Source organism: Medicago truncatula, chromosome 2 (genome assembly GCF_003473485.1).
Source record: "Medicago truncatula cultivar Jemalong A17 chromosome 2, MtrunA17r5.0-ANR, whole genome shotgun sequence".
NCBI classification, from domain to species: domain Eukaryota; kingdom Viridiplantae; phylum Streptophyta; class Magnoliopsida; order Fabales; family Fabaceae; genus Medicago; species Medicago truncatula.
The window spans coordinates 30,531,263-31,007,825 of record NC_053043.1 but is presented as its reverse complement, the minus strand read 5'-3'; the positions used below and the strand labels follow the sequence as shown (position 1 = coordinate 31,007,825).

Genomic DNA, 476,563 nt, shown 5'->3' with positions numbered 1-476,563 from the left:
GATGATAACAAACTCACATCACAAAAGAAGAAAAACCATGGAGGCTCAAGTTGAAGAATGAAGAAATGGGACTTAGGCTTCATAGTTGTATTTTTCCAAGTATGGTCCTTATCTTTTGATTTATCATTCTTAACTTATGGAACAACTTAGAATGCTCAGAAAATAATTACAAACCTTTTTCTAAGTCCCCATATGAAGCAATGCCTAAAGCTCTCATGAAAATAAATCATGCACTCATTGATTTTCATTTAAATGTGATTTTGCATTAAAATGTTTTTGTATGAAAAGCCATAATTATTTTTGGAAAATTGCATAAATAGTTTTTAATTAAAAATATATTTGGCATGATTCTTTGTTCTTAGACTTGATTATATATTGAAAAATCAGTTTTGCATCAATTAAACTTTTCTATCTGTTGTCAATTAATTTGTACCTTTGGAATCAAATCAAATTTTTATATCATTGCAATTGAATGACTTTTTTTTTTTTTTATAAATCGGGTATCCTCCACGCGCAACTGCTGAGACTAATCCCTCGAGCATTGTGGGACCCAAATGGGCGGCAGGTTCTCCCTAAAGATTTTAATCTATACCTATTAATAAAGGCAATACTTTTCTTTTGGTGTAGTCTATTTTTTTACCCATTATACCCTTCACTAATTGCAAAAATTGCAAAACAATTAACTGTTTGAAATGGAAGTCGGTTACCATATTTCAAACTCAAAACTTAACTTCTTTTTCCTCTTAAAAATCAGCAAAATCAGAACATAACTGTCTTTTCAATTTAAAACATCAGCACGAGAGATTCAAGAAGAAGAAATAAGGAAAGAGCGAACATCGCACCACTGAAAAACGGAGTTGTTGCGGCAGCGATGCATAAGCAAAATGGTTAGTTTCTATCTTCTCCCTTTATGTTTTTTTCTATAATCCTTTGCCATCGATTGATTTTCCATGTTTAGGTTGCAGTCTTTAAATTTGATTTTGAAGAATCGCATGGTTATTACAGTGGGAAAAATATGGGAGAAGAGAACTAACAAGGCTTAGAGCATTCACACACATAATACAACAATCAACACATTTACTTTAACAGACTATGTCTTCTTCTAAGTTATGTAGATAATCATTCGAACTTCATATGCCTTTAAAACAATATATATATATATATATATATATATATATATATATATGGCATGCTTTTGGATCGTCAATAATTTGTAGCACTGATACTTCTCATGGAAGGAGTGTGTGTTTTTTTGTTACAATGGAAGGAGTGTGTGATTACATTTATTTCATTCATTTTATAAAGTCATTTTTTGATGTCGATGTGTCATTATCATGTTCAATCTCAATATCTTGAATATACTATTGTTATCTTATATGTGGATGATTTGTAGGTTGGATGTCTCTCATATCATTCTGATCCATTATTTTTATCTCTCTAATAATAGCTTTTTCTTTTTCTTTTTCTTCCTTATGTATCATACCACAAGATAATGGAAGGGGATGGGAAGAGTTTATGCCATCTGCCAATATAAATAGAGATATCCTCTTTGTTTTGAATTCACGCTACAAGAATTGAATTGTACCACGGATTTTTTCTTTATTTTCTTAATGTTTTTTTTATTTAATCTTCTTATTTTGTTCTAAATAAATTTCTTCTTCCCTTTTCTTTTGGGTGGACTGTGACAAGTTTGGTGTCAATTGAAATTATGAAATCTATTACAATATATAATGTAAAAGGAGATACACCAAAATGCTAACTTTTTTCTATCCTACTCTAGAGGAAGTAGCCAGTAGGGTTTCTTTAAGGAATGACCACATACAGAAAGTTAACAAAAATACGAAGAAATATGGAATATCAACAGAGCATCACAATGCAACATTTTTGTAACGGAAAAACGGAGATTGGGTTATGTGGTAAGTGCGGCAACACTGTGAAATCCATGGAGTCAATATTAATGTAACGCTCCTATTTCTATTAAAGCAATTAAACATGCGAATAATACATTTATTCAAGAAATAGAGATTACGTCTTATTCAAAATTCAAAAACCGATAGACATGTATATAAACCTCAACAGTTACAGCGGAATACAAATCAGAGTGATCAAATATATACATGCCATGAGCAAATAAATCATGTCTCAAAGATAAATCTCAAAACCCAAACATACGGGTAGTCATCAACAAAATCATAATCCAAAAGAAAATATAAACGACCTAATCTAGACCGACACGACAAGCCTAGATCAGAGCCAACACGACACCGATATCGGAGGAAGCTCCCGATATCCCAAGCAAAGACTCACCGAGACTACTCCTGCACAACGTCTACTCACCCATACAGGCAAGTAGGCGGTTAAAACCACTGGGGGTGAGCATTACATTATCATAATCCAGATAATAATCAAATCAAATAATATCATGTACTTGAATAATATTAGTCATGCATAAATACTTATACCACAACTTGATAGTTCGTATCCACATATATCAATCACATGAATAATTATCCAATCATAAATATTCATTCACAACATCAATCATAGACAATCATTATCAACATTCATTCATCTCAATTCATCACCAGTCACATAATTCACATAGGACTCATGCTATGATATGCACTTATGGACACATAAATGCATCCGGTACCAAATCTCAACAAGGTCGTCACCTTTCGATGCCACTTGCACAGCGAATGTAAGGGCTCACACCTGCCTTACAATAATCTCGAAGTAAAAGAGTCATCCCTTTTACAGCAACCACGACTATGATGCATGGACATGTATAAGGACTCGATAATGCGACAACAATTCACAATCTCAACTCAATATATAGGACAACACCCAATTATATTGATTATCTCCACAACATTGCATTATCAAGAAAACATGCCCACACAAATAAATCATAGTATTCATCATCACACATCAACATATTTATCAATAATCATCAATGTCATTCAACATCAATCACATGATTTTCATTAGTCAACAAACATCACGTGTATCACGTATGATTTTACCAATTCAAGAATTCTCACATTGCGAGCAATTAGCATACGGTTCTCACGATAGTCATCATACTTCAAACATATACATGCATATTCAATTGTTCACCCTAAGTACCTCATTGACCCATTACTAAGTTTGGAAAAGTTTCACGGTTTATAAAGAAAATGTTTATGATAAGTTTTCGCAAGGATCCACATGACTCATGTATATTAATTTGATCATAACCCAAGTTCTAAAAATCATTTGAATATCAAACCAAGGCCATTAGAACAATAACATATTTATCTAAAACTTTCATGTTTACACTAGAGTTCAATTCAAAACAGAAATATGCAAGAAGGGAGCAAGAGTGCGAAACAGGGGAAGCTGACACTGGGCTACTCGCCTTGCGAGTAAGGGTTACTCGCCATGGCGAGCAATTCCAGTAGCTACTCGCCACCGGCTCGCCTCCCACTCGCCTCGCGAGTCATGACAGGTTTCAGAAAATTCTGTTTTCGTGAAAAATCCATTTTCACTCTAAAATCCCAATTTTTGACTTCCCAATACCCAAATTGATCCCAAGGGTTTACCCAAATGTTTTTAGACATGAAAAGATACTCAAATCCATATACAAACTTGAATCAAACATTATTTTAAACAAAATCACCATTTGACCCATTTTCTCAAAACAACAACAACATTTCATTTTTTCACCATCAATCCACAATTAAGTATACCCAAGTTATAATTCACTCACAACAACATGTTTTGTCAACAATAACATCCATTGAAACTTGTTTCTCACCTCAATCCAACACAACTTATCACAAATCATTAATTAAGCAAAATTTCACAACTTGACATTTATACATACATTGAACCATGTAATTTCATCCACAAACATACCATAATCATCAATTCAAGTATAAGAAACAACAACATAACAAGAGCACGAATTTGACATGAATTGTTCATCAACCTATTTTCATACAACATGAAAAGATGTAAAATTTGAAATTGATTATGATAATAACTAACCCTCTTACCTTAGAAGAAGATTAACCCAAACTCTTGCTTCAATTTAGCTCCTAAGCTTACCCAATTGGATTCTTCAAGTTCTTCTCTCCAAAACCCTTTTGCTTTTCTCTCCACCTCCTTCTCTCTCTACCTCTCTCTAGAAATGTTTGTGAAATGAATGAATTGGTTCTTCTAACACAACCCTAGTGTTATCTCCACTAATGGGCTTAACTTAGTTTCTAGTGGGCTTAACCCATTTCTATTCAAACCAAAAATATTACTACACTCCAAACGATATTTTAATTAATAACAGTAAAATGTCGTTAACGGTAAAATCTAATCACTACCCTAGTAACTTAGTAAAATAAGGGTTCTCACTAATTATTAAAATAATTCTCACCAAAATTACCATTTTACCCTTACCCGTCAAATGACTAAAATATCCTTTTAATACGGTAATCCCCGTAAATGCACCCGACGACAATTAAATACACACAAGCACAATTAATCACACACAAACACATAATAAAAGTAATTAAAATAAATCTAGCTAAAAAATTGGGCTGTTACAATTAGCACATTGGTTCTCACATGTGAAATCCATAGAGAGTCCATGGAGGAGTCACAAGTGAGTTTTATATTCTTCAAGTATATTGTTAGGGCTTTCTATTTTATCAACCTATTATATTCTTTATTCTTCCATTGTTTGTTTCTATTTTATGCATATATTTTCTTATATGTTCCTAAAAAAATCAAATTTTATGAGTTACACACTTTACCACAGTAGAAAAAGCAGACAAAGTGCCTGTCTAGACGACCATTGTGTGCATTTTGGTTTTGGTGTTTGAATATGGGAGAATTGTGTGCATTTTGTTGTTTCTTACAGTGCTGTGACTCCATGCCCACTAACTACTACGCATGGCTATTCAAAAATAAATACAATATTTTCTTGACAGCAAAAACAAATGAAACTTATACATTGTTTAATTAATTTAATTTATTTTGAAGTAGTTTTGCTCACCTTTTTTTTTTCATTTCAAGGTGGATTATGTTTTTCATGCGTCATTGCTGAAAGATAAAGGAAATGGAAGAATTGAAAGAGGAATTAAAAAAAAAATAGCAAATGGGCTGCAATGCGATAACATCAAGGCTTTAAGACGTATCCGCGGAGGAAGAGAGTAGACAATGCGACCATACTAATGACGTTGATGTAGAGAAAGAGAGACAACCCATAAGTAAAGGAGAAGGGGGTAGAGATGGTTATTGAAATTCACTTTTATCCATGAGAAAAAGGAAGAAAGGAGGTCTCAACAAATTCAAATTCACATCTCCCGTCTATAAAAAAACTCTTATTCCCAATAAAAAAGACAGGCGCAAAAAGTGCAGTTAGATATGCACCATGTGAAAGATAGAAATAAAGAGAATGATTGACGTGAATAGAGTTTAAGGGTTTCATTTTTTTAAGGAAGAGTTTAAGGGTTGTTGATAACTCCCTAAAAATTTTTGAGAAAATTCCTTGATTTTTTAGAATTCAAAGAGGTTTGCTATATTTTCCATTAGTTTTGCCTTTGCTGATAATTATAAACCTATTTAAATTAAAAAAGTTGTTATCGTTTTGACCAGCTAGAAAAGACATCATTACTTGAGTTTGTTATTGTTTCTTTAATCAATTGCACTCATTTTTTGCATCGACTGCAGCAAACAAAAAATATTAATGAAGTTGCTAATGAACCAAATTAATTCTTTGTTGACAACAATACTGTGATGTCAATTTAAATCCTGAACAAGTCTCATAATATTGATGCATTGAAATGATGTACTCGAGTTTGTAAAGTGAATTGATTATAGTAGAAATGGGCAGCCAATAATTGATTATCTTTGATGTGTTAAGTTAATTTTTGACGAATGGAGTGCTTTAATTATTTGCTTCAAGATATTCTTCAATAGAAATAGAGAAGTATTATATAGATTCTTAAATCTATTTAGGAAGCAGAACGTTGCGTGTATATGTATGTATATGCTTCAAGTAGCTTTAATTATTTGCTTCAAGATATTCTTCAATAGAAATAGAGAAGTATTATACAGATTCTTAAATCTATTTAGGAAGCAGAACGTTGTGTGTATGCTTCAAGTTGCCTATATTCCCTTTTATCTAAAGTTTTATCAAAATACTTGAGATGTTTTGTTGAGCGGATCAAATCTGTAAATCTAACCATACAATTTGATAAAACTCAAAGATAAAAGGAAATATAGGCAACTCAAACCATTTCACTCATGGGAGCCTTCCAAGCTTTGTATTCAATCCCAGACTCACTCAATTCGTTCCTAAACATCACCTTAAGGTTACCCTAACATTCAAACACTAATTTTCGCATAATCCACCTAATTAAACAATATAATAAAAAAAATCCAAACTGAACATAGAATCAAATGTTTTTATATGAAAAAAATGTCTCAAAAAACTTCACTGAATAATTGATGAATCAAGAAATTGCTTGGTTGTATGTAGCTAAGCAGCCGAACAACGATCTGAGAGATAGGTCAATAGGACAGTTGTATGGCCGTGTCATGTGTGGCCATGAGAGAGAGAGAGAGAGAGAGAGAGAGAGAGAGAGAGAGAGAGAGAGAGAGAGAGAGAGAGAGAGAGAGAGAGAGAGAGAGAGAGAGAGAGAGAGAGGTTGTTGTATGCATGGGCTCTTGCCTTTTATTCTCCAAAATTTCTCAAACAATAACATCACTTATATGCCCCAGATTGGTTAACATTCCACTTGCTATGTTACATCAACTTTTTTCAATCAAAAATATCTCAAAGTATGAATAAGTGATATGACTAATGTGTAAATATTCTTTCACTCTTTTTGAAATGTCTTCGTCCTTTGCAAGACTTGGATGTGTTATCAAAGTTTTGTTCTTATTTCTTCTATCGGGCCTTAGATTTTCCTAATTTTATATTTTGTGACAGACTCAAATGGCTTGAGAAATAATATAGAGCATATCTGTACTGGTTTCTGTAAATCATGTTAGCGCTGGGAAAAATTTAATGTCTTCATCAAACCCACCCCCATAACTGTCTCTCATGTTTCATGCATATTCATCCTCCATAGATAGATGAGTATGCATCACAAACCTAAGTATGTATTAAATAACTCCATGTTAAAGAAGTGCATGAGTTACGTATCTTACATTTTTTTATCAAGTTTGATCTTTCTCCTTTTGATCAAGCTTGATCATTCTTTTAATTCTAATAATTTTCTCCAAGATATATCAAGAAAGACTAAACAAACATTGATGTTGAAAAACATAATGTTTATGAATTACATGCGTTAGCGCAGTAGAAAGAGCGGACAGACGGGCACAGGAGTGTCCATCTGGACGCTAGTGATTCATAAAAGGATTACATTTTTCCTAATTGGTCTATATGTATTCAATTGCTAAATGTCCAACGGCTACTTGATTTTATATTGCTACGGCTAGTTATTTTCTTAAATATTTTTCAAACTCATTTTTATGAATAGGTGTCTTTTCAAATATGTTTCTCTTCATTGATAATTCTTTTTTGAAAAGTAACGTTGCTTCATAAACATCTTTTTGTTCTCTATAAATTCAATTGAGAATCAAAGTAATTTATACACAACAACTTTCATTATCTAAATTGACATTTTCAATATCACTTGCTTTCAAACTTTCATTCAAATTGTTTGGAAAACTTTGCTACACTTTAACATTTTTTAAAAAGTTTTCGGAGCACTAAGTCCATTTGTTAGAGTGATATTGATAAAGATATACATTCATACATTTGTTATTCTTCAACTACTTTGTTGTAAAGTTTCTTACCATTGTTGGTGAGAATTATTGTTTAAGATAGTGGGGTGCTATCTTATTATTGTTGTAAAAGGTTATTTGATTCGGGAAGATTCAAAGTCCATCAAAAGTGTTTGGTGTTTGTGCTGTAATGAAGAGAGAGAGTTTATTTCTTGTGTTTATGTTAGAAAGATTGTTAGGGGGTCTTGGGGTGAGATTGCTTGTAACAAAGATTCCAACATAGTGAATTTCTTCGCGGGATGTGAAGGAAGTGTACTGACCCTGAGGTTTAGAGGGGAACCATTATAATTATCTTGTGTCTTTTCTTCTTCCCTTACTCTTTTATTTTTCCACATTCATATACCTTCATCATTATTTACCGGAAAAATTATCAACTACGCTAAACTAAGTAAAATTAACCAATTATCTTATAAACCTAATTCACCCCCTCTTAGGTTACAATCTGAACTTACAATTGATGATATTTTTTTTGGACCCTTTGTTCCTAATAATGTGTCTCACTAATATTAAAAATATTGGTGATAATTTTGATAACAAAGCAAATTATATTTTAGTTGAAAATGGACCTATTAGAGAAATTAATCTTAATCTCATGTTTCAAAAGTTAAAAAAAAAAAAAATTAAATTAATATAATATTGTCATACGATGTTTTGGAGTGCTAGCATATCTAAGATATCAACCATTAAAATTAATGCGTGTCTCATCAATCTCAATGAGATAATTTCTTATCATAAGTGTGATAAAGTTATTGATATAAATTTTTAAGTGTACTAAAATTCATCTTTGAAGGTACACTTTTAACAACAATCTAACATTGATTTTGTATCATCATAATGAACTTGTTAGAGATACTTTTCTTTTTTGAAGAATTGTTAGAGATACTTATCGCATATAAAAAGATGAATGATATGTACTTCTCTCATACAAAGGAGTTTTTGTATTTATAATTCCTCTATAGAAGAATGCTAGCAACACTCTATTTTTAACACTCTCTCTTAACACTCAGAGAGGGTGTTAAAAAGAGAGTGTTGCTAGCACTCATCTTCCTCTAAAATGTCTAATATTAATTTTGTATCATGTATTATTGTTGTTATGAGCTTAACATTAGAGAATTTTCCATCAAAAACTTTAAAATTTACTCAATTACGCGTTGAAGTACTTTTACTTTTCTGGTGTTATTATTTTAGTTGATAAAATTTCAACCTCTATTTTTTCGGGTGCTAAAATTCCAGTTACTTCGTAGATGCTATTGTTCTATACTTTTACGGTATTTTATTTTGTTGTGTCTATGAAGCATTTGATTTATTTAGATGCTGTCTAAAAAAACAGTTACATGGTAGTGAAAACTGAGGAAAAAAACCCGAAATAAAGAGCTAAAAAAAGCACAACAATGAGCTACAAAAATTTATGATGTATTAGGTAAGGGGCCATTTTCTCATATTATGCCTAGGACCCATAAAACTTAGTAACGGGAGAATTAAGAAGTAACTTAACTCAAAGTCCATGTCTATTAATAAAAAAAGGAAAATGCTATATCTCTAGAAAAATAGTATAAAGAATTTTTCAAGACACAGCTGATAAGTTTTAATTGCATGATTTATTTGTTCACTTTCTTTTTTTCAGCCATACCTCCTTGAATTGTGGCAAATAGTGCATTGTGATTGACTGTTCTTTATTCTTGAAGAATTCTTGATGTTATTTTCTAGATATATAGGTTGCTCATAAAAAAAAGTTATCAATCAACTCAGTTTACTTGGTTAGATATATATAACGACAAATGGTGAATGGCGTTTTCTAATGAACACCTACTCTGCACAGAAGATTTCATTCATGTAAAGTTGAAAATATAAAAACTAAAAGGCATGAAATTAAATCATCAAAATCTAAAACACTGAAATCCCACACATCGAATCTTCTGCTTCTTTATATGAGGATCCTCTGATTTTGGCATTTTGACAGGACTTCCCTTCATTTCCCAAGCTAACCTGTGTCATTCACACAAAATAGCAACAATAGGTTAGGTCGTTAGAACCCAAATAAATTTCATTAACACATTCTCCTTTTGATTTAAATTATAGTGTAGCATATTATTTTTGGAATGTATCCTACTTGAATAGGTTAGGACCCAAATAAATTTTATGTGATGGGTGAATTGTTTGTTAGAAGAGATAAAATCTGAATGTGTTTGTAACTTGTGGATAGTTGTCACCTTACAAATCGGTTTTATAAGGGTTTAGTTAGGTTAAACTCAAAATCTTAGATGGTATCGTGCCTACCCAAATGTCATGTCTTACGCGTGAGGGAGATGTTTTAAAAGTTTTGTAGCGGAGACAGTCTAACCTTACAACCCAGTTTCCAAAAATATTATTCAATCACAGATTTGTCGGATTTCAACCATTGAATGAAATTCTGGCTGCTACATAATCTATTATGTTATAGGGTTTAGGGTTTAGGGTATTGTTAACTAAGTTGCTATTATTATTATAGATGCATTTTTGCCATAAGAAAATTATTACAACACTGATAATATTAACTTACTCAGGGAATGCAAAAGAACCTCTACTGCCTTCAGATTGATTAGAGTTCCTTGAATTATTAGACACCAACCGACCATCTTCAATCTCCTCTTTCTGGCATGATCTTCCTATGTTGTCTCTGTGTTGAGTTGAACTCAAACTTATGGTCTCTTTTGCTTCATCCTATAGGCCAAAAGAAAGTTCAAAATAAAAAAAAAAATAGTTTGATTGATGACACTAATGCATAAAACATAGAAAAAAAAAATATTTACGGTGGCGACGAACCTCTTTGATAGGGGTCAAGTAAACTATGTCATGTTGATCAGTATCATGCTGGTTTGCATTTGATATATGCTTCTCTATGTGTTGGTTCCTAACTTCTGCACTCTCATTATAATCAAGCTGCATAAAATTTATATTTAGATTATTATTATTATTAAAGTTTGAAAGACATTTCTCAACTACAAATCTGCAATGGTTGCGACATCAATGTTTTTTATGTCTCTACAGATTGCAAGGCAACCACAATTTAGGTCTCATCGGTGGCGTTTAACTGTAATTGCAAACGATGTCGCTAAACTATATTCGTAGTTTCAAATTGCAAACGACAACCACAAGTTATGGCATCAACATAAATTTTTTTAATGTATCTACAACGACATAACAACCGCAATTTTGACCGCATTGACCATGCTTTCTCCGCATTTGGCAGCAATATAAATACTCGCAATCGATTAAAAACCTATGACATAATATGATTACATCTATAGTATGTATGATATCTAGCCAAGTCATAGGGGTATAATTTATATGAAAAATTGAGAATTTTGTTAATGGCAATGAGTGTGTAATATGTACCTTTCGACTCACCGCCTTTGAGTTTTCACGCTTTCCATCAACACTTGAAGACTCAGATTTGGCAGCAATACTGTCCGTGTCTACATCAAATGATCCATCCTCTCTAAAGCTAAACACAATATATTCTTGATCGGAAAGTACTGTCCTAATTGAATCACCATTGTTATCAACCCCTTCTTTTCCCATGTTTATTAGATCTACCTTTTTGTTGCATTTTTCGCTTGAAGGTGACAAATTCTTGATGACCTTGTTGTCTTTTTTCTTGTCAAATACCATTTCTTTTCTCACTTCAATTTGTGCGAATGAATTAGATACATGATCACCTGCATATATAGTTGTAAGGAAAAAAAAATGATATAAATTGACAAAATAAATCCTTTAAAAAAATTGACAAATAAAAAACATAATATGTGTGTTTCTTAAACGTAAAACAAAAAATAAAAAACAAAAATGTTGTTCAATAACAAAAATATGAAATCAGTTTATACCTAAAGGCAACTTGAATGGCGAAAAACATGAAGCTCTCCATTTCATTATTGTCGATGGTGTGATCATGATGGTTTTATATTTTGTTTATTTTTTGGGAAAATAATTTTTTAGTAGTTGAGAAATATTGTGTTAGAGACAAGATCATGTACTAGAGGGAATTTAGGATTTGAATTTGAAAGTGCATTTAAGGTAAATGAATTTACGGTGTCAAACTTTAATGAGTACCTTGTCAATTGTGATTCTATTAAGAGAATGTAGAAATTAGTGGGGATTTTTTTGTGACTAATTAGTGGAGATTTAATTTGACAGCAGTCCATAATTGTATTCTAGAATTTTGATTAAACATTCATTTTATTTTCAATGTGAATGAAGGAAGATGGAGGGATTACAATGAATCGAGTCACACTCGGGAGGATACTCTTTTTATTTAACTTCATTTTATTATCATAAAACAAAATCTTTTATTCATCTTGATAAATTATATTTTTTATATAAATTAATTTTATAAACTAATTCAACTGATTCCTATTCATATATAAATATATACTATATATGCTATGTATAAAAGGAATAGAAGATTTTGAGCTGACTTTTTCATTATTATAATATTGTTGGTGTTATTAAAAAATATATAAGATTTGATATTATATTTACTATAAGTTGGTGTCATTGAAAACGAAAACCATCGTTTGTTAGGTTTGTTATAATTTAAAATTCATAAACATCTAATCTCTATACTTTTAATAAAAAAATTCATAAAAAATATCATTTATAATTTACAAGGGTCAGCGCGGTAAAAAGAACAGGAAAATATAAAATAAAAAAAAATGCAACTTTAATAAAAAAAATAATCATTTGGATATTTTTTTTAACCCATACAGCTAGACACATAAGAGTCTTTTCCTTTACATTGTGAAAAAATTATCATTTGGATATTTTCAAAATTTGTGTTAATTTTATTTCATTACAAAGAGATAAAACACTTTTGAAGTGAACAATTTGTTTGCGTTTTCATTATTTTTATGGCTTAATAGCAGTCAATTTTTGTTAAAAAAAATTACACCTGGCACATCACTTATGGTGCCACGTCAGCATAGACCGAGTCAAAATTGGTATTGGGGGTGAAAACTGCCACAGATGCAAAACTTAGGGGGCGGTTTTGTACTTTTTTTCTTAGGGGGCTAAAACTGCTATTAAGCCTATTTTTATAAATACATTGTCTATGATTAGCATTTTATAGACTAACCTTTCTCTCTCGCCCCCTCCCCCCCATCGTTTCTTCGAACACCACCGCCACCCAATTCAAAACAACACAACCGCTTCATTCAACCTACCACCGTCACCCACTCTCCACCACGAGCACCTCCAATTTAAAAATGTAAACCTTGCAGTCGGTGGTGCGAAGAGGCTCCTCCTCCGCCTCACTTTTCTCAGATCCTTCTAGAGGCCTCAGCCATCCGGTGGATTTGGGTGTTTTGTGAAATTCCATATCTTTTCAGTTGCTCTGTCGTGCCGGTTGTTTTGGGATTTCAGTTAGTTTTAAAAACACGTAAGAGTCTGATTGGGTGTTTGTAGGTCCAGATTCGGTGGCCTTGCTGTGACGGTGGCTTATGGGCCATGGCGGTTCGTCGCCGTCGCCAATTCGGTTAAACTACGTTCTGATCTGTTGAAGGTGTGTCATCGATTCGGGTGGACGTTCCGATGTTTTGACTCTCTGATCATTGCCCAGATCTGTTGAGATCTACAGATGTCAAGGTTATGGTTTGCCTTCTCCGAACTGTTGTCGCCTTAATATCCGTATCAATTTTCGTGATTGATTTTGGACTGATTTGAAATCCTCGTCATTTTATATGTCTAATGTTGGATTCCAGGGCTCGAAAGAGTCATGTAGAGCTTGTTGCTGTTTTTGCAGGGAGTTGATGGATTTTGAATTGTTTCTGTGTTGGCAGACAATTCATACGCCAGCCTAAAATTCACCATTCACTTTTGATTTGAAATTTGAGACTCGAAATGGTCGTTTAGCTTGCTGCTATTGTTGCGGCGAGTCGATGGTGCATGAACCGCCTCCGTGTTGATCGAGAGTTCAATCATCGCATCAAAGACCTTTAATTGGTTTTAGGATTAATTAGAGGTTAATACATTCGTGTGTTGTTTTAATTTTTGTATCACCCGTTTGAGGTCGACTTACACTCTTGTGTGATTTTACTAGGTTAGGTTTGTGCCCCCCAATTTTTATGTAATTTTTTCCCTTTTTTCAATAATGTTCTTGAGCATTTGACACAAGATTAGAGAAGAGTAGCAACTTAGTTGGGAGCCTCTCTATTTGATGTCATTTTGCTCTTACCTTATAAAAAAAAATTAGCATTTTATCTTCTCTCTACATGATGGTTGACTTTAATGGTCCCTCATCAATTGTTTAAACATGACCAGAAGAGATAATCATCTATTTATCCAGTTTTATTCCTCTTTGCAAATCAATCCATGCCATATGCATGTAATTGAAATTTGTTGAGTTTTGGCTTCAAATTTGTGGTCTGGAAGAACAGAGAAATCGTGACACGAATTTGGCATCGTGACACGATTTTGTGATGCCGTGAGTTGGTTTGCAGGGTGCCAAATCGTGACACGATCTTGGGAAATCGTGACACGATTTTCAAACTTGCTCGTTAAGTATCCTTGATAAGGATTGGTCGTACCTTGTGACGTACGTACCAATCGTGACACGACTTGGAAATCGTGACACAATTTTATCAGAGGAAGGTTGGTATTTAAGTGTTCTTGTGCAGATTTTGAAGTAGAGCTTGGAAGAGCTTAGAGAGAGAAACTTGGATTACAGAGGAGGGAACACTAGGGTTGAGTGTCTTTGTAGAGAGGATCTCTTGGGTTGGGAAAAACATTGTAAACACCTTGGGTAGTGAGATTTCACCATTGCACTACACCATTTATTGTCTCTGGCAACACTTTTTTAGAAGACATGTAAAAATTGTCCCCTAAAAGTGGTTAAGGAGACGCTTTTTGGTTGCTGCCAAAAATATTTTCGCAACCCCTGAAAAACGTCCTCTAAAATACCTTTGGGGACGTTTTTGGAGCGTTACTCTATTATTTCGTTGGTAACAATCGCGAATTGTCCCCTTAAATACTTCTGGGGACGTTTCTAAAGTGTTACAATATTATTTTTCTGGCAATATTTGATAATTGTCCCCTTAAATACTTTTGGGGACAATTTTAAATTATTACTGTAGTTTTAATAAAAGACTACATTCCTTCAATGTTATTCACAACATCAATATTTTGGTGGCAATTTTCCGTCTAAATTTGTTTATCAAAAACCAAATCTTCCCTCCAAACATTATTAAAAAAAAATCAACTAACATATAATATATGGATAATTAATAATAGGAATTATAAAAAAAACTCAGCCAAAAATCTCTATCGCCTTCTTTGAACATCTATATTCCGCTAAAGATGCTAGTCATTAACTTTCATAAATAAATCTTTGTCAAACAAAAAAAACCTTCATAAATAGATACAATATTGATTGCTCCCGTGAACATAGCTCAGTCTGCAAGAACATGCATTATTATATATATGGGTCGGGGTTCGAACTCCGGACACCCCACTTATTCACCTTGGAAAAGGTCAATTCTAATTCTAGCCAGTAAACTATTTATCAAAAATATAAAATAAATAGGTAGACTATTGATTAATATCATTAATGATTAGAAAATTTTAAAATATAAGGAGTAGTTTGTTGAGATATTTATGCTACATAAATATTAAAAATAAATTAAAAACTTAGTTGATAAGATCAAAATAATATATGAAGTTCGTCGAGATATTTATGCCAAATAAAATATTATATTAAAAAATAAAAAATATTTAGAATAAATGTGGAAGCGACATGTGGCATACAAAACATTACTTTATATATATATATATATATATATATATATATATATATATATATATTTGTAATTTACACGCAAATTTCTCTAAAATATTTTTGATAATCTACACGCGTTAGAGCAAAAAAAAAAAAAAAAAGAGGAAAAGACGGGCAAGTGAGTGTCCGTCTTTTCGCTAATATATAATGTTGATAATATTATTCCTATTTATGTGAGATATTTCCTATTTTAATGAGATTTAATTTTTAAATAATATTATAAAATAATAAAATAGTAAATAAAATAGCTTATTATATTATGTAGAGAAAAAGGAAAAAAAAGTCAGCACTATCAATCATGCCTAATTTCACTATATATAGTAAATTAGGTAATAATATATTATTATTATTATTATTATTATTATTATTATTATTATTATTATTATTATTATTGTTTAAAAGAATTATTATTTTTAATTTTATTAGTATGTAGTTAAAATAGATTGGAAAATCGTTGTTACTATTTTTCCCTTCTCTCTCTTCTTCTGTACGCACCAACGCGTTTCTTTCTTCCATCTTCCTTCAACAAACCACCACCATCCCCCATCTTTCCGGCGTCGATCCGGCCGCCATGTCTACGGATCGGATGAAATAACATGGTTTTCCTTATCCATTCAACGAGATCTTTTCATTCATCCAATTAGTTTTTGGAAAGGAGCATCTTTTCCGCTGACCCTTTTCTTCCTCTTCCACGGTAATGGTTTTTCCGGTCACCATACTTTTATCTTCTTCTTTTTCTTTTATGTTTCATTCATGTTTTTATCTATCTCTTTCGTTTTTATGGCAACAGAATGTACAGAACCACAGTGTTAAGGTTCTCTAAGCAGCCATTAACTTCTCCAAGGTGAGTGTTGAATTTAAACATCAATTTTTTAAAACCCTAATATTCTTTTTCCCCAAATCCGAATTTGGCACATGTTTGGGAAAAAAATTTGGTCAATAGGATTTTGAATTGATTTTTGTTCTTACTTTCTTAACCTCTAATTTTTCTCCTTTATCTTAATTTTGAAATAGGATTTTTCCAAAGTAATTTTTAGACTAAATGATTTCTATTTTGTGTTTAAGTTCCTTAACTTGGGTACTTTGGAGTTGTTGATCATTGAGAAAAAAGTTTTAGAGTATTGACAAAGTTATTAGAGCTTTTTGTTGATATTGAGTTATTTGACAACTTGTAAATTTTCTTGTAATAAATATTGGTGGATACTCTATGGTTTGACGTTGTAAAAGATACTATTGTTGATGAATTTGACATAAGTATTAATAAGATTTGAATCTCAAACTAGTGTTAGAGATTTTATTATGTGAGGATAAGAATAATTTGAGTATTTGATGGATTAGTTGTTGAGTAATGTTGTTGCTATCCTCTTTTGAGTTTAATTTGTAAGTTATTGTGGATGAAGGTTACTAGGTGAGGATAAGAATGATTTGAATATTTGATTGATTAGTTGTTGAGTAATGTTGTTGCTACCTTCTGTTGAGTTTAATTTGCAATTGATTGTGGATAAAAGTTGATGATGCTATACTTGACATCAATTAAGTTCAATAAGAATTGGGATAAACTGTTAAGTTGCGTGTGTAGGGTCTGAATTAGAGCTGTGCGAATTTATGATTATGTTATTTTGCTTAATTGTTTAAGATGTGTGTGCAGGGTCAGATTCTCTTTATGTTGTTGAATTTTATGCATATATTTTGTTTTGCTTGTTATTATTATATATGCAAAAAGTTGTTAGTGATGACATCACTTGGAATGTAGGCAAGTGTCTGAAATTGTTAACTTGCGTATGCTGGGTTTAATTTAGAGCTGTGCGAACTTATGATTATGTTGTTTGGCTTAATTGTTTAAAATGCGTGTCCAAAGTCGGATTTTGATTGTGTTGCAGAATTTTATGCATAAATTTTGTTTATGCAATTTGTGGTGTTTGTGCAAACTTGTGATTTATTTTTCTGCATTTTGTGTTTGTTTCTTTGTTGCATAACAAGGCATAAGTTGCAGAAACTGAAAAATGAGCTTGTAATGATAGAATAAGGAAGGGAAATGTGTAAAACAAGTTTCCTATTTGCGGCTATGTTGACTGTGTTTTAGTTGTTGTTTTGGTTTTTATTTGTGCGAGGTACAACACTTGTTGATGTCTTTGATTGACCTTTGAACCAACAATATCTATAGTTGATGTATTTTGTTCTTATGCAGCAAGTTATCAATGAAGATGTTGTACATGATGACATAGATGAGGAATTTCAAGAGGAAGACGTAGATGATGAATTTCTTGAGGACGAATTTCTTGAGGACAACTTAAGTGATGAATTTCAGGAGGATGATATAGATGATGAATTTCAAGAGGATGACCTAGATGATGAAATTCAAGAGGATGAAATCGATGATGAATTTGAAGTGGACGATTTGGCTGATGAATTACAAGATAAACTTGAATGATCGAGTTGGATGGTGTTTTATTTTGGATTGTAGTTAATTCCACTAAACTTGTCTGAAATATAGTTTTGTTATATTACTAGGCTTATACTTCGAAGCATTAAACTTATCAAGTAATGTTTCACATTTTGATTACTATTATGTCTTGAATTAATATTTGAACTATTTTATTATATTACATCTTTTGTGGTTGTATTGCTAAATTCGATCTTGTTTTAGTTATAATTGATAATTTTAATATTGCCATTAAGCTATAGTTACATTTCTAAAATAATTGGAAAATTCTAAAATTTTACAAGGACACTCTAAAAATGTTGCCTGTAAGCTATGGGGACGTTTTTATGTTTTCTTAAAGATTCAAATTTAAGGCAACGATTATTAATTGTAGCAACCTATGGGAACATTTAAAAACGTCCCCTCAGAATCCCCAAAAAATCGTCTCCTATTCCTAAGGCTTAGGCGACGTTTTCAAAAACTGTGCCCAAAGAACATGAAAAAATGTCCCCATAGACTATAGGCGACGCTCGTATAGGAGACGCCCAGAAAACGTCCCCTATACCTTTAGGGGACGTTTTTCATAGTTCTGGCAACATTTTTCGATTGTTGTTAAAAAGGATAAATGATGTAGTGTTGGAAGGATCTAAAGCTTCCTCTTGTGTCTTCTCTTTTAGGGTTCATATTGTGAGAGTGGAGAAACACAAATGGGTAGAAACTAGGACTTGTTCTTGTGTAAGCTTGCAAGCTATTTTTCTTGTAACCCTTTGTAACACTTTCATCATAGTGGATTGGAGAGCTGCTCTCTCCCCCAGATTAGGTCATATTGGCTGAACTGAGTCAACAATCTTTTTGGTGTGTTTGTTCTTCCTTTCTTGCTTATCTTGTTTGCTTTGTATTCTCTTGTGTGGTGTTGCTCTACACTAGTCTAGGGCTGTTTTTGTTGTTGTTGCTTGGAGACACTTTACACATAGATTACCACTTCCTTTTGCTCCACACATCTTTGTTTACATTGGTGTGAGTTTCAACCGGATTCACAACAATTGGCGCCCACCGTGGGGCATAGGCGTTATTGGTAGTTGGTATCATGGGTTCAAAGTGGGACATCGAGAAGTTCACCGGAAGTAATGATTTCGGGTTGTGGAAGGTTAAGATGCAAGCGGTTTTGACACAACAAAAGTGTGTAGAAGCATTGAAGGGTGAAGCGGCTATGCCGGCAACTTTGACACAAGAAAAGAAGCGTGAGATGATAGACAAGGCAAAGAATGCTATTGTTTTATGTCTCGGAGATAAGGTCTTAAGGGATGTCGCGAGAGAAGCTACCGCGGCATCGATGTGGGCTAAGTTGGAGTCATTGTACATGACGAAATCTTTGGCTCATAGGCAACTCTTGAAACAACAACTCTATTCATTCAAGATGGTGGAGTCTAAATCAATCTCGGAGCAATTGACGGAATTTAACAAGATTCTTGATGATTTGGCCAACATTGAAGTTAACATGGAAGATGGGGATAAGGCTTTGTTATTACTTTGTTCATTACCAAAGTCTTTTGAGCATTTTAAGGATACCATCCTTTATGGTAAGGAGGGCACTACTACTTTGGAAGAGGTCCAAGCGGCTTTAAGAACCAAGGAATTGACCAAGTTCAAGGACTTGAAGGTTGATGAAGGTAGTGAAGGCTTGAATGTTGTAAGAGGGAGGAATGAGCATAGAGGAAAAGGCAAGGGGAAGTCGAGGTCCAAGTCTAGGTCCAAGGGCTTTGACAAATCAAAGTATAAATGCTTTCTTTGTCACAAGCAAGGTCATTTCAAGAAGGATTGTCCGGATAAGGGGGGCGATGGTAGTCCTTCGGTCCAAGTTGCGGAGGCATCAAATGAAGAAGGTTATGAGAGTGCGGGTGCACTAGTGGTTACAAGTTGGGAACCAGAGAAGAGTTGGGTTTTGGACTCGGGATGCTCTTATCACATGTGTCCTAGAAAGGAATATTTTGAGACTTTGACTCTTAAAGAAGGAGGAGTTGTTCGACTCGGAAATAACAAAGCTTGCAAAGTCCAAGGCATGGGCAACGTTCGTCTAAAGATGTTTGATGGCCGTGAATTCCTTTTAAGGGATGTGAGGTTTGTTCCCAAACTTAAGCGTAATTTAATTTCCCTAAGCATGTTTGATAGTCTAGGTTATTGCACTAGAATTGAGCACGGGGTTTGTAAAATTTTGCATGGTGCATTGATTACGGTTAAGGGGTCTTAAATGAATGGTTTATACATTTTAGATGGTTCCATAGTAATTGGTAATGCATCGGTATCTAGTGTTGTACCTCATAATAATTCTGAATTGTGGCATTTGAGATTGGGGCATGTTAGTGAAAGAGGTTTAGTTGAACTAGCTAAACAAGGTTTGCTAGGAAAAGATAAATTGGACAAGCTAGAATTTTGCGAGCATTGCATGCTAGGCAAGCAACATAGAGTAAAGTTTGGTAGTGGCATGTATCATTCTAGTAGGCCTTTTGAGTATGTGCATTCGGATCTTTGGGGTCCTTCCAAGACTCCTACTTATGAGGGAGGTTCCTATTTTCTTTCCATCATTGATGATTATTCTAGGAGAGTGTGGGTCTTTGTTTTGAAAAACAAAAGTGACACATTTGAAAAGTTTAAGGAATGGCACACTCTCATAGAAAATCAAATGGGAACTAAACTAAAAGGTTTGAGAACTGACAATGGCCTAGAGTTTGTTTCAGAGCAATTTAATGAGTTTTGCAGGTTGAAAGGAATCAAGAGGCATAGGACCGTACCGAGAACACCGCAACAAAATGGTCTTGCTGAACGCATGAATAAGACTCTTTTGGAGCGTGTGAGGTGTATGATTCTAGGAGTTGGGTTACCTAAGAGTTCCTGGGGTGAAGCAGTGACAACAACTACTTATTTGATCAATAGATGTCCATCAACGGGGATAGACTTCAAGACACCTATGGAGGTATGGAGTGGGAAACCGGCAGATTACTCTTCTTTGAAGGTTTTCGGAGCTTTGGCATATGCGCATATCAAGCAAGACAAGCTTGAGCCTAGAGCTTTGAAATGTGTCTTCATTGGTTATCCGGAAGGTGTGAAGGGGTACAAGTTGTGGAAATTGGAATCTAGTGGAGGATCAAAAGTCTTGATTAGTAGGGATGTTACCTTTGATGAGACCCGTATGGGGATGAAGTGTAAAGACCTAGAGACTTTAGTACCGGAAACAATGGTGGAGAAAACTCAGTTTGAGGTGGAGCTTCCAAATGAAGAAGAAGAAGATGTAGAAGATGAAGCTTCGACATCGGATACAAGTGGAACTCAACCGGTAGTGGATCCGGATTATCTCTTGGCTAGAGATAGAGAAAGAAGGACCATTACGGCTCCTAGTAGATATGGTTATGCGGACTTGGTGTGTTTTGCTCTAAATGCAGCTGAAGATGTGCAAGACTCGGAGCCTAGAAACTTCAAGGAGGCATTTGAGAGCAAAGAGAGCAAGTTTTGGTTGAAGGCGGTGAATGAAGAGATGGATTCATTGGAAAGGAACCAAACTTGGAAACTTGTGAAGCTACCTAAACCCCAAAGGGTAGTTGGATGCAAGTGGATCTTCAAGAAAAAGGAAGGTATTCCGGGTGTTGAAGGTCCAAGGTACAAAGCAAGACTTGTGGCCAAGGTTTTCACTCAAGTGGAGGGGATCGACTACAATGAGATCTTTTCACCGGTGGTGAAACATTGTTCCATAAGGATACTTATGGCTATCGTGAATCAATTCAATCTTGAGTTGGAACAAATGGATGTGAAGACCGCTTTCTTACATGGTGACCTTGAAGAGACAATCTACATGGAGCAACCAGAAGGTTTTGTGGAGGACAAGTCTAAGGTATGTCTTTTGAAGAAATCTTTGTATGGGTTGAAGCAAAGCCCTAGGCAATGGTATCGTCGGTTTGATGAATTTCTTTTGAAGACCGGTTTTGTGAGAAGCGGATATGATTCTTGTGTGTACATGTTGAAGAAGAGTGAGAAAGTCATTCTCTACCTTCTTTTATATGTTGATGATATCTTGATGGCGAGCTCTAGCAAGGATGAGATTATGAAGCTCAAAGAAAAGTTAAATGGTGAATTTGAGATGAAAGATCTTGGTCCGGCAAAGAGAGTTCTTGGAATTGATATCTTGAGGAATCGTGACAAAGGCGAACTTTTCTTATCTCAACTTAGTTATTTGAAGAAGGTGGTGGAACGTTTTAGAATGTCAAACTCTAAAACCGTGAGCACTCCCTTGGGGCACCACACAAAGTCGTCCATACAACAATGTCCTCAATCCGAGGATGAGAAGCAATTGATGGAAGGTACTCCCTATGCAAGTGGGGTTGGAAGCATCATGTATGGAATGGTTTGTAGTAGACCGGACTTAGCTTATGTGGTTAGCATTGTGAGTCGGTTTATGGCAAATCCGGGTATTATGCATTGGCAAGCTTTGAAGTGGGTATTGAGGTATTTGAATGGGTCTTTGAAGGGCGGTTTGAAGTACACAAGAGCAGCTCAAGATGAAGACGCTTTGGAGGGGTATGTTGATGCGGACTATGCGGGCAATGTGGACACTAGAAAATCCTTATCGGGTTTTGTGTTTACCCTTTATGGCACGACTATTAGTTGGAAGGCAAATCAACAATCCATGGTGGCATTATCTACCACTCAAGCGGAGTACATCGCACTTGTTGAAGGTGTGAAAGAGGCCATATGGTTGAAAGGGATGATTGGTGAGTTAGGAATTACTCAAGAATGTGTGAAGATACATTGTGATAGTCAAAGTGCCATTCACTTGGCAAATCATCAAGTGTATCATGAGAGGACAAAGCACATTGACATTCGCTTGCACTTTGTTATAGACATGATTGAATCAAAAGAGATTGTGGTTGAAAAAGTGGCATCGGAAGAGAATCCGGCAGATGTGTTCACCAAGTCATTGCCTAGATCAAGGTTCAAGCATTGCTTGGACTTGATCAAATTTGTCGAAGAGTAATTCCCTTTTGGAGAGAGCAGCATGGTGGTTGATGGTTAAACTGACATCACCACCAAATTAGAAGTCAAGGTGGAGAAATTTTGAGTTTTGGCTTCAAATTTGTGGTTTGGAAGAACAGAGAAATCGTGACACGAATTTGGCATCGTGACACGATTTTGTGATGCCGTGAGCTGGTTTGCAGGGTGCCAAATCGTGACACGATCTTGGGAAATCGTGACACGATTTTCAAACTTGCTCGTTAAGTATCCTTGATAAGGACTGGTCGTACCTTGTGACGTACGTACCAATCGTGACACGACTTGGAAATCGTGACACAATTTTATCAGAGGAAGGCTGATATTTAAGTGTTCTTGTGCAGATTTTGAAGTAGAGCTTGGAAGAGCTTAGAGAGAGAAACTTGGATTACAAAGGAGGGAATTCTAGGGTTGAGTGTCTTTGTAGAGAGGATCTCTTGGGTTGGGAAAAACATTGTAAACACCTTGGGTAGTGAGATTTCACCATTGGAAGGATCTAAAGCTTCCTCTTGTGTCTTCTCTTTTAGGGTTCATATTGTGAGAGTGGGGAAACACAAATGGGTAGAAACTAGGACTTGTTCTTGTGTAAGCTTGCAAGCTATTTTTCTTGTAACCCTTTGTAACACTTTCATCATAGTGGATTGGAGAGCTGCTCTCTCCCCCAGATTAGGTCATATTGGCTGAACTGGGTCAACAATCTTTTTGGTGTGTTTGTTCTTCCTTTCTTGCTTATCTTGTTTGCTTTGTATTCTCTTGTGTGGTGTTGCTCTACACTAGTCTAGGGCTGTTTTTGTTGTTGTTGCTTGGAGACACTTTACACATAGATTACCACTTCCTTTTGCTCCACACATCTTTGTTTACATTGGTGTGAGTTTCAACCAGATTCACAACAAAATTGTTGGGCCAAAATTTCACAATCTCTGCGGATACTCACTTTGTAAATAATATTACTTGATGGCAATTTAGTACATTTGCTAAATTATCCATCAACGGAATTAGAACCGAAGGATTGGCTAGTGCTTAATTAGTTTGATCAAATGCATTTTGTTTCTCATCTCCCCACACGATTCCATCTGAATCTTTCAACCACATCAATGGAGAAAATGCTTTCATTTTTCAACTCGATTTAGATATGAATCTTCTCAAGAAATTGATATTCCATCTGAATCTTTGTATATGGAAGCCTTGCTTCCATGATAGATTGGGCCTTCCTCAATCCCTTTCTTGTGTACTAAGAAACCCAAGAAGGTCCCTGTTGAGATTCCAAATGCACATTTAAGGGCATGTTTTAGTTCCAGCTACTAGTTTTGAAAGTTCTTTAACTTAACTACCACATCATTAATATAGACCTCCATGATTTTACCAATTCGGTCGTGGAAAAGGATATTCAAGGACCTTTGATAAGTGAGATCAACATTATTTAATTTGAATGGCATAACAATCTATTCATAATCCCCAATGCGACTGGACTATCAGATGGATGTCCATACATGAATCTGAGAATTCCGTTGCTAGCCGCTGCATCGACTGACATATACACATCATATTCATCCTTGGTAGTTGCCAGATTTAAATTTCTATAGTATATGCAAACTTCAACATGTCCATTCTTCTTGATCATATGTACGAAATTTGAAAGTCTTTACACATATCTCGTCATTCTAATAAATCTTGCCAACCAGCGGAATTTATTAGAACTAAATAGAATACAAAAAATGAAAGTGATTGTAGGATTTTAATTGTCCACCTTTTTGTTGGAATTAACATGGTTAATCATTAGTATTAGTTTATGACATGTCTTTTAAATTAAAAAAGTAGAGTTATGACCTCGTTATATAGCGGTGAAAGTTTTATTTTTATATCACCGCAATTCAACCAGTTATAATTGGGGTGTTCCCTTAAGATGACTTAAAACTCTAAATTCATACCTAGATTCGATTAAAAGAATTTAATTAAGAAACTAATAAATTCACCGTTGTCTTGGTTGATATGGAGTAGGGTTTTCAGTCCTATAATCCCCCTAGAGATCAGGTTTCTCAGTGGTCTGAAAAAGCATTAGAAACAGACATTTGAATCATAAACTGATCAAACAACTTTATTAATTGAATACAACAAATAAGAAGAGGTTCATTATAAAACTTTAAAATAGTGTAATCATGTGTCTATTCGTGAACATTATATATATAATATGGGTAGTGTTAACCTATGCCTTTAAGACACATGTTAAAAAATCCAAAAAAAGAAAGATTTTCTTAAACTTTGTACATTCAATTCATTAAAACATTAAAGATTAAATTTAATGTACGCATTCCAATACACCATTTCTACATTTTGTTTCTAAACTTATGCCCTTAAGACACAAGTTAACATTTCTCATATAATATATAATTGTTCATGATAAGTAATGTAGAAACTGTTCGAAGATTTGTATCTCTACACCAAAAGTCTTTTGCTTAGGAAGACTAAATACACAATGATGGGTTTACTTAGTTCCGAATTTAGCTTTAGATTATTGGAAATAACAAGGAGGCTTTTAAACTTATTGATTTCTTGCATTTAGTTGGAACTCTTCTGGCTCATATTTGGAACTTATTAATGCAACATAGGAACCATTATTTCTGAAAATTTAGGTTACTATCATTGGAATATGCAGTATAGTTTAAGGTGACTGAGTTCAAAATTTTGATTTTGGTTCGGTTCAGTTTGGTTAATAAGCAAGTAAACGGTTAACCGAATCATAACTTTAATTCAGTTCGGTTCGATTATTCTTAACCATTTCAACATTCCGGTTCAGTTTGATTCGGTTAATATGCTTAACCGAACCATGCCCACCCCTACCAAAAGACATATGTTTCTCTATAAATATACACACTTTGGAGGTAGAAAAATTGAAATAAAATTACACTCTTTTGAGTTAAAACTCTACTGAAAATAATACTAAATTTTATTTATTCTTTTCTCTTGTACAGGAAAGTAAACGAACATATAAATTGGTTGGGGCGAATCGAACATATATAATACTTGGTGTTTCGCACAAGCTTTGAAATTATGTGCAACATGATGGGTGGAATCTATGGTTATATTATTATAAATAGAGACGTTAGGTCTCCTTTGTCGTCACTCTATGAACAATGCTCGTTTGCAGTTTGCCCCATTTAGAACCACAAATCTGGGAGCACTTGATAAGGCAAAGGAAGACTCTTGTCTTAAATCTCGGTGAATTCGGGTAATCGTGATTATGACTTCAAGTAAGTTTGTCCTAATTTCATATAATATATTGATCATTTAACCTTGCATGTGGTATCAGAACATCATCAAATCGATCACAACATTAACTTGTTTTAATAAAACCAAATCTCACAATTGATTGTAGCCACAAAATATTAGAAGAAATTCTAACTCAACATTCATCATATTCCTATTCATCTTCTTGTTCAAATTATTTATAGCAGACCAACAACACAAGATCTAACATTTTTCTAGTATGTAACATTCCAAAATATTTATTAGTCTATCACACTAGCAACGACATGAGTGGTAAATGTCAGGTTTCTTAATCTATAGAATTTAACATTTCAAAGAGACAATCTTTAAATGTGTTTCAAATTGTTGAACAAAATAGTCAGGCTAACCATCAATATTTTTATTTTATTTTTTTAATCCGGCCAATTACGAGTTGTAGAAGCTCAGTCCCTTAGCTTAACTCAGTTGGTAGGAACAATGCATAATATATGCAAGGTTCAAGGTTCAAATCCCGACCACCACCAAAAAATATTCGGAATGTATTCTCTCAACTAGAATTCTCTCGATTTTTTTCAATCGTTACTTCTCAACTACATACACAATATCCTCTTTTCTATATGATATTGAATATTTCTTTTTTTTTACAAGATATTTTATTTCTTTTTATCTCTCTCGTGTTTAATAATGTAGATATAACAATAAAACAAACAACGGAGAAAATTTCACTTGAGAGAATCCATTTCCTATTACATCCAACTATTGTTGTTCTAACCTCAAACTTCTAATACCTACTCTTAAGCTTAACTCGGGTATTGAATCAATATATATTCTTTTTTTTAAGGAAGGTATTGAATCAAATATTTGTTTGTAAGGTTTATGGTCAGGATCATTTTTTTTTTCTTTCAACAATATGGTAAAGTTTTTAAGCACACAATTTACCTACCAGTGCATGCGGAATAAAGTTGCTAACTTGGTATCATTATCATAAAAATCACAGGTGGGACACATACGTTCAATAATACGTATATATTAAAAGAACAGCTAATTTTGAAAGAGAAAAGAAAACAATTTATTTTTTATTTTTTCCTTTATCTTTTAAAAAATAAATGTAAACATTTATTATTTATATGCATAAATGGAGGATGTGATATAGAAATACATGCACAAAAAAAAAAAAAATTATGGGTCCCATCATCATTAATTTTTTTTTTTAAAATTATGTGTTATCTCTTAAATTGAAGAAATTGAGTGATCTTAACTCAGGCAGTTGATTATTTTTTTTTTTTTTTTTTTTTTTGAGGTAAAGCTTGCTTATAGCATTTCATTATTAATAATAATCGTTTCAATACAATTTGGGATTACATAAAAAGTGGTGGGACTAGCTAAGGAAACAGCTTCTCTTGCGAGAGCATGAGCAGCCGAATTCGCTTGTCGTCTAACAAACTCTACCCGAGAGTTTAGAAAAGAAAGAGAGAACAACTCTCTACAAGCTGCAATGATGCTTCCAAATTCTGTAACATCGCTATGGTGTGAATGGAATGCATCCCGTGTAACCTTGGAGTCAAGCTCAAAATCAATAGAGTCAAACCGCATGTCTTGCAGCCAATGTAGAGTGTGAAACAGCCCCAAAGCTTCACCAACTGCTACGGGATAAAGATAATTGAAGTGTAACGTCTTAGCCAACACAAAGGTTCCGGACTCATCTCGAAGGCAGACACCAATGCCTGTCCATTGAAATTGATCCGAGAAGGCCGCGTCAATATTGCATTTATATCTCCCAGCACTCGGTGGCAGCCATTGAAGCATGACAGCACCTGTTTGAGGATGGTGCTGATGCGTGGGAAAACATGTCGTTAGTTTCTATCCTTTTTTAATTTTGATTTTGATTTTGATTTAATAACGGTAAAACATGTCATTCATTCAATGTTCAAACTAGAAATTCATTTACAAAAAGAAAAACTAGATATCGATTTTTGTTTGAATAAATTAATTTGTGATATATAAATCAATCAAGAAGTGCTTCATATTTAAATAGAGAGAATAGATGGTCTTTGTTATGTACTCCTTCTATTTTAAATTATAAACCACTTTATCAAATTTCAGACAAATAAAGAAATGTAGCTCCGTTAAATAAAGTATAATGGCTATGATACAAAAATAAACATGATTATTTTTAAATATCATATAACGATATATAATTTATGACAAATTTTGTTTGCAAAGTAATTTATAATATGGTATGGATGTAGTGTTTAATTTAAAGATTTTTGGGTTAACTATTTAAATTGACCTTGTAATATATATGATGTTTGAAAAATAACCCTGTAAAAATAAAACACATATTTTAACTCTGTAAAAAGCCAAACATCCGGAGCACCACGTCGAGCAGCCCCCTGCCTGGGAATAGCCTCCTCACGGCACAATCAAGTGCAATGTTGACGCAACCCTTCTAATGGTAATTCGGTAATGTGTTATGGTTTATGCTTTTGTGACTCTTCTGAAAACCTTCTCTTTGGTAAGTCGGGTTTCAAACTTTTGTCGGTCACTGTTTTTGAAGTTGAAGTTTAGGTCTCTTGGAATCTCTCAAAATGGCCATCTCCAAAGACCTCCGCCATTTTGCATTCGAAACAGATAGTAAACTCTTGGTTGATCTACTAGGAAACACCAATCTTCCACTTAATGAAATTGGTGATTTAGTTTCGGAATGTAAGACTCTCTTGTTAAGTAATCCCGACTATGTAGTGTCGTTTATTAGAAGCCAGACAAATAGTGTGGCTGATTGCTAGAGCTGATCTATCCAATCCTAGCCCCCCATATCTTTTATGATGTTCCTACTACCTTGTATTCTCTATTTATGAATGAAATGCAGTAATTTTGCCTTTGCTAATTTTTTTTGAGATTCTTCCTATTTTATACCATGTAATATACGCGAAGTCCAAAAAAGTGACTTAGAGGATGAATATTTTCATGATTTTTTTATAGACTTTAAAATATGACTTTCAACTAAAAAATTAATTTTTTTTGACAAAGGACATATTAATTATGAATTTTTAAAGCGCAAAAAATAAAATAAAGGAAATCTCGACCTAGAAATTGAGTTTTAAGATGATTGTTTGCAGAGAAAACTATAAAAATGCATAGAAAGGATCTATGAACTTTCATAGCATTTCAGAGAAACCTCGATTTATTTTGATTTTTCAACGAAAACATACAAAATTTTAATTTTTTGTCCAATTAAGCATATACTCATGGTCAAATTTCATTCACTAATTTTGTAGGCATGGTTAGAACATCATAAGTACTTTCACCATAAAATTTTGGAGTTTTTAAAGGAGAAATAAGTTAATTATGAATTGTTTAAAAAATTTATAATTATGGAGAATAAAAATTCATAATTAATCACCCCCTTATCAAAAAATTCTTATTTTTTAGGAAAAACCGTATTTTTTTTTAAGCAAGAAAAACAAATAAATAAAAAGATAATACAAAAAGCCGGATGAACCTAAACCTGACCCACCAACCACAAATCAACCCTTCAAAAGGGTAATACAACAAAGATTAACAAAAACGAGTATAAAATAAGCAACTGGAAGAAAATCTAATGATAAACCCAAATGTGCAAAGTTATAAACACAAGAAAGTACAAACCAGCAAGCCCAACGCATAGCCCAAAACTAGTTTGCAAAACAATTTGAGTAAAATGCCACAACCATTGGACGAACCGGAACGAACCAGAGAAAAGCCTGAGTAAAATCAAACTCATCTTTTCATGTATGGTCTATGAACCTACCGCCAACACTAATAGATTCACGAAACCAACAGCCCCTACAATCAATCACGGTGAGCATTAACATCTATTTCGAGCCCAACGAATCCCACATGAAGCAAACCAGATCTAAAAAACTGAACCAGGAGGAAGGCGACAAGGTTTTGAATCAGAACCTAAAACAACAAGAACCAACAATGACCCTCACAGGTTTTAGAGACCACAAAACCATACTCTTTCGGATTTTCAGACAAACCAACAACCACAACCCCGATTGGGGTTTCAATTGTACCAAATAGGACCCAATCCATATGACTTGGGTAAGCGACAATGGATTTCAACCAAAAACAAGCAACCGAGATCTGACTTTTGCATCAGATTTACCCAGATCTAGAACCAGCTTCAGAAGAAAACTTTTTCGACGACGGTGTCAGTGAAGAGCTACATGGAGCGCGCAACAACTCCTAGGGGTTAAAATATGTGCTTTTATTTTTACATGTCATTTTTCAGACTTCACGTGTACTACATGGTCATTTTGAACAATTAACTTAAAACTTTTATATTTCTTTCGCTATCATAATTAGAGTTTTTAACAATCGGTTGTGTTGTCCAATAAATGTGAGTTAGAAGTCTCAAGATGTTCAGAAAAGTAGAGGTTGGGCCCTTTATAACTAAGAAGACCCATAAACCTATTGTCTTAAGGTTTTGGGTAGAAGTGTGGTGTCCAACTCACATGTGTGATTGCATTGAGCCAATTTGGATGACCCCTCATGACTTAATAGTGACATTAGAGTCGTGGTTCAGCGAAGAGTTTGATTGGCTCCTTGTATCGAAAGTCTTCCTACCAAGGTGTTCAGGCGGCGTGTCTTATTGAGAAAAGTGACAACGGCGGTCCAAGCAAGTTTGTGCGGATGGAAAAGCCTCTACATGAAGGGGTGAGCATGATGAATTGATGAGCTCACACTTCAGGGGAGATTGTTGTGTAGCAAGTTTGAGTTAGAAATCTCACATTGCTTAGAAAAATGGAGGTTTAACACTTAATAAGTGAGAAGACCGCCATGAACTCATTCACTTAAGGTTTTAGGTAAAAGTGTGTTGTCCAACTTACTGAATTCTGCTCTTTACTCAAATGGATTTGCTCATTCTCAAAGTAAATGACCAAAATGCCCTTGCGTGAGTTAAGTCATAGAAATCATAAAATTTTAAATTATCTTATCTTTTTTAGAGGAAATTATCTTATAATATTTATCATTAATTTTCATGCATGCATTATTCTAAAAAATAAAAATCATGCATTAATTTTAATACTAATTTTAATTTATCATTGTTTTTCCACTCACATAATTCAAATATCTCATTTAAAAAAATGAGCATTTTAGTTTATTTTTCTTGTCATATCTAATGAAAGAGGTTTAACTCCTCCAATTAAATTAGAAATTTGTAGTTGAATTTTTTTTGTTTGTTTTGGGTCCCAATTTAAAAGGAAAGCCTTTTTATTTGTCTTCATAAATAAGAAACAATGATAACAAACAACGCTACGGTTGATGATGGTATAGACAGAGTGATGCACCCATTGAACGTAACCTTTCATCTTGTACCCCAATCTTCTTACAGAAAGTCAACTTTTTTTTTTTTTATCAAATTAGAATGTTAATAAACACTTCCATATTTTTCTTTTTGAAATTTGAATGCTTTAAATTAAATTCCAAATTACATTATATATTTTTGAATTTTTTTTATCGAGGAAAAAAAAAAAACTAAGCAAAACGCTGTCTAAATATCCGAGAGGCATCCACAATATTTAACTGAGGTGGAGGAGACATCCATATCTTCAAGGAATCAACATTTTTAGATAAAGAGAAATTCACACCTAGTATATGTATATATATACACATAAAAAACTAAGTCTGGTGTTTGTTATGGTCATGCGAATTTCTTGGTAACCAAACGAAAATAGTGTGTTATAGAGGAATACATACAAAACAATACAGAAAAAGTGTATGCAACATTTGAGTTTTTTTTTTTTTTTTTTTTACTGAAGCAACATTTGTGTTGCATGTGTTGTACAATGTTGTTTGGTATTATGTTTTAAGGGTATTAATTGGATTGAACTGTCCATTTAATGTTGTACAATGTTTTTCTTTTTCTTTTTGAAACCGTTCCTGTATTGTACTCAATGAAACTAGATTGGTCTCAAATTTGCGTTTCTTTTTTGCAGGTATTATTAACTAGAGCTAGAGTTACAAGTGATTCATAAATTTTACAGGTGATACTTTAGAGCTACTACTTTTTTTTCTTTTGAATTGTGCTTTGGAATTATCAATCATAAGGTAAATTGAAGCTGGATATTTTCTTTGGAAAATCTTGTGCTTTTGAAAACCTTGTACTTTTGAAAATCTATGTGCAGTTGTTGTTTTTTTTTTGGGATGTGTTTTTTTTTACCATCTTTTGATCCTTCTATTAATGTGTTTAAACCATCTAAATATTCATACATTGTCGTTATTTTATTTAATTTTTCGTATTTAATGAGAGATAGTATTCTTCTTCATATGCTTGAGTTGTGAAACTGCTTAATCTCATATACAGAGTCATGTAAGCCAGGTTTATTCATTTTGCAATTCATTTTTTTCTTTGCTTAAATCTTTCATGTGATTACAAAAATTATAGATATAAGATTTTAGAATCCAATTTTCTAAACATTTTTCATTTAAATGTATACCTTAATTCAACCTGGATTTTCTAAGGATGATGAAACTAGCCAAATATCATGTGTTCACCTAGAATGAAGTAATTTTGTTCTTTCATCTTCTTTGTAAATGTCTAGATAAATTATTCATATGTGATTGACATGAACAACGAGATACGGTTACACAATGTCTTAGAAAGTGAACCTAATCGGACGGTTCAACTGGTTGAACTGTGAACTGCCACTATCTACGGATTGGTTATCTGAGCAGTTCAATTGCACTGTTGTCCCGATTTCAGCTTTTAAAACATTGCAGAATATCATAGGCTCAGATCTCATACTATTGTATACCAGAAAAAGAGGGATTTGTTTCTAAAATGAATACTTATTTTGAGGTGTGTTGTCGATTTTGTATGTTCTTGGTGTATAATAGTCTCTTGAACAATAAATAGCCAAGATTTTTTTCCCTAAACGGCTAAACCGTTCAATTTGGATTTCGTGCAGTAACCACGTCACACACTTTTATCCGATCTCAAATTAATGGTCGGGATTGTTTAATAGTAGTTTTTTATTGTGTAATCTAAACCGTTTGATCTCAGAGTAACGGCTGAGATCATTTACTGCGTTAAAACATGTAGGCACTGCAGAGAATCGGATCCTATTCTAGCCCACAAACCTGACACCACTCTTTTTCGATGCAGTGTTGCAAGTGATAATTCTGTCAAAGATGTGGAGTTCAAAAGTATACAGCAAGAGACAACCACATTTATTTGGTTGTGAAGATCAAAGTAGTCAAGACCATACGAAAAAATTTCATGATAGAGTGAAGAGTAATAATTTTGTGATAAGGGAGGTTCCGATACAGAAATTATTCAACGTAGACAATTGTACAGATAATTCTTCCAGCGACTTGTCGGATTTCATCAAAAGCAATAATTTTTCTTCTACAAGCATGAATGTCCTAGACTACAATATGCCTGAGCTGGTTGTTTTTATTCAAGAGGATCAACAACAATATGTAAAGGACATTTGCATCGATAGGGAAGTTTTACCAGAAAGAAAGTGTGACGTGAATAGCGAAAGTGATTTAAATCATGAAGTAATGGAAACAATATCAAGTAATTCATTTGGATCAGATTCAGAATGTTCCTCTCAACATATTTCCTTTAAGGAAGCTATGAAAGTGCATGGTTTCAGAAACTTGATGAAAAGTGAAATGGAGCTTGATTTAGGAAACAGGATTTCCATTGATCAACACTTCCCAAGCAGGACAGCATCAGAGACACTTAGAGAGGTTAGACATTTTAACTCTTAGTTTGTACATTTTATCTCTTTGAACACAGATTTGAATCATTAATTTTTAGAATATTGCCACCAGACCAATAAGACATATGCATCTTGAAACTTAATATGGTATCATAGTCTATCTATCGGGTCATACACCATTTATAATCACGCACCAAGCACAATAGTGTTTATAATCACGCACCAAGCCCAATAGTGAGGGGGTGTGAAAAATAAAAGTATCACATTGAATAGAGATAAAGGGGGTTGCTAATGGAGGTTGGTCCAACTGGTAAAGGGTTGGCTCATATCTCGCAGGGGTGGGTTAAAAAAGAGCCTTGTTGGTGAGCACTCGGGACCAACTCACCTATATTTTTATTTGGCCAAAAGAGTCTTGATATTTCAGGAGTTGAGTTAGTTCCGACCCAAATTCTGTTAACTTCTGTCATATGCTTGCGTATATGATTCATTGAAGATATAAATAAATAAACATTTTCAACAAGATAGTTAGTTCACTGCCATCTACACTATCACAAAAGGTGAAGTACATAAAAATTTAGTAGCACAACTTGCACTTAGAATTTAAGGCTCCCACGTCAAGTGTTAGAAGCTCATTCAAAAATATCAAAATAGATATAATATTGTTACCTCAGTGGAACACATTGAAATTAAATCCAAAGTATGCTACCTCTAAATTTGTTGACCCATTTTATCTTTTACAATTTTCAGGCTTTCCAAAGGGAAAGAAACTTTTCTAGGTCCTTTGAGAATTGGCAGAGAACAAGTGGAAGCAGAGTGGAGTTTCCACATAGCAGAGAGTGTTTACAAGTAACTGACTCAAACATGTATAGACCTGATATAAGTTACTTACAAAGTATAACAAGTTCAGACAACAAACAAGTTGATGATCATCAAGAGACTTCAAATAGTGCCTCGGACTCTCAATCTGATCAAACATCATGTACTTGTCATGCAAACACCTCTAGCATTGCCTCTCATCAATCTAATGATAGCATAAGCAGTTCACACTCATTTTCTTTTCCCGTGTAAGTTACTTTGTTCTTGTTTAATTATACACTAGTAAATATCTTGCGCGCAATCTTTGAACTGCAGTGGTTAATGAGTTTCACTGAAAGTCGAACTGATAAGAAGTACCCGAGTTTAAACCCTAACAAGTTATAAGTTAGTTACAATTCTGTCATTTATGTTTCAATATTCGAAATAAATTGTTATAAGTAGTTAAGCTTGTGAATGAATAACAGATTACCTGTGGAATGGAGTGGAAGCCCGGTGAGAATGATGGAAGCTGATAAAAGTCAATCAAGAAAGCACCGATGGAGGAAGATGTTGTTTCCATGTTGCGACTGTGATGACTAATATTTTGCAGTTTATCCAAATCTTTTGGTCTGGAATTTTTTGTGTGATTAGAATGATATGCACAAAATTTACAATATAAGGGAAAGAAAAACACTCCAATGACTTGAAATTTTCAATAGATAGATAGAGAGAGAATGAATAAAATGTAACATTTTATAAATCTTATCGCTATATTTCTTCTCTCTTATCTCTTTTGCTAAACATACTCAGAGTGTAAAAACATAAAATAGAGAAAATTGATCTAGTTATTACATTAATGAATGTATAAGGTTGACACTGCACTTACTTTTACTTCACCAGAAGGAGTTCTAATGACATCTCAGGACACCTATGTTTGTACTTGTACTAATCCTATTAAGTCTATGAAGTGAATAAAACATCCTATCTATTTCAGGATAAAGAGTGTTAGAATCCAAGAATTCATCTAATCAAGCATCATAAGACATAGGAATGCAGCAGCATACATATATCAAGAAATACCGACGATGTCCTAATGCTAAAACAAAATATAAAAATGCCACAATAAATCTCTAAAAAACAAATAACTCTAACACAATTTTTTTTGGATTTTTTAAGGATATGAAATATTCAAAAAAATTAAAAAGCGGTCTAAACGAAGGAATTTTGGATTTTGAGACCGGAGTCCCGTAAGCAGTCCCTGCTAGGGGACTACAGTTCCATGATTTTTTTTGGATAAGCTGGACAAATTTCGGAGCAATCCAAGAAAGTTGACCAAAAACCAATTTTTTAACTAGCTAGAGGTGCTTAACTCCTAATTACATTGTTGTGCCTAATTTGAAATATCAAATGTCAAACATTGCAGTAAACAATTGTAAGAGGTAAACCAAATACTAGTCCTTAGGAAACAAAAATTGACACACATATAAGCTATGAAGCACCAACAGAGACAACAGACAGGACACTGACACAAGTACAACAACAACAACCACCAAGCCTTATCCCACTAAGTGAGGTTGGCTACATGGATCAAATTACGCCATAGTGTTCTATAATGCACTGGCACAAGTAATTATTATTATTTTTTTACCAAACTAACCCACCAAAATTGGCACCGAGCATAATCGAACCCGAGACCCTGAGAGGAGCACACTCCAAGGTCCCAAGCCAACACCACAGATGGTAATAATTTAAAAAAATGAATTATGGGAACGGAATCACATGTGTCAGTGTCGTGCCAGTGTCAGACACCGGAAACACCTTTGATTAGAGCTGTTGGTGCTACATAACATTTCCACCTCACTCAATCATAAGGTATGCATCAAATTAACAACATTGAAATTCAATTTACTAGAAAGCCATAGCACAAACCCTAAACTCCTGATCAGAAGATGCAATTGAATCAATGACACGCAATTCAGCAAAAAGATACACAAAGAAGCATAACAAAATCCAGAAGTTCAATTACAATGTAATTTAAAACACAAACATAACATTTAAATCAAATTAATCAATAGATACATTAAAAAATAGAAGTTAAAAGATACGTTACATCAAGTAATTCAAGAAGCATATCAGCTGAAGAAGCTAGGTTTTTGGATAGTTTTCTGCCCAAATGTCTAAGTCTCTTCACTACTGTATCTCTGTCATCAGAGGAAGCCATTTTTTTTTTTTCTCAGAAAGTTACCACACTAAAATTATGCACTTTATAGCCCCAAATGTACCAATTTACAACTCAGCAAAACTCAATTTATGGGTTTATTGGCTAAGTGTTTGACATGCAAGCAGAAAATCACAAAAAGAAAAAAAATTATTTTATTATTTTCCCTTTGTAGGAAATATATTTCACACTTTTTAATTCGGTTTCCTCATAAGAAATTCTCTCTAAAAAGAGTTTTTTCTCTAAGAATGTTTGGTAACATGCGTGGGTATTTAGGATGACAGTGATCCACCTAAGGTATAAAGTTTAACTTTTGAAAAATTAAGGTGGATTGGTTGTGATACTTATATACCATCGTAATATTAAATATAGACTCTTTTTCGTAAATAATATTCCATCCGTTTTAAAATAGTGTCATTTTAGCTAAAAAAAATTGTTTTAAAATGAATGTTATTTTCAGTTTCCAATGCAATAATAACTTTTTCTTTTCAATTGTACCTTCAATTAATATTATGTTACACTACTTTCAAAGTATTACTATTTCTTTAATGAAAAACAAATCAATAGTTGATTAAGATAATTTGGTAAAATTGCTATGATATTTGACTACTTTATTCCATTCCTTAATTTGCGTGCAATTGGCTAAAGCGACACTCATTTTAAAACGGATGGAGTATTTTCAGCATCACTAAAATTGTGAATTTTAATCCAATCATAATAGCATGCATCTGTATTAATTTTCGAAAAAATAACGGAGATCACAAGATAATTTCAGTTGTATATTGTTTGATTTATAAAACTGCTTTAGGGACAGGACAAGTCGAAGACAATTGACATGACAAAAACAGAATTTTTGTCCCTCACTAAATCACTGCACAACTTTTTGTCTATTTGTCTACGTACAAGATGTCTAAAATACAAATATAAGCTTTTGTCCACAAAAAATCGTATAAGACAACAAATTATTCAATACCGTAAAAACTTGTGATCGTTCCGTCCTATGCTGTGATGTTCTGTCCTATGTTGTTCTTTCCCGTACTTAATATTTTGCGTATCAAATCAACCCTAAAGTTTTATAACTTATTATGGTTCTATCAAATTCAGTATAAAAGATTAATCTATACGCTCAACGGTTATGTATAAAGATATTTGATGGGAAAAAAATCTATTTGAGCATGCCAAACATTAAATGTGTCCATCTTTAAATTGAGATGTGTCATGTGTGTGTCTTTTATTCCTTTTTCACGGGTGCTTTAATGCTTGTTTTTAAGCATTGAGTGCAGTATTGGTTATCACTAGTTGTGATGAATTTACCATTATACCCCTGGTCATTTCATTTTTATGAGAACTTTAAGTTGTCTCCAGTAGTTAGTCCAAAAAAGGTTTGTTTGGTCATTGGTGCATGTCTGTCAGTTTATTTAACTGACAACATGAGATTGAGATGTGAGTTTCTATCATATCCTCACCGTGGTAACTCAATGAAATGTGTTAGAGTCTTGATGATATGATAAATTGTTTATAAATAGGACAATTTTATATTATAAATTGATTTCGTTTAAGTTGAGTTTGACTCAAATCAAATTTTAAGATAATGTTTTTTTTAACAAAAATGAATTTATTAATTCAAAAGATCATGGAAGTATACATCAGTAATAGGAGGGGGTACCTCCTCTAACCAGACCTTATTTGGGTCGATCAAGGCTAATTGGACCAGAATGTGAGCCACAATATTACTATCTCTATGGATAAAGTTAAAACTACACATGTCAAAGCCAGATTGTACCTTCCGGATTCCCTTTATGGTCTCTCCAAGATAAGATCTATCTACTAACTTGTCATTTTGAATCCTGCGTATAATCGTTTCATTTTCTCCTTCAAAGACTAATCTAGGAAAACCACACTCGAAAGCAAAAAATCATAGTTGCAAGAATGCCAAAAGCTTTCGCCATGGCTGCGTTTTCCGAACCAGTGACTTTCCAAGTCGCTGCTGCCATAATCAATCCTTGAGAATCTCGAATCACTGTACCTAAACTCCACCATCCTTGCTCTTGGAGATTAGCATCACTATTCACCTTCAACAAGCCTTCTACTGGACGAGTCTGGTGCTGCAAGGGAGCTTCTGGAGACGATGAGCGAAAGAAGGTTGAAGATCCAGATTGCTAATATGTTGATTGGTCGCTTGATAATCGGAGATGCTGGTGAGGGCTCGCTTGATGATTTCCATCTCAAGTAAAATTCTAGACTAAAAAAAGCCGAGGTTACGTGTAAACCAAATATAATAGGTTATATCTGCAACTTGTATAGCAATACCCTCGTTTTCGTTCTGGATAATATTACTTAGCCAATCAGAGAAGTCAGATAGAGTTGGTTCAGAATCTCTAGTTCGAGGTTTTAACCAAATCATGTTCTGGTAATCATAGGGTAGGACATGAAGGTGTGCATTGATGTCTCTAGCTTTGCATTGCATCTTGGACAGAGAGGGGAACAATGGATTCCCCTTTTTTCTAGCTCACTTCTAAGAGGAAGGGCTCTATTCAGAATTCTCCAAATTAACATTTTGTGTCTGGGAATTGTGTTTAAAGCCCAAATTTTTTCCAAGTAGATAAATTAGGGTCACTAGTAGAGGGGTTGTCAGCATCTTCCTTTTTCCAATTTTGTAAGGCTAAATACCCACTTTTAACAGTGTAATACCCTTGTTGATCCCCCATCCACATAAGCTCATCCTGATTTTAAGTATTAATGAGAGGAATTTGCATTACACTATTATAGTCTATGGGTAGAAAATGCTCATTAAGGATAGTAAAGTTCCAGCCTGGAGTTTTAGTAAGAATAAGGTCTTTAACATATCTGATGTTAATGTTTTCCATAATTGGGGAGAAAACAAATGAGCCACCGTGATGGATTTGTTTTCAAATAACTCAAACACCATGCGGAAACGCACACACAAAGGAACTGACCCCAACCATTTATCAAACCAAAACAATGTGTCAGTTCCATCCCCCACCTTTTTCGACACATACTCCTGAAACCAACCACCCACATCACCGCCCCCATCCATAATCCTCCCCACCTCCCTCCACCACGAAGAACAACTCTGGCCCCCAACCTCCCACCTACCTCGCCATAACGGGCGACTAAAATTCTATACCAAAAACCACCCCTATCCACTAATATCCTCTAGCACCATTTCCACAATAAGGCAACATTAAATTCCTTCAACTGTCTAACCCTCAACCCTCCATACTCCTTTTGAAGGCAAACACTAGTCCATCCAATCCAATATATTTTCCTATGATCATCACCCCCACCCTAAAAAAATTTATTCAATAAAGATTCAATAGAAGAGATTATACCTGATGGAGCTTTGAAGAAAGAAAGTGCATAGAGAGGCAGATAAGTCAAGACAGATTTGAGAAGAACCAAGCGGCCGCCAAAAAGAGAGAAAACGACTAATCCAACTTGACAGTCTAGATTTAATACGATTCACAATAGGTTCCCAAAAACACAATCTCCGAATATTACCTCCAATAGGTAGACCCATATACAAGAAAGGCACTTTTCCCACTTTACAACTCAACACGAACACAATCTCGTTTAACCAAGAGGTGGCAATGTTAACACCAACAAGCATACTCTTATGAAAATTTACCTTCAATCTCGACATTTCCTCAAAAATCACCATAACCACCCTTAGGGTGCAGACATTCGCTAGTTCCCAATAACAAAGTGTCGTCAGCAAACTGAAGGTGAGACACAACAATCGGATTGACCTCCCCAATGCTATAACCAGTAAATAATTGAGTGTCAAACAATGATTTCATCAAAATATTAAGGCCCTCCGCCGCCAACAAGAACAAAAAACGAGACAAAGGATCACCTTGCCTTAATCCCCTCAATAACGGGAACTCATCTGTAGGACTTCCATTCACTAAGACTGACGTTGTGGCTGTACTGACACAACATAGTCATTCTTAACAAAAACCTGAGTAGCTTCATTATGATTGCGGGCCTCAAAATCAAGAATAGACATCTCCGGACCATGATCAAAAACCGTGTTGCAGTTGTTAGAGTCTGTATGTTTTTATGGAACACATGTAATAGTGCGCGCCACAATTGGTGCGGCTACATCAACAGTGACACTAATTGGCTGCACAACATTCTCATCTATATCTTCACTAGTTACCTTACCCACAATCACGGGCTCCTGAGACACTTCCTTACTAGCATCAACCAGCTCATTCACAATTTTGTCAACCAAAAAATCAGTATCAACACCATTATGCTCTGCTTCCCCACCAATGTCATCATGATTAGAATGCGAAGAATGCGTTCCATCGTCAGGTTCAAACAGACATGCATCTTCACCAATGTTGAAGCCCCACTCCTCAACAATTTTTATATCAACAATATCTCCATCAACAACAAGCTTTTTCGCACAATTGACGACCTTCAGAGAGGACGTCGGAATCAACACACGGGCATAATCAAACTTGACTTTATCCACCGAACAACTATCAGTCCTTAAAAATCTGCCACAATCAAGAACACATAGTTTGAAAAAGGATTCATTTCATGCATGTAACGGGATACCATACAATCTCAGCCAAGCACCTCTCTGAAACGTAGTCACTTCCTTATCCCATCTCCAAATATTAGTAAAGAAATGAGCAAAAAAATCACGGGCACCTTCAATAATTAATGAGAAATCGACACCTGAAGAGTTATGTAGAAATAATCTATCTGCACCCAAAGGTATCACTTCTAAATCTTCAAAACTTGTGTCTTCAATTCAATTTTGAACCACGGGAATAACCTCACCATTTGTCACGGTTTCCGTGCAGCCATTGCGAGCCCATAACAAGTCATCCCCTTGGGACCTATACATCCTTAATAGTTTTTGGATTGAACGTTGTCGCCCTACCTGACTACATGGTACCTGCTGCTTCTTCAGAACATCCCCTACGTCACCTCCCTTCCTAACCAATACGGCTCCCTCATCCACCATATCAATCCCCTTCCCCTTCACCCTCTCCAAAGGCACCCGCACCTCCCCTACCCTTACCACGGAAGTCCCTTCCACACCCTCACCCTCCACCGTCACCATATCCAACACCTTCCCCCCTCCAACGCCCGTAACTATGCCACCCTCACCTGAGCTTTTTTTCTCCCTCAACTACTCCTTTCTTCCCCTTTCCTTCAACTGTCACTCCCTCACCCTCACCCTCCCTCACCAACAACTTATTAGCAGACCTATCAAATCTCGCAACCTTCGCATTCACACGAAAATTACCAATAACAAACTGCATTCACCGCTTTCAATAACTTACATCTTTAACATATCGAACAAAACCATTAAGTTCCCCATAAACGTTACGTTTACTAGGAACCACCACATCCTCTAACATACCACACACTTCAAAACCCTTCCGTAAATAGAAATTCGATAATTGAGCTGGAAAGTTTGTAAAGTAAAAAGTTACGAACCGTTTGAAATTTGAACCAATTGCAGTCTCATTACTTGATGGTATTGTCGCAAGTTGTTGAGATGTGCGATCAGCTGCTAAGTTCGCGTTCTGTCCCTACCTGCTTTCAATCGTAAGAACACAGATAGCAGCGTTGCGGAGCACCTTCTGTTGTCCCCCTGAACCGCGCCGCTCCACTACTTCTTCCCTTGTGTTAACATCGCGCTGTTCCCCAGGAGCAATCCCTTTTCGATCTTGATACCTATCCGAGTAGTAAAACCGGTCGTCGTAATCACCGAGTTCCTCCCGCGAATCCCTAAACCTAGACTGTCCATTGTCAAAATCATCCCAATCCCTGCGCCAGTTGTTCTCCTGCTGCCTGTCCTGACTTCGATCAACCTGTCGCAATGCTTTCCTACGTCGCGGACTCACATCAAACCAATCATCCCTATCCCCCCCCCCAAATTGACCTCACCTCCAGCGTGACTATTCGTGGTAAGACCGCGACCAATCATCTCTCTCTCACTAAGTCGCTCGCTCTCATGTTTCTTTTAGACCATGTCCATATAATTTATGGTTAGATATCAGACATAAAAAATAGTTTACGGTTAGCTTAGAGAAAATTTAGCAATCTAGGGAGTTATAAATTGTATTAAATCGCTGAAGAATATCTATCAAATAAACACTGTACTGTACAATATTTATTGAATAACACTTGTTAATTGTGATGGCTAGGCTCATTCTGAGATGCAATAACAAAATGAAGTGTGGAGATGGCATTGTAAAATATTATAGATAATAGATGATAAAAAATCAATCATAAATACACTACATAATTTCCAAATGTAAGAATTGAACAATTTTGCATTATTTTAATACTCCAATGTAACTAACACAGCAAGTGACAACACAAGAATTGTTCTTCTTCAATTACATGTTTTTAGCAAATTCAAAAGAAACCATTAACTAAGACTTAAATGATCTTAACGAAGAAAATATCACATTCTAGTCAATACCATCTTCAATTGTAGCAGCCACCTTCTATACCTGTCTTTCCATATTGTCCACAAGTCCATACAAGAAGTAATATCTGCAAAAGTTCATGTGATACGTAAGTGTAAAGTGACAAAACACAAGCACAACCAATCCAATTAATCAAGTATCAATATTAGGCAAATACATTATATATTTGATTGACTTTCAATTTCATAACATCATGTCCATTTGCAGTTATAGATAAACATTAATTCAATCAAGTAATATGTGGAAGAGAAACTCACTTTTAATGAGTCAAAACCATACTTTCCACTATATTGTTTCTGCAGTTATAGATAAATGCCTTTAGGTCTTCCACTTTTGCCAATATCAGGATGTTACCATTCTTAGAAAGACCCAATGGGATCAAATTCAACCATGGAAAGATAGAACTCATTCCACGAAATTTGTAGCATGAAGAGAAACTCCGATAACTAATTTTAAATAATTGAATCCAAGACTCTTGAACTCCAAAATCCTTCATCATCCATATAACAAAATGGTTTTCCTCCAAATCATGACAAAAACAAAGACAGTCCGTCAAAACCACAAGTTTTGGTAGTGAACAGGGCACCTTCTTAAATCCTCGAGGTAGAATCAGTCGAGTGTATGTCTCAGTCGAGAGATCGAGCGAAACAATCACATATTTCTCAATGTTTACATTATAGTAATTGCGAAGGGCCAACCAGGTAATAGTACCACTCAAATACACACCATTGTTGTCTCTACTAGCAAACTTACGATAGAAGCATTGAATATTTCTCCAAGAATTATCCCTTATGCTGTGAACTTTAACCATGCTTTGAAAACCAGGTTGCATATCATTAGAGAATGCTACCACCTTATAAGTTCCAGTGGAATTATCATGGCCAAAAGAGTACGAAAAATAATCAACCAAATAAGGTGTAAAAAATTCAGATGATTTTGTCATATTGGCTGTGCTCCAGAGGACCCAGCGCCGATGATCATAAGTCAAACATAGCAATCCATTGCATGAACCAATGACCCGCCATCTAGAGTAATCCTTGTTCAGATCATAGTAAGGATAATAATGAAAGGTGGCCGATGAAATATCGAGTAATCGAGAAATTGGCAAGTCTACAACACACCAATTAATAGCCTTTGGGTTTCGTTTTGATTTATTGCGATGCATTTGAACGAAGTGAGGATCGGAGATGAGAGTTTTGAAAAACTTGTTAACGCATCTGAATCGCATAAGAGGTTTCACCGGGAGCAAGGATAAGATTTCCATTATAAGTTCCTTGGAGAGGATTACCATCGATGCTGAACTGGGCTGATAGAGCAACTGTCGCGGCAGCATAGTTTCGATTGAGCAGTGCTGCGGTAGAACCGTAGCGATTCCAAAGAGAAGCAAACAATTTGAATGTTTGTGTTTCTTTTAGTTCTAGTATTATATATATATATATATAGTACAAACGAAACAAGGAGATGCGCAATCTTCGGAAAATCTGAGAAATATTACGTGGAAAAATCCTAATTACTTTTGTTTAGAGGAAAGAAAATATCCTATTACTTTTTTTGTTCAAAAACTATCCTATTATTACTTAATAAATGAGGATGTAAAATTTTTGACCAAAGGTTATATATAGTGGGGGTGTAACTTTAATTAATGGAGTACATAATTGTGTGAATGAAGTAAGCACTAAAAAAATATTATTTGAAAATGATAAATTAAATATTTAATTTGATCATTATTAAAAAGTGTTTTCTTTCTCCCCAAGTTTTACTAAAATATTTTAGAATGCAATCTATAATATTTTGGAACACAATCTGAAATATTTTGGTAGGCAATTTAATATATTTTAGTGTTTTATCTGAAATATATTGATACTCAATAATATATTAATGTATTGAATATCAAATTTATGTACTGAATAATGTATTTTGGTACTCAATATAATAGATTTTGGTACTCAACTGAGATATATTTGTACTAGATCTAATATGTGAATTACTTGTTCCCAAAGTTTCTCACTTATTAGTTGTGAATTTTCTCTATAAATAGAGAGCTTACACAGTGCATTCTACACACTGAAATTCACAGTTGATGATTCCGGTACTTTTCCTCTCTTCTCCCTCCTTCGACTTGTGTTGACGAGTTTTTCTTCTTTTTCTACTCCTTTATGTCCCTTTTGGTTTCAAGGTATTTCAAAATACCACATTTTGTTTCTTTTCTCGGTCCTTTTATTTATTTATTTATTTTCGTAATTTATTTTAATTCTATTATTTATTAATTTGCTTTTAGATGGTATTTTAAGAAGTGGCAACATAAAAAATCACAAAAATATGCATGTCTTTACTTTATTATTTATTTAGTTTTTATATATCAAAAAATGCAAAAAAAGTATTATGTTTAGTTTTTATTAGGCTTAATAGCAGTTTTAGCCCCCTAATTTTTTCAATGTTGCGATTTTGGCCCCCTAAGAAAAAACTACAAAACTGCCCTCTATTCGCCGTTATGGGTAACAACTTTGAGATTAAGTTTGCACTACTCAATTTGGTGCAGCAAAATCAGTTTTCTGGATCACCCACTGAGGATCCAAATCTCCATATCTCTTCTTTCTTAAGACTCAGTGGCACCATAGAAGAGAACCAAGAAGCCGTAAGACTTCATCTTTTTCCCTTTTCCTTAAGGGATAGAGCTAGCGCTTGGTTCCATTCTCTAGAAGTTGGTTCCATCCCCCCTCTAAGAATACCAAGGGAGAAAGTGTTAAGCATCTAGGTGAGAATGATGTGATAGAAAGTGAGAAACCGCTTGATAAGAACAAAACTCCTTCCCCATTAAGAAGAGCTTAACTTGGAGGCTCAATTCAATGTGAACATACTTAAGAAGATTTGCATTAAAATTCCCTTTGTAGAAGCTTTGTCTCGAATGCCTCTATATGCCAAGTTTTTAAAAGAAATTTTTTCAAAGAAAAGGCTAAAGATCACAAAGAGACAATAGATTTGACAAGGGACAGTAGTGCAATCATCAAGGAGCCACCTCCAAAGCTTAGAGACCCAGGTAGTTTTGCCATCTCTTGTGTGATAGGGAGTGAGACCATAAGCAAAGCCTTGTGTGACTTAGGAGTTAGTGTTAGTTTGTTGCCTCTATCCCTCTTTAAGAAGATGGGAATAGGAGGGTTGAAACCTACCAAGATGACATTGAAGTTAGCTGGTCGTTCTACTATCCAACCTGTTGGATATGTAGAGGACATCCCCGTTAAGATAGAAGGGATGTACATCCCGACTGATTTTATGGTAGTTGACATAGAAGAGGACCATGATTGCCCTATGATTTTAGGAAGACTTTTTCTCGCTACTGCGGTTGCTATTGTTGATGTTAAGAATGGTAGGATTGTTTTTCAAGTGAGTGATGAGATGGTAGGATTCGAGTTGGAGAATGTTATGAAAGGTCCCGCTCTTTATTCTTATTGCATGATTAAAGATCATGATGTGAAAGAACGCTTCTTAGCGTCATCTATACAATATGATCTCTTTGATCCTTTCTAAGGACACTTTATAACCGTCAAGCTAATGACTCTAAAGGAGCGCTTCGTGGGAGGCAACCCACGCATTTAACTGCTTTTATTTTGTTTGTTTTTTTGTTGTTTTAAGTTATTTTGTAGGTAATAGTCCAAGCATGATTCAAGAAAATGAAAAATTTTGAAGCCCCAAACTCCAAAAGCTTGGCACGGCCCGTGCTCTCACTGGCACGGGCGTGCCATCCCTTGCCATGTCCAAACATACAAAACACTAGAAGCTTGGCACGGCCGTGCCCGACCCCAGGTAAGCATATACACATTTTTTTTGACTTCTTCTTCCCTCATTCTCCAACACAAACATCTCTCCTCCTTCAAACTTCTCTCTAAAATTTCCATATCCAACAACCTTCAAACCTTCATATCTCCATCAAAACTTCACCAATTCACAATTTCTTCACCCAATCAATCCCAAACATCATTACAACCATAACCCTCCAATCAAAGACAACTTTCATCCACCCAAACATAAAATCAACCAAATTCGTAGCCTTCATTAACCTAACCCAAAACCCACAAATTCATCATCAATTTCCACAACCTAACTCTTAAAATTTACTTAAACCTTAATTCCATAACTAATCCAACCTTTTCCACCCAAAACCCAACCTTCACCAAAACCACACAAAGTCAACCATGGTCAAGGAAAATGGCTTCAAGGAGAGGTGGAAAGGAAGGAGCAAGCTATTCAGGGGGACTCCTTCAAAGAAGAAAGCACCAACAAAGAATCATGGCATAATTTTCAAGGATAACAAGCAAAAGGATAGGTATAAAATTATTATCTCTAAACCTTTACACCCTTGTAGATACCCTGATTCTTATAGTTTGGATGTGCTAGGAATTAGAGAGAACGTGTTTAACTTGCTAGGAAACCTAGGATGGGTTGAAATACTTAGACCTATGAAGGAGTTTGAAAATTTCACTTATGAGTTCTTGAGTTCTATTGAATTCAAGAAAGATAGGATGAATTTTGATAACGCCGATCATAGAGTCTCCTTCCGGCTTTTGAATGTTGATTACAAGATGACTCTTGAAAATTTTTGCTTAGAGACGGGCTTCGCCAATGTGGGGTTCATCCATGACTCTTTGAATCAAGATCTCAAGCCGGAAGACTATGACCCCGCTAGCTTTTGGAAACGCATTACCGGTTTACGACAATACAATCCTCGTTCCAATAAGGCTAGTAACATTCACAACCCCGTGCTTAGGTACCTTCAAAGAGTCATGGCTTGTACCATTTAGGGTAGGAAAGAGGTAGGAACAACTAGGACGGATAAACTCTTTATGCTTTGGGCAATTCTCAGTAACAACCTTATGAATACTTGTTTCTACTTACTTGATTACCTTGCCTCTCTAGGTGCTAGACCTAACAATAGAGCTGAGATAGTGATAGGTGGTATCATTACCTTCATAGCTGGGCAATTGAGAGTGGGTGAGGACCAAGGGATAAACAAGATTGAGGGAAACAATAGGTTTAACATATAGACCCTTATCTCTATGAACTTCATTAAGCATCGTCCACCCATGACCTATACACTCAAACTCAATGTGCCTATTTTAATTATACTTCCTAACCCATCTCGGACTAACACCGAGGTGGAAGAAAATTTGATATATGTTGGTGAAGGTTCACAGGTACATGAAGAGCACAATGTTGGAGAAGAGGAAGGTGCACACTTGCACCATGATGAGGAGCAACATGACCATGATGCCGGAGGAAACAATGAAAATGAAAGATGGGCATGGATACACACCGAGCAACAAAGGCAAGGTATTGAATTATCCGGGCTACGAAATGATGTCCTTAGGGGAAACCGCATCTCCGAAGAGAATAATCAAATGCTTCGGAGCATGATGCAACACTTCCACCTCCAAGGTCATCCTTATGGACCTCAATGATAATATGAGCTTTCATCTTCCTCTCTTCCCTTATCTCTTTCTCCTCATACTCATTCTTCTTCTTCTCTTCCCTCTTATTTTTCTTGTTTTGAATCATTGAGGACAATGCTTCTCCCAAGTGTGTGTGTGTGTGTGTGTGTGTGTGTGTGTGGGGGGGGGGGGGGGGGGCTAATAAAGTGTCTTGAGTCGTAGTGTTCCAAACTCCCTTGAACTTTATTCTTTTGTTTTGTTTAATTGTGAAAGGCATGATTAAGTAGCCTATTTTTATTGAAAATTATGACATAAATTTTTGTTGTCTCCTCTAAGCTGGTTGTTTCTTCTACATGAAAGTGAACACTTGTGTTTTAAGTTTTCTTGATAAACCCACATCTTGTTTTATTGTGGATAATTCTCCAATGAGAAAAGCACAAGTTGCATCCCTTGAGCAAGTGTATGAATAGGTACTTTAAGGAAGCACGTTCTAATTTTAGTGGTACGTTAACCTTTAAAAGTCTTTAGAGTAAAAGTAGTATAAGTTTGTGTGGGGAATAAATAGATAAATCAAAATGGGGCGGAAGCTAATTTAATTGTAAAAGAGGCATCACTGGATCATGGAGGAAAGGATACCCCCTCGCTAACTTCCTACGAGAAGGTGATGTTTCTCTAATAACTCAAAGTAGCCATAAATCCTTCTAAAAGAAGGAAAGAATTAATTGCACAATTATAAGGCATCATTGGCACATGGAGGAAAGGATACCCCCTCACTGACTTTCTACGTAAAGATGATGTCTTTTAACTTATAAATTTGCAGCACTACTTAGGGTGATCATGGAATCTAGGAGGAAAGGATACCCCCTCGCGGACTTCCTATGAGAAAATGGTATCCCCTAAGCAATCTGCAGTCCCCAAGGCACCTAAAGTTGTCAAATAAATCTAGATAATTCTCATCTCTCTTATACGAAATGAAGAAAGGACTTTTCTCGGTTGGTTTAATGCTAGGATTAGAACTTGTTTCCTCATAATATCTATCTTATACAGGAGCAAGAAAAGGGTTGGACTACACGCACACACACTCACTTAGAACTTGATTGTTGGGTTGAATAAAGATTATAAGAAATGCTTGAGTTTGTAATTAGTGTACGCTTGAAATTAAAGCCTTTGAGGAGACATGAGTTTTGATTGAATTGTCATATATAATCCTGTTTATTGTTACTATGTTTATGTCTTTTGCTTGAGGACAAGCAAAGATTCAAGTGTGGGGGAGTTGAATGAGTCATTAATTATCTATTTTAGTATAATATTTAGTTTCATTTTAATTAGATTTAAGTTTATTTTATTTTAATATTATTTCCTTTTAGAGCTATTTTACTTCAATTGCATATTATTATATTTCAGGAATGAATATTTGATGGATTGAGTCTTGGAGCAAAAGAAAGGGGTTTTGGAGCTGATTCGGAGCAAAAATACGAAGATTCAGAGACAAAAATATGTCTCCCCCAAGTCAGAAGCTTGGCATGGCCCGTGCTAACATTGGCACGGCCGTGCCACCTCCCAGGACAGCCTTTTGCTGCTTTTACTTAGATTTTAAGCTACTCTATTTTAATTTTACCAAAAATCCCGTAGTTGCTTGTGAAACATTCTAGTGATGTAATTGCTTAGACTCTAAGTCGAATGTAAACTATAAATAGAGTAGCTAGCCATCACAAATATTCATCTTTTATTCTTGAAATTCAATAAGTGACAATTGTCTTTCTTAATAAAAGTTCTTTTCTTAATAAAAGTTCTTTTCTTTTCCTGTACTTTCTTATTATTTACTTTTATGTTTTTCCTCTTCTTCTCCATGTCTACGATGAACATGAGTGAATATACTTCTCTTGTCTTGGGATTGTTGGATAAGTCTAATGACATAATCCTAATCAAACCAAGCTTTAACCCTAATCTTATGTAACCCTAATCTCTAATCTAAATTCACCGTTTTAACATGAATTAATTAACCATTATCAGACTCTGGAAACGAAAGTGGAGGGTTTGATAATTGTTAATCCATCATCTCAAATATCAATTCATAAAACGAAAGTGGAGCTTTGATATTCGAACAAGTGAATTTAGACAAAGATTGTAAAGGCAGCGAAATAGTCTTTACAATCTTTAAGACATATAAGTTTCGAACTTCAAGGATTCTAGTAGTGATCAAGTCAGCGAAATAGGCTTGGTTGCTAAAGGGACCAAAATCTAATAGTGACCAAGTCAGAGAAATAGGCTTGATTGCTAGAGGAACAAAAGAGAAACTGTTTTTAGAGGTTAGGTCTAACATAAGGTTCTTGGTTTAATAGTTTGGCTTGTGAAGGATTTGTCACCATGACGGACCAATGATCCCAAGGCTCTTTTTATTATATTATCTTTCAACCGATTGAAAACCCCAACTTTGCAACTTGATTCTCTTCTTATCATCAACAAAAGTTAATTGAATTTAACAATTCCATGCCGGAACGACACTCTTTTATTACTACTTCGATAGAACTGTGCACTTGCGGTTTTATCCAATCAGGCTTTTGAATATTGATTACAAGATGACTCTTGAAAATTTTTGCTTAGAGATGGGCTTCGCAAATGTGGGGTTCATCCATGACTGTTGGAATCATGATCTAAAGCCGGAAGACTATGACCCTGCTAGCTTTTGGAAACGCATTACCAGTTAAAGACAATTCAATCCTCGTTCCAATAAGGCTAGTAACATTCACAACCCCGTGCTTAGGTACCTTCAAAGGGTTATGGCTTGTACCATTTGAGATAGGAAAGAGGTAGGAACAACTAGGATGGATGAGCTCTTTATGCTTTGGGCAATGCTTAGTAACAACCCCGTGAATACTTGTTTTTACTTGCTTGATTACCTTACCTCTGTAGGTGCTAAGTCTGATACCTTCATTGCTAGGAAGTTTGAAGTGGGTGAGGACGAAGGGATAAATTCAATTGAGGGCAACAATAGGCTTAACATAGGGACCCTCATTTCCATGAACTTCATTAAGCGTCATCCGCCCATGGCTTATGCACTCAAGCTCAATGTGATTCTATTATTTATGCTTCCTAACCCATCTCGGACTAACACCGAGGTGGAAGACAATTTGTTGTATGTTGGTGATATTCCACAGGTACATGAGGAGCACCATGACCATGACACCGGAGCAAACTTTGAAAATGAAAGATGGGCATGGATGCAAACTGAGGTTCAGAGGATAAGCACCGAGCAACAAAGGCAAGATGTTGAAATATTCGGGCAAAGAAATGATGTCCTAAGGGCCAACCGCATATCCGAAGAGAATAATCAAATGCTTCAGAACATGATGCAACATCTCAACCTCCAAGGTCCTCCTTATGGACCTCAATGAATAATGTGAGCTTTCCTCTTCCTCTATTCCCTTATCTCTTCTCTCTTTCTCCTCAAGTGTGTGTGTGTGTGTGTGTGTGTGTGTGGGGGGGGGGGGGGGGGTAATAAAGTGTTTTGAGTCGTAATGTTTTGAAACTCTTTTGAACTTGAATTCTTTTGTTATGTTTTGTTGCGAAAGGAATGATTAAGTAGCTTGTTTTTATTGAAAATTATGACATAAATTGGTTGTTTCTTGTACATGAAAGTGAATTCTTGTGTTTAACTATTCTTGATATACCCACATCTTGTTTTATTGTGAATAAATTCTTCAATGAGAAAAACACAAGTTGCATCCCTTGAATAGGTATTTTAAGGAGCACGTTCTAATTTTAGTGGTACAACCCTTAAAAGTCTTTAGAGTAAAAGTAGTATAAGTTTGTGTGGGGAATAAATAGATAAATCAAAGTGGGGCGGAAGCAAATATATTTATAAAGGAGACATCACTGGATCATGGAGGAAAGGATACCCCCCCGCTGACTTCCTACGTGATGGTGATGTTTCTCTAATAACTAAAAGTAGCTTCCATGAATCTTTCTAAAAGGAGGAAAGAATTAATTGCATAATTAGGAGGCATCATTAACACATGGAGGAAAGGATACCCCCTCGCTAACTTCCTACGTGAAGATGATGTCTTTTAACTTATAAATTTTGCAGCACTATTTAGGGTAATCATGGAATCTAGGAGGAAATGATACCCCCTCGAGGACTTCCTATGAGAAAATGGTATCCCTTTAGCAATTTGCGGCCCCCAAGGCATTTAAATTGTCAAAATTAAATCTAACTAATTCTCATCTCTCTTATATGAAATGAAGAAAAGACTTTTCTCGGTTGGTTTAGTGTTAAGATTAGAACCTGTTTTCCTCATAATATTTATCTTATACAGGAGCAAGTATTTATCTTATACAGGAGCAAGAAAAGGGTTGGACCACACACACACTTAGGGCTGGACAACGGTCGGTTTTCAGTTGAAAAATCGAAATCCGTTCATAACCACGGTTGATATATGCACATCCATTCCCGTCCGTTTGATATTTCGGTTTGGTCGGATGTCGGGTGTTTCGCATAACAGTTGGTTTCAGACGGTTGTTTCGGTTTGCATATCCATCAAACAAAAACAGAAAGAAGCAAAGGTAAAAAATAAATAAATAACGAAGATCTAAGCCAAAGAAGATGCAGGACAGATAACTTCTACTTTCTTGAAACATTTGGGTTCTCATTCATCAACAGATCGGTGTAGTAGCAACAGAGTTTCAGTATGTAAGAGTATATGAAGATTGACACACTTTGTTTGAGAGGTTACCAAATAAAGATGGCTTATTGTGAAGTTGGGGTTTTACTGGAAGAAAAAAAAATGAAGGAGGAACGTGTGTTTCTGTGGGGGAGAAATGAAAGAGGGAGAGTGGTTAAGGGTGGAGACATGGAGTGTCTATCCTAAGAAGATATATGTGAAATTTTTTTTTTCCTGCCCTTGTTTTTGTCGAAAAATCCAAAAATGCCCCCTTTTGAAAAAAATTGCACAAATGCCCTACTTTTTCAGTTTTTCTGGTACCTTGCTACCCCCACTTGCGGGGTACCTTTAAATTTTTTTTTAAAAATATTAAGTACCCCGCAAGTCAAACTTGCGTGCTATTTTTTGAAATTTTTTTTTTTAAATTTTTATTACCTCGCAACCCCCACTTGCGGGGTATTTTTTGATTTTTTTTTTAATTTTTTTTAATTCCCCCAAGTCAAAATGACTTGTTTTTTTTTTTTGGTTTTTTTTTTTTTAAATTTTTAAAATACCACTCTAAACAAAAAAATTAATAAGGACAAAAAAAAAATAATAAACAAAAAAAATACCACAATATTTACATGTATTATTTCATCTACTATAAATACTTCGTTTAATTTTTCAATTTATCATACCATTTGAACTTATATTAATAATGTAAATCTAGGCGTTGACAAAAAAGTAATTATAATAATAATGATAATATTTACAAAATTAAAAACATACGAAATACAATAAATATGAAATAAAGACTAGAGTTCTACTGATGTCTAATATTAATGCAATCTTTGCGGGAATGACCAGGCATCCTACAAACGCCGCATCTTCTCTCAGTTTCCACATCGTCCATTTCGGTCCTAATGCGAGTAATTGGTGGACGACCTTTCTTTGCCCTACGCATAGACTTGTCGGGAACCACCTTCAGTCCTTCATGATTAGGCCAATATGACTGGTGGTGAACCACGTCGAAGTGGATGTTGTATACGGCGTATACACACTCATTCGTGAATTTGTTATCGACAAAAGTCTTGTAGTCATGACAAAAGCTAGAACATGCGGCAATGACATGTGAGCATGGTAGGTGTAACGCTCTGAATCGTCCACAATCACACCATTTATTTTGTAGGTCTACCTTGTATTCTCCCTTTGGTAATCCTTCTCTATGGTCGATGGTTTCACGGACGGAAAAGGTATACCGATCCCGATCAAACTGAGTGACATGATGACTGTTGGATTTAATCACCTCATTCCTCAGATATTTCATGTTGTTTTCTGAGAATGGCTCACCAGAATTTACCCTTGCCGCTGCCTCATGTCCTCTTTTAGCAAACAAGGCCGCCAACCTGTAATATGATGCTTTCACAATAGCTGTGATCGGGAGTCCTCGAATACCCTTATACACGTTGTTTTGTGACTCTACCAAGTTACTTGTCATATGGCCCCATCGTCGACCATCGTCATGTGATTGAGTCCACTTTTGTTTGGGAATATTGTCGACCCATGCTAAAGCCTTTCGGTCTGCAACAGCAATTTCAGAACGGTAATATTCGAATGTAGGGATGTTCATGGCGTAACCTGCATTGTTTGGGAAAAAGTTAGATGTGTCTTTTTAAACAAATAATATGTCGAATTTACGTGGAAAGAGATATGTTTTTTACCCATGCCTTCAACTTTCTTCTTAAGTTCCCCATCCTTGAATGATCTCATAAAGTTTTGTGCAATGTGTCGGACACAATACACATGGCTTGTCGGAGCACCGTGCCATCCATTATGTGGATCATCATACGCGCTCTTTATCGACACATGTCTATCAGAAATGAGGCATATGTTCTCCTGTGGGGTGACATGCTGCCTTAGATTCTTCAAAAAGAAACTCCAAGCCTCCTTGGTCTCGCCTTCCACGATTGCAAAAGCAATGGGAAATATCTTGTTGTTCCCATCTTGCGCAACAGCTAACAACAATGTTCCTTTGTATTTGCCATACAACCAAGTTGCGTCAATTTGGACAATGGGTTTGCAGAATTCGAAACCTAAGATGCACGGACGAAAGGCCCAAAAGAGACGCTTGAAGACGATCTCATTTACCACTTCTGTTGATGAGACTGTTTGAAAATCAATTATTGTTCCTGGCAAATCTTTTTCCATGACCATCAACCATTGTGGTAGTTCTTGATAAGACTCCTCCCAATTACCATAAATTGATTCAATCGCCTTATTCCTTGCTCTCCATGCCTTTTTGTATGAAACTGTGTAATTAAACTTCTCTCGGATGTGTGCAATTATAACCTTCACTGTAATTGAAGTATCCATATGTAGAAGTGACTTAACACTTTCACATATCACATTGTAACTAAGTTTGTGATGATCTTGCGTCATTTCTGTTGAGACACATGTATGATCATTCATATTGCCGATCTCCCATTTATCAGTTTTTTTCCTCCACGAGGCCCGCAATTTGAAACCACATTTTGTATCTTTACATTTGATGACATACCTTTCAGAATCTGATTTTTTCACAATATAATCCGTTGATTTCTTCATGTGATAAAATTTAATTGCAAGAATGCAATCATTTTTGTTATGGAATTGCATCCCCGACGCAATACCTTGATCGACCGGAAGAGTCATTGAATGATAAAGTTCAGTTGAGTGGTCATCATTGACGTTGCGCATGGACCTTGGTGGATTGTAAGAAGCTCGGATTGGTAAAATTGGTAGTTGTGGCAGATCGTCGTCTTCATCTTCGTCCTCGTCTTCTTCGTTCTCATCACCGTTTTGTGCAGCAAGGAGCTCTTCATCATCATCATCTTCATCATCTTGAACTTCATCATTTTCTTGGTCTTGGAATTGGGAGGTGAATATATCGATTTCAGCGTTTAAAGTTTCGGGTTGTGTTGAACGGGATGGTGTTTGAGAGGGATGAGGTTGAGTTATTCTTTGTGATGGTTCATACACATTTTGTGACCACTGTGACTGAAAAGGTTGCGATGAGGATGCACCATAAATGGATGACGTGTTGTAGTGTGGTTCGGACGATGAAGGGTTGTTGTGTTGTGTACTATATTGTTGTTGTGGTAGACTTTGGTGTTGACTAGAACTTGATGGGTAATTTAACTCAACATTAGATGTTGGATTCTTCATCTCAAACATAACATAAAGCTCTATATAGGACAAAGAACTGTGACTTTTATGTACGTTAAACATAAACTCGACATCGTCGTTATCAGTTATTCTTAACGCCTGGTAGTGAATTGTGGTAGTTCCAACAAACATGGGATTCCGACATATAATTTCAGACACAACCATGTTATCTCCGAGACATAACTTTTCCACTATTCTTTTTTTGAGATGCAAGTAAGTACTAGCCATGCTCACTTTAAAACCTTTGGTATACTGACTTTGGAAAAAAATGCCGGATTCATTTTGTTTAACTTCTCCATTGTAGTACACAAAAATGTTTATATTTGGTGCCATTGAATGGTTTGATGTTAAGAAATGAGGAAGAGTATGAAGTAGAGTGGTGTGATACAATTATAATAGGTTCACCACTTTTATAATAATGAAATGGTGTCAAAAATAAAACGGAATGCTTCCTCACGTGCCAGCTTAGATTGGAGTACCACGCAGCTCCCACTTGCGGGGTAGCTGGCTCACGTGCCAGTTGTAGGGCACCTTGCAACTCCCACTTGCGGGGTAGCTGGCTCACGCGCCAGCTGAGAGGGCACCTCGCAACTCCCACTTGCGGGGTAGGGTGTGCACGCGCCAGTTTATGCGCCCTTCAGAGATAGCTGGTCGGTCATTTCAGTTTTTGGCCCTCTGATGAGATAAAACCGCAAGTGTACGGTCTTACCGAAGTAGTATAAAAGAGTATCGTTCTGACAGGGAGTAGTTCAATTTAATTAACCTTTAGAGATGATTAGAAGAGAGAAGAGAATTGTAAGTTGGGGGATTTTAAACGGTTAAAAAGCAAATTAATAAAAGAGCCTTGGGATCGTTGGTTTCATCTAAATAACAAGTCCTTCTCAAACCAAAACCATAAGCTTATAATGTTATGTTAGACCTATTTTCTCAAGACAGTTTCTCTTAAGTTCCTCTAGCAACCAAGCCTATTTCGTTGACTTGATTACTATTGGATTTTGGTTCCTCTAACAACCAAGCCTATTTCGCTGACTTGATTGTTATTAGTTCCCTTGAAGATCGAAACTATATGTCTCAAAGATTGCAAAGCCTATTTCCCTGACTTTGCAATCCTTGTCTGAATTCACTTGTTCGAATATCAAAGCTCCACTTTCGTTTTATGAATTGATATTTGGAATAATGGACGAACAATTATCAAACCCTCCACTTTCGTTTCCACAGTTTGATAATGGTTAATCCATGTTAAGACGGTGAATTCAGATAAGAAATTAGGGTTACATAAGATTAAGGCTTAGGGCTTGGTTTGATTAGGATTATGTCATTTAGACTTATCCAACAATCCCAAGACAAGAAGAAGTCTACTCACTCATGTTCATCGTAGACATGGGGGAGAAGAGAGAAAGCATGAAAGTAAAAGACAGGAAAATAAAGGAAAGGAAAAGAACTTTATTTAGAAAAGCAATTGTCACTTATTGTATTCCAAGTAAAGATGAATATTTGTGATGGCTAGCTACTCTATTTATAGTACACAATTGACTTAAAATCTAAGCAAGTATATTCCAAGAATATTCCTCAGTAGATTGTGCGCCAAAATAGAATAGCTTGAAGTCCAAGCAAAAGCAGCAAAAGGTCTTCTAGAGGGTGGCACGGCCGTGCCAGGCTTCTGACTTGTGGGAGATATATTTTGTTTCCCAATCTTCGTATTTTCGTGTCCAATTTGCTCCAAATCCCTTTCTTTTGCTCCAAGACTCAATCCATCCAATATTCTTCCCTGAAATATAATAAATTGCAATTTAAAGTAAACTATCCTAAAAAGGAAATAATACTAATATAAAATTATATAAATCTAAATAAAACTAAATTAAAAAGCATATTAAAATAGCATATAAATGACTCATCACCCTCACACGTGATTTAGCATGGTTTGGTCATTTCAGTCAAAAATTTTATGCAGAAAATAATGCATTTTTTGCATGCATTGGTCATTTCATGAGGCAATAGATGCAATACTGTTGAACAGCATGCTTCTGCTTTTACATGCAATTGTCATTTCTACATTTATTTGAACACTATTGGCATGCATGCATTGCAGTAGTAACACATGATTTCTTCACTTCAATTAAAATACCACACTACTATTTCAATTTCTTTACACATAGTTTAACATTATAAATACCACAACCTTATTCTTACTCTCCTCCCATATTCTTTTTATATCAATCCTTTTCTTCCTTACTCACTCACTCACTCACTCACTATCCTAAAAAGGAAATAATACTAATATAAAATTATATAAAATCTAAATAAAACTAAATTAAAAAGCATATTAAAATAGCATATAAATGACTCATCAAACTCCCCCATACTTGAATCTTTGCTTGTCCTCAAGCAAAAGGCATAAACATAGTAGCATCAACAGTTAAATCAAATGACAATTAAATTAAAGTACATGTCTCCTCAAGGGCTTAAATCCAAAATGTACACTAATTACAAACTCAAGTATTTCTTGAAATCTTTATTCTACCCAACGATCAAGTTTCAAGTGAGTGTGTGTGTGAAGTCCAACCCTTTTCTTGCTCCTGTATAAGATAGGTATTATGAGGAAACATGGTCTAATCCTAGCACTAAACTAACCAAGAAAGATTCCTTCTACAATTCACATAAGAGAGATGGGAGTTTTTGAGAATCTTTGTTCTTTGCCATATGCATATTTTAAGTTCTTTATTTAAGGAACAACATTTTCACGTAGGAGGTCGGAGGGCCTACCCCCTTCCCCAATCTAGATTCAATGGTATCCCTTAAAACATCGTCTTCACGTAGGAAGTCGGAGGGCCTACCTCCTTCGCCAATCTAGTTTCAACGATGCTTTTTTAAAGTTTTTTCTCAAGATAACAATCACCTTCACGTAGGAAGTCGGAGGGCCTACCTCCTTCCCCAATCTAGATTCAGCGATGAGATCTTGGAATTTATTTGGCTTTTTGGCTTTTTACGATCTCCCTTATACTCACTTATACTACTGGCGCTTTGAGATTCTTTAAAGGTTAATGCACCACTAAGATTAGAACGCGTTTCCTTAAAATACCTATTCATACATTTACTCAAGGGAAGCAACTTTGTGTTTTTCTCATTGGAGAATTTTATTCACTTTAAAACAAGATGTGGTTATATCAAGAAGACTTAAAACACAAGAGTTTGCTTTTTATGTACAAGAATCAACAAAATAAGAGGAGACAATGAAAATTTTTGTGTCATGATGTTTTCAATAAAAATTAGCTACTTAACCATGCCTTTTACAACAAAACAAAACAAAAGAATAAAGTTCAAGGGAGTTTGGAAGCACTACGACTAAAGACACTTTATTAGGCTCCCCCCACACTTAGGAGAAGCATTGTCCTCAATGATTCAAGGTAAAAGAAAAATAAAAGAGGAAGAGAGGTAGAAGAGTGAGATAGAGATGGAAGAGATAAGGTGAAAAAGAGGAAGAGGAAAGCTCACATTTTTATTGAGGTCCATAGGGAGGGCCCTGAAGGTGTAAGTGTTGCATCATGTTCCGAAGCATTTGGTTATTTTCTTCGGATATGCGGTTGCCCCGTAGGACATCATTTCGTAGCCCAGATAATTCAACACCTTGCCTTTGTTGCTCGGTGCTTATCCTTTGTACCTCGGTTTGCATCCATGCCCATCTTTCATTGTTGTCGTTATGGTCATGGGGCTCTTCTTCATGGTGCATGTGGGCACCTTCTTCGTCACCTTGATTATGCTCTTCATGTACCTGTAATCCATCACCAACATACAACAAATTTTCCTCCACCTCGGGGTTAGTCCGAGATGGGTTAGGAAGTAGAAATAAAAGTGGTATGCGAAGTTGAAGTGCATAAGTCATGGGTGGGTGAATCTTAATGAAGTTCATAGCAACAGGGGTTTCAATATTAAGTCTATTGTTGCCCTCAATTGGATTTATCCCATCTTCCTCACCTACTCCAAACTTTCTAGCGATGAAGGTAATGATACCACCGACTACTATCTCAGCTCTATTGTCAGGTCTAGCTCATATGGAGGAAAGGTAGTCAAGTAGGTAGAAACAAGTATTAACGGGATTGTTATTAAGCATTGCCCAAAGCATAAAAAGTTCATCCGTCCTAGTTTTTCCTACTTCTTTTCTACCCCAAATGGTACAAGCCATGACTCTCTGGAGGTATCTAAGCACGGGGTTGTGAATGTTACTAGCCTTGTTGGTGCGGGGGTTATATTGTCTTAGCCCGGTAATGCGTTTCCAAAAGAGAGCGGGGTTATAGTGTTCCGCATTTGCAAAGTCCATCTCTAAGCAGAAATTTTCCAGAGACATCTCATAATCCATATTCAAAAGTCGGAAGGAGACTCTATGATCGGGGTTGTCAAAATTCACCTTATCCTTCGTAAATTCAATAGAACTTAAGAATTCATAAGTGAAATTTTCGAAGCCCTTCATAGGTCTAAGCATATCAACCCATCCTAAATTTCCTAGTAAGCTGAACACATTATCCCTTAGTCCTAGCACACTCAAAGTATAAGGATCTGGATATCGACAAGGATGCAAAGGTTTAGAGATAAGAATTTTATACCTGTCCCTTTGCTTGGTGTCCTTGAAGATTATGCCATGATTCTTGGCTTGAGTCTTCTTCTTTTGTTGTGGTCCTCCGGAAGAGCTTGCTCCACCTTTCCTAGATGCCATTTATCCGGAACCTTGGTTGACCGTTTGTGTTTTGGGTGAGGGTTGGGTTTTGGGAAATGTTTTGAGTAGAAAAGGTTGGTTGGGTGATGGGGTTGGGGTTTGAGTAAGTGTTAGGAGTTGGATTGGGTGAATTGATGAAGAATTTGTGGGTTTTTAGGTAGGTGGATGGGGGCTACGAATTTGATGATATTTGGGAGGGATGGAGGAAAGTTGTTTTTGATTGATGGGTTATGATTGAAATGGGTTTGTGATTGATTGGGTGAAGAAATTATGTGAAATGGTGAGGTTTTGGGGGAGATATGGAAGCTTTGAAATTCTATGGTTATGGAGGTTTTTGAGAGAAGTGTAAATGGAGAGAGAGTTTGTGGTGGAGAATGAGGGAAGAAGAAGATGATAAGGTGGGTTTATCCTTACCTGTGGTCGGGCACGGCCGTGCCAACCTTAGCACGGGCCGTGCCAACTTTTTGGATCTTAGCTGGTATTTGGATGGTTATGGTCTGGCACGGCCTTGCCAGTGTGAGCACGGGCCGTGCCAAGGTTCTGGACAGTGGCCTCAAAATTTTTCTCGTTTTGCTTGAATCACCTTCGGACAATTACCTACAGAATAACTTAAAAACAAAAACGAAAGCAGTTAAATACGTGGATTGCCTCCCACGAAGCGCTTCTTTATAGTCATTAGCTTGACGTTATAAGAAAGTGTCCTTAGAATGGATCAAAGAGGTCATGTTGTGTAGATGGCGCTAATAAGCGTTCTTTCACTTTATGACCTTTAATCATATTACAAGAGTAGAGGGCGGGACCTTTCATATAATTCTCCAACTCAAATCCTATCAACTCATCACTCACTTGAAAAACAATCCTACCGTTTTGAACATCTACTATAGCACCCGCAGTGGCGAGAAAGGGTCGTCCTAAGATTATAGGGCACGCATTGTCCTCATCTATGTCAAGCACCATGAAATCAGTTGGGATTTCCATCCCTTATATTTTAACGGGGATGTCCTCGACATATCCGACAGGTTGTATATCAGAACGATCGGCTAACTTCAATGTTGTGTCGGTAGGCTTTAGCTTGCCCAACCCCAGCCTTGTAAAGAAGGGTAGGGGCAACAGACTAACACTAGCTCCTAAGTCACACAAGGCATGGTTTAAGGTTTCATTCCCTATCATACAAGGGATGGCAAAACTTCCGGGATCTCTAAGCTTAGTAGGTGGCTTCTTGATGATTGTACTAGTGTCCCTTGTCAAAGCTATTGTTTCATTATGATCTATAGCCTTTTTCTTTGAAAAAATTTCTTTTAAAAGCTTGGCGTATAGAGGCATACGAGACAAGGCTTCAGCATAGGGGATTTTAACGCAAATCTTTCGAATTATGTTAAAGAGTTTAGTGAATTGAGCCTCCGAGTTGAGCTTAGTAGGCCTTAAAGGTGTTGGGGCTTTGTTCTTATCAAGCGGTTTCTCACTTTTTATCACACCATTCTTACCTAGACACCTGACACTCTCCTTCTTGACATTTTTAGCCTTAGTAACAGTCTCTTCTATCTTACTACCCCCCAGAAAAATAGCGTTGACATGGGCTTTGGGGTTTGTTTCAGGTTGACCGGGAAAGACTCCCGGTGTTTGAGAAGAGGTGGCCACTTGCTGGGCCACTTGGGAGATTTGGGTCTCAAGCATTTTGGTGTGTGTGGCGATGGAATCAACCTTGGTATTGAGCTTGGAGAGAGAGTCGTTCAGAGATCCTGTTTGGTTTTTTAACTCTTGAAGTTGTTTATTTTGATTCATCATGCAATTTTCCAACATTATTTCCAAACTAGATTTCTGAGCTACTCTCTGGTTGTTTGTATAGCCAGGTGGTGCTGTTTGCCCATAGGAACCTTGAGGATTTTTGTAAAAATTTTGATTTGGCCTCATTCCTTGGTTGTATTGAGCGTAATTTAGTTGCTCAATATTGGCAGCACTACCTAACTGACAATCAACACCTGTATGACCAGTTATACCACAGACTTCACATGTAGGGGATGCAGGAGAAGGTGGGGCAGCATTAACATTAAGTTTTTCAAATTTTTGTGTTAATGCCTCAACCTTAGCAGCAAGGTGGTTATATTTAGAGACTTCGTATATACCTGCCTCTTTCTTAGAGGGAGTAGGAGTGGTGACGGCTCTTTCGTTGGTCCATTGATAGTGATTTTGAGCCATGTCCTCAATCAAAGCATAAGCCTCCGTGTAGTTTTTGTTCATTAGAGCTCCACCTGCAGCTGCATCAACAGACATTTTAGTGGTATATGACAAGCCATTATAAAACGTGTGGACTATAAGCCACTTCTCTAGGCCATGGTGGGGACAAAGTCTAAGCATTTCCTTGAAACACTCCCACGCCTCATAGAGAGACTCCCTATCTTTTTGATTGAAACGCGTAATTTGGTCTCTAAGTTTAGCTGTTTTAGATGGGGGGAAAAATCGGGCGAGGAATGCTCGCCTCATATCGTCCCATGAAGTAATGGAACCGACTTCTAGGGAATGGAACCAAGCGCTAGCTCTATCCCTTAAGGAAAAGGGAAAGAGATGAAGTCTTACGGCTTCTTGGTTCTCTTTTATGGTGCCACTGAGTCTAAGGAAGGAAGAAATATGGAGATTTGGATCCTCAGTGGGTGATCCAGAAAACTGGTTTTGCTGCACTAAATTGAGTAGTGCAGGCTTGATTTCGAAGTTATTACCCGCAACCGTTGGGTACACGATAATAGCTTGTGGCTCTTCCGTTGAAGGAGTAGCATACTCTTTGAGAGTACGTTCAGCCATAGCGGTATTATTTTGTGCCTCTCTCTTTTTCTTATGCAAAAATCTTTCGATCTCAGGAATAAATTCTCCGAGACTTTTACTTCTTCGCATAAGAAACCGAGAACCCAAGAAGTTAGTGGTAAAAACAAAAGAAAGAAAAGTAGAAGAGAAAAGGAAGAGAAGAGAGTTCTAATCACAAAGAAAGAGTTAATCAAATTAGTTTACTCCCCGGCAGCGGCGCCAAAAACTTGATGAGATAAAACCGCAAGTGTACGGTCTTACAGAAGTAGTATAAAAGAGTATCGTTCCGACAGGGAGTAGTTCAATTTAATTAACCTTTAGAGATGATTAGAAGAGAGAAGAGAATTGTAAGTTGGGGGATTTTAAACGGTTAAAAAGCAAATTAATAAAAGAGCCTTGGGATCGTTGGTTTCATCTAAATAACAAGTCCTCCTCAAACCAAAACCATAAGCTTATAATGTTATGTTAGACCTAATTTCTCAAGACAGTTTCTCTTAAGTTCCTCTAGCAACCAAGCCTATTTCGCTGACTTGATTACTATTGGATTTTGGTTCCTCTAACAACCAAGCCTATTTCGCTGACTTGATTGTTATTAGTTCCCTTGAAGATCGAAACTATATGTCTCAAAGATTGCAAAGCCTATTTCGCTGACTTTGCAATCCTTGTCTGAATTCACTTGTTCGAATATCAAAGCTCCACTTTCGTTTTATGAATTGATATTTGGAATAATGGACGAACAATTATCAAACCCTCCACTTTCGTTTCCACAGTTTGATAATGGTTAATCCATGTTAAGACGGTGAATTCAGATAAGAAATTAGGGTTACATAAGATTAAGGCTTAGGGCTTGGTTTGATTAGGATTATGTCATTTAGACTTATCCAACAATCCCAAGACAAGAAGAAGTCTACTCACTCATGTTCATCGTAGACATGGGGAGAAGAGAGAAAGCATGAAAGTAAAAGACAGGAAAATAAAGGAAAGGAAAAGAACTTTATTTAGAAAAGCAATTGTCACTTATTGTATTCCAAGTAAAGATGAATATTTGTGATGGCTAGCTACTCTATTTATAGTACACAATTGACTTAAAATCTAAGCAAGTATATTCCAAGAATATTCCTCGGTAGATTGTGCGCCAAAATAGAATAGCTTGGAGTCCAAGCAAAAGGTCTTCTGGAGGGTGGCACGGCTGTGCCAAGGCTAGCACGGGCCGTGCCAGGCTTCTGACTTGTGGGAGATATATTTTGTTTCCCAATCTTCGTATTTTCGTGTCCAATTTGCTCCAAATCCCTTTCTTTTGCTCCAAGACTCAATCCATCCAATATTCTTCCCTGAAATATAATAAATTGCAATTTAAAGTAAACTATCCTAAAAAGGAAATAATACTAATATAAAATTATATAAAATCTAAATAAAACTAAATTAAAAAGCATATTAAAATAGCATATAAATGACTCATCACCCTCACACGTGATTTAGCATGGTTTGGTCATTTCAGTCAAAAATTTTATGCAGAAAATAATGCATTTTTTGCATGCATTGGTCATTTCATGAGGCAATAGATGCAATACTGTTGAACAGCATGCTTCTGCTTTTACATGCAATTGTCATTTCTACATTTATTTGAACACTATTGGCATGCATGCATTGCAGTAGTAACACATGATTTCTTCACTTCAATTAAAATACCACACTACTATTTCAATTTCTTTACACATAGTTTAACATTATAAATACCACAACCTTATTCTTACTCTCCTCCCATATTCTTTTTATATCAATCCTTTTCTTCCTTACTCACTCACTCACTCACGTAACAAATTTTTTTCTTCCTTACTCACTCAAGTAACAAATGGCATACTTGTGGTTGGAAAATGATCATAGATCTACGGAAGAACACATCAGAAAATGGGTATATATGAATATTAATTTGTTAATTTTACTTACATTATTTAAATTACTTATTATATCTTATCTTTTTATTTTTTGTTAGGATGCAGAGGGTGTACCTCTTGTCACTCGTACACGACAACACATAGTACCAAGATTATCTACGTCAGGCTGGATTTTTTGAGGTTTCTCAAATAGGGCGTTACAAAATTGATAGGCACATTGTAACCACTCTTGTAGAAAGATGGCGGTCCGAAACCCATACTTTTCACTTTCGAACGGGTGAGTGTACTATCACTTTGGAAGACGTCTATATGTTACTCGGCTTACCTTTTGGAGGTTCAATTGTTACGGCTCCTCCAACTCTTCCGTGGAATCTTTGTGCTCATTTGTTGGGAATAACTCCTCCAGCACACAAAACTGATGGTTTTACTCTCTCCTTGTCGTGGTTAAAGGATAATCTGGTCGATAATAACTTCAATGAACAATCTCCTCCGGAGGTAAAAATACAACACACTAGGAGGTACCTACTATACCTCTTTGGAGGGTTCTTGTTTCCAAATACAACTGGATTATTTGTGCACATCTCTTGGTTGTCTTTGTTAATGGATTTTAATGAAACAAGAAGATATAGTTGGGGATCGGCAGTTTTGGCTTACCTTTATCGTGGCTTGTGTGAGGCCTCACATCCAAATATAAAAGCACTAAATGGATGTCATTTCTTGTTACAAGTTTGGGGATATTGTCGGTTGAGTCATATCGCTCCGAGAAATGATAACCCACTCCAGTGGCCGCTAGGATTAAAGTAAGCGTGGCCAATTTTTTTTTATTAACCCACTCACATATTCTCGCTTCTTATTAATATTATTATTTGATAAATTAGCTACTAATTTCTTTATATCATTTGTTAGATGGACAGGTGTAGGTTCAAGATACTACGAGAATCCAAGCCATGACACTATATCTTACAGAAAAAAGTTTGATGACATACTACCACATGATGTAATATTTTAATTGATTTTTTAATTATGAGTTCATATATATATATATATCAAAATTGTTAGCCTTACACTACAACTTCTCTCTTGTGCCAGTTTAAATGGAGACCTTACAAGAAGGTTCCATACAAGCAGCCTGAAGACTATTGGGAATGGACAGCAACAACTTACCTTATCTGTTTTGACAAAGTTGAATGGCATCCAACTGATAGGGTGAAGCTTCAATTTGGTTTGCCACAAGAAATACCCGGGGCCCCAAGAGACATGCGACAATTCCATACGGTGGACAAACGGTTCAAGACGTGGTACCAATCAAATGGTTTTCGCTTTCCGATAGAGAGCCAACATTGGGACAACCGACGGAGTTATACTTTACCTCGCATGCAGCCAAGATCACTCACCCCAAGTCATGCATATATTGAGTGGTTGACAACCACATGCAACCCACGTCTAAGGATTCCAGTTGAGACAAAACCATCAGATTCAGATCCAGACGAACAAGAAGAGCCGGAGCCGGAACATGAACCTGAAATTTACAACAACCAAACACCAATTCATGATGATTTTTGGGATCAAGACATTTTTTCTCAACTACAAGATCATCAATCTCAACCACATACAACACAAAACATTCATGGTTCTGTAATGTATGAATTTCTCGACACCCCCCAACAAAATATCATCCAACCACCACCATATACCTCCCCGAGAAATGCATATGAGCCCCAATATCAGTCAACTTACCAACAAAATTCAATGCCAAATTATGGTTACAATGACCCAAATCAAGCTACCACATCCAACAACAACAACTACTTCTCCTATAATGACCCAAACCAAGCTGGACCGTCCAACACCAATTACCCCCCTACAACAGCCCACAATACCCAATGTACACCAACCAAAACTACAACCATCCACCAACACCAACAAACCTATTATCTCACTTCTCTCCGGCTTCGTTCAACGACAATGAACAATTTCTGGATATTGGATGGCAAACAAGGGAACACGATGTGTCGTTGTCATTGGGTTATGGTAGTCAAATACAATCAGCTACAGATAACAATGACGAAGACCAACATGACCCTCAAGTAAATCGCGGAAGAAATCGTCGAAGACGAGGGTGTGCGACAGCCGGGCATTTATAATAATTGTAGATATTATGATATTTAATTTATTTATTATTTTTTTTGTCCTTCTTTTTTATTTATTATTTTTTGTTTATTATTTTTTTTGTATTTTAAAAATTAAAAAAAAAAAACAAAAAGAAAAAAACAAGTCATTTTGACTTGCGGGAATTAAAAAAAAATCAAAAAATACCCCGCAAGTGGGGGTTGCGAGGTAATAAAAATTAAAAAAAAAAAAATTCAAAAAATAGGATGCAAGTTTGACTTGCGGGGTACTTAATATTTTTTAAAAAAATTTAAAGATACCCCGCAAGTGGGGGTAGCAAGGTACCAGAAAAACTGAAAAAGTAGGGCATTTGTGCAATTTTTTTCAAAAGGGGGGCATTTTTGGATTTTTCGAAACAAACAAGGGTAGAAAAAAAAAAAATTCGATATGTTGTTTTACTGATTTACTCCAACAACTAAAAAATATGACTTAAAAAATTAGTGGTTGTACAAATTTAAAGAAAGATGAGACTAGACTAGTGGAGTGTGTCAGTAATAATAATGTTGGCAGCTGGTATGCTAGAGCAAGACTGCACTTCTCTAAGGCTATAACATAATTGTCGGTCGGTAGTGGGTTTCAATGGATCAAAATTCTAGATCCGATTCCGCCCTCTAATATCCGTGTAAGACTGAAAATGCAAACCCGTAAAACCGATAACCCAAAATGAACCGCTCGATTCGGTTTACAATGGGATGGGTTATCCGGTTTCGGTCAGACAATGATAATTTGTCAATCCCTACACACACTCATTTGAAACTTGATTGTTGGGTTGAATAAAGATTACAAAAAATGGTTGAGTTTGTGATTAGTGTACACTTGAAATAAAAGCTTTTGAGGAGACATTAATTTTAATTGAATTGTCATATGATAATCTTGTTTATGCTGCTATGTTTATACATTTTGCTTGAGGACAAGCAAAGATTCAAGTGTGGGGGAGTTTGATGAGTCATTAATTAATAGTTTTAATATAATATTTGATTCTGTTTTATTTAAATTTAAGTTTATTTTATTTAAATATTATTTTCTTTTAGAACTATTTTACTTCAATTGCATATTGTTATATTTCAGGAACGAATGTTTGATAGATTGAGTCTTGGAGTAAAAGAAAGAGGATTAGAAGCTGATTCGGGATGAAAATACGAAATATGGGACAAAAATATGTCACTCCCCAAGTCAGAGATGAGGCACGGCCCGTGCCACTAGCGGCACGGCCGTGCCAAGCTTCAGAGTGCTCTTTTGCTGTTTTTGCTTCGAAAACAAGCTACCTGTTTTGACCTAAAAGCTTGTGGTTTCTTGTGGAACATTCTAGTGAATAGTTGCTTAGGTTTTAAGTAGACATAAGACTATAAATAGAGTAGCTAGCTATCACAACAATTCATCTTTTGTTCTTGTAATTCAATAAGTAAAATTTGTCTTTCTTAATAAAAGTTATTTCTTTTACTTTCTTGTTATTTTATTTATGTTCTTCTTCTTCTTCTTCTTCTCTACGTCTACAATGAACATGAGTGAGTAGACTCTTCTTGTCTTGGGATTGTTGAATAAGTCTAATGACATAATCCTAATCAAACCAAGCCTTAAACCTTAATATTATGTAACCCTAATTTCTAATCTAAATTCACCATTTTCACATGAATTAACAATTATCAAACTCATGAAGCGAAAGTGGAGGGTTAGTAATTGTTAATTCATCATCTCAAATTCAATTCATCAAGTGAAAGTGGAAGTTTTGATATTCGAACAAGTGAATTTAGACAAGGATTGCGAAATATGAAAATAGCCTAGCAAACCTTGATACATATAATGTTTCGAACTTCAAGGATTCTAATAGCAATCAACCATTAAAATAGGCGTGGTTGCTAGAGGAACACACTCACTGAGACCGAAAGGAGATGTGATAGGCTAAAGAGAAACTTGTCTTTGGAAATTAGGTCTAACATAAGGTTCTAGGTTTAATGGTTTGGTTTGAGAAGGGTTTGTCGCCATGATGGACCAATAATCCCAAGGCTCACTTTTTATTATTAATTTCAATCGTTTAAAAACCCCAACTTTGCAACTTAAACCTTTTCTAATCATCAACTAAAGTTAATTGTGTTGAAAGCAAAATCTTTTATTGATGTTTTAAAGATAACAAACATATTTAGTTTAATTTATATTGTTATCTACTAATGAATTTTGTGAGAAATATTTCATGAGAATGTTTAGTAAAAGCAAGAGAACGTTCTGGCACTCAAAAGGGATAACAAAATCTTTATTGAATATGGATATGAACAAATATGAGCTTTTTGGGCAATTGTCAAGATATGCATAATTAAGATCAAGACCAAAGCAAATATTCTCTTTTGTCTCACTTAAAGAGGAAAGAAATCAAGGTTCTTGGAAATGCATTAAAGGACAAAGAAACAAAGGAAATAAATTATATTCTTGCACATGTGTTGGAAGCAAAAAGAATAAAATCATCTTTGGGCCCTCATGTGGCTTTTTCGATCCATTAAGGAATTTTGAGGAAAATGAATATTCAAAGGATCAATATTTATCTCTAAGCTACATGACATCATCAAGATGACCTTAGCAAACATCATTCAAGTGGGCAGCAAGTTACAAAGGCTTGATCACAGCTCATCACCAACTAAGCAAGCACGTGCTCTACAATTTCGTTCAAGTTTGGTTGGGACTGAGAGAATGTTCTGGGCGAAACTGAAGAAACATTCTCTACATGCTTTCTCCCCAAGTCTCTTTGGAGCCAAAATTCAAATTCAAATTGGAAGCACAACAGCTCTTTATTAGCTTGCTCTCCAAGGGATTCAGCTCTATAAATAGAAGAGGACATTGAAGGAGAAATGCAAGAGTTTGAAATACAAAGCATTTTATCTCTCTCAAAAGCAAAAGCTATCAATCTCTTCAAATTTCTCGACAATCATCTTTTCTCATTGAGAACATATTTCTAAGTTTGTACAAGGATAGTTTGTTTGACATATAAAGTTCCAAACAACATCCTACACATCTTTTGTTTGAGACGCTAGATCCAAACAACATCTTTCTTACTTTTGTTTGAGACATTCGATCCAAACAAATCACATTACAAAGAAATAACTAGATCTCAAGTCTATTGGGCTTAATAGTTTGAGATAGGAAGAGTTCCAACCTTTCTTGTGCGAAAGCAAAGAATTGTAGAAGCCTGCTGAGGTTGATAATACAGTGGTTACAGACTGATCTGGTGTGATCAAGACCTTATAGTGTTGGTTAGAAGTTTCTACCAACTGCATACTATAGTGGAAAATCTCACACGAAGTGTGGGGACTGGAAGTAGCCGGGTTTGGTGAACCAGGATAACTCTCCTGTGTTATTCTCTCTCTCTCTCTCTCTCTCTCTCTCTCTCTCTCTCTCTCTCTCTCTTTTACTTGTGCACACTAAACACACACATTATCACAAAGCTTTAATATTCACCTCCAGAACATTCTGGTCCTAATTAATCTCAACCATATTAATCCAGATTTCTCTGGTCCTAACTTAACTTATATTATTTTTATAAATTAAACTGCCTCTAGAACATTCTGGTCCAAGATAAAACAATTGCTTAATACTTAACTAAAAGTTTAAAATCCAGTTTACTATTGTTTTATCATTCTACACTTATCTCTTTCCAGAACGTTCTGGTCATTTATACATCAAGTTATTATTTATCTGTTCAACTAATATTTACCAAGACTCTTCTTGAGTACATAAAATCTAATTTAAGTTTTCAGGAATAATTTTAAAAGGGTCACAATTCAAACCCCCCCTTTCTTGTGACGTTTATTGCTACTTCAATTGGCATCAGAGCACGGTCTCTAAAGAAGTAAAAGCATTTAACACGTGCTAGAGGAAAAGATTCAGGAAGAAGCAATGTCTTACATACTAGAAGGTCTTTCATGCACAAAACCACCATTGTTCAATGGAAAGAATTATTACTTCTGGAAAGGAAAGATGGAATTATTCCTAAAGTCTCAAGATGTAGATATGTGGAAAGTTATCACTGAAGGTAACTTTGTACCACAAACCACTAATGCAACCACAACAATAGTGACTATCAAACCTGAGGCATCATGGACTGATGCAGATAAAAAGATGGTACTCTTAAACTCTAAAGCTCAACTCTTTTTACAATGTTCACTAACCATGGAAGAAAGTGAAAGAATTTATGAATGTACTACGGCAAAAGAAATTTGGGATACGTTAAAAATTCATCATGAAGGAACCAGCCATGTTAAAGAAACAAGGATAGATATTGGCGTACGAAAATTTGAAATTTTCGAAATGAGTGATGAAGAAAACATTGATGAAATGTATTCACGATTCACTTCTATAGTGAATGAGTTAAGGCCATTGGGAAAAATATACTCCCCTCATGACAGAATTAGAAAAATATTAAGATGTCTCCCAAACACATGGAGACCTATGGTTACAGCAATCACTCAAGCCAAAGATCTAAACTCCTTGGCTTTAGAGGATCTTATTGGAACACTTAGAGCTCATGAAATTCTACTCCAAGAAGATAAACCGGTGAAAAAGGGAAAAATGATTGCTCTCAAAGCATCCCAAACCACTCAAGATAATACAGAAGAAACACTTGCACAAACCGAAGAAACAGAAGAAGAACAAATTGTTCAAGAAGAGGCAGAAACTGAACTAGCACTCATCACAAAGAAGATTCAAAGAATGATCAAAAGAAGAGAACAAATAAAAAGATACTTCCCAAACAAAAGAGACAACTCGAAAAAGGAAGTTGATAAAAGCCAAGTAACCTGCTATGGATGCAACAAGCAAGGTCACTACAAAAATGAATGCCCACAAAACAAAAAGAAGACTCCTTACAAAAGAACTGCATTAATGACGTGGGACGATCTTGATGAACCACAAGCTGAAGAAGATGAGGAAGCAAACATATGTCTAATGGCAAACTCAGACAATGAAGAGGTAATTCTTTTTGACAAACCTTCTTTAAATAAAGAACTAGAAAACACAATAGATAATCTTTTATCTGACTCAAACTTTTTAACTAATAAATGCTATTCTCTACAAAAAGAAGTTAAAGACTTTAAAGAAGAAAAAGAGAAACTTCAAACTCTGAACAATGATCAAAAGAAAATTATTCAAAGTTTGCAAGACTCATATTTTCAAGCAGCTGAAAAATTAAAAGATTTTAGCAAAAATCAATCCCCTTTGAAACCTAAAGATGAAAACATTTTACTTAAAAACGAGATCAAAAATTTGAGAAATGACCTAACTACTTTTATAAGATCAACCGAAACTTTTCAAAAAATTATAGGATCTCAAATAGAAATAGGCAATAATGCCGGATTAGGTTTTGATAGCTCTAAACATCAAATCTACGAGAACACTCTTATACCTAAGAAAGAAAAGTTAAGATGCTCATTTTGCAAAAGAGATGGACACAATGAATTTTCTTGTTTTCATAGAAAAAGGATAACAGAAAACTCTCCGCTAAAAACAGAACATTCTCCTCAAAACAGAGAACGTTCTTTCATGAAATGTGTATATTGTAAAAGAAATGGTCATTTAGAAATAAAATGTTTTCTCAAGAAGAAAGATCTTGAGCTTTTGAAAACTAACAATGAAGGACCCGCATAATCTAGGGTACCTAAGACACCACTAACTCAAAATGCAGGACTCATCACAAAATGCAAGGAAAAAGCCATGGTATTTAGACAGTGGCTGCTCTAGACACATGACAGGTGACAAACACTGCTTTATCTCCCTTGTAAAAAAGGAAGGAGAAGCAGTAACCTTTGGTAACAACGACAAAGGTCAAATCAAAGGTAAAAGTATTATTGGTAAAAATGACTCTGCTAAAATAGAAAATGTTCAATATGTTGAAGGATTAAAACATAACCTACTAAGCATAAGTCAATTATGCGACAGTGGTTTTGAAGTAATCTTTAAACCCAACATATGTGAAGTCAAACAAGTCTCTACTGGAAAAAATTTCTTCACTGGCTCTAGAAAGAAAAATCTTTATGTTTTATTCTTAGATGACATTCCAGCTGAAACTTGCTTTATGTCCATTGACAAAGATAAATGGATTTGGCATAAACGAGCTGGACATGTTAGCATGAAAACTATTTCAAAAATTTCACAACTAGACTTAGTAAGAGGTCTTCCAAAAATTAATTTTGATAAAGATAAAATATGTGAAGCATGTGTTCGAGGAAAACAAGTTAAAAGTAGTTCTAAATCAAATAACATCGTTTCTACTAAAAAACCTCTTGAGCTTCTTCACATAGATTTATTTGGACCTGTTAGGACTGCAAGTCTTGCTGGAAAACAATATGGTTTTGTAATAGTCGATGACTTTTCCAGATACACATGGGTTTTGTTTTTAAAACACAAAGATGAAGCTTTTGAAGCTTTTAAAATTTTTTGCAAACTTGTTCAAAATGAAAAAGAATCAAACATTATCTCCGTAAGAAGTGATCATGGAGGTGAATTTGAAAATTAATCATTCAAAACATTTTTTGATGAAAAAGGAATTTCACACAACTTTTCATGTGCTAGAACTCCTCAACAAAATGGAGTTGTTGAAAGAAAAAAATCGAACTTTACAAGAAATGGCAAGAACAATGATTAATGAATCAAATGTTGAAAAATATTTTTGGGCTGAAGCTATTAACACTGTTGGAACAAAATGTGTTTCACGATGAATCTTAATGAGTTTTGATGATAACAAGGTATTAAAAATTGTCAATTGGTTATTACTAATAATTGTTCAAGTGTACAGGACCAAAGGCTAGTCAAGTAATTTCAATAGGTCTTGGAAGAACAATGGAAAGAAAAAGAAATTCTAAGCATCTGAAGAAAACTGCGTCTGAAGCTTACAGTGCTTCTGAAGCTGAAGTGCTTCTGAAGTTATGACGTCATCAGAAGCAGAAGGTCATCAGAAGCAAGGTTTTCATCAGAAGCGAAATCATCACCAAAAGCTACATTTAATCCATATATTCAAACTGAAGATCCAAAGTAGCTGTTTCTCATTTCAACCTTATCTAAGAAGAACGAAGAATTGAAAGGGAGGTATCAACGGTCATTTGGATAGCACTGAGCATTTGTCCTTCGTTAACAGAGTTGACAAAGTACAAGTGTACAACCACTACCTCCACTACTCTGTTTTTGTCCACGCTACAAGACAAGACAACAGCTATGCCTGCAGAATTTGTGCCTTCAAGATGGGAATGAATTTGAAGCTAATTTTTCAAAGGACTACACCCAAATCAGGCAAAGGATTATTGGTGAATGATCAAAGGATTTCAAACGACTCTTTAGACGTGCTAATTATCTCAACGTCTCTTTCACGCCTCTATATAAAGGAGTGAAGACTTGAAGATTGCAGATAGAGATACACAAGTTAAAAAGCGCCAAAACTCTGTCAATTTGATTCTACAAAGCACACTGAATTTCTGCACTGATTTGATATATCTTAGAAATTCAAAAGTCTAGAGTCTTTAACGTATTGTATTGTGAACACCACTGATTGTATATCAAGTGTTCAAGTCAAACTTATTTCATTGTATTTTTGTTTGATTAGAAGCCTCTTGCCTGCGTGCTTGAGCATTAGAAGACTCTTGCTTAGTGCTTGAACATTGGAAGACTCTTGCGTGTGTGCTTGAGCATTTTTGAGAAGTCTCATACTTAGAGAGTATTGAGCATTTGTAATCTTTGTGATTATAGTGAAATCTCCTTGGAAGTGCAAGGGGGACTGGACTACTTCCGATTTGTGGAAGGAACCAGGATAACTGCTTGTGTCTTGCTTTTCTTTTCTCTGCTTTGATCTTTTCCGCTGCATATCTGATTCTGATCATTTCATCAGAAGCATTCTCAAACTGCTTCTGAAGTTTTATCAGAAGAAGTATTTTTAGAGAGAGAAAGAAAACACAATTCAACCCCCCCCCCCCCCCCCCCCCGCTTCTTGTGTTTTTCTCACCTTCAATTGGTATCAGAGCTTGCTCTGTTATCATAAGCACTTAACCGTGTGACAGTTCAAGATCCAAAAGAAAAACATGTCTGGAGGAGAGGAATCAACTACTACAAAATACACAAGCGTCAAACATGACTATGATACTGCTGACAAGAAAACAGACTCTGGAAAAGCTCCAAAGTTTAATGGAGATCCAGAAGAGTTTTCATGGTGGAAAACAAATATGTACAGCTTTATCATGGGATGGTATGAAGAGCTATGGGACATACTGGAAGATGGAGTTGATGACTTGGATTTAGATGAAGAAGGAGCTGTTGTGGACAGAAGAATACATACTCCTGCTCAGAAGAAGCTTTATAAGAAACACCACAAGATCAGAGGAATCATTGTGGCTTCTATACCTCGCACCGAATACGTGAAGATGAGTGACAAATCCACTGCGAAAGCTATGTTTGCGTCACTATGCGCCAACTTTGAAGGCAGCAAGAAGGTGAAAGAGGCTAAAGCTTTGATGCTAGTTCATCAGTATGAACTTTTCAGAATGAAGGATGATGAGAGTATAGAAGAAATGTACTCAAGATTTCAAACTTTAGTTTCTGGATTGCAAATACTGAAGAAAAGCTATGTTGCTTCTGATCATGTTAGTAAGATTTTGAGAAGCTTGCCTTCTAGATGGAGACCCAAAGTAACTGCTATTGAGGAAGCTAAGGATCTAAACACTTTAAGTGTTGAAGATCTTGTTAGTTCACTCAAAGTGCATGAAATGAGTTTAAATGAGCATGAATCCTCTAAAAAGAGTAAATCCATTGCTTTACCATCTAAATGAAAGTCTTCAAAATCTTCTAAAGCCTACAAAGCCAGTGAATCTAAAGAAGAATCACCTGATGGAGATTCTGATGAAGATCAATCTGTGAAGATGGTTATGCTGTCTAACAAACTTGAGTATCTAGCAAGGAAGCAGAAGAAATTTTTGAGCAAGAGAGGTGGCTACAAGAACTCCAAGAAAGAAGATCAGAAGGGGTGCTTCAACTGTAAGAAGCCTGGTCATTTCATTGCTGATTGCCCTGATCTTCAGAAGGAGAAGTCTAAAAGCAAACCCAAGAAATCAAGCTTCAGCTCCAGTAAATTCAGAAAGCAAATTAAAAAGAGCTTGATGGCGACCTGGGAAGATTTGGACAGTGAATCTGGTTCTGATAAAGAAGAAGCAGATGATGATGCAAAAGCAGCCATGGGGTTAGTGGCAACAGTATCATCAGAAGCAGTATCAGAAGCTGAATCAGATTTAGAAGATGAAAATGAGGTATACTCCAAAATTCCTAGACAAGAACTTGTTGATTCTCTAAAAGAACTCTTATCACTATTTGAACACAGAACCAATGAGTTGACAGATTTAAAAGAAAAATATGTTGATTTAAGGAAACAAAAAAAAACAACTCTATTGGAACTGAAATCTTCTGAAGAAGAACTAAAAGGGTTTAACCTCATATCAACAACATATGAAGATAGACTCAAGATTCTTTGTCAGAAGCTACAAGAAAAATGTGATAAAGGTTCAGGCAACAAACATGAGATTGCCTTGGATGATTTTATTATGGCTGGCATAGACAGAAGCAAAGTTGCTTCTATGATCTACAGCACATACAAAAACAATGGCAAAGGGATTGGATATTCTGAGGAGAAATCCAAAGAATACAGTCTCAAGAGCTACTGTGATTGTATCAAGGATGGATTGAAATCCACCTTTGTGCCTGAAGGTACAGATGTTGTAACTGATGTTCAGTCAGAACCTGAAGCTTCCTGTTCGAAGGCTAAGATCACATCAAAGCCAGAAAAACTCAAGTCTAAGGTTATGACAAAATCTGATCCTAAGACTCAAAAGATTAAAATTCTGAAAAGATCAGAACCTGTTCCTCAGAATCTGATTAAACCAGAATCTAAAATCTCAAAGCCAAAGGATCAGAAGAACAAAGCAGCTACTGCTTCTGAGAAAACAATACCCAAAGGTATTAAACCTAAAGTATTGAATGATCAGAAGCTACCCAGCACTCACCCCAAGGTACAAGGGAGGAAAAGTAAAACCTCCAGAACTAACCCAAAAGGACCCATGAAGATATGGGTACCTAAATCTGAATTGGTTAAAACTGCAGGTGTGCCTAAGGGCAAAAGAGAAACAAAGGTCATGGTACCTAGACAGCGGGTGTTCAAGGCACATGACTGGAGAGAAAGCTTTGTTCCTTACCCTTACCATGAAAGATGGAGGAGAAGTGAAGTTTGGTGGCAACCAAACTGGAAAAATCATTGGTACAGGTACTATTGGTAATTCCTCCATTTCAATTAATAATGTGTGGCTTGTAGATGGTCTGAAGCATAACCTATTGAGCATTAGTCAATTTTGTGACAATGGGTATGATGTAATGTTCAGTAAGACCAACTGCACACTAATCAACAAGGATGACAAATCCATTACATTCAAGGGAAAGAGAGTTGAGAATGTCTATAAAATTAATTTCTCTGATCTGGCTGATCAAAAGGTAGTTTGCCTTCTGTCATTGAATGATAAAAAGTGGGTATGGCATAGAAGGTTGGGACATGCTAATTTGAGATTAATTTCTAAAATTAGCAAGTTACAACTTGTCAAAGGATTGTCTAACATTGATTATCATTCAGATGCACTTTGTGGTGCATGTCAGAAAGGGAAAATTGTGAAAAGTACTTTCAAATCCAAAGACATTGTATCAACCTCAAGACCCTTAGAATTACTCCATATTGATCTTTTTGGACCAGTTAACACTGCATCTTTATATGGAAGTAAATATGGATTAGTCATTGTTGATGATTACAGCAGATGGACTTGGGTAAAATTCATTAAAAGTAAAGACTATGCATGTGAAGTGTTTAGCAGCTTCTGCACTCAAATACAATCTGAAAAAGAATTGAAAATTTTGAAAGTCAGAAGTGATCATGGTGGAGAATTTGAAAATGAGCCATTTGAATCTTTTTGTGAAAAACATGGGATTCTCCATGAATTTTTTTCTCCTAGAACTCCACAACAAAATGGGGTTGTAGAGAGAAAGAACAGAACCTTACAAGAAATATCCATAACCATGATCCATGAAAACAATTTAGCTAAACATTTCTGGGCAGAAGCAGTTAATACTTCATGTTATATTCAAAATAGGATCTATATCAGACCTATATCTCTTACTTTCATCAGTTTGGATGTACTTGTTACATTCTAAACACTAAAGACTATCTGAAGAAATTTGATGCCAAGGCTCAAAGAGGAATCTTTTTAGGTTACTCTGAAAGGTCAAAGGCGTACAGAGTGTATAATTCAGAAACACATTGTGTTGAAGAATCTATGCATGTTAAATTTGATGATAGAGAGCCTGGAAATAAAACTCCAGAGCAAAGTGAAAGTAATGCAGGTACAACTTATTCTGAAGATGCATCAGAATCTGATCAACCTTCTGATTCTGAAAAGCATTCAGAAGCTGAATCTAGTCCAGAAGCTGAACTTACTCCAGAAGTTGAGTCTATTTCAGAAGCAGAACCTAGTCCAGTAATACAGAATGATAATGCTTCTGAGGACATTCAAGATAACACTCAGCAGGTTATTCAACCAAAATTCAAGCACAAATCTTCACATCCTGAGGAGCTAATCATTGGAAGCAAAGATAGTCCTAGAAGAACAAGATCACATTTCAGACAGGAAGAATCTTTGATAGGTTTGCTTTCAATAATTGAGCCTAAAACTGTTGAAGAAGCTCTCTCAGATGATGGATGGATATTAGCTATGCAAGAAGAGCTAAATCAGTTTCAGAGAAATGATGTGTGGGATCTGGTACCCAAACCTTGTCAGAAGAACATTATTGGAACAAAATGGGTATTCAGAAACAAGCTGAATGAACAAGGAGAAGTAACCATAAACAAAGCTAGACTTGTTGCACAAGGTTACAGTCAACAAGAAGGCATTGATTACACTGAAACATTTGCTCCAGTTGCAAGATTGGAAGCAATCAGGTTACTTCTATCCTATGCAATTAATCATGGCATAATATTATATCAAATGGATGTCAAAAGTGCTTTTCTTAATGGTGTCATTGAAGAAGAAGTGTATGTCAAACAACCTCCTGGGTTTGAGGATCTTAAGCATCCTGACCATGTTTATAAACTTAAGAAATCACTATATGGCTTGAAACAAGCTCCCAGAGCTTGGTATGATAGACTAAGTAATTTCTTAATTAAAAATGATTTTGAAAGAGGACAAGTTGACACAACACTCTTCAGAAGGACTCTTAAGGAAGACATTCTGATTGTGCAAATATATGTTGATGATATAATATTTGGTTCTACTAATGCATCTCTTTGCAAGGAATTTTCTAAGTTAATGCAGGATGAATTTGAAATGAGCATGATGGGAGAATTGAAATTCTTTCTTGGAATTCAAATCAACCAAAGTAAAGAAGGAGTATATGTTCATCAAACAAAATATACAAAGGAGCTTCTGAAGAAGTTCAAGCTAGAAGATTGTAAAGTGATGAACACTCCAATGCATCCAACCTACACTTTAAGCAAAGAAGATACTGGAACTGTAGTAGACCAGAAGCTATACAGAGGTATGATTGGTTCTCTGTTATACCTCACTGCATTTAGACCTGATATTTTATTCAGTGTATGCTTGTGTGCAAGATTTCAATCAGATCCTAGAGAATCTCATTTAACTGCAGTTAAGAGAATCTTCAGGTATCTGAAAGGAACAACTAATCTTGGACTCCTGTATAGGAAATCCCTAGATTATAAGTTGATTGGATTCTGTGATGCTGATTATGCTGGTGACAGGATTGAAAGAAAATCAACCAGTGGAAATTGTCAATTCCTGGGAGAGAATCTAATATCCTGGGCAAGCAAAAGACAAGCAACTATTGTTATGTCTACAGCAGAAGCAGAATACATTTCAGCTGCAAGTTGTTGCACACAACTACTTTGGATGAAACATCAGTTGGAAGATTATCACATTAATGCTAACAGTATTCCCATCTTTTGTGATAATACTACTGCTATTTGTTTGTCTAAGAATCCAATTCTACATTCTAGAGCCAAGCATATTGAGATCAAACACCATTTTATCAGAGACTATGTTCAAAAAGGAATTTTAGATATACAATTCATTGATACTGAACATCAATGGGCTGATATATTTACAAAACCTTTATCTGTTGAAAGATTTGATTTTATTAAGAAAAATTTGAACATGCACTTTGTGTCTAATTGAAAATTTGTTTGCCTCTGAATAAGAAGTTTGGTTCTGAAGTCCATTCAGAAGCATCTGGTCCATCAGAAGCTCTTAACTGAGGTTCTGAGGAAAATGTGCTTCTGAAGATGACGTCAGCACTAAAACTTCAGAAGCGGTATTCTTTGCTTCTGAATAGCAAGGCTAGTGGGAACGTTGACAGTTACTTTTTGTAACAGCTGTCCCATTACCCAAAGGTTAGTTTTCTGAAAAGTCTCTGACGTGGTCTATTTGTATTGGAGTATAACAAAAAGGGCAATGATGTTTTATTTGCTTTTAAACATACTAACACGCGCCCCCAATTTGTCATTAATGCTATGTTTGTTTGTCTCATCTGAATTGCAAACGTTTTTGATAAAAACACTTAAACAAACACACACAACTCACTTCACAACTCACACTCTCATTTCACTTCAAACCTTCTCTGCTAAGAAACTCCAAAAACCCTAGAAACCCTTTTCTTCTTCAATCAATCTAATGGCTTCTTCAAGTTCTACACCTGGTTCATCATCAAACATGCAACAAGAAGAGGCTCCTGCCTACGTGATTAAAGGAAGAACCATGTCCTTGGAGGAATTGGATTTAAAGATTCAATCAGAAAATCCAGTGGATTTTGCTTCTTTGGCTGCTCACAACTGCGATATTGGAAGTTTCTATGAAGCGCAAGGGTTGGGAAGCTACTTCAATTTACTGAACGGTCCAACCTATCAAACTTTGATACGACATTTCTGGGTTAGAGCCAGTATCTTTGATAGAGATACTGCTAAGATGGAAGAAGATGAAAAAGTTCTTCTCTATCCAGAACTCAAGGGAAAATCAAGACAGGAAATGGGCTTGGAACCATTTACTAAAACCCAGATACGATCAAGCATCATGGGGATTCCTGTATGGATCAATGAGGATGTAATTGCTTTCGTCCTCAGAAGACCAGCAGAAGGAGATTATAAAGCTGGAATCCCTAAACCCAAAGACAGCCCCTGGAATGATATTGTGAACAAAACACTCTACAACAAGGTCAAGGACTTCGCCTATGCAGATATGAATGTCAAGACCAAGGTGATGCTGAAAATTCAAAATGACAACCTACTACCAAAAGGTGGTGGTAGTGATCAACCTTCTCTGAAACACAAAATCCTTTTACACTTTTTCATAACTGGTGTAAAGGCTAATGTGTCCAGATACATCTTCAGGCATATGGTACAACAGCTCAGAGAGAGCCAGCTGAAGAATAGGTGTTGGGTACCCTATGGAAGGCTACTCTCTGAGATTCTTCATCAAGGAGGTATCATCAAGATACTGAAGGAGGCAGAATTCTTCACGGATGAAAAGTTGGGAACTGTTAGAGGAAAAATTATCAATGGAGAAACACTGAGGTCCATGCATCTGGTTGATGTAAAAGACCTTAAGAAGCTACCCACAGATATGAAGGCATCTGATGCCAAATCAGCATTGATTCCCAACTTTCCCCCCATCTGTAAGCAAGATCCTTTGGATGTTCAGATGAACTTTATCAGAGATTATTTTGAAAGGACAAGAGAGAAGATCAGTCTGAAAGATGTTCCTGAACAGATGTTTGGAGGTGTTCTTCCTGCTGCCAAGAGCAGGAAATCAAAAAGCAAACCCCTTTCTAAAGAAGAATACTTGGAAGAAGAAGAAGCTAAAAGGAAACCTTCCAAGAGGACCAGAAAAGAGACCAAGGTTGAGGTTGCAGCACCAAAGCCCAAGAAATCCAAAGCAAATATTTCAGCTTCTGAACAAGCTGCTGCTTCTGAAGAAGTTCCTGCTTCTGAAGAAGATGTTCAGAAGAAGAATATCAAGAAATCTGATGCTAGGGAAGCTGCTCTTCAAACCATCAGAAACAAGAGAACAAGGAATCTGAAAACTTCTGAAGGAAGCACAGAAGATCATGTTGAACAGCCAGAAGAAGAGCCAAGTGCTAAAAAGGCTAAGAGTAAGCCTAGTGTAATGCCAATATTTGTTCCTACAGCAGAACAATGGCAATATGCTAGAAACTATACTGCAACTGAGATGGCTAGGAGGAAGGAGTTGAGACAGCAGAAGAAAAGAGAGGAACAACTCAAGGTTGCAGGGTATAAGCTTGCTCCTGAGAAGGCTGCTGAGTTTGCTGCTTTGGCTGCTGAGGTTGAAAAGGAAACTGTCCAGGAGGGAGTAAAACTGCTATCTCAAGCTTTGAAAGACAAGCAGGCTTCAGGAGCTACTTCATCAGAACCAGCATCTAAAGCTCCAGAAGCAGCTCATCCAGAAGCTCACTCTTCAGGTACTTCTTTAAAAGCTGATATCAATACTCAGATTCCTGAACTTCCTTCTTCACCCTCATCATCATCCACTGAATCAGATGACCAACCCCTTAGTCAACACATTGAAAAACTACTACATCGCAAACCTACCAAACTAACAACCTATGGAACAATTGATTATGAGCAGACACAAATTGAATTCTCTAAACAGAGGATAAAGATCTGTGAAAAATTCAATTTGCCTCCAGATCACTTTTTTCAACCACAAATTCCAGAAGCTGTTAGTATACAATTTCCTGAAACCAACCCACAAAATAACCAATCTCCACAAAAAGCCTCTGAAGTAGTTTCAGATGCAACTACTTCAGAAACCCCCCAACACCAAGAATCATCAACCCTTCATAACTTAGAAAAGCATTTAGGTGGTGAAATGCAACCTACACCCACAAAGGCCTCTAAGACAGTCCCTGAAAAGACTGTTTTGGAAAACCAACAAACAGAAACCCAAACAGAAACTCAAACCATCCCTGAGCAAACTGTTCCTGAACAAGTTGATTCTGACCTAGAACAAACTGTTCCTGAACCAACTGTTCCTGAACCAACTGTTCCTGAACAGACTGTTTCTGACCTAGATCAAACTACCACAGAACAACCCCAGACCAACACAGAACAACAACAACAACCAGAACCACCAATAATTGACCTAACCTCTTCTGACCATCAAACAGCCTCCAATCAACCTTCTACATCTCAAACACCCATCCCAGACACCATCCTGGAATCTGAGTATATAGATGAACAGCTTATCAGGCTTAGTGATGAGATTCAGACACTGATTCTTCGCAGAACAGTTCCTGTACCTTCTATTCACTATCTTGATCAATGGATGGATCTGAAGAAGGGTTTTAATGAGTTGCTGGATCAACTGAGCGCAAAATGTGTCTCATCTCACTCTGCAATGCTGAAGAGAATGTTGGATGATATGCATGAAGCAGCTAGAGTGAAAGAGCTAGATTATGTGCCTCTGTTAGCCAACACTCCCTTCTATCCAGAAGATGATTACACTTCAAGGGCTGATAGAATTCAAGCTGGGCTGAAAAGAAGACTGAGAGCACAGAAAGAACAACTTCAGAAGAAGGATGAGCAGATTAAATATCTATTGGAACAGATGTCTAAGCTAGCCAAACCTTAGTTGCACACCCAAATGTTGCTTGTTTAGATTTTTGTTCTAAGTATTTTTTTTAATTGCTTTGACTTTGTACTTTGACCTGTTTCTCATAAATCTTATCATTGCTTCTGAATCATACTTTTTACAAGCTTTTTGCTCTGATAATATTTGCTGCATTTTACTGTTGTTTACTCTGATACACTGTATTTTAAAGTTTATCCTTTTGTTGCTCTGATACTCTTTCTTTTGTTTTTACTTACTTTTTGTTGATGACAAAAGGGGGAGTAGATGTATAGTATTTTAAGGCTCTGAGCCCCATTATAATAACTTGAGCTTTGCTCAGAACCACTTCTAAACATTTTTAATACTTCTGATATTTTATGAGTATTTTATTGAAATTTAATTAATAAGAATAGAACTCAAGGGGAGCTTACAAACCTCACCTTAAAGATCTATTAGACTCAGGGGGAGCTTACAAACCGCTATCCCAGTAGTCAACTTATTAATTAGATCAACAACAATTGAACATTTTAAATACTATTGTTTGTCAACATCAAAAAGGGGGAGATTGTTGGAACAAAATGTGTTTCACAATGAATCTTAATGAGTTTTGATGATAACAAGGTATTAAAAATTGTCAATTGGTTATTACTAATAATTGTTCAAGTGTACAGGACCAAAGGCTAGTCAAGTAATTTCAATAGGTCTTGGAAGAACAATGGAAAGAAAAAGAAATTCTAAGCATCTGAAGAAAACTGCGTCTAAAGCTTATAGTGCTTCTGAAGCTGAAGTGCTTCTGAAGTTATGACGTCATCAGAAGCAGAAGGTCATCAGAAGCAAGGTTTTCATCAGAAGCGAAATCATCACCAAAAGCTACATTTAATCCATATATTCAAACTGAAGATCCAAAGTAGCTGTTTCTCATTTCAACCTCATCTAAGAAGAACAAAGAATTGAAAGGGAGGTATCAACGGTCATTTGGATAGCACTGAGCATTTGTCCTTCGTTAACAGAGTTGATAAAGTACAAGTGTACAACCACTACCTCCACTACTCTGTTTTTGTCCACGCTACAAGACAAGACAACAGCTATGCCTACAGAATTTGTGCCTTCAAGATGGGAATGAATTTGAAGCTAATTCTTCAAAGGACTACACCCAAATCAGGCAAAGGATTATTGGTGAATGATCAAAGGATTTCAAACGACTCTTTAGACGTGCTAATTATCTCAACGTCTCTTTCACGCCTCTATATAAAGGAGTGAAGACTTGAAGATTGCAGATAGAGATACACAAGTTAAAAAGCGCCAAAACTCTGTCAATTTGATTCTACAAAGCACACTGAATTTCTGCACTGATTTGATATATCTTAGAAATTCAAAAGTCTAGAGTCTTTAACGTATTGTATTGTGAACACCACTGATTGTATATCAAGTGTTCAAGTCAAACTTATTTCATTGTATTTTTGTTTGATCAGAAGCCTCTTGCCTGCGTGCTTGAGCATTAGAAGACTCTTGCTTAGTGCTTGAGCATTGGAAGACTCTTGCGTGTGTGCTTGAGCATTTTTGAGAAGTCTCATACTTAGAGAGTATTGAGCATTTGTAATCTTTGTGATTATAGTGAAATCTCCTTGGAAGTGCAAGGGGACTGGACTACTTCCGATTTGTGGAAGGAATCAGGATAACTGCTTGTGTCTTGCTTTTCTTTTCTCTGCTTTGATCTTTTCCGCTGCATATCTGATTCTGATCATTTCATCAGAAGCATTCTCAAACTGCTTCTAAAGTTTTATCAGAAGAAGTATTTTTAGAGAGAAAAAGAAAACACAATTCAACCCCCCCCCCCCCCCCCCCCCCTTCTTGTGTTTTTCTCACCTTCAAACACTTCTTGCTATATTATAAATCGAGTTTCAATTAGAAAAATTCTCAACAAAACCCCTTATGAACTCTGGAAAAACAGAAAACCAAACATTTCTTATTTTCACATTTTTGGTTGTTTTTGTTATATTTTAAATGATAAAGAAAACCTAGGTAAATTTGACTCAAAATCAGATAAAGGAATCTTTTTAGGATATGCAACAAATTCCAAAGGTTATAGAATCTATAACTTAAAAAATCAAACCATGGAAATAAGCATGCATGTTGTTTTTGATGAGTTTGATGATTTAGTTACTAACAAAGAAGATGATGAGGAACCTATGAAAAATCAAGAAATTATAAGCAATATAGATCAAGCATCTTCATCTCAAACTCCTCCAAAAAGTTGGAAGATTGTTGGTGATCATCCTCCAGAACAAATTATTGGAAGTACATTTGATGGAATCAGGACAAGATTATCATTCAAAGACAATGACAACAACATGGCTATGATCTCACATATTGAACCAAAAAATATAAATGAAGCTATGTGCGAAGAATCATGGGTAAAAGCCATGGAAGAAGAGCTCTCTCAATTTGAGAGAAATCAGGTATGGAATCTTGTCTTAAAACCTCAAAACCATTCTATAATAGGTACAAGGTGGGTCTTCAGAAACAAATTAGATGAAGAAGGAAAAGTTGTCAGAAATAAAGCTAGATTAGTAGCACAAGGCTATAATCAACAAGAAGGTATTGACTATGATGAAACATTTGCTCCAGTTGCCAGGTTAGAAGCAATACGTATTCTTCTTACATATGCATCTCATAAAAATATTAAACTCTTTCAAATGGATGTTAAAAGTGCCTTTTTGAACGGATTCTTAAATGAAGAAGTCTATGTGCACCAACCTCCAGGTTTTGAAAACTCTACCAAACCTAATCATGTGTTTAAACTCACAAAAGCTTTATATGGTTTAAAACAAGCTCCACGAGCTTGGTATGAGAGGTTAAGTACATTCTTACTTAAAAATAATTTTTCTAGAGGAAAAATTGACACAACACTTTTTAGAAAAGATAATAAATCAGACTTCTTAATCGTTCAAATCTATGTAGATGATATTATTTTTGGATCTACAAATGAACAAATGTGTGAAGAATTCTCTGGACTCATGCAAAGTGAATTTGAAATGAGTATGATGGGAGAATTAAGATTCTTTCTTGGTTTACAAATTAAACAAGAAACAAATGGAATATTTATTTGTCAAGAAAATATATCAAAGACCTTCTCAAAAAATATAAAATGAATGAAGCCAAAATTATGGCTACTCCCATGCATCCATCCTCTAGTCTAGATAAAGATGAGACAGGAAAAAATATTTCTGAAAAAGAATATAGGGGAATGATTGGTTCCCTTTTGTATTTAACTGCCAGTAGACCAGATATTGTCTTTGTAGTAGGTTTATGTGCACGTTTTCAAGCTTCTCCAAGAGAATCGCATTTAACTGCAGTCAAAAGAATTTTCAGATATCTAGTAGGTACTACTGATCTTGGCCTTTGGTATAGCAAAGGGTCTTGTTTTGATTTAACAGCTTATTGCGATGCTGACTATGCTGGAGACAAGATAGAAAGAAAAAGCACAAGTGGCACATGTCAGTTTCTCGGGAAAGCACTAATCAGCTGGTCATGTAGAAAACAAAACACTATTGCTTTATCAACTACTGAAGCTGAATATGTGTCAGCAGCAAATTGTTGCTCTCAGGTATTATGGATAAAAAATCAGTTAGAAGATTTCTCAATCAGGTATGAAAACATTCCCATATTTTGTGACAATACGAGTGCGATAAATTTATCTAAAAATCCTATTCAGCACTCAAGATCAAAACACATTGAAATAAAACATTATTTTATTAGAGATCATGTTAACAAAAAAGAAATAGAATTAATTTTTGTTGACACTGAAAATCAATTGGCCGATATTTTCACAAAACCATTGGTTGAAGATCGGTTTAATTTTATCAAAGAAAAATTACATATTATTAAAAAACCTAAATAATTTGGCCCAGAACGTTCTAGAGAACGTTCTCTCTCTCCCTTGGCCTTCACGTTTTCTTTTTTAGAAGAAAAGTGAAATCAATTTATCATATTTGTTTTCCAAATATATGTTTGTGTCTGAATAAAAATGGTAAAGATTTTCAAAATCAAAAGATGTCATTTTCATCACATTTAATGCACATCATTTTACTTTATGGAAACTAGTTTTTTTCTTGAAAAACCACCATCAATCAAATAAAAGCTGGTTTTGCTCTTCTCTCTCTTCTCCTACGTATCTGACTCCCTACTTCTTCAGAAAAGAAGAAAAACCTTCTCTTCCCTTTTCTCTCTATAAAAGAAACTCTTCATCTTCTCCAAAAATCTCAGATCTACACCATGGGCAGAACCAAAGGAAAAGCCAAAAGAGCCAGAACACCATCACCACCGCCTTCACTGTGGTCACCTTCTCCTCCTCCACCACCTTCTCCACCTGACCTAAACAAAACACCACCATCTCCAAACTCTACCACTCTCACCGCCGCCATCAGAGACATCTCTGTCTCCTCTTCTAACTCAACAACAACCAAACTCTCCAGAAGATGAACCACCATTAAACATCATGCCTCTAGACATGATTAATAAACCCTTGTTTCAAGCTTCTCTAAATAATTTGGCCGAATCATCACTCAAACCGCTCCTCATCTCAAAACCTTCTCTCAATCGAAACCAAATAAGACAAAATCTTCTCAATCGATTGGTGTTCGTAGATCAAACAGGATTAGGGCTGGAATAGGAATCAGAAAAACTCAAAGTGTAGACACTACAGTACATGAAATTCCTGATTCTGAAGATGAAGCAAACCTCAGAGAAGCTATTCCAACAGAACCTTCTGTTCCTAAAGCTACTCCCAAACCGCCTCCTCCAAAGAAGGATAAAGGCAAAGGAAAGGTTGTTTCCGCTCCTAAACCCAAGAGAAAGAAAACAAACAATCTCTCTATTTCAACATCAAAATTCTTTCCTCTGATTGAGCCAGAATTTGAAGAAGACTTTCATGACAAATGGATCACCAGACCCATTGCAAATGGAAGATTTGTGGATTTTGAAGCTTTTGACAAAGAGGAATTTTTTTTAAAAGCTATCACTGATCTTCTTGGTTGGACCTCCTTCCTTCAAATGCAAGAAAGGTATTATCCTGAGGTTGTTCAAGCTTTTTATTTTATGTCTGAAACATTCCCTGAAAAGAGTCTAATCAGGTCCACTGTAAAAGGGGTTGAGATCTCTCTTACCCCTAAAGACATAGGAAAAATGTTTAATATCCCTGTTTCTGGAAACTGTGTCTATGGTGACTCTTGGGATGAAAAACTTGGGGTCAATCTAGAAAAGGTTTACCAAGATGTGTTTTTACCTGGTACCACTGGTCTTATTTCATCTAACCTTCAAATGGTTCCTAAAATGTTCAATCTGCTAAGTCAACACAGTTTAATTCCTAGAAGTGGTAATCATGGTCATGTCACAAAAAACGATCTTATGATCATTTATCATATGTTTTTTGAAAAACCACTCTGTCTTCCTTATGTGATCATTCATCACATGATGGCTGCTGCTGCAAAAGACAACAAAAAATATTGTCTTCCATATGGTATGATGTTGACTAGGATTTTTAAAGAAAAATGAGTTGTTTTAGAAAATGAAGACTCTGTTTTTGATAATTCAAAATTCACTCCTAAGAACATCAGTCACATGAAAGCTGATCCCTCTGATTTTACATCCATGAAAAAGAATGAGGAAATTGTTTGTGAGGAAACTCCTCTTTTTGTTCCAACTCAAGAAGCCACACCAGAACGTTCTCCTTTAATTCCAGAACGTTCTCAGCAAGCTTCTCCTGTTGCTAATGAGCATCTAGATCTCTTAGCAAATTTTAAAAATCAATCCTCATCATTTTCTACTGCCCAGGCAACTGAGGTTCTTCATGGTTTTCAAAACACAGCTCCCCAGTCTTTCACAAATGTGTCTCAGTCAAATTATCTTCATGTGTCATCTCCACATGATTCTGCTTTGTTCAATGACAGTTATGTGAGCAAATTCTTTAACTCCACTCCAAACACGTCTGTGCCCTTACACTCTTTCAGCATTTTGCAATCCACTACTCCTACTCTGCCCTCTATGCCCACTAATGCGTGTGGAAACACTTCTCAACCAGGACAAACCGATGATCCAAAAGATCAAAGGCGTCCTAAAAGGTCTAAGTTTGAAAAGGATATTAGCAAACTTAGGAAGGACTTGCCTAGGTTGTTTGAAGGACAGCAAGCCATTCTCAGTTATCTAGTCTACAACAATATTGAAAATCAAATCCTAAGGGATTGGCTCACACAAGTTTTAAGCATAAGGTATAATGTCCCTCCACTTGTTGCGCATCCTTTTCCTCCACCACTCTTTACTATGCCTATGTCTGCTGCTTCTTCCTCCTCTGATGACTCTTCACCAACGCCTTAGCAAGCTTGGTGGCTCATTCTCCTTTTTGATGAAACAAAGGGGGAGAAAGAAAATGGGGAAGATTGAAGAATGAAAAGCAAAATCAGCCGTTTTGGAAATGTTTTTTGGACTGCTGCTATGTTGTTGCTGATGTTGTGTTCTGATGGGATCCGGTGCATTAGTGCTGGTATGATCGCACCTGAGAGTAAAGCGTTGTAATTGTATATATGCATTTCTAATTTATTTTTCAAAAAAGACGTCAAACTACGCTAATTAATTAACTAATAGAGTGTTAGGTAGCGTAAATTAACGGAAAAAATGAAATACAATCGAAGTTTATTTTTCAAAAACGACGTAAAATTACGCTAATTAACAAAAAGAACACGAAATTTTGGCAAAAAGAGGTGCAACACAAGGACTTCCCAGGAGGTCACCCATCCTAGTACTACTCTCGCCCAAGCACGCTTAACTGCGGAGTTCTGATGGGATCCGGTGCATTAGTGCTGGTATGATCGCACCTGAGAGTAAAGCGTTGTAATTGTATATATGCATTTCTAATTTATTTTTCAAAAAAGACGTCAAACTACGCTAATTAATTAACTAATAGAGTGTTAGGTAGCGTAAATTAACGGAAAAAATGAAATACAATCGAAGTTTATTTTTCAAAAACGACGTAAAATTACGCTAATTAACAAAAAGAACACGAAATTTTGGCAAAAAGAGGTGCAACACAAGGACTTCCCAGGAGGTCACCCATCCTAGTACTACTCTCGCCCAAGCACGCTTAACTGCGGAGTTCTGATGGGATCCGGTGCATTAGTGCTGGTATGATCGCACCTGAGAGTAAAGCGTTGTAATTGTATATATGCATTTCTAATTTATTTTTCAAAAAAGACGTCAAACTACGCTAATTAATTAACTAATAGAGTGTTAGGTAGCGTAAATTAACGGAAAAAATGAAATACAATCGAAGTTTATTTTTCAAAAACGACGTAAAATTACGCTAATTAACAAAAAGAACACGAAATTTTGGCAAAAAGAGGTGCAACACAAGGACTTCCCAGGAGGTCACCCATCCTAGTACTACTCTCGCCCAAGCACGCTTAACTGCGGAGTTCTGATGGGATCCGGTGCATTAGTGCTGGTATGATCGCACCTGAGAGTAAAGCGTTGTAATTGTATATATGCATTTCTAATTTATTTTTCAAAAAAGACGTCAAACTACGCTAATTAATTAACTAATAGAGTGTTAGGTAGCGTAAATTAACGGAAAAAATGAAATACAATCGAAGTTTATTTTTCAAAAACGACGTAAAATTACGCTAATTAACAAAAAGAACACGAAATTTTGGCAAAAAGAGGTGCAACACAAGGACTTCCCAGGAGGTCACCCATCCTAGTACTACTCTCGCCCAAGCACGCTTAACTGCGGAGTTCTGATGGGATCCGGTGCATTAGTGCTGGTATGATCGCACCTGAGAGTAAAGCGTTGTAATTGTATATATGCATTTCTAATTTATTTTTCAAAAAAGACGTCAAACTACGCTAATTAATTAACTAATAGAGTGTTAGGTAGCGTAAATTAACGGAAAAAATGAAATACAATCGAAGTTTATTTTTCAAAAACGACGTAAAATTACGCTAATTAACAAAAAGAACACGAAATTTTGGCAAAAAGAGGTGCAACACAAGGACTTCCCAGGAGGTCACCCATCCTAGTACTACTCTCGCCCAAGCACGCTTAACTGCGGAGTTCTGATGGGATCCGGTGCATTAGTGCTGGTATGATCGCACCTGAGAGTAAAGCGTTGTAATTGTATATATGCATTTCTAATTTATTTTTCAAAAAAGACGTCAAACTACGCTAATTAATTAACTAATAGAGTGTTAGGTAGCGTAAATTAACGGAAAAAATGAAATACAATCGAAGTTTATTTTTCAAAAACGACGTAAAATTACGCTAATTAACAAAAAGAACACGAAATTTTGGCAAAAAGAGGTGCAACACAAGGACTTCCCAGGAGGTCACCCATCCTAGTACTACTCTCGCCCAAGCACGCTTAACTGCGGAGTTCTGATGGGATCCGGTGCATTAGTGCTGGTATGATCGCACCTGAGAGTAAAGCGTTGTAATTGTATATATGCATTTCTAATTTATTTTTCAAAAAAGACGTCAAACTACGCTAATTAATTAACTAATAGAGTGTTAGGTAGCGTAAATTAACGGAAAAAATGAAATACAATCGAAGTTTATTTTTCAAAAACGACGTAAAATTACGCTAATTAACAAAAAGAACACGAAATTTTGGCAAAAAGAGGTGCAACACAAGGACTTCCCAGGAGGTCACCCATCCTAGTACTACTCTCGCCCAAGCACGCTTAACTGCGGAGTTCTGATGGGATCCGGTGCATTAGTGCTGGTATGATCGCACCTGAGAGTAAAGCGTTGTAATTGTATATATGCATTTCTAATTTATTTTTCAAAAAAGACGTCAAACTACGCTAATTAATTAACTAATAGAGTGTTAGGTAGCGTAAATTAACGGAAAAAATGAAATACAATCGAAGTTTATTTTTCAAAAACGACGTAAAATTACGCTAATTAACAAAAAGAACACGAAATTTTGGCAAAAAGAGGTGCAACACAAGGACTTCCCAGGAGGTCACCCATCCTAGTACTACTCTCGCCCAAGCACGCTTAACTGCGGAGTTCTGATGGGATCCGGTGCATTAGTGCTGGTATGATCGCACCTGAGAGTAAAGCGTTGTAATTGTATATATGCATTTCTAATTTATTTTTCAAAAAAGACGTCAAACTACGCTAATTAATTAACTAATAGAGTGTTAGGTAGCGTAAATTAACGGAAAAAATGAAATACAATCGAAGTTTATTTTTCAAAAACGACGTAAAATTACGCTAATTAACAAAAAGAACACGAAATTTTGGCAAAAAGAGGTGCAACACAAGGACTTCCCAGGAGGTCACCCATCCTAGTACTACTCTCGCCCAAGCACGCTTAACTGCGGAGTTCTGATGGGATCCGGTGCATTAGTGCTGGTATGATCGCACCTGAGAGTAAAGCGTTGTAATTGTATATATGCATTTCTAATTTATTTTTCAAAAAAGACGTCAAACTACGCTAATTAATTAACTAATAGAGTGTTAGGTAGCGTAAATTAACGGAAAAAATGAAATACAATCGAAGTTTATTTTTCAAAAACGACGTAAAATTACGCTAATTAACAAAAAGAACACGAAATTTTGGCAAAAAGAGGTGCAACACAAGGACTTCCCAGGAGGTCACCCATCCTAGTACTACTCTCGCCCAAGCACGCTTAACTGCGGAGTTCTGATGGGATCCGGTGCATTAGTGCTGGTATGATCGCACCTGAGAGTAAAGCGTTGTAATTGTATATATGCATTTCTAATTTATTTTTCAAAAAAGACGTCAAACTACGCTAATTAATTAACTAATAGAGTGTTAGGTAGCGTAAATTAACGGAAAAAATGAAATACAATCGAAGTTTATTTTTCAAAAACGACGTAAAATTACGCTAATTAACAAAAAGAACACGAAATTTTGGCAAAAAGAGGTGCAACACAAGGACTTCCCAGGAGGTCACCCATCCTAGTACTACTCTCGCCCAAGCACGCTTAACTGCGGAGTTCTGATGGGATCCGGTGCATTAGTGCTGGTATGATCGCACCTGAGAGTAAAGCGTTGTAATTGTATATATGCATTTCTAATTTATTTTTCAAAAAAGACGTCAAACTACGCTAATTAATTAACTAATAGAGTGTTAGGTAGCGTAAATTAACGGAAAAAATGAAATACAATCGAAGTTTATTTTTCAAAAACGACGTAAAATTACGCTAATTAACAAAAAGAACACGAAATTTTGGCAAAAAGAGGTGCAACACAAGGACTTCCCAGGAGGTCACCCATCCTAGTACTACTCTCGCCCAAGCACGCTTAACTGCGGAGTTCTGATGGGATCCGGTGCATTAGTGCTGGTATGATCGCACCTGAGAGTAAAGCGTTGTAATTGTATATATGCATTTCTAATTTATTTTTCAAAAAAGACGTCAAACTACGCTAATTAATTAACTAATAGAGTGTTAGGTAGCGTAAATTAACGGAAAAAATGAAATACAATCGAAGTTTATTTTTCAAAAACGACGTAAAATTACGCTAATTAACAAAAAGAACACGAAATTTTGGCAAAAAGAGGTGCAACACAAGGACTTCCCAGGAGGTCACCCATCCTAGTACTACTCTCGCCCAAGCACGCTTAACTGCGGAGTTCTGATGGGATCCGGTGCATTAGTGCTGGTATGATCGCACCTGAGAGTAAAGCGTTGTAATTGTATATATGCATTTCTAATTTATTTTTCAAAAAAGACGTCAAACTACGCTAATTAATTAACTAATAGAGTGTTAGGTAGCGTAAATTAACGGAAAAAATGAAATACAATCGAAGTTTATTTTTCAAAAACGACGTAAAATTACGCTAATTAACAAAAAGAACACGAAATTTTGGCAAAAAGAGGTGCAACACAAGGACTTCCCAGGAGGTCACCCATCCTAGTACTACTCTCGCCCAAGCACGCTTAACTGCGGAGTTCTGATGGGATCCGGTGCATTAGTGCTGGTATGATCGCACCTGAGAGTAAAGCGTTGTAATTGTATATATGCATTTCTAATTTATTTTTCAAAAAAGACGTCAAACTACGCTAATTAATTAACTAATAGAGTGTTAGGTAGCGTAAATTAACGGAAAAAATGAAATACAATCGAAGTTTATTTTTCAAAAACGACGTAAAATTACGCTAATTAACAAAAAGAACACGAAATTTTGGCAAAAAGAGGTGCAACACAAGGACTTCCCAGGAGGTCACCCATCCTAGTACTACTCTCGCCCAAGCACGCTTAACTGCGGAGTTCTGATGGGATCCGGTGCATTAGTGCTGGTATGATCGCACCTGAGAGTAAAGCGTTGTAATTGTATATATGCATTTCTAATTTATTTTCAAAAAAGACGTCAAACTACGCTAATTAATTAACTAATAGAGTGTTAGGTAGCGTAAATTAACGGAAAAAATGAAATACAATCGAAGTTTATTTTTCAAAAACGACGTAAAATTACGCTAATTAACAAAAAGAACACGAAATTTTGGCAAAAAGAGGTGCAACACAAGGACTTCCCAGGAGGTCACCCATCCTAGTACTACTCTCGCCCAAGCACGCTTAACTGCGGAGTTCTGATGGGATCCGGTGCATTAGTGCTGGTATGATCGCACCTGAGAGTAAAGCGTTGTAATTGTATATATGCATTTCTAATTTATTTTTCAAAAAAGACGTCAAACTACGCTAATTAATTAACTAATAGAGTGTTAGGTAGCGTAAATTAACGGAAAAAATGAAATACAATCGAAGTTTATTTTTCAAAAACGACGTAAAATTACGCTAATTAACAAAAAGAACACGAAATTTTGGCAAAAAGAGGTGCAACACAAGGACTTCCCAGGAGGTCACCCATCCTAGTACTACTCTCGCCCAAGCACGCTTAACTGCGGAGTTCTGATGGGATCCGGTGCATTAGTGCTGGTATGATCGCACCTGAGAGTAAAGCGTTGTAATTGTATATATGCATTTCTAATTTATTTTTCAAAAAAGACGTCAAACTACGCTAATTAATTAACTAATAGAGTGTTAGGTAGCGTAAATTAACGGAAAAAATGAAATACAATCGAAGTTTATTTTTCAAAAACGACGTAAAATTACGCTAATTAACAAAAAGAACACGAAATTTTGGCAAAAAGAGGTGCAACACAAGGACTTCCCAGGAGGTCACCCATCCTAGTACTACTCTCGCCCAAGCACGCTTAACTGCGGAGTTCTGATGGGATCCGGTGCATTAGTGCTGGTATGATCGCACCTGAGAGTAAAGCGTTGTAATTGTATATATGCATTTCTAATTTATTTTTCAAAAAAGACGTCAAACTACGCTAATTAATTAACTAATAGAGTGTTAGGTAGCGTAAATTAACGGAAAAAATGAAATACAATCGAAGTTTATTTTTCAAAAACGACGTAAAATTACGCTAATTAACAAAAAGAACACGAAATTTTGGCAAAAAGAGGTGCAACACAAGGACTTCCCAGGAGGTCACCCATCCTAGTACTACTCTCGCCCAAGCACGCTTAACTGCGGAGTTCTGATGGGATCCGGTGCATTAGTGCTGGTATGATCGCACCTGAGAGTAAAGCGTTGTAATTGTATATATGCATTTCTAATTTATTTTTCAAAAAAGACGTCAAACTACGCTAATTAATTAACTAATAGAGTGTTAGGTAGCGTAAATTAACGGAAAAAATGAAATACAATCGAAGTTTATTTTTCAAAAACGACGTAAAATTACGCTAATTAACAAAAAGAACACGAAATTTTGGCAAAAAGAGGTGCAACACAAGGACTTCCCAGGAGGTCACCCATCCTAGTACTACTCTCGCCCAAGCACGCTTAACTGCGGAGTTCTGATGGGATCCGGTGCATTAGTGCTGGTATGATCGCACCTGAGAGTAAAGCGTTGTAATTGTATATATGCATTTCTAATTTATTTTTCAAAAAAGACGTCAAACTACGCTAATTAATTAACTAATAGAGTGTTAGGTAGCGTAAATTAACGGAAAAAATGAAATACAATCGAAGTTTATTTTTCAAAAACGACGTAAAATTACGCTAATTAACAAAAAGAACACGAAATTTTGGCAAAAAGAGGTGCAACACAAGGACTTCCCAGGAGGTCACCCATCCTAGTACTACTCTCGCCCAAGCACGCTTAACTGCGGAGTTCTGATGGGATCCGGTGCATTAGTGCTGGTATGATCGCACCTGAGAGTAAAGCGTTGTAATTGTATATATGCATTTCTAATTTATTTTTCAAAAAAGACGTCAAACTACGCTAATTAATTAACTAATAGAGTGTTAGGTAGCGTAAATTAACGGAAAAAATGAAATACAATCGAAGTTTATTTTTCAAAAACGACGTAAAATTACGCTAATTAACAAAAAGAACACGAAATTTTGGCAAAAAGAGGTGCAACACAAGGACTTCCCAGGAGGTCACCCATCCTAGTACTACTCTCGCCCAAGCACGCTTAACTGCGGAGTTCTGATGGGATCCGGTGCATTAGTGCTGGTATGATCGCACCTGAGAGTAAAGCGTTGTAATTGTATATATGCATTTCTAATTTATTTTTCAAAAAAGACGTCAAACTACGCTAATTAATTAACTAATAGAGTGTTAGGTAGCGTAAATTAACGGAAAAAATGAAATACAATCGAAGTTTATTTTTCAAAAACGACGTAAAATTACGCTAATTAACAAAAAGAACACGAAATTTTGGCAAAAAGAGGTGCAACACAAGGACTTCCCAGGAGGTCACCCATCCTAGTACTACTCTCGCCCAAGCACGCTTAACTGCGGAGTTCTGATGGGATCCGGTGCATTAGTGCTGGTATGATCGCACCTGAGAGTAAAGCGTTGTAATTGTATATATGCATTTCTAATTTATTTTTCAAAAAAGACGTCAAACTACGCTAATTAATTAACTAATAGAGTGTTAGGTAGCGTAAATTAACGGAAAAAATGAAATACAATCGAAGTTTATTTTTCAAAAACGACGTAAAATTACGCTAATTAACAAAAAGAACACGAAATTTTGGCAAAAAGAGGTGCAACACAAGGACTTCCCAGGAGGTCACCCATCCTAGTACTACTCTCGCCCAAGCACGCTTAACTGCGGAGTTCTGATGGGATCCGGTGCATTAGTGCTGGTATGATCGCACCTGAGAGTAAAGCGTTGTAATTGTATATATGCATTTCTAATTTATTTTTCAAAAAAGACGTCAAACTACGCTAATTAATTAACTAATAGAGTGTTAGGTAGCGTAAATTAACGGAAAAAATGAAATACAATCGAAGTTTATTTTTCAAAAACGACGTAAAATTACGCTAATTAACAAAAAGAACACGAAATTTTGGCAAAAAGAGGTGCAACACAAGGACTTCCCAGGAGGTCACCCATCCTAGTACTACTCTCGCCCAAGCACGCTTAACTGCGGAGTTCTGATGGGATCCGGTGCATTAGTGCTGGTATGATCGCACCTGAGAGTAAAGCGTTGTAATTGTATATATGCATTTCTAATTTATTTTTCAAAAAAGACGTCAAACTACGCTAATTAATTAACTAATAGAGTGTTAGGTAGCGTAAATTAACGGAAAAAATGAAATACAATCGAAGTTTATTTTTCAAAAACGACGTAAAATTACGCTAATTAACAAAAAGAACACGAAATTTTGGCAAAAAGAGGTGCAACACAAGGACTTCCCAGGAGGTCACCCATCCTAGTACTACTCTCGCCCAAGCACGCTTAACTGCGGAGTTCTGATGGGATCCGGTGCATTAGTGCTGGTATGATCGCACCTGAGAGTAAAGCGTTGTAATTGTATATATGCATTTCTAATTTATTTTTCAAAAAAGACGTCAAACTACGCTAATTAATTAACTAATAGAGTGTTAGGTAGCGTAAATTAACGGAAAAAATGAAATACAATCGAAGTTTATTTTTCAAAAACGACGTAAAATTACGCTAATTAACAAAAAGAACACGAAATTTTGGCAAAAAGAGGTGCAACACAAGGACTTCCCAGGAGGTCACCCATCCTAGTACTACTCTCGCCCAAGCACGCTTAACTGCGGAGTTCTGATGGGATCCGGTGCATTAGTGCTGGTATGATCGCACCTGAGAGTAAAGCGTTGTAATTGTATATATGCATTTCTAATTTATTTTTCAAAAAAGACGTCAAACTACGCTAATTAATTAACTAATAGAGTGTTAGGTAGCGTAAATTAACGGAAAAAATGAAATACAATCGAAGTTTATTTTTCAAAAACGACGTAAAATTACGCTAATTAACAAAAAGAACACGAAATTTTGGCAAAAAGAGGTGCAACACAAGGACTTCCCAGGAGGTCACCCATCCTAGTACTACTCTCGCCCAAGCACGCTTAACTGCGGAGTTCTGATGGGATCCGGTGCATTAGTGCTGGTATGATCGCACCTGAGAGTAAAGCGTTGTAATTGTATATATGCATTTCTAATTTATTTTTCAAAAAAGACGTCAAACTACGCTAATTAATTAACTAATAGAGTGTTAGGTAGCGTAAATTAACGGAAAAAATGAAATACAATCGAAGTTTATTTTTCAAAAACGACGTAAAATTACGCTAATTAACAAAAAGAACACGAAATTTTGGCAAAAAGAGGTGCAACACAAGGACTTCCCAGGAGGTCACCCATCCTAGTACTACTCTCGCCCAAGCACGCTTAACTGCGGAGTTCTGATGGGATCCGGTGCATTAGTGCTGGTATGATCGCACCTGAGAGTAAAGCGTTGTAATTGTATATATGCATTTCTAATTTATTTTTCAAAAAAGACGTCAAACTACGCTAATTAATTAACTAATAGAGTGTTAGGTAGCGTAAATTAACGGAAAAAATGAAATACAATCGAAGTTTATTTTCAAAAACGACGTAAAATTACGCTAATTAACAAAAAGAACACGAAATTTTGGCAAAAAGAGGTGCAACACAAGGACTTCCCAGGAGGTCACCCATCCTAGTACTACTCTCGCCCAAGCACGCTTAACTGCGGAGTTCTGATGGGATCCGGTGCATTAGTGCTGGTATGATCGCACCTGAGAGTAAAGCGTTGTAATTGTATATATGCATTTCTAATTTATTTTTCAAAAAGACGTCAAACTACGCTAATTAATTAACTAATAGAGTGTTAGGTAGCGTAAATTAACGGAAAAAATGAAATACAATCGAAGTTTATTTTTCAAAAACGACGTAAAATTACGCTAATTAACAAAAAGAACACGAAATTTTGGCAAAAAGAGGTGCAACACAAGGACTTCCCAGGAGGTCACCCATCCTAGTACTACTCTCGCCCAAGCACGCTTAACTGCGGAGTTCTGATGGGATCCGGTGCATTAGTGCTGGTATGATCGCACCTGAGAGTAAAGCGTTGTAATTGTATATATGCATTTCTAATTTATTTTTCAAAAAAGACGTCAAACTACGCTAATTAATTAACTAATAGAGTGTTAGGTAGCGTAAATTAACGGAAAAAATGAAATACAATCGAAGTTTATTTTTCAAAAACGACGTAAAATTACGCTAATTAACAAAAAGAACACGAAATTTTGGCAAAAAGAGGTGCAACACAAGGACTTCCCAGGAGGTCACCCATCCTAGTACTACTCTCGCCCAAGCACGCTTAACTGCGGAGTTCTGATGGGATCCGGTGCATTAGTGCTGGTATGATCGCACCTGAGAGTAAAGCGTTGTAATTGTATATATGCATTTCTAATTTATTTTTCAAAAAAGACGTCAAACTACGCTAATTAATTAACTAATAGAGTGTTAGGTAGCGTAAATTAACGGAAAAAATGAAATACAATCGAAGTTTATTTTCAAAAACGACGTAAAATTACGCTAATTAACAAAAAGAACACGAAATTTTGGCAAAAAGAGGTGCAACACAAGGACTTCCCAGGAGGTCACCCATCCTAGTACTACTCTCGCCCAAGCACGCTTAACTGCGGAGTTCTGATGGGATCCGGTGCATTAGTGCTGGTATGATCGCACCTGAGAGTAAAGCGTTGTAATTGTATATATGCATTTCTAATTTATTTTTCAAAAAAGACGTCAAACTACGCTAATTAATTAACTAATAGAGTGTTAGGTAGCGTAAATTAACGGAAAAAATGAAATACAATCGAAGTTTATTTTTCAAAAACGACGTAAAATTACGCTAATTAACAAAAAGAACACGAAATTTTGGCAAAAAGAGGTGCAACACAAGGACTTCCCAGGAGGTCACCCATCCTAGTACTACTCTCGCCCAAGCACGCTTAACTGCGGAGTTCTGATGGGATCCGGTGCATTAGTGCTGGTATGATCGCACCTGAGAGTAAAGCGTTGTAATTGTATATATGCATTTCTAATTTATTTTTCAAAAAAGACGTCAAACTACGCTAATTAATTAACTAATAGAGTGTTAGGTAGCGTAAATTAACGGAAAAAATGAAATACAATCGAAGTTTATTTTTCAAAAACGACGTAAAATTACGCTAATTAACAAAAAGAACACGAAATTTTGGCAAAAAGAGGTGCAACACAAGGACTTCCCAGGAGGTCACCCATCCTAGTACTACTCTCGCCCAAGCACGCTTAACTGCGGAGTTCTGATGGGATCCGGTGCATTAGTGCTGGTATGATCGCACCTGAGAGTAAAGCGTTGTAATTGTATATATGCATTTCTAATTTATTTTTCAAAAAAGACGTCAAACTACGCTAATTAATTAACTAATAGAGTGTTAGGTAGCGTAAATTAACGGAAAAAATGAAATACAATCGAAGTTTATTTTTCAAAAACGACGTAAAATTACGCTAATTAACAAAAAGAACACGAAATTTTGGCAAAAAGAGGTGCAACACAAGGACTTCCCAGGAGGTCACCCATCCTAGTACTACTCTCGCCCAAGCACGCTTAACTGCGGAGTTCTGATGGATCCGGTGCATTAGTGCTGGTATGATCGCACCTGAGAGTAAAGCGTTGTAATTGTATATATGCATTTCTAATTTATTTTCAAAAAAGACGTCAAACTACGCTAATTAATTAACTAATAGAGTGTTAGGTAGCGTAAATTAACGGAAAAAATGAAATACAATCGAAGTTTATTTTTCAAAAACGACGTAAAATTACGCTAATTAACAAAAAGAACACGAAATTTTGGCAAAAAGAGGTGCAACACAAGGACTTCCCAGGAGGTCACCCATCCTAGTACTACTCTCGCCCAAGCACGCTTAACTGCGGAGTTCTGATGGGATCCGGTGCATTAGTGCTGGTATGATCGCACCTGAGAGTAAAGCGTTGTAATTGTATATATGCATTTCTAATTTATTTTTCAAAAAAGACGTCAAACTACGCTAATTAATTAACTAATAGAGTGTTAGGTAGCGTAAATTAACGGAAAAAATGAAATACAATCGAAGTTTATTTTTCAAAAACGACGTAAAATTACGCTAATTAACAAAAAGAACACGAAATTTTGGCAAAAAGAGGTGCAACACAAGGACTTCCCAGGAGGTCACCCATCCTAGTACTACTCTCGCCCAAGCACGCTTAACTGCGGAGTTCTGATGGGATCCGGTGCATTAGTGCTGGTATGATCGCACCTGAGAGTAAAGCGTTGTAATTGTATATATGCATTTCTAATTTATTTTTCAAAAAAGACGTCAAACTACGCTAATTAATTAACTAATAGAGTGTTAGGTAGCGTAAATTAACGGAAAAAATGAAATACAATCGAAGTTTATTTTTCAAAAACGACGTAAAATTACGCTAATTAACAAAAAGAACACGAAATTTTGGCAAAAAGAGGTGCAACACAAGGACTTCCCAGGAGGTCACCCATCCTAGTACTACTCTCGCCCAAGCACGCTTAACTGCGGAGTTCTGATGGGATCCGGTGCATTAGTGCTGGTATGATCGCACCTGAGAGTAAAGCGTTGTAATTGTATATATGCATTTCTAATTTATTTTTCAAAAAAGACGTCAAACTACGCTAATTAATTAACTAATAGAGTGTTAGGTAGCGTAAATTAACGGAAAAAATGAAATACAATCGAAGTTTATTTTTCAAAAACGACGTAAAATTACGCTAATTAACAAAAAGAACACGAAATTTTGGCAAAAAGAGGTGCAACACAAGGACTTCCCAGGAGGTCACCCATCCTAGTACTACTCTCGCCCAAGCACGCTTAACTGCGGAGTTCTGATGGGATCCGGTGCATTAGTGCTGGTATGATCGCACCTGAGAGTAAAGCGTTGTAATTGTATATATGCATTTCTAATTTATTTTTCAAAAAAGACGTCAAACTACGCTAATTAATTAACTAATAGAGTGTTAGGTAGCGTAAATTAACGGAAAAAATGAAATACAATCGAAGTTTATTTTTCAAAAACGACGTAAAATTACGCTAATTAACAAAAAGAACACGAAATTTTGGCAAAAAGAGGTGCAACACAAGGACTTCCCAGGAGGTCACCCATCCTAGTACTACTCTCGCCCAAGCACGCTTAACTGCGGAGTTCTGATGGGATCCGGTGCATTAGTGCTGGTATGATCGCACCTGAGAGTAAAGCGTTGTAATTGTATATATGCATTTCTAATTTATTTTTCAAAAAAGACGTCAAACTACGCTAATTAATTAACTAATAGAGTGTTAGGTAGCGTAAATTAACGGAAAAAATGAAATACAATCGAAGTTTATTTTTCAAAAACGACGTAAAATTACGCTAATTAACAAAAAGAACACGAAATTTTGGCAAAAAGAGGTGCAACACAAGGACTTCCCAGGAGGTCACCCATCCTAGTACTACTCTCGCCCAAGCACGCTTAACTGCGGAGTTCTGATGGGATCCGGTGCATTAGTGCTGGTATGATCGCACCTGAGAGTAAAGCGTTGTAATTGTATATATGCATTTCTAATTTATTTTTCAAAAAAGACGTCAAACTACGCTAATTAATTAACTAATAGAGTGTTAGGTAGCGTAAATTAACGGAAAAAATGAAATACAATCGAAGTTTATTTTTCAAAAACGACGTAAAATTACGCTAATTAACAAAAAGAACACGAAATTTTGGCAAAAAGAGGTGCAACACAAGGACTTCCCAGGAGGTCACCCATCCTAGTACTACTCTCGCCCAAGCACGCTTAACTGCGGAGTTCTGATGGGATCCGGTGCATTAGTGCTGGTATGATCGCACCTGAGAGTAAAGCGTTGTAATTGTATATATGCATTTCTAATTTATTTTTCAAAAAAGACGTCAAACTACGCTAATTAATTAACTAATAGAGTGTTAGGTAGCGTAAATTAACGGAAAAAATGAAATACAATCGAAGTTTATTTTTCAAAAACGACGTAAAATTACGCTAATTAACAAAAAGAACACGAAATTTTGGCAAAAAGAGGTGCAACACAAGGACTTCCCAGGAGGTCACCCATCCTAGTACTACTCTCGCCCAAGCACGCTTAACTGCGGAGTTCTGATGGGATCCGGTGCATTAGTGCTGGTATGATCGCACCTGAGAGTAAAGCGTTGTAATTGTATATATGCATTTCTAATTTATTTTTCAAAAAAGACGTCAAACTACGCTAATTAATTAACTAATAGAGTGTTAGGTAGCGTAAATTAACGGAAAAAATGAAATACAATCGAAGTTTATTTTTCAAAAACGACGTAAAATTACGCTAATTAACAAAAAGAACACGAAATTTTGGCAAAAAGAGGTGCAACACAAGGACTTCCCAGGAGGTCACCCATCCTAGTACTACTCTCGCCCAAGCACGCTTAACTGCGGAGTTCTGATGGGATCCGGTGCATTAGTGCTGGTATGATCGCACCTGAGAGTAAAGCGTTGTAATTGTATATATGCATTTCTAATTTATTTTTCAAAAAAGACGTCAAACTACGCTAATTAATTAACTAATAGAGTGTTAGGTAGCGTAAATTAACGGAAAAAATGAAATACAATCGAAGTTTATTTTTCAAAAACGACGTAAAATTACGCTAATTAACAAAAAGAACACGAAATTTTGGCAAAAAGAGGTGCAACACAAGGACTTCCCAGGAGGTCACCCATCCTAGTACTACTCTCGCCCAAGCACGCTTAACTGCGGAGTTCTGATGGGATCCGGTGCATTAGTGCTGGTATGATCGCACCTGAGAGTAAAGCGTTGTAATTGTATATATGCATTTCTAATTTATTTTTCAAAAAAGACGTCAAACTACGCTAATTAATTAACTAATAGAGTGTTAGGTAGCGTAAATTAACGGAAAAAATGAAATACAATCGAAGTTTATTTTTCAAAAACGACGTAAAATTACGCTAATTAACAAAAAGAACACGAAATTTTGGCAAAAAGAGGTGCAACACAAGGACTTCCCAGGAGGTCACCCATCCTAGTACTACTCTCGCCCAAGCACGCTTAACTGCGGAGTTCTGATGGGATCCGGTGCATTAGTGCTGGTATGATCGCACCTGAGAGTAAAGCGTTGTAATTGTATATATGCATTTCTAATTTATTTTTCAAAAAAGACGTCAAACTACGCTAATTAATTAACTAATAGAGTGTTAGGTAGCGTAAATTAACGGAAAAAATGAAATACAATCGAAGTTTATTTTTCAAAAACGACGTAAAATTACGCTAATTAACAAAAAGAACACGAAATTTTGGCAAAAAGAGGTGCAACACAAGGACTTCCCAGGAGGTCACCCATCCTAGTACTACTCTCGCCCAAGCACGCTTAACTGCGGAGTTCTGATGGGATCCGGTGCATTAGTGCTGGTATGATCGCACCTGAGAGTAAAGCGTTGTAATTGTATATATGCATTTCTAATTTATTTTTCAAAAAAGACGTCAAACTACGCTAATTAATTAACTAATAGAGTGTTAGGTAGCGTAAATTAACGGAAAAAATGAAATACAATCGAAGTTTATTTTTCAAAAACGACGTAAAATTACGCTAATTAACAAAAAGAACACGAAATTTTGGCAAAAAGAGGTGCAACACAAGGACTTCCCAGGAGGTCACCCATCCTAGTACTACTCTCGCCCAAGCACGCTTAACTGCGGAGTTCTGATGGGATCCGGTGCATTAGTGCTGGTATGATCGCACCTGAGAGTAAAGCGTTGTAATTGTATATATGCATTTCTAATTTATTTTTCAAAAAAGACGTCAAACTACGCTAATTAATTAACTAATAGAGTGTTAGGTAGCGTAAATTAACGGAAAAAATGAAATACAATCGAAGTTTATTTTTCAAAAACGACGTAAAATTACGCTAATTAACAAAAAGAACACGAAATTTTGGCAAAAAGAGGTGCAACACAAGGACTTCCCAGGAGGTCACCCATCCTAGTACTACTCTCGCCCAAGCACGCTTAACTGCGGAGTTCTGATGGGATCCGGTGCATTAGTGCTGGTATGATCGCACCTGAGAGTAAAGCGTTGTAATTGTATATATGCATTTCTAATTTATTTTTCAAAAAAGACGTCAAACTACGCTAATTAATTAACTAATAGAGTGTTAGGTAGCGTAAATTAACGGAAAAAATGAAATACAATCGAAGTTTATTTTTCAAAACGACGTAAAATTACGCTAATTAACAAAAAGAACACGAAATTTTGGCAAAAAGAGGTGCAACACAAGGACTTCCCAGGAGGTCACCCATCCTAGTACTACTCTCGCCCAAGCACGCTTAACTGCGGAGTTCTGATGGGATCCGGTGCATTAGTGCTGGTATGATCGCACCTGAGAGTAAAGCGTTGTAATTGTATATATGCATTTCTAATTTATTTTTCAAAAAAGACGTCAAACTACGCTAATTAATTAACTAATAGAGTGTTAGGTAGCGTAAATTAACGGAAAAAATGAAATACAATCGAAGTTTATTTTTCAAAAACGACGTAAAATTACGCTAATTAACAAAAAGAACACGAAATTTTGGCAAAAAGAGGTGCAACACAAGGACTTCCCAGGAGGTCACCCATCCTAGTACTACTCTCGCCCAAGCACGCTTAACTGCGGAGTTCTGATGGGATCCGGTGCATTAGTGCTGGTATGATCGCACCTGAGAGTAAAGCGTTGTAATTGTATATATGCATTTCTAATTTATTTTTCAAAAAAGACGTCAAACTACGCTAATTAATTAACTAATAGAGTGTTAGGTAGCGTAAATTAACGGAAAAAATGAAATACAATCGAAGTTTATTTTTCAAAAACGACGTAAAATTACGCTAATTAACAAAAAGAACACGAAATTTTGGCAAAAAGAGGTGCAACACAAGGACTTCCCAGGAGGTCACCCATCCTAGTACTACTCTCGCCCAAGCACGCTTAACTGCGGAGTTCTGATGGGATCCGGTGCATTAGTGCTGGTATGATCGCACCTGAGAGTAAAACGACGTAATTGTATATATGCATTTCTAATTTATTTTTCAAAAAAGACGTCAAACTACGCTAATTAATTAACTAATAGAGTGTTAGGTAGCGTAAATTAACGGAAAAAATGAAATACAATCGAAGTTTATTTTCAAAAACGACGTAAAATTACGCTAATTAACAAAAAGAACACGAAATTTTGGCAAAAAGAGGTGCAACACAAGGACTTCCCAGGAGGTCACCCATCCTAGTACTACTCTCGCCCAAGCACGCTTAACTGCGGAGTTCTGATGGATCCGGTGCATTAGTGCTGGTATGATCGCACCTGAGAGTAAAGCGTTGTAATTGTATATATGCATTTCTAATTTATTTTTCAAAAAAGACGTCAAACTACGCTAATTAATTAACTAATAGAGTGTTAGGTAGCGTAAATTAACGGAAAAAATGAAATACAATCGAAGTTTATTTTTCAAAAACGACGTAAAATTACGCTAATTAACAAAAAGAACACGAAATTTTGGCAAAAAGAGGTGCAACACAAGGACTTCCCAGGAGGTCACCCATCCTAGTACTACTCTCGCCAAGCACGCTTAACTGCGGAGTTCTGATGGGATCCGGTGCATTAGTGCTGGTATGATCGCACCTGAGAGTAAAGCGTTGTAATTGTATATATGCATTTCTAATTTATTTTTCAAAAAAGACGTCAAACTACGCTAATTAATTAACTAATAGAGTGTTAGGTAGCGTAAATTAACGGAAAAAATGAAATACAATCGAAGTTTATTTTTCAAAAACGACGTAAAATTACGCTAATTAACAAAAAGAACACGAAATTTTGGCAAAAAGAGGTGCAACACAAGGACTTCCCAGGAGGTCACCCATCCTAGTACTACTCTCGCCCAAGCACGCTTAACTGCGGAGTTCTGATGGGATCCGGTGCATTAGTGCTGGTATGATCGCACCTGAGAGTAAAGCGTTGTAATTGTATATATGCATTTCTAATTTATTTTTCAAAAAAGACGTCAAACTACGCTAATTAATTAACTAATAGAGTGTTAGGTAGCGTAAATTAACGGAAAAAAATGAAATACAATCGAAGTTTATTTTCAAAAACGACGTAAAATTACGCTAATTAACAAAAGAACACGAAATTTGGCAAAAAGAGGTGCAACACAAGGACTTCCCAGGAGGTCACCCATCCTAGTACTACTCTCGCCCAAGCACGCTTAACTGCGGAGTTCTGATGGATCCGGTGCATTAGTGCTGGTATGATCGCACCTGAGAGTAAAGCGTTGTAATTGTATATATGCATTTCTAATTTATTTTCAAAAAGACGTCAAACTACGCTAATTAATTAACTAATAGAGTGTTAGGTAGCGTAAATTAACGGAAAAAATGAATACAATCGAAGTTTATTTTTCAAAAACGACGTAAAATTACGCTAATTAACAAAAGAACACGAAATTTGGCAAAAAGAGGTGCAACACAAGGACTTCCCAGGAGGTCACCCATCCTAGTACTACTCTCGCCCAAGCACGCTTAACTGCGGAGTTCTGATGGGATCCGGTGCATTAGTGCTGGTATGATCGCACCTGAGAGTAAAGCGTTGTAATTGTATATATGCATTTCTAATTTATTTTTCAAAAAAGACGTCAAACTACGCTAATTAATTAACTAATAGAGTGTTAGGTAGCGTAAATTAACGGAAAAAATGAAATACAATCGAAGTTTATTTTTCAAAAACGACGTAAAATTACGCTAATTAACAAAAAGAACACGAAATTTTGGCAAAAAGAGGTGCAACACAAGGACTTCCCAGGAGGTCACCCATCCTAGTACTACTCTCGCCCAAGCACGCTTAACTGCGGAGTTCTGATGGGATCCGGTGCATTAGTGCTGGTATGATCGCACCTGAGAGTAAAACGCGTAATTGTATATATGCATTTCTAATTTATTTTTCAAAAAGACGTCAAACTACGCTAATTAATTAACTAATAGAGTGTTAGGTAGCGTAAATTAACGGAAAAAATGAAATACAATCGAAGTTTATTTTTCAAAAACGACGTAAAATTACGCTAATTAACAAAAAGAACACGAAATTTTGGCAAAAAGAGGTGCAACACAAGGACTTCCCAGGAGGTCACCATCCTAGTACTACTCTCGCCCAAGCACGCTTAACTGCGGAGTTCTGATGGGATCCGGTGCATTAGTGCTGTATGATCGCACCTGAGAGTAAAACGTGTAATTGTATATATGCATTTCTAATTTATTTTTCAAAAAAGACGTCAAACTACGCTAATTAATTAACTAATAGAGTGTTAGGTAGCGTAAATTAACGGAAAAAATGAAATACAATCGAAGTTTATTTTTCAAAAACGACGTAAAATTACGCTAATTAACAAAAAGAACACGAAATTTTGGCAAAAAGAGGTGCAACACAAGGACTTCCCAGGAGGTCACCCATCCTAGTACTACTCTCGCCCAAGCACGCTTAACTGCGGAGTTCTGATGGGATCCGGTGCATTAGTGCTGGTATGATCGCACCTGAGAGTAAAGCGTTGTAATTGTATATATGCATTTCTAATTTATTTTTCAAAAAAGACGTCAAACTACGCTAATTAATTAACTAATAGAGTGTTAGGTAGCGTAAATTAACGGAAAAAATGAAATACAATCGAAGTTATTTTTCAAAAACGACGTAAAATTACGCTAATTAACAAAAGAACACGAAATTTTGGCAAAAAGAGGTGCAACACAAGGACTTCCCAGGAGGTCACCCATCCTAGTACTACTCTCGCCCAAGCACGCTTAACTGCGGAGTTCTGATGGGATCCGGTGCATTAGTGCTGGTATGATCGCACCTGAGAGTAAAGCGTTGTAATTGTATATATGCATTTCTAATTTATTTTCAAAAAAGACGTCAAACTACGCTAATTAATTAACTAATAGAGTGTTAGGTAGCGTAAATTAACGGAAAAAATGAAATACAATCGAAGTTTATTTTTCAAAAACGACGTAAAATTACGCTAATTAACAAAAAGAACACGAAATTTTGGCAAAAAGAGGTGCAACACAAGGACTTCCCAGGAGGTCACCCATCCTAGTACTACTCTCGCCCAAGCACGCTTAACTGCGGAGTTCTGATGGGATCCGGTGCATTAGTGCTGGTATGATCGCACCTGAGAGTAAAGCGTTGTAATTGTATATATGCATTTCTAATTATTTTTCAAAAAAGACGTCAAACTACGCTAATTAATTAACTAATAGAGTGTTAGGTAGCGTAAATTAACGGAAAAATGAAATACAATCGAAGTTTATTTTTCAAAAACGACGTAAAATTACGCTAATTAACAAAAAGAACACGAAATTTTGGCAAAAAGAGGTGCAACACAAGGACTTCCCAGGAGGTCACCCATCCTAGTACTACTCTCGCCCAAGCACGCTTAACTGCGGAGTTCTGATGGGATCCGGTGCATTAGTGCTGGTATGATCGCACCTGAGAGTAAAGCGTTGTAATTGTATATATGCATTTCTAATTTATTTTTCAAAAAAGACGTCAAACTACGCTAATTAATTAACTAATAGAGTGTTAGGTAGCGTAAATTAACGGAAAAAATGAAATACAATCGAAGTTTATTTTTCAAAAACGACGTAAAATTACGCTAATTAACAAAAGAACACGAAATTTTGGCAAAAAGAGGTGCAACACAAGGACTTCCCAGGAGGTCACCCATCCTAGTACTACTCTCGCCCAAGCACGCTTAACTGCGGAGTTCTGATGGGATCCGGTGCATTAGTGCTGGTATGATCGCACCTGAGAGTAAAGCGTTGTAATTGTATATATGCATTTCTAATTTATTTTCAAAAAAGACGTCAAACTACGCTAATTAATTAACTAATAGAGTGTTAGGTAGCGTAAATTAACGGAAAAAATGAAATACAATCGAAGTTTATTTTCAAAAACGACGTAAAATTACGCTAATTAACAAAAAGAACACGAAATTTTGGCAAAAAGAGGTGCAACACAAGGACTTCCCAGGAGGTCACCCATCCTAGTACTACTCTCGCCCAAGCACGCTTAACTGCGGAGTTCTGATGGGATCCGGTGCATTAGTGCTGGTATGATCGCACCTGAGAGTAAAGCGTTGTAATTGTATATATGCATTTCTAATTTATTTTTCAAAAAAGACGTCAAACTACGCTAATTAATTAACTAATAGAGTGTTAGGTAGCGTAAATTAACGGAAAAAATGAAATACAATCGAAGTTTATTTTTCAAAAACGACGTAAAATTACGCTAATTAACAAAAAGAACACGAAATTTTGGCAAAAAGAGGTGCAACACAAGGACTTCCCAGGAGGTCACCCATCCTAGTACTACTCTCGCCCAAGCACGCTTAACTGCGGAGTTCTGATGGGATCCGGTGCATTAGTGCTGGTATGATCGCACCTGAGAGTAAAGCGTTGTAATTGTATATATGCATTTCTAATTTATTTTTCAAAAAAGACGTCAAACTACGCTAATTAATTAACTAATAGAGTGTTAGGTAGCGTAAATTAACGGAAAAAATGAAATACAATCGAAGTTTATTTTTCAAAAACGACGTAAAATTACGCTAATTAACAAAAAGAACACGAAATTTTGGCAAAAAGAGGTGCAACACAAGGACTTCCCAGGAGGTCACCCATCCTAGTACTACTCTCGCCCAAGCACGCTTAACTGCGGAGTTCTGATGGGATCCGGTGCATTAGTGCTGGTATGATCGCACCTGAGAGTAAAGCGTTGTAATTGTATATATGCATTTCTAATTTATTTTTCAAAAAAGACGTCAAACTACGCTAATTAATTAACTAATAGAGTGTTAGGTAGCGTAAATTAACGGAAAAAATGAAATACAATCGAAGTTTATTTTCAAAAACGACGTAAAATTACGCTAATTAACAAAAAGAACACGAAATTTTGGCAAAAAGAGGTGCAACACAAGGACTTCCCAGGAGGTCACCCATCCTAGTACTACTCTCGCCCAAGCACGCTTAACTGCGGAGTTCTGATGGGATCCGGTGCATTAGTGCTGGTATGATCGCACCTGAGAGTAAAGCGTTGTAATTGTATATATGCATTTCTAATTTATTTTTCAAAAAAGACGTCAAACTACGCTAATTAATTAACTAATAGAGTGTTAGGTAGCGTAAATTAACGGAAAAAATGAAATACAATCGAAGTTTATTTTTCAAAAACGACGTAAAATTACGCTAATTAACAAAAAGAACACGAAATTTTGGCAAAAAGAGGTGCAACACAAGGACTTCCCAGGAGGTCACCCATCCTAGTACTACTCTCGCCCAAGCACGCTTAACTGCGGAGTTCTGATGGGATCCGGTGCATTAGTGCTGGTATGATCGCACCTGAGAGTAAAGCGTTGTAATTGTATATATGCATTTCTAATTTATTTTTCAAAAAGACGTCAAACTACGCTAATTAATTAACTAATAGAGTGTTAGGTAGCGTAAATTAACGGAAAAAATGAAATACAATCGAAGTTTATTTTTCAAAAACGACGTAAAATTACGCTAATTAACAAAAAGAACACGAAATTTTGGCAAAAAGAGGTGCAACACAAGGACTTCCCAGGAGGTCACCCATCCTAGTACTACTCTCGCCCAAGCACGCTTAACTGCGGAGTTCTGATGGGATCCGGTGCATTAGTGCTGGTATGATCGCACCTGAGAGTAAAGCGTTGTAATTGTATATATGCATTTCTAATTTATTTTTCAAAAAAGACGTCAAACTACGCTAATTAATTAACTAATAGAGTGTTAGGTAGCGTAAATTAACGGAAAAAATGAAATACAATCGAAGTTTATTTTTCAAAAACGACGTAAAATTACGCTAATTAACAAAAAGAACACGAAATTTTGGCAAAAAGAGGTGCAACACAAGGACTTCCCAGGAGGTCACCCATCCTAGTACTACTCTCGCCCAAGCACGCTTAACTGCGGAGTTCTGATGGGATCCGGTGCATTAGTGCTGGTATGATCGCACCTGAGAGTAAAGCGTTGTAATTGTATATATGCATTTCTAATTTATTTTTCAAAAAAGACGTCAAACTACGCTAATTAATTAACTAATAGAGTGTTAGGTAGCGTAAATTAACGGAAAAAATGAAATACAATCGAAGTTTATTTTTCAAAAACGACGTAAAATTACGCTAATTAACAAAAAGAACACGAAATTTTGGCAAAAAGAGGTGCAACACAAGGACTTCCCAGGAGGTCACCCATCCTAGTACTACTCTCGCCCAAGCACGCTTAACTGCGGAGTTCTGATGGATCCGGTGCATTAGTGCTGGTATGATCGCACCTGAGAGTAAAGCGTTGTAATTGTATATATGCATTTCTAATTTATTTTTCAAAAAGACGTCAAACTACGCTAATTAATTAACTAATAGAGTGTTAGGTAGCGTAAATTAACGGAAAAAATGAAATACAATCGAAGTTTATTTTTCAAAAACGACGTAAAATTACGCTAATTAACAAAAGAACACGAAATTTTGGCAAAAAGAGGTGCAACACAAGGACTTCCCAGGAGGTCACCCATCCTAGTACTACTCTCGCCCAAGCACGCTTAACTGCGGAGTTCTGATGGGATCCGGTGCATTAGTGCTGGTATGATCGCACCTGAGAGTAAAGCGTTGTAATTGTATATATGCATTTCTAATTTATTTTTCAAAAAAGACGTCAAACTACGCTAATTAATTAACTAATAGAGTGTTAGGTAGCGTAAATTAACGGAAAAAATGAAATACAATCGAAGTTTATTTTTCAAAAACGACGTAAAATTACGCTAATTAACAAAAAGAACACGAAATTTTGGCAAAAAGAGGTGCAACACAAGGACTTCCCAGGAGGTCACCCATCCTAGTACTACTCTCGCCCAAGCACGCTTAACTGCGGAGTTCTGATGGGATCCGGTGCATTAGTGCTGGTATGATCGCACCTGAGAGTAAAGCGTTGTAATTGTATATATGCATTTCTAATTTATTTTTCAAAAAAGACGTCAAACTACGCTAATTAATTAACTAATAGAGTGTTAGGTAGCGTAAATTAACGGAAAAAATGAAATACAATCGAAGTTTATTTTCAAAACGACGTAAAATTACGCTAATTAACAAAAAGAACACGAAATTTTGGCAAAAAGAGGTGCAACACAAGGACTTCCCAGGAGGTCACCCATCCTAGTACTACTCTCGCCCAAGCACGCTTAACTGCGGAGTTCTGATGGGATCCGGTGCATTAGTGCTGGTATGATCGCACCTGAGAGTAAAGCGTTGTAATTGTATATATGCATTTCTAATTTATTTTTCAAAAAAGACGTCAAACTACGCTAATTAATTAACTAATAGAGTGTTAGGTAGCGTAAATTAACGGAAAAAATGAAATACAATCGAAGTTTATTTTTCAAAAACGACGTAAAATTACGCTAATTAACAAAAAGAACACGAAATTTTGGCAAAAAGAGGTGCAACACAAGGACTTCCCAGGAGGTCACCCATCCTAGTACTACTCTCGCCCAAGCACGCTTAACTGCGGAGTTCTGATGGGATCCGGTGCATTAGTGCTGGTATGATCGCACCTGAGAGTAAAGCGTTGTAATTGTATATATGCATTTCTAATTTATTTTTCAAAAAAGACGTCAAACTACGCTAATTAATTAACTAATAGAGTGTTAGGTAGCGTAAATTAACGGAAAAAATGAAATACAATCGAAGTTTATTTTTCAAAAACGACGTAAAATTACGCTAATTAACAAAAGAACACGAAATTTTGGCAAAAAGAGGTGCAACACAAGGACTTCCCAGGAGGTCACCCATCCTAGTACTACTCTCGCCCAAGCACGCTTAACTGCGGAGTTCTGATGGGATCCGGTGCATTAGTGCTGGTATGATCGCACCTGAGAGTAAAGCGTTGTAATTGTATATATGCATTTCTAATTTATTTTTCAAAAAAGACGTCAAACTACGCTAATTAATTAACTAATAGAGTGTTAGGTAGCGTAAATTAACGGAAAAAATGAAATACAATCGAAGTTTATTTTTCAAAAACGACGTAAAATTACGCTAATTAACAAAAAGAACACGAAATTTTGGCAAAAAGAGGTGCAACACAAGGACTTCCCAGGAGGTCACCCATCCTAGTACTACTCTCGCCCAAGCACGCTTAACTGCGGAGTTCTGATGGGATCCGGTGCATTAGTGCTGGTATGATCGCACCTGAGAGTAAAGCGTTGTAATTGTATTATGCATTTCTAATTTATTTTTCAAAAAAGACGTCAAACTACGCTAATTAATTAACTAATAGAGTGTTAGGTAGCGTAAATTAACGGAAAAAATGAAATACAATCGAAGTTTATTTTCAAAAACGACGTAAAATTACGCTAATTAACAAAAAGAACACGAAATTTTGGCAAAAAGAGGTGCAACACAAGGACTTCCCAGGAGGTCACCCATCCTAGTACTACTCTCGCCCAAGCACGCTTAACTGCGGAGTTCTGATGGGATCCGGTGCATTAGTGCTGGTATGATCGCACCTGAGAGTAAAGCGTTGTAATTGTATATATGCATTTCTAATTTATTTTTCAAAAAAGACGTCAAACTACGCTAATTAATTAACTAATAGAGTGTTAGGTAGCGTAAATTAACGGAAAAAATGAAATACAATCGAAGTTTATTTTTCAAAAACGACGTAAAATTACGCTAATTAACAAAAAGAACACGAAATTTTGGCAAAAAGAGGTGCAACACAAGGACTTCCCAGGAGGTCACCCATCCTAGTACTACTCTCGCCCAAGCACGCTTAACTGCGGAGTTCTGATGGGATCCGGTGCATTAGTGCTGGTATGATCGCACCTGAGAGTAAAGCGTTGTAATTGTATATATGCATTTCTAATTTATTTTTCAAAAAGACGTCAAACTACGCTAATTAATTAACTAATAGAGTGTTAGGTAGCGTAAATTAACGGAAAAAATGAAATACAATCGAAGTTTATTTTCAAAACGACGTAAAATTACGCTAATTAACAAAAAGAACACGAAATTTTGGCAAAAAGAGGTGCAACACAAGGACTTCCCAGGAGGTCACCCATCCTAGTACTACTCTCGCCCAAGCACGCTTAACTGCGGAGTTCTGATGGGATCCGGTGCATTAGTGCTGGTATGATCGCACCTGAGAGTAAAGCGTTGTAATTGTATATATGCATTTCTAATTTATTTTTCAAAAAAGACGTCAAACTACGCTAATTAATTAACTAATAGAGTGTTAGGTAGCGTAAATTAACGGAAAAAATGAAATACAATCGAAGTTTATTTTTCAAAAACGACGTAAAATTACGCTAATTAACAAAAAGAACACGAAATTTTGGCAAAAAGAGGTGCAACACAAGGACTTCCCAGGAGGTCACCCATCCTAGTACTACTCTCGCCCAAGCACGCTTAACTGCGGAGTTCTGATGGGATCCGGTGCATTAGTGCTGGTATGATCGCACCTGAGAGTAAAGCGTTGTAATTGTATATATGCATTTCTAATTTATTTTTCAAAAAAGACGTCAAACTACGCTAATTAATTAACTAATAGAGTGTTAGGTAGCGTAAATTAACGGAAAAAATGAAATACAATCGAAGTTTATTTTTCAAAAACGACGTAAAATTACGCTAATTAACAAAAAGAACACGAAATTTTGGCAAAAAGAGGTGCAACACAAGGACTTCCCAGGAGGTCACCCATCCTAGTACTACTCTCGCCCAAGCACGCTTAACTGCGGAGTTCTGATGGGATCCGGTGCATTAGTGCTGGTATGATCGCACCTGAGAGTAAAGCGTTGTAATTGTATATATGCATTTCTAATTTATTTTTCAAAAAAGACGTCAAACTACGCTAATTAATTAACTAATAGAGTGTTAGGTAGCGTAAATTAACGGAAAAAATGAAATACAATCGAAGTTTATTTTTCAAAAACGACGTAAAATTACGCTAATTAACAAAAAGAACACGAAATTTTGGCAAAAAGAGGTGCAACACAAGGACTTCCCAGGAGGTCACCCATCCTAGTACTACTCTCGCCCAAGCACGCTTAACTGCGGAGTTCTGATGGGATCCGGTGCATTAGTGCTGGTATGATCGCACCTGAGAGTAAAGCGTTGTAATTGTATATATGCATTTCTAATTTATTTTTCAAAAAAGACGTCAAACTACGCTAATTAATTAACTAATAGAGTGTTAGGTAGCGTAAATTAACGGAAAAAATGAAATACAATCGAAGTTTATTTTTCAAAAACGACGTAAAATTACGCTAATTAACAAAAAGAACACGAAATTTTGGCAAAAAGAGGTGCAACACAAGGACTTCCCAGGAGGTCACCCATCCTAGTACTACTCTCGCCCAAGCACGCTTAACTGCGGAGTTCTGATGGGATCCGGTGCATTAGTGCTGGTATGATCGCACCTGAGAGTAAAGCGTTGTAATTGTATATATGCATTTCTAATTTATTTTTCAAAAAAGACGTCAAACTACGCTAATTAATTAACTAATAGAGTGTTAGGTAGCGTAAATTAACGGAAAAAATGAAATACAATCGAAGTTTATTTTTCAAAAACGACGTAAAATTACGCTAATTAACAAAAAGAACACGAAATTTTGGCAAAAAGAGGTGCAACACAAGGACTTCCCAGGAGGTCACCCATCCTAGTACTACTCTCGCCCAAGCACGCTTAACTGCGGAGTTCTGATGGGATCCGGTGCATTAGTGCTGGTATGATCGCACCTGAGAGTAAAGCGTTGTAATTGTATATATGCATTTCTAATTTATTTTTCAAAAAAGACGTCAAACTACGCTAATTAATTAACTAATAGAGTGTTAGGTAGCGTAAATTAACGGAAAAAATGAAATACAATCGAAGTTTATTTTTCAAAAACGACGTAAAATTACGCTAATTAACAAAAAGAACACGAAATTTTGGCAAAAAGAGGTGCAACACAAGGACTTCCCAGGAGGTCACCCATCCTAGTACTACTCTCGCCCAAGCACGCTTAACTGCGGAGTTCTGATGGGATCCGGTGCATTAGTGCTGGTATGATCGCACCTGAGAGTAAAGCGTTGTAATTGTATATATGCATTTCTAATTTATTTTCAAAAAAGACGTCAAACTACGCTAATTAATTAACTAATAGAGTGTTAGGTAGCGTAAATTAACGGAAAAAATGAAATACAATCGAAGTTTATTTTTCAAAAACGACGTAAAATTACGCTAATTAACAAAAAGAACACGAAATTTTGGCAAAAAGAGGTGCAACACAAGGACTTCCCAGGAGGTCACCCATCCTAGTACTACTCTCGCCCAAGCACGCTTAACTGCGGAGTTCTGATGGGATCCGGTGCATTAGTGCTGGTATGATCGCACCTGAGAGTAAAGCGTTGTAATTGTATATATGCATTTCTAATTTATTTTTCAAAAAAGACGTCAAACTACGCTAATTAATTAACTAATAGAGTGTTAGGTAGCGTAAATTAACGGAAAAAATGAAATACAATCGAAGTTTATTTTTCAAAAACGACGTAAAATTACGCTAATTAACAAAAAGAACACGAAATTTTGGCAAAAAGAGGTGCAACACAAGGACTTCCCAGGAGGTCACCCATCCTAGTACTACTCTCGCCCAAGCACGCTTAACTGCGGAGTTCTGATGGGATCCGGTGCATTAGTGCTGGTATGATCGCACCTGAGAGTAAAGCGTTGTAATTGTATATATGCATTTCTAATTTATTTTTCAAAAAAGACGTCAAACTACGCTAATTAATTAACTAATAGAGTGTTAGGTAGCGTAAATTAACGGAAAAAATGAAATACAATCGAAGTTTATTTTTCAAAAACGACGTAAAATTACGCTAATTAACAAAAAGAACACGAAATTTTGGCAAAAAGAGGTGCAACACAAGGACTTCCCAGGAGGTCACCCATCCTAGTACTACTCTCGCCCAAGCACGCTTAACTGCGGAGTTCTGATGGGATCCGGTGCATTAGTGCTGGTATGATCGCACCTGAGAGTAAAGCGTTGTAATTGTATATATGCATTTCTAATTTATTTTTCAAAAAAGACGTCAAACTACGCTAATTAATTAACTAATAGAGTGTTAGGTAGCGTAAATTAACGGAAAAAATGAAATACAATCGAAGTTTATTTTTCAAAAACGACGTAAAATTACGCTAATTAACAAAAAGAACACGAAATTTTGGCAAAAAGAGGTGCAACACAAGGACTTCCCAGGAGGTCACCCATCCTAGTACTACTCTCGCCCAAGCACGCTTAACTGCGGAGTTCTGATGGGATCCGGTGCATTAGTGCTGGTATGATCGCACCTGAGAGTAAAGCGTTGTAATTGTATATATGCATTTCTAATTTATTTTTCAAAAAAGACGTCAAACTACGCTAATTAATTAACTAATAGAGTGTTAGGTAGCGTAAATTAACGGAAAAAATGAAATACAATCGAAGTTTATTTTTCAAAAACGACGTAAAATTACGCTAATTAACAAAAAGAACACGAAATTTTGGCAAAAAGAGGTGCAACACAAGGACTTCCCAGGAGGTCACCCATCCTAGTACTACTCTCGCCCAAGCACGCTTAACTGCGGAGTTCTGATGGGATCCGGTGCATTAGTGCTGGTATGATCGCACCTGAGAGTAAAGCGTTGTAATTGTATATATGCATTTCTAATTTATTTTTCAAAAAAGACGTCAAACTACGCTAATTAATTAACTAATAGAGTGTTAGGTAGCGTAAATTAACGGAAAAAATGAAATACAATCGAAGTTTATTTTTCAAAAACGACGTAAAATTACGCTAATTAACAAAAAGAACACGAAATTTTGGCAAAAAGAGGTGCAACACAAGGACTTCCCAGGAGGTCACCCATCCTAGTACTACTCTCGCCCAAGCACGCTTAACTGCGGAGTTCTGATGGGATCCGGTGCATTAGTGCTGGTATGATCGCACCTGAGAGTAAAGCGTTGTAATTGTATATATGCATTTCTAATTTATTTTTCAAAAAAGACGTCAAACTACGCTAATTAATTAACTAATAGAGTGTTAGGTAGCGTAAATTAACGGAAAAAATGAAATACAATCGAAGTTTATTTTCAAAAACGACGTAAAATTACGCTAATTAACAAAAGAACACGAATTTTGGCAAAAAGAGGTGCAACACAAGGACTTCCCAGGAGGTCACCCATCCTAGTACTACTCTCGCCCAAGCACGCTTAACTGCGGAGTTCTGATGGGATCCGGTGCATTAGTGCTGGTATGATCGCACCTGAGAGTAAAGCGTTGTAATTGTATATATGCATTTCTAATTTATTTTTCAAAAAAGACGTCAAACTACGCTAATTAATTAACTAATAGAGTGTTAGGTAGCGTAAATTAACGGAAAAAATGAAATACAATCGAAGTTTATTTTTCAAAAACGACGTAAAATTACGCTAATTAACAAAAAGAACACGAAATTTTGGCAAAAAGAGGTGCAACACAAGGACTTCCCAGGAGGTCACCCATCCTAGTACTACTCTCGCCCAAGCACGCTTAACTGCGGAGTTCTGATGGGATCCGGTGCATTAGTGCTGGTATGATCGCACCTGAGAGTAAAGCGTTGTAATTGTATATATGCATTTCTAATTTATTTTTCAAAAAAGACGTCAAACTACGCTAATTAATTAACTAATAGAGTGTTAGGTAGCGTAAATTAACGGAAAAAATGAAATACAATCGAAGTTTATTTTTCAAAAACGACGTAAAATTACGCTAATTAACAAAAAGAACACGAAATTTTGGCAAAAAGAGGTGCAACACAAGGACTTCCCAGGAGGTCACCCATCCTAGTACTACTCTCGCCCAAGCACGCTTAACTGCGGAGTTCTGATGGGATCCGGTGCATTAGTGCTGGTATGATCGCACCTGAGAGTAAAGCGTTGTAATTGTATATATGCATTTCTAATTTATTTTTCAAAAAAGACGTCAAACTACGCTAATTAATTAACTAATAGAGTGTTAGGTAGCGTAAATTAACGGAAAAAATGAAATACAATCGAAGTTTATTTTTCAAAAACGACGTAAAATTACGCTAATTAACAAAAAGAACACGAAATTTTGGCAAAAAGAGGTGCAACACAAGGACTTCCCAGGAGGTCACCCATCCTAGTACTACTCTCGCCCAAGCACGCTTAACTGCGGAGTTCTGATGGGATCCGGTGCATTAGTGCTGGTATGATCGCACCTGAGAGTAAAGCGTTGTAATTGTATATATGCATTTCTAATTTATTTTTCAAAAAAGACGTCAAACTACGCTAATTAATTAACTAATAGAGTGTTAGGTAGCGTAAATTAACGGAAAAAATGAAATACAATCGAAGTTTATTTTTCAAAAACGACGTAAAATTACGCTAATTAACAAAAAGAACACGAAATTTTGGCAAAAAGAGGTGCAACACAAGGACTTCCCAGGAGGTCACCCATCCTAGTACTACTCTCGCCCAAGCACGCTTAACTGCGGAGTTCTGATGGGATCCGGTGCATTAGTGCTGGTATGATCGCACCTGAGAGTAAAGCGTTGTAATTGTATATATGCATTTCTAATTTATTTTTCAAAAAAGACGTCAAACTACGCTAATTAATTAACTAATAGAGTGTTAGGTAGCGTAAATTAACGGAAAAAATGAAATACAATCGAAGTTTATTTTTCAAAAACGACGTAAAATTACGCTAATTAACAAAAAGAACACGAAATTTTGGCAAAAAGAGGTGCAACACAAGGACTTCCCAGGAGGTCACCCATCCTAGTACTACTCTCGCCCAAGCACGCTTAACTGCGGAGTTCTGATGGGATCCGGTGCATTAGTGCTGGTATGATCGCACCTGAGAGTAAAGCGTTGTAATTGTATATATGCATTTCTAATTTATTTTTCAAAAAAGACGTCAAACTACGCTAATTAATTAACTAATAGAGTGTTAGGTAGCGTAAATTAACGGAAAAAATGAAATACAATCGAAGTTTATTTTTCAAAAACGACGTAAAATTACGCTAATTAACAAAAAGAACACGAAATTTTGGCAAAAAGAGGTGCAACACAAGGACTTCCCAGGAGGTCACCCATCCTAGTACTACTCTCGCCCAAGCACGCTTAACTGCGGAGTTCTGATGGGATCCGGTGCATTAGTGCTGGTATGATCGCACCTGAGAGTAAAGCGTTGTAATTGTATATATGCATTTCTAATTTATTTTTCAAAAAAGACGTCAAACTACGCTAATTAATTAACTAATAGAGTGTTAGGTAGCGTAAATTAACGGAAAAAATGAAATACAATCGAAGTTTATTTTTCAAAAACGACGTAAAATTACGCTAATTAACAAAAAGAACACGAAATTTTGGCAAAAAGAGGTGCAACACAAGGACTTCCCAGGAGGTCACCCATCCTAGTACTACTCTCGCCCAAGCACGCTTAACTGCGGAGTTCTGATGGGATCCGGTGCATTAGTGCTGGTATGATCGCACCTGAGAGTAAAGCGTTGTAATTGTATATATGCATTTCTAATTTATTTTTCAAAAAAGACGTCAAACTACGCTAATTAATTAACTAATAGAGTGTTAGGTAGCGTAAATTAACGGAAAAAATGAAATACAATCGAAGTTTATTTTTCAAAAACGACGTAAAATTACGCTAATTAACAAAAAGAACACGAAATTTTGGCAAAAAGAGGTGCAACACAAGGACTTCCCAGGAGGTCACCCATCCTAGTACTACTCTCGCCCAAGCACGCTTAACTGCGGAGTTCTGATGGGATCCGGTGCATTAGTGCTGGTATGATCGCACCTGAGAGTAAAGCGTTGTAATTGTATATATGCATTTCTAATTTATTTTTCAAAAAAGACGTCAAACTACGCTAATTAATTAACTAATAGAGTGTTAGGTAGCGTAAATTAACGGAAAAAATGAAATACAATCGAAGTTTATTTTTCAAAAACGACGTAAAATTACGCTAATTAACAAAAAGAACACGAAATTTTGGCAAAAAGAGGTGCAACACAAGGACTTCCCAGGAGGTCACCCATCCTAGTACTACTCTCGCCCAAGCACGCTTAACTGCGGAGTTCTGATGGGATCCGGTGCATTAGTGCTGGTATGATCGCACCTGAGAGTAAAGCGTTGTAATTGTATATATGCATTTCTAATTTATTTTTCAAAAAAGACGTCAAACTACGCTAATTAATTAACTAATAGAGTGTTAGGTAGCGTAAATTAACGGAAAAAATGAAATACAATTGAAGTTATTTTTCAAAAACGACGTAAAATTACGCTAATTAACAAAAAGAACAAGAAATTTTGGAAAAAAGAGGTGCAACACAAGGACTTCCCAGGAGGTCACCCATCCTAGTACTACTCTCGCCCAAGCACGCTTAACTGCGGAGTTCTGATGGGATCCGGTGCATTAGTGCTGGTATGATCGCACCTGAGAGTAAAGCGTTGTAATTGTATATATGCATTTCTAATTTATTTTTCAAAAAAGACGTCAAACTACGCTAATTAATTAACTAATAGAGTGTTAGGTAGCGTAAATTAACGGAAAAAATGAAATACAATCGAAGTTTATTTTTCAAAAACGACGTAAAATTACGCTAATTAACAAAAAGAACACGAAATTTTGGCAAAAAGAGGTGCAACACAAGGACTTCCCAGGAGGTCACCCATCCTAGTACTACTCTCGCCCAAGCACGCTTAACTGCGGAGTTCTGATGGGATCCGGTGCATTAGTGCTGGTATGATCGCACCTGAGAGTAAAGCGTTGTAATTGTATATATGCATTTCTAATTTATTTTTCAAAAAAGACGTCAAACTACGCTAATTAATTAACTAATAGAGTGTTAGGTAGCGTAAATTAACGGAAAAAATGAAATACAATCGAAGTTTATTTTTCAAAAACGACGTAAAATTACGCTAATTAACAAAAAGAACACGAAATTTTGGCAAAAAGAGGTGCAACACAAGGACTTCCCAGGAGGTCACCCATCCTAGTACTACTCTCGCCCAAGCACGCTTAACTGCGGAGTTCTGATGGGATCCGGTGCATTAGTGCTGGTATGATCGCACCTGAGAGTAAAGCGTTGTAATTGTATATATGCATTTCTAATTTATTTTTCAAAAAAGACGTCAAACTACGCTAATTAATTAACTAATAGAGTGTTAGGTAGCGTAAATTAACGGAAAAAATGAAATACAATCGAAGTTTATTTTTCAAAAACGACGTAAAATTACGCTAATTAACAAAAAGAACACGAAATTTTGGCAAAAAGAGGTGCAACACAAGGACTTCCCAGGAGGTCACCCATCCTAGTACTACTCTCGCCCAAGCACGCTTAACTGCGGAGTTCTGATGGGATCCGGTGCATTAGTGCTGGTATGATCGCACCTGAGAGTAAAGCGTTGTAATTGTATATATGCATTTCTAATTTATTTTTCAAAAAAGACGTCAAACTACGCTAATTAATTAACTAATAGAGTGTTAGGTAGCGTAAATTAACGGAAAAAATGAAATACAATCGAAGTTTATTTTTCAAAAACGACGTAAAATTACGCTAATTAACAAAAAGAACACGAAATTTTGGCAAAAAGAGGTGCAACACAAGGACTTCCCAGGAGGTCACCCATCCTAGTACTACTCTCGCCCAAGCACGCTTAACTGCGGAGTTCTGATGGGATCCGGTGCATTAGTGCTGGTATGATCGCACCTGAGAGTAAAGCGTTGTAATTGTATATATGCATTTCTAATTTATTTTTCAAAAAAGACGTCAAACTACGCTAATTAATTAACTAATAGAGTGTTAGTAGCGTAAATTAACGGAAAAAATGAAATACAATCGAAGTTTATTTTTCAAAAACGACGTAAAATTACGCTAATTAACAAAAAGAACACGAAATTTTGGCAAAAAGAGGTGCAACACAAGGACTTCCCAGGAGGTCACCCATCCTAGTACTACTCTCGCCCAAGCACGCTTAACTGCGGAGTTCTGATGGGATCCGGTGCATTAGTGCTGGTATGATCGCACCTGAGAGTAAAGCGTTGTAATTGTATATATGCATTTCTAATTTATTTTTCAAAAAAGACGTCAAACTACGCTAATTAATTAACTAATAGAGTGTTAGGTAGCGTAAATTAACGGAAAAATGAAATACAATCGAAGTTTATTTTTCAAAAACGACGTAAAATTACGCTAATTAACAAAAAGAACACGAAATTTTGGCAAAAAGAGGTGCAACACAAGGACTTCCCAGGAGGTCACCCATCCTAGTACTACTCTCGCCCAAGCACGCTTAACTGCGGAGTTCTGATGGGATCCGGTGCATTAGTGCTGGTATGATCGCACCTGAGAGTAAAGCGTTGTAATTGTATATATGCATTTCTAATTTATTTTTCAAAAAAGACGTCAAACTACGCTAATTAATTAACTAATAGAGTGTTAGGTAGCGTAAATTAACGGAAAAAATGAAATACAATCGAAGTTTATTTTTCAAAAACGACGTAAAATTACGCTAATTAACAAAAAGAACACGAAATTTTGGCAAAAAGAGGTGCAACACAAGGACTTCCCAGGAGGTCACCCATCCTAGTACTACTCTCGCCCAAGCACGCTTAACTGCGGAGTTCTGATGGGATCCGGTGCATTAGTGCTGGTATGATCGCACCTGAGAGTAAAGCGTTGTAATTGTATATATGCATTTCTAATTTATTTTTCAAAAAAGACGTCAAACTACGCTAATTAATTAACTAATAGAGTGTTAGGTAGCGTAAATTAACGGAAAAAATGAAATACAATCGAAGTTTATTTTTCAAAAACGACGTAAAATTACGCTAATTAACAAAAAGAACACGAAATTTTGGCAAAAAGAGGTGCAACACAAGGACTTCCCAGGAGGTCACCCATCCTAGTACTACTCTCGCCCAAGCACGCTTAACTGCGGAGTTCTGATGGGATCCGGTGCATTAGTGCTGGTATGATCGCACCTGAGAGTAAAGCGTTGTAATTGTATATATGCATTTCTAATTTATTTTTCAAAAAAGACGTCAAACTACGCTAATTAATTAACTAATAGAGTGTTAGGTAGCGTAAATTAACGGAAAAAATGAAATACAATCGAAGTTTATTTTTCAAAAACGACGTAAAATTACGCTAATTAACAAAAAGAACACGAAATTTTGGCAAAAAGAGGTGCAACACAAGGACTTCCCAGGAGGTCACCCATCCTAGTACTACTCTCGCCCAAGCACGCTTAACTGCGGAGTTCTGATGGGATCCGGTGCATTAGTGCTGGTATGATCGCACCTGAGAGTAAAGCGTTGTAATTGTATATATGCATTTCTAATTTATTTTTCAAAAAAGACGTCAAACTACGCTAATTAATTAACTAATAGAGTGTTAGGTAGCGTAAATTAACGGAAAAAATGAAATACAATCGAAGTTTATTTTTCAAAAACGACGTAAAATTACGCTAATTAACAAAAAGAACACGAAATTTTGGCAAAAAGAGGTGCAACACAAGGACTTCCCAGGAGGTCACCCATCCTAGTACTACTCTCGCCCAAGCACGCTTAACTGCGGAGTTCTGATGGGATCCGGTGCATTAGTGCTGGTATGATCGCACCTGAGAGTAAAGCGTTGTAATTGTATATATGCATTTCTAATTTATTTTTCAAAAAAGACGTCAAACTACGCTAATTAATTAACTAATAGAGTGTTAGGTAGCGTAAATTAACGGAAAAAATGAAATACAATCGAAGTTTATTTTTCAAAAACGACGTAAAATTACGCTAATTAACAAAAAGAACACGAAATTTTGGCAAAAAGAGGTGCAACACAAGGACTTCCCAGGAGGTCACCCATCCTAGTACTACTCTCGCCCAAGCACGCTTAACTGCGGAGTTCTGATGGGATCCGGTGCATTAGTGCTGGTATGATCGCACCTGAGAGTAAAGCGTTGTAATTGTATATATGCATTTCTAATTTATTTTTCAAAAAAGACGTCAAACTACGCTAATTAATTAACTAATAGAGTGTTAGGTAGCGTAAATTAACGGAAAAAATGAAATACAATCGAAGTTTATTTTTCAAAAACGACGTAAAATTACGCTAATTAACAAAAAGAACACGAAATTTTGGCAAAAAGAGGTGCAACACAAGGACTTCCCAGGAGGTCACCCATCCTAGTACTACTCTCGCCCAAGCACGCTTAACTGCGGAGTTCTGATGGGATCCGGTGCATTAGTGCTGGTATGATCGCACCTGAGAGTAAAGCGTTGTAATTGTATATATGCATTTCTAATTTATTTTTCAAAAAAGACGTCAAACTACGCTAATTAATTAACTAATAGAGTGTTAGGTAGCGTAAATTAACGGAAAAAATGAAATACAATCGAAGTTTATTTTTCAAAAACGACGTAAAATTACGCTAATTAACAAAAAGAACACGAAATTTTGGCAAAAAGAGGTGCAACACAAGGACTTCCCAGGAGGTCACCCATCCTAGTACTACTCTCGCCCAAGCACGCTTAACTGCGGAGTTCTGATGGGATCCGGTGCATTAGTGCTGGTATGATCGCACCTGAGAGTAAAGCGTTGTAATTGTATATATGCATTTCTAATTTATTTTTCAAAAAAGACGTCAAACTACGCTAATTAATTAACTAATAGAGTGTTAGGTAGCGTAAATTAACGGAAAAAATGAAATACAATCGAAGTTTATTTTTCAAAAACGACGTAAAATTACGCTAATTAACAAAAAGAACACGAAATTTTGGCAAAAAGAGGTGCAACACAAGGACTTCCCAGGAGGTCACCCATCCTAGTACTACTCTCGCCCAAGCACGCTTAACTGCGGAGTTCTGATGGGATCCGGTGCATTAGTGCTGGTATGATCGCACCTGAGAGTAAAGCGTTGTAATTGTATATATGCATTTCTAATTTATTTTTCAAAAAAGACGTCAAACTACGCTAATTAATTAACTAATAGAGTGTTAGGTAGCGTAAATTAACGGAAAAAATGAAATACAATCGAAGTTTATTTTTCAAAAACGACGTAAAATTACGCTAATTAACAAAAAGAACACGAAATTTTGGCAAAAAGAGGTGCAACACAAGGACTTCCCAGGAGGTCACCCATCCTAGTACTACTCTCGCCCAAGCACGCTTAACTGCGGAGTTCTGATGGGATCCGGTGCATTAGTGCTGGTATGATCGCACCTGAGAGTAAAGCGTTGTAATTGTATATATGCATTTCTAATTTATTTTTCAAAAAAGACGTCAAACTACGCTAATTAATTAACTAATAGAGTGTTAGGTAGCGTAAATTAACGGAAAAAATGAAATACAATCGAAGTTTATTTTTCAAAAACGACGTAAAATTACGCTAATTAACAAAAAGAACACGAAATTTTGGCAAAAAGAGGTGCAACACAAGGACTTCCCAGGAGGTCACCCATCCTAGTACTACTCTCGCCCAAGCACGCTTAACTGCGGAGTTCTGATGGGATCCGGTGCATTAGTGCTGGTATGATCGCACCTGAGAGTAAAGCGTTGTAATTGTATATATGCATTTCTAATTTATTTTTCAAAAAAGACGTCAAACTACGCTAATTAATTAACTAATAGAGTGTTAGGTAGCGTAAATTAACGGAAAAAATGAAATACAATCGAAGTTTATTTTTCAAAAACGACGTAAAATTACGCTAATTAACAAAAAGAACACGAAATTTTGGCAAAAAGAGGTGCAACACAAGGACTTCCCAGGAGGTCACCCATCCTAGTACTACTCTCGCCCAAGCACGCTTAACTGCGGAGTTCTGATGGGATCCGGTGCATTAGTGCTGGTATGATCGCACCTGAGAGTAAAGCGTTGTAATTGTATATATGCATTTCTAATTTATTTTTCAAAAAAGACGTCAAACTACGCTAATTAATTAACTAATAGAGTGTTAGGTAGCGTAAATTAACGGAAAAAATGAAATACAATCGAAGTTTATTTTTCAAAAACGACGTAAAATTACGCTAATTAACAAAAAGAACACGAAATTTTGGCAAAAAGAGGTGCAACACAAGGACTTCCCAGGAGGTCACCCATCCTAGTACTACTCTCGCCCAAGCACGCTTAACTGCGGAGTTCTGATGGGATCCGGTGCATTAGTGCTGGTATGATCGCACCTGAGAGTAAAGCGTTGTAATTGTATATATGCATTTCTAATTTATTTTTCAAAAAAGACGTCAAACTACGCTAATTAATTAACTAATAGAGTGTTAGGTAGCGTAAATTAACGGAAAAAATGAAATACAATCGAAGTTTATTTTTCAAAAACGACGTAAAATTACGCTAATTAACAAAAAGAACACGAAATTTTGGCAAAAAGAGGTGCAACACAAGGACTTCCCAGGAGGTCACCCATCCTAGTACTACTCTCGCCCAAGCACGCTTAACTGCGGAGTTCTGATGGGATCCGGTGCATTAGTGCTGGTATGATCGCACCTGAGAGTAAAGCGTTGTAATTGTATATATGCATTTCTAATTTATTTTTCAAAAAAGACGTCAAACTACGCTAATTAATTAACTAATAGAGTGTTAGGTAGCGTAAATTAACGGAACGACGTAAAATTACGCTAATTAACAAAAAGAACACGAAATTTTGGCAAAAAGAGGTGCAACACAAGGACTTCCCAGGAGGTCACCCATCCTAGTACTACTCTCGCCCAAGCACGCTTAACTGCGGAGTTCTGATGGGATCCGGTGCATTAGTGCTGGTATGATCGCACCTGAGAGTAAAGCGTTGTAATTGTATATATGCATTTCTAATTTATTTTTCAAAAAAGACGTCAAACTACGCTAATTAATTAACTAATAGAGTGTTAGGTAGCGTAAATTAACGGAACGACGTAAAATTACGCTAATTAACAAAAAGAACACGAAATTTTGGCAAAAAGAGGTGCAACACAAGGACTTCCCAGGAGGTCACCCATCCTAGTACTACTCTCGCCCAAGCACGCTTAACTGCGGAGTTCTGATGGGATCCGGTGCATTAGTGCTGGTATGATCGCACCTGAGAGTAAAGCGTTGTAATTGTATATATGCATTTCTAATTTATTTTTCAAAAAAGACGTCAAACTACGCTAATTAATTAACTAATAGAGTGTTAGGTAGCGTAAATTAACGGAAAAAATGAAATACAATCGAAGTTTATTTTTCAAAAACGACGTAAAATTACGCTAATTAACAAAAAGAACACGAAATTTTGGCAAAAAGAGGTGCAACACAAGGACTTCCCAGGAGGTCACCCATCCTAGTACTACTCTCGCCCAAGCACGCTTAACTGCGGAGTTCTGATGGGATCCGGTGCATTAGTGCTGGTATGATCGCACCTGAGAGTAAAGCGTTGTAATTGTATATATGCATTTCTAATTTATTTTTCAAAAAAGACGTCAAACTACGCTAATTAATTAACTAATAGAGTGTTAGGTAGCGTAAATTAACGGAAAAAATGAAATACAATCGAAGTTTATTTTTCAAAAACGACGTAAAATTACGCTAATTAACAAAAAGAACACGAAATTTTGGCAAAAGAGGTGCAACACAAGGACTTCCCAGGAGGTCACCCATCCTAGTACTACTCTCGCCCAAGCACGCTTAACTGCGGAGTTCTGATGGGATCCGGTGCATTAGTGCTGGTATGATCGCACCTGAGAGTAAAGCGTTGTAATTGTATATATGCATTTCTAATTTATTTTTCAAAAAAGACGTCAAACTACGCTAATTAATTAACTAATAGAGTGTTAGGTAGCGTAAATTAACGGAAAAAATGAAATACAATCGAAGTTTATTTTTCAAAAACGACGTAAAATTACGCTAATTAACAAAAAGAACACGAAATTTTGGCAAAAAGAGGTGCAACACAAGGACTTCCCAGGAGGTCACCCATCCTAGTACTACTCTCGCCCAAGCACGCTTAACTGCGGAGTTCTGATGGGATCCGGTGCATTAGTGCTGGTATGATCGCACCTGAGAGTAAAGCGTTGTAATTGTATATATGCATTTCTAATTTATTTTTCAAAAAAGACGTCAAACTACGCTAATTAATTAACTAATAGAGTGTTAGGTAGCGTAAATTAACGGAAAAAATGAAATACAATCGAAGTTTATTTTTCAAAAACGACGTAAAATTACGCTAATTAACAAAAAGAACACGAAATTTTGGCAAAAAGAGGTGCAACACAAGGACTTCCCAGGAGGTCACCCATCCTAGTACTACTCTCGCCCAAGCACGCTTAACTGCGGAGTTCTGATGGGATCCGGTGCATTAGTGCTGGTATGATCGCACCTGAGAGTAAAGCGTTGTAATTGTATATATGCATTTCTAATTTATTTTTCAAAAAAGACGTCAAACTACGCTAATTAATTAACTAATAGAGTGTTAGGTAGCGTAAATTAACGGAACGACGTAAAATTACGCTAATTAACAAAAAGAACACGAAATTTTGGCAAAAAGAGGTGCAACACAAGGACTTCCCAGGAGGTCACCCATCCTAGTACTACTCTCGCCCAAGCACGCTTAACTGCGGAGTTCTGATGGGATCCGGTGCATTAGTGCTGGTATGATCGCACCTGAGAGTAAAGCGTTGTAATTGTATATATGCATTTCTAATTTATTTTTCAAAAAAGACGTCAAACTACGCTAATTAATTAACTAATAGAGTGTTAGGTAGCGTAAATTAACGGAACGACGTAAAATTACGCTAATTAACAAAAAGAACACGAAATTTTGGCAAAAAGAGGTGCAACACAAGGACTTCCCAGGAGGTCACCCATCCTAGTACTACTCTCGCCCAAGCACGCTTAACTGCGGAGTTCTGATGGGATCCGGTGCATTAGTGCTGGTATGATCGCACCTGAGAGTAAAGCGTTGTAATTGTATATATGCATTTCTAATTTATTTTTCAAAAAAGACGTCAAACTACGCTAATTAATTAACTAATAGAGTGTTAGGTAGCGTAAATTAACGGAACGACGTAAAATTACGCTAATTAACAAAAAGAACACGAAATTTTGGCAAAAAGAGGTGCAACACAAGGACTTCCCAGGAGGTCACCCATCCTAGTACTACTCTCGCCCAAGCACGCTTAACTGCGGAGTTCTGATGGGATCCGGTGCATTAGTGCTGGTATGATCGCACCTGAGAGTAAAGCGTTGTAATTGTATATATGCATTTCTAATTTATTTTTCAAAAAAGACGTCAAACTACGCTAATTAATTAACTAATAGAGTGTTAGGTAGCGTAAATTAACGGAACGACGTAAAATTACGCTAATTAACAAAAAGAACACGAAATTTTGGCAAAAAGAGGTGCAACACAAGGACTTCCCAGGAGGTCACCCATCCTAGTACTACTCTCGCCCAAGCACGCTTAACTGCGGAGTTCTGATGGGATCCGGTGCATTAGTGCTGGTATGATCGCACCTGAGAGTAAAGCGTTGTAATTGTATATATGCATTTCTAATTTATTTTTCAAAAAAGACGTCAAACTACGCTAATTAATTAACTAATAGAGTGTTAGGTAGCGTAAATTAACGGAAAAAATGAAATACAATCGAAGTTTATTTTTCAAAAACGACGTAAAATTACGCTAATTAACAAAAAGAACACGAAATTTTGGCAAAAAGAGGTGCAACACAAGGACTTCCCAGGAGGTCACCCATCCTAGTACTACTCTCGCCCAAGCACGCTTAACTGCGGAGTTCTGATGGGATCCGGTGCATTAGTGCTGGTATGATCGCACCTGAGAGTAAAGCGTTGTAATTGTATATATGCATTTCTAATTTATTTTTCAAAAAAGACGTCAAACTACGCTAATTAATTAACTAATAGAGTGTTAGGTAGCGTAAATTAACGGAACGACGTAAAATTACGCTAATTAACAAAAAGAACACGAAATTTTGGCAAAAAGAGGTGCAACACAAGGACTTCCCAGGAGGTCACCCATCCTAGTACTACTCTCGCCCAAGCACGCTTAACTGCGGAGTTCTGATGGGATCCGGTGCATTAGTGCTGGTATGATCGCACCTGAGAGTAAAGCGTTGTAATTGTATATATGCATTTCTAATTTATTTTTCAAAAAAGACGTCAAACTACGCTAATTAATTAACTAATAGAGTGTTAGGTAGCGTAAATTAACGGAAAAAATGAAATACAATCGAAGTTTATTTTTCAAAAACGACGTAAAATTACGCTAATTAACAAAAGAACACGAAATTTTGGCAAAAAGAGGTGCAACACAAGGACTTCCCAGGAGGTCACCCATCCTAGTACTACTCTCGCCCAAGCACGCTTAACTGCGGAGTTCTGATGGGATCCGGTGCATTAGTGCTGGTATGATCGCACCTGAGAGTAAAGCGTTGTAATTGTATATATGCATTTCTAATTTATTTTTCAAAAAAGACGTCAAACTACGCTAATTAATTAACTAATAGAGTGTTAGGTAGCGTAAATTAACGGAACGACGTAAAATTACGCTAATTAACAAAAAGAACACGAAATTTTGGCAAAAAGAGGTGCAACACAAGGACTTCCCAGGAGGTCACCCATCCTAGTACTACTCTCGCCCAAGCACGCTTAACTGCGGAGTTCTGATGGGATCCGGTGCATTAGTGCTGGTATGATCGCACCTGAGAGTAAAGCGTTGTAATTGTATATATGCATTTCTAATTTATTTTTCAAAAAAGACGTCAAACTACGCTAATTAATTAACTAATAGAGTGTTAGGTAGCGTAAATTAACGGAACGACGTAAAATTACGCTAATTAACAAAAAGAACACGAAATTTTGGCAAAAGAGGTGCAACACAAGGACTTCCCAGGAGGTCACCCATCCTAGTACTACTCTCGCCCAAGCACGCTTAACTGCGGAGTTCTGATGGGATCCGGTGCATTAGTGCTGGTATGATCGCACCTGAGAGTAAAGCGTTGTAATTGTATATATGCATTTCTAATTTATTTTTCAAAAAAGACGTCAAACTACGCTAATTAATTAACTAATAGAGTGTTAGGTAGCGTAAATTAACGGAACGACGTAAAATTACGCTAATTAACAAAAAGAACACGAAATTTTGGCAAAAAGAGGTGCAACACAAGGACTTCCCAGGAGGTCACCCATCCTAGTACTACTCTCGCCCAAGCACGCTTAACTGCGGAGTTCTGATGGGATCCGGTGCATTAGTGCTGGTATGATCGCACCTGAGAGTAAAGCGTTGTAATTGTATATATGCATTTCTAATTTATTTTTCAAAAAAGACGTCAAACTACGCTAATTAATTAACTAATAGAGTGTTAGGTAGCGTAAATTAACGGAACGACGTAAAATTACGCTAATTAACAAAAAGAACACGAAATTTTGGCAAAAAGAGGTGCAACACAAGGACTTCCCAGGAGGTCACCCATCCTAGTACTACTCTCGCCCAAGCACGCTTAACTGCGGAGTTCTGATGGGATCCGGTGCATTAGTGCTGGTATGATCGCACCTGAGAGTAAAGCGTTGTAATTGTATATATGCATTTCTAATTTATTTTTCAAAAAAGACGTCAAACTACGCTAATTAATTAACTAATAGAGTGTTAGGTAGCGTAAATTAACGGAACGACGTAAAATTACGCTAATTAACAAAAAGAACACGAAATTTTGGCAAAAGAGGTGCAACACAAGGACTTCCCAGGAGGTCACCCATCCTAGTACTACTCTCGCCCAAGCACGCTTAACTGCGGAGTTCTGATGGGATCCGGTGCATTAGTGCTGGTATGATCGCACCTGAGAGTAAAGCGTTGTAATTGTATATATGCATTTCTAATTTATTTTTCAAAAAAGACGTCAAACTACGCTAATTAATTAACTAATAGAGTGTTAGGTAGCGTAAATTAACGGAAAAAATGAAATACAATCGAAGTTTATTTTTCAAAAACGACGTAAAATTACGCTAATTAACAAAAAGAACACGAAATTTTGGCAAAAAGAGGTGCAACACAAGGACTTCCCAGGAGGTCACCCATCCTAGTACTACTCTCGCCCAAGCACGCTTAACTGCGGAGTTCTGATGGGATCCGGTGCATTAGTGCTGGTATGATCGCACCTGAGAGTAAAGCGTTGTAATTGTATATATGCATTTCTAATTTATTTTTCAAAAAAGACGTCAAACTACGCTAATTAATTAACTAATAGAGTGTTAGGTAGCGTAAATTAACGGAACGACGTAAAATTACGCTAATTAACAAAAAGAACACGAAATTTTGGCAAAAAGAGGTGCAACACAAGGACTTCCCAGGAGGTCACCCATCCTAGTACTACTCTCGCCCAAGCACGCTTAACTGCGGAGTTCTGATGGGATCCGGTGCATTAGTGCTGGTATGATCGCACCTGAGAGTAAAGCGTTGTAATTGTATATATGCATTTCTAATTTATTTTTCAAAAAAGACGTCAAACTACGCTAATTAATTAACTAATAGAGTGTTAGGTAGCGTAAATTAACGGAAAAAATGAAATACAATCGAAGTTTATTTTTCAAAAACGACGTAAAATTACGCTAATTAACAAAAAGAACACGAAATTTTGGCAAAAAGAGGTGCAACACAAGGACTTCCCAGGAGGTCACCCATCCTAGTACTACTCTCGCCCAAGCACGCTTAACTGCGGAGTTCTGATGGGATCCGGTGCATTAGTGCTGGTATGATCGCACCTGAGAGTAAAGCGTTGTAATTGTATATATGCATTTCTAATTTATTTTTCAAAAAAGACGTCAAACTACGCTAATTAATTAACTAATAGAGTGTTAGGTAGCGTAAATTAACGGAACGACGTAAAATTACGCTAATTAACAAAAAGAACACGAAATTTTGGCAAAAGAGGTGCAACACAAGGACTTCCCAGGAGGTCACCCATCCTAGTACTACTCTCGCCCAAGCACGCTTAACTGCGGAGTTCTGATGGGATCCGGTGCATTAGTGCTGGTATGATCGCACCTGAGAGTAAAGCGTTGTAATTGTATATATGCATTTCTAATTTATTTTTCAAAAAAGACGTCAAACTACGCTAATTAATTAACTAATAGAGTGTTAGGTAGCGTAAATTAACGGAACGACGTAAAATTACGCTAATTAACAAAAAGAACACGAAATTTTGGCAAAAAGAGGTGCAACACAAGGACTTCCCAGGAGGTCACCCATCCTAGTACTACTCTCGCCCAAGCACGCTTAACTGCGGAGTTCTGATGGGATCCGGTGCATTAGTGCTGGTATGATCGCACCTGAGAGTAAAGCGTTGTAATTGTATATATGCATTTCTAATTTATTTTTCAAAAAAGACGTCAAACTACGCTAATTAATTAACTAATAGAGTGTTAGGTAGCGTAAATTAACGGAAAAAATGAAATACAATCGAAGTTTATTTTTCAAAAACGACGTAAAATTACGCTAATTAACAAAAAGAACACGAAATTTTGGCAAAAAGAGGTGCAACACAAGGACTTCCCAGGAGGTCACCCATCCTAGTACTACTCTCGCCCAAGCACGCTTAACTGCGGAGTTCTGATGGGATCCGGTGCATTAGTGCTGGTATGATCGCACCTGAGAGTAAAGCGTTGTAATTGTATATATGCATTTCTAATTTATTTTTCAAAAAAGACGTCAAACTACGCTAATTAATTAACTAATAGAGTGTTAGGTAGCGTAAATTAACGGAACGACGTAAAATTACGCTAATTAACAAAAAGAACACGAAATTTTGGCAAAAAGAGGTGCAACACAAGGACTTCCCAGGAGGTCACCCATCCTAGTACTACTCTCGCCCAAGCACGCTTAACTGCGGAGTTCTGATGGGATCCGGTGCATTAGTGCTGGTATGATCGCACCTGAGAGTAAAGCGTTGTAATTGTATATATGCATTTCTAATTTATTTTTCAAAAAAGACGTCAAACTACGCTAATTAATTAACTAATAGAGTGTTAGGTAGCGTAAATTAACGGAACGACGTAAATTACGCTAATTAACAAAAAGAACACGAAATTTTGGCAAAAAGAGGTGCAACACAAGGACTTCCCAGGAGGTCACCCATCCTAGTACTACTCTCGCCCAAGCACGCTTAACTGCGGAGTTCTGATGGGATCCGGTGCATTAGTGCTGGTATGATCGCACCTGAGAGTAAAGCGTTGTAATTGTATATATGCATTTCTAATTTATTTTTCAAAAAAGACGTCAAACTACGCTAATTAATTAACTAATAGAGTGTTAGGTAGCGTAAATTAACGGAACGACGTAAAATTACGCTAATTAACAAAAAGAACACGAAATTTTGGCAAAAAGAGGTGCAACACAAGGACTTCCCAGGAGGTCACCCATCCTAGTACTACTCTCGCCCAAGCACGCTTAACTGCGGAGTTCTGATGGGATCCGGTGCATTAGTGCTGGTATGATCGCACCTGAGAGTAAAGCGTTGTAATTGTATATATGCATTTCTAATTTATTTTTCAAAAAAGACGTCAAACTACGCTAATTAATTAACTAATAGAGTGTTAGGTAGCGTAAATTAACGGAAAAAATGAAATACAATCGAAGTTTATTTTTCAAAAACGACGTAAAATTACGCTAATTAACAAAAAGAACACGAAATTTTGGCAAAAAGAGGTGCAACACAAGGACTTCCCAGGAGGTCACCCATCCTAGTACTACTCTCGCCCAAGCACGCTTAACTGCGGAGTTCTGATGGGATCCGGTGCATTAGTGCTGGTATGATCGCACCTGAGAGTAAAGCGTTGTAATTGTATATATGCATTTCTAATTTATTTTTCAAAAAAGACGTCAAACTACGCTAATTAATTAACTAATAGAGTGTTAGGTAGCGTAAATTAACGGAAAAAATGAAATACAATCGAAGTTTATTTTTCAAAAACGACGTAAAATTACGCTAATTAACAAAAAGAACACGAAATTTTGGCAAAAAGAGGTGCAACACAAGGACTTCCCAGGAGGTCACCCATCCTAGTACTACTCTCGCCCAAGCACGCTTAACTGCGGAGTTCTGATGGGATCCGGTGCATTAGTGCTGGTATGATCGCACCTGAGAGTAAAGCGTTGTAATTGTATATATGCATTTCTAATTTATTTTTCAAAAAAGACGTCAAACTACGCTAATTAATTAACTAATAGAGTGTTAGGTAGCGTAAATTAACGGAACGACGTAAAATTACGCTAATTAACAAAAAGAACACGAAATTTTGGCAAAAAGAGGTGCAACACAAGGACTTCCCAGGAGGTCACCCATCCTAGTACTACTCTCGCCCAAGCACGCTTAACTGCGGAGTTCTGATGGGATCCGGTGCATTAGTGCTGGTATGATCGCACCTGAGAGTAAAGCGTTGTAATTGTATATATGCATTTCTAATTTATTTTTCAAAAAAGACGTCAAACTACGCTAATTAATTAACTAATAGAGTGTTAGGTAGCGTAAATTAACGGAACGACGTAAAATTACGCTAATTAACAAAAAGAACACGAAATTTTGGCAAAAAGAGGTGCAACACAAGGACTTCCCAGGAGGTCACCCATCCTAGTACTACTCTCGCCCAAGCACGCTTAACTGCGGAGTTCTGATGGGATCCGGTGCATTAGTGCTGGTATGATCGCACCTGAGAGTAAAGCGTTGTAATTGTATATATGCATTTCTAATTTATTTTTCAAAAAAGACGTCAAACTACGCTAATTAATTAACTAATAGAGTGTTAGGTAGCGTAAATTAACGGAACGACGTAAAATTACGCTAATTAACAAAAAGAACACGAAATTTTGGCAAAAAGAGGTGCAACACAAGGACTTCCCAGGAGGTCACCCATCCTAGTACTACTCTCGCCCAAGCACGCTTAACTGCGGAGTTCTGATGGGATCCGGTGCATTAGTGCTGGTATGATCGCACCTGAGAGTAAAGCGTTGTAATTGTATATATGCATTTCTAATTTATTTTTCAAAAAAGACGTCAAACTACGCTAATTAATTAACTAATAGAGTGTTAGGTAGCGTAAATTAACGGAACGACGTAAAATTACGCTAATTAACAAAAAGAACACGAAATTTTGGCAAAAAGAGGTGCAACACAAGGACTTCCCAGGAGGTCACCCATCCTAGTACTACTCTCGCCCAAGCACGCTTAACTGCGGAGTTCTGATGGGATCCGGTGCATTAGTGCTGGTATGATCGCACCTGAGAGTAAAGCGTTGTAATTGTATATATGCATTTCTAATTTATTTTTCAAAAAAGACGTCAAACTACGCTAATTAATTAACTAATAGAGTGTTAGGTAGCGTAAATTAACGGAACGACGTAAAATTACGCTAATTAACAAAAAGAACACGAAATTTTGGCAAAAAGAGGTGCAACACAAGGACTTCCCAGGAGGTCACCCATCCTAGTACTACTCTCGCCCAAGCACGCTTAACTGCGGAGTTCTGATGGGATCCGGTGCATTAGTGCTGGTATGATCGCACCTGAGAGTAAAGCGTTGTAATTGTATATATGCATTTCTAATTTATTTTTCAAAAAAGACGTCAAACTACGCTAATTAATTAACTAATAGAGTGTTAGGTAGCGTAAATTAACGGAACGACGTAAAATTACGCTAATTAACAAAAAGAACACGAAATTTTGGCAAAAAGAGGTGCAACACAAGGACTTCCCAGGAGGTCACCCATCCTAGTACTACTCTCGCCCAAGCACGCTTAACTGCGGAGTTCTGATGGGATCCGGTGCATTAGTGCTGGTATGATCGCACCTGAGAGTAAAGCGTTGTAATTGTATATATGCATTTCTAATTTATTTTTCAAAAAAGACGTCAAACTACGCTAATTAATTAACTAATAGAGTGTTAGGTAGCGTAAATTAACGGAACGACGTAAAATTACGCTAATTAACAAAAAGAACACGAAATTTTGGCAAAAGAGGTGCAACACAAGGACTTCCCAGGAGGTCACCCATCCTAGTACTACTCTCGCCCAAGCACGCTTAACTGCGGAGTTCTGATGGGATCCGGTGCATTAGTGCTGGTATGATCGCACCTGAGAGTAAAGCGTTGTAATTGTATATATGCATTTCTAATTTATTTTTCAAAAAGACGTCAAACTACGCTAATTAATTAACTAATAGAGTGTTAGGTAGCGTAAATTAACGGAACGACGTAAAATTACGCTAATTAACAAAAAGAACACGAAATTTTGGCAAAAAGAGGTGCAACACAAGGACTTCCCAGGAGGTCACCCATCCTAGTACTACTCTCGCCCAAGCACGCTTAACTGCGGAGTTCTGATGGGATCCGGTGCATTAGTGCTGGTATGATCGCACCTGAGAGTAAAGCGTTGTAATTGTATATATGCATTTCTAATTTATTTTTCAAAAAAGACGTCAAACTACGCTAATTAATTAACTAATAGAGTGTTAGGTAGCGTAAATTAACGGAACGACGTAAAATTACGCTAATTAACAAAAAGAACACGAAATTTTGGCAAAAAGAGGTGCAACACAAGGACTTCCCAGGAGGTCACCCATCCTAGTACTACTCTCGCCCAAGCACGCTTAACTGCGGAGTTCTGATGGGATCCGGTGCATTAGTGCTGGTATGATCGCACCTGAGAGTAAAGCGTTGTAATTGTATATATGCATTTCTAATTTATTTTTCAAAAAAGACGTCAAACTACGCTAATTAATTAACTAATAGAGTGTTAGGTAGCGTAAATTAACGGAACGACGTAAAATTACGCTAATTAACAAAAAGAACACGAAATTTTGGCAAAAAGAGGTGCAACACAAGGACTTCCCAGGAGGTCACCCATCCTAGTACTACTCTCGCCCAAGCACGCTTAACTGCGGAGTTCTGATGGGATCCGGTGCATTAGTGCTGGTATGATCGCACCTGAGAGTAAAGCGTTGTAATTGTATATATGCATTTCTAATTTATTTTTCAAAAAAGACGTCAAACTACGCTAATTAATTAACTAATAGAGTGTTAGGTAGCGTAAATTAACGGAACGACGTAAAATTACGCTAATTAACAAAAAGAACACGAAATTTTGGCAAAAAGAGGTGCAACACAAGGACTTCCCAGGAGGTCACCCATCCTAGTACTACTCTCGCCCAAGCACGCTTAACTGCGGAGTTCTGATGGGATCCGGTGCATTAGTGCTGGTATGATCGCACCTGAGAGTAAAGCGTTGTAATTGTATATATGCATTTCTAATTTATTTTTCAAAAAAGACGTCAAACTACGCTAATTAATTAACTAATAGAGTGTTAGGTAGCGTAAATTAACGGAACGACGTAAAATTACGCTAATTAACAAAAAGAACACGAAATTTTGGCAAAAAGAGGTGCAACACAAGGACTTCCCAGGAGGTCACCCATCCTAGTACTACTCTCGCCCAAGCACGCTTAACTGCGGAGTTCTGATGGGATCCGGTGCATTAGTGCTGGTATGATCGCACCTGAGAGTAAAGCGTTGTAATTGTATATATGCATTTCTAATTTATTTTTCAAAAAAGACGTCAAACTACGCTAATTAATTAACTAATAGAGTGTTAGGTAGCGTAAATTAACGGAACGACGTAAAATTACGCTAATTAACAAAAGAACACGAAATTTTGGCAAAAAGAGGTGCAACACAAGAGGTCACCCATCCTAGTACTACTCTCGCCCAAGCACGCTTAACTGCGGAGTTCTGATGGGATCCGGTGCATTAGTGCTGGTATGATCGCACCTGAGAGTAAAGCGTTGTAATTGTATATATGCATTTCTAATTTATTTTTCAAAAAAGACGTCAAACTACGCTAATTAATTAACTAATAGAGTGTTAGGTAGCGTAAATTAACGGAACGACGTAAAATTACGCTAATTAACAAAAAGAACACGAAATTTTGGCAAAAAGAGGTGCAACACAAGGACTTCCCAGGAGGTCACCCATCCTAGTACTACTCTCGCCCAAGCACGCTTAACTGCGGAGTTCTGATGGGATCCGGTGCATTAGTGCTGGTATGATCGCACCTGAGAGTAAAGCGTTGTAATTGTATATATGCATTTCTAATTTATTTTTCAAAAAAGACGTCAAACTACGCTAATTAATTAACTAATAGAGTGTTAGGTAGCGTAAATTAACGGAACGACGTAAAATTACGCTAATTAACAAAAAGAACACGAAATTTTGGCAAAAAGAGGTGCAACACAAGGACTTCCCAGGAGGTCACCCATCCTAGTACTACTCTCGCCCAAGCACGCTTAACTGCGGAGTTCTGATGGGATCCGGTGCATTAGTGCTGGTATGATCGCACCTGAGAGTAAAGCGTTGTAATTGTATATATGCATTTCTAATTTATTTTTCAAAAAAGACGTCAAACTACGCTAATTAATTAACTAATAGAGTGTTAGGTAGCGTAAATTAACGGAACGACGTAAAATTACGCTAATTAACAAAAAGAACACGAAATTTTGGCAAAAAGAGGTGCAACACAAGGACTTCCCAGGAGGTCACCCATCCTAGTACTACTCTCGCCCAAGCACGCTTAACTGCGGAGTTCTGATGGGATCCGGTGCATTAGTGCTGGTATGATCGCACCTGAGAGTAAAGCGTTGTAATTGTATATATGCATTTCTAATTTATTTTTCAAAAAAGACGTCAAACTACGCTAATTAATTAACTAATAGAGTGTTAGGTAGCGTAAATTAACGGAACGACGTAAAATTACGCTAATTAACAAAAAGAACACGAAATTTTGGCAAAAAGAGGTGCAACACAAGGACTTCCCAGGAGGTCACCCATCCTAGTACTACTCTCGCCCAAGCACGCTTAACTGCGGAGTTCTGATGGGATCCGGTGCATTAGTGCTGGTATGATCGCACCTGAGAGTAAAGCGTTGTAATTGTATATATGCATTTCTAATTTATTTTTCAAAAAAGACGTCAAACTACGCTAATTAATTAACTAATAGAGTGTTAGGTAGCGTAAATTAACGGAACGACGTAAAATTACGCTAATTAACAAAAAGAACACGAAATTTTGGCAAAAAGAGGTGCAACACAAGGACTTCCCAGGAGGTCACCCATCCTAGTACTACTCTCGCCCAAGCACGCTTAACTGCGGAGTTCTGATGGGATCCGGTGCATTAGTGCTGGTATGATCGCACCTGAGAGTAAAGCGTTGTAATTGTATATATGCATTTCTAATTTATTTTTCAAAAAAGACGTCAAACTACGCTAATTAATTAACTAATAGAGTGTTAGGTAGCGTAAATTAACGGAACGACGTAAAATTACGCTAATTAACAAAAAGAACACGAAATTTTGGCAAAAAGAGGTGCAACACAAGGACTTCCCAGGAGGTCACCCATCCTAGTACTACTCTCGCCCAAGCACGCTTAACTGCGGAGTTCTGATGGGATCCGGTGCATTAGTGCTGGTATGATCGCACCTGAGAGTAAAGCGTTGTAATTGTATATATGCATTTCTAATTTATTTTTCAAAAAAGACGTCAAACTACGCTAATTAATTAACTAATAGAGTGTTAGGTAGCGTAAATTAACGGAACGACGTAAAATTACGCTAATTAACAAAAAGAACACGAAATTTTGGCAAAAAGAGGTGCAACACAAGGACTTCCCAGGAGGTCACCCATCCTAGTACTACTCTCGCCCAAGCACGCTTAACTGCGGAGTTCTGATGGGATCCGGTGCATTAGTGCTGGTATGATCGCACCTGAGAGTAAAGCGTTGTAATTGTATATATGCATTTCTAATTTATTTTTCAAAAAAGACGTCAAACTACGCTAATTAATTAACTAATAGAGTGTTAGGTAGCGTAAATTAACGGAACGACGTAAAATTACGCTAATTAACAAAAAGAACACGAAATTTTGGCAAAAAGAGGTGCAACACAAGGACTTCCCAGGAGGTCACCCATCCTAGTACTACTCTCGCCCAAGCACGCTTAACTGCGGAGTTCTGATGGGATCCGGTGCATTAGTGCTGGTATGATCGCACCTGAGAGTAAAGCGTTGTAATTGTATATATGCATTTCTAATTTATTTTTCAAAAAAGACGTCAAACTACGCTAATTAATTAACTAATAGAGTGTTAGGTAGCGTAAATTAACGGAACGACGTAAAATTACGCTAATTAACAAAAAGAACACGAAATTTTGGCAAAAAGAGGTGCAACACAAGAGGTCACCCATCCTAGTACTACTCTCGCCCAAGCACGCTTAACTGCGGAGTTCTGATGGGATCCGGTGCATTAGTGCTGGTATGATCGCACCTGAGAGTAAAGCGTTGTAATTGTATATATGCATTTCTAATTTATTTTTCAAAAAAGACGTCAAACTACGCTAATTAATTAACTAATAGAGTGTTAGGTAGCGTAAATTAACGGAACGACGTAAAATTACGCTAATTAACAAAAAGAACACGAAATTTTGGCAAAAAGAGGTGCAACACAAGGACTTCCCAGGAGGTCACCCATCCTAGTACTACTCTCGCCCAAGCACGCTTAACTGCGGAGTTCTGATGGGATCCGGTGCATTAGTGCTGGTATGATCGCACCTGAGAGTAAAGCGTTGTAATTGTATATATGCATTTCTAATTTATTTTTCAAAAAAGACGTCAAACTACGCTAATTAATTAACTAATAGAGTGTTAGGTAGCGTAAATTAACGGAACGACGTAAAATTACGCTAATTAACAAAAAGAACACGAAATTTTGGCAAAAAGAGGTGCAACACAAGGACTTCCCAGGAGGTCACCCATCCTAGTACTACTCTCGCCCAAGCACGCTTAACTGCGGAGTTCTGATGGGATCCGGTGCATTAGTGCTGGTATGATCGCACCTGAGAGTAAAGCGTTGTAATTGTATATATGCATTTCTAATTTATTTTTCAAAAAAGACGTCAAACTACGCTAATTAATTAACTAATAGAGTGTTAGGTAGCGTAAATTAACGGAAAAAATGAAATACAATCGAAGTTTATTTTCAAAAACGACGTAAAATTACGCTAATTAACAAAAAGAACACGAAATTTTGGCAAAAAGAGGTGCAACACAAGGACTTCCCAGGAGGTCACCCATCCTAGTACTACTCTCGCCCAAGCACGCTTAACTGCGGAGTTCTGATGGGATCCGGTGCATTAGTGCTGGTATGATCGCACCTGAGAGTAAAGCGTTGTAATTGTATATATGCATTTCTAATTTATTTTTCAAAAAAGACGTCAAACTACGCTAATTAATTAACTAATAGAGTGTTAGGTAGCGTAAATTAACGGAAAAAATGAAATACAATCGAAGTTTATTTTCAAAAACGACGTAAAATTACGCTAATTAACAAAAAGAACACGAAATTTTGGCAAAAAGAGGTGCAACACAAGGACTTCCCAGGAGGTCACCCATCCTAGTACTACTCTCGCCCAAGCACGCTTAACTGCGGAGTTCTGATGGGATCCGGTGCATTAGTGCTGGTATGATCGCACCTGAGAGTAAAGCGTTGTAATTGTATATATGCATTTCTAATTTATTTTTCAAAAAAGACGTCAAACTACGCTAATTAATTAACTAATAGAGTGTTAGGTAGCGTAAATTAACGGAACGACGTAAAATTACGCTAATTAACAAAAAGAACACGAAATTTTGGCAAAAAGAGGTGCAACACAAGGACTTCCCAGGAGGTCACCCATCCTAGTACTACTCTCGCCCAAGCACGCTTAACTGCGGAGTTCTGATGGGATCCGGTGCATTAGTGCTGGTATGATCGCACCTGAGAGTAAAGCGTTGTAATTGTATATATGCATTTCTAATTTATTTTTCAAAAAAGACGTCAAACTACGCTAATTAATTAACTAATAGAGTGTTAGGTAGCGTAAATTAACGGAACGACGTAAAATTACGCTAATTAACAAAAAGAACACGAAATTTTGGCAAAAAGAGGTGCAACACAAGGACTTCCCAGGAGGTCACCCATCCTAGTACTACTCTCGCCCAAGCACGCTTAACTGCGGAGTTCTGATGGGATCCGGTGCATTAGTGCTGGTATGATCGCACCTGAGAGTAAAGCGTTGTAATTGTATATATGCATTTCTAATTTATTTTTCAAAAAAGACGTCAAACTACGCTAATTAATTAACTAATAGAGTGTTAGGTAGCGTAAATTAACGGAAAAAATGAAATACAATTGAAGTTTATTTTTCAAAAACGACGTAAAATTACGCTAATTAACAAAAAGAACAAGAAATTTTGGCAAAAAGAGGTGCAACACAAGGACTTCCCAGGAGGTCACCCATCCTAGTACTACTCTCGCCCAAGCACGCTTAACTGCGGAGTTCTGATGGGATCCGGTGCATTAGTGCTGGTATGATCGCACCTGAGAGTAAAGCGTTGTAATTGTATATATGCATTTCTAATTTATTTTTCAAAAAAGACGTCAAACTACGCTAATTAATTAACTAATAGAGTGTTAGGTAGCGTAAATTAACGGAAAAAATGAAATACAATCGAAGTTTATTTTTCAAAAACGACGTAAAATTACGCTAATTAACAAAAAGAACACGAAATTTTGGCAAAAAGAGGTGCAACACAAGGACTTCCCAGGAGGTCACCCATCCTAGTACTACTCTCGCCCAAGCACGCTTAACTGCGGAGTTCTGATGGGATCCGGTGCATTAGTGCTGGTATGATCGCACCTGAGAGTAAAGCGTTGTAATTGTATATATGCATTTCTAATTTATTTTTCAAAAAAGACGTCAAACTACGCTAATTAATTAACTAATAGAGTGTTAGGTAGCGTAAATTAACGGAACGACGTAAAATTACGCTAATTAACAAAAAGAACACGAAATTTTGGCAAAAAGAGGTGCAACACAAGGACTTCCCAGGAGGTCACCCATCCTAGTACTACTCTCGCCCAAGCACGCTTAACTGCGGAGTTCTGATGGGATCCGGTGCATTAGTGCTGGTATGATCGCACCTGAGAGTAAAGCGTTGTAATTGTATATATGCATTTCTAATTTATTTTTCAAAAAAGACGTCAAACTACGCTAATTAATTAACTAATAGAGTGTTAGGTAGCGTAAATTAACGGAACGACGTAAAATTACGCTAATTAACAAAAAGAACACGAAATTTTGGCAAAAAGAGGTGCAACACAAGGACTTCCCAGGAGGTCACCCATCCTAGTACTACTCTCGCCCAAGCACGCTTAACTGCGGAGTTCTGATGGGATCCGGTGCATTAGTGCTGGTATGATCGCACCTGAGAGTAAAGCGTTGTAATTGTATATATGCATTTCTAATTTATTTTTCAAAAAAGACGTCAAACTACGCTAATTAATTAACTAATAGAGTGTTAGGTAGCGTAAATTAACGGAACGACGTAAAATTACGCTAATTAACAAAAAGAACACGAAATTTTGGCAAAAAGAGGTGCAACACAAGGACTTCCCAGGAGGTCACCCATCCTAGTACTACTCTCGCCCAAGCACGCTTAACTGCGGAGTTCTGATGGGATCCGGTGCATTAGTGCTGGTATGATCGCACCTGAGAGTAAAGCGTTGTAATTGTATATATGCATTTCTAATTTATTTTTCAAAAAAGACGTCAAACTACGCTAATTAATTAACTAATAGAGTGTTAGGTAGCGTAAATTAACGGAAAAAATGAAATACAATCGAAGTTTATTTTTCAAAAACGACGTAAAATTACGCTAATTAACAAAAAGAACACGAAATTTTGGCAAAAAGAGGTGCAACACAAGGACTTCCCAGGAGGTCACCCATCCTAGTACTACTCTCGCCCAAGCACGCTTAACTGCGGAGTTCTGATGGGATCCGGTGCATTAGTGCTGGTATGATCGCACCTGAGAGTAAAGCGTTGTAATTGTATATATGCATTTCTAATTTATTTTTCAAAAAAGACGTCAAACTACGCTAATTAATTAACTAATAGAGTGTTAGGTAGCGTAAATTAACGGAACGACGTAAAATTACGCTAATTAACAAAAAGAACACGAAATTTTGGCAAAAAGAGGTGCAACACAAGGACTTCCCAGGAGGTCACCCATCCTAGTACTACTCTCGCCCAAGCACGCTTAACTGCGGAGTTCTGATGGGATCCGGTGCATTAGTGCTGGTATGATCGCACCTGAGAGTAAAGCGTTGTAATTGTATATATGCATTTCTAATTTATTTTTCAAAAAAGACGTCAAACTACGCTAATTAATTAACTAATAGAGTGTTAGGTAGCGTAAATTAACGGAACGACGTAAAATTACGCTAATTAACAAAAAGAACACGAAATTTTGGCAAAAAGAGGTGCAACACAAGGACTTCCCAGGAGGTCACCCATCCTAGTACTACTCTCGCCCAAGCACGCTTAACTGCGGAGTTCTGATGGATCCGGTGCATTAGTGCTGGTATGATCGCACCTGAGAGTAAAGCGTTGTAATTGTATATATGCATTTCTAATTTATTTTTCAAAAAAGACGTCAAACTACGCTAATTAATTAACTAATAGAGTGTTAGGTAGCGTAAATTAACGGAACGACGTAAAATTACGCTAATTAACAAAAAGAACACGAAATTTTGGCAAAAAGAGGTGCAACACAAGGACTTCCCAGGAGGTCACCCATCCTAGTACTACTCTCGCCCAAGCACGCTTAACTGCGGAGTTCTGATGGGATCCGGTGCATTAGTGCTGGTATGATCGCACCTGAGAGTAAAGCGTTGTAATTGTATATATGCATTTCTAATTTATTTTTCAAAAAAGACGTCAAACTACGCTAATTAATTAACTAATAGAGTGTTAGGTAGCGTAAATTAACGGAACGACGTAAAATTACGCTAATTAACAAAAAGAACACGAAATTTTGGCAAAAAGAGGTGCAACACAAGGACTTCCCAGGAGGTCACCCATCCTAGTACTACTCTCGCCCAAGCACGCTTAACTGCGGAGTTCTGATGGGATCCGGTGCATTAGTGCTGGTATGATCGCACCTGAGAGTAAAGCGTTGTAATTGTATATATGCATTTCTAATTTATTTTTCAAAAAAGACGTCAAACTACGCTAATTAATTAACTAATAGAGTGTTAGGTAGCGTAAATTAACGGAAAAAATGAAATACAATCGAAGTTTATTTTCAAAAACGACGTAAAATTACGCTAATTAACAAAAAGAACACGAAATTTTGGCAAAAAGAGGTGCAACACAAGGACTTCCCAGGAGGTCACCCATCCTAGTACTACTCTCGCCCAAGCACGCTTAACTGCGGAGTTCTGATGGATCCGGTGCATTAGTGCTGGTATGATCGCACCTGAGAGTAAAGCGTTGTAATTGTATATATGCATTTCTAATTTATTTTTCAAAAAGACGTCAAACTACGCTAATTAATTAACTAATAGAGTGTTAGGTAGCGTAAATTAACGGAACGACGTAAAATTACGCTAATTAACAAAAAGAACACGAAATTTTGGCAAAAAGAGGTGCAACACAAGGACTTCCCAGGAGGTCACCCATCCTAGTACTACTCTCGCCCAAGCACGCTTAACTGCGGAGTTCTGATGGGATCCGGTGCATTAGTGCTGGTATGATCGCACCTGAGAGTAAAGCGTTGTAATTGTATATATGCATTTCTAATTTATTTTTCAAAAAAGACGTCAAACTACGCTAATTAATTAACTAATAGAGTGTTAGGTAGCGTAAATTAACGGAACGACGTAAAATTACGCTAATTAACAAAAAGAACACGAAATTTTGGCAAAAAGAGGTGCAACACAAGGACTTCCCAGGAGGTCACCCATCCTAGTACTACTCTCGCCCAAGCACGCTTAACTGCGGAGTTCTGATGGGATCCGGTGCATTAGTGCTGGTATGATCGCACCTGAGAGTAAAGCGTTGTAATTGTATATATGCATTTCTAATTTATTTTTCAAAAAAGACGTCAAACTACGCTAATTAATTAACTAATAGAGTGTTAGGTAGCGTAAATTAACGGAACGACGTAAAATTACGCTAATTAACAAAAAGAACACGAAATTTTGGCAAAAAGAGGTGCAACACAAGGACTTCCCAGGAGGTCACCCATCCTAGTACTACTCTCGCCCAAGCACGCTTAACTGCGGAGTTCTGATGGGATCCGGTGCATTAGTGCTGGTATGATCGCACCTGAGAGTAAAGCGTTGTAATTGTATATATGCATTTCTAATTTATTTTTCAAAAAAGACGTCAAACTACGCTAATTAATTAACTAATAGAGTGTTAGGTAGCGTAAATTAACGGAAAAAATGAAATACAATCGAAGTTTATTTTCAAAACGACGTAAAATTACGCTAATTAACAAAAAGAACACGAAATTTTGGCAAAAAGAGGTGCAACACAAGGACTTCCCAGGAGGTCACCCATCCTAGTACTACTCTCGCCCAAGCACGCTTAACTGCGGAGTTCTGATGGGATCCGGTGCATTAGTGCTGGTATGATCGCACCTGAGAGTAAAGCGTTGTAATTGTATATATGCATTTCTAATTTATTTTTCAAAAAAGACGTCAAACTACGCTAATTAATTAACTAATAGAGTGTTAGGTAGCGTAAATTAACGGAACGACGTAAAATTACGCTAATTAACAAAAAGAACACGAAATTTTGGCAAAAAGAGGTGCAACACAAGGACTTCCCAGGAGGTCACCCATCCTAGTACTACTCTCGCCCAAGCACGCTTAACTGCGGAGTTCTGATGGGATCCGGTGCATTAGTGCTGGTATGATCGCACCTGAGAGTAAAGCGTTGTAATTGTATATATGCATTTCTAATTTATTTTTCAAAAAAGACGTCAAACTACGCTAATTAATTAACTAATAGAGTGTTAGGTAGCGTAAATTAACGGAACGACGTAAAATTACGCTAATTAACAAAAAGAACACGAAATTTTGGCAAAAAGAGGTGCAACACAAGGACTTCCCAGGAGGTCACCCATCCTAGTACTACTCTCGCCCAAGCACGCTTAACTGCGGAGTTCTGATGGGATCCGGTGCATTAGTGCTGGTATGATCGCACCTGAGAGTAAAGCGTTGTAATTGTATATATGCATTTCTAATTTATTTTTCAAAAAAGACGTCAAACTACGCTAATTAATTAACTAATAGAGTGTTAGGTAGCGTAAATTAACGGAACGACGTAAAATTACGCTAATTAACAAAAAGAACACGAAATTTTGGCAAAAAGAGGTGCAACACAAGGACTTCCCAGGAGGTCACCCATCCTAGTACTACTCTCGCCCAAGCACGCTTAACTGCGGAGTTCTGATGGGATCCGGTGCATTAGTGCTGTATGATCGCACCTGAGAGTAAAGCGTTGTAATTGTATATATGCATTTCTAATTTATTTTTCAAAAAAGACGTCAAACTACGCTAATTAATTAACTAATAGAGTGTTAGGTAGCGTAAATTAACGGAACGACGTAAAATTACGCTAATTAACAAAAAGAACACGAAATTTTGGCAAAAAGAGGTGCAACACAAGGACTTCCCAGGAGGTCACCCATCCTAGTACTACTCTCGCCCAAGCACGCTTAACTGCGGAGTTCTGATGGGATCCGGTGCATTAGTGCTGGTATGATCGCACCTGAGAGTAAAGCGTTGTAATTGTATATATGCATTTCTAATTTATTTTTCAAAAAAGACGTCAAACTACGCTAATTAATTAACTAATAGAGTGTTAGGTAGCGTAAATTAACGGAAAAAATGAAATACAATCGAAGTTTATTTTCAAAAACGACGTAAAATTACGCTAATTAACAAAAAGAACACGAAATTTTGGCAAAAAGAGGTGCAACACAAGGACTTCCCAGGAGGTCACCCATCCTAGTACTACTCTCGCCCAAGCACGCTTAACTGCGGAGTTCTGATGGGATCCGGTGCATTAGTGCTGGTATGATCGCACCTGAGAGTAAAGCGTTGTAATTGTATATATGCATTTCTAATTTATTTTTCAAAAAAGACGTCAAACTACGCTAATTAATTAACTAATAGAGTGTTAGGTAGCGTAAATTAACGGAACGACGTAAAATTACGCTAATTAACAAAAAGAACACGAAATTTTGGCAAAAAGAGGTGCAACACAAGGACTTCCCAGGAGGTCACCCATCCTAGTACTACTCTCGCCCAAGCACGCTTAACTGCGGAGTTCTGATGGGATCCGGTGCATTAGTGCTGGTATGATCGCACCTGAGAGTAAAGCGTTGTAATTGTATATATGCATTTCTAATTTATTTTTCAAAAAAGACGTCAAACTACGCTAATTAATTAACTAATAGAGTGTTAGGTAGCGTAAATTAACGGAACGACGTAAAATTACGCTAATTAACAAAAAGAACACGAAATTTTGGCAAAAAGAGGTGCAACACAAGGACTTCCCAGGAGGTCACCCATCCTAGTACTACTCTCGCCCAAGCACGCTTAACTGCGGAGTTCTGATGGGATCCGGTGCATTAGTGCTGGTATGATCGCACCTGAGAGTAAAGCGTTGTAATTGTATATATGCATTTCTAATTTATTTTTCAAAAAAGACGTCAAACTACGCTAATTAATTAACTAATAGAGTGTTAGGTAGCGTAAATTAACGGAACGACGTAAAATTACGCTAATTAACAAAAAGAACACGAAATTTTGGCAAAAAGAGGTGCAACACAAGGACTTCCCAGGAGGTCACCCATCCTAGTACTACTCTCGCCCAAGCACGCTTAACTGCGGAGTTCTGATGGGATCCGGTGCATTAGTGCTGGTATGATCGCACCTGAGAGTAAAGCGTTGTAATTGTATATATGCATTTCTAATTTATTTTTCAAAAAAGACGTCAAACTACGCTAATTAATTAACTAATAGAGTGTTAGGTAGCGTAAATTAACGGAACGACGTAAAATTACGCTAATTAACAAAAAGAACACGAAATTTTGGCAAAAAGAGGTGCAACACAAGGACTTCCCAGGAGGTCACCCATCCTAGTACTACTCTCGCCCAAGCACGCTTAACTGCGGAGTTCTGATGGGATCCGGTGCATTAGTGCTGGTATGATCGCACCTGAGAGTAAAGCGTTGTAATTGTATATATGCATTTCTAATTTATTTTTCAAAAAAGACGTCAAACTACGCTAATTAATTAACTAATAGAGTGTTAGGTAGCGTAAATTAACGGAAAAAATGAAATACAATCGAAGTTTATTTTTCAAAAACGACGTAAAATTACGCTAATTAACAAAAAGAACACGAAATTTTGGCAAAAAGAGGTGCAACACAAGGACTTCCCAGGAGGTCACCCATCCTAGTACTACTCTCGCCCAAGCACGCTTAACTGCGGAGTTCTGATGGGATCCGGTGCATTAGTGCTGGTATGATCGCACCTGAGAGTAAAGCGTTGTAATTGTATATATGCATTTCTAATTTATTTTTCAAAAAAGACGTCAAACTACGCTAATTAATTAACTAATAGAGTGTTAGGTAGCGTAAATTAACGGAACGACGTAAAATTACGCTAATTAACAAAAAGAACACGAAATTTTGGCAAAAAGAGGTGCAACACAAGGACTTCCCAGGAGGTCACCCATCCTAGTACTACTCTCGCCCAAGCACGCTTAACTGCGGAGTTCTGATGGGATCCGGTGCATTAGTGCTGGTATGATCGCACCTGAGAGTAAAGCGTTGTAATTGTATATATGCATTTCTAATTTATTTTTCAAAAAGACGTCAAACTACGCTAATTAATTAACTAATAGAGTGTTAGGTAGCGTAAATTAACGGAACGACGTAAAATTACGCTAATTAACAAAAAGAACACGAAATTTTGGCAAAAAGAGGTGCAACACAAGGACTTCCCAGGAGGTCACCCATCCTAGTACTACTCTCGCCCAAGCACGCTTAACTGCGGAGTTCTGATGGGATCCGGTGCATTAGTGCTGGTATGATCGCACCTGAGAGTAAAGCGTTGTAATTGTATATATGCATTTCTAATTTATTTTTCAAAAAAGACGTCAAACTACGCTAATTAATTAACTAATAGAGTGTTAGGTAGCGTAAATTAACGGAACGACGTAAAATTACGCTAATTAACAAAAAGAACACGAAATTTTGGCAAAAAGAGGTGCAACACAAGGACTTCCCAGGAGGTCACCCATCCTAGTACTACTCTCGCCCAAGCACGCTTAACTGCGGAGTTCTGATGGGATCCGGTGCATTAGTGCTGGTATGATCGCACCTGAGAGTAAAGCGTTGTAATTGTATATATGCATTTCTAATTTATTTTTCAAAAAAGACGTCAAACTACGCTAATTAATTAACTAATAGAGTGTTAGGTAGCGTAAATTAACGGAACGACGTAAAATTACGCTAATTAACAAAAAGAACACGAAATTTTGGCAAAAAGAGGTGCAACACAAGGACTTCCCAGGAGGTCACCCATCCTAGTACTACTCTCGCCCAAGCACGCTTAACTGCGGAGTTCTGATGGGATCCGGTGCATTAGTGCTGGTATGATCGCACCTGAGAGTAAAGCGTTGTAATTGTATATATGCATTTCTAATTTATTTTTCAAAAAAGACGTCAAACTACGCTAATTAATTAACTAATAGAGTGTTAGGTAGCGTAAATTAACGGAAAAATGAAATACAATCGAAGTTTATTTTCAAAAACGACGTAAAATTACGCTAATTAACAAAAAGAACACGAAATTTTGGCAAAAAGAGGTGCAACACAAGGACTTCCCAGGAGGTCACCCATCCTAGTACTACTCTCGCCCAAGCACGCTTAACTGCGGAGTTCTGATGGGATCCGGTGCATTAGTGCTGGTATGATCGCACCTGAGAGTAAAGCGTTGTAATTGTATATATGCATTTCTAATTTATTTTTCAAAAAAGACGTCAAACTACGCTAATTAATTAACTAATAGAGTGTTAGGTAGCGTAAATTAACGGAACGACGTAAAATTACGCTAATTAACAAAAAGAACACGAAATTTTGGCAAAAAGAGGTGCAACACAAGGACTTCCCAGGAGGTCACCCATCCTAGTACTACTCTCGCCCAAGCACGCTTAACTGCGGAGTTCTGATGGGATCCGGTGCATTAGTGCTGGTATGATCGCACCTGAGAGTAAAGCGTTGTAATTGTATATATGCATTTCTAATTTATTTTTCAAAAAAGACGTCAAACTACGCTAATTAATTAACTAATAGAGTGTTAGGTAGCGTAAATTAACGGAACGACGTAAAATTACGCTAATTAACAAAAAGAACACGAAATTTTGGCAAAAAGAGGTGCAACACAAGGACTTCCCAGGAGGTCACCCATCCTAGTACTACTCTCGCCCAAGCACGCTTAACTGCGGAGTTCTGATGGGATCCGGTGCATTAGTGCTGGTATGATCGCACCTGAGAGTAAAGCGTTGTAATTGTATATATGCATTTCTAATTTATTTTTCAAAAAAGACGTCAAACTACGCTAATTAATTAACTAATAGAGTGTTAGGTAGCGTAAATTAACGGAACGACGTAAAATTACGCTAATTAACAAAAAGAACACGAAATTTTGGCAAAAAGAGGTGCAACACAAGGACTTCCCAGGAGGTCACCCATCCTAGTACTACTCTCGCCCAAGCACGCTTAACTGCGGAGTTCTGATGGGATCCGGTGCATTAGTGCTGGTATGATCGCACCTGAGAGTAAAGCGTTGTAATTGTATATATGCATTTCTAATTTATTTTTCAAAAAAGACGTCAAACTACGCTAATTAATTAACTAATAGAGTGTTAGGTAGCGTAAATTAACGGAAAAAATGAAATACAATCGAAGTTTATTTTCAAAAACGACGTAAAATTACGCTAATTAACAAAAAGAACACGAAATTTTGGCAAAAAGAGGTGCAACACAAGGACTTCCCAGGAGGTCACCCATCCTAGTACTACTCTCGCCCAAGCACGCTTAACTGCGGAGTTCTGATGGGATCCGGTGCATTAGTGCTGGTATGATCGCACCTGAGAGTAAAGCGTTGTAATTGTATATATGCATTTCTAATTTATTTTTCAAAAAAGACGTCAAACTACGCTAATTAATTAACTAATAGAGTGTTAGGTAGCGTAAATTAACGGAACGACGTAAAATTACGCTAATTAACAAAAAGAACACGAAATTTTGGCAAAAAGAGGTGCAACACAAGGACTTCCCAGGAGGTCACCCATCCTAGTACTACTCTCGCCCAAGCACGCTTAACTGCGGAGTTCTGATGGATCCGGTGCATTAGTGCTGGTATGATCGCACCTGAGAGTAAAGCGTTGTAATTGTATATATGCATTTCTAATTTATTTTTCAAAAAAGACGTCAAACTACGCTAATTAATTAACTAATAGAGTGTTAGGTAGCGTAAATTAACGGAACGACGTAAAATTACGCTAATTAACAAAAAGAACACGAAATTTTGGCAAAAAGAGGTGCAACACAAGGACTTCCCAGGAGGTCACCCATCCTAGTACTACTCTCGCCCAAGCACGCTTAACTGCGGAGTTCTGATGGGATCCGGTGCATTAGTGCTGGTATGATCGCACCTGAGAGTAAAGCGTTGTAATTGTATATATGCATTTCTAATTTATTTTTCAAAAAAGACGTCAAACTACGCTAATTAATTAACTAATAGAGTGTTAGGTAGCGTAAATTAACGGAACGACGTAAAATTACGCTAATTAACAAAAAGAACACGAAATTTTGGCAAAAAGAGGTGCAACACAAGGACTTCCCAGGAGGTCACCCATCCTAGTACTACTCTCGCCCAAGCACGCTTAACTGCGGAGTTCTGATGGGATCCGGTGCATTAGTGCTGGTATGATCGCACCTGAGAGTAAAGCGTTGTAATTGTATATATGCATTTCTAATTTATTTTTCAAAAAAGACGTCAAACTACGCTAATTAATTAACTAATAGAGTGTTAGGTAGCGTAAATTAACGGAACGACGTAAAATTACGCTAATTAACAAAAAGAACACGAAATTTTGGCAAAAGAGGTGCAACACAAGGACTTCCCAGGAGGTCACCCATCCTAGTACTACTCTCGCCCAAGCACGCTTAACTGCGGAGTTCTGATGGGATCCGGTGCATTAGTGCTGGTATGATCGCACCTGAGAGTAAAGCGTTGTAATTGTATATATGCATTTCTAATTTATTTTTCAAAAAAGACGTCAAACTACGCTAATTAATTAACTAATAGAGTGTTAGGTAGCGTAAATTAACGGAAAAATGAAATACAATCGAAGTTATTTTCAAAAACGACGTAAAATTACGCTAATTAACAAAAAGAACACGAAATTTTGGCAAAAAGAGGTGCAACACAAGGACTTCCCAGGAGGTCACCCATCCTAGTACTACTCTCGCCCAAGCACGCTTAACTGCGGAGTTCTGATGGGATCCGGTGCATTAGTGCTGGTATGATCGCACCTGAGAGTAAAGCGTTGTAATTGTATATATGCATTTCTAATTTATTTTTCAAAAAGACGTCAAACTACGCTAATTAATTAACTAATAGAGTGTTAGGTAGCGTAAATTAACGGAACGACGTAAAATTACGCTAATTAACAAAAGAACACGAAATTTTGGCAAAAAGAGGTGCAACACAAGGACTTCCCAGGAGGTCACCCATCCTAGTACTACTCTCGCCCAAGCACGCTTAACTGCGGAGTTCTGATGGGATCCGGTGCATTAGTGCTGGTATGATCGCACCTGAGAGTAAAGCGTTGTAATTGTATATATGCATTTCTAATTTATTTTTCAAAAAAGACGTCAAACTACGCTAATTAATTAACTAATAGAGTGTTAGGTAGCGTAAATTAACGGAACGACGTAAAATTACGCTAATTAACAAAAAGAACACGAAATTTTGGCAAAAAGAGGTGCAACACAAGGACTTCCCAGGAGGTCACCCATCCTAGTACTACTCTCGCCCAAGCACGCTTAACTGCGGAGTTCTGATGGGATCCGGTGCATTAGTGCTGGTATGATCGCACCTGAGAGTAAAGCGTTGTAATTGTATATATGCATTTCTAATTTATTTTTCAAAAAAGACGTCAAACTACGCTAATTAATTAACTAATAGAGTGTTAGGTAGCGTAAATTAACGGAACGACGTAAAATTACGCTAATTAACAAAAAGAACACGAAATTTTGGCAAAAAGAGGTGCAACACAAGGACTTCCCAGGAGGTCACCCATCCTAGTACTACTCTCGCCCAAGCACGCTTAACTGCGGAGTTCTGATGGGATCCGGTGCATTAGTGCTGGTATGATCGCACCTGAGAGTAAAGCGTTGTAATTGTATATATGCATTTCTAATTTATTTTTCAAAAAAGACGTCAAACTACGCTAATTAATTAACTAATAGAGTGTTAGGTAGCGTAAATTAACGGAACGACGTAAAATTACGCTAATTAACAAAAAGAACACGAAATTTTGGCAAAAAGAGGTGCAACACAAGGACTTCCCAGGAGGTCACCCATCCTAGTACTACTCTCGCCCAAGCACGCTTAACTGCGGAGTTCTGATGGGATCCGGTGCATTAGTGCTGGTATGATCGCACCTGAGAGTAAAGCGTTGTAATTGTATATATGCATTTCTAATTTATTTTTCAAAAAAGACGTCAAACTACGCTAATTAATTAACTAATAGAGTGTTAGGTAGCGTAAATTAACGGAAAAATGAAATACAATCGAAGTTTATTTTCAAAACGACGTAAAATTACGCTAATTAACAAAAAGAACACGAAATTTTGGCAAAAAGAGGTGCAACACAAGGACTTCCCAGGAGGTCACCCATCCTAGTACTACTCTCGCCCAAGCACGCTTAACTGCGGAGTTCTGATGGGATCCGGTGCATTAGTGCTGGTATGATCGCACCTGAGAGTAAAGCGTTGTAATTGTATATATGCATTTCTAATTTATTTTTCAAAAAAGACGTCAAACTACGCTAATTAATTAACTAATAGAGTGTTAGGTAGCGTAAATTAACGGAACGACGTAAAATTACGCTAATTAACAAAAAGAACACGAAATTTTGGCAAAAAGAGGTGCAACACAAGGACTTCCCAGGAGGTCACCCATCCTAGTACTACTCTCGCCCAAGCACGCTTAACTGCGGAGTTCTGATGGGATCCGGTGCATTAGTGCTGGTATGATCGCACCTGAGAGTAAAGCGTTGTAATTGTATATATGCATTTCTAATTTATTTTTCAAAAAAGACGTCAAACTACGCTAATTAATTAACTAATAGAGTGTTAGGTAGCGTAAATTAACGGAACGACGTAAAATTACGCTAATTAACAAAAAGAACACGAAATTTTGGCAAAAAGAGGTGCAACACAAGGACTTCCCAGGAGGTCACCCATCCTAGTACTACTCTCGCCCAAGCACGCTTAACTGCGGAGTTCTGATGGGATCCGGTGCATTAGTGCTGGTATGATCGCACCTGAGAGTAAAGCGTTGTAATTGTATATATGCATTTCTAATTTATTTTTCAAAAAAGACGTCAAACTACGCTAATTAATTAACTAATAGAGTGTTAGGTAGCGTAAATTAACGGAACGACGTAAAATTACGCTAATTAACAAAAAGAACACGAAATTTTGGCAAAAAGAGGTGCAACACAAGGACTTCCCAGGAGGTCACCCATCCTAGTACTACTCTCGCCCAAGCACGCTTAACTGCGGAGTTCTGATGGGATCCGGTGCATTAGTGCTGGTATGATCGCACCTGAGAGTAAAGCGTTGTAATTGTATATATGCATTTCTAATTTATTTTTCAAAAAAGACGTCAAACTACGCTAATTAATTAACTAATAGAGTGTTAGGTAGCGTAAATTAACGGAACGACGTAAAATTACGCTAATTAACAAAAAGAACACGAAATTTTGGCAAAAAGAGGTGCAACACAAGGACTTCCCAGGAGGTCACCCATCCTAGTACTACTCTCGCCCAAGCACGCTTAACTGCGGAGTTCTGATGGGATCCGGTGCATTAGTGCTGGTATGATCGCACCTGAGAGTAAAGCGTTGTAATTGTATATATGCATTTCTAATTTATTTTTCAAAAAGACGTCAAACTACGCTAATTAATTAACTAATAGAGTGTTAGGTAGCGTAAATTAACGGAACGACGTAAAATTACGCTAATTAACAAAAAGAACACGAAATTTTGGCAAAAAGAGGTGCAACACAAGGACTTCCCAGGAGGTCACCCATCCTAGTACTACTCTCGCCCAAGCACGCTTAACTGCGGAGTTCTGATGGGATCCGGTGCATTAGTGCTGGTATGATCGCACCTGAGAGTAAAGCGTTGTAATTGTATATATGCATTTCTAATTTATTTTTCAAAAAAGACGTCAAACTACGCTAATTAATTAACTAATAGAGTGTTAGGTAGCGTAAATTAACGGAACGACGTAAAATTACGCTAATTAACAAAAAGAACACGAAATTTTGGCAAAAAGAGGTGCAACACAAGGACTTCCCAGGAGGTCACCCATCCTAGTACTACTCTCGCCAAGCACGCTTAACTGCGGAGTTCTGATGGGATCCGGTGCATTAGTGCTGGTATGATCGCACCTGAGAGTAAAGCGTTGTAATTGTATATATGCATTTCTAATTTATTTTTCAAAAAGACGTCAAACTACGCTAATTAATTAACTAATAGAGTGTTAGGTAGCGTAAATTAACGGAAAAATGAAATACAATCGAAGTTTATTTTTCAAAACGACGTAAAATTACGCTAATTAACAAAAAGAACACGAAATTTTGGCAAAAAGAGGTGCAACACAAGGACTTCCCAGGAGGTCACCCATCCTAGTACTACTCTCGCCCAAGCACGCTTAACTGCGGAGTTCTGATGGGATCCGGTGCATTAGTGCTGGTATGATCGCACCTGAGAGTAAAGCGTTGTAATTGTATATATGCATTTCTAATTTATTTTTCAAAAAAGACGTCAAACTACGCTAATTAATTAACTAATAGAGTGTTAGGTAGCGTAAATTAACGGAACGACGTAAAATTACGCTAATTAACAAAAAGAACACGAAATTTTGGCAAAAAGAGGTGCAACACAAGGACTTCCCAGGAGGTCACCCATCCTAGTACTACTCTCGCCCAAGCACGCTTAACTGCGGAGTTCTGATGGGATCCGGTGCATTAGTGCTGGTATGATCGCACCTGAGAGTAAAGCGTTGTAATTGTATATATGCATTTCTAATTTATTTTTCAAAAAGACGTCAAACTACGCTAATTAATTAACTAATAGAGTGTTAGGTAGCGTAAATTAACGGAACGACGTAAAATTACGCTAATTAACAAAAAGAACACGAAATTTTGGCAAAAAGAGGTGCAACACAAGGACTTCCCAGGAGGTCACCCATCCTAGTACTACTCTCGCCCAAGCACGCTTAACTGCGGAGTTCTGATGGGATCCGGTGCATTAGTGCTGGTATGATCGCACCTGAGAGTAAAGCGTTGTAATTGTATATATGCATTTCTAATTTATTTTTCAAAAAAGACGTCAAACTACGCTAATTAATTAACTAATAGAGTGTTAGGTAGCGTAAATTAACGGAACGACGTAAAATTACGCTAATTAACAAAAAGAACACGAAATTTTGGCAAAAAGAGGTGCAACACAAGGACTTCCCAGGAGGTCACCCATCCTAGTACTACTCTCGCCCAAGCACGCTTAACTGCGGAGTTCTGATGGGATCCGGTGCATTAGTGCTGGTATGATCGCACCTGAGAGTAAAGCGTTGTAATTGTATATATGCATTTCTAATTTATTTTCAAAAAAGACGTCAAACTACGCTAATTAATTAACTAATAGAGTGTTAGGTAGCGTAAATTAACGGAACGACGTAAAATTACGCTAATTAACAAAAAGAACACGAAATTTTGGCAAAAAGAGGTGCAACACAAGGACTTCCCAGGAGGTCACCCATCCTAGTACTACTCTCGCCCAAGCACGCTTAACTGCGGAGTTCTGATGGGATCCGGTGCATTAGTGCTGGTATGATCGCACCTGAGAGTAAAGCGTTGTAATTGTATATATGCATTTCTAATTTATTTTTCAAAAAAGACGTCAAACTACGCTAATTAATTAACTAATAGAGTGTTAGGTAGCGTAAATTAACGGAAAAATGAAATACAATCGAAGTTTATTTTCAAAACGACGTAAAATTACGCTAATTAACAAAAAGAACACGAAATTTTGGCAAAAAGAGGTGCAACACAAGGACTTCCCAGGAGGTCACCCATCCTAGTACTACTCTCGCCCAAGCACGCTTAACTGCGGAGTTCTGATGGGATCCGGTGCATTAGTGCTGGTATGATCGCACCTGAGAGTAAAGCGTTGTAATTGTATATATGCATTTCTAATTTATTTTTCAAAAAAGACGTCAAACTACGCTAATTAATTAACTAATAGAGTGTTAGGTAGCGTAAATTAACGGAACGACGTAAAATTACGCTAATTAACAAAAAGAACACGAAATTTTGGCAAAAAGAGGTGCAACACAAGGACTTCCCAGGAGGTCACCCATCCTAGTACTACTCTCGCCCAAGCACGCTTAACTGCGGAGTTCTGATGGGATCCGGTGCATTAGTGCTGGTATGATCGCACCTGAGAGTAAAGCGTTGTAATTGTATATATGCATTTCTAATTTATTTTTCAAAAAAGACGTCAAACTACGCTAATTAATTAACTAATAGAGTGTTAGGTAGCGTAAATTAACGGAACGACGTAAAATTACGCTAATTAACAAAAAGAACACGAAATTTTGGCAAAAAGAGGTGCAACACAAGGACTTCCCAGGAGGTCACCCATCCTAGTACTACTCTCGCCCAAGCACGCTTAACTGCGGAGTTCTGATGGGATCCGGTGCATTAGTGCTGGTATGATCGCACCTGAGAGTAAAGCGTTGTAATTGTATATATGCATTTCTAATTTATTTTTCAAAAAGACGTCAAACTACGCTAATTAATTAACTAATAGAGTGTTAGGTAGCGTAAATTAACGGAACGACGTAAAATTACGCTAATTAACAAAAAGAACACGAAATTTTGGCAAAAGAGGTGCAACACAAGGACTTCCCAGGAGGTCACCCATCCTAGTACTACTCTCGCCCAAGCACGCTTAACTGCGGAGTTCTGATGGGATCCGGTGCATTAGTGCTGGTATGATCGCACCTGAGAGTAAAGCGTTGTAATTGTATATATGCATTTCTAATTTATTTTTCAAAAAAGACGTCAAACTACGCTAATTAATTAACTAATAGAGTGTTAGGTAGCGTAAATTAACGGAAAAATGAATACAATCGAAGTTTATTTTTCAAAACGACGTAAAATTACGCTAATTAACAAAAAGAACACGAAATTTTGGCAAAAAGAGGTGCAACACAAGGACTTCCCAGGAGGTCACCCATCCTAGTACTACTCTCGCCCAAGCACGCTTAACTGCGGAGTTCTGATGGGATCCGGTGCATTAGTGCTGGTATGATCGCACCTGAGAGTAAAGCGTTGTAATTGTATATATGCATTTCTAATTTATTTTTCAAAAAAGACGTCAAACTACGCTAATTAATTAACTAATAGAGTGTTAGGTAGCGTAAATTAACGGAACGACGTAAAATTACGCTAATTAACAAAAAGAACACGAAATTTTGGCAAAAAGAGGTGCAACACAAGGACTTCCCAGGAGGTCACCCATCCTAGTACTACTCTCGCCCAAGCACGCTTAACTGCGGAGTTCTGATGGGATCCGGTGCATTAGTGCTGGTATGATCGCACCTGAGAGTAAAGCGTTGTAATTGTATATATGCATTTCTAATTTATTTTTCAAAAAGACGTCAAACTACGCTAATTAATTAACTAATAGAGTGTTAGGTAGCGTAAATTAACGGAACGACGTAAAATTACGCTAATTAACAAAAAGAACACGAAATTTTGGCAAAAAGAGGTGCAACACAAGGACTTCCCAGGAGGTCACCCATCCTAGTACTACTCTCGCCCAAGCACGCTTAACTGCGGAGTTCTGATGGGATCCGGTGCATTAGTGCTGGTATGATCGCACCTGAGAGTAAAGCGTTGTAATTGTATATATGCATTTCTAATTTATTTTTCAAAAAAGACGTCAAACTACGCTAATTAATTAACTAATAGAGTGTTAGGTAGCGTAAATTAACGGAACGACGTAAAATTACGCTAATTAACAAAAAGAACACGAAATTTTGGCAAAAAGAGGTGCAACACAAGGACTTCCCAGGAGGTCACCCATCCTAGTACTACTCTCGCCCAAGCACGCTTAACTGCGGAGTTCTGATGGGATCCGGTGCATTAGTGCTGGTATGATCGCACCTGAGAGTAAAGCGTTGTAATTGTATATATGCATTTCTAATTTATTTTTCAAAAAAGACGTCAAACTACGCTAATTAATTAACTAATAGAGTGTTAGGTAGCGTAAATTAACGGAACGACGTAAAATTACGCTAATTAACAAAAAGAACACGAAATTTTGGCAAAAAGAGGTGCAACACAAGGACTTCCCAGGAGGTCACCCATCCTAGTACTACTCTCGCCCAAGCACGCTTAACTGCGGAGTTCTGATGGGATCCGGTGCATTAGTGCTGGTATGATCGCACCTGAGAGTAAAGCGTTGTAATTGTATATATGCATTTCTAATTTATTTTTCAAAAAAGACGTCAAACTACGCTAATTAATTAACTAATAGAGTGTTAGGTAGCGTAAATTAACGGAAAAATGAAATACAATTGAAGTTTATTTTTCAAAACGACGTAAAATTACGCTAATTAACAAAAAGAACACGAAATTTTGGCAAAAAGAGGTGCAACACAAGGACTTCCCAGGAGGTCACCCATCCTAGTACTACTCTCGCCCAAGCACGCTTAACTGCGGAGTTCTGATGGGATCCGGTGCATTAGTGCTGGTATGATCGCACCTGAGAGTAAAGCGTTGTAATTGTATATATGCATTTCTAATTTATTTTTCAAAAAAGACGTCAAACTACGCTAATTAATTAACTAATAGAGTGTTAGGTAGCGTAAATTAACGGAACGACGTAAAATTACGCTAATTAACAAAAAGAACACGAAATTTTGGCAAAAAGAGGTGCAACACAAGGACTTCCCAGGAGGTCACCCATCCTAGTACTACTCTCGCCCAAGCACGCTTAACTGCGGAGTTCTGATGGGATCCGGTGCATTAGTGCTGGTATGATCGCACCTGAGAGTAAAGCGTTGTAATTGTATATATGCATTTCTAATTTATTTTTCAAAAAAGACGTCAAACTACGCTAATTAATTAACTAATAGAGTGTTAGGTAGCGTAAATTAACGGAACGACGTAAAATTACGCTAATTAACAAAAAGAACACGAAATTTTGGCAAAAAGAGGTGCAACACAAGGACTTCCCAGGAGGTCACCCATCCTAGTACTACTCTCGCCCAAGCACGCTTAACTGCGGAGTTCTGATGGGATCCGGTGCATTAGTGCTGGTATGATCGCACCTGAGAGTAAAGCGTTGTAATTGTATATATGCATTTCTAATTTATTTTTCAAAAAAGACGTCAAACTACGCTAATTAATTAACTAATAGAGTGTTAGGTAGCGTAAATTAACGGAACGACGTAAAATTACGCTAATTAACAAAAAGAACACGAAATTTTGGCAAAAAGAGGTGCAACACAAGGACTTCCCAGGAGGTCACCCATCCTAGTACTACTCTCGCCCAAGCACGCTTAACTGCGGAGTTCTGATGGGATCCGGTGCATTAGTGCTGGTATGATCGCACCTGAGAGTAAAGCGTTGTAATTGTATATATGCATTTCTAATTTATTTTTCAAAAAAGACGTCAAACTACGCTAATTAATTAACTAATAGAGTGTTAGGTAGCGTAAATTAACGGAAAAAATGAAAAATGAAATACAATCGAAGTTTATTTTTCAAAACGACGTAAAATTACGCTAATTAACAAAAAGAACACGAAATTTTGGCAAAAAGAGGTGCAACACAAGGACTTCCCAGGAGGTCACCCATCCTAGTACTACTCTCGCCCAAGCACGCTTAACTGCGGAGTTCTGATGGGATCCGGTGCATTAGTGCTGGTATGATCGCACCTGAGAGTAAAGCGTTGTAATTGTATATATGCATTTCTAATTTATTTTTCAAAAAGACGTCAAACTACGCTAATTAATTAACTAATAGAGTGTTAGGTAGCGTAAATTAACGGAACGACGTAAAATTACGCTAATTAACAAAAAGAACACGAAATTTTGGCAAAAAGAGGTGCAACACAAGGACTTCCCAGGAGGTCACCCATCCTAGTACTACTCTCGCCCAAGCACGCTTAACTGCGGAGTTCTGATGGGATCCGGTGCATTAGTGCTGGTATGATCGCACCTGAGAGTAAAGCGTTGTAATTGTATATATGCATTTCTAATTTATTTTTCAAAAAAGACGTCAAACTACGCTAATTAATTAACTAATAGAGTGTTAGGTAGCGTAAATTAACGGAACGACGTAAAATTACGCTAATTAACAAAAAGAACACGAAATTTTGGCAAAAAGAGGTGCAACACAAGGACTTCCCAGGAGGTCACCCATCCTAGTACTACTCTCGCCCAAGCACGCTTAACTGCGGAGTTCTGATGGGATCCGGTGCATTAGTGCTGGTATGATCGCACCTGAGAGTAAAGCGTTGTAATTGTATATATGCATTTCTAATTTATTTTTCAAAAAGACGTCAAACTACGCTAATTAATTAACTAATAGAGTGTTAGGTAGCGTAAATTAACGGAACGACGTAAAATTACGCTAATTAACAAAAAGAACACGAAATTTTGGCAAAAAGAGGTGCAACACAAGGACTTCCCAGGAGGTCACCCATCCTAGTACTACTCTCGCCCAAGCACGCTTAACTGCGGAGTTCTGATGGGATCCGGTGCATTAGTGCTGGTATGATCGCACCTGAGAGTAAAGCGTTGTAATTGTATATATGCATTTCTAATTTATTTTTCAAAAAGACGTCAAACTACGCTAATTAATTAACTAATAGAGTGTTAGGTAGCGTAAATTAACGGAACGACGTAAAATTACGCTAATTAACAAAAAGAACACGAAATTTTGGCAAAAAGAGGTGCAACACAAGGACTTCCCAGGAGGTCACCCATCCTAGTACTACTCTCGCCCAAGCACGCTTAACTGCGGAGTTCTGATGGGATCCGGTGCATTAGTGCTGGTATGATCGCACCTGAGAGTAAAGCGTTGTAATTGTATATATGCATTTCTAATTTATTTTTCAAAAAGACGTCAAACTACGCTAATTAATTAACTAATAGAGTGTTAGGTAGCGTAAATTAACGGAAAAATGAAATACAATCGAAGTTTATTTTCAAAAACGACGTAAAATTACGCTAATTAACAAAAGAACACGAAATTTTGGCAAAAGAGGTGCAACACAAGGACTTCCCAGGAGGTCACCCATCCTAGTACTACTCTCGCCAAGCACGCTTAACTGCGGAGTTCTGATGGGATCCGGTGCATTAGTGCTGGTATGATCGCACCTGAGAGTAAAGCGTTGTAATTGTATATATGCATTTCTAATTTATTTTTCAAAAAAGACGTCAAACTACGCTAATTAATTAACTAATAGAGTGTTAGGTAGCGTAAATTAACGGAACGACGTAAAATTACGCTAATTAACAAAAAGAACACGAAATTTTGGCAAAAAGAGGTGCAACACAAGGACTTCCCAGGAGGTCACCCATCCTAGTACTACTCTCGCCCAAGCACGCTTAACTGCGGAGTTCTGATGGGATCCGGTGCATTAGTGCTGGTATGATCGCACCTGAGAGTAAAGCGTTGTAATTGTATATATGCATTTCTAATTTATTTTTCAAAAAAGACGTCAAACTACGCTAATTAATTAACTAATAGAGTGTTAGGTAGCGTAAATTAACGGAACGACGTAAAATTACGCTAATTAACAAAAAGAACACGAAATTTTGGCAAAAAGAGGTGCAACACAAGGACTTCCCAGGAGGTCACCCATCCTAGTACTACTCTCGCCCAAGCACGCTTAACTGCGGAGTTCTGATGGGATCCGGTGCATTAGTGCTGGTATGATCGCACCTGAGAGTAAAGCGTTGTAATTGTATATATGCATTTCTAATTTATTTTTCAAAAAGACGTCAAACTACGCTAATTAATTAACTAATAGAGTGTTAGGTAGCGTAAATTAACGGAAAAATGAATACAATCGAAGTTATTTTCAAAAACGACGTAAATTACGCTAATTAACAAAAAGAACACGAAATTTTGGCAAAAAGAGGTGCAACACAAGGACTTCCCAGGAGGTCACCCATCCTAGTACTACTCTCGCCCAAGCACGCTTAACTGCGGAGTTCTGATGGGATCCGGTGCATTAGTGCTGGTATGATCGCACCTGAGAGTAAAGCGTTGTAATTGTATATATGCATTTCTAATTTATTTTTCAAAAAAGACGTCAAACTACGCTAATTAATTAACTAATAGAGTGTTAGGTAGCGTAAATTAACGGAACGACGTAAAATTACGCTAATTAACAAAAAGAACACGAAATTTTGGCAAAAAGAGGTGCAACACAAGGACTTCCCAGGAGGTCACCCATCCTAGTACTACTCTCGCCAAGCACGCTTAACTGCGGAGTTCTGATGGGATCCGGTGCATTAGTGCTGGTATGATCGCACCTGAGAGTAAAGCGTTGTAATTGTATATATGCATTTCTAATTTATTTTTCAAAAAAGACGTCAAACTACGCTAATTAATTAACTAATAGAGTGTTAGGTAGCGTAAATTAACGGAACGACGTAAAATTACGCTAATTAACAAAAAGAACACGAAATTTTGGCAAAAAGAGGTGCAACACAAGGACTTCCCAGGAGGTCACCCATCCTAGTACTACTCTCGCCCAAGCACGCTTAACTGCGGAGTTCTGATGGATCCGGTGCATTAGTGCTGGTATGATCGCACCTGAGAGTAAAGCGTTGTAATTGTATATATGCATTTCTAATTTATTTTTCAAAAAAGACGTCAAACTACGCTAATTAATTAACTAATAGAGTGTTAGGTAGCGTAAATTAACGGAAAAATGAAATACAATCGAAGTTATTTTCAAAACGACGTAAAATTACGCTAATTAACAAAAAGAACACGAAATTTTGGCAAAAAGAGGTGCAACACAAGGACTTCCCAGGAGGTCACCCATCCTAGTACTACTCTCGCCCAAGCACGCTTAACTGCGGAGTTCTGATGGGATCCGGTGCATTAGTGCTGGTATGATCGCACCTGAGAGTAAAGCGTTGTAATTGTATATATGCATTTCTAATTTATTTTTCAAAAAGACGTCAAACTACGCTAATTAATTAACTAATAGAGTGTTAGGTAGCGTAAATTAACGGAACGACGTAAAATTACGCTAATTAACAAAAAGAACACGAAATTTTGGCAAAAAGAGGTGCAACACAAGGACTTCCCAGGAGGTCACCCATCCTAGTACTACTCTCGCCCAAGCACGCTTAACTGCGGAGTTCTGATGGGATCCGGTGCATTAGTGCTGGTATGATCGCACCTGAGAGTAAAGCGTTGTAATTGTATATATGCATTTCTAATTTATTTTTCAAAAAGACGTCAAACTACGCTAATTAATTAACTAATAGAGTGTTAGGTAGCGTAAATTAACGGAACGACGTAAAATTACGCTAATTAACAAAAAGAACACGAAATTTTGGCAAAAAGAGGTGCAACACAAGGACTTCCCAGGAGGTCACCCATCCTAGTACTACTCTCGCCCAAGCACGCTTAACTGCGGAGTTCTGATGGGATCCGGTGCATTAGTGCTGGTATGATCGCACCTGAGAGTAAAGCGTTGTAATTGTATATATGCATTTCTAATTTATTTTTCAAAAAAGACGTCAAACTACGCTAATTAATTAACTAATAGAGTGTTAGGTAGCGTAAATTAACGGAACGACGTAAAATTACGCTAATTAACAAAAAGAACACGAAATTTTGGCAAAAAGAGGTGCAACACAAGGACTTCCCAGGAGGTCACCCATCCTAGTACTACTCTCGCCCAAGCACGCTTAACTGCGGAGTTCTGATGGGATCCGGTGCATTAGTGCTGGTATGATCGCACCTGAGAGTAAAGCGTTGTAATTGTATATATGCATTTCTAATTTATTTTTCAAAAAGACGTCAAACTACGCTAATTAATTAACTAATAGAGTGTTAGGTAGCGTAAATTAACGGAAAAATGAATACAATCGAAGTTTATTTTCAAAACGACGTAAAATTACGCTAATTAACAAAAAGAACACGAAATTTTGGCAAAAGAGGTGCAACACAAGGACTTCCCAGGAGGTCACCCATCCTAGTACTACTCTCGCCCAAGCACGCTTAACTGCGGAGTTCTGATGGGATCCGGTGCATTAGTGCTGGTATGATCGCACCTGAGAGTAAAGCGTTGTAATTGTATATATGCATTTCTAATTTATTTTTCAAAAAGACGTCAAACTACGCTAATTAATTAACTAATAGAGTGTTAGGTAGCGTAAATTAACGGAACGACGTAAAATTACGCTAATTAACAAAAAGAACACGAAATTTTGGCAAAAAGAGGTGCAACACAAGGACTTCCAGGAGGTCACCCATCCTAGTACTACTCTCGCCCAAGCACGCTTAACTGCGGAGTTCTGATGGGATCCGGTGCATTAGTGCTGGTATGATCGCACCTGAGAGTAAAGCGTTGTAATTGTATATATGCATTTCTAATTTATTTTTCAAAAAAGACGTCAAACTACGCTAATTAATTAACTAATAGAGTGTTAGGTAGCGTAAATTAACGGAACGACGTAAAATTACGCTAATTAACAAAAAGAACACGAAATTTTGGCAAAAAGAGGTGCAACACAAGGACTTCCCAGGAGGTCACCCATCCTAGTACTACTCTCGCCCAAGCACGCTTAACTGCGGAGTTCTGATGGGATCCGGTGCATTAGTGCTGGTATGATCGCACCTGAGAGTAAAGCGTTGTAATTGTATATATGCATTTCTAATTTATTTTTCAAAAAAGACGTCAAACTACGCTAATTAATTAACTAATAGAGTGTTAGGTAGCGTAAATTAACGGAAACGACGTAAAATTACGCTAATTAACAAAAAGAACACGAAATTTTGGCAAAAAGAGGTGCAACACAAGGACTTCCCAGGAGGTCACCCATCCTAGTACTACTCTCGCCCAAGCACGCTTAACTGCGGAGTTCTGATGGGATCCGGTGCATTAGTGCTGGTATGATCGCACCTGAGAGTAAAGCGTTGTAATTGTATATATGCATTTCTAATTTATTTTTCAAAAAAGACGTCAAACTACGCTAATTAATTAACTAATAGAGTGTTAGGTAGCGTAAATTAACGGAACGACGTAAAATTACGCTAATTAACAAAAAGAACACGAAATTTTGGCAAAAAGAGGTGCAACACAAGGACTTCCCAGGAGGTCACCCATCCTAGTACTACTCTCGCCCAAGCACGCTTAACTGCGGAGTTCTGATGGGATCCGGTGCATTAGTGCTGGTATGATCGCACCTGAGAGTAAAGCGTTGTAATTGTATATATGCATTTCTAATTTATTTTTCAAAAAGACGTCAAACTACGCTAATTAATTAACTAATAGAGTGTTAGGTAGCGTAAATTAACGGAAAAATGAAATACAATCGAAGTTATTTTCAAAACGACGTAAATTACGCTAATTAACAAAAAGAACACGAAATTTTGGCAAAAAGAGGTGCAACACAAGGACTTCCCAGGAGGTCACCCATCCTAGTACTACTCTCGCCCAAGCACGCTTAACTGCGGAGTTCTGATGGGATCCGGTGCATTAGTGCTGGTATGATCGCACCTGAGAGTAAAGCGTTGTAATTGTATATATGCATTTCTAATTTATTTTTCAAAAAAGACGTCAAACTACGCTAATTAATTAACTAATAGAGTGTTAGGTAGCGTAAATTAACGGAACGACGTAAAATTACGCTAATTAACAAAAAGAACACGAAATTTTGGCAAAAAGAGGTGCAACACAAGGACTTCCCAGGAGGTCACCCATCCTAGTACTACTCTCGCCCAAGCACGCTTAACTGCGGAGTTCTGATGGGATCCGGTGCATTAGTGCTGGTATGATCGCACCTGAGAGTAAAGCGTTGTAATTGTATATATGCATTTCTAATTTATTTTTCAAAAAAGACGTCAAACTACGCTAATTAATTAACTAATAGAGTGTTAGGTAGCGTAAATTAACGGAACGACGTAAAATTACGCTAATTAACAAAAAGAACACGAAATTTTGGCAAAAAGAGGTGCAACACAAGGACTTCCCAGGAGGTCACCCATCCTAGTACTACTCTCGCCCAAGCACGCTTAACTGCGGAGTTCTGATGGGATCCGGTGCATTAGTGCTGGTATGATCGCACCTGAGAGTAAAGCGTTGTAATTGTATATATGCATTTCTAATTTATTTTCAAAAAAGACGTCAAACTACGCTAATTAATTAACTAATAGAGTGTTAGGTAGCGTAAATTAACGGAAAAATGAAATACAATCGAAGTTATTTTTCAAAAACGACGTAAAATTACGCTAATTAACAAAAAGAACACGAAATTTTGGCAAAAAGAGGTGCAACACAAGGACTTCCCAGGAGGTCACCCATCCTAGTACTACTCTCGCCCAAGCACGCTTAACTGCGGAGTTCTGATGGGATCCGGTGCATTAGTGCTGGTATGATCGCACCTGAGAGTAAAGCGTTGTAATTGTATATATGCATTTCTAATTTATTTTTCAAAAAAGACGTCAAACTACGCTAATTAATTAACTAATAGAGTGTTAGGTAGCGTAAATTAACGGAACGACGTAAAATTACGCTAATTAACAAAAAGAACACGAAATTTTGGCAAAAGAGGTGCAACACAAGGACTTCCAGGAGGTCACCCATCCTAGTACTACTCTCGCCCAAGCACGCTTAACTGCGGAGTTCTGATGGGATCCGGTGCATTAGTGCTGGTATGATCGCACCTGAGAGTAAAGCGTTGTAATTGTATATATGCATTTCTAATTTATTTTTCAAAAAGACGTCAAACTACGCTAATTAATTAACTAATAGAGTGTTAGGTAGCGTAAATTAACGGAACGACGTAAAATTACGCTAATTAACAAAAAGAACACGAAATTTTGGCAAAAGAGGTGCAACACAAGGACTTCCAGGAGGTCACCCATCCTAGTACTACTCTCGCCCAAGCACGCTTAACTGCGGAGTTCTGATGGGATCCGGTGCATTAGTGCTGGTATGATCGCACCTGAGAGTAAAGCGTTGTAATTGTATATATGCATTTCTAATTTATTTTTCAAAAAGACGTCAAACTACGCTAATTAATTAACTAATAGAGTGTTAGGTAGCGTAAATTAACGGAACGACGTAAAATTACGCTAATTAACAAAAAGAACACGAAATTTTGGCAAAAAGAGGTGCAACACAAGGACTTCCCAGGAGGTCACCCATCCTAGTACTACTCTCGCCCAAGCACGCTTAACTGCGGAGTTCTGATGGGATCCGGTGCATTAGTGCTGGTATGATCGCACCTGAGAGTAAAGCGTTGTAATTGTATATATGCATTTCTAATTTATTTTTCAAAAAAGACGTCAAACTACGCTAATTAATTAACTAATAGAGTGTTAGGTAGCGTAAATTAACGGAACGACGTAAAATTACGCTAATTAACAAAAAGAACACGAAATTTTGGCAAAAAGAGGTGCAACACAAGGACTTCCCAGGAGGTCACCCATCCTAGTACTACTCTCGCCCAAGCACGCTTAACTGCGGAGTTCTGATGGGATCCGGTGCATTAGTGCTGGTATGATCGCACCTGAGAGTAAAGCGTTGTAATTGTATATATGCATTTCTAATTTATTTTTCAAAAAAGACGTCAAACTACGCTAATTAATTAACTAATAGAGTGTTAGGTAGCGTAAATTAACGGAAAAATGAAATACAATCGAAGTTTATTTTCAAAACGACGTAAAATTACGCTAATTAACAAAAGAACACGAAATTTTGGCAAAAAGAGGTGCAACACAAGGACTTCCAGGAGGTCACCCATCCTAGTACTACTCTCGCCCAAGCACGCTTAACTGCGGAGTTCTGATGGGATCCGGTGCATTAGTGCTGGTATGATCGCACCTGAGAGTAAAGCGTTGTAATTGTATATATGCATTTCTAATTTATTTTTCAAAAAAGACGTCAAACTACGCTAATTAATTAACTAATAGAGTGTTAGGTAGCGTAAATTAACGGAACGACGTAAAATTACGCTAATTAACAAAAGAACACGAAATTTTGGCAAAAGAGGTGCAACACAAGGACTTCCCAGGAGGTCACCCATCCTAGTACTACTCTCGCCAAGCACGCTTAACTGCGGAGTTCTGATGGGATCCGGTGCATTAGTGCTGGTATGATCGCACCTGAGAGTAAGCGTTGTAATTGTATATATGCATTTCTAATTTATTTTTCAAAAAGACGTCAAACTACGCTAATTAATTAACTAATAGAGTGTTAGGTAGCGTAAATTAACGGAAAAATGAATACAATCGAAGTTTATTTTCAAAACGACGTAAAATTACGCTAATTAACAAAAAGAACACGAAATTTTGGCAAAAAGAGGTGCAACACAAGGACTTCCCAGGAGGTCACCCATCCTAGTACTACTCTCGCCCAAGCACGCTTAACTGCGGAGTTCTGATGGGATCCGGTGCATTAGTGCTGGTATGATCGCACCTGAGAGTAAAGCGTTGTAATTGTATATATGCATTTCTAATTTATTTTTCAAAAAGACGTCAAACTACGCTAATTAATTAACTAATAGAGTGTTAGGTAGCGTAAATTAACGGAAAAATGAATACAATCGAAGTTATTTTCAAAACGACGTAAAATTACGCTAATTAACAAAAAGAACACGAAATTTTGGCAAAAAGAGGTGCAACACAAGGACTTCCCAGGAGGTCACCCATCCTAGTACTACTCTCGCCCAAGCACGCTTAACTGCGGAGTTCTGATGGGATCCGGTGCATTAGTGCTGGTATGATCGCACCTGAGAGTAAAGCGTTGTAATTGTATATATGCATTTCTAATTTATTTTTCAAAAAAGACGTCAAACTACGCTAATTAATTAACTAATAGAGTGTTAGGTAGCGTAAATTAACGGAAAAATGAATACAATCGAAGTTTATTTTTCAAAACGACGTAAAATTACGCTAATTAACAAAAGAACACGAAATTTTGGCAAAAAGAGGTGCAACACAAGGACTTCCCAGGAGGTCACCCATCCTAGTACTACTCTCGCCCAAGCACGCTTAACTGCGGAGTTCTGATGGGATCCGGTGCATTAGTGCTGGTATGATCGCACCTGAGAGTAAAGCGTTGTAATTGTATATATGCATTTCTAATTTATTTTTCAAAAAAGACGTCAAACTACGCTAATTAATTAACTAATAGAGTGTTAGGTAGCGTAAATTAACGGAACGACGTAAAATTACGCTAATTAACAAAAAGAACACGAAATTTTGGCAAAAAGAGGTGCAACACAAGGACTTCCCAGGAGGTCACCCATCCTAGTACTACTCTCGCCCAAGCACGCTTAACTGCGGAGTTCTGATGGATCCGGTGCATTAGTGCTGGTATGATCGCACCTGAGAGTAAAGCGTTGTAATTGTATATATGCATTTCTAATTTATTTTTCAAAAAGACGTCAAACTACGCTAATTAATTAACTAATAGAGTGTTAGGTAGCGTAAATTAACGGAACGACGTAAAATTACGCTAATTAACAAAAAGAACACGAAATTTTGGCAAAAAGAGGTGCAACACAAGGACTTCCCAGGAGGTCACCCATCCTAGTACTACTCTCGCCCAAGCACGCTTAACTGCGGAGTTCTGATGGGATCCGGTGCATTAGTGCTGGTATGATCGCACCTGAGAGTAAAGCGTTGTAATTGTATATATGCATTTCTAATTTATTTTTCAAAAAAGACGTCAAACTACGCTAATTAATTAACTAATAGAGTGTTAGGTAGCGTAAATTAACGGAACGACGTAAAATTACGCTAATTAACAAAAAGAACACGAAATTTTGGCAAAAAGAGGTGCAACACAAGGACTTCCCAGGAGTCACCCATCCTAGTACTACTCTCGCCCAAGCACGCTTAACTGCGGAGTTCTGATGGGATCCGGTGCATTAGTGCTGGTATGATCGCACCTGAGAGTAAAGCGTTGTAATTGTATATATGCATTTCTAATTTATTTTTCAAAAAAGACGTCAAACTACGCTAATTAATTAACTAATAGAGTGTTAGGTAGCGTAAATTAACGGAAAAATGAAATACAATCGAAGTTTATTTTCAAAACGACGTAAAATTACGCTAATTAACAAAAAGAACACGAAATTTTGGCAAAAAGAGGTGCAACACAAGGACTTCCCAGGAGGTCACCCATCCTAGTACTACTCTCGCCCAAGCACGCTTAACTGCGGAGTTCTGATGGGATCCGGTGCATTAGTGCTGGTATGATCGCACCTGAGAGTAAAGCGTTGTAATTGTATATATGCATTTCTAATTTATTTTTCAAAAAAGACGTCAAACTACGCTAATTAATTAACTAATAGAGTGTTAGGTAGCGTAAATTAACGGAACGACGTAAAATTACGCTAATTAACAAAAAGAACACGAAATTTTGGCAAAAAGAGGTGCAACACAAGGACTTCCCAGGAGGTCACCCATCCTAGTACTACTCTCGCCCAAGCACGCTTAACTGCGGAGTTCTGATGGGATCCGGTGCATTAGTGCTGGTATGATCGCACCTGAGAGTAAAGCGTTGTAATTGTATATATGCATTTCTAATTTATTTTTCAAAAAAGACGTCAAACTACGCTAATTAATTAACTAATAGAGTGTTAGGTAGCGTAAATTAACGGAACGACGTAAAATTACGCTAATTAACAAAAAGAACACGAAATTTTGGCAAAAAGAGGTGCAACACAAGGACTTCCCAGGAGGTCACCCATCCTAGTACTACTCTCGCCCAAGCACGCTTAACTGCGGAGTTCTGATGGGATCCGGTGCATTAGTGCTGGTATGATCGCACCTGAGAGTAAAGCGTTGTAATTGTATATATGCATTTCTAATTTATTTTTCAAAAAAGACGTCAAACTACGCTAATTAATTAACTAATAGAGTGTTAGGTAGCGTAAATTAACGGAACGACGTAAAATTACGCTAATTAACAAAAAGAACACGAAATTTTGGCAAAAAGAGGTGCAACACAAGGACTTCCCAGGAGGTCACCCATCCTAGTACTACTCTCGCCCAAGCACGCTTAACTGCGGAGTTCTGATGGGATCCGGTGCATTAGTGCTGGTATGATCGCACCTGAGAGTAAAGCGTTGTAATTGTATATATGCATTTCTAATTTATTTTTCAAAAAAGACGTCAAACTACGCTAATTAATTAACTAATAGAGTGTTAGGTAGCGTAAATTAACGGAACGACGTAAAATTACGCTAATTAACAAAAAGAACACGAAATTTTGGCAAAAAGAGGTGCAACACAAGGACTTCCCAGGAGGTCACCCATCCTAGTACTACTCTCGCCCAAGCACGCTTAACTGCGGAGTTCTGATGGGATCCGGTGCATTAGTGCTGGTATGATCGCACCTGAGAGTAAAGCGTTGTAATTGTATATATGCATTTCTAATTTATTTTTCAAAAAAGACGTCAAACTACGCTAATTAATTAACTAATAGAGTGTTAGGTAGCGTAAATTAACGGAAAAATGAAATACAATCGAAGTTTATTTTTCAAAAACGACGTAAAATTACGCTAATTAACAAAAAGAACACGAAATTTTGGCAAAAAGAGGTGCAACACAAGGACTTCCCAGGAGGTCACCCATCCTAGTACTACTCTCGCCAAGCACGCTTAACTGCGGAGTTCTGATGGGATCCGGTGCATTAGTGCTGGTATGATCGCACCTGAGAGTAAAGCGTTGTAATTGTATATATGCATTTCTAATTTATTTTTCAAAAAAGACGTCAAACTACGCTAATTAATTAACTAATAGAGTGTTAGGTAGCGTAAATTAACGGAAAAAATGAAATACAATCGAAGTTTATTTTTCAAAAACGACGTAAAATTACGCTAATTAACAAAAAGAACACGAAATTTTGGCAAAAAGAGGTGCAACACAAGGACTTCCCAGGAGGTCACCCATCCTAGTACTACTCTCGCCCAAGCACGCTTAACTGCGGAGTTCTGATGGGATCCGGTGCATTAGTGCTGGTATGATCGCACCTGAGAGTAAAGCGTTGTAATTGTATATATGCATTTCTAATTTATTTTTCAAAAAGACGTCAAACTACGCTAATTAATTAACTAATAGAGTGTTAGGTAGCGTAAATTAACGGAACGACGTAAAATTACGCTAATTAACAAAAAGAACACGAAATTTTGGCAAAAAGAGGTGCAACACAAGGACTTCCCAGGAGGTCACCCATCCTAGTACTACTCTCGCCCAAGCACGCTTAACTGCGGAGTTCTGATGGGATCCGGTGCATTAGTGCTGGTATGATCGCACCTGAGAGTAAAGCGTTGTAATTGTATATATGCATTTCTAATTTATTTTTCAAAAAAGACGTCAAACTACGCTAATTAATTAACTAATAGAGTGTTAGGTAGCGTAAATTAACGGAACGACGTAAAATTACGCTAATTAACAAAAAGAACACGAAATTTTGGCAAAAAGAGGTGCAACACAAGGACTTCCCAGGAGGTCACCCATCCTAGTACTACTCTCGCCCAAGCACGCTTAACTGCGGAGTTCTGATGGGATCCGGTGCATTAGTGCTGGTATGATCGCACCTGAGAGTAAAGCGTTGTAATTGTATATATGCATTTCTAATTTATTTTTCAAAAAAGACGTCAAACTACGCTAATTAATTAACTAATAGAGTGTTAGGTAGCGTAAATTAACGGAACGACGTAAAATTACGCTAATTAACAAAAAGAACACGAAATTTTGGCAAAAAGAGGTGCAACACAAGGACTTCCCAGGAGGTCACCCATCCTAGTACTACTCTCGCCCAAGCACGCTTAACTGCGGAGTTCTGATGGATCCGGTGCATTAGTGCTGGTATGATCGCACCTGAGAGTAAAGCGTTGTAATTGTATATATGCATTTCTAATTTATTTTTCAAAAAAGACGTCAAACTACGCTAATTAATTAACTAATAGAGTGTTAGGTAGCGTAAATTAACGGAAAAAATGAAATACAATCGAAGTTTATTTTTCAAAAACGACGTAAAATTACGCTAATTAACAAAAAGAACACGAAATTTTGGCAAAAAGAGGTGCAACACAAGGACTTCCCAGGAGGTCACCCATCCTAGTACTACTCTCGCCCAAGCACGCTTAACTGCGGAGTTCTGATGGGATCCGGTGCATTAGTGCTGGTATGATCGCACCTGAGAGTAAAGCGTTGTAATTGTATATATGCATTTCTAATTTATTTTTCAAAAAAGACGTCAAACTACGCTAATTAATTAACTAATAGAGTGTTAGGTAGCGTAAATTAACGGAACGACGTAAAATTACGCTAATTAACAAAAAGAACACGAAATTTTGGCAAAAAGAGGTGCAACACAAGGACTTCCCAGGAGGTCACCCATCCTAGTACTACTCTCGCCCAAGCACGCTTAACTGCGGAGTTCTGATGGGATCCGGTGCATTAGTGCTGGTATGATCGCACCTGAGAGTAAAGCGTTGTAATTGTATATATGCATTTCTAATTTATTTTCAAAAAGACGTCAAACTACGCTAATTAATTAACTAATAGAGTGTTAGGTAGCGTAAATTAACGGAAAAATAAATACATCGAAGTTATTTTCAAAACGACGTAAAATTACGCTAATTAACAAAAAGAACACGAAATTTTGGCAAAAAGAGGTGCAACACAAGGACTTCCCAGGAGGTCACCCATCCTAGTACTACTCTCGCCCAAGCACGCTTAACTGCGGAGTTCTGATGGGATCCGGTGCATTAGTGCTGGTATGATCGCACCTGAGAGTAAAGCGTTGTAATTGTATATATGCATTTCTAATTTATTTTTCAAAAAAGACGTCAAACTACGCTAATTAATTAACTAATAGAGTGTTAGGTAGCGTAAATTAACGGAACGACGTAAAATTACGCTAATTAACAAAAAGAACACGAAATTTTGGCAAAAAGAGGTGCAACACAAGGACTTCCCAGGAGGTCACCCATCCTAGTACTACTCTCGCCCAAGCACGCTTAACTGCGGAGTTCTGATGGGATCCGGTGCATTAGTGCTGGTATGATCGCACCTGAGAGTAAAGCGTTGTAATTGTATATATGCATTTCTAATTTATTTTTCAAAAAAGACGTCAAACTACGCTAATTAATTAACTAATAGAGTGTTAGGTAGCGTAAATTAACGGAAAAAATGAAATACAATCGAAGTTTATTTTTCAAAAACGACGTAAAATTACGCTAATTAACAAAAAGAACACGAAATTTTGGCAAAAAGAGGTGCAACACAAGGACTTCCCAGGAGGTCACCCATCCTAGTACTACTCTCGCCCAAGCACGCTTAACTGCGGAGTTCTGATGGGATCCGGTGCATTAGTGCTGGTATGATCGCACCTGAGAGTAAAGCGTTGTAATTGTATATATGCATTTCTAATTTATTTTTCAAAAAAGACGTCAAACTACGCTAATTAATTAACTAATAGAGTGTTAGGTAGCGTAAATTAACGGAAAAAATGAAATACAATCGAAGTTTATTTTCAAAACGACGTAAAATTACGCTAATTAACAAAAAGAACACGAAATTTTGGCAAAAAGAGGTGCAACACAAGGACTTCCCAGGAGGTCACCCATCCTAGTACTACTCTCGCCCAAGCACGCTTAACTGCGGAGTTCTGATGGGATCCGGTGCATTAGTGCTGGTATGATCGCACCTGAGAGTAAAGCGTTGTAATTGTATATATGCATTTCTAATTTATTTTTCAAAAAAGACGTCAAACTACGCTAATTAATTAACTAATAGAGTGTTAGGTAGCGTAAATTAACGGAACGACGTAAAATTACGCTAATTAACAAAAAGAACACGAAATTTTGGCAAAAAGAGGTGCAACACAAGGACTTCCCAGGAGGTCACCCATCCTAGTACTACTCTCGCCCAAGCACGCTTAACTGCGGAGTTCTGATGGGATCCGGTGCATTAGTGCTGGTATGATCGCACCTGAGAGTAAAGCGTTGTAATTGTATATATGCATTTCTAATTTATTTTTCAAAAAAGACGTCAAACTACGCTAATTAATTAACTAATAGAGTGTTAGGTAGCGTAAATTAACGGAACGACGTAAAATTACGCTAATTAACAAAAAGAACACGAAATTTTGGCAAAAAGAGGTGCAACACAAGGACTTCCCAGGAGGTCACCCATCCTAGTACTACTCTCGCCCAAGCACGCTTAACTGCGGAGTTCTGATGGGATCCGGTGCATTAGTGCTGGTATGATCGCACCTGAGAGTAAAGCGTTGTAATTGTATATATGCATTTCTAATTTATTTTTCAAAAAAGACGTCAAACTACGCTAATTAATTAACTAATAGAGTGTTAGGTAGCGTAAATTAACGGAACGACGTAAAATTACGCTAATTAACAAAAAGAACACGAAATTTTGGCAAAAAGAGGTGCAACACAAGGACTTCCCAGGAGGTCACCCATCCTAGTACTACTCTCGCCCAAGCACGCTTAACTGCGGAGTTCTGATGGGATCCGGTGCATTAGTGCTGGTATGATCGCACCTGAGAGTAAAGCGTTGTAATTGTATATATGCATTTCTAATTTATTTTTCAAAAAAGACGTCAAACTACGCTAATTAATTAACTAATAGAGTGTTAGGTAGCGTAAATTAACGGAAAAATGAAATACAATCGAAGTTTATTTCAAAAACGACGTAAAATTACGCTAATTAACAAAAAGAACACGAAATTTTGGCAAAAAGAGGTGCAACACAAGGACTTCCCAGGAGGTCACCCATCCTAGTACTACTCTCGCCCAAGCACGCTTAACTGCGGAGTTCTGATGGGATCCGGTGCATTAGTGCTGGTATGATCGCACCTGAGAGTAAAGCGTTGTAATTGTATATATGCATTTCTAATTTATTTTTCAAAAAAGACGTCAAACTACGCTAATTAATTAACTAATAGAGTGTTAGGTAGCGTAAATTAACGGAACGACGTAAAATTACGCTAATTAACAAAAAGAACACGAAATTTTGGCAAAAAGAGGTGCAACACAAGGACTTCCCAGGAGGTCACCCATCCTAGTACTACTCTCGCCCAAGCACGCTTAACTGCGGAGTTCTGATGGGATCCGGTGCATTAGTGCTGGTATGATCGCACCTGAGAGTAAAGCGTTGTAATTGTATATATGCATTTCTAATTTATTTTTCAAAAAAGACGTCAAACTACGCTAATTAATTAACTAATAGAGTGTTAGGTAGCGTAAATTAACGGAACGACGTAAAATTACGCTAATTAACAAAAAGAACACGAAATTTTGGCAAAAAGAGGTGCAACACAAGGACTTCCCAGGAGGTCACCCATCCTAGTACTACTCTCGCCCAAGCACGCTTAACTGCGGAGTTCTGATGGGATCCGGTGCATTAGTGCTGGTATGATCGCACCTGAGAGTAAAGCGTTGTAATTGTATATATGCATTTCTAATTTATTTTTCAAAAAAGACGTCAAACTACGCTAATTAATTAACTAATAGAGTGTTAGGTAGCGTAAATTAACGGAACGACGTAAAATTACGCTAATTAACAAAAAGAACACGAAATTTTGGCAAAAAGAGGTGCAACACAAGGACTTCCCAGGAGGTCACCCATCCTAGTACTACTCTCGCCCAAGCACGCTTAACTGCGGAGTTCTGATGGGATCCGGTGCATTAGTGCTGGTATGATCGCACCTGAGAGTAAAGCGTTGTAATTGTATATATGCATTTCTAATTTATTTTTCAAAAAAGACGTCAAACTACGCTAATTAATTAACTAATAGAGTGTTAGGTAGCGTAAATTAACGGAACGACGTAAAATTACGCTAATTAACAAAAAGAACACGAAATTTTGGCAAAAAGAGGTGCAACACAAGGACTTCCCAGGAGGTCACCCATCCTAGTACTACTCTCGCCCAAGCACGCTTAACTGCGGAGTTCTGATGGGATCCGGTGCATTAGTGCTGGTATGATCGCACCTGAGAGTAAAGCGTTGTAATTGTATATATGCATTTCTAATTTATTTTTCAAAAAAGACGTCAAACTACGCTAATTAATTAACTAATAGAGTGTTAGGTAGCGTAAATTAACGGAACGACGTAAAATTACGCTAATTAACAAAAAGAACACGAAATTTTGGCAAAAAGAGGTGCAACACAAGGACTTCCCAGGAGGTCACCCATCCTAGTACTACTCTCGCCCAAGCACGCTTAACTGCGGAGTTCTGATGGGATCCGGTGCATTAGTGCTGGTATGATCGCACCTGAGAGTAAAGCGTTGTAATTGTATATATGCATTTCTAATTTATTTTTCAAAAAAGACGTCAAACTACGCTAATTAATTAACTAATAGAGTGTTAGGTAGCGTAAATTAACGGAACGACGTAAAATTACGCTAATTAACAAAAAGAACACGAAATTTTGGCAAAAAGAGGTGCAACACAAGGACTTCCCAGGAGGTCACCCATCCTAGTACTACTCTCGCCCAAGCACGCTTAACTGCGGAGTTCTGATGGGATCCGGTGCATTAGTGCTGGTATGATCGCACCTGAGAGTAAAGCGTTGTAATTGTATATATGCATTTCTAATTTATTTTTCAAAAAAGACGTCAAACTACGCTAATTAATTAACTAATAGAGTGTTAGGTAGCGTAAATTAACGGAACGACGTAAAATTACGCTAATTAACAAAAAGAACACGAAATTTTGGCAAAAAGAGGTGCAACACAAGGACTTCCCAGGAGGTCACCCATCCTAGTACTACTCTCGCCCAAGCACGCTTAACTGCGGAGTTCTGATGGGATCCGGTGCATTAGTGCTGGTATGATCGCACCTGAGAGTAAAGCGTTGTAATTGTATATATGCATTTCTAATTTATTTTTCAAAAAAGACGTCAAACTACGCTAATTAATTAACTAATAGAGTGTTAGGTAGCGTAAATTAACGGAACGACGTAAAATTACGCTAATTAACAAAAAGAACACGAAATTTTGGCAAAAAGAGGTGCAACACAAGGACTTCCCAGGAGGTCACCCATCCTAGTACTACTCTCGCCCAAGCACGCTTAACTGCGGAGTTCTGATGGGATCCGGTGCATTAGTGCTGGTATGATCGCACCTGAGAGTAAAGCGTTGTAATTGTATATATGCATTTCTAATTTATTTTTCAAAAAAGACGTCAAACTACGCTAATTAATTAACTAATAGAGTGTTAGGTAGCGTAAATTAACGGAACGACGTAAAATTACGCTAATTAACAAAAAGAACACGAAATTTTGGCAAAAAGAGGTGCAACACAAGGACTTCCCAGGAGGTCACCCATCCTAGTACTACTCTCGCCCAAGCACGCTTAACTGCGGAGTTCTGATGGGATCCGGTGCATTAGTGCTGGTATGATCGCACCTGAGAGTAAAGCGTTGTAATTGTATATATGCATTTCTAATTTATTTTTCAAAAAAGACGTCAAACTACGCTAATTAATTAACTAATAGAGTGTTAGGTAGCGTAAATTAACGGAACGACGTAAAATTACGCTAATTAACAAAAAGAACACGAAATTTTGGCAAAAAGAGGTGCAACACAAGGACTTCCCAGGAGGTCACCCATCCTAGTACTACTCTCGCCCAAGCACGCTTAACTGCGGAGTTCTGATGGGATCCGGTGCATTAGTGCTGGTATGATCGCACCTGAGAGTAAAGCGTTGTAATTGTATATATGCATTTCTAATTTATTTTTCAAAAAAGACGTCAAACTACGCTAATTAATTAACTAATAGAGTGTTAGGTAGCGTAAATTAACGGAACGACGTAAAATTACGCTAATTAACAAAAAGAACACGAAATTTTGGCAAAAAGAGGTGCAACACAAGGACTTCCCAGGAGGTCACCCATCCTAGTACTACTCTCGCCCAAGCACGCTTAACTGCGGAGTTCTGATGGGATCCGGTGCATTAGTGCTGGTATGATCGCACCTGAGAGTAAAGCGTTGTAATTGTATATATGCATTTCTAATTTATTTTTCAAAAAAGACGTCAAACTACGCTAATTAATTAACTAATAGAGTGTTAGGTAGCGTAAATTAACGGAAAAATGAAATACAATCGAAGTTTATTTTTCAAAAACGACGTAAAATTACGCTAATTAACAAAAAGAACACGAAATTTTGGCAAAAAGAGGTGCAACACAAGGACTTCCCAGGAGGTCACCCATCCTAGTACTACTCTCGCCCAAGCACGCTTAACTGCGGAGTTCTGATGGGATCCGGTGCATTAGTGCTGGTATGATCGCACCTGAGAGTAAAGCGTTGTAATTGTATATATGCATTTCTAATTTATTTTTCAAAAAAGACGTCAAACTACGCTAATTAATTAACTAATAGAGTGTTAGGTAGCGTAAATTAACGGAACGACGTAAAATTACGCTAATTAACAAAAAGAACACGAAATTTTGGCAAAAAGAGGTGCAACACAAGGACTTCCCAGGAGGTCACCCATCCTAGTACTACTCTCGCCCAAGCACGCTTAACTGCGGAGTTCTGATGGGATCCGGTGCATTAGTGCTGGTATGATCGCACCTGAGAGTAAAGCGTTGTAATTGTATATATGCATTTCTAATTTATTTTTCAAAAAAGACGTCAAACTACGCTAATTAATTAACTAATAGAGTGTTAGGTAGCGTAAATTAACGGAACGACGTAAAATTACGCTAATTAACAAAAAGAACACGAAATTTTGGCAAAAAGAGGTGCAACACAAGGACTTCCCAGGAGGTCACCCATCCTAGTACTACTCTCGCCCAAGCACGCTTAACTGCGGAGTTCTGATGGGATCCGGTGCATTAGTGCTGGTATGATCGCACCTGAGAGTAAAGCGTTGTAATTGTATATATGCATTTCTAATTTATTTTTCAAAAAAGACGTCAAACTACGCTAATTAATTAACTAATAGAGTGTTAGGTAGCGTAAATTAACGGAACGACGTAAAATTACGCTAATTAACAAAAAGAACACGAAATTTTGGCAAAAAGAGGTGCAACACAAGGACTTCCCAGGAGGTCACCCATCCTAGTACTACTCTCGCCCAAGCACGCTTAACTGCGGAGTTCTGATGGGATCCGGTGCATTAGTGCTGGTATGATCGCACCTGAGAGTAAAGCGTTGTAATTGTATATATGCATTTCTAATTTATTTTTCAAAAAAGACGTCAAACTACGCTAATTAATTAACTAATAGAGTGTTAGGTAGCGTAAATTAACGGAAAAAATGAAATACAATCGAAGTTTATTTTTCAAAAACGACGTAAAATTACGCTAATTAACAAAAAGAACACGAAATTTTGGCAAAAAGAGGTGCAACACAAGGACTTCCCAGGAGGTCACCCATCCTAGTACTACTCTCGCCAAGCACGCTTAACTGCGGAGTTCTGATGGGATCCGGTGCATTAGTGCTGGTATGATCGCACCTGAGAGTAAAGCGTTGTAATTGTATATATGCATTTCTAATTTATTTTTCAAAAAAGACGTCAAACTACGCTAATTAATTAACTAATAGAGTGTTAGGTAGCGTAAATTAACGGAACGACGTAAAATTACGCTAATTAACAAAAAGAACACGAAATTTTGGCAAAAAGAGGTGCAACACAAGGACTTCCCAGGAGGTCACCCATCCTAGTACTACTCTCGCCCAAGCACGCTTAACTGCGGAGTTCTGATGGGATCCGGTGCATTAGTGCTGGTATGATCGCACCTGAGAGTAAAGCGTTGTAATTGTATATATGCATTTCTAATTTATTTTTCAAAAAAGACGTCAAACTACGCTAATTAATTAACTAATAGAGTGTTAGGTAGCGTAAATTAACGGAACGACGTAAAATTACGCTAATTAACAAAAAGAACACGAAATTTTGGCAAAAAGAGGTGCAACACAAGGACTTCCCAGGAGGTCACCCATCCTAGTACTACTCTCGCCCAAGCACGCTTAACTGCGGAGTTCTGATGGGATCCGGTGCATTAGTGCTGGTATGATCGCACCTGAGAGTAAAGCGTTGTAATTGTATATATGCATTTCTAATTTATTTTTCAAAAAAGACGTCAAACTACGCTAATTAATTAACTAATAGAGTGTTAGGTAAATACGGAAAAAATAAATACATCGAAGTTATTTCAAAAACGACGTAAAATTACGCTAATTAACAAAAAGAACACGAAATTTTGGCAAAAAGAGGTGCAACACAAGGACTTCCCAGGAGGTCACCCATCCTAGTACTACTCTCGCCCAAGCACGCTTAACTGCGGAGTTCTGATGGGATCCGGTGCATTAGTGCTGGTATGATCGCACCTGAGAGTAAAGCGTTGTAATTGTATATATGCATTTCTAATTTATTTTCAAAAAAGACGTCAAACTACGCTAATTAATTAACTAATAGAGTGTTAGGTAGCGTAAATTAACGGAACGACGTAAAATTACGCTAATTAACAAAAAGAACACGAAATTTTGGCAAAAAGAGGTGCAACACAAGGACTTCCCAGGAGGTCACCCATCCTAGTACTACTCTCGCCCAAGCACGCTTAACTGCGGAGTTCTGATGGGATCCGGTGCATTAGTGCTGGTATGATCGCACCTGAGAGTAAAGCGTTGTAATTGTATATATGCATTTCTAATTTATTTTTCAAAAAAGACGTCAAACTACGCTAATTAATTAACTAATAGAGTGTTAGGTAGCGTAAATTAACGGAAAAAATGAAATACAATCGAAGTTTATTTTTCAAAAACGACGTAAAATTACGCTAATTAACAAAAAGAACACGAAATTTTGGCAAAAAGAGGTGCAACACAAGGACTTCCCAGGAGGTCACCCATCCTAGTACTACTCTCGCCCAAGCACGCTTAACTGCGGAGTTCTGATGGGATCCGGTGCATTAGTGCTGGTATGATCGCACCTGAGAGTAAAGCGTTGTAATTGTATATATGCATTTCTAATTTATTTTTCAAAAAAGACGTCAAACTACGCTAATTAATTAACTAATAGAGTGTTAGGTAGCGTAAATTAACGGAACGACGTAAAATTACGCTAATTAACAAAAAGAACACGAAATTTTGGCAAAAAGAGGTGCAACACAAGGACTTCCCAGGAGGTCACCCATCCTAGTACTACTCTCGCCCAAGCACGCTTAACTGCGGAGTTCTGATGGGATCCGGTGCATTAGTGCTGGTATGATCGCACCTGAGAGTAAAGCGTTGTAATTGTATATATGCATTTCTAATTTATTTTTCAAAAAAGACGTCAAACTACGCTAATTAATTAACTAATAGAGTGTTAGGTAGCGTAAATTAACGGAAAAATGAAATACAATCGAAGTTTATTTTCAAAAACGACGTAAAATTACGCTAATTAACAAAAAGAACACGAAATTTTGGCAAAAAGAGGTGCAACACAAGGACTTCCCAGGAGGTCACCCATCCTAGTACTACTCTCGCCCAAGCACGCTTAACTGCGGAGTTCTGATGGGATCCGGTGCATTAGTGCTGGTATGATCGCACCTGAGAGTAAAGCGTTGTAATTGTATATATGCATTTCTAATTTATTTTTCAAAAAAGACGTCAAACTACGCTAATTAATTAACTAATAGAGTGTTAGGTAGCGTAAATTAACGGAACGACGTAAAATTACGCTAATTAACAAAAAGAACACGAAATTTTGGCAAAAAGAGGTGCAACACAAGGACTTCCCAGGAGGTCACCCATCCTAGTACTACTCTCGCCCAAGCACGCTTAACTGCGGAGTTCTGATGGGATCCGGTGCATTAGTGCTGGTATGATCGCACCTGAGAGTAAAGCGTTGTAATTGTATATATGCATTTCTAATTTATTTTTCAAAAAAGACGTCAAACTACGCTAATTAATTAACTAATAGAGTGTTAGGTAGCGTAAATTAACGGAAAAAATGAAATACAATCGAAGTTTATTTTTCAAAAACGACGTAAAATTACGCTAATTAACAAAAAGAACACGAAATTTTGGCAAAAAGAGGTGCAACACAAGGACTTCCCAGGAGGTCACCCATCCTAGTACTACTCTCGCCCAAGCACGCTTAACTGCGGAGTTCTGATGGGATCCGGTGCATTAGTGCTGGTATGATCGCACCTGAGAGTAAAGCGTTGTAATTGTATATATGCATTTCTAATTTATTTTTCAAAAAAGACGTCAAACTACGCTAATTAATTAACTAATAGAGTGTTAGGTAGCGTAAATTAACGGAAAAATGAAATACAATCGAAGTTTATTTTTCAAAAACGACGTAAAATTACGCTAATTAACAAAAAGAACACGAAATTTTGGCAAAAAGAGGTGCAACACAAGGACTTCCCAGGAGGTCACCCATCCTAGTACTACTCTCGCCCAAGCACGCTTAACTGCGGAGTTCTGATGGGATCCGGTGCATTAGTGCTGGTATGATCGCACCTGAGAGTAAAGCGTTGTAATTGTATATATGCATTTCTAATTTATTTTTCAAAAAAGACGTCAAACTACGCTAATTAATTAACTAATAGAGTGTTAGGTAGCGTAAATTAACGGAACGACGTAAAATTACGCTAATTAACAAAAAGAACACGAAATTTTGGCAAAAAGAGGTGCAACACAAGGACTTCCCAGGAGGTCACCCATCCTAGTACTACTCTCGCCCAAGCACGCTTAACTGCGGAGTTCTGATGGGATCCGGTGCATTAGTGCTGGTATGATCGCACCTGAGAGTAAAGCGTTGTAATTGTATATATGCATTTCTAATTTATTTTTCAAAAAAGACGTCAAACTACGCTAATTAATTAACTAATAGAGTGTTAGGTAGCGTAAATTAACGGAACGACGTAAAATTACGCTAATTAACAAAAAGAACACGAAATTTTGGCAAAAAGAGGTGCAACACAAGGACTTCCCAGGAGGTCACCCATCCTAGTACTACTCTCGCCCAAGCACGCTTAACTGCGGAGTTCTGATGGGATCCGGTGCATTAGTGCTGGTATGATCGCACCTGAGAGTAAAGCGTTGTAATTGTATATATGCATTTCTAATTTATTTTTCAAAAAAGACGTCAAACTACGCTAATTAATTAACTAATAGAGTGTTAGGTAGCGTAAATTAACGGAACGACGTAAAATTACGCTAATTAACAAAAAGAACACGAAATTTTGGCAAAAAGAGGTGCAACACAAGGACTTCCCAGGAGGTCACCCATCCTAGTACTACTCTCGCCCAAGCACGCTTAACTGCGGAGTTCTGATGGGATCCGGTGCATTAGTGCTGGTATGATCGCACCTGAGAGTAAAGCGTTGTAATTGTATATATGCATTTCTAATTTATTTTTCAAAAAAGACGTCAAACTACGCTAATTAATTAACTAATAGAGTGTTAGGTAGCGTAAATTAACGGAAAAAATGAAATACAATCGAAGTTTATTTTTCAAAAACGACGTAAAATTACGCTAATTAACAAAAAGAACACGAAATTTTGGCAAAAAGAGGTGCAACACAAGGACTTCCCAGGAGGTCACCCATCCTAGTACTACTCTCGCCCAAGCACGCTTAACTGCGGAGTTCTGATGGGATCCGGTGCATTAGTGCTGGTATGATCGCACCTGAGAGTAAAGCGTTGTAATTGTATATATGCATTTCTAATTTATTTTTCAAAAAAGACGTCAAACTACGCTAATTAATTAACTAATAGAGTGTTAGGTAGCGTAAATTAACGGAACGACGTAAAATTACGCTAATTAACAAAAAGAACACGAAATTTTGGCAAAAAGAGGTGCAACACAAGGACTTCCCAGGAGGTCACCCATCCTAGTACTACTCTCGCCCAAGCACGCTTAACTGCGGAGTTCTGATGGGATCCGGTGCATTAGTGCTGGTATGATCGCACCTGAGAGTAAAGCGTTGTAATTGTATATATGCATTTCTAATTTATTTTTCAAAAAAGACGTCAAACTACGCTAATTAATTAACTAATAGAGTGTTAGGTAGCGTAAATTAACGGAAAAATGAAATACAATCGAAGTTATTTTTCAAAAACGACGTAAAATTACGCTAATTAACAAAAAGAACACGAAATTTTGGCAAAAAGAGGTGCAACACAAGGACTTCCCAGGAGGTCACCCATCCTAGTACTCTCTCGCCCAAGCACGCTTAACTGCGGAGTTCTGATGGGATCCGGTGCATTAGTGCTGGTATGATCGCACCTGAGAGTAAAGCGTTGTAATTGTATATATGCATTTCTAATTTATTTTTCAAAAAAGACGTCAAACTACGCTAATTAATTAACTAATAGAGTGTTAGGTAGCGTAAATTAACGGAACGACGTAAAATTACGCTAATTAACAAAAAGAACACGAAATTTTGGCAAAAAGAGGTGCAACACAAGGACTTCCCAGGAGGTCACCCATCCTAGTACTACTCTCGCCCAAGCACGCTTAACTGCGGAGTTCTGATGGGATCCGGTGCATTAGTGCTGGTATGATCGCACCTGAGAGTAAAGCGTTGTAATTGTATATATGCATTTCTAATTTATTTTTCAAAAAAGACGTCAAACTACGCTAATTAATTAACTAATAGAGTGTTAGGTAGCGTAAATTAACGGAAAAATGAAATACAATCGAAGTTTATTTTCAAAAACGACGTAAAATTACGCTAATTAACAAAAAGAACACGAAATTTTGGCAAAAAGAGGTGCAACACAAGGACTTCCCAGGAGGTCACCCATCCTAGTACTACTCTCGCCCAAGCACGCTTAACTGCGGAGTTCTGATGGGATCCGGTGCATTAGTGCTGGTATGATCGCACCTGAGAGTAAAGCGTTGTAATTGTATATATGCATTTCTAATTTATTTTTCAAAAAAGACGTCAAACTACGCTAATTAATTAACTAATAGAGTGTTAGGTAGCGTAAATTAACGGAACGACGTAAAATTACGCTAATTAACAAAAAGAACACGAAATTTTGGCAAAAAGAGGTGCAACACAAGGACTTCCCAGGAGGTCACCCATCCTAGTACTACTCTCGCCCAAGCACGCTTAACTGCGGAGTTCTGATGGGATCCGGTGCATTAGTGCTGGTATGATCGCACCTGAGAGTAAAGCGTTGTAATTGTATATATGCATTTCTAATTTATTTTTCAAAAAAGACGTCAAACTACGCTAATTAATTAACTAATAGAGTGTTAGGTAGCGTAAATTAACGGAACGACGTAAAATTACGCTAATTAACAAAAAGAACACGAAATTTTGGCAAAAAGAGGTGCAACACAAGGACTTCCCAGGAGGTCACCCATCCTAGTACTACTCTCGCCCAAGCACGCTTAACTGCGGAGTTCTGATGGGATCCGGTGCATTAGTGCTGGTATGATCGCACCTGAGAGTAAAGCGTTGTAATTGTATATATGCATTTCTAATTTATTTTTCAAAAAAGACGTCAAACTACGCTAATTAATTAACTAATAGAGTGTTAGGTAGCGTAAATTAACGGAACGACGTAAAATTACGCTAATTAACAAAAAGAACACGAAATTTTGGCAAAAAGAGGTGCAACACAAGGACTTCCCAGGAGGTCACCCATCCTAGTACTACTCTCGCCCAAGCACGCTTAACTGCGGAGTTCTGATGGGATCCGGTGCATTAGTGCTGGTATGATCGCACCTGAGAGTAAAGCGTTGTAATTGTATATATGCATTTCTAATTTATTTTTCAAAAAAGACGTCAAACTACGCTAATTAATTAACTAATAGAGTGTTAGGTAGCGTAAATTAACGGAACGACGTAAAATTACGCTAATTAACAAAAAGAACACGAAATTTTGGCAAAAAGAGGTGCAACACAAGGACTTCCCAGGAGGTCACCCATCCTAGTACTACTCTCGCCCAAGCACGCTTAACTGCGGAGTTCTGATGGGATCCGGTGCATTAGTGCTGGTATGATCGCACCTGAGAGTAAAGCGTTGTAATTGTATATATGCATTTCTAATTTATTTTTCAAAAAGACGTCAAACTACGCTAATTAATTAACTAATAGAGTGTTAGGTAGCGTAAATTAACGGAACGACGTAAAATTACGCTAATTAACAAAAAGAACACGAAATTTTGGCAAAAAGAGGTGCAACACAAGGACTTCCCAGGAGGTCACCCATCCTAGTACTACTCTCGCCCAAGCACGCTTAACTGCGGAGTTCTGATGGGATCCGGTGCATTAGTGCTGGTATGATCGCACCTGAGAGTAAAGCGTTGTAATTGTATATATGCATTTCTAATTTATTTTTCAAAAAAGACGTCAAACTACGCTAATTAATTAACTAATAGAGTGTTAGGTAGCGTAAATTAACGGAAAAAATGAAACAATCGAAGTTTATTTTTCAAAAACGACGTAAAATTACGCTAATTAACAAAAAGAACACGAAATTTTGGCAAAAAGAGGTGCAACACAAGGACTTCCCAGGAGGTCACCCATCCTAGTACTACTCTCGCCCAAGCACGCTTAACTGCGGAGTTCTGATGGGATCCGGTGCATTAGTGCTGGTATGATCGCACCTGAGAGTAAAGCGTTGTAATTGTATATATGCATTTCTAATTTATTTTTCAAAAAAGACGTCAAACTACGCTAATTAATTAACTAATAGAGTGTTAGGTAGCGTAAATTAACGGAACGACGTAAAATTACGCTAATTAACAAAAAGAACACGAAATTTTGGCAAAAAGAGGTGCAACACAAGGACTTCCCAGGAGGTCACCCATCCTAGTACTACTCTCGCCCAAGCACGCTTAACTGCGGAGTTCTGATGGGATCCGGTGCATTAGTGCTGGTATGATCGCACCTGAGAGTAAAGCGTTGTAATTGTATATATGCATTTCTAATTTATTTTTCAAAAAAGACGTCAAACTACGCTAATTAATTAACTAATAGAGTGTTAGGTAGCGTAAATTAACGGAACGACGTAAAATTACGCTAATTAACAAAAAGAACACGAAATTTTGGCAAAAAGAGGTGCAACACAAGGACTTCCCAGGAGGTCACCCATCCTAGTACTACTCTCGCCCAAGCACGCTTAACTGCGGAGTTCTGATGGGATCCGGTGCATTAGTGCTGGTATGATCGCACCTGAGAGTAAAGCGTTGTAATTGTATATATGCATTTCTAATTTATTTTTCAAAAAAGACGTCAAACTACGCTAATTAATTAACTAATAGAGTGTTAGGTAGCGTAAATTAACGGAACGACGTAAAATTACGCTAATTAACAAAAAGAACACGAAATTTTGGCAAAAAGAGGTGCAACACAAGGACTTCCCAGGAGGTCACCCATCCTAGTACTACTCTCGCCCAAGCACGCTTAACTGCGGAGTTCTGATGGGATCCGGTGCATTAGTGCTGGTATGATCGCACCTGAGAGTAAAGCGTTGTAATTGTATATATGCATTTCTAATTTATTTTTCAAAAAAGACGTCAAACTACGCTAATTAATTAACTAATAGAGTGTTAGGTAGCGTAAATTAACGGAAAAAATGAAATACAATCGAAGTTTATTTTTCAAAAACGACGTAAAATTACGCTAATTAACAAAAAGAACACGAAATTTTGGCAAAAAGAGGTGCAACACAAGGACTTCCCAGGAGGTCACCCATCCTAGTACTACTCTCGCCCAAGCACGCTTAACTGCGGAGTTCTGATGGGATCCGGTGCATTAGTGCTGGTATGATCGCACCTGAGAGTAAAGCGTTGTAATTGTATATATGCATTTCTAATTTATTTTTCAAAAAAGACGTCAAACTACGCTAATTAATTAACTAATAGAGTGTTAGGTAGCGTAAATTAACGGAACGACGTAAAATTACGCTAATTAACAAAAAGAACACGAAATTTTGGCAAAAAGAGGTGCAACACAAGGACTTCCCAGGAGGTCACCCATCCTAGTACTACTCTCGCCCAAGCACGCTTAACTGCGGAGTTCTGATGGGATCCGGTGCATTAGTGCTGGTATGATCGCACCTGAGAGTAAAGCGTTGTAATTGTATATATGCATTTCTAATTTATTTTTCAAAAAAGACGTCAAACTACGCTAATTAATTAACTAATAGAGTGTTAGGTAGCGTAAATTAACGGAACGACGTAAAATTACGCTAATTAACAAAAAGAACACGAAATTTTGGCAAAAAGAGGTGCAACACAAGGACTTCCCAGGAGGTCACCCATCCTAGTACTACTCTCGCCCAAGCACGCTTAACTGCGGAGTTCTGATGGGATCCGGTGCATTAGTGCTGGTATGATCGCACCTGAGAGTAAAGCGTTGTAATTGTATATATGCATTTCTAATTTATTTTTCAAAAAAGACGTCAAACTACGCTAATTAATTAACTAATAGAGTGTTAGGTAGCGTAAATTAACGGAACGACGTAAAATTACGCTAATTAACAAAAAGAACACGAAATTTTGGCAAAAAGAGGTGCAACACAAGGACTTCCCAGGAGGTCACCCATCCTAGTACTACTCTCGCCCAAGCACGCTTAACTGCGGAGTTCTGATGGGATCCGGTGCATTAGTGCTGGTATGATCGCACCTGAGAGTAAAGCGTTGTAATTGTATATATGCATTTCTAATTTATTTTTCAAAAAAGACGTCAAACTACGCTAATTAATTAACTAATAGAGTGTTAGGTAGCGTAAATTAACGGAACGACGTAAAATTACGCTAATTAACAAAAAGAACACGAAATTTTGGCAAAAAGAGGTGCAACACAAGGACTTCCCAGGAGGTCACCCATCCTAGTACTACTCTCGCCCAAGCACGCTTAACTGCGGAGTTCTGATGGGATCCGGTGCATTAGTGCTGGTATGATCGCACCTGAGAGTAAAGCGTTGTAATTGTATATATGCATTTCTAATTTATTTTTCAAAAAAGACGTCAAACTACGCTAATTAATTAACTAATAGAGTGTTAGGTAGCGTAAATTAACGGAAAAAATGAAATACAATCGAAGTTTATTTTTCAAAAACGACGTAAAATTACGCTAATTAACAAAAAGAACACGAAATTTTGGCAAAAAGAGGTGCAACACAAGGACTTCCCAGGAGGTCACCCATCCTAGTACTACTCTCGCCCAAGCACGCTTAACTGCGGAGTTCTGATGGGATCCGGTGCATTAGTGCTGGTATGATCGCACCTGAGAGTAAAGCGTTGTAATTGTATATATGCATTTCTAATTTATTTTTCAAAAAAGACGTCAAACTACGCTAATTAATTAACTAATAGAGTGTTAGGTAGCGTAAATTAACGGAACGACGTAAAATTACGCTAATTAACAAAAAGAACACGAAATTTTGGCAAAAAGAGGTGCAACACAAGGACTTCCCAGGAGGTCACCCATCCTAGTACTACTCTCGCCCAAGCACGCTTAACTGCGGAGTTCTGATGGGATCCGGTGCATTAGTGCTGGTATGATCGCACCTGAGAGTAAAGCGTTGTAATTGTATATATGCATTTCTAATTTATTTTTCAAAAAAGACGTCAAACTACGCTAATTAATTAACTAATAGAGTGTTAGGTAGCGTAAACGATAATACATCGGACAACGACGTAAAATTACGCTAATTAACAAAAAGAACACGAAATTTTGGCAAAAAGAGGTGCAACACAAGGACTTCCCAGGAGGTCACCCATCCTAGTACTCTCTCGCCCAAGCACGCTTAACTGCGGAGTTCTGATGGGATCCGGTGCATTAGTGCTGGTATGATCGCACCTGAGAGTAAAGCGTTGTAATTGTATATATGCATTTCTAATTTATTTTTCAAAAAAGACGTCAAACTACGCTAATTAATTAACTAATAGAGTGTTAGGTAGCGTAAATTAACGGAACGACGTAAAATTACGCTAATTAACAAAAAGAACACGAAATTTTGGCAAAAAGAGGTGCAACACAAGGACTTCCCAGGAGGTCACCCATCCTAGTACTACTCTCGCCCAAGCACGCTTAACTGCGGAGTTCTGATGGGATCCGGTGCATTAGTGCTGGTATGATCGCACCTGAGAGTAAAGCGTTGTAATTGTATATATGCATTTCTAATTTATTTTTCAAAAAAGACGTCAAACTACGCTAATTAATTAACTAATAGAGTGTTAGGTAGCGTAAATTAACGGAACGACGTAAAATTACGCTAATTAACAAAAAGAACACGAAATTTTGGCAAAAAGAGGTGCAACACAAGGACTTCCCAGGAGGTCACCCATCCTAGTACTACTCTCGCCCAAGCACGCTTAACTGCGGAGTTCTGATGGGATCCGGTGCATTAGTGCTGGTATGATCGCACCTGAGAGTAAAGCGTTGTAATTGTATATATGCATTTCTAATTTATTTTTCAAAAAAGACGTCAAACTACGCTAATTAATTAACTAATAGAGTGTTAGGTAGCGTAAATTAACGGAAAAAATGAAATACAATCGAAGTTTATTTTTCAAAAACGACGTAAAATTACGCTAATTAACAAAAAGAACACGAAATTTTGGCAAAAAGAGGTGCAACACAAGGACTTCCCAGGAGGTCACCCATCCTAGTACTACTCTCGCCCAAGCACGCTTAACTGCGGAGTTCTGATGGGATCCGGTGCATTAGTGCTGGTATGATCGCACCTGAGAGTAAAGCGTTGTAATTGTATATATGCATTTCTAATTTATTTTTCAAAAAAGACGTCAAACTACGCTAATTAATTAACTAATAGAGTGTTAGGTAGCGTAAATTAACGGAACGACGTAAAATTACGCTAATTAACAAAAAGAACACGAAATTTTGGCAAAAAGAGGTGCAACACAAGGACTTCCCAGGAGGTCACCCATCCTAGTACTACTCTCGCCCAAGCACGCTTAACTGCGAGTTCTGATGGGATCCGGTGCATTAGTGCTGGTATGATCGCACCTGAGAGTAAAGCGTTGTAATTGTATATATGCATTTCTAATTTATTTTTCAAAAAAGACGTCAAACTACGCTAATTAATTAACTAATAGAGTGTTAGGTAGCGTAAATTAACGGAACGACGTAAAATTACGCTAATTAACAAAAAGAACACGAAATTTTGGCAAAAAGAGGTGCAACACAAGGACTTCCCAGGAGGTCACCCATCCTAGTACTACTCTCGCCCAAGCACGCTTAACTGCGGAGTTCTGATGGGATCCGGTGCATTAGTGCTGGTATGATCGCACCTGAGAGTAAAGCGTTGTAATTGTATATATGCATTTCTAATTTATTTTTCAAAAAAGACGTCAAACTACGCTAATTAATTAACTAATAGAGTGTTAGGTAGCGTAAATTAACGGAACGACGTAAAATTACGCTAATTAACAAAAAGAACACGAAATTTTGGCAAAAAGAGGTGCAACACAAGGACTTCCCAGGAGGTCACCCATCCTAGTACTACTCTCGCCCAAGCACGCTTAACTGCGGAGTTCTGATGGGATCCGGTGCATTAGTGCTGGTATGATCGCACCTGAGAGTAAAGCGTTGTAATTGTATATATGCATTTCTAATTTATTTTTCAAAAAAGACGTCAAACTACGCTAATTAATTAACTAATAGAGTGTTAGGTAGCGTAAATTAACGGAAAAAATGAAATACAATCGAAGTTTATTTTTCAAAAACGACGTAAAATTACGCTAATTAACAAAAAGAACACGAAATTTTGGCAAAAAGAGGTGCAACACAAGGACTTCCCAGGAGGTCACCCATCCTAGTACTACTCTCGCCCAAGCACGCTTAACTGCGGAGTTCTGATGGGATCCGGTGCATTAGTGCTGGTATGATCGCACCTGAGAGTAAAGCGTTGTAATTGTATATATGCATTTCTAATTTATTTTTCAAAAAAGACGTCAAACTACGCTAATTAATTAACTAATAGAGTGTTAGGTAGCGTAAATTAACGGAACGACGTAAAATTACGCTAATTAACAAAAAGAACACGAAATTTTGGCAAAAAGAGGTGCAACACAAGGACTTCCAGGAGGTCACCCATCCTAGTACTACTCTCGCCCAAGCACGCTTAACTGCGGAGTTCTGATGGGATCCGGTGCATTAGTGCTGGTATGATCGCACCTGAGAGTAAAGCGTTGTAATTGTATATATGCATTTCTAATTTATTTTTCAAAAAAGACGTCAAACTACGCTAATTAATTAACTAATAGAGTGTTAGGTAGCGTAAATTAACGGAACGACGTAAAATTACGCTAATTAACAAAAAGAACACGAAATTTTGGCAAAAAGAGGTGCAACACAAGGACTTCCCAGGAGGTCACCCATCCTAGTACTACTCTCGCCCAAGCACGCTTAACTGCGGAGTTCTGATGGGATCCGGTGCATTAGTGCTGGTATGATCGCACCTGAGAGTAAAGCGTTGTAATTGTATATATGCATTTCTAATTTATTTTTCAAAAAAGACGTCAAACTACGCTAATTAATTAACTAATAGAGTGTTAGGTAGCGTAAATTAACGGAACGACGTAAAATTACGCTAATTAACAAAAAGAACACGAAATTTTGGCAAAAAGAGGTGCAACACAAGGACTTCCCAGGAGGTCACCCATCCTAGTACTACTCTCGCCCAAGCACGCTTAACTGCGGAGTTCTGATGGGATCCGGTGCATTAGTGCTGGTATGATCGCACCTGAGAGTAAAGCGTTGTAATTGTATATATGCATTTCTAATTTATTTTTCAAAAAAGACGTCAAACTACGCTAATTAATTAACTAATAGAGTGTTAGGTAGCGTAAATTAACGGAACGACGTAAAATTACGCTAATTAACAAAAAGAACACGAAATTTTGGCAAAAAGAGGTGCAACACAAGGACTTCCCAGGAGGTCACCCATCCTAGTACTACTCTCGCCCAAGCACGCTTAACTGCGGAGTTCTGATGGGATCCGGTGCATTAGTGCTGGTATGATCGCACCTGAGAGTAAAGCGTTGTAATTGTATATATGCATTTCTAATTTATTTTTCAAAAAAGACGTCAAACTACGCTAATTAATTAACTAATAGAGTGTTAGGTAGCGTAAATTAACGGAACGACGTAAAATTACGCTAATTAACAAAAAGAACACGAAATTTTGGCAAAAAGAGGTGCAACACAAGGACTTCCCAGGAGGTCACCCATCCTAGTACTACTCTCGCCCAAGCACGCTTAACTGCGGAGTTCTGATGGGATCCGGTGCATTAGTGCTGGTATGATCGCACCTGAGAGTAAAGCGTTGTAATTGTATATATGCATTTCTAATTTATTTTTCAAAAAAGACGTCAAACTACGCTAATTAATTAACTAATAGAGTGTTAGGTAGCGTAAATTAACGGAAAAATGAAATACAATCGAAGTTTATTTTCAAAACGACGTAAAATTACGCTAATTAACAAAAAGAACACGAAATTTTGGCAAAAAGAGGTGCAACACAAGGACTTCCCAGGAGGTCACCCATCCTAGTACTACTCTCGCCCAAGCACGCTTAACTGCGGAGTTCTGATGGGATCCGGTGCATTAGTGCTGGTATGATCGCACCTGAGAGTAAAGCGTTGTAATTGTATATATGCATTTCTAATTTATTTTCAAAAAAGACGTCAAACTACGCTAATTAATTAACTAATAGAGTGTTAGGTAGCGTAAATTAACGGAACGACGTAAAATTACGCTAATTAACAAAAAGAACACGAAATTTTGGCAAAAAGAGGTGCAACACAAGGACTTCCCAGGAGGTCACCCATCCTAGTACTACTCTCGCCCAAGCACGCTTAACTGCGGAGTTCTGATGGGATCCGGTGCATTAGTGCTGGTATGATCGCACCTGAGAGTAAAGCGTTGTAATTGTATATATGCATTTCTAATTTATTTTTCAAAAAAGACGTCAAACTACGCTAATTAATTAACTAATAGAGTGTTAGGTAGCGTAAATTAACGGAACGACGTAAAATTACGCTAATTAACAAAAAGAACACGAAATTTTGGCAAAAAGAGGTGCAACACAAGGACTTCCCAGGAGGTCACCCATCCTAGTACTACTCTCGCCCAAGCACGCTTAACTGCGGAGTTCTGATGGGATCCGGTGCATTAGTGCTGGTATGATCGCACCTGAGAGTAAAGCGTTGTAATTGTATATATGCATTTCTAATTTATTTTTCAAAAAAGACGTCAAACTACGCTAATTAATTAACTAATAGAGTGTTAGGTAGCGTAAATTAACGGAACGACGTAAAATTACGCTAATTAACAAAAAGAACACGAAATTTTGGCAAAAAGAGGTGCAACACAAGGACTTCCCAGGAGGTCACCCATCCTAGTACTACTCTCGCCCAAGCACGCTTAACTGCGGAGTTCTGATGGGATCCGGTGCATTAGTGCTGGTATGATCGCACCTGAGAGTAAAGCGTTGTAATTGTATATATGCATTTCTAATTTATTTTTCAAAAAAGACGTCAAACTACGCTAATTAATTAACTAATAGAGTGTTAGGTAGCGTAAATTAACGGAACGACGTAAAATTACGCTAATTAACAAAAAGAACACGAAATTTTGGCAAAAAGAGGTGCAACACAAGGACTTCCCAGGAGGTCCCCCATCCTAGTACTACTCTCGCCCAAGCACGCTTAACTGCGGAGTTCTGATGGGATCCGGTGCATTAGTGCTGGTATGATCGCACCTGAGAGTAAAGCGTTGTAATTGTATATATGCATTTCTAATTTATTTTTCAAAAAAGACGTCAAACTACGCTAATTAATTAACTAATAGAGTGTTAGGTAGCGTAAATTAACGGAACGACGTAAAATTACGCTAATTAACAAAAAGAACACGAAATTTTGGCAAAAAGAGGTGCAACACAAGGACTTCCCAGGAGGTCACCCATCCTAGTACTACTCTCGCCCAAGCACGCTTAACTGCGGAGTTCTGATGGGATCCGGTGCATTAGTGCTGGTATGATCGCACCTGAGAGTAAAGCGTTGTAATTGTATATATGCATTTCTAATTTATTTTTCAAAAAAGACGTCAAACTACGCTAATTAATTAACTAATAGAGTGTTAGGTAGCGTAAATTAACGGAAAAAATGAAATACAATCGAAGTTTATTTTCAAAAACGACGTAAAATTACGCTAATTAACAAAAAGAACACGAAATTTTGGCAAAAAGAGGTGCAACACAAGGACTTCCCAGGAGGTCACCCATCCTAGTACTACTCTCGCCCAAGCACGCTTAACTGCGGAGTTCTGATGGGATCCGGTGCATTAGTGCTGGTATGATCGCACCTGAGAGTAAAGCGTTGTAATTGTATATATGCATTTCTAATTTATTTTTCAAAAAAGACGTCAAACTACGCTAATTAATTAACTAATAGAGTGTTAGGTAGCGTAAATTAACGGAACGACGTAAAATTACGCTAATTAACAAAAAGAACACGAAATTTTGGCAAAAAGAGGTGCAACACAAGGACTTCCCAGGAGGTCACCCATCCTAGTACTACTCTCGCCCAAGCACGCTTAACTGCGGAGTTCTGATGGGATCCGGTGCATTAGTGCTGGTATGATCGCACCTGAGAGTAAAGCGTTGTAATTGTATATATGCATTTCTAATTTATTTTTCAAAAAAGACGTCAAACTACGCTAATTAATTAACTAATAGAGTGTTAGGTAGCGTAAATTAACGGAACGACGTAAAATTACGCTAATTAACAAAAAGAACACGAAATTTTGGCAAAAAGAGGTGCAACACAAGGACTTCCCAGGAGGTCACCCATCCTAGTACTACTCTCGCCCAAGCACGCTTAACTGCGGAGTTCTGATGGGATCCGGTGCATTAGTGCTGGTATGATCGCACCTGAGAGTAAAGCGTTGTAATTGTATATATGCATTTCTAATTTATTTTTCAAAAAAGACGTCAAACTACGCTAATTAATTAACTAATAGAGTGTTAGGTAGCGTAAATTAACGGAACGACGTAAAATTACGCTAATTAACAAAAAGAACACGAAATTTTGGCAAAAAGAGGTGCAACACAAGGACTTCCCAGGAGGTCACCCATCCTAGTACTACTCTCGCCCAAGCACGCTTAACTGCGGAGTTCTGATGGGATCCGGTGCATTAGTGCTGGTATGATCGCACCTGAGAGTAAAGCGTTGTAATTGTATATATGCATTTCTAATTTATTTTTCAAAAAAGACGTCAAACTACGCTAATTAATTAACTAATAGAGTGTTAGGTAGCGTAAATTAACGGAACGACGTAAAATTACGCTAATTAACAAAAAGAACACGAAATTTTGGCAAAAAGAGGTGCAACACAAGGACTTCCCAGGAGGTCACCCATCCTAGTACTACTCTCGCCCAAGCACGCTTAACTGCGGAGTTCTGATGGGATCCGGTGCATTAGTGCTGGTATGATCGCACCTGAGAGTAAAGCGTTGTAATTGTATATATGCATTTCTAATTTATTTTTCAAAAAAGACGTCAAACTACGCTAATTAATTAACTAATAGAGTGTTAGGTAGCGTAAATTAACGGAAAAATGAAATACAATCGAAGTTTATTTTCAAAAACGACGTAAAATTACGCTAATTAACAAAAAGAACACGAAATTTTGGCAAAAAGAGGTGCAACACAAGGACTTCCCAGGAGGTCACCCATCCTAGTACTACTCTCGCCCAAGCACGCTTAACTGCGGAGTTCTGATGGGATCCGGTGCATTAGTGCTGGTATGATCGCACCTGAGAGTAAAGCGTTGTAATTGTATATATGCATTTCTAATTTATTTTTCAAAAAAGACGTCAAACTACGCTAATTAATTAACTAATAGAGTGTTAGGTAGCGTAAATTAACGGAACGACGTAAAATTACGCTAATTAACAAAAAGAACACGAAATTTTGGCAAAAAGAGGTGCAACACAAGGACTTCCCAGGAGGTCACCCATCCTAGTACTACTCTCGCCCAAGCACGCTTAACTGCGGAGTTCTGATGGGATCCGGTGCATTAGTGCTGGTATGATCGCACCTGAGAGTAAAGCGTTGTAATTGTATATATGCATTTCTAATTTATTTTTCAAAAAAGACGTCAAACTACGCTAATTAATTAACTAATAGAGTGTTAGGTAGCGTAAATTAACGGAAAAAATGAAATACAATCGAAGTTTATTTTTCAAAAACGACGTAAAATTACGCTAATTAACAAAAAGAACACGAAATTTTGGCAAAAAGAGGTGCAACACAAGGACTTCCCAGGAGGTCACCCATCCTAGTACTACTCTCGCCCAAGCACGCTTAACTGCGGAGTTCTGATGGGATCCGGTGCATTAGTGCTGGTATGATCGCACCTGAGAGTAAAGCGTTGTAATTGTATATATGCATTTCTAATTTATTTTTCAAAAAAGACGTCAAACTACGCTAATTAATTAACTAATAGAGTGTTAGGTAGCGTAAATTAACGGAACGACGTAAAATTACGCTAATTAACAAAAAGAACACGAAATTTTGGCAAAAAGAGGTGCAACACAAGGACTTCCCAGGAGGTCACCCATCCTAGTACTACTCTCGCCCAAGCACGCTTAACTGCGGAGTTCTGATGGGATCCGGTGCATTAGTGCTGGTATGATCGCACCTGAGAGTAAAGCGTTGTAATTGTATATATGCATTTCTAATTTATTTTTCAAAAAAGACGTCAAACTACGCTAATTAATTAACTAATAGAGTGTTAGGTAGCGTAAATTAACGGAACGACGTAAAATTACGCTAATTAACAAAAAGAACACGAAATTTTGGCAAAAAGAGGTGCAACACAAGGACTTCCCAGGAGGTCACCCATCCTAGTACTACTCTCGCCCAAGCACGCTTAACTGCGGAGTTCTGATGGGATCCGGTGCATTAGTGCTGGTATGATCGCACCTGAGAGTAAAGCGTTGTAATTGTATATATGCATTTCTAATTTATTTTTCAAAAAAGACGTCAAACTACGCTAATTAATTAACTAATAGAGTGTTAGGTAGCGTAAATTAACGGAACGACGTAAAATTACGCTAATTAACAAAAAGAACACGAAATTTTGGCAAAAAGAGGTGCAACACAAGGACTTCCCAGGAGGTCACCCATCCTAGTACTACTCTCGCCCAAGCACGCTTAACTGCGGAGTTCTGATGGGATCCGGTGCATTAGTGCTGGTATGATCGCACCTGAGAGTAAAGCGTTGTAATTGTATATATGCATTTCTAATTTATTTTTCAAAAAAGACGTCAAACTACGCTAATTAATTAACTAATAGAGTGTTAGGTAGCGTAAATTAACGGAACGACGTAAAATTACGCTAATTAACAAAAAGAACACGAAATTTTGGCAAAAAGAGGTGCAACACAAGGACTTCCCAGGAGGTCACCCATCCTAGTACTACTCTCGCCCAAGCACGCTTAACTGCGGAGTTCTGATGGGATCCGGTGCATTAGTGCTGGTATGATCGCACCTGAGAGTAAAGCGTTGTAATTGTATATATGCATTTCTAATTTATTTTTCAAAAAAGACGTCAAACTACGCTAATTAATTAACTAATAGAGTGTTAGGTAGCGTAAATTAACGGAAAAAATGAAATACAATCGAAGTTTATTTTTCAAAAACGACGTAAAATTACGCTAATTAACAAAAAGAACACGAAATTTTGGCAAAAAGAGGTGCAACACAAGGACTTCCCAGGAGGTCACCCATCCTAGTACTACTCTCGCCCAAGCACGCTTAACTGCGGAGTTCTGATGGGATCCGGTGCATTAGTGCTGGTATGATCGCACCTGAGAGTAAAGCGTTGTAATTGTATATATGCATTTCTAATTTATTTTTCAAAAAAGACGTCAAACTACGCTAATTAATTAACTAATAGAGTGTTAGGTAGCGTAAATTAACGGAACGACGTAAAATTACGCTAATTAACAAAAAGAACACGAAATTTTGGCAAAAAGAGGTGCAACACAAGGACTTCCCAGGAGGTCACCCATCCTAGTACTACTCTCGCCCAAGCACGCTTAACTGCGGAGTTCTGATGGGATCCGGTGCATTAGTGCTGGTATGATCGCACCTGAGAGTAAAGCGTTGTAATTGTATATATGCATTTCTAATTTATTTTTCAAAAAAGACGTCAAACTACGCTAATTAATTAACTAATAGAGTGTTAGGTAGCGTAAATTAACGGAACGACGTAAAATTACGCTAATTAACAAAAAGAACACGAAATTTTGGCAAAAAGAGGTGCAACACAAGGACTTCCCAGGAGGTCACCCATCCTAGTACTACTCTCGCCCAAGCACGCTTAACTGCGGAGTTCTGATGGGATCCGGTGCATTAGTGCTGGTATGATCGCACCTGAGAGTAAAGCGTTGTAATTGTATATATGCATTTCTAATTTATTTTTCAAAAAAGACGTCAAACTACGCTAATTAATTAACTAATAGAGTGTTAGGTAGCGTAAATTAACGGAACGACGTAAAATTACGCTAATTAACAAAAAGAACACGAAATTTTGGCAAAAAGAGGTGCAACACAAGGACTTCCCAGGAGGTCACCCATCCTAGTACTACTCTCGCCCAAGCACGCTTAACTGCGGAGTTCTGATGGGATCCGGTGCATTAGTGCTGGTATGATCGCACCTGAGAGTAAAGCGTTGTAATTGTATATATGCATTTCTAATTTATTTTTCAAAAAAGACGTCAAACTACGCTAATTAATTAACTAATAGAGTGTTAGGTAGCGTAAATTAACGGAAAAAATGAAATACAATCGAAGTTATTTTCAAAACGACGTAAAATTACGCTAATTAACAAAAAGAACACGAAATTTTGGCAAAAAGAGGTGCAACACAAGGACTTCCCAGGAGGTCACCCATCCTAGTACTACTCTCGCCCAAGCACGCTTAACTGCGGAGTTCTGATGGGATCCGGTGCATTAGTGCTGGTATGATCGCACCTGAGAGTAAAGCGTTGTAATTGTATATATGCATTTCTAATTTATTTTTCAAAAAAGACGTCAAACTACGCTAATTAATTAACTAATAGAGTGTTAGGTAGCGTAAATTAACGGAACGACGTAAAATTACGCTAATTAACAAAAAGAACACGAAATTTTGGCAAAAAGAGGTGCAACACAAGGACTTCCCAGGAGGTCACCCATCCTAGTACTACTCTCGCCCAAGCACGCTTAACTGCGGAGTTCTGATGGGATCCGGTGCATTAGTGCTGGTATGATCGCACCTGAGAGTAAAGCGTTGTAATTGTATATATGCATTTCTAATTTATTTTTCAAAAAAGACGTCAAACTACGCTAATTAATTAACTAATAGAGTGTTAGGTAGCGTAAATTAACGGAAAAAATGAAATACAATCGAAGTTTATTTTTCAAAAACGACGTAAAATTACGCTAATTAACAAAAAGAACACGAAATTTTGGCAAAAAGAGGTGCAACACAAGGACTTCCCAGGAGGTCACCCATCCTAGTACTACTCTCGCCCAAGCACGCTTAACTGCGGAGTTCTGATGGGATCCGGTGCATTAGTGCTGGTATGATCGCACCTGAGAGTAAAGCGTTGTAATTGTATATATGCATTTCTAATTTATTTTTCAAAAAAGACGTCAAACTACGCTAATTAATTAACTAATAGAGTGTTAGGTAGCGTAAATTAACGGAACGACGTAAAATTACGCTAATTAACAAAAAGAACACGAAATTTTGGCAAAAAGAGGTGCAACACAAGGACTTCCCAGGAGGTCACCCATCCTAGTACTACTCTCGCCCAAGCACGCTTAACTGCGGAGTTCTGATGGGATCCGGTGCATTAGTGCTGGTATGATCGCACCTGAGAGTAAAGCGTTGTAATTGTATATATGCATTTCTAATTTATTTTTCAAAAAAGACGTCAAACTACGCTAATTAATTAACTAATAGAGTGTTAGGTAGCGTAAATTAACGGAACGACGTAAAATTACGCTAATTAACAAAAAGAACACGAAATTTTGGCAAAAAGAGGTGCAACACAAGGACTTCCCAGGAGGTCACCCATCCTAGTACTACTCTCGCCCAAGCACGCTTAACTGCGGAGTTCTGATGGGATCCGGTGCATTAGTGCTGGTATGATCGCACCTGAGAGTAAAGCGTTGTAATTGTATATATGCATTTCTAATTTATTTTTCAAAAAAGACGTCAAACTACGCTAATTAATTAACTAATAGAGTGTTAGGTAGCGTAAATTAACGGAACGACGTAAAATTACGCTAATTAACAAAAAGAACACGAAATTTTGGCAAAAAGAGGTGCAACACAAGGACTTCCCAGGAGGTCACCCATCCTAGTACTACTCTCGCCCAAGCACGCTTAACTGCGGAGTTCTGATGGGATCCGGTGCATTAGTGCTGGTATGATCGCACCTGAGAGTAAAGCGTTGTAATTGTATATATGCATTTCTAATTTATTTTTCAAAAAAGACGTCAAACTACGCTAATTAATTAACTAATAGAGTGTTAGGTAGCGTAAATTAACGGAACGACGTAAAATTACGCTAATTAACAAAAAGAACACGAAATTTTGGCAAAAAGAGGTGCAACACAAGGACTTCCCAGGAGGTCACCCATCCTAGTACTACTCTCGCCCAAGCACGCTTAACTGCGGAGTTCTGATGGGATCCGGTGCATTAGTGCTGGTATGATCGCACCTGAGAGTAAAGCGTTGTAATTGTATATATGCATTTCTAATTTATTTTTCAAAAAAGACGTCAAACTACGCTAATTAATTAACTAATAGAGTGTTAGGTAGCGTAAATTAACGGAAAAAATGAAATACAATCGAAGTTTATTTTTCAAAAACGACGTAAAATTACGCTAATTAACAAAAAGAACACGAAATTTTGGCAAAAAGAGGTGCAACACAAGGACTTCCCAGGAGGTCACCCATCCTAGTACTACTCTCGCCCAAGCACGCTTAACTGCGGAGTTCTGATGGGATCCGGTGCATTAGTGCTGGTATGATCGCACCTGAGAGTAAAGCGTTGTAATTGTATATATGCATTTCTAATTTATTTTTCAAAAAAGACGTCAAACTACGCTAATTAATTAACTAATAGAGTGTTAGGTAGCGTAAATTAACGGAACGACGTAAAATTACGCTAATTAACAAAAAGAACACGAAATTTTGGCAAAAAGAGGTGCAACACAAGGACTTCCCAGGAGGTCACCCATCCTAGTACTACTCTCGCCCAAGCACGCTTAACTGCGGAGTTCTGATGGGATCCGGTGCATTAGTGCTGGTATGATCGCACCTGAGAGTAAAGCGTTGTAATTGTATATATGCATTTCTAATTTATTTTTCAAAAAAGACGTCAAACTACGCTAATTAATTAACTAATAGAGTGTTAGGTAGCGTAAATTAACGGAACGACGTAAAATTACGCTAATTAACAAAAAGAACACGAAATTTTGGCAAAAAGAGGTGCAACACAAGGACTTCCCAGGAGGTCACCCATCCTAGTACTACTCTCGCCCAAGCACGCTTAACTGCGGAGTTCTGATGGGATCCGGTGCATTAGTGCTGGTATGATCGCACCTGAGAGTAAAGCGTTGTAATTGTATATATGCATTTCTAATTTATTTTTCAAAAAAGACGTCAAACTACGCTAATTAATTAACTAATAGAGTGTTAGGTAGCGTAAATTAACGGAACGACGTAAAATTACGCTAATTAACAAAAAGAACACGAAATTTTGGCAAAAAGAGGTGCAACACAAGGACTTCCCAGGAGGTCACCCATCCTAGTACTACTCTCGCCCAAGCACGCTTAACTGCGGAGTTCTGATGGGATCCGGTGCATTAGTGCTGGTATGATCGCACCTGAGAGTAAAGCGTTGTAATTGTATATATGCATTTCTAATTTATTTTTCAAAAAAGACGTCAAACTACGCTAATTAATTAACTAATAGAGTGTTAGGTAGCGTAAATTAACGGAACGACGTAAAATTACGCTAATTAACAAAAAGAACACGAAATTTTGGCAAAAAGAGGTGCAACACAAGGACTTCCCAGGAGGTCACCCATCCTAGTACTACTCTCGCCCAAGCACGCTTAACTGCGGAGTTCTGATGGGATCCGGTGCATTAGTGCTGGTATGATCGCACCTGAGAGTAAAGCGTTGTAATTGTATATATGCATTTCTAATTTATTTTTCAAAAAAGACGTCAAACTACGCTAATTAATTAACTAATAGAGTGTTAGGTAGCGTAAATTAACGGAACGACGTAAAATTACGCTAATTAACAAAAAGAACACGAAATTTTGGCAAAAAGAGGTGCAACACAAGGACTTCCCAGGAGGTCACCCATCCTAGTACTACTCTCGCCCAAGCACGCTTAACTGCGGAGTTCTGATGGGATCCGGTGCATTAGTGCTGGTATGATCGCACCTGAGAGTAAAGCGTTGTAATTGTATATATGCATTTCTAATTTATTTTTCAAAAAAGACGTCAAACTACGCTAATTAATTAACTAATAGAGTGTTAGGTAGCGTAAATTAACGGAAAAAATGAAATACAATCGAAGTTTATTTTTCAAAAACGACGTAAAATTACGCTAATTAACAAAAAGAACACGAAATTTTGGCAAAAAGAGGTGCAACACAAGGACTTCCCAGGAGGTCACCCATCCTAGTACTACTCTCGCCCAAGCACGCTTAACTGCGGAGTTCTGATGGGATCCGGTGCATTAGTGCTGGTATGATCGCACCTGAGAGTAAAGCGTTGTAATTGTATATATGCATTTCTAATTTATTTTTCAAAAAAGACGTCAAACTACGCTAATTAATTAACTAATAGAGTGTTAGGTAGCGTAAATTAACGGAACGACGTAAAATTACGCTAATTAACAAAAAGAACACGAAATTTTGGCAAAAAGAGGTGCAACACAAGGACTTCCCAGGAGGTCACCCATCCTAGTACTACTCTCGCCCAAGCACGCTTAACTGCGGAGTTCTGATGGGATCCGGTGCATTAGTGCTGGTATGATCGCACCTGAGAGTAAAGCGTTGTAATTGTATATATGCATTTCTAATTTATTTTTCAAAAAAGACGTCAAACTACGCTAATTAATTAACTAATAGAGTGTTAGGTAGCGTAAATTAACGGAAAAAATGAAATACAATCGAAGTTTATTTTTCAAAAACGACGTAAAATTACGCTAATTAACAAAAAGAACACGAAATTTTGGCAAAAAGAGGTGCAACACAAGGACTTCCCAGGAGGTCACCCATCCTAGTACTACTCTCGCCCAAGCACGCTTAACTGCGGAGTTCTGATGGGATCCGGTGCATTAGTGCTGGTATGATCGCACCTGAGAGTAAAGCGTTGTAATTGTATATATGCATTTCTAATTTATTTTTCAAAAAAGACGTCAAACTACGCTAATTAATTAACTAATAGAGTGTTAGGTAGCGTAAATTAACGGAACGACGTAAAATTACGCTAATTAACAAAAAGAACACGAAATTTTGGCAAAAAGAGGTGCAACACAAGGACTTCCCAGGAGGTCACCCATCCTAGTACTACTCTCGCCCAAGCACGCTTAACTGCGGAGTTCTGATGGGATCCGGTGCATTAGTGCTGGTATGATCGCACCTGAGAGTAAAGCGTTGTAATTGTATATATGCATTTCTAATTTATTTTTCAAAAAAGACGTCAAACTACGCTAATTAATTAACTAATAGAGTGTTAGGTAGCGTAAATTAACGGAACGACGTAAAATTACGCTAATTAACAAAAAGAACACGAAATTTTGGCAAAAAGAGGTGCAACACAAGGACTTCCCAGGAGGTCACCCATCCTAGTACTACTCTCGCCCAAGCACGCTTAACTGCGGAGTTCTGATGGGATCCGGTGCATTAGTGCTGGTATGATCGCACCTGAGAGTAAAGCGTTGTAATTGTATATATGCATTTCTAATTTATTTTTCAAAAAAGACGTCAAACTACGCTAATTAATTAACTAATAGAGTGTTAGGTAGCGTAAATTAACGGAACGACGTAAAATTACGCTAATTAACAAAAAGAACACGAAATTTTGGCAAAAAGAGGTGCAACACAAGGACTTCCCAGGAGGTCACCCATCCTAGTACTACTCTCGCCCAAGCACGCTTAACTGCGGAGTTCTGATGGGATCCGGTGCATTAGTGCTGGTATGATCGCACCTGAGAGTAAAGCGTTGTAATTGTATATATGCATTTCTAATTTATTTTTCAAAAAAGACGTCAAACTACGCTAATTAATTAACTAATAGAGTGTTAGGTAGCGTAAATTAACGGAAAAAATGAAATACAATCGAAGTTTATTTTTCAAAAACGACGTAAAATTACGCTAATTAACAAAAAGAACACGAAATTTTGGCAAAAAGAGGTGCAACACAAGGACTTCCCAGGAGGTCACCCATCCTAGTACTACTCTCGCCCAAGCACGCTTAACTGCGGAGTTCTGATGGGATCCGGTGCATTAGTGCTGGTATGATCGCACCTGAGAGTAAAGCGTTGTAATTGTATATATGCATTTCTAATTTATTTTTCAAAAAAGACGTCAAACTACGCTAATTAATTAACTAATAGAGTGTTAGGTAGCGTAAATTAACGGAAAAAATGAAATACAATCGAAGTTTATTTTTCAAAAACGACGTAAAATTACGCTAATTAACAAAAAGAACACGAAATTTTGGCAAAAAGAGGTGCAACACAAGGACTTCCCAGGAGGTCACCCATCCTAGTACTACTCTCGCCCAAGCACGCTTAACTGCGGAGTTCTGATGGGATCCGGTGCATTAGTGCTGGTATGATCGCACCTGAGAGTAAAGCGTTGTAATTGTATATATGCATTTCTAATTTATTTTTCAAAAAAGACGTCAAACTACGCTAATTAATTAACTAATAGAGTGTTAGGTAGCGTAAATTAACGGAACGACGTAAAATTACGCTAATTAACAAAAAGAACACGAAATTTTGGCAAAAAGAGGTGCAACACAAGGACTTCCCAGGAGGTCACCCATCCTAGTACTACTCTCGCCCAAGCACGCTTAACTGCGGAGTTCTGATGGGATCCGGTGCATTAGTGCTGGTATGATCGCACCTGAGAGTAAAGCGTTGTAATTGTATATATGCATTTCTAATTTATTTTTCAAAAAAGACGTCAAACTACGCTAATTAATTAACTAATAGAGTGTTAGGTAGCGTAAATTAACGGAAAAAATGAAATACAATCGAAGTTTATTTTTCAAAAACGACGTAAAATTACGCTAATTAACAAAAAGAACACGAAATTTTGGCAAAAAGAGGTGCAACACAAGGACTTCCCAGGAGGTCACCCATCCTAGTACTACTCTCGCCCAAGCACGCTTAACTGCGGAGTTCTGATGGGATCCGGTGCATTAGTGCTGGTATGATCGCACCTGAGAGTAAAGCGTTGTAATTGTATATATGCATTTCTAATTTATTTTTCAAAAAAGACGTCAAACTACGCTAATTAATTAACTAATAGAGTGTTAGGTAGCGTAAATTAACGGAACGACGTAAAATTACGCTAATTAACAAAAAGAACACGAAATTTTGGCAAAAAGAGGTGCAACACAAGGACTTCCCAGGAGGTCACCCATCCTAGTACTACTCTCGCCCAAGCACGCTTAACTGCGGAGTTCTGATGGGATCCGGTGCATTAGTGCTGGTATGATCGCACCTGAGAGTAAAGCGTTGTAATTGTATATATGCATTTCTAATTTATTTTTCAAAAAAGACGTCAAACTACGCTAATTAATTAACTAATAGAGTGTTAGGTAGCGTAAATTAACGGAAAAAATGAAATACAATCGAAGTTTATTTTTCAAAAACGACGTAAAATTACGCTAATTAACAAAAAGAACACGAAATTTTGGCAAAAAGAGGTGCAACACAAGGACTTCGCAGAAGGTCACCCATCCTAGTACTACTCTCGCCCAAGCACGCTTACTGCGGAGTTCTGATGGGATCCGGTGCATTAGTGCTGGTATGATCGCACCTGAGAGTAAAGCGTTGTAATTGTATATATGCATTTCTAATTTATTTTTCAAAAAAGACGTCAAACTACGCTAATTAATTAACTAATAGAGTGTTAGGTAGCGTAAATTAACGGAACGACGTAAAATTACGCTAATTAACAAAAAGAACACGAAATTTTGGCAAAAAGAGGTGCAACACAAGGACTTCCCAGGAGGTCACCCATCCTAGTACTACTCTCGCCCAAGCACGCTTAACTGCGGAGTTCTGATGGGATCCGGTGCATTAGTGCTGGTATGATCGCACCTGAGAGTAAAGCGTTGTAATTGTATATATGCATTTCTAATTTATTTTTCAAAAAAGACGTCAAACTACGCTAATTAATTAACTAATAGAGTGTTAGGTAGCGTAAATTAACGGAAAAAATGAAATACAATCGAAGTTTATTTTTCAAAAACGACGTAAAATTACGCTAATTAACAAAAAGAACACGAAATTTTGGCAAAAAGAGGTGCAACACAAGGACTTCCCAGGAGGTCACCCATCCTAGTACTACTCTCGCCCAAGCACGCTTAACTGCGGAGTTCTGATGGGATCCGGTGCATTAGTGCTGGTATGATCGCACCTGAGAGTAAAGCGTTGTAATTGTATATATGCATTTCTAATTTATTTTTCAAAAAAGACGTCAAACTACGCTAATTAATTAACTAATAGAGTGTTAGGTAGCGTAAATTAACGGAAAAAATGAAATACAATCGAAGTTTATTTTTCAAAAACGACGTAAAATTACGCTAATTAACAAAAAGAACACGAAATTTTGGCAAAAAGAGGTGCAACACAAGGACTTCCCAGGAGGTCACCCATCCTAGTACTACTCTCGCCCAAGCACGCTTAACTGCGGAGTTCTGATGGGATCCGGTGCATTAGTGCTGGTATGATCGCACCTGAGAGTAAAGCGTTGTAATTGTATATATGCATTTCTAATTTATTTTTCAAAAAAGACGTCAAACTACGCTAATTAATTAACTAATAGAGTGTTAGGTAGCGTAAATTAACGGAACGACGTAAAATTACGCTAATTAACAAAAAGAACACGAAATTTTGGCAAAAAGAGGTGCAACACAAGGACTTCCCAGGAGGTCACCCATCCTAGTACTACTCTCGCCCAAGCACGCTTAACTGCGGAGTTCTGATGGGATCCGGTGCATTAGTGCTGGTATGATCGCACCTGAGAGTAAAGCGTTGTAATTGTATATATGCATTTCTAATTTATTTTTCAAAAAAGACGTCAAACTACGCTAATTAATTAACTAATAGAGTGTTAGGTAGCGTAAATTAACGGAAAAAATGAAATACAATCGAAGTTTATTTTTCAAAAACGACGTAAAATTACGCTAATTAACAAAAAGAACACGAAATTTTGGCAAAAAGAGGTGCAACACAAGGACTTCCCAGGAGGTCACCCATCCTAGTACTACTCTCGCCCAAGCACGCTTAACTGCGGAGTTCTGATGGGATCCGGTGCATTAGTGCTGGTATGATCGCACCTGAGAGTAAAGCGTTGTAATTGTATATATGCATTTCTAATTTATTTTTCAAAAAAGACGTCAAACTACGCTAATTAATTAACTAATAGAGTGTTAGGTAGCGTAAATTAACGGAACGACGTAAAATTACGCTAATTAACAAAAAGAACACGAAATTTTGGCAAAAAGAGGTGCAACACAAGGACTTCCCAGGAGGTCACCCATCCTAGTACTACTCTCGCCCAAGCACGCTTAACTGCGGAGTTCTGATGGGATCCGGTGCATTAGTGCTGGTATGATCGCACCTGAGAGTAAAGCGTTGTAATTGTATATATGCATTTCTAATTTATTTTTCAAAAAAGACGTCAAACTACGCTAATTAATTAACTAATAGAGTGTTAGGTAGCGTAAATTAACGGAAAAAATGAAATACAATCGAAGTTTATTTTTCAAAAACGACGTAAAATTACGCTAATTAACAAAAAGAACACGAAATTTTGGCAAAAAGAGGTGCAACACAAGGACTTCCCAGGAGGTCACCCATCCTAGTACTACTCTCGCCCAAGCACGCTTAACTGCGGAGTTCTGATGGGATCCGGTGCATTAGTGCTGGTATGATCGCACCTGAGAGTAAAGCGTTGTAATTGTATATATGCATTTCTAATTTATTTTTCAAAAAAGACGTCAAACTACGCTAATTAATTAACTAATAGAGTGTTAGGTAGCGTAAATTAACGGAACGACGTAAAATTACGCTAATTAACAAAAAGAACACGAAATTTTGGCAAAAAGAGGTGCAACACAAGGACTTCCCAGGAGGTCACCCATCCTAGTACTACTCTCGCCCAAGCACGCTTAACTGCGGAGTTCTGATGGGATCCGGTGCATTAGTGCTGGTATGATCGCACCTGAGAGTAAAGCGTTGTAATTGTATATATGCATTTCTAATTTATTTTTCAAAAAAGACGTCAAACTACGCTAATTAATTAACTAATAGAGTGTTAGGTAGCGTAAATTAACGGAACGACGTAAAATTACGCTAATTAACAAAAAGAACACGAAATTTTGGCAAAAAGAGGTGCAACACAAGGACTTCCCAGGAGGTCACCCATCCTAGTACTACTCTCGCCCAAGCACGCTTAACTGCGGAGTTCTGATGGGATCCGGTGCATTAGTGCTGGTATGATCGCACCTGAGAGTAAAGCGTTGTAATTGTATATATGCATTTCTAATTTATTTTTCAAAAAAGACGTCAAACTACGCTAATTAATTAACTAATAGAGTGTTAGGTAGCGTAAATTAACGGAAAAAATGAAATACAATCGAAGTTTATTTTTCAAAAACGACGTAAAATTACGCTAATTAACAAAAAGAACACGAAATTTTGGCAAAAAGAGGTGCAACACAAGGACTTCCCAGGAGGTCACCCATCCTAGTACTACTCTCGCCCAAGCACGCTTAACTGCGGAGTTCTGATGGGATCCGGTGCATTAGTGCTGGTATGATCGCACCTGAGAGTAAAGCGTTGTAATTGTATATATGCATTTCTAATTTATTTTTCAAAAAAGACGTCAAACTACGCTAATTAATTAACTAATAGAGTGTTAGGTAGCGTAAATTAACGGAACGACGTAAAATTACGCTAATTAACAAAAAGAACACGAAATTTTGGCAAAAAGAGGTGCAACACAAGGACTTCCCAGGAGGTCACCCATCCTAGTACTACTCTCGCCCAAGCACGCTTAACTGCGGAGTTCTGATGGGATCCGGTGCATTAGTGCTGGTATGATCGCACCTGAGAGTAAAGCGTTGTAATTGTATATATGCATTTCTAATTTATTTTTCAAAAAAGACGTCAAACTACGCTAATTAATTAACTAATAGAGTGTTAGGTAGCGTAAATTAACGGAAAAAATGAAATACAATCGAAGTTTATTTTCAAAAACGACGTAAAATTACGCTAATTAACAAAAAGAACACGAAATTTTGGCAAAAAGAGGTGCAACACAAGGACTTCCCAGGAGGTCACCCATCCTAGTACTACTCTCGCCCAAGCACGCTTAACTGCGGAGTTCTGATGGGATCCGGTGCATTAGTGCTGGTATGATCGCACCTGAGAGTAAAGCGTTGTAATTGTATATATGCATTTCTAATTTATTTTTCAAAAAAGACGTCAAACTACGCTAATTAATTAACTAATAGAGTGTTAGGTAGCGTAAATTAACGGAACGACGTAAAATTACGCTAATTAACAAAAAGAACACGAAATTTTGGCAAAAAGAGGTGCAACACAAGGACTTCCCAGGAGGTCACCCATCCTAGTACTACTCTCGCCCAAGCACGCTTAACTGCGGAGTTCTGATGGGATCCGGTGCATTAGTGCTGGTATGATCGCACCTGAGAGTAAAGCGTTGTAATTGTATATATGCATTTCTAATTTATTTTTCAAAAAAGACGTCAAACTACGCTAATTAATTAACTAATAGAGTGTTAGGTAGCGTAAATTAACGGAAAAAATGAAATACAATCGAAGTTTATTTTTCAAAAACGACGTAAAATTACGCTAATTAACAAAAAGAACACGAAATTTTGGCAAAAAGAGGTGCAACACAAGGACTTCCCAGGAGGTCACCCATCCTAGTACTACTCTCGCCCAAGCACGCTTAACTGCGGAGTTCTGATGGGATCCGGTGCATTAGTGCTGGTATGATCGCACCTGAGAGTAAAGCGTTGTAATTGTATATATGCATTTCTAATTTATTTTTCAAAAAAGACGTCAAACTACGCTAATTAATTAACTAATAGAGTGTTAGGTAGCGTAAATTAACGGAACGACGTAAAATTACGCTAATTAACAAAAAGAACACGAAATTTTGGCAAAAAGAGGTGCAACACAAGGACTTCCCAGGAGGTCACCCATCCTAGTACTACTCTCGCCCAAGCACGCTTAACTGCGGAGTTCTGATGGGATCCGGTGCATTAGTGCTGGTATGATCGCACCTGAGAGTAAAGCGTTGTAATTGTATATATGCATTTCTAATTTATTTTTCAAAAAAGACGTCAAACTACGCTAATTAATTAACTAATAGAGTGTTAGGTAGCGTAAATTAACGGAAAAAATGAAATACAATCGAAGTTTATTTTTCAAAAACGACGTAAAATTACGCTAATTAACAAAAAGAACACGAAATTTTGGCAAAAAGAGGTGCAACACAAGGACTTCCCAGGAGGTCACCCATCCTAGTACTACTCTCGCCCAAGCACGCTTAACTGCGGAGTTCTGATGGGATCCGGTGCATTAGTGCTGGTATGATCGCACCTGAGAGTAAAGCGTTGTAATTGTATATATGCATTTCTAATTTATTTTTCAAAAAAGACGTCAAACTACGCTAATTAATTAACTAATAGAGTGTTAGGTAGCGTAAATTAACGGAACGACGTAAAATTACGCTAATTAACAAAAAGAACACGAAATTTTGGCAAAAAGAGGTGCAACACAAGGACTTCCCAGGAGGTCACCCATCCTAGTACTACTCTCGCCCAAGCACGCTTAACTGCGGAGTTCTGATGGGATCCGGTGCATTAGTGCTGGTATGATCGCACCTGAGAGTAAAGCGTTGTAATTGTATATATGCATTTCTAATTTATTTTTCAAAAAGACGTCAAACTACGCTAATTAATTAACTAATAGAGTGTTAGGTAGCGTAAATTAACGGAAAAAATGAAATACAATCGAAGTTTATTTTTCAAAAACGACGTAAAATTACGCTAATTAACAAAAAGAACACGAAATTTTGGCAAAAAGAGGTGCAACACAAGGACTTCCCAGGAGGTCACCCATCCTAGTACTACTCTCGCCCAAGCACGCTTAACTGCGGAGTTCTGATGGGATCCGGTGCATTAGTGCTGGTATGATCGCACCTGAGAGTAAAGCGTTGTAATTGTATATATGCATTTCTAATTTATTTTTCAAAAAAGACGTCAAACTACGCTAATTAATTAACTAATAGAGTGTTAGGTAGCGTAAATTAACGGAACGACGTAAAATTACGCTAATTAACAAAAAGAACACGAAATTTTGGCAAAAAGAGGTGCAACACAAGGACTTCCCAGGAGGTCACCCATCCTAGTACTACTCTCGCCCAAGCACGCTTAACTGCGGAGTTCTGATGGGATCCGGTGCATTAGTGCTGGTATGATCGCACCTGAGAGTAAAGCGTTGTAATTGTATATATGCATTTCTAATTTATTTTTCAAAAAAGACGTCAAACTACGCTAATTAATTAACTAATAGAGTGTTAGGTAGCGTAAATTAACGGAAAAAATGAAATACAATCGAAGTTTATTTTTCAAAAACGACGTAAAATTACGCTAATTAACAAAAAGAACACGAAATTTTGGCAAAAAGAGGTGCAACACAAGGACTTCCCAGGAGGTCACCCATCCTAGTACTACTCTCGCCCAAGCACGCTTAACTGCGGAGTTCTGATGGGATCCGGTGCATTAGTGCTGGTATGATCGCACCTGAGAGTAAAGCGTTGTAATTGTATATATGCATTTCTAATTTATTTTTCAAAAAAGACGTCAAACTACGCTAATTAATTAACTAATAGAGTGTTAGGTAGCGTAAATTAACGGAACGACGTAAAATTACGCTAATTAACAAAAAGAACACGAAATTTTGGCAAAAAGAGGTGCAACACAAGGACTTCCCAGGAGGTCACCCATCCTAGTACTACTCTCGCCCAAGCACGCTTAACTGCGGAGTTCTGATGGGATCCGGTGCATTAGTGCTGGTATGATCGCACCTGAGAGTAAAGCGTTGTAATTGTATATATGCATTTCTAATTTATTTTTCAAAAAAGACGTCAAACTACGCTAATTAATTAACTAATAGAGTGTTAGGTAGCGTAAATTAACGGAAAAAATGAAATACAATCGAAGTTTATTTTTCAAAAACGACGTAAAATTACGCTAATTAACAAAAAGAACACGAAATTTTGGCAAAAAGAGGTGCAACACAAGGACTTCCCAGGAGGTCACCCATCCTAGTACTACTCTCGCCCAAGCACGCTTAACTGCGGAGTTCTGATGGGATCCGGTGCATTAGTGCTGGTATGATCGCACCTGAGAGTAAAGCGTTGTAATTGTATATATGCATTTCTAATTTATTTTTCAAAAAAGACGTCAAACTACGCTAATTAATTAACTAATAGAGTGTTAGGTAGCGTAAATTAACGGAACGACGTAAAATTACGCTAATTAACAAAAAGAACACGAAATTTTGGCAAAAAGAGGTGCAACACAAGGACTTCCCAGGAGGTCACCCATCCTAGTACTACTCTCGCCCAAGCACGCTTAACTGCGGAGTTCTGATGGGATCCGGTGCATTAGTGCTGGTATGATCGCACCTGAGAGTAAAGCGTTGTAATTGTATATATGCATTTCTAATTTATTTTTCAAAAAAGACGTCAAACTACGCTAATTAATTAACTAATAGAGTGTTAGGTAGCGTAAATTAACGGAAAAAATGAAATACAATCGAAGTTTATTTTTCAAAAACGACGTAAAATTACGCTAATTAACAAAAAGAACACGAAATTTTGGCAAAAAGAGGTGCAACACAAGGACTTCCCAGGAGGTCACCCATCCTAGTACTACTCTCGCCCAAGCACGCTTAACTGCGGAGTTCTGATGGGATCCGGTGCATTAGTGCTGGTATGATCGCACCTGAGAGTAAAGCGTTGTAATTGTATATATGCATTTCTAATTTATTTTTCAAAAAAGACGTCAAACTACGCTAATTAATTAACTAATAGAGTGTTAGGTAGCGTAAATTAACGGAACGACGTAAAATTACGCTAATTAACAAAAAGAACACGAAATTTTGGCAAAAAGAGGTGCAACACAAGGACTTCCCAGGAGGTCACCCATCCTAGTACTACTCTCGCCCAAGCACGCTTAACTGCGGAGTTCTGATGGGATCCGGTGCATTAGTGCTGGTATGATCGCACCTGAGAGTAAAGCGTTGTAATTGTATATATGCATTTCTAATTTATTTTTCAAAAAAGACGTCAAACTACGCTAATTAATTAACTAATAGAGTGTTAGGTAGCGTAAATTAACGGAAAAAATGAAATACAATCGAAGTTTATTTTTCAAAACGACGTAAAATTACGCTAATTAACAAAAAGAACACGAAATTTTGGCAAAAAGAGGTGCAACACAAGGACTTCCCAGGAGGTCACCCATCCTAGTACTACTCTCGCCCAAGCACGCTTAACTGCGGAGTTCTGATGGGATCCGGTGCATTAGTGCTGGTATGATCGCACCTGAGAGTAAAGCGTTGTAATTGTATATATGCATTTCTAATTTATTTTTCAAAAAAGACGTCAAACTACGCTAATTAATTAACTAATAGAGTGTTAGGTAGCGTAAATTAACGGAACGACGTAAAATTACGCTAATTAACAAAAAGAACACGAAATTTTGGCAAAAAGAGGTGCAACACAAGGACTTCCCAGGAGGTCACCCATCCTAGTACTACTCTCGCCCAAGCACGCTTAACTGCGGAGTTCTGATGGGATCCGGTGCATTAGTGCTGGTATGATCGCACCTGAGAGTAAAGCGTTGTAATTGTATATATGCATTTCTAATTTATTTTTCAAAAAAGACGTCAAACTACGCTAATTAATTAACTAATAGAGTGTTAGGTAGCGTAAATTAACGGAAAAAATGAAATACAATCGAAGTTTATTTTTCAAAAACGACGTAAAATTACGCTAATTAACAAAAAGAACACGAAATTTTGGCAAAAAGAGGTGCAACACAAGGACTTCCCAGGAGGTCACCCATCCTAGTACTACTCTCGCCCAAGCACGCTTAACTGCGGAGTTCTGATGGGATCCGGTGCATTAGTGCTGGTATGATCGCACCTGAGAGTAAAGCGTTGTAATTGTATATATGCATTTCTAATTTATTTTTCAAAAAAGACGTCAAACTACGCTAATTAATTAACTAATAGAGTGTTAGGTAGCGTAAATTAACGGAACGACGTAAAATTACGCTAATTAACAAAAAGAACACGAAATTTTGGCAAAAAGAGGTGCAACACAAGGACTTCCCAGGAGGTCACCCATCCTAGTACTACTCTCGCCCAAGCACGCTTAACTGCGGAGTTCTGATGGGATCCGGTGCATTAGTGCTGGTATGATCGCACCTGAGAGTAAAGCGTTGTAATTGTATATATGCATTTCTAATTTATTTTTCAAAAAAGACGTCAAACTACGCTAATTAATTAACTAATAGAGTGTTAGGTAGCGTAAATTAACGGAAAAAATGAAATACAATCGAAGTTTATTTTTCAAAAACGACGTAAAATTACGCTAATTAACAAAAAGAACACGAAATTTTGGCAAAAAGAGGTGCAACACAAGGACTTCCCAGGAGGTCACCCATCCTAGTACTACTCTCGCCCAAGCACGCTTAACTGCGGAGTTCTGATGGGATCCGGTGCATTAGTGCTGGTATGATCGCACCTGAGAGTAAAGCGTTGTAATTGTATATATGCATTTCTAATTTATTTTTCAAAAAAGACGTCAAACTACGCTAATTAATTAACTAATAGAGTGTTAGGTAGCGTAAATTAACGGAACGACGTAAAATTACGCTAATTAACAAAAAGAACACGAAATTTTGGCAAAAAGAGGTGCAACACAAGGACTTCCCAGGAGGTCACCCATCCTAGTACTACTCTCGCCCAAGCACGCTTAACTGCGGAGTTCTGATGGGATCCGGTGCATTAGTGCTGGTATGATCGCACCTGAGAGTAAAGCGTTGTAATTGTATATATGCATTTCTAATTTATTTTTCAAAAAAGACGTCAAACTACGCTAATTAATTAACTAATAGAGTGTTAGGTAGCGTAAATTAACGGAAAAAATGAAATACAATCGAAGTTTATTTTTCAAAAACGACGTAAAATTACGCTAATTAACAAAAAGAACACGAAATTTTGGCAAAAAGAGGTGCAACACAAGGACTTCCCAGGAGGTCACCCATCCTAGTACTACTCTCGCCCAAGCACGCTTAACTGCGGAGTTCTGATGGGATCCGGTGCATTAGTGCTGGTATGATCGCACCTGAGAGTAAAGCGTTGTAATTGTATATATGCATTTCTAATTTATTTTTCAAAAAAGACGTCAAACTACGCTAATTAATTAACTAATAGAGTGTTAGGTAGCGTAAATTAACGGAAAAAATGAAATACAATCGAAGTTTATTTTTCAAAAACGACGTAAAATTACGCTAATTAACAAAAAGAACACGAAATTTTGGCAAAAAGAGGTGCAACACAAGGACTTCCCAGGAGGTCACCCATCCTAGTACTACTCTCGCCCAAGCACGCTTAACTGCGGAGTTCTGATGGGATCCGGTGCATTAGTGCTGGTATGATCGCACCTGAGAGTAAAGCGTTGTAATTGTATATATGCATTTCTAATTTATTTTTCAAAAAAGACGTCAAACTACGCTAATTAATTAACTAATAGAGTGTTAGGTAGCGTAAATTAACGGAACGACGTAAAATTACGCTAATTAACAAAAAGAACACGAAATTTTGGCAAAAAGAGGTGCAACACAAGGACTTCCCAGGAGGTCACCCATCCTAGTACTACTCTCGCCCAAGCACGCTTAACTGCGGAGTTCTGATGGGATCCGGTGCATTAGTGCTGGTATGATCGCACCTGAGAGTAAAGCGTTGTAATTGTATATATGCATTTCTAATTTATTTTTCAAAAAAGACGTCAAACTACGCTAATTAATTAACTAATAGAGTGTTAGGTAGCGTAAATTAACGGAAAAAATGAAATACAATCGAAGTTTATTTTTCAAAAACGACGTAAAATTACGCTAATTAACAAAAAGAACACGAAATTTTGGCAAAAAGAGGTGCAACACAAGGACTTCCCAGGAGGTCACCCATCCTAGTACTACTCTCGCCCAAGCACGCTTAACTGCGGAGTTCTGATGGGATCCGGTGCATTAGTGCTGGTATGATCGCACCTGAGAGTAAAGCGTTGTAATTGTATATATGCATTTCTAATTTATTTTTCAAAAAAGACGTCAAACTACGCTAATTAATTAACTAATAGAGTGTTAGGTAGCGTAAATTAACGGAACGACGTAAAATTACGCTAATTAACAAAAAGAACACGAAATTTTGGCAAAAAGAGGTGCAACACAAGGACTTCCCAGGAGGTCACCCATCCTAGTACTACTCTCGCCCAAGCACGCTTAACTGCGGAGTTTGATGGGATCCGGTGCATTAGTGCTGGTATGATCGCACCTGAGAGTAAAGCGTTGTAATTGTATATATGCATTTCTAATTTATTTTTCAAAAAAGACGTCAAACTACGCTAATTAATTAACTAATAGAGTGTTAGGTAGCGTAAATTAACGGAAAAAATGAAATACAATCGAAGTTTATTTTTCAAAAACGACGTAAAATTACGCTAATTAACAAAAAGAACACGAAATTTTGGCAAAAAGAGGTGCAACACAAGGACTTCCCAGGAGGTCACCCATCCTAGTACTACTCTCGCCCAAGCACGCTTAACTGCGGAGTTTGATGGGATCCGGTGCATTAGTGCTGGTATGATCGCACCTGAGAGTAAAGCGTTGTAATTGTATATATGCATTTCTAATTTATTTTTCAAAAAAGACGTCAAACTACGCTAATTAATTAACTAATAGAGTGTTAGGTAGCGTAAATTAACGGAAAAAATGAAATACAATCGAAGTTTATTTTTCAAAAACGACGTAAAATTACGCTAATTAACAAAAAGAACACGAAATTTTGGCAAAAAGAGGTGCAACACAAGGACTTCCCAGGAGGTCACCCATCCTAGTACTACTCTCGCCCAAGCACGCTTAACTGCGGAGTTCTGATGGGATCCGGTGCATTAGTGCTGGTATGATCGCACCTGAGAGTAAAGCGTTGTAATTGTATATATGCATTTCTAATTTATTTTTCAAAAAAGACGTCAAACTACGCTAATTAATTAACTAATAGAGTGTTAGGTAGCGTAAATTAACGGAAAAAATGAAATACAATCGAAGTTTATTTTTCAAAAACGACGTAAAATTACGCTAATTAACAAAAAGAACACGAAATTTTGGCAAAAAGAGGTGCAACACAAGGACTTCCCAGGAGGTCACCCATCCTAGTACTACTCTCGCCCAAGCACGCTTAACTGCGGAGTTCTGATGGGATCCGGTGCATTAGTGCTGGTATGATCGCACCTGAGAGTAAAGCGTTGTAATTGTATATATGCATTTCTAATTTATTTTTCAAAAAAGACGTCAAACTACGCTAATTAATTAACTAATAGAGTGTTAGGTAGCGTAAATTAACGGAAAAAATGAAATACAATCGAAGTTTATTTTCAAAAACGACGTAAAATTACGCTAATTAACAAAAAGAACACGAAATTTTGGCAAAAAGAGGTGCAACACAAGGACTTCCCAGGAGGTCACCCATCCTAGTACTACTCTCGCCCAAGCACGCTTAACTGCGGAGTTCTGATGGGATCCGGTGCATTAGTGCTGGTATGATCGCACCTGAGAGTAAAGCGTTGTAATTGTATATATGCATTTCTAATTTATTTTTCAAAAAAGACGTCAAACTACGCTAATTAATTAACTAATAGAGTGTTAGGTAGCGTAAATTAACGGAAAAAATGAAATACAATCGAAGTTTATTTTTCAAAAACGACGTAAAATTACGCTAATTAACAAAAAGAACACGAAATTTTGGCAAAAAGAGGTGCAACACAAGGACTTCCCAGGAGGTCACCCATCCTAGTACTACTCTCGCCCAAGCACGCTTAACTGCGGAGTTCTGATGGGATCCGGTGCATTAGTGCTGGTATGATCGCACCTGAGAGTAAAGCGTTGTAATTGTATATATGCATTTCTAATTTATTTTTCAAAAAAGACGTCAAACTACGCTAATTAATTAACTAATAGAGTGTTAGGTAGCGTAAATTAACGGAAAAAATGAAATACAATCGAAGTTTATTTTTCAAAAACGACGTAAAATTACGCTAATTAACAAAAAGAACACGAAATTTTGGCAAAAAGAGGTGCAACACAAGGACTTCCCAGGAGGTCACCCATCCTAGTACTACTCTCGCCCAAGCACGCTTAACTGCGGAGTTCTGATGGGATCCGGTGCATTAGTGCTGGTATGATCGCACCTGAGAGTAAAGCGTTGTAATTGTATATATGCATTTCTAATTTATTTTTCAAAAAAGACGTCAAACTACGCTAATTAATTAACTAATAGAGTGTTAGGTAGCGTAAATTAACGGAAAAAATGAAATACAATCGAAGTTTATTTTTCAAAAACGACGTAAAATTACGCTAATTAACAAAAAGAACACGAAATTTTGGCAAAAAGAGGTGCAACACAAGGACTTCCCAGGAGGTCACCCATCCTAGTACTACTCTCGCCCAAGCACGCTTAACTGCGGAGTTCTGATGGGATCCGGTGCATTAGTGCTGGTATGATCGCACCTGAGAGTAAAGCGTTGTAATTGTATATATGCATTTCTAATTTATTTTTCAAAAAAGACGTCAAACTACGCTAATTAATTAACTAATAGAGTGTTAGGTAGCGTAAATTAACGGAAAAAATGAAATACAATCGAAGTTTATTTTTCAAAAACGACGTAAAATTACGCTAATTAACAAAAAGAACACGAAATTTTGGCAAAAAGAGGTGCAACACAAGGACTTCCCAGGAGGTCACCCATCCTAGTACTACTCTCGCCCAAGCACGCTTAACTGCGGAGTTCTGATGGGATCCGGTGCATTAGTGCTGGTATGATCGCACCTGAGAGTAAAGCGTTGTAATTGTATATATGCATTTCTAATTTATTTTTCAAAAAAGACGTCAAACTACGCTAATTAATTAACTAATAGAGTGTTAGGTAGCGTAAATTAACGGAAAAAATGAAATACAATCGAAGTTTATTTTTCAAAAACGACGTAAAATTACGCTAATTAACAAAAAGAACACGAAATTTTGGCAAAAAGAGGTGCAACACAAGGACTTCCCAGGAGGTCACCCATCCTAGTACTACTCTCGCCCAAGCACGCTTAACTGCGGAGTTCTGATGGGATCCGGTGCATTAGTGCTGGTATGATCGCACCTGAGAGTAAAGCGTTGTAATTGTATATATGCATTTCTAATTTATTTTTCAAAAAAGACGTCAAACTACGCTAATTAATTAACTAATAGAGTGTTAGGTAGCGTAAATTAACGGAAAAAATGAAATACAATCGAAGTTTATTTTTCAAAAACGACGTAAAATTACGCTAATTAACAAAAAGAACACGAAATTTTGGCAAAAAGAGGTGCAACACAAGGACTTCCCAGGAGGTCACCCATCCTAGTACTACTCTCGCCCAAGCACGCTTAACTGCGGAGTTCTGATGGGATCCGGTGCATTAGTGCTGGTATGATCGCACCTGAGAGTAAAGCGTTGTAATTGTATATATGCATTTCTAATTTATTTTTCAAAAAAGACGTCAAACTACGCTAATTAATTAACTAATAGAGTGTTAGGTAGCGTAAATTAACGGAAAAAATGAAATACAATCGAAGTTTATTTTTCAAAAACGACGTAAAATTACGCTAATTAACAAAAAGAACACGAAATTTTGGCAAAAAGAGGTGCAACACAAGGACTTCCCAGGAGGTCACCCATCCTAGTACTACTCTCGCCCAAGCACGCTTAACTGCGGAGTTCTGATGGGATCCGGTGCATTAGTGCTGGTATGATCGCACCTGAGAGTAAAGCGTTGTAATTGTATATATGCATTTCTAATTTATTTTTCAAAAAAGACGTCAAACTACGCTAATTAATTAACTAATAGAGTGTTAGGTAGCGTAAATTAACGGAAAAAATGAAATACAATCGAAGTTTATTTTTCAAAAACGACGTAAAATTACGCTAATTAACAAAAAGAACACGAAATTTTGGCAAAAAGAGGTGCAACACAAGGACTTCCCAGGAGGTCACCCATCCTAGTACTACTCTCGCCCAAGCACGCTTAACTGCGGAGTTCTGATGGGATCCGGTGCATTAGTGCTGGTATGATCGCACCTGAGAGTAAAGCGTTGTAATTGTATATATGCATTTCTAATTTATTTTTCAAAAAAGACGTCAAACTACGCTAATTAATTAACTAATAGAGTGTTAGGTAGCGTAAATTAACGGAAAAAATGAAATACAATCGAAGTTTATTTTTCAAAAACGACGTAAAATTACGCTAATTAACAAAAAGAACACGAAATTTTGGCAAAAAGAGGTGCAACACAAGGACTTCCCAGGAGGTCACCCATCCTAGTACTACTCTCGCCCAAGCACGCTTAACTGCGGAGTTCTGATGGGATCCGGTGCATTAGTGCTGGTATGATCGCACCTGAGAGTAAAGCGTTGTAATTGTATATATGCATTTCTAATTTATTTTTCAAAAAAGACGTCAAACTACGCTAATTAATTAACTAATAGAGTGTTAGGTAGCGTAAATTAACGGAAAAAATGAAATACAATCGAAGTTTATTTTTCAAAAACGACGTAAAATTACGCTAATTAACAAAAAGAACACGAAATTTTGGCAAAAAGAGGTGCAACACAAGGACTTCCCAGGAGGTCACCCATCCTAGTACTACTCTCGCCCAAGCACGCTTAACTGCGGAGTTCTGATGGGATCCGGTGCATTAGTGCTGGTATGATCGCACCTGAGAGTAAAGCGTTGTAATTGTATATATGCATTTCTAATTTATTTTTCAAAAAAGACGTCAAACTACGCTAATTAATTAACTAATAGAGTGTTAGGTAGCGTAAATTAACGGAAAAATGAAATACAATCGAAGTTTATTTTCAAAAACGACGTAAAATTACGCTAATTAACAAAAAGAACACGAAATTTTGGCAAAAAGAGGTGCAACACAAGGACTTCCCAGGAGGTCACCCATCCTAGTACTACTCTCGCCCAAGCACGCTTAACTGCGGAGTTCTGATGGGATCCGGTGCATTAGTGCTGGTATGATCGCACCTGAGAGTAAAGCGTTGTAATTGTATATATGCATTTCTAATTTATTTTTCAAAAAAGACGTCAAACTACGCTAATTAATTAACTAATAGAGTGTTAGGTAGCGTAAATTAACGGAAAAAATGAAATACAATCGAAGTTTATTTTTCAAAAACGACGTAAAATTACGCTAATTAACAAAAAGAACACGAAATTTTGGCAAAAAGAGGTGCAACACAAGGACTTCCCAGGAGGTCACCCATCCTAGTACTACTCTCGCCCAAGCACGCTTAACTGCGGAGTTCTGATGGGATCCGGTGCATTAGTGCTGGTATGATCGCACCTGAGAGTAAAGCGTTGTAATTGTATATATGCATTTCTAATTTATTTTTCAAAAAAGACGTCAAACTACGCTAATTAATTAACTAATAGAGTGTTAGGTAGCGTAAATTAACGGAAAAAATGAAATACAATCGAAGTTTATTTTTCAAAAACGACGTAAAATTACGCTAATTAACAAAAAGAACACGAAATTTTGGCAAAAAGAGGTGCAACACAAGGACTTCCCAGGAGGTCACCCATCCTAGTACTACTCTCGCCCAAGCACGCTTAACTGCGGAGTTCTGATGGGATCCGGTGCATTAGTGCTGGTATGATCGCACCTGAGAGTAAAGCGTTGTAATTGTATATATGCATTTCTAATTTATTTTTCAAAAAAGACGTCAAACTACGCTAATTAATTAACTAATAGAGTGTTAGGTAGCGTAAATTAACGGAAAAAATGAAATACAATCGAAGTTTATTTTTCAAAAACGACGTAAAATTACGCTAATTAACAAAAAGAACACGAAATTTTGGCAAAAAGAGGTGCAACACAAGGACTTCCCAGGAGGTCACCCATCCTAGTACTACTCTCGCCCAAGCACGCTTAACTGCGGAGTTCTGATGGGATCCGGTGCATTAGTGCTGGTATGATCGCACCTGAGAGTAAAGCGTTGTAATTGTATATATGCATTTCTAATTTATTTTTCAAAAAAGACGTCAAACTACGCTAATTAATTAACTAATAGAGTGTTAGGTAGCGTAAATTAACGGAAAAATGAAACAATCGAAGTTATTTTCAAAAACGACGTAAAATTACGCTAATTAACAAAAAGAACACGAAATTTTGGCAAAAAGAGGTGCAACACAAGGACTTCCCAGGAGGTCACCCATCCTAGTACTACTCTCGCCCAAGCACGCTTAACTGCGGAGTTCTGATGGGATCCGGTGCATTAGTGCTGGTATGATCGCACCTGAGAGTAAAGCGTTGTAATTGTATATATGCATTTCTAATTTATTTTTCAAAAAAGACGTCAAACTACGCTAATTAATTAACTAATAGAGTGTTAGGTAGCGTAAATTAACGGAAAAAATGAAATACAATCGAAGTTTATTTTTCAAAAACGACGTAAAATTACGCTAATTAACAAAAAGAACACGAAATTTTGGCAAAAAGAGGTGCAACACAAGGACTTCCCAGGAGGTCACCCATCCTAGTACTACTCTCGCCCAAGCACGCTTAACTGCGGAGTTCTGATGGGATCCGGTGCATTAGTGCTGGTATGATCGCACCTGAGAGTAAAGCGTTGTAATTGTATATATGCATTTCTAATTTATTTTTCAAAAAAGACGTCAAACTACGCTAATTAATTAACTAATAGAGTGTTAGGTAGCGTAAATTAACGGAAAAAATGAAATACAATCGAAGTTTATTTTTCAAAAACGACGTAAAATTACGCTAATTAACAAAAAGAACACGAAATTTTGGCAAAAAGAGGTGCAACACAAGGACTTCCCAGGAGGTCACCCATCCTAGTACTACTCTCGCCCAAGCACGCTTAACTGCGGAGTTCTGATGGGATCCGGTGCATTAGTGCTGGTATGATCGCACCTGAGAGTAAAGCGTTGTAATTGTATATATGCATTTCTAATTTATTTTTCAAAAAAGACGTCAAACTACGCTAATTAATTAACTAATAGAGTGTTAGGTAGCGTAAATTAACGGAAAAAATGAAATACAATCGAAGTTTATTTTTCAAAAACGACGTAAAATTACGCTAATTAACAAAAAGAACACGAAATTTTGGCAAAAAGAGGTGCAACACAAGGACTTCCCAGGAGGTCACCCATCCTAGTACTACTCTCGCCCAAGCACGCTTAACTGCGGAGTTCTGATGGGATCCGGTGCATTAGTGCTGGTATGATCGCACCTGAGAGTAAAGCGTTGTAATTGTATATATGCATTTCTAATTTATTTTTCAAAAAAGACGTCAAACTACGCTAATTAATTAACTAATAGAGTGTTAGGTAGCGTAAATTAACGGAAAACGACGTAAAATTACGCTAATTAACAAAAGAACACGAAATTTTGGCAAAAAGAGGTGCAACACAAGGACTTCCCAGGAGGTCACCCATCCTAGTACTACTCTCGCCCAAGCACGCTTAACTGCGGAGTTCTGATGGGATCCGGTGCATTAGTGCTGGTATGATCGCACCTGAGAGTAAAGCGTTGTAATTGTATATATGCATTTCTAATTTATTTTTCAAAAAAGACGTCAAACTACGCTAATTAATTAACTAATAGAGTGTTAGGTAGCGTAAATTAACGGAAAAAATGAAATACAATCGAAGTTTATTTTTCAAAAACGACGTAAAATTACGCTAATTAACAAAAAGAACACGAAATTTTGGCAAAAAGAGGTGCAACACAAGGACTTCCCAGGAGGTCACCCATCCTAGTACTACTCTCGCCCAAGCACGCTTAACTGCGGAGTTCTGATGGGATCCGGTGCATTAGTGCTGGTATGATCGCACCTGAGAGTAAAGCGTTGTAATTGTATATATGCATTTCTAATTTATTTTTCAAAAAAGACGTCAAACTACGCTAATTAATTAACTAATAGAGTGTTAGGTAGCGTAAATTAACGGAAAAATGAAATACAATCGAAGTTATTTCAAAACGACGTAAAATTACGCTAATTAACAAAAAGAACACGAAATTTTGGCAAAAAGAGGTGCAACACAAGGACTTCCCAGGAGGTCACCCATCCTAGTACTACTCTCGCCCAAGCACGCTTAACTGCGGAGTTCTGATGGGATCCGGTGCATTAGTGCTGGTATGATCGCACCTGAGAGTAAAGCGTTGTAATTGTATATATGCATTTCTAATTTATTTTTCAAAAAAGACGTCAAACTACGCTAATTAATTAACTAATAGAGTGTTAGGTAGCGTAAATTAACGGAAAAAATGAAATACAATCGAAGTTTATTTTTCAAAAACGACGTAAAATTACGCTAATTAACAAAAAGAACACGAAATTTTGGCAAAAAGAGGTGCAACACAAGGACTTCCCAGGAGGTCACCCATCCTAGTACTACTCTCGCCCAAGCACGCTTAACTGCGGAGTTCTGATGGGATCCGGTGCATTAGTGCTGGTATGATCGCACCTGAGAGTAAAGCGTTGTAATTGTATATATGCATTTCTAATTTATTTTTCAAAAAAGACGTCAAACTACGCTAATTAATTAACTAATAGAGTGTTAGGTAGCGTAAATTAACGGAAAAAATGAAATACAATCGAAGTTTATTTTTCAAAAACGACGTAAAATTACGCTAATTAACAAAAAGAACACGAAATTTTGGCAAAAAGAGGTGCAACACAAGGACTTCCCAGGAGGTCACCCATCCTAGTACTACTCTCGCCCAAGCACGCTTAACTGCGGAGTTCTGATGGGATCCGGTGCATTAGTGCTGGTATGATCGCACCTGAGAGTAAAGCGTTGTAATTGTATATATGCATTTCTAATTTATTTTTCAAAAAAGACGTCAAACTACGCTAATTAATTAACTAATAGAGTGTTAGGTAGCGTAAATTAACGGAAAAAATGAAATACAATCGAAGTTTATTTTTCAAAAACGACGTAAAATTACGCTAATTAACAAAAAGAACACGAAATTTTGGCAAAAAGAGGTGCAACACAAGGACTTCCCAGGAGGTCACCCATCCTAGTACTACTCTCGCCCAAGCACGCTTAACTGCGGAGTTCTGATGGGATCCGGTGCATTAGTGCTGGTATGATCGCACCTGAGAGTAAAGCGTTGTAATTGTATATATGCATTTCTAATTTATTTTTCAAAAAAGACGTCAAACTACGCTAATTAATTAACTAATAGAGTGTTAGGTAGCGTAAATTAACGGAAAAAATACAATCGAGTTTTTTCAAACGACGTAAAATTACGCTAATTAACAAAAAGAACACGAAATTTTGGCAAAAAGAGGTGCAACACAAGGACTTCCCAGGAGGTCACCCATCCTAGTACTACTCTCGCCCAAGCACGCTTAACTGCGGAGTTCTGATGGGATCCGGTGCATTAGTGCTGGTATGATCGCACCTGAGAGTAAAGCGTTGTAATTGTATATATGCATTTCTAATTTATTTTTCAAAAAAGACGTCAAACTACGCTAATTAATTAACTAATAGAGTGTTAGGTAGCGTAAATTAACGGAAAAAATGAAATACAATCGAAGTTTATTTTTCAAAAACGACGTAAAATTACGCTAATTAACAAAAAGAACACGAAATTTTGGCAAAAAGAGGTGCAACACAAGGACTTCCCAGGAGGTCACCCATCCTAGTACTACTCTCGCCCAAGCACGCTTAACTGCGGAGTTCTGATGGGATCCGGTGCATTAGTGCTGGTATGATCGCACCTGAGAGTAAAGCGTTGTAATTGTATATATGCATTTCTAATTTATTTTTCAAAAAAGACGTCAAACTACGCTAATTAATTAACTAATAGAGTGTTAGGTAGCGTAAATTAACGGAAAAAATGAAATACAATCGAAGTTTATTTTTCAAAAACGACGTAAAATTACGCTAATTAACAAAAAGAACACGAAATTTTGGCAAAAAGAGGTGCAACACAAGGACTTCCCAGGAGGTCACCCATCCTAGTACTACTCTCGCCCAAGCACGCTTAACTGCGGAGTTCTGATGGGATCCGGTGCATTAGTGCTGGTATGATCGCACCTGAGAGTAAAGCGTTGTAATTGTATATATGCATTTCTAATTTATTTTTCAAAAAAGACGTCAAACTACGCTAATTAATTAACTAATAGAGTGTTAGGTAGCGTAAATTAACGGAAAAAATGAAATACAATCGAAGTTTATTTTTCAAAAACGACGTAAAATTACGCTAATTAACAAAAAGAACACGAAATTTTGGCAAAAAGAGGTGCAACACAAGGACTTCCCAGGAGGTCACCCATCCTAGTACTACTCTCGCCCAAGCACGCTTAACTGCGGAGTTCTGATGGGATCCGGTGCATTAGTGCTGGTATGATCGCACCTGAGAGTAAAGCGTTGTAATTGTATATATGCATTTCTAATTTATTTTTCAAAAAAGACGTCAAACTACGCTAATTAATTAACTAATAGAGTGTTAGGTAGCGTAAATTAACGGAAAAAATGAAATACAATCGAAGTTTATTTTTCAAAAACGACGTAAAATTACGCTAATTAACAAAAAGAACACGAAATTTTGGCAAAAAGAGGTGCAACACAAGGACTTCCCAGGAGGTCACCCATCCTAGTACTACTCTCGCCCAAGCACGCTTAACTGCGGAGTTCTGATGGGATCCGGTGCATTAGTGCTGGTATGATCGCACCTGAGAGTAAAGCGTTGTAATTGTATATATGCATTTCTAATTTATTTTTCAAAAAAGACGTCAAACTACGCTAATTAATTAACTAATAGAGTGTTAGGTAGCGTAAATTAACGGAAAAAATGAAATACAATCGAAGTTTATTTTTCAAAAACGACGTAAAATTACGCTAATTAACAAAAAGAACACGAAATTTTGGCAAAAAGAGGTGCAACACAAGGACTTCCCAGGAGGTCACCCATCCTAGTACTACTCTCGCCCAAGCACGCTTAACTGCGGAGTTCTGATGGGATCCGGTGCATTAGTGCTGGTATGATCGCACCTGAGAGTAAAGCGTTGTAATTGTATATATGCATTTCTAATTTATTTTTCAAAAAAGACGTCAAACTACGCTAATTAATTAACTAATAGAGTGTTAGGTAGCGTAAATTAACGGAAAAAATGAAATACAATCGAAGTTTATTTTTCAAAAACGACGTAAAATTACGCTAATTAACAAAAGAACACGAAATTTTGGCAAAAAGAGGTGCAACACAAGGACTTCCCAGGAGGTCACCCATCCTAGTACTACTCTCGCCCAAGCACGCTTAACTGCGGAGTTCTGATGGGATCCGGTGCATTAGTGCTGGTATGATCGCACCTGAGAGTAAAGCGTTGTAATTGTATATATGCATTTCTAATTTATTTTTCAAAAAAGACGTCAAACTACGCTAATTAATTAACTAATAGAGTGTTAGGTAGCGTAAATTAACGGAAAAAATGAAATACAATCGAAGTTTATTTTTCAAAAACGACGTAAAATTACGCTAATTAACAAAAAGAACACGAAATTTTGGCAAAAAGAGGTGCAACACAAGGACTTCCCAGGAGGTCACCCATCCTAGTACTACTCTCGCCCAAGCACGCTTAACTGCGGAGTTCTGATGGGATCCGGTGCATTAGTGCTGGTATGATCGCACCTGAGAGTAAAGCGTTGTAATTGTATATATGCATTTCTAATTTATTTTTCAAAAAAGACGTCAAACTACGCTAATTAATTAACTAATAGAGTGTTAGGTAGCGTAAATTAACGGAAAAAATGAAATACAATCGAAGTTTATTTTTCAAAAACGACGTAAAATTACGCTAATTAACAAAAAGAACACGAAATTTTGGCAAAAAGAGGTGCAACACAAGGACTTCCCAGGAGGTCACCCATCCTAGTACTACTCTCGCCCAAGCACGCTTAACTGCGGAGTTCTGATGGGATCCGGTGCATTAGTGCTGGTATGATCGCACCTGAGAGTAAAGCGTTGTAATTGTATATATGCATTTCTAATTTATTTTTCAAAAAAGACGTCAAACTACGCTAATTAATTAACTAATAGAGTGTTAGGTAGCGTAAATTAACGGAAAAAATGAAATACAATCGAAGTTTATTTTTCAAAAACGACGTAAAATTACGCTAATTAACAAAAAGAACACGAAATTTTGGCAAAAAGAGGTGCAACACAAGGACTTCCCAGGAGGTCACCCATCCTAGTACTACTCTCGCCCAAGCACGCTTAACTGCGGAGTTCTGATGGGATCCGGTGCATTAGTGCTGGTATGATCGCACCTGAGAGTAAAGCGTTGTAATTGTATATATGCATTTCTAATTTATTTTTCAAAAAAGACGTCAAACTACGCTAATTAATTAACTAATAGAGTGTTAGGTAGCGTAAATTAACGGAAAAAATGAAATACAATCGAAGTTTATTTTTCAAAAACGACGTAAAATTACGCTAATTAACAAAAAGAACACGAAATTTTGGCAAAAAGAGGTGCAACACAAGGACTTCCCAGGAGGTCACCCATCCTAGTACTACTCTCGCCCAAGCACGCTTAACTGCGGAGTTCTGATGGGATCCGGTGCATTAGTGCTGGTATGATCGCACCTGAGAGTAAAGCGTTGTAATTGTATATATGCATTTCTAATTTATTTTTCAAAAAAGACGTCAAACTACGCTAATTAATTAACTAATAGAGTGTTAGGTAGCGTAAATTAACGGAACGACGTAAAATTACGCTAATTAACAAAAAGAACACGAAATTTTGGCAAAAAGAGGTGCAACACAAGGACTTCCCAGGAGGTCACCCATCCTAGTACTACTCTCGCCCAAGCACGCTTAACTGCGGAGTTCTGATGGGATCCGGTGCATTAGTGCTGGTATGATCGCACCTGAGAGTAAAGCGTTGTAATTGTATATATGCATTTCTAATTTATTTTTCAAAAAAGACGTCAAACTACGCTAATTAATTAACTAATAGAGTGTTAGGTAGCGTAAATTAACGGAAAAAATGAAATACAATCGAAGTTTATTTTTCAAAAACGACGTAAAATTACGCTAATTAACAAAAAGAACACGAAATTTTGGCAAAAAGAGGTGCAACACAAGGACTTCCCAGGAGGTCACCCATCCTAGTACTACTCTCGCCCAAGCACGCTTAACTGCGGAGTTCTGATGGGATCCGGTGCATTAGTGCTGGTATGATCGCACCTGAGAGTAAAGCGTTGTAATTGTATATATGCATTTCTAATTTATTTTTCAAAAAAGACGTCAAACTACGCTAATTAATTAACTAATAGAGTGTTAGGTAGCGTAAATTAACGGAACGACGTAAAATTACGCTAATTAACAAAAAGAACACGAAATTTTGGCAAAAAGAGGTGCAACACAAGGACTTCCCAGGAGGTCACCCATCCTAGTACTACTCTCGCCCAAGCACGCTTAACTGCGGAGTTCTGATGGGATCCGGTGCATTAGTGCTGGTATGATCGCACCTGAGAGTAAAGCGTTGTAATTGTATATATGCATTTCTAATTTATTTTTCAAAAAAGACGTCAAACTACGCTAATTAATTAACTAATAGAGTGTTAGGTAGCGTAAATTAACGGAAAAAATGAAATACAATCGAAGTTTATTTTTCAAAAACGACGTAAAATTACGCTAATTAAAAAAAAGAACACGAAATTTTGGCAAAAAGAGGTGCAACACAAGGACTTCCCAGGAGGTCACCCATCCTAGTACTACTCTCGCCCAAGCACGCTTAACTGCGGAGTTCTGATGGGATCCGGTGCATTAGTGCTGGTATGATCGCACCTGAGAGTAAAGCGTTGTAATTGTATATATGCATTTCTAATTTATTTTTCAAAAAAGACGTCAAACTACGCTAATTAATTAACTAATAGAGTGTTAGGTAGCGTAAATTAACGGAACGACGTAAAATTACGCTAATTAACAAAAAGAACACGAAATTTTGGCAAAAAGAGGTGCAACACAAGGACTTCCCAGGAGGTCACCCATCCTAGTACTACTCTCGCCCAAGCACGCTTAACTGCGGAGTTCTGATGGGATCCGGTGCATTAGTGCTGGTATGATCGCACCTGAGAGTAAAGCGTTGTAATTGTATATATGCATTTCTAATTTATTTTTCAAAAAAGACGTCAAACTACGCTAATTAATTAACTAATAGAGTGTTAGGTAGCGTAAATTAACGGAACGACGTAAAATTACGCTAATTAACAAAAAGAACACGAAATTTTGGCAAAAAGAGGTGCAACACAAGGACTTCCCAGGAGGTCACCCATCCTAGTACTACTCTCGCCCAAGCACGCTTAACTGCGGAGTTCTGATGGGATCCGGTGCATTAGTGCTGGTATGATCGCACCTGAGAGTAAAGCGTTGTAATTGTATATATGCATTTCTAATTTATTTTCAAAAAAGACGTCAAACTACGCTAATTAATTAACTAATAGAGTGTTAGGTAGCGTAAATTAACGGAAAAAATGAAATACAATCGAAGTTTATTTTTCAAAAACGACGTAAAATTACGCTAATTAACAAAAAGAACACGAAATTTTGGCAAAAAGAGGTGCAACACAAGGACTTCCCAGGAGGTCACCCATCCTAGTACTACTCTCGCCCAAGCACGCTTAACTGCGGAGTTCTGATGGGATCCGGTGCATTAGTGCTGGTATGATCGCACCTGAGAGTAAAGCGTTGTAATTGTATATATGCATTTCTAATTTATTTTTCAAAAAAGACGTCAAACTACGCTAATTAATTAACTAATAGAGTGTTAGGTAGCGTAAATTAACGGAAAAAATGAAATACAATCGAAGTTTATTTTTCAAAAACGACGTAAAATTACGCTAATTAACAAAAAGAACACGAAATTTTGGCAAAAAGAGGTGCAACACAAGGACTTCCCAGGAGGTCACCCATCCTAGTACTACTCTCGCCCAAGCACGCTTAACTGCGGAGTTCTGATGGGATCCGGTGCATTAGTGCTGGTATGATCGCACCTGAGAGTAAAGCGTTGTAATTGTATATATGCATTTCTAATTTATTTTTCAAAAAAGACGTCAAACTACGCTAATTAATTAACTAATAGAGTGTTAGGTAGCGTAAATTAACGGAAAAAATGAAATACAATCGAAGTTTATTTTTCAAAAACACGTAAAATTACGCTAATTAACAAAAAGAACACGAAATTTTGGCAAAAAGAGGTGCAACACAAGGACTTCCCAGGAGGTCACCCATCCTAGTACTACTCTCGCCCAAGCACGCTTAACTGCGGAGTTCTGATGGGATCCGGTGCATTAGTGCTGGTATGATCGCACCTGAGAGTAAAGCGTTGTAATTGTATATATGCATTTCTAATTTATTTTTCAAAAAAGACGTCAAACTACGCTAATTAATTAACTAATAGAGTGTTAGGTAGCGTAAATTAACGGAACGACGTAAAATTACGCTAATTAACAAAAAGAACACGAAATTTTGGCAAAAAGAGGTGCAACACAAGGACTTCCCAGGAGGTCACCCATCCTAGTACTACTCTCGCCCAAGCACGCTTAACTGCGGAGTTCTGATGGGATCCGGTGCATTAGTGCTGGTATGATCGCACCTGAGAGTAAAGCGTTGTAATTGTATATATGCATTTCTAATTTATTTTTCAAAAAAGACGTCAAACTACGCTAATTAATTAACTAATAGAGTGTTAGGTAGCGTAAATTAACGGAAAAAATGAAATACAATCGAAGTTTATTTTTCAAAAACGACGTAAAATTACGCTAATTAACAAAAAGAACACGAAATTTTGGCAAAAAGAGGTGCAACACAAGGACTTCCCAGGAGGTCACCCATCCTAGTACTACTCTCGCCCAAGCACGCTTAACTGCGGAGTTCTGATGGGATCCGGTGCATTAGTGCTGGTATGATCGCACCTGAGAGTAAAGCGTTGTAATTGTATATATGCATTTCTAATTTATTTTTCAAAAAAGACGTCAAACTACGCTAATTAATTAACTAATAGAGTGTTAGGTAGCGTAAATTAACGGAAAAAATGAAATACAATCGAAGTTTATTTTTCAAAAACGACGTAAAATTACGCTAATTAACAAAAAGAACACGAAATTTTGGCAAAAAGAGGTGCAACACAAGGACTTCCCAGGAGGTCACCCATCCTAGTACTACTCTCGCCCAAGCACGCTTAACTGCGGAGTTCTGATGGGATCCGGTGCATTAGTGCTGGTATGATCGCACCTGAGAGTAAAGCGTTGTAATTGTATATATGCATTTCTAATTTATTTTTCAAAAAAGACGTCAAACTACGCTAATTAATTAACTAATAGAGTGTTAGGTAGCGTAAATTAACGGAACGACGTAAAATTACGCTAATTAACAAAAAGAACACGAAATTTTGGCAAAAAGAGGTGCAACACAAGGACTTCCCAGGAGGTCACCCATCCTAGTACTACTCTCGCCCAAGCACGCTTAACTGCGGAGTTCTGATGGGATCCGGTGCATTAGTGCTGGTATGATCGCACCTGAGAGTAAAGCGTTGTAATTGTATATATGCATTTCTAATTTATTTTTCAAAAAAGACGTCAAACTACGCTAATTAATTAACTAATAGAGTGTTAGGTAGCGTAAATTAACGGAACGACGTAAAATTACGCTAATTAACAAAAAGAACACGAAATTTTGGCAAAAAGAGGTGCAACACAAGGACTTCCCAGGAGGTCACCCATCCTAGTACTACTCTCGCCCAAGCACGCTTAACTGCGGAGTTCTGATGGGATCCGGTGCATTAGTGCTGGTATGATCGCACCTGAGAGTAAAGCGTTGTAATTGTATATATGCATTTCTAATTTATTTTTCAAAAAAGACGTCAAACTACGCTAATTAATTAACTAATAGAGTGTTAGGTAGCGTAAATTAACGGAAAAAATGAAATACAATCGAAGTTTATTTTTCAAAAACGACGTAAAATTACGCTAATTAACAAAAAGAACACGAAATTTTGGCAAAAAGAGGTGCAACACAAGGACTTCCCAGGAGGTCACCCATCCTAGTACTACTCTCGCCCAAGCACGCTTAACTGCGGAGTTCTGATGGGATCCGGTGCATTAGTGCTGGTATGATCGCACCTGAGAGTAAAGCGTTGTAATTGTATATATGCATTTCTAATTTATTTTTCAAAAAAGACGTCAAACTACGCTAATTAATTAACTAATAGAGTGTTAGGTAGCGTAAATTAACGGAAAAAATGAAATACAATCGAAGTTTATTTTTCAAAAACGACGTAAAATTACGCTAATTAACAAAAAGAACACGAAATTTTGGCAAAAAGAGGTGCAACACAAGGACTTCCCAGGAGGTCACCCATCCTAGTACTACTCTCGCCCAAGCACGCTTAACTGCGGAGTTCTGATGGGATCCGGTGCATTAGTGCTGGTATGATCGCACCTGAGAGTAAAGCGTTGTAATTGTATATATGCATTTCTAATTTATTTTTCAAAAAAGACGTCAAACTACGCTAATTAATTAACTAATAGAGTGTTAGGTAGCGTAAATTAACGGAAAAAATGAAATACAATCGAAGTTTATTTTTCAAAAACGACGTAAAATTACGCTAATTAACAAAAAGAACACGAAATTTTGGCAAAAAGAGGTGCAACACAAGGACTTCCCAGGAGGTCACCCATCCTAGTACTACTCTCGCCCAAGCACGCTTAACTGCGGAGTTCTGATGGGATCCGGTGCATTAGTGCTGGTATGATCGCACCTGAGAGTAAAGCGTTGTAATTGTATATATGCATTTCTAATTTATTTTTCAAAAAAGACGTCAAACTACGCTAATTAATTAACTAATAGAGTGTTAGGTAGCGTAAATTAACGGAACGACGTAAAATTACGCTAATTAACAAAAAGAACACGAAATTTTGGCAAAAAGAGGTGCAACACAAGGACTTCCCAGGAGGTCACCCATCCTAGTACTACTCTCGCCCAAGCACGCTTAACTGCGGAGTTCTGATGGGATCCGGTGCATTAGTGCTGGTATGATCGCACCTGAGAGTAAAGCGTTGTAATTGTATATATGCATTTCTAATTTATTTTTCAAAAAAGACGTCAAACTACGCTAATTAATTAACTAATAGAGTGTTAGGTAGCGTAAATTAACGGAAAAAATGAAATACAATCGAAGTTTATTTTTCAAAAACGACGTAAAATTACGCTAATTAACAAAAAGAACACGAAATTTTGGCAAAAAGAGGTGCAACACAAGGACTTCCCAGGAGGTCACCCATCCTAGTACTACTCTCGCCCAAGCACGCTTAACTGCGGAGTTCTGATGGGATCCGGTGCATTAGTGCTGGTATGATCGCACCTGAGAGTAAAGCGTTGTAATTGTATATATGCATTTCTAATTTATTTTTCAAAAAAGACGTCAAACTACGCTAATTAATTAACTAATAGAGTGTTAGGTAGCGTAAATTAACGGAAAAATGAAATACAATCGAAGTTTATTTTTCAAAAACGACGTAAAATTACGCTAATTAACAAAAAGAACACGAAATTTTGGCAAAAAGAGGTGCAACACAAGGACTTCCCAGGAGGTCACCCATCCTAGTACTACTCTCGCCCAAGCACGCTTAACTGCGGAGTTCTGATGGGATCCGGTGCATTAGTGCTGGTATGATCGCACCTGAGAGTAAAGCGTTGTAATTGTATATATGCATTTCTAATTTATTTTTCAAAAAAGACGTCAAACTACGCTAATTAATTAACTAATAGAGTGTTAGGTAGCGTAAATTAACGGAAAAAATGAAATACAATCGAAGTTTATTTTTCAAAAACGACGTAAAATTACGCTAATTAACAAAAAGAACACGAAATTTTGGCAAAAAGAGGTGCAACACAAGGACTTCCCAGGAGGTCACCCATCCTAGTACTACTCTCGCCCAAGCACGCTTAACTGCGGAGTTCTGATGGGATCCGGTGCATTAGTGCTGGTATGATCGCACCTGAGAGTAAAGCGTTGTAATTGTATATATGCATTTCTAATTTATTTTTCAAAAAAGACGTCAAACTACGCTAATTAATTAACTAATAGAGTGTTAGGTAGCGTAAATTAACGGAAAAAATGAAATACAATCGAAGTTTATTTTTCAAAAACGACGTAAAATTACGCTAATTAACAAAAAGAACACGAAATTTTGGCAAAAAGAGGTGCAACACAAGGACTTCCCAGGAGGTCACCCATCCTAGTACTACTCTCGCCCAAGCACGCTTAACTGCGGAGTTCTGATGGGATCCGGTGCATTAGTGCTGGTATGATCGCACCTGAGAGTAAAGCGTTGTAATTGTATATATGCATTTCTAATTTATTTTTCAAAAAAGACGTCAAACTACGCTAATTAATTAACTAATAGAGTGTTAGGTAGCGTAAATTAACGGAACGACGTAAAATTACGCTAATTAACAAAAAGAACACGAAATTTTGGCAAAAAGAGGTGCAACACAAGGACTTCCCAGGAGGTCACCCATCCTAGTACTACTCTCGCCCAAGCACGCTTAACTGCGGAGTTCTGATGGGATCCGGTGCATTAGTGCTGGTATGATCGCACCTGAGAGTAAAGCGTTGTAATTGTATATATGCATTTCTAATTTATTTTTCAAAAAAGACGTCAAACTACGCTAATTAATTAACTAATAGAGTGTTAGGTAGCGTAAATTAACGGAAAAAATGAAATACAATCGAAGTTTATTTTTCAAAAACGACGTAAAATTACGCTAATTAACAAAAGAACACGAAATTTTGGCAAAAAGAGGTGCAACACAAGGACTTCCCAGGAGGTCACCCATCCTAGTACTACTCTCGCCCAAGCACGCTTAACTGCGGAGTTCTGATGGGATCCGGTGCATTAGTGCTGGTATGATCGCACCTGAGAGTAAAGCGTTGTAATTGTATATATGCATTTCTAATTTATTTTTCAAAAAAGACGTCAAACTACGCTAATTAATTAACTAATAGAGTGTTAGGTAGCGTAAATTAACGGAAAAAATGAAATACAATCGAAGTTTATTTTTCAAAAACGACGTAAAATTACGCTAATTAACAAAAAGAACACGAAATTTTGGCAAAAAGAGGTGCAACACAAGGACTTCCCAGGAGGTCACCCATCCTAGTACTACTCTCGCCCAAGCACGCTTAACTGCGGAGTTCTGATGGGATCCGGTGCATTAGTGCTGGTATGATCGCACCTGAGAGTAAAGCGTTGTAATTGTATATATGCATTTCTAATTTATTTTTCAAAAAAGACGTCAAACTACGCTAATTAATTAACTAATAGAGTGTTAGGTAGCGTAAATTAACGGAAAAAATGAAATACAATCGAAGTTTATTTTTCAAAAACGACGTAAAATTACGCTAATTAACAAAAAGAACACGAAATTTTGGCAAAAAGAGGTGCAACACAAGGACTTCCCAGGAGGTCACCCATCCTAGTACTACTCTCGCCCAAGCACGCTTAACTGCGGAGTTCTGATGGGATCCGGTGCATTAGTGCTGGTATGATCGCACCTGAGAGTAAAGCGTTGTAATTGTATATATGCATTTCTAATTTATTTTTCAAAAAAGACGTCAAACTACGCTAATTAATTAACTAATAGAGTGTTAGGTAGCGTAAATTAACGGAACGACGTAAAATTACGCTAATTAACAAAAAGAACACGAAATTTTGGCAAAAAGAGGTGCAACACAAGGACTTCCCAGGAGGTCACCCATCCTAGTACTACTCTCGCCCAAGCACGCTTAACTGCGGAGTTCTGATGGGATCCGGTGCATTAGTGCTGGTATGATCGCACCTGAGAGTAAAGCGTTGTAATTGTATATATGCATTTCTAATTTATTTTTCAAAAAAGACGTCAAACTACGCTAATTAATTAACTAATAGAGTGTTAGGTAGCGTAAATTAACGGAAAAAATGAAATACAATCGAAGTTTATTTTTCAAAAACGACGTAAAATTACGCTAATTAACAAAAAGAACACGAAATTTTGGCAAAAAGAGGTGCAACACAAGGACTTCCCAGGAGGTCACCCATCCTAGTACTACTCTCGCCCAAGCACGCTTAACTGCGGAGTTCTGATGGGATCCGGTGCATTAGTGCTGGTATGATCGCACCTGAGAGTAAAGCGTTGTAATTGTATATATGCATTTCTAATTTATTTTTCAAAAAAGACGTCAAACTACGCTAATTAATTAACTAATAGAGTGTTAGGTAGCGTAAATTAACGGAAAAAATGAAATACAATCGAAGTTTATTTTTCAAAAACGACGTAAAATTACGCTAATTAACAAAAAGAACACGAAATTTTGGCAAAAAGAGGTGCAACACAAGGACTTCCCAGGAGGTCACCCATCCTAGTACTACTCTCGCCCAAGCACGCTTAACTGCGGAGTTCTGATGGGATCCGGTGCATTAGTGCTGGTATGATCGCACCTGAGAGTAAAGCGTTGTAATTGTATATATGCATTTCTAATTTATTTTTCAAAAAAGACGTCAAACTACGCTAATTAATTAACTAATAGAGTGTTAGGTAGCGTAAATTAACGGAACGACGTAAAATTACGCTAATTAACAAAAAGAACACGAAATTTTGGCAAAAAGAGGTGCAACACAAGGACTTCCCAGGAGGTCACCCATCCTAGTACTACTCTCGCCCAAGCACGCTTAACTGCGGAGTTCTGATGGGATCCGGTGCATTAGTGCTGGTATGATCGCACCTGAGAGTAAAGCGTTGTAATTGTATATATGCATTTCTAATTTATTTTTCAAAAAAGACGTCAAACTACGCTAATTAATTAACTAATAGAGTGTTAGGTAGCGTAAATTAACGGAACGACGTAAAATTACGCTAATTAACAAAAAGAACACGAAATTTTGGCAAAAAGAGGTGCAACACAAGGACTTCCCAGGAGGTCACCCATCCTAGTACTACTCTCGCCCAAGCACGCTTAACTGCGGAGTTCTGATGGGATCCGGTGCATTAGTGCTGGTATGATCGCACCTGAGAGTAAAGCGTTGTAATTGTATATATGCATTTCTAATTTATTTTTCAAAAAAGACGTCAAACTACGCTAATTAATTAACTAATAGAGTGTTAGGTAGCGTAAATTAACGGAAAAAATGAAATACAATCGAAGTTTATTTTTCAAAAACGACGTAAAATTACGCTAATTAACAAAAAGAACACGAAATTTTGGCAAAAAGAGGTGCAACACAAGGACTTCCCAGGAGGTCACCCATCCTAGTACTACTCTCGCCCAAGCACGCTTAACTGCGGAGTTCTGATGGGATCCGGTGCATTAGTGCTGGTATGATCGCACCTGAGAGTAAAGCGTTGTAATTGTATATATGCATTTCTAATTTATTTTTCAAAAAAGACGTCAAACTACGCTAATTAATTAACTAATAGAGTGTTAGGTAGCGTAAATTAACGGAAAAAATGAAATACAATCGAAGTTTATTTTTCAAAAACGACGTAAAATTACGCTAATTAACAAAAAGAACACGAAATTTTGGCAAAAAGAGGTGCAACACAAGGACTTCCCAGGAGGTCACCCATCCTAGTACTACTCTCGCCCAAGCACGCTTAACTGCGGAGTTCTGATGGGATCCGGTGCATTAGTGCTGGTATGATCGCACCTGAGAGTAAAGCGTTGTAATTGTATATATGCATTTCTAATTTATTTTTCAAAAAAGACGTCAAACTACGCTAATTAATTAACTAATAGAGTGTTAGGTAGCGTAAATTAACGGAACGACGTAAAATTACGCTAATTAACAAAAAGAACACGAAATTTTGGCAAAAAGAGGTGCAACACAAGGACTTCCCAGGAGGTCACCCATCCTAGTACTACTCTCGCCCAAGCACGCTTAACTGCGGAGTTCTGATGGGATCCGGTGCATTAGTGCTGGTATGATCGCACCTGAGAGTAAAGCGTTGTAATTGTATATATGCATTTCTAATTTATTTTTCAAAAAAGACGTCAAACTACGCTAATTAATTAACTAATAGAGTGTTAGGTAGCGTAAATTAACGGAAAAAATGAAATACAATCGAAGTTTATTTTTCAAAAACGACGTAAAATTACGCTAATTAACAAAAAGAACACGAAATTTTGGCAAAAAGAGGTGCAACACAAGGACTTCCCAGGAGGTCACCCATCCTAGTACTACTCTCGCCCAAGCACGCTTAACTGCGGAGTTCTGATGGGATCCGGTGCATTAGTGCTGGTATGATCGCACCTGAGAGTAAAGCGTTGTAATTGTATATATGCATTTCTAATTTATTTTTCAAAAAAGACGTCAAACTACGCTAATTAATTAACTAATAGAGTGTTAGGTAGCGTAAATTAACGGAAAAAATGAAATACAATCGAAGTTTATTTTTCAAAAACGACGTAAAATTACGCTAATTAACAAAAAGAACACGAAATTTTGGCAAAAAGAGGTGCAACACAAGGACTTCCCAGGAGGTCACCCATCCTAGTACTACTCTCGCCCAAGCACGCTTAACTGCGGAGTTCTGATGGGATCCGGTGCATTAGTGCTGGTATGATCGCACCTGAGAGTAAAGCGTTGTAATTGTATATATGCATTTCTAATTTATTTTTCAAAAAAGACGTCAAACTACGCTAATTAATTAACTAATAGAGTGTTAGGTAGCGTAAATTAACGGAACGACGTAAAATTACGCTAATTAACAAAAAGAACACGAAATTTTGGCAAAAAGAGGTGCAACACAAGGACTTCCAGGAGGTCACCCATCCTAGTACTACTCTCGCCCAAGCACGCTTAACTGCGGAGTTCTGATGGGATCCGGTGCATTAGTGCTGGTATGATCGCACCTGAGAGTAAAGCGTTGTAATTGTATATATGCATTTCTAATTTATTTTTCAAAAAAGACGTCAAACTACGCTAATTAATTAACTAATAGAGTGTTAGGTAGCGTAAATTAACGGAAAAAATGAAATACAATCGAAGTTTATTTTTCAAAAACGACGTAAAATTACGCTAATTAACAAAAAGAACACGAAATTTTGGCAAAAAGAGGTGCAACACAAGGACTTCCCAGGAGGTCACCCATCCTAGTACTACTCTCGCCCAAGCACGCTTAACTGCGGAGTTCTGATGGGATCCGGTGCATTAGTGCTGGTATGATCGCACCTGAGAGTAAAGCGTTGTAATTGTATATATGCATTTCTAATTTATTTTTCAAAAAAGACGTCAAACTACGCTAATTAATTAACTAATAGAGTGTTAGGTAGCGTAAATTAACGGAAAAAATGAAATACAATCGAAGTTTATTTTTCAAAAACGACGTAAAATTACGCTAATTAACAAAAAGAACACGAAATTTTGGCAAAAAGAGGTGCAACACAAGGACTTCCCAGGAGGTCACCCATCCTAGTACTACTCTCGCCCAAGCACGCTTAACTGCGGAGTTCTGATGGGATCCGGTGCATTAGTGCTGGTATGATCGCACCTGAGAGTAAAGCGTTGTAATTGTATATATGCATTTCTAATTTATTTTTCAAAAAAGACGTCAAACTACGCTAATTAATTAACTAATAGAGTGTTAGGTAGCGTAAATTAACGGAACGACGTAAAATTACGCTAATTAACAAAAAGAACACGAAATTTTGGCAAAAAGAGGTGCAACACAAGGACTTCCCAGGAGGTCACCCATCCTAGTACTACTCTCGCCCAAGCACGCTTAACTGCGGAGTTCTGATGGGATCCGGTGCATTAGTGCTGGTATGATCGCACCTGAGAGTAAAGCGTTGTAATTGTATATATGCATTTCTAATTTATTTTTCAAAAAAGACGTCAAACTACGCTAATTAATTAACTAATAGAGTGTTAGGTAGCGTAAATTAACGGAAAAAATGAAATACAATCGAAGTTTATTTTTCAAAAACGACGTAAAATTACGCTAATTAACAAAAAGAACACGAAATTTTGGCAAAAAGAGGTGCAACACAAGGACTTCCCAGGAGGTCACCCATCCTAGTACTACTCTCGCCCAAGCACGCTTAACTGCGGAGTTCTGATGGGATCCGGTGCATTAGTGCTGGTATGATCGCACCTGAGAGTAAAGCGTTGTAATTGTATATATGCATTTCTAATTTATTTTTCAAAAAAGACGTCAAACTACGCTAATTAATTAACTAATAGAGTGTTAGGTAGCGTAAATTAACGGAAAAAATGAAATACAATCGAAGTTTATTTTCAAAACGACGTAAAATTACGCTAATTAACAAAAAGAACACGAAATTTTGGCAAAAAGAGGTGCAACACAAGGACTTCCCAGGAGGTCACCCATCCTAGTACTACTCTCGCCCAAGCACGCTTAACTGCGGAGTTCTGATGGGATCCGGTGCATTAGTGCTGGTATGATCGCACCTGAGAGTAAAGCGTTGTAATTGTATATATGCATTTCTAATTTATTTTTCAAAAAAGACGTCAAACTACGCTAATTAATTAACTAATAGAGTGTTAGGTAGCGTAAATTAACGGAACGACGTAAAATTACGCTAATTAACAAAAAGAACACGAAATTTTGGCAAAAAGAGGTGCAACACAAGGACTTCCAGGAGGTCACCCATCCTAGTACTACTCTCGCCCAAGCACGCTTAACTGCGGAGTTCTGATGGGATCCGGTGCATTAGTGCTGGTATGATCGCACCTGAGAGTAAAGCGTTGTAATTGTATATATGCATTTCTAATTTATTTTTCAAAAAAGACGTCAAACTACGCTAATTAATTAACTAATAGAGTGTTAGGTAGCGTAAATTAACGGAAAAAATGAAATACAATCGAAGTTTATTTTTCAAAAACGACGTAAAATTACGCTAATTAACAAAAAGAACACGAAATTTTGGCAAAAAGAGGTGCAACACAAGGACTTCCCAGGAGGTCACCCATCCTAGTACTACTCTCGCCCAAGCACGCTTAACTGCGGAGTTCTGATGGGATCCGGTGCATTAGTGCTGGTATGATCGCACCTGAGAGTAAAGCGTTGTAATTGTATATATGCATTTCTAATTTATTTTTCAAAAAAGACGTCAAACTACGCTAATTAATTAACTAATAGAGTGTTAGGTAGCGTAAATTAACGGAAAAAATGAAATACAATCGAAGTTTATTTTTCAAAAACGACGTAAAATTACGCTAATTAACAAAAAGAACACGAAATTTTGGCAAAAAGAGGTGCAACACAAGGACTTCCCAGGAGGTCACCCATCCTAGTACTACTCTCGCCCAAGCACGCTTAACTGCGGAGTTCTGATGGGATCCGGTGCATTAGTGCTGGTATGATCGCACCTGAGAGTAAAGCGTTGTAATTGTATATATGCATTTCTAATTTATTTTTCAAAAAAGACGTCAAACTACGCTAATTAATTAACTAATAGAGTGTTAGGTAGCGTAAATTAACGGAAAAATGAAATACAATCGAAGTTATTTTCAAAACGACGTAAAATTACGCTAATTAACAAAAAGAACACGAAATTTTGGCAAAAAGAGGTGCAACACAAGGACTTCCCAGGAGGTCACCCATCCTAGTACTACTCTCGCCCAAGCACGCTTAACTGCGGAGTTCTGATGGGATCCGGTGCATTAGTGCTGGTATGATCGCACCTGAGAGTAAAGCGTTGTAATTGTATATATGCATTTCTAATTTATTTTTCAAAAAAGACGTCAAACTACGCTAATTAATTAACTAATAGAGTGTTAGGTAGCGTAAATTAACGGAAAAAAAATCAAGTATAAAACGACGTAAAATTACGCTAATTAACAAAAAGAACACGAAATTTTGGCAAAAAGAGGTGCAACACAAGGACTTCCCAGGAGGTCACCCATCCTAGTACTACTCTCGCCCAAGCACGCTTAACTGCGGAGTTCTGATGGGATCCGGTGCATTAGTGCTGGTATGATCGCACCTGAGAGTAAAGCGTTGTAATTGTATATATGCATTTCTAATTTATTTTTCAAAAAAGACGTCAAACTACGCTAATTAATTAACTAATAGAGTGTTAGGTAGCGTAAATTAACGGAAAAAATGAATACAATCGAAGTTTATTTTCAAAACGACGTAAAATTACGCTAATTAACAAAAAGAACACGAAATTTTGGCAAAAAGAGGTGCAACACAAGGACTTCCCAGGAGGTCACCCATCCTAGTACTACTCTCGCCCAAGCACGCTTAACTGCGGAGTTCTGATGGGATCCGGTGCATTAGTGCTGGTATGATCGCACCTGAGAGTAAAGCGTTGTAATTGTATATATGCATTTCTAATTTATTTTTCAAAAAAGACGTCAAACTACGCTAATTAATTAACTAATAGAGTGTTAGGTAGCGTAAATTAACGGAACGACGTAAAATTACGCTAATTAACAAAAAGAACACGAAATTTTGGCAAAAAGAGGTGCAACACAAGGACTTCCCAGGAGGTCACCCATCCTAGTACTACTCTCGCCCAAGCACGCTTAACTGCGGAGTTCTGATGGGATCCGGTGCATTAGTGCTGGTATGATCGCACCTGAGAGTAAAGCGTTGTAATTGTATATATGCATTTCTAATTTATTTTTCAAAAAAGACGTCAAACTACGCTAATTAATTAACTAATAGAGTGTTAGGTAGCGTAAATTAACGGAACGACGTAAAATTACGCTAATTAACAAAAAGAACACGAAATTTTGGCAAAAAGAGGTGCAACACAAGGACTTCCCAGGAGGTCACCCATCCTAGTACTACTCTCGCCCAAGCACGCTTAACTGCGGAGTTCTGATGGGATCCGGTGCATTAGTGCTGGTATGATCGCACCTGAGAGTAAAGCGTTGTAATTGTATATATGCATTTCTAATTTATTTTTCAAAAAAGACGTCAAACTACGCTAATTAATTAACTAATAGAGTGTTAGGTAGCGTAAATTAACGGAACGACGTAAAATTACGCTAATTAACAAAAAGAACACGAAATTTTGGCAAAAAGAGGTGCAACACAAGGACTTCCCAGGAGGTCACCCATCCTAGTACTACTCTCGCCCAAGCACGCTTAACTGCGGAGTTCTGATGGGATCCGGTGCATTAGTGCTGGTATGATCGCACCTGAGAGTAAAGCGTTGTAATTGTATATATGCATTTCTAATTTATTTTTCAAAAAAGACGTCAAACTACGCTAATTAATTAACTAATAGAGTGTTAGGTAGCGTAAATTAACGGAAAAAATGAAATACAATCGAAGTTTATTTTTCAAAAACGACGTAAAATTACGCTAATTAACAAAAAGAACACGAAATTTTGGCAAAAAGAGGTGCAACACAAGGACTTCCCAGGAGGTCACCCATCCTAGTACTACTCTCGCCCAAGCACGCTTAACTGCGGAGTTCTGATGGGATCCGGTGCATTAGTGCTGGTATGATCGCACCTGAGAGTAAAGCGTTGTAATTGTATATATGCATTTCTAATTTATTTTTCAAAAAAGACGTCAAACTACGCTAATTAATTAACTAATAGAGTGTTAGGTAGCGTAAATTAACGGAGATCAACGAGTTTATTTTCAAAACGTAAAATTACGCTAATTAACAAAAAGAACACGAAATTTTGGCAAAAAGAGGTGCAACACAAGGACTTCCCAGGAGGTCACCCATCCTAGTACTACTCTCGCCCAAGCACGCTTAACTGCGGAGTTCTGATGGGATCCGGTGCATTAGTGCTGGTATGATCGCACCTGAGAGTAAAGCGTTGTAATTGTATATATGCATTTCTAATTTATTTTTCAAAAAAGACGTCAAACTACGCTAATTAATTAACTAATAGAGTGTTAGGTAGCGTAAATTAACGGAAAAATGAATACAATCGAAGTTTATTTTTCAAAAACGACGTAAAATTACGCTAATTAACAAAAAGAACACGAAATTTTGGCAAAAAGAGGTGCAACACAAGGACTTCCCAGGAGGTCACCCATCCTAGTACTACTCTCGCCCAAGCACGCTTAACTGCGGAGTTCTGATGGGATCCGGTGCATTAGTGCTGGTATGATCGCACCTGAGAGTAAAGCGTTGTAATTGTATATATGCATTTCTAATTTATTTTTCAAAAAAGACGTCAAACTACGCTAATTAATTAACTAATAGAGTGTTAGGTAGCGTAAATTAACGGAACGACGTAAAATTACGCTAATTAACAAAAAGAACACGAAATTTTGGCAAAAAGAGGTGCAACACAAGGACTTCCAGGAGGTCACCCATCCTAGTACTACTCTCGCCCAAGCACGCTTAACTGCGGAGTTCTGATGGGATCCGGTGCATTAGTGCTGGTATGATCGCACCTGAGAGTAAAGCGTTGTAATTGTATATATGCATTTCTAATTTATTTTTCAAAAAAGACGTCAAACTACGCTAATTAATTAACTAATAGAGTGTTAGGTAGCGTAAATTAACGGAAAAAATGAATACAATCGAAGTTTATTTTTCAAAAACGACGTAAAATTACGCTAATTAACAAAAAGAACACGAAATTTTGGCAAAAAGAGGTGCAACACAAGGACTTCCCAGGAGGTCACCCATCCTAGTACTACTCTCGCCCAAGCACGCTTAACTGCGGAGTTCTGATGGGATCCGGTGCATTAGTGCTGGTATGATCGCACCTGAGAGTAAAGCGTTGTAATTGTATATATGCATTTCTAATTTATTTTTCAAAAAAGACGTCAAACTACGCTAATTAATTAACTAATAGAGTGTTAGGTAGCGTAAATTACAACGAGATCAAAACGACGTAAAATTACGCTAATTAACAAAAAGAACACGAAATTTTGGCAAAAAGAGGTGCAACACAAGGACTTCCCAGGAGGTCACCCATCCTAGTACTACTCTCGCCCAAGCACGCTTAACTGCGGAGTTCTGATGGGATCCGGTGCATTAGTGCTGGTATGATCGCACCTGAGAGTAAAGCGTTGTAATTGTATATATGCATTTCTAATTTATTTTTCAAAAAAGACGTCAAACTACGCTAATTAATTAACTAATAGAGTGTTAGGTAGCGTAAATTAACGGAACGACGTAAAATTACGCTAATTAACAAAAAGAACACGAAATTTTGGCAAAAAGAGGTGCAACACAAGGACTTCCCAGGAGGTCACCCATCCTAGTACTACTCTCGCCCAAGCACGCTTAACTGCGGAGTTCTGATGGGATCCGGTGCATTAGTGCTGGTATGATCGCACCTGAGAGTAAAGCGTTGTAATTGTATATATGCATTTCTAATTTATTTTTCAAAAAAGACGTCAAACTACGCTAATTAATTAACTAATAGAGTGTTAGGTAGCGTAAATTAACGGAACGACGTAAAATTACGCTAATTAACAAAAAGAACACGAAATTTTGGCAAAAAGAGGTGCAACACAAGGACTTCCCAGGAGGTCACCCATCCTAGTACTACTCTCGCCCAAGCACGCTTAACTGCGGAGTTCTGATGGGATCCGGTGCATTAGTGCTGGTATGATCGCACCTGAGAGTAAAGCGTTGTAATTGTATATATGCATTTCTAATTTATTTTTCAAAAAAGACGTCAAACTACGCTAATTAATTAACTAATAGAGTGTTAGGTAGCGTAAATTAACGGAAAAAATGAAATACAATCGAAGTTTATTTTTCAAAAACGACGTAAAATTACGCTAATTAACAAAAAGAACACGAAATTTTGGCAAAAAGAGGTGCAACACAAGGACTTCCCAGGAGGTCACCCATCCTAGTACTACTCTCGCCCAAGCACGCTTAACTGCGGAGTTCTGATGGGATCCGGTGCATTAGTGCTGGTATGATCGCACCTGAGAGTAAAGCGTTGTAATTGTATATATGCATTTCTAATTTATTTTTCAAAAAAGACGTCAAACTACGCTAATTAATTAACTAATAGAGTGTTAGGTAGCGTAAATTAACGGAACGACGTAAAATTACGCTAATTAACAAAAAGAACACGAAATTTTGGCAAAAAGAGGTGCAACACAAGGACTTCCCAGGAGGTCACCCATCCTAGTACTACTCTCGCCCAAGCACGCTTAACTGCGGAGTTCTGATGGGATCCGGTGCATTAGTGCTGGTATGATCGCACCTGAGAGTAAAGCGTTGTAATTGTATATATGCATTTCTAATTTATTTTCAAAAAAGACGTCAAACTACGCTAATTAATTAACTAATAGAGTGTTAGGTAGCGTAAATTAACGGAAAAATGAAATACAATCGAAGTTTATTTTTCAAAAACGACGTAAAATTACGCTAATTAACAAAAAGAACACGAAATTTTGGCAAAAAGAGGTGCAACACAAGGACTTCCCAGGAGGTCACCCATCCTAGACTACTCTCGCCCAAGCACGCTTAACTGCGGAGTTCTGATGGATCGGTGCATTATCTGGTATATCGCCCTGAGAAAAGTAAAAAAAAAAAAAAAAAAAAAAAAAAAAAAAAAAAAAAAAAAAAAAAAAAAAAAAAAAAAAAAAAAAAAAGACTTCAGGATCCCCCTTCCCCCCCACCAACTGCGGAGTTCTGATGGGATCCGGTGCATTAGTGCTGGTATGATCGCACCTGAGAGTAAAGCGTTGTAATTGTATATATGCATTTCTAATTTATTTTTCAAAAAAGACGTCAAACTACGCTAATTAATTAACTAATAGAGTGTTAGGTAGCGTAAATTAACGGAAAAAATGAAATACAATCGAAGTTTATTTTTCAAAAACGACGTAAAATTACGCTAATTAACAAAAAGAACACGAAATTTTGGCAAAAAGAGGTGCAACACAAGGACTTCCCAGGAGGTCACCCATCCTAGTACTACTCTCGCCCAAGCACGCTTAACTGCGGAGTTCTGATGGGATCCGGTGCATTAGTGCTGGTATGATCGCACCTGAGAGTAAAGCGTTGTAATTGTATATATGCATTTCTAATTTATTTTTCAAAAAAGACGTCAAACTACGCTAATTAATTAACTAATAGAGTGTTAGGTAGCGTAAATTAACGGAAAAATGAAATACAATCGAAGTTATTTTCAAAAACGACGTAAAATTACGCTAATTAACAAAAAGAACACGAAATTTTGGCAAAAAGAGGTGCAACACAAGGACTTCCCAGGAGGTCACCCATCCTAGTACTACTCTCGCCAAGCACGCTTAACTGCGGAGTTCTGATGGGATCCGGTGCATTAGTGCTGGTATGATCGCACCTGAGAGTAAAGCGTTGTAATTGTATATATGCATTTCTAATTTATTTTTCAAAAAAGACGTCAAACTACGCTAATTAATTAACTAATAGAGTGTTAGGTAGCGTAAATTAACGGAACGACGTAAAATTACGCTAATTAACAAAAAGAACACGAAATTTTGGCAAAAAGAGGTGCAACACAAGGACTTCCCAGGAGGTCACCCATCCTAGTACTACTCTCGCCCAAGCACGCTTAACTGCGGAGTTCTGATGGGATCCGGTGCATTAGTGCTGGTATGATCGCACCTGAGAGTAAAGCGTTGTAATTGTATATATGCATTTCTAATTTATTTTCAAAAAAGACGTCAAACTACGCTAATTAATTAACTAATAGAGTGTTAGGTAGCGTAAATTAACGGAAACGACGTAAAATTACGCTAATTAACAAAAAGAACACGAAATTTTGGCAAAAAGAGGTGCAACACAAGGACTTCCCAGGAGGTCACCCATCCTAGTACTACTCTCGCCCAAGCACGCTTAACTGCGGAGTTCTGATGGGATCCGGTGCATTAGTGCTGGTATGATCGCACCTGAGAGTAAAGCGTTGTAATTGTATATATGCATTTCTAATTTATTTTTCAAAAAAGACGTCAAACTACGCTAATTAATTAACTAATAGAGTGTTAGGTAGCGTAAATTAACGGAAAAAATGAATACAATCGAAGTTTATTTTCAAAAACGACGTAAAATTACGCTAATTAACAAAAAGAACACGAAATTTTGGCAAAAAGAGGTGCAACACAAGGACTTCCCAGGAGGTCACCCATCCTAGTACTACTCTCGCCCAAGCACGCTTAACTGCGGAGTTCTGATGGGATCCGGTGCATTAGTGCTGGTATGATCGCACCTGAGAGTAAAGCGTTGTAATTGTATATATGCATTTCTAATTTATTTTTCAAAAAAGACGTCAAACTACGCTAATTAATTAACTAATAGAGTGTTAGGTAGCGTAAATTAACGGAACGACGTAAAATTACGCTAATTAACAAAAAGAACACGAAATTTTGGCAAAAAGAGGTGCAACACAAGGACTTCCCAGGAGGTCACCCATCCTAGTACTACTCTCGCCCAAGCACGCTTAACTGCGGAGTTCTGATGGGATCCGGTGCATTAGTGCTGGTATGATCGCACCTGAGAGTAAAGCGTTGTAATTGTATATATGCATTTCTAATTTATTTTTCAAAAAAGACGTCAAACTACGCTAATTAATTAACTAATAGAGTGTTAGGTAGCGTAAATTAACGGAAAAAATGAATACAATCGAAGTTTATTTTCAAAAACGACGTAAAATTACGCTAATTAACAAAAAGAACACGAAATTTTGGCAAAAAGAGGTGCAACACAAGGACTTCCCAGGAGGTCACCCATCCTAGTACTACTCTCGCCCAAGCACGCTTAACTGCGGAGTTCTGATGGGATCCGGTGCATTAGTGCTGGTATGATCGCACCTGAGAGTAAAGCGTTGTAATTGTATATATGCATTTCTAATTTATTTTTCAAAAAAGACGTCAAACTACGCTAATTAATTAACTAATAGAGTGTTAGGTAGCGTAAATTAACGGAAACGACGTAAAATTACGCTAATTAACAAAAAGAACACGAAATTTTGGCAAAAAGAGGTGCAACACAAGGACTTCCCAGGAGGTCACCCATCCTAGTACTACTCTCGCCCAAGCACGCTTAACTGCGGAGTTCTGATGGGATCCGGTGCATTAGTGCTGGTATGATCGCACCTGAGAGTAAAGCGTTGTAATTGTATATATGCATTTCTAATTTATTTTTCAAAAAAGACGTCAAACTACGCTAATTAATTAACTAATAGAGTGTTAGGTAGCGTAAATTAACGGAACGACGTAAAATTACGCTAATTAACAAAAAGAACACGAAATTTTGGCAAAAAGAGGTGCAACACAAGGACTTCCCAGGAGGTCACCCATCCTAGTACTACTCTCGCCCAAGCACGCTTAACTGCGGAGTTCTGATGGGATCCGGTGCATTAGTGCTGGTATGATCGCACCTGAGAGTAAAGCGTTGTAATTGTATATATGCATTTCTAATTTATTTTTCAAAAAAGACGTCAAACTACGCTAATTAATTAACTAATAGAGTGTTAGGTAGCGTAAATTAACGGAACGACGTAAAATTACGCTAATTAACAAAAAGAACACGAAATTTTGGCAAAAAGAGGTGCAACACAAGGACTTCCCAGGAGGTCACCCATCCTAGTACTACTCTCGCCCAAGCACGCTTAACTGCGGAGTTCTGATGGGATCCGGTGCATTAGTGCTGGTATGATCGCACCTGAGAGTAAAGCGTTGTAATTGTATATATGCATTTCTAATTTATTTTTCAAAAAAGACGTCAAACTACGCTAATTAATTAACTAATAGAGTGTTAGGTAGCGTAAATTAACGGAAAAAATGAAATACAATCGAAGTTTATTTTTCAAAAACGACGTAAAATTACGCTAATTAACAAAAAGAACACGAAATTTTGGCAAAAAGAGGTGCAACACAAGGACTTCCCAGGAGGTCACCCATCCTAGTACTACTCTCGCCCAAGCACGCTTAACTGCGGAGTTCTGATGGGATCCGGTGCATTAGTGCTGGTATGATCGCACCTGAGAGTAAAGCGTTGTAATTGTATATATGCATTTCTAATTTATTTTTCAAAAAAGACGTCAAACTACGCTAATTAATTAACTAATAGAGTGTTAGGTAGCGTAAATTAACGGAACGACGTAAAATTACGCTAATTAACAAAAAGAACACGAAATTTTGGCAAAAAGAGGTGCAACACAAGGACTTCCCAGGAGGTCACCCATCCTAGTACTACTCTCGCCCAAGCACGCTTAACTGCGGAGTTCTGATGGGATCCGGTGCATTAGTGCTGGTATGATCGCACCTGAGAGTAAAGCGTTGTAATTGTATATATGCATTTCTAATTTATTTTTCAAAAAAGACGTCAAACTACGCTAATTAATTAACTAATAGAGTGTTAGGTAGCGTAAATTAACGGAAAAAATGAAATACAATCGAAGTTTATTTTTCAAAAACGACGTAAAATTACGCTAATTAACAAAAAGAACACGAAATTTTGGCAAAAAGAGGTGCAACACAAGGACTTCCCAGGAGGTCACCCATCCTAGTACTACTCTCGCCCAAGCACGCTTAACTGCGGAGTTCTGATGGGATCCGGTGCATTAGTGCTGGTATGATCGCACCTGAGAGTAAAGCGTTGTAATTGTATATATGCATTTCTAATTTATTTTTCAAAAAAGACGTCAAACTACGCTAATTAATTAACTAATAGAGTGTTAGGTAGCGTAAATTAACGGAACGACGTAAAATTACGCTAATTAACAAAAAGAACACGAAATTTTGGCAAAAAGAGGTGCAACACAAGGACTTCCCAGGAGGTCACCCATCCTAGTACTACTCTCGCCCAAGCACGCTTAACTGCGGAGTTCTGATGGGATCCGGTGCATTAGTGCTGGTATGATCGCACCTGAGAGTAAAGCGTTGTAATTGTATATATGCATTTCTAATTTATTTTTCAAAAAAGACGTCAAACTACGCTAATTAATTAACTAATAGAGTGTTAGGTAGCGTAAATTAACGGAAAAAATGAAATACAATCGAAGTTTATTTTTCAAAAACGACGTAAAATTACGCTAATTAACAAAAAGAACACGAAATTTTGGCAAAAAGAGGTGCAACACAAGGACTTCCCAGGAGGTCACCCATCCTAGTACTACTCTCGCCCAAGCACGCTTAACTGCGGAGTTCTGATGGGATCCGGTGCATTAGTGCTGGTATGATCGCACCTGAGAGTAAAGCGTTGTAATTGTATATATGCATTTCTAATTTATTTTTCAATAAAGACGTCAAACTACGCTAATTAATTAACTAATAGAGTGTTAGGTAGCGTAAATTAACGGAACGACGTAAAATTACGCTAATTAACAAAAAGAACACGAAATTTTGGCAAAAAGAGGTGCAACACAAGGACTTCCCAGGAGGTCACCCATCCTAGTACTACTCTCGCCCAAGCACGCTTAACTGCGGAGTTCTGATGGGATCCGGTGCATTAGTGCTGGTATGATCGCACCTGAGAGTAAAGCGTTGTAATTGTATATATGCATTTCTAATTTATTTTCAAAAAAGACGTCAAACTACGCTAATTAATTAACTAATAGAGTGTTAGGTAGCGTAAATTAACGGAAAAAATGAAATACAATCGAAGTTTATTTTTCAAAAACGACGTAAAATTACGCTAATTAACAAAAAGAACACGAAATTTTGGCAAAAAGAGGTGCAACACAAGGACTTCCCAGGAGGTCACCCATCCTAGTACTACTCTCGCCCAAGCACGCTTAACTGCGGAGTTCTGATGGGATCCGGTGCATTAGTGCTGGTATGATCGCACCTGAGAGTAAAGCGTTGTAATTGTATATATGCATTTCTAATTTATTTTTCAAAAAAGACGTCAAACTACGCTAATTAATTAACTAATAGAGTGTTAGGTAGCGTAAATTAACGGAACGACGTAAAATTACGCTAATTAACAAAAAGAACACGAAATTTTGGCAAAAAGAGGTGCAACACAAGGACTTCCCAGGAGGTCACCCATCCTAGTACTACTCTCGCCCAAGCACGCTTAACTGCGGAGTTCTGATGGGATCCGGTGCATTAGTGCTGGTATGATCGCACCTGAGAGTAAAGCGTTGTAATTGTATATATGCATTTCTAATTTATTTTTCAAAAAAGACGTCAAACTACGCTAATTAATTAACTAATAGAGTGTTAGGTAGCGTAAATTAACGGAACGACGTAAAATTACGCTAATTAACAAAAAGAACACGAAATTTTGGCAAAAAGAGGTGCAACACAAGGACTTCCCAGGAGGTCACCCATCCTAGTACTACTCTCGCCCAAGCACGCTTAACTGCGGAGTTCTGATGGGATCCGGTGCATTAGTGCTGGTATGATCGCACCTGAGAGTAAAGCGTTGTAATTGTATATATGCATTTCTAATTTATTTTTCAAAAAAGACGTCAAACTACGCTAATTAATTAACTAATAGAGTGTTAGGTAGCGTAAATTAACGGAAAAAATGAAATACAATCGAAGTTTATTTTTCAAAAACGACGTAAAATTACGCTAATTAACAAAAAGAACACGAAATTTTGGCAAAAAGAGGTGCAACACAAGGACTTCCCAGGAGGTCACCTGTAACGCCCTCTCTAATTATCTGATTATTTTAAATGAGTTTAGAATATACTTATATGATTTGTGTGATTTATATGATTTATTTTCATGAGTGATATTTTGTTATGATATATGTTATAAATTTATTAATATAATATATATGTTATTTTATTTAGAAATATATATGTTATTTGATTTAGAAATATATATATGCTATTTGATTTAAAAATATAATATATGTTATTTGATTTAGAAATGTATATATGTCATTTGTTATGGAAATATATATATATATATATATATATATATATATATATGTTATAGAGATATATTTGTTATTTATTATTGTTATAGAAACATTTTATATATATATATATTGGGATAGAATATTAATATTTGGATTTAAGAGAAAAATAAGTAGGTTAAAGATTTATATAAATAGGAGAGACCTAGTTTAGAAAAACATAACGTACGTACGACTGCTTTTGAAGAAAAGGGAGAAAAGCCAAGAGAAGAGGGAGAGACCTAGAGGGGCTGCGATTTCCTGATTATAAGGTAAGGGTGAGACTAACTTTGCAATCCTATTAAGTATGTGAATCAATGGTTAAGTTTAACATGAATTAGGATGAGTTTAAGAAGAATCGGAAATTAGGTCAAATTGATAGAATTGATGATTAAACGATGGAAACTTGTTAAAAAGATGTAGAAACTGTCCTTAGACCTTAGATAATGATTTAGATGAATTCTGGAATTGAAATTAGGCTTAGAACCTTGTTAGATGATGATTTTCGTGTAGAAAGTGCATCATGTTCGAGCCTAGATTCATCGCTCGCCACGGCGAGCTATGATCCTCGCCTCGCGAGTGATGATCTTCATCGCTCGCCACGCGAGCCTTCCCCTTCGCCTCGCGAGTGTTTTGGTATTGCTCGCCATTGCGAGCAACCTTACTCGCCATAGCGAGTTAAGGCAGAGAGCATGTTAGATTTTGTGTTTCGGCCTTTTGAGTTGAACCTTAGATGCCTTTGAGTACCTTTAGGTGCCTACTATTGATTAGAGAATGATTTAGAACAAGATTGAACCTAGAACAACCTTAGTTGGAAAGTTGGCTTGTACTCGCCACGGCGAGCAGATGCTCTCGCCTCGCGAGCACTTTCAGAATTGAGTGTTTTTAGTGCATTGTGAGACTTGAGTTGCTTGGATTGGTTAGAAATGAACTTTAGGTACATAGTGTGACCTATTAAAGATAATGATTGTGAATTGTGAAGCTATATTGAAATGCTAAGTGTTTATAATGTGATTTATTGATTGATTGCATTGCTTGAATTATTATTGAATGATCAGGAAGTTGTTGAAAATGAATTGGTATTAAGCTGTTAATATAATCTGATTATGCTGCTATTGTTATTTAACTAAGTTACATGAGTTGTTGTTGATTATCATTTGATATTGTTATATCCTGAGATGTTTATGTGTCGCCTATGTTGCTGTTGTTGGTTATGTGAAATATTTATATGCCTTATGTGGAAGATGTTTGATGTTTAAGTTGTTGATGCTTCACATTAATATTGTTATGTTGTGAATTGCAATTGATATATTGATATCTCTCTATTGTTGTGTGATTTGACTGTGCTACTGCTGTTATTTAACTAAGTGCATGATGTCTATATATATATTATGAAATGATGACGTTTAGCTCCAAATTATTGGATGCATGATGATATGTTGATTACGATGATTACGGTGTTTTGTTGTTAAGAGTCCATGCATAGCATTTCATTGAGCTTTGTCCTCACCACGATTAGGAGCTTTGTCCTCCGCACGTTTTAGGAGCTTTGTCCTCCGCACGATAAAAGTATATTAATACTTATGATGACGATTGGTACCACATGCATATAAGTGTCTAAGTTGCATTGTCGCATATGTCGAGTCAAGGTCGTTGTTGATGAATTATCATCCATGAGTTGTTAAGTTGTCGATGAATTATCATCCATGAGTTTGTCGAGTTGTGTTCTACCCATGTGTTGTTAAAGAAGTACCTACGAAGATTATACGATGTGAATTATATGATGTTGACTAAAATATTGCTATGTTGTTTAACATGTTGATTATGATATTGTTATGTTGCTACTTTGTTTAAGATATTGATTATGATATTGTTATGTTGCTATGTTGTTTAACATGTTGATTATGATACTGTTATGTTGCTACGTTGTTTAAGATATTGATTATGATATTGTTACGTTGCTATGTTGTTTAAGATAATGATTATGATATTGTTAAGTTGTTATGATGTTGTGTATAATTGTTACTATTAAGTGATGAATATGTTGTTCTATATATGATTAATATTATTAAGTGAATATTATGTTATGTTATTGATGATGATCGAATGTTGTGATTACTTGGTAATTGTTTATCAAAGATGCTATGATGTTTAAGATGATATTGTTTAAGATGTTTATGTTGAAGATTTATGATGTTGATTTTGGTGTTAGTATGTGTTGATTATATTTTCATAAGATGATGAATACGTTGTTGTTATATTAATACAAGAAGATGAATATGTTGTTGTTATATTTTTATATTATGAAGAGATGATGTATATATAATTATTATTATTATTAAGTGAATATCATGCTATGTTGTTGTTATATTATTATATTATGACGAGATGATGTATATATAATTATTATTATTATTAAGTGAATATCATGCTATGTTGTTGTTATATTATTATATTATGATGAGATGATGTATATATAATTATTATTATTATTATTAAGTGAATATCATGTTACGTTGTTGTTATATTATTATAAGAAGATGTTTATGTTATGATGTAGATAATTATTACTATTAATAAGAGATGATTATATTGTGTTGTTTTAAAGTTATTAGTGATGATGATTACATGATGATATCTATGAGTTGTTAAGTGTACTTGATGATGTTTATGTTAAATTGATAAGTTGTCTTTTATTAATGAATTGATAATGAGATGTTTGATGAATAATTATTATTATGAATTAATGATGTTGTTATGTTGTATATGAATTAGGATTAAGATGTTGTTATGCTATATATGAACTATGACTATGATGTGATGATCTGTGTTTGTTACGATTTGGTTAATATGTGTTATATGATGACATTTATAATGTGATGAATATAAAGTAAATGATAATTAGAGGTTAGTTGGATTATTAAGAATTATACATTAAGAAGTATTATTGCTAATAGATGAAGTTATTTGTGTTGTTAAATATAATTATTGAATTATATGCTTGATATTATTGTTTTGTGAAATCTCACCCCTTCTGCTTGAAAATGTTGCTCTTCGTATGAGTAACTTGCAGGTATTACTGATTAGTAGGAGTGGTGGCTCAAGTGTCTTAGGTGCTCTGATACGTAATGGGATGGGAATTTTATTGTTGTCTTTCTATTCCTTGCGTATTGTTTTAAGAAGAATTATGACTTTGGTTTTAGATTGGATTATATGATAAATTTATGAAGAGGCCTTCGTGCCAAAGACTGTTTTGATTATTGAATAATTTCCGCTGCGAAGTATTAAAGACTTTTTTTAGTTATTGAATTTTAAAGGATAAATAGTTATTTATACAGTTTATGATTTTAAGAAAAGAATGTAGCATTCCGTTTAGGTGAATTACTCTGATTAAATAAATGAAATTTTCACATTGGGAAAACGGGGTGTTACAATTGGTATCAGAGCTGGTCGGTCTGTCCGGCCAATTAGAAGAGTCGTGTCGAGTTTTAGTAATAGTTATATTACTATCTTTATGCTATTTGATTAGTTGTTGTTGTGTTTCTAATTAATAGTTATGTTTATTATGTGATCATGTTTGATTGACTAACTTTGATGTGGTTTGCATGTTTTGTTGATGTTTCTATTTAACTATATATGGTTTAGTATGGTTATACAATAATTGAGTTTATTTCTTGTGTGCTTGAATTTCGAGGACGAAATTCTTTTAAGGGGGGGAGAGTTGTAACGCCCTCTCTAATTATCTGATTATTTTAAATGAGTTTAGAATATACTTATATGATTTGTGTGATTTATATGATTTATTTTCATGAGTGATATTTTGTTATGATATATGTTATAAATTTATTAATATAATATATATGTTATTTTATTTAGAAATATATATGTTATTTGATTTAGAAATATATATATGCTATTTGATTTAAAAATATAATATATGTTATTTGATTTAGAAATGTATATATGTCATTTGTTATGGAAATATATATATATATATATATATATATATATATATATATATATATATATATATATGTTATAGAGATATATTTGTTATTTATTATTGTTATAGAAACATTTTATATATATATATATTGGGATAGAATATTAATATTTGGATTTAAGAGAAAAATAAGTAGGTTAAAGATTTATATAAATAGGAGAGACCTAGTTTAGAAAAACATAACGTACGTACGACTGCTTTTGAAGAAAAGGGAGAAAAGCCAAGAGAAGAGGGAGAGACCTAGAGGGGCTGCGATTTCCTGATTATAAGGTAAGGGTGAGACTAACTTTGCAATCCTATTAAGTATGTGAATCAATGGTTAAGTTTAACATGAATTAGGATGAGTTTAAGAAGAATCGGAAATTAGGTCAAATTGATAGAATTGATGATTAAACGATGGAAACTTGTTAAAAAGATGTAGAAACTGTCCTTAGACCTTAGATAATGATTTAGATGAATTCTGGAATTGAAATTAGGCTTAGAACCTTGTTAGATGATGATTTTCGTGTAGAAAGTGCATCATGTTCGAGCCTAGATTCATCGCTCGCCACGGCGAGCTATGATCCTCGCCTCGCGAGTGATGATCTTCATCGCTCGCCACGCGAGCCTTCCCCTTCGCCTCGCGAGTGTTTTGGTATTTCTCGCCATTGCGAGCAACCTTACTCGCCATAGCGAGTTAAGGCAGAGAGCATGTTAGATTTTGTGTTTCGGCCTTTTGAGTTGAACCTTAGATGCCTTTGAGTACCTTTAGGTGCCTACTATTGATTAGAGAATGATTTAGAACAAGATTGAACCTAGAACAACCTTAGTTGGAAAGTTGGCTTGTACTCGCCACGGCGAGCAGATGCTCTCGCCTCGCGAGCACTTTCAGAATTGAGTGTTTTTAGTGCATTGTGAGACTTGAGTTGCTTGGATTGGTTAGAAATGAACTTTAGGTACATAGTGTGACCTATTAAAGATAATGATTGTGAATTGTGAAGCTATATTGAAATGCTAAGTGTTTATAATGTGATTTATTGATTGATTGCATTGCTTGAATTATTATTGAATGATCAGGAAGTTGTTGAAAATGAATTGGTATTAAGCTGTTAATATAATCTGATTATGCTGCTATTGTTATTTAACTAAGTTACATGAGTTGTTGTTGATTATCATTTGATATTGTTATATCCTGAGATGTTTATGTGTCGCCTATGTTGCTGTTGTTGGTTATGTGAAATATTTATATGCCTTATGTGGAAGATGTTTGATGTTTAAGTTGTTGATGCTTCACATTAATATTGTTATGTTGTGAATTGCAATTGATATATTGATATCTCTCTATTGTTGTGTGATTTGACTGTGCTACTGCTGTTATTTAACTAAGTGCATGATGTCTATATATATATTATGAAATGATGACGTTTAGCTCCAAATTATTGGATGCATGATGATATGTTGATTACGATGATTACGGTGTTTTGTTGTTAAGAGTCCATGCATAGCATTTCATTGAGCTTTGTCCTCACCACGATTAGGAGCTTTGTCCTCCGCACGTTTTAGGAGCTTTGTCCTCCGCACGATAAAAGTATATTAATACTTATGATGACGATTGGTACCACATGCATATAAGTGTCTAAGTTGCATTGTCGCATATGTCGAGTCAAGGTCGTTGTTGATGAATTATCATCCATGAGTTGTTAAGTTGTCGATGAATTATCATCCATGAGTTTGTCGAGTTGTGTTCTACCCATGTGTTGTTAAAGAAGTACCTACGAAGATTATACGATGTGAATTATATGATGTTGACTAAAATATTGCTATGTTGTTTAACATGTTGATTATGATATTGTTATGTTGCTACTTTGTTTAAGATATTGATTATGATATTGTTATGTTGCTATGTTGTTTAACATGTTGATTATGATACTGTTATGTTGCTACGTTGTTTAAGATATTGATTATGATATTGTTACGTTGCTATGTTGTTTAAGATAATGATTATGATATTGTTAAGTTGTTATGATGTTGTGTATAATTGTTACTATTAAGTGATGAATATGTTGTTCTATATATGATTAATATTATTAAGTGAATATTATGTTATGTTATTGATGATGATCGAATGTTGTGATTACTTGGTAATTGTTTATCAAAGATGCTATGATGTTTAAGATGATATTGTTTAAGATGTTTATGTTGAAGATTTATGATGTTGATTTTGGTGTTAGTATGTGTTGATTATATTTTCATAAGATGATGAATACGTTGTTGTTATATTAATACAAGAAGATGAATATGTTGTTGTTATATTTTATATTATGAAGATGATGTATATTTTTTTTTTTTTTTTTTTTTTTTTTTATATTATGAGAGATGATGTATATATAATTATTATTATTAAGTGAATATCATGCTATGTTGTTGTTATATTATTATATTATGATGAGATGATGTATATATATTATTATTATTATTAAGTGAATATCATGTTACGTTGTTGTTATATTATTATAAGAAGATGTTTATGTTATGATGTAGATAATTATTACTATTAATAAGAGATGATTATATTGTGTTGTTTTAAAGTTATTAGTGATGATGATTACATGATGATATCTATGAGTTGTTAAGTGTACTTGATGATGTTTATGTTAATTGATAAGTTGTCTTTTATTAATGAATTGATAATGAGATGTTTGATGAATAATTATTATTATGAATTAATGATGTTGTTATGTTGTATATGAATTAGGATTAAGATGTTGTTATGCTATATATGAACTATGACTATGATGTGATGATCTGTGTTTGTTACGATTTGGTTAATATGTGTTATATGATGACATTTATAATGTGATGAATATAAAGTAAATGATAATTAGAGGTTAGTTGGATTATTAAGAATTATACATTAAGAAGTATTATTGCTAATAGATGAAGTTATTTGTGTTGTTAAATATAATTATTGAATTATATGCTTGATATTATTGTTTTGTGAAATCTCACCCCTTCTGCTTGAAATGTTGCTCTTCGTATGAGTAACTTGCAGGTATTACTGATTAGTAGGAGTGGTGGCTCAAGTGTCTTAGGTGCTCTGATACGTAATGGGATGGGAATTTTATTGTTGTCTTTCTATTCCTTGCGTATTGTTTTAAGAAGAATTATGACTTTGGTTTTAGATTGGATTATATGATAAATTTATGAAGAGGCCTTCGTGCCAAAGACTGTTTTGATTATTGAATAATTTCCGCTGCGAAGTATTAAAGACTTTTTTTAGTTATTGAATTTTAAAGGATAAATAGTTATTTATACAGTTTATGATTTTAAGAAAAGAATGTAGCATTCCGTTTAGGTGAATTACTCTGATTAAATAAATGAAATTTTCACATTGGGAAAACGGGGTGTTACATCACCCATCCTAGTACTACTCTCGCCCAAGCACGCTTAACTGCGGAGTTCTGATGGGATCCGGTGCATTAGTGCTGGTATGATCGCACCTGAGAGTAAAGCGTTGTAATTGTATATATGCATTTCTAATTTATTTTTCAAAAAAGACGTCAAACTACGCTAATTAATTAACTAATAGAGTGTTAGGTAGCGTAAATTAACGGAACGACGTAAAATTACGCTAATTAACAAAAAGAACACGAAATTTTGGCAAAAAGAGGTGCAACACAAGGACTTCCCAGGAGGTCACCCATCCTAGTACTACTCTCGCCCAAGCACGCTTAACTGCGGAGTTCTGATGGGATCCGGTGCATTAGTGCTGGTATGATCGCACCTGAGAGTAAAGCGTTGTAATTGTATATATGCATTTCTAATTTATTTTTCAAAAAAGACGTCAAACTACGCTAATTAATTAACTAATAGAGTGTTAGGTAGCGTAAATTAACGGAACGACGTAAAATTACGCTAATTAACAAAAAGAACACGAAATTTTGGCAAAAAGAGGTGCAACACAAGGACTTCCCAGGAGGTCACCCATCCTAGTACTACTCTCGCCCAAGCACGCTTAACTGCGGAGTTCTGATGGGATCCGGTGCATTAGTGCTGGTATGATCGCACCTGAGAGTAAAGCGTTGTAATTGTATATATGCATTTCTAATTTATTTTTCAAAAAAGACGTCAAACTACGCTAATTAATTAACTAATAGAGTGTTAGGTAGCGTAAATTAACGGAAAAAATGAAATACAATCGAAGTTTATTTTTCAAAAACGACGTAAAATTACGCTAATTAACAAAAAGAACACGAAATTTTGGCAAAAAGAGGTGCAACACAAGGACTTCCCAGGAGGTCACCCATCCTAGTACTACTCTCGCCCAAGCACGCTTAACTGCGGAGTTCTGATGGGATCCGGTGCATTAGTGCTGGTATGATCGCACCTGAGAGTAAAGCGTTGTAATTGTATATATGCATTTCTAATTTATTTTTCAAAAAAGACGTCAAACTACGCTAATTAATTAACTAATAGAGTGTTAGGTAGCGTAAATTAACGGAACGACGTAAAATTACGCTAATTAACAAAAAGAACACGAAATTTTGGCAAAAAGAGGTGCAACACAAGGACTTCCCAGGAGGTCACCCATCCTAGTACTACTCTCGCCCAAGCACGCTTAACTGCGGAGTTCTGATGGGATCCGGTGCATTAGTGCTGGTATGATCGCACCTGAGAGTAAAGCGTTGTAATTGTATATATGCATTTCTAATTTATTTTTCAAAAAAGACGTCAAACTACGCTAATTAATTAACTAATAGAGTGTTAGGTAGCGTAAATTAACGGAACGACGTAAAATTACGCTAATTAACAAAAAGAACACGAAATTTTGGCAAAAAGAGGTGCAACACAAGGACTTCCCAGGAGGTCACCCATCCTAGTACTACTCTCGCCCAAGCACGCTTAACTGCGGAGTTCTGATGGGATCCGGTGCATTAGTGCTGGTATGATCGCACCTGAGAGTAAAGCGTTGTAATTGTATATATGCATTTCTAATTTATTTTTCAAAAAAGACGTCAAACTACGCTAATTAATTAACTAATAGAGTGTTAGGTAGCGTAAATTAACGGAAAAAATGAAATACAATCGAAGTTTATTTTTCAAAAACGACGTAAAATTACGCTAATTAACAAAAAGAACAAGAAATTTTGGCAAAAAGAGGTGCAACACAAGGACTTCCCAGGAGGTCACCCATCCTAGTACTACTCTCGCCCAAGCACGCTTAGCTGCGGAGTTTTGATGGGATCCGGTGCATTAGTGCTGGTATGATCGCACCTGAGAGTAAAGCGTTGTAATTGTATATATGCATTTCTAATTTATTTTTCAAAAAAGACGTCAAACTACGCTAATTAATTAACTAATAGAGTGTTAGGTAGCGTAAATTAACGGAACGACGTAAAATTACGCTAATTAACAAAAAGAACACGAAATTTTGGCAAAAAGAGGTGCAACACAAGGACTTCCCAGGAGGTCACCCATCCTAGTACTACTCTCGCCCAAGCACGCTTAACTGCGGAGTTCTGATGGGATCCGGTGCATTAGTGCTGGTATGATCGCACCTGAGAGTAAAGCGTTGTAATTGTATATATGCATTTCTAATTTATTTTTCAAAAAAGACGTCAAACTACGCTAATTAATTAACTAATAGAGTGTTAGGTAGCGTAAATTAACGGAAAAAATGAAATACAATCGAAGTTTATTTTTCAAAAACGACGTAAAATTACGCTAATTAACAAAAAGAACACGAAATTTTGGCAAAAAGAGGTGCAACACAAGGACTTCCCAGGAGGTCACCCATCCTAGTACTACTCTCGCCCAAGCACGCTTAACTGCGGAGTTCTGATGGGATCCGGTGCATTAGTGCTGGTATGATCGCACCTGAGAGTAAAGCGTTGTAATTGTATATATGCATTTCTAATTTATTTTTCAAAAAAGACGTCAAACTACGCTAATTAATTAACTAATAGAGTGTTAGGTAGCGTAAATTAACGGAACGACGTAAAATTACGCTAATTAACAAAAAGAACACGAAATTTTGGCAAAAAGAGGTGCAACACAAGGACTTCCCAGGAGGTCACCCATCCTAGTACTACTCTCGCCCAAGCACGCTTAACTGCGGAGTTCTGATGGGATCCGGTGCATTAGTGCTGGTATGATCGCACCTGAGAGTAAAGCGTTGTAATTGTATATATGCATTTCTAATTTATTTTTCAAAAAAGACGTCAAACTACGCTAATTAATTAACTAATAGAGTGTTAGGTAGCGTAAATTAACGGAACGACGTAAAATTACGCTAATTAACAAAAAGAACACGAAATTTTGGCAAAAAGAGGTGCAACACAAGGACTTCCCAGGAGGTCACCCATCCTAGTACTACTCTCGCCCAAGCACGCTTAACTGCGGAGTTCTGATGGGATCCGGTGCATTAGTGCTGGTATGATCGCACCTGAGAGTAAAGCGTTGTAATTGTATATATGCATTTCTAATTTATTTTTCAAAAAAGACGTCAAACTACGCTAATTAATTAACTAATAGAGTGTTAGGTAGCGTAAATTAACGGAAAAAATGAAATACAATCGAAGTTTATTTTTCAAAAACGACGTAAAATTACGCTAATTAACAAAAAGAACACGAAATTTTGGCAAAAAGAGGTGCAACACAAGGACTTCCCAGGAGGTCACCCATCCTAGTACTACTCTCGCCCAAGCACGCTTAACTGCGGAGTTCTGATGGGATCCGGTGCATTAGTGCTGGTATGATCGCACCTGAGAGTAAAGCGTTGTAATTGTATATATGCATTTCTAATTTATTTTTCAAAAAAGACGTCAAACTACGCTAATTAATTAACTAATAGAGTGTTAGGTAGCGTAAATTAACGGAACGACGTAAAATTACGCTAATTAACAAAAAGAACACGAAATTTTGGCAAAAAGAGGTGCAACACAAGGACTTCCCAGGAGGTCACCCATCCTAGTACTACTCTCGCCCAAGCACGCTTAACTGCGGAGTTCTGATGGGATCCGGTGCATTAGTGCTGGTATGATCGCACCTGAGAGTAAAGCGTTGTAATTGTATATATGCATTTCTAATTTATTTTTCAAAAAAGACGTCAAACTACGCTAATTAATTAACTAATAGAGTGTTAGGTAGCGTAAATTAACGGAACGACGTAAAATTACGCTAATTAACAAAAAGAACACGAAATTTTGGCAAAAAGAGGTGCAACACAAGGACTTCCCAGGAGGTCACCCATCCTAGTACTACTCTCGCCCAAGCACGCTTAACTGCGGAGTTCTGATGGGATCCGGTGCATTAGTGCTGGTATGATCGCACCTGAGAGTAAAGCGTTGTAATTGTATATATGCATTTCTAATTTATTTTTCAAAAAAGACGTCAAACTACGCTAATTAATTAACTAATAGAGTGTTAGGTAGCGTAAATTAACGGAAAAAATGAAATACAATCGAAGTTTATTTTTCAAAAACGACGTAAAATTACGCTAATTAACAAAAAGAACACGAAATTTTGGCAAAAAGAGGTGCAACACAAGGACTTCCCAGGAGGTCACCCATCCTAGTACTACTCTCGCCCAAGCACGCTTAACTGCGGAGTTCTGATGGGATCCGGTGCATTAGTGCTGGTATGATCGCACCTGAGAGTAAAGCGTTGTAATTGTATATATGCATTTCTAATTTATTTTTCAAAAAAGACGTCAAACTACGCTAATTAATTAACTAATAGAGTGTTAGGTAGCGTAAATTAACGGAACGACGTAAAATTACGCTAATTAACAAAAAGAACACGAAATTTTGGCAAAAAGAGGTGCAACACAAGGACTTCCCAGGAGGTCACCCATCCTAGTACTACTCTCGCCCAAGCACGCTTAACTGCGGAGTTCTGATGGGATCCGGTGCATTAGTGCTGGTATGATCGCACCTGAGAGTAAAGCGTTGTAATTGTATATATGCATTTCTAATTTATTTTTCAAAAAAGACGTCAAACTACGCTAATTAATTAACTAATAGAGTGTTAGGTAGCGTAAATTAACGGAAAAAATGAAATACAATCGAAGTTTATTTTTCAAAAACGACGTAAAATTACGCTAATTAACAAAAAGAACACGAAATTTTGGCAAAAAGAGGTGCAACACAAGGACTTCCCAGGAGGTCACCCATCCTAGTACTACTCTCGCCCAAGCACGCTTAACTGCGGAGTTCTGATGGGATCCGGTGCATTAGTGCTGGTATGATCGCACCTGAGAGTAAAGCGTTGTAATTGTATATATGCATTTCTAATTTATTTTTCAAAAAAGACGTCAAACTACGCTAATTAATTAACTAATAGAGTGTTAGGTAGCGTAAATTAACGGAACGACGTAAAATTACGCTAATTAACAAAAAGAACACGAAATTTTGGCAAAAAGAGGTGCAACACAAGGACTTCCCAGGAGGTCACCCATCCTAGTACTACTCTCGCCCAAGCACGCTTAACTGCGGAGTTCTGATGGGATCCGGTGCATTAGTGCTGGTATGATCGCACCTGAGAGTAAAGCGTTGTAATTGTATATATGCATTTCTAATTTATTTTTCAAAAAAGACGTCAAACTACGCTAATTAATTAACTAATAGAGTGTTAGGTAGCGTAAATTAACGGAAAAAATGAAATACAATCGAAGTTTATTTTTCAAAAACGACGTAAAATTACGCTAATTAACAAAAAGAACACGAAATTTTGGCAAAAAGAGGTGCAACACAAGGACTTCCCAGGAGGTCACCCATCCTAGTACTACTCTCGCCCAAGCACGCTTAACTGCGGAGTTCTGATGGGATCCGGTGCATTAGTGCTGGTATGATCGCACCTGAGAGTAAAGCGTTGTAATTGTATATATGCATTTCTAATTTATTTTTCAAAAAAGACGTCAAACTACGCTAATTAATTAACTAATAGAGTGTTAGGTAGCGTAAATTAACGGAACGACGTAAAATTACGCTAATTAACAAAAAGAACACGAAATTTTGGCAAAAAGAGGTGCAACACAAGGACTTCCCAGGAGGTCACCCATCCTAGTACTACTCTCGCCCAAGCACGCTTAACTGCGGAGTTCTGATGGGATCCGGTGCATTAGTGCTGGTATGATCGCACCTGAGAGTAAAGCGTTGTAATTGTATATATGCATTTCTAATTTATTTTTCAAAAAAGACGTCAAACTACGCTAATTAATTAACTAATAGAGTGTTAGGTAGCGTAAATTAACGGAAAAAATGAAATACAATCGAAGTTTATTTTTCAAAAACGACGTAAAATTACGCTAATTAACAAAAAGAACACGAAATTTTGGCAAAAAGAGGTGCAACACAAGGACTTCCCAGGAGGTCACCCATCCTAGTACTACTCTCGCCCAAGCACGCTTAACTGCGGAGTTCTGATGGGATCCGGTGCATTAGTGCTGGTATGATCGCACCTGAGAGTAAAGCGTTGTAATTGTATATATGCATTTCTAATTTATTTTTCAAAAAAGACGTCAAACTACGCTAATTAATTAACTAATAGAGTGTTAGGTAGCGTAAATTAACGGAAAAAATGAAATACAATCGAAGTTTATTTTTCAAAAACGACGTAAAATTACGCTAATTAACAAAAAGAACACGAAATTTTGGCAAAAAGAGGTGCAACACAAGGACTTCCCAGGAGGTCACCCATCCTAGTACTACTCTCGCCCAAGCACGCTTAACTGCGGAGTTCTGATGGGATCCGGTGCATTAGTGCTGGTATGATCGCACCTGAGAGTAAAGCGTTGTAATTGTATATATGCATTTCTAATTTATTTTTCAAAAAAGACGTCAAACTACGCTAATTAATTAACTAATAGAGTGTTAGGTAGCGTAAATTAACGGAACGACGTAAAATTACGCTAATTAACAAAAAGAACACGAAATTTTGGCAAAAAGAGGTGCAACACAAGGACTTCCCAGGAGGTCACCCATCCTAGTACTACTCTCGCCCAAGCACGCTTAACTGCGGAGTTCTGATGGGATCCGGTGCATTAGTGCTGGTATGATCGCACCTGAGAGTAAAGCGTTGTAATTGTATATATGCATTTCTAATTTATTTTTCAAAAAAGACGTCAAACTACGCTAATTAATTAACTAATAGAGTGTTAGGTAGCGTAAATTAACGGAAAAAATGAAATACAATCGAAGTTTATTTTTCAAAAACGACGTAAAATTACGCTAATTAACAAAAAGAACACGAAATTTTGGCAAAAAGAGGTGCAACACAAGGACTTCCCAGGAGGTCACCCATCCTAGTACTACTCTCGCCCAAGCACGCTTAACTGCGGAGTTCTGATGGGATCCGGTGCATTAGTGCTGGTATGATCGCACCTGAGAGTAAAGCGTTGTAATTGTATATATGCATTTCTAATTTATTTTTCAAAAAAGACGTCAAACTACGCTAATTAATTAACTAATAGAGTGTTAGGTAGCGTAAATTAACGGAACGACGTAAAATTACGCTAATTAACAAAAAGAACACGAAATTTTGGCAAAAAGAGGTGCAACACAAGGACTTCCCAGGAGGTCACCCATCCTAGTACTACTCTCGCCCAAGCACGCTTAACTGCGGAGTTCTGATGGGATCCGGTGCATTAGTGCTGGTATGATCGCACCTGAGAGTAAAGCGTTGTAATTGTATATATGCATTTCTAATTTATTTTTCAAAAAAGACGTCAAACTACGCTAATTAATTAACTAATAGAGTGTTAGGTAGCGTAAATTAACGGAAAAAATGAAATACAATCGAAGTTTATTTTTCAAAAACGACGTAAAATTACGCTAATTAACAAAAAGAACACGAAATTTTGGCAAAAAGAGGTGCAACACAAGGACTTCCCAGGAGGTCACCCATCCTAGTACTACTCTCGCCCAAGCACGCTTAACTGCGGAGTTCTGATGGGATCCGGTGCATTAGTGCTGGTATGATCGCACCTGAGAGTAAAGCGTTGTAATTGTATATATGCATTTCTAATTTATTTTTCAAAAAAGACGTCAAACTACGCTAATTAATTAACTAATAGAGTGTTAGGTAGCGTAAATTAACGGAAAAAATGAAATACAATCGAAGTTTATTTTTCAAAAACGACGTAAAATTACGCTAATTAACAAAAAGAACACGAAATTTTGGCAAAAAGAGGTGCAACACAAGGACTTCCCAGGAGGTCACCCATCCTAGTACTACTCTCGCCCAAGCACGCTTAACTGCGGAGTTCTGATGGGATCCGGTGCATTAGTGCTGGTATGATCGCACCTGAGAGTAAAGCGTTGTAATTGTATATATGCATTTCTAATTTATTTTCAAAAAAGACGTCAAACTACGCTAATTAATTAACTAATAGAGTGTTAGGTAGCGTAAATTAACGGAAAAAATGAAATACAATCGAAGTTTATTTTTCAAAAACGACGTAAAATTACGCTAATTAACAAAAAGAACACGAAATTTTGGCAAAAAGAGGTGCAACACAAGGACTTCCCAGGAGGTCACCCATCCTAGTACTACTCTCGCCCAAGCACGCTTAACTGCGGAGTTCTGATGGGATCCGGTGCATTAGTGCTGGTATGATCGCACCTGAGAGTAAAGCGTTGTAATTGTATATATGCATTTCTAATTTATTTTTCAAAAAAGACGTCAAACTACGCTAATTAATTAACTAATAGAGTGTTAGGTAGCGTAAATTAACGGAACGACGTAAAATTACGCTAATTAACAAAAAGAACACGAAATTTTGGCAAAAAGAGGTGCAACACAAGGACTTCCCAGGAGGTCACCCATCCTAGTACTACTCTCGCCCAAGCACGCTTAACTGCGGAGTTCTGATGGGATCCGGTGCATTAGTGCTGGTATGATCGCACCTGAGAGTAAAGCGTTGTAATTGTATATATGCATTTCTAATTTATTTTTCAAAAAAGACGTCAAACTACGCTAATTAATTAACTAATAGAGTGTTAGGTAGCGTAAATTAACGGAACGACGTAAAATTACGCTAATTAACAAAAAGAACACGAAATTTTGGCAAAAAGAGGTGCAACACAAGGACTTCCCAGGAGGTCACCCATCCTAGTACTACTCTCGCCCAAGCACGCTTAACTGCGGAGTTCTGATGGGATCCGGTGCATTAGTGCTGGTATGATCGCACCTGAGAGTAAAGCGTTGTAATTGTATATATGCATTTCTAATTTATTTTTCAAAAAAGACGTCAAACTACGCTAATTAATTAACTAATAGAGTGTTAGGTAGCGTAAATTAACGGAAAAAATGAAATACAATCGAAGTTTATTTTCAAAAACGACGTAAAATTACGCTAATTAACAAAAAGAACACGAAATTTTGGCAAAAAGAGGTGCAACACAAGGACTTCCCAGGAGGTCACCCATCCTAGTACTACTCTCGCCCAAGCACGCTTAACTGCGGAGTTCTGATGGGATCCGGTGCATTAGTGCTGGTATGATCGCACCTGAGAGTAAAGCGTTGTAATTGTATATATGCATTTCTAATTTATTTTTCAAAAAAGACGTCAAACTACGCTAATTAATTAACTAATAGAGTGTTAGGTAGCGTAAATTAACGGAAAAATGAAATACAATCGAAGTTTATTTTTCAAAAACGACGTAAAATTACGCTAATTAACAAAAAGAACAAGAAATTTTGGCAAAAAGAGGTGCAACACAAGGACTTCCCAGGAGGTCACCCATCCTAGTACTACTCTCGCCCAAGCACGCTTAACTGCGGAGTTCTGATGGGATCCGGTGCATTAGTGCTGGTATGATCGCACCTGAGAGTAAAGCGTTGTAATTGTATATATGCATTTCTAATTTATTTTTCAAAAAAGACGTCAAACTACGCTAATTAATTAACTAATAGAGTGTTAGGTAGCGTAAATTAACGGAAAAAATGAAATACAATCGAAGTTTATTTTTCAAAAACGACGTAAAATTACGCTAATTAACAAAAAGAACACGAAATTTTGGCAAAAAGAGGTGCAACACAAGGACTTCCCAGGAGGTCACCCATCCTAGTACTACTCTCGCCCAAGCACGCTTAACTGCGGAGTTCTGATGGGATCCGGTGCATTAGTGCTGGTATGATCGCACCTGAGAGTAAAGCGTTGTAATTGTATATATGCATTTCTAATTTATTTTTCAAAAAAGACGTCAAACTACGCTAATTAATTAACTAATAGAGTGTTAGGTAGCGTAAATTAACGGAACGACGTAAAATTACGCTAATTAACAAAAAGAACACGAAATTTTGGCAAAAAGAGGTGCAACACAAGGACTTCCCAGGAGGTCACCCATCCTAGTACTACTCTCGCCCAAGCACGCTTAACTGCGGAGTTCTGATGGGATCCGGTGCATTAGTGCTGGTATGATCGCACCTGAGAGTAAAGCGTTGTAATTGTATATATGCATTTCTAATTTATTTTTCAAAAAAGACGTCAAACTACGCTAATTAATTAACTAATAGAGTGTTAGGTAGCGTAAATTAACGGAAAAAATGAAATACAATCGAAGTTTATTTTTCAAAAACGACGTAAAATTACGCTAATTAACAAAAAGAACACGAAATTTTGGCAAAAAGAGGTGCAACACAAGGACTTCCCAGGAGGTCACCCATCCTAGTACTACTCTCGCCCAAGCACGCTTAACTGCGGAGTTCTGATGGGATCCGGTGCATTAGTGCTGGTATGATCGCACCTGAGAGTAAAGCGTTGTAATTGTATATATGCATTTCTAATTTATTTTTCAAAAAAGACGTCAAACTACGCTAATTAATTAACTAATAGAGTGTTAGGTAGCGTAAATTAACGGAACGACGTAAAATTACGCTAATTAACAAAAAGAACACGAAATTTTGGCAAAAAGAGGTGCAACACAAGGACTTCCCAGGAGGTCACCCATCCTAGTACTACTCTCGCCCAAGCACGCTTAACTGCGGAGTTCTGATGGGATCCGGTGCATTAGTGCTGGTATGATCGCACCTGAGAGTAAAGCGTTGTAATTGTATATATGCATTTCTAATTTATTTTTCAAAAAAGACGTCAAACTACGCTAATTAATTAACTAATAGAGTGTTAGGTAGCGTAAATTAACGGAAAAAATGAAATACAATCGAAGTTTATTTTTCAAAAACGACGTAAAATTACGCTAATTAACAAAAAGAACACGAAATTTTGGCAAAAAGAGGTGCAACACAAGGACTTCCCAGGAGGTCACCCATCCTAGTACTACTCTCGCCCAAGCACGCTTAACTGCGGAGTTCTGATGGGATCCGGTGCATTAGTGCTGGTATGATCGCACCTGAGAGTAAAGCGTTGTAATTGTATATATGCATTTCTAATTTATTTTTCAAAAAAGACGTCAAACTACGCTAATTAATTAACTAATAGAGTGTTAGGTAGCGTAAATTAACGGAACGACGTAAAATTACGCTAATTAACAAAAAGAACACGAAATTTTGGCAAAAAGAGGTGCAACACAAGGACTTCCCAGGAGGTCACCCATCCTAGTACTACTCTCGCCCAAGCACGCTTAACTGCGGAGTTCTGATGGGATCCGGTGCATTAGTGCTGGTATGATCGCACCTGAGAGTAAAGCGTTGTAATTGTATATATGCATTTCTAATTTATTTTTCAAAAAAGACGTCAAACTACGCTAATTAATTAACTAATAGAGTGTTAGGTAGCGTAAATTAACGGAACGACGTAAAATTACGCTAATTAACAAAAAGAACACGAAATTTTGGCAAAAAGAGGTGCAACACAAGACTTCCCAGGAGGTCACCCATCCTAGTACTACTCTCGCCCAAGCACGCTTAACTGCGGAGTTCTGATGGGATCCGGTGCATTAGTGCTGGTATGATCGCACCTGAGAGTAAAGCGTTGTAATTGTATATATGCATTTCTAATTTATTTTTCAAAAAAGACGTCAAACTACGCTAATTAATTAACTAATAGAGTGTTAGGTAGCGTAAATTAACGGAAAAAATGAAATACAATCGAAGTTTATTTTTCAAAAACGACGTAAAATTACGCTAATTAACAAAAAGAACACGAAATTTTGGCAAAAAGAGGTGCAACACAAGGACTTCCCAGGAGGTCACCCATCCTAGTACTACTCTCGCCCAAGCACGCTTAACTGCGGAGTTCTGATGGGATCCGGTGCATTAGTGCTGGTATGATCGCACCTGAGAGTAAAGCGTTGTAATTGTATATATGCATTTCTAATTTATTTTTCAAAAAAGACGTCAAACTACGCTAATTAATTAACTAATAGAGTGTTAGGTAGCGTAAATTAACGGAACGACGTAAAATTACGCTAATTAACAAAAAGAACACGAAATTTTGGCAAAAAGAGGTGCAACACAAGGACTTCCCAGGAGGTCACCCATCCTAGTACTACTCTCGCCCAAGCACGCTTAACTGCGGAGTTCTGATGGGATCCGGTGCATTAGTGCTGGTATGATCGCACCTGAGAGTAAAGCGTTGTAATTGTATATATGCATTTCTAATTTATTTTTCAAAAAAGACGTCAAACTACGCTAATTAATTAACTAATAGAGTGTTAGGTAGCGTAAATTAACGGAAAAAATGAAATACAATCGAAGTTTATTTTCAAAAACGACGTAAAATTACGCTAATTAACAAAAAGAACACGAAATTTTGGCAAAAAGAGGTGCAACACAAGGACTTCCCAGGAGGTCACCCATCCTAGTACTACTCTCGCCCAAGCACGCTTAACTGCGGAGTTCTGATGGGATCCGGTGCATTAGTGCTGGTATGATCGCACCTGAGAGTAAAGCGTTGTAATTGTATATATGCATTTCTAATTTATTTTTCAAAAAAGACGTCAAACTACGCTAATTAATTAACTAATAGAGTGTTAGGTAGCGTAAATTAACGGAACGACGTAAAATTACGCTAATTAACAAAAAGAACACGAAATTTTGGCAAAAAGAGGTGCAACACAAGGACTTCCCAGGAGGTCACCCATCCTAGTACTACTCTCGCCCAAGCACGCTTAACTGCGAGTTCTGATGGGATCCGGTGCATTAGTGCTGGTATGATCGCACCTGAGAGTAAAGCGTTGTAATTGTATATATGCATTTCTAATTTATTTTTCAAAAAAGACGTCAAACTACGCTAATTAATTAACTAATAGAGTGTTAGGTAGCGTAAATTAACGGAACGACGTAAAATTACGCTAATTAACAAAAAGAACACGAAATTTTGGCAAAAAGAGGTGCAACACAAGGACTTCCCAGGAGGTCACCCATCCTAGTACTACTCTCGCCCAAGCACGCTTAACTGCGGAGTTCTGATGGGATCCGGTGCATTAGTGCTGGTATGATCGCACCTGAGAGTAAAGCGTTGTAATTGTATATATGCATTTCTAATTTATTTTTCAAAAAAGACGTCAAACTACGCTAATTAATTAACTAATAGAGTGTTAGGTAGCGTAAATTAACGGAAAAAATGAAATACAATCGAAGTTTATTTTTCAAAAACGACGTAAAATTACGCTAATTAACAAAAAGAACACGAAATTTTGGCAAAAAGAGGTGCAACACAAGGACTTCCCAGGAGGTCACCCATCCTAGTACTACTCTCGCCCAAGCACGCTTAACTGCGGAGTTCTGATGGGATCCGGTGCATTAGTGCTGGTATGATCGCACCTGAGAGTAAAGCGTTGTAATTGTATATATGCATTTCTAATTTATTTTTCAAAAAAGACGTCAAACTACGCTAATTAATTAACTAATAGAGTGTTAGGTAGCGTAAATTAACGGAACGACGTAAAATTACGCTAATTAACAAAAAGAACACGAAATTTTGGCAAAAAGAGGTGCAACACAAGGACTTCCCAGGAGGTCACCCATCCTAGTACTACTCTCGCCCAAGCACGCTTAACTGCGGAGTTCTGATGGGATCCGGTGCATTAGTGCTGGTATGATCGCACCTGAGAGTAAAGCGTTGTAATTGTATATATGCATTTCTAATTTATTTTTCAAAAAAGACGTCAAACTACGCTAATTAATTAACTAATAGAGTGTTAGGTAGCGTAAATTAACGGAAAAAATGAAATACAATCGAAGTTTATTTTTCAAAACGACGTAAAATTACGCTAATTAACAAAAAGAACACGAAATTTTGGCAAAAAGAGGTGCAACACAAGGACTTCCCAGGAGGTCACCCATCCTAGTACTACTCTCGCCCAAGCACGCTTAACTGCGGAGTTCTGATGGGATCCGGTGCATTAGTGCTGGTATGATCGCACCTGAGAGTAAAGCGTTGTAATTGTATATATGCATTTCTAATTTATTTTTCAAAAAAGACGTCAAACTACGCTAATTAATTAACTAATAGAGTGTTAGGTAGCGTAAATTAACGGAACGACGTAAAATTACGCTAATTAACAAAAAGAACACGAAATTTTGGCAAAAAGAGGTGCAACACAAGGACTTCCCAGGAGGTCACCCATCCTAGTACTACTCTCGCCCAAGCACGCTTAACTGCGGAGTTCTGATGGGATCCGGTGCATTAGTGCTGGTATGATCGCACCTGAGAGTAAAGCGTTGTAATTGTATATATGCATTTCTAATTTATTTTTCAAAAAAGACGTCAAACTACGCTAATTAATTAACTAATAGAGTGTTAGGTAGCGTAAATTAACGGAACGACGTAAAATTACGCTAATTAACAAAAAGAACACGAAATTTTGGCAAAAAGAGGTGCAACACAAGGACTTCCCAGGAGGTCACCCATCCTAGTACTACTCTCGCCCAAGCACGCTTAACTGCGGAGTTCTGATGGGATCCGGTGCATTAGTGCTGGTATGATCGCACCTGAGAGTAAAGCGTTGTAATTGTATATATGCATTTCTAATTTATTTTTCAAAAAAGACGTCAAACTACGCTAATTAATTAACTAATAGAGTGTTAGGTAGCGTAAATTAACGGAAAAAATGAAATACAATCGAAGTTTATTTTTCAAAAACGACGTAAAATTACGCTAATTAACAAAAAGAACACGAAATTTTGGCAAAAAGAGGTGCAACACAAGGACTTCCCAGGAGGTCACCCATCCTAGTACTACTCTCGCCCAAGCACGCTTAACTGCGGAGTTCTGATGGGATCCGGTGCATTAGTGCTGGTATGATCGCACCTGAGAGTAAAGCGTTGTAATTGTATATATGCATTTCTAATTTATTTTTCAAAAAAGACGTCAAACTACGCTAATTAATTAACTAATAGAGTGTTAGGTAGCGTAAATTAACGGAACGACGTAAAATTACGCTAATTAACAAAAAGAACACGAAATTTTGGCAAAAAGAGGTGCAACACAAGGACTTCCCAGGAGGTCACCCATCCTAGTACTACTCTCGCCCAAGCACGCTTAACTGCGGAGTTCTGATGGGATCCGGTGCATTAGTGCTGGTATGATCGCACCTGAGAGTAAAGCGTTGTAATTGTATATATGCATTTCTAATTTATTTTTCAAAAAAGACGTCAAACTACGCTAATTAATTAACTAATAGAGTGTTAGGTAGCGTAAATTAACGGAAAAAATGAAATACAATCGAAGTTTATTTTTCAAAAACGACGTAAAATTACGCTAATTAACAAAAAGAACACGAAATTTTGGCAAAAAGAGGTGCAACACAAGGACTTCCCAGGAGGTCACCCATCCTAGTACTACTCTCGCCCAAGCACGCTTAACTGCGGAGTTCTGATGGGATCCGGTGCATTAGTGCTGGTATGATCGCACCTGAGAGTAAAGCGTTGTAATTGTATATATGCATTTCTAATTTATTTTTCAAAAAAGACGTCAAACTACGCTAATTAATTAACTAATAGAGTGTTAGGTAGCGTAAATTAACGGAACGACGTAAAATTACGCTAATTAACAAAAAGAACACGAAATTTTGGCAAAAAGAGGTGCAACACAAGGACTTCCCAGGAGGTCACCCATCCTAGTACTACTCTCGCCCAAGCACGCTTAACTGCGGAGTTCTGATGGGATCCGGTGCATTAGTGCTGGTATGATCGCACCTGAGAGTAAAGCGTTGTAATTGTATATATGCATTTCTAATTTATTTTTCAAAAAAGACGTCAAACTACGCTAATTAATTAACTAATAGAGTGTTAGGTAGCGTAAATTAACGGAAAAAATGAAATACAATCGAAGTTTATTTTTCAAAAACGACGTAAAATTACGCTAATTAACAAAAAGAACACGAAATTTTGGCAAAAAGAGGTGCAACACAAGGACTTCCCAGGAGGTCACCCATCCTAGTACTACTCTCGCCCAAGCACGCTTAACTGCGGAGTTCTGATGGGATCCGGTGCATTAGTGCTGGTATGATCGCACCTGAGAGTAAAGCGTTGTAATTGTATATATGCATTTCTAATTTATTTTTCAAAAAAGACGTCAAACTACGCTAATTAATTAACTAATAGAGTGTTAGGTAGCGTAAATTAACGGAAACGACGTAAAATTACGCTAATTAACAAAAAGAACACGAAATTTTGGCAAAAAGAGGTGCAACACAAGGACTTCCCAGGAGGTCACCCATCCTAGTACTACTCTCGCCCAAGCACGCTTAACTGCGGAGTTCTGATGGGATCCGGTGCATTAGTGCTGGTATGATCGCACCTGAGAGTAAAGCGTTGTAATTGTATATATGCATTTCTAATTTATTTTTCAAAAAAGACGTCAAACTACGCTAATTAATTAACTAATAGAGTGTTAGGTAGCGTAAATTAACGGAAAAAATGAAATACAATCGAAGTTTATTTTCAAAAACGACGTAAAATTACGCTAATTAACAAAAAGAACACGAAATTTTGGCAAAAAGAGGTGCAACACAAGGACTTCCCAGGAGGTCACCCATCCTAGTACTACTCTCGCCCAAGCACGCTTAACTGCGGAGTTCTGATGGGATCCGGTGCATTAGTGCTGGTATGATCGCACCTGAGAGTAAAGCGTTGTAATTGTATATATGCATTTCTAATTTATTTTTCAAAAAAGACGTCAAACTACGCTAATTAATTAACTAATAGAGTGTTAGGTAGCGTAAATTAACGGAAAAAATGAAATACAATCGAAGTTTATTTTTCAAAAACGACGTAAAATTACGCTAATTAACAAAAAGAACACGAAATTTTGGCAAAAAGAGGTGCAACACAAGGACTTCCCAGGAGGTCACCCATCCTAGTACTACTCTCGCCCAAGCACGCTTAACTGCGGAGTTCTGATGGGATCCGGTGCATTAGTGCTGGTATGATCGCACCTGAGAGTAAAGCGTTGTAATTGTATATATGCATTTCTAATTTATTTTTCAAAAAAGACGTCAAACTACGCTAATTAATTAACTAATAGAGTGTTAGGTAGCGTAAATTAACGGAACGACGTAAAATTACGCTAATTAACAAAAAGAACACGAAATTTTGGCAAAAAGAGGTGCAACACAAGGACTTCCCAGGAGGTCACCCATCCTAGTACTACTCTCGCCCAAGCACGCTTAACTGCGGAGTTCTGATGGGATCCGGTGCATTAGTGCTGGTATGATCGCACCTGAGAGTAAAGCGTTGTAATTGTATATATGCATTTCTAATTTATTTTTCAAAAAAGACGTCAAACTACGCTAATTAATTAACTAATAGAGTGTTAGGTAGCGTAAATTAACGGAAAAAATGAAATACAATCGAAGTTTATTTTTCAAAAACGACGTAAAATTACGCTAATTAACAAAAAGAACACGAAATTTTGGCAAAAAGAGGTGCAACACAAGGACTTCCCAGGAGGTCACCCATCCTAGTACTACTCTCGCCCAAGCACGCTTAACTGCGGAGTTCTGATGGGATCCGGTGCATTAGTGCTGGTATGATCGCACCTGAGAGTAAAGCGTTGTAATTGTATATATGCATTTCTAATTTATTTTTCAAAAAAGACGTCAAACTACGCTAATTAATTAACTAATAGAGTGTTAGGTAGCGTAAATTAACGGAACGACGTAAAATTACGCTAATTAACAAAAAGAACACGAAATTTTGGCAAAAAGAGGTGCAACACAAGGACTTCCCAGGAGGTCACCCATCCTAGTACTACTCTCGCCCAAGCACGCTTAACTGCGGAGTTCTGATGGGATCCGGTGCATTAGTGCTGGTATGATCGCACCTGAGAGTAAAGCGTTGTAATTGTATATATGCATTTCTAATTTATTTTTCAAAAAAGACGTCAAACTACGCTAATTAATTAACTAATAGAGTGTTAGGTAGCGTAAATTAACGGAACGACGTAAAATTACGCTAATTAACAAAAAGAACACGAAATTTTGGCAAAAAGAGGTGCAACACAAGGACTTCCCAGGAGGTCACCCATCCTAGTACTACTCTCGCCCAAGCACGCTTAACTGCGGAGTTCTGATGGGATCCGGTGCATTAGTGCTGGTATGATCGCACCTGAGAGTAAAGCGTTGTAATTGTATATATGCATTTCTAATTTATTTTTCAAAAAAGACGTCAAACTACGCTAATTAATTAACTAATAGAGTGTTAGGTAGCGTAAATTAACGGAAAAAATGAAATACAATCGAAGTTTATTTTTCAAAAACGACGTAAAATTACGCTAATTAACAAAAAGAACACGAAATTTTGGCAAAAAGAGGTGCAACACAAGGACTTCCCAGGAGGTCACCCATCCTAGTACTACTCTCGCCCAAGCACGCTTAACTGCGGAGTTCTGATGGGATCCGGTGCATTAGTGCTGGTATGATCGCACCTGAGAGTAAAGCGTTGTAATTGTATATATGCATTTCTAATTTATTTTTCAAAAAAGACGTCAAACTACGCTAATTAATTAACTAATAGAGTGTTAGGTAGCGTAAATTAACGGAACGACGTAAAATTACGCTAATTAACAAAAAGAACACGAAATTTTGGCAAAAAGAGGTGCAACACAAGGACTTCCCAGGAGGTCACCCATCCTAGTACTACTCTCGCCCAAGCACGCTTAACTGCGGAGTTCTGATGGGATCCGGTGCATTAGTGCTGGTATGATCGCACCTGAGAGTAAAGCGTTGTAATTGTATATATGCATTTCTAATTTATTTTTCAAAAAAGACGTCAAACTACGCTAATTAATTAACTAATAGAGTGTTAGGTAGCGTAAATTAACGGAAAAAATGAAATACAATCGAAGTTTATTTTTCAAAAACGACGTAAAATTACGCTAATTAACAAAAAGAACACGAAATTTTGGCAAAAAGAGGTGCAACACAAGGACTTCCCAGGAGGTCACCCATCCTAGTACTACTCTCGCCCAAGCACGCTTAACTGCGGAGTTCTGATGGGATCCGGTGCATTAGTGCTGGTATGATCGCACCTGAGAGTAAAGCGTTGTAATTGTATATATGCATTTCTAATTTATTTTTCAAAAAAGACGTCAAACTACGCTAATTAATTAACTAATAGAGTGTTAGGTAGCGTAAATTAACGGAACGACGTAAAATTACGCTAATTAACAAAAAGAACACGAAATTTTGGCAAAAAGAGGTGCAACACAAGGACTTCCCAGGAGGTCACCCATCCTAGTACTACTCTCGCCCAAGCACGCTTAACTGCGGAGTTCTGATGGGATCCGGTGCATTAGTGCTGGTATGATCGCACCTGAGAGTAAAGCGTTGTAATTGTATATATGCATTTCTAATTTATTTTTCAAAAAAGACGTCAAACTACGCTAATTAATTAACTAATAGAGTGTTAGGTAGCGTAAATTAACGGAAAAAATGAAATACAATCGAAGTTTATTTTTCAAAAACGACGTAAAATTACGCTAATTAACAAAAAGAACACGAAATTTTGGCAAAAAGAGGTGCAACACAAGGACTTCCCAGGAGGTCACCCATCCTAGTACTACTCTCGCCCAAGCACGCTTAACTGCGGAGTTCTGATGGGATCCGGTGCATTAGTGCTGGTATGATCGCACCTGAGAGTAAAGCGTTGTAATTGTATATATGCATTTCTAATTTATTTTTCAAAAAAGACGTCAAACTACGCTAATTAATTAACTAATAGAGTGTTAGGTAGCGTAAATTAACGGAACGACGTAAAATTACGCTAATTAACAAAAAGAACACGAAATTTTGGCAAAAAGAGGTGCAACACAAGGACTTCCCAGGAGGTCACCCATCCTAGTACTACTCTCGCCCAAGCACGCTTAACTGCGGAGTTCTGATGGGATCCGGTGCATTAGTGCTGGTATGATCGCACCTAGAGTAAAGCGTTGTAATTGTATATATGCATTTCTAATTTATTTTTCAAAAAAGACGTCAAACTACGCTAATTAATTAACTAATAGAGTGTTAGGTAGCGTAAATTAACGGAAAAAATGAAATACAATCGAAGTTTATTTTTCAAAAACGACGTAAAATTACGCTAATTAACAAAAAGAACACGAAATTTTGGCAAAAAGAGGTGCAACACAAGGACTTCCCAGGAGGTCACCCATCCTAGTACTACTCTCGCCCAAGCACGCTTAACTGCGGAGTTCTGATGGGATCCGGTGCATTAGTGCTGGTATGATCGCACCTGAGAGTAAAGCGTTGTAATTGTATATATGCATTTCTAATTTATTTTTCAAAAAAGACGTCAAACTACGCTAATTAATTAACTAATAGAGTGTTAGGTAGCGTAAATTAACGGAAAAAATGAAATACAATCGAAGTTTATTTTTCAAAAACGACGTAAAATTACGCTAATTAACAAAAAGAACACGAAATTTTGGCAAAAGAGGTGCAACACAAGGACTTCCCAGGAGGTCACCCATCCTAGTACTACTCTCGCCCAAGCACGCTTAACTGCGGAGTTCTGATGGGATCCGGTGCATTAGTGCTGGTATGATCGCACCTGAGAGTAAAGCGTTGTAATTGTATATATGCATTTCTAATTTATTTTTCAAAAAAGACGTCAAACTACGCTAATTAATTAACTAATAGAGTGTTAGGTAGCGTAAATTAACGGAACGACGTAAAATTACGCTAATTAACAAAAAGAACACGAAATTTTGGCAAAAAGAGGTGCAACACAAGGACTTCCCAGGAGGTCACCCATCCTAGTACTACTCTCGCCCAAGCACGCTTAACTGCGGAGTTCTGATGGGATCCGGTGCATTAGTGCTGGTATGATCGCACCTGAGAGTAAAGCGTTGTAATTGTATATATGCATTTCTAATTTATTTTTCAAAAAAGACGTCAAACTACGCTAATTAATTAACTAATAGAGTGTTAGGTAGCGTAAATTAACGGAACGACGTAAAATTACGCTAATTAACAAAAAGAACACGAAATTTTGGCAAAAAGAGGTGCAACACAAGGACTTCCCAGGAGGTCACCCATCCTAGTACTACTCTCGCCCAAGCACGCTTAACTGCGGAGTTCTGATGGGATCCGGTGCATTAGTGCTGGTATGATCGCACCTGAGAGTAAAGCGTTGTAATTGTATATATGCATTTCTAATTTATTTTTCAAAAAAGACGTCAAACTACGCTAATTAATTAACTAATAGAGTGTTAGGTAGCGTAAATTAACGGAAAAAATGAAATACAATCGAAGTTTATTTTTCAAAAACGACGTAAAATTACGCTAATTAACAAAAAGAACACGAAATTTTGGCAAAAAGAGGTGCAACACAAGGACTTCCCAGGAGGTCACCCATCCTAGTACTACTCTCGCCCAAGCACGCTTAACTGCGGAGTTCTGATGGGATCCGGTGCATTAGTGCTGGTATGATCGCACCTGAGAGTAAAGCGTTGTAATTGTATATATGCATTTCTAATTTATTTTTCAAAAAAGACGTCAAACTACGCTAATTAATTAACTAATAGAGTGTTAGGTAGCGTAAATTAACGGAAAAAATGAAATACAATCGAAGTTTATTTTTCAAAAACGACGTAAAATTACGCTAATTAACAAAAAGAACACGAAATTTTGGCAAAAAGAGGTGCAACACAAGGACTTCCCAGGAGGTCACCCATCCTAGTACTACTCTCGCCCAAGCACGCTTAACTGCGGAGTTCTGATGGGATCCGGTGCATTAGTGCTGGTATGATCGCACCTGAGAGTAAAGCGTTGTAATTGTATATATGCATTTCTAATTTATTTTTCAAAAAAGACGTCAAACTACGCTAATTAATTAACTAATAGAGTGTTAGGTAGCGTAAATTAACGGAACGACGTAAAATTACGCTAATTAACAAAAAGAACACGAAATTTTGGCAAAAAGAGGTGCAACACAAGGACTTCCCAGGAGGTCACCCATCCTAGTACTACTCTCGCCCAAGCACGCTTAACTGCGGAGTTCTGATGGGATCCGGTGCATTAGTGCTGGTATGATCGCACCTGAGAGTAAAGCGTTGTAATTGTATATATGCATTTCTAATTTATTTTTCAAAAAAGACGTCAAACTACGCTAATTAATTAACTAATAGAGTGTTAGGTAGCGTAAATTAACGGAAAAAATGAAATACAATCGAAGTTTATTTTTCAAAAACGACGTAAAATTACGCTAATTAACAAAAAGAACACGAAATTTTGGCAAAAAGAGGTGCAACACAAGGACTTCCCAGGAGGTCACCCATCCTAGACTACTCTCGCCCAAGCACGCTTAACTGCGGAGTTCTGATGGGATCCGGTGCATTAGTGCTGGTATGATCGCACCTGAGAGTAAAGCGTTGTAATTGTATATATGCATTTCTAATTTATTTTTCAAAAAAGACGTCAAACTACGCTAATTAATTAACTAATAGAGTGTTAGGTAGCGTAAATTAACGGAACGACGTAAAATTACGCTAATTAACAAAAAGAACACGAAATTTTGGCAAAAAGAGGTGCAACACAAGGACTTCCCAGGAGGTCACCCATCCTAGTACTACTCTCGCCCAAGCACGCTTAACTGCGGAGTTCTGATGGGATCCGGTGCATTAGTGCTGGTATGATCGCACCTGAGAGTAAAGCGTTGTAATTGTATATATGCATTTCTAATTTATTTTTCAAAAAAGACGTCAAACTACGCTAATTAATTAACTAATAGAGTGTTAGGTAGCGTAAATTAACGGAAAAAATGAAATACAATCGAAGTTTATTTTTCAAAAACGACGTAAAATTACGCTAATTAACAAAAAGAACACGAAATTTTGGCAAAAAGAGGTGCAACACAAGGACTTCCCAGGAGGTCACCCATCCTAGTACTACTCTCGCCCAAGCACGCTTAACTGCGGAGTTCTGATGGGATCCGGTGCATTAGTGCTGGTATGATCGCACCTGAGAGTAAAGCGTTGTAATTGTATATATGCATTTCTAATTTATTTTTCAAAAAAGACGTCAAACTACGCTAATTAATTAACTAATAGAGTGTTAGGTAGCGTAAATTAACGGAAAAAATGAAATACAATCGAAGTTTATTTTTCAAAAACGACGTAAAATTACGCTAATTAACAAAAAGAACACGAAATTTTGGCAAAAAGAGGTGCAACACAAGGACTTCCCAGGAGGTCACCCATCCTAGTACTACTCTCGCCCAAGCACGCTTAACTGCGGAGTTCTGATGGGATCCGGTGCATTAGTGCTGGTATGATCGCACCTGAGAGTAAAGCGTTGTAATTGTATATATGCATTTCTAATTTATTTTTCAAAAAAGACGTCAAACTACGCTAATTAATTAACTAATAGAGTGTTAGGTAGCGTAAATAAGAAAAATTAACGGAAAAACGACGTAAAATTACGCTAATTAACAAAAAGAACACGAAATTTTGGCAAAAAGAGGTGCAACACAAGGACTTCCCAGGAGGTCACCCATCCTAGTACTACTCTCGCCCAAGCACGCTTAACTGCGGAGTTCTGATGGGATCCGGTGCATTAGTGCTGGTATGATCGCACCTGAGAGTAAAGCGTTGTAATTGTATATATGCATTTCTAATTTATTTTTCAAAAAAGACGTCAAACTACGCTAATTAATTAACTAATAGAGTGTTAGGTAGCGTAAATTAACGGAAACGACGTAAAATTACGCTAATTAACAAAAAGAACACGAAATTTTGGCAAAAAGAGGTGCAACACAAGGACTTCCCAGGAGGTCACCCATCCTAGTACTACTCTCGCCCAAGCACGCTTAACTGCGGAGTTCTGATGGGATCCGGTGCATTAGTGCTGGTATGATCGCACCTGAGAGTAAAGCGTTGTAATTGTATATATGCATTTCTAATTTATTTTTCAAAAAAGACGTCAAACTACGCTAATTAATTAACTAATAGAGTGTTAGGTAGCGTAAATTAACGGAAAAAATGAAATACAATCGAAGTTTATTTTTCAAAAACGACGTAAAATTACGCTAATTAACAAAAAGAACACGAAATTTTGGCAAAAAGAGGTGCAACACAAGGACTTCCCAGGAGGTCACCCATCCTAGTACTACTCTCGCCCAAGCACGCTTAACTGCGGAGTTCTGATGGGATCCGGTGCATTAGTGCTGGTATGATCGCACCTGAGAGTAAAGCGTTGTAATTGTATATATGCATTTCTAATTTATTTTTCAAAAAAGACGTCAAACTACGCTAATTAATTAACTAATAGAGTGTTAGGTAGCGTAAATTAACGGAAAAAATGAAATACAATCGAAGTTTATTTTTCAAAAACGACGTAAAATTACGCTAATTAACAAAAAGAACACGAAATTTTGGCAAAAAGAGGTGCAACACAAGGACTTCCCAGGAGGTCACCCATCCTAGTACTACTCTCGCCCAAGCACGCTTAACTGCGGAGTTCTGATGGGATCCGGTGCATTAGTGCTGGTATGATCGCACCTGAGAGTAAAGCGTTGTAATTGTATATATGCATTTCTAATTTATTTTTCAAAAAAGACGTCAAACTACGCTAATTAATTAACTAATAGAGTGTTAGGTAGCGTAAATTAACGGAAAAAATGAAATACAATCGAAGTTTATTTTTCAAAAACGACGTAAAATTACGCTAATTAACAAAAAGAACACGAAATTTTGGCAAAAAGAGGTGCAACACAAGGACTTCCCAGGAGGTCACCCATCCTAGTACTACTCTCGCCCAAGCACGCTTAACTGCGGAGTTCTGATGGGATCCGGTGCATTAGTGCTGGTATGATCGCACCTGAGAGTAAAGCGTTGTAATTGTATATATGCATTTCTAATTTATTTTTCAAAAAAGACGTCAAACTACGCTAATTAATTAACTAATAGAGTGTTAGGTAGCGTAAATTAACGGAAAAAATGAAATACAATCGAAGTTTATTTTTCAAAAACGACGTAAAATTACGCTAATTAACAAAAAGAACACGAAATTTTGGCAAAAAGAGGTGCAACACAAGGACTTCCCAGGAGGTCACCCATCCTAGTACTACTCTCGCCCAAGCACGCTTAACTGCGGAGTTCTGATGGGATCCGGTGCATTAGTGCTGGTATGATCGCACCTGAGAGTAAAGCGTTGTAATTGTATATATGCATTTCTAATTTATTTTTCAAAAAAGACGTCAAACTACGCTAATTAATTAACTAATAGAGTGTTAGGTAGCGTAAATTAACGGAAAAAATGAAATACAATCGAAGTTTATTTTTCAAAAACGACGTAAAATTACGCTAATTAACAAAAAGAACACGAAATTTTGGCAAAAAGAGGTGCAACACAAGGACTTCCCAGGAGGTCACCCATCCTAGTACTACTCTCGCCCAAGCACGCTTAACTGCGGAGTTCTGATGGGATCCGGTGCATTAGTGCTGGTATGATCGCACCTGAGAGTAAAGCGTTGTAATTGTATATATGCATTTCTAATTTATTTTTCAAAAAAGACGTCAAACTACGCTAATTAATTAACTAATAGAGTGTTAGGTAGCGTAAATTAACGGAAAAAATGAAATACAATCGAAGTTTATTTTTCAAAAACGACGTAAAATTACGCTAATTAACAAAAAGAACACGAAATTTTGGCAAAAAGAGGTGCAACACAAGGACTTCCCAGGAGGTCACCCATCCTAGTACTACTCTCGCCCAAGCACGCTTAACTGCGGAGTTCTGATGGGATCCGGTGCATTAGTGCTGGTATGATCGCACCTGAGAGTAAAGCGTTGTAATTGTATATATGCATTTCTAATTTATTTTTCAAAAAAGACGTCAAACTACGCTAATTAATTAACTAATAGAGTGTTAGGTAGCGTAAATTAACGGAAAAAATGAAATACAATCGAAGTTTATTTTTCAAAAACGACGTAAAATTACGCTAATTAACAAAAAGAACACGAAATTTTGGCAAAAAGAGGTGCAACACAAGGACTTCCCAGGAGGTCACCCATCCTAGTACTACTCTCGCCCAAGCACGCTTAACTGCGGAGTTCTGATGGGATCCGGTGCATTAGTGCTGGTATGATCGCACCTGAGAGTAAAGCGTTGTAATTGTATATATGCATTTCTAATTTATTTTTCAAAAAAGACGTCAAACTACGCTAATTAATTAACTAATAGAGTGTTAGGTAGCGTAAATTAACGGAAAAAATGAAATACAATCGAAGTTTATTTTTCAAAAACGACGTAAAATTACGCTAATTAACAAAAAGAACACGAAATTTTGGCAAAAAGAGGTGCAACACAAGGACTTCCCAGGAGGTCACCCATCCTAGTACTACTCTCGCCCAAGCACGCTTAACTGCGGAGTTCTGATGGGATCCGGTGCATTAGTGCTGGTATGATCGCACCTGAGAGTAAAGCGTTGTAATTGTATATATGCATTTCTAATTTATTTTTCAAAAAAGACGTCAAACTACGCTAATTAATTAACTAATAGAGTGTTAGGTAGCGTAAATTAACGGAAAAAATGAAATACAATCGAAGTTTATTTTTCAAAAACGACGTAAAATTACGCTAATTAACAAAAAGAACACGAAATTTTGGCAAAAAGAGGTGCAACACAAGGACTTCCCAGGAGGTCACCCATCCTAGTACTACTCTCGCCCAAGCACGCTTAACTGCGGAGTTCTGATGGGATCCGGTGCATTAGTGCTGGTATGATCGCACCTGAGAGTAAAGCGTTGTAATTGTATATATGCATTTCTAATTTATTTTTCAAAAAAGACGTCAAACTACGCTAATTAATTAACTAATAGAGTGTTAGGTAGCGTAAATTAACGGAAAAAATGAAATACAATCGAAGTTTATTTTTCAAAAACGACGTAAAATTACGCTAATTAACAAAAAGAACACGAAATTTTGGCAAAAAGAGGTGCAACACAAGGACTTCCCAGGAGGTCACCCATCCTAGTACTACTCTCGCCCAAGCACGCTTAACTGCGGAGTTCTGATGGGATCCGGTGCATTAGTGCTGGTATGATCGCACCTGAGAGTAAAGCGTTGTAATTGTATATATGCATTTCTAATTTATTTTTCAAAAAAGACGTCAAACTACGCTAATTAATTAACTAATAGAGTGTTAGGTAGCGTAAATTAACGGAAAAAATGAAATACAATCGAAGTTTATTTTTCAAAAACGACGTAAAATTACGCTAATTAACAAAAAGAACACGAAATTTTGGCAAAAAGAGGTGCAACACAAGGACTTCCCAGGAGGTCACCCATCCTAGTACTACTCTCGCCCAAGCACGCTTAACTGCGGAGTTCTGATGGGATCCGGTGCATTAGTGCTGGTATGATCGCACCTGAGAGTAAAGCGTTGTAATTGTATATATGCATTTCTAATTTATTTTTCAAAAAAGACGTCAAACTACGCTAATTAATTAACTAATAGAGTGTTAGGTAGCGTAAATTAACGGAAAAAATGAAATACAATCGAAGTTTATTTTTCAAAAACGACGTAAAATTACGCTAATTAACAAAAAGAACACGAAATTTTGGCAAAAAGAGGTGCAACACAAGGACTTCCCAGGAGGTCACCCATCCTAGTACTACTCTCGCCCAAGCACGCTTAACTGCGGAGTTCTGATGGGATCCGGTGCATTAGTGCTGGTATGATCGCACCTGAGAGTAAAGCGTTGTAATTGTATATATGCATTTCTAATTTATTTTTCAAAAAAGACGTCAAACTACGCTAATTAATTAACTAATAGAGTGTTAGGTAGCGTAAATTAACGGAAAAAATGAAATACAATCGAAGTTTATTTTTCAAAAACGACGTAAAATTACGCTAATTAACAAAAAGAACACGAAATTTTGGCAAAAAGAGGTGCAACACAAGGACTTCCCAGGAGGTCACCCATCCTAGTACTACTCTCGCCCAAGCACGCTTAACTGCGGAGTTCTGATGGGATCCGGTGCATTAGTGCTGGTATGATCGCACCTGAGAGTAAAGCGTTGTAATTGTATATATGCATTTCTAATTTATTTTTCAAAAAAGACGTCAAACTACGCTAATTAATTAACTAATAGAGTGTTAGGTAGCGTAAATTAACGGAAAAAATGAAATACAATCGAAGTTTATTTTTCAAAAACGACGTAAAATTACGCTAATTAACAAAAAGAACACGAAATTTTGGCAAAAAGAGGTGCAACACAAGGACTTCCCAGGAGGTCACCCATCCTAGTACTACTCTCGCCCAAGCACGCTTAACTGCGGAGTTCTGATGGGATCCGGTGCATTAGTGCTGGTATGATCGCACCTGAGAGTAAAGCGTTGTAATTGTATATATGCATTTCTAATTTATTTTTCAAAAAAGACGTCAAACTACGCTAATTAATTAACTAATAGAGTGTTAGGTAGCGTAAATTAACGGAAAAAATGAAATACAATCGAAGTTTATTTTTCAAAAACGACGTAAAATTACGCTAATTAACAAAAAGAACACGAAATTTTGGCAAAAAGAGGTGCAACACAAGGACTTCCCAGGAGGTCACCCATCCTAGTACTACTCTCGCCCAAGCACGCTTAACTGCGGAGTTCTGATGGGATCCGGTGCATTAGTGCTGGTATGATCGCACCTGAGAGTAAAGCGTTGTAATTGTATATATGCATTTCTAATTTATTTTTCAAAAAAGACGTCAAACTACGCTAATTAATTAACTAATAGAGTGTTAGGTAGCGTAAATTAACGGAAAAAATGAAATACAATCGAAGTTTATTTTTCAAAAACGACGTAAAATTACGCTAATTAACAAAAAGAACACGAAATTTTGGCAAAAAGAGGTGCAACACAAGGACTTCCCAGGAGGTCACCCATCCTAGTACTACTCTCGCCCAAGCACGCTTAACTGCGGAGTTCTGATGGGATCCGGTGCATTAGTGCTGGTATGATCGCACCTGAGAGTAAAGCGTTGTAATTGTATATATGCATTTCTAATTTATTTTTCAAAAAAGACGTCAAACTACGCTAATTAATTAACTAATAGAGTGTTAGGTAGCGTAAATTAACGGAAAAAATGAAATACAATCGAAGTTTATTTTTCAAAAACGACGTAAAATTACGCTAATTAACAAAAAGAACACGAAATTTTGGCAAAAAGAGGTGCAACACAAGGACTTCCCAGGAGGTCACCCATCCTAGTACTACTCTCGCCCAAGCACGCTTAACTGCGGAGTTCTGATGGGATCCGGTGCATTAGTGCTGGTATGATCGCACCTGAGAGTAAAGCGTTGTAATTGTATATATGCATTTCTAATTTATTTTTCAAAAAAGACGTCAAACTACGCTAATTAATTAACTAATAGAGTGTTAGGTAGCGTAAATTAACGGAAAAAATGAAATACAATCGAAGTTTATTTTTCAAAAACGACGTAAAATTACGCTAATTAACAAAAAGAACACGAAATTTTGGCAAAAAGAGGTGCAACACAAGGACTTCCCAGGAGGTCACCCATCCTAGTACTACTCTCGCCCAAGCACGCTTAACTGCGGAGTTCTGATGGGATCCGGTGCATTAGTGCTGGTATGATCGCACCTGAGAGTAAAGCGTTGTAATTGTATATATGCATTTCTAATTTATTTTTCAAAAAAGACGTCAAACTACGCTAATTAATTAACTAATAGAGTGTTAGGTAGCGTAAATTAACGGAAAAAATGAAATACAATCGAAGTTTATTTTTCAAAAACGACGTAAAATTACGCTAATTAACAAAAAGAACACGAAATTTTGGCAAAAAGAGGTGCAACACAAGGACTTCCCAGGAGGTCACCCATCCTAGTACTACTCTCGCCCAAGCACGCTTAACTGCGGAGTTCTGATGGGATCCGGTGCATTAGTGCTGGTATGATCGCACCTGAGAGTAAAGCGTTGTAATTGTATATATGCATTTCTAATTTATTTTTCAAAAAAGACGTCAAACTACGCTAATTAATTAACTAATAGAGTGTTAGGTAGCGTAAATTAACGGAAAAAATGAAATACAATCGAAGTTTATTTTTCAAAAACGACGTAAAATTACGCTAATTAACAAAAAGAACACGAAATTTTGGCAAAAAGAGGTGCAACACAAGGACTTCCCAGGAGGTCACCCATCCTAGTACTACTCTCGCCCAAGCACGCTTAACTGCGGAGTTCTGATGGGATCCGGTGCATTAGTGCTGGTATGATCGCACCTGAGAGTAAAGCGTTGTAATTGTATATATGCATTTCTAATTTATTTTTCAAAAAAGACGTCAAACTACGCTAATTAATTAACTAATAGAGTGTTAGGTAGCGTAAATTAACGGAAAAAATGAAATACAATCGAAGTTTATTTTTCAAAAACGACGTAAAATTACGCTAATTAACAAAAAGAACACGAAATTTTGGCAAAAAGAGGTGCAACACAAGGACTTCCCAGGAGGTCACCCATCCTAGTACTACTCTCGCCCAAGCACGCTTAACTGCGGAGTTCTGATGGGATCCGGTGCATTAGTGCTGGTATGATCGCACCTGAGAGTAAAGCGTTGTAATTGTATATATGCATTTCTAATTTATTTTTCAAAAAAGACGTCAAACTACGCTAATTAATTAACTAATAGAGTGTTAGGTAGCGTAAATTAACGGAAAAAATGAAATACAATCGAAGTTTATTTTTCAAAAACGACGTAAAATTACGCTAATTAACAAAAAGAACACGAAATTTTGGCAAAAAGAGGTGCAACACAAGGACTTCCCAGGAGGTCACCCATCCTAGTACTACTCTCGCCCAAGCACGCTTAACTGCGGAGTTCTGATGGGATCCGGTGCATTAGTGCTGGTATGATCGCACCTGAGAGTAAAGCGTTGTAATTGTATATATGCATTTCTAATTTATTTTTCAAAAAAGACGTCAAACTACGCTAATTAATTAACTAATAGAGTGTTAGGTAGCGTAAATTAACGGAAAAAATGAAATACAATCGAAGTTTATTTTTCAAAAACGACGTAAAATTACGCTAATTAACAAAAAGAACACGAAATTTTGGCAAAAAGAGGTGCAACACAAGGACTTCCCAGGAGGTCACCCATCTAGTACTACTCTCGCCCAAGCACGCTTAACTGCGGAGTTCTGATGGGATCCGGTGCATTAGTGCTGGTATGATCGCACCTGAGAGTAAAGCGTTGTAATTGTATATATGCATTTCTAATTTATTTTTCAAAAAAGACGTCAAACTACGCTAATTAATTAACTAATAGAGTGTTAGGTAGCGTAAATTAACGGAAAAAATGAAATACAATCGAAGTTTATTTTTCAAAAACGACGTAAAATTACGCTAATTAACAAAAAGAACACGAAATTTTGGCAAAAAGAGGTGCAACACAAGGACTTCCCAGGAGGTCACCCATCCTAGTACTACTCTCGCCCAAGCACGCTTAACTGCGGAGTTCTGATGGGATCCGGTGCATTAGTGCTGGTATGATCGCACCTGAGAGTAAAGCGTTGTAATTGTATATATGCATTTCTAATTTATTTTTCAAAAAAGACGTCAAACTACGCTAATTAATTAACTAATAGAGTGTTAGGTAGCGTAAATTAACGGAAAAAATGAAATACAATCGAAGTTTATTTTTCAAAAACGACGTAAAATTACGCTAATTAACAAAAAGAACACGAAATTTTGGCAAAAGAGGTGCAACACAAGGACTTCCCAGGAGGTCACCCATCCTAGTACTACTCTCGCCCAAGCACGCTTAACTGCGGAGTTCTGATGGGATCCGGTGCATTAGTGCTGGTATGATCGCACCTGAGAGTAAAGCGTTGTAATTGTATATATGCATTTCTAATTTATTTTTCAAAAAAGACGTCAAACTACGCTAATTAATTAACTAATAGAGTGTTAGGTAGCGTAAATTAACGGAAAAAATGAAATACAATCGAAGTTTATTTTTCAAAAACGACGTAAAATTACGCTAATTAACAAAAGAACACGAAATTTTGGCAAAAAGAGGTGCAACACAAGGACTTCCCAGGAGGTCACCCATCCTAGTACTACTCTCGCCCAAGCACGCTTAACTGCGGAGTTCTGATGGGATCCGGTGCATTAGTGCTGGTATGATCGCACCTGAGAGTAAAGCGTTGTAATTGTATATATGCATTTCTAATTTATTTTTCAAAAAAGACGTCAAACTACGCTAATTAATTAACTAATAGAGTGTTAGGTAGCGTAAATTAACGGAAAAAATGAAATACAATCGAAGTTTATTTTTCAAAAACGACGTAAAATTACGCTAATTAACAAAAAGAACACGAAATTTTGGCAAAAAGAGGTGCAACACAAGGACTTCCCAGGAGGTCACCCATCCTAGTACTACTCTCGCCCAAGCACGCTTAACTGCGGAGTTCTGATGGGATCCGGTGCATTAGTGCTGGTATGATCGCACCTGAGAGTAAAGCGTTGTAATTGTATATATGCATTTCTAATTTATTTTTCAAAAAAGACGTCAAACTACGCTAATTAATTAACTAATAGAGTGTTAGGTAGCGTAAATTAACGGAAAAAATGAAATACAATCGAAGTTTATTTTTCAAAAACGACGTAAAATTACGCTAATTAACAAAAAGAACACGAAATTTTGGCAAAAAGAGGTGCAACACAAGGACTTCCCAGGAGGTCACCCATCCTAGTACTACTCTCGCCCAAGCACGCTTAACTGCGGAGTTCTGATGGGATCCGGTGCATTAGTGCTGGTATGATCGCACCTGAGAGTAAAGCGTTGTAATTGTATATATGCATTTCTAATTTATTTTTCAAAAAAGACGTCAAACTACGCTAATTAATTAACTAATAGAGTGTTAGGTAGCGTAAATTAACGGAAAAAATGAAATACAATCGAAGTTTATTTTTCAAAAACGACGTAAAATTACGCTAATTAACAAAAAGAACACGAAATTTTGGCAAAAAGAGGTGCAACACAAGGACTTCCCAGGAGGTCACCCATCCTAGTACTACTCTCGCCCAAGCACGCTTAACTGCGGAGTTCTGATGGGATCCGGTGCATTAGTGCTGGTATGATCGCACCTGAGAGTAAAGCGTTGTAATTGTATATATGCATTTCTAATTTATTTTTCAAAAAAGACGTCAAACTACGCTAATTAATTAACTAATAGAGTGTTAGGTAGCGTAAATTAACGGAAAAAATGAAATACAATCGAAGTTTATTTTTCAAAAACGACGTAAAATTACGCTAATTAACAAAAAGAACACGAAATTTTGGCAAAAAGAGGTGCAACACAAGGACTTCCCAGGAGGTCACCCATCCTAGTACTACTCTCGCCCAAGCACGCTTAACTGCGGAGTTCTGATGGGATCCGGTGCATTAGTGCTGGTATGATCGCACCTGAGAGTAAAGCGTTGTAATTGTATATATGCATTTCTAATTTATTTTTCAAAAAAGACGTCAAACTACGCTAATTAATTAACTAATAGAGTGTTAGGTAGCGTAAATTAACGGAAAAAATGAAATACAATCGAAGTTTATTTTTCAAAAACGACGTAAAATTACGCTAATTAACAAAAAGAACACGAAATTTTGGCAAAAAGAGGTGCAACACAAGGACTTCCCAGGAGGTCACCCATCCTAGTACTACTCTCGCCCAAGCACGCTTAACTGCGGAGTTCTGATGGGATCCGGTGCATTAGTGCTGGTATGATCGCACCTGAGAGTAAAGCGTTGTAATTGTATATATGCATTTCTAATTTATTTTTCAAAAAAGACGTCAAACTACGCTAATTAATTAACTAATAGAGTGTTAGGTAGCGTAAATTAACGGAAAAAATGAAATACAATCGAAGTTTATTTTTCAAAAACGACGTAAAATTACGCTAATTAACAAAAAGAACACGAAATTTTGGCAAAAAGAGGTGCAACACAAGGACTTCCCAGGAGGTCACCCATCCTAGTACTACTCTCGCCCAAGCACGCTTAACTGCGGAGTTCTGATGGGATCCGGTGCATTAGTGCTGGTATGATCGCACCTGAGAGTAAAGCGTTGTAATTGTATATATGCATTTCTAATTTATTTTTCAAAAAAGACGTCAAACTACGCTAATTAATTAACTAATAGAGTGTTAGGTAGCGTAAATTAACGGAAAAAATGAAATACAATCGAAGTTTATTTTTCAAAAACGACGTAAAATTACGCTAATTAACAAAAAGAACACGAAATTTTGGCAAAAAGAGGTGCAACACAAGGACTTCCCAGGAGGTCACCCATCCTAGTACTACTCTCGCCCAAGCACGCTTAACTGCGGAGTTCTGATGGGATCCGGTGCATTAGTGCTGGTATGATCGCACCTGAGAGTAAAGCGTTGTAATTGTATATATGCATTTCTAATTTATTTTTCAAAAAAGACGTCAAACTACGCTAATTAATTAACTAATAGAGTGTTAGGTAGCGTAAATTAACGGAAAAAATGAAATACAATCGAAGTTTATTTTTCAAAAACGACGTAAAATTACGCTAATTAACAAAAAGAACACGAAATTTTGGCAAAAAGAGGTGCAACACAAGGACTTCCCAGGAGGTCACCCATCCTAGTACTACTCTCGCCCAAGCACGCTTAACTGCGGAGTTCTGATGGGATCCGGTGCATTAGTGCTGGTATGATCGCACCTGAGAGTAAAGCGTTGTAATTGTATATATGCATTTCTAATTTATTTTTCAAAAAAGACGTCAAACTACGCTAATTAATTAACTAATAGAGTGTTAGGTAGCGTAAATTAACGGAAAAAATGAAATACAATCGAAGTTTATTTTTCAAAAACGACGTAAAATTACGCTAATTAACAAAAAGAACACGAAATTTTGGCAAAAAGAGGTGCAACACAAGGACTTCCCAGGAGGTCACCCATCCTAGTACTACTCTCGCCCAAGCACGCTTAACTGCGGAGTTCTGATGGGATCCGGTGCATTAGTGCTGGTATGATCGCACCTGAGAGTAAAGCGTTGTAATTGTATATATGCATTTCTAATTTATTTTTCAAAAAAGACGTCAAACTACGCTAATTAATTAACTAATAGAGTGTTAGGTAGCGTAAATTAACGGAAAAAATGAAATACAATCGAAGTTTATTTTTCAAAAACGACGTAAAATTACGCTAATTAACAAAAAGAACACGAAATTTTGGCAAAAAGAGGTGCAACACAAGGACTTCCCAGGAGGTCACCCATCCTAGTACTACTCTCGCCCAAGCACGCTTAACTGCGGAGTTCTGATGGGATCCGGTGCATTAGTGCTGGTATGATCGCACCTGAGAGTAAAGCGTTGTAATTGTATATATGCATTTCTAATTTATTTTTCAAAAAAGACGTCAAACTACGCTAATTAATTAACTAATAGAGTGTTAGGTAGCGTAAATTAACGGAAAAAATGAAATACAATCGAAGTTTATTTTTCAAAAACGACGTAAAATTACGCTAATTAACAAAAAGAACACGAAATTTTGGCAAAAAGAGGTGCAACACAAGGACTTCCCAGGAGGTCACCCATCCTAGTACTACTCTCGCCCAAGCACGCTTAACTGCGGAGTTCTGATGGGATCCGGTGCATTAGTGCTGGTATGATCGCACCTGAGAGTAAAGCGTTGTAATTGTATATATGCATTTCTAATTTATTTTTCAAAAAAGACGTCAAACTACGCTAATTAATTAACTAATAGAGTGTTAGGTAGCGTAAATTAACGGAAAAAATGAAATACAATCGAAGTTTATTTTTCAAAAACGACGTAAAATTACGCTAATTAACAAAAAGAACACGAAATTTTGGCAAAAAGAGGTGCAACACAAGGACTTCCCAGGAGGTCACCCATCCTAGTACTACTCTCGCCCAAGCACGCTTAACTGCGGAGTTCTGATGGGATCCGGTGCATTAGTGCTGGTATGATCGCACCTGAGAGTAAAGCGTTGTAATTGTATATATGCATTTCTAATTTATTTTTCAAAAAAGACGTCAAACTACGCTAATTAATTAACTAATAGAGTGTTAGGTAGCGTAAATTAACGGAAAAAATGAAATACAATCGAAGTTTATTTTTCAAAAACGACGTAAAATTACGCTAATTAACAAAAAGAACACGAAATTTTGGCAAAAAGAGGTGCAACACAAGGACTTCCCAGGAGGTCACCCATCCTAGTACTACTCTCGCCCAAGCACGCTTAACTGCGGAGTTCTGATGGGATCCGGTGCATTAGTGCTGGTATGATCGCACCTGAGAGTAAAGCGTTGTAATTGTATATATGCATTTCTAATTTATTTTTCAAAAAAGACGTCAAACTACGCTAATTAATTAACTAATAGAGTGTTAGGTAGCGTAAATTAACGGAAAAAATGAAATACAATCGAAGTTTATTTTTCAAAAACGACGTAAAATTACGCTAATTAACAAAAAGAACACGAAATTTTGGCAAAAAGAGGTGCAACACAAGGACTTCCCAGGAGGTCACCCATCCTAGTACTACTCTCGCCCAAGCACGCTTAACTGCGGAGTTCTGATGGGATCCGGTGCATTAGTGCTGGTATGATCGCACCTGAGAGTAAAGCGTTGTAATTGTATATATGCATTTCTAATTTATTTTTCAAAAAAGACGTCAAACTACGCTAATTAATTAACTAATAGAGTGTTAGGTAGCGTAAATTAACGGAAAAAATGAAATACAATCGAAGTTTATTTTTCAAAAACGACGTAAAATTACGCTAATTAACAAAAAGAACACGAAATTTTGGCAAAAAGAGGTGCAACACAAGGACTTCCCAGGAGGTCACCCATCCTAGTACTACTCTCGCCCAAGCACGCTTAACTGCGGAGTTCTGATGGGATCCGGTGCATTAGTGCTGGTATGATCGCACCTGAGAGTAAAGCGTTGTAATTGTATATATGCATTTCTAATTTATTTTTCAAAAAAGACGTCAAACTACGCTAATTAATTAACTAATAGAGTGTTAGGTAGCGTAAATTAACGGAAAAAATGAAATACAATCGAAGTTTATTTTTCAAAAACGACGTAAAATTACGCTAATTAACAAAAAGAACACGAAATTTTGGCAAAAAGAGGTGCAACACAAGGACTTCCCAGGAGGTCACCCATCCTAGTACTACTCTCGCCCAAGCACGCTTAACTGCGGAGTTCTGATGGGATCCGGTGCATTAGTGCTGGTATGATCGCACCTGAGAGTAAAGCGTTGTAATTGTATATATGCATTTCTAATTTATTTTTCAAAAAAGACGTCAAACTACGCTAATTAATTAACTAATAGAGTGTTAGGTAGCGTAAATTAACGGAAAAAATGAAATACAATCGAAGTTTATTTTTCAAAAACGACGTAAAATTACGCTAATTAACAAAAAGAACACGAAATTTTGGCAAAAAGAGGTGCAACACAAGGACTTCCCAGGAGGTCACCCATCCTAGTACTACTCTCGCCCAAGCACGCTTAACTGCGGAGTTCTGATGGGATCCGGTGCATTAGTGCTGGTATGATCGCACCTGAGAGTAAAGCGTTGTAATTGTATATATGCATTTCTAATTTATTTTTCAAAAAAGACGTCAAACTACGCTAATTAATTAACTAATAGAGTGTTAGGTAGCGTAAATTAACGGAAAAAATGAAATACAATCGAAGTTTATTTTTCAAAAACGACGTAAAATTACGCTAATTAACAAAAAGAACACGAAATTTTGGCAAAAAGAGGTGCAACACAAGGACTTCCCAGGAGGTCACCCATCCTAGTACTACTCTCGCCCAAGCACGCTTAACTGCGGAGTTCTGATGGGATCCGGTGCATTAGTGCTGGTATGATCGCACCTGAGAGTAAAGCGTTGTAATTGTATATATGCATTTCTAATTTATTTTTCAAAAAAGACGTCAAACTACGCTAATTAATTAACTAATAGAGTGTTAGGTAGCGTAAATTAACGGAAAAAATGAAATACAATCGAAGTTTATTTTTCAAAAACGACGTAAAATTACGCTAATTAACAAAAAGAACACGAAATTTTGGCAAAAAGAGGTGCAACACAAGGACTTCCCAGGAGGTCACCCATCCTAGTACTACTCTCGCCCAAGCACGCTTAACTGCGGAGTTCTGATGGGATCCGGTGCATTAGTGCTGGTATGATCGCACCTGAGAGTAAAGCGTTGTAATTGTATATATGCATTTCTAATTTATTTTTCAAAAAAGACGTCAAACTACGCTAATTAATTAACTAATAGAGTGTTAGGTAGCGTAAATTAACGGAAAAAATGAAATACAATCGAAGTTTATTTTTCAAAAACGACGTAAAATTACGCTAATTAACAAAAAGAACACGAAATTTTGGCAAAAAGAGGTGCAACACAAGGACTTCCCAGGAGGTCACCCATCCTAGTACTACTCTCGCCCAAGCACGCTTAACTGCGGAGTTCTGATGGGATCCGGTGCATTAGTGCTGGTATGATCGCACCTGAGAGTAAAGCGTTGTAATTGTATATATGCATTTCTAATTTATTTTTCAAAAAAGACGTCAAACTACGCTAATTAATTAACTAATAGAGTGTTAGGTAGCGTAAATTAACGGAAAAAATGAAATACAATCGAAGTTTATTTTTCAAAAACGACGTAAAATTACGCTAATTAACAAAAAGAACACGAAATTTTGGCAAAAAGAGGTGCAACACAAGGACTTCCCAGGAGGTCACCCATCCTAGTACTACTCTCGCCCAAGCACGCTTAACTGCGGAGTTCTGATGGGATCCGGTGCATTAGTGCTGGTATGATCGCACCTGAGAGTAAAGCGTTGTAATTGTATATATGCATTTCTAATTTATTTTTCAAAAAAGACGTCAAACTACGCTAATTAATTAACTAATAGAGTGTTAGGTAGCGTAAATTAACGGAAAAAATGAAATACAATCGAAGTTTATTTTTCAAAAACGACGTAAAATTACGCTAATTAACAAAAAGAACACGAAATTTTGGCAAAAAGAGGTGCAACACAAGGACTTCCCAGGAGGTCACCCATCCTAGTACTACTCTCGCCCAAGCACGCTTAACTGCGGAGTTCTGATGGGATCCGGTGCATTAGTGCTGGTATGATCGCACCTGAGAGTAAAGCGTTGTAATTGTATATATGCATTTCTAATTTATTTTTCAAAAAAGACGTCAAACTACGCTAATTAATTAACTAATAGAGTGTTAGGTAGCGTAAATTAACGGAAAAAATGAAATACAATCGAAGTTTATTTTTCAAAAACGACGTAAAATTACGCTAATTAACAAAAAGAACACGAAATTTTGGCAAAAAGAGGTGCAACACAAGGACTTCCCAGGAGGTCACCCATCCTAGTACTACTCTCGCCCAAGCACGCTTAACTGCGGAGTTCTGATGGGATCCGGTGCATTAGTGCTGGTATGATCGCACCTGAGAGTAAAGCGTTGTAATTGTATATATGCATTTCTAATTTATTTTTCAAAAAAGACGTCAAACTACGCTAATTAATTAACTAATAGAGTGTTAGGTAGCGTAAATTAACGGAAAAAATGAAATACAATCGAAGTTTATTTTTCAAAAACGACGTAAAATTACGCTAATTAACAAAAGAACACGAAATTTTGGCAAAAAGAGGTGCAACACAAGGACTTCCCAGGAGGTCACCCATCCTAGTACTACTCTCGCCCAAGCACGCTTAACTGCGGAGTTCTGATGGGATCCGGTGCATTAGTGCTGGTATGATCGCACCTGAGAGTAAAGCGTTGTAATTGTATATATGCATTTCTAATTTATTTTTCAAAAAAGACGTCAAACTACGCTAATTAATTAACTAATAGAGTGTTAGGTAGCGTAAATTAACGGAAAAAATGAAATACAATCGAAGTTTATTTTTCAAAAACGACGTAAAATTACGCTAATTAACAAAAAGAACACGAAATTTTGGCAAAAAGAGGTGCAACACAAGGACTTCCCAGGAGGTCACCCATCCTAGTACTACTCTCGCCCAAGCACGCTTAACTGCGGAGTTCTGATGGGATCCGGTGCATTAGTGCTGGTATGATCGCACCTGAGAGTAAAGCGTTGTAATTGTATATATGCATTTCTAATTTATTTTTCAAAAAAGACGTCAAACTACGCTAATTAATTAACTAATAGAGTGTTAGGTAGCGTAAATTAACGGAAAAAATGAAATACAATCGAAGTTTATTTTTCAAAAACGACGTAAAATTACGCTAATTAACAAAAAGAACACGAAATTTTGGCAAAAAGAGGTGCAACACAAGGACTTCCCAGGAGGTCACCCATCCTAGTACTACTCTCGCCCAAGCACGCTTAACTGCGGAGTTCTGATGGGATCCGGTGCATTAGTGCTGGTATGATCGCACCTGAGAGTAAAGCGTTGTAATTGTATATATGCATTTCTAATTTATTTTTCAAAAAAGACGTCAAACTACGCTAATTAATTAACTAATAGAGTGTTAGGTAGCGTAAATTAACGGAAAAAATGAAATACAATCGAAGTTTATTTTTCAAAAACGACGTAAAATTACGCTAATTAACAAAAAGAACACGAAATTTTGGCAAAAAGAGGTGCAACACAAGGACTTCCCAGGAGGTCACCCATCCTAGTACTACTCTCGCCCAAGCACGCTTAACTGCGGAGTTCTGATGGGATCCGGTGCATTAGTGCTGGTATGATCGCACCTGAGAGTAAAGCGTTGTAATTGTATATATGCATTTCTAATTTATTTTTCAAAAAAGACGTCAAACTACGCTAATTAATTAACTAATAGAGTGTTAGGTAGCGTAAATTAACGGAAAAATGAAATACAATCGAAGTTTATTTTTCAAAAACGACGTAAAATTACGCTAATTAACAAAAAGAACACGAAATTTTGGCAAAAAGAGGTGCAACACAAGGACTTCCCAGGAGGTCACCCATCCTAGTACTACTCTCGCCCAAGCACGCTTAACTGCGGAGTTCTGATGGGATCCGGTGCATTAGTGCTGGTATGATCGCACCTGAGAGTAAAGCGTTGTAATTGTATATATGCATTTCTAATTTATTTTTCAAAAAAGACGTCAAACTACGCTAATTAATTAACTAATAGAGTGTTAGGTAGCGTAAATTAACGGAAAAAATGAAATACAATCGAAGTTTATTTTTCAAAAACGACGTAAAATTACGCTAATTAACAAAAAGAACACGAAATTTTGGCAAAAAGAGGTGCAACACAAGGACTTCCCAGGAGGTCACCCATCCTAGTACTACTCTCGCCCAAGCACGCTTAACTGCGGAGTTCTGATGGGATCCGGTGCATTAGTGCTGGTATGATCGCACCTGAGAGTAAAGCGTTGTAATTGTATATATGCATTTCTAATTTATTTTTCAAAAAAGACGTCAAACTACGCTAATTAATTAACTAATAGAGTGTTAGGTAGCGTAAATTAACGGAAAAAATGAAATACAATCGAAGTTATTTTTCAAAAACGACGTAAAATTACGCTAATTAACAAAAAGAACACGAAATTTTGGCAAAAAGAGGTGCAACACAAGGACTTCCCAGGAGGTCACCCATCCTAGTACTACTCTCGCCCAAGCACGCTTAACTGCGGAGTTCTGATGGGATCCGGTGCATTAGTGCTGGTATGATCGCACCTGAGAGTAAAGCGTTGTAATTGTATATATGCATTTCTAATTTATTTTTCAAAAAAGACGTCAAACTACGCTAATTAATTAACTAATAGAGTGTTAGGTAGCGTAAATTAACGGAAAAAATGAAATACAATCGAAGTTTATTTTTCAAAAACGACGTAAAATTACGCTAATTAACAAAAAGAACACGAAATTTTGGCAAAAAGAGGTGCAACACAAGGACTTCCCAGGAGGTCACCCATCCTAGTACTACTCTCGCCCAAGCACGCTTAACTGCGGAGTTCTGATGGGATCCGGTGCATTAGTGCTGGTATGATCGCACCTGAGAGTAAAGCGTTGTAATTGTATATATGCATTTCTAATTTATTTTTCAAAAAAGACGTCAAACTACGCTAATTAATTAACTAATAGAGTGTTAGGTAGCGTAAATTAACGGAAAAAATGAAATACAATCGAAGTTTATTTTTCAAAAACGACGTAAAATTACGCTAATTAACAAAAAGAACACGAAATTTTGGCAAAAAGAGGTGCAACACAAGGACTTCCCAGGAGGTCACCCATCCTAGTACTACTCTCGCCCAAGCACGCTTAACTGCGGAGTTCTGATGGGATCCGGTGCATTAGTGCTGGTATGATCGCACCTGAGAGTAAAGCGTTGTAATTGTATATATGCATTTCTAATTTATTTTTCAAAAAAGACGTCAAACTACGCTAATTAATTAACTAATAGAGTGTTAGGTAGCGTAAATTAACGGAAAAAATGAAATACAATCGAAGTTTATTTTTCAAAAACGACGTAAAATTACGCTAATTAACAAAAAGAACACGAAATTTTGGCAAAAAGAGGTGCAACACAAGGACTTCCCAGGAGGTCACCCATCCTAGTACTACTCTCGCCCAAGCACGCTTAACTGCGGAGTTCTGATGGGATCCGGTGCATTAGTGCTGGTATGATCGCACCTGAGAGTAAAGCGTTGTAATTGTATATATGCATTTCTAATTTATTTTTCAAAAAAGACGTCAAACTACGCTAATTAATTAACTAATAGAGTGTTAGGTAGCGTAAATTAACGGAAAAAATGAAATACAATCGAAGTTTATTTTTCAAAAACGACGTAAAATTACGCTAATTAACAAAAAGAACACGAAATTTTGGCAAAAAGAGGTGCAACACAAGGACTTCCCAGGAGGTCACCCATCCTAGTACTACTCTCGCCCAAGCACGCTTAACTGCGGAGTTCTGATGGGATCCGGTGCATTAGTGCTGGTATGATCGCACCTGAGAGTAAAGCGTTGTAATTGTATATATGCATTTCTAATTTATTTTTCAAAAAAGACGTCAAACTACGCTAATTAATTAACTAATAGAGTGTTAGGTAGCGTAAATTAACGGAAAAAATGAAATACAATCGAAGTTTATTTTTCAAAAACGACGTAAAATTACGCTAATTAACAAAAAGAACACGAAATTTTGGCAAAAAGAGGTGCAACACAAGGACTTCCCAGGAGGTCACCCATCCTAGTACTACTCTCGCCCAAGCACGCTTAACTGCGGAGTTCTGATGGGATCCGGTGCATTAGTGCTGGTATGATCGCACCTGAGAGTAAAGCGTTGTAATTGTATATATGCATTTCTAATTTATTTTTCAAAAAAGACGTCAAACTACGCTAATTAATTAACTAATAGAGTGTTAGGTAGCGTAAATTAACGGAAAAAATGAAATACAATCGAAGTTTATTTTTCAAAAACGACGTAAAATTACGCTAATTAACAAAAAGAACACGAAATTTTGGCAAAAAGAGGTGCAACACAAGGACTTCCCAGGAGGTCACCCATCCTAGTACTACTCTCGCCCAAGCACGCTTAACTGCGGAGTTCTGATGGGATCCGGTGCATTAGTGCTGGTATGATCGCACCTGAGAGTAAAGCGTTGTAATTGTATATATGCATTTCTAATTTATTTTTCAAAAAAGACGTCAAACTACGCTAATTAATTAACTAATAGAGTGTTAGGTAGCGTAAATTAACGGAAAAAATGAAATACAATCGAAGTTTATTTTTCAAAAACGACGTAAAATTACGCTAATTAACAAAAAGAACACGAAATTTTGGCAAAAAGAGGTGCAACACAAGGACTTCCCAGGAGGTCACCCATCCTAGTACTACTCTCGCCCAAGCACGCTTAACTGCGGAGTTCTGATGGGATCCGGTGCATTAGTGCTGGTATGATCGCACCTGAGAGTAAAGCGTTGTAATTGTATATATGCATTTCTAATTTATTTTTCAAAAAAGACGTCAAACTACGCTAATTAATTAACTAATAGAGTGTTAGGTAGCGTAAATTAACGGAAAAAATGAAATACAATCGAAGTTTATTTTTCAAAAACGACGTAAAATTACGCTAATTAACAAAAAGAACACGAAATTTTGGCAAAAAGAGGTGCAACACAAGGACTTCCCAGGAGGTCACCCATCCTAGTACTACTCTCGCCCAAGCACGCTTAACTGCGGAGTTCTGATGGGATCCGGTGCATTAGTGCTGGTATGATCGCACCTGAGAGTAAAGCGTTGTAATTGTATATATGCATTTCTAATTTATTTTTCAAAAAAGACGTCAAACTACGCTAATTAATTAACTAATAGAGTGTTAGGTAGCGTAAATTAACGGAAAAAATGAAATACAATCGAAGTTTATTTTTCAAAAACGACGTAAAATTACGCTAATTAACAAAAAGAACACGAAATTTTGGCAAAAAGAGGTGCAACACAAGGACTTCCCAGGAGGTCACCCATCCTAGTACTACTCTCGCCCAAGCACGCTTAACTGCGGAGTTCTGATGGGATCCGGTGCATTAGTGCTGGTATGATCGCACCTGAGAGTAAAGCGTTGTAATTGTATATATGCATTTCTAATTTATTTTTCAAAAAAGACGTCAAACTACGCTAATTAATTAACTAATAGAGTGTTAGGTAGCGTAAATTAACGGAAAAAATGAAATACAATCGAAGTTTATTTTTCAAAAACGACGTAAAATTACGCTAATTAACAAAAAGAACACGAAATTTTGGCAAAAAGAGGTGCAACACAAGGACTTCCCAGGAGGTCACCCATCCTAGTACTACTCTCGCCCAAGCACGCTTAACTGCGGAGTTCTGATGGGATCCGGTGCATTAGTGCTGGTATGATCGCACCTGAGAGTAAAGCGTTGTAATTGTATATATGCATTTCTAATTTATTTTTCAAAAAAGACGTCAAACTACGCTAATTAATTAACTAATAGAGTGTTAGGTAGCGTAAATTAACGGAAAAAATGAAATACAATCGAAGTTTATTTTTCAAAAACGACGTAAAATTACGCTAATTAACAAAAAGAACACGAAATTTTGGCAAAAAGAGGTGCAACACAAGGACTTCCCAGGAGGTCACCCATCCTAGTACTACTCTCGCCCAAGCACGCTTAACTGCGGAGTTCTGATGGGATCCGGTGCATTAGTGCTGGTATGATCGCACCTGAGAGTAAAGCGTTGTAATTGTATATATGCATTTCTAATTTATTTTTCAAAAAAGACGTCAAACTACGCTAATTAATTAACTAATAGAGTGTTAGGTAGCGTAAATTAACGGAAAAAATGAAATACAATCGAAGTTTATTTTTCAAAAACGACGTAAAATTACGCTAATTAACAAAAAGAACACGAAATTTTGGCAAAAAGAGGTGCAACACAAGGACTTCCCAGGAGGTCACCCATCCTAGTACTACTCTCGCCCAAGCACGCTTAACTGCGGAGTTCTGATGGGATCCGGTGCATTAGTGCTGGTATGATCGCACCTGAGAGTAAAGCGTTGTAATTGTATATATGCATTTCTAATTTATTTTTCAAAAAAGACGTCAAACTACGCTAATTAATTAACTAATAGAGTGTTAGGTAGCGTAAATTAACGGAAAAAATGAAATACAATCGAAGTTTATTTTTCAAAAACGACGTAAAATTACGCTAATTAACAAAAAGAACACGAAATTTTGGCAAAAAGAGGTGCAACACAAGGACTTCCCAGGAGGTCACCCATCCTAGTACTACTCTCGCCCAAGCACGCTTAACTGCGGAGTTCTGATGGGATCCGGTGCATTAGTGCTGGTATGATCGCACCTGAGAGTAAAGCGTTGTAATTGTATATATGCATTCTAATTTATTTTTCAAAAAAGACGTCAAACTACGCTAATTAATTAACTAATAGAGTGTTAGGTAGCGTAAATTAACGGAAAAAATGAAATACAATCGAAGTTTATTTTTCAAAAACGACGTAAAATTACGCTAATTAACAAAAAGAACACGAAATTTTGGCAAAAAGAGGTGCAACACAAGGACTTCCCAGGAGGTCACCCATCCTAGTACTACTCTCGCCCAAGCACGCTTAACTGCGGAGTTCTGATGGGATCCGGTGCATTAGTGCTGGTATGATCGCACCTGAGAGTAAAGCGTTGTAATTGTATATATGCATTTCTAATTTATTTTTCAAAAAAGACGTCAAACTACGCTAATTAATTAACTAATAGAGTGTTAGGTAGCGTAAATTAACGGAAAAAATGAAATACAATCGAAGTTTATTTTTCAAAAACGACGTAAAATTACGCTAATTAACAAAAAGAACACGAAATTTTGGCAAAAAGAGGTGCAACACAAGGACTTCCCAGGAGGTCACCCATCCTAGTACTACTCTCGCCCAAGCACGCTTAACTGCGGAGTTCTGATGGGATCCGGTGCATTAGTGCTGGTATGATCGCACCTGAGAGTAAAGCGTTGTAATTGTATATATGCATTTCTAATTTATTTTTCAAAAAAGACGTCAAACTACGCTAATTAATTAACTAATAGAGTGTTAGGTAGCGTAAATTAACGGAAAAAATGAAATACAATCGAAGTTTATTTTTCAAAAACGACGTAAAATTACGCTAATTAACAAAAAGAACACGAAATTTTGGCAAAAAGAGGTGCAACACAAGGACTTCCCAGGAGGTCACCCATCCTAGTACTACTCTCGCCCAAGCACGCTTAACTGCGGAGTTCTGATGGGATCCGGTGCATTAGTGCTGGTATGATCGCACCTGAGAGTAAAGCGTTGTAATTGTATATATGCATTTCTAATTTATTTTCAAAAAAGACGTCAAACTACGCTAATTAATTAACTAATAGAGTGTTAGGTAGCGTAAATTAACGGAAAAAATGAAATACAATCGAAGTTTATTTTTCAAAAACGACGTAAAATTACGCTAATTAACAAAAAGAACACGAAATTTTGGCAAAAAGAGGTGCAACACAAGGACTTCCCAGGAGGTCACCCATCCTAGTACTACTCTCGCCCAAGCACGCTTAACTGCGGAGTTCTGATGGGATCCGGTGCATTAGTGCTGGTATGATCGCACCTGAGAGTAAAGCGTTGTAATTGTATATATGCATTTCTAATTTATTTTTCAAAAAAGACGTCAAACTACGCTAATTAATTAACTAATAGAGTGTTAGGTAGCGTAAATTAACGGAAAAAATGAAATACAATCGAAGTTTATTTTTCAAAAACGACGTAAAATTACGCTAATTAACAAAAAGAACAGAAATTTTGGCAAAAAGAGGTGCAACACAAGGACTTCCCAGGAGGTCACCCATCCTAGTACTACTCTCGCCCAAGCACGCTTAACTGCGGAGTTCTGATGGGATCCGGTGCATTAGTGCTGGTATGATCGCACCTGAGAGTAAAGCGTTGTAATTGTATATATGCATTTCTAATTTATTTTTCAAAAAAGACGTCAAACTACGCTAATTAATTAACTAATAGAGTGTTAGGTAGCGTAAATTAACGGAAAAAATGAAATACAATCGAAGTTTATTTTTCAAAAACGACGTAAAATTACGCTAATTAACAAAAAGAACACGAAATTTTGGCAAAAAGAGGTGCAACACAAGGACTTCCCAGGAGGTCACCCATCCTAGTACTACTCTCGCCCAAGCACGCTTAACTGCGGAGTTCTGATGGGATCCGGTGCATTAGTGCTGGTATGATCGCACCTGAGAGTAAAGCGTTGTAATTGTATATATGCATTTCTAATTTATTTTTCAAAAAAGACGTCAAACTACGCTAATTAATTAACTAATAGAGTGTTAGGTAGCGTAAATTAACGGAAAAAATGAAATACAATCGAAGTTTATTTTTCAAAAACGACGTAAAATTACGCTAATTAACAAAAAGAACACGAAATTTTGGCAAAAAGAGGTGCAAAACAAGGACTTCCCAGGAGGTCACCCATCCTAGTACTACTCTCGCCCAAGCACGCTTAACTGCGGAGTTCTGATGGGATCCGGTGCATTAGTGCTGGTATGATCGCACCTGAGAGTAAAGCGTTGTAATTGTATATATGCATTTTTAATTTATTTTTCAAAAAAGACGTCAAACTACGCTAATTAATTAACTAATAGAGTGTTAGGTAGCGTAAATTAACGGAAAAAATGAAATACAATCGAAGTTTATTTTTCAAAAACGACGTAAAATTACGCTAATTAACAAAAAGAACACGAAATTTTGGCAAAAAGAGGTGCAACACAAGGACTTCCCAGGAGGTCACCCATCCTAGTACTACTCTCGCCCCAAGCACGCTTAACTGCGGAGTTCTGATGGGATCCGGTGCATTAGTGCTGGTATGATCGCACCTGAGAGTAAAGCGTTGTAATTGTATATATGCATTTCTAATTTATTTTTCAAAAAAGACGTCAAACTACGCTAATTAATTAACTAATAGAGTGTTAGGTAGCGTAAATTAACGGAAAAAATGAAATACAATCGAAGTTTATTTTTCAAAAACGACGTAAAATTACGCTAATTAACAAAAAGAACACGAAATTTTGGCAAAAAGAGGTGCAACACAAGGACTTCCCAGGAGGTCACCCATCCTAGTACTACTCTCGCCCAAGCACGCTTAACTGCGGAGTTCTGATGGGATCCGGTGCATTAGTGCTGGTATGATCGCACCTGAGAGTAAAGCGTTGTAATTGTATATATGCATTTCTAATTTATTTTTCAAAAAAGACGTCAAACTACGCTAATTAATTAACTAATAGAGTGTTAGGTAGCGTAAATTAACGGAAAAAATGAAATACAATCGAAGTTTATTTTTCAAAAACGACGTAAAATTACGCTAATTAACAAAAAGAACAAGAAATTTTGGCAAAAAGAGGTGCAAACAAGGACTTCCCAGGAGGTCACCCATCCTAGTACTACTCTCGCCCAAGCGCGCTTAACTGCGGAGTTCTGATGGGATCCGGTGCATTAGTGCTGGTATGATCGCACCTGAGAGTAAAGCGTTGTAATTGTATATATGCATTTCTAATTTATTTTTCAAAAAAGACGTCAAACTACGCTAATTAATTAACTAATAGAGTGTTAGGTAGCGTAAATTAACGGAAAAAATGAAATACAATCGAAGTTTATTTTTCAAAAACGACGTAAAATTACGCTAATTAACAAAAAGAACACGAAATTTTGGCAAAAAGAGGTGCAACACAAGGACTTCCCAGGAGGTCACCCATCCTAGTACTACTCTCGCCCAAGCACGCTTAACTGCGGAGTTCTGATGGGATCCGGTGCATTAGTGCTGGTATGATCGCACCTGAGAGTAAAGCGTTGTAATTGTATATATGCATTTCTAATTTATTTTTCAAAAAAGACGTCAAACTACGCTAATTAATTAACTAATAGAGTGTTAGGTAGCGTAAATTAACGGAAAAAATGAAATACAATCGAAGTTTATTTTTCAAAAACGACGTAAAATTACGCTAATTAACAAAAAGAACACGAAATTTTGGCAAAAAGAGGTGCAACACAAGGACTTCCCAGGAGGTCACCCATCCTAGTACTACTCTCGCCCAAGCACGCTTAACTGCGGAGTTCTGATGGGATCCGGTGCATTAGTGCTGGTATGATCGCACCTGAGAGTAAAGCGTTGTAATTGTATATATGCATTTCTAATTTATTTTTCAAAAAAGACGTCAAACTACGCTAATTAATTAACTAATAGAGTGTTAGGTAGCGTAAATTAACGGAAAAAATGAAATACAATCGAAGTTTATTTTTCAAAAACGACGTAAAATTACGCTAATTAACAAAAAGAACAAGAAATTTTGGCAAAAAGAGGTGCAAACAAGGACTTCCCAGGAGGTCACCCATCCTAGTACTACTCTCGCCCAAGCGCGCTTAACTGCGGAGTTCTGATGGGATCCGGTGCATTAGTGCTGGTATGATCGCACCTGAGAGTAAAGCGTTGTAATTGTATATATGCATTTCTAATTTATTTTTCAAAAAAGACGTCAAACTACGCTAATTAATTAACTAATAGAGTGTTAGGTAGCGTAAATTAACGGAAAAAATGAAATACAATCGAAGTTTATTTTTCAAAAACGACGTAAAATTACGCTAATTAACAAAAAGAACACGAAATTTTGGCAAAAAGAGGTGCAACACAAGGACTTCCCAGGAGGTCACCCATCTAGTACTACTCTCGCCCAAGCACGCTTAACTGCGGAGTTCTGATGGGATCCGGTGCATTAGTGCTGGTATGATCGCACCTGAGAGTAAAGCGTTGTAATTGTATATATGCATTTCTAATTTATTTTTCAAAAAAGACGTCAAACTACGCTAATTAATTAACTAATAGAGTGTTAGGTAGCGTAAATTAACGGAAAAAATGAAATACAATCGAAGTTTATTTTTCAAAAACGACGTAAAATTACGCTAATTAACAAAAAGAACACGAAATTTTGGCAAAAAGAGGTGCAACACAAGGACTTCCCAGGAGGTCACCCATCCTAGTACTACTCTCGCCCAAGCACGCTTAACTGCGGAGTTCTGATGGGATCCGGTGCATTAGTGCTGGTATGATCGCACCTGAGAGTAAAGCGTTGTAATTGTATATATGCATTTTTAATTTATTTTTCAAAAAAGACGTCAAACTACGCTAATTAATTAACTAATAGAGTGTTAGGTAGCGTAAATTAACGGAAAAAATGAAATACAATCGAAGTTTATTTTTCAAAAACGACGTAAAATTACGCTAATTAACAAAAAGAACACGAAATTTTGGCAAAAAGAGGTGCAACACAAGGACTTCCCAGGAGGTCACCCATCCTAGTACTACTCTCGGCCCAAGCACGCTTAACTGCGGAGTTCTGATGGGATCCGGTGCATTAGTGCTGGTATGATCGCACCTGAGAGTAAAGCGTTGTAATTGTATATATGCATTTCTAATTTATTTTTCAAAAAAGACGTCAAACTACGCTAATTAATTAACTAATAGAGTGTTAGGTAGCGTAAATTAACGGAAAAAATGAAATACAATCGAAGTTTATTTTTCAAAAACGACGTAAAATTACGCTAATTAACAAAAAGAACACGAAATTTTGGCAAAAAGAGGTGCAACACAAGGACTTCCCAGGAGGTCACCCATCCATCCTAGTACTACTCTCGCCCAAGCACGCTTAACTGCGGAGTTCTGATGGGATCCGGTGCATTAGTGCTGGTATGATCGCACCTGAGAGTAAAGCGTTGTAATTGTATATATGCATTTCTAATTTATTTTTCAAAAAAGACGTCAAACTACGCTAATTAATTAACTAATAGAGTGTTAGGTAGCGTAAATTAACGGAAAAAATGAAATACAATCGAAGTTTATTTTTCAAAAACGACGTAAAATTACGCTAATTAACAAAAAGAACACGAAATTTTGGCAAAAAGAGGTGCAACACAAGGACTTCCCAGGAGGTCACCCATCCTCCTAGTACTACTCTCGCCCAAGCACGCTTAACTGCGGAGTTCTGATGGGATCCGGTGCATTAGTGCTGGTATGATCGCACCTGAGAGTAAAGCGTTGTAATTGTATATATGCATTTCTAATTTATTTTTCAAAAAAGACGTCAAACTACGCTAATTAATTAACTAATAGAGTGTTAGGTAGCGTAAATTAACGGAAAAAATGAAATACAATCGAAGTTTATTTTTCAAAAACGACGTAAAATTACGCTAATTAACAAAAAGAACACGAAATTTTGGCAAAAAGAGGTGCAACACAAGGACTTCCCTGGAGGTCACCCATCCATCCTAGTACTACTCTCGCCCAAGCACGCTTAACTGCGGAGTTCTGATGGGATCCGGTGCATTAGTGCTGGTATGATCGCACCTGAGAGTAAAGCGTTGTAATTGTATATATGCATTTCTAATTTATTTTTCAAAAAAGACGTCAAACTACGCTAATTAATTAACTAATAGAGTGTTAGGTAGCGTAAATTAACGGAAAAAATGAAATACAATCGAAGTTTATTTTTCAAAAACGACGTAAAATTACGCTAATTAACAAAAAGAACACGAAATTTTGGCAAAAAGAGGTGCAACACAAGGACTTCCCAGGAGGTCACCCATCCATCCTAGTACTACTCTCGCCCAAGCACGCTTAACTGCGGAGTTCTGATGGGATCCGGTGCATTAGTGCTGGTATGATCGCACCTGAGAGTAAAGCGTTGTAATTGTATATATGCATTTCTAATTTATTTTTCAAAAAAGACGTCAAACTACGCTAATTAATTAACTAATAGAGTGTTAGGTAGCGTAAATTAACGGAAAAAATGAAATACAATCGAAGTTTATTTTTCAAAAACGACGTAAAATTACGCTAATTAACAAAAAGAACACGAAATTTTGGCAAAAAGAGGTGCAACACAAGGACTTCCCAGGAGGTCACCCATCCATCCTAGTACTACTCTCGCCCAAGCACGCTTAACTGCGGAGTTCTGATGGGATCCGGTGCATTAGTGCTGGTATGATCGCACCTGAGAGTAAAGCGTTGTAATTGTATATATGCATTTCTAATTTATTTTTCAAAAAAGACGTCAAACTACGCTAATTAATTAACTAATAGAGTGTTAGGTAGCGTAAATTAACGGAAAAAATGAAATACAATCGAAGTTTATTTTTCAAAAACGACGTAAAATTACGCTAATTAACAAAAAGAACACGAAATTTTGGCAAAAAGAGGTGCAACACAAGGACTTCCCAGGAGGTCACCCATCCATCCTAGTACTACTCTCGCCCAAGCACGCTTAACTGCGGAGTTCTGATGGGATCCGGTGCATTAGTGCTGGTATGATCGCACCTGAGAGTAAAGCGTTGTAATTGTATATATGCATTTCTAATTTATTTTTCAAAAAAGACGTCAAACTACGCTAATTAATTAACTAATAGAGTGTTAGGTAGCGTAAATTAACGGAAAAAATGAAATACAATCGAAGTTTATTTTTCAAAAACGACGTAAAATTACGCTAATTAACAAAAAGAACAAGAAATTTTGGCAAAAAGAGGTGCAAACAAGGACTTCCCAGGAGGTCACCCATCCTAGTACTACTCTCGCCCAAGCGCGCTTAACTGCGGAGTTCTGATGGGATCCGGTGCATTAGTGCTGGTATGATCGCACCTGAGAGTAAAGCGTTGTAATTGTATATATGCATTTTTAATTTATTTTTCAAAAAAGACGTCAAACTACGCTAATTAATTAACTAATAGAGTGTTAGGTAGCGTAAATTAACGGAAAAAATGAAATACAATCGAAGTTTATTTTTCAAAAACGACGTAAAATTACGCTAATTAACAAAAAGAACAGAAATTTTGGCAAAAAGAGGTGCAACACAAGGACTTCCCAGGAGGTCACCCATCCTAGTACTACTCTCGCCGCCAAGCACGCTTAACTGCGGAGTTCTGATGGGATCCGGTGCATTAGTGCTGGTATGATCGCACCTGAGAGTAAAGCGTTGTAATTGTATATATGCATTTCTAATTTATTTTTCAAAAAAGACGTCAAACTACGCTAATTAATTAACTAATAGAGTGTTAGGTAGCGTAAATTAACGGAAAAAATGAAATACAATCGAAGTTTATTTTTCAAAAACGACGTAAAATTACGCTAATTAACAAAAAGAACACGAAATTTTGGCAAAAAGAGGTGCAACACAAGGACTTCCCAGGAGGTCACCCATCCTACCTAGTACTACTCTCGCCCAAGCACGCTTAACTGCGGAGTTCTGATGGGATCCGGTGCATTAGTGCTGGTATGATCGCACCTGAGAGTAAAGCGTTGTAATTGTATATATGCATTTCTAATTTATTTTTCAAAAAAGACGTCAAACTACGCTAATTAATTAACTAATAGAGTGTTAGGTAGCGTAAATTAACGGAAAAAATGAAATACAATCGAAGTTTATTTTTCAAAAACGACGTAAAATTACGCTAATTAACAAAAAGAACACGAAATTTTGGCAAAAAGAGGTGCAACACAAGGACTTCCCAGGAGGTCACCCATCCTAGTACTACTCTCGCCCAAGCACGCTTAACTGCGGAGTTCTGATGGGATCCGGTGCATTAGTGCTGGTATGATCGCACCTGAGAGTAAAGCGTTGTAATTGTATATATGCATTTCTAATTTATTTTTCAAAAAAGACGTCAAACTACGCTAATTAATTAACTAATAGAGTGTTAGGTAGCGTAAATTAACGGAAAAAATGAAATACAATCGAAGTTTATTTTTCAAAAACGACGTAAAATTACGCTAATTAACAAAAAGAACACGAAATTTTGGCAAAAAGAGGTGCAACACAAGGACTTCCCAGGAGGTCACCCATCCTAGTACTACTCTCGCCCAAGCACGCTTAACTGCGGAGTTCTGATGGGATCCGGTGCATTAGTGCTGGTATGATCGCACCTGAGAGTAAAGCGTTGTAATTGTATATATGCATTTCTAATTTATTTTTCAAAAAAGACGTCAAACTACGCTAATTAATTAACTAATAGAGTGTTAGGTAGCGTAAATTAACGGAAAAAATGAAATACAATCGAAGTTTATTTTTCAAAAACGACGTAAAATTACGCTAATTAACAAAAAGAACACGAAATTTTGGCAAAAAGAGGTGCAACACAAGGACTTCCCAGGAGGTCACCCATCCTAGTACTACTCTCGCCCAAGCACGCTTAACTGCGGAGTTCTGATGGGATCCGGTGCATTAGTGCTGGTATGATCGCACCTGAGAGTAAAGCGTTGTAATTGTATATATGCATTTCTAATTTATTTTTCAAAAAAGACGTCAAACTACGCTAATTAATTAACTAATAGAGTGTTAGGTAGCGTAAATTAACGGAAAAAATGAAATACAATCGAAGTTTATTTTTCAAAAACGACGTAAAATTACGCTAATTAACAAAAAGAACACGAAATTTTGGCAAAAAGAGGTGCAACACAAGGACTTCCCAGGAGGTCACCCATCCTAGTACTACTCTCGCCCCAAGCACGCTTAACTGCGGAGTTCTGATGGGATCCGGTGCATTAGTGCTGGTATGATCGCACCTGAGAGTAAAGCGTTGTAATTGTATATATGCATTTCTAATTTATTTTTCAAAAAAGACGTCAAACTACGCTAATTAATTAACTAATAGAGTGTTAGGTAGCGTAAATTAACGGAAAAAATGAAATACAATCGAAGTTTATTTTTCAAAAACGACGTAAAATTACGCTAATTAACAAAAAGAACACGAAATTTTGGCAAAAAGAGGTGCAACACAAGGACTTCCCAGGAGGTCACCCATCCTAGTACTACTCTCGCCCAAGCACGCTTAACTGCGGAGTTCTGATGGGATCCGGTGCATTAGTGCTGGTATGATCGCACCTGAGAGTAAAGCGTTGTAATTGTATATATGCATTTCTAATTTATTTTTAAAAAAGACGTCAAACTACGCTAATTAATTAACTAATAGAGTGTTAGGTAGCGTAAATTAACGGAAAAAATGAAATACAATCGAAGTTTATTTTTCAAAAACGACGTAAAATTACGCTAATTAACAAAAAGAACACGAAATTTTGGCAAAAAGAGGTGCAACACAAGGACTTCCCAGGAGGTCACCCATCCTAGTACTACTCTCGCCCAAGCACGCTTAACTGCGGAGTTCTGATGGGATCCGGTGCATTAGTGCTGGTATGATCGCACCTGAGAGTAAAGCGTTGTAATTGTATATATGCATTTCTAATTTATTTTTCAAAAAAGACGTCAAACTACGCTAATTAATTAACTAATAGAGTGTTAGGTAGCGTAAATTAACGGAAAAAATGAAATACAATCGAAGTTTATTTTTCAAAAACGACGTAAAATTACGCTAATTAACAAAAAGAACACGAAATTTTGGCAAAAAGAGGTGCAACACAAGGACTTCCCAGGAGGTCACCCATCCTAGTACTACTCTCGCCCAAGCACGCTTAACTGCGGAGTTCTGATGGGATCCGGTGCATTAGTGCTGGTATGATCGCACCTGAGAGTAAAGCGTTGTAATTGTATATATGCATTTCTAATTTATTTTTCAAAAAAGACGTCAAACTACGCTAATTAATTAACTAATAGAGTGTTAGGTAGCGTAAATTAACGGAAAAAATGAAATACAATCGAAGTTTATTTTTCAAAAACGACGTAAAATTACGCTAATTAACAAAAAGAACACGAAATTTTGGCAAAAAGAGGTGCAACACAAGGACTTCCCAGGAGGTCACCCATCCTAGTACTACTCTCGCCCAAGCACGCTTAACTGCGGAGTTCTGATGGGATCCGGTGCATTAGTGCTGGTATGATCGCACCTGAGAGTAAAGCGTTGTAATTGTATATATGCATTTCTAATTTATTTTTCAAAAAAGACGTCAAACTACGCTAATTAATTAACTAATAGAGTGTTAGGTAGCGTAAATTAACGGAAAAAATGAAATACAATCGAAGTTTATTTTTCAAAAACGACGTAAAATTACGCTAATTAACAAAAAGAACACGAAATTTTGGCAAAAAGAGGTGCAACACAAGGACTTCCCAGGAGGTCACCCATCCTAGTATTACTCTCGTCCAAGCACGCTTAACTGCGGAGTTCTGATGGGATCCGGTGCATTAGTGCTGGTATGATCGCACCTGAGAGTAAAGCGTTGTAATTGTATATATGCATTTCTAATTTATTTTTCAAAAAAGACGTCAAACTACGCTAATTAATTAACTAATAGAGTGTTAGGTAGCGTAAATTAACGGAAAAAATGAAATACAATCGAAGTTTATTTTTCAAAAACGACGTAAAATTACGCTAATTAACAAAAAGAACACGAAATTTTGGCAAAAAGAGGTGCAACACAAGGACTTCCCAGGAGGTCACCCATCCTAGTACTACTCTCGCCCAAGCACGCTTAACTGCGGAGTTCTGATGGGATCCGGTGCATTAGTGCTGGTATGATCGCACCTGAGAGTAAAGCGTTGTAATTGTATATATGCATTTCTAATTTATTTTTCAAAAAAGACGTCAAACTACGCTAATTAATTAACTAATAGAGTGTTAGGTAGCGTAAATTAACGGAAAAAATGAAATACAATCGAAGTTTATTTTTCAAAAACGACGTAAAATTACGCTAATTAACAAAAAGAACACGAAATTTTGGCAAAAAGAGGTGCAACACAAGGACTTCCCAGGAGGTCACCCATCCTAGTACTACTCTCGGCCGCCCAAGCACGCTTAACTGCGGAGTTCTGATGGGATCCGGTGCATTAGTGCTGGTATGATCGCACCTGAGAGTAAAGCGTTGTAATTGTATATATGCATTTCTAATTTATTTTTCAAAAAAGACGTCAAACTACGCTAATTAATTAACTAATAGAGTGTTAGGTAGCGTAAATTAACGGAAAAAATGAAATACAATCGAAGTTTATTTTTCAAAAACGACGTAAAATTACGCTAATTAACAAAAAGAACACGAAATTTTGGCAAAAAGAGGTGCAACACAAGGACTTCCCAGGAGGTCACCCATCCTAGTACTACTCTCGCCCAAGCACGCTTAACTGCGGAGTTCTGATGGGATCCGGTGCATTAGTGCTGGTATGATCGCACCTGAGAGTAAAGCGTTGTAATTGTATATATGCATTTCTAATTTATTTTTCAAAAAAGACGTCAAACTACGCTAATTAATTAACTAATAGAGTGTTAGGTAGCGTAAATTAACGGAAAAAATGAAATACAATCGAAGTTTATTTTTCAAAAACGACGTAAAATTACGCTAATTAACAAAAAGAACACGAAATTTTGGCAAAAAGAGGTGCAACACAAGGACTTCCCAGGAGGTCACCCATCCTAGTACTACTCTCGCCCGCCAAGCACGCTTAACTGCGGAGTTCTGATGGGATCCGGTGCATTAGTGCTGGTATGATCGCACCTGAGAGTAAAGCGTTGTAATTGTATATATGCATTTCTAATTTATTTTTCAAAAAAGACGTCAAACTACGCTAATTAATTAACTAATAGAGTGTTAGGTAGCGTAAATTAACGGAAAAAATGAAATACAATCGAAGTTTATTTTTCAAAAACGACGTAAAATTACGCTAATTAACAAAAAGAACACGAAATTTTGGCAAAAAGAGGTGCAACACAAGGACTTCCCAGGAGGTCACCCATCCTAGTACTACTCTCGCCCAAGCACGCTTAACTGCGGAGTTCTGATGGGATCCGGTGCATTAGTGCTGGTATGATCGCACCTGAGAGTAAAGCGTTGTAATTGTATATATGCATTTCTAATTTATTTTTCAAAAAAGACGTCAAACTACGCTAATTAATTAACTAATAGAGTGTTAGGTAGCGTAAATTAACGGAAAAAATGAAATACAATCGAAGTTTATTTTTCAAAAACGACGTAAAATTACGCTAATTAACAAAAAGAACACGAAATTTTGGCAAAAAGAGGTGCAACACAAGGACTTCCCAGGAGGTCACCCATCCTAGTACTACTCTCGCCCAAGCACGCTTAACTGCGGAGTTCTGATGGGATCCGGTGCATTAGTGCTGGTATGATCGCACCTGAGAGTAAAGCGTTGTAATTGTATATATGCATTTCTAATTTATTTTTCAAAAAAGACGTCAAACTACGCTAATTAATTAACTAATAGAGTGTTAGGTAGCGTAAATTAACGGAAAAAATGAAATACAATCGAAGTTTATTTTTCAAAAACGACGTAAAATTACGCTAATTAACAAAAAGAACACGAAATTTTGGCAAAAAGAGGTGCAACACAAGGACTTCCCAGGAGGTCACCCATCCTACCTAGTACTACTCTCGCCCAAGCACGCTTAACTGCGGAGTTCTGATGGGATCCGGTGCATTAGTGCTGGTATGATCGCACCTGAGAGTAAAGCGTTGTAATTGTATATATGCATTTCTAATTTATTTTTCAAAAAAGACGTCAAACTACGCTAATTAATTAACTAATAGAGTGTTAGGTAGCGTAAATTAACGGAAAAAATGAAATACAATCGAAGTTTATTTTTCAAAAACGACGTAAAATTACGCTAATTAACAAAAAGAACACGAAATTTTGGCAAAAAGAGGTGCAACACAAGGACTTCCCAGGAGGTCACCCATCCTAGTACTACTCTCGCCCAAGCACGCTTAACTGCGGAGTTCTGATGGGATCCGGTGCATTAGTGCTGGTATGATCGCACCTGAGAGTAAAGCGTTGTAATTGTATATATGCATTTCTAATTTATTTTTCAAAAAAGACGTCAAACTACGCTAATTAATTAACTAATAGAGTGTTAGGTAGCGTAAATTAACGGAAAAAATGAAATACAATCGAAGTTTATTTTTCAAAAACGACGTAAAATTACGCTAATTAACAAAAAGAACACGAAATTTTGGCAAAAAGAGGTGCAACACAAGGACTTCCCAGGAGGTCACCCATCCTAGTACTACTCTCGCCCAAGCACGCTTAACTGCGGAGTTCTGATGGGATCCGGTGCATTAGTGCTGGTATGATCGCACCTGAGAGTAAAGCGTTGTAATTGTATATATGCATTTCTAATTTATTTTTCAAAAAAGACGTCAAACTACGCTAATTAATTAACTAATAGAGTGTTAGGTAGCGTAAATTAACGGAAAAAATGAAATACAATCGAAGTTTATTTTTCAAAAACGACGTAAAATTACGCTAATTAACAAAAAGAACACGAAATTTTGGCAAAAAGAGGTGCAACACAAGGACTTCCCAGGAGGTCACCCATCCTACCTAGTACTACTCTCGCCCAAGCACGCTTAACTGCGGAGTTCTGATGGGATCCGGTGCATTAGTGCTGGTATGATCGCACCTGAGAGTAAAGCGTTGTAATTGTATATATGCATTTCTAATTTATTTTTCAAAAAAGACGTCAAACTACGCTAATTAATTAACTAATAGAGTGTTAGGTAGCGTAATCTAACGGAAAAAATGAAATACAATCGAAGTTTATTTTTCAAAAACGACGTAAAATTACGCTAATTAACAAAAAGAACACGAAATTTTGGCAAAAAGAGGTGCAACACAAGGACTTCCCAGGAGGTCACCCATCCTAGTACTACTCTCGCCCAAGCACGCTTAACTGCGGAGTTCTGATGGGATCCGGTGCATTAGTGCTGGTATGATCGCACCTGAGAGTAAAGCGTTGTAATTGTATATATGCATTTCTAATTTATTTTTCAAAAAAGACGTCAAACTACGCTAATTAATTAACTAATAGAGTGTTAGGTAGCGTAAATTAACGGAAAAAATGAAATACAATCGAAGTTTATTTTTCAAAAACGACGTAAAATTACGCTAATTAACAAAAAGAACACGAAATTTTGGCAAAAAGAGGTGCAACACAAGGACTTCCCAGGAGGTCACCCATCCTAGTACTACTCTCTCGCCCAAGCACGCTTAACTGCGGAGTTCTGATGGGATCCGGTGCATTAGTGCTGGTATGATCGCACCTGAGAGTAAAGCGTTGTAATTGTATATATGCATTTCTAATTTATTTTTCAAAAAAGACGTCAAACTACGCTAATTAATTAACTAATAGAGTGTTAGGTAGCGTAAATTAACGGAAAAAATGAAATACAATCGAAGTTTATTTTTCAAAAACGACGTAAAATTACGCTAATTAACAAAAAGAACACGAAATTTTGGCAAAAAGAGGTGCAACACAAGGACTTCCCAGGAGGTCACCCATCCTAGTACTACTCTCGCCCAAGCACGCTTAACTGCGGAGTTCTGATGGGATCCGGTGCATTAGTGCTGGTATGATCGCACCTGAGAGTAAAGCGTTGTAATTGTATATATGCATTTCTAATTTATTTTTCAAAAAAGACGTCAAACTACGCTAATTAATTAACTAATAGAGTGTTAGGTAGCGTAAATTAACGGAAAAAATGAAATACAATCGAAGTTTATTTTTCAAAAACGACGTAAAATTACGCTAATTAACAAAAAGAACACGAAATTTTGGCAAAAAGAGGTGCAACACAAGGACTTCCCAGGAGGTCACCCATCCTACCTAGTACTACTCTCGCCCAAGCACGCTTAACTGCGGAGTTCTGATGGGATCCGGTGCATTAGTGCTGGTATGATCGCACCTGAGAGTAAAGCGTTGTAATTGTATATATGCATTTCTAATTTATTTTTCAAAAAAGACGTCAAACTACGCTAATTAATTAACTAATAGAGTGTTAGGTAGCGTAAATTAACGGAAAAAATGAAATACAATCGAAGTTTATTTTTCAAAAACGACGTAAAATTACGCTAATTAACAAAAAGAACACGAAATTTTGGCAAAAAGAGGTGCAACACAAGGACTTCCCAGGAGGTCACCCATCCTAGTACTACTCTCGCCCAAGCACGCTTAACTGCGGAGTTCTGATGGGATCCGGTGCATTAGTGCTGGTATGATCGCACCTGAGAGTAAAGCGTTGTAATTGTATATATGCATTTCTAATTTATTTTTCAAAAAAGACGTCAAACTACGCTAATTAATTAACTAATAGAGTGTTAGGTAGCGTAAATTAACGGAAAAAATGAAATACAATCGAAGTTTATTTTTCAAAAACGACGTAAAATTACGCTAATTAACAAAAAGAACACGAAATACAATCTAATTTATTGTTAAGGTTTATTTGCAACAAACCCTTCTTTCCAACTCGAAAGTATAGCCGGGAATTTAATATTATCATATGGATTGTAGTTAACCTACAAATGCAACACAATTTTCAATTGCTAAATTGATTAAAGCAAAAACTTCAAATAAATATACTGGTCTTGTCAAGTTACAAGGCTTACCTTTTTAGCAGTCATTGTGTTAATTAAATCGAAATAATCTATATCTTTCAGTGTTTTCAAGGTAAACTGTTCTAAATGACGTGACCAATCATTTATCAACGGAAGTTGTTTATTTGCGAAATTTAGACTTGATAACATGAGCAAGTCCTTGATCGTTGTCAGATGTAGGAATACAAAGACCAATCATATCACAACAAAATAAAGTGAAAATTATTTCTCAATGGTTAAAAAGAAATACTTTTTTAATTGGAGAATGGAAATATAAAATAACTTACCTGCAGGGACAATGCAATCCCGTTCAGATGCTTTACACCCTCTTCTTTAATTTTTTTCATAGAACAATAAAGGTGTGGAAGAGCAGCAGCACCCCAGGCATAATCTTTTATTTCTTCAACATGATAAAGCAATGGAAGATGGAGAGTATCAACATCCCCCTTAGAAGAACTACTGAATAAGGACGAACCTAGAACATAAAGAGCATATGCTCTAGCATGTCGATCTAGTTCAACTTCAGATGCATTTGGTGGAACTTCCATAAATTTTTCTCCAAGAACAGATAGCTTGATGGCTCCTCGAATTTCACTTTTTTTAAAGGTCAAATCATGTCCAAAACATTCTTCGGACCAAAAAGTCATGTCACCATCGATCCTAGTGACAGGCTTGCCTGTAATGTGCAAGCCTATAATGTTTAGCACATCTTTCAATCAAAAAACTAATTTTATAACACCAATTTCAAATCCATATCTTTCTGAATAATGCTCAATAATAAAGAAAGCCAAACCCAATGAGTAGGAGCTATCAATTTAGAGAGACGTGGTATCCAATTTCAATTCAGAGAGATGTGGATTTAAATAATGCTCAATAACCAGCTTATGGAATGTGTGGTGTCCCATTTCAATTCAGAGAGATGTGGATTTGAATTTGGTGTTATAAAATTAGTTTTTGAATTGAAAGATGTGCTAAACATTACAGGCTTGCACATTACAGACAAGCATGTCACTGGGATCGATGGTGACATGACTTTCTGGTCCGAACAATTTTTGGACAAGATTTGACCTTTAAAAAAAAATGCAATTCGAGGAGCCATCAAGCTATCTGTTCTTAGAGAAAAATTTATGGAAGTTCCACCAAATGCATCTGAAGTTGAACTAGATCGACATGCTAGAGCATATGCTCTTTATGTTCTAGGTTCGTCCTTATTCAGTAGTTCTTCTAAGGGGGATGTTGATACTCTCCATCTTCCATTGATTTATCATGTTGAAGAAATAAAAGATTATGCTTGGGGTGCTGCTGCTCTTGCACACCTATATTGTTCTATGAAAAAAATTAAAGAAGATGGTGTAAAACAGCTGAACGGGATTGCATTGTCCCTGCAGGTAAGTTATTTTATATTTCCATTCTCCAATTAAAAAAGTATTTCCTTTTAACAATTGAGAAATAACGGTCACTTTATTTTGTTGTGATATGATAGGTCTTTGTATTCCTACATCTGACAAAGATCAAGGACTTGCTCATGTTATCAAGTCTGAATTTCACAAATATACCACTTCCGTTGATAAATGATTGGTCAGTCATTTAGAACAGTTTACCTTGAACACACGGAAATAGGTAGATTATTTCGATTTAATTAACACAATGACTGCTAAAAAGGTAAGCCTTGTAACTTGACAAGACCAGTATATTTTATTTGAAGTTTTTGCTTTAATCAATTTAGCTATTGAAAATTGTGTTGCATTTGTAGGTTAACTACAATCCATATGATAATATTAAATTCTCGGCCTTACTTTCGAGTTGGAAAGAAGGGTTTGTTGCAAATCAACCTTAACAAATTACATTCATCAAGCAAACAGCTTAGAATCACCACCATGATGAGGAGTTCTTTAAAATAAGAGGGTCATGTATAATTCCACTAGTTATAACCCCTACTAGATATAACCCCTACTGTGGATAACCCCCACAGACCCGAAAATAAGAAACATTTTCATCAATGTTATAATATGACATGAAAGTTTTCAACAAAGATGTTTGCAATTCCACTGGTTTTGTGGGGATAAGCCTTAGGAGTCTCAACAAAGAACTACCCTTATCATTATTATCAATTATATCGTTGATTTTGGTTTTAAGCGGTTCATCTAATTCTGACCATAATGTGTGCAAAGTTGTCAATTTAGAAGTTCCTTTTGCTTCCATTTCCTGCATTCTTATAGTCACATATAATATTAATTTAACACCAAGCATGCCGTATGGAGTTACTATCTTATACAAACTCAATAATGTCTTATACAAACTCTGAAAGTGTGTAAATAAACGGAGAAATGAAGTTATTTGGATCAATGGAAGGAAAGGAAAACAGAAATGAAGTTATTTGGATTAATGGAAGGAAAGGAAAACAGTAATGATGACAATGCAGTAAGGTAAAAACCATGGGGACTGTAAAGATCATGCACTGTCAGTAGGAAGAAATATTTGCATAATGTTTTGATACAAATAAAGAACATTATTTGCTGCAAAGATCATGCACTGGTCAGTAGGATTTTAATCAAAACACTATACAACCACATAGCAACTCCAATTCGAAATTTACATTTTCCAAAAATAATTAATCAACAATAGGTCACTATAACCTCTCTTCGCACAATAGGTCATTACAACGTCTAAAATTAATATCATTACAGTTAAACATCAAACTAATACACATTCAAGCATCCAATGGACACTTTAATTCCAAGACATAACCATAGCATCACAAGCACTAGGATAGTAGCACTTTAATACTAGATACCATACTATTCAAAAAGAAATACTAAAATACCTTAAACATTACTCAAAATTTCATGATGTATTCATAATATGAAATAAAAAGGATAGCAAAATCGAAAATGGCTAATACCAATTATATACAACTAGTACAAGTTATTGTTATACTATTTATAGGTCCGCTTTGGCCGCTTTCCACTTCTGACATGTGCCGACGCGGTCTGGTTCCGCTATAGCGGCTGGCGCAGCCGCTTTTGACAACAGAGGATAGTAGTAGCACATTTTTAAGTCATTCCATAAACATTCAAAAATAAAACCAGAACTAATTTTCAGACTAACTACCCTTAACAGACCCTGTTCTAACAAATCCTATCAAACTAACCTAAACCCTAATTGTAACAAAATTCCTACAAGCTTCTAAACCTCTAACTAATTCGTAACAGTCCTCAATAATAACAAACCTTCCCATAATTTTTTTAACTAACTGTCACCCACCAAAACAAACCAACCGATTCCTAACTTCCCAAATCCCATAACAGTCTGCTTCTAACTATTTTAACGGAATCAAATTTAGTTAACTTTCCTAACATAACTAGTTGTTTTCCCTAACTACTCTAACGGAATCAAATTCATGTCCCTATTTTCTTATACAATAATTTCCAATTAACAATTAAAACATAGAAGGAATGAGAAATTGGGGAATGAATTGGCTTACCATAGAGTGAGTGAGAACCGAGAGAGAGAGAGAGAGAGTTGAATTCAAACAGTTTCTGAAGAATAAAAGGTTTGAAACAAGGGAAGGAAATAGTCAAATAATGACGAGTGAGAAGCGTGGGGAAGAAGAGAGGAAGAAGAGAGAGTACGGTTGTGGTTTTGTAAATGGGGGGAAGAGAGAGATGTAGAAACAATCTTCCAAGTATAGTTTCCCTTGACTAAGCTTTTTCTTTTCCACTTTTACAAGTTTAGTCAAGTGATACCGTAGAAATGGTTCATCAAGAGGGATCCCACATAAAATCATTGCTGCTGCATTGAATCCATCCATCTCACCATGGTTGACAGAAGCTGCAAGTGCATCAACAATTGAAAACCACTGTTACGGTGGATTCCGACCTATTTAAGGCACCAGAACAATTAAATTCAAGTCTCAATAACCAACAGCTTATCTTAAAATGATCAATGGACATATTAGTATTTGTTGATTAAAAGTATGTAATAAAACTACCTCTGAGGGCAGTACACTTTTTGGTATAGATATGGTCAACATCTTCTAAATTTCTTTTAAGTACATCCGTGAAGAATTCATTTGGAACTCCTCCATAACTCAGCAATGCGATCAAATATTTAGATAAATATGATCTATTTAAACCCTATAATTTAACCAGAAAAGAAAATCAAAATCCTAAACCTATAAATTAGGAAGAAAGAAAATCAAAACCCTAAATCCTAGCATCTAATTGGTAAGTTAAGATAATAAGAACCTTGGAGGGAGTGAAGGGAGAGTTGGCACCCTGAGTGGTCTGAGAAGGCATGAATCCGCCGCCGGTGAATGTTGCGTTACCGTCGAACTGGCTCATGTTCATGGTGATGGTTCTTCGAGATTGAACGGAGCCAGGATCTTCAGTGAGCCTGGGCAAAATTTTAACCATAAAGAGAGGAGATGGCTGACTGACTGAGAGAGGAGAGCGACGACGCAGGGGCAGGAGAGGAGAGCGGTTTCTGAAAGAAAGAAAAAAAACAAGGATTTAATAAAAAAAACAAAAGAAAGAGATTTAATAATTAATAATGAAAGAGATTTTCATTTTTTGTTTTAAAAGGGTAATAATGTGAAAGAGTTAATAAAAGTACCATGCATATATTAATTTTTTTTAACAAAAGAAGACATGAAATTTTAATATTTTTTAATCAATGTATGACTGTGATATTTGTTCAAATAATGACATCCATCGTTACTCCAAAGAATATTTGATAACAAAATAAACCTTATTTTCATATCGGACTAACGAATACATGAATAATATACAATAAAATCTATAAAAAACGGCAGACCTTCAAAATAGACAGTTTTGAAGGTAACTTCTACCGATAGAAAAGAAGTAAAAGAAATGCTGATATATTTCCATAAGAAGTAAATGAAGTAAAAGAAAATAGAGGAGTAACAATAGAAAAATTAGAAAGCTGTAACACCTCGTGGTGATACGCTGACCATAAGAACCGTACGGTTCGTTATGGTAAATATTGTGTTATATTATTATTACTATTCCAGATTTTATTATTTTCCTTAATTATAATAAAATAATCGCATTTTAATTATATGGTCCGTATTACCACAACTTTACAACTGCAAGACCTTGTACAAGTCTTGATTGAGAATACCGAAAGACTTTTTTAAAACAAAAAAGTCTTTTAAAATCCTTTAAAATCTCAATTGAATACACCCAATTCTCAATCCAATACACCCCTTAAAATTCAAATTTTCTATCTCTTCCCCCCATTTACAAAACCACAACCGTACTCTCTCTTCTTCCTCTCTTCTTCCCCACGCTTCTCACTCGTCATTATTTGACTATTTCCTTCCCTTGTTTCAAACCTTTTATTCTTCAGAAACTGTTTGAATTCAACTCTCTCTCTCTCTCTCTCTCTCTCTCTCTCTCTCTCTCTCTCTCTCTCTCTCTCTCTCTCTCTCTCTCTCTCTCTCTCTCTCTCTCTCTCTCCTCTCTCTCTCTCTCTCTCTCTCTCTCTCTCTCTCTCTCTCTCTCTCTCTCTCTCTCTCTCTCTCTCTCTCTCTCTCTCTCTCTCTCTCGGTTCTCACTCACTCTATGGTAAGCCAATTCATTCTCTAATTTCTCATTCCTTCTATGTTTTAATTCTTAATTGGAAATTATTGTATAAGAAAATCGGGACATGAATTTGATTCCGTTAGAGTAGTTAGGGAAAACAACTAGTTATGTTAGGAAAGTTAACTAAATTTGATTCCGTTAAAATAGTTAGAAGCAGACTGTTATGGGATTTGGGAAGTTAGGAATCGGTTGGTTTGTTTTGGTGGGTGACGGTTAGTTAAATAAATTATGGGAAGGTTTGTTATTATTGAGGACTGTTAGGGATTAGTTAGAGGTTTAGAAGCTTGTAGGAGTTTTGTTACAATTAGGGTTTAGGTTAGTTTGATAGGATTTGTTAGAACAGGGTCTGTTAAGGGTAGTTAGTCTGAAAGTTAGTTATGGTTTTATTTTTGAATGTTTATGGAATGACTTAAAAATGTGCTACTACTATCCTCTGTTGTCAAAAGCGGCCGCGCCAGCCGCTACAGCGGAGCGTAGTGGAAAAATCAGGACCACCGCACCAGGCCGCGTCGGCACATGTCAGAAGTGGAAAGCGGCCAAAGCGGACTATAAATACTATAACAATAACTTGTACTAGTTGTATATAATTGGTATTATTCATTTTCGATTTTGCTATCCCTTTTATTTCATATTATGAATACATGAAATTTTGAGTAATGTTTAAGGTATTTTAGTATTTCTTTTTGAATAGTATGGTATCTAGTATTAAAGTGCTACTATCCTAGTGCTTGTGATGCTATGGTTATGTCTTAGAATTAAAGTGCCCATTGGATGCTTGAATGTGTATTGGTTTGATGTTTAACTGAATTGTAATGATATTAATTTTAGACGTTGTAATGACCTATTGTGCGAAGAGAGGTTATAGTGACCTATTGTTGATTAATTTTTTTTGGAAAATGTAAATTTCGAATTGGAGTTGCTATGTGGTTGTATAGTGTTTTGATTAAAATCCTACTGACCAGTGCATGATCTTTGCAGCAAATAATGTTCTTTATTTGTATCAAAACATTATGCAAATATTTCTTCCTACTGACCAGTGCATGATCTTTACAGTCCCCATGGTTTTTACCTTACTGCATTGTCATCATTACTGTTTTCCTTTCCTTCCATTAATCCAAATAACTTCATTTCTGTTTTCCTTTCCTTCCATTGATCCAAATAATTTCATTTCTCCGTTTATTTACACACTTTCAGAGGTTGTATAAGACAGTATTGAGTTTGTATAAGATAGTAACTCCATACGGCATGCTTGGTGTTAAATTAATATTATATGTGACTATATGAATGCAGGAAATGGAAGCAAAATGAACTTCTAAATTGACAACTTTGAACACATTATGGTCAGAATTAGATGAACCGCTTAAAACCAAAATCAACGATATAATTTATAATAATGATAAGGGTAGTTCTTTGTTGAGACTCCTAAGGCTTATGCCCAATAAACCAGTGGAATTGCAAACATCTTTGTTGAAAACTTTCATGTCATATTATAACATTGATGAAAATGTTTCTTATTTTCGGGTCTATGGGGGTTATCCACAGTAGGGGTTATATCTAATAGGGGTTATAACCAGTGGAATTATACATGACCCTCTTATTTAAAGAACTCCTCATCATGGTGATGATTCTAAGTTGTTTGCTTGATTAATGTAATTTGTTTTGATTTGCAACAAACCCTTCTTTCAAACTCGAAAGTAAGGCCGGGAATTTAATATTATCATATGGATTGTAGTTAACCTACAAATGCAACACAATTTTCAATAGCTAAATTGATTAAAGCAAAAACTTCAAATAAATATACTGGTCTTGTCAAGTTACAAGGCTTACCTTTTTAGCAGTCATTGTGTTAATTAAATCGAAATAATCTACCTCTTTCAGTGTGTTCAAGATAAACTGTTCTAAATGACGTGACCAATCATTTATCAACGGAAGTTGTTTATTTGCGAAATTCAGACTTGAGAACATGAGCAAGTCCTTGATCTTTGTCAGATGTAGGAATACAAAAACCCATCATATCACAACAAAATAAAGTGACAATTATTTCTCAATTGTTAAAAGGAAATACTTTTTTAATTGGAGAATGGAAATATAAAATAACTTACCTGCAGGGACAATGCAATCCCTTTCAAATGCTTTACACCCTCTTCTTTAATTTTTTTCATAGAACAATATAGGTGTGCAAAAGCAGCAGCACCCCAGGCATAATCTTTTATTTCTTCAACATGATAAAGCAATGGAAGATGGAGAGTATCAACATCCCCCTTAGAAGAACTACTGAATAAGGACGAACATAGAACATAAAGAGCATATGCTCTAGCATGTCGATCTAGTTCAACTTCAGATGCATTTGGTGGAACTTCCATAAATTTTTCTCTAAGAACAGATAGCTTGATGGCTCCTCGAATTGCATTTTTTTAAAGGTCATATCTTGTCCAAAACATTGTTCGGACCAAAAAGTCATGTCACCATTGATCCCAGTGACAGGCTTGCCTGTAATGTGCAAAAACTAATTTTATAACATTAAATTCAAATCTACATCTCTCTGAATTGAAATTGGATACCACACATTCCATAAGCTGGTTATCATGTTGACATTTTGCAAGTTCGTTGAAATGTGAAAAACCGGTATCTTCTAGACGAGTTTTAATTCTTTGGTCTAATGTCCAGTTTTGCAAATTTTCCAAGTGCTCGGTGCAAGTAGGGGTTATCCAAAGTAGGGGTTTTGTCTACTAGGGGTTATCCACATTTGGGGTTATGGGTTTCTACAAGGGGTTGATTTTTTTTTTCTTCCAAAAATTATGTATACTGTAGGGGTTATACTAGACATAACCCCTACTGTGTGATAAACCTGATATAACCCATAACCCATACTGTGGATAACCCCTACTAGACATAACCCCTACTGTGGATACTAGAAACCCATAACCCGTACTAGAGATAACCCGAAACCCATAACCCCTACTAGAGACCACCCTATCAACACTTGTTATCATTTGCTTGATTATCTTGCTTCAATTGCTAAAAAGAAACCAGATGATAAAGGTGATATGATGGTAGGTGGTATCATCACCTTCATTGCTAGGAAGTTTGGAGTAAGTGTGAGTAAAGGGATCAATAGGATAGAGGGGAACAATAGTTTAGACTTAGATACCCTCACCACTATGTCCTTTCTTAGAACTCATGGCCCAACTCACAATTACCAATATGAGTGGAAGGTCAATAGGGCTAATTGTTTGATTATTCTACCTAATCCGGACATAACTAATCTGGAGGTGGTGGAAAATTTTCTTTATGTTGGCACTAACTCACATGTACATGATGATGGTGGTGATGAAGAGGAGGTAGGTGCACACTTGCACCATGAACAAGAAGCCGGTGGGCACTTTAATGATGAACAGTGGGAATGGATGCAAACCAAAGTTCAAAGAATAAGCACCGAGCAACAAATACAAGGTGTTGAAATGGACGGGCTGCGGAATGATGTCCAAAGGGGCAATCGCATGACTGAGGAAAACAACCAAATGCTCTGGAACATGATGCAACACCTTCATCTGCAAGGTCCCCCTTATGGACCTCAATAAATTGTGAGCTTTCCTCTTCCTTTACTCTACTCTTATATTCTCTTCTCTTTTATTCCTTTCTCTTCTCTTCTTCTTTTCTTCTTTTTCAAATCATTGCGGACAATGCTTCTCCCGGGTATGGGGGGGAGCCAATAAAGTGTCTTGTTAAGTTAAGTGTCGTAGTGTTTCCAAACTCCCTTGGATATTTTTTTTTTGTTTTGTTGTGAAAGGCATGCTAATCGGCTTGTTTTAATTGTAAATTATGACATAAATTTTTTGTTGTCTCTTCTAAAATGGTTGTTTCTTGTACATTAAAGTGATTTCTTGTGTTTTAAGTGTTCTTGCTATACCCACATCTTGTCTTATTGTGAAAATTCTCTTTGAGAAAAGCACAAAGTTGCAGTTTTTGAGTAAGTGTATGAGTATGTATTTGAAGGAGCACGTTCTAACTTCAATGGTAAATTAACCCTTTAAAGTTTTCAGAGTAAAAGTAGTATAAGTTAGTGTGGGGAAATAAAGATCAAATCTAAGAGGGGCGGAAGCAAATATATCTATAAGGGAACATCATTAACTCTGGGGGACAGGAGTAGGCCTCACTAACCTCCCACGTGAAGGTGTTGTTTCTCTAATAACTAAAAGTAGCTTCCGTAATTCCTTCTGAAAGGGTATAGAACTAATACATACTTAGGGGGCATCATGACACTAGGGGGTATGAGCTTCCCTACCTTACTTCCTACGTGAAGATGGTATCTCTTAAACTTAAATCTTGCAGCTCTACATAGGGGGCATCACTAACTCTAGGGGCAGGAGCTGCCCTACCTAACTTCCTACGTGAAGGTGGTGTCTCTTGACCTTAATTTATGCAGTTTCCCAAGTTATATAAATGTCAAATGATCTGAATAATTCCCATCTCTCTTATATGAAATGAAGAAAGAACTTTTCTCGGTTAATTTAGTGTTAAGGCTAGAACCTGTTTCCTCTTAATATATCTTATACAGGAGCAAGAAAAGGGTTGGACTACACACACACACACATACTTGTAACACCCAAGGCTGACGAGGGCGAGGAGTGGTCGCCGGTGCACAAGGCACGACAATGAGCGGCTCCTGACAGCTTCTAGAGGAACTGAATCACACCGGAATGAGAGGGTTCCTGAGGTCGTGCAGGTATGGGACTGCATGGTTGAAGGAAGGCTTATAAGAATTGTTGGGTACTACCTATATCAACAAGATGCATCTTCTTTTCGATAGCTCATTTCATAAGAACTCCACAGTTAAGCGTGCTTGACTTGGAGCAATTTTGGGATGGGTGACCTACCGGGAAGTTTCCCGGTAAGTGTGCGAGTGAGGACAAAACACGCTGAAAAGACTCGTGTTGGTTTGTGGGGTCAGTCGACAATGCTGAAAGCAGTCTGAGATGTTACAATACTCACTTTTGAGACTTGTTGGGTTGAATAGGTTCATAAGAAATGCTTGAAGTTGATTAGTGTACACTTGAAATGAAGCCTTGGAGGAGACAAAAGTTTTTAATTATGTTGTCCTATGTTAAATTTGTTTATGCTGCTATATTTATGCCTTTTTCTTGAGGACAAGCAAAGATTCAAGTATGGGGGAATTTGATGAGTCAATAATTAGTGATTTTAATATAATATTTGAATCTATTTTATTTAGATTTAATATATTTTTATTTCCTTTTTTAGAGCTATTTTACTTCAATTCAAGTTATTTTATTTCAGGAACAAATATTTAAAAGATTGAGTCTTGGAGCAAAAGAATGGAGATTTGGAGCTGATTTGTGCCAAAAATATGAAGATCTTATACAAAAATATATTGTGCATAAAGTTTGAAGATCCTTCACCAAAATATAAGCATGGCGTGCCCCTTATTGTCCTTTTGCTGCTTTTGCTTCTTCGACAAGCTGCCTATTTTAGTATTTCTGACCTAGAGCCCATGGTTTCTTGTGCACACTTTAGTGATTTATATCTTAGGGCTCAAGTCAATGTTAGTCTATAAATAGAGCAGCCTTCTAGCTTGTAGAATCATCTTTTGTTCTTGGAATTCAATAGTGACAATTGTTTTCTCTTAATAAAAGTTCTTCTTTTAATTTCTTGTTATTTTATTTATGTTCTTCTTCTTGATGAGATAAAACCGCAAGTGTACGGTCTTACCGAAGTAGTATAAAAGAGTATCGTTCCGACAGGGAGTTATGAATTCAATCAACTTTAGATAATGATTGGACTAAAGGTTTATAAGATAGAAAAGTTTGGGTTTTTTAATTAAAAGGAAATAATAAAAGAAAAGATAAAAGTCTTGGAATTATTGGTTCATCCTAATGACAAGTCCTTCACAAACCAAACTATTAAACTTATAACCTTATGTTAGACCTAATTTCTCAAGACAGTTTCTCTTTTGTTCCTCTAGCAACCAAGCCTATTTCGCTGACTTGATTACTATTAGATTTTGGTTCCTCTAACAACCAAGCCTATTTCGCTGACTTGATCATTATTAGTTCCCTTGAAGATCGAAACTATATGTCTCAAAGATTATAAAGACTATTTCGCTGCCTTTACAATCTTTGTCTAAATTCACTTGTTCGAATATCAAAGCTCCACTTTCGTTTTATGAATTGATATTTGAGATGATGGATAAACAATTATCAAACCCTCCACTTTCGTTTCCACAGTTTGATAATGGTTGATCCATGTTAAAGCGGTGAATTTAGATAAGGAATTAGGGTTACATAAGATTAAGGTTTAAAGCTTGGTTTGATTAGGATTATGTCATTAGACTTATCCAACAATCCCAAGACAAGAGAAGTCTACTCACTGACGTTCATCGTAGACAAGGAGAAGAATAGAGAAAACATAAAAGTAAATAACAAGAAAGTAAAATGAACTTTTATTAGAAAGACAATTGTCACATATTGCATTCCAAGAAAAGATGAATATTTGTGATGGCTAGCTACTCTATTTATAGTACACATTCGACTTAAAATCTAAGCAAGTATATTCTAGGAATATTCCACGATAGATTGTGCGCCAAAATAGAATAGCTCAGAATCCAAGCAAAAGCAGTAAAAGGTGTTCTGGAGGGTGGCACGGCCGTGCCAAGCCTAGCACGGGCCGTGCCAGCATTCTGACTTTGAGGAAGACGTATTTTTGTCTCGAATCTTCATATTTTTGTACCGAATCAGCTCCAAACCCATTTCTTTTGCTCCAAGACTCAATCCATCCAATATTCGTTCCTGAAATATAATAAAATGCAATTTAAAGTAAACTATCCTAAAAAGGAAATAATACTAATATAAAATTATATAAAATCTAAATAAAACTAAACTAAAAAGCATATTAAAATAGTATATAAATGACTCATCAAACTCCCCCACACTTGAATCTTTACTTGTCCTCAAGCAAAAGGCATAAACATAGTAGCACCAACAGTTATATCAAATGACAATTCAATTAAAGCACATGTCTCCTCAAGGGCTTAAATCTCGAATGTACACTAATCACAAACTCAAGCATTTCTTGTAATTTTTATTCAACCCAACGATCAAGTTTCAAGTGAGTGTGTGTGTGAAGTCCAACCCTTTTCTTGCTCCTGTATAAGATAGGCATTATGAGGAAACATGGTCTAATCCTAGCACTAAACCAACCAAGAAAGATTCCTTCTATAATTCATATAAGAGAGATGGGAGTATTTGAGAATCTTTGTTCTTTGCCATTTGCACATTTAAGTTCTTTATTTAAGGAATAACATCTTCACGTAGGAAGTCGGAGGGCCTACCCCCTTCCCCAATCTAGATTCAATGGTATCCCTTAAAACATCATCTTCACGTAGGAAGTCGGAGGGCCTACCCCCTTCCCCAATCTAGATTCAATGATGCTTTTTTTAAAGTTTTTCCTTAAGATAACAATCATCTTCACGTAGGAAGTCGGAGGGCCTACCTCCTTCCCCAATCTAGATTCAATGATGAGATCTTGGAATTTATTTGGCTTTTTGGCTTTTTATGAACTCCCTTATACTAACTTATACTACTGGCACTTTTGAGAATCTTTAAAGGTTAATGCACCACTAAGATTAAAACGCGTTTCCTTAAATACCTATTCATACATTTACTCAAGGGAAGCAACTTTGTGTTTTTCTCTTTGGAGAATTTTATTCACTTTAAAACAAGATGTGGGTATATCAAGAAGACTTAAAACACAAGAGTTTGCTTTCATGTACAAGAATCAACAAAATAAGAGGAGACAATGAAAATTTTTGTGTCATGATATTTTCAATAAAAATTAGCTACTTAACCATGCCTTTTACAATAAAACAAAACAAAAGAATAAAGTTCAAGGGAGTTTGGAAACACTACGACTAAAGACACTTTATTAGGCTCCCCCCACACTTAGGAGAAGCATTGTCCTCAATGATTCAAGATAAAAGAAAAATAAAAGAGGAGGAGAGGAAGAAGAGTGAGATAGAGATTGAAGAGATAAGGTGAAAAAGAGGAAGAGGAAAGCTCACATTTTTATTGAGGTCCATAGGGAGGGCCTTGGGGGTTGAAGTGTTGCATCATGTTCCGAAGCATTTGGTTATTTTCTTCGGATATGCGGTTGCCCCATAGGACATCATTTCTTAGCCCGGATAATTCAACACCTTGCCTTTGTTGCTCGGTGCTTATCCTTTGTACCTCGGTTTGCATCCATGCCCATCTTTCATTGTTGTCATTATGGTCATGGGGCTCCTCTTCATGGTGCATGTGTGCACCTTCTTCGTCACCTTGATTATGCTCTTCATGTACCTGTAATCCATCACCAACATACAACAAATTTTCCTCCACCTCGGGGTTAGTCCGAGATGGGTTAGGAAGTAGAAATAAAAGAGGTATGCGAAGTTGAAGTGCATAAGTCATGGGTCGATGAATCTTAATGAAGTTCATAGCAACAAGGGTTTCAATATTAAGCCTATTGTTGCCCTCAATTGGATTTATCCCATCTTCCTCACCCACTCCAAACTTCCTAGCGATGAAGGTAATGATACCACCGACTACTATCTCAGCTCTATTATCAGGTCTAGCTCCTATGGAGGAAAGGTAATCAAGTAGGTAGAACCAAGTATTAACGGGATTGTTACTAAGCATTGCCCAAAGCATAAAAAGTTCATCCGTCCTAGTTGTTCCTACCTCTTTTCTACCCCAAATGGTACAAGCCATGACTCTCTGGAGGTATCTAAGTACTGGGTTGTGAATGTTACTAGCCTTATTGTTGCGAGGATTATATTTCCTTAACCCGGTAATGCGTTTCCAAAAGAGAGCGGGGTCATAGTTTTCCGACTTTAAATTTGGATTCCAAGAGTCATGGATGAACCCCGCATTTGCGAAGTCCATCTCTAAACAGAAATTTTCAAGAGACATCTCATAATCCATATTCAAAAGTCGGAAAGAGACTCTATGGTCGGGGTTGTCAAAATTCACTTTATCCGTCGTAAATTCAATAGAACATAAGAATTCATAAGTGAAATTTTCGAAACCTTTCATAGGTCTAAGCATATCAACCCATCCTAAATTTCCTAGTAAGCTAAACACATTATCCCTTAGTCCTAGCACACTCAAAGTATAAGGATCTGGATATCGACAAGGATGCAAAGGTTTAGAGAGAAGAATTTTATACCTGTCCCTTTGCTTGGTGTCCTTGAAGACTATGCCATGATTCCTGGCTTGCGTTTTCTTCTTTGATTGTGGTCCTCCGGAAGAGCTTGCTCCACCTTTCCTAGATGCCATTAATCCTTAACCTTGGTTGACCTTTTGTGTTTTGGTGAAGGTTGGGTTTTGGGAAATGTTTTTGGTGGAAAAGGTTGGTTGGGTGATGGGGTTGGGCTTTGAGTAAGTGTTAGGAGTTGGGTTGGGTGAATTGGTGAAGAATTTATGGGTTTTTAGGTAGGTGAATGGGGGCTACGAATTTGATGATTTTTGGTAGGGATGGAGGAAAGTTGTTTTGGAATGGTGTGTTATGATTGGGATGGTGTTTGTGATTGATGGGGTAAAGAAATGGTGTGAATTGGTGAAGTTTTGAGGGAGATATGGAGTTTTTGAGGTTTTGTGGTTATGGAGGTTTTAGAAAAATGGAAGGATGAGAGATGTTTGTGGTTGAGAATGGGGGATGAAGAAGATGAAAGGGGAGGTAAAACCAAACCTGGGGTCGGGCACGGCCGTGCCAATCATAGCACGGGCCGTGCCAACTTCCTGGATAATGGAATGGTTTTTGGAGGGCAAGGTCTGGCACGGCCGTGCCAGTGTGAGCACGGGCCGTGCCAAGGTTCTGGATAAATTGACTTCAAAAATTTTCCGTTTTCTCGAATCATACTCGGACAATTACCTACAAAACAAATAAAAACAAAACAAAACAAAACAAAAGCAGTTAAATGCGTGGGTTGCCTCCCACGAAGCGCTTCTTTATAGTCATTAGCTTGACGTTCAAGAGGTTTCTCTACCCTATACCCAATCTTTCCCAAAGGGATAGTGGCGTCAACCTGGCATTCTCTCCCAAATCACACATGGCTTTCTCAATGCTTTTGGATCCTATGACACAAGGTATGAGAAAACTTTCTAGATTCCTAAGTTTAGATGGCAATTTGTTTGGAAGTATTTCAATTAAAATTCTAAATTGGTCATCTAACTTGGATTTGACAAAACCTTGTGTTAATGGATTTTTAGGCTCACGAGGTGGTGAAACAAATGGCTTTTCATTCTCTCCTATAGTTTTCTCACTTTGAGGCTCATCACTTCCTATCTCTCCTTCATTGTTCTTAATTTTCACAACGGGGTCCTCTAATTGGTTACCATCCCTAAGAGTAATAGAACTGATATGGCCTTTGGGGTTGGTTTCAGATTGACCTGGAAAGATCCCGGTGGTTTGAGAGGAAGCAGTCACGTGTTGGGCCACTTGAGAGATTTGGATATCAAGTATCTTATTGTGAGTTGTTATGGAGTCTACCTTGGATGTGATTTTGGCAAGAGAGTCATTCAAAAATCCAGTTTGGTTTTTAAGCTCTTGGAGTTGCTTGGATTGATTTATGACATAATTTTCCATTAAAAGTTCCAAACTAGATTTTTGAGGGACTCTTTGGTTGTTTGCATAACTGGGTGGTGTTGTTTTTTGTCCAAAAAGATTTTGAGGGGTTTGATAAAAAAATTGGTTGTTTCTAAACCCTTGATTATATTGAGCATAGTTTACTTGCTCAGGACTTCTAACAACAGTACCTAGTTGGCAATCAATGCCAATATGGCCAAATACACCACAAACTTCACAAGGAGGTGATACAGGGGCAGGTGTGACAGCACTAGTATTTATTGTATCAAATTTTTGTGTTAGTGTGTCAACCTTAGCAGTTAGATGATCAAGGGAGGAAATTTTGTACATACCTGCCTCCTTTTTAGAGGGTGAGGAAGCAGTGATGACTCTCTCACTTGTCCACTGATAGTGGTTTTGTGCCATGCCCTCGATCAAATCATATGCTGCTGTGTAAGTTTTATTCATCAAAGCTCCACCTGCAGCTGCATCAACATAAATTTTTGTGGTATGCGAAAGACCATTATAAAAGGTGTGGATAATAAGCCACTTCTCTAAACCATGATGGGGGCAAAGCCTAAGAATTTCTTTGAAACGCTCCCACGCATCGTAGAGAGATTCACCATCTTTTTGAGTGTATTGAAAAAGCCTCGCCCTTAATTGAGTGGTTTGAGAAAGGGGAAAGAATTGGGCAAGGAAAGCTCGCCTCATTTGGTCCCATGAAGTGATAGAACCAATTGTCAATGAATGAAACCAAGCACTAGCTCTATCCCTTAAGGAAAAAGGAAAGAGGTGCAGCCTTACGGCCTCTTGGTTTGCCTTCAAAGTTCCACTCAGTCTTAGAAAAATTGAAACATGAAGATTTGGATCCTCAGTGGGTGATCCGAAAAATTGATTTTGCTGCACTAGGTAAATAAGTGCAGGCTTTATTTCAAATTTACTACCCTCAACCGTTGGGTACACAATAGCATCGTACGACTCATCTGAAGATGTGATTGCATACTCTTTGAGAGCACGTTTCTCATCCATGTCGTTATTATCGTCTTTGAGCCATGCCTGAAATCAAAACGGTTAAAGATAGAAAATAAGAAATAAGGAGAAAGGGAGGGAGAGAGAGAGAGAGATATATATATATATAAAATAAAATAAAAATAAAAAAAATAAAAAAAAAGATAAGAAAAGGAAATAAAATATTTTATAAATATATAAGAAATAAAAAGGTAAGAAAAGGAAATAAAATATTTTATAAATATATATATATATATATATAGTATTATTATTATTTTAGACTAACCACTATTAAAAAGTTAAACAAATTACAATAACTCCCCGGCAGCGGCGCCAAAAACTTGATGAGATAAAACCGCAAGTGCACGGTCTTACCGAAGTAGTATAAAAGAGTATCGTTCCGACAGGGAGTTATGAATTCAATCAACTTTAGATAATGATTAGACTAAAGGTTTATAAGATAGAAAAGTTTGGGTTTTTTAATTAAAAGGAAATAATAAAAGAAAAGATAAAAGTCTTGGAATTATTGGTTCATCCTAATGACAAGTCCTTCACAAACCAAACTATTAAACTTATAACCTTATGTTAGACCTAATTTCTCAAGACAGTTTCTCTTTTGTTCCTCTAGCAACCAAGCCTATTTCGCTGACTTGATTACTATTAGATTTTGGTTCCTCTAACAACCAAGCCTATTTCGCTGACTTGATCATTATTAGTTCCCTTGAAGATCGAAACTATATGTCTCAAAGATTATAAAGACTATTTCGCTGCCTTTACAATCTTTGTCTAAATTCACTTGTTCGAATATCAAAGCTCCACTTTCGTTTTATGAATTGATATTTGAGATGATGGATAAACAATTATCAAACCCTCCACTTTCGTTTCCACAGTTTGATAATGGTTGATCCATGTTAAAGCGGTGAATTTAGATAAGGAATTAGGGTTACATAAGATTAAGGTTTAAAGCTTGGTTTGATTAGGATTATGTCATTAGACTTATCCAACAATCCCAAGACAAGAGAAGTCTACTCACTGACGTTCATCGTAGACAAGGAGAAGAAGAGAGAAAACATAAAAGTAAATAACAAGAAAGTAAAATGAACTTTTATTAGAAAGACAATTGTCACATATTGCATTCCAAGAAAAGATGAATATTTGTGATGGCTAGCTACTCTATTTATAGTACACATTCGACTTAAAATCTAAGCAAGTATATTCTAGGAATATTCCACGATAGATTGTGCGCCAAAATAGAATAGCTCAGAATCCAAGCAAAAGCAGCAAAAGGTGTTCTGGAGGGTGGCACGGCCGTGCCAAGCCTAGCACGGGCCGTGCCAGCATTCTGACTTTGAGGAAGACGTATTTTTCTCTCGAATCTTCATATTTTTGTACCGAATCAGCTCCAAACCCCTTTCTTTTGCTCCAAGACTCAATCCATCCAATATTCGTTCCTGAAATATAATAAAATGCAATTTAAAGTAAACTATCCTAAAAAGGAAATAATACTAATATAAAATTATATAAAATCTAAATAAAACTAAACTAAAAAGCATATTAAAATAGTATATAAATGACTCATCACTTCTTCTCTTCTATGTCTACAATGAACATGAGTGAGTAGACTCTTCTTGTCTTGGGATTGTTGGATAAGTCCAATGACCTAATCCTAATCAAACCAAGCCTTGAACCCTAATTTTATGTAAATCTATTTTCTAATCTATTTCACCGTTCTTATAATCAATAACAAATATTAATCGATGGATCAAAAGATGAAGTTTAATAGTTGTTACTGATTCATCAAAAATATTAAGCGATGGATCAAAAGATGAAGTTTTAATATTGGAACAGGTGAATTTAGACAATGATTGCGAAACATGAAAATAGTCTAGCAAACCTTGAGACAATAAAGTTTCGAGCTTCAAGGATTTCAATAGCAATCAACCATGAAAATAGGCGTGGTTTCTAGAGAAACACACCCACTGAGACCAAAAGGAGATGTGATAGGCTAAAGAGAAACTTGTCTTTAGAAAATAGGTCCAACATAAAGTTCTAGGTATAGGGTTTGGTTTATGAAGAGTTTCTCACCATGACGGACCAATAATTCCAAGACGCTTTTCTTATTATTGTTTTTTTAAATTGTTAAAAATCCCAACTTTTCAAGTGAACTGTCTTCTAATCATTCATAAAGGTTAATTGAATTAAACAACTCCCTGTCGGAACAGTACTCTTATTACTACACCGGTAAACCGTGCACTTGCGGATTTACTACATCATGCTACAACCCTACCCAATACATCACACTCCCTAATAACAACCATGGCTACTACAGGAAGGAAATACAGAAAAAGGAGTAACATGTTTACCTTAAAAATGGAGAGAAACAGAACGGTCGATGAACGCTAGAGAACGAAGGAATCATGAACGAAGCTTGAAACCACAAAAAGAAGCACGAAGATGGAACAAGGCAAGGGAGAAACGGTAAGAAGAGGAACCAACAAAAAATGAAATGAAATGAAGAAGTGGGAAGAAAAAAACTTTTAAAACCAACCTTAAAACGCGCATCGGGAAACGTGAAAGACACCACCGACACCACCGTTGATGACTGACACATGTCCGATTAACATTGAGATCCGAACACGTGGGCAGGAAACGAAAGGTCACCAAATCTCGACCGTTGAAATCCATCATGTAAGACAGCACACTACCACTCCCTCAGGAAGATCGCCCAGTCACACAAGGAGTAATCGCCATAAGTCACACAGACACAAACATTTCGCCTCATCGTAAGGCTCGTGCTTGGGGGGCTTGTGGACCGGGAGAACCCGAATAGGAGGGCCCAATACCTTTCAAAAGACAGTATGAACAAAAGAAAGCCATATGATATGGGAACGTAGCCACCTATCTCCTATTTTAGATTAAAAACACTTCACCTCGTCCCAAGGCTCGTGCTTGGGGGGCTTGTGGACTGGGAAAACGAGATAAATGACGTCTCCCCTTCACAAGTACCCAAACGAGCATAAGCGCCCTTCCCTAGGGCATAAATAGGCTAAACCATTGCCTTTATATGCACCTCCAATCAACACGTTCTAGGAACAACTAAAACCCTAGATAAACGGCCTTATCCCCTGATGAACATCCTTATCCCCTTTAACAGAACACCTAGAATAGAGGGTTTATCCAAACCCTCTATTCACTAAAATTACCATCCTTGAGATCTCAAGGCATCTCATAAACAGTCTAACCCTAGATATGATTATTGCACTCACTGCAAGTGCATTATTTGTTTTTTGGATTTTTCTGTTAATATGATGATGAATCCTTTGTGATTAATCGACTTATTTTCTTGTTTTGAATTGTGCGATTTAATCTATGTTATTAAAAAAAAACTTAATTTCAGTTCTAAGTTTTGTTTATGAGTTTGCTAAATCCAGGAGAAGAAAAGGAGAATGAGGAAAGAAGATAAGAGTAAGTTGGTAATTTTACACATGTATGGAAACAATAAGGTCAAAAACGTCAATTTATGTGTTATTTGTTGATTCATCATGGTCTTTTACCAATTAGCTTGTGCCAAATCACTAATCCTAGTCCACGTCAGCAAAAAAAATAAGATTAGGACCAAAATTCAAATGATTAATATTTGTGGTGGATGTTTGAAAGGATTAGTAACTTCAGGGAAGAAAATTCAAATGACCTATGTTTGTAAGAACTAAAGTCCTATTTAAGCCTCTTTTGAAAATATTCATTGAGACAAATCAAACAACATCTTACTAACATTTATATTTATATATTAGTTAAAAAATAGGCTAAAACACACTTTTTGCCCCCTAAGTTTGCAAAGGTTGCAATTTTGGCCCCCTATTAAAAAAAATGGCAAAAGTGACCCCATGTCTACGGCCTAAAAAATATGGTCAGAACCGTGCCAATTGTAAAAGAGAATTGTTGTTGACACATTGCATAAGGCTGAGGCACACAGGTAATTTACGTTTTTTCCCCCTCAGCAGTTAACTGCCGAAGATTTAAAAAACCGGCTGCAGTTAACTGCCGAGGAAATAACTGTCGAGGAATATGTTTCATCAAATGAAACAGTCACCTGCTCCCCCTACATACTATTTTCATCATCAACTTCAATACCACCTCCATTCAATCCCCAAATCCAATATTTTTTTTCATCAAATCTTGATCCAAAATCATTCAAGCATCAAGCATAGGAGGTATCAACACACTTTTGACGTAAAAAAACAGGTATTGAGCATTTTAATCCGTTCATTTTTTGGTTTTGTTATGGGTATCTACGTCAGTTACGTAGAACTCTGTCATGGGAATCCTCGACAGCTTTTTAATTTTTTTTTTCTTGTGAGGTGTTGAGGAACTCTTGTGAAAAAATTTCACAACGAAAAAATGGCAGCTACTGCTGATGAGTCATTTAATATCTATTTTTATATGTTATTTAGTTTAGTTTTAAATAGATTTTATTTTATTTTATATTAGTATCATTTCCTTTTTGAGTTAGTTTACTACAAATTGCACTTTATTATATTTCAGGAACGAATATTGGATGGATTGAGTCTTGGAGCCAAAGAAAGGGACTTGGAGCTGATTTAGTACAAAAATACGAAGATTCAGAGACAAAAATATGTCTCCCCAAAGTCAGAAGCTTGGCACGGCCCGTGCTAGCATTGGCACGGCCGTGCCACCCTCCAGAGTCACTTTTGCTGCTTTTGCTTAGATTTTAAGCTACTCTATTTTAGCCCGCAATTTCTTGTGGAACATTCCAGTAATGTAATTGCTTAGATTTTAAGTCGAATGTATGCTATAAATAGAGTAGCTATCCATCACAAATATTCATCTTTTCTTGGAATTCAATAAGTGACAATTGCTTTTCTAATAAAAGTTCTTTTCTTTTCCTTTATTTTCTTGTCATTTACTTTTATGCTTTCTCTCTTCTTCCCCATGTCTACGATGAACATGAGTGAGTAGACTTCTCCTTGTCTTGGGATTGTTGGATAAGTCTAAATGACATAATCCTAATCAAGCCAAGCTCTAAGCCTTAATCTTATGTAACCCTAATTTTTTATCTAAATTCACCGCTTTAACATGGATCAACCATTATCAAACTGTGGAAACGAAAGTGGAGGGTTTGATAATTGTTTATCCATTATCTCAAATATCAATTCATAAAACGAAAGTGGAGCTTTGATATTCAAACAAGTGAATTTAGACAAGGATTGCAAAGGCAGCGAAATAGTCTTTGCAATCTTTGAGACATATAGTTTCGATCTTCAAGGGAACTAATAATGATCAAGTCAGCGAAATAGGCTTGGTTGTTAGAGGAACCAAAATCTAATAGTAATCAAGTCAGCGAAATAGGCTTGGTTGCTAAAGGAACACAAGAGAAACTGTCTTGAGAAATTAGGTCTAAACATAAAGTTATAAGCTTATAGTTTGGTTTGTGAAGGACTTGTTATTTAGATGAACCAATGATCCCAAGGCTCCTTTTATTATTATTATTATCTTTCAATCGCTTGAAAACCCCAACTTACAACTATTTTGTCCTCTAATCATTATCAAAGGTTAATTGAATTAAACTACTCCCTGTCGGAACGATACTCTTTTCATACTACTTCGGTAAGACCGTGCACTTGCGGTTTTATCTCATCAACTGCCAGTTTTTAAATTTTTTTTCTTTTGTTTTTTTTTGTTTTAATTCATTATGACATTGATGTTTATGCATTAGTTAGTTGTTAATTCATATTTATATGTTGTTTAATTATAGTAATGGTAGAGAACGCGGAAGATGTTCCGGGAGAGACAAAACCAAATTTTGTCGAATTTTCCGGAGATGTCAAACCGCCTAAGGTTGAAGCGAAACCAAACATTGATGGAGCTTCCGTCCATATTGAAGCTTCAAAGTATGTTGGCGGCTCTAGTGTCCTCCCACTTCAAGCCCACGAGGTTGACACGGCTAGGTTTTTTTTCGAACGACGTTAAGTCGAAAGATAGAGAAGAATTGCTTGAGTGGGCACGTTGTCAAGAAAATAAGGCGGGATTTACAATTGTTACACAAAGATCAAGCTTAATTAATCCAATGTTCCGCCTGGTGTGTGAAAGGAGTGGAGCTCACAAAATGCCGAAAAAAAAAACCGAAGCATGCGAGAAAGGGCTCAAGAAAATGTGGATGCTTGTTCATGATTAGTGGATATCAAAGTAAGCAAACAAAGGAATGGGGATTGAACATTCTTAATGGAGTTCACAACCATGCGATGGAGCCGGCTTTAGAAGTACACATTCTTGTCGGTAGACTAAAGGAGGACGACAAGAAAATTGTACGTGACTTGACCAAGAGCAAGATGCTTCCAAGAAATATTTTGATACATTTGAAGAACAAAAGACCACATTGCATGACAATGTGAAGCAAGTGTACAATGAACGTCAACAAATAGGGAAGACAAATAGAGGTGACAAGAAGCCGTTGCAATATCTAATCTCGAAGTTGGAGGAGCACAACTATACTTATTACTCAAGAACACAAAGTGAAAGTACTACAATCAAAGATATCTTTTGGGCTCATCCAACATCTGTTAAGTTGTTTAACAATTTTCCAACGGTTTTGGTTATGGACTCCACCTACAAAACCAACATGTACAGGATGCCAATGTTTGAGGTAGTTGGGGTCACTTCGATCGATTGGACATATTCGGTTGGGTTTGGATTTGTGACACATGAGAAAGAGGAAAACTTTGTTTGAGTTTTAAAAATGTTGCGTAAACTTCTTACGTCAAAGATGAATATGCCTAAGGTGATTGTGACCGACAGGGATATTTCTTTGATGAAAGCGGTTGCAAATGTTTTCCCCGAAAGTTATGCAATGAATTGTTACTTTAATGTGCAAGCAAATGTTAAACAAATGTGCGTCTTAGATTGTAAATATCCTTTGGGAAAAAAGGATGGGAAAGAGGTGAGTAATCGCGATGTTCTCAAGAAGATAATGAGGCGCATGCAAAGCTATGATTGAATCGCCCACTCAAGAGTTATATGCAAATGCATTAGTGGAGTTCCAAGATTCATGTAGTTATTTCCCACTTTTCAAAATTATGCCATGACCACCTTGAATGAAGTGAAGGACAAAATTGTGAGGGCATGGACAGACCATGTGATGCATCTTGGTTGCAGGACTACCAACAGGGTCGAATCGGCTCATGCTTTATTGAAGAAATATTTGGACAATAGTGTGGGTGATTTGGGTACTTGTTGGGAGAAAATACATGACATGTTGTTGCTTCAGTTCACTGCGATACAAACAACCTTTGGTCAGAGCGTTAGCGTGTTGGAACATAGATTCAAAGATGTCACTTTGTACTCCGGGTTAGGTGGTCATGTGTCTAGATATGCTTTGGACAACATTGCTTTGGAAGAGACACGTTCTAGGGAAACATTGTGCATGGACAATGACATTTGTGGTTGTGCTATAAGGACATCTTATGGGCTACCATGTGCATGCGAAATTGCTACTAAGCTCCTTGAAGAGAAATCAATTTTATTGGATGAGATATACCACCATTGGCATAGGTTACGTATGGGAAAGAAAGTAACGAAGTTGGTTTTTGTGTCGAGGTTGAGTTGAAGGCTATTGTAGAACGTCTCAAGAAACTCCCTTTCCAAATGAAGCTTGAAGTCAAAGAGGGTTTGCGGCAATTGGCATTTCCTGAAACCACCATGATGTCTCCACCACCACGAAAAGTACCAACCAAGGGAGCCAATAAAAAAGTCGACATTGCGAGGTCTAAAGGAAAAATTACATCGACTAGTCGGATCCCTTCTTTGTGGGAGGTTGTTGATTCCCAAAATCCGAATAGTCAACCGTCACCGTCACCAATAACATCGTCATATAAAAGGAAAAAAGGTGCTCGTCCTGGTAAAACATCGCTTAACCCACTTCCACCACCTACTCGGTATCCAAAGCCTAAGGGTATCCCGGTTATGAGGCCTATTGATTATATGCCACGCTTCATGCTTCCATTTATTGAAAAAGTGGTGGATGTTATTGGCGATGGACATTGTGGATTCCGGGCTATAGCCGAGTTCATGGGCTTGACCGAAAAAATCATCTCATGATCCGTACACATCTTATTCAAGAGTTGATAGATCATAGAGATGATTATGTTGAAGTATTTGTGGGTGAGGATCGTTATAACTACATTTTAAATGGCTTACATCCTCCCGCAAATACAAAAAGTTGTGCACATCTTGTTGATAAGTGGTTGACTTTTCCGGACATGGGACACATTGTTGCTAATTATTACAGAAGGTGTGTAGTCGTGTTGACAAATCTTGAAGTTGGAAACTCGGAATCTTTTTTCCCACTAAGAGGGCCGCCACCGCCGGGTAATCAAAAAACTCCCATCTTGTGCCTTGGGGCAATTCCGAATCATTTCGTGCTTATTTATTTGAAGAATGGTTGTCCACTACCTCCATCATCTACGGAGTGACACAATCACAAGAAAGAAGATGCGGTGACTTGGGAAGATGAGTATTTGGATCAACATGAGGTGTTCCGAAAGCTCATGGCTATTGAAAGTGGAAACAAACCGCCAAAACTACAAAAGGAGTAAAAAAAAGCGGCGCCTATTTTGTTGGACACTTCCGAAAAACCAAAGCAACAATTTGAAGTTATTGCGAAAGATGAGGAAGATTTTATGTCACTTGATCTTCTCCAATCACTTGGTCTTTAATGAGTGATTTTTTTGTCCATGTTAGTCCTTTTTTTTTTTGGTAGAAATTACACCAACGTATATTTTGGGGTCAAAATTGTAATGCCAATTTTTTGTGGCCAATATATAATTAACATTATGTAATTTATATTGATATATATGATAATATGACTTTTATGTGGTGAAACTAGTGCAATACTTATTTATTCGTTATTAATGTTTACGCACTTGATTTATTCGTTATTACATTTCATTTAATTTTGTTCTAATCTATGATTCTTTTCTTAAAGCTTTTGTCAAGTGAGACATGTTCGAGGTTGCAAAAATTGAAGGCCGTGTTAGGTACTCCGCTTTTAAAAAGACGGTTAAGGTTATGATAACGCCGACGGACTCTCTTGATGATTTGAAGGCACAACTTAACACTTATTTTGAGCATCTTGGTGAAAATCAATATACACGTCACTTGTTTCCTCAAATGCCATGCATAGACCTAGGAGAAGATAGAGACGAATACGGATGGAAAACGGCAAGCTATATGCCTTGGCTTATTCGCGACGATAGCAACGTCGGATTTATTTTTCGGAATATGGTGGAAGATAATATATTATATATATGTTCGTTCCATATGCAATTGCGTTGAATGTAAGTAGGGATTTAATTTAATGATGTGTAATGAGTTGTTTAATTATGGACACTTAATTATGGACACTTTGTAACGTTTTGATGAATTTCAAACGTCTGTGTAATTTGAACCAAATGTCGGTTTGATTTAATTATGGACAATTGTAAAAGATATTGTATTTTTCTTGTTTATGACCGAGTTTCAATGTTGTATGATTTATATTGCCTTTGGAAATGCTCTGGTTTAATTACAAGTAAAAACTGACCGAAAAATGGCTTGGAAATGCTTTTGAATTATGTAGAATCCACTGTCTGCATAATCAGTTTTCCTCGGCAGTTAACTACCGAAGATTTCCTCGGTAGTTAACTGCAGCCAGTTTTTAAATTCCTCGACAGTTAACTACCGAATGGGAAAAAACATAAATTACTCGTGCCTCACCAAACCAAATGTGTGAGCAATACTCATTGTGAAATTGCGACATCTCTACAGCCTAAACGAGAGAATAATTGATTTAATTTTGATTATATTTATAGATTACATATATGATTTTCTCCATTCCAGTCCATCATCGTTTTCAATCCACGCAATGCAACATAAACTCATTCCATTCAATTTCATCAATTCTAAACATTGCCCAAATGAATGGTTTTTTCTTGATTAACATCATAGTCCAGTCCTCCCGGTTCACAATTCGAAATTGGTCATACATACCCAAAGTGAGGGTCAAAGTGCCACTTCTCTACCACCATCAGGTACTCTCCGAGATAACATTATTGTGAAGCATTGTGATCATAGTGTTAATGTATTCTCTTAAATTTATTATTTTGGTCTATAATAACAATTTAGCTTTGCACTAATCGTTATTTTACATTGATTGACACACACTAAGTTAATTAACGTGCTTTGTTATCAATGATTCTTGTACTATATAGTCAAACAAAATCCGGAGCTGGTAGTCAAGATTTATGCATAAAAGTTCTGAGCTCAATTAGATCTTTAAATTAAACTAGGGTTTAGGATGAGATCTTAATCCTAATCTTTGAAACATTATCATAAACAAGGATATCGGACACGACACCAATACATGAACATTCATAATACTATGAGAAAATAGAATGAATATGTATTGGTGTTGCTGTGTCTGTAGGCATTGACACATGTCAGACACACCTTTAATCTAAAGTGTCGGCATTTCAAGGTCCTAATTAAGTTCTTTTAAAATTGAACAAGATAAGATACACATTGTTTGAACATTGAGACAAAGTTGAATGGAATTGTTCTAGGCAACCAATAATCTATCATTTTCTGTGTTGCACGGGTGCGGGTACGGTACCCGATACGGGATACGGCATTTCTCAAAAAAACAAAGGTACGGGTACGTTAGGATAAAAATAAAAATTAATTTAAAATAACATAGCATGAGGAAATTATATTGCTCAACCGGCGGATTCAAACTTGTAGTTCCAGTAGGAAAAGGAACTTGTACTGGATTTGCTTTTTCATTAGCAATTCTGTCAAGTTCTTTCATCTCAGCAAGATATTCATTCGTCACTTTTGGACAAATGGCTGTCCCTTTTTCTTTTCTCGGAGCAAATGACATCTTATTCTAAAATAAGACCCTTGTATGATATATTGCAATAATTGCAGTTCCAGGTTGCATTATTTCCTTTTCCTTCACATTTAATTTTAAATGAAAAACCTCATTTTCTCAACAAAAAAAAAAGGTTATGCGTACCGTGAGAGTACCATCGCCGTACCGTAACTGTACCAAGGTTTTAAAAAAAATAAAATAAATTGGTACATCATGGGTGCGTACAGTACGTGTACCATATGCGTACCAGTACCGCGGAGTACCCGGTACGGGTACGTTTTGCAAATTGGAGTACCCGTGCTTCAGAGATCATTTTAATCTCAACATTAGATATATATTACCTTAAATGCTCTACACTGAGAAAACTAAAACTTGTTTAGACTCAAAATTTTCGATGTAGGGACAAATATGATGAACTGAAAAGTACACAGAACAATTTTCACATAGACTTAGTTTCCTTTTCCTATATATGCTGGTGCTGTTTCTCTACTTGGAACTCCTTTTCTTCGCAGTTCATTCAACAGTAAAACATTACATTCTTCACATTCTCTTTCAATGCAGGAAGTGGCCTAACAGCTCTATCTTTTGATCTCGCATCTCGCAGTTTTGCAATCTCGGGATGGTCGGGTTCCATGTAGCATCGAGCTCTGTAGGCTGCCAAATGAGCATAGTATGCTGGAGGCACTGCACACAAAACAGACATTTATATATGGTAACAGGAACTAATTTGCTTTGAAAATTGGTGCATACTATATATTAATCAGTAAAGTTAGTCGTACAAAATTTCAATCTTTTATAGTTTTGTTTAAAGAAGTGTATGTAATGACTGTTGACCGGTTAGTATCAGAAATGAACATCACCATATAGATTATATTTTAGTTACGATTAGCAATAACGAGATAATTTACCTACAGAAACAGACCGCGTACATCTTGCATAGCTGCAATCAAAACATTAGAGAGGTTACGGTATGACATGTTAGGAGTAGAGCAGACAAATTCAAGATGATAAATAGAGAAACTATTTACGTGTAGCATAAGTTGTTAGTTAAAGACTGAATCTCATCCGGACTGAAATTGTTCTCATCCCAGAGGACATGATAGTGTGCTGGTCTACTTGTACCCTGTAAATTGTCAATCAAAGCATAAATTTGATGCCACTGTATATTCTAGACATTTTAATGGTTTATACCAATGTGAGGCATATTGCGACAAATTGACTCGCAATCTGAGTCCTACTTTATGAAGAAAATTCAATGTCATTTTCATACCTGAATTCCTGCATGACTGCATAAATAGAAATCAAATTCAGTAGGATGACATATCTTTGAATCCACCACAGTACCTACATTACAGTCAGAGACACAAAATTATGTAGCCTTACACATGGATATTCTTACACCATTGACATGACAAACATAACTTCTAGAAGCTGACAAAAGCAAAACAATTTACCAGGTAAGATGTTCCCACTGGTATCGGTGCTGTTTCTGTCATCGTGATTGTTTGGGAAGAGTCTAGTGTGATTCCGTTTTTGAACCACAACAAATGTTACCGGAGGTTGGTAACTTGGTTCCAAAGACGCACAAGCCTACACATCACAAGAATGTAAGAATTGTAGGATAGAATAGTCAGTCAATATTGGATATAGCTATATTGAGTTTTTTTTGTCCAAGTACCTTTCGGATGGCGTCAAGCTCATACAACAAAACTTGGTAGAACTGTCCTTCACTTACCCCATCCCTGAAAATGTTTGATAACACTATAATCAACTCCTCATTCAGAATTTTCTCACAAAAATCAGTATAAAATGTTAGAACAAATCATCCTTACCTGTAAAATATTATTCTCAACGGTTTTTGTCCAGTTGCCCTCTTAAACGAGAGTAAAAGCTCCCTGCAGAAGCACAAATTAAATAAAGCCAACACCTAAGGGGAATCTAGGACCTAAAACGAAGAGAGGAAGTAAAAAATCTAAAAAGTAGACGGGTAATTTTACCAACATAGATTACAAAGATATGTGTTGTTCTACCTAGGGTCATGGTTCAATCAGTTCAACTATGGTTTAAATGGATGGAAAATGAATAAATTACCGGTTGAACCAGTTGCAGTTCAATTGCAGTTCAACCGGTCCAACTCTGGTTCAACCGAACTATGGTATAACTAGGACCAAACCAACCGGAGAATGGTCCGGATTTTTAAACATTGGTTAGAACTTAGAAGAGCTTCTGGTGAAGTACCTGATCATACCACCGTAAACCACTCCCCTCTGTGGATCTTTCCAAGATTTGAAAAGATCTTGGATGAGCTCTTCACGGTGAGGCTGAGCGCAAACCAACCCTGCATACTTTGTTACTTCTGGCCAGTCCTGGGAGGCTACAACCTGGATTAAAAACACTCATTAAATATATCGAACAGTGGGAATCTCTGGGTTGTATTGGTTCGAAGTGCTTACAGCAGCGATGGATGGGCCACTATCGTCTCCGGATTCTGCATGAGTTACATCAGCTCCAAATATTATTGTTGGAATATCACTAACCAGTGGAATCCTCCAACTTAAAGCATCCAAAAGTACCGTGTTTCTTCCTCCCATCTAAAAGTTTATTCATTTATTTAAAAAATTAAAATGAAAACAATAATTACAGAAAAAAAGATCGAGCCAAGGGGTTGAATAAATATTTTAATGTAGCATTTAGCCACCCTAGAATAGATCAATTAATCTGTTAATAATAACAAACCTTGACATTGATTTTTAGTGCAACATTTGCCAAGTACTGTCTATTAATCTTGAATACATATTTTGCAAGGCAGCATTGAGAAATCAGCCCCAAATCTGTTTCACAGATTCTTTTGAGATCACCTGGATAGAGAGTTTATTTCTTTAATGCAAGGTCAAAATAGTTTTCTTCCAAAGAAAATTTGAAATAAAATATGGATAACGAGAGAAATGCTAAGCAATTTTTTCAAGTAAACACGTGAAGAAACAAAATAGTCCGGAAAACACAAATTTAAGAATGGATGCTAGAGCAAAGAGGTATTTACCAATTTTATAGGCATATGAAAGAAAGGTGAAAAAAAATAACAGAAATATTAAGCAACTATAACCCCTTAACATTTCTATAACTATATGCAAGTTCCTTAATACAAAGAATAAGAAATAATGCAAATTGATTTGAGTCCTAGAATCATACCATATAAAGAAAAGTTAAAAGAAGAAATATTAAGCAACTAATATCTCTTAAATTTTTTATAACTATATAAAAGTTCCTTCAAACAAAGATTAGGAAGTTGTGAAAATCGAGTTGAGTCCTAGAGTCATACCATACAAAGAGCCATTATTGTCTGGAAGAATGGCAATCAACAATTCTAGCTCTTTACCATCAAGTTTGTCTAGAGCAGTAGTATGTACATACTTCAAAGCCTTCTTGACCTGATCTGGTCTTGCTGAATATACAGGAATCACAGGCTCCTGACTAAATTCCTGATGAGGGTAAATAATGTATTATATTAATTGTGCAAATAACAACATTCAAAACCTTTTCTCCCCGGATAGATAATGTAACATGAATCAGTTGATACTACTGTATTCCTTCGTAAACATAGATTTAGAGGGCGATTTGAAGAGCTTATTTGCACTAATCTCATGACATAAACACTTTGTGTCAGTATTTATTATATAGATACATTTACAAAAATAAACCAAGGCATGCAACTCATTGTCTTAAACAGAAGTTGAATTATTATAATTGGAAATTATTTGGCAAAACTACTCTTGCAGTCCTGAACTTAATTTTTGGTAACAATTTAGTCCTTTACTTTTTTTTCTGCCGTCATTTTGGTCCTTCACCCATGTTTGGATATGAATTTCAAGCTTCAAATCTGTAGTTTTCTTTCCCTGTGAGTTCTTAGTCTTAAATATATATTATACCCCAAAAGAAAACCATATATTTGAAGCTTGGAAATTCATATGCAAACATGAGAAAAGCTCCAAAATGACATGAAAAAAAGATAGAGGACCAAGTCGTTACCTACAATTAAGGGATCACGGGAGTAATTTGTCCAAATTATTTATATTCAAACAATTTGTTTCTAAAATTGAAACTGTACAAACAAGGGCATAGCCAAAGTTTGAATCTTTACCAAGCCTGTGATTTGACACATTTGAACCAACTGTTGGCAAAATCCATGAGCTGTACTTTCTTGTACACTTCTTGAGAAATTGATGCATGCCCAGTATCTTACATTACTTCCATTTATAACTTTCTGCATTGAAATTAGTAGAACTGCAATTAATATGGAACAAGTAATAAAAAAAGTAGTTTTATTTTTCTTATATTAAAATAAAAAATTAATATGTTCATGTGAGAGCTGACCTTGTTCAGCATATTCCATTGACCAACTTGTGGCAAGTGTTCTTTCTCTCTTCCAGAGTCATGATATTTCAACTACAGAGAGGAAAAAAAGAGCCAAAAATTACTTATATTATAATGACAAAAACAAACAAGTTAGGCAAACACTTAAATAATGAGAAAATTACCCAAGGAGAAGGAAGAACCCGAGCCTCCACTGATGCAAGCTTCTTATCTATGCTGATGCCAAACTCCTTTGCATATGGATTATTTTCATAATTGTTTTGTTCAATTGTCTACAATTGAATAAGGAAAGCTATAGATTAGTAAAGCAAATGAAACACTACTTTTATGTTTGAAGAGGAAGAGCATACATGGTTTGTTATTGCAATTGCATTTCATGTACATAGCAAGGTCTTAATATAACTATGTTCATTTTTTTATCACGTTTAAGTAAGAAGTATACACCGACTTTGTTGAATACTAATCTTCGTTGTATAACTTGAGTAACTATCTTGAGATGGGTCTCTCTTACCATTGTTCCATCTGAAAGACTCGAACTTATGTGATCCGAGTCTAGTTCCACTCAGATCAATGTAATGTTGGTTTATTGTAAATATATTATGTATAGTTTCCGATTGACTCAGATAAATAAAATAAAATAAAATAGAAGGGAGAAGATGGAGGGTAATTTCAACAACCCATGATAATGACCTGTAAAATGTCTGTTTCTTGTTCACGGGGTCTCTGGCATGAAAATTTCAACAAAGAAGTTATTTGCTTTTCATTCAGTCCTTTTGTTTGTCTTTGGCCCCTAACTATCTTGCATGCCTGGGACAAGATTCACATGAAATCTCAATGGAAGACCATAATAAAATAAGAAGAATGATGTGATTAAAATCAAAAGCATAGCTTACCTCCATGGGCAAATAGTTCAACTTCCTTTGACTTCCTACTTGAAGGCAAGGTAAATGAGAATATTTGATCGTATATCCATACATTTCTTGAAAATAATCAACTACTGATTTCATATTCATTTGCTCATCAAGAGGAAAACTGTTCATGCAGGGGAGGAAGAAAGCAATCATTTCTTAAGAGGTCAGTCCTAAAGAAAAAAACAAGTTCAATTTGCTTAAAAGTTAATTAGCCATACATAAGCTCCCTTGTGGGTTGTGAAGTCAATCCTGATATTCTGTACTTTCTTCTGAAATTTCCTCTATGTGTGACTTCAACTTTTACTCCTCTTAAGGCCTTTTTAATCTGCTTGCAAGTGACATCATAAAGATTATGCTGGTTAGATATTGCTTAAATGTTTCTCTGAATTTAAGAGCTAGAGATATCGCCAATTGAATTCTTCAGTTTGGCTGGTTAAATCGAACAAGAGCTAAACACTTGTTTTTATAGTTTTATTATATTCTACATGTGTATTACTATCATTTAGAATCCTTGCTTTGGTAATATAGTACTCCGAGCTCGCTGGCTATGATTGAGTATGTCTCTGCCATTCATGATATGAGTAGAAAGCTAAGGATTTTATAACTTATGAGGCTTTGCATAAATTGATTCATTCATTCTTGTTGAGTGGTCTAGATGGTGGAAGGGAGAGCACCCCACTGGTCTAATGGTGAGTGAGACCTAAAATAAATTTCTCGAGAGCTATTTGTACTTCTAAGTGTGTTGAGCGTTCAACAGAAGACCATGTTTGGTTTGAAAATGTGTTAATAAATTGGAACATCTCTCTCACCTTACAAGTTGATTTTGTAAGGTTGAGTTCAATCCAACTCAAATTTTTATATGATATTGGAGTCTATAAAAGACCCCCGTGGCTATACAATGTCTGTTACCCAATTCAGATTCTTGATTTCTAGTTCTAGGCAGGAATGTGGTGTGTTAAGAGTCTCATAATGGAAAATGTCTGAAAAGTGTTTATAAGTAGAGGACATCCATCACTCTACAAGTCAATTTTGAGGGTTGAGTTAGGTCCGACACATTTTTAAGTAAGCGAAGTAGTTTTACGTTGAACATTTTGACAGGTATCAACCACCAAATTGGTATTGACTCTGTAAGCCACTCTTAGTACATAACTCTGTTAATATTTCAAAACAGTCTTCGTTTTTGGCAAATGTTTCTTACAGATTTTTTTTTATAAAGATAGAGACTAGTTTGAAATGTCAATAGTCGTGAACTAATTCTAGAGTGGCTTACAGAGACAAAAATCAATTTGGTGTTTTACTCATTTTGACTGTTATGAAAAACTTTTTGTTTCTTAGATGAATAAACAATAAAATAAAGGTACGGGGTAGTGAAGTTTTTTGAGGCCTAAAACCATTGTTTGATTTGCCTGGGCCATGGGAGAGCATAGGTTATGCAGGCATGACCTATTTGACATAACTCATGACCTTTTGAAAATAATGATTGCTTAGTTGAAAAAGAACAGACAACATTCATACCTTGACACGATCTGCATCTGACAATGGTTTTGAGTGCACATCTTTCCCAAGAATTTGAGCAACGAAGTCAATTACAGGTAGTGGTTCAATAAATGCCATTGATGACATATCTGAATGTAAACAATACACCATGAATTCAATAAAGTTTAATGACAATGAAAAGGAAAAACATAGAATTTTTAGGCTTATTAGTATAATTTTTTTTGGTGGTGTTCAGGGTTCGAACCCCGGACCTTGCATATATTATGCATTGTCCTTACCAACTGAGCTAAGCTCACGGAGACTTATTAGTATAGTTTAAGATCACTATCAATGAACCAAAAATAAACTTAATATACAACTCTAACCAATGTTTAGTGATAATCCCATTTGAGTTGGCCTTATACTCTGGTAAAATCCACGCCATGATTCAATGCCACCACCAAGTTGCTGTGGTTTCCTCAAATCAGGAGAATAGAAATTTCTCCCAATTGATATGTAACTAAGCAACATAATCAAAATCAACAAGGGTTCAGAAAGAGGCAACTCATAATTTTGAAAGAGCAAAGTAATGCTGAAAATGTACCTTTGAGCTGCAACCTCCTTCAAAACAATGTCAAAGACACTAAGTGCTTCTTGTGGAGTGTCAACTTGTTTCCCACTTAGAAGTTCCCTAAGTTGTTGCATTCTAACACTAGTTGCAAACTTGATTCCCACCTTAAATTCTTGTTCCCTGTAATAACAAAAAATATCCAAACTCAGTCCTCGTGAACTTAGCTCAGTTGGTAGGGACAATGCATAATATATGCAAGGTCTGGGGTTCAAACCCCGGCCACCACCAAAAAAATAAAATATCCAAACTCAAACTCGTCGAGGCATACGCATTTCAATAAACAAGACGGAAATTGATTGTCTGCAGTCACACAATCACACAGTTGCAAATATGGATTATTCGTTGAAAGATTTGTTGCATAGTTTTAAATCGTGATTCACAACCCTAATGGCGGCCGCAATGTAATGTCTTCAGAAGTCTTCGCAACGACATCACAACATCAATTGCGACCACATTTGCAACATTTTACCACAATTAAAAGGTTTCGATGAAACTGAAATCATAATTTTAAAACCATGATTAGACGATCTACATTTAGATTTCGCCTTTTTGATCCATTTCATAAAATCAGTAAACAATCAAACAATTACGATTATCTGATTGCGTAGATCACGATCATCCCTATTGCACGAATCCAATTCGATCGAAACAATATAAACTCCGAACAAATATTTAATTAATTACCTGGTACCGCCGGTAACATAATCTTCTTCACTCAATATCACACTGAATTCTTTGTAAGTAAAAGGAAGCAAACCAGCAGTGTAAAGATTTCTTCCTCCATCATACACAGGAAGCCTATTCGCTAAATCAGTGTTCTTATGAACCCTCACAAGCTCAGATATGACAGCCTTTCTTGTTTTACTAGAACAAACTTCAGGAATTATTTTAACCTTCACAAAACAAAAACATGTTTATGTATGTAAACAAATTTGTAACAAATGTAGCAGTTTGGCTTAGATTAGACTTACATTGTAATGGCTTAAATCAGAGACAGATATATCTACAAGAAAATGGTTGGCTTTGATGAGACACTTAGTCCCAAGTTGGCCATAACCAGGCCTGCAAGGAAACATTAGGCTACTCTTTGATTCAACTCCTGTTTCATGTGATTTTTCTGTCTTGATTTGGTTTCTTCTCTTTTTGCTCTTTCTTCTACGTTCTGTACATTTTTGTAGAGGCTTTGATTTCACTTGATGCTCTTCTGGGTCCTTCATTTGCATTTGCAGTGTAGTTCTGTGGAAAACACACTAAACCATTTTACCACATATATATAGAGAAAGTAAATAATACATAGGTAAAACAAGTTTTACATTAATATTTTATCTTCTCTCAACATTGTAAATAAAAAATATTTATATAATGATAACATGACTAAATGTGATTAATTTTTAAATAATTACTAGATGTTAACACAAGGACATGTTCAACTCATATCGCATAAAGATGTGCATTTGATTTCCGCTACCGATGTGATGATACATGTAGATAAAATATAAATATTTTTGTAAACACTCTTTGTATCTTAATACTTTCTCTAATTTTAGATTAGTACTAAGGGAAAAGTCTAATATAGTCACAAATATAATAGTGTCTGGGCACACGCGCATCAAAAGATTTTTTTTAATAGTAAATAGAAAATTGTTAATAAAATGATTTAGTATTTTGATAAAAATGTTTTTTATGTGTGTATGACCAAGCAATATTTATTTATGTTAGTGCCCATGTAAGAATGCCTCTATTATTATTATTATTATTATTATTATGGATATAAAAAAAGAGATTAAAGGAGGCACCCCCATCCATGGTTAGGAAGAATCACTAATTTCATTGAAAATGTAAAATAATATACAAATTGTGGAATTGATAAATAAAACTCAAGTCACAATTAGTGTGACTAAAAGATCTAATCATTTGTACCAACCACAATTGGTTCATAATATTATCTTTAGTAAGTTAATATAATAAAAAATATTAATATAAAGTGTCATAGGAAAAGAGGAAAACAGAAAGATGACATATTTCTGGTGAGAAAAAAACGAAAGAGGTTTTATGGCACAACAAGTTCCACGTTTTTAACTCAAAAACAGTTTTTTTAACTTAGCACTGGTTTCCAATGAAGGGTATGAAAAGTACAAAGGAGTGGAACTTTGTAACGGTTACAAGGCTGAAAAAAGAGGGAGGAGAATTGTCATTACATCAAATATAGACAGTGTTTTTCTCTTCCCCTAGGTCCTTCTGTTACTTCTGTATATTCTCTGAAAAGATGGGAATAAAATAAAGTGACTTGCATATGAATATACATATACATGCAAAACGAGGAATGGCCTACATAACCAATGTTTTCATGTAACCATTTAGATCACAACAATAGGCTTTACTAGAAATAAAATTTGCTTTATTTGCTTCCTGCTATATGCTTTAATTATTTGGGATGTGGGTTCAATAGTTAGGATCTAAAGGTCCTTTATTTTGTGGTCCCAACAAGGGATGTTTTGGATTTTATTACTCTATACTATAGTCTATAGTGCTCCAAGTTCTTGGAAAGGACTGTTTGTTTAATTTCCTTGCATGTATAAATCCCTTTTGTTTACTCTATACTATAGTGCTCCAATGTCTTTGATTGTGATTTAGTCCCACTTCAATGGGTTTGTTTAAGAGAGTTGAATCATGATCCAATGATTTTGCCAATTCGATGTTTGGTTTAAAAAAAAATTGGCGTTAATCCTCTGGTTTTCAAGGAAAATGGGTCCTATTAATCCCGATTTCGCCCGTGAGATAAAGAGTTCGTCCGTGAGATAAAGACGGTCTAGCAAAAAATTGTTTCACCCATAAATCGAACTAGAGTTCAACCAAAATTTTGAAACATCATGCATAATTTGAAAATGTGTAGCTTTAAATTTCAGCATTTAAGGATACACTATTGTTTGATAATCTATATGTAAGTACTAATCTCTTCTAAATGAAATATAAGCAAAAGTTGAAAAATCAATGTATGTTTTTAAATATTTAATCTATATATACATCAACTTTTCACCTACTTTTTTTGTTTATATTTCACTCCTTGATTTGATTCAATCCGCATTTTCTTTTGTGACATTATTCAAGTCACTTTAATACCAAACATGTGAAATCTAACAAACTTATGATGAGGTCTAGCTTACCTAAAGATTTTTGTAATGAACAAAGAAATCCCTTTTACATCTATCACTATAAAAAAAAAAAAAAAATTTGAACTCCTACCTAAGTTGGATTAGAGTGACAGAAGAGGGGAAACCAGTTATACCACTAACAAAACAGACACAAACAAATTTTGAAGATATATAAGGACAGAGTATAATGCATGAACATGCCATAATGGCTGCCAAATACCATTGTCAGTTGTACGTGCACCTATGGTTAAAACACTGCAATTTTTGTCTAACAAATACATAAAGTTATGTAGTTATGGCCCTAGTTGTCTTTGGTTTTGGGCTATTGGATTTTGGTTGAGATAAGGTATATATATTGGGTGAGATATTTAACGTAGAAGTGAAACTCATTAACTATGTAGGATCAATTAAAGGACATGAAGAACAATCATGTGTCCTGTCCCTTTCAAAGGTTTCACAAAATGGACAAAACATCCTTACAAAATTATTTAACAGAAAAGGTTAAATTCCAAATTTTGATTGTAGATGTAACTAACTAGGCCACTTAGTTACTACTCTGTCTTTATTGGTGTGGTTATTACCAAAAAATAATTTGACATTGTGAATACCTAACCATGTGGAAGTGAAAGTTAGAATGGAAAAAGTAAGAAATAAAATGTAATATACTAACATGAATAATTTCATGATTAGAAAAGTAACAATAGCAATATCGGATTAACTGAGTCATTTGTTCATTTCACATGTATATTAAGAAAAATGTATAAATAAAGGAGAGATAAAATGGTTTTATGTGCTCTTATTATGTGCATATGACATAGATATGAACCCTCGAATATTTGTGCATATGGCACGTGAAACGTCGTTGTTGGAATGGCAGCAAGTCCATGAACGCACAACCCGCAGAGAAGCAGAAGCGAGCAACTTCAACGAAGCAACATACCATAACCATGACCGGTGGAGCAAACTGAAAGAGGGAGAGGTCAGGTGCAATATCGATACAACAATCTTCAAGGACCATGGTTGTTATGGAGTAGGAATGTGTATCAGACGAAGGCTCGACAAGTTCATAAAGGCAAAATCAGCTTGGTTCTTAGGAATACCACAACCACACGAAGCGGAGGCTAGATGACTAAAAGAGGCAATAAAATGGCTTGGAAATACGGGTCTATCTAAGGTGTCTATCGAACTTGATTGCAAGCAAGTGGTTGACGACATAACTAGGGGACTCAACACCAATTCCATGTTTGGCGCTATTCTTGATATTTGTAAAGCTTCACTTAGAATCTAACAAAACTTGTAAGTTTTATTAGAACACAATCAAATAGTGTTGCCCATTCACTAGAAAGGGCGTCATTATCTTATGCTAGTCTCCACGTTCATTATGTCATCTTATATTGAGACTATTATTATTAATGAAATGAGTTAAGTTTTTTCTGTCAAAAAAATAATATATATATATATTGAAACTAAAACAATTGAATAAAATATTATTGTGATAAATTATTTTAATATTCTGCTAAAAAAGTTAAATTAGATATTAATATTTGAAACTTTTTTAAATATATTGACTAGTAGTCAAACTTATATATATAAAAAAATAATGATGTAAATAATTTGGTTTCATAAATTAAAATATTGATAAAAAACTAAAAGATAGAAAAATATTTTAATTTTAGAAATTTATTAAAGAGTAATTTCATATAGATTTTGTATATCTGATTTGATATAAACATATTCTTAATATTTGAGAGTTTAAATTGACAAAAAATAGTTTAGCAAATAGATAAATATTTTGACTTATATTTTTTTTTTTGGCTAAAACTTTCAAAAAAATATTTTGCGATGAAAACTTTCAGATTTTTTTTTTGACAAAAACAAAACAACATTCATTTATTCAAATTGATAAAGACATCATTCAACATCTTTAAAAACTTCAAGGATAAATTTACGAACAAATTCAGAACATTCAAGTTTTTTTTTGAAGAAATTCACAACATTCAAGTTAACAACATACAACAACAAAATAATTATAAATAACATGATAAAATTAGAATCACCAGAATACCGATGCCTCCAGATTTGCAATGTTAATGTCCAAATCATTAATTGAATAACTGATTTTCAATATGAACTAAATGAACACCGCAACAATACGAGAAATCAATCAACGCTACACAAGACGACGAATATCACATTGCCGCACTCAGACAACGAAATCATGAAGAAAAAAACCTAGATGCAAATCATTTATTTAAATTGAAATATAGATAAAAAGATGAAGAGAGGTGATTTTGGGTCAAAAATTGACCCAAAACCATCCCCTCAATGAGGGAATCAAAGAGAGAATTTAGAGAGAGAAAACTATGATATGCTTTTTGGAGAAGGACGAGGTAAGATAGCACATGTGAAGTTTTTAACTTACAAAACTTATAAAAAAATAAAATAAAATAAAAACGAATTAAGATCTTCATAGGTTTGATTTAAGGGTTAAAATCCCTTTATAAACATTCTTTAAATTCTAAGATCTTCCATGTCTTGAACTAAAAGACCATCCCCTCATTCTAATTTTTATATATAAAGAAGAATACGACTTGAAGTTTATTATATTGTAGAAATATATTTTTGAATTGGATTTATTATTTTTCAAATGGATTTACTATAGAAAATGAGGTAAACATATTTTTGATGGAAAACTTTCGTGAGATTAAAAGTCAAAGAAATTTTTTAGGGGATTAAGTTAGAAAGTTTAAATATTTTATAGGGACTAAAAATATATTTTATTATAAATTTTAAACATTAAATAAAACACTTGAATCCAAATAATTGAACTCGGATGACTAATGAACTTAAAAATTTGACAAATCATTTGAAAGAACTCAAATTTTTATCCCCAAGCCAAAGTTTCCCATAACTTTCCCATAGAACAGAGGTTTAACCACATTAAAAAACTAAATAAAACACTTGAAGAACAAACTTTCTGGTAAGAGCTTAGGTAATGAATTTAAATCCCCCTTTGAGATGACATGTAAAATGACCATTTAAGCCATTTTAATTTAAAAAATATCCGCCTTTCCAATATTTTTTGTTAAGAACATTTGGTTTTAAAAAGCAATAAACAAAAACAAAATGCAAGGAGATAAATATTGATTTTTTTTTTGTTAAGTAGCTTTGTGGCGTGAATTCACCTAAGTGGGATGTTCGGGGTTCGAACTCCGGCCGCTGCATACAATAATGCATGTCCCTTTCAACTGAGCTAAACTCACAGGAACAAAATATTAACTTTTTATTTACAATAGAGAGGAGATAAACTATTAAAAGCAGTGATGTGTAGCAAATATTTTTTTCATCATATATTTTGATACTGCAGCCAATTTTCTCTGGGTTCTCTTTGGTTAGTGTGTTTTTCCTTCATTTTGTCACATCTAAATGTAAATTGCAGCATGTGAAAATACCCAGGCCCCTCTTCAAACAATTATTGTTCTCCTATCTGTTGGGTTTTGTTCTTTCTGGTCATAATCAAGCAGATTTTCAAACTTTGAAAAAACAATGTGAAGGCCAAAAATGTACTAAGATTTTGTCTCTTTTAAATAAATGGGGAATTCAGATGTGAACATGTCACAATCGATTGATAATAATTCTGTGATCAGATAATCTAAATTGTTTACCCGATTCAGCTCTATATCTCTGCTCTAAGGGGGACCCTACTAAGATTATGACCAACACTACAATAGACAGAAATTGGGTAATCTTTCCAAGGAAAGGATATGCATTGCTCATATACTCTGAAGTCCGAATACGAGATATGATACTGCACCGATATGCTGATACGGAAAAATTTCAAAAATCGAGATACGATACTGTTGGGATACGTTAATAAAAAAATATAATTAAATGTACAATATAATTATAACTATTTTTTTTAATATGCAAGTATATAATAACAAACAAAAGAAACAAGTCATATGCTCGTAGCACATAAACATAAATATAAATAATATTGACGATTAAGAGAGTGAAGATTAGTCAATTACATACAGAATATATCCCAAAAAGAGTACCATAAGTGCTATACTATATCCAAAAAGAAACATTGTTAGTGCTATACTATATCGATCCAAAAAAGAATCACTATACTCAAGAGTTAAGTTATTTTAGTTAAACATTAATTGGGAAGTATTAGGGCAGGTATTAGTGCAGGATAATTATCGAATACTCTCCTGATACGTATCAAGAAATATTGGATAATTACTTTTAAAAAATAAAAAAAAAAAATTAATCTTTGGATACACTCCTGATACGTATCTGGAAGTATCAGACAGGTATCGGTGCAGGATACGCAGGGATACGATACATCATCCATTTTGAAGTATCGGGGCTTCAGAACTGATATACGTAGGAAAAAATAAAGAGAAAAAGGTAAACATAATTGACACATTTTTGAAAATGGCAAACCCACAAATCGTAATTTCAGTGATTGGTTTAAGAAATTTTTGGGTTACAATTGGTTTAAGATTATGATACATAATTTAAGAAATAAAAAAAGACTAAATTATCTGTAATTGTTAATCAATAATAATATATTTTACAAAATGACATAACTTCTATTATTAATCTCAATTATTCTCCTTTGATGTCCCTAGCAAACAACTAGGTTTCTAGATTCAAGAACACCAAAAGAGTACTAATAGAAATGTCTAAAATTCGAAAACCTAGAGCTAACATAATATGATGGTTTTTTTTTTTTTTTTTTTAATTAAATTTTCCTTTGATTCAATGCATATATTTCATTATAAGTACCTTACAAAGATAAATACAGTTTTTTCTTACGGGAAAAATTAAATTACAGTTAATTTATAAGCGTATAGTAGCAAAAATTGCCTAGTTATACTTGATTTTCTAAACAACCATAATTTAGATTTTGAATGCCCTTTCTTTAACGAGATTATGAAGACGAAGAAAATTTCAGACCAGTGAAAAAGAAACACTTTAATTCCAATCTATAAGAACAAAGGGGATATACAAAATTGCACGAATTATAGGGGAATTAAGCTAATGAGTCATACCATGAAGTTATGGGAAAGGGTGATTATTGAACAAAGACTAAGAAAGGAGACTCGAGTTATAGATAACTGATTTGGTTTTATGTCTGGGAGGTCGAGTATGGAAGCGATCTACTTACTTCGACGCGTGATGGAGCGATATCGGACGGATAAAAAAGACTTACACCTAATTTTCATTGATTTGGAGAAGGCGTATGATAGAGTTTCCAGAGAGATTTTGTGGAAAACCCTGGAGAAGAAAGGGGTTAGGATTGCCTATATCAGAGCTATCAAGGATATGTATGAGGGAGCTTCGACTACTGTGAAGACGCAGGATGGGGCTACCGAAGATTTTCCCATAACAATAGGATTGCACCAAGGGTCAACCCTAAGTCCTTATCTTTTTACTTTAGTTTTGGATGTACTAACGGAACACATCCAAGAGTTATCACCGAGATGTATGTTTTTTGCAGATGATGTAGTCTTGCTTGGTGAGTCAAGGGAGGAATTGAACGGGAGGCTAGAGACCCAAAGGCCAGTCTTAGAAGCGTATGATTTCCGCTTGAGTAGAAACAAGACGGAGTATATGGAATGTAACTTCAGCAAAAGGAGAATTATGTCTACCTTGGAGGTGAAAGTTGGAGATCATATCAGACCGCAAGTTACACGGTTTAAATATCTTGGGTCCATAGTACAAAATGATGGAGAAATATAGGCAGATTTAAGCCATCATATTCAAGCTGGGTGGTGGAAATGGAGAATAGCCTCGTGTGTTTTGTGCGAAAAGAAAATACCACTTAAGTTGAAAGAAAAGTTCTGTTAGATAGTATCCAGACCGACGATGTTGTATGGTACAAAATGTTGGGCGGTTAAGAGTCAACACGAGAATCAAGTAAGTGTAGCAGAGATGAAGATGTTGTGCGGGATGAGTGGTAAGACTAAACATGATATGATTAAGAATGACACCTATAATAGAAAAGTTGGTAGAAAATAGGCTTAGATGGTTTGGGCATGTAGAGAGAAGACCCGTAGATGCTGTCGTAAGAAGAGTAGATCAAATGGAGGAGAGTCAAGTTAAAAGAGATAGATGAAGACAAAAAAAAACTAATAGAGAAACCATTAGAAAGGATTTAGAGGTCAATGAGTTGGATCAAATTTGAGTTTTGTGATAGCACACTATGACGTAATTTAATCAATGTTGCCGACCCCACTTAATGAGATAAGGCTTGGTTGTTGTTGTTTTCTATGGTAGAATGTGATCAGACGTTTTGGTTTGGTTGAGTGTTAAATAGTGTTTTGTAACGCGTTAGGAACCTTTTCTCGTGTTCGAATGACTTTTGAATGTGATAATATATAGAAGCTACAAATTGGCTTGGTGAGGAAACACAGTTCTCGGGCAAATGAGAAACATGAAAACAAACACATGTTTGGTTGTGCATTGTCTCTGTCGTTCATGCTATATGATTGACATGCATTTGGTAGATCTGCTAAATATCGCTTTTTATTTTTTGGTTAGCAGGATTGCAACGATGAGCCAATTATTGATACAATATTTTTCTTGGCCTGGTCATAGGTTAAAGGAAAGATTCCATGATTTTCTTTTAATTTCTATCAAATATTATGATGGATTTCTTACAAATTTATAATTTATCCTGATAATTATTAATTTCTATCTTAATATTTCTTACAAATAGTAGGGTGCGCAAAAATGAGTAGGATAAAAAAGAAACATTAAAAGTTATATGCTTTTTCCTCATCTGAATTAGGTCTACTTGCACATTCTACAGTCCATTTGGATTAGCCCAAATTACAACGGATTACATTTTGGAAACTTGCTCTATAGACATCTATGCTTTGTTCGTAGACACTTTAAACTATCTAAAATACTCCCAACAAAACTCATTTGTCGATGGAAATATTTTGGATAGTTTGGGATAACGGTGAGCAAACTATATGAATATAGAGTTTGAAACAATTAGCCCATTTTAGTTGTAACTGCTAATATGGAGTTTTTTTTCTTCCCCTCCCTTTTTTTTTTTTTTTTTTTTAAACCTCTTCCGTCTAGATTGGTCATTATCAAAATGGTATAATTTGTCTCTAAAGAAAATGGTATAATTTGTGAATGTAGACGTATCCCAAAACAAAACTAAATAGCAAATCATTGCAATTATAGAATTTTGTTCTTCTCCCAACACATTTTCCTCGCGTCCAATTGAAATACCGAAAAATACCCTTGTGTTAATTAAGTAATGCATGTGTTAAAATCTGCGCATCTTAACATGCGATGCGCAACTTAACTCACGCTGTAATTAACACTTGCGTGAGTTAACTCACGCTGGGAATTAACACTTGAGTGAGTTAACTCACGCTGGAATTAACACTTGCGTGAGTTAAGTCACGCTGCATGAGTTAACTCACGCAGTAATATTTTGGAAAGTTTAGTTGAACGCAAGCAAAATGTGTTGGGAGAAGAGCAGAATTCGCAATTATATGTAGTGCGGTTCAGGCCAACCCATTCGCACCATTGGTATAAACAGGGGCAGGGGCAGAGAGATGGTGGCCCAAGTGGGTCATAGCCACCCCCAATTTTTGTCATCTAATTTCTCTATATTTCTATGTAAATATTGTGGTATTTCATTTCAACATCCTCTCTAGCATTTATTTTTTCATTGGATTAAATGGACGTGAGTTTCATAATTTATGTGAGACTCACATCTAAAGTGTGGAGTACACATTGATTTTATCCAATAAAATAATTAATTTTAGAGAGAATATCGCTAGCATTTTTTTCTATTTAAAAGTCTCGAGTCAATTGTATATTAGTATTTATTTTAAGTCAAATAACACCTTTTATATCGTGTTTATCATTTTACTTTATCTTTGTATGGGTTTTCTTAGAACGCACCGCACCCCTGGGAAAATTTCTTTCCCTCAACCCGTGAGAGAGTATTAACATAAACATTTCATACACATTTGATAGTGACCAATAAAAAGAAACATCGACATTTGACAGAAGCAAGGGAATTTAATGGAAGCAAACCTTGTTTTTGACTCTGTATGCATTAATCTGCTTTTTCTTGCCACCGTTACCTCAGTCTCCAACTATATATTCAGCTTGAATTGTAATATCAAATCAACGTTCACTTTTTCCTTAGTTAGTTTCCCTGAGAAGAAAGGTCAAAATAAATATAATAATAATAATAATTGGAGTAAATCTAAGCAGGCTTTCAATTAAGGGTTTAAGGAACTAGCATCAACTCCAATTAAGGGTTTAAAGGCCACCATATTATTTTTCACTATATGTCACTACATGCATAAATATATATAGAGCACATCCCCGTAAGCTTAACTCAGTTGGCAGGGATATTGCATAATATATGCAGGGGCTGGGGTTCGTATCCCGAACACCTCACTTCTCCACAATTAATTGTGTGAGCACTAGCCACTGGACTACTTGACAAAAAAAATAAATATATATATATATAGAGAGAGCGCACTAAGAGCAGCTACTATCAAAGATAATTTATATAATTTATTTGAAGTTATGGACTTGTATAAAAACTCGTCAGAGTTTTAAGTTACTTCTGAAAATAACTTATAATGTTTATAACTAGTTTCCAATTTATTTCTCAAGCTCTTGTGATAACTTATAGAAATTTTATTCTACCAAAATAAACATATAGAAATTTTATGTAAATATTATAAAAACAATGAGATTTTTTGTAAACAATTTAAATGAAAACAATGTAACCATATTTTCTCTTCAATTATAAATTTAACTTTTATGTCATCATGAAGTTAGCTCAGTTCATAAAAACAATGCATAATATATGCAAGGTTCGAGGTTCAAACCCCGACCACCACAAAAAATAAAAAATAAACTTATCTTTTATATTCGATAAAAAAAACTTAACTATTATATAAATGCACATATTATAAACGCTTAATTAAACTGTTTATTAAAATTTACTTTAGTATATCATGTTTAATTTTCACAACAAAAGATTCTCATTTTACAAGTCACACACAAGCAAGAAAATGGATATTATGGATTATGGTGTTGAAAGCAATCTGATCAACCAAAGCTGAAAAATATAATTAAATGAAGCTTCATGCTTGCATCTGTATATAAAAAAATGTAGCCAAAATTCCAGAAGTTGACTACACACTCTAAAATCCATAGAGTTTAGAACAAACCTCAAAAAATCAATTTTTGAAATAATTGGCTGGAGAAAAGAGAGGCTTCACTTCACCATGCATAGTCTTTACCAATTTATGCGAAAATTGCAAAGGAGGATGTGAAGAATGAAATTATGAGATATGATATGTAATTTTTTATTCTAAGGAATGAGATATGATATGTATGTTTATAAGTTTATAAGGAATAAAAGCATGGTTATATAGGGAATGCTTCCACTTTTATGCTATTGATAAACATGGTATGTTTTGAAAAACACTACATTCAGAATTGAGTCTTCACATGTCTTTAATTAAAAAAGGAGCTTTCAACGAGAAAGAGATCAAAGAAGAGCTTTTGGAGGAGGAAAGCGTGCATCCACTTGATTAATTTAAATGGATAAAAACCAACAAGACCTTTTATCTTTTGGGAAGCAGAAAAGTAGAAACATCATGTGTCAATTAATAATAGGGAAATGATTCTTAGACATGAAAATTTTGAAAAGAAAAAGTTGTTTGATTTTTGTGAGTATTTTATTAAAGAGATCAAAGGAAATGTTACATTAAAAGCATCTTCAATGATAGTATCTAAGTGAGTTTCATAGAATGATGAATCGTTTTTCGTTTCTCCTCATTGAAGAACCATGATGTGACAGTAAGGATAGCAAATAAATTATTGAAGTATTGTAAATAACCTACCATATCATCGAATTTCATAGGAAAAATCACTAAGAGTGAGTTTTTCTATCATTGGAGCAAAAAATGTTTGAGTTGCATAAGTGTAATGTGACATTGTGGGAGTCACTTAATATTGGGTGTGGAATCAAGTTCGAATTTCTTGCAAACTTGTCGTTGGAGATGCTCTAACAACTAATCACAACTCGCCAAAGTTAAGATATCATACAATTTTCCATTTAATGTATTGATATTGTAATCATGTTATCAAATGGCTAGAGCTTGTCTTCGTGAGCTTAGCTTAGTTGGTTTGGACAATGCATAATATATGCAAGGTCCAGGGTTCAAACTCTGGCCACCACAAAAAAAAAAAAATGGCTAGAGCTTTATATCATAGCTTGATTCTCACTTCATCCGTCAACATCTTCTCCGTGATGAACTACATCTTATCTCCATCAACACTCTTGATCAACCAACTGATTTGCTCACAAAAACCTCATATTGCAGGACGTTTTCGCACTTTAGTGTTAAACTCAAGTTGGCTTTAGCAGGGGTGGCCCTGAGCACGGGCCGAGGGGGCGACAGCCCAGGGCACCATAATTTTAATTAGGGGCACCAAAAAATATATTTTTACTACCCATATATATATGCTCCCCATAAAAAAATGTAAAATGCTAGTTACTGACAAAATCAATGGGCCTACAAAGTCAAAACTAATAATTGACGTGATTAAATGAAATATAAAAATAAAATCAATCAACTACATGTACCAAAAAATATTAACTACATCTATAATTTTAGCAACTAAACCTATGAGTCATGAGTGAAAAGCAAATGAATTATCTAATTGAGGCACTAAAATTAAAATAATGATATTGAATGTTATGAATAATAAAGAGTCAGATTTTTTGCTTTTACATATTAAAAGTCACAATATTTTTCTTTCTAATTCTTATTCTCTATGGCTAATCTATCCATCTCAAATTGTAAACAAAAAACATCTCTCCATCTCAATTATGCAACTATTATACAAGAACGATCAATTGCCAAGAGCATAAGTACCTTATACCATTGATCATAACTCATAAGATAGGAGTAGGTGCCCGTTGCAATTGCCAAACAATTTATTTATTATTTAATAATCAAACGAATTCTCACTTTTGAAGAATCAACATTGAATTATGAATTGTTGTGATGATATAAACATTGAATTATGATCCATGTGTGCTGTTTTGATAAACATGTTGTCTTTAGTTAATTAAATTTGTCGAGTGAAACCTAGACTCTGGAACATGGATTCTAGCTTAGAGCTAATTATTTCACATTTCAAAGATTCATATTGCACAATGTCAAATGAAGTGTTTAATAGTATTTTCATTCATTTCTCTTAATTTTATCATTTTTTGTGGAATTTTTTTATAAGGGCACCACTCTCTTGATTCACCCAAAACATCTAAATTTAAAGGGCCGGCCCTGAGCTTTAGCTCCACCCACTTGAGTTTGAGAGGAATGTTAAGATATCATATAATTTTTTTTTTTGAAGGATGTAAGATATCATATAATTCTCCACGTATTGTATTGATGCTGTAATTATGTTAGGATTAATTAATATTTATGTGCAATTACATTTTACTTTTTCTTTGCCTCGAATACTATAGTATAAATAGGACCACCTATTTAAACTTGAGACACAATGAATATAAAAGCATCTTCTCATATCTTTCTGAGTTTCTATGGCCAACACAACAAATTATGTAAGTGTCTTTTATTTTTTTGAACGAGTAAGTGTCTTTTTTTAATTCAGGGTCGACCCAATAAACTTTTTTTAGGTGAGGCCTAACGAAAGATTTAATATATGAGGCATTTTTAGTTTGTATATGAAGTCTTTTTGTTTATAAAATCTAATGAAAAAATATATTTATGGGTGGGAGATATAAAGCAAGGGTTTTAATAGACTTACCTTTAGACCAACCCTATTTTATTTAAAAGCAATGAAACATAAATGTAATAAATTTTAGTGAGATTTTATGGGAGCCACCTAAATGAGTTTGAACGGTATATTTTCACCCAAACGTTTAAGACATACCTATATAGATCATCTCATTTATATATTATTTAACATCTGTTTTTTAATTCAAAGAGAAATTTCTTACCACACTTACAACATCAATACGAATGCAGTGCAAAAAACCTTTTAGTGACAATACAATCCCTTAATCTCTTTTTTAATAGTGTAAGTTATGAAACATATATAGAGTACAATATCACATCTAATCTAACTCTTAATAAGAATATATAATAATTGGATAAAGGAGAATAATTGGATGCATATATAAGAAGATATAATAATAATACTATAATGCAAAGGTGTGAGATTCCATAAATACAGAAAAGAGAGAAGGGGAAAGAGGTGTGTGGGAAGTGGTGAGTGGTCTGTCTCTGCCTTCCTCTGCTGCAAAGTTTAATGTTAGTGCATTTGCATTTTGCAAGGATTGTGCTTGTGGAATTGTGAGAATACTAATAAAGAAATAATTAAAGGGAAAGAGAGACTCTGTAAGTTTCTTCTTTGAAGGGAAATATAAATATATATGGTAGGAGAAGGGGGATTGAGATTCCGGAGATTATATTTTATTTTATTTCATATGTAAAAGAAGAATGAAAGAAGAGGAGTTAGAGAGGTGAAGCATGTGGAATGGAGTGGAGGGGTCAAACTTTTATAAAGCATGAAAGGAAAGAAGGTGGGCACAGCCTACGAGGATCACATTTCATGGTTACCTTGTTTATAATTAAATATATTTTTATTCAAAATTATTTTATTTATCATTTTATACCAAGTATATTTTGAAAATAAAATAAAATTAGTATGAATATTTAGGAAAATTCGAGCATAAATTCTTGGTAAAATACTAATTGATGAAATTATACCTACCTTTCTGTTGAATTTTGTAATAGTAAACCGTCGTGAAAATCAAAGGGTTAAGCTAACAAAATATAACAAGTTTAATTTTTATGCATAAGTGTGATTGCATCTCTTTCTAGCATTGTTTTCTAGTTATTTTGATAATGTCAGATGGTGTCCCCCATAATACTATGAGTATTTTGGAGGTAAAAAGATTAAGTGCAAGTATACACTATCCAAATTATAATATAAAAAGATATTGATCCCATAGGGACTATGGAGCTATAGCTTTGTATAACTTTTGAGTAGAAAACTTGTTTGCAAGAAAGTAAAATAAATTATTTGTCACAACAATAAATGTAAAAGGTTAAGTTTGGGAAAACAATTAAAACGATTTAGAAATTCTCAAGATGGAAGGTATGATTTAAGTTTCCAGTTTAAGAAACCGTAGAAATGCATGTTTTTAGGGTAGAAGTTACTCCGACGCGGTGGTTCTGCCGTTTGTTACGGTGGTTTCCACTGTGCGTGTGAGGAGTCTTAGGCGTTTGTTGTATGTTTTCAGTGTCTTGAGAGAATGTTGGAACAAAATATGTTTAACATTACCTTTTGAGAGTTTTGATGATAACAAGGATTAAAAATTGTCAATTGGATATGCTAATATTTGTTCAAGTGTACATGACCATAGACAAAAATTTGATATCTTTATTAGGTTCTGGAAGAAAAAAAGGGAGCAATGGAATCAACAAAAAGGAAGCTTGAAACATATGAAGATAAGTGTTCATGAAGTCAAAGTGCTTCTGAAGTGATGACGTCATCAGAAGCAAGGTCATCAGAAGCTAGTTCATCAGAAGCATATCATCATAAGCAAGATCACCAGAAGCTAAAGTTCATTAGGAGATGCAATACTTAAAGCTTCAAAGGTTGTTCAATGGATTTAAATCTCATCTAAGCATTGCAGAAGACTGGAAAAGTGAAGCAACAACTATTTTGAAAGGATTTAAAGGCATTGGTTGTTTGTTCGTTGAAGAGAGTTGACAAAGTACAATTGTACGAAGTGTACAACCACTACCTCCACTACTTAGTTTGTGTCTCTGCTACAAGACAAGAATAACAGCTCTGCCTGCAACAATGTTCCCACATACTGGGAATGGATTTGAAATTGATCCTTCAAAGGACAATAACCATATCCGGAAAAAGATCATTGGTGATTGATCAAAGCTTCAAACGACTCTATTTTGATGTTCTGGAAATCAACAACGTCTCTTTCACACCTCTATATAAAGGAGTGAAGACTTAAAGAATGGCAAGACTCAACAACAATTTGAAAGCGCCTAAACACTGTCAAAATTGTTCTACATCAAAAGTTCACTTAAAATTTCTTAACAACTTTCATATCTTAGAAATTCTAGATTCTTAAGAGTCTATATCTGATTTGTATTGTGAACACCACTGATTGTATATCAAGTGTTCAACCTCAAACATTTTTCTTTGTAATTCTGTTTGAATTTGGAAGTCTCTTGCAGTTGTGCTTGAGCATTAGAAGTCTCTTGATTGTGTTCAGGAGCATAGGAAGTCTCTTGCAGTTGTGCTTGAGCATTTGAAGTCTCTTGCTAGTTTTAGCAGTGAGCAGTTGTAATCAGATATTACATTTTAGTGAACTCTCCTTGGAAGTGCAAAGGGGAGAGGACTGGCTTCCGGTTTGTGGAAGGAACCAGTATAATTGCTTTGTATCTTTCTTCTTTCTCTATCTCTGTTTTATCCGCTGCTATTTAGTTCTGGAAATCACTTCAGAAGCAAAACTCTATTTGCTTCTGATCAGTGTTTTCAGCTTAGGAGAAAATGAAGAAAAAGCTAACACAATTCAACCCTTCATTCTTGTGTTTTTCTCACCTTCAATTGGTATCTAGAGCCTTGGTCTGTTGCCAAAACACTTAACAGTGTAACAGAAAAAGATCTGAGAAAAACATGTCTGGTGATGCATCTGGTTCTGGTCAGAGCAACAACAATATTGTTCCATATGACTATGGTAACAACAAGAAATCTGACTTTGGAAAAGTTCCAAAGTTTAATGGAGATCTTGAAGAATTTTCCTAGTGGAAGACCAACTTCTATAATCATGTCATGAGCTTAGATGAAGAACTATGGGACATACTAGAAGGTGGTATTGGTGACTTAGTCGTTGATGAAGAAGGAGCAGATGTTGATAGAAGAAAACATACTCCTGCTCAGAAGAAACTTTACAAGAAACATCACACAATCAGAGGAGCCCTTGTCAAAGCTATACCTAAAGCAGAGTATATGAAGATGAGTGACAAATCTACTGCTAAGTCAATGTTTGCTTCTCTTTGTGCAAACTATGAAGGTAGTAAGAAAGTAAGAGAAGCAAAAGCTCTTATGCTTGTTCATCAGTATGAGTTGTTCAAAATGAAAGATGGTGAAAGTATTGAGCAAATGTACTCAAGATTTCACACTCTAGTTTCTGGACTTCAAATACTGAAGAAAAGCTGTGTAGCTTCTGATCATGTGAGCAAGATACTAAGAAGCTTACCTGCAAGATGGAGACCAAAGGTGACTGCTATTGAGGAAACTAAAGATTTAAACACTTTAAGTGTTCAAGATTGTTAACACCAAAAATAAAATATTTGGTCGAACTAATGATTATGTTTTCGACAAGGCATATGTGTTATTTCGATAGGCTACAAAGTGCAAATAGATTTTGACCAATAACATACATCTTCGACACACCGCAATTTTGACCAACGATAAGGAGAAATAAGTTGAAATTGCAATTGGAGCGAATGGCGGGAAACAAGGTTCAAATGCTTTGAAGATTATTTCCTAGTGTCTTAGTGCATGGAAGATATTTTCTAGTGTCTTAGGAAGTTATAGGAAGTTATTTCTACTTTTAATATAGACCGTAATATTTAGTGGTAGTTTTCTCTACAAGGTCTATATATATATATATATATATATATATATATATATATATATATATATATATATATCAGTTTGTAATAATAACAATGGGTTGGTTTCTTGATTTCTGAAAACTCTGTAACACCCACGCCATGGGAGCAAATGGGTTCAGGAGTGCAGAGATTGACAAATTCCGACCACCCTTTACATTCCTACAATTTAATATCATTGTTCTTGTTTTACTTTCCTTTTTCTTTTGCATTTCTTTTCATCTTTATTCTATTTGTTTTTATTTTTAACATGCTCACTTGAGCAATTTTCTATCAAGTTGTCATGAGACAACTTGTTATTACAAGATGTTGGAGGCAATTCTGACATTAATGTTCTTAAAGAATGCATGAAGTGATGTCATAAACCACGAGGCTTGAACGATCCCCTTTAAAAATACATTTGTCACCATCGATCGACATTTATGTCCTAAAACCATTGATGGATGTAACACCCTATTTCTACTAAAGCAATAAAACATGCGAAGAATGCATTTATTCAAGAAATAGATGCTACGTCATCATACAAAATCCAAGTTCAACATGCATTCATAAAGATCTCAACATTCGCAGCGGATATAAACCAGAATACCTGAGGCATACATGTCATAAATAATATAATACATCAACATAGATGAATCTCAAAATCCCAACAACGGGCAAATCTCCAACATGGAATAAAAATCCAACAGATAAATCTAGGAAATCTAACAGAAGCCTAGATCAGAGCCAACCTAGACTCGACTAACACCGATACCGGAGATAGCTCCCGATATCCACCAAGCAACAAGAACTCACCAGAGCAACTAATCCTGCAGAGCGTCTACCCATCCATACATCATCATAATCCACATAACAAATAACATGAATAATTCAATTTAAATATCATGTATTTAATCCGATAATAAAATCACAAATATATTCACACTATAATCTCAATATCTCACATCAATTAATCACCAATCACATGTGTCATGAACAATCATCAAATCACATTTATTTATGCACAATCTTCAATCACATTTCACCAATAAGACTCATGTCATGATGTGCACCTAGTTCGACCCATATATGCATGTGGTACCATTTCACTTCAAGGTCGTCAACCTATATCTAGACCTTCAAAGGTCACTGCAAGGCCGAAGCCCACAATCTAGATCACTAATGGATCTCTGCAAGACCGAAGTCCACAAAACTAGATCACTAAATGATCTCTTTTAGGCCGGAGCCCAATGATGCAACATAAACATCATATAAAATCTCAACATGACTATGATGCATGAACATGTAACAAAGACTCGATAATGCGATAACACTTCACAATTTTCACCACAATATAGAGGACAACTTCCATATATATTGATCATCTCCACAACATTTGCATTATCAAGAAAACATGTCCATACACAATCAAATCACAAGATTCATTATCACAACATCAACATGATCATCAAAAATCAACAATGTCATTCGACATCTACTACCTCATATAGTTTTACCATTTCAAACATTCCTCACATTCTAAGTAAGAGAACATACACATCTCATGACAAGCATCATATCCAACATATAATTATTCATTCATACAACTTCACTTAGTCATATAAGAATATTCTCAATCAATCATAAGCCTATTGACTTACAAGAACCATTTCCGACAATACAGTATCAAGTGGCAAACGACCAACATTGATAATCCCCAAGACTAACAACATAAACAAATTGAAGCTCTCAAACAATCTTAATCAATCATGTAGTCATGAGCTTAAGCTACCAAAGGACTATTGGACATTAGTCTAAAGAATAACTTAAGTTCGTATGAAAAACCCAATTTCACAATCCATCACATTCCCACCCGAAATATTTCTTTTGACATGATTAAGATGTTTGACCAATCTCACAAGCTTTACCTAAGTCTATATGAGTTGTAGGTTCAACTTGCAAGCTACATTAGTTTACAAAAGTTTGTTTCGACAAAAGTCTAAATTTCCCAAAAACTTCCAAGTTAAAACTCAAACAGAAAAATTTCAAGTTTAGGCAAGCTAATCATGTTCCAGTAGGTTTAGGGGTTTAAACAGCAGTTAAACATGTTGAAAGAATCATTTTACAAAGCTCGGATTGGCCCCATAAGACCCGGAACAAAAGATTAAAGTGGCTGAAACTGGACCTGTTCGCTTAAGCGAACGAGTGAGAGTAGCCACCTGAGAGGTACACTTACTGGTCACTGACTGGTCGCTCATCAGTTCGCTTAAACAACCACATGGTTCACTTAAGCGAATCAGTTCCAGTAGCTACCAGTAAGATTCGCTTACCTGCTCGCTTACAGGTCGCTTAAGCGACCTCTACCCAGAAAACACTATGAAGGTTCGCTTACTATTTTGCTTAAGCGGCCCCTTAAGCGAACATTCACAGTTCTGCAGAAAATGTTACGGGTTTCAACCCTTTTTCACCCAAAATCCTCAATTTTGATCCCTCAATGCCCAAATGTGTTTCTAGATGTGGTTTATAGGTCAATATGACTAAAAGGACTCACAAGGACTCAACAAACATGAACACAATTGACATTTGGACAAATTCACCAATTTTTACCAAACCACCAACAACATCTCATTTCTCAACAACAAATCATGAATCATACATAGCCAAGCATGAGTTATCATCAACAACATCACTTAACAACAACAACATCAATTGATCATGAATCTTAACACAATTCAACAAAAACATAGCATAATTCAACCAATTGAGCATATTTCAACATATATCATTTTCTCATACCTTGAACATGAAATTTCTCTAACAACAATTCAAGTATCCACAACTTCATGCATTCAAACGTGTCATCAAAATTAGAGCACGAATTTCATCATCTATGAACAATTAATCAATTACCCAATTAAGCATTTATTCATACAATAATTGAAACATTGCAATAATGATTATGATGAATTCTAACCCCCTAACCTTAGTTAGATTAATCTCCCTATCTTAAACTTCAATTTAGCTCCTAGCTCTCTTCCAATTTTTGATTCTTCAAGTTCCCCCTTCTCTCTAACCCTTTTCCTCTTTGCTCCCACTTTCTCTCTCTAACTCTCTCAAAAATATCTTGTAAATGAAAGTGTGAGGAAATTTCCTCTAAGATAAGGTTTTTATAGGATGTCCCCTAAATGGGCCTAACCCTAAACTTAATGGACTTAACCTATTTCCATTCAAATCTAAAATGTTTCTACACTCTAAACGGTAAATTAATAATAACGGTAACTTAACGGTAAAATACTTATTACTATCCTGGTAACTTAGCAAAATAATGATTTTCACCAACCACTAAAAGTAATTCTCATCAAAAGTTACTAATGTACCCATACTCGCGAAATGACCAAAATACCCCTGAGTCCAAAAGAATTTTCGCCCTAAAAAATTACTTGAAGAAAACAACTCCGGATACGAAACCTTCATCCTACTCTCCGATTCCCAAGTGGCAGTCTCACCAGTCGGTCCAACCCAAATCACTTTGACCAAAACAATCTCCTTGCCACGCAAACGCTTCAATTCAAGGTCCTCAATCCTAACCGACCAAGTTTCAACGGTCAAATTATCTCTTACTTCCAACTCGTCCACTTCGATCACATGAGACGCATCGTGCACGTACTTCCTCAACTGAGACACATGAAACACATTATGAAGATTCGACAAAGATGGTGGTAACGCAATCCAATACGCTACAACCCCAACCTTCTCAACAACATCAAACGGTCCAACAAAACGAGGAGTCAACTTCCAACACTTCAAAGCACGACCAACACCAGTTACATGATTCACTCTCAAGAATACATGATCACCAACCTGAAACTCAATATCCTTTCTCCTCTTATCATGATAGCTCTTCTATCTACTCTGAGACGTTTTCATCTTCTCTTGATTCATCTTAACCTTTTCCGTAGTCTCTTTCACAACTTCCGGTCCTAACAAAACACTTTCTCCTAACTCAAACCAACACAACGGTGTCCTACACCTCTGACGATATAAAGCCTCAAACGGTGCCATTCCGATACTAGAATGAAAACTGTTGTTGTAAGTAAACTCAATCAACGGTAAACACTCGTCCGAACTGAAACCTTGCTCCAAAACACAAACTCTCAACAAATCTTCCAAACTCTGAATAGTCCTTTCTGTTTGCCCATCGGTGTGAGGATGGTAAGCAGAACTCAATCTCAACTTAGTTCCCAAAGCAGCTTGCAAACTTTCCCAAAACTTAGAAGTAAACCTCGGATCCCGATCTGACACAATACTAGAAGGAATACCATGCAACCTCACAATCTGCTCGATGTAGATCTCACCCAACTTCGCCACAGACATACCAGTCCTGATAGGAACAAAATGCGCCGACTTCGTCAACCGATCAACAATCACCCAAATCGAATCAAAACTCTTACCAGTCTTAGGCAATACTCCAACAATGTCCATAGAAATGTTATCCCACTTCCACTCTGGCACAAACAACAGTTGCATCAAACCCGACGGTTTCTGATGTTCAATCTTCGATTTCTAACAAACCAAACAAGCATATACAAACTCAGCAATTTCCTTCTTCATTCCAGGCCACCAAAACAACCTCTTCAAATCCTGATACATCTTAGTCGCTCCTAGATGAATACTTAAACTACTTCTATGACCCTCGTCCAAAATCCGCCTCTTAAGCTCAAGAACATTCGACACACAAACTTGATCACGGAATATCAAAACACCATTCTCATCCAATCTAAACTCCCCACCTTTACCTTGATTAACTAACACCACTCGATCCACAAGTTCCAAATCTTCCTTCTGACCATTCTTAATCTCTTCCAAAATATTACTTGTCAGCTTCAGCATCCCTAACCTCACACCATCCGGTGTCAACTCACTAACCAAACTCAAATCTCAAAACTACTCAATCAATTCTAACTCTTTCACCATCAAAGCAGACATATGCAAAGTCTTTCTACTCAAAGCATCAGCAACAACATTTGTCTTCCCGGGATGATAACTCAACTGAAAATCAAAATCCTTAAGATATTCCAACCATCTTCTTTGCCTCATATTCATCTTTTTTTGATCAAACAAGTACTTCAAACTCTTGTGGTCACTTAATACCTCAAACTTAGAACCATACAGATAATGCCTTCAAATCTTCAATGCATACACAACGGCCGCCAATTCCAAATCATGAGTCGGATAATTCTTCTCACGCACTTTCAACTGCCTTGAAGCATAAGCCACAACCTGACTATTCTGCATAAGTACACCACCAAGACCCATCTTAGAAGCATCACAATACACAAGAAACGATTCCTTCGGATTCGGTAAAATCAACACTGGAGCTAAAGTCAACCTCTTCTTCACCTCTTGGAAACTCTATTCACACTTAGCATCCCAAAAATAAGCTTGTCCTTTCCGAGTCAACTGCGTCAATGGCAACGCCAATTTAGAGAATCCTTCAATAAACCTCCGATAATAACCTGCCAATCCAAGAAAGCTTCTAATTTCAAAAACAGACTTAGGAGATTCCCACTGCAACACTGCATCAACCCTAGACGGATCCACATAAATACCACCCTTAGAAATCACATGACCAAGGAAACTCACTTCCCGCAACTAAAACTCACACTTAGACAACTTAGCACATAACTGGTTCTCCTTCAAGACTTGCAACACAATCCTCAAATGCTCAACATGCTCCTCCTCAGACTTCGAATACACCAAAATATAATCTATAAACAACACCACAAAACGGTCCAGATAAGGATGAAATATTCTATTCATATACTCCATGAAGACACCTGATGCATTAGATACTCCAAATGGCATCACAGAATACTCATAGTGTCCATACCTTGTTTGGAACGTGGTTTTGGATATATCTTCCGCCTTCACTCTAATATGATGATATCCTGATCTCAAATCAATCTTACTAAACACCTCTGCACCAACCAGCTAATCCATTAAATCATCAATCCTTGGAAGCAGATACCGATTCTTAATCGTCACTTTGTTCAACTGCCGATAATCCACACACAACCTCATGCTTCCATCTTTCTTCTTAACCAACAAGACTGGAGCACCCAACGGAGAAACACTCGGCTTGATAAACTGCTTCTCAAGAAACTCTTCTAACTGCTGCTTCAATTCACCCAACTTTGATGCAGACATCCGATACGGCGCAATCGAAATAGGACTCATTCATGGCACCAAATCAATTGCAAACTCAACTTCCCTCTCCGGCGGTAATTCAGTAATGTCGTCCGGAAAAACTTCTGGAAACTCCTGCACTACCGGCAATTCACCAGCTCCTTTCTCACCACTTTCCTTCAACGATGCAAACATCATGAACACACAAGCTTCACCGTCTAAAGACTTCTTCACTTGCTCTGCGGTCAAGAACTTCCTATCTAACTCTTCTACCGGCTTCGAAAAAGTTACACTCTTAGTCAAACAATTAATGCTAACCCCAAAAGATAACAACCAATCCATACCAAAAATCACATCCATATGCTTCCATGGAAGACACACAAGATCCAACTCAAAATCAACAGTACCAAAATCAACAGGACACTTAGCACACATAAAAGAAGTTGTCATCGAACCGCTAGTCGGGGTGTCAATAATCATTCCCTGCAACAAAGGAGTTACAACCAATTTCAAACGCTCAACACAACTAACCGAGATAAAAGAATGAGTAGCACTAGTATCAAGATGAAAGATGATGAAAGCATTAAAGTTAAGTACTCAAGGTTTCAGACTCTAGTCTCTAGACTTCAAATACTGAAGAAAAGTTATGTAACTTCTGATTGTGTGAACAAGATTCTAAGAAGCTTACCTGCTAGATGTTCTCCATCTCGATCAGATTGAAGCATTTTGATATTCTTGCCTAGTTGGTTTTCTACTTCATTCTGAAATTTTTGGAACAATTCAAATTATTTAGACTTATGTTTCATTAGATACACATATCCAAATCTACTAAAATCATGAGTGAATGTAATGAAGCATTGAAAACATACTTTAGCTGGTGTACTTAGTGGTCCACATACATCAATATGTATGAGTGCCAAAATATCATTTGTCTTTTTACCTTTCCTTGTGAATATGGTTTTTGTCACCTTTCCCGACAAACAAGAGCTTGACGTTTCAAATGAATTATAATCAAAGGATTCCAATAGTTCATCTTTATGGAGCTTGGAGATGCGTTTATCATTTATATGGCTTACACGACAATGTCAAAGGTAAGTCGAATTTAACTCGTTAGGTTTCATGCTTTTAGTATCAATTTTATAGATTTGCATTTGAATATCAAGAACATATAATCAATTACTCATTTGTGCAATGGCATAATGAGTAATGGAAGATGTTTCTTATCTTAGTCATATGGTATATTAGATTCATCTAGATATGGTTCTACTCGAACCGGTGATTTAGCAACGACCCTTTGTGGAATCAGCTCATGTTCTGATCATAGAGAGCAACAACTCTGCTGGACATGAAATTCAAATCAGGTATTACGGGTTTGAATTTTAGGGTTGTTTAGGTTCGGATAAAGGGTTACAACACCGAGAAGAAAAAATTAAATCCAAACTCGGATTCCATTCAAAACCAACACAAAGTCATAGGAAAAAACACATGAATTGCTTGAAAAGCTAGGATCTAAACAATTTTATCACATATTAAACATAGGAGTTCGTTGAGAAGCTAGATGTAAACCATTTTATCACAAAACTAACGGATCTGAAGAAAAGGAAAGAAGAAGATAGCTTCTGCATTTTTATTTTTGAACGAGGAGAAACAAAATAATTGCAGATATAAAGAAGAGATTATATGGACTGGATTCTGAACGAAGAAAAATAGTTGGAGATGGAACGACTGACTATGAAATCGCAGATGGAGATAAGAGATTGAACTTAAAATCCAATGAATGATAGTAATTCTCTTTGGGTCAATTAATATAGGTAAGATTCTTTTATTCTGATTATGAAATCACCGATAAAGTTATTTTTTCTTTTTCTCTAGGTGATATGTTGGGCTTGAATTAAAAAAAAAAGAGTCTATTAGTAAGTTCACAGGTTGTTTGGGTTAGTACGGGTTCAAAATAACAAACCGAATGTAATCACAACAACCTATAATATTCACCCGACCAATCCATGATCCGTTTTAACCTGAACCGAGTGTATAAACTTGCATCGGTTTTGTTGGGTATATTCGAGTTGATCCGTATTTACCCATCCATGTACACTAGTAACATTGGATAACCTCAAGATTCACCATTCCACTCTACTAATAACAAAGAAACAAAGACCCTTGTCTAGGGACTAGGTGCTTAAATTAGTCTATCATACCGTGTCTTCATCTCCACTACTCCAATAGTCCATGCATGCTGATTAATTTGCTTAATAATGCATTCTGCGTTGCAATTAAGCCACCAAACACATCATTTCCATCCCCAAAATACTATAGGCTACAGCCAATGCCTACCCTTCACATCACATTCATGTCTTGTCACACAAGTCTACGTCTTCCACTTTGCAATTTAGACCCATCGTAGCAATATCACTACCGCCACGTGGAGTCATGACCGCGGGGAGTGTGACTGCTCACTCATGTTCAGCCCCCACATTGTTTGTTTCCTCGTTCAAAATATCGCACATATATATCAACCAAGAAAAATAAATATCACACATTTTATATCTCATTTAATTTTTATTTTATTTATCTATCGTAACAAATACCGCAACAAGCTCTTGTTAAAAAAAAACATGTCTTAAAAAAAAAACACCATAAGCTAATAACATTAACATAAATAACAATGATACTTGTAACATGAACAGAAATAATGTATAAAATATTGATTGAGACTCGATATACATGTTTAACTTTAGAGCCTACTAAGTACACATGATTGAAATGAGGAAAAATGAGATGAGAAAAATTGTTTGAATAGAGTAAAAAAATTGTGATTTCTATTAAGGATAAATCTTCTATTTATATATGTTTTTAAAAACCTATATTTTTTGCTCAAAATATAGGTTTTTAAAACATACTCAGCCAAAAAACTATGTCAAGATTTTAAAATTAGGGTATGTTAGGATTTTTTATTTTTAAGACTATGTTATTGAAAAGAAGAAAAAAAACGAGTAAGTATCATGTCATGACCGATTACCGTCATAATCAACATGAATCATGAGTTCCCTCAAAACAAAAACAAAAAACATGAACCATGACGAATCCCACTATAAACTAAGATTACAATTTTTTTTGTTTTTTTAGGGAAAGATTCCAAATTTATGTATAAATAGTGCAAAAAAAAAAAAAAACAGAAATATTATATTTATATGTTTGTCTTTTTATATTAGATATTTGTACATTTGTCCTTTCAAAAAAATTCTAAAGATTTTTTTATATATTTAAATGATATTTTTAAAGTATTACAATAAAAAATCATTATCAAATAAGTTTCTTTGAAACATATAATTAATGTAATTCTAATATCCTGAATGAGAATAAGTTGAATTTTATTGATCTCTATACAAAATTAACATACACTTTCAATCTTTACAAGAAAAAATTATTCATATCCCATATTAACCACAAGTTTGGTTATTTTCCTAAAAAAAAAGAAAAACAAGTTTGGTTATTGTCAAAAAAACAAAAACAAGTTCAGTAAATAATTTTTTGACAAGCAAAAATGGGATATGTAGATAACCTCTGGTGATTCATCCCGCAATAAGTGTGCAAAAAAGAATCACCACAAAAGATACAGTCTAAGTAATTGTTGCATCAACAACAAGCACCGAAATAAAAAGGGGAAAAACAAAATCCATACATAACAAAGGGTGTAGCCACGGTCATGATAACTAAAAACAAAAGTCAACATACTTACTTTTAGCCACTAAAAAGATAACAGTTTAACCTTGTCTGGTATACTCCGACAGTCTGCAATCTTCTCGTTAAAAAACTCTACCATTCCGTTCCTTCCAAACAGGTACAATAAATAATAATAAAATGCGTAGAAATAATTATAAAAGAATCTTAAAGAAAGCAACATTGATACATTTATTGCACAAACAACCTCAACCTTAAGATCAATCACAATCAACAAACAAACAAACAAAATTACATTACTTGTATTTTTATGGAATACTATATCTTGTATTAATAAATTATACATGCTTTCATGCTGTCTTTCACATTCTGTTAAAATAAAACATTTGTTTTGTCTTGATTCCAACTAGAAACAAAACAATAACTGGTAGAAAACAAAAAATAAAAATAAGTGTAGAAATTTGTTGAGGCTTATTCATTTTTCATGGAAGATGAAAAAGAGAGGATGAATGAATCACATGATCAGACCAATGAGACTGTGTCCAGTAAGACTGATCAACGGTGTTAGCACCACCTTCCCAATCCAACGATCCAAATTCATTTGAGAACTGCTGATGGTTGAGCATCACCGAGTCTCCATGCTGTACCACATGTACTTGATCATTGGTTGAACTTGATATTATGAGGTTCCTGAAGCTATTAACTTGTTCATTTTCTATAACAGAGTTAACCCTAATGGTTGAGCCATCACTGTTGGAGTGAGAATCTGACTTATCAGCTTCCGGTTGAAGCGGTGTTGGCGTGGTTGCTGCTGAAGAGGGGATGGAAGATGATGATGCCGTCTTTGATTTCTTTGATTTCTGGGAACCACCGCCGACGGGGACGTTACGAAGGATGCCACCTTTGGTCCAGTAGCGACGGCAGTTTTTACAGAAATGACGAGGCTGAGAGAGGTTGTAGTTGTTGTAGTAGCAGAATTTCGTGTTGAAGGAATTACAACGAGGACATTTCAAAGCAAGATGATGATGATGATGATTATTCTGGTTATGGTAGGTTTTCATCCTTCTATCTTCCTCAATGCAGAAAAGATTTCCATCTGCCATGGAATAAATTTCTTGCATTTCTTGTGTCTCAGATTTTGTTCTGTATTTTTTAGAATTCGTGTGTGAGTGGTTTGAGGAATAGTGGAAAGTAAGAGGCAACCTCACTCAGCTAAATATCTCATATCTCTGTTTTAGTGTTTGAGAAATGATATTTGAACATTATGATAAATTTTGTGACAACTTTTTCTTTATTTTATCTCTCTATTGCTTTGGTTTTCGTGTAAATACCAACCTTTTCTTTATAAATTATGGTTGTCCTAAAAGTTGTCAACCAAATGGTTGTTCAAATAACACTCCTCTTAGTGTTTTTTTCCGGTCAATTGACCTAAGCGACCCTATGCAGATGTTGACACGTGGGCTGGAAAACACCATATGGTCTAGAATGAAAATATCTTAAAATAGACTATTGATAAGATGTTCACGTGAAACAACAAAACATGCAGATTTTTTGGTTGGAAAATGATATTTGAAGTGACAATTTTTGTTGTAATTTCTTTTATATTTTCATTATTTTTTTGTACTCTTTCACTTATTCTATTGTTTTGATTTTTCTAATATCTACATTTTTTATTTTTTATTTTAAAAAAATATTTATACATATTGTTTGATGTCCCATAAATTATCCTAAAATGGTTGTTTAAATAACACACTTCTTTTTTACTCGTTTTATTTGAGAGTTTATACACGACACATATTTGCATGTGGTACCAAATCACCTCAAAGATCGTCACCTCAAGATGCCAACATAACATCTTATGTAAGAGTACACCTCCTCTTACATTATCACCGAAGTAAAAGAGTAACCCTCTTTTACAACATCAAGACTCAACATGACTATGATGCATGAACATACAAGCAAATACTCGACAATGCAAAATCACCTCATAATATTCAACAACAAAATAAAGGATAACCTCCATTTATATTGATCACCTTCAACAACAATTGCATTATCAAGTATTTACGTCCACACAATCAATCAAGTCATAAATCAATCAAAAGTCATCACCACATCGTCATCAATCATTTAGCATATATGCAATCACCAACAAAATCACCATCACTTAACATATATGCATTCACCGACAATATCAAAATCAATTAACATATATGTATTCACCAACAATATCACAATCAATCAACATATATGCATTAATCAACATCGACTTTATCATATAATTCAACAACATCATACTATTTCTCACAATCCAAGTAAAGGAGAAAATACAACACCTTATGATAAACATCATATTCAACATCTAACAATCATTCACATATCTTCATATAATCATATCAAACAATCTACAAAAGATTTTCTAAGTATTTGGTCCTAAAGATTATTTTCGACAAAGTCCGTATCAAGTGGTAAAACGGCCAACATTGATAATTTTCAAAACAAGGTAACTTATTCAAGTTTGGAAACTCACAAATCAATCTTAATCAATCATGTAGTCATGAGCTTAAGCCACTTACGAACTATCAAACATTAGTTCAAAGATTAGCCTAAGTTCGTATGAGAAAACCCCAAATTCACACATTCCGCAATCCCACCCGAAAATCAAGTTTGACATGAATAAGACCTTGTACCAACTTTACAAGCCTTGCCTAAGTCCATATGGATTGTAGACCAAGCTTGTAATCCATTTTAGTTCACAAAAGTTCATTTCCGACAAAATCCGAAATTATCAAAAGTTCAAGTTTCAACCCAATTAGAAAATCCCAAGTTTGAATAAGTTAATCATGTTCCAGTAGGTTTAGGAGTACAAACAAAGATTAAACAAGTTGAAAGAAGTATTTTACAAAGCTTGGATTGATCCCCGATTGCCCGGAACGAAAATCAAAAGTTGCAAAAACTGGGCTCGTTCGCTTAAGCGTCCATCTGTTCGCTTAAGCGACCAAGCTCCAGAAGCTTATAGTAGTTGTTCGCTTACCTTTCGCTTACTGTTTGCTTAAGCAACCAAGTTCCATAAACTTTCTGTGGCTGTTCGCTTAAGCGAACAGTCATCAGTTCTGCAGAAAAACTTTCGGGTTCCAACCCTTTTTCACCCAAAATTTTCAATTTTGATCTTCCAACATCCAAATATGTTTCCAAAGATTGTTTACAGGTTCAAGAACTTAAAAGGGCTTTCAAAAACACATTAAACATGTAAACAAATTCCATTCTAACGTGATTCACCAAATCAACTTATTTTCACAAAACCAACAACAACAACAACTTAATTCAAATCACAAGCCCATGATTATGAACACCCAAGCTATGAATCATCAACAACAATATCTCATAACAACAACAACATCAATTAAACATGAATCTCACCACATTTCAACAACAACATACCACATTTTCACTTTTTTTCCACTCTCCCGCTCACTTTTTCATGTGGCGTGCCATAGTTTTTAAGTCATTTTAATATTTTCTTTATCTTTTTCTTATATTTTCAATAAGAAAGTGAAAAGAAGGATAGAAAGAAGAGTACTCAGTCCAGATCTCAAACCATCAGAAAATCCTAAATCCCTTTCTCTCTCTCCAATCTCACCATTGTAGAAAGAAGCTTGCCTCTCGCTATCTCCCCCCAGTAATCTCATCATCGCTGCTAGGTAAGCTTACATTATTGTCTTCATAGTTTTCAACATGTTTAAAGTTTCAATTTTTATGGGTTTTTTGCTGCTTCGGTTCAACCCTGTTTCCTATTTAGCTGCTTCAATTTTATCCTGCAGTTGGGTTTTTTTGTATCGGTTCCTATTCAATCATTGGTTCCTATTAATCATAGGTTTCAACACTTTTATGCTGAACGCTTCAATTTTTAAGGGTTTGTTGAAATGTTTATTCATTCTTTTCCATTTATAATGGCTTGCCTCTAACTAAGTACATAGTTACCCTTGATTTTGCTTCTTATATACATTATTATCTGTTTTTTAGATTAGTGGAAAAAATAATTTTCATAAACCTTATGCTGAATCTATAAAATTTTAACGATTTGCTGTTAATTTTTAAACTTTGGTGAAAGTATCAATTTTATACAACCTGAATGAATTATTTTAACGAGTAAAAAAAAGATTAATTTAATATATAAAGTGAAGTAATTAACAAGTAAGAAAAAAAAGAAGTGTATTAAATTCTAACCTGTGGTATGACAATAGCAAGATTGAGAACTCCTAGAGATAACCTTGAAAAAAATTGAACAAAAAGCAAAACATTAAGCACTTTTGTTTAGTAGTAAAATTGTTTAATTAAGTGGGTTATGACTTGTGATTGTGTTTTACCTTGGCCTACCCCTGAGGAGCTGGAGAATATTGATGCTAGAGCAAAGGGTATGCTGTAAGTGATCTGAACAAATAATAACACAAGATTAGTGTTAGTTTAACTTGCATTGTATAAAGTTTCTTGACTTTTTGCTTTGTAAATTTTAAGCACTTTTAGTAACTATTCTCTCTTTAGGAAAGAAATGAATAATAATTGAAGAAAATTAAAGAAACAGATTTGGACTTCAAAACAAAGAGCATCACGAAAATTTTATACAACTTAGCCAATAATTTTCATAAACCTTATGCTCAAAGTGTTAATTTTATACAATTTGGTATCTTTTTTTTTGGCTTAAATATGCAAACCGTCCCTGTAATTTGGGCTCATTTTGATTTTCGTCCCTGTAAAAAAAAAAATTTAATTACATTCTTGTAAAAAAAATTTTGTTTTAAAAATGTCCCTGGCCCCACTTCGCTGGTGATGTGGCAACGTTTTGGGCCACGTGGCAGTTGCTGCCTAGGCAACTTATGCCACGTGGCGCTGACATGGCAGTCCACATAATTAAAAAATTTAATTTATTTTTAAAGTTTTAAAAATATAAAAAAACATTTTAAAAAATCTGAAAAAAATTAAAAAATATTAAAATTATTTTCTGAAATTAGTTTTATCATATAATTTTCAATTTTTTTTTTTTTTTTAAATTATAAAATCTGAAATTTCTGAAAAAAAATGAAATGATTTTTTTAATTTTTTTTTAAAATATGAAGAAAAAAAAATAATTTTCAAATTAAAGTCGAAAATTTAATTTTAACAGTTTTTTTTTAATGATTTTTGAATTTATTTTCATATTTTTTTAATTTAAAAAAATAATTTTTAAAACTTTAAAAATAATTTTAATTTTTTAATTATGTGGACTGCCACGTCAGCGCCACGTGGCAGAAGTTGCATAGTCAGCAACTGTCACGTGGCAAAACCCATGCCACATCACCAGCGAAGTGGGGCCAGGGACATTTTTAAAACAAAATTTTTTTTACAGGAATGTAATTAAATTTTTTTTTTTTTTACAGGGACGAAAATCAAAATGAGCCCAAATTACAGGGACAGTTTGCATATTTAAGCCTTTTTTTTTTTTTATAAAGCAACAAATCAATATAAATGCCAGGAGAAGCCTGAACCTTGTACAAAGAGTTTAAAGCAAAAGACTACCTACTAAAACAAACATACAAACAAAACAACACAAAACCTTCCTAGTGAAGGAAGGAAGGAAAGCTAATTCAAACCCATCCTAGAGTAGGGTAAACCTGAATTATCCCGCAACAGAGCATAAGAGATTAAAGGGGGTGGGGAGCACCACCACTGACTGTAATAAAGAGATAACGCTTGCCCATGTTTGGCAAGGATATCAGCTACCAAGTTGCCCTCCCTAAAAACATGTTCACAAGTACATGAAATATTTTGACAGAATTTGATGCAATTATGCCATCTTGCTCTCATCTGCCAAGGAACTCCAACACCTTTATGATAAGCAGTGACAAACTTGATGGAATCAGTTTCAATGCAAATGCATTTCTTGCGCTTTTTCTATGGCTAGCATTCCAACACAAAATTCAGCTTCTAGTGGAGTTGCATGTCCAATGTTGCTTGAGATTGCACCAAGAAATTGATAGCTTTCATCTCTGATTACAATGCCAATGGATCCACAAGGTTGTCCCCCAACTGAAGAGCCGTCACAGTTGAATTTCACTCTGCCACTTGAGGGAGGGCACCAAACCACCTCTCTAGTTGGTGAGAATCTCTGAATTTTGAAAGGAATGTTGAAAAGCTTGGCAACTTTGTAGTCCAACATATTAGAATCCCCTTTGGTTCCTTTCAATCCAAATGGCCCAAATAGTATGAATTATAGCAGAATTTAGAACATGCTGAACCAGCTTGATTCCAACACCCACCCTGCCTAGGATCAGTTGAGAGCAATTAGTGCAGTCTAGTTTCTGTTCAGTACCCTTTTCAAGCCATTCCCAAAGTCTATGTGTGACAGTACAATCAAAGAAAATATGATGTGCAGATTCTGCCTTTTGCCAGCAAAAAACACATATAAACACAATTATACAACCTCTCTTTCTGAGGTTTTCATCAGTTGGGATCTTGTTTTGTAAAAGCCTCCATGTAATGAAAGATCTAGAAGGAGGGATGTAAGAATTCCAAAGGAGCTTTGTCCATAGAACCTTGGGGCTGTTACCAAGAAAAGTATTGTAAGCAATCTTGCTGGTGAGGTTTCCATCAACTGCAGAATTCCAACAAAGCTGATCAATAATATCATCAGAAGGCAGGGTGAGTGTCTTAATTTTCATGGTTAAGGGAGCATCCCTTTGAATGATGTACTCAGGAAGACACCAATTTCCTTCCACAATACAATCAGCAACCTTCATTGTGAGCTTAGAATGTAGAGATGTGGGAATGTTCCATTGCATAACAATTGTTTTATCTAACCATTTGTCAGTCCAAAAGTGTATGTCTTTACCATTACCCACTGACCAAGTGGAGTGATCCAGCACCATATGAAAGTTTTGTTTAATGCCAGGCCAGATAGATGAAGCAATATAATGGGATTTGGGTAAACCATTCTTTAGAAATCTATGCCTGCAGATAATAGCCCATTGTTCATTGGATGTCAACAATTTCCAAGTCAGCAAAAGCATGACTGCTTTATTTGTTTTAACAGGATCTCTGATAGAAAGACCTTCTTCCTCTCTAGGTTTACAAATTGTTGCCCAAGCCACAGTGCAGATCTTTTTTTGATCAATACTACCACTCCAAAGGAAGTTTCTCATGCATTTGGCCACCTCAATGAGTAAACTAGAGGGCCAAGGATAAACATGGAAGGAATATGTCAACATACTGCTTATGACTGCATTGATGAGCTGCACTCTGCCCATTATTGTCAGAAGCTTCCCTTTCCAAGTACTGAGTTTATGCTTAATTCTATCCACAATTGGTTTAAGATGGAGAGCTTTAGGTTTACCCTTAAATAGGAGAATTCCCAAATAAGTAAAAGGTAAAGTTCCCTGTTTGAATCTAGTGATGGAAGCTATTACATGAGCTCTGGATAGAGATGTGCCCCCAATGTAAAATTTACTTTTTGAAGAATTTATCAATTGCCTAGAATACTGACCATAAAGAGGAAAGAGCTGCTTGATATGCCATATGTTACTTAGAGTTCCTTTGCAAAAAACAAGTATGTCATCTGCGTAGAGACAATGACTGGGAATGAAGAGAGATTTAGTAGCATTCATCTGAGTAATCTTTCCATAAACCACAAGAGCTTCAAGACCCCTGCTTAGGACTTCCTTAGCTATACAAAATAAAATTGGTGAGAGGGGGTCCCCCTGTCTCACTCCTCTTGTGCAGTTAAAGAAACCAATAGCTTTCCCATTAATATTGATGGAGATTTTGGCAAAATTGAGAATAGTAATAATCCAATCACAGAAAAGTTGACTAAAACCAAAGCAGTGAAGAACATGTAAGAGAAACTTCCAGTTTACAGTATCAAAGGCCTTCTTTACATCAATTTTTAGGGAAATATTGCCTCCATAAGTTTTTTTATGTAACAAATTCACAACTTCTGAAGCAGTCAGAATGCACTCATGTATGTGTCTTCCAAGTATGAATCCCCTTTGATGAGGGGAAATAATTTTGGAAGCTATCAAACCCAGCCTATCAGCAAGAATTCTTGTAAGAATCTTGAATTGAAAATTAGCTAGAGCTATAGGCCTAAAATTCTCTAAGTTATCTGCACCAGGGATTTTAGGTATGAGTATCAACAAGTTTGAATTGAGATTGGGCATTATATAGTTATGTTGAAAGAAATGTTGAGTGGACAACACCACATCCTTGCCAATTATATGCCAGAAATGCTGGTAAAAATGACCATTGTACCCATCAGGTCCAGGAGCAGCATCTGCACTTAAATCAAAAACAGCATGTTTCACTTCATCAGCTGAGGGAAGAGCAGTTAACATGTTATTGTCCTCTGAAGTTACACAATGGGGAATATATCTATCAGGCAGATCATTGACAGTATATTCCTGAGTGGAGGAGAAATTATTTGTAAAATAGCTCAAAACATGGGTTTCTATGTCTTCAATACTAGTGTAAACTTCATCACCATGTTACAGCAGACCAATATAATTATGGGCATCTCTGATCTTGCAGGATCTATGGAAAAAAGCAGAATTTCTATCACCTTCAAGGAATCTGGCCTGTTTGTGCTTGTCTTGCCAAAAATTGTTTAGCCTTTGAAGAGCCTGGTTGTAGTTTGTGATGCAAGAAAGCTCCTCATTAGATCTTTCCACACTGAAACCTAGATGATCAATAGCCAGCTGAGCATCACTAAGGTGTTGATGAGCCCTGTGAACCTGCTGATGAAGATCACCCACCACCGCCCTATTCCAAATCTTCAGTTTAGGCTTCAGAGTCTTTAACTTGTAATGTAAAACATGCATAGGGCTTCCCTGAACATTTACAGACCAGTGAGTGGAGACCAATATTTCACAGCTATCAAAAGGTGTCCAAGATTTAAAAAACTTGAATCTAGGAATTATATTAATGAGAGGGTGCTTGTGTATAGTCAGAAGAAGAGGGAAATGGTCAGAACAGGTTCTAACAAGAGTGTTGCAGCAAGTAATAGCCCAGTAATCCATTTCTCATTGCATATAGCCCTGTCAAGCCTTTGTGCTATGAAAGCTCCACCTTCTCTTTTGTTAACCCATGTGTATTTGGCTCTAGAGGTATCCAGATGAATAAGAGAGCGTAAACTTGTCCATTGCAAGAACTCATTGCATGCAATTTGCAGAGGGATTCTTCCACCAAGCTTTTCATGGGCCCCCAATATAGAATTGAAGTCTCCAAAGAATAACCATGGTCCAGTGTGTTCATTCAATAAGTATGAGAGGTCAAACCATAATTCTCTTCTATTGATATAAAGGGTGGAGGCATAAATTGCTGCTATAAAGGTGGGGGTCCCTTCATCAACATAAGTGAAGGCTATACATTGAGCCTTATTGAGTAAAATAGTTATAGTGTATTTATTGTTCCAGAGACACCAAAGTGTAGGAGTTTTTTTGCTAATGTTAATGGCATGATGATGAAGGTTGAGTTTATTCCAATACCATGAAGGAATGGAATTAAAGGAAATCAAAGGTTCAGCTAAGAAAAGAATATCAGGTTTATGTTTTTTGAGCATATGAAACAAATGTATTTGGGTGTCAAGATTACCAACTCCTCTAATGTTCCAGAAAATCCACTTCATTGTGTTGATTTGTTATGATTTTTCTTCTTGCTGCCAACATGTGATCTGGTGATGGTAATCTCCATATTCTGTCTAGGAGATTGCTTATGTTGTGGTGGAGTATCAATTGAAACACCTGGATTTTTCTGCTTTTTTGGTCTACCTCTTTTGCTTTTTTGTATCTGATCTGTAGGCAAGCTCAAGTATTTTGCAACATCTGGGAATTGAGTCTTGTGGTATTCATTATCAGTTTCAGGATCAAGAGTGCTATCAGTGTCTTCATTACTCCAGAATTTAGTTAAGACTTTACCATCCAAAACACAAGCAGCAGAATTATTAATTTTGCTGTTTTTGAAAACCACTTGACTTTTATCTTGCCCCAAAAACTCAGATGTTGTGATAACAGGCTGCAAGATAGGTTGCTCAGTAAAAACTGCAACAGGTTCTAAAGCCAAACCAGTTGAGTCAGAAGTAGCCCTTGAGGGAATCATTATCCTATCAATGCTACCCTGAACAAGAGATAAAGTTTCCTTAAAAGATAAATCTTCATTACCCTGCTTATCAATATCAGAAACTTGTTGACATTTGAAAGCTTAATATAAGGGTTAAAACTAATCAAGGGTTAGTACTTGGTACCAAATGGGATCAGTTTTGGGTACTGTACTACTAAAATTGAAGCTTAATATAAGGCTAATTTATTTCATGTTGTGAGAATATTTTGGTTCGAGTCTAATTTTATGAGGTAAAGGTTAATGAAAAGGGTTTATGACTATGCAGGCAAGGGATCTTCCAAAATCTATTTAGCCGTGCAACCAAAAGAAGGTAAAAACAAAAAGGGTACTAAAAAGAGGAGGACGGAATTCGTTGAACAGATAGTGGAGACAGACCCGTCATTACAGTTTATTCCGATGCCGACTCAAAATGACCCTGGTTCTTCAACAGTACAGACTCCACCAACTTACTGTGCACCATTTCCTAGATATCCACTGCCTCCACTACCTGCGCAGACACATCCATCATACCCTAGACAACCATTGTGCCCATATACATCTCTACTCCATTCCCTACACCGAGTACTTCAGCTGTCAATTCCCACTCCCCAAATTATCGTTCACATGTCCCTACACAAAATCCATCACTCACGACACTCACTCAACCATTAGGCCTTTCACCTACTCCACCCATATACATCACTACTCCATTCCCTACACCGAGTACTTCAACTGTCCATTCCAACTCCCCAAATTATCGTTCACATGTCCCTACACAATATCCATCATTCCCGACACACACTCAACCATTATTCGCTTCACGTACTCCACCCACTACTTCAGCTGTCCATTTACACTTCCCAAATTTTGGACAACGTCCATTTATTCCTGGACCACGTTCAAATACACCAGGAGAATTCATGAATCTATTGTCTTCACAACCATCTGCCGAAGTCTTCATGCCAGTACCCACAATTTTGAACCAGGAGCAACAACATGATCAACAACATGAGCAAGATGAGGAACAACAACAAGAGGATGAGGAGGAATTCCAAGAGGAGGAGGAGGAGGACGAGCAATATATTGAGCATCATAAAAGACATCCAATTTGTAACCAATTTATTATCTTCCCTGTCGTTCGAGGGTAAGTATTAACAAATTAATTTTCTATTTATATTTTGACTTAACTTATATTAATTTTTGAAATTAACAATTTAATTCATATATTTCAAATATTTATTAAGGTTGGAGCCCAATGCAGTCGTAGCCAAATTTATTAGGTTGGCAATACAAACCAACTTCAAGCAGTTTTGGAAAACTTACAACGCTGTTGATAAGAAGTTGATTTTTGAATGGTTTCAGGTAACTTGAAATAAATACATATAAGTTCTGATTTAGGGTCAAGTTACTAATGCATATGAAAATGTTGGTTAAACATTTTGAAGTTACTAATGCATTTGAAGTTACTAATGCCACTTGGTTAAACATATAAGTTCTAATTTACAGTAATCAATTTTGTGAGAGGTAAAGGCGAGTTTATAAAAATATAAAGTTGATTTTGATAATATATTTGGTGCAGACAAAATGTGTTTGGGAGTCTCGCCATGATGCTCAGGTTAAGAAGAATTTTCATTATCCAGCTCAACACCGTTTCCAAGATATGATGTCAACAATAAGAGCAAAGCATGCTAGAGATCCTGAATGGGTACCTGGGTGGATAGGAGTTAACATCTGGCCTCGCTTATTAGAGCATTGGGCAATAGGTCCAACATTTCTAAAATGTTCACAGATTGGAAAAGTTAACCGAGCGTCAGAGAAGGGAGGTTGCTTGCACTCAGGTGGTTCTGCAAGTTCTTAAACAACTAGTCAACGCATGGTAAAAATACATTTATTTCTTAGTTTTTATATATTTGTATATATTAATTACTCGCAAATTCTAACTAACTTTATTTTTAACCAATTATAATTAATTTTATGTCGTGCTAAATTAGAAACGCACCCTTGGGCGAGATCCATTTATTAATGAATTGCACAAATATCAGCACAAGAAAAAAGGCAGTGGTGAATATGTTGATTCTCGTGCTAAGACCACTCAGGTAAATTTACACTTTCGTATTTTTGAATTGTCTTAGTGTGTGTTTTGTTCTGTAGGTGGTGAAAAATTAGTTTGATAGAGTTCAAAGCAATTTGACGTGCGTTTGGCCATTCAAACTGCCAACCAAACATATACGAAGAAGTTACTTTTCTCACCAATTGTAATTTGAATTAACAAGTGTTATTATTTACGTATACAGGAGAAGTTTGATAAGAAGGCTAAAGATGTATTATCTCCGTCTGATGGCTCATCTCCAACAGGTACAATGCGTTTACTTGATCATTCTACCTCACAAACCATTTGGAAGGAAATAGTCGGACGTGGAAAAAGTTACAAATATTATGGTGCTGGATCCATGGCCTCCAATTTGGTACACAATAGATGTATTTATGAACGATCGATTGATGGAGAAGGCGGCTCTCGTAATGTGGAGATGCACCTGAAATGGTTGCAATGATACAACAATTGAGTCAACAGATGCAATCTCAAAATCAAGTGGAGCTTGAACAAGCGAGGACTCAGAGTCAAAAAGAACTTCAAGAGATGAGGACTTAGTTAAAACAACAACAAGACTTTTTCATTATGGAAATTCAGCGTAACAGAGAGTTGGTAGAAGAGATGGAAAGGAGGGCCGAAAGATGGGACCGTAGACACCGCGAACACTTGCCTCAACAAGACTCTGCAAATAATGAATCTCTTTCCTCAAAAGATGGTGATGGTGATGATGATGAGGATTCAGAAAATGCATGAAGGTATAAATCCTTCATTTTTTTTTTCTGCCAGAAAAGTTATTGGTATGTTGTAGAGTCTTTGCCTTTTTTCCGTAAGTTGTGATTTTGGTATAGATCATCTGGTATCATAATGGGGTCTGATGGAATGAATGATATTTGACTACAAAACTGTTTGTATGGTTCAATTTGCTTAATTGTTCGCTTGTTTAGTTTGTGAGAAAGCATGGTGCTTTATTTATATTATCATGGGGTGTGAAAACTAGAAAATAGAAACAATGTATCCCATTATGCGAAGAACTTTATCACAAAAATATGAAGGCTACAATTAATACAGTTTCAGTCAAACTTTTGAGAAAACTGTTTTACAACAACTTTTTCATGGGAGGCATGTAACTAGGTGTTTGGAAGGTAATATTAGGCCTTGAAACGAAAATGAGTTAAATTGCTTGTAAACTCTGTTCTTTTCGTAAGTATTTGAGTTAACTTGCTTGTGTGAGTTCAAGTTAACTATGAAAAATTGATAAACTCTTGATTCTAGCAGTGAATTGATCGGCCTAAGTATATACATTATTTTGTTAAATTAGTTTTGTTCTATGATATATTTCAGGTTTAGGAAGCTAATTTAAGTGTGTTATACCCTTTTATTTACTACACAACAGCTTTTTCAGTTTAATGTTGTTATTTTAAGTGCACTGTGTTATTATGGTTAGATTCAGTAAAAAATGGACTTACTATTTCAACTGCTTCAAGATTCAGACCCAAGTCCAATTTGGAATGATTATAATGATGTATCCAACATGCTCATGTTTGTTATAGACTTGAACTTTAATTTTGTTTAGCATACTATATGGACTTGAATTATGTGTTTATCTGATGGATTACCTTTTGGTTGTTGCTATTGCAGGTTGTTTATTGGTGTTGTAGGTGGTTTTTGACTGTGACGCTGGGGTATTCTCATTTGTGGTTTCGGTATCAACAAGAAGCTTGTTGCCTGCTATTTGTTCAGACTAGTGTGCAGCTGGTTGAACTTTTGTTGGAATATGCTAGCATCATTGTTTGAGGGGCTGGGCTGTTTTTATGTTAGTGGTAATTTATTTAGTTTTGTTTTCGGCAGTTATGCTGCTGCTGTGATTTTGGGTTTAGACCTTTGTTTTAGTTCTTTGTTTTGAGAGGATTTGGTAGGTGTTATTCTAGCAGAATCTTGTTCGATTTGTCCGCGAGCTTTTGTGTTCCGTACACAATCTCGACGACTATAATATTTGCCGTTTCAAGAAGAAAAAAAACCATTTATTTACTTTTTTTAATCAAATTCTGTTTTTTTTTTATTTTTAATTAAAATAAATACCGAGGAACTTTTTACTTGGAGTGTTTTAGTGTTTTAAATTTTAAATATTTGACGCTTTTTTAAAATTTGGTATTCAGATATTGCCGCTTCATTATGAATTAACAAAAATTAAAAAATAACATACATTCCTAGTACAAGATCCTGGGAAAATGGTAGTTACTTTGTGTCAGTCACCGCAGGTGCGCCAGTCTGCTGTGCAGTTGTCAAATCAATATTCCAAGGACATTTGTTCCTCGGAAACTTTATTTCCTCGGAACCTGGATTGCAACCAATGATTTTTCGAGGATCCATATTCCTCGGAATAAAGCGACGTTCTGAGGAGAAACAGACATTTTCCTAGGAGTTATGGGCCTCGGAATTCCAATGATTTCTTGTTGTGAATGATCATTTTATCTATACCGTGTATAAAGAAAATAAGTTTAAAATCCATGAGTTTACCGTTCATTTAAACTATTTTACTAACGATTTTATCCTTTAATAATATTATTTTAAATTTTAATTAAAAAATTGAATCCCATTAAAACAGGAAAAATTCCACTACGTTAGGAAGAATATTATCAATATGATATATGAAGGGGATAGAGATTTTGTGTTTTTTATATTTCAATTATACCCTTAAATAAATTTTCTTATATTGTTTGTGGTATTCAAAAAGATAAGGATTTATATAGTATTTGTTAAATTATTGTAGTTATTGAAAAAGAAAAAAATTGTTTTTTTGAGTTTGTTACAATTTAAAAGTCATAAATCTGTACTTATAATTTTAATCAGAATAAAAATTTCATATAAAATATCGTTCATAATTTGCACGCATTAGTGCAATAAAAAATGTATGTCTTTCTGCTTGTAAAGTGTAAAACAATATAGAAAATTAGCACTACAACAGATTTCCATCATTGCCCTTTTTAAACTAATGATTTTCTTTGTTTATTCTTCTATTTTATGACTTAAGTAATGGAAAATAGTTTAATCTCATCTATTTTAATCTCTTAATCGCACTAATTTGCAAACAGAAACACTATATTAATGTTGATATTTTTTAAATAAGTTGATATTTTTCAAATAATCATTAGTTTTCAAAATTTAATATCAAATTTCTCATAGCGGTATATATAAACATTTGATTTTTGAGATATGATCTCATAAAATCTACAACGATTGCAGTGCAAATATTTAACGATATTTTATATATAAAATAAAAAATATCTAATTGAAACACTATATTATGTTGATAATTTTTCTCTCGAAAATGTTGATAGTTTTAAAGTAGACACGAATTTTCAAAATTCTATCATATCGCATATCGGTACATAAAACTTTTCTTCTGCATATATAAGCAAATAAAATCCTCAATGAGTGCGGTGCAAATATTTAACGGTGTATTAAATATAAAATAGTTATAAAATCCTCGACTTTCTCATATATGTATAAAATAAAATCCTCAACGAGAGCGGTGCAAACATAGAACGGTGTTTTGCATATAAAATAAAAAGTTATTTAATATAAACACTACATTAATTTTGTTATTTAAAAATAGTTATGAGTTTTCAAAATTTTATCATATCAATTTTCTCATATATGCACATAAAAATTTGTTTTCACATAAATAAGAAAATAAAATCCACAATTGGTGTAATTCAGCTATTTATTAGATTTTTGTATATATAAGAGAAAAATATTTATCAGATATTAATTAAATTTTAATTAATATCTTTTAATTATCGACAATACTAACAATTTAATTATATTTCATATAATTATCGCAACGTTAGGTGACCGGTACAAAAACACTAGTCTTTTACTAGTTTTTTTTTTTTTTTTTTTGTGGTGGCCTGGATTCGAACCCTATACCTTACATATATTATGCATTGTCTATACCAATTGAGTTAAACTCACGAGGACAGTCTTTTCCTAGTATTTTATTTTTTTGGTGGTGTCCAGGGTTCGAACCCCGGACCTTGAATATATTATGGATTGTCCTTACCAACTGAGCTAAGCTCACGGGGACCGTCTTTAACATTTTTAATCAGGAGACGGTCTTTAACATCTTTAACATTTTTAACATTTTTAATCACCAAGTGTAACATTTTTAATATAATCAATAATCAATTATAATAAAAAAGTATAATTCCTTTGTTGAGATTTCTTGATTGATATATCATAATACTGGTTATTTTCTAGACGGAATGTTGTATCCTTTTGATAAATGTAAGTTTTGACAACATTATTCACCGAATGAATGATATAAAATAAAATCGAATATAATAAAAAAATATAATAGTTGGAAATATTATTATTTTTTTGGAAAATATAGTTGGAAAGATTTATTCACTTTTTTTTGGTTTAGGGCTAAGAATAAGGCACGCAATACAAAAATTCTTGAGCAATTAGCCTATATAAAGCACACTAGTTTACCAAAACTTCTTCAGATTTAAAACCTCCTGTGTTTCGTCACATATTGAGCACATTACAATATGACCTATCATAGAAAAATTCATCTCTTAGCGATCCTACTTCTCGTGTTCATATTCCCTAGCATTGAAGCCCACAATGGCAGGTTCACCGTAAAATTAATTCCAAGAAACTCTTCCCAGGTTTTGTTCAATCGAATCACTGCCCAAACCCCGGTAAGTGTCCATCATTATGATTATCTCATGGAACTCTCGATCGGAACTCCACCGGTAAAGACCTATGCTCAAGTAGATACCGGTAGTGACCTTATATGGCTCCAATGCATTCCTTGCACTAACTGCTACAAACAACTCAACCCTATGTTTGATCCTCAGAGCTCCTCCACTTACTCCAACATCGCTTATGGATCAGAGTCATGTTCTAAACTCTATTCAACCTCGTGTTCTCCTGATCAAAACAATTGCAACTACACTTATTCATATGAGGACGATTCCATAACAGAAGGAGTGTTGGCACAGGAAACACTTACCTTAACATCAACCACAGGGAAACCAGTGGCCCTTAAAGGCGTTATTTTTGGATGTGGACATAACAACAATGGTGTTTTCAATGACAAAGAGATGGGTATAATAGGTCTTGGAAGAGGACCCTTGTCACTCGTTTCTCAAATAGGTTCTTCTTTTGGAGGCAAGATGTTTTCTCAATGTTTGGTTCCATTCCACACTAACCCTAGTATTACAAGCCCAATGAGTTTTGGTAAAGGAAGTGAAGTATTGGGGAATGGTGTGGTTTCTACACCTTTGGTTTCTAAAAATACCCACCAGGCATTTTATTTTGTTACCCTACTAGGAATTAGTGTGGAAGATATTAATTTACCCTTTAACGACGGTTCTTCTTTAGAGCCTATTACAAAGGGTAACATGGTGATTGATTCAGGGACACCAACAACTCTTTTACCCGAAGATTTTTATCATAGATTGGTCGAAGAAGTGAGGAACAAAGTTGCATTGGACCCCATACCGATTGATCCAACTTTGGGTTACCAACTTTGCTATCGGACACCAACTAATCTTAAAGGAACGACGCTAACAGCTCATTTTGAAGGTGCCGATGTACTTTTAACGCCCACCCAAATCTTCATTCCGGTACAAGATGGTATTTTTTGCTTTGCATTCACCAGCACTTTTAGTAACGAATATGGCATTTATGGAAACCATGCTCAGTCAAATTATTTGATTGGGTTTGATTTGGAAAAGCAACTGGTATCTTTCAAGGCGACAGATTGCACCAACCTACAAGATGCACCTTCTATTAATGGGGTGCTCCCCAATGTTCTTTCTGCACCCATGTACTTGCTCCTTTTACCCCTTTTACTAATTATATTACAAAATTAAGCTCTCTATTATGATATAAATGACATGGCCATCATTGCTTCTTTTTTCGTTCTTTCTACAAACCCATGAATGCTTCTTTTTTTGGACTGGTAATTCCATAGTGTTTGCTTCAATTTAGAGTAGACTCAAATTAACAAAGATTGACTTCATCTTTAAGATTAGGCTGAAGAGCCTCTTATTGGTTTTACACTTCAATTATAATGTTGGTGATGATAATTCACTTCTTAAGGTGAATAAACGAGGAAAGTGAGATTCTAACTCAGCCCCTACATAATAAAGTATTCTTATAAATTGAGTTAAACTCGTGAAGACTATTTTCATGTTTTAAATACAAAATATAAATCATATATAGGGCTCGTTTGTTACGGATTAAAATAAAAGTGATTTTGACATAAAATAATTTAGAGATTATATTTTAGAGATTTTATGAAAAATCAGAATCTATTTTGCGTTTGTTTACCATAATAAAAATCTTTTTTTTTTTTAACAAATAATATAATTTGATTGGATACAACTATGATAACAAAACTTCTGGGAACTTGGAGAGAACGGGAACAAAAAACATACTGGCTTAACCGGAAAGCCAAAAAAGCAATGTGCTATGTGTCAGAAACTTTGGTGGTGTCTTTGTCAAAGTATTCGTTCAAGAATGGACCATGCATAAGTGACTGGGTCAGGAAAAAATTGCGTCTCATATTCTCGGTCAGGATCATAGGCTTCACCAGTTGGGGAAATACCAGTGATAGCTGCTACATCTAGCAAAGTCATCAACATGCCACATTTAAGTTGCATGGTATTGGTAAAACTTTCCTAGAAATGCATCACAGCCAATATCAACTGCTCATCATACTCTAACCCCGTCTTAGAGAGCTGAATAAGGTTAAAGATCCCTAAATTCTTACAAACTTGGGCTTTATGAACTTTGACCTTTTCTAGCCATTTCAAAAAGGGCGGAGTATGGGTAGCTGAAGAAGATGACCTGAAAATCCTATGTTTCATGAAAGACATATTGAGTGGGTCACACTAAAGAATCATGGGTTTATGGCCTTCGCAGCTGGGGAAGTTGCCCTCAATTTTTGTAGGATCTAAGGTGGAACCTGCGTAAGGCCCTAAGAAGGCGTACACAGTGCAAGAGACAAAGTATGGAATGAGTACCTAAGATTTTCAAATCTTAGCTTTTTTTGCATCCAAGTTAGGTTCTAGAGCATGAATTTGATTGTTCTTCCTTAGAAAAGCTTCAACGTTGGCTACAGGAGGGACTTCCTGGCCTCCAAAAGATTTGTTTGCAGAATCGCTAACGGAAGCCATTTCAAACTAAGGTTGACGAAATTGAAACAAAGGGGTAATATCTACGGTGTTTTGATGAGTGACGCCACGAAAATTCGGAATCCTTTGAAATTTTTTTAAAAGGGGACAATGTTGTTGAGTAAGTTATTGTTTCGGAAAAGAAAAGGAAAGTTTCAAGAGAAAAAGGGTTTTAGGTTGAAGGTAAAGTTCTTATAGAATCAAAAGAGAAGAACTGTTGAAATTTCCAATCCACTAAAAAGTTGCCACATGGTCGGAATTTTCGTATAAGAAAATACGGCTTGCAGCCAACATCTGTGCCCTGAAAGGACGAGGGGTCCCACTACCTTTTCAACTGCAGAAGTGGTGACCCACTAATGTAGAAAGTGTGTAGTGAAAGAACATTCGAAAAGACTTCTCTTGGAAGTCATAATTACCATGACATCATTCGTTGGAACATTTGGAAGGTTTTTAAAAAATGCCAATTCTCTTCTTCGAACTTGATTCAATCGAAAATGACATTTTTGGGGGGAAATTTGTTAACCTGTAATTTCAAAAGGCTCGTTTAATGAGGTCAATGGTAGTTGACTTTTATCTTTGCATGAACCGAAGTTCTTTCTTTCAGCTTGAGGAGTTCGATGAAATGTTGAACTTAGCGTGAAAAGGTCTAAAAGCCTTAGAATTCGACAAGACGTGAGTCAATGATGCAATACCGTCGAAGCCAACCAATTCCTGTTGAGGCGGGAATATTTCAAATTTCAAATTTCAAAGAGAAGCGGTTTCCTCAATGGAAACGTGGGAGACAAGCGGTAGTTTACATGGAAGAAGTGCTGATCGTGGAGTTAGGTTTTTTCCAGTTATTTTACTATGTATAAATAGTAGTTTTCCATAGGAAAAACGGGTCACAAATCACTTATAGAAATTTGACAACACTCGAAGTATCGGCGCGAGAGAAAAGATTTATACATAATATATGTAAAGGATTTCTGGAACCACCTTTATTTTTAATGCAATGCAATTTATTTTTCCTACAAGTTTTTGCAATTTTAACTTTTATCACTTTTATCTTGCATTCACGGCATTTATTTTCAGTTTAAAATCTTTTACTGTCGAAAGACGCCATACGGTCTCGTCCTGTTCATTAAGCAACCTATGAACTTGATGAACGCGAACTCTTTTTTTAAAAAAACAAATGCACAATATATCCTAAAATTTCTAGTTTGATCATGCTTGTAATAATCAAAATCAGCCCGTATTGTTTACCAAAAACACCGGTAAACAATAGCGCTCCATATTTAGCATGAATGGGCCCAAATTTAATAGTACAAAATCCGTTTTTATTGGAGGTAAAATTCTCTATCTGTTTTTTTTTTTCAAAATAAAAGAACTTTCTTTTCTTGTTTATTTGCTAACATAAAATATTGTTTATTTAAAAATTTATGTCAGTCCAACCTCGGTTCGACCCCGGTCGAACCTTTAAACCTCAAACCCCTACTTGCACCGGTTTCATGACCGATCCGATTCTAATTTTTTTCTTTTTTTTGAAGGAAAAAATTCATTGTTTTTCATTAGCTATCAAGTCTCGGATACATGACGGTACATCATCATAAACGTGGGAGCTAGCATGAGATGGGGCTACCCTAGCTAATTCATGAGCGACCCCATTGGCTTGCATCCTATTGAACTCGACATGAGAGTTCTGAAAATTACAATCGAACAACTATCTACAAGCCTGAATAATACAACCTAGTTCACTGCTATCACCTAGGTTTGAATTAAAATGTTCAACAACAGACTTGCAATCCAAAACAAAATCAACATTGTCATAATGAAGATCAGCCATCCATTGTAGTGTCGTGTGAAGTCCAACAACCTCGCCGACATCAACATCACAAAGAGGAGAGAAAGAATCTGTCTTAGCCATGACAAAATCACCCTGATCATCACGGATGCATATGCCAATACCTACCATATTCAGAGAGTCAGAAAAGGAGGCATCAATATTACATTTGTATCTACCATATACCGACTTCGTCCACTCGATGACAGGACCGGTCCGATTCTAATTAATTTGGGAGGATTGCTGTTGACACATGTGTTTAAGCTGAAACACACCAGTAAATGACCAAAATACCCCCTCGATAGTTAACTGCCGCGAAAGTTAACCGGCGGTAGTTAACTGCCGAAATCCAATTATATTCGTCGGCAATTAAGTGTCGAGATCTCTTAAGTGCTGATCACATTTTTACGTCTTAGATGCAAATTTTTGGTTGCTCAAAGAGGAAAGTCAACACTCATAACCACACAAGGAAGATGATCAATGCATTAATGGTGATAAAATATTTTTAAAGGAGTGATATCTTCCTCATTAAGGAGTAATATTTTTGTCGTTGATGGTGCAATATTTTTGCAAATAAAATGATCAGAATCGGTTAACCATATCTCTCAATTAATCTAGAATATTTTATCATTATGTGTATCATTATATGTATCACTATAATACCCATATACTTCTACATAGTGTTCGCCATCCCACTGTAACTAAAAATTATCACTCACCTTTATATAATATAAAACAATAAACTAATATACTAATTGTAATGTATAATATTAAAATAATAAACTAATATATACTATTTTTTTTAGGGATGATATTATTTTTTTTTAGCAACTAAAGTATAATATTTTTTGGAAGTACTATTTAGTTCATTTGAATTTCACAACAGTAATTGATTTTTTTTTTCCGACGTTAACAGTAATTGATTTGATAATGTTCTCAATTGTCTAGATTTTTTTAGGGGAATTGTCCAGTTTTATTTGCAATAAATCCTTGTTGGAAAGTCGGGAATAATTCTTTGTAATGATAAAACAAATCACCTGCTCCTCTAAATAAAAATTCACTTGGTTCGTATCTAGAAAAAATAATTGACTTGCTCAATTAAATATAGAATTTAACTTCAATAAAACTTTTTAATTGACCTTCTAAGTGTGTATAGTGCTAACTAAAAATCTTATATCTTAATTACAATCAAATCAATGGGGGCGGAATTAAAGCAAAATGCATTAATGACTACAGGATTGAAGAAAATGCTCTACATGGGTGAAACTGAATTTCGACAGTTAACTGCCGAGGTTTTCTTCGGAAGTTAACTGAAGCCAGTTTTAGACTTCCTCTGCAGTTAACTGCCGAAGGACATTTTAGTATTTTACATGTGTTTTTCAGCCAAACAACACGTGTCAACAACAATACTCTTAATTTGGTATTTGCATGTTGGCTAAGAATTTTTAATGGCCAAGTTTGCTTAATGGTTTTTTTTTTTTTTTTTTTTTCATACAAGAAGTTTGCTTAATGGTTAAGTAGTCTTGCTTTATGGTAAGAACCTTGGTGACTAAGTTCAAGACCAAGATGTTTTACTACATATATGTTGGTTGTTTTTTTGGGAAAGATCAAGAAGTTTGCTTAATGGTTAAGTAGTCTTGATTTATGGTAAGAAGCCTAAGTAAGTTCAAGACCAAGATGTTTTACTACATATGTGTTGGTTGTTTTTTTGGGAAAGATTTCTTCTTTAGTAAGATTACTTCTTAGTTAATATTGCTTCATGGTCAATCTTTATGTCATGGTGGCTAAGTAAATTTGGTCACTAAATTTACTCAACAAGATTTTGTTGGACTTATACGAAATAATAGTAGGGAAAATTCAAATCCCATTAAAATAGGAATAACACCAATAGGTATTTAAATATTTCAATTTGAATAAAAAGAAATGAAAAATAAAATATGGATAAACAACTATTAAAAAAAATAAAAAATCAAATAGTATATAATTTGTTTTTTTTGAAGGATAGTATATAATTTGTTTGTTGGGTTTTTTATATTTTTTTGAACACAACTGCATGATTGATGATACAGTATATGACAGTAGTTGTAAACAAAATTTTAATAACGGTCGTAAATATTGTTATGAAGAAAATTATATATGGTAATTGATATTAATTTGAGAATGGTGGTGGTAGATATTGTTATAAAAAATATTGTGTAAGAAAAGTATATGTATGGTTTAGACAAACGTGGTTTGTGACATTATTCACGAAATAATCTTTATTATTACATGAAGACAACTTCTTTTTTTTTTTGAAGGATACATGAAGACAACTTTAAAATTAATTACTTTTTGGTTGGACTTTTTCCAAAATAAATTACCTTTATAAATAACCCAATTTTTTAATTTAATTCTATATCTATTCTCAAATTATAGGAAATTTTGAAACTACTATTTTATAGTGCGATATTTTTTTCTGCAAGTTTTCTCATAAAATTCTAATACTAGTTTCAAATTTAAATTAAAAATCACATACAGATGATGTATAATTTTACATAAAGAAAAGAGGATATATAATTTTTTGATGTATCCTATTTTCAATATACCTAAATTACTATCAAATAGTTTTACTCTTAATTACATTCAGTACGACTCACTTGCTCTAATTTTGTCTTTATACCTTTAACAATTCATTTATTTTTTTAATTTAAATTTAAATATACATCATATTATAAGGAACTAAAAACTTAATCACAAATTTGAGTCAACTATTTTATAAATCAAATTTTCATTAGTATAAATATTATAAAATTTAAAACCCTTATAATATACCAGTATAAAATGTGGATAGACTACACTATCCGTGTATGTCTTTCCCTTAGAACATTTCTTTACCTAAACTTCACATTGAAAACCTCTTGCATTATATCAAGTATTGAGCATATTAGGTTATGGCTTATCTTAGAACAATTCATCCATGCTTGGCCATCATAGCCCTCTTGTTCCTATTGTCATCCATTGGAGCTCACAACGACGGGTTCTCTGTCAAATTGATTCGAAGAAACTCTTCCCATGATTCTTACAAACCAAGTACTATACAATCTCCCGTAAGTGCCTATGATTGTGAGTATCTCATGGAACTCTCCATTGGAACTCCGCCAATAAAGATCTATGCTGAAGCAGACACCGGCAGTGACCTTGTATGGTTCCAATGCATTCCTTGCACCAAATGCTATAAACAACAAAACCCTATGTTTGATCCTCGGAGCTCCTCCAGTTATACCAACATCACATGTGGAACGGAGTCATGTAATAAACTAGATTCAAGTTTGTGTTCTACTGATCAGAAGACTTGCAACTACACCTACTCTTACGCCGATAATTCCATAACACAAGGAGTGTTGGCACAAGAAACACTTACTTTAACATCAACCACAGGGGAACCAGTGGCCTTTCAAGGCATTATTTTTGGATGCGGACACAACAACAGTGGTTTCAATGACCGCGAGATGGGTTTAATAGGTCTTGGAAGAGGACCCCTGTCACTCATTTCTCAAATAGGTTCTTCCCTTGGAGCCGGAGGCAACATGTTTTCTCAATGTTTGGTTCCATTCAACACTGACCCTAGTATTACAAGCCAAATGAATTTCGGTAAAGGGAGTGAAGTTTTAGGGAACGGTACGGTTTCTACACCTTTAATTTCTAAAGATGGGACTGGATATTTTGCTACCTTATTAGGCATTAGTGTAGAAGATATTAATTTGCCCTTTAGTAATGGTTCTTCCTTAGGGACTATCACAAAGGGTAACATTTTGATTGATTCGGGGACAACAATAACTTATTTACCCGAAGAATTTTATCACAGATTAATCGAACAAGTGAGGAACAAGGTAGCATTGGAACCATTTCGGATAGATGGTTACGAGCTTTGCTATCAAACACCAACTAATCTTAATGGACCAACATTAACCATTCATTTTGAAGGTGGAGATGTACTCTTAACGCCCGCTCAAATGTTCATTCCGGTACAAGATGATAATTTCTGCTTCGCAGTCTTCGACACTAATGAAGAATATGTCACTTATGGAAACTATGCCCAGTCAAACTATTTGATTGGGTTTGATTTGGAAAGGCAGGTGGTTTCTTTCAAGGCAACAGATTGCACCAAATTTTAAAACCCTAGCTATGAAGTCTCATATATATAGAAGTCATCTACAATGTTTTCGAATAAACTTTAATTTTGTTTTTCTTCTAATAGCAAAGATATATAGATATAAATAAATAAGTGTCATCTATGAGACGTCTCTTCCCAGGAATTATGAGTTACGCAGAAAGAGTTTCATTCACGATTCTTGTGGAGTCTTTTACAATACTTTTTTTTTATCAATATTCATTTACGAATTATCCAAAAATCCTGCTGCATTTACAAATGATATAATGCTTTCCTTCTATGTGTTTACATACTACTCAATCAAACACTTAAACTGTAAATATAGTTAACAAAGTCACAAATAACACATAAATTATCTCAAAATCTGTTAAACCCCCAAGCCATCCCCCATAAAATTCTATACTTAGCAATTAAAACACTCATTCATGAAAACCAAATCCACATCTCATGAGAGAAGCATTTAAATCGTGGACTACTATATCATAATTACCAAACTACACTAATCTGAAAAAATTGCATATATCATCTTACAAGAGTTATAGTTCCATGTTTTCAAAGTCATACTTTAACAATAATTTTAAACTAAAAATAATCTTCACAGATGCATCCAACGGCCATAACAGTTTGGAGCCAAAACTATTAGGATTAGGGTTGACACAATTTGTTAACATTGTTATTCATATTAGAAATAAGTATGATTGCCTAGATTCAATTTTACATTATCAATTTTTGTCACAGCAAAACGAAACAAACACTCACTCTTTTATTGGGTCTCACTACTTAATATGAGATATAAATGAGTAAGCATTGTTGAAAAGAAAGTGTTAGGGTGAAAGCGACTAGCAATCATCCTCATTAGGAAGTAATTAGCACTCATCCTCATTAGAGTAATATCTTTGAATTTGTTTTATAAGTATCTTTATCTTTTCAACATTGTTTTTTTTTTTTTTTTGACAAATTTAAGCATCAATTTCTGTCGCTGTATGTATGTGTATGTTTTGGATATTTTTACGTGTGCATTTTTTTTTATTGTTTTGTAGATATTCAATTAAACATATAAATTTATCACATTTTGATGTAACCAAAATTAAAAAGATGGAGAAGTTAGAAATAAGATAAAGTCAAGTGTAAAAATCATAACAAAGGAAACAATACATTTGACAAGACCCAAACATACAAGAGCTACAAAGATAATTTTGAAAGAAATAAAAAAACCACAAATCTCTCTAAAATGCAAATTGCATTCCATCATTTTTTTTATTCTTATATGACTATTTATAAGCTAAGTTTGATAGATAGAAAAAACTAATCACCACATTTTGTAAGTGCCTTTCCCTAGAAAACAAACATAAACTAAGAAATAAATTCCTACTAGGCTTACAGAAACAAAAGATAGCTACAAAATCCAGCCTTAAAATAATACAAAAGTCCATCGAGTTGTACAAAAGATAGCTACTCAATAGAACTCTTTGGTGTACTTTTTGAATTGATTAGAGTCCTCTCTATATATAGAGCTTTTGTAACTGTTTTAGCAAAAATTGCGCCAACAGTTACTCTAATGGATAAGATCAAAAGAGAATTTATCCATTAATCAGTTCAAAAACACTTGTAGATAGGATCAAGAGAAACAAATCCACAAAAGTCATTGGATTTTGAATGAAGGAAAGATAAGAAATTCAATTGAAATCTTATTCATATTCTTATCACAACCACTAGAAGTTAAATGTATGGGAAATGATATTCACGAATAAAAATAATAATTACTATTATTTTTATCATTATCAAGTATTTAAAATTAAATACCGTAGTTTAAACACTACTAATGTATGTGTTATATTTTATGTGGGACCCCCACACTCTATTTTTTCAATTCACACAACATTAAACATTAGATCAAAGAATGATTAATTGGTGTTTAATCTTCCAATTTTTCTTCCAACATAACACCAATGTTCCAACAATCCCCAACTTGAATTTAAAAAATGGTTTCAATAATAACGTCAAAACGTTGCTATAAGGTTGCTAATAAACAAAGGTGTCGCCTACAACCTGAACCTTTGCATAACGGATAATATTCCGATTTAACAAGAGTTTCTTACAGCATGGAACTCTATCACAGACATAGAACCCGCACACAAATCTTTTCCTAAGGTGTATTCTAAAAGCCAGTGTGTTTATGACCCTGCACGTTTATCCTAGTTTTAACGAACGCTCTAGGTATTATGCCCTGAATCCATAGGAACCGACCTCAGTTCCACATTCGTATAGGTGAATATATCAAGAGTACTCCTGCAGCTATGTACTCCACTCAACATAGAGTATAGATCTCATTAAGATTTTCTATTATCTCATCCTCCTATCGCTGCAGGATTCATGCTTTCTTAATTTTTCTCATAGCATGTTCTATCAATCATGACTTGTTATTACCCATTGAACCTATTTCTTAGGATCTCCATTCATGTAGGTCGGGTTACTATCACTCGTGATCTTCAGGCATTGGTCCTATCATATTGGATGTGTTTAGGACTTTCTTAGTTATTCCTTTTGTCAAAGGATCAACTAATTCTTCATCAGTACGTACATGATCTACTTTAACCGTTCCTTTTGAGAGTAGCTAGCTCACTAATCCTTTATGTGCTCATGCCTTAATTATCGTCTCTTTCTATTGTCGTAACGATTCTCAACTTTTGTAATAGCTCCAGTACTATCACAATGAATTAACACTTATGGAAACGGTGTCACCCACTAAGGGTTCTCAACTAACAAGCATCTTATCAACTTGCTTCTTCCCTAGTTTTCTCTAGTGTTCGCATCCCAGATACATTCTATAGTGGACTGAGTCAATATCATTTGTTTTAACAAACAACTCCTCCAGTGATGCTCAATGTGCAGTCATTGGTCTGTTAAGACTCATATGAAGGATGTTCTATTTTGTATCTTGTACCATTCAAGTACGATAGGATATTTCTCATTTGTATCTTGTACCATTCAAGTACAATAGGATACTTCTCATAATGTAATCCTAAAGTCATAATCTTCTTAAGGCACCTCATGAATCTTTCAATAGCATGGAAATGCTTCTCATTTGTCTACTAGTAAACTTGAACAAAGGTCTCACGACGTGGCGAACGTCGAGTCTAATACATTATATGGCATACCTAAAGACTGGCAATGATGCTACCATATTCTGTTTGTCTAACACCATCGCTAGTGTTCTTGAAAAGTTTTAGACTTGAATCATAAGGTGTGCTTACAAGTTTACAGTCAAATAATTACATTTGCTTAAGATATTCTTAACTTTGTGAGATTCATCAGAAAAGTTCTCTTTTCTTATCTATTAATCTTGAAACCAAGAATTACTTCAACTTTGTTTAGGTCTTTCTTATCAATGTTGTTGATAAAAAATGATTTCACATAATTCATAACAATGAATCTTTAAACCAAATATGAGCACGTCGTCTTCATAGAGACATATGATCGTGCAAATATTATTTCCATATTTGTTGTAAATACATTTCTTACTTTCATTCACTTTGTACTCTTTCGATAGCATTAGAATGTAAAAAATTGCATGCCATTCCTTAGGAATTCATTTTAGACCTCACAAAGAATTATCTAACTTACATACCTTGTTTCCTTGTTCATGAATCACAAAACTTTTAGGTTGTCCCATATAGATTTCTTCTTCTAGTTCACCATAGAAAAGACAACTTTGACATCCATTTGGAGTACTATCGAGTTATGAACAACGGCTAAAGGGACTAGTACTCTTATGGATATGATTCTAGTGACTGGTGAATGAGTGTCGAAGAAATCTATATTTTTCTCTTTGTCTAAAGTGTTTGACTACAAGGAGATAGTACTATCGAGTTATGAACAACGGCTAAAGGGACTAGTACTCTTATGGATATGATTCTAGTGACTGGTGAATGAGTGTCGAAGAAATCTATATTTTTCTCTTTGTCTAAAGTGTTTGACTACAAGGAGATAGACACTTTTAATATGGGCGTTATAATTTTTGAAGATGTAAATATATGACGATGTAGTATCTATATATAAATATATATTTGAAGATGAGTTTATTTAAAGATGGTGATATGTTTGTGTTTATTAAATGATGAAAGATGATTATTAAATAATGTGAATAATTGGTATATGATTGATGATGCTTATGTGTTTTATGTCTTGTTTCTATTCATTGTGATTATGCGATTCTTATGTCGAATATATTCTCACCCTCTAGTTGCGGGTTAGGTGCCTACACCCTTGTGGTGTAGATTTGCAGGAAGAAGATTTTAGTAGCAATGAGTCTCGGAGGATGGTGTTGGAGCCTTCTCCTTTTTATTTATCACCTTTGGGAGTCTTTATTGAGTCGGAGCTCTGATCAGTAACACTAAGGATTGGGGATTCTTTTTATTTTAGATTTTATTTTCAGAATTCAGTTTTGATGTTAAAACTATGATGAGATATGTACTTTAAAGTTTTTGAAAACTATTCTGCTACGACGTTTTTTTTTAAACGAAGTACTTTTGGATTGAATATGATGTCTAACAACCTTTCATGCTTTATTATTATTGAATTTCTATTAAAAAATAATATGTGGGGTTTAGGGTGTTACATGTGACATTGCTTAATATTGATGGAAATCTGTCTAATCAGGAAGTAATTAATTTGTAACTACGGAAACAAGCCGAAAGCGAGTGAACCCTAAAAGTAAGTACTTAGGAAGGTGACATACCAAATAGAACCATATCTGTTAAAATCACGAAGTAACTAGTTAGTAATTAAGGAAAAAAATGACTTCACGACTTAAATTCTAACACACTAAACTCTAAAAACGATAAATTACGCTAATGACAAAATCATATAAAGAATTTAGATGTTACTTCTTGAATAATTCACCAAGCATGCATAAATAATTTTCTCAACATCGCATCGGAATAATAACGTCATTATATTGACATCTAAATAAAACATCTCGACAATTATCCATAATAAAATAAGTCACCAAGTAGCCATGTCATCATACTACACATAACATCATCAATACATAGTCTCAGAAATCTCCAACAGTCTTAATATAGGTAAATAGCAAAGACTGGCCCCTAATCAGAGCCCTAAGTCTAAGACATCGAAATGTTGTAAACGAGGTAGCTCCAAGCTATTCTCAAGAAACTCACCAAAGTAAAGCAAAAATATTTATGCACGTCGTCTACCCATCCATACGAATAAGGTAGGCGGTCAACCAAACGACCACTAGGGGTTAGTTTACGTTTTACAATTAAACATAATCAAATGAAATAATTAACATAATTTAATTTCACATGATTAATAAATTCAACATCATCATAAGCCAACAAGTATACAAGCACAATCAAATAATGTATACAATTAGAGTATATTTCAAATATTCACAAACATCAACAAAAGTCCACAAATGCACATATACATCGATTCACATAAGACTCGACTCATCAATTATTAAATGGATGCAATGTTCTAGACTCATCTAGATGCATGTGGTATATACGTGCGAAATCCCAAAACGTCATATAATTTGAGTCAAAAGGAGTAGTATATACGTATTATAGCTGTTAAATTATTATTGCTTTGTATTGCACTTAAAAAAGGATAATTGTTATCTCTGTTTTCGTAAAGGCATTTGTCTTTCTGCTTTTGACAATGACATTTTTGGTTTAACTTGCAAAAAGACCATTGTTTTTCTTCTTCTCTAAAACCAAGATAAAATTCTCCAAAAAAGTTGAAAAAAATAAAATTAAAGCAGCTAGTGGAAGATGTTAAAACGAAGATGAAATGCTCCAAAAAAGATAATAAAGAAAATCTAAGCAGATAGTGGAAGATAAATTTCTTAGTAATAAGAAGCTTATATTCGAGATATTAATTTTTGCATTTGACAATGAGAAGTTAATCAAATTGGATCGATTTCATCCGTCAGAATTTTCTTCTTCAGAGATCGTGGAATTCGAAAATCAAATTGAAAATTATATCATGGATGTTCATTATTTATGGTTACTTTTATAATGTGATGGGATTAGTGATCTTTCAAGAAAGTTGAGAAAAAGTAGAAAACATGTTGGTTATCCAATGTCGCACTTAGTTTTGAAGCTAGCATTATTGTTGCTTGTGGCGAGTGCAAATGATGAAAGAAGTTTCTCTACTAGAAACGTTATGGATAGTCAAATGTGCAACCATATGGAAGATATATATTGTTAATGATGGATTGATAACATACATAATATTCGATATTAAGGTGTCTACATTTCTCTAATTGTTTTGCATAGACATAATGGTGTCATCATTTATTGGTTATGAATTTATGTATTTCTGTATAAATATTCATGATGAGCAACCTTGATCCCACTTAACAAAATTTCTGGATTCGATGCTGATTATGTCGACAGACACATTGAAAGGGCCTTTACCCAGACCCAATTCCTCAAACAAGACCAATGTGTTTACATCTTTATTAAAGAATGGCCTTGGCACTGCGTAATACCTAAAAGATGAATTTTCACCAAGCCGATACCTTCCAATACATTGACCATTAACCCATGCTTTTCCTCTTTGAAGGCCTATCAAATCCAGGACTACAAGGTTTGACCCTTCAGGGGTCTTGAAAGTGGTCTTGTACCAAGTCATTGGTACTCCTATAGAAACATTACGTGGTATCCATGGAACTCCATTAGATTTGGGATCATAGAACTTTCTAGCCATACCATTCATCCCAACTTTGTATGACCAAGTAGATTTTGATAAATCCAAAACATTGTCTGGATATTCAATTGAAATGAGTTTAACATGACCCCCAACAATACCAGTTTCTTTCATATCAATGAACCCACTACAATTTGATTTACCAAGTGTAACACTTAATAAACTTATAATATTGGTACCTCGTTTCAAGGAAATATCCTCATCATATACGAAACTACGTGTACTCGGGACACTATCATATACACCCCACCAAAATCCATTAATATACGAATAAATAATAGGGCCTTTTGCATTCACTTGCAGTGTTGATTTCCCCCAAACGGTTGTGTCATTTACGACTACTTCGGTCATGTACCATAAATAATCACTAGCTCCAGCAGTAACATTCTTTTGATCTAAAAGTTTAGATGCAGTAAATGTCCCTTGGCCTAGTAAGGTGTCTTGCATTGGTTCAGATGCCCATTCCCACTTGAGTGGGTTTCCTAATGAACAAGTACACAATAATGCTAAACATGCAGTAAGAAATGTACGAAACCTAGGATTAGACATATTTTTCAAACATGCAATAAGAAATTTCCAAACCATATGATTGAATGAATCATCTAGGGTCAATGTACAAGTTTTTTATAGGCACAATTTCATACATGGGTTTTCTATTTTTAGTTTATTATTGATGATATCCATACACTCAGATAAGGATTGATTTATGTCAATGATTAGATTCACTTCCTACCTTAAAATGGTTTTTTGGTTGAGGTTTTCTTACTTAAAAATATTGGTTGGCTGTGAATTGTCGTTTTCTAACATGATGGTTGGTTTTGTAAAAAATTTAATGGTTGGTTAACAGTTTTATTCTGCATTAATTGTGCACTAGAGTTTAGCTCATCATATTATATTTGTACTCCTAAATATTGTCCTATTGAACTTTCTATACATTACTTTATTTTTTGGTACAAACTTGCTTTATATTATGTAACTAGATATAAAATTAATATTATTTCCTATTTTATATAACATTAATAAATTAATTAAAATGATCATTTACAATATCATGAAAATTTATTTAAAAAAAATGAAATTTTGATAAAAGTTAATTTTAAGCATTTAAAAAAATATCATTTTTTTACAAGATTTCCTCCATCTATGCTTACAGACAATATTTTTTAAATAACGAAAAGAAGCAAGAAATTGTCAGATAGAGATAAAATAAAAAAGAAAATTTGTGATGAGGAATATAATATGGGTGCTTCTACCATATTATTGCATTTTAATGAATTTAAATTTGTCACTGCTCCTAACTAATTAGAAGGCAATATTTTATAAGCAAGTCATGCTATCATTGTCGATACATTTTCTCTCTCCCATCCGTAAATCCTTTTCCTTTTTTGGTGATATATCTATTAATCCGAAACACAACAACAACCAATCAAACAACATAAAAATAGTAATACAACTGTTACTCGACACAACTGAACTCAACTACTTGGACGGACGGAACCTGCTCTGATACCAATTGTAACACCCCGTTTTCCCAACATAAAAATTTCGCATAAATAATTAGAGTTTTTCAACATAAACGGAATGTCACATTCTTTTCTTAAAATCATAAACTGAATAAATAACTATTTATCCTTTAAAATTAAAATACAAGATCTTTAATACTTCGCAGCGGAATTTATTCAATAACTAAAACAGTCTTTGGCACAAAGGCCTCTTCATAAATGTCTCCCAATCTAAAAACATAGCCATAAATCTTCTAAAACAATACGTAAGGAATAGAAAAGCAATAACAACGTTCCCATCCCGTTACGTATCAGAGCACCTAAGACACACGAGAGAGAAAGCTCACACGACATCAACTATTCTTGGTTACCTGCAAGTTACTCATACGAAGAGCAACATTTCCAAGCAGAAGGGGTGAGATTTCACAAAACAATAATATTAAGCATATAATTCAACAATTATATTTAACAACCAAAAATCATCATAATATTCATCATAGATAATAATATATCATAATTCACTTCTTTAATAGTTCATATAAAGAATCACAACTTTAAACAATTTCATGATTTAACAACTTAACAACTCGACAACTTGACAACTTGACTATGCAACTTAATCTTCTAATCATGCATGTGGTACCAATCCATGGCATCAAGCCACCAACGTATTTGAGCGTAAATAGGCTCCCAGGGCATCAAGCCCTCAACTTTATTTGAGCGTAAATAGGCTTGCAAGGCATCAAACCCTCAACTTAATTGAGCAAAGGCTCCAGGGCATCAAGCCCCCAACAATGAAATGCTAATGCATGGACTCGACCTCTTAAACATCTTAAATCGACAACCTCTTATATAATCCAATAATTTGGAACTTCATCATCTTAATCAACTTAGACCGACTCATGCAGCATAGTTAAATAACAACAACAACACATCAGTATACAAAAACAGCATGACATAATAATATCAAGTGCAAGTTAACAACGTCTCAATTATTTCATATATAATTCAAATAATGCATATACAATTATATCACAATATAACAACATCAAATCATCATATACACATATAACACTTCATCAATCATGGACAATATCGTATTCACAAACATATACATACATATACTAATTCATCAATCATATTCAATTATTCACTGTGACCTACGTTTAGTAATTTCACCATATCTCAAGTGCTATAAATCCTTTTGAAGTCAAACCAACGGCATTAGAAAGGTAACATCCATACCTACAACTTTTGTGTTTACACCTAAGACCAATTTTGTACCAATCAATACAAGTTTTCATTTTAAATTTGGACAAAGTTGTGCTGAAATTCATAAAAATTCACTGTGACCTACGTGCAGTAATATGACCATAACTCAAGTTCTATAAATCATTTTGACGTCATACCAACGGCATTAGAAAGCTAACATCCATACCTACAACTTTCGTGTTTACACCTAAGACCAATTAAGGACCTATCAATACCAGATTTCATTTCAAATTCGGGGCAAAGATGAAAAGAAAAATCAGAAAAAGCAATCTATATTATTTAACTTCACTTTCATTCAAAATCATCACAATCATCACTCTTAACCCTAATTCTCAAATTCTCAAAAAGTAAACCTACAATATGTTAATTACAATTTTCAGAATCATAGACTCAAGATTATTGAATGTTAGTCTCACCCTTACCTTAACAATGAAAATCGCAGCTCTCTAGATGTTTCTCCCTTTTCTTCAAAAACGATCGTACGTGCGTAATGTTTTCTAAACCTAGGTCTCTCCTATTTATATAACTCCATCTATCTTATCTTATTTCTCTTTCTCCCCCCAAACTCTCTAAAATCTCATAACAACCCCTAAACTCAATATTATTTTATTTTCAAATCTTATTCTATTAAATAATATAATAAGCCACTTAATAAATTACATAATCATATAAATATATTCTAAACCTATTAAATCAATCAAATAAATCAAATAATTCCAAGAGGGCGTTACAGAGTCCATTGCATAAACATAAAGCGGTGAGGGCTCATGCCCTGGAACGGCTTGTCGTTCAAATTGGTGAGGGCTTATGCCCTGTGAATGCTTTAACCATTCGAATTCGGTGAGGGCTTATGCCCCGTAAAATGGTACCACATGCATGTGCATAGTCGCATTTTTGTTGAGGAGTCTTAATGGTGTAGTCATGTCATTGCATGAGTCGTTGTTGATGATTGAGTAGTACTTTCATGCTATTGATTGAAGTTGAATATGTTGATAATGATGTGATCATGAAATATATATATATATATATATATATATATATTGAAATGTTGATGATATTATTATTGTTATTTGAAACAATATTTGATGAATAATTATGTTGAGGCCTTTGTGCCAGAATTTAATGTTGGATGATGAAGTTTAATGTTTGAAAGATATTCCGCTGCAAATTATTGATGTTTTATAAAGGATGATGTTTATTAAATAGTATTTATTTCTATTTAAGAAATTTTGAAAAGCAGTGTGACATGCCCGTTTGTTGTTGAACTCTGATTATCTTATTTATTATTAATTGTTTGGGATAACGGGGTGTTACAATATATATATATATTAAAGTATATTCCCTATTTTTCTATTCTGAAGGGAGATTCAAGTATATTCAATCAAATCTTTTTATTATTACATGGTCGGTTAAGTTTTTTTAAAACTATACACAAAAACTACAGTAATATCATCCCTCTCAAAACAAAATTCGTCTACAACTTAGCTCCTGGAAAATTCTTCCGAAATCTGGTTCTTGATTAGAATGTTGGATTCACCGTCACTGAGAAGATAGAAACATGTCATATACGTCTGGTTATCGTTATTTGTATCCTTTAACACATAGTTTCATTTTAAGTGGATCGAGTAAGGTATGTAAGATATTATGAATCGTACCCGCATCTTTTGTTTGTTTTCCTTTAATTTAGATGAAATAGTGTTGTCAAAACTAAGAAGAACTATCTGCACAATGAAGAACAAAACTCATGTTCCATATTTTTAACAGCAGTAACTACAAAGAGAGATAATGGAAAGGGAACGATCACCGTAGAGCCGCGTACCAAGGACATTGTCAATACTGGTGTTTCTATGTCATCACAATACGAGACAATTTTTTTTGGTACCTTGAGCCTTTTAAGCCATCCTTCATATTCTTATTATCCTTTGTGAAACCTCTTTGAGCCTCCAACAATAATTTCTTTTGTTGTTATTAAGTAACGAATCATGTCACAGTTCTAAACCTTAAATCCAATCCGTTTGATTTCTCTTGGACTCAAATAGATTATTATTATTATAACTTGGTATGGGTTGAGCTAAGGTTAGGGTTGCCCTTTAGAATTAGCAATATTTTAAGTTTGGAGTGGGGTACCAGTATAACTTATTTAGCAAAAAGAAAAAAATGACAAAATGTAGAATATGATGGATCTACACAAAAAAAAAAAAAAAAAAAAAAATCAAGAGCCAAAACATCGAATATTTTGGTATCTTATAAATAAACATGTTTATTTATGTTTGAAAAACATAATTAGTTCTACTTAGTATCCATCTTGTTTGAGCCAAGGAAGGAAGGTTGGAAGTACATCGATGATTAGTAGGAATCCTTAGGTTGATAATCAAACTTCAAGTTTCTTTGTTAGCCTACTTTACTAAATATATCCACTATTAACGTAAGTCATATTACAACCCTGAAAGTCCTCAAAGTGTGTATATAATCTGATTTTGAATGTCTATTTAGAATTGTCTTAAATTACAGCATGGTACATTCATGTGACGACTGAAGTGGAAAAATGTCGTGACCAGCCGTACTGGCTTTGGGAGATACATATTTATATCCTTGAAAAAAATGTGGTTAAGTGTGTGAGCTATCTTCTCCAAGTCGGTCCCGCTTCAGTGTAATGAGGTAAGTAAGTCAATTCAATAAATGGGACAAGATGACAATCTGAGCAACCTCTTCATATAATTTGAGTCAAAAGGAGTAGTATATACGTATTATAGTTGTTAAATTATTATTGCTTTGTATTGCACTTAAAAAAGGATATTTGACATCTCTGTTTTCGTAAAGGCATTTGTATTTCTCCTTTTGACAATGACATTTGGGGTTTAACTTGCAAAAAGACCATTGTTTTTCTTCTTCTCTAAAACCAAGATAAAATTCTCCAAAAAAGTTGAAAAAAATAAAATCAAAGCAGCTAGTGGAAGACGTTAAAACCAAGATGAAATGCTCCAAAAAAGATAATAAAGAAAATCTAAGCAGATAGTGGAAGACAAATTTCTTAGTAATAAGAAGCTTATATTCGAGATATTAATTTTTGCATTTGACAAGGAGAAGTTGATCAAATTGGATCGATTTCATCCGTCAGAATTTTATTCTTCAGAGATCATGGAACTCGACAATTAAATTGAAAATTATATCATGAATGTTCATTATTTATGGTTACTTTTATAATGTGATGGGATTAGTGATCTTTCAATAAAGTTGACAAAAAGTAGAAAACATGTTGGTTATCCAATGTTGCACTTACTTTTGAAGCTAGCATTATTGTTGCTTGTGGCGAGTGCAAATGATGAAAGAAGTTTTTCTACTAGAAACGTTATGGATAGTCAAATGCGCAACCATATGGAAGATATATATTGTTAATGACGGATTGATAACATACATAATATTCGATATTAAGGTGTCTACATTTCTCTAATTATTTTGCATAGACATAATGGTGTCATCATTTATTGGTTATGAATTTATGTATATTTTTTATAAATATTCATGATGAGCAACCTTGATCCCACTTAACAAAATTTCTGGATTCGATGCTGATTATGTCGACAGACACATTGAAAGGGCCTTCACCCAGACCCAATTCCTCAAACAAGACCAATGTGTTTACATCTTTATTAAAGAATGGCCTTGGCACTGCGTAATACCTAAAAGATGAATTTTCACCAAGCTGATACCTTCCAATACTTTGACCATTAACCCATGCTTTTCCTCTTTGAAGGCCTATCAAATCCAGGACTACAAGGTTTGACCCTTTAGGGGTCTTGAAAGTGGTCTTGTACCAAGTCATTGGTACTCCTGTAGAAACATTACGTGGTATCCATGGAACTCCATTAGATCTGGGATCTTAGAACTTTCTAGCCATACCATTCATCCCAACTTTGTACGACCAAGTAGATTTTGATAAATCCAAAACATTGTCTGGATATTCAATTGAAATGAGTTTCACATGACCCCCCAACAATACCAGTTTCTTTCATATCAATGAACCCACTACAATTTGATTTACCAAGTGTAACACTTAATAAACTTATAATATTGGTACCTCGTTTCAAGGAAATATCCTCATCATATACGAAACTATGTGTACTCGGGATACTATCATATACACCCCACCAAAATCCATTAATATATGAATAAATAATAGGGCCTTTTGCATTCACTTGCAGTGTTGATTTCCCCCAAACAGTTGTGTCATTTACGACTACTTCGGTCATGTACCATAAATAATCACTAGCTCCAGCAGTAACATTCTTTTGATCTAAAAGTTTAGATGCAGTAAATGTCCCTTTGCCTGGTAAGGTGTCTTGCATTGGTTCAGATGCCCATTCCCACTTGAGTGGGTTTCCTAATGAACAAGTACACAATAATGCTAAACATGCAGTAAGAAATGTACGAAACCTAGGATTAGACATATTTTTCAAACATGCAATAAGAAATTTCCAAACCATATGATTGAATGAATCATCTAGGGATATTTTACTGGTTTTGTGGCAGCCTCCCACCGCCCCGTGGTTGAAAGTTAACACGGATGGTTCGGTAATTGGGGAACATGCGGCATGTGGGGGGCTGTTTCGAGATCACCGTGGGACGTTCCGCGGTGCTTTTGCCTGTAATGTTGGGATACAGTCGGTTTTTAATGCGGAAGTTTTGGGTATGATTTTTGCCATTGAGTTTGCTGCCCGCCATGGTTGGAGGAATCTCTGGTTGGAAAGTGATTCGACAAGTGCTCTCATGATCTTCTCGAACCCTTTATTGGTGCCGGTGTTGCTACGTAATAGATGGCACAATGCTAGAAATCTTGGGATTCAGGTGATTGCTTCTCACATTTACCGTGAAGGTAACTGCTGTGCCGACTATTTGGCGACTCTGGGTCACTCGGTGGTAGGCGCGGTTTGGCTAGATTCTCTTCCTCTAGCACTGGGCTTTGATTTCTTTCGGGACAGAAGCGGTTGGCCTAATTACAGATTTTCGTAGTCTGCTGCTTGTCTGTTAGCTGTTTTCTTTTTTCTTTTTGTGTTTGGCATTGTTTCTTTTGGAGGGTTTTGGCCTAGTCCCCCCTCCTTCTGTATTTATTTTTCCCCTTTTTTTATTAAATTTCCTTCGAGTCTGGCGGCATAGGATGGAGATGTCTCGGGGTGCCAACCTAGTTGGGATGTCGACGATGTCTCCTGATGCTTGTCCTTTCTCCTTGCTTATCCAAAAAAAAAAATGAATCATCTAGGGTCAATGTACAAGTTTTTTATAGGCACAATTTCATACATGGATTTTCTATTTTTAGTTTATTATTGATGATATCCATACACTCAGATAAGGATTGATTTATGTCAATGATTAGATTCACTTCCTACCTTAAAATGATTTTTTGGTTGAGGTTTTCTTACTTAAAAATATTGGTTGGTTGTGAATTGTCGTTTTCTAACATGATGGTTGGTTTTGTAAAAAATTTAATAGTTGGTTAACAGTTTTATTCTGCATTAACTGTGCACTAGAGTTTAGCTCATCATATTATATTTGTACTCCTAAATATTGTCCTATTGCCCTTTCTATACATTACTTTATTTTTTGGTACAAACTTGCTTTATATTATGTAACTAGATATAAAATTAATATTTTTTTCCTATTTTATATAACATTAATAAATTAATTAAAATGATAATTTACAATATCATGAAAATTAATTTAAAAAAAATGAAATTTTGATAAAAGTTAATTTTAAGCATTTAAAAAAAAATCTTTTTTTTTACAAGGTTTCCTCCATCTATGTTTACAGACAATATTTTTTAAATAATGAAAAGAAGCAATAAATTGTCAGATAGAGATAAAATAGAAAAGAAAATTTGCGATGAGGAATATAATTTGGGTGCTTCTACCATATTGTTGCATTTTAATGAATTTAAATTTGTCAATGCTCCTAACTAATTAGAAGGCAATATTTTATAAGCAAGTCATGATATCATTGTCAATATATTTTCTCTCTCCCATCCATAAATCCTTTTCCTTTTTTGGATATATATATATATATATATATATATATATATATATATATATATATATATATTAAAGTATATTCCTATTTTTCTATTATGAAGGGAGATTCAAGTATATTCAATCAAATCTTTTTATTATTACATGGTCGGTTAAGTTTTTTAAAAACTATACACAAAAACTACAATAATGTCTTCCCTCTCAAAACAAAATTCGTTTACAACTTAGCTTTAGGAAAATTCTTCCGAAATCTGGTTCTCGATTAGAATGCTTGATTCGCAGTCACTGACAGGAAAGAAACATGTCATATATGTCTGGTTGTCATTATTCGTATCCTTCAACACATAATTTCATTTTAAGTGGATCGAGTAAGGTATTTAATATATTGTGAATCGTACCGGCATCTTTTGTTTGTTTTCCTTTAATTTACATGAAATAGTGTTGTCAAAACTTAGAAGAACTATCTAGATAATGATGAACAAAACTCATTTTCCATATTTGTAACAACACTAATTACAAAGAGATAAAATGGAAAGGGAACAATCACCGCAGAGCCGCGTATCGAGCACATTGTCAATATTGGTGCTTCTATGTCATTACAATACGAGGCAATTTCTTTGGGTACCATGAGCCTTTTAAGCCACCCTTTATATTCTTATTATCCTTTGTGAAACCTCTTTGAGCCTCCAACAATAATATCTTTTGTTGTTATTAGGTAACGAATCATGTTACGGTTCTAAACCTTAAATGCAATCCGTTTGATTTCTCTTGGAGTTAGATAGATAATAATTATAACTTGGTATGATTTGAGCTAAGGTTGGGGTTGCCCTAGAAATATTTTAAGTTTGGGGTGGGATACCAGTATAACTTATTTAGAAGAAATAAAAAAATGACAAAATGTAGATTACCATGGATCTACACACAAAAAAAAAAAAAAATCAAGAGTCAAAACATCGAATATTTTGGTATCTTATAAACAAACATGTTTATTTATGTTTGAAAAAGATAATTAGTTCTACTTAGTATCCATCTTGTTTGAGCCAAGGAAGGAAGGTTGGAAGTACATCGATGATTAGTGGGAATCCTTAGGTTGATAATCAAATGGGTTGTTTACTCCATATGGCGTTGGGGCGCATGACAATGTGTTGGTATCTCACTTGCAGTTTGCAGACGACACATTAAATGCAACGGTTAAAAAAAATTAAATGGAAGAAAAAAACATATTGAAATATAATATTAAAAAAATAAAAGAAAAGGTTCCCAACGTGAATTGAAGAGAGATACTTGTGAAATAAATTGTCGAGAAGTAGTTTTTTGAAGTAGCATTCAAGAACTTTTGGCCATAGCTCATTCCATTCAATTTTATGCATTAAAAAAAGTACATTTTTTAGTAAGTACTTAATTGATATTGTATTTGGCCTAACTTCTCCTTAAAAATGTAGAGAAGTTGAAAAAAATACCGGGTCAAACGGTATCTTATTCGCCCACAACGGCAGTGTAGAAGCAACTGAATTTGGGACAAAAAAAATTGAAAAATAGTTAAAAATAAAAAATTGTAAAATAGTTAAAATTTTTAAAAATATAAAAATTGGAAAATAGTTAAAAAAAAATTGGTGAAGTAGCACTCAACCAAGCAACACGAAAAAAATTATATGCATTAGTGTAACAAAAAAACAGACAGAGAGACATAAAATATTACTCTAAACGTTGATATTACTCTAAAAATTATATGTATATTCGTGAGGACGAAGAAAGGAAATAAAAATATTTGGAATCATTAAATGACAGCATGAATAAAAATATTTGTGAGGTTGTGACGATTAAACGATATTGAAATTAAATATATAAGATAAAAAGATAATAATATTTCTTTGAAAAAAAGATAAAATTAAATGGAACCTCCTTAAAAAATTAAATGGAACGGTTGAAAAAAATAAAGTTAAATGGAAAAAAAACATATTGAAATATAATATTAAAAAATAAAGAAAAGATTCTCAGCGTGAGTTGAACAGAGGTGTTTGTGAAATAAATTTTATGCGTTCAAAAAAATGTTCTTTTTATAGTAAGTACTTAATTGATATTGTGTTTGGCCTAACTTCTTCTTAAAAATGTAGAGAAGTTTGAAAAAAGTCGGGTCAAACGATACCTTAATCTCCCACAACGCCAATGTATAAGCAATTGAATTTGGGAGAAAAAATTTAAAAATATAAAAATTGGAAAATAATTAAAAGTTATTAAAAATATAAAAATTAGAAAATAATTAAAAAAATTGGTTAGGGGAAAAAATGGAAATTTATAGGCCAACCTTAAAAAAAACTCAACCAATTAGTAATTTACCAAATTGCTCCTTATAGAGGCAAAATTATAAATTCAAGGGACATTTCTTTTTATATAAGTATATAGATATAGATGATAGTCAAGTTTAAAATATCTCACCAAATAGAGATGAGTATTAATGCATCAATTTTTTTTTTCTTCATAAGATTATATTTTTTTCGACTTCCTTAATTAATTTAATTATTTTTTTCCAAAAATAAACGATATTCATTTATTCAAATTGATAGTGTATGTGAGCTTAGCTTAGTTGGTAAAGACAATGCATAATATATGCATGGTCTGGGGCTCGAACCCCAGACACCATAAAAAAATAAGATAGAGTACATTGATACAATACGTGTTCGCTAAAAATAAAAAAAATGAATTTGTGAACCAACTTAAGCATGGTTTTTTCTATGTTACCCTCTCTTGTTTATGGGGTATTTACCCGTTCAAGATATCAACTAATCAAAATATGATATACAAATGTAACATTAAATGTCAAATAAAAAAATCAATTTTAATAAGGTAACTTTTAATTTTTATTTAATTATATTTAGGTATACAATCTGAATTAATTTACACTATAGGGCTTGTAACAATTAAAATTTCACATCAAATTCAACCCATCATGGCTGTGTTTGGTAACACGAATAAGCTAGCTTATAGCTTGTTGGATTAGCTTATAAGATGTGTTTGGTAAAAAGTTTTTTTTCACTAACTTGTAGCGTTTTTTGAGAAGCTATTTCAAGTAGCTTTTGAGCTTATTGCTGGTAGTTTTTTATATTTTCTTCCAATTTTAACCCTATTAATTTAATTTAATTATTTTTTAACAAAACAACATGTTCATGGCTTAAAAAATAATGGCCAAGTTCATAGCTTATTTTTTAATAAAACAACTGCCACGTTTTCTCCTTTGAAAAAAAACTGTCATGCTTTATTTTATTTTTTAATGAACGCTTTATATATATTTCTTAAGGGAAATGCTTTTTTTTTTTTGGATAAGGCAAGGAGAAGGTTAGACATCAAGGAGCCCAGAGACATCCCAACTAGGTTGGCACCCCACTGGAACTCATATCCTTTGTCGCCTACTTCATAAATATTATTAAAAATAGAGAAAAATATGTACAAAAGGGGAGACTATGCCAAAACCCTCGAAACAATAGAAAAAAAAAATAGAAAAGAAACAGCTGACAACTTAGGGAAAACGATAATTAGGCAAGCCGTTACTATCCCTAAAGAAGTCTTAATACAAAGACGGAGGTAAAACATCAAACCAAACAGTGTCAGGCAGATCATGACCCAGAGAAGCCATCTTGTCCGCACGACAATTTCCTTCACGATAAATGTGTGAGCAGATAATAGTAATTCCAAGTTGAAAACAGTTGTGCCAGCGGTTCCGAAGATGGACAGGAATCAAGGTGGAATTCTTGAAAGCAAGCACCGTTGTAGAGGAGTCACTCTCCACCCAAAGGTTGACCCAATTGTACTTTGCAGCAAATTCCAAAGCAAAAATAATGGTTGAAAGCTCCGCTTCAAAAATCGACATCGTGCCCAAGTTCGAAGCAAAAGAACCTAAAAAAGTGCCTCTGTGATCAAGGAAAATTCCCCCCCTCCTCCCATAAGATGCTGATGAGTGCATGAGAGATCCGTCCGTATTAGCCTTGACCCAACGAGTGGTTGGAGGCTTCCAAACCACCGGAACAATCTCCTTAAATCGACGGAAGGAAGGGGAAACATGGAAATTTTCCTACACAGTGGTGTCTGTAGGAATACAATAACCTGTGCCCATACTTAAGGTGATAATGTGACTTCCAAATCTGATTTCATTACGGGCCAGCCATATTTTGTGCAGCGCGTGGACAATGGCCGAGACAAAAACATCACGCAGCTGTGATGTACAAGTTGCTGGTACACAACTTAACAACGCCTCAAGAGACTGCAAGGGGAAGGAGCAATGCAGCAACGCTCCTAACCAACACCAGAGGCGAACCGCATAATCACAAGAGAAAAATATATGATCCGACGTCTCAGCAGCCCTGAAACAAAGAACACAAATTGACACAATAGTACAACCACGTGACTGAAGGTGCTCATCAGTGGGCACCTTCTTATGCATCAGTCGCCAAAAAATAAAAGAGTGGGATGGCGGTATGCAAGGACGCCAAATAAGAGTAGCCCAATCCACCAAGTTCGATGTGCCTCTTAAAAAAAGAAACACTTGCTTTGCTGAGAGGTCCCCATCTGTTGTGTGAATCCAAACCACTTTGTCCAATAACGGCGTTACCGGAAGAGTGATATTCAAAATGCTAGCTACAACAACTGAGTTAGAGAGAAGGGGAGGTGGAAGGCGCCATCTACCAGCATCTAAAACCGAGAAAAGTGTGAAGCAGAGAGATTTCCAAGCGGCGGGGTTGATATTAAAAACCGAAACCAGAGAGGAACCTAGCCAATTATCTAGCCATAAATTGATTTTTTTCGCCATTACCAATCATCCAAATGGATTTTTCAATTACTGTATCCATATGTGATTTAATGCCAAGCCAGACCGAGGATTTGATGTAACTACGCCGAGGAATGCCGTTACAAAAATAACGATGCCTAAAGAGAGTAGCACACTGCGAATCATTGCTATGAAGATTCCAACTCAACTGTAATAATAGAGAATTATTAATAAGTCTCGTTGGCTTAAGATTCAAACCGCCAGATTCCCGTGGGAGACAAACCGTATTCCACTTTACTGTACAAATTTTCAAGGTATAAATGTCACCACTCCAAACAAAATTTTTGATCCAACGATCCAGCAACTTCAAAATATTTTGCGGCCAACGATAAATATGAAACGAGTAAACCAGCATGCCATGTATAATTGATCTCACCAACTGAACTCTCCCCATAATTGTCAAGAGATAACCTTTCCAAGAAGCAAGTTTCACCTTAATTCTATCAACAATCGCTTGAAAATGGATACGCTTCCGCTTACCTTGGAAAATAGGGCAGCCAAAGCTCTTTCCCGGTAAACTAAGGTCGCGATGGTCCGGTCCATTTCAAGTTCGCAAGGTCTACCCTTATGGGGCAATTGAAATCTTTTCTGAAGAAACCGGATCCTTTACGGTTAATGGGCAAAGGCTAAAAATCTATAATACCGGAGAAGTAAATGAAGTGGTGGCTGATTTTACTCTAAGTGACCCTCCTTAAGGATATTTATCCTTATTTTTGTCAAGCTAGTGACAATAAAAGATTGCTTCGTGGGAGGCAACCCACTGATTTAATTGCTTTCTTTGTTTTCTGTTATTTCTCTTTGTTTTGTAGGTAAATGTCCGAGATTGATTAGGAAACTCAAGAAAAATTAAAGTTACAAGACCCAGAAAGGTGGCACGGCCCGTACTTGAGCTGGCACGGCCGTGCCAAGATCCAACACACAAAATCACCAAAGTTGGCAAGAAGATGGCACAACCCGTGCTAAAGTTGGCACGGCCGTGCCAACCTGACAGGCCTCCAGGGTTCAAATTTTTTAGCAAATTGTGAGCTTTCCGCATCCTTTCCCACTATTTCCTTGTTTCTTTCATTTTTCTTCTTAAATCATTGAGGACAATGCTTCTCCTAAGTGTGGGGGGAGCCTAATAAAGTATCTTTAGTCGTAGTGTTTCAAAACTCCCTTGAACTTTATTCTTTTGTTTTTGTTTTCTTGTGAAAGGCATGGTTAAGTAGCTTGTTTTTAATGAAATAAAGCATGGCATAAAAATTTTATTGTCTCCTCTCAGTTGGTTGTTTCTTGTACATGAAAGTGAACTCTTTTATTTTAAGTTTTCTCGATATACCCACACCTTGTTTCAAAATGAATAATATTCTCCAATGAGAAAAACACAAATTGCTTCCCTTGAGTAAGTGTATGAATATGTATTTTAAGGAAAAGCGTTCTAATTTTAATGGTACATTGACCTTTAAAAACTATCAAGTAAAAGTAGTATGAGTTAGTATAAGGGAGCATATAAAAAGCCAAATAGCCAAAATAATTTCAAGATTGCATTATTGAATCTAGATTGGAGAAGCAATCAAACTCTCAGCACAAGGTACAGGAAGTGAAGAGTAAAACTTCTAGTGCTAACCTCAAAGGACCCATAAAACAATGGGTACCTAAATCTGAAAATGTCAATATTGCATATATGTCTAAGAGCAAAAGTAAAGCAAAAATCATGGTACCTAGAAATATTATGTTATTTGGTGTTGAAATATTATGTTATTTGGTGTGGAAATATATATGTTATGTGGTGTAGAAATATATTTGTTATTTGGTGTAGAAATATATATGTTATCTGGTGTAGAAATATATTTGTTACTTGGTGTAGAAATATATATGTTATCTGGTGTATAAATATATTTGTTATTTGGTGAAGAAATATATATGTTATAGAAATATATTTGTTATAGATGTATATTTGTTATTTGTTATAGAAATATATATATATATATATATATATATATATATATATATATATATATATATATATATTAGGATAGAATATTGAGACTTGGAGGGCAGATTTGGAAATAAGAGAAAATAAGTATGGTTAAGGATTTATATAAACGGGAAGAGTTAGAATTAGAAAATAAGGATTACGTGAAACCTATTTTTGGAGAAAAAGGGAGAAAACCAAAAGAAGAGAAGAGTCAGAGGAGAGAAAGCGGTAGAGTCCTTCGTCGATCAATCTAAGGTAAGGGTGGGACTAACTTTCTCTAATTCTAAGTTGTATAATTCTGAAATTGAGTTTAACATGTTGTAGGTTGTAGTTATGGGAATTTGGGAATTAGGTTTTGAAGTTGTAATTGGTTGTTAATAGAGTAGAAAATCCGTTGAATTTGTGTAGAATTGATGTTCAGATCATGGGTTATTTTTAGTGCAATGTTTTATATGGTTTTGAGTGCCTTAACATGTATAGAAATGGTTAGACAAGTTTTTGGATCAAATTTGGGCATAGGGAAGTTAAAATTGGAATTTTGGGGTGAAAAGTGGGTTTTTCCCGAGTTGCTCTCTGACAGCACGTCCTGTTTCATGTTCTTGCGTCTTTTTCACATGTTTTTGTTTTGAATTGGCATTTGGTGTAAACATGAAAGTTGTAGATAGTTGAGTTAGCTTTCCAGTGTCTTTGGTTTGACGTGAAAATGATTTTTGGTTCTTTAGATATGATGAAAATACTCCAAGGAGGTCTTAGTGAAATCTTATGAAAATTCAGTATAATCGTTTCTACGTTAATCCAAAACTTAAGGAATAAATTCAAATCTCAAAACTAGAAGTACTATGAGTTCAATTAAGGTGTTTAAGAGTATTTAATCTATGTTGTGATGGATCTAATTTGGTTTGACATGAATATCTTTGTTGGATAATTTGAAATACATATATTATGTGAATGTTGTTGTTGAATAATTTCAGTTACATATATTTATGTGGAAAAGGTATGATATAGAAAATAATGTTGTTATACCATTGAAGTTGTTATGATTAATGATGCTATGTTGCGAAGTTGTTGTATGTTGTTGTCTCTGCTGTATTGATTATTAAATCATTAAGTTGCATATGTTGGTCAAGTTGTTAAAGTTGTAAGTTGTTGTCAATGTCGTTAAAGTTGCAAGTTGTTGTCGATTTCGTTGAAGTTGTTGGTTGTCGTTGCATTAGTTGTTGAGTCCATGCATACTCATTTCGCTGAGGGCTTGATGCCCTCTGAGCTTTTTCTCTTTAAGTTGAGGGCTTGATGCCCTGGGAGTGTATTTATGCTCAATACATTGAGGGCTTGATGCCCTGTGAGATTTTTCTCTTTAAGTTGAGGGCTTGATGCCCTGTGAGTGTATTTATGCTCAATATGTTGGGGGCTTGATGTCCTAGATTGGTACCACATGCATGACTAAGAAATCGAAGTTGCAATGTCGAGTCAAAGTCGTTGTTGATGAGTTGTCATCCATGAGTTGTTAAGTTGTTGAGTTGTCTTCTATCCACGTGTTGTTAATGAAGTGCTTATGAAGATTATATGATGTTGTTTATGATATTGATTATGATGTTGTTTATGATATTGTTTATGATATTGATTATGATGTTATGATGTTGTTTATGATGTTGATTATGATATTATTATGTGCTATATGATGTTGTATATAATGTGATGAATAAGAAGTTAATGACGATTAGAAGTTGATTGAGTTATTAATGAAGTATTATAAGAAGAGTTAATATTATTAATTGATGAAGTTTAAGTTGTTAAATGCTTTTGATGAATTATATGCTTATTAATATTGAATGTGAAATCTCATCTCTTCTGCTTGGAAATGTTGCCCTCACAATTTGGTAACTTGCAGGTAATCAAGATTAGTTGTGAAGTGAGTCGACTCTCGCACGTGTCGTCGTCTTAGGGTCGCTCTGATACGTAACGGGATGTGAATTTTGTTGTTGCTTTCTGTTCCTTACGTATTATTTCATGAAGTTTTATGAACATGTTGTTAGAATAATTTTATGAGATTTTACATTGAGGCCTTTGTGCCAAGGTTGTTTTAAACGTTAAAATAATTTCCGCTGCAATAAGATTTAATTTGATGATTGAGATAATTAGTAATTTTACTATATTCAGATTTGAAAGAAGTGTAGCATCCTGTTTAGTTGTTTTACTCTGATTTATGCAAAAAAAATCAAGTTGGGAAAACGGGGTGTTACAAGCAACCTCTAGGTTTTGAGGATCTTAAGCATCCTGACCATGTTTATAAACTTAAGAAATCACTATATGGCTTGAAACAAGCTTTCAGAGCTTGGTATGATAGACTAAGTAATTTCCTAATTAAAAATGATTTTAAAAGAGGTAAAGTTGATACAACACCCTTCAGAAGGACTCTTGAGAAGGACATTCTTGTTGTGCGATATATGTTGATGATATAATATTTGGTTCTACTAATGCATCTCTTTGCAATGAATTTTCTAAGTTAATGCATGATGAATTTGAGATGAGCATGATGGGAGAGCTAAAGTTATTTCTTGGAATTCAAATCAACCAAAGCAAGGATGGATTATATGTTCATCAAACAAAGTATACAAAGGAGCTTCTAAAGAAGTTCAAACTTGAAGATTGTAAAGTGATGAACACTCCAATGCATCCAAGCTGCACCTTAAGCAAAGAAGATACTTGAACAAAAGTAGACCAGAAGGGTCATACTCAACCTTTATCAAACTTCTAACCATATAGGCTAAAATCTCATTTTCGCGACAAGGGTCATTCCAAAAGACTTTCATTTTACCGAATACAAAACCAAATAGTTTCATATATCATATTTCGCATCAAGGGACGTCGAGAGACAAGTTCAACCATATAGGCTAAAATCTCATTTTCAACAAAACAGGTTCAATATTATGTTACGCATCAAAGGACATCGAGGGACGAATTCAACCTTCATATCTATCAAACTTCTAACCATATAGGCTAAAATCTCATTTTTGCGACAAGGGTTATTCCAATACACTTTCATTTTACCGAATACAAAACCAAATAGTTTCATATATCATATTTCGCATCAAGGAACATCGAGAGACAAGTTCAGCCATATAGGCTAAAATTTCATTTTCGCATCATGTTTCGCATCAAGGGACTAGTTCAAACTTCTCATTTGTCAAACTTGTAGGCATATATGCCAAAATCATCTTTTTGCAACAAGGTCAATTCCAATACTTTTATTTTACCGAATTTAAAACCAAATATGTCCAAGTATCAAGTTTTAAATCAAGGGAAATTGAGGGACAAGTTCAACCTTCATAGTTATCAAAATTGTAACCATGTAGGCTAAAATCTCGTTTTCGCGACAAGGGACATTCCAATACTTTCATTTTACCGAATACGAAATCAAATAGGTTCACATATCATGTTTCGCGTCAAGGGACATCGAGGGATATGTTCAACCTTCAAAATTATCAAACCTTTAACCATATAGGCTACAATCTCATTTTCGCGACAAGGGTCATTTCAAGACTTTCATTTTACCGAATTTAATACAAAATAGGTTCACATCTTACTAAAATAAAAAAATTAATCATATACTATAACATAAATCATTCAACTTATGTTTAACATAATTTTTTTTGTTATAACGTAAAATATAACAAAGTTATTCAACTTATATTTACTCTTAAAATAAATCATATACTCTTACTAAAATAAAATAAAAAATATAAAACACCAAATTAAAATATAATCCTAAATTTTGAAACTATAACATAATCATCATGCAAACATTTTAACTAAATTAATCAACTAACATCTAATCTAAAAATGATTTATAACATGTAAATCTAATTAAAAACTGAAATAAAAAAATAAATATAAAACACCAAATTAAAATATAACCCTAAAATTTTAAATTATAACTTAAACATCATACAAACATTTTAACTAAATTAAGCAACTAACATTTACTCTAAAAATTAATTATAACATGTAAATCTACTCAAAAACTAAAAAATAATAAATCTACTTAAAAACTAACAAATAAAAACATTTATAACAACTAAAATATAAGTTAATAGCATTATAATTACTTACTTGTGATTTTGTTGAATAAACTTGGTTGGATTTGGTTGGGTTTTTTTAGAGATTTGTGAGAGAGATTTGGTAAAAAAATTTGGAAGATGAGATGAATAATGGATGAGAGAGCTTCTGCCAGATTTGTAGCAGAAGATCCTCGGCAGTTAACTACCGAGGTTTTTTTCGGCAATTAACTGCAGCTGGTTTTTTAATTCCTCAACAGTTAACTGTCGAGGGGGTAAAAACGTATTTTACTTGTGTTTCTCAGCCATATGAAATGTGTCAAGAGCAATTCTCAACTTGATGATTATAATCTTGGTAACATATTTGAACTATGCGGTAACACAGTAAAAATATATTTCTAAATAGAGGTGATTTTACATTTAATAATATCACAGTAGGAAAATTGAGGAAATTAGTGTTGATCTGCAATTGAAGAATAACAACACATTTAACATTTGTTTCTACATAGCAGTGATGTTACATTGACTAATAACATAGTAAAAATATACGCTACAGTAATGACAATTTTAAATTGAAGAACAGTCAAACAGTTAAAATATATTTCTAAAATAGCTACGATGTTACATCTTAGAATAGCAATGTAAAAATATCATCTTAAAATAGCATAAATTTACCTCGAAGAATAAGACAGTTAAAATATAAACGAAAATAGCAGTTATTATACCTCAAAGAATAACATAGATATAAATCATGTCTTATATATTGAATAATACAACAGGTAAAACATTTTACTAAATAGTTGTGCAATGAGAATAAAAAATCTGTATTCATTTAGTGGTGATTTTACAGTGAACAAAAATAACAAAGTTAAGACAGTTGGTTCTAAAAAGCGGTGATTTTATAGTGAAGAACAAAACAATAAAAATCTCGTCCTAAATAGTTGTGATTCTAAATAGTGGTGACTATACATCAAACAATGACACCGTAAAAATATCGTTCTAAATAGAACAAACGATAAGCAAAAATAAAATTTAACAAACAAATGATAAGCAAAATAAACCATAACTAACTTGTATTTTTAATAATATGGTATACATTTAGTTAATATTAAATGTCATAAATCATACACATAATGTCAAAAACCATAAGCATTTTCTTTGATAGTGAATGTGTTTGCAGCCGTGAAAATATTTGATAAGAAAACCATCATCTATTTTATTAATTGAGAAGCTTTGATTTTTGTAGAAAAAAAAGGTTTATTTTCATAAGCATCATGCTCATTATTATGAAACGATTAAGCATACTTTATTTGTCGACATTTTTTTTGAAGATACTCTCTTGCATAAAGGAAGTTATTTTAGAGGTAGGAATTGAGCTGCTTCTTTTTTCAACCTATGAATTTCTCGCGTTCCCTATGCAGTTCGAATTATAGAATTCAAACGGCATAAACATCCCATAAAAACCTCCAAAATACGTTTAAATATTTCAGATTTTAAAATCCGAATAGGGTGTGTGAAAAACTCATAGGGTGGAAAAAGTAACAATCTAGGAATTGAATGCTCGATCAAACATCTAGAGAGTCCAAACATCTATCAACTTGTAACACCATATTAATTTTCCCCTTTTTTATTCAATTTAATGATGCTATCATCTATTACGCATGTGTTTAAATTTAAATTCTAAGTTAAGTGAACAATTCAATGATTAGCTATAAGTACTAATTTGGTTAACTGAAAGTAGGAATCAAATATTATTGTAGGTTGGGGTGGCGACAGCCCCTTTTTTAATACACTTGGCTCCGTCCCTGGGGTCAGCAGCTGAAACCAACAATTGGTTGATTCATAACTCAATGTGAACGGAGACCGACAATTACCTTAGCTGCAAGATACTTAAGGACGATTGAAAGGTAAATAGGAGCACCATCACCGACGGACTTAACTTATTTGTTGGCCTTAAGAAACCGATCGATACTGCTAACAGAGAATTGAAGGACAACCTTTCTGATCCTAGAGATGGCCTAAGCTTACCTGTTTTGAAACAGAGCAGAAAATGAGTCCACCAAAAATGACTTATATTAAAATAGATAAAATAAGAAAGGGAGCAGCAGGCAGTGCAGTATGAAAACTTGCAGCAGGCAGTATAGCTCTTAAATAAGAAATGGCATAAGCTTCTTTCAATGCTTATTATGATGGATAAAAGTATAATCTTAAAATGATTTTTCTTTATTGCCTTGCTTTTTATGGAAATTCTCCATTGATACAGAATTAATTGGAAACTAAGACTTTGTCTTAGACAATGATCATTAGAGTTAAATATCAAATAAAGCTAAGTAAGAAGAGTTTACCTACATCAATAATTGATTCAAGAACACCATTGATAACAGAGATTCAACAATTACTACCTTCAAATATGTTCACATAGTTATGACAGATGGCTAGATGATTACATCCAAAACCTCTGTTTATTTTCTATATTTTTTTCAAAGGCTGGTTTGCCTAAGAAGTTCCTCGATTTTAGTTACAGTCTAAGAATAAATCCGCCATGCATAAAGCTTCCAGCTTTTGGAGAAAGAAGAAAGTGATTCTTATTCATTGATCGTAAAATGGTTACAGGAATAGCTATATATAGAAGCTGAAACTTCTAACTAACTACATGCAACATAAATGAAATGTAAATGAAAGTGAAATTACAAAAGCTCTAATGAAACTTGCGCGCTAAGTAACTTCTATATTATTTTCATTATGTATTTGTTTCTGCTTCTCTTCAATGCTTTCCTCTAATACCCCCCCACAAGATGGAGGTTGGTAAATGTCAATCATGCCCAGCTTGTTGATACACTCATAGAATTGGCGAGGTCCTGAAGCCTTGGTAAACACATCTGCAGTTTGATTGTGTGAAGAAATGGGTAGTAATCTCATAACTCCAGCTTGCAACTTCTCTCGTACAAGATGACAATCAATATCTAGATGTTTGGTGCGCTCATGAAACACAGGGTTAGCTGATATGTGCAAGGGACTCTGATTATCACAATAGAGGACTAGCAGACGAGATGGTGATTGCTGCAAGTCATGAAGAAGAAAACACATCCACTGCAGTTCACGGGTTGTTGAAGCCAACGCCCTATATTCTGCTTCAGTAGAAGAACAAGAGACAATATTTTGTTTCTTCGATTTCCATGACACAAGGGATTTCCCAATGAAGAAACAATATACAGAAATAGATTTTCTGGTGTCTATGCACCCTCCCCAATCAACATCACTGAAACCAAATAGTTGTAAATCAGATGATTGGGGGAAAAACAAGCCACGGCCAGGAGATCTCTTGAGATATCTGAGAACTCTAAGAGCAGCTTGATGATGAAGAATAGTGGGTGAAGCCATAAACTGACTCAATTGTTGGGTGGCATAAGCAATATCAGGTCTGGTAGTAGTGAGATACAATAATCTTCCTACTAATCTTCTATAAGTAGAAACATCAGGGTGAAGAGAACCTCTATCTTGATGTAAACGTGAAGAAGGGTAAAGACGAGTGCTAACAGGTTTGCAACTAGTGAGCTTAGCATCCTCCAAAAGTTCAAGACAATATTTTCTTTGACACAATGTGATACCTTTAGAGGATCGTGCTACTTCAAGACCAAGGAAAAATTTAAGCTGCTCAAGGTTTTTGATTTTAAACTTTTGATGCAAAGCAAGTTTTAATTCATCAAAAACAGTGAGAGAGGTACCAGCAAGAATAATATCATCTACATACACTAAAATTGCACTGAAAGAAGAAGCATTGGATTTTGTGAACAAAATGTGATCTGAAGATGCTTGTACAAAACCATGTGCATAGAGAAATTGAGTAATTTTCTCAAACCACTGCCTGCTAGCTTTCTTAAGACCATAGAGAGACTTAGGAAGCTTACAAACTTGTCCTGATTTAGGAGAAGAGACTCCCTGAGGTACCTTTCATGTACACAGCTTCATTCAAATCACCATGGAGAAAAGCATTATTTATATCCAGTTGGTGAAGGTGCCAACCATGAATGGATGCCAGAGCTAATCAAACTCTAATAGTAGACAACTTTGCAATAGGTGAAAAAGTTTCAAAGTAGTCTAAACCTTCAGTTTGAGTATATCCTTGTGCCACAAGTCTTGATTTGAACCTTTTAATACTCCCATCAGCATGTCTTTTGATTTTATATACCCATTTGCAGCCAATAGCAACTGCATCAGAGGGTAAATCCACAAACTCCCAAGTATGGTTAGCATTGAGAGCCTCAATTTCAGTCTCCATAGCAGTTAACCATCTAGAGTCTTGACTGGCTTGATGAAAAGTGGAAGGTTCAACATTGATGGGACAAAACCGCAAGTGCACGGTTCTACCGATGTAGTAAAAATAGAGTATCGTTTCGACATGGAGTTATGAATTCAATTAACTTTCAACAATGATTAGATGAGAGTTCGAGATTAAAGTTTGAATTTTTAATTAAAAGAAAATAAATAAAAATAAAAGCCTTGGGATTATTGGTTCATCATAATGACAAACTCTTCACAAACCAAAACCTTAAACCTAGAACTTTATGTTAGACCTAATTTCTAAAGACCGGTTTCCCTTTAGCCCCTCACTTTTCCTTTCAGTCCAATGAGAGTTTTCTTCTAGCAATCAAACATATTTCGTTGATTTGATTACTAGAACAAGCTTTTAAGGTTTGAAACTACCAATGTTTCAAGGATTGCAAAGACTATTTCGCTGCCCTTGCAATCCTTGTCTAAATTCACTTGTTCGAATATCAAAACTCCACTCTCGTTTTATGAATTGATATTTGAGATGATGGATTAACAATTATCAAACTCTCCACTTTCGCTTCTACAGTTTGATAATGGTTAATTCATGTTAAAACGGTGAATTTGGATTAGAAACTAGGGTTACATAAGATTAGGGTTAAAGCTTGGTTTGATTAGGATTATGTCATTAGACTTATCCAACAATCCCAAGACAAGAAGAGTCTACTCATTAACGTTCATTGTAGACATAGAAGAGAAGAAGAAAAAGAACATAAAAGGAAATAACAATAAAATAAAGATGAACTTTTATTCCAAGAACAAAAGATGAATTGTTGTGATAGCTAACTACTTTATTTATAGTCTTATGTCAACTTAAAACCTAAGCAACTATTCACTAGAATGTTCCACAACAAAACAACGGGCTTTTAGGTCAAAATAGGCAGCTTGTCTATGAAGAAAAAGCAGGAAAAAGGTATAATGGGGCGCGCCACTTTTATATTATTGTACAAGATCTTCAAATTCTTTGCACAAGATATTTTTGTATGAGATATTCATATTTTTGTCCTCAATCCTTCCACCAGATATTTTTGTATAAGATCTTTTATATTTTTGGCACGAATCAGCTCCAATTCTCTTTTCTTTTGCTCAAAGACTCAATCTTTAGAATATTTGTTCCTGAAATATAATAACTTGCAATTGTAGTAAAAGAGTTCTAAAAAGGAAATAAACTTAAATAAAATAAACTCAAATATAAATAAATCGGACTTAAATATTATATTAAAATAACTAATTATTGACTCATCAAACTCCCCCACACTTGAATCTTTTATTGTCCTCAAGCAAAAGACATAAACATAGCAGCATAAACAAGATTATCATATGACAATTTCATGCAGGGGCCGGTGTTCAAACCCCGGACACTCCACTTCTCCACAATTTAATTCTGTGAGCTCTAGCTGTAACGCCCACTTTCGTTTAATTGTTTAATTAATTGAGTTTAAGCGATTATATTATATTTTTATAATATATGTGTGAGTTTTGTTGATTAAGATGATTTAAGTTGATTTGGATAATTTGATGTGTTTTGATAAGACTATGAGACTTATTTTATTGTTAAATAAAATAAGATTTGATAAGAAAATAGAAATATGAAAAATATTTAGTTGAGGGCTGTTTTGATATTTTAGATAGTTTTGGGGGAGAAAGTGAGATAAGATAAGTAATTAGGAAGAGATATAAATAGGGAAGACCTAATTGTTAGAAAAACTATTGTACGTGAAAACTTTTGGAAAAGGGAGAAAAAGCTTAGAAGGGAGAAGATCAAAGAGAGAGCTGCGATTTCTTCATAACCAGGTAAGGGTGAGACTAATAACTCAGTAATGTTAATTGATTGTAATTCTGATGATTAGTTAGCAAGCTTTAGGATTGAATTGGAGAAAACGAAAACTAGGTCAAATCCCTAGAATTGATGATCAAACAGTAGGAATTGGTTAAATTGATGTAGAAAGTGCTCCTAGACCATAGATAATGTTTAGGACGAACTTTGGAATCAAAATTAGGCTTAGAACCATGTGAATCGCTGAGTTTTTGTGAAAATAGCAGGTATGGCCGTAGCGACATTCATCGCTCGCCTCGCGACCCCTTTTCCCTCGCCTCGCGAGTTGCACAATGCAGCTCGCCACAACGAGCAACCTTACTCGCCATAGCGAGCTATGTAACGCCCCAATTTTATTTAATAATTTTTAGTTGATTTAAAGTCCTTTATATGATTTTTAAATGATTTACGTTGATTTTGTGGTGTGGTATATTTTATTAAATGACTATTTTATTATTTAATAGAATAAGTGAGAAATAGGATTTAATTGGAGTTTGGGGGTTTTACGAGAATTAACTAAACTTAGGGGGAGTAAAGTGAATATTGGGAAGATTATATTTATAAAAGAATTAGAAAATAGAAGTGAGGGAGGCAGTTTTCACGTACAACAGAGAAAAAAGAGAAGAGTCAAGAAAAGGGAAGAGAACCAAGAAGGGCTGCGATTTCGATTATCTAAGGTAAGGGTGAGGCTAACTTGCAATGATTTTAGTTTATATAATTCTGATTCTGTTTAATAAAGATTATGAATAAATTTGGAGAATTGGGAATTAGGGTTAAGGAGAGAATTGATGATTAAATGATGAAATTAGGGTGAATTGATGTAGGAATGATGAGCAGACTTTAGATAATTCATATATTGATGTTTAGAATCAGTTTTAAGGTTAGAACCATGGAATTGGGTGAATTTTTGAGAAAAACTGTAACCTGGCCGTACTGTTATTCATCGCTCGCCTCCCGAGTGATGAACCTCGCCATAGCGAGTGATGAAGATCATCGCTCGCCTCGCGAGCAGGAGTGGTCGCCTCGCGAGTTGCATTTCGCAGCTCGCCATAGCGAGCAAGTTTACTCGCCGTGGCGAGTGTGGGCAGAGAGCTTGCATGATTTCGTGTTTTTGAGCTGTGAGTTTAACCTTGGGTGTTTATGAGGGCCTGAACATATACCTTAATGATTAGGCAAAGTTTTAGAATGAGATTGAACTTGGAATGGTGTCAGAATGGAATGGTGAGTAGTTTACCCTAACTCGCCATGGCGAGTAGAGCCTCTCGCCTCGCGAGTTGTCCCATTTCAGAAGCCTTGTTAGGATTTTGCGATCTTTTGTCGCACGTGATGATATGAGTAGACCCTTGAGGTAGGAGAGAAGTTATTCTTGATTATACGGAGATTCAGAGAGGATGTTTGTAATGTTTAATGATGTCGACTTAGGTTGATGAACAAATGAGGAGATAGTTATATATTATGAAAGATGTTGATATGAGTCCTACTCGTTGTATATGATGGTTATTATTGTTGTTGTCTCGCTGCTTATTATTATATGTTGTTGTTGAATTGAATATGATTTGCTGCTGATTGTTGGTTTATGCATAAATGCATTCAATTGGATTATACAAGATGTTGGTTCAGGTTGTAAGGTTGCAAGTTGTCGTTCTAAGTAACGGAGTCATAGATTGTTGATGTTGACCAAGTTGGGGAGTAAGTCATAAGTTATTATGCACAGTCGTTGTCGTTGTTGTTGCCTATGTTGTCGTTGTCGTAGTTGAGTTGTATGCTGATATACACAAGTGGAGTCCTTTCATGATTAGGAAACTGTTGAGGGCTCATGCCCTGGAATGCTTTGTCATTCAACCGTTGAGGGCTCATGCCCTGGAATGCTCGTCATTCAACCGTTGAGGGCTCATGCCCTGGAATGCCTTGTCATTCAATCTGTTGAGGGCTCATACCCTGGAATGTTCATCATTCAAATTGTTGGGGGCTTATGCCCCGGAATGCTTAGTCATTCATTGAGTTGAAATAGTACCCCGTCGTTCGTTGTCGTTGATGTAGTGGATGATGTTGTCGTTGTCGTTGATGGTGATATTGTCGTTGTTGTAGGTTGTGTTGTGGTCGTTGTTGTTGAGGGAGATATTGTTGTTGTGGTCGAGTTGTTGTTGTCGTTGTGGTTTGATTTAGTAAGAGTTATTAAAGTCGAAGAAGTATGAATATTATTGTTGACTTATATGTTGCTTATTACGTTATTTAATTAAGTTGATGATTCATATATCTATTATTATTGTTTGTGAATCTTACCCCTTCTGCTTGGAATTGTTGCCCTTCGTATGGGTAACTTGCAGGTATTGAAGTTATTAGAAGTGGTGGCTCAAAGTGTCTAGGGCTCTGATACGTACGGGATGGGATTTTCTTATTGTTTTTCATTCCTATGTATCAAATTTGAATATTGCTGACGTAGCCCTATGGTTGTTGAATTTATGTTGATAAGGCTCTATGCCAAAGATTTAATTATGGAGATTTAAACTATTGCTATCGTTGTTTTGATGCAAATTTTCCGCTGCAAATTTAATAATGACTTGAAGGATGTTTATTAAATAGATTTTATATTCTATTTAAGAAATTTTGAAAATGTAGTGTGACATGCCCGTTTGGGAATTACTCTGATGCATGAATTATTAATTAATGGATTTTTGGGAAACGGGGTGTTACAAGCTAGGGCAGAGAGCATGTAAGATTTTGCAATTTCGACTTTTTAGTTGGACCTTGAGTGCCTTTGAGTGCCTGAACATACCTAGTAATGATTAGGAATGAATGTAGGACAAGATTGAACCTAGAACAACATTAGTTGGAAAGTTGGCTTGTACTCGCCATGGCGAGTAGATACTCTCGCCTCCCGAGCACTTTCATATTGGAGTGCTTTGAGTGTTTGTGCGATCTGTGTCGCACGTTTTGATCAGGAGCGAACCCCTAATTGGTAATGAAACCTAATGATGACGTTTAATGCAATCTGTAAGGCCGTTTAAGATATGTTGTTATTAATTAAGTATGAGTTAATGTATTATGCATTATGTAAGATATGAATGAATAATTATGATGCTAATGAATTGCAATTGATATATTGATATCATCCGTTAATGTGACTTGACTATGCTGCTGCTGTTATTTAACTAAGTGCATAATGTCTATATATGATGAATAAGATGACGTTTAGCTCCAAATTATTGGATGCATATTGATATAATGATTACGATGTTTTGTTGATAGAGTCCATGCATTAGCATTCATTGAGCTTAGTCCTCACCACGATAGGAGCTTTGTCCTCCGCACGATTATTAGGAGCTTTGTCCTCCGCACGTTTAAAGTATATTAATACTTATGATGACGATTGGTACCATATGCATATAAGGAGTCTAAGAGCATTGTCACATTGTCATGTCTAAGATGCTATGTTGTTGATGATGATTGAATATGTGATTACGTGATAATTGTTTATCAAATATGCAAAGTTGTTTAAGATTGATATGATGTTAATTATGATTCAAATTACTTTGATTAATATTATTTTGTTATGAAATCTCACCCCTTCTGCTTGAAAATGTTGCCCTTCGTATGGGTAACTTGCAGGTGATCGTGCTTAGTGTGCAGTTGCCGTCGTGAGTGGCCTTGCCTTCACTGTGTCGTCTAGGTCGCTCTGATACGTAACGGGATGGGGCTATATGTTATGCATGCTTCGTTCTATTACGTGAATAATATGTTATTTGAGATTGAACTAACTCTTTGAGATTATATTGATGAGGCCTGCGTGCCAAAGCGTTTTATGGATTATAATATAATTTCCGCTGCAATGTTTAAGTTATTTGGTTAAATTGTTATTTAACTGTTTTGGATTATGTTAAATGTGATATCCCGTTGTTTATGATGTTTACTCTGATAAATGTTTAGAAATTTTTATGTTGGGAAAACGGGGTGTTACACTAGCCACTAGACTATTTGACAAAAAATATAATATGACAATTCAATTAAAAACTTATGTCTCCTCAAATGCTTTTATTTCAAACGTACACTAATCACAAACTCAAGCATTTCTTGTAATCTTTATTCAACCCAACAATCAAGTTTCAAGTGAGTGTGTGTGTGTGTAGTCCAACCCTTTTCTTGCTCCTGTATAAGATAGATATTATGAGGAAACATGTTCTAATCCTAGCACTAAACCAACCGAGAAAAGTCTTTTCTTCATTTCATATAAGAGAGATGGGAATTAGCTAGATTTAATTTGACAATTTCAATGTCTTGTGGGCTGCAAATTGCTTAAGGGATACCATTTTCTAATAGGAAGTCCGCGAGGGGGTATCCTTTCCTCCTAGATTCCATGATCACCCTAAGTAGTGCTGCAAAATTATAAGTTAAAAGACATCATCTTCACATAGGAAGATAGCGAGGGGGTATCCTTTCCTCCATGTGTTAATAATGCCTCCTAATTATGCAATTAATTCTTTCCTCCTTTTAGAAGGATTTATGGAAGCTACTTTGAGTTATTAGAGAAACATCACCTTCACGTAAGGAGTTAGTGAGGGGGTATCCTTTCCTCCATGATCCAGTGATGTCTCCTTTATAAATATATTTGCTTCCACCCCACTTTGATTTATTTATTTATTCCCCCACACAAACTTATATTCTAAAGACTTTTAAGGGTTAATGTACCACTAAATTAGAACGTGCTTCTTAAACTACCTATTCATACAATTGCTCAAGGGATGCAACTTGGGCTTTTCTCATTGGAGAATTTATTCACATTAAAACAAGATGTGAGTATATCAAGAATACTTAAAACACAAGAGTTCACTTTCATGTACAAGAAACAACCAATTTAGAGGAGACAACAAAAATTTATGTCATAATTCTCAATAAAAACAAGCTACTTAATCATGCCTTTCACAACAAAACAAAAAGAATAAAGTTCAAGGGAGTTTTGAAACACTACCACACAAGACACTTTATTAGCCCCTTAGGACATCGTTTCTTAGCCCGGCCATTTCAACACCTTGTCTTTGTTTCTCGGTGCATATTCTTTGAACTTCGATTGCATCCATGCCCACAATTCATCATTATTGCTTCCACCGGCTTCTTGTTCATGGTGTTGTGTACGTACCTCCTCTTCATCACCATATTGTGTACCTGTGGGTTAGTGCCAACATAAATCAAGTTTTCTACCACCTCCGGATTAGTAATGTCCGAATTAGGTAGAATAATCAAGCAATTAGCATTATTGACTCTCCACTAATATTGGTAATTGTGAGAAGGGCCATGGATTCTAAGAAAAAACATGGTAGTGAGGGTTTCTAAGTCTAGATAGTAGTTTCCCTCAATCCTATTGATCCCTTTGTTCATATTTACCTCAAATTTTCTAACAATGAAAGTGATGATTCCACCTAACACTACATCACCGTTATATCCGGTTTCTTTCTAGCAATAGAAACAAGATAATAAGCGAATAATAGCAAATGTTAATAGGGTGGTTATAAAGCATAGCCCACAACATAAACAGCTCACTAGTCCTCATCATTCCCCCTCTTTCCTAAAGTCATTCATTTGATCTGCACTGGATCGAAGCTGATCTGATAATCTGAACCGAACAAATACATGAACAAAACAAGAAAGACAAACAACGTCGCACAAAGACGACGAACAAAATAAGGTCGCACTAAGACGACCAAATCACTTATTTCAATAAAATGGAAATAGAAAAAACAAGTTAGAGGGGTGATTTATGGTTTTTGACCCTAAATCACCCATCTTTAGTGGATGAAGGTGAAGAAATTAAGGTTTTGGTGACGGCTCCCAAGAGAGAGAAGGGGAAGAGAGAATAGTCTAAAGTTTATACTTAAACATTTACAATGTTTGATTTGGTTATATTATGTTATCTTTAATACTCTTTTTGAAACAATATCAGATTTGGTTTTGTTTTTGGATACAATCTGCTTTAGTTTTATTTTCTCATCAGTGAAACAACCCAATAGGTGTAAAAATTTAAAAGGAAAAGATGAATTTATGCGGAACTTTACCATAAGACATGCAATAACCAAAATCTAGGTTAATTTGATTCGATTTTTATGTTAAAAACACTTTTTTTTAAGGAAATGTTAAAAGCACTTTGTTGCACATTTAATCCGGAAAATAAAAAATTGATTGGTTTTGTTCTTGACTGGTCAGAAGACCAATCACATGTTGACACGTAGCATAACTTACACCGACTTAAGGCTCTGCTCCTGAAGAAACACGTCAACTCAAGTGCACCGCATCACACAGAAGCGCGTCCCGTGTGAGGATCTCTCTACACGTGTCCTCCAGCCATCCCTAATCACACGTAGCAAAACCCGAAGATTATTCTCAACGCACGCCTTTATAAGGGTGAACTTGCTTCACCCTTAAGGTATGATTCACTTTTCACAACATTTTCTACACACTCTTTCTCATTTCCATTACTGACTTGAGCGTTGGAGTGCTAACGTTCCTAGAGGCACCTTTCGTCCCATTGTAAGGATTCATCGACGCCATAGCAGAAACCGTCACACCAGAACATTTTCCGCCACCGTTGCCACTTATTCATCCTTACCGGACATATCAGGTTTAAACATTGAATTTAGACAAACTTAATCTAACCCAACCCCTAAACACCTCTACTTTTTTTTATAGGGAAAACACCTCTACTTTTGAATAGGTGTAAAAGTGTATAATTTTGCGGTTATACCTTGGATAAATTCTCAAAATTAAAAGATTAACAATATTATTCTTAAAGTGTGTTTGTTTCAAGTTATATTTGTTGATTCATAGAAATAAAATGATAGAAATATATATCTATGTTTGTTATAAGTTTACTAAATTTTATTCCATGGTATAAAATGTTCTCCGGAATAAAAATAAAAAAAAAAATTCTCAATAAAGACATGGATGGTTAAATATATATAAAAAGGAAAGGAATATTAACATAAATCAAACAATATTCCTTAACTAAATTATCCTTATTATGTTTTTCAAAACTATATGAGATTTAGTTTGATTTTCTCAATTAGTGAAACAACCAACCCAATCGATGTAATAAAAATAAAATAGGGAAAGGGCATGATTTTTTGTGTGGAAAATTGAATGAAATTTGTTTCTTTTCCTAACAAGGACGAGCAGAAGTAGGAGCCACAAATCACAGTTTTGATTATTTCCCTAAACTTTTTCACAAGAAATGAAATAACCAAAATCTCGCGATATTATGTCGGCGCGAGCGAACGAAATACGCCGAACACCACAGAGTACTTTCACAAAGCCCACAATCAAAACTCGCCACGTATAAGATGGAGAACACGTAGGTAGGACCACGTTATTTAATTGGCTGTTTTTGGTTTAATGAGCCAGCTTCACCCAATAAAGACTCTTAACCCACCCTTCCTTTAAAAAAAACCAAACCTCTATCTTTCTTTTCACTTAACCATGGTTCGGTTTTTTTCCCATAAAACTCATACACAATTGCGATGATTTGGACGAGCGAAACCTAGAAGTATCCATACCCATACACAATTGCAAAATCTCTAATTCAAATATGAGCAAAGATACATTAAGCTTTGCAATATCTATATTATCAGTTGAATCAAACCTTACAAGCGAACCATCATATGACTCGTGCTTGTTCCCTTTGATTTATTAACGAAGGAGCAAATATATTTTGAAACTTGATCGAAAATTTGATTCCAATTGCTAACTTGTTGCATTCATGTAGTTATGCGTCTGTGATCGTTTAGTATTTTAAAAATGGTTTAAATGTAATTTAGATCCCTCTATTTTTAATTTTGTTAACTTTTAATACAGCATTTGTTAAATCCATCTTTTTAGTTCTTCTATTTTGAAAGTCAACGAAAATTTATGATCTCCCTCCTCTTTAAATGATATGGCGCGCTCATTAATGACCTGTAATTTACATATCATTGCTTACATGATACCATCATTAGACACATAGTTTATACGCAATTAATGTTAATTCAAAAAAATTAATAATTAGGGGGCCAAAATCGCAACTTTGGTTTTTGGTAAAAAAAATGAAAAACCCCAAGGCCAATTTTTGGTAAAAAAAATAAAAAAATAATATTGTAGTTTTTTTTAGGGGGCTAAAATCACAACTTTGAAAAAATTAGGGGCTAAAACTGCTATTAAGCCATTTTTTATTACACCTTAAACATATTTTAGTACTTTATTACACCTTTTTTTATTCTGCATAATCACTAATTGAATTATCAAGATTTTTCTACATAGAAGTTCCCGAGCATCATTATAATTCGTAGTTAAATTTCGTGAGTTCCGGATAGTGGAATTATGAAAGTGCTTAAGTTAAGGATGATGGAACAAGGGTGGTAATTCAATTCAGGGAGGAAGAAGAATTAGGGGATGGTTCCATTTGGGGAGGAAAATCACTTTGGGAACCTTACGAATTAGGGATCTTCAAATAGACATTTTAATTTTTTTTTTTAATTCTAATTATTAATTTTTTTGATTTAATTTTAATATTAATGACATGTAAATGAGATGTCTAATGATGGTATCATGTAATTGCTATGTAAGATTCACGTCATTAATGAGCACACCATATCATCCAAAGAGGAGGAGGATCATAAATTTAAGTTGACTTTTAAAATAAGGGATCAAAAAGATGGTTTTAAAAAATGGGGTATAAAAAATTAACAATGTTGAAAATAAAGGAATCAAAATTGTATTTAAGCCTTTAAAAATATATAAAATATAAGTTAAATCAATTTTTGTTGGGTCCTTTGATCACAACTTTGACTAGGTGACTGCGTGACTCGTTAAAGATCTGATTGTATCAAATCCATTTCTCTAAAACTTACATATATATCTAAAAGAAAATTGTTCAACCTTACAATATCAACATGAGTAGTGCTAACAACACTCTCTCTTAAACACTCTCTAATACTCACTCTCCTATTAGTTTAAATCACTCTTGGTCTACACTTTGAAAATAAAATCCACACAAAATGATGGAACATACATTAGTTTCATCCAATAAAAAAGCGACTGTTAAAGAGAGTGGTCAAAAGTGAGTGTTGTTAGCCTTCCTCATATCAACAACAAATACACCACGGTCCGGTTTTGTCACGCACCACGGTACGGCTCATGCTTCTTCCCTCCAAGCCGAACCGGTTCAGCGTGTGTCACCAACCGTTATTACAAAACGTTCATTATTTTTGTGTTTCTCTCTCTCTATATCTCTCTTGTGACGCGTTCTATTATTCTCTCTCTCTCTCTCTCTCTCTCTCTCTCTTTTTGCTCTTAATTTTTGGTTCATATAATAATTGCATTCTCGCGCTGCATTAGTCGCCGGTTATTAATTTTCTCCGGCGAGAGACACCGGCGATTATTTTCAGATCAGTCGCCGGAGATTCCTCCGCCATTCCTCCACCACCGTTCCGATTATCTCCATCCATTCTCAATACTCTTGCTTGCGGTTCATTCCGAATCCGAAGATCTCACCGTTTCATTTTCCGATTTTGATTGAACGGTGCAAACTGTTGTAATGCGCTTCAGAATTCGAGGTTTACACGTTCGGTTTTAATCTGGAATCGATTTTGGATTTTGGATCGAGGAAAGTGAAATTCAAAGTAGTGTAATTGCTGTTACCGTTGTTGTTTTCGTTTGAATCATAGATTTTAGGGTTTGGAATTGGGCACATTGAAGTTAGGGAGGGTTATGAAGGAGTCGTTGTTGTGGGGGAGAGAAGAGAAGAGTGGGAGCAAAAGAGGGAAATTGATTTGGGAAGGGTTGATGATGATGAGTAACAATAAAGTTGAGAAGTTGAAGAATACGGTGAAGAATTCGGTGCCGGTGAGGTCTTCGAGGATGAATATGTGGATGTTAAGGGCTACTACAACGGTGATTTTGTGGATTTGTATTGTTCAGTTAACTGCATTTGGTGATATGTGGGGTCCTAGAGTTTTGAAAGGTTGGCCTTCTTGTTTTACACATGAATCCGCGATTATCGAGTTGCCGTCAACAAAGCCTAGGGTTCTTCCACCCAAGAGTTAGTTACTCTTCATTATCTCAATTTGTTTTTGTGTCTTTTTTGTTGTTGAGGGATATATTATATTTGATTCAATTTGATTACTCATTAGTCCTCTGGAATGCATAACATGATTAGTTATGAATTATGATTAATGTGCTAAATTGGCTGAACTCTTACAGTAAATTATTTATGGGTTTTTCGTGTTTTGAATGTGTTGATTCTTCACAATTGTTTTAGTGAATGATCTTCTTTTTGTGATTGTTTGCAGGGGTTTATAAAAACAATGGTTACTTGATGGTGTCGTGCAATGGAGGATTGAATCAAATGAGAGCGGCGGTAAGTGGTTGGAACATGTGTTTGGTGTTTTACTTTTGTGATAGTTCAGCGGTTAGTTTGATTTACTGATTATTATCTGATTTAATTGTACAGATATGTGATATGGTGGCAATTGCAAGATATTTAAATGTCACGCTTATAGTCCCTGAATTGGATAAGGCTTCCTTTTGGGCTGATCCCAGGTTAGTTTTTCATTCCATGTGGGTATATTTGGTTTGAGCTAACTACCATGAGGTGAGGATGGTGTGAAGGTTTCTAAATGATTGTTTATTGCTCTTGTATTAGTGAGTTTCAAGACATATTTGATTTGGATCATTTTATTACATCCTTGAGAGACGAGGTGCGGATATTGAAAGAGTTGCCTCCTAGACTCAAGCAAAAAGTGGAAAATGGGTTTCTTTACAGCATGCCACCGATTAGTTGGTCTGATATGTCTTACTATAAGAACCAGGTCAGTTTTTTTTTTTTAATCTTTGGGCCAATTAGTTTCATGAATTTAAAATGCTTTATTCTACAATACCTTGAATTTGCCTGTGGTTTTCTCTCATACAATGCCCTCAATTATGTTTTTTTTTTTAAGTTTCTTGGTTTGCCAAATTCAAAAATAAATGTTTTTTTATTTTCAGATTCTGCCATTGATACAAAAGTATAAAGTTGTCCATTTGAATCGAACTGATGCTCGGCTGGCCAATAATGGGCAATCTATAGAGATTCAGAAACTGCGTTGCCGAGTCAATTTTAGTGCTCTTAGATTTACTCCTCAGATTGAGGAGTTGGGCAGAAAGGTTATCAATCTTCTGAGGCAGAATGGCCCATTTTTGGTACTTCATCTGAGGTATGAGATGGACATGTTGGCATTTTCGGGCTGTACCCAAGGTTGCAACAGTGACGAAGTTGAAGAATTGACGAGGATGAGGTAAGTAATCTTTGTAGTTTAGCTGTTCCATAACTTTCATTCTTGGAGTTGAAAGGAAATTTAATGTAAGTCTTTCCTAAATTCCAATTTCATGTACACTGGCAGATATGCTTATCCTTGGTGGAAAGAAAAAATAATTAATTCTGATTTGAAAAGAAAAGATGGTTTATGTCCGTTAACACCCGAGGAGACTGCCCTTGCGCTTAGGGCCTTTGACATTGATCAAAACATTCAAATCTACATTGCAGCCGGTGAAATATATGGTGGGAGTAGAAGAATGGCAAGTCTAGCCAAGAACTATCCAAAATTGGTAACTAACTTAAGGCATAAGGAAACCTAGGAATTGTGATTCTTTTTTATGTTTAATGTTTAATTTCTTCTTACTGTTGTACATTTGTGATTTTCTGAAACAGGTCAGAAAGGAAACACTGTTGGAACCTTCTGAACTTCAGTTCTTCCAAAATCATTCCTCTCAAATGGCAGCATTGGATTATCTTGTCTCATTAGAGAGTGATATCTTTGTTCCTACATATGATGGAAATATGGCCAAAGTAGTTGAAGGTCATCGCAGGTAAAGTTTGGCTAATAATACAAAATATTATTTGTCCGCTCTACATGATTTGCTGTCCAACTCCCTCTTGCTCCAGTTAACCAATTATTCAAATTTTAATTTGTTTCTTCTCCAATGGTAATTGTAAACTTGTTTCTTTATATTTCTTTAGGAGTAGACTTTTTGTGCACTTTCAGTCTATAACACTTTTTTCTTACATCATTGTTTGTATCCACTTCTACTCAATGATGACCTGGCTGTTTTTGCTGATAAGATATACAAATGTTTGACATAATTTATAAGTATAAGCATAGTTATTTTTTACTCAAATTTTGTTCCTCCTTATTTGTTCTGCAGATATCTTGGGTTCAGGAAGACCATTTTATTGAACAGAAAACTTCTAGTTGAATTGATAGATCAATACACTAGTGGAGCATTGAACTGGGAAGAATTCTCTTCAGCCGTGAAGCAATCTCATGCTGACCGCATGGGCGGCGCAACGAAAAGATTGGTAATCCCTGATAGGCCAAAAGAAGAGGATTATTTCTATGCCAATCCAGATGAATGTTTAGATCCATCAGAGGATGATGATATGTTGAGTAGTACAGCTTAAGTGGAGTGTTTGGAAAATAATGGAATCGTACTCGTGTCCTCTACTTGGCTTGGCTTTCTACCACAAATACTAAGTTACACAGTTTTAACAAAGCTGACAGCATTTAGTATGGAAGAGTGGCAGTCATAGTGACTGCTAGAAGAAGGGTTGGGGGGTAAACTTTTGATGACGAAAAATGCTCGAAAATGCTAAGAAAATTAGCCAGGGTTAGTTTATATATAAAATATGCAAATAATCCATCACATTCTTGTATAGAAGTTACCCTGCCATTACAGGGTGAAGAGCAGATCAAAATCAAACTGCATTGTACACGGAGGCATTCGAATACACGATTTCTTGGAACATGCAGTTCGTGGAAGCTTTATTCCTTGGTACCTCTCATTATTTTTGCCTTCTCTCCCTAATATATGATATATAAATATATTAAAAGGTCATATTTTCCTCTTTTACCACACTTTTTTTATCCTTCACGACTTACCATTTTAATTTTGCTGGATCATTCCCTCTATAAAATTTCTTAGCATTTGTTCTTGATTTGAAATTAGTTGGATATTTTTATCATAATTGTTCAATAATGTTATTGCTATCTTATCATCAACACTCAAATCGCATAGGACCAATAAGAATCTGAATATGAATTGAAACTCTTGTCCTCGTGACTCTGACTATTTCTCTAACATACCGTTGGGAATTGGGATGGAGCTTGCAAGTTGTGTATCGGTTGGAGTACTTATCGTATAATTTGTCGAATTTTGAAGTTGTTGGCTTTATTTGCTTTTTTGGCTTTCTTTGTTGATGGTATATGTTCACGAATAAGACATTAAAATTGAAACCAATCAAAACTAGTCAGAAGCATCCCGTTAGGTTTTTTTTTTTGGTTTATTCCTTTACACCGTCAGCAATGATTTATGTGGATTTGAATGAAGAATATTTTTGTGAACCCCTCTTGGCATCTTGCCGACTTAAGTTAGTTGTATTATATCACGATCATGATAAATTGAGGATTATGATGTGATTTCATTGTGACTTGTGACATGTACACATTTTGATGTTGGAGAGCCTTTTGCACTTAAAAAAAAAAATTAAAGGATTAATAGTGTTTTTCACCCCTATAAAATTTTCGGTTTGGTTTTCACCTCGTAAAATTTTTATTTTTCGGAAAACACCCTTAATAGGCCATTCAAAAATCAAAATTTCTTGAAAAAAAAAATCTGAAAATGGCCTATTAGGGGTGTTTTTTAGAAATAAAAAATTTACGAGGGTGCAAATCAAACCGAAAATTATAGGAATGAAAATCGGAAATAACATATATTATACGGTGAAAAACACTAAAACTATCAAAATTAATCTACTATCTATTAATGTCTATTGTTCTTATAGAGTTTAATGGACATGCATCAACGGTGTGAAAAATCATCATCAATCTACCATGTCATACAACTTATTTTAAAATATCTGATTTGGTGGAACACAAGATACTCATTGGATTGTAATTTTTTTTACGTTGTTGGTGCACCTTTTATTTTCTCAAGTATATAAAGCGAATATTACTCAATAAATACAATAAAATAGGTACACAATTAAGGGTTTCGTAAAAAAAAAGTAACACAGTTAAGGGCAACAGATTATTGATAATTATTCATTTTAAGTTTTATATTTGTTTTACGAATTTCCATTTTTTATTTTGAGAAAAAGTTTATTGACCAAGATCTTCCAGAAAAAAGATAATTATGTTTTAAACTTGACTTCAAAGAGTAAAATACTAATCTTGTCTCTTTCAGCTATGAAAGAGTTCTTGATGGTGAGAGGCTTAAATGGCCATAAACATTGTAGATTACTATTCATCATTGTTAGGGGTTGTCGACAAATTTATAACCAAAAAAATTAATTTGAATAGAAAAAATGAAAATTTATCATAAATAGTTTTATTTAACTTTGATAAATCAATTTTTAATCAAAATCTGGAAATTAATTATTCAACCCGTCACTATCATGTGAGAAACGGTTAAAAGACACCTTGTTTTACAAATTCGTTTATTTTATCACATTTTTTTAAACAGAAAAATGGAACCCAATTGAAGTCCTTTTTATAGAAGAAATGATATTTGTACAACCAATTTTTTGTACAATTTTCTCTCTCGTACTCACATTATCTTCTTATTCTCTCTCTTTCTTTTTCTCTTTCTATTGTTTTTAACCAATAAGAAGAGAGAACAATAAGATTGTCTCAAAAGTTGTATCAAAAGAATTGTTCAAATATCACTGCTCTTTTCACAGTGCAAGGTATGGCATTTGGTAAGTTGTATGGTTCATCTTTATGTGACAAGTATTACTTGTGGATCTCTGGGACTAGACTTATAAACCAGCATTTACTGAAAATCCATGAATTGAATCGATGACTTCGATAATAACATCATTTTCAACGAAAAGAACTTCAAAACCAACAAAATGTTAACTTATCGTATTTGAGTTGAAGGATTGTCTTAGTCAAATCAAGTAGAGTTTGAAGACAAGAAGGAACTAACCTTCACATACATACAATCCATTGTGGTGGTAGGACCCAAATCCTCACACAATAATTAATAAGCTTTTGCTGAAGAAATCTAGAAGATCGATTATTGGTAAATTGAAAGGATAATATGATGGAGATCCCAATAAAATTCTTCATGTATTTCTAGTCATTTTATGCATATAGGGTGAATGATCCAAGAATTCACCTAGGAAAATGGTAAAGTCGTATCATTAACATAATCCAAGAATTCACCTAGTAATTAACTGATTATTGCTCGTGTTGGCACAAGTAACAGAGGGATAATTAACTGATTTGCATGAAATTGGGATCTGCCACAGCATTCCCATTAATTACTTTTGACAAATCTCATGACATAGTACCGTGATAGAATTTGCTGCCATGTGGTGTGTGGGGTTAGAAACTTAAGCTTAAAGCAAGTGATTCTATTTTATAGTAACTTATCTCGTAATATATAAACTCACTTTTGTTTTTTTTTTTCCTTTTTCTTTTCACGTGTTAATATTACCAAATTATTTATATTTTTTGTATGTGTATTAGATTTGACTTTTTATAATTCAAAACAAGTTAGTATTAAGGGTTAAATATGTTTTTAGTCCCTACAAAATTATGTGTTTTTAAGTTTAGTCTCTATAAAATTTTAATAGTAATTTTAGTCCTCTACAATATTGTAGTTTGTAAGAATAATCCCTATTTTGATTTTTTTTTTTTAATAAAAAATGGATACTTTTAGTCCTCTAAAATAGTCTCTATAAAATGCAAATAGGGACTAAAAGTGAATAATTTTTTTTAAGAACTAAACTTAAAAGCTTGTAATTTTACAGGAACTAAAAACGTATTTAACCCTATAGTATTAATTAGGGTATATTATAAAAAATAAAAATAGTGCATCTAGTAATTTCAAAATGAACATTATATTTAGAGACAAAATTTTAATCAAATGAGTACTTATATAAAGACGAAGAGAGTACTTAATACGAGAGGGGACCAATGAAAACAAACGAATTAGCATTGCTATAAAAAACCAAATTATATATTATTTTGACAGGGTGGCTCGCTAGTGTCTGGGTTATCTGAAAGGAAAGAAACAACAAGATTTTTAACTAGAAGAATGACGACTTGGATCATTTATCAGACAACGTCAAACTTTTATCTTTTTCTTGGCTAAAGGCAAATATACCCACTTTCGCTTTCAGTTATAACGACGGATGGCGACATCCTTTACTTTGTATGGGTGTTATTGTGTAACTTTATTTCTGTCATTTTTCCGTTGTGTTACTCTTTGGCATCAGACACATAACTTTGTATTTTGATGGGTGGGTTCTCTTTTGTAGAACTTCTGCGAGATGAACCCTTCTTTGTGATCTAATATATTTCATTTTGGTTTGTTAAAAAAAAAAAAAAAGTTGGCATGAAAAAAAAACCTAATTATATAATTTTAGACTACCAACGATTTCCACTAAAAGCCAAATTATATAACTTTAAATTTTAAAATTAAAATACTATATCTGCAAGTTTCTATCTATCATGGATTTTCGTTATTTTTCCTCCCGTACAAAATAGCAATGCTTAAAAAAGGGGTTTGTTAAAAAAGTTAGTCCTCAAAATTTATTATTTGGATGAGTTTGTTGTTAATTCTAATCTACATTGAAGCAATTCAATGAGGTACCTAAAAATTTCAAAATCCCAAGCAGTGGCGGATCTTGACTTATTTTCTTGGGGTACCGAACTATATGGAATATATATTAAAATGATTCAAGTAACAACAAAAGAAGTTAAGTGCTTTGGTGGTTTGATCCCCATGGGAAGCCTTTTTTTTGGATAAAAGATTCTATCTTATTAATTTCAACCATTCTAGTTGTTAGAAATCCGCAAACTATTCCAACGTCCGGTCAGAATTTCTTTGAATATGTCCTTGAATTCATCCGAGACGTGAGCAAAACTCAGATTGGAGAAGAATATGGTCCGTGGGTTCCGTTTATTGGAACTTTGTTCCTATTTATTTTTGTTTCGAATTGGTCAGGGGCTCTTTTGCCTTGGAAAATTATAAAGTTACCTCATGGAGAATTGGTCATGAAATACATAAGAAATATATAAAAATGACACTATCGAAGGGTCGAACACACGACCTTTGGCATAAAAAAGCACCCCCTTCCCACTACAACCACTAAGAATTTGTTGTATATATAGGCATAATACTATACATATAGTAAATTTGGGGGATGTCATGGCCCCTACCTGTCCATGAGAAGATCCGCCACTGATCCCAAGTGTAGAAGATGATGTTTTCAAGCTCAAGCTATTCCATTATTCTCTTACTAGTAGAGCAAGATCATGATTGAATTCTTTGGAGCCTGATCGGATTTGACCTAAGAGGATGGTTGAGCTGTTTGGATCCGCTGCCTGTTGGGGTTGATCCACTGGTCTGTCCGGTTCAATTGAGCTGAAGTGAGGTGGGATGATGGCTTTGGTGCATTGGTGATGTTGATCGTCAGCCCCTGGTGAGACGAGGGGGGGGGGGGGGGGGTAGTGTACCTGCACACGCTCCAACGCGCAAGTCAGTGACGGGTTCAAGAGGAGAGGTCGTAAGTTTAGGGTAAGAAGTGTCATACATGACCCAAGGCTAAGGTCCAGGTATAAATAGTGGATAGGTAGGACTTGGCTGAAAAACGTTATCCTGACAATCGCACCTACTGGTACGGACATGGGTAGCCCTTGGCCCTCGGGAGCTGACTTCGGCCCGCTTGACTGCGGTCGACCCCCAGACCTCGTGTGTAACCCTCAGCCCGCACAATAATATGGAGGATTTTAGGGCGTGTTAGGGCATGTTCCAAGTCAAGTAGATCTTAATTTTTAATTTGATTCATTATTCTTTACTTAATCAACTAAAAAAAAAAATTACCTTCAAGTTTAAGCAAACTCTACCGGAACAACTATCCTAACACACTCAACTGGAATCTGTGTGAAAAAAATACGTTCAATAACCATTGTCAGTTCAAAAATGCGTACATCAGATGAAGTATGGCAAATGAAATATGCTGATTATGATTCTCTCACTTAATGAATTTAATCTGTGGTTGTTCTTTCACAAGCTTATGTTCAACTTGAAACAAATGAAAATATCACAATCTAATGGGATATTATAAGCTTGACAATTGATGATTTTATGTTGTGAGTACATTCATTTACTTTATCACCTATTAATATTTACAGTTAAGGTAGTAACATAATTTAATAAACTTTAATAAGCACATGATCTTATTTAGAGAGTTTAATAACCATATACTTATTATGTGAATAAGTTTTACACATACATCAAATTTTATTTGACTCTCTCACCACATCATTATATTACTTTATTAAACCTGTCTTCACCATGAAATAATAATAATCTTTGAGTCTCATAAGATATGATGTGAAAAAATGCATATAAGTGGGAGATAACTTTAATCAAAGCTTATACAAAACTACTAGGGTACTTATTATCCAGTCCCATAATAAGTATGGATTGACTTATATTTTTTCATGATACTTACTTTGATGTCTAAGTAACAATTTAAAATGATCACGTCGTTGTTACAATGAAGTCACACATAGATGGTCGTAGAATGGAGATTGGCAAAGTAAGAGATAATATGAGGCATGGGGGGTAAAGAAGGAGATTGTTCAAAATTTAAGGAAACCATCCCACATTATTGTAAAAAAGATCCAAACAATTGTTGATTTACTCCCTCGAACGCCTTATAATCAACAAACTGTAAATTGTTACAAAGGTTGGGTACTCAGCCCATGTGCACAAGATTCTATAAATGTGGTTGCAACGCTTCATGTTGTTTTGAAACACTGCAACCGCATTTGTTGGATCTTGTGTCCATGATTTGAGTTCATCACATTTGAAAAAACTTGCACTTTGTTGACTTTAAGGCGTTTTGGGATTGCATGCACAATTGTTCAATTGGTTTTACAAAAACATGGGATGCTTTCCTTAAATTTCAAACAATCTCCTTCTTTAGTTGCCTACCCTCCCACCTTGTCTCATATTATCTCTTTCTTTGCCCATCTCTTTCATAATAACCATCTATGCGTCGATGTAGGATAATACTATTGGAAGTTGTTCACCGTAACAACGACATGTCAATTTTAATTGTTTCTTAGATATCAATATAAGCAACGTTAAACATTATAAACTCAATCAATTCTAAATGATGGTTACAACTATTACAAATTTGAGTGTAATAATTATACACCAATAATTTATTTAACCATGCTTAAAATTTGGATTGTGTCTAACTCACCCTTCAAAAACAACTTCTATGGAGATGGATGTCACCCATTTATTAACACACTTTTTTCATGTCATATGTAGCTCTTCCAATGTAAACTCTCAACAAAATTTCAAAAAAGATATAAAAGTGGCTGAATACATGTGAAAGATAGAAAAAAGAAATAAATAAGTAAATCTAATAAATGATAGGGTTAAATGATATTTACCCCTCTCATTTGGGCGAGTTTTGGTTTAGCCCAATGTAAAAAAACGTTGAATTTCAACTTTGTAATTTGAAGATTTTTTAGTTTTAGATCTTTACGAATTTTGACTATACAAAACAGATCATATGGCATGCTAGTAAACTAATGTTTGGGAGAAAGTATCTTAAATTTTGAAATTTGATGTCATGAAAGTCCAAAACTAAACAATTTTCAAATTCAATTGATGAAATCCAAAGTTTTTTGTACAAGATTAAACGAAAATTCGTCCAAATGACACAAGATAAACACCATTAAAACTATAATGATAAATAAAGAAAATTGGAGAGAGACGGTGTTAGAGAAAGAATGTTATTTGACATCTTGAGATAGAATGAAAGATATTAAATGTGTATTGATTTTTCTAGGGATATTAAAAAATCAACATTGTTAATTAAAAGAGAAATGATAAGTGAAATCTTCTAATATTTTTTGGGATGCCTCTCAACTTGGAACTACTTCATGGAGTACAAGTTAAATCATTTAATATCACTGCTCTAGCAAAAATAAAACTAGACTAACAGTGCATACCTCTTTTCCTTCTGCCCAATCAAGATAATGCTATGCAAACCATTTTTATATAACATTCCATCATAACAATGACTTGAACATGAGATAACTCTTAAAGCCACTAGTACCAATTCAATAACACACCATAATTGTTAATCAACAAACCAACACAGACACACAAAAACACCTTTCATTTAATTAAATCGATAAATATGTCATAAAATATGATAAACTACGCTGCAACATAATTATTGACAGTAAGTTAGCAACGTTCTACCTCCAAAGATAAGTTGAATACTTTTGAAGATTTCCAAGTGAATTAAAAGCTCCCTTCAATTTTTAGTTGTTGTCGTTACTCAGAAACTAACCTGACAAAAA

At 36.2% G+C, this 476,563-nt stretch overlaps 14 protein-coding genes, 3 long non-coding RNA genes, 767 other non-coding genes and 3 pseudogenes across 784 annotated transcripts; 10 read left to right on the top strand and 777 right to left on the bottom strand.

Annotated features, from left to right (window-relative positions):
- Positions 1 to 9,645: 9,645 nt before the first annotated feature.
- On the bottom strand, positions 9,646 to 10,940 carry LOC25488408 (protein BREAKING OF ASYMMETRY IN THE STOMATAL LINEAGE). The gene is made up of 3 exons (XM_013608625.2): positions 10,636 to 10,940; positions 10,373 to 10,533; positions 9,646 to 9,819 (listed from the first exon to the last, which is right to left on the bottom strand). Exons 1-3 carry the CDS (start codon positions 10,756 to 10,758, stop codon positions 9,711 to 9,713), a joined length of 393 nt encoding a protein of 130 aa, XP_013464079.2. The 5' UTR covers positions 10,759 to 10,940; the 3' UTR covers positions 9,646 to 9,710.
- A 5,127-nt stretch (positions 10,941 to 16,067) lies between these two features.
- Positions 16,068 to 18,246, top strand: LOC120578214 (uncharacterized). Its single transcript, XR_005644152.1, has 3 exons — positions 16,068 to 16,334; positions 16,431 to 16,484; positions 17,829 to 18,246. It is a non-coding gene; the product is annotated as an uncharacterized lncRNA (long non-coding RNA).
- Positions 18,247 to 25,119: 6,873 nt separating this feature from the next.
- LOC120578368 (uncharacterized) lies at positions 25,120 to 28,148 on the bottom strand. The gene is made up of 2 exons (XM_039831049.1): positions 27,705 to 28,148; positions 25,120 to 25,143 (listed from the first exon to the last, which is right to left on the bottom strand). Exons 1-2 carry the CDS (start codon positions 28,146 to 28,148, stop codon positions 25,120 to 25,122), a joined length of 468 nt encoding a protein of 155 aa, XP_039686983.1.
- A 4,060-nt stretch (positions 28,149 to 32,208) lies between these two features.
- On the top strand, positions 32,209 to 35,813 carry LOC120578212 (uncharacterized). The gene is made up of 4 exons (XM_039830593.1): positions 32,209 to 32,374; positions 33,496 to 34,088; positions 34,808 to 35,124; positions 35,341 to 35,813. The coding sequence occupies exons 2-4, from the start codon at positions 33,522 to 33,524 to the stop codon at positions 35,453 to 35,455; spliced, it is 999 nt and encodes a 332-aa protein (XP_039686527.1). The 5' UTR covers positions 32,209 to 32,374; positions 33,496 to 33,521; the 3' UTR covers positions 35,456 to 35,813.
- LOC120578213 (uncharacterized) lies at positions 34,548 to 37,337 on the bottom strand. The gene is made up of 3 exons (XR_005644151.1): positions 36,966 to 37,337; positions 35,346 to 35,484; positions 34,548 to 35,246 (listed from the first exon to the last, which is right to left on the bottom strand). It is a non-coding gene; the product is annotated as an uncharacterized lncRNA (long non-coding RNA).
- A 17,107-nt stretch (positions 37,338 to 54,444) lies between these two features.
- On the bottom strand, positions 54,445 to 56,990 carry LOC120578367 (uncharacterized). Its single transcript, XM_039831048.1, has 2 exons — positions 55,343 to 56,990; positions 54,445 to 55,259 (listed from the first exon to the last, which is right to left on the bottom strand). The coding sequence occupies exons 1-2, from the start codon at positions 56,988 to 56,990 to the stop codon at positions 54,445 to 54,447; spliced, it is 2,463 nt and encodes an 820-aa protein (XP_039686982.1).
- Positions 56,991 to 63,859: 6,869 nt separating this feature from the next.
- LOC120578771 (small nucleolar RNA R71) lies at positions 63,860 to 63,966 on the top strand. Its single transcript, XR_005644582.1, has one exon. It is a non-coding gene; the product is annotated as a small nucleolar RNA R71 (small nucleolar RNA).
- Positions 63,967 to 66,377: 2,411 nt separating this feature from the next.
- Positions 66,378 to 68,393, top strand: LOC112419178 (uncharacterized). Its single transcript, XM_039830592.1, has 4 exons — positions 66,378 to 67,024; positions 67,131 to 67,221; positions 67,314 to 67,344; positions 67,480 to 68,393. The coding sequence occupies exons 1-4, from the start codon at positions 66,534 to 66,536 to the stop codon at positions 68,313 to 68,315; spliced, it is 1,449 nt and encodes a 482-aa protein (XP_039686526.1). The 5' UTR covers positions 66,378 to 66,533; the 3' UTR covers positions 68,316 to 68,393.
- Positions 68,394 to 91,833: 23,440 nt separating this feature from the next.
- LOC120578656 (5S ribosomal RNA) lies at positions 91,834 to 91,952 on the bottom strand. Its single transcript, XR_005644470.1, has one exon. It is a non-coding gene; the product is annotated as a 5S ribosomal RNA (ribosomal RNA).
- A 200-nt stretch (positions 91,953 to 92,152) lies between these two features.
- Positions 92,153 to 92,271, bottom strand: LOC120578655 (5S ribosomal RNA). Its single transcript, XR_005644469.1, has one exon. It is a non-coding gene; the product is annotated as a 5S ribosomal RNA (ribosomal RNA).
- A 200-nt stretch (positions 92,272 to 92,471) lies between these two features.
- Positions 92,472 to 92,590, bottom strand: LOC120578654 (5S ribosomal RNA). The gene has a single exon (XR_005644468.1). It is a non-coding gene; the product is annotated as a 5S ribosomal RNA (ribosomal RNA).
- Positions 92,591 to 92,790: 200 nt separating this feature from the next.
- LOC120578653 (5S ribosomal RNA) lies at positions 92,791 to 92,909 on the bottom strand. The gene has a single exon (XR_005644467.1). It is a non-coding gene; the product is annotated as a 5S ribosomal RNA (ribosomal RNA).
- Positions 92,910 to 93,109: 200 nt separating this feature from the next.
- On the bottom strand, positions 93,110 to 93,228 carry LOC120578652 (5S ribosomal RNA). Its single transcript, XR_005644466.1, has one exon. It is a non-coding gene; the product is annotated as a 5S ribosomal RNA (ribosomal RNA).
- Positions 93,229 to 93,428: 200 nt separating this feature from the next.
- LOC120578651 (5S ribosomal RNA) lies at positions 93,429 to 93,547 on the bottom strand. The gene has a single exon (XR_005644465.1). It is a non-coding gene; the product is annotated as a 5S ribosomal RNA (ribosomal RNA).
- A 200-nt stretch (positions 93,548 to 93,747) lies between these two features.
- On the bottom strand, positions 93,748 to 93,866 carry LOC120578649 (5S ribosomal RNA). The gene has a single exon (XR_005644463.1). It is a non-coding gene; the product is annotated as a 5S ribosomal RNA (ribosomal RNA).
- A 200-nt stretch (positions 93,867 to 94,066) lies between these two features.
- Positions 94,067 to 94,185, bottom strand: LOC120578648 (5S ribosomal RNA). Its single transcript, XR_005644462.1, has one exon. It is a non-coding gene; the product is annotated as a 5S ribosomal RNA (ribosomal RNA).
- A 200-nt stretch (positions 94,186 to 94,385) lies between these two features.
- On the bottom strand, positions 94,386 to 94,504 carry LOC120578647 (5S ribosomal RNA). Its single transcript, XR_005644461.1, has one exon. It is a non-coding gene; the product is annotated as a 5S ribosomal RNA (ribosomal RNA).
- Positions 94,505 to 94,704: 200 nt separating this feature from the next.
- LOC120578646 (5S ribosomal RNA) lies at positions 94,705 to 94,823 on the bottom strand. The gene has a single exon (XR_005644460.1). It is a non-coding gene; the product is annotated as a 5S ribosomal RNA (ribosomal RNA).
- A 200-nt stretch (positions 94,824 to 95,023) lies between these two features.
- LOC120578645 (5S ribosomal RNA) lies at positions 95,024 to 95,142 on the bottom strand. The gene has a single exon (XR_005644459.1). It is a non-coding gene; the product is annotated as a 5S ribosomal RNA (ribosomal RNA).
- Positions 95,143 to 95,342: 200 nt separating this feature from the next.
- LOC120578644 (5S ribosomal RNA) lies at positions 95,343 to 95,461 on the bottom strand. The gene has a single exon (XR_005644458.1). It is a non-coding gene; the product is annotated as a 5S ribosomal RNA (ribosomal RNA).
- A 200-nt stretch (positions 95,462 to 95,661) lies between these two features.
- Positions 95,662 to 95,780, bottom strand: LOC120578643 (5S ribosomal RNA). Its single transcript, XR_005644457.1, has one exon. It is a non-coding gene; the product is annotated as a 5S ribosomal RNA (ribosomal RNA).
- A 200-nt stretch (positions 95,781 to 95,980) lies between these two features.
- Positions 95,981 to 96,099, bottom strand: LOC120578642 (5S ribosomal RNA). The gene has a single exon (XR_005644456.1). It is a non-coding gene; the product is annotated as a 5S ribosomal RNA (ribosomal RNA).
- A 200-nt stretch (positions 96,100 to 96,299) lies between these two features.
- Positions 96,300 to 96,418, bottom strand: LOC120578641 (5S ribosomal RNA). Its single transcript, XR_005644455.1, has one exon. It is a non-coding gene; the product is annotated as a 5S ribosomal RNA (ribosomal RNA).
- Positions 96,419 to 96,617: 199 nt separating this feature from the next.
- LOC120578640 (5S ribosomal RNA) lies at positions 96,618 to 96,736 on the bottom strand. The gene has a single exon (XR_005644454.1). It is a non-coding gene; the product is annotated as a 5S ribosomal RNA (ribosomal RNA).
- Positions 96,737 to 96,936: 200 nt separating this feature from the next.
- LOC120578638 (5S ribosomal RNA) lies at positions 96,937 to 97,055 on the bottom strand. Its single transcript, XR_005644452.1, has one exon. It is a non-coding gene; the product is annotated as a 5S ribosomal RNA (ribosomal RNA).
- Positions 97,056 to 97,255: 200 nt separating this feature from the next.
- LOC120578637 (5S ribosomal RNA) lies at positions 97,256 to 97,374 on the bottom strand. The gene has a single exon (XR_005644451.1). It is a non-coding gene; the product is annotated as a 5S ribosomal RNA (ribosomal RNA).
- Positions 97,375 to 97,574: 200 nt separating this feature from the next.
- On the bottom strand, positions 97,575 to 97,693 carry LOC120578636 (5S ribosomal RNA). Its single transcript, XR_005644450.1, has one exon. It is a non-coding gene; the product is annotated as a 5S ribosomal RNA (ribosomal RNA).
- A 200-nt stretch (positions 97,694 to 97,893) lies between these two features.
- LOC120578635 (5S ribosomal RNA) lies at positions 97,894 to 98,012 on the bottom strand. The gene has a single exon (XR_005644449.1). It is a non-coding gene; the product is annotated as a 5S ribosomal RNA (ribosomal RNA).
- Positions 98,013 to 98,212: 200 nt separating this feature from the next.
- On the bottom strand, positions 98,213 to 98,331 carry LOC120578634 (5S ribosomal RNA). Its single transcript, XR_005644448.1, has one exon. It is a non-coding gene; the product is annotated as a 5S ribosomal RNA (ribosomal RNA).
- A 200-nt stretch (positions 98,332 to 98,531) lies between these two features.
- Positions 98,532 to 98,650, bottom strand: LOC120578633 (5S ribosomal RNA). Its single transcript, XR_005644447.1, has one exon. It is a non-coding gene; the product is annotated as a 5S ribosomal RNA (ribosomal RNA).
- Positions 98,651 to 98,850: 200 nt separating this feature from the next.
- LOC120578632 (5S ribosomal RNA) lies at positions 98,851 to 98,969 on the bottom strand. Its single transcript, XR_005644446.1, has one exon. It is a non-coding gene; the product is annotated as a 5S ribosomal RNA (ribosomal RNA).
- Positions 98,970 to 99,169: 200 nt separating this feature from the next.
- LOC120578631 (5S ribosomal RNA) lies at positions 99,170 to 99,288 on the bottom strand. The gene has a single exon (XR_005644445.1). It is a non-coding gene; the product is annotated as a 5S ribosomal RNA (ribosomal RNA).
- Positions 99,289 to 99,488: 200 nt separating this feature from the next.
- Positions 99,489 to 99,607, bottom strand: LOC120578630 (5S ribosomal RNA). The gene has a single exon (XR_005644444.1). It is a non-coding gene; the product is annotated as a 5S ribosomal RNA (ribosomal RNA).
- A 200-nt stretch (positions 99,608 to 99,807) lies between these two features.
- Positions 99,808 to 99,926, bottom strand: LOC120578629 (5S ribosomal RNA). The gene has a single exon (XR_005644443.1). It is a non-coding gene; the product is annotated as a 5S ribosomal RNA (ribosomal RNA).
- Positions 99,927 to 100,126: 200 nt separating this feature from the next.
- On the bottom strand, positions 100,127 to 100,245 carry LOC120578627 (5S ribosomal RNA). The gene has a single exon (XR_005644441.1). It is a non-coding gene; the product is annotated as a 5S ribosomal RNA (ribosomal RNA).
- Positions 100,246 to 100,445: 200 nt separating this feature from the next.
- Positions 100,446 to 100,564, bottom strand: LOC120578626 (5S ribosomal RNA). The gene has a single exon (XR_005644440.1). It is a non-coding gene; the product is annotated as a 5S ribosomal RNA (ribosomal RNA).
- A 200-nt stretch (positions 100,565 to 100,764) lies between these two features.
- On the bottom strand, positions 100,765 to 100,883 carry LOC120578625 (5S ribosomal RNA). The gene has a single exon (XR_005644439.1). It is a non-coding gene; the product is annotated as a 5S ribosomal RNA (ribosomal RNA).
- Positions 100,884 to 101,082: 199 nt separating this feature from the next.
- Positions 101,083 to 101,201, bottom strand: LOC120578624 (5S ribosomal RNA). Its single transcript, XR_005644438.1, has one exon. It is a non-coding gene; the product is annotated as a 5S ribosomal RNA (ribosomal RNA).
- A 199-nt stretch (positions 101,202 to 101,400) lies between these two features.
- On the bottom strand, positions 101,401 to 101,519 carry LOC120578622 (5S ribosomal RNA). The gene has a single exon (XR_005644437.1). It is a non-coding gene; the product is annotated as a 5S ribosomal RNA (ribosomal RNA).
- Positions 101,520 to 101,719: 200 nt separating this feature from the next.
- LOC120578621 (5S ribosomal RNA) lies at positions 101,720 to 101,838 on the bottom strand. The gene has a single exon (XR_005644436.1). It is a non-coding gene; the product is annotated as a 5S ribosomal RNA (ribosomal RNA).
- Positions 101,839 to 102,037: 199 nt separating this feature from the next.
- On the bottom strand, positions 102,038 to 102,156 carry LOC120578620 (5S ribosomal RNA). The gene has a single exon (XR_005644435.1). It is a non-coding gene; the product is annotated as a 5S ribosomal RNA (ribosomal RNA).
- Positions 102,157 to 102,356: 200 nt separating this feature from the next.
- Positions 102,357 to 102,475, bottom strand: LOC120578619 (5S ribosomal RNA). Its single transcript, XR_005644434.1, has one exon. It is a non-coding gene; the product is annotated as a 5S ribosomal RNA (ribosomal RNA).
- Positions 102,476 to 102,675: 200 nt separating this feature from the next.
- LOC120578618 (5S ribosomal RNA) lies at positions 102,676 to 102,794 on the bottom strand. The gene has a single exon (XR_005644433.1). It is a non-coding gene; the product is annotated as a 5S ribosomal RNA (ribosomal RNA).
- Positions 102,795 to 102,994: 200 nt separating this feature from the next.
- On the bottom strand, positions 102,995 to 103,112 carry LOC120578692 (5S ribosomal RNA). The gene has a single exon (XR_005644506.1). It is a non-coding gene; the product is annotated as a 5S ribosomal RNA (ribosomal RNA).
- A 199-nt stretch (positions 103,113 to 103,311) lies between these two features.
- On the bottom strand, positions 103,312 to 103,430 carry LOC120578617 (5S ribosomal RNA). The gene has a single exon (XR_005644432.1). It is a non-coding gene; the product is annotated as a 5S ribosomal RNA (ribosomal RNA).
- A 200-nt stretch (positions 103,431 to 103,630) lies between these two features.
- On the bottom strand, positions 103,631 to 103,749 carry LOC120578615 (5S ribosomal RNA). Its single transcript, XR_005644430.1, has one exon. It is a non-coding gene; the product is annotated as a 5S ribosomal RNA (ribosomal RNA).
- A 200-nt stretch (positions 103,750 to 103,949) lies between these two features.
- Positions 103,950 to 104,068, bottom strand: LOC120578614 (5S ribosomal RNA). The gene has a single exon (XR_005644429.1). It is a non-coding gene; the product is annotated as a 5S ribosomal RNA (ribosomal RNA).
- A 200-nt stretch (positions 104,069 to 104,268) lies between these two features.
- Positions 104,269 to 104,387, bottom strand: LOC120578613 (5S ribosomal RNA). Its single transcript, XR_005644428.1, has one exon. It is a non-coding gene; the product is annotated as a 5S ribosomal RNA (ribosomal RNA).
- A 200-nt stretch (positions 104,388 to 104,587) lies between these two features.
- Positions 104,588 to 104,706, bottom strand: LOC120578612 (5S ribosomal RNA). Its single transcript, XR_005644427.1, has one exon. It is a non-coding gene; the product is annotated as a 5S ribosomal RNA (ribosomal RNA).
- Positions 104,707 to 104,906: 200 nt separating this feature from the next.
- LOC120578611 (5S ribosomal RNA) lies at positions 104,907 to 105,025 on the bottom strand. The gene has a single exon (XR_005644426.1). It is a non-coding gene; the product is annotated as a 5S ribosomal RNA (ribosomal RNA).
- Positions 105,026 to 105,225: 200 nt separating this feature from the next.
- LOC120578610 (5S ribosomal RNA) lies at positions 105,226 to 105,344 on the bottom strand. Its single transcript, XR_005644425.1, has one exon. It is a non-coding gene; the product is annotated as a 5S ribosomal RNA (ribosomal RNA).
- A 200-nt stretch (positions 105,345 to 105,544) lies between these two features.
- On the bottom strand, positions 105,545 to 105,663 carry LOC120578609 (5S ribosomal RNA). The gene has a single exon (XR_005644424.1). It is a non-coding gene; the product is annotated as a 5S ribosomal RNA (ribosomal RNA).
- Positions 105,664 to 105,863: 200 nt separating this feature from the next.
- On the bottom strand, positions 105,864 to 105,982 carry LOC120578608 (5S ribosomal RNA). Its single transcript, XR_005644423.1, has one exon. It is a non-coding gene; the product is annotated as a 5S ribosomal RNA (ribosomal RNA).
- Positions 105,983 to 106,182: 200 nt separating this feature from the next.
- On the bottom strand, positions 106,183 to 106,301 carry LOC120578607 (5S ribosomal RNA). The gene has a single exon (XR_005644422.1). It is a non-coding gene; the product is annotated as a 5S ribosomal RNA (ribosomal RNA).
- A 200-nt stretch (positions 106,302 to 106,501) lies between these two features.
- Positions 106,502 to 106,620, bottom strand: LOC120578606 (5S ribosomal RNA). Its single transcript, XR_005644421.1, has one exon. It is a non-coding gene; the product is annotated as a 5S ribosomal RNA (ribosomal RNA).
- Positions 106,621 to 106,820: 200 nt separating this feature from the next.
- On the bottom strand, positions 106,821 to 106,939 carry LOC120578604 (5S ribosomal RNA). Its single transcript, XR_005644419.1, has one exon. It is a non-coding gene; the product is annotated as a 5S ribosomal RNA (ribosomal RNA).
- A 200-nt stretch (positions 106,940 to 107,139) lies between these two features.
- Positions 107,140 to 107,258, bottom strand: LOC120578603 (5S ribosomal RNA). Its single transcript, XR_005644418.1, has one exon. It is a non-coding gene; the product is annotated as a 5S ribosomal RNA (ribosomal RNA).
- A 200-nt stretch (positions 107,259 to 107,458) lies between these two features.
- LOC120578602 (5S ribosomal RNA) lies at positions 107,459 to 107,577 on the bottom strand. Its single transcript, XR_005644417.1, has one exon. It is a non-coding gene; the product is annotated as a 5S ribosomal RNA (ribosomal RNA).
- Positions 107,578 to 107,776: 199 nt separating this feature from the next.
- LOC120578601 (5S ribosomal RNA) lies at positions 107,777 to 107,895 on the bottom strand. Its single transcript, XR_005644416.1, has one exon. It is a non-coding gene; the product is annotated as a 5S ribosomal RNA (ribosomal RNA).
- A 200-nt stretch (positions 107,896 to 108,095) lies between these two features.
- Positions 108,096 to 108,214, bottom strand: LOC120578600 (5S ribosomal RNA). The gene has a single exon (XR_005644415.1). It is a non-coding gene; the product is annotated as a 5S ribosomal RNA (ribosomal RNA).
- Positions 108,215 to 108,414: 200 nt separating this feature from the next.
- LOC120578598 (5S ribosomal RNA) lies at positions 108,415 to 108,533 on the bottom strand. Its single transcript, XR_005644413.1, has one exon. It is a non-coding gene; the product is annotated as a 5S ribosomal RNA (ribosomal RNA).
- A 199-nt stretch (positions 108,534 to 108,732) lies between these two features.
- On the bottom strand, positions 108,733 to 108,850 carry LOC120578691 (5S ribosomal RNA). Its single transcript, XR_005644505.1, has one exon. It is a non-coding gene; the product is annotated as a 5S ribosomal RNA (ribosomal RNA).
- A 200-nt stretch (positions 108,851 to 109,050) lies between these two features.
- Positions 109,051 to 109,168, bottom strand: LOC120578705 (5S ribosomal RNA). Its single transcript, XR_005644519.1, has one exon. It is a non-coding gene; the product is annotated as a 5S ribosomal RNA (ribosomal RNA).
- A 200-nt stretch (positions 109,169 to 109,368) lies between these two features.
- Positions 109,369 to 109,487, bottom strand: LOC120578597 (5S ribosomal RNA). Its single transcript, XR_005644412.1, has one exon. It is a non-coding gene; the product is annotated as a 5S ribosomal RNA (ribosomal RNA).
- A 198-nt stretch (positions 109,488 to 109,685) lies between these two features.
- Positions 109,686 to 109,803, bottom strand: LOC120578690 (5S ribosomal RNA). The gene has a single exon (XR_005644504.1). It is a non-coding gene; the product is annotated as a 5S ribosomal RNA (ribosomal RNA).
- Positions 109,804 to 109,998: 195 nt separating this feature from the next.
- On the bottom strand, positions 109,999 to 110,117 carry LOC120578596 (5S ribosomal RNA). The gene has a single exon (XR_005644411.1). It is a non-coding gene; the product is annotated as a 5S ribosomal RNA (ribosomal RNA).
- Positions 110,118 to 110,317: 200 nt separating this feature from the next.
- On the bottom strand, positions 110,318 to 110,436 carry LOC120578595 (5S ribosomal RNA). Its single transcript, XR_005644410.1, has one exon. It is a non-coding gene; the product is annotated as a 5S ribosomal RNA (ribosomal RNA).
- A 198-nt stretch (positions 110,437 to 110,634) lies between these two features.
- On the bottom strand, positions 110,635 to 110,751 carry LOC120578728 (5S ribosomal RNA). The gene has a single exon (XR_005644542.1). It is a non-coding gene; the product is annotated as a 5S ribosomal RNA (ribosomal RNA).
- Positions 110,752 to 110,950: 199 nt separating this feature from the next.
- On the bottom strand, positions 110,951 to 111,069 carry LOC120578594 (5S ribosomal RNA). The gene has a single exon (XR_005644409.1). It is a non-coding gene; the product is annotated as a 5S ribosomal RNA (ribosomal RNA).
- Positions 111,070 to 111,267: 198 nt separating this feature from the next.
- LOC120578592 (5S ribosomal RNA) lies at positions 111,268 to 111,386 on the bottom strand. The gene has a single exon (XR_005644407.1). It is a non-coding gene; the product is annotated as a 5S ribosomal RNA (ribosomal RNA).
- A 199-nt stretch (positions 111,387 to 111,585) lies between these two features.
- On the bottom strand, positions 111,586 to 111,704 carry LOC120578591 (5S ribosomal RNA). The gene has a single exon (XR_005644406.1). It is a non-coding gene; the product is annotated as a 5S ribosomal RNA (ribosomal RNA).
- Positions 111,705 to 111,902: 198 nt separating this feature from the next.
- Positions 111,903 to 112,021, bottom strand: LOC120578590 (5S ribosomal RNA). The gene has a single exon (XR_005644405.1). It is a non-coding gene; the product is annotated as a 5S ribosomal RNA (ribosomal RNA).
- A 199-nt stretch (positions 112,022 to 112,220) lies between these two features.
- LOC120578589 (5S ribosomal RNA) lies at positions 112,221 to 112,339 on the bottom strand. The gene has a single exon (XR_005644404.1). It is a non-coding gene; the product is annotated as a 5S ribosomal RNA (ribosomal RNA).
- Positions 112,340 to 112,537: 198 nt separating this feature from the next.
- On the bottom strand, positions 112,538 to 112,656 carry LOC120578588 (5S ribosomal RNA). The gene has a single exon (XR_005644403.1). It is a non-coding gene; the product is annotated as a 5S ribosomal RNA (ribosomal RNA).
- A 200-nt stretch (positions 112,657 to 112,856) lies between these two features.
- LOC120578587 (5S ribosomal RNA) lies at positions 112,857 to 112,975 on the bottom strand. The gene has a single exon (XR_005644402.1). It is a non-coding gene; the product is annotated as a 5S ribosomal RNA (ribosomal RNA).
- Positions 112,976 to 113,175: 200 nt separating this feature from the next.
- On the bottom strand, positions 113,176 to 113,294 carry LOC120578586 (5S ribosomal RNA). The gene has a single exon (XR_005644401.1). It is a non-coding gene; the product is annotated as a 5S ribosomal RNA (ribosomal RNA).
- A 199-nt stretch (positions 113,295 to 113,493) lies between these two features.
- Positions 113,494 to 113,612, bottom strand: LOC120578585 (5S ribosomal RNA). The gene has a single exon (XR_005644400.1). It is a non-coding gene; the product is annotated as a 5S ribosomal RNA (ribosomal RNA).
- Positions 113,613 to 113,812: 200 nt separating this feature from the next.
- On the bottom strand, positions 113,813 to 113,931 carry LOC120578584 (5S ribosomal RNA). The gene has a single exon (XR_005644399.1). It is a non-coding gene; the product is annotated as a 5S ribosomal RNA (ribosomal RNA).
- Positions 113,932 to 114,130: 199 nt separating this feature from the next.
- On the bottom strand, positions 114,131 to 114,249 carry LOC120578583 (5S ribosomal RNA). Its single transcript, XR_005644398.1, has one exon. It is a non-coding gene; the product is annotated as a 5S ribosomal RNA (ribosomal RNA).
- Positions 114,250 to 114,449: 200 nt separating this feature from the next.
- LOC120578581 (5S ribosomal RNA) lies at positions 114,450 to 114,568 on the bottom strand. The gene has a single exon (XR_005644396.1). It is a non-coding gene; the product is annotated as a 5S ribosomal RNA (ribosomal RNA).
- Positions 114,569 to 114,768: 200 nt separating this feature from the next.
- LOC120578689 (5S ribosomal RNA) lies at positions 114,769 to 114,886 on the bottom strand. The gene has a single exon (XR_005644503.1). It is a non-coding gene; the product is annotated as a 5S ribosomal RNA (ribosomal RNA).
- A 198-nt stretch (positions 114,887 to 115,084) lies between these two features.
- Positions 115,085 to 115,203, bottom strand: LOC120578580 (5S ribosomal RNA). The gene has a single exon (XR_005644395.1). It is a non-coding gene; the product is annotated as a 5S ribosomal RNA (ribosomal RNA).
- Positions 115,204 to 115,403: 200 nt separating this feature from the next.
- Positions 115,404 to 115,522, bottom strand: LOC120578579 (5S ribosomal RNA). Its single transcript, XR_005644394.1, has one exon. It is a non-coding gene; the product is annotated as a 5S ribosomal RNA (ribosomal RNA).
- Positions 115,523 to 115,720: 198 nt separating this feature from the next.
- Positions 115,721 to 115,839, bottom strand: LOC120578578 (5S ribosomal RNA). Its single transcript, XR_005644393.1, has one exon. It is a non-coding gene; the product is annotated as a 5S ribosomal RNA (ribosomal RNA).
- A 200-nt stretch (positions 115,840 to 116,039) lies between these two features.
- Positions 116,040 to 116,158, bottom strand: LOC120578577 (5S ribosomal RNA). The gene has a single exon (XR_005644392.1). It is a non-coding gene; the product is annotated as a 5S ribosomal RNA (ribosomal RNA).
- Positions 116,159 to 116,357: 199 nt separating this feature from the next.
- On the bottom strand, positions 116,358 to 116,476 carry LOC120578576 (5S ribosomal RNA). The gene has a single exon (XR_005644391.1). It is a non-coding gene; the product is annotated as a 5S ribosomal RNA (ribosomal RNA).
- Positions 116,477 to 116,676: 200 nt separating this feature from the next.
- On the bottom strand, positions 116,677 to 116,795 carry LOC120578575 (5S ribosomal RNA). Its single transcript, XR_005644390.1, has one exon. It is a non-coding gene; the product is annotated as a 5S ribosomal RNA (ribosomal RNA).
- A 198-nt stretch (positions 116,796 to 116,993) lies between these two features.
- Positions 116,994 to 117,112, bottom strand: LOC120578574 (5S ribosomal RNA). Its single transcript, XR_005644389.1, has one exon. It is a non-coding gene; the product is annotated as a 5S ribosomal RNA (ribosomal RNA).
- Positions 117,113 to 117,312: 200 nt separating this feature from the next.
- Positions 117,313 to 117,431, bottom strand: LOC120578573 (5S ribosomal RNA). The gene has a single exon (XR_005644388.1). It is a non-coding gene; the product is annotated as a 5S ribosomal RNA (ribosomal RNA).
- A 197-nt stretch (positions 117,432 to 117,628) lies between these two features.
- On the bottom strand, positions 117,629 to 117,747 carry LOC120578572 (5S ribosomal RNA). Its single transcript, XR_005644387.1, has one exon. It is a non-coding gene; the product is annotated as a 5S ribosomal RNA (ribosomal RNA).
- A 200-nt stretch (positions 117,748 to 117,947) lies between these two features.
- On the bottom strand, positions 117,948 to 118,066 carry LOC120578570 (5S ribosomal RNA). The gene has a single exon (XR_005644385.1). It is a non-coding gene; the product is annotated as a 5S ribosomal RNA (ribosomal RNA).
- Positions 118,067 to 118,266: 200 nt separating this feature from the next.
- LOC120578569 (5S ribosomal RNA) lies at positions 118,267 to 118,385 on the bottom strand. The gene has a single exon (XR_005644384.1). It is a non-coding gene; the product is annotated as a 5S ribosomal RNA (ribosomal RNA).
- A 200-nt stretch (positions 118,386 to 118,585) lies between these two features.
- LOC120578568 (5S ribosomal RNA) lies at positions 118,586 to 118,704 on the bottom strand. The gene has a single exon (XR_005644383.1). It is a non-coding gene; the product is annotated as a 5S ribosomal RNA (ribosomal RNA).
- A 200-nt stretch (positions 118,705 to 118,904) lies between these two features.
- Positions 118,905 to 119,023, bottom strand: LOC120578567 (5S ribosomal RNA). The gene has a single exon (XR_005644382.1). It is a non-coding gene; the product is annotated as a 5S ribosomal RNA (ribosomal RNA).
- Positions 119,024 to 119,223: 200 nt separating this feature from the next.
- On the bottom strand, positions 119,224 to 119,342 carry LOC120578566 (5S ribosomal RNA). The gene has a single exon (XR_005644381.1). It is a non-coding gene; the product is annotated as a 5S ribosomal RNA (ribosomal RNA).
- A 200-nt stretch (positions 119,343 to 119,542) lies between these two features.
- Positions 119,543 to 119,661, bottom strand: LOC120578565 (5S ribosomal RNA). The gene has a single exon (XR_005644380.1). It is a non-coding gene; the product is annotated as a 5S ribosomal RNA (ribosomal RNA).
- Positions 119,662 to 119,860: 199 nt separating this feature from the next.
- LOC120578564 (5S ribosomal RNA) lies at positions 119,861 to 119,979 on the bottom strand. The gene has a single exon (XR_005644379.1). It is a non-coding gene; the product is annotated as a 5S ribosomal RNA (ribosomal RNA).
- Positions 119,980 to 120,179: 200 nt separating this feature from the next.
- On the bottom strand, positions 120,180 to 120,298 carry LOC120578563 (5S ribosomal RNA). Its single transcript, XR_005644378.1, has one exon. It is a non-coding gene; the product is annotated as a 5S ribosomal RNA (ribosomal RNA).
- A 200-nt stretch (positions 120,299 to 120,498) lies between these two features.
- Positions 120,499 to 120,617, bottom strand: LOC120578562 (5S ribosomal RNA). The gene has a single exon (XR_005644377.1). It is a non-coding gene; the product is annotated as a 5S ribosomal RNA (ribosomal RNA).
- Positions 120,618 to 120,817: 200 nt separating this feature from the next.
- Positions 120,818 to 120,936, bottom strand: LOC120578561 (5S ribosomal RNA). Its single transcript, XR_005644376.1, has one exon. It is a non-coding gene; the product is annotated as a 5S ribosomal RNA (ribosomal RNA).
- A 200-nt stretch (positions 120,937 to 121,136) lies between these two features.
- LOC120578559 (5S ribosomal RNA) lies at positions 121,137 to 121,255 on the bottom strand. The gene has a single exon (XR_005644374.1). It is a non-coding gene; the product is annotated as a 5S ribosomal RNA (ribosomal RNA).
- A 200-nt stretch (positions 121,256 to 121,455) lies between these two features.
- Positions 121,456 to 121,574, bottom strand: LOC120578558 (5S ribosomal RNA). Its single transcript, XR_005644373.1, has one exon. It is a non-coding gene; the product is annotated as a 5S ribosomal RNA (ribosomal RNA).
- Positions 121,575 to 121,771: 197 nt separating this feature from the next.
- LOC120578557 (5S ribosomal RNA) lies at positions 121,772 to 121,890 on the bottom strand. The gene has a single exon (XR_005644372.1). It is a non-coding gene; the product is annotated as a 5S ribosomal RNA (ribosomal RNA).
- A 200-nt stretch (positions 121,891 to 122,090) lies between these two features.
- Positions 122,091 to 122,209, bottom strand: LOC120578556 (5S ribosomal RNA). The gene has a single exon (XR_005644371.1). It is a non-coding gene; the product is annotated as a 5S ribosomal RNA (ribosomal RNA).
- Positions 122,210 to 122,409: 200 nt separating this feature from the next.
- LOC120578555 (5S ribosomal RNA) lies at positions 122,410 to 122,528 on the bottom strand. The gene has a single exon (XR_005644370.1). It is a non-coding gene; the product is annotated as a 5S ribosomal RNA (ribosomal RNA).
- A 200-nt stretch (positions 122,529 to 122,728) lies between these two features.
- LOC120578554 (5S ribosomal RNA) lies at positions 122,729 to 122,847 on the bottom strand. Its single transcript, XR_005644369.1, has one exon. It is a non-coding gene; the product is annotated as a 5S ribosomal RNA (ribosomal RNA).
- A 200-nt stretch (positions 122,848 to 123,047) lies between these two features.
- Positions 123,048 to 123,166, bottom strand: LOC120578553 (5S ribosomal RNA). The gene has a single exon (XR_005644368.1). It is a non-coding gene; the product is annotated as a 5S ribosomal RNA (ribosomal RNA).
- Positions 123,167 to 123,366: 200 nt separating this feature from the next.
- On the bottom strand, positions 123,367 to 123,485 carry LOC120578552 (5S ribosomal RNA). The gene has a single exon (XR_005644367.1). It is a non-coding gene; the product is annotated as a 5S ribosomal RNA (ribosomal RNA).
- Positions 123,486 to 123,685: 200 nt separating this feature from the next.
- Positions 123,686 to 123,804, bottom strand: LOC120578551 (5S ribosomal RNA). The gene has a single exon (XR_005644366.1). It is a non-coding gene; the product is annotated as a 5S ribosomal RNA (ribosomal RNA).
- A 200-nt stretch (positions 123,805 to 124,004) lies between these two features.
- LOC120578550 (5S ribosomal RNA) lies at positions 124,005 to 124,123 on the bottom strand. The gene has a single exon (XR_005644365.1). It is a non-coding gene; the product is annotated as a 5S ribosomal RNA (ribosomal RNA).
- A 200-nt stretch (positions 124,124 to 124,323) lies between these two features.
- On the bottom strand, positions 124,324 to 124,442 carry LOC120578548 (5S ribosomal RNA). Its single transcript, XR_005644363.1, has one exon. It is a non-coding gene; the product is annotated as a 5S ribosomal RNA (ribosomal RNA).
- A 200-nt stretch (positions 124,443 to 124,642) lies between these two features.
- LOC120578547 (5S ribosomal RNA) lies at positions 124,643 to 124,761 on the bottom strand. The gene has a single exon (XR_005644362.1). It is a non-coding gene; the product is annotated as a 5S ribosomal RNA (ribosomal RNA).
- A 199-nt stretch (positions 124,762 to 124,960) lies between these two features.
- Positions 124,961 to 125,079, bottom strand: LOC120578546 (5S ribosomal RNA). Its single transcript, XR_005644361.1, has one exon. It is a non-coding gene; the product is annotated as a 5S ribosomal RNA (ribosomal RNA).
- A 200-nt stretch (positions 125,080 to 125,279) lies between these two features.
- LOC120578545 (5S ribosomal RNA) lies at positions 125,280 to 125,398 on the bottom strand. The gene has a single exon (XR_005644360.1). It is a non-coding gene; the product is annotated as a 5S ribosomal RNA (ribosomal RNA).
- Positions 125,399 to 125,598: 200 nt separating this feature from the next.
- Positions 125,599 to 125,717, bottom strand: LOC120578544 (5S ribosomal RNA). Its single transcript, XR_005644359.1, has one exon. It is a non-coding gene; the product is annotated as a 5S ribosomal RNA (ribosomal RNA).
- Positions 125,718 to 125,917: 200 nt separating this feature from the next.
- LOC120578543 (5S ribosomal RNA) lies at positions 125,918 to 126,036 on the bottom strand. Its single transcript, XR_005644358.1, has one exon. It is a non-coding gene; the product is annotated as a 5S ribosomal RNA (ribosomal RNA).
- A 200-nt stretch (positions 126,037 to 126,236) lies between these two features.
- LOC120578542 (5S ribosomal RNA) lies at positions 126,237 to 126,355 on the bottom strand. The gene has a single exon (XR_005644357.1). It is a non-coding gene; the product is annotated as a 5S ribosomal RNA (ribosomal RNA).
- Positions 126,356 to 126,554: 199 nt separating this feature from the next.
- Positions 126,555 to 126,673, bottom strand: LOC120578541 (5S ribosomal RNA). The gene has a single exon (XR_005644356.1). It is a non-coding gene; the product is annotated as a 5S ribosomal RNA (ribosomal RNA).
- A 199-nt stretch (positions 126,674 to 126,872) lies between these two features.
- On the bottom strand, positions 126,873 to 126,991 carry LOC120578540 (5S ribosomal RNA). Its single transcript, XR_005644355.1, has one exon. It is a non-coding gene; the product is annotated as a 5S ribosomal RNA (ribosomal RNA).
- A 200-nt stretch (positions 126,992 to 127,191) lies between these two features.
- Positions 127,192 to 127,310, bottom strand: LOC120578539 (5S ribosomal RNA). The gene has a single exon (XR_005644354.1). It is a non-coding gene; the product is annotated as a 5S ribosomal RNA (ribosomal RNA).
- A 200-nt stretch (positions 127,311 to 127,510) lies between these two features.
- On the bottom strand, positions 127,511 to 127,629 carry LOC120578537 (5S ribosomal RNA). Its single transcript, XR_005644352.1, has one exon. It is a non-coding gene; the product is annotated as a 5S ribosomal RNA (ribosomal RNA).
- Positions 127,630 to 127,829: 200 nt separating this feature from the next.
- On the bottom strand, positions 127,830 to 127,948 carry LOC120578536 (5S ribosomal RNA). Its single transcript, XR_005644351.1, has one exon. It is a non-coding gene; the product is annotated as a 5S ribosomal RNA (ribosomal RNA).
- Positions 127,949 to 128,148: 200 nt separating this feature from the next.
- LOC120578535 (5S ribosomal RNA) lies at positions 128,149 to 128,267 on the bottom strand. The gene has a single exon (XR_005644350.1). It is a non-coding gene; the product is annotated as a 5S ribosomal RNA (ribosomal RNA).
- A 200-nt stretch (positions 128,268 to 128,467) lies between these two features.
- On the bottom strand, positions 128,468 to 128,586 carry LOC120578534 (5S ribosomal RNA). Its single transcript, XR_005644349.1, has one exon. It is a non-coding gene; the product is annotated as a 5S ribosomal RNA (ribosomal RNA).
- Positions 128,587 to 128,786: 200 nt separating this feature from the next.
- Positions 128,787 to 128,905, bottom strand: LOC120578533 (5S ribosomal RNA). The gene has a single exon (XR_005644348.1). It is a non-coding gene; the product is annotated as a 5S ribosomal RNA (ribosomal RNA).
- Positions 128,906 to 129,105: 200 nt separating this feature from the next.
- LOC120578532 (5S ribosomal RNA) lies at positions 129,106 to 129,224 on the bottom strand. The gene has a single exon (XR_005644347.1). It is a non-coding gene; the product is annotated as a 5S ribosomal RNA (ribosomal RNA).
- A 200-nt stretch (positions 129,225 to 129,424) lies between these two features.
- LOC120578531 (5S ribosomal RNA) lies at positions 129,425 to 129,543 on the bottom strand. The gene has a single exon (XR_005644346.1). It is a non-coding gene; the product is annotated as a 5S ribosomal RNA (ribosomal RNA).
- Positions 129,544 to 129,743: 200 nt separating this feature from the next.
- On the bottom strand, positions 129,744 to 129,862 carry LOC120578530 (5S ribosomal RNA). Its single transcript, XR_005644345.1, has one exon. It is a non-coding gene; the product is annotated as a 5S ribosomal RNA (ribosomal RNA).
- Positions 129,863 to 130,062: 200 nt separating this feature from the next.
- On the bottom strand, positions 130,063 to 130,181 carry LOC120578529 (5S ribosomal RNA). The gene has a single exon (XR_005644344.1). It is a non-coding gene; the product is annotated as a 5S ribosomal RNA (ribosomal RNA).
- A 200-nt stretch (positions 130,182 to 130,381) lies between these two features.
- Positions 130,382 to 130,500, bottom strand: LOC120578528 (5S ribosomal RNA). The gene has a single exon (XR_005644343.1). It is a non-coding gene; the product is annotated as a 5S ribosomal RNA (ribosomal RNA).
- A 200-nt stretch (positions 130,501 to 130,700) lies between these two features.
- Positions 130,701 to 130,819, bottom strand: LOC120578526 (5S ribosomal RNA). Its single transcript, XR_005644341.1, has one exon. It is a non-coding gene; the product is annotated as a 5S ribosomal RNA (ribosomal RNA).
- Positions 130,820 to 131,019: 200 nt separating this feature from the next.
- LOC120578525 (5S ribosomal RNA) lies at positions 131,020 to 131,138 on the bottom strand. The gene has a single exon (XR_005644340.1). It is a non-coding gene; the product is annotated as a 5S ribosomal RNA (ribosomal RNA).
- A 165-nt stretch (positions 131,139 to 131,303) lies between these two features.
- Positions 131,304 to 131,422, bottom strand: LOC120578524 (5S ribosomal RNA). The gene has a single exon (XR_005644339.1). It is a non-coding gene; the product is annotated as a 5S ribosomal RNA (ribosomal RNA).
- A 165-nt stretch (positions 131,423 to 131,587) lies between these two features.
- LOC120578523 (5S ribosomal RNA) lies at positions 131,588 to 131,706 on the bottom strand. Its single transcript, XR_005644338.1, has one exon. It is a non-coding gene; the product is annotated as a 5S ribosomal RNA (ribosomal RNA).
- Positions 131,707 to 131,906: 200 nt separating this feature from the next.
- On the bottom strand, positions 131,907 to 132,025 carry LOC120578522 (5S ribosomal RNA). The gene has a single exon (XR_005644337.1). It is a non-coding gene; the product is annotated as a 5S ribosomal RNA (ribosomal RNA).
- Positions 132,026 to 132,224: 199 nt separating this feature from the next.
- On the bottom strand, positions 132,225 to 132,343 carry LOC120578521 (5S ribosomal RNA). Its single transcript, XR_005644336.1, has one exon. It is a non-coding gene; the product is annotated as a 5S ribosomal RNA (ribosomal RNA).
- A 200-nt stretch (positions 132,344 to 132,543) lies between these two features.
- Positions 132,544 to 132,662, bottom strand: LOC120578520 (5S ribosomal RNA). The gene has a single exon (XR_005644335.1). It is a non-coding gene; the product is annotated as a 5S ribosomal RNA (ribosomal RNA).
- Positions 132,663 to 132,862: 200 nt separating this feature from the next.
- Positions 132,863 to 132,981, bottom strand: LOC120578519 (5S ribosomal RNA). The gene has a single exon (XR_005644334.1). It is a non-coding gene; the product is annotated as a 5S ribosomal RNA (ribosomal RNA).
- A 165-nt stretch (positions 132,982 to 133,146) lies between these two features.
- On the bottom strand, positions 133,147 to 133,265 carry LOC120578518 (5S ribosomal RNA). The gene has a single exon (XR_005644333.1). It is a non-coding gene; the product is annotated as a 5S ribosomal RNA (ribosomal RNA).
- Positions 133,266 to 133,430: 165 nt separating this feature from the next.
- LOC120578517 (5S ribosomal RNA) lies at positions 133,431 to 133,549 on the bottom strand. The gene has a single exon (XR_005644332.1). It is a non-coding gene; the product is annotated as a 5S ribosomal RNA (ribosomal RNA).
- A 165-nt stretch (positions 133,550 to 133,714) lies between these two features.
- On the bottom strand, positions 133,715 to 133,833 carry LOC120578515 (5S ribosomal RNA). The gene has a single exon (XR_005644330.1). It is a non-coding gene; the product is annotated as a 5S ribosomal RNA (ribosomal RNA).
- Positions 133,834 to 133,998: 165 nt separating this feature from the next.
- On the bottom strand, positions 133,999 to 134,117 carry LOC120578514 (5S ribosomal RNA). Its single transcript, XR_005644329.1, has one exon. It is a non-coding gene; the product is annotated as a 5S ribosomal RNA (ribosomal RNA).
- A 200-nt stretch (positions 134,118 to 134,317) lies between these two features.
- Positions 134,318 to 134,436, bottom strand: LOC120578513 (5S ribosomal RNA). The gene has a single exon (XR_005644328.1). It is a non-coding gene; the product is annotated as a 5S ribosomal RNA (ribosomal RNA).
- Positions 134,437 to 134,601: 165 nt separating this feature from the next.
- Positions 134,602 to 134,720, bottom strand: LOC120578512 (5S ribosomal RNA). The gene has a single exon (XR_005644327.1). It is a non-coding gene; the product is annotated as a 5S ribosomal RNA (ribosomal RNA).
- Positions 134,721 to 134,919: 199 nt separating this feature from the next.
- LOC120578511 (5S ribosomal RNA) lies at positions 134,920 to 135,038 on the bottom strand. The gene has a single exon (XR_005644326.1). It is a non-coding gene; the product is annotated as a 5S ribosomal RNA (ribosomal RNA).
- Positions 135,039 to 135,203: 165 nt separating this feature from the next.
- LOC120578510 (5S ribosomal RNA) lies at positions 135,204 to 135,322 on the bottom strand. The gene has a single exon (XR_005644325.1). It is a non-coding gene; the product is annotated as a 5S ribosomal RNA (ribosomal RNA).
- Positions 135,323 to 135,486: 164 nt separating this feature from the next.
- LOC120578509 (5S ribosomal RNA) lies at positions 135,487 to 135,605 on the bottom strand. The gene has a single exon (XR_005644324.1). It is a non-coding gene; the product is annotated as a 5S ribosomal RNA (ribosomal RNA).
- A 165-nt stretch (positions 135,606 to 135,770) lies between these two features.
- On the bottom strand, positions 135,771 to 135,889 carry LOC120578508 (5S ribosomal RNA). The gene has a single exon (XR_005644323.1). It is a non-coding gene; the product is annotated as a 5S ribosomal RNA (ribosomal RNA).
- A 165-nt stretch (positions 135,890 to 136,054) lies between these two features.
- On the bottom strand, positions 136,055 to 136,173 carry LOC120578507 (5S ribosomal RNA). The gene has a single exon (XR_005644322.1). It is a non-coding gene; the product is annotated as a 5S ribosomal RNA (ribosomal RNA).
- Positions 136,174 to 136,337: 164 nt separating this feature from the next.
- On the bottom strand, positions 136,338 to 136,456 carry LOC120578506 (5S ribosomal RNA). The gene has a single exon (XR_005644321.1). It is a non-coding gene; the product is annotated as a 5S ribosomal RNA (ribosomal RNA).
- A 200-nt stretch (positions 136,457 to 136,656) lies between these two features.
- Positions 136,657 to 136,775, bottom strand: LOC120578504 (5S ribosomal RNA). Its single transcript, XR_005644319.1, has one exon. It is a non-coding gene; the product is annotated as a 5S ribosomal RNA (ribosomal RNA).
- A 165-nt stretch (positions 136,776 to 136,940) lies between these two features.
- Positions 136,941 to 137,059, bottom strand: LOC120578503 (5S ribosomal RNA). Its single transcript, XR_005644318.1, has one exon. It is a non-coding gene; the product is annotated as a 5S ribosomal RNA (ribosomal RNA).
- A 200-nt stretch (positions 137,060 to 137,259) lies between these two features.
- LOC120578502 (5S ribosomal RNA) lies at positions 137,260 to 137,378 on the bottom strand. Its single transcript, XR_005644317.1, has one exon. It is a non-coding gene; the product is annotated as a 5S ribosomal RNA (ribosomal RNA).
- A 164-nt stretch (positions 137,379 to 137,542) lies between these two features.
- LOC120578501 (5S ribosomal RNA) lies at positions 137,543 to 137,661 on the bottom strand. Its single transcript, XR_005644316.1, has one exon. It is a non-coding gene; the product is annotated as a 5S ribosomal RNA (ribosomal RNA).
- Positions 137,662 to 137,826: 165 nt separating this feature from the next.
- On the bottom strand, positions 137,827 to 137,945 carry LOC120578500 (5S ribosomal RNA). Its single transcript, XR_005644315.1, has one exon. It is a non-coding gene; the product is annotated as a 5S ribosomal RNA (ribosomal RNA).
- Positions 137,946 to 138,145: 200 nt separating this feature from the next.
- Positions 138,146 to 138,264, bottom strand: LOC120578499 (5S ribosomal RNA). The gene has a single exon (XR_005644314.1). It is a non-coding gene; the product is annotated as a 5S ribosomal RNA (ribosomal RNA).
- A 165-nt stretch (positions 138,265 to 138,429) lies between these two features.
- Positions 138,430 to 138,548, bottom strand: LOC120578498 (5S ribosomal RNA). Its single transcript, XR_005644313.1, has one exon. It is a non-coding gene; the product is annotated as a 5S ribosomal RNA (ribosomal RNA).
- Positions 138,549 to 138,712: 164 nt separating this feature from the next.
- LOC120578497 (5S ribosomal RNA) lies at positions 138,713 to 138,831 on the bottom strand. Its single transcript, XR_005644312.1, has one exon. It is a non-coding gene; the product is annotated as a 5S ribosomal RNA (ribosomal RNA).
- A 165-nt stretch (positions 138,832 to 138,996) lies between these two features.
- LOC120578496 (5S ribosomal RNA) lies at positions 138,997 to 139,115 on the bottom strand. Its single transcript, XR_005644311.1, has one exon. It is a non-coding gene; the product is annotated as a 5S ribosomal RNA (ribosomal RNA).
- A 200-nt stretch (positions 139,116 to 139,315) lies between these two features.
- On the bottom strand, positions 139,316 to 139,434 carry LOC120578495 (5S ribosomal RNA). The gene has a single exon (XR_005644310.1). It is a non-coding gene; the product is annotated as a 5S ribosomal RNA (ribosomal RNA).
- Positions 139,435 to 139,634: 200 nt separating this feature from the next.
- On the bottom strand, positions 139,635 to 139,753 carry LOC120578493 (5S ribosomal RNA). The gene has a single exon (XR_005644308.1). It is a non-coding gene; the product is annotated as a 5S ribosomal RNA (ribosomal RNA).
- A 165-nt stretch (positions 139,754 to 139,918) lies between these two features.
- Positions 139,919 to 140,037, bottom strand: LOC120578492 (5S ribosomal RNA). Its single transcript, XR_005644307.1, has one exon. It is a non-coding gene; the product is annotated as a 5S ribosomal RNA (ribosomal RNA).
- Positions 140,038 to 140,202: 165 nt separating this feature from the next.
- LOC120578491 (5S ribosomal RNA) lies at positions 140,203 to 140,321 on the bottom strand. The gene has a single exon (XR_005644306.1). It is a non-coding gene; the product is annotated as a 5S ribosomal RNA (ribosomal RNA).
- Positions 140,322 to 140,486: 165 nt separating this feature from the next.
- On the bottom strand, positions 140,487 to 140,605 carry LOC120578490 (5S ribosomal RNA). The gene has a single exon (XR_005644305.1). It is a non-coding gene; the product is annotated as a 5S ribosomal RNA (ribosomal RNA).
- A 165-nt stretch (positions 140,606 to 140,770) lies between these two features.
- Positions 140,771 to 140,889, bottom strand: LOC120578489 (5S ribosomal RNA). The gene has a single exon (XR_005644304.1). It is a non-coding gene; the product is annotated as a 5S ribosomal RNA (ribosomal RNA).
- Positions 140,890 to 141,054: 165 nt separating this feature from the next.
- On the bottom strand, positions 141,055 to 141,173 carry LOC120578487 (5S ribosomal RNA). Its single transcript, XR_005644302.1, has one exon. It is a non-coding gene; the product is annotated as a 5S ribosomal RNA (ribosomal RNA).
- A 165-nt stretch (positions 141,174 to 141,338) lies between these two features.
- LOC120578486 (5S ribosomal RNA) lies at positions 141,339 to 141,457 on the bottom strand. The gene has a single exon (XR_005644301.1). It is a non-coding gene; the product is annotated as a 5S ribosomal RNA (ribosomal RNA).
- Positions 141,458 to 141,621: 164 nt separating this feature from the next.
- Positions 141,622 to 141,740, bottom strand: LOC120578485 (5S ribosomal RNA). Its single transcript, XR_005644300.1, has one exon. It is a non-coding gene; the product is annotated as a 5S ribosomal RNA (ribosomal RNA).
- Positions 141,741 to 141,904: 164 nt separating this feature from the next.
- On the bottom strand, positions 141,905 to 142,023 carry LOC120578484 (5S ribosomal RNA). Its single transcript, XR_005644299.1, has one exon. It is a non-coding gene; the product is annotated as a 5S ribosomal RNA (ribosomal RNA).
- A 165-nt stretch (positions 142,024 to 142,188) lies between these two features.
- Positions 142,189 to 142,307, bottom strand: LOC120578483 (5S ribosomal RNA). Its single transcript, XR_005644298.1, has one exon. It is a non-coding gene; the product is annotated as a 5S ribosomal RNA (ribosomal RNA).
- A 165-nt stretch (positions 142,308 to 142,472) lies between these two features.
- Positions 142,473 to 142,591, bottom strand: LOC120578481 (5S ribosomal RNA). Its single transcript, XR_005644296.1, has one exon. It is a non-coding gene; the product is annotated as a 5S ribosomal RNA (ribosomal RNA).
- A 165-nt stretch (positions 142,592 to 142,756) lies between these two features.
- Positions 142,757 to 142,875, bottom strand: LOC120578480 (5S ribosomal RNA). The gene has a single exon (XR_005644295.1). It is a non-coding gene; the product is annotated as a 5S ribosomal RNA (ribosomal RNA).
- A 165-nt stretch (positions 142,876 to 143,040) lies between these two features.
- LOC120578479 (5S ribosomal RNA) lies at positions 143,041 to 143,159 on the bottom strand. Its single transcript, XR_005644294.1, has one exon. It is a non-coding gene; the product is annotated as a 5S ribosomal RNA (ribosomal RNA).
- Positions 143,160 to 143,323: 164 nt separating this feature from the next.
- LOC120578730 (uncharacterized) lies at positions 143,324 to 143,431 on the bottom strand (annotated as a pseudogene).
- Positions 143,432 to 143,596: 165 nt separating this feature from the next.
- Positions 143,597 to 143,715, bottom strand: LOC120578478 (5S ribosomal RNA). The gene has a single exon (XR_005644293.1). It is a non-coding gene; the product is annotated as a 5S ribosomal RNA (ribosomal RNA).
- A 165-nt stretch (positions 143,716 to 143,880) lies between these two features.
- Positions 143,881 to 143,999, bottom strand: LOC120578477 (5S ribosomal RNA). Its single transcript, XR_005644292.1, has one exon. It is a non-coding gene; the product is annotated as a 5S ribosomal RNA (ribosomal RNA).
- A 165-nt stretch (positions 144,000 to 144,164) lies between these two features.
- LOC120578476 (5S ribosomal RNA) lies at positions 144,165 to 144,283 on the bottom strand. Its single transcript, XR_005644291.1, has one exon. It is a non-coding gene; the product is annotated as a 5S ribosomal RNA (ribosomal RNA).
- Positions 144,284 to 144,448: 165 nt separating this feature from the next.
- On the bottom strand, positions 144,449 to 144,567 carry LOC120578475 (5S ribosomal RNA). The gene has a single exon (XR_005644290.1). It is a non-coding gene; the product is annotated as a 5S ribosomal RNA (ribosomal RNA).
- Positions 144,568 to 144,732: 165 nt separating this feature from the next.
- LOC120578474 (5S ribosomal RNA) lies at positions 144,733 to 144,851 on the bottom strand. Its single transcript, XR_005644289.1, has one exon. It is a non-coding gene; the product is annotated as a 5S ribosomal RNA (ribosomal RNA).
- A 165-nt stretch (positions 144,852 to 145,016) lies between these two features.
- LOC120578473 (5S ribosomal RNA) lies at positions 145,017 to 145,135 on the bottom strand. The gene has a single exon (XR_005644288.1). It is a non-coding gene; the product is annotated as a 5S ribosomal RNA (ribosomal RNA).
- A 165-nt stretch (positions 145,136 to 145,300) lies between these two features.
- LOC120578472 (5S ribosomal RNA) lies at positions 145,301 to 145,419 on the bottom strand. The gene has a single exon (XR_005644287.1). It is a non-coding gene; the product is annotated as a 5S ribosomal RNA (ribosomal RNA).
- A 165-nt stretch (positions 145,420 to 145,584) lies between these two features.
- On the bottom strand, positions 145,585 to 145,703 carry LOC120578470 (5S ribosomal RNA). Its single transcript, XR_005644285.1, has one exon. It is a non-coding gene; the product is annotated as a 5S ribosomal RNA (ribosomal RNA).
- A 165-nt stretch (positions 145,704 to 145,868) lies between these two features.
- On the bottom strand, positions 145,869 to 145,976 carry LOC120578729 (uncharacterized; annotated as a pseudogene).
- Positions 145,977 to 146,141: 165 nt separating this feature from the next.
- Positions 146,142 to 146,260, bottom strand: LOC120578469 (5S ribosomal RNA). Its single transcript, XR_005644284.1, has one exon. It is a non-coding gene; the product is annotated as a 5S ribosomal RNA (ribosomal RNA).
- A 165-nt stretch (positions 146,261 to 146,425) lies between these two features.
- Positions 146,426 to 146,544, bottom strand: LOC120578468 (5S ribosomal RNA). The gene has a single exon (XR_005644283.1). It is a non-coding gene; the product is annotated as a 5S ribosomal RNA (ribosomal RNA).
- Positions 146,545 to 146,743: 199 nt separating this feature from the next.
- On the bottom strand, positions 146,744 to 146,862 carry LOC120578467 (5S ribosomal RNA). The gene has a single exon (XR_005644282.1). It is a non-coding gene; the product is annotated as a 5S ribosomal RNA (ribosomal RNA).
- Positions 146,863 to 147,061: 199 nt separating this feature from the next.
- LOC120578466 (5S ribosomal RNA) lies at positions 147,062 to 147,180 on the bottom strand. The gene has a single exon (XR_005644281.1). It is a non-coding gene; the product is annotated as a 5S ribosomal RNA (ribosomal RNA).
- A 165-nt stretch (positions 147,181 to 147,345) lies between these two features.
- On the bottom strand, positions 147,346 to 147,464 carry LOC120578465 (5S ribosomal RNA). Its single transcript, XR_005644280.1, has one exon. It is a non-coding gene; the product is annotated as a 5S ribosomal RNA (ribosomal RNA).
- Positions 147,465 to 147,629: 165 nt separating this feature from the next.
- On the bottom strand, positions 147,630 to 147,748 carry LOC120578464 (5S ribosomal RNA). Its single transcript, XR_005644279.1, has one exon. It is a non-coding gene; the product is annotated as a 5S ribosomal RNA (ribosomal RNA).
- A 200-nt stretch (positions 147,749 to 147,948) lies between these two features.
- LOC120578463 (5S ribosomal RNA) lies at positions 147,949 to 148,067 on the bottom strand. Its single transcript, XR_005644278.1, has one exon. It is a non-coding gene; the product is annotated as a 5S ribosomal RNA (ribosomal RNA).
- A 200-nt stretch (positions 148,068 to 148,267) lies between these two features.
- Positions 148,268 to 148,386, bottom strand: LOC120578462 (5S ribosomal RNA). Its single transcript, XR_005644277.1, has one exon. It is a non-coding gene; the product is annotated as a 5S ribosomal RNA (ribosomal RNA).
- A 165-nt stretch (positions 148,387 to 148,551) lies between these two features.
- LOC120578461 (5S ribosomal RNA) lies at positions 148,552 to 148,670 on the bottom strand. The gene has a single exon (XR_005644276.1). It is a non-coding gene; the product is annotated as a 5S ribosomal RNA (ribosomal RNA).
- Positions 148,671 to 148,835: 165 nt separating this feature from the next.
- Positions 148,836 to 148,954, bottom strand: LOC120578459 (5S ribosomal RNA). The gene has a single exon (XR_005644274.1). It is a non-coding gene; the product is annotated as a 5S ribosomal RNA (ribosomal RNA).
- A 165-nt stretch (positions 148,955 to 149,119) lies between these two features.
- Positions 149,120 to 149,238, bottom strand: LOC120578458 (5S ribosomal RNA). Its single transcript, XR_005644273.1, has one exon. It is a non-coding gene; the product is annotated as a 5S ribosomal RNA (ribosomal RNA).
- A 200-nt stretch (positions 149,239 to 149,438) lies between these two features.
- LOC120578457 (5S ribosomal RNA) lies at positions 149,439 to 149,557 on the bottom strand. The gene has a single exon (XR_005644272.1). It is a non-coding gene; the product is annotated as a 5S ribosomal RNA (ribosomal RNA).
- A 165-nt stretch (positions 149,558 to 149,722) lies between these two features.
- On the bottom strand, positions 149,723 to 149,841 carry LOC120578456 (5S ribosomal RNA). Its single transcript, XR_005644271.1, has one exon. It is a non-coding gene; the product is annotated as a 5S ribosomal RNA (ribosomal RNA).
- Positions 149,842 to 150,006: 165 nt separating this feature from the next.
- LOC120578688 (5S ribosomal RNA) lies at positions 150,007 to 150,124 on the bottom strand. The gene has a single exon (XR_005644502.1). It is a non-coding gene; the product is annotated as a 5S ribosomal RNA (ribosomal RNA).
- Positions 150,125 to 150,289: 165 nt separating this feature from the next.
- On the bottom strand, positions 150,290 to 150,408 carry LOC120578455 (5S ribosomal RNA). The gene has a single exon (XR_005644270.1). It is a non-coding gene; the product is annotated as a 5S ribosomal RNA (ribosomal RNA).
- A 165-nt stretch (positions 150,409 to 150,573) lies between these two features.
- On the bottom strand, positions 150,574 to 150,692 carry LOC120578454 (5S ribosomal RNA). The gene has a single exon (XR_005644269.1). It is a non-coding gene; the product is annotated as a 5S ribosomal RNA (ribosomal RNA).
- A 199-nt stretch (positions 150,693 to 150,891) lies between these two features.
- LOC120578687 (5S ribosomal RNA) lies at positions 150,892 to 151,009 on the bottom strand. The gene has a single exon (XR_005644501.1). It is a non-coding gene; the product is annotated as a 5S ribosomal RNA (ribosomal RNA).
- Positions 151,010 to 151,173: 164 nt separating this feature from the next.
- LOC120578453 (5S ribosomal RNA) lies at positions 151,174 to 151,292 on the bottom strand. Its single transcript, XR_005644268.1, has one exon. It is a non-coding gene; the product is annotated as a 5S ribosomal RNA (ribosomal RNA).
- Positions 151,293 to 151,457: 165 nt separating this feature from the next.
- On the bottom strand, positions 151,458 to 151,576 carry LOC120578452 (5S ribosomal RNA). The gene has a single exon (XR_005644267.1). It is a non-coding gene; the product is annotated as a 5S ribosomal RNA (ribosomal RNA).
- Positions 151,577 to 151,741: 165 nt separating this feature from the next.
- LOC120578451 (5S ribosomal RNA) lies at positions 151,742 to 151,860 on the bottom strand. Its single transcript, XR_005644266.1, has one exon. It is a non-coding gene; the product is annotated as a 5S ribosomal RNA (ribosomal RNA).
- A 198-nt stretch (positions 151,861 to 152,058) lies between these two features.
- Positions 152,059 to 152,177, bottom strand: LOC120578450 (5S ribosomal RNA). Its single transcript, XR_005644265.1, has one exon. It is a non-coding gene; the product is annotated as a 5S ribosomal RNA (ribosomal RNA).
- A 165-nt stretch (positions 152,178 to 152,342) lies between these two features.
- Positions 152,343 to 152,461, bottom strand: LOC120578448 (5S ribosomal RNA). Its single transcript, XR_005644263.1, has one exon. It is a non-coding gene; the product is annotated as a 5S ribosomal RNA (ribosomal RNA).
- A 165-nt stretch (positions 152,462 to 152,626) lies between these two features.
- Positions 152,627 to 152,745, bottom strand: LOC120578447 (5S ribosomal RNA). Its single transcript, XR_005644262.1, has one exon. It is a non-coding gene; the product is annotated as a 5S ribosomal RNA (ribosomal RNA).
- A 165-nt stretch (positions 152,746 to 152,910) lies between these two features.
- Positions 152,911 to 153,028, bottom strand: LOC120578706 (5S ribosomal RNA). Its single transcript, XR_005644520.1, has one exon. It is a non-coding gene; the product is annotated as a 5S ribosomal RNA (ribosomal RNA).
- Positions 153,029 to 153,193: 165 nt separating this feature from the next.
- Positions 153,194 to 153,312, bottom strand: LOC120578446 (5S ribosomal RNA). The gene has a single exon (XR_005644261.1). It is a non-coding gene; the product is annotated as a 5S ribosomal RNA (ribosomal RNA).
- Positions 153,313 to 153,511: 199 nt separating this feature from the next.
- Positions 153,512 to 153,630, bottom strand: LOC120578445 (5S ribosomal RNA). Its single transcript, XR_005644260.1, has one exon. It is a non-coding gene; the product is annotated as a 5S ribosomal RNA (ribosomal RNA).
- Positions 153,631 to 153,795: 165 nt separating this feature from the next.
- Positions 153,796 to 153,914, bottom strand: LOC120578444 (5S ribosomal RNA). Its single transcript, XR_005644259.1, has one exon. It is a non-coding gene; the product is annotated as a 5S ribosomal RNA (ribosomal RNA).
- Positions 153,915 to 154,079: 165 nt separating this feature from the next.
- On the bottom strand, positions 154,080 to 154,198 carry LOC120578443 (5S ribosomal RNA). The gene has a single exon (XR_005644258.1). It is a non-coding gene; the product is annotated as a 5S ribosomal RNA (ribosomal RNA).
- A 165-nt stretch (positions 154,199 to 154,363) lies between these two features.
- On the bottom strand, positions 154,364 to 154,482 carry LOC120578442 (5S ribosomal RNA). The gene has a single exon (XR_005644257.1). It is a non-coding gene; the product is annotated as a 5S ribosomal RNA (ribosomal RNA).
- Positions 154,483 to 154,647: 165 nt separating this feature from the next.
- On the bottom strand, positions 154,648 to 154,766 carry LOC120578441 (5S ribosomal RNA). Its single transcript, XR_005644256.1, has one exon. It is a non-coding gene; the product is annotated as a 5S ribosomal RNA (ribosomal RNA).
- A 200-nt stretch (positions 154,767 to 154,966) lies between these two features.
- Positions 154,967 to 155,085, bottom strand: LOC120578440 (5S ribosomal RNA). The gene has a single exon (XR_005644255.1). It is a non-coding gene; the product is annotated as a 5S ribosomal RNA (ribosomal RNA).
- Positions 155,086 to 155,250: 165 nt separating this feature from the next.
- Positions 155,251 to 155,369, bottom strand: LOC120578439 (5S ribosomal RNA). The gene has a single exon (XR_005644254.1). It is a non-coding gene; the product is annotated as a 5S ribosomal RNA (ribosomal RNA).
- Positions 155,370 to 155,533: 164 nt separating this feature from the next.
- LOC120578437 (5S ribosomal RNA) lies at positions 155,534 to 155,652 on the bottom strand. The gene has a single exon (XR_005644252.1). It is a non-coding gene; the product is annotated as a 5S ribosomal RNA (ribosomal RNA).
- Positions 155,653 to 155,817: 165 nt separating this feature from the next.
- On the bottom strand, positions 155,818 to 155,936 carry LOC120578436 (5S ribosomal RNA). Its single transcript, XR_005644251.1, has one exon. It is a non-coding gene; the product is annotated as a 5S ribosomal RNA (ribosomal RNA).
- Positions 155,937 to 156,101: 165 nt separating this feature from the next.
- LOC120578435 (5S ribosomal RNA) lies at positions 156,102 to 156,220 on the bottom strand. Its single transcript, XR_005644250.1, has one exon. It is a non-coding gene; the product is annotated as a 5S ribosomal RNA (ribosomal RNA).
- Positions 156,221 to 156,418: 198 nt separating this feature from the next.
- Positions 156,419 to 156,537, bottom strand: LOC120578434 (5S ribosomal RNA). Its single transcript, XR_005644249.1, has one exon. It is a non-coding gene; the product is annotated as a 5S ribosomal RNA (ribosomal RNA).
- A 165-nt stretch (positions 156,538 to 156,702) lies between these two features.
- On the bottom strand, positions 156,703 to 156,821 carry LOC120578433 (5S ribosomal RNA). The gene has a single exon (XR_005644248.1). It is a non-coding gene; the product is annotated as a 5S ribosomal RNA (ribosomal RNA).
- A 165-nt stretch (positions 156,822 to 156,986) lies between these two features.
- Positions 156,987 to 157,105, bottom strand: LOC120579285 (5S ribosomal RNA). The gene has a single exon (XR_005645088.1). It is a non-coding gene; the product is annotated as a 5S ribosomal RNA (ribosomal RNA).
- A 165-nt stretch (positions 157,106 to 157,270) lies between these two features.
- LOC120579284 (5S ribosomal RNA) lies at positions 157,271 to 157,389 on the bottom strand. The gene has a single exon (XR_005645087.1). It is a non-coding gene; the product is annotated as a 5S ribosomal RNA (ribosomal RNA).
- Positions 157,390 to 157,588: 199 nt separating this feature from the next.
- Positions 157,589 to 157,707, bottom strand: LOC120579283 (5S ribosomal RNA). The gene has a single exon (XR_005645086.1). It is a non-coding gene; the product is annotated as a 5S ribosomal RNA (ribosomal RNA).
- Positions 157,708 to 157,872: 165 nt separating this feature from the next.
- LOC120578686 (5S ribosomal RNA) lies at positions 157,873 to 157,990 on the bottom strand. The gene has a single exon (XR_005644500.1). It is a non-coding gene; the product is annotated as a 5S ribosomal RNA (ribosomal RNA).
- Positions 157,991 to 158,155: 165 nt separating this feature from the next.
- On the bottom strand, positions 158,156 to 158,274 carry LOC120579282 (5S ribosomal RNA). The gene has a single exon (XR_005645085.1). It is a non-coding gene; the product is annotated as a 5S ribosomal RNA (ribosomal RNA).
- Positions 158,275 to 158,439: 165 nt separating this feature from the next.
- LOC120579281 (5S ribosomal RNA) lies at positions 158,440 to 158,558 on the bottom strand. Its single transcript, XR_005645084.1, has one exon. It is a non-coding gene; the product is annotated as a 5S ribosomal RNA (ribosomal RNA).
- A 164-nt stretch (positions 158,559 to 158,722) lies between these two features.
- On the bottom strand, positions 158,723 to 158,841 carry LOC120579279 (5S ribosomal RNA). The gene has a single exon (XR_005645082.1). It is a non-coding gene; the product is annotated as a 5S ribosomal RNA (ribosomal RNA).
- Positions 158,842 to 159,038: 197 nt separating this feature from the next.
- Positions 159,039 to 159,157, bottom strand: LOC120579278 (5S ribosomal RNA). Its single transcript, XR_005645081.1, has one exon. It is a non-coding gene; the product is annotated as a 5S ribosomal RNA (ribosomal RNA).
- A 163-nt stretch (positions 159,158 to 159,320) lies between these two features.
- LOC120579277 (5S ribosomal RNA) lies at positions 159,321 to 159,439 on the bottom strand. The gene has a single exon (XR_005645080.1). It is a non-coding gene; the product is annotated as a 5S ribosomal RNA (ribosomal RNA).
- Positions 159,440 to 159,604: 165 nt separating this feature from the next.
- Positions 159,605 to 159,723, bottom strand: LOC120579276 (5S ribosomal RNA). Its single transcript, XR_005645079.1, has one exon. It is a non-coding gene; the product is annotated as a 5S ribosomal RNA (ribosomal RNA).
- Positions 159,724 to 159,888: 165 nt separating this feature from the next.
- Positions 159,889 to 160,007, bottom strand: LOC120579275 (5S ribosomal RNA). Its single transcript, XR_005645078.1, has one exon. It is a non-coding gene; the product is annotated as a 5S ribosomal RNA (ribosomal RNA).
- A 165-nt stretch (positions 160,008 to 160,172) lies between these two features.
- Positions 160,173 to 160,291, bottom strand: LOC120579274 (5S ribosomal RNA). The gene has a single exon (XR_005645077.1). It is a non-coding gene; the product is annotated as a 5S ribosomal RNA (ribosomal RNA).
- Positions 160,292 to 160,488: 197 nt separating this feature from the next.
- Positions 160,489 to 160,607, bottom strand: LOC120579273 (5S ribosomal RNA). The gene has a single exon (XR_005645076.1). It is a non-coding gene; the product is annotated as a 5S ribosomal RNA (ribosomal RNA).
- A 165-nt stretch (positions 160,608 to 160,772) lies between these two features.
- On the bottom strand, positions 160,773 to 160,891 carry LOC120579272 (5S ribosomal RNA). Its single transcript, XR_005645075.1, has one exon. It is a non-coding gene; the product is annotated as a 5S ribosomal RNA (ribosomal RNA).
- Positions 160,892 to 161,056: 165 nt separating this feature from the next.
- On the bottom strand, positions 161,057 to 161,175 carry LOC120579271 (5S ribosomal RNA). Its single transcript, XR_005645074.1, has one exon. It is a non-coding gene; the product is annotated as a 5S ribosomal RNA (ribosomal RNA).
- A 165-nt stretch (positions 161,176 to 161,340) lies between these two features.
- LOC120579270 (5S ribosomal RNA) lies at positions 161,341 to 161,459 on the bottom strand. The gene has a single exon (XR_005645073.1). It is a non-coding gene; the product is annotated as a 5S ribosomal RNA (ribosomal RNA).
- A 165-nt stretch (positions 161,460 to 161,624) lies between these two features.
- Positions 161,625 to 161,743, bottom strand: LOC120579268 (5S ribosomal RNA). Its single transcript, XR_005645071.1, has one exon. It is a non-coding gene; the product is annotated as a 5S ribosomal RNA (ribosomal RNA).
- A 164-nt stretch (positions 161,744 to 161,907) lies between these two features.
- On the bottom strand, positions 161,908 to 162,026 carry LOC120579267 (5S ribosomal RNA). Its single transcript, XR_005645070.1, has one exon. It is a non-coding gene; the product is annotated as a 5S ribosomal RNA (ribosomal RNA).
- A 165-nt stretch (positions 162,027 to 162,191) lies between these two features.
- LOC120578703 (5S ribosomal RNA) lies at positions 162,192 to 162,309 on the bottom strand. The gene has a single exon (XR_005644517.1). It is a non-coding gene; the product is annotated as a 5S ribosomal RNA (ribosomal RNA).
- A 197-nt stretch (positions 162,310 to 162,506) lies between these two features.
- LOC120579266 (5S ribosomal RNA) lies at positions 162,507 to 162,625 on the bottom strand. Its single transcript, XR_005645069.1, has one exon. It is a non-coding gene; the product is annotated as a 5S ribosomal RNA (ribosomal RNA).
- A 165-nt stretch (positions 162,626 to 162,790) lies between these two features.
- On the bottom strand, positions 162,791 to 162,909 carry LOC120579265 (5S ribosomal RNA). Its single transcript, XR_005645068.1, has one exon. It is a non-coding gene; the product is annotated as a 5S ribosomal RNA (ribosomal RNA).
- Positions 162,910 to 163,073: 164 nt separating this feature from the next.
- On the bottom strand, positions 163,074 to 163,192 carry LOC120579264 (5S ribosomal RNA). The gene has a single exon (XR_005645067.1). It is a non-coding gene; the product is annotated as a 5S ribosomal RNA (ribosomal RNA).
- Positions 163,193 to 163,357: 165 nt separating this feature from the next.
- LOC120579263 (5S ribosomal RNA) lies at positions 163,358 to 163,476 on the bottom strand. Its single transcript, XR_005645066.1, has one exon. It is a non-coding gene; the product is annotated as a 5S ribosomal RNA (ribosomal RNA).
- Positions 163,477 to 163,640: 164 nt separating this feature from the next.
- Positions 163,641 to 163,759, bottom strand: LOC120579262 (5S ribosomal RNA). The gene has a single exon (XR_005645065.1). It is a non-coding gene; the product is annotated as a 5S ribosomal RNA (ribosomal RNA).
- Positions 163,760 to 163,956: 197 nt separating this feature from the next.
- On the bottom strand, positions 163,957 to 164,075 carry LOC120579261 (5S ribosomal RNA). The gene has a single exon (XR_005645064.1). It is a non-coding gene; the product is annotated as a 5S ribosomal RNA (ribosomal RNA).
- Positions 164,076 to 164,240: 165 nt separating this feature from the next.
- LOC120579260 (5S ribosomal RNA) lies at positions 164,241 to 164,359 on the bottom strand. Its single transcript, XR_005645063.1, has one exon. It is a non-coding gene; the product is annotated as a 5S ribosomal RNA (ribosomal RNA).
- Positions 164,360 to 164,524: 165 nt separating this feature from the next.
- On the bottom strand, positions 164,525 to 164,643 carry LOC120579259 (5S ribosomal RNA). Its single transcript, XR_005645062.1, has one exon. It is a non-coding gene; the product is annotated as a 5S ribosomal RNA (ribosomal RNA).
- Positions 164,644 to 164,806: 163 nt separating this feature from the next.
- On the bottom strand, positions 164,807 to 164,925 carry LOC120579257 (5S ribosomal RNA). Its single transcript, XR_005645060.1, has one exon. It is a non-coding gene; the product is annotated as a 5S ribosomal RNA (ribosomal RNA).
- Positions 164,926 to 165,122: 197 nt separating this feature from the next.
- Positions 165,123 to 165,241, bottom strand: LOC120579256 (5S ribosomal RNA). The gene has a single exon (XR_005645059.1). It is a non-coding gene; the product is annotated as a 5S ribosomal RNA (ribosomal RNA).
- Positions 165,242 to 165,406: 165 nt separating this feature from the next.
- On the bottom strand, positions 165,407 to 165,525 carry LOC120579255 (5S ribosomal RNA). The gene has a single exon (XR_005645058.1). It is a non-coding gene; the product is annotated as a 5S ribosomal RNA (ribosomal RNA).
- Positions 165,526 to 165,689: 164 nt separating this feature from the next.
- Positions 165,690 to 165,808, bottom strand: LOC120579254 (5S ribosomal RNA). Its single transcript, XR_005645057.1, has one exon. It is a non-coding gene; the product is annotated as a 5S ribosomal RNA (ribosomal RNA).
- A 165-nt stretch (positions 165,809 to 165,973) lies between these two features.
- On the bottom strand, positions 165,974 to 166,092 carry LOC120579253 (5S ribosomal RNA). The gene has a single exon (XR_005645056.1). It is a non-coding gene; the product is annotated as a 5S ribosomal RNA (ribosomal RNA).
- Positions 166,093 to 166,257: 165 nt separating this feature from the next.
- LOC120579252 (5S ribosomal RNA) lies at positions 166,258 to 166,376 on the bottom strand. The gene has a single exon (XR_005645055.1). It is a non-coding gene; the product is annotated as a 5S ribosomal RNA (ribosomal RNA).
- Positions 166,377 to 166,574: 198 nt separating this feature from the next.
- Positions 166,575 to 166,693, bottom strand: LOC120579251 (5S ribosomal RNA). The gene has a single exon (XR_005645054.1). It is a non-coding gene; the product is annotated as a 5S ribosomal RNA (ribosomal RNA).
- Positions 166,694 to 166,858: 165 nt separating this feature from the next.
- LOC120579250 (5S ribosomal RNA) lies at positions 166,859 to 166,977 on the bottom strand. Its single transcript, XR_005645053.1, has one exon. It is a non-coding gene; the product is annotated as a 5S ribosomal RNA (ribosomal RNA).
- Positions 166,978 to 167,142: 165 nt separating this feature from the next.
- On the bottom strand, positions 167,143 to 167,261 carry LOC120579249 (5S ribosomal RNA). Its single transcript, XR_005645052.1, has one exon. It is a non-coding gene; the product is annotated as a 5S ribosomal RNA (ribosomal RNA).
- A 165-nt stretch (positions 167,262 to 167,426) lies between these two features.
- LOC120579248 (5S ribosomal RNA) lies at positions 167,427 to 167,545 on the bottom strand. The gene has a single exon (XR_005645051.1). It is a non-coding gene; the product is annotated as a 5S ribosomal RNA (ribosomal RNA).
- A 206-nt stretch (positions 167,546 to 167,751) lies between these two features.
- On the bottom strand, positions 167,752 to 167,870 carry LOC120579246 (5S ribosomal RNA). Its single transcript, XR_005645049.1, has one exon. It is a non-coding gene; the product is annotated as a 5S ribosomal RNA (ribosomal RNA).
- Positions 167,871 to 168,034: 164 nt separating this feature from the next.
- LOC120579245 (5S ribosomal RNA) lies at positions 168,035 to 168,153 on the bottom strand. The gene has a single exon (XR_005645048.1). It is a non-coding gene; the product is annotated as a 5S ribosomal RNA (ribosomal RNA).
- Positions 168,154 to 168,318: 165 nt separating this feature from the next.
- Positions 168,319 to 168,437, bottom strand: LOC120579244 (5S ribosomal RNA). The gene has a single exon (XR_005645047.1). It is a non-coding gene; the product is annotated as a 5S ribosomal RNA (ribosomal RNA).
- A 164-nt stretch (positions 168,438 to 168,601) lies between these two features.
- On the bottom strand, positions 168,602 to 168,720 carry LOC120579243 (5S ribosomal RNA). The gene has a single exon (XR_005645046.1). It is a non-coding gene; the product is annotated as a 5S ribosomal RNA (ribosomal RNA).
- Positions 168,721 to 168,884: 164 nt separating this feature from the next.
- Positions 168,885 to 169,003, bottom strand: LOC120579242 (5S ribosomal RNA). The gene has a single exon (XR_005645045.1). It is a non-coding gene; the product is annotated as a 5S ribosomal RNA (ribosomal RNA).
- A 195-nt stretch (positions 169,004 to 169,198) lies between these two features.
- Positions 169,199 to 169,316, bottom strand: LOC120578702 (5S ribosomal RNA). Its single transcript, XR_005644516.1, has one exon. It is a non-coding gene; the product is annotated as a 5S ribosomal RNA (ribosomal RNA).
- A 165-nt stretch (positions 169,317 to 169,481) lies between these two features.
- Positions 169,482 to 169,600, bottom strand: LOC120579241 (5S ribosomal RNA). The gene has a single exon (XR_005645044.1). It is a non-coding gene; the product is annotated as a 5S ribosomal RNA (ribosomal RNA).
- A 165-nt stretch (positions 169,601 to 169,765) lies between these two features.
- On the bottom strand, positions 169,766 to 169,884 carry LOC120579240 (5S ribosomal RNA). The gene has a single exon (XR_005645043.1). It is a non-coding gene; the product is annotated as a 5S ribosomal RNA (ribosomal RNA).
- A 194-nt stretch (positions 169,885 to 170,078) lies between these two features.
- On the bottom strand, positions 170,079 to 170,197 carry LOC120579239 (5S ribosomal RNA). The gene has a single exon (XR_005645042.1). It is a non-coding gene; the product is annotated as a 5S ribosomal RNA (ribosomal RNA).
- A 165-nt stretch (positions 170,198 to 170,362) lies between these two features.
- On the bottom strand, positions 170,363 to 170,480 carry LOC120578701 (5S ribosomal RNA). The gene has a single exon (XR_005644515.1). It is a non-coding gene; the product is annotated as a 5S ribosomal RNA (ribosomal RNA).
- A 165-nt stretch (positions 170,481 to 170,645) lies between these two features.
- Positions 170,646 to 170,763, bottom strand: LOC120578685 (5S ribosomal RNA). The gene has a single exon (XR_005644499.1). It is a non-coding gene; the product is annotated as a 5S ribosomal RNA (ribosomal RNA).
- Positions 170,764 to 170,959: 196 nt separating this feature from the next.
- On the bottom strand, positions 170,960 to 171,078 carry LOC120579238 (5S ribosomal RNA). The gene has a single exon (XR_005645041.1). It is a non-coding gene; the product is annotated as a 5S ribosomal RNA (ribosomal RNA).
- Positions 171,079 to 171,242: 164 nt separating this feature from the next.
- Positions 171,243 to 171,361, bottom strand: LOC120579237 (5S ribosomal RNA). Its single transcript, XR_005645040.1, has one exon. It is a non-coding gene; the product is annotated as a 5S ribosomal RNA (ribosomal RNA).
- A 164-nt stretch (positions 171,362 to 171,525) lies between these two features.
- Positions 171,526 to 171,644, bottom strand: LOC120579235 (5S ribosomal RNA). The gene has a single exon (XR_005645038.1). It is a non-coding gene; the product is annotated as a 5S ribosomal RNA (ribosomal RNA).
- Positions 171,645 to 171,809: 165 nt separating this feature from the next.
- On the bottom strand, positions 171,810 to 171,928 carry LOC120579234 (5S ribosomal RNA). The gene has a single exon (XR_005645037.1). It is a non-coding gene; the product is annotated as a 5S ribosomal RNA (ribosomal RNA).
- Positions 171,929 to 172,122: 194 nt separating this feature from the next.
- LOC120579233 (5S ribosomal RNA) lies at positions 172,123 to 172,241 on the bottom strand. Its single transcript, XR_005645036.1, has one exon. It is a non-coding gene; the product is annotated as a 5S ribosomal RNA (ribosomal RNA).
- Positions 172,242 to 172,405: 164 nt separating this feature from the next.
- On the bottom strand, positions 172,406 to 172,523 carry LOC120578678 (5S ribosomal RNA). Its single transcript, XR_005644492.1, has one exon. It is a non-coding gene; the product is annotated as a 5S ribosomal RNA (ribosomal RNA).
- A 165-nt stretch (positions 172,524 to 172,688) lies between these two features.
- Positions 172,689 to 172,807, bottom strand: LOC120579232 (5S ribosomal RNA). The gene has a single exon (XR_005645035.1). It is a non-coding gene; the product is annotated as a 5S ribosomal RNA (ribosomal RNA).
- Positions 172,808 to 172,973: 166 nt separating this feature from the next.
- Positions 172,974 to 173,092, bottom strand: LOC120579231 (5S ribosomal RNA). Its single transcript, XR_005645034.1, has one exon. It is a non-coding gene; the product is annotated as a 5S ribosomal RNA (ribosomal RNA).
- Positions 173,093 to 173,257: 165 nt separating this feature from the next.
- LOC120579229 (5S ribosomal RNA) lies at positions 173,258 to 173,376 on the bottom strand. The gene has a single exon (XR_005645032.1). It is a non-coding gene; the product is annotated as a 5S ribosomal RNA (ribosomal RNA).
- Positions 173,377 to 173,570: 194 nt separating this feature from the next.
- LOC120579228 (5S ribosomal RNA) lies at positions 173,571 to 173,689 on the bottom strand. The gene has a single exon (XR_005645031.1). It is a non-coding gene; the product is annotated as a 5S ribosomal RNA (ribosomal RNA).
- A 165-nt stretch (positions 173,690 to 173,854) lies between these two features.
- LOC120579227 (5S ribosomal RNA) lies at positions 173,855 to 173,973 on the bottom strand. The gene has a single exon (XR_005645030.1). It is a non-coding gene; the product is annotated as a 5S ribosomal RNA (ribosomal RNA).
- Positions 173,974 to 174,138: 165 nt separating this feature from the next.
- On the bottom strand, positions 174,139 to 174,257 carry LOC120579226 (5S ribosomal RNA). Its single transcript, XR_005645029.1, has one exon. It is a non-coding gene; the product is annotated as a 5S ribosomal RNA (ribosomal RNA).
- Positions 174,258 to 174,454: 197 nt separating this feature from the next.
- Positions 174,455 to 174,573, bottom strand: LOC120579225 (5S ribosomal RNA). The gene has a single exon (XR_005645028.1). It is a non-coding gene; the product is annotated as a 5S ribosomal RNA (ribosomal RNA).
- A 164-nt stretch (positions 174,574 to 174,737) lies between these two features.
- Positions 174,738 to 174,855, bottom strand: LOC120578677 (5S ribosomal RNA). The gene has a single exon (XR_005644491.1). It is a non-coding gene; the product is annotated as a 5S ribosomal RNA (ribosomal RNA).
- A 163-nt stretch (positions 174,856 to 175,018) lies between these two features.
- Positions 175,019 to 175,136, bottom strand: LOC120578676 (5S ribosomal RNA). Its single transcript, XR_005644490.1, has one exon. It is a non-coding gene; the product is annotated as a 5S ribosomal RNA (ribosomal RNA).
- A 164-nt stretch (positions 175,137 to 175,300) lies between these two features.
- LOC120579223 (5S ribosomal RNA) lies at positions 175,301 to 175,419 on the bottom strand. Its single transcript, XR_005645026.1, has one exon. It is a non-coding gene; the product is annotated as a 5S ribosomal RNA (ribosomal RNA).
- A 165-nt stretch (positions 175,420 to 175,584) lies between these two features.
- LOC120579222 (5S ribosomal RNA) lies at positions 175,585 to 175,703 on the bottom strand. The gene has a single exon (XR_005645025.1). It is a non-coding gene; the product is annotated as a 5S ribosomal RNA (ribosomal RNA).
- A 196-nt stretch (positions 175,704 to 175,899) lies between these two features.
- LOC120578675 (5S ribosomal RNA) lies at positions 175,900 to 176,017 on the bottom strand. The gene has a single exon (XR_005644489.1). It is a non-coding gene; the product is annotated as a 5S ribosomal RNA (ribosomal RNA).
- Positions 176,018 to 176,180: 163 nt separating this feature from the next.
- Positions 176,181 to 176,298, bottom strand: LOC120578700 (5S ribosomal RNA). The gene has a single exon (XR_005644514.1). It is a non-coding gene; the product is annotated as a 5S ribosomal RNA (ribosomal RNA).
- Positions 176,299 to 176,492: 194 nt separating this feature from the next.
- On the bottom strand, positions 176,493 to 176,611 carry LOC120579221 (5S ribosomal RNA). The gene has a single exon (XR_005645024.1). It is a non-coding gene; the product is annotated as a 5S ribosomal RNA (ribosomal RNA).
- A 194-nt stretch (positions 176,612 to 176,805) lies between these two features.
- LOC120579220 (5S ribosomal RNA) lies at positions 176,806 to 176,924 on the bottom strand. The gene has a single exon (XR_005645023.1). It is a non-coding gene; the product is annotated as a 5S ribosomal RNA (ribosomal RNA).
- A 196-nt stretch (positions 176,925 to 177,120) lies between these two features.
- On the bottom strand, positions 177,121 to 177,239 carry LOC120579219 (5S ribosomal RNA). The gene has a single exon (XR_005645022.1). It is a non-coding gene; the product is annotated as a 5S ribosomal RNA (ribosomal RNA).
- A 165-nt stretch (positions 177,240 to 177,404) lies between these two features.
- On the bottom strand, positions 177,405 to 177,522 carry LOC120578684 (5S ribosomal RNA). Its single transcript, XR_005644498.1, has one exon. It is a non-coding gene; the product is annotated as a 5S ribosomal RNA (ribosomal RNA).
- Positions 177,523 to 177,686: 164 nt separating this feature from the next.
- LOC120579218 (5S ribosomal RNA) lies at positions 177,687 to 177,805 on the bottom strand. The gene has a single exon (XR_005645021.1). It is a non-coding gene; the product is annotated as a 5S ribosomal RNA (ribosomal RNA).
- Positions 177,806 to 177,970: 165 nt separating this feature from the next.
- Positions 177,971 to 178,088, bottom strand: LOC120578680 (5S ribosomal RNA). The gene has a single exon (XR_005644494.1). It is a non-coding gene; the product is annotated as a 5S ribosomal RNA (ribosomal RNA).
- Positions 178,089 to 178,285: 197 nt separating this feature from the next.
- On the bottom strand, positions 178,286 to 178,404 carry LOC120579217 (5S ribosomal RNA). Its single transcript, XR_005645020.1, has one exon. It is a non-coding gene; the product is annotated as a 5S ribosomal RNA (ribosomal RNA).
- Positions 178,405 to 178,569: 165 nt separating this feature from the next.
- LOC120579216 (5S ribosomal RNA) lies at positions 178,570 to 178,688 on the bottom strand. The gene has a single exon (XR_005645019.1). It is a non-coding gene; the product is annotated as a 5S ribosomal RNA (ribosomal RNA).
- Positions 178,689 to 178,853: 165 nt separating this feature from the next.
- LOC120579215 (5S ribosomal RNA) lies at positions 178,854 to 178,972 on the bottom strand. The gene has a single exon (XR_005645018.1). It is a non-coding gene; the product is annotated as a 5S ribosomal RNA (ribosomal RNA).
- A 165-nt stretch (positions 178,973 to 179,137) lies between these two features.
- Positions 179,138 to 179,256, bottom strand: LOC120579214 (5S ribosomal RNA). The gene has a single exon (XR_005645017.1). It is a non-coding gene; the product is annotated as a 5S ribosomal RNA (ribosomal RNA).
- A 165-nt stretch (positions 179,257 to 179,421) lies between these two features.
- Positions 179,422 to 179,540, bottom strand: LOC120579212 (5S ribosomal RNA). Its single transcript, XR_005645015.1, has one exon. It is a non-coding gene; the product is annotated as a 5S ribosomal RNA (ribosomal RNA).
- Positions 179,541 to 179,739: 199 nt separating this feature from the next.
- On the bottom strand, positions 179,740 to 179,857 carry LOC120578699 (5S ribosomal RNA). The gene has a single exon (XR_005644513.1). It is a non-coding gene; the product is annotated as a 5S ribosomal RNA (ribosomal RNA).
- Positions 179,858 to 180,057: 200 nt separating this feature from the next.
- LOC120579211 (5S ribosomal RNA) lies at positions 180,058 to 180,176 on the bottom strand. The gene has a single exon (XR_005645014.1). It is a non-coding gene; the product is annotated as a 5S ribosomal RNA (ribosomal RNA).
- Positions 180,177 to 180,340: 164 nt separating this feature from the next.
- LOC120579210 (5S ribosomal RNA) lies at positions 180,341 to 180,459 on the bottom strand. Its single transcript, XR_005645013.1, has one exon. It is a non-coding gene; the product is annotated as a 5S ribosomal RNA (ribosomal RNA).
- A 165-nt stretch (positions 180,460 to 180,624) lies between these two features.
- LOC120579209 (5S ribosomal RNA) lies at positions 180,625 to 180,743 on the bottom strand. The gene has a single exon (XR_005645012.1). It is a non-coding gene; the product is annotated as a 5S ribosomal RNA (ribosomal RNA).
- Positions 180,744 to 180,908: 165 nt separating this feature from the next.
- Positions 180,909 to 181,026, bottom strand: LOC120578683 (5S ribosomal RNA). The gene has a single exon (XR_005644497.1). It is a non-coding gene; the product is annotated as a 5S ribosomal RNA (ribosomal RNA).
- A 200-nt stretch (positions 181,027 to 181,226) lies between these two features.
- LOC120579208 (5S ribosomal RNA) lies at positions 181,227 to 181,345 on the bottom strand. Its single transcript, XR_005645011.1, has one exon. It is a non-coding gene; the product is annotated as a 5S ribosomal RNA (ribosomal RNA).
- Positions 181,346 to 181,510: 165 nt separating this feature from the next.
- Positions 181,511 to 181,629, bottom strand: LOC120579207 (5S ribosomal RNA). The gene has a single exon (XR_005645010.1). It is a non-coding gene; the product is annotated as a 5S ribosomal RNA (ribosomal RNA).
- Positions 181,630 to 181,821: 192 nt separating this feature from the next.
- LOC120579206 (5S ribosomal RNA) lies at positions 181,822 to 181,940 on the bottom strand. Its single transcript, XR_005645009.1, has one exon. It is a non-coding gene; the product is annotated as a 5S ribosomal RNA (ribosomal RNA).
- Positions 181,941 to 182,105: 165 nt separating this feature from the next.
- On the bottom strand, positions 182,106 to 182,224 carry LOC120579205 (5S ribosomal RNA). The gene has a single exon (XR_005645008.1). It is a non-coding gene; the product is annotated as a 5S ribosomal RNA (ribosomal RNA).
- A 200-nt stretch (positions 182,225 to 182,424) lies between these two features.
- LOC120579204 (5S ribosomal RNA) lies at positions 182,425 to 182,543 on the bottom strand. Its single transcript, XR_005645007.1, has one exon. It is a non-coding gene; the product is annotated as a 5S ribosomal RNA (ribosomal RNA).
- A 198-nt stretch (positions 182,544 to 182,741) lies between these two features.
- Positions 182,742 to 182,860, bottom strand: LOC120579203 (5S ribosomal RNA). The gene has a single exon (XR_005645006.1). It is a non-coding gene; the product is annotated as a 5S ribosomal RNA (ribosomal RNA).
- A 165-nt stretch (positions 182,861 to 183,025) lies between these two features.
- LOC120579201 (5S ribosomal RNA) lies at positions 183,026 to 183,144 on the bottom strand. Its single transcript, XR_005645004.1, has one exon. It is a non-coding gene; the product is annotated as a 5S ribosomal RNA (ribosomal RNA).
- A 165-nt stretch (positions 183,145 to 183,309) lies between these two features.
- LOC120579200 (5S ribosomal RNA) lies at positions 183,310 to 183,428 on the bottom strand. Its single transcript, XR_005645003.1, has one exon. It is a non-coding gene; the product is annotated as a 5S ribosomal RNA (ribosomal RNA).
- A 165-nt stretch (positions 183,429 to 183,593) lies between these two features.
- LOC120579199 (5S ribosomal RNA) lies at positions 183,594 to 183,712 on the bottom strand. Its single transcript, XR_005645002.1, has one exon. It is a non-coding gene; the product is annotated as a 5S ribosomal RNA (ribosomal RNA).
- Positions 183,713 to 183,909: 197 nt separating this feature from the next.
- Positions 183,910 to 184,028, bottom strand: LOC120579198 (5S ribosomal RNA). The gene has a single exon (XR_005645001.1). It is a non-coding gene; the product is annotated as a 5S ribosomal RNA (ribosomal RNA).
- A 165-nt stretch (positions 184,029 to 184,193) lies between these two features.
- On the bottom strand, positions 184,194 to 184,312 carry LOC120579197 (5S ribosomal RNA). The gene has a single exon (XR_005645000.1). It is a non-coding gene; the product is annotated as a 5S ribosomal RNA (ribosomal RNA).
- A 165-nt stretch (positions 184,313 to 184,477) lies between these two features.
- On the bottom strand, positions 184,478 to 184,596 carry LOC120579196 (5S ribosomal RNA). Its single transcript, XR_005644999.1, has one exon. It is a non-coding gene; the product is annotated as a 5S ribosomal RNA (ribosomal RNA).
- A 165-nt stretch (positions 184,597 to 184,761) lies between these two features.
- Positions 184,762 to 184,880, bottom strand: LOC120579195 (5S ribosomal RNA). Its single transcript, XR_005644998.1, has one exon. It is a non-coding gene; the product is annotated as a 5S ribosomal RNA (ribosomal RNA).
- Positions 184,881 to 185,045: 165 nt separating this feature from the next.
- On the bottom strand, positions 185,046 to 185,164 carry LOC120579194 (5S ribosomal RNA). Its single transcript, XR_005644997.1, has one exon. It is a non-coding gene; the product is annotated as a 5S ribosomal RNA (ribosomal RNA).
- A 165-nt stretch (positions 185,165 to 185,329) lies between these two features.
- On the bottom strand, positions 185,330 to 185,448 carry LOC120579193 (5S ribosomal RNA). Its single transcript, XR_005644996.1, has one exon. It is a non-coding gene; the product is annotated as a 5S ribosomal RNA (ribosomal RNA).
- Positions 185,449 to 185,613: 165 nt separating this feature from the next.
- Positions 185,614 to 185,732, bottom strand: LOC120579192 (5S ribosomal RNA). Its single transcript, XR_005644995.1, has one exon. It is a non-coding gene; the product is annotated as a 5S ribosomal RNA (ribosomal RNA).
- A 165-nt stretch (positions 185,733 to 185,897) lies between these two features.
- LOC120579190 (5S ribosomal RNA) lies at positions 185,898 to 186,016 on the bottom strand. The gene has a single exon (XR_005644993.1). It is a non-coding gene; the product is annotated as a 5S ribosomal RNA (ribosomal RNA).
- A 165-nt stretch (positions 186,017 to 186,181) lies between these two features.
- On the bottom strand, positions 186,182 to 186,300 carry LOC120579189 (5S ribosomal RNA). The gene has a single exon (XR_005644992.1). It is a non-coding gene; the product is annotated as a 5S ribosomal RNA (ribosomal RNA).
- Positions 186,301 to 186,465: 165 nt separating this feature from the next.
- On the bottom strand, positions 186,466 to 186,584 carry LOC120579188 (5S ribosomal RNA). Its single transcript, XR_005644991.1, has one exon. It is a non-coding gene; the product is annotated as a 5S ribosomal RNA (ribosomal RNA).
- Positions 186,585 to 186,749: 165 nt separating this feature from the next.
- Positions 186,750 to 186,868, bottom strand: LOC120579187 (5S ribosomal RNA). Its single transcript, XR_005644990.1, has one exon. It is a non-coding gene; the product is annotated as a 5S ribosomal RNA (ribosomal RNA).
- Positions 186,869 to 187,033: 165 nt separating this feature from the next.
- Positions 187,034 to 187,152, bottom strand: LOC120579186 (5S ribosomal RNA). The gene has a single exon (XR_005644989.1). It is a non-coding gene; the product is annotated as a 5S ribosomal RNA (ribosomal RNA).
- Positions 187,153 to 187,351: 199 nt separating this feature from the next.
- On the bottom strand, positions 187,352 to 187,470 carry LOC120579185 (5S ribosomal RNA). Its single transcript, XR_005644988.1, has one exon. It is a non-coding gene; the product is annotated as a 5S ribosomal RNA (ribosomal RNA).
- Positions 187,471 to 187,635: 165 nt separating this feature from the next.
- LOC120579184 (5S ribosomal RNA) lies at positions 187,636 to 187,754 on the bottom strand. Its single transcript, XR_005644987.1, has one exon. It is a non-coding gene; the product is annotated as a 5S ribosomal RNA (ribosomal RNA).
- Positions 187,755 to 187,919: 165 nt separating this feature from the next.
- LOC120579183 (5S ribosomal RNA) lies at positions 187,920 to 188,038 on the bottom strand. The gene has a single exon (XR_005644986.1). It is a non-coding gene; the product is annotated as a 5S ribosomal RNA (ribosomal RNA).
- A 165-nt stretch (positions 188,039 to 188,203) lies between these two features.
- On the bottom strand, positions 188,204 to 188,322 carry LOC120579182 (5S ribosomal RNA). The gene has a single exon (XR_005644985.1). It is a non-coding gene; the product is annotated as a 5S ribosomal RNA (ribosomal RNA).
- A 200-nt stretch (positions 188,323 to 188,522) lies between these two features.
- On the bottom strand, positions 188,523 to 188,640 carry LOC120578698 (5S ribosomal RNA). The gene has a single exon (XR_005644512.1). It is a non-coding gene; the product is annotated as a 5S ribosomal RNA (ribosomal RNA).
- A 165-nt stretch (positions 188,641 to 188,805) lies between these two features.
- LOC120579181 (5S ribosomal RNA) lies at positions 188,806 to 188,924 on the bottom strand. Its single transcript, XR_005644984.1, has one exon. It is a non-coding gene; the product is annotated as a 5S ribosomal RNA (ribosomal RNA).
- Positions 188,925 to 189,089: 165 nt separating this feature from the next.
- LOC120579179 (5S ribosomal RNA) lies at positions 189,090 to 189,208 on the bottom strand. Its single transcript, XR_005644982.1, has one exon. It is a non-coding gene; the product is annotated as a 5S ribosomal RNA (ribosomal RNA).
- A 188-nt stretch (positions 189,209 to 189,396) lies between these two features.
- On the bottom strand, positions 189,397 to 189,515 carry LOC120579178 (5S ribosomal RNA). The gene has a single exon (XR_005644981.1). It is a non-coding gene; the product is annotated as a 5S ribosomal RNA (ribosomal RNA).
- A 164-nt stretch (positions 189,516 to 189,679) lies between these two features.
- LOC120579177 (5S ribosomal RNA) lies at positions 189,680 to 189,798 on the bottom strand. The gene has a single exon (XR_005644980.1). It is a non-coding gene; the product is annotated as a 5S ribosomal RNA (ribosomal RNA).
- Positions 189,799 to 189,998: 200 nt separating this feature from the next.
- On the bottom strand, positions 189,999 to 190,117 carry LOC120579176 (5S ribosomal RNA). The gene has a single exon (XR_005644979.1). It is a non-coding gene; the product is annotated as a 5S ribosomal RNA (ribosomal RNA).
- Positions 190,118 to 190,282: 165 nt separating this feature from the next.
- LOC120579175 (5S ribosomal RNA) lies at positions 190,283 to 190,401 on the bottom strand. Its single transcript, XR_005644978.1, has one exon. It is a non-coding gene; the product is annotated as a 5S ribosomal RNA (ribosomal RNA).
- Positions 190,402 to 190,599: 198 nt separating this feature from the next.
- On the bottom strand, positions 190,600 to 190,718 carry LOC120579174 (5S ribosomal RNA). The gene has a single exon (XR_005644977.1). It is a non-coding gene; the product is annotated as a 5S ribosomal RNA (ribosomal RNA).
- Positions 190,719 to 190,883: 165 nt separating this feature from the next.
- On the bottom strand, positions 190,884 to 191,002 carry LOC120579173 (5S ribosomal RNA). The gene has a single exon (XR_005644976.1). It is a non-coding gene; the product is annotated as a 5S ribosomal RNA (ribosomal RNA).
- Positions 191,003 to 191,202: 200 nt separating this feature from the next.
- Positions 191,203 to 191,321, bottom strand: LOC120579172 (5S ribosomal RNA). The gene has a single exon (XR_005644975.1). It is a non-coding gene; the product is annotated as a 5S ribosomal RNA (ribosomal RNA).
- Positions 191,322 to 191,520: 199 nt separating this feature from the next.
- Positions 191,521 to 191,639, bottom strand: LOC120579171 (5S ribosomal RNA). The gene has a single exon (XR_005644974.1). It is a non-coding gene; the product is annotated as a 5S ribosomal RNA (ribosomal RNA).
- A 165-nt stretch (positions 191,640 to 191,804) lies between these two features.
- Positions 191,805 to 191,923, bottom strand: LOC120579170 (5S ribosomal RNA). Its single transcript, XR_005644973.1, has one exon. It is a non-coding gene; the product is annotated as a 5S ribosomal RNA (ribosomal RNA).
- A 165-nt stretch (positions 191,924 to 192,088) lies between these two features.
- Positions 192,089 to 192,207, bottom strand: LOC120579168 (5S ribosomal RNA). The gene has a single exon (XR_005644971.1). It is a non-coding gene; the product is annotated as a 5S ribosomal RNA (ribosomal RNA).
- A 165-nt stretch (positions 192,208 to 192,372) lies between these two features.
- LOC120579167 (5S ribosomal RNA) lies at positions 192,373 to 192,491 on the bottom strand. Its single transcript, XR_005644970.1, has one exon. It is a non-coding gene; the product is annotated as a 5S ribosomal RNA (ribosomal RNA).
- Positions 192,492 to 192,691: 200 nt separating this feature from the next.
- LOC120579166 (5S ribosomal RNA) lies at positions 192,692 to 192,810 on the bottom strand. The gene has a single exon (XR_005644969.1). It is a non-coding gene; the product is annotated as a 5S ribosomal RNA (ribosomal RNA).
- Positions 192,811 to 192,975: 165 nt separating this feature from the next.
- On the bottom strand, positions 192,976 to 193,094 carry LOC120579165 (5S ribosomal RNA). Its single transcript, XR_005644968.1, has one exon. It is a non-coding gene; the product is annotated as a 5S ribosomal RNA (ribosomal RNA).
- A 198-nt stretch (positions 193,095 to 193,292) lies between these two features.
- LOC120578664 (5S ribosomal RNA) lies at positions 193,293 to 193,410 on the bottom strand. Its single transcript, XR_005644478.1, has one exon. It is a non-coding gene; the product is annotated as a 5S ribosomal RNA (ribosomal RNA).
- Positions 193,411 to 193,575: 165 nt separating this feature from the next.
- Positions 193,576 to 193,694, bottom strand: LOC120579164 (5S ribosomal RNA). Its single transcript, XR_005644967.1, has one exon. It is a non-coding gene; the product is annotated as a 5S ribosomal RNA (ribosomal RNA).
- A 198-nt stretch (positions 193,695 to 193,892) lies between these two features.
- LOC120579163 (5S ribosomal RNA) lies at positions 193,893 to 194,011 on the bottom strand. Its single transcript, XR_005644966.1, has one exon. It is a non-coding gene; the product is annotated as a 5S ribosomal RNA (ribosomal RNA).
- A 165-nt stretch (positions 194,012 to 194,176) lies between these two features.
- LOC120579162 (5S ribosomal RNA) lies at positions 194,177 to 194,295 on the bottom strand. Its single transcript, XR_005644965.1, has one exon. It is a non-coding gene; the product is annotated as a 5S ribosomal RNA (ribosomal RNA).
- A 165-nt stretch (positions 194,296 to 194,460) lies between these two features.
- Positions 194,461 to 194,579, bottom strand: LOC120579161 (5S ribosomal RNA). The gene has a single exon (XR_005644964.1). It is a non-coding gene; the product is annotated as a 5S ribosomal RNA (ribosomal RNA).
- Positions 194,580 to 194,744: 165 nt separating this feature from the next.
- On the bottom strand, positions 194,745 to 194,863 carry LOC120579160 (5S ribosomal RNA). Its single transcript, XR_005644963.1, has one exon. It is a non-coding gene; the product is annotated as a 5S ribosomal RNA (ribosomal RNA).
- Positions 194,864 to 195,028: 165 nt separating this feature from the next.
- Positions 195,029 to 195,147, bottom strand: LOC120579159 (5S ribosomal RNA). The gene has a single exon (XR_005644962.1). It is a non-coding gene; the product is annotated as a 5S ribosomal RNA (ribosomal RNA).
- A 164-nt stretch (positions 195,148 to 195,311) lies between these two features.
- LOC120579157 (5S ribosomal RNA) lies at positions 195,312 to 195,430 on the bottom strand. Its single transcript, XR_005644960.1, has one exon. It is a non-coding gene; the product is annotated as a 5S ribosomal RNA (ribosomal RNA).
- A 198-nt stretch (positions 195,431 to 195,628) lies between these two features.
- Positions 195,629 to 195,747, bottom strand: LOC120579156 (5S ribosomal RNA). Its single transcript, XR_005644959.1, has one exon. It is a non-coding gene; the product is annotated as a 5S ribosomal RNA (ribosomal RNA).
- Positions 195,748 to 195,912: 165 nt separating this feature from the next.
- Positions 195,913 to 196,031, bottom strand: LOC120579155 (5S ribosomal RNA). Its single transcript, XR_005644958.1, has one exon. It is a non-coding gene; the product is annotated as a 5S ribosomal RNA (ribosomal RNA).
- A 165-nt stretch (positions 196,032 to 196,196) lies between these two features.
- On the bottom strand, positions 196,197 to 196,315 carry LOC120579154 (5S ribosomal RNA). Its single transcript, XR_005644957.1, has one exon. It is a non-coding gene; the product is annotated as a 5S ribosomal RNA (ribosomal RNA).
- Positions 196,316 to 196,480: 165 nt separating this feature from the next.
- Positions 196,481 to 196,599, bottom strand: LOC120579153 (5S ribosomal RNA). Its single transcript, XR_005644956.1, has one exon. It is a non-coding gene; the product is annotated as a 5S ribosomal RNA (ribosomal RNA).
- Positions 196,600 to 196,799: 200 nt separating this feature from the next.
- LOC120579152 (5S ribosomal RNA) lies at positions 196,800 to 196,918 on the bottom strand. The gene has a single exon (XR_005644955.1). It is a non-coding gene; the product is annotated as a 5S ribosomal RNA (ribosomal RNA).
- Positions 196,919 to 197,083: 165 nt separating this feature from the next.
- On the bottom strand, positions 197,084 to 197,202 carry LOC120579151 (5S ribosomal RNA). The gene has a single exon (XR_005644954.1). It is a non-coding gene; the product is annotated as a 5S ribosomal RNA (ribosomal RNA).
- Positions 197,203 to 197,367: 165 nt separating this feature from the next.
- Positions 197,368 to 197,486, bottom strand: LOC120579150 (5S ribosomal RNA). The gene has a single exon (XR_005644953.1). It is a non-coding gene; the product is annotated as a 5S ribosomal RNA (ribosomal RNA).
- Positions 197,487 to 197,651: 165 nt separating this feature from the next.
- On the bottom strand, positions 197,652 to 197,770 carry LOC120579149 (5S ribosomal RNA). Its single transcript, XR_005644952.1, has one exon. It is a non-coding gene; the product is annotated as a 5S ribosomal RNA (ribosomal RNA).
- Positions 197,771 to 197,935: 165 nt separating this feature from the next.
- LOC120579148 (5S ribosomal RNA) lies at positions 197,936 to 198,054 on the bottom strand. The gene has a single exon (XR_005644951.1). It is a non-coding gene; the product is annotated as a 5S ribosomal RNA (ribosomal RNA).
- A 200-nt stretch (positions 198,055 to 198,254) lies between these two features.
- On the bottom strand, positions 198,255 to 198,373 carry LOC120579146 (5S ribosomal RNA). The gene has a single exon (XR_005644949.1). It is a non-coding gene; the product is annotated as a 5S ribosomal RNA (ribosomal RNA).
- Positions 198,374 to 198,538: 165 nt separating this feature from the next.
- LOC120579145 (5S ribosomal RNA) lies at positions 198,539 to 198,657 on the bottom strand. The gene has a single exon (XR_005644948.1). It is a non-coding gene; the product is annotated as a 5S ribosomal RNA (ribosomal RNA).
- A 174-nt stretch (positions 198,658 to 198,831) lies between these two features.
- LOC120578663 (5S ribosomal RNA) lies at positions 198,832 to 198,949 on the bottom strand. The gene has a single exon (XR_005644477.1). It is a non-coding gene; the product is annotated as a 5S ribosomal RNA (ribosomal RNA).
- Positions 198,950 to 199,114: 165 nt separating this feature from the next.
- On the bottom strand, positions 199,115 to 199,233 carry LOC120579144 (5S ribosomal RNA). The gene has a single exon (XR_005644947.1). It is a non-coding gene; the product is annotated as a 5S ribosomal RNA (ribosomal RNA).
- A 165-nt stretch (positions 199,234 to 199,398) lies between these two features.
- On the bottom strand, positions 199,399 to 199,517 carry LOC120579143 (5S ribosomal RNA). The gene has a single exon (XR_005644946.1). It is a non-coding gene; the product is annotated as a 5S ribosomal RNA (ribosomal RNA).
- Positions 199,518 to 199,717: 200 nt separating this feature from the next.
- Positions 199,718 to 199,836, bottom strand: LOC120579142 (5S ribosomal RNA). The gene has a single exon (XR_005644945.1). It is a non-coding gene; the product is annotated as a 5S ribosomal RNA (ribosomal RNA).
- A 165-nt stretch (positions 199,837 to 200,001) lies between these two features.
- LOC120578717 (5S ribosomal RNA) lies at positions 200,002 to 200,119 on the bottom strand. Its single transcript, XR_005644531.1, has one exon. It is a non-coding gene; the product is annotated as a 5S ribosomal RNA (ribosomal RNA).
- A 165-nt stretch (positions 200,120 to 200,284) lies between these two features.
- On the bottom strand, positions 200,285 to 200,403 carry LOC120579141 (5S ribosomal RNA). Its single transcript, XR_005644944.1, has one exon. It is a non-coding gene; the product is annotated as a 5S ribosomal RNA (ribosomal RNA).
- Positions 200,404 to 200,568: 165 nt separating this feature from the next.
- Positions 200,569 to 200,687, bottom strand: LOC120579140 (5S ribosomal RNA). Its single transcript, XR_005644943.1, has one exon. It is a non-coding gene; the product is annotated as a 5S ribosomal RNA (ribosomal RNA).
- Positions 200,688 to 200,887: 200 nt separating this feature from the next.
- LOC120579139 (5S ribosomal RNA) lies at positions 200,888 to 201,006 on the bottom strand. Its single transcript, XR_005644942.1, has one exon. It is a non-coding gene; the product is annotated as a 5S ribosomal RNA (ribosomal RNA).
- A 165-nt stretch (positions 201,007 to 201,171) lies between these two features.
- On the bottom strand, positions 201,172 to 201,289 carry LOC120578674 (5S ribosomal RNA). Its single transcript, XR_005644488.1, has one exon. It is a non-coding gene; the product is annotated as a 5S ribosomal RNA (ribosomal RNA).
- Positions 201,290 to 201,454: 165 nt separating this feature from the next.
- Positions 201,455 to 201,573, bottom strand: LOC120579138 (5S ribosomal RNA). Its single transcript, XR_005644941.1, has one exon. It is a non-coding gene; the product is annotated as a 5S ribosomal RNA (ribosomal RNA).
- A 165-nt stretch (positions 201,574 to 201,738) lies between these two features.
- LOC120579137 (5S ribosomal RNA) lies at positions 201,739 to 201,857 on the bottom strand. Its single transcript, XR_005644940.1, has one exon. It is a non-coding gene; the product is annotated as a 5S ribosomal RNA (ribosomal RNA).
- Positions 201,858 to 202,022: 165 nt separating this feature from the next.
- LOC120579135 (5S ribosomal RNA) lies at positions 202,023 to 202,141 on the bottom strand. The gene has a single exon (XR_005644938.1). It is a non-coding gene; the product is annotated as a 5S ribosomal RNA (ribosomal RNA).
- A 165-nt stretch (positions 202,142 to 202,306) lies between these two features.
- On the bottom strand, positions 202,307 to 202,425 carry LOC120579134 (5S ribosomal RNA). The gene has a single exon (XR_005644937.1). It is a non-coding gene; the product is annotated as a 5S ribosomal RNA (ribosomal RNA).
- A 197-nt stretch (positions 202,426 to 202,622) lies between these two features.
- On the bottom strand, positions 202,623 to 202,741 carry LOC120579133 (5S ribosomal RNA). Its single transcript, XR_005644936.1, has one exon. It is a non-coding gene; the product is annotated as a 5S ribosomal RNA (ribosomal RNA).
- A 164-nt stretch (positions 202,742 to 202,905) lies between these two features.
- Positions 202,906 to 203,024, bottom strand: LOC120579132 (5S ribosomal RNA). Its single transcript, XR_005644935.1, has one exon. It is a non-coding gene; the product is annotated as a 5S ribosomal RNA (ribosomal RNA).
- Positions 203,025 to 203,189: 165 nt separating this feature from the next.
- Positions 203,190 to 203,308, bottom strand: LOC120579131 (5S ribosomal RNA). The gene has a single exon (XR_005644934.1). It is a non-coding gene; the product is annotated as a 5S ribosomal RNA (ribosomal RNA).
- Positions 203,309 to 203,473: 165 nt separating this feature from the next.
- On the bottom strand, positions 203,474 to 203,592 carry LOC120579130 (5S ribosomal RNA). Its single transcript, XR_005644933.1, has one exon. It is a non-coding gene; the product is annotated as a 5S ribosomal RNA (ribosomal RNA).
- Positions 203,593 to 203,757: 165 nt separating this feature from the next.
- Positions 203,758 to 203,876, bottom strand: LOC120578657 (5S ribosomal RNA). Its single transcript, XR_005644471.1, has one exon. It is a non-coding gene; the product is annotated as a 5S ribosomal RNA (ribosomal RNA).
- A 165-nt stretch (positions 203,877 to 204,041) lies between these two features.
- Positions 204,042 to 204,160, bottom strand: LOC120579129 (5S ribosomal RNA). Its single transcript, XR_005644932.1, has one exon. It is a non-coding gene; the product is annotated as a 5S ribosomal RNA (ribosomal RNA).
- Positions 204,161 to 204,359: 199 nt separating this feature from the next.
- On the bottom strand, positions 204,360 to 204,478 carry LOC120579128 (5S ribosomal RNA). Its single transcript, XR_005644931.1, has one exon. It is a non-coding gene; the product is annotated as a 5S ribosomal RNA (ribosomal RNA).
- A 165-nt stretch (positions 204,479 to 204,643) lies between these two features.
- LOC120579127 (5S ribosomal RNA) lies at positions 204,644 to 204,762 on the bottom strand. Its single transcript, XR_005644930.1, has one exon. It is a non-coding gene; the product is annotated as a 5S ribosomal RNA (ribosomal RNA).
- A 165-nt stretch (positions 204,763 to 204,927) lies between these two features.
- Positions 204,928 to 205,046, bottom strand: LOC120579126 (5S ribosomal RNA). The gene has a single exon (XR_005644929.1). It is a non-coding gene; the product is annotated as a 5S ribosomal RNA (ribosomal RNA).
- Positions 205,047 to 205,211: 165 nt separating this feature from the next.
- LOC120579124 (5S ribosomal RNA) lies at positions 205,212 to 205,330 on the bottom strand. The gene has a single exon (XR_005644927.1). It is a non-coding gene; the product is annotated as a 5S ribosomal RNA (ribosomal RNA).
- Positions 205,331 to 205,495: 165 nt separating this feature from the next.
- On the bottom strand, positions 205,496 to 205,614 carry LOC120579123 (5S ribosomal RNA). The gene has a single exon (XR_005644926.1). It is a non-coding gene; the product is annotated as a 5S ribosomal RNA (ribosomal RNA).
- Positions 205,615 to 205,812: 198 nt separating this feature from the next.
- LOC120579122 (5S ribosomal RNA) lies at positions 205,813 to 205,931 on the bottom strand. The gene has a single exon (XR_005644925.1). It is a non-coding gene; the product is annotated as a 5S ribosomal RNA (ribosomal RNA).
- A 165-nt stretch (positions 205,932 to 206,096) lies between these two features.
- Positions 206,097 to 206,215, bottom strand: LOC120579121 (5S ribosomal RNA). The gene has a single exon (XR_005644924.1). It is a non-coding gene; the product is annotated as a 5S ribosomal RNA (ribosomal RNA).
- A 200-nt stretch (positions 206,216 to 206,415) lies between these two features.
- Positions 206,416 to 206,534, bottom strand: LOC120579120 (5S ribosomal RNA). Its single transcript, XR_005644923.1, has one exon. It is a non-coding gene; the product is annotated as a 5S ribosomal RNA (ribosomal RNA).
- A 165-nt stretch (positions 206,535 to 206,699) lies between these two features.
- On the bottom strand, positions 206,700 to 206,818 carry LOC120579118 (5S ribosomal RNA). Its single transcript, XR_005644921.1, has one exon. It is a non-coding gene; the product is annotated as a 5S ribosomal RNA (ribosomal RNA).
- A 165-nt stretch (positions 206,819 to 206,983) lies between these two features.
- Positions 206,984 to 207,102, bottom strand: LOC120579117 (5S ribosomal RNA). Its single transcript, XR_005644920.1, has one exon. It is a non-coding gene; the product is annotated as a 5S ribosomal RNA (ribosomal RNA).
- A 165-nt stretch (positions 207,103 to 207,267) lies between these two features.
- On the bottom strand, positions 207,268 to 207,386 carry LOC120579116 (5S ribosomal RNA). The gene has a single exon (XR_005644919.1). It is a non-coding gene; the product is annotated as a 5S ribosomal RNA (ribosomal RNA).
- A 165-nt stretch (positions 207,387 to 207,551) lies between these two features.
- LOC120579115 (5S ribosomal RNA) lies at positions 207,552 to 207,670 on the bottom strand. Its single transcript, XR_005644918.1, has one exon. It is a non-coding gene; the product is annotated as a 5S ribosomal RNA (ribosomal RNA).
- Positions 207,671 to 207,870: 200 nt separating this feature from the next.
- Positions 207,871 to 207,989, bottom strand: LOC120579114 (5S ribosomal RNA). The gene has a single exon (XR_005644917.1). It is a non-coding gene; the product is annotated as a 5S ribosomal RNA (ribosomal RNA).
- Positions 207,990 to 208,154: 165 nt separating this feature from the next.
- Positions 208,155 to 208,273, bottom strand: LOC120579112 (5S ribosomal RNA). Its single transcript, XR_005644915.1, has one exon. It is a non-coding gene; the product is annotated as a 5S ribosomal RNA (ribosomal RNA).
- A 165-nt stretch (positions 208,274 to 208,438) lies between these two features.
- LOC120579111 (5S ribosomal RNA) lies at positions 208,439 to 208,557 on the bottom strand. The gene has a single exon (XR_005644914.1). It is a non-coding gene; the product is annotated as a 5S ribosomal RNA (ribosomal RNA).
- Positions 208,558 to 208,722: 165 nt separating this feature from the next.
- Positions 208,723 to 208,841, bottom strand: LOC120579110 (5S ribosomal RNA). The gene has a single exon (XR_005644913.1). It is a non-coding gene; the product is annotated as a 5S ribosomal RNA (ribosomal RNA).
- A 197-nt stretch (positions 208,842 to 209,038) lies between these two features.
- LOC120579108 (5S ribosomal RNA) lies at positions 209,039 to 209,157 on the bottom strand. Its single transcript, XR_005644912.1, has one exon. It is a non-coding gene; the product is annotated as a 5S ribosomal RNA (ribosomal RNA).
- Positions 209,158 to 209,322: 165 nt separating this feature from the next.
- On the bottom strand, positions 209,323 to 209,441 carry LOC120579107 (5S ribosomal RNA). Its single transcript, XR_005644911.1, has one exon. It is a non-coding gene; the product is annotated as a 5S ribosomal RNA (ribosomal RNA).
- A 200-nt stretch (positions 209,442 to 209,641) lies between these two features.
- On the bottom strand, positions 209,642 to 209,760 carry LOC120579106 (5S ribosomal RNA). The gene has a single exon (XR_005644910.1). It is a non-coding gene; the product is annotated as a 5S ribosomal RNA (ribosomal RNA).
- A 165-nt stretch (positions 209,761 to 209,925) lies between these two features.
- On the bottom strand, positions 209,926 to 210,044 carry LOC120579105 (5S ribosomal RNA). Its single transcript, XR_005644909.1, has one exon. It is a non-coding gene; the product is annotated as a 5S ribosomal RNA (ribosomal RNA).
- Positions 210,045 to 210,209: 165 nt separating this feature from the next.
- Positions 210,210 to 210,328, bottom strand: LOC120579104 (5S ribosomal RNA). Its single transcript, XR_005644908.1, has one exon. It is a non-coding gene; the product is annotated as a 5S ribosomal RNA (ribosomal RNA).
- A 165-nt stretch (positions 210,329 to 210,493) lies between these two features.
- LOC120579103 (5S ribosomal RNA) lies at positions 210,494 to 210,612 on the bottom strand. The gene has a single exon (XR_005644907.1). It is a non-coding gene; the product is annotated as a 5S ribosomal RNA (ribosomal RNA).
- Positions 210,613 to 210,777: 165 nt separating this feature from the next.
- LOC120579102 (5S ribosomal RNA) lies at positions 210,778 to 210,896 on the bottom strand. The gene has a single exon (XR_005644906.1). It is a non-coding gene; the product is annotated as a 5S ribosomal RNA (ribosomal RNA).
- Positions 210,897 to 211,096: 200 nt separating this feature from the next.
- LOC120579100 (5S ribosomal RNA) lies at positions 211,097 to 211,215 on the bottom strand. Its single transcript, XR_005644904.1, has one exon. It is a non-coding gene; the product is annotated as a 5S ribosomal RNA (ribosomal RNA).
- A 165-nt stretch (positions 211,216 to 211,380) lies between these two features.
- On the bottom strand, positions 211,381 to 211,499 carry LOC120579099 (5S ribosomal RNA). The gene has a single exon (XR_005644903.1). It is a non-coding gene; the product is annotated as a 5S ribosomal RNA (ribosomal RNA).
- A 165-nt stretch (positions 211,500 to 211,664) lies between these two features.
- On the bottom strand, positions 211,665 to 211,783 carry LOC120579098 (5S ribosomal RNA). Its single transcript, XR_005644902.1, has one exon. It is a non-coding gene; the product is annotated as a 5S ribosomal RNA (ribosomal RNA).
- Positions 211,784 to 211,948: 165 nt separating this feature from the next.
- Positions 211,949 to 212,067, bottom strand: LOC120579097 (5S ribosomal RNA). The gene has a single exon (XR_005644901.1). It is a non-coding gene; the product is annotated as a 5S ribosomal RNA (ribosomal RNA).
- Positions 212,068 to 212,232: 165 nt separating this feature from the next.
- On the bottom strand, positions 212,233 to 212,351 carry LOC120579096 (5S ribosomal RNA). Its single transcript, XR_005644900.1, has one exon. It is a non-coding gene; the product is annotated as a 5S ribosomal RNA (ribosomal RNA).
- A 165-nt stretch (positions 212,352 to 212,516) lies between these two features.
- Positions 212,517 to 212,635, bottom strand: LOC120579095 (5S ribosomal RNA). Its single transcript, XR_005644899.1, has one exon. It is a non-coding gene; the product is annotated as a 5S ribosomal RNA (ribosomal RNA).
- Positions 212,636 to 212,835: 200 nt separating this feature from the next.
- LOC120579094 (5S ribosomal RNA) lies at positions 212,836 to 212,954 on the bottom strand. The gene has a single exon (XR_005644898.1). It is a non-coding gene; the product is annotated as a 5S ribosomal RNA (ribosomal RNA).
- Positions 212,955 to 213,119: 165 nt separating this feature from the next.
- On the bottom strand, positions 213,120 to 213,238 carry LOC120579093 (5S ribosomal RNA). Its single transcript, XR_005644897.1, has one exon. It is a non-coding gene; the product is annotated as a 5S ribosomal RNA (ribosomal RNA).
- Positions 213,239 to 213,438: 200 nt separating this feature from the next.
- On the bottom strand, positions 213,439 to 213,557 carry LOC120579092 (5S ribosomal RNA). Its single transcript, XR_005644896.1, has one exon. It is a non-coding gene; the product is annotated as a 5S ribosomal RNA (ribosomal RNA).
- Positions 213,558 to 213,722: 165 nt separating this feature from the next.
- Positions 213,723 to 213,841, bottom strand: LOC120579091 (5S ribosomal RNA). The gene has a single exon (XR_005644895.1). It is a non-coding gene; the product is annotated as a 5S ribosomal RNA (ribosomal RNA).
- Positions 213,842 to 214,006: 165 nt separating this feature from the next.
- On the bottom strand, positions 214,007 to 214,125 carry LOC120579089 (5S ribosomal RNA). The gene has a single exon (XR_005644893.1). It is a non-coding gene; the product is annotated as a 5S ribosomal RNA (ribosomal RNA).
- A 165-nt stretch (positions 214,126 to 214,290) lies between these two features.
- On the bottom strand, positions 214,291 to 214,409 carry LOC120579088 (5S ribosomal RNA). Its single transcript, XR_005644892.1, has one exon. It is a non-coding gene; the product is annotated as a 5S ribosomal RNA (ribosomal RNA).
- A 200-nt stretch (positions 214,410 to 214,609) lies between these two features.
- Positions 214,610 to 214,728, bottom strand: LOC120579087 (5S ribosomal RNA). Its single transcript, XR_005644891.1, has one exon. It is a non-coding gene; the product is annotated as a 5S ribosomal RNA (ribosomal RNA).
- A 200-nt stretch (positions 214,729 to 214,928) lies between these two features.
- Positions 214,929 to 215,047, bottom strand: LOC120579086 (5S ribosomal RNA). The gene has a single exon (XR_005644890.1). It is a non-coding gene; the product is annotated as a 5S ribosomal RNA (ribosomal RNA).
- A 165-nt stretch (positions 215,048 to 215,212) lies between these two features.
- On the bottom strand, positions 215,213 to 215,331 carry LOC120579085 (5S ribosomal RNA). Its single transcript, XR_005644889.1, has one exon. It is a non-coding gene; the product is annotated as a 5S ribosomal RNA (ribosomal RNA).
- Positions 215,332 to 215,531: 200 nt separating this feature from the next.
- On the bottom strand, positions 215,532 to 215,650 carry LOC120579084 (5S ribosomal RNA). The gene has a single exon (XR_005644888.1). It is a non-coding gene; the product is annotated as a 5S ribosomal RNA (ribosomal RNA).
- A 165-nt stretch (positions 215,651 to 215,815) lies between these two features.
- LOC120579083 (5S ribosomal RNA) lies at positions 215,816 to 215,934 on the bottom strand. The gene has a single exon (XR_005644887.1). It is a non-coding gene; the product is annotated as a 5S ribosomal RNA (ribosomal RNA).
- A 200-nt stretch (positions 215,935 to 216,134) lies between these two features.
- Positions 216,135 to 216,252, bottom strand: LOC120578725 (5S ribosomal RNA). The gene has a single exon (XR_005644539.1). It is a non-coding gene; the product is annotated as a 5S ribosomal RNA (ribosomal RNA).
- A 165-nt stretch (positions 216,253 to 216,417) lies between these two features.
- LOC120579082 (5S ribosomal RNA) lies at positions 216,418 to 216,536 on the bottom strand. The gene has a single exon (XR_005644886.1). It is a non-coding gene; the product is annotated as a 5S ribosomal RNA (ribosomal RNA).
- Positions 216,537 to 216,736: 200 nt separating this feature from the next.
- LOC120579081 (5S ribosomal RNA) lies at positions 216,737 to 216,855 on the bottom strand. Its single transcript, XR_005644885.1, has one exon. It is a non-coding gene; the product is annotated as a 5S ribosomal RNA (ribosomal RNA).
- Positions 216,856 to 217,055: 200 nt separating this feature from the next.
- On the bottom strand, positions 217,056 to 217,174 carry LOC120579080 (5S ribosomal RNA). Its single transcript, XR_005644884.1, has one exon. It is a non-coding gene; the product is annotated as a 5S ribosomal RNA (ribosomal RNA).
- Positions 217,175 to 217,339: 165 nt separating this feature from the next.
- Positions 217,340 to 217,458, bottom strand: LOC120579077 (5S ribosomal RNA). The gene has a single exon (XR_005644882.1). It is a non-coding gene; the product is annotated as a 5S ribosomal RNA (ribosomal RNA).
- Positions 217,459 to 217,658: 200 nt separating this feature from the next.
- On the bottom strand, positions 217,659 to 217,777 carry LOC120579076 (5S ribosomal RNA). Its single transcript, XR_005644881.1, has one exon. It is a non-coding gene; the product is annotated as a 5S ribosomal RNA (ribosomal RNA).
- Positions 217,778 to 217,942: 165 nt separating this feature from the next.
- On the bottom strand, positions 217,943 to 218,061 carry LOC120579075 (5S ribosomal RNA). The gene has a single exon (XR_005644880.1). It is a non-coding gene; the product is annotated as a 5S ribosomal RNA (ribosomal RNA).
- Positions 218,062 to 218,261: 200 nt separating this feature from the next.
- LOC120579074 (5S ribosomal RNA) lies at positions 218,262 to 218,380 on the bottom strand. The gene has a single exon (XR_005644879.1). It is a non-coding gene; the product is annotated as a 5S ribosomal RNA (ribosomal RNA).
- A 165-nt stretch (positions 218,381 to 218,545) lies between these two features.
- On the bottom strand, positions 218,546 to 218,664 carry LOC120579073 (5S ribosomal RNA). Its single transcript, XR_005644878.1, has one exon. It is a non-coding gene; the product is annotated as a 5S ribosomal RNA (ribosomal RNA).
- A 165-nt stretch (positions 218,665 to 218,829) lies between these two features.
- LOC120579072 (5S ribosomal RNA) lies at positions 218,830 to 218,948 on the bottom strand. The gene has a single exon (XR_005644877.1). It is a non-coding gene; the product is annotated as a 5S ribosomal RNA (ribosomal RNA).
- A 200-nt stretch (positions 218,949 to 219,148) lies between these two features.
- Positions 219,149 to 219,267, bottom strand: LOC120579071 (5S ribosomal RNA). Its single transcript, XR_005644876.1, has one exon. It is a non-coding gene; the product is annotated as a 5S ribosomal RNA (ribosomal RNA).
- A 165-nt stretch (positions 219,268 to 219,432) lies between these two features.
- On the bottom strand, positions 219,433 to 219,551 carry LOC120579070 (5S ribosomal RNA). The gene has a single exon (XR_005644875.1). It is a non-coding gene; the product is annotated as a 5S ribosomal RNA (ribosomal RNA).
- A 199-nt stretch (positions 219,552 to 219,750) lies between these two features.
- Positions 219,751 to 219,869, bottom strand: LOC120579069 (5S ribosomal RNA). The gene has a single exon (XR_005644874.1). It is a non-coding gene; the product is annotated as a 5S ribosomal RNA (ribosomal RNA).
- A 165-nt stretch (positions 219,870 to 220,034) lies between these two features.
- Positions 220,035 to 220,153, bottom strand: LOC120579068 (5S ribosomal RNA). Its single transcript, XR_005644873.1, has one exon. It is a non-coding gene; the product is annotated as a 5S ribosomal RNA (ribosomal RNA).
- Positions 220,154 to 220,353: 200 nt separating this feature from the next.
- LOC120579066 (5S ribosomal RNA) lies at positions 220,354 to 220,472 on the bottom strand. The gene has a single exon (XR_005644871.1). It is a non-coding gene; the product is annotated as a 5S ribosomal RNA (ribosomal RNA).
- A 165-nt stretch (positions 220,473 to 220,637) lies between these two features.
- LOC120579065 (5S ribosomal RNA) lies at positions 220,638 to 220,756 on the bottom strand. Its single transcript, XR_005644870.1, has one exon. It is a non-coding gene; the product is annotated as a 5S ribosomal RNA (ribosomal RNA).
- A 200-nt stretch (positions 220,757 to 220,956) lies between these two features.
- Positions 220,957 to 221,075, bottom strand: LOC120579064 (5S ribosomal RNA). Its single transcript, XR_005644869.1, has one exon. It is a non-coding gene; the product is annotated as a 5S ribosomal RNA (ribosomal RNA).
- Positions 221,076 to 221,240: 165 nt separating this feature from the next.
- Positions 221,241 to 221,359, bottom strand: LOC120579063 (5S ribosomal RNA). The gene has a single exon (XR_005644868.1). It is a non-coding gene; the product is annotated as a 5S ribosomal RNA (ribosomal RNA).
- A 199-nt stretch (positions 221,360 to 221,558) lies between these two features.
- On the bottom strand, positions 221,559 to 221,677 carry LOC120579062 (5S ribosomal RNA). The gene has a single exon (XR_005644867.1). It is a non-coding gene; the product is annotated as a 5S ribosomal RNA (ribosomal RNA).
- Positions 221,678 to 221,842: 165 nt separating this feature from the next.
- On the bottom strand, positions 221,843 to 221,961 carry LOC120579061 (5S ribosomal RNA). Its single transcript, XR_005644866.1, has one exon. It is a non-coding gene; the product is annotated as a 5S ribosomal RNA (ribosomal RNA).
- A 200-nt stretch (positions 221,962 to 222,161) lies between these two features.
- On the bottom strand, positions 222,162 to 222,280 carry LOC120579060 (5S ribosomal RNA). The gene has a single exon (XR_005644865.1). It is a non-coding gene; the product is annotated as a 5S ribosomal RNA (ribosomal RNA).
- A 165-nt stretch (positions 222,281 to 222,445) lies between these two features.
- Positions 222,446 to 222,564, bottom strand: LOC120579059 (5S ribosomal RNA). Its single transcript, XR_005644864.1, has one exon. It is a non-coding gene; the product is annotated as a 5S ribosomal RNA (ribosomal RNA).
- Positions 222,565 to 222,764: 200 nt separating this feature from the next.
- LOC120579058 (5S ribosomal RNA) lies at positions 222,765 to 222,883 on the bottom strand. The gene has a single exon (XR_005644863.1). It is a non-coding gene; the product is annotated as a 5S ribosomal RNA (ribosomal RNA).
- Positions 222,884 to 223,048: 165 nt separating this feature from the next.
- LOC120579057 (5S ribosomal RNA) lies at positions 223,049 to 223,167 on the bottom strand. The gene has a single exon (XR_005644862.1). It is a non-coding gene; the product is annotated as a 5S ribosomal RNA (ribosomal RNA).
- Positions 223,168 to 223,367: 200 nt separating this feature from the next.
- On the bottom strand, positions 223,368 to 223,486 carry LOC120579055 (5S ribosomal RNA). The gene has a single exon (XR_005644860.1). It is a non-coding gene; the product is annotated as a 5S ribosomal RNA (ribosomal RNA).
- Positions 223,487 to 223,651: 165 nt separating this feature from the next.
- Positions 223,652 to 223,770, bottom strand: LOC120579054 (5S ribosomal RNA). The gene has a single exon (XR_005644859.1). It is a non-coding gene; the product is annotated as a 5S ribosomal RNA (ribosomal RNA).
- A 199-nt stretch (positions 223,771 to 223,969) lies between these two features.
- On the bottom strand, positions 223,970 to 224,088 carry LOC120579053 (5S ribosomal RNA). The gene has a single exon (XR_005644858.1). It is a non-coding gene; the product is annotated as a 5S ribosomal RNA (ribosomal RNA).
- Positions 224,089 to 224,253: 165 nt separating this feature from the next.
- LOC120579052 (5S ribosomal RNA) lies at positions 224,254 to 224,372 on the bottom strand. The gene has a single exon (XR_005644857.1). It is a non-coding gene; the product is annotated as a 5S ribosomal RNA (ribosomal RNA).
- A 200-nt stretch (positions 224,373 to 224,572) lies between these two features.
- LOC120579051 (5S ribosomal RNA) lies at positions 224,573 to 224,691 on the bottom strand. The gene has a single exon (XR_005644856.1). It is a non-coding gene; the product is annotated as a 5S ribosomal RNA (ribosomal RNA).
- A 165-nt stretch (positions 224,692 to 224,856) lies between these two features.
- Positions 224,857 to 224,975, bottom strand: LOC120579050 (5S ribosomal RNA). Its single transcript, XR_005644855.1, has one exon. It is a non-coding gene; the product is annotated as a 5S ribosomal RNA (ribosomal RNA).
- A 200-nt stretch (positions 224,976 to 225,175) lies between these two features.
- LOC120579049 (5S ribosomal RNA) lies at positions 225,176 to 225,294 on the bottom strand. Its single transcript, XR_005644854.1, has one exon. It is a non-coding gene; the product is annotated as a 5S ribosomal RNA (ribosomal RNA).
- Positions 225,295 to 225,459: 165 nt separating this feature from the next.
- On the bottom strand, positions 225,460 to 225,578 carry LOC120579048 (5S ribosomal RNA). The gene has a single exon (XR_005644853.1). It is a non-coding gene; the product is annotated as a 5S ribosomal RNA (ribosomal RNA).
- Positions 225,579 to 225,778: 200 nt separating this feature from the next.
- On the bottom strand, positions 225,779 to 225,897 carry LOC120579047 (5S ribosomal RNA). The gene has a single exon (XR_005644852.1). It is a non-coding gene; the product is annotated as a 5S ribosomal RNA (ribosomal RNA).
- A 200-nt stretch (positions 225,898 to 226,097) lies between these two features.
- LOC120579046 (5S ribosomal RNA) lies at positions 226,098 to 226,216 on the bottom strand. Its single transcript, XR_005644851.1, has one exon. It is a non-coding gene; the product is annotated as a 5S ribosomal RNA (ribosomal RNA).
- Positions 226,217 to 226,381: 165 nt separating this feature from the next.
- Positions 226,382 to 226,500, bottom strand: LOC120579044 (5S ribosomal RNA). The gene has a single exon (XR_005644849.1). It is a non-coding gene; the product is annotated as a 5S ribosomal RNA (ribosomal RNA).
- Positions 226,501 to 226,700: 200 nt separating this feature from the next.
- On the bottom strand, positions 226,701 to 226,819 carry LOC120579043 (5S ribosomal RNA). Its single transcript, XR_005644848.1, has one exon. It is a non-coding gene; the product is annotated as a 5S ribosomal RNA (ribosomal RNA).
- Positions 226,820 to 226,984: 165 nt separating this feature from the next.
- LOC120578713 (5S ribosomal RNA) lies at positions 226,985 to 227,102 on the bottom strand. Its single transcript, XR_005644527.1, has one exon. It is a non-coding gene; the product is annotated as a 5S ribosomal RNA (ribosomal RNA).
- Positions 227,103 to 227,302: 200 nt separating this feature from the next.
- Positions 227,303 to 227,420, bottom strand: LOC120578712 (5S ribosomal RNA). Its single transcript, XR_005644526.1, has one exon. It is a non-coding gene; the product is annotated as a 5S ribosomal RNA (ribosomal RNA).
- Positions 227,421 to 227,620: 200 nt separating this feature from the next.
- Positions 227,621 to 227,739, bottom strand: LOC120579042 (5S ribosomal RNA). The gene has a single exon (XR_005644847.1). It is a non-coding gene; the product is annotated as a 5S ribosomal RNA (ribosomal RNA).
- A 200-nt stretch (positions 227,740 to 227,939) lies between these two features.
- LOC120579041 (5S ribosomal RNA) lies at positions 227,940 to 228,058 on the bottom strand. Its single transcript, XR_005644846.1, has one exon. It is a non-coding gene; the product is annotated as a 5S ribosomal RNA (ribosomal RNA).
- A 199-nt stretch (positions 228,059 to 228,257) lies between these two features.
- Positions 228,258 to 228,376, bottom strand: LOC120579040 (5S ribosomal RNA). The gene has a single exon (XR_005644845.1). It is a non-coding gene; the product is annotated as a 5S ribosomal RNA (ribosomal RNA).
- A 200-nt stretch (positions 228,377 to 228,576) lies between these two features.
- Positions 228,577 to 228,695, bottom strand: LOC120579039 (5S ribosomal RNA). Its single transcript, XR_005644844.1, has one exon. It is a non-coding gene; the product is annotated as a 5S ribosomal RNA (ribosomal RNA).
- Positions 228,696 to 228,895: 200 nt separating this feature from the next.
- On the bottom strand, positions 228,896 to 229,014 carry LOC120579038 (5S ribosomal RNA). Its single transcript, XR_005644843.1, has one exon. It is a non-coding gene; the product is annotated as a 5S ribosomal RNA (ribosomal RNA).
- A 200-nt stretch (positions 229,015 to 229,214) lies between these two features.
- On the bottom strand, positions 229,215 to 229,333 carry LOC120579037 (5S ribosomal RNA). The gene has a single exon (XR_005644842.1). It is a non-coding gene; the product is annotated as a 5S ribosomal RNA (ribosomal RNA).
- Positions 229,334 to 229,533: 200 nt separating this feature from the next.
- LOC120579036 (5S ribosomal RNA) lies at positions 229,534 to 229,652 on the bottom strand. Its single transcript, XR_005644841.1, has one exon. It is a non-coding gene; the product is annotated as a 5S ribosomal RNA (ribosomal RNA).
- A 200-nt stretch (positions 229,653 to 229,852) lies between these two features.
- LOC120579035 (5S ribosomal RNA) lies at positions 229,853 to 229,971 on the bottom strand. Its single transcript, XR_005644840.1, has one exon. It is a non-coding gene; the product is annotated as a 5S ribosomal RNA (ribosomal RNA).
- A 200-nt stretch (positions 229,972 to 230,171) lies between these two features.
- On the bottom strand, positions 230,172 to 230,290 carry LOC120579033 (5S ribosomal RNA). Its single transcript, XR_005644838.1, has one exon. It is a non-coding gene; the product is annotated as a 5S ribosomal RNA (ribosomal RNA).
- A 200-nt stretch (positions 230,291 to 230,490) lies between these two features.
- On the bottom strand, positions 230,491 to 230,609 carry LOC120579032 (5S ribosomal RNA). The gene has a single exon (XR_005644837.1). It is a non-coding gene; the product is annotated as a 5S ribosomal RNA (ribosomal RNA).
- Positions 230,610 to 230,809: 200 nt separating this feature from the next.
- LOC120579031 (5S ribosomal RNA) lies at positions 230,810 to 230,928 on the bottom strand. Its single transcript, XR_005644836.1, has one exon. It is a non-coding gene; the product is annotated as a 5S ribosomal RNA (ribosomal RNA).
- A 200-nt stretch (positions 230,929 to 231,128) lies between these two features.
- LOC120579030 (5S ribosomal RNA) lies at positions 231,129 to 231,247 on the bottom strand. The gene has a single exon (XR_005644835.1). It is a non-coding gene; the product is annotated as a 5S ribosomal RNA (ribosomal RNA).
- A 200-nt stretch (positions 231,248 to 231,447) lies between these two features.
- Positions 231,448 to 231,566, bottom strand: LOC120579029 (5S ribosomal RNA). Its single transcript, XR_005644834.1, has one exon. It is a non-coding gene; the product is annotated as a 5S ribosomal RNA (ribosomal RNA).
- A 198-nt stretch (positions 231,567 to 231,764) lies between these two features.
- On the bottom strand, positions 231,765 to 231,883 carry LOC120579028 (5S ribosomal RNA). The gene has a single exon (XR_005644833.1). It is a non-coding gene; the product is annotated as a 5S ribosomal RNA (ribosomal RNA).
- A 200-nt stretch (positions 231,884 to 232,083) lies between these two features.
- LOC120579027 (5S ribosomal RNA) lies at positions 232,084 to 232,202 on the bottom strand. Its single transcript, XR_005644832.1, has one exon. It is a non-coding gene; the product is annotated as a 5S ribosomal RNA (ribosomal RNA).
- A 200-nt stretch (positions 232,203 to 232,402) lies between these two features.
- Positions 232,403 to 232,521, bottom strand: LOC120579026 (5S ribosomal RNA). Its single transcript, XR_005644831.1, has one exon. It is a non-coding gene; the product is annotated as a 5S ribosomal RNA (ribosomal RNA).
- Positions 232,522 to 232,721: 200 nt separating this feature from the next.
- On the bottom strand, positions 232,722 to 232,840 carry LOC120579025 (5S ribosomal RNA). The gene has a single exon (XR_005644830.1). It is a non-coding gene; the product is annotated as a 5S ribosomal RNA (ribosomal RNA).
- A 195-nt stretch (positions 232,841 to 233,035) lies between these two features.
- Positions 233,036 to 233,154, bottom strand: LOC120579024 (5S ribosomal RNA). The gene has a single exon (XR_005644829.1). It is a non-coding gene; the product is annotated as a 5S ribosomal RNA (ribosomal RNA).
- A 200-nt stretch (positions 233,155 to 233,354) lies between these two features.
- LOC120579022 (5S ribosomal RNA) lies at positions 233,355 to 233,473 on the bottom strand. Its single transcript, XR_005644827.1, has one exon. It is a non-coding gene; the product is annotated as a 5S ribosomal RNA (ribosomal RNA).
- A 200-nt stretch (positions 233,474 to 233,673) lies between these two features.
- On the bottom strand, positions 233,674 to 233,792 carry LOC120579021 (5S ribosomal RNA). The gene has a single exon (XR_005644826.1). It is a non-coding gene; the product is annotated as a 5S ribosomal RNA (ribosomal RNA).
- A 200-nt stretch (positions 233,793 to 233,992) lies between these two features.
- Positions 233,993 to 234,111, bottom strand: LOC120579020 (5S ribosomal RNA). The gene has a single exon (XR_005644825.1). It is a non-coding gene; the product is annotated as a 5S ribosomal RNA (ribosomal RNA).
- A 166-nt stretch (positions 234,112 to 234,277) lies between these two features.
- Positions 234,278 to 234,396, bottom strand: LOC120579019 (5S ribosomal RNA). The gene has a single exon (XR_005644824.1). It is a non-coding gene; the product is annotated as a 5S ribosomal RNA (ribosomal RNA).
- Positions 234,397 to 234,596: 200 nt separating this feature from the next.
- Positions 234,597 to 234,715, bottom strand: LOC120579018 (5S ribosomal RNA). Its single transcript, XR_005644823.1, has one exon. It is a non-coding gene; the product is annotated as a 5S ribosomal RNA (ribosomal RNA).
- Positions 234,716 to 234,910: 195 nt separating this feature from the next.
- LOC120579017 (5S ribosomal RNA) lies at positions 234,911 to 235,029 on the bottom strand. Its single transcript, XR_005644822.1, has one exon. It is a non-coding gene; the product is annotated as a 5S ribosomal RNA (ribosomal RNA).
- Positions 235,030 to 235,229: 200 nt separating this feature from the next.
- Positions 235,230 to 235,348, bottom strand: LOC120579016 (5S ribosomal RNA). The gene has a single exon (XR_005644821.1). It is a non-coding gene; the product is annotated as a 5S ribosomal RNA (ribosomal RNA).
- Positions 235,349 to 235,548: 200 nt separating this feature from the next.
- Positions 235,549 to 235,667, bottom strand: LOC120579015 (5S ribosomal RNA). The gene has a single exon (XR_005644820.1). It is a non-coding gene; the product is annotated as a 5S ribosomal RNA (ribosomal RNA).
- Positions 235,668 to 235,867: 200 nt separating this feature from the next.
- On the bottom strand, positions 235,868 to 235,986 carry LOC120579014 (5S ribosomal RNA). Its single transcript, XR_005644819.1, has one exon. It is a non-coding gene; the product is annotated as a 5S ribosomal RNA (ribosomal RNA).
- A 189-nt stretch (positions 235,987 to 236,175) lies between these two features.
- Positions 236,176 to 236,294, bottom strand: LOC120579013 (5S ribosomal RNA). The gene has a single exon (XR_005644818.1). It is a non-coding gene; the product is annotated as a 5S ribosomal RNA (ribosomal RNA).
- A 200-nt stretch (positions 236,295 to 236,494) lies between these two features.
- On the bottom strand, positions 236,495 to 236,613 carry LOC120579011 (5S ribosomal RNA). Its single transcript, XR_005644816.1, has one exon. It is a non-coding gene; the product is annotated as a 5S ribosomal RNA (ribosomal RNA).
- Positions 236,614 to 236,813: 200 nt separating this feature from the next.
- On the bottom strand, positions 236,814 to 236,932 carry LOC120579010 (5S ribosomal RNA). Its single transcript, XR_005644815.1, has one exon. It is a non-coding gene; the product is annotated as a 5S ribosomal RNA (ribosomal RNA).
- A 200-nt stretch (positions 236,933 to 237,132) lies between these two features.
- On the bottom strand, positions 237,133 to 237,251 carry LOC120579009 (5S ribosomal RNA). Its single transcript, XR_005644814.1, has one exon. It is a non-coding gene; the product is annotated as a 5S ribosomal RNA (ribosomal RNA).
- Positions 237,252 to 237,451: 200 nt separating this feature from the next.
- On the bottom strand, positions 237,452 to 237,570 carry LOC120579008 (5S ribosomal RNA). Its single transcript, XR_005644813.1, has one exon. It is a non-coding gene; the product is annotated as a 5S ribosomal RNA (ribosomal RNA).
- A 200-nt stretch (positions 237,571 to 237,770) lies between these two features.
- On the bottom strand, positions 237,771 to 237,889 carry LOC120579007 (5S ribosomal RNA). The gene has a single exon (XR_005644812.1). It is a non-coding gene; the product is annotated as a 5S ribosomal RNA (ribosomal RNA).
- A 199-nt stretch (positions 237,890 to 238,088) lies between these two features.
- LOC120579005 (5S ribosomal RNA) lies at positions 238,089 to 238,207 on the bottom strand. Its single transcript, XR_005644810.1, has one exon. It is a non-coding gene; the product is annotated as a 5S ribosomal RNA (ribosomal RNA).
- Positions 238,208 to 238,407: 200 nt separating this feature from the next.
- On the bottom strand, positions 238,408 to 238,526 carry LOC120579004 (5S ribosomal RNA). Its single transcript, XR_005644809.1, has one exon. It is a non-coding gene; the product is annotated as a 5S ribosomal RNA (ribosomal RNA).
- A 200-nt stretch (positions 238,527 to 238,726) lies between these two features.
- Positions 238,727 to 238,845, bottom strand: LOC120579003 (5S ribosomal RNA). Its single transcript, XR_005644808.1, has one exon. It is a non-coding gene; the product is annotated as a 5S ribosomal RNA (ribosomal RNA).
- A 200-nt stretch (positions 238,846 to 239,045) lies between these two features.
- Positions 239,046 to 239,164, bottom strand: LOC120579002 (5S ribosomal RNA). Its single transcript, XR_005644807.1, has one exon. It is a non-coding gene; the product is annotated as a 5S ribosomal RNA (ribosomal RNA).
- A 200-nt stretch (positions 239,165 to 239,364) lies between these two features.
- Positions 239,365 to 239,483, bottom strand: LOC120579001 (5S ribosomal RNA). The gene has a single exon (XR_005644806.1). It is a non-coding gene; the product is annotated as a 5S ribosomal RNA (ribosomal RNA).
- A 165-nt stretch (positions 239,484 to 239,648) lies between these two features.
- On the bottom strand, positions 239,649 to 239,767 carry LOC120578999 (5S ribosomal RNA). Its single transcript, XR_005644804.1, has one exon. It is a non-coding gene; the product is annotated as a 5S ribosomal RNA (ribosomal RNA).
- A 200-nt stretch (positions 239,768 to 239,967) lies between these two features.
- On the bottom strand, positions 239,968 to 240,086 carry LOC120578998 (5S ribosomal RNA). Its single transcript, XR_005644803.1, has one exon. It is a non-coding gene; the product is annotated as a 5S ribosomal RNA (ribosomal RNA).
- Positions 240,087 to 240,251: 165 nt separating this feature from the next.
- LOC120578997 (5S ribosomal RNA) lies at positions 240,252 to 240,370 on the bottom strand. Its single transcript, XR_005644802.1, has one exon. It is a non-coding gene; the product is annotated as a 5S ribosomal RNA (ribosomal RNA).
- Positions 240,371 to 240,570: 200 nt separating this feature from the next.
- On the bottom strand, positions 240,571 to 240,689 carry LOC120578996 (5S ribosomal RNA). Its single transcript, XR_005644801.1, has one exon. It is a non-coding gene; the product is annotated as a 5S ribosomal RNA (ribosomal RNA).
- Positions 240,690 to 240,854: 165 nt separating this feature from the next.
- On the bottom strand, positions 240,855 to 240,973 carry LOC120578995 (5S ribosomal RNA). Its single transcript, XR_005644800.1, has one exon. It is a non-coding gene; the product is annotated as a 5S ribosomal RNA (ribosomal RNA).
- A 165-nt stretch (positions 240,974 to 241,138) lies between these two features.
- On the bottom strand, positions 241,139 to 241,257 carry LOC120578994 (5S ribosomal RNA). Its single transcript, XR_005644799.1, has one exon. It is a non-coding gene; the product is annotated as a 5S ribosomal RNA (ribosomal RNA).
- Positions 241,258 to 241,456: 199 nt separating this feature from the next.
- Positions 241,457 to 241,575, bottom strand: LOC120578993 (5S ribosomal RNA). The gene has a single exon (XR_005644798.1). It is a non-coding gene; the product is annotated as a 5S ribosomal RNA (ribosomal RNA).
- A 200-nt stretch (positions 241,576 to 241,775) lies between these two features.
- LOC120578992 (5S ribosomal RNA) lies at positions 241,776 to 241,894 on the bottom strand. Its single transcript, XR_005644797.1, has one exon. It is a non-coding gene; the product is annotated as a 5S ribosomal RNA (ribosomal RNA).
- Positions 241,895 to 242,093: 199 nt separating this feature from the next.
- Positions 242,094 to 242,212, bottom strand: LOC120578991 (5S ribosomal RNA). The gene has a single exon (XR_005644796.1). It is a non-coding gene; the product is annotated as a 5S ribosomal RNA (ribosomal RNA).
- Positions 242,213 to 242,377: 165 nt separating this feature from the next.
- On the bottom strand, positions 242,378 to 242,496 carry LOC120578990 (5S ribosomal RNA). Its single transcript, XR_005644795.1, has one exon. It is a non-coding gene; the product is annotated as a 5S ribosomal RNA (ribosomal RNA).
- Positions 242,497 to 242,696: 200 nt separating this feature from the next.
- LOC120578988 (5S ribosomal RNA) lies at positions 242,697 to 242,815 on the bottom strand. The gene has a single exon (XR_005644793.1). It is a non-coding gene; the product is annotated as a 5S ribosomal RNA (ribosomal RNA).
- Positions 242,816 to 243,015: 200 nt separating this feature from the next.
- Positions 243,016 to 243,134, bottom strand: LOC120578987 (5S ribosomal RNA). Its single transcript, XR_005644792.1, has one exon. It is a non-coding gene; the product is annotated as a 5S ribosomal RNA (ribosomal RNA).
- Positions 243,135 to 243,299: 165 nt separating this feature from the next.
- LOC120578986 (5S ribosomal RNA) lies at positions 243,300 to 243,418 on the bottom strand. The gene has a single exon (XR_005644791.1). It is a non-coding gene; the product is annotated as a 5S ribosomal RNA (ribosomal RNA).
- A 165-nt stretch (positions 243,419 to 243,583) lies between these two features.
- LOC120578985 (5S ribosomal RNA) lies at positions 243,584 to 243,702 on the bottom strand. The gene has a single exon (XR_005644790.1). It is a non-coding gene; the product is annotated as a 5S ribosomal RNA (ribosomal RNA).
- A 200-nt stretch (positions 243,703 to 243,902) lies between these two features.
- Positions 243,903 to 244,021, bottom strand: LOC120578984 (5S ribosomal RNA). The gene has a single exon (XR_005644789.1). It is a non-coding gene; the product is annotated as a 5S ribosomal RNA (ribosomal RNA).
- Positions 244,022 to 244,221: 200 nt separating this feature from the next.
- LOC120578983 (5S ribosomal RNA) lies at positions 244,222 to 244,340 on the bottom strand. The gene has a single exon (XR_005644788.1). It is a non-coding gene; the product is annotated as a 5S ribosomal RNA (ribosomal RNA).
- A 200-nt stretch (positions 244,341 to 244,540) lies between these two features.
- LOC120578982 (5S ribosomal RNA) lies at positions 244,541 to 244,659 on the bottom strand. The gene has a single exon (XR_005644787.1). It is a non-coding gene; the product is annotated as a 5S ribosomal RNA (ribosomal RNA).
- Positions 244,660 to 244,824: 165 nt separating this feature from the next.
- Positions 244,825 to 244,943, bottom strand: LOC120578981 (5S ribosomal RNA). The gene has a single exon (XR_005644786.1). It is a non-coding gene; the product is annotated as a 5S ribosomal RNA (ribosomal RNA).
- A 200-nt stretch (positions 244,944 to 245,143) lies between these two features.
- On the bottom strand, positions 245,144 to 245,262 carry LOC120578980 (5S ribosomal RNA). Its single transcript, XR_005644785.1, has one exon. It is a non-coding gene; the product is annotated as a 5S ribosomal RNA (ribosomal RNA).
- A 199-nt stretch (positions 245,263 to 245,461) lies between these two features.
- LOC120578979 (5S ribosomal RNA) lies at positions 245,462 to 245,580 on the bottom strand. The gene has a single exon (XR_005644784.1). It is a non-coding gene; the product is annotated as a 5S ribosomal RNA (ribosomal RNA).
- A 200-nt stretch (positions 245,581 to 245,780) lies between these two features.
- On the bottom strand, positions 245,781 to 245,899 carry LOC120578977 (5S ribosomal RNA). Its single transcript, XR_005644782.1, has one exon. It is a non-coding gene; the product is annotated as a 5S ribosomal RNA (ribosomal RNA).
- A 200-nt stretch (positions 245,900 to 246,099) lies between these two features.
- On the bottom strand, positions 246,100 to 246,218 carry LOC120578976 (5S ribosomal RNA). The gene has a single exon (XR_005644781.1). It is a non-coding gene; the product is annotated as a 5S ribosomal RNA (ribosomal RNA).
- A 165-nt stretch (positions 246,219 to 246,383) lies between these two features.
- Positions 246,384 to 246,502, bottom strand: LOC120578975 (5S ribosomal RNA). Its single transcript, XR_005644780.1, has one exon. It is a non-coding gene; the product is annotated as a 5S ribosomal RNA (ribosomal RNA).
- A 199-nt stretch (positions 246,503 to 246,701) lies between these two features.
- Positions 246,702 to 246,820, bottom strand: LOC120578974 (5S ribosomal RNA). Its single transcript, XR_005644779.1, has one exon. It is a non-coding gene; the product is annotated as a 5S ribosomal RNA (ribosomal RNA).
- A 200-nt stretch (positions 246,821 to 247,020) lies between these two features.
- On the bottom strand, positions 247,021 to 247,139 carry LOC120578973 (5S ribosomal RNA). The gene has a single exon (XR_005644778.1). It is a non-coding gene; the product is annotated as a 5S ribosomal RNA (ribosomal RNA).
- Positions 247,140 to 247,339: 200 nt separating this feature from the next.
- Positions 247,340 to 247,458, bottom strand: LOC120578972 (5S ribosomal RNA). The gene has a single exon (XR_005644777.1). It is a non-coding gene; the product is annotated as a 5S ribosomal RNA (ribosomal RNA).
- A 165-nt stretch (positions 247,459 to 247,623) lies between these two features.
- LOC120578971 (5S ribosomal RNA) lies at positions 247,624 to 247,742 on the bottom strand. Its single transcript, XR_005644776.1, has one exon. It is a non-coding gene; the product is annotated as a 5S ribosomal RNA (ribosomal RNA).
- Positions 247,743 to 247,942: 200 nt separating this feature from the next.
- Positions 247,943 to 248,061, bottom strand: LOC120578970 (5S ribosomal RNA). Its single transcript, XR_005644775.1, has one exon. It is a non-coding gene; the product is annotated as a 5S ribosomal RNA (ribosomal RNA).
- A 200-nt stretch (positions 248,062 to 248,261) lies between these two features.
- LOC120578969 (5S ribosomal RNA) lies at positions 248,262 to 248,380 on the bottom strand. Its single transcript, XR_005644774.1, has one exon. It is a non-coding gene; the product is annotated as a 5S ribosomal RNA (ribosomal RNA).
- A 165-nt stretch (positions 248,381 to 248,545) lies between these two features.
- LOC120578968 (5S ribosomal RNA) lies at positions 248,546 to 248,664 on the bottom strand. Its single transcript, XR_005644773.1, has one exon. It is a non-coding gene; the product is annotated as a 5S ribosomal RNA (ribosomal RNA).
- Positions 248,665 to 248,829: 165 nt separating this feature from the next.
- LOC120578966 (5S ribosomal RNA) lies at positions 248,830 to 248,948 on the bottom strand. The gene has a single exon (XR_005644771.1). It is a non-coding gene; the product is annotated as a 5S ribosomal RNA (ribosomal RNA).
- Positions 248,949 to 249,148: 200 nt separating this feature from the next.
- Positions 249,149 to 249,267, bottom strand: LOC120578965 (5S ribosomal RNA). Its single transcript, XR_005644770.1, has one exon. It is a non-coding gene; the product is annotated as a 5S ribosomal RNA (ribosomal RNA).
- Positions 249,268 to 249,467: 200 nt separating this feature from the next.
- On the bottom strand, positions 249,468 to 249,586 carry LOC120578964 (5S ribosomal RNA). Its single transcript, XR_005644769.1, has one exon. It is a non-coding gene; the product is annotated as a 5S ribosomal RNA (ribosomal RNA).
- Positions 249,587 to 249,751: 165 nt separating this feature from the next.
- On the bottom strand, positions 249,752 to 249,870 carry LOC120578963 (5S ribosomal RNA). Its single transcript, XR_005644768.1, has one exon. It is a non-coding gene; the product is annotated as a 5S ribosomal RNA (ribosomal RNA).
- Positions 249,871 to 250,070: 200 nt separating this feature from the next.
- On the bottom strand, positions 250,071 to 250,189 carry LOC120578962 (5S ribosomal RNA). The gene has a single exon (XR_005644767.1). It is a non-coding gene; the product is annotated as a 5S ribosomal RNA (ribosomal RNA).
- Positions 250,190 to 250,389: 200 nt separating this feature from the next.
- Positions 250,390 to 250,508, bottom strand: LOC120578961 (5S ribosomal RNA). The gene has a single exon (XR_005644766.1). It is a non-coding gene; the product is annotated as a 5S ribosomal RNA (ribosomal RNA).
- Positions 250,509 to 250,673: 165 nt separating this feature from the next.
- On the bottom strand, positions 250,674 to 250,791 carry LOC120578673 (5S ribosomal RNA). Its single transcript, XR_005644487.1, has one exon. It is a non-coding gene; the product is annotated as a 5S ribosomal RNA (ribosomal RNA).
- A 200-nt stretch (positions 250,792 to 250,991) lies between these two features.
- On the bottom strand, positions 250,992 to 251,110 carry LOC120578960 (5S ribosomal RNA). The gene has a single exon (XR_005644765.1). It is a non-coding gene; the product is annotated as a 5S ribosomal RNA (ribosomal RNA).
- A 200-nt stretch (positions 251,111 to 251,310) lies between these two features.
- LOC120578959 (5S ribosomal RNA) lies at positions 251,311 to 251,429 on the bottom strand. Its single transcript, XR_005644764.1, has one exon. It is a non-coding gene; the product is annotated as a 5S ribosomal RNA (ribosomal RNA).
- A 165-nt stretch (positions 251,430 to 251,594) lies between these two features.
- LOC120578958 (5S ribosomal RNA) lies at positions 251,595 to 251,713 on the bottom strand. The gene has a single exon (XR_005644763.1). It is a non-coding gene; the product is annotated as a 5S ribosomal RNA (ribosomal RNA).
- Positions 251,714 to 251,913: 200 nt separating this feature from the next.
- LOC120578956 (5S ribosomal RNA) lies at positions 251,914 to 252,032 on the bottom strand. The gene has a single exon (XR_005644762.1). It is a non-coding gene; the product is annotated as a 5S ribosomal RNA (ribosomal RNA).
- Positions 252,033 to 252,230: 198 nt separating this feature from the next.
- Positions 252,231 to 252,349, bottom strand: LOC120578954 (5S ribosomal RNA). Its single transcript, XR_005644760.1, has one exon. It is a non-coding gene; the product is annotated as a 5S ribosomal RNA (ribosomal RNA).
- A 165-nt stretch (positions 252,350 to 252,514) lies between these two features.
- Positions 252,515 to 252,632, bottom strand: LOC120578671 (5S ribosomal RNA). Its single transcript, XR_005644485.1, has one exon. It is a non-coding gene; the product is annotated as a 5S ribosomal RNA (ribosomal RNA).
- Positions 252,633 to 252,832: 200 nt separating this feature from the next.
- LOC120578953 (5S ribosomal RNA) lies at positions 252,833 to 252,951 on the bottom strand. Its single transcript, XR_005644759.1, has one exon. It is a non-coding gene; the product is annotated as a 5S ribosomal RNA (ribosomal RNA).
- A 200-nt stretch (positions 252,952 to 253,151) lies between these two features.
- On the bottom strand, positions 253,152 to 253,270 carry LOC120578952 (5S ribosomal RNA). The gene has a single exon (XR_005644758.1). It is a non-coding gene; the product is annotated as a 5S ribosomal RNA (ribosomal RNA).
- A 196-nt stretch (positions 253,271 to 253,466) lies between these two features.
- On the bottom strand, positions 253,467 to 253,585 carry LOC120578951 (5S ribosomal RNA). The gene has a single exon (XR_005644757.1). It is a non-coding gene; the product is annotated as a 5S ribosomal RNA (ribosomal RNA).
- A 183-nt stretch (positions 253,586 to 253,768) lies between these two features.
- On the bottom strand, positions 253,769 to 253,887 carry LOC120578950 (5S ribosomal RNA). Its single transcript, XR_005644756.1, has one exon. It is a non-coding gene; the product is annotated as a 5S ribosomal RNA (ribosomal RNA).
- Positions 253,888 to 254,084: 197 nt separating this feature from the next.
- LOC120578949 (5S ribosomal RNA) lies at positions 254,085 to 254,203 on the bottom strand. Its single transcript, XR_005644755.1, has one exon. It is a non-coding gene; the product is annotated as a 5S ribosomal RNA (ribosomal RNA).
- A 165-nt stretch (positions 254,204 to 254,368) lies between these two features.
- Positions 254,369 to 254,487, bottom strand: LOC120578948 (5S ribosomal RNA). Its single transcript, XR_005644754.1, has one exon. It is a non-coding gene; the product is annotated as a 5S ribosomal RNA (ribosomal RNA).
- A 165-nt stretch (positions 254,488 to 254,652) lies between these two features.
- LOC120578947 (5S ribosomal RNA) lies at positions 254,653 to 254,771 on the bottom strand. Its single transcript, XR_005644753.1, has one exon. It is a non-coding gene; the product is annotated as a 5S ribosomal RNA (ribosomal RNA).
- A 165-nt stretch (positions 254,772 to 254,936) lies between these two features.
- Positions 254,937 to 255,055, bottom strand: LOC120578946 (5S ribosomal RNA). The gene has a single exon (XR_005644752.1). It is a non-coding gene; the product is annotated as a 5S ribosomal RNA (ribosomal RNA).
- A 200-nt stretch (positions 255,056 to 255,255) lies between these two features.
- On the bottom strand, positions 255,256 to 255,374 carry LOC120578945 (5S ribosomal RNA). The gene has a single exon (XR_005644751.1). It is a non-coding gene; the product is annotated as a 5S ribosomal RNA (ribosomal RNA).
- Positions 255,375 to 255,558: 184 nt separating this feature from the next.
- On the bottom strand, positions 255,559 to 255,677 carry LOC120578943 (5S ribosomal RNA). Its single transcript, XR_005644749.1, has one exon. It is a non-coding gene; the product is annotated as a 5S ribosomal RNA (ribosomal RNA).
- A 198-nt stretch (positions 255,678 to 255,875) lies between these two features.
- LOC120578942 (5S ribosomal RNA) lies at positions 255,876 to 255,994 on the bottom strand. The gene has a single exon (XR_005644748.1). It is a non-coding gene; the product is annotated as a 5S ribosomal RNA (ribosomal RNA).
- A 165-nt stretch (positions 255,995 to 256,159) lies between these two features.
- Positions 256,160 to 256,277, bottom strand: LOC120578670 (5S ribosomal RNA). Its single transcript, XR_005644484.1, has one exon. It is a non-coding gene; the product is annotated as a 5S ribosomal RNA (ribosomal RNA).
- Positions 256,278 to 256,476: 199 nt separating this feature from the next.
- LOC120578941 (5S ribosomal RNA) lies at positions 256,477 to 256,595 on the bottom strand. Its single transcript, XR_005644747.1, has one exon. It is a non-coding gene; the product is annotated as a 5S ribosomal RNA (ribosomal RNA).
- Positions 256,596 to 256,768: 173 nt separating this feature from the next.
- On the bottom strand, positions 256,769 to 256,887 carry LOC120578940 (5S ribosomal RNA). The gene has a single exon (XR_005644746.1). It is a non-coding gene; the product is annotated as a 5S ribosomal RNA (ribosomal RNA).
- A 165-nt stretch (positions 256,888 to 257,052) lies between these two features.
- Positions 257,053 to 257,171, bottom strand: LOC120578939 (5S ribosomal RNA). Its single transcript, XR_005644745.1, has one exon. It is a non-coding gene; the product is annotated as a 5S ribosomal RNA (ribosomal RNA).
- A 165-nt stretch (positions 257,172 to 257,336) lies between these two features.
- LOC120578938 (5S ribosomal RNA) lies at positions 257,337 to 257,455 on the bottom strand. The gene has a single exon (XR_005644744.1). It is a non-coding gene; the product is annotated as a 5S ribosomal RNA (ribosomal RNA).
- A 200-nt stretch (positions 257,456 to 257,655) lies between these two features.
- On the bottom strand, positions 257,656 to 257,774 carry LOC120578937 (5S ribosomal RNA). Its single transcript, XR_005644743.1, has one exon. It is a non-coding gene; the product is annotated as a 5S ribosomal RNA (ribosomal RNA).
- Positions 257,775 to 257,939: 165 nt separating this feature from the next.
- On the bottom strand, positions 257,940 to 258,058 carry LOC120578936 (5S ribosomal RNA). The gene has a single exon (XR_005644742.1). It is a non-coding gene; the product is annotated as a 5S ribosomal RNA (ribosomal RNA).
- Positions 258,059 to 258,728: 670 nt separating this feature from the next.
- Positions 258,729 to 258,847, bottom strand: LOC120578935 (5S ribosomal RNA). Its single transcript, XR_005644741.1, has one exon. It is a non-coding gene; the product is annotated as a 5S ribosomal RNA (ribosomal RNA).
- A 197-nt stretch (positions 258,848 to 259,044) lies between these two features.
- On the bottom strand, positions 259,045 to 259,162 carry LOC120578697 (5S ribosomal RNA). Its single transcript, XR_005644511.1, has one exon. It is a non-coding gene; the product is annotated as a 5S ribosomal RNA (ribosomal RNA).
- Positions 259,163 to 259,327: 165 nt separating this feature from the next.
- LOC120578934 (5S ribosomal RNA) lies at positions 259,328 to 259,446 on the bottom strand. Its single transcript, XR_005644740.1, has one exon. It is a non-coding gene; the product is annotated as a 5S ribosomal RNA (ribosomal RNA).
- Positions 259,447 to 259,611: 165 nt separating this feature from the next.
- On the bottom strand, positions 259,612 to 259,730 carry LOC120578932 (5S ribosomal RNA). The gene has a single exon (XR_005644738.1). It is a non-coding gene; the product is annotated as a 5S ribosomal RNA (ribosomal RNA).
- A 198-nt stretch (positions 259,731 to 259,928) lies between these two features.
- On the bottom strand, positions 259,929 to 260,047 carry LOC120578931 (5S ribosomal RNA). Its single transcript, XR_005644737.1, has one exon. It is a non-coding gene; the product is annotated as a 5S ribosomal RNA (ribosomal RNA).
- Positions 260,048 to 260,212: 165 nt separating this feature from the next.
- Positions 260,213 to 260,331, bottom strand: LOC120578930 (5S ribosomal RNA). Its single transcript, XR_005644736.1, has one exon. It is a non-coding gene; the product is annotated as a 5S ribosomal RNA (ribosomal RNA).
- A 198-nt stretch (positions 260,332 to 260,529) lies between these two features.
- Positions 260,530 to 260,648, bottom strand: LOC120578929 (5S ribosomal RNA). Its single transcript, XR_005644735.1, has one exon. It is a non-coding gene; the product is annotated as a 5S ribosomal RNA (ribosomal RNA).
- A 166-nt stretch (positions 260,649 to 260,814) lies between these two features.
- Positions 260,815 to 260,933, bottom strand: LOC120578928 (5S ribosomal RNA). The gene has a single exon (XR_005644734.1). It is a non-coding gene; the product is annotated as a 5S ribosomal RNA (ribosomal RNA).
- A 165-nt stretch (positions 260,934 to 261,098) lies between these two features.
- LOC120578927 (5S ribosomal RNA) lies at positions 261,099 to 261,217 on the bottom strand. The gene has a single exon (XR_005644733.1). It is a non-coding gene; the product is annotated as a 5S ribosomal RNA (ribosomal RNA).
- Positions 261,218 to 261,382: 165 nt separating this feature from the next.
- On the bottom strand, positions 261,383 to 261,501 carry LOC120578926 (5S ribosomal RNA). The gene has a single exon (XR_005644732.1). It is a non-coding gene; the product is annotated as a 5S ribosomal RNA (ribosomal RNA).
- Positions 261,502 to 261,701: 200 nt separating this feature from the next.
- Positions 261,702 to 261,820, bottom strand: LOC120578925 (5S ribosomal RNA). The gene has a single exon (XR_005644731.1). It is a non-coding gene; the product is annotated as a 5S ribosomal RNA (ribosomal RNA).
- Positions 261,821 to 261,985: 165 nt separating this feature from the next.
- Positions 261,986 to 262,104, bottom strand: LOC120578924 (5S ribosomal RNA). The gene has a single exon (XR_005644730.1). It is a non-coding gene; the product is annotated as a 5S ribosomal RNA (ribosomal RNA).
- A 200-nt stretch (positions 262,105 to 262,304) lies between these two features.
- LOC120578923 (5S ribosomal RNA) lies at positions 262,305 to 262,423 on the bottom strand. Its single transcript, XR_005644729.1, has one exon. It is a non-coding gene; the product is annotated as a 5S ribosomal RNA (ribosomal RNA).
- Positions 262,424 to 262,588: 165 nt separating this feature from the next.
- LOC120578921 (5S ribosomal RNA) lies at positions 262,589 to 262,707 on the bottom strand. The gene has a single exon (XR_005644727.1). It is a non-coding gene; the product is annotated as a 5S ribosomal RNA (ribosomal RNA).
- A 200-nt stretch (positions 262,708 to 262,907) lies between these two features.
- LOC120578920 (5S ribosomal RNA) lies at positions 262,908 to 263,026 on the bottom strand. Its single transcript, XR_005644726.1, has one exon. It is a non-coding gene; the product is annotated as a 5S ribosomal RNA (ribosomal RNA).
- A 165-nt stretch (positions 263,027 to 263,191) lies between these two features.
- LOC120578919 (5S ribosomal RNA) lies at positions 263,192 to 263,310 on the bottom strand. The gene has a single exon (XR_005644725.1). It is a non-coding gene; the product is annotated as a 5S ribosomal RNA (ribosomal RNA).
- A 199-nt stretch (positions 263,311 to 263,509) lies between these two features.
- Positions 263,510 to 263,628, bottom strand: LOC120578918 (5S ribosomal RNA). The gene has a single exon (XR_005644724.1). It is a non-coding gene; the product is annotated as a 5S ribosomal RNA (ribosomal RNA).
- A 165-nt stretch (positions 263,629 to 263,793) lies between these two features.
- On the bottom strand, positions 263,794 to 263,912 carry LOC120578917 (5S ribosomal RNA). Its single transcript, XR_005644723.1, has one exon. It is a non-coding gene; the product is annotated as a 5S ribosomal RNA (ribosomal RNA).
- Positions 263,913 to 264,077: 165 nt separating this feature from the next.
- Positions 264,078 to 264,196, bottom strand: LOC120578916 (5S ribosomal RNA). Its single transcript, XR_005644722.1, has one exon. It is a non-coding gene; the product is annotated as a 5S ribosomal RNA (ribosomal RNA).
- Positions 264,197 to 272,061: 7,865 nt separating this feature from the next.
- Positions 272,062 to 272,175, bottom strand: LOC120578731 (uncharacterized; annotated as a pseudogene).
- Positions 272,176 to 272,340: 165 nt separating this feature from the next.
- On the bottom strand, positions 272,341 to 272,459 carry LOC120578915 (5S ribosomal RNA). Its single transcript, XR_005644721.1, has one exon. It is a non-coding gene; the product is annotated as a 5S ribosomal RNA (ribosomal RNA).
- Positions 272,460 to 272,624: 165 nt separating this feature from the next.
- On the bottom strand, positions 272,625 to 272,743 carry LOC120578914 (5S ribosomal RNA). The gene has a single exon (XR_005644720.1). It is a non-coding gene; the product is annotated as a 5S ribosomal RNA (ribosomal RNA).
- A 200-nt stretch (positions 272,744 to 272,943) lies between these two features.
- Positions 272,944 to 273,062, bottom strand: LOC120578913 (5S ribosomal RNA). Its single transcript, XR_005644719.1, has one exon. It is a non-coding gene; the product is annotated as a 5S ribosomal RNA (ribosomal RNA).
- Positions 273,063 to 273,227: 165 nt separating this feature from the next.
- On the bottom strand, positions 273,228 to 273,346 carry LOC120578912 (5S ribosomal RNA). Its single transcript, XR_005644718.1, has one exon. It is a non-coding gene; the product is annotated as a 5S ribosomal RNA (ribosomal RNA).
- A 165-nt stretch (positions 273,347 to 273,511) lies between these two features.
- On the bottom strand, positions 273,512 to 273,630 carry LOC120578910 (5S ribosomal RNA). The gene has a single exon (XR_005644716.1). It is a non-coding gene; the product is annotated as a 5S ribosomal RNA (ribosomal RNA).
- Positions 273,631 to 273,830: 200 nt separating this feature from the next.
- LOC120578667 (5S ribosomal RNA) lies at positions 273,831 to 273,949 on the bottom strand. The gene has a single exon (XR_005644481.1). It is a non-coding gene; the product is annotated as a 5S ribosomal RNA (ribosomal RNA).
- Positions 273,950 to 274,114: 165 nt separating this feature from the next.
- LOC120578909 (5S ribosomal RNA) lies at positions 274,115 to 274,233 on the bottom strand. Its single transcript, XR_005644715.1, has one exon. It is a non-coding gene; the product is annotated as a 5S ribosomal RNA (ribosomal RNA).
- A 200-nt stretch (positions 274,234 to 274,433) lies between these two features.
- LOC120578908 (5S ribosomal RNA) lies at positions 274,434 to 274,552 on the bottom strand. Its single transcript, XR_005644714.1, has one exon. It is a non-coding gene; the product is annotated as a 5S ribosomal RNA (ribosomal RNA).
- A 165-nt stretch (positions 274,553 to 274,717) lies between these two features.
- On the bottom strand, positions 274,718 to 274,836 carry LOC120578907 (5S ribosomal RNA). Its single transcript, XR_005644713.1, has one exon. It is a non-coding gene; the product is annotated as a 5S ribosomal RNA (ribosomal RNA).
- A 165-nt stretch (positions 274,837 to 275,001) lies between these two features.
- LOC120578906 (5S ribosomal RNA) lies at positions 275,002 to 275,120 on the bottom strand. The gene has a single exon (XR_005644712.1). It is a non-coding gene; the product is annotated as a 5S ribosomal RNA (ribosomal RNA).
- A 200-nt stretch (positions 275,121 to 275,320) lies between these two features.
- LOC120578905 (5S ribosomal RNA) lies at positions 275,321 to 275,439 on the bottom strand. Its single transcript, XR_005644711.1, has one exon. It is a non-coding gene; the product is annotated as a 5S ribosomal RNA (ribosomal RNA).
- Positions 275,440 to 275,604: 165 nt separating this feature from the next.
- On the bottom strand, positions 275,605 to 275,723 carry LOC120578904 (5S ribosomal RNA). The gene has a single exon (XR_005644710.1). It is a non-coding gene; the product is annotated as a 5S ribosomal RNA (ribosomal RNA).
- Positions 275,724 to 275,888: 165 nt separating this feature from the next.
- LOC120578903 (5S ribosomal RNA) lies at positions 275,889 to 276,007 on the bottom strand. Its single transcript, XR_005644709.1, has one exon. It is a non-coding gene; the product is annotated as a 5S ribosomal RNA (ribosomal RNA).
- A 200-nt stretch (positions 276,008 to 276,207) lies between these two features.
- LOC120578902 (5S ribosomal RNA) lies at positions 276,208 to 276,326 on the bottom strand. The gene has a single exon (XR_005644708.1). It is a non-coding gene; the product is annotated as a 5S ribosomal RNA (ribosomal RNA).
- A 165-nt stretch (positions 276,327 to 276,491) lies between these two features.
- Positions 276,492 to 276,610, bottom strand: LOC120578901 (5S ribosomal RNA). Its single transcript, XR_005644707.1, has one exon. It is a non-coding gene; the product is annotated as a 5S ribosomal RNA (ribosomal RNA).
- Positions 276,611 to 276,810: 200 nt separating this feature from the next.
- Positions 276,811 to 276,929, bottom strand: LOC120578899 (5S ribosomal RNA). The gene has a single exon (XR_005644705.1). It is a non-coding gene; the product is annotated as a 5S ribosomal RNA (ribosomal RNA).
- A 165-nt stretch (positions 276,930 to 277,094) lies between these two features.
- LOC120578898 (5S ribosomal RNA) lies at positions 277,095 to 277,213 on the bottom strand. The gene has a single exon (XR_005644704.1). It is a non-coding gene; the product is annotated as a 5S ribosomal RNA (ribosomal RNA).
- Positions 277,214 to 277,413: 200 nt separating this feature from the next.
- Positions 277,414 to 277,532, bottom strand: LOC120578897 (5S ribosomal RNA). Its single transcript, XR_005644703.1, has one exon. It is a non-coding gene; the product is annotated as a 5S ribosomal RNA (ribosomal RNA).
- A 165-nt stretch (positions 277,533 to 277,697) lies between these two features.
- On the bottom strand, positions 277,698 to 277,816 carry LOC120578896 (5S ribosomal RNA). The gene has a single exon (XR_005644702.1). It is a non-coding gene; the product is annotated as a 5S ribosomal RNA (ribosomal RNA).
- A 200-nt stretch (positions 277,817 to 278,016) lies between these two features.
- Positions 278,017 to 278,135, bottom strand: LOC120578895 (5S ribosomal RNA). The gene has a single exon (XR_005644701.1). It is a non-coding gene; the product is annotated as a 5S ribosomal RNA (ribosomal RNA).
- Positions 278,136 to 278,335: 200 nt separating this feature from the next.
- Positions 278,336 to 278,454, bottom strand: LOC120578893 (5S ribosomal RNA). Its single transcript, XR_005644699.1, has one exon. It is a non-coding gene; the product is annotated as a 5S ribosomal RNA (ribosomal RNA).
- A 165-nt stretch (positions 278,455 to 278,619) lies between these two features.
- Positions 278,620 to 278,738, bottom strand: LOC120578892 (5S ribosomal RNA). The gene has a single exon (XR_005644698.1). It is a non-coding gene; the product is annotated as a 5S ribosomal RNA (ribosomal RNA).
- Positions 278,739 to 278,938: 200 nt separating this feature from the next.
- Positions 278,939 to 279,057, bottom strand: LOC120578891 (5S ribosomal RNA). The gene has a single exon (XR_005644697.1). It is a non-coding gene; the product is annotated as a 5S ribosomal RNA (ribosomal RNA).
- A 165-nt stretch (positions 279,058 to 279,222) lies between these two features.
- LOC120578890 (5S ribosomal RNA) lies at positions 279,223 to 279,341 on the bottom strand. Its single transcript, XR_005644696.1, has one exon. It is a non-coding gene; the product is annotated as a 5S ribosomal RNA (ribosomal RNA).
- Positions 279,342 to 279,541: 200 nt separating this feature from the next.
- On the bottom strand, positions 279,542 to 279,660 carry LOC120578889 (5S ribosomal RNA). Its single transcript, XR_005644695.1, has one exon. It is a non-coding gene; the product is annotated as a 5S ribosomal RNA (ribosomal RNA).
- A 200-nt stretch (positions 279,661 to 279,860) lies between these two features.
- LOC120578887 (5S ribosomal RNA) lies at positions 279,861 to 279,979 on the bottom strand. Its single transcript, XR_005644693.1, has one exon. It is a non-coding gene; the product is annotated as a 5S ribosomal RNA (ribosomal RNA).
- Positions 279,980 to 280,178: 199 nt separating this feature from the next.
- On the bottom strand, positions 280,179 to 280,297 carry LOC120578886 (5S ribosomal RNA). The gene has a single exon (XR_005644692.1). It is a non-coding gene; the product is annotated as a 5S ribosomal RNA (ribosomal RNA).
- A 165-nt stretch (positions 280,298 to 280,462) lies between these two features.
- Positions 280,463 to 280,581, bottom strand: LOC120578885 (5S ribosomal RNA). The gene has a single exon (XR_005644691.1). It is a non-coding gene; the product is annotated as a 5S ribosomal RNA (ribosomal RNA).
- Positions 280,582 to 280,746: 165 nt separating this feature from the next.
- LOC120578884 (5S ribosomal RNA) lies at positions 280,747 to 280,865 on the bottom strand. The gene has a single exon (XR_005644690.1). It is a non-coding gene; the product is annotated as a 5S ribosomal RNA (ribosomal RNA).
- Positions 280,866 to 281,064: 199 nt separating this feature from the next.
- Positions 281,065 to 281,183, bottom strand: LOC120578883 (5S ribosomal RNA). The gene has a single exon (XR_005644689.1). It is a non-coding gene; the product is annotated as a 5S ribosomal RNA (ribosomal RNA).
- Positions 281,184 to 281,382: 199 nt separating this feature from the next.
- Positions 281,383 to 281,501, bottom strand: LOC120578882 (5S ribosomal RNA). Its single transcript, XR_005644688.1, has one exon. It is a non-coding gene; the product is annotated as a 5S ribosomal RNA (ribosomal RNA).
- A 200-nt stretch (positions 281,502 to 281,701) lies between these two features.
- Positions 281,702 to 281,820, bottom strand: LOC120578881 (5S ribosomal RNA). Its single transcript, XR_005644687.1, has one exon. It is a non-coding gene; the product is annotated as a 5S ribosomal RNA (ribosomal RNA).
- A 165-nt stretch (positions 281,821 to 281,985) lies between these two features.
- Positions 281,986 to 282,104, bottom strand: LOC120578880 (5S ribosomal RNA). Its single transcript, XR_005644686.1, has one exon. It is a non-coding gene; the product is annotated as a 5S ribosomal RNA (ribosomal RNA).
- A 200-nt stretch (positions 282,105 to 282,304) lies between these two features.
- LOC120578879 (5S ribosomal RNA) lies at positions 282,305 to 282,423 on the bottom strand. Its single transcript, XR_005644685.1, has one exon. It is a non-coding gene; the product is annotated as a 5S ribosomal RNA (ribosomal RNA).
- Positions 282,424 to 282,588: 165 nt separating this feature from the next.
- Positions 282,589 to 282,707, bottom strand: LOC120578878 (5S ribosomal RNA). The gene has a single exon (XR_005644684.1). It is a non-coding gene; the product is annotated as a 5S ribosomal RNA (ribosomal RNA).
- Positions 282,708 to 282,907: 200 nt separating this feature from the next.
- On the bottom strand, positions 282,908 to 283,026 carry LOC120578876 (5S ribosomal RNA). The gene has a single exon (XR_005644682.1). It is a non-coding gene; the product is annotated as a 5S ribosomal RNA (ribosomal RNA).
- Positions 283,027 to 283,191: 165 nt separating this feature from the next.
- On the bottom strand, positions 283,192 to 283,310 carry LOC120578875 (5S ribosomal RNA). The gene has a single exon (XR_005644681.1). It is a non-coding gene; the product is annotated as a 5S ribosomal RNA (ribosomal RNA).
- Positions 283,311 to 283,475: 165 nt separating this feature from the next.
- On the bottom strand, positions 283,476 to 283,593 carry LOC120578658 (5S ribosomal RNA). The gene has a single exon (XR_005644472.1). It is a non-coding gene; the product is annotated as a 5S ribosomal RNA (ribosomal RNA).
- A 200-nt stretch (positions 283,594 to 283,793) lies between these two features.
- Positions 283,794 to 283,912, bottom strand: LOC120578874 (5S ribosomal RNA). Its single transcript, XR_005644680.1, has one exon. It is a non-coding gene; the product is annotated as a 5S ribosomal RNA (ribosomal RNA).
- A 165-nt stretch (positions 283,913 to 284,077) lies between these two features.
- On the bottom strand, positions 284,078 to 284,196 carry LOC120578873 (5S ribosomal RNA). Its single transcript, XR_005644679.1, has one exon. It is a non-coding gene; the product is annotated as a 5S ribosomal RNA (ribosomal RNA).
- Positions 284,197 to 284,395: 199 nt separating this feature from the next.
- On the bottom strand, positions 284,396 to 284,514 carry LOC120578872 (5S ribosomal RNA). Its single transcript, XR_005644678.1, has one exon. It is a non-coding gene; the product is annotated as a 5S ribosomal RNA (ribosomal RNA).
- Positions 284,515 to 284,679: 165 nt separating this feature from the next.
- On the bottom strand, positions 284,680 to 284,797 carry LOC120578715 (5S ribosomal RNA). Its single transcript, XR_005644529.1, has one exon. It is a non-coding gene; the product is annotated as a 5S ribosomal RNA (ribosomal RNA).
- A 165-nt stretch (positions 284,798 to 284,962) lies between these two features.
- LOC120578871 (5S ribosomal RNA) lies at positions 284,963 to 285,081 on the bottom strand. Its single transcript, XR_005644677.1, has one exon. It is a non-coding gene; the product is annotated as a 5S ribosomal RNA (ribosomal RNA).
- A 200-nt stretch (positions 285,082 to 285,281) lies between these two features.
- LOC120578870 (5S ribosomal RNA) lies at positions 285,282 to 285,400 on the bottom strand. The gene has a single exon (XR_005644676.1). It is a non-coding gene; the product is annotated as a 5S ribosomal RNA (ribosomal RNA).
- A 165-nt stretch (positions 285,401 to 285,565) lies between these two features.
- Positions 285,566 to 285,684, bottom strand: LOC120578869 (5S ribosomal RNA). The gene has a single exon (XR_005644675.1). It is a non-coding gene; the product is annotated as a 5S ribosomal RNA (ribosomal RNA).
- A 199-nt stretch (positions 285,685 to 285,883) lies between these two features.
- On the bottom strand, positions 285,884 to 286,002 carry LOC120578868 (5S ribosomal RNA). The gene has a single exon (XR_005644674.1). It is a non-coding gene; the product is annotated as a 5S ribosomal RNA (ribosomal RNA).
- A 165-nt stretch (positions 286,003 to 286,167) lies between these two features.
- LOC120578867 (5S ribosomal RNA) lies at positions 286,168 to 286,286 on the bottom strand. The gene has a single exon (XR_005644673.1). It is a non-coding gene; the product is annotated as a 5S ribosomal RNA (ribosomal RNA).
- Positions 286,287 to 286,451: 165 nt separating this feature from the next.
- On the bottom strand, positions 286,452 to 286,570 carry LOC120578865 (5S ribosomal RNA). Its single transcript, XR_005644671.1, has one exon. It is a non-coding gene; the product is annotated as a 5S ribosomal RNA (ribosomal RNA).
- A 200-nt stretch (positions 286,571 to 286,770) lies between these two features.
- On the bottom strand, positions 286,771 to 286,889 carry LOC120578864 (5S ribosomal RNA). Its single transcript, XR_005644670.1, has one exon. It is a non-coding gene; the product is annotated as a 5S ribosomal RNA (ribosomal RNA).
- Positions 286,890 to 287,054: 165 nt separating this feature from the next.
- Positions 287,055 to 287,173, bottom strand: LOC120578863 (5S ribosomal RNA). The gene has a single exon (XR_005644669.1). It is a non-coding gene; the product is annotated as a 5S ribosomal RNA (ribosomal RNA).
- A 200-nt stretch (positions 287,174 to 287,373) lies between these two features.
- LOC120578862 (5S ribosomal RNA) lies at positions 287,374 to 287,492 on the bottom strand. The gene has a single exon (XR_005644668.1). It is a non-coding gene; the product is annotated as a 5S ribosomal RNA (ribosomal RNA).
- Positions 287,493 to 287,657: 165 nt separating this feature from the next.
- LOC120578861 (5S ribosomal RNA) lies at positions 287,658 to 287,776 on the bottom strand. The gene has a single exon (XR_005644667.1). It is a non-coding gene; the product is annotated as a 5S ribosomal RNA (ribosomal RNA).
- Positions 287,777 to 287,976: 200 nt separating this feature from the next.
- LOC120578860 (5S ribosomal RNA) lies at positions 287,977 to 288,095 on the bottom strand. The gene has a single exon (XR_005644666.1). It is a non-coding gene; the product is annotated as a 5S ribosomal RNA (ribosomal RNA).
- A 166-nt stretch (positions 288,096 to 288,261) lies between these two features.
- On the bottom strand, positions 288,262 to 288,380 carry LOC120578859 (5S ribosomal RNA). Its single transcript, XR_005644665.1, has one exon. It is a non-coding gene; the product is annotated as a 5S ribosomal RNA (ribosomal RNA).
- Positions 288,381 to 288,579: 199 nt separating this feature from the next.
- On the bottom strand, positions 288,580 to 288,698 carry LOC120578858 (5S ribosomal RNA). Its single transcript, XR_005644664.1, has one exon. It is a non-coding gene; the product is annotated as a 5S ribosomal RNA (ribosomal RNA).
- Positions 288,699 to 288,898: 200 nt separating this feature from the next.
- Positions 288,899 to 289,017, bottom strand: LOC120578857 (5S ribosomal RNA). The gene has a single exon (XR_005644663.1). It is a non-coding gene; the product is annotated as a 5S ribosomal RNA (ribosomal RNA).
- Positions 289,018 to 289,182: 165 nt separating this feature from the next.
- LOC120578856 (5S ribosomal RNA) lies at positions 289,183 to 289,301 on the bottom strand. The gene has a single exon (XR_005644662.1). It is a non-coding gene; the product is annotated as a 5S ribosomal RNA (ribosomal RNA).
- A 200-nt stretch (positions 289,302 to 289,501) lies between these two features.
- Positions 289,502 to 289,620, bottom strand: LOC120578854 (5S ribosomal RNA). The gene has a single exon (XR_005644660.1). It is a non-coding gene; the product is annotated as a 5S ribosomal RNA (ribosomal RNA).
- Positions 289,621 to 289,785: 165 nt separating this feature from the next.
- LOC120578853 (5S ribosomal RNA) lies at positions 289,786 to 289,904 on the bottom strand. The gene has a single exon (XR_005644659.1). It is a non-coding gene; the product is annotated as a 5S ribosomal RNA (ribosomal RNA).
- A 165-nt stretch (positions 289,905 to 290,069) lies between these two features.
- On the bottom strand, positions 290,070 to 290,188 carry LOC120578852 (5S ribosomal RNA). The gene has a single exon (XR_005644658.1). It is a non-coding gene; the product is annotated as a 5S ribosomal RNA (ribosomal RNA).
- A 200-nt stretch (positions 290,189 to 290,388) lies between these two features.
- LOC120578851 (5S ribosomal RNA) lies at positions 290,389 to 290,507 on the bottom strand. The gene has a single exon (XR_005644657.1). It is a non-coding gene; the product is annotated as a 5S ribosomal RNA (ribosomal RNA).
- Positions 290,508 to 290,672: 165 nt separating this feature from the next.
- LOC120578850 (5S ribosomal RNA) lies at positions 290,673 to 290,791 on the bottom strand. Its single transcript, XR_005644656.1, has one exon. It is a non-coding gene; the product is annotated as a 5S ribosomal RNA (ribosomal RNA).
- Positions 290,792 to 290,991: 200 nt separating this feature from the next.
- Positions 290,992 to 291,110, bottom strand: LOC120578849 (5S ribosomal RNA). The gene has a single exon (XR_005644655.1). It is a non-coding gene; the product is annotated as a 5S ribosomal RNA (ribosomal RNA).
- A 165-nt stretch (positions 291,111 to 291,275) lies between these two features.
- LOC120578848 (5S ribosomal RNA) lies at positions 291,276 to 291,394 on the bottom strand. Its single transcript, XR_005644654.1, has one exon. It is a non-coding gene; the product is annotated as a 5S ribosomal RNA (ribosomal RNA).
- Positions 291,395 to 291,594: 200 nt separating this feature from the next.
- On the bottom strand, positions 291,595 to 291,713 carry LOC120578847 (5S ribosomal RNA). Its single transcript, XR_005644653.1, has one exon. It is a non-coding gene; the product is annotated as a 5S ribosomal RNA (ribosomal RNA).
- A 165-nt stretch (positions 291,714 to 291,878) lies between these two features.
- LOC120578846 (5S ribosomal RNA) lies at positions 291,879 to 291,997 on the bottom strand. The gene has a single exon (XR_005644652.1). It is a non-coding gene; the product is annotated as a 5S ribosomal RNA (ribosomal RNA).
- A 199-nt stretch (positions 291,998 to 292,196) lies between these two features.
- LOC120578845 (5S ribosomal RNA) lies at positions 292,197 to 292,315 on the bottom strand. Its single transcript, XR_005644651.1, has one exon. It is a non-coding gene; the product is annotated as a 5S ribosomal RNA (ribosomal RNA).
- Positions 292,316 to 292,514: 199 nt separating this feature from the next.
- On the bottom strand, positions 292,515 to 292,633 carry LOC120578843 (5S ribosomal RNA). Its single transcript, XR_005644649.1, has one exon. It is a non-coding gene; the product is annotated as a 5S ribosomal RNA (ribosomal RNA).
- A 165-nt stretch (positions 292,634 to 292,798) lies between these two features.
- On the bottom strand, positions 292,799 to 292,917 carry LOC120578842 (5S ribosomal RNA). Its single transcript, XR_005644648.1, has one exon. It is a non-coding gene; the product is annotated as a 5S ribosomal RNA (ribosomal RNA).
- Positions 292,918 to 293,082: 165 nt separating this feature from the next.
- Positions 293,083 to 293,201, bottom strand: LOC120578841 (5S ribosomal RNA). Its single transcript, XR_005644647.1, has one exon. It is a non-coding gene; the product is annotated as a 5S ribosomal RNA (ribosomal RNA).
- A 200-nt stretch (positions 293,202 to 293,401) lies between these two features.
- On the bottom strand, positions 293,402 to 293,520 carry LOC120578840 (5S ribosomal RNA). The gene has a single exon (XR_005644646.1). It is a non-coding gene; the product is annotated as a 5S ribosomal RNA (ribosomal RNA).
- A 200-nt stretch (positions 293,521 to 293,720) lies between these two features.
- On the bottom strand, positions 293,721 to 293,839 carry LOC120578839 (5S ribosomal RNA). The gene has a single exon (XR_005644645.1). It is a non-coding gene; the product is annotated as a 5S ribosomal RNA (ribosomal RNA).
- A 165-nt stretch (positions 293,840 to 294,004) lies between these two features.
- On the bottom strand, positions 294,005 to 294,123 carry LOC120578838 (5S ribosomal RNA). The gene has a single exon (XR_005644644.1). It is a non-coding gene; the product is annotated as a 5S ribosomal RNA (ribosomal RNA).
- A 200-nt stretch (positions 294,124 to 294,323) lies between these two features.
- On the bottom strand, positions 294,324 to 294,441 carry LOC120578695 (5S ribosomal RNA). The gene has a single exon (XR_005644509.1). It is a non-coding gene; the product is annotated as a 5S ribosomal RNA (ribosomal RNA).
- A 165-nt stretch (positions 294,442 to 294,606) lies between these two features.
- On the bottom strand, positions 294,607 to 294,725 carry LOC120578837 (5S ribosomal RNA). The gene has a single exon (XR_005644643.1). It is a non-coding gene; the product is annotated as a 5S ribosomal RNA (ribosomal RNA).
- A 200-nt stretch (positions 294,726 to 294,925) lies between these two features.
- LOC120578836 (5S ribosomal RNA) lies at positions 294,926 to 295,044 on the bottom strand. The gene has a single exon (XR_005644642.1). It is a non-coding gene; the product is annotated as a 5S ribosomal RNA (ribosomal RNA).
- Positions 295,045 to 295,244: 200 nt separating this feature from the next.
- On the bottom strand, positions 295,245 to 295,363 carry LOC120578835 (5S ribosomal RNA). Its single transcript, XR_005644641.1, has one exon. It is a non-coding gene; the product is annotated as a 5S ribosomal RNA (ribosomal RNA).
- A 177-nt stretch (positions 295,364 to 295,540) lies between these two features.
- LOC120578834 (5S ribosomal RNA) lies at positions 295,541 to 295,659 on the bottom strand. The gene has a single exon (XR_005644640.1). It is a non-coding gene; the product is annotated as a 5S ribosomal RNA (ribosomal RNA).
- Positions 295,660 to 295,825: 166 nt separating this feature from the next.
- LOC120578832 (5S ribosomal RNA) lies at positions 295,826 to 295,944 on the bottom strand. The gene has a single exon (XR_005644638.1). It is a non-coding gene; the product is annotated as a 5S ribosomal RNA (ribosomal RNA).
- Positions 295,945 to 296,144: 200 nt separating this feature from the next.
- On the bottom strand, positions 296,145 to 296,263 carry LOC120578831 (5S ribosomal RNA). Its single transcript, XR_005644637.1, has one exon. It is a non-coding gene; the product is annotated as a 5S ribosomal RNA (ribosomal RNA).
- A 200-nt stretch (positions 296,264 to 296,463) lies between these two features.
- Positions 296,464 to 296,582, bottom strand: LOC120578829 (5S ribosomal RNA). The gene has a single exon (XR_005644636.1). It is a non-coding gene; the product is annotated as a 5S ribosomal RNA (ribosomal RNA).
- A 200-nt stretch (positions 296,583 to 296,782) lies between these two features.
- LOC120578827 (5S ribosomal RNA) lies at positions 296,783 to 296,901 on the bottom strand. The gene has a single exon (XR_005644635.1). It is a non-coding gene; the product is annotated as a 5S ribosomal RNA (ribosomal RNA).
- Positions 296,902 to 297,101: 200 nt separating this feature from the next.
- Positions 297,102 to 297,220, bottom strand: LOC120578820 (5S ribosomal RNA). Its single transcript, XR_005644629.1, has one exon. It is a non-coding gene; the product is annotated as a 5S ribosomal RNA (ribosomal RNA).
- A 200-nt stretch (positions 297,221 to 297,420) lies between these two features.
- Positions 297,421 to 297,539, bottom strand: LOC120578813 (5S ribosomal RNA). Its single transcript, XR_005644622.1, has one exon. It is a non-coding gene; the product is annotated as a 5S ribosomal RNA (ribosomal RNA).
- Positions 297,540 to 297,739: 200 nt separating this feature from the next.
- On the bottom strand, positions 297,740 to 297,858 carry LOC120578804 (5S ribosomal RNA). Its single transcript, XR_005644615.1, has one exon. It is a non-coding gene; the product is annotated as a 5S ribosomal RNA (ribosomal RNA).
- A 200-nt stretch (positions 297,859 to 298,058) lies between these two features.
- On the bottom strand, positions 298,059 to 298,177 carry LOC120578795 (5S ribosomal RNA). The gene has a single exon (XR_005644606.1). It is a non-coding gene; the product is annotated as a 5S ribosomal RNA (ribosomal RNA).
- A 200-nt stretch (positions 298,178 to 298,377) lies between these two features.
- LOC120578785 (5S ribosomal RNA) lies at positions 298,378 to 298,496 on the bottom strand. Its single transcript, XR_005644596.1, has one exon. It is a non-coding gene; the product is annotated as a 5S ribosomal RNA (ribosomal RNA).
- Positions 298,497 to 298,696: 200 nt separating this feature from the next.
- Positions 298,697 to 298,815, bottom strand: LOC120578779 (5S ribosomal RNA). Its single transcript, XR_005644590.1, has one exon. It is a non-coding gene; the product is annotated as a 5S ribosomal RNA (ribosomal RNA).
- Positions 298,816 to 299,015: 200 nt separating this feature from the next.
- Positions 299,016 to 299,134, bottom strand: LOC120578772 (5S ribosomal RNA). The gene has a single exon (XR_005644583.1). It is a non-coding gene; the product is annotated as a 5S ribosomal RNA (ribosomal RNA).
- A 200-nt stretch (positions 299,135 to 299,334) lies between these two features.
- Positions 299,335 to 299,453, bottom strand: LOC120578762 (5S ribosomal RNA). The gene has a single exon (XR_005644573.1). It is a non-coding gene; the product is annotated as a 5S ribosomal RNA (ribosomal RNA).
- A 200-nt stretch (positions 299,454 to 299,653) lies between these two features.
- On the bottom strand, positions 299,654 to 299,772 carry LOC120578752 (5S ribosomal RNA). Its single transcript, XR_005644563.1, has one exon. It is a non-coding gene; the product is annotated as a 5S ribosomal RNA (ribosomal RNA).
- Positions 299,773 to 299,972: 200 nt separating this feature from the next.
- LOC120578742 (5S ribosomal RNA) lies at positions 299,973 to 300,091 on the bottom strand. The gene has a single exon (XR_005644553.1). It is a non-coding gene; the product is annotated as a 5S ribosomal RNA (ribosomal RNA).
- A 200-nt stretch (positions 300,092 to 300,291) lies between these two features.
- Positions 300,292 to 300,410, bottom strand: LOC120578735 (5S ribosomal RNA). Its single transcript, XR_005644546.1, has one exon. It is a non-coding gene; the product is annotated as a 5S ribosomal RNA (ribosomal RNA).
- A 200-nt stretch (positions 300,411 to 300,610) lies between these two features.
- Positions 300,611 to 300,729, bottom strand: LOC120578734 (5S ribosomal RNA). The gene has a single exon (XR_005644545.1). It is a non-coding gene; the product is annotated as a 5S ribosomal RNA (ribosomal RNA).
- Positions 300,730 to 300,929: 200 nt separating this feature from the next.
- Positions 300,930 to 301,048, bottom strand: LOC120578733 (5S ribosomal RNA). The gene has a single exon (XR_005644544.1). It is a non-coding gene; the product is annotated as a 5S ribosomal RNA (ribosomal RNA).
- A 200-nt stretch (positions 301,049 to 301,248) lies between these two features.
- Positions 301,249 to 301,367, bottom strand: LOC120578732 (5S ribosomal RNA). Its single transcript, XR_005644543.1, has one exon. It is a non-coding gene; the product is annotated as a 5S ribosomal RNA (ribosomal RNA).
- Positions 301,368 to 301,567: 200 nt separating this feature from the next.
- On the bottom strand, positions 301,568 to 301,686 carry LOC120578727 (5S ribosomal RNA). The gene has a single exon (XR_005644541.1). It is a non-coding gene; the product is annotated as a 5S ribosomal RNA (ribosomal RNA).
- Positions 301,687 to 301,886: 200 nt separating this feature from the next.
- On the bottom strand, positions 301,887 to 302,005 carry LOC120578716 (5S ribosomal RNA). Its single transcript, XR_005644530.1, has one exon. It is a non-coding gene; the product is annotated as a 5S ribosomal RNA (ribosomal RNA).
- Positions 302,006 to 302,205: 200 nt separating this feature from the next.
- LOC120578704 (5S ribosomal RNA) lies at positions 302,206 to 302,324 on the bottom strand. The gene has a single exon (XR_005644518.1). It is a non-coding gene; the product is annotated as a 5S ribosomal RNA (ribosomal RNA).
- A 200-nt stretch (positions 302,325 to 302,524) lies between these two features.
- Positions 302,525 to 302,643, bottom strand: LOC120578693 (5S ribosomal RNA). The gene has a single exon (XR_005644507.1). It is a non-coding gene; the product is annotated as a 5S ribosomal RNA (ribosomal RNA).
- A 200-nt stretch (positions 302,644 to 302,843) lies between these two features.
- Positions 302,844 to 302,962, bottom strand: LOC120578682 (5S ribosomal RNA). Its single transcript, XR_005644496.1, has one exon. It is a non-coding gene; the product is annotated as a 5S ribosomal RNA (ribosomal RNA).
- Positions 302,963 to 303,162: 200 nt separating this feature from the next.
- Positions 303,163 to 303,280, bottom strand: LOC120578666 (5S ribosomal RNA). Its single transcript, XR_005644480.1, has one exon. It is a non-coding gene; the product is annotated as a 5S ribosomal RNA (ribosomal RNA).
- A 200-nt stretch (positions 303,281 to 303,480) lies between these two features.
- LOC120578672 (5S ribosomal RNA) lies at positions 303,481 to 303,599 on the bottom strand. The gene has a single exon (XR_005644486.1). It is a non-coding gene; the product is annotated as a 5S ribosomal RNA (ribosomal RNA).
- Positions 303,600 to 303,798: 199 nt separating this feature from the next.
- On the bottom strand, positions 303,799 to 303,917 carry LOC120578661 (5S ribosomal RNA). The gene has a single exon (XR_005644475.1). It is a non-coding gene; the product is annotated as a 5S ribosomal RNA (ribosomal RNA).
- A 199-nt stretch (positions 303,918 to 304,116) lies between these two features.
- Positions 304,117 to 304,235, bottom strand: LOC120578650 (5S ribosomal RNA). Its single transcript, XR_005644464.1, has one exon. It is a non-coding gene; the product is annotated as a 5S ribosomal RNA (ribosomal RNA).
- Positions 304,236 to 304,435: 200 nt separating this feature from the next.
- On the bottom strand, positions 304,436 to 304,554 carry LOC120578639 (5S ribosomal RNA). Its single transcript, XR_005644453.1, has one exon. It is a non-coding gene; the product is annotated as a 5S ribosomal RNA (ribosomal RNA).
- Positions 304,555 to 304,754: 200 nt separating this feature from the next.
- On the bottom strand, positions 304,755 to 304,873 carry LOC120578628 (5S ribosomal RNA). The gene has a single exon (XR_005644442.1). It is a non-coding gene; the product is annotated as a 5S ribosomal RNA (ribosomal RNA).
- Positions 304,874 to 305,073: 200 nt separating this feature from the next.
- On the bottom strand, positions 305,074 to 305,192 carry LOC120578616 (5S ribosomal RNA). The gene has a single exon (XR_005644431.1). It is a non-coding gene; the product is annotated as a 5S ribosomal RNA (ribosomal RNA).
- A 200-nt stretch (positions 305,193 to 305,392) lies between these two features.
- LOC120578605 (5S ribosomal RNA) lies at positions 305,393 to 305,511 on the bottom strand. The gene has a single exon (XR_005644420.1). It is a non-coding gene; the product is annotated as a 5S ribosomal RNA (ribosomal RNA).
- Positions 305,512 to 305,711: 200 nt separating this feature from the next.
- LOC120578593 (5S ribosomal RNA) lies at positions 305,712 to 305,830 on the bottom strand. The gene has a single exon (XR_005644408.1). It is a non-coding gene; the product is annotated as a 5S ribosomal RNA (ribosomal RNA).
- Positions 305,831 to 306,030: 200 nt separating this feature from the next.
- Positions 306,031 to 306,149, bottom strand: LOC120578582 (5S ribosomal RNA). The gene has a single exon (XR_005644397.1). It is a non-coding gene; the product is annotated as a 5S ribosomal RNA (ribosomal RNA).
- Positions 306,150 to 306,349: 200 nt separating this feature from the next.
- On the bottom strand, positions 306,350 to 306,468 carry LOC120578571 (5S ribosomal RNA). Its single transcript, XR_005644386.1, has one exon. It is a non-coding gene; the product is annotated as a 5S ribosomal RNA (ribosomal RNA).
- A 200-nt stretch (positions 306,469 to 306,668) lies between these two features.
- LOC120578560 (5S ribosomal RNA) lies at positions 306,669 to 306,787 on the bottom strand. The gene has a single exon (XR_005644375.1). It is a non-coding gene; the product is annotated as a 5S ribosomal RNA (ribosomal RNA).
- Positions 306,788 to 306,987: 200 nt separating this feature from the next.
- On the bottom strand, positions 306,988 to 307,106 carry LOC120578549 (5S ribosomal RNA). Its single transcript, XR_005644364.1, has one exon. It is a non-coding gene; the product is annotated as a 5S ribosomal RNA (ribosomal RNA).
- Positions 307,107 to 307,306: 200 nt separating this feature from the next.
- Positions 307,307 to 307,425, bottom strand: LOC120578538 (5S ribosomal RNA). Its single transcript, XR_005644353.1, has one exon. It is a non-coding gene; the product is annotated as a 5S ribosomal RNA (ribosomal RNA).
- A 200-nt stretch (positions 307,426 to 307,625) lies between these two features.
- LOC120578527 (5S ribosomal RNA) lies at positions 307,626 to 307,744 on the bottom strand. Its single transcript, XR_005644342.1, has one exon. It is a non-coding gene; the product is annotated as a 5S ribosomal RNA (ribosomal RNA).
- Positions 307,745 to 307,944: 200 nt separating this feature from the next.
- LOC120578516 (5S ribosomal RNA) lies at positions 307,945 to 308,063 on the bottom strand. The gene has a single exon (XR_005644331.1). It is a non-coding gene; the product is annotated as a 5S ribosomal RNA (ribosomal RNA).
- Positions 308,064 to 308,263: 200 nt separating this feature from the next.
- On the bottom strand, positions 308,264 to 308,382 carry LOC120578505 (5S ribosomal RNA). Its single transcript, XR_005644320.1, has one exon. It is a non-coding gene; the product is annotated as a 5S ribosomal RNA (ribosomal RNA).
- A 200-nt stretch (positions 308,383 to 308,582) lies between these two features.
- LOC120578494 (5S ribosomal RNA) lies at positions 308,583 to 308,701 on the bottom strand. The gene has a single exon (XR_005644309.1). It is a non-coding gene; the product is annotated as a 5S ribosomal RNA (ribosomal RNA).
- Positions 308,702 to 308,901: 200 nt separating this feature from the next.
- LOC120578482 (5S ribosomal RNA) lies at positions 308,902 to 309,020 on the bottom strand. Its single transcript, XR_005644297.1, has one exon. It is a non-coding gene; the product is annotated as a 5S ribosomal RNA (ribosomal RNA).
- A 200-nt stretch (positions 309,021 to 309,220) lies between these two features.
- On the bottom strand, positions 309,221 to 309,339 carry LOC120578471 (5S ribosomal RNA). The gene has a single exon (XR_005644286.1). It is a non-coding gene; the product is annotated as a 5S ribosomal RNA (ribosomal RNA).
- A 200-nt stretch (positions 309,340 to 309,539) lies between these two features.
- Positions 309,540 to 309,658, bottom strand: LOC120578460 (5S ribosomal RNA). The gene has a single exon (XR_005644275.1). It is a non-coding gene; the product is annotated as a 5S ribosomal RNA (ribosomal RNA).
- A 200-nt stretch (positions 309,659 to 309,858) lies between these two features.
- LOC120578449 (5S ribosomal RNA) lies at positions 309,859 to 309,977 on the bottom strand. The gene has a single exon (XR_005644264.1). It is a non-coding gene; the product is annotated as a 5S ribosomal RNA (ribosomal RNA).
- A 200-nt stretch (positions 309,978 to 310,177) lies between these two features.
- LOC120578438 (5S ribosomal RNA) lies at positions 310,178 to 310,296 on the bottom strand. The gene has a single exon (XR_005644253.1). It is a non-coding gene; the product is annotated as a 5S ribosomal RNA (ribosomal RNA).
- Positions 310,297 to 310,496: 200 nt separating this feature from the next.
- LOC120579280 (5S ribosomal RNA) lies at positions 310,497 to 310,615 on the bottom strand. The gene has a single exon (XR_005645083.1). It is a non-coding gene; the product is annotated as a 5S ribosomal RNA (ribosomal RNA).
- Positions 310,616 to 310,815: 200 nt separating this feature from the next.
- On the bottom strand, positions 310,816 to 310,934 carry LOC120579269 (5S ribosomal RNA). The gene has a single exon (XR_005645072.1). It is a non-coding gene; the product is annotated as a 5S ribosomal RNA (ribosomal RNA).
- A 200-nt stretch (positions 310,935 to 311,134) lies between these two features.
- Positions 311,135 to 311,253, bottom strand: LOC120579258 (5S ribosomal RNA). Its single transcript, XR_005645061.1, has one exon. It is a non-coding gene; the product is annotated as a 5S ribosomal RNA (ribosomal RNA).
- A 200-nt stretch (positions 311,254 to 311,453) lies between these two features.
- Positions 311,454 to 311,572, bottom strand: LOC120579247 (5S ribosomal RNA). Its single transcript, XR_005645050.1, has one exon. It is a non-coding gene; the product is annotated as a 5S ribosomal RNA (ribosomal RNA).
- Positions 311,573 to 311,771: 199 nt separating this feature from the next.
- LOC120579236 (5S ribosomal RNA) lies at positions 311,772 to 311,890 on the bottom strand. Its single transcript, XR_005645039.1, has one exon. It is a non-coding gene; the product is annotated as a 5S ribosomal RNA (ribosomal RNA).
- A 200-nt stretch (positions 311,891 to 312,090) lies between these two features.
- LOC120579224 (5S ribosomal RNA) lies at positions 312,091 to 312,209 on the bottom strand. Its single transcript, XR_005645027.1, has one exon. It is a non-coding gene; the product is annotated as a 5S ribosomal RNA (ribosomal RNA).
- Positions 312,210 to 312,409: 200 nt separating this feature from the next.
- Positions 312,410 to 312,528, bottom strand: LOC120579213 (5S ribosomal RNA). The gene has a single exon (XR_005645016.1). It is a non-coding gene; the product is annotated as a 5S ribosomal RNA (ribosomal RNA).
- Positions 312,529 to 312,728: 200 nt separating this feature from the next.
- On the bottom strand, positions 312,729 to 312,847 carry LOC120579202 (5S ribosomal RNA). The gene has a single exon (XR_005645005.1). It is a non-coding gene; the product is annotated as a 5S ribosomal RNA (ribosomal RNA).
- Positions 312,848 to 313,046: 199 nt separating this feature from the next.
- Positions 313,047 to 313,165, bottom strand: LOC120579191 (5S ribosomal RNA). Its single transcript, XR_005644994.1, has one exon. It is a non-coding gene; the product is annotated as a 5S ribosomal RNA (ribosomal RNA).
- Positions 313,166 to 313,365: 200 nt separating this feature from the next.
- On the bottom strand, positions 313,366 to 313,484 carry LOC120579180 (5S ribosomal RNA). Its single transcript, XR_005644983.1, has one exon. It is a non-coding gene; the product is annotated as a 5S ribosomal RNA (ribosomal RNA).
- Positions 313,485 to 313,683: 199 nt separating this feature from the next.
- Positions 313,684 to 313,802, bottom strand: LOC120579169 (5S ribosomal RNA). The gene has a single exon (XR_005644972.1). It is a non-coding gene; the product is annotated as a 5S ribosomal RNA (ribosomal RNA).
- A 200-nt stretch (positions 313,803 to 314,002) lies between these two features.
- LOC120579158 (5S ribosomal RNA) lies at positions 314,003 to 314,121 on the bottom strand. Its single transcript, XR_005644961.1, has one exon. It is a non-coding gene; the product is annotated as a 5S ribosomal RNA (ribosomal RNA).
- A 200-nt stretch (positions 314,122 to 314,321) lies between these two features.
- LOC120579147 (5S ribosomal RNA) lies at positions 314,322 to 314,440 on the bottom strand. The gene has a single exon (XR_005644950.1). It is a non-coding gene; the product is annotated as a 5S ribosomal RNA (ribosomal RNA).
- A 200-nt stretch (positions 314,441 to 314,640) lies between these two features.
- On the bottom strand, positions 314,641 to 314,759 carry LOC120579136 (5S ribosomal RNA). The gene has a single exon (XR_005644939.1). It is a non-coding gene; the product is annotated as a 5S ribosomal RNA (ribosomal RNA).
- A 200-nt stretch (positions 314,760 to 314,959) lies between these two features.
- On the bottom strand, positions 314,960 to 315,078 carry LOC120579125 (5S ribosomal RNA). The gene has a single exon (XR_005644928.1). It is a non-coding gene; the product is annotated as a 5S ribosomal RNA (ribosomal RNA).
- Positions 315,079 to 315,278: 200 nt separating this feature from the next.
- Positions 315,279 to 315,397, bottom strand: LOC120579113 (5S ribosomal RNA). Its single transcript, XR_005644916.1, has one exon. It is a non-coding gene; the product is annotated as a 5S ribosomal RNA (ribosomal RNA).
- Positions 315,398 to 315,597: 200 nt separating this feature from the next.
- On the bottom strand, positions 315,598 to 315,716 carry LOC120579101 (5S ribosomal RNA). Its single transcript, XR_005644905.1, has one exon. It is a non-coding gene; the product is annotated as a 5S ribosomal RNA (ribosomal RNA).
- Positions 315,717 to 315,916: 200 nt separating this feature from the next.
- LOC120579090 (5S ribosomal RNA) lies at positions 315,917 to 316,035 on the bottom strand. Its single transcript, XR_005644894.1, has one exon. It is a non-coding gene; the product is annotated as a 5S ribosomal RNA (ribosomal RNA).
- A 200-nt stretch (positions 316,036 to 316,235) lies between these two features.
- LOC120579079 (5S ribosomal RNA) lies at positions 316,236 to 316,354 on the bottom strand. The gene has a single exon (XR_005644883.1). It is a non-coding gene; the product is annotated as a 5S ribosomal RNA (ribosomal RNA).
- Positions 316,355 to 316,554: 200 nt separating this feature from the next.
- LOC120579067 (5S ribosomal RNA) lies at positions 316,555 to 316,673 on the bottom strand. The gene has a single exon (XR_005644872.1). It is a non-coding gene; the product is annotated as a 5S ribosomal RNA (ribosomal RNA).
- Positions 316,674 to 316,873: 200 nt separating this feature from the next.
- Positions 316,874 to 316,992, bottom strand: LOC120579056 (5S ribosomal RNA). The gene has a single exon (XR_005644861.1). It is a non-coding gene; the product is annotated as a 5S ribosomal RNA (ribosomal RNA).
- A 200-nt stretch (positions 316,993 to 317,192) lies between these two features.
- On the bottom strand, positions 317,193 to 317,311 carry LOC120579045 (5S ribosomal RNA). The gene has a single exon (XR_005644850.1). It is a non-coding gene; the product is annotated as a 5S ribosomal RNA (ribosomal RNA).
- Positions 317,312 to 317,511: 200 nt separating this feature from the next.
- Positions 317,512 to 317,630, bottom strand: LOC120579034 (5S ribosomal RNA). The gene has a single exon (XR_005644839.1). It is a non-coding gene; the product is annotated as a 5S ribosomal RNA (ribosomal RNA).
- Positions 317,631 to 317,830: 200 nt separating this feature from the next.
- Positions 317,831 to 317,949, bottom strand: LOC120579023 (5S ribosomal RNA). Its single transcript, XR_005644828.1, has one exon. It is a non-coding gene; the product is annotated as a 5S ribosomal RNA (ribosomal RNA).
- Positions 317,950 to 318,148: 199 nt separating this feature from the next.
- On the bottom strand, positions 318,149 to 318,267 carry LOC120579012 (5S ribosomal RNA). The gene has a single exon (XR_005644817.1). It is a non-coding gene; the product is annotated as a 5S ribosomal RNA (ribosomal RNA).
- Positions 318,268 to 318,467: 200 nt separating this feature from the next.
- On the bottom strand, positions 318,468 to 318,586 carry LOC120579000 (5S ribosomal RNA). The gene has a single exon (XR_005644805.1). It is a non-coding gene; the product is annotated as a 5S ribosomal RNA (ribosomal RNA).
- A 200-nt stretch (positions 318,587 to 318,786) lies between these two features.
- LOC120578989 (5S ribosomal RNA) lies at positions 318,787 to 318,905 on the bottom strand. Its single transcript, XR_005644794.1, has one exon. It is a non-coding gene; the product is annotated as a 5S ribosomal RNA (ribosomal RNA).
- Positions 318,906 to 319,104: 199 nt separating this feature from the next.
- Positions 319,105 to 319,223, bottom strand: LOC120578978 (5S ribosomal RNA). Its single transcript, XR_005644783.1, has one exon. It is a non-coding gene; the product is annotated as a 5S ribosomal RNA (ribosomal RNA).
- Positions 319,224 to 319,422: 199 nt separating this feature from the next.
- LOC120578967 (5S ribosomal RNA) lies at positions 319,423 to 319,541 on the bottom strand. Its single transcript, XR_005644772.1, has one exon. It is a non-coding gene; the product is annotated as a 5S ribosomal RNA (ribosomal RNA).
- A 200-nt stretch (positions 319,542 to 319,741) lies between these two features.
- Positions 319,742 to 319,860, bottom strand: LOC120578955 (5S ribosomal RNA). The gene has a single exon (XR_005644761.1). It is a non-coding gene; the product is annotated as a 5S ribosomal RNA (ribosomal RNA).
- A 200-nt stretch (positions 319,861 to 320,060) lies between these two features.
- Positions 320,061 to 320,179, bottom strand: LOC120578659 (5S ribosomal RNA). The gene has a single exon (XR_005644473.1). It is a non-coding gene; the product is annotated as a 5S ribosomal RNA (ribosomal RNA).
- A 200-nt stretch (positions 320,180 to 320,379) lies between these two features.
- On the bottom strand, positions 320,380 to 320,499 carry LOC120578662 (5S ribosomal RNA). Its single transcript, XR_005644476.1, has one exon. It is a non-coding gene; the product is annotated as a 5S ribosomal RNA (ribosomal RNA).
- A 200-nt stretch (positions 320,500 to 320,699) lies between these two features.
- LOC120578944 (5S ribosomal RNA) lies at positions 320,700 to 320,818 on the bottom strand. Its single transcript, XR_005644750.1, has one exon. It is a non-coding gene; the product is annotated as a 5S ribosomal RNA (ribosomal RNA).
- Positions 320,819 to 321,018: 200 nt separating this feature from the next.
- LOC120578724 (5S ribosomal RNA) lies at positions 321,019 to 321,136 on the bottom strand. The gene has a single exon (XR_005644538.1). It is a non-coding gene; the product is annotated as a 5S ribosomal RNA (ribosomal RNA).
- A 200-nt stretch (positions 321,137 to 321,336) lies between these two features.
- LOC120578933 (5S ribosomal RNA) lies at positions 321,337 to 321,455 on the bottom strand. The gene has a single exon (XR_005644739.1). It is a non-coding gene; the product is annotated as a 5S ribosomal RNA (ribosomal RNA).
- A 200-nt stretch (positions 321,456 to 321,655) lies between these two features.
- On the bottom strand, positions 321,656 to 321,774 carry LOC120578922 (5S ribosomal RNA). Its single transcript, XR_005644728.1, has one exon. It is a non-coding gene; the product is annotated as a 5S ribosomal RNA (ribosomal RNA).
- A 200-nt stretch (positions 321,775 to 321,974) lies between these two features.
- LOC120578723 (5S ribosomal RNA) lies at positions 321,975 to 322,092 on the bottom strand. Its single transcript, XR_005644537.1, has one exon. It is a non-coding gene; the product is annotated as a 5S ribosomal RNA (ribosomal RNA).
- A 200-nt stretch (positions 322,093 to 322,292) lies between these two features.
- Positions 322,293 to 322,410, bottom strand: LOC120578665 (5S ribosomal RNA). Its single transcript, XR_005644479.1, has one exon. It is a non-coding gene; the product is annotated as a 5S ribosomal RNA (ribosomal RNA).
- Positions 322,411 to 322,610: 200 nt separating this feature from the next.
- LOC120578911 (5S ribosomal RNA) lies at positions 322,611 to 322,729 on the bottom strand. Its single transcript, XR_005644717.1, has one exon. It is a non-coding gene; the product is annotated as a 5S ribosomal RNA (ribosomal RNA).
- A 200-nt stretch (positions 322,730 to 322,929) lies between these two features.
- LOC120578668 (5S ribosomal RNA) lies at positions 322,930 to 323,049 on the bottom strand. Its single transcript, XR_005644482.1, has one exon. It is a non-coding gene; the product is annotated as a 5S ribosomal RNA (ribosomal RNA).
- A 200-nt stretch (positions 323,050 to 323,249) lies between these two features.
- Positions 323,250 to 323,372, bottom strand: LOC120578711 (5S ribosomal RNA). Its single transcript, XR_005644525.1, has one exon. It is a non-coding gene; the product is annotated as a 5S ribosomal RNA (ribosomal RNA).
- A 200-nt stretch (positions 323,373 to 323,572) lies between these two features.
- On the bottom strand, positions 323,573 to 323,694 carry LOC120578696 (5S ribosomal RNA). The gene has a single exon (XR_005644510.1). It is a non-coding gene; the product is annotated as a 5S ribosomal RNA (ribosomal RNA).
- A 200-nt stretch (positions 323,695 to 323,894) lies between these two features.
- LOC120578726 (5S ribosomal RNA) lies at positions 323,895 to 324,017 on the bottom strand. The gene has a single exon (XR_005644540.1). It is a non-coding gene; the product is annotated as a 5S ribosomal RNA (ribosomal RNA).
- Positions 324,018 to 324,217: 200 nt separating this feature from the next.
- On the bottom strand, positions 324,218 to 324,340 carry LOC120578709 (5S ribosomal RNA). Its single transcript, XR_005644523.1, has one exon. It is a non-coding gene; the product is annotated as a 5S ribosomal RNA (ribosomal RNA).
- Positions 324,341 to 324,540: 200 nt separating this feature from the next.
- Positions 324,541 to 324,663, bottom strand: LOC120578708 (5S ribosomal RNA). Its single transcript, XR_005644522.1, has one exon. It is a non-coding gene; the product is annotated as a 5S ribosomal RNA (ribosomal RNA).
- Positions 324,664 to 324,863: 200 nt separating this feature from the next.
- Positions 324,864 to 324,986, bottom strand: LOC120578707 (5S ribosomal RNA). Its single transcript, XR_005644521.1, has one exon. It is a non-coding gene; the product is annotated as a 5S ribosomal RNA (ribosomal RNA).
- A 200-nt stretch (positions 324,987 to 325,186) lies between these two features.
- LOC120578722 (5S ribosomal RNA) lies at positions 325,187 to 325,304 on the bottom strand. Its single transcript, XR_005644536.1, has one exon. It is a non-coding gene; the product is annotated as a 5S ribosomal RNA (ribosomal RNA).
- Positions 325,305 to 325,503: 199 nt separating this feature from the next.
- LOC120578681 (5S ribosomal RNA) lies at positions 325,504 to 325,624 on the bottom strand. Its single transcript, XR_005644495.1, has one exon. It is a non-coding gene; the product is annotated as a 5S ribosomal RNA (ribosomal RNA).
- Positions 325,625 to 325,824: 200 nt separating this feature from the next.
- LOC120578721 (5S ribosomal RNA) lies at positions 325,825 to 325,947 on the bottom strand. Its single transcript, XR_005644535.1, has one exon. It is a non-coding gene; the product is annotated as a 5S ribosomal RNA (ribosomal RNA).
- Positions 325,948 to 326,147: 200 nt separating this feature from the next.
- Positions 326,148 to 326,266, bottom strand: LOC120578900 (5S ribosomal RNA). The gene has a single exon (XR_005644706.1). It is a non-coding gene; the product is annotated as a 5S ribosomal RNA (ribosomal RNA).
- Positions 326,267 to 326,466: 200 nt separating this feature from the next.
- On the bottom strand, positions 326,467 to 326,585 carry LOC120578888 (5S ribosomal RNA). Its single transcript, XR_005644694.1, has one exon. It is a non-coding gene; the product is annotated as a 5S ribosomal RNA (ribosomal RNA).
- A 200-nt stretch (positions 326,586 to 326,785) lies between these two features.
- LOC120578877 (5S ribosomal RNA) lies at positions 326,786 to 326,904 on the bottom strand. Its single transcript, XR_005644683.1, has one exon. It is a non-coding gene; the product is annotated as a 5S ribosomal RNA (ribosomal RNA).
- A 200-nt stretch (positions 326,905 to 327,104) lies between these two features.
- On the bottom strand, positions 327,105 to 327,224 carry LOC120578660 (5S ribosomal RNA). Its single transcript, XR_005644474.1, has one exon. It is a non-coding gene; the product is annotated as a 5S ribosomal RNA (ribosomal RNA).
- A 200-nt stretch (positions 327,225 to 327,424) lies between these two features.
- Positions 327,425 to 327,543, bottom strand: LOC120578866 (5S ribosomal RNA). Its single transcript, XR_005644672.1, has one exon. It is a non-coding gene; the product is annotated as a 5S ribosomal RNA (ribosomal RNA).
- Positions 327,544 to 327,742: 199 nt separating this feature from the next.
- LOC120578855 (5S ribosomal RNA) lies at positions 327,743 to 327,861 on the bottom strand. Its single transcript, XR_005644661.1, has one exon. It is a non-coding gene; the product is annotated as a 5S ribosomal RNA (ribosomal RNA).
- A 200-nt stretch (positions 327,862 to 328,061) lies between these two features.
- LOC120578844 (5S ribosomal RNA) lies at positions 328,062 to 328,180 on the bottom strand. Its single transcript, XR_005644650.1, has one exon. It is a non-coding gene; the product is annotated as a 5S ribosomal RNA (ribosomal RNA).
- Positions 328,181 to 328,380: 200 nt separating this feature from the next.
- LOC120578833 (5S ribosomal RNA) lies at positions 328,381 to 328,499 on the bottom strand. The gene has a single exon (XR_005644639.1). It is a non-coding gene; the product is annotated as a 5S ribosomal RNA (ribosomal RNA).
- Positions 328,500 to 328,699: 200 nt separating this feature from the next.
- Positions 328,700 to 328,818, bottom strand: LOC120578669 (5S ribosomal RNA). The gene has a single exon (XR_005644483.1). It is a non-coding gene; the product is annotated as a 5S ribosomal RNA (ribosomal RNA).
- A 200-nt stretch (positions 328,819 to 329,018) lies between these two features.
- Positions 329,019 to 329,137, bottom strand: LOC120578776 (5S ribosomal RNA). The gene has a single exon (XR_005644587.1). It is a non-coding gene; the product is annotated as a 5S ribosomal RNA (ribosomal RNA).
- A 200-nt stretch (positions 329,138 to 329,337) lies between these two features.
- LOC120578714 (5S ribosomal RNA) lies at positions 329,338 to 329,460 on the bottom strand. The gene has a single exon (XR_005644528.1). It is a non-coding gene; the product is annotated as a 5S ribosomal RNA (ribosomal RNA).
- A 200-nt stretch (positions 329,461 to 329,660) lies between these two features.
- Positions 329,661 to 329,779, bottom strand: LOC120578710 (5S ribosomal RNA). The gene has a single exon (XR_005644524.1). It is a non-coding gene; the product is annotated as a 5S ribosomal RNA (ribosomal RNA).
- Positions 329,780 to 329,979: 200 nt separating this feature from the next.
- Positions 329,980 to 330,101, bottom strand: LOC120578694 (5S ribosomal RNA). The gene has a single exon (XR_005644508.1). It is a non-coding gene; the product is annotated as a 5S ribosomal RNA (ribosomal RNA).
- Positions 330,102 to 330,301: 200 nt separating this feature from the next.
- LOC120578599 (5S ribosomal RNA) lies at positions 330,302 to 330,420 on the bottom strand. The gene has a single exon (XR_005644414.1). It is a non-coding gene; the product is annotated as a 5S ribosomal RNA (ribosomal RNA).
- Positions 330,421 to 330,620: 200 nt separating this feature from the next.
- LOC120578488 (5S ribosomal RNA) lies at positions 330,621 to 330,739 on the bottom strand. The gene has a single exon (XR_005644303.1). It is a non-coding gene; the product is annotated as a 5S ribosomal RNA (ribosomal RNA).
- Positions 330,740 to 330,939: 200 nt separating this feature from the next.
- On the bottom strand, positions 330,940 to 331,062 carry LOC120578720 (5S ribosomal RNA). Its single transcript, XR_005644534.1, has one exon. It is a non-coding gene; the product is annotated as a 5S ribosomal RNA (ribosomal RNA).
- A 200-nt stretch (positions 331,063 to 331,262) lies between these two features.
- LOC120579230 (5S ribosomal RNA) lies at positions 331,263 to 331,381 on the bottom strand. The gene has a single exon (XR_005645033.1). It is a non-coding gene; the product is annotated as a 5S ribosomal RNA (ribosomal RNA).
- Positions 331,382 to 331,581: 200 nt separating this feature from the next.
- On the bottom strand, positions 331,582 to 331,700 carry LOC120579119 (5S ribosomal RNA). Its single transcript, XR_005644922.1, has one exon. It is a non-coding gene; the product is annotated as a 5S ribosomal RNA (ribosomal RNA).
- Positions 331,701 to 331,900: 200 nt separating this feature from the next.
- LOC120578719 (5S ribosomal RNA) lies at positions 331,901 to 332,023 on the bottom strand. The gene has a single exon (XR_005644533.1). It is a non-coding gene; the product is annotated as a 5S ribosomal RNA (ribosomal RNA).
- A 200-nt stretch (positions 332,024 to 332,223) lies between these two features.
- On the bottom strand, positions 332,224 to 332,342 carry LOC120579006 (5S ribosomal RNA). The gene has a single exon (XR_005644811.1). It is a non-coding gene; the product is annotated as a 5S ribosomal RNA (ribosomal RNA).
- A 200-nt stretch (positions 332,343 to 332,542) lies between these two features.
- Positions 332,543 to 332,663, bottom strand: LOC120578679 (5S ribosomal RNA). The gene has a single exon (XR_005644493.1). It is a non-coding gene; the product is annotated as a 5S ribosomal RNA (ribosomal RNA).
- A 200-nt stretch (positions 332,664 to 332,863) lies between these two features.
- Positions 332,864 to 332,982, bottom strand: LOC120578894 (5S ribosomal RNA). Its single transcript, XR_005644700.1, has one exon. It is a non-coding gene; the product is annotated as a 5S ribosomal RNA (ribosomal RNA).
- A 200-nt stretch (positions 332,983 to 333,182) lies between these two features.
- LOC120578718 (5S ribosomal RNA) lies at positions 333,183 to 333,305 on the bottom strand. The gene has a single exon (XR_005644532.1). It is a non-coding gene; the product is annotated as a 5S ribosomal RNA (ribosomal RNA).
- Positions 333,306 to 333,505: 200 nt separating this feature from the next.
- Positions 333,506 to 333,624, bottom strand: LOC120578432 (5S ribosomal RNA). The gene has a single exon (XR_005644247.1). It is a non-coding gene; the product is annotated as a 5S ribosomal RNA (ribosomal RNA).
- A 3,199-nt stretch (positions 333,625 to 336,823) lies between these two features.
- On the bottom strand, positions 336,824 to 338,487 carry LOC11411705 (probable RNA-dependent RNA polymerase 5). Its single transcript, XM_024776268.2, has 3 exons — positions 338,239 to 338,487; positions 337,983 to 338,127; positions 336,824 to 337,870 (listed from the first exon to the last, which is right to left on the bottom strand). Exons 1-3 carry the CDS (start codon positions 338,404 to 338,406, stop codon positions 337,854 to 337,856), a joined length of 330 nt encoding a protein of 109 aa, XP_024632036.1. The 5' UTR covers positions 338,407 to 338,487; the 3' UTR covers positions 336,824 to 337,853.
- Positions 338,488 to 350,770: 12,283 nt separating this feature from the next.
- Positions 350,771 to 350,882, top strand: LOC120578800 (small nucleolar RNA R71). Its single transcript, XR_005644611.1, has one exon. It is a non-coding gene; the product is annotated as a small nucleolar RNA R71 (small nucleolar RNA).
- A 10,158-nt stretch (positions 350,883 to 361,040) lies between these two features.
- On the top strand, positions 361,041 to 367,800 carry LOC112419076 (uncharacterized). Its single transcript, XR_003009104.2, has 4 exons — positions 361,041 to 361,304; positions 362,705 to 362,855; positions 367,332 to 367,457; positions 367,559 to 367,800. It is a non-coding gene; the product is annotated as an uncharacterized lncRNA (long non-coding RNA).
- Positions 362,501 to 382,057, bottom strand: LOC11409042 (protein argonaute PNH1). The gene is made up of 24 exons (XM_024775912.2): positions 381,921 to 382,057; positions 380,764 to 380,887; positions 370,504 to 370,768; positions 370,217 to 370,425; positions 369,506 to 369,652; positions 369,288 to 369,421; positions 368,941 to 369,050; positions 367,644 to 367,750; positions 367,408 to 367,546; positions 367,205 to 367,321; positions 366,679 to 366,786; positions 366,515 to 366,586; positions 366,282 to 366,404; positions 365,463 to 365,622; positions 364,880 to 365,001; positions 364,597 to 364,734; positions 364,382 to 364,524; positions 363,976 to 364,038; positions 363,822 to 363,885; positions 363,598 to 363,733; positions 363,414 to 363,487; positions 363,172 to 363,266; positions 363,052 to 363,083; positions 362,501 to 362,827 (listed from the first exon to the last, which is right to left on the bottom strand). The coding sequence occupies exons 2-24, from the start codon at positions 380,784 to 380,786 to the stop codon at positions 362,661 to 362,663; spliced, it is 2,748 nt and encodes a 915-aa protein (XP_024631680.1). The 5' UTR covers positions 380,787 to 380,887; positions 381,921 to 382,057; the 3' UTR covers positions 362,501 to 362,660.
- Positions 382,058 to 398,492: 16,435 nt separating this feature from the next.
- LOC11413199 (dof zinc finger protein DOF5.4) lies at positions 398,493 to 399,510 on the bottom strand. The gene has a single exon (XM_003595667.3). It carries the CDS (start codon positions 399,404 to 399,406, stop codon positions 398,768 to 398,770), a length of 639 nt encoding a protein of 212 aa, XP_003595715.2. The 5' UTR covers positions 399,407 to 399,510; the 3' UTR covers positions 398,493 to 398,767.
- A 4,969-nt stretch (positions 399,511 to 404,479) lies between these two features.
- LOC112419398 (uncharacterized) lies at positions 404,480 to 407,937 on the bottom strand. Its single transcript, XM_024777043.1, has 3 exons — positions 407,294 to 407,937; positions 406,873 to 407,183; positions 404,480 to 406,785 (listed from the first exon to the last, which is right to left on the bottom strand). Exons 1-3 carry the CDS (start codon positions 407,935 to 407,937, stop codon positions 404,480 to 404,482), a joined length of 3,261 nt encoding a protein of 1,086 aa, XP_024632811.1.
- A 2,343-nt stretch (positions 407,938 to 410,280) lies between these two features.
- LOC120578366 (uncharacterized) lies at positions 410,281 to 410,959 on the top strand. Its single transcript, XM_039831047.1, has 3 exons — positions 410,281 to 410,319; positions 410,399 to 410,503; positions 410,702 to 410,959. The coding sequence occupies exons 1-3, from the start codon at positions 410,281 to 410,283 to the stop codon at positions 410,957 to 410,959; spliced, it is 402 nt and encodes a 133-aa protein (XP_039686981.1).
- A 4,273-nt stretch (positions 410,960 to 415,232) lies between these two features.
- Positions 415,233 to 416,384, top strand: LOC11417740 (aspartic proteinase CDR1). Its single transcript, XM_003595663.2, has one exon. It carries the CDS (start codon positions 415,233 to 415,235, stop codon positions 416,382 to 416,384), a length of 1,152 nt encoding a protein of 383 aa, XP_003595711.2.
- Positions 416,385 to 422,438: 6,054 nt separating this feature from the next.
- LOC11418323 (aspartic proteinase CDR1) lies at positions 422,439 to 423,662 on the top strand. Its single transcript, XM_003595660.3, has one exon. It carries the CDS (start codon positions 422,439 to 422,441, stop codon positions 423,660 to 423,662), a length of 1,224 nt encoding a protein of 407 aa, XP_003595708.1.
- A 19,088-nt stretch (positions 423,663 to 442,750) lies between these two features.
- Positions 442,751 to 443,053, bottom strand: LOC112419397 (uncharacterized). The gene has a single exon (XM_024777042.1). It carries the CDS (start codon positions 443,051 to 443,053, stop codon positions 442,751 to 442,753), a length of 303 nt encoding a protein of 100 aa, XP_024632810.1.
- Positions 443,054 to 465,424: 22,371 nt separating this feature from the next.
- Positions 465,425 to 469,162, top strand: LOC11411703 (rhamnogalacturonan I rhamnosyltransferase 1). The gene is made up of 8 exons (XM_003595655.4): positions 465,425 to 466,224; positions 466,475 to 466,542; positions 466,636 to 466,724; positions 466,828 to 466,993; positions 467,169 to 467,458; positions 467,564 to 467,768; positions 467,872 to 468,029; positions 468,366 to 469,162. Exons 1-8 carry the CDS (start codon positions 465,894 to 465,896, stop codon positions 468,619 to 468,621), a joined length of 1,563 nt encoding a protein of 520 aa, XP_003595703.2. The 5' UTR covers positions 465,425 to 465,893; the 3' UTR covers positions 468,622 to 469,162.
- The last annotated feature ends 7,401 nt before the right edge of the window (positions 469,163 to 476,563 follow it).

Coding starts and splice junctions, on each gene's coding strand:
- LOC11417740 (XM_003595663.2), top strand. CDS start 415,233: ATGGAACTCTCGATCGGAACTCCACCGGTAAAGACCTATGCTCAAGTA.
- LOC25488408 (XM_013608625.2), bottom strand. CDS start 10,758: ATGCAGCTTGATTATAATGAGAGTGCAGAAGTTAGGAACCAACACATA. Junction 10,534..10,635: donor ACTTGACCCCTATCAAAGAG/GTTCGTCGCCAC, acceptor TTTGGCCTATAG/GATGAAGCAAAAGAGACCAT. Junction 9,820..10,372: donor GGTTCTTTTGCATTCCCTGA/GTAAGTTAATAT, acceptor TGAATGACACAG/GTTAGCTTGGGAAATGAAGG.
- LOC11413199 (XM_003595667.3), bottom strand. CDS start 399,406: ATGCAAGAAATTTATTCCATGGCAGATGGAAATCTTTTCTGCATTGAG.
- LOC11418323 (XM_003595660.3), top strand. CDS start 422,439: ATGGCTTATCTTAGAACAATTCATCCATGCTTGGCCATCATAGCCCTC.
- LOC112419178 (XM_039830592.1), top strand. CDS start 66,534: ATGTTACTCGGCTTACCTTTTGGAGGTTCAATTGTTACGGCTCCTCCA. Junction 67,222..67,313: donor ATGACATACTACCACATGAT/GTAATATTTTAA, acceptor CTCTTGTGCCAG/TTTAAATGGAGACCTTACAA. Junction 67,345..67,479: donor ACCTTACAAGAAGGTTCCAT/ACAAGCAGCCTG, acceptor GGGCCCCAAGAG/ACATGCGACAATTCCATACG.
- LOC120578368 (XM_039831049.1), bottom strand. CDS start 28,148: ATGCTTCAATGGCTGCCACCGAGTGCTGGGAGATATAAATGCAATATT. Junction 25,144..27,704: donor CTAGTCCCACCACTTTTTAT/GTAATCCCAAAT, acceptor ATGCTTTTTCAG/ACCACTGAGAAACCTGATCT.
- LOC120578367 (XM_039831048.1), bottom strand. CDS start 56,990: ATGGTTGTGTCTGAAATTATATGTCGGAATCCCATGTTTGTTGGAACT. Junction 55,260..55,342: donor GAAGAAAGTTGAAGGCATGG/GTAAAAAACATA, acceptor CAAACAATGCAG/GTTACGCCATGAACATCCCT.
- LOC120578212 (XM_039830593.1), top strand. CDS start 33,522: ATGTGGAGTTCAAAAGTATACAGCAAGAGACAACCACATTTATTTGGT. Junction 34,089..34,807: donor CATCAGAGACACTTAGAGAG/GTTAGACATTTT, acceptor TACAATTTTCAG/GCTTTCCAAAGGGAAAGAAA. Junction 35,125..35,340: donor CACTCATTTTCTTTTCCCGT/GTAAGTTACTTT, acceptor AATGAATAACAG/ATTACCTGTGGAATGGAGTG.
- LOC11411705 (XM_024776268.2), bottom strand. CDS start 338,406: ATGGTTAAAATTTTGCCCAGGCTCACTGAAGATCCTGGCTCCGTTCAA. Junction 338,128..338,238: donor CTCCCTTCACTCCCTCCAAG/GTTCTTATTATC, acceptor GTTAAATTATAG/GGTTTAAATAGATCATATTT.
- LOC112419398 (XM_024777043.1), bottom strand. CDS start 407,937: ATGAAGTGGATTTTCTGGAACATTAGAGGAGTTGGTAATCTTGACACC. Junction 407,184..407,293: donor TTACTTGCTGCAACACTCTT/GTTAGAACCTGT, acceptor ACCTTTTGATAG/CTGTGAAATATTGGTCTCCA. Junction 406,786..406,872: donor ACAGGCCAGATTCCTTGAAG/GTGATAGAAATT, acceptor ATGGTGATGAAG/TTTACACTAGTATTGAAGAC.
- LOC112419397 (XM_024777042.1), bottom strand. CDS start 443,053: ATGTCGATTTTTGAAGCGGAGCTTTCAACCATTATTTTTGCTTTGGAA.
- LOC120578366 (XM_039831047.1), top strand. CDS start 410,281: ATGGTAAAAATACATTTATTTCTTAGTTTTTATATATTT. Junction 410,320..410,398: donor TTCTTAGTTTTTATATATTT/GTATATATTAAT, acceptor GTGCTAAATTAG/AAACGCACCCTTGGGCGAGA. Junction 410,504..410,701: donor CTCGTGCTAAGACCACTCAG/GTAAATTTACAC, acceptor TTACGTATACAG/GAGAAGTTTGATAAGAAGGC.
- LOC11411703 (XM_003595655.4), top strand. CDS start 465,894: ATGAAGGAGTCGTTGTTGTGGGGGAGAGAAGAGAAGAGTGGGAGCAAA. Junction 466,725..466,827: donor TCCTTTTGGGCTGATCCCAG/GTTAGTTTTTCA, acceptor CTCTTGTATTAG/TGAGTTTCAAGACATATTTG. Junction 466,994..467,168: donor TGTCTTACTATAAGAACCAG/GTCAGTTTTTTT, acceptor TTTTATTTTCAG/ATTCTGCCATTGATACAAAA.
- LOC11409042 (XM_024775912.2), bottom strand. CDS start 380,786: ATGCATACAGAGTCAAAAACAAG. Junction 366,787..367,204: donor AAGAAACAGACATTTTACAG/GTCATTATCATG, acceptor ATTCAATTGTAG/ACAATTGAACAAAACAATTA. Junction 365,623..366,281: donor TGTGTCAAATCACAGGCTTG/GTAAAGATTCAA, acceptor TACCCTCATCAG/GAATTTAGTCAGGAGCCTGT.